The sequence below is a fragment of the Pteronotus mesoamericanus genome, unplaced genomic scaffold (assembly GCF_021234165.1).
Source record: "Pteronotus mesoamericanus isolate MK-2021 breed Mesoamerican mustached bat unplaced genomic scaffold, CSHL_Meso_final scaffold_54, whole genome shotgun sequence".
Classification (NCBI taxonomy): domain Eukaryota; kingdom Metazoa; phylum Chordata; class Mammalia; order Chiroptera; family Mormoopidae; genus Pteronotus; species Pteronotus mesoamericanus.
Genome location: NW_026555321.1, coordinates 803160 through 1379875, shown reverse-complemented (window position 1 = coordinate 1379875; position 576716 = coordinate 803160). Strand labels below are relative to the sequence as shown.

At 44.6% G+C, this 576716-nt stretch overlaps 9 protein-coding genes, 3 non-coding genes and 1 pseudogene across 14 annotated transcripts in view; 10 read left to right on the top strand and 3 right to left on the bottom strand.

Moving 5' to 3' along the window:
• Positions 1-9735, bottom strand: part of CX3CR1 (C-X3-C motif chemokine receptor 1) — a 12944-nt gene extending 3209 nt beyond the window's left edge. Inside the window, exon 1 of the mRNA XM_054594869.1 lies at positions 9697-9735. The gene's annotated coding sequence lies outside the window, so the exon portion shown is untranslated. The remainder of the gene's footprint in view (positions 1-9696) is intronic.
• A 24147-nt stretch (positions 9736-33882) lies between these two features.
• On the bottom strand, positions 33883-35724 carry LOC129061085 (14-3-3 protein epsilon-like; annotated as a pseudogene).
• A 24153-nt stretch (positions 35725-59877) lies between these two features.
• On the top strand, positions 59878-60954 carry CCR8 (C-C motif chemokine receptor 8). The gene has a single exon (XM_054561820.1). It carries the CDS (start codon positions 59893-59895, stop codon positions 60952-60954), a length of 1062 nt encoding a protein of 353 aa, XP_054417795.1. The 5' UTR covers positions 59878-59892.
• A 12036-nt stretch (positions 60955-72990) lies between these two features.
• Positions 72991-90509, top strand: SLC25A38 (solute carrier family 25 member 38). Its single transcript, XM_054595129.1, has 7 exons — positions 72991-73370; positions 83688-83809; positions 84389-84473; positions 85079-85258; positions 85496-85664; positions 87884-88050; positions 89624-90509. The coding sequence occupies exons 1-7, from the start codon at positions 73302-73304 to the stop codon at positions 89744-89746; spliced, it is 915 nt and encodes a 304-aa protein (XP_054451104.1). The 5' UTR covers positions 72991-73301; the 3' UTR covers positions 89747-90509.
• Positions 90510-94781: 4272 nt separating this feature from the next.
• Positions 94782-111153, top strand: LOC129088080 (caspase-14-like). 2 transcript variants are annotated; one of them, XR_008530961.1, is made up of 8 exons: positions 94782-95315; positions 96635-96687; positions 97987-98136; positions 100700-100925; positions 101407-101523; positions 107175-107284; positions 109859-110569; positions 110781-111153. XR_008530961.1 is itself a non-coding variant. In XM_054595222.1 (7 exons), exons 1-7 carry the CDS (start codon positions 94964-94966, stop codon positions 109958-109960), a joined length of 1110 nt encoding a protein of 369 aa, XP_054451197.1. In that variant the 5' UTR covers positions 94782-94963; the 3' UTR covers positions 109961-111153. The 2 variants fall into 2 exon arrangements, 1 of the variants encoding a protein (XP_054451197.1); XM_054595222.1 differs by having other exon boundaries at positions 109859-111153.
• Positions 106967-107097, bottom strand: LOC129061101 (small nucleolar RNA SNORA71). Its single transcript, XR_008528071.1, has one exon. It is a non-coding gene; the product is annotated as a small nucleolar RNA SNORA71 (small nucleolar RNA).
• A 2543-nt stretch (positions 111154-113696) lies between the features above and the next one.
• RPSA (ribosomal protein SA) lies at positions 113697-118890 on the top strand. The gene is made up of 7 exons (XM_054595118.1): positions 113697-113754; positions 114574-114738; positions 115558-115676; positions 117064-117309; positions 118048-118176; positions 118290-118455; positions 118729-118890. The coding sequence occupies exons 2-7, from the start codon at positions 114606-114608 to the stop codon at positions 118821-118823; spliced, it is 888 nt and encodes a 295-aa protein (XP_054451093.1). The 5' UTR covers positions 113697-113754; positions 114574-114605; the 3' UTR covers positions 118824-118890.
• Positions 115345-115494, top strand: LOC129061106 (small nucleolar RNA SNORA62/SNORA6 family). The gene has a single exon (XR_008528075.1). It is a non-coding gene; the product is annotated as a small nucleolar RNA SNORA62/SNORA6 family (small nucleolar RNA).
• LOC129061105 (small nucleolar RNA SNORA62/SNORA6 family) lies at positions 117374-117525 on the top strand. The gene has a single exon (XR_008528074.1). It is a non-coding gene; the product is annotated as a small nucleolar RNA SNORA62/SNORA6 family (small nucleolar RNA).
• A 6857-nt stretch (positions 118891-125747) lies between the features above and the next one.
• MOBP (myelin associated oligodendrocyte basic protein) lies at positions 125748-168186 on the top strand. Of its 2 annotated transcripts, XR_008530962.1 has the most exons (7): positions 125763-125888; positions 132386-132463; positions 147251-147460; positions 156696-156903; positions 164233-164315; positions 164436-166831; positions 166870-168186. XR_008530962.1 is itself a non-coding variant. In XM_054595230.1 (4 exons), the coding sequence occupies exons 3-4, from the start codon at positions 147255-147257 to the stop codon at positions 147992-147994; spliced, it is 462 nt and encodes a 153-aa protein (XP_054451205.1). In that variant the 5' UTR covers positions 125748-125888; positions 132386-132463; positions 147251-147254. The 2 variants fall into 2 exon arrangements, 1 of the variants encoding a protein (XP_054451205.1); XM_054595230.1 differs by lacking the exons at positions 156696-156903; positions 164233-164315; positions 164436-166831; positions 166870-168186 and adding an exon at positions 147739-147994 and having other exon boundaries at positions 125748-125888.
• A 119705-nt stretch (positions 168187-287891) lies between these two features.
• Positions 287892-498321, top strand: MYRIP (myosin VIIA and Rab interacting protein). The gene is made up of 17 exons (XM_054595556.1): positions 287892-288117; positions 319742-319885; positions 370745-370966; positions 429902-430038; positions 434148-434228; positions 437877-437974; positions 438193-438273; positions 441463-441585; positions 452289-452442; positions 454639-455276; positions 464932-465171; positions 482487-482681; positions 489772-489933; positions 490437-490541; positions 490653-490713; positions 492548-492666; positions 496221-498321. The coding sequence occupies exons 2-17, from the start codon at positions 319776-319778 to the stop codon at positions 496251-496253; spliced, it is 2559 nt and encodes an 852-aa protein (XP_054451531.1). The 5' UTR covers positions 287892-288117; positions 319742-319775; the 3' UTR covers positions 496254-498321.
• Positions 498322-513105: 14784 nt separating this feature from the next.
• EIF1B (eukaryotic translation initiation factor 1B) lies at positions 513106-515631 on the top strand. The gene is made up of 4 exons (XM_054595860.1): positions 513106-513377; positions 514309-514472; positions 514876-514977; positions 515225-515631. Exons 1-4 carry the CDS (start codon positions 513347-513349, stop codon positions 515267-515269), a joined length of 342 nt encoding a protein of 113 aa, XP_054451835.1. The 5' UTR covers positions 513106-513346; the 3' UTR covers positions 515270-515631.
• A 31605-nt stretch (positions 515632-547236) lies between these two features.
• ENTPD3 (ectonucleoside triphosphate diphosphohydrolase 3) lies at positions 547237-575090 on the top strand. Its single transcript, XM_054595856.1, has 11 exons — positions 547237-547319; positions 548127-548178; positions 551040-551167; positions 554611-554728; positions 563397-563547; positions 565636-565795; positions 566740-566973; positions 570304-570576; positions 570753-570863; positions 571263-571400; positions 573812-575090. The coding sequence occupies exons 2-11, from the start codon at positions 548139-548141 to the stop codon at positions 574046-574048; spliced, it is 1590 nt and encodes a 529-aa protein (XP_054451831.1). The 5' UTR covers positions 547237-547319; positions 548127-548138; the 3' UTR covers positions 574049-575090.
• Positions 575091-576716: the final 1626 nt, after the last annotated feature.

Sequence of the window (576716 nt, the reverse complement as noted above, 5' to 3'; positions counted from 1 at the left end):
AAGAGGCCAAGGTCAATACAAATCACGGTGCAGCTTTTTGAGCGCCCGTGGAGAGTCCTGCAGCCCAGGAGCTTCGTGTTTTTGGATCGGCTTGACTTTACAAAATTTGCACAAGTTGGGTCTGATTTCCACTCTTGGCACTCATTGTGCCTTACACACAGGGACCTCCTATGAACCTCCAGGCAGGTGTCCCTGGGTCATTGAGGAGGAAGAGCAGGGTGATGGGCAGGGAGAGTGAGGGCTGTCGACTTGGGCTCTACTCACGTGGTATCCCATGTGTGCCCTCTGACCCAGTGACCTTGGGTGAACTTGGAACCTTTGGGTCTCACATTCCTCACCTGCAAGATGGGTTCATTCTCACGGCTGCCCGCAGTTCCATTATGAAGTGAGTACCTGGCATGGTGCCTTGTACACAGCAGGCATTTAATCAATGCATTGGGTGAGAAAGCAGAAGCACCTTGGATGTTTGGGATCATCCAGGCTGCCCATGTTTCACTCCTACCCTAGGCATTGTGAAAATTTGGTCTGTAAATGATGTTTTATTTTTTTTCCCCCTGAAATAAAAAATGCTTACAGATTTTTTTTGGAGAGGGTGGGAGGAAGAGAGAGTAAGCCAAGCTTTACTGAGCTTTTACTATGCTTGCAGACTCACTGATAAACACTTCACATTATTATCTATTTAGTCCTCTCTCCAATTCTACAGGGCAAGTCCTATGTGTAACTCACTGCCTTGCTGAATGGCCCCAGGGATATTCATGATGAGAGGAAGGGAAGGCTGGCACATGCGCTTGGAGAAGGTAGCGATAGAAATAAACAATTGACTTCCTGGCTGAGTGGCAAGGAGGTCCAAATGCAGCCCCTCACCATGCCGAGGGCCTTGGCTCAGGCCGGCCCCATGCACAGGGATACTTTTTCTAATTGGCACCAAGACACCGAATAAGCCAGGGGTAGTCCTGTTTGGAGGGGTTCAACATCCATTCAGCGAACACGTACCAAGTGTCCGTGGACACTGGGCTCAGCATGGCAGAGGCACATGGAGAGATCAGTGAGGCATAGCCTCAGCCACGAAGGGGCTTGTCATCGCAGCAGGGAAGGCTTCACATAAACCAGCGCTTTGATAAGGACAGAACGCAGGAGTGTACTAATTTATCCTCAGGATGGGATGCCATTTCAGATACGCTTTGGGAAGGATCATTGTGTCTGACTGTTGGCCTCATGGCTTATTGCAAGTAAAAAGGCTGGTCAAGGGGCATCAGTCTAGATTGCAGACCACTACCTGCCATCCAGAGGGTCCGCTCACGTGAGGGTTCAGCTCTCTGGTGGCTCAGCGTTACCATCAAAGACCCCAGAAGTGTCCCAGTCTCCCATGACTCTTCTTCAGCACTTGCACAGTGCTATGCACACAGTAAGTGCTCACTCAGCAGGTTGGAGTCCTGCTATGAGCACTTCTGCGCCATGATACAGAGGAAGGAGTGAAAAAACACAGCTTTCAATGAGCTCCTCATAGCCTAATATTCCAATATAATAACAACAGTATGTTGCACGTGCTTGATAAATGGTAGCCAACACATAAAAGGATTATTATCTCTATGGGCCAGTAGATGCATTCAGTGAGGGTGAGCAACTTACTTAAGGCTGCACAATTGGCATGTACCAGGGCTGCAGTTTGGACCCAGATGTGATCAGGCTCAGAATTTTTTCCCAACTTTGCACTACACTTCTTCTCCTGTCCCAAGACTATGTGTTCCTAAGAGAAGAAAGGTGGGTGACCTCTTTAGCTGCGTAGGCCACTGTTCAACAGAAGGAGAGATCTGGCACAGGGAAAATGCATAGGAACATTTATGGGAGAATTAATATTGTATCCTAGACCTTCCTTCCAAAGACTTCCATGTAAATAGTGACAACAGTAGGTCTTTAATTGACCCATTTCCAGAGGTGTTCACAGGGTAGACAGGTTTCTGATCATCAGCCAGGGGCCCTTGATCTCTGAAAGCTTAGTGGGTCCCTAGTGTGGTGGATGAATGAATGAGCGAGTGAATGAGCGAAAGAAGGAATGGAAAGAATGAAAGGCCTAGGGGAGTGAAAAGAGAGACCCATCAGTCTTCCAATACAGCCCCAGGAGACAAGCACAGACCCACTAGTTCTCTAAAGAGAAAACGGCTTAGAAAACACAGCCACTCATCTTGACACTCTCTTTTAATGCATGGCTGTTGCATATATCTGATCAGGAGACAGATGCCAGCATGAGCAATTTTGGCTCTTTCTTCTGTGCAAATGTCAAGACCCAGCTGCTGCTTTGGCTGTGTGACTCAGGGGTGGCCCTGGGTTTTACGTACATAGTTAGGAAGGGAATTTGCAGTCTGTCTGAGCTCTTGAGGTAGTTCAAACCCAGTCTTGTTAGACGACAGATCCGGAGCACGTGATGGTGCCATTTACCTCAGAAACTTGATGGCAGGTAGGACTTCTCCTTCACTGAATAATTCCATTGAGCTTGATAGCTTAATCAAGAGACCTTTGAGGAAGGGTGAGCCTGAGCTGGGTGGACCTTTTCTTTCTGGATCCAGGGTTAGGAGATGAGACTGAAGATAGGACCTCCAGACAGCAGATGGGGAGGGTCCCTTGTTGGGGGTGGCCTGCAGCGGAGGTCAAAGGGCTGTTGGGGATCAAACTGACTTCCACTTATGCTGGTCACTGGTTTTCCTGGCCCCTGAGGACACCAGAATCCAATGAGGTGAGCCTTTGCAGCGTGCACCCAGCTAGGTAGGTTTCGTGTGGACGCTACTGCAAGGGGAAGGGTGCGTGCTAGGGCGACGTTCACACAGACCGCCAATGAGGCTGCTCTGCACAGCTGAGGGCGGAAGGCAGCAAGAACAAGGCCCCGGGGCTGTTCTCAGACCTCCTCACGCTCTCTTCCATTACATCGAGATTTGACTAAATGGTGGTGAGCTCTTCAAAAATCTCCCACTTGCCTCCCCTACTCAGACTGTTCTACTTCCTCTGGTCCACTTCCTGTTCTCAAGCTCACTCTTTTATTTTTTTTCACTTTTTATTTTTTTGGGTCACCATTACCCATTGTTTCCAATCAGCTTCCCTTTTCTATACTTCCTCCCTTATTAGGTAGGCTAAATCCATTTTCTCCTTTCATTCAATGTTCTTTTCAGGTTGTGTCCCTCTTTCTTTTGGTTTCAAGTTCTGCTTACAGTTTGCTAGGTCTAGTGCATCTGCTTTAGTTTATTTATTTGTTTACTTTCCTTGGTCTCTGTTGATGACTTTTTAGGCCCTTGAGTGAAAACTGGGTTTGAGGTGCAGTCTGATGTTAAATAACTCCTCTCCCCCAAAAGACAAACAACAACAACAAAACCCTATGAGGTTTAATTTCTTTTTGCCTTTGGACCAAAGGAAACTGGAGAATTGTCTGAGCCCTGCTCCCAGCTTTCCCCAGGGGAATGCCATTGTGCTGCTGCTGATCCAGAACCTGAGGTTATCCTCAGAAAACCCCTGGTTAGAAGGAGAAAAGGCTGCCATTTCTGGGTGCTTGCCAAGTATCATGCTCCTTAAACACGATCCCTTTACATTCTCTCCACAGCCCCGCAGGAGAAGAAATTCCCCTCCCTGCCAAATGAATTAATCGACGGCTGCTCAGAGAGATTTGGGAAAGTTGTTTAAGAGAGCCAAGATTTCACCCCAGGCACGTCTCTCCATTCCCCTGGCACTGCACGGGGCTTTTTCTCTTGGAGGGGAGAGGTGCGGCTGACTGTCGGCCAGTTCTCTAGGATGAGAACCAGCACCCCGTGAAAGGAAGATGATCGTGAAGCAAGGCTGAATGCTCTTCCTGGGGCTCTGCATTCTGGACTCAGAACCAGGAACCTGACCCTGTGTGAATCGATGGGCTGGAAATGGAGGACAGGGGGTTTATTTTCTGTTTTCAAATGTATGGTGATGCTTTTCAGAGCTGTGTACTTCATAAGGGCCCACCCAGCCCATGATGGCTGGGACACCCTGGGGAGCTCACTCCCAGCTCCGCCTGAGTTCTTTGATGTGTGCAAGGAAAGGCTTGCAGCAGACCCTGGCTAAGGGCCTGGCCTACTCCAGCATGTTCACATTTTCAACAAGAATCGAGCAAAAGGAAGTCTTTCTTTTTCTTTCTTTTTTTAAGAGAGAGAGAAACATTGATTGCCTGCCTTCTCATACATGCCCAACTCGGGACTGAACCTGCAGCCCAGACATGTGCCCTGACTGGGAATCAAACCTGCCAACTTTCTGTCTACAGGACAACGCTCCAATCCACTGAGCCAGTGTGGCCAGGGCAAGAAGGAAGTATTTTTAAAGAGCAACATGAGTCCTGGGTCAGTGAGAGTGTGACCTGATGTCAACAGAAGTGGCTGCCCAACAGCCTGCCCAAGGGACGTGAAGTGTCTGGGCTTGCAGGCTGCCAACAGGCAGTTCAGATGAAAGCTAGAGAAGCTGATTTCGAACCCTGACAAGGCTTGAACTTGCCCTTGTTCCAGGTAGGAAGGTTCTCTCCCCGGCCTTGAGCCCACGCCCCCAGCTGTTGGGGCCCCTGAGTTTTAAGAGGTCCTGATGGTTTTCCCATACACAACGAGAGCTGTGTTTTTTTTTTGTTTTTTTTTTTAATTAAGACCCTCTCCTAGGATGCAGGAAGAGCTAAAATATTAATGTCCAGCTAATCCTAACTAAAGTACGGCACAATTTTTAAAAATAAAAAGTAAAATAATTTTCATGAAAAAATGTCTCCCTGTTGAAAATAAAGGAAGAGAGTTCTTTTGCTTCCCTTTTCTTAGAATGTGTACTTTAGAAAACTTATAAGTAATCTCCCATTTCTTTGAAATGCAGTTATGTGTCCCTTTGAAAGGTGAGTGGTTCTCCTGTCAGCTTTGTTACTCAGGAATGTCTTCCTCAAGTCGCTTGGAAATGCAAACATCACAAGACAGTGCCCTCCGCCCCCTCCCCACTCACCTCCCAGCTTCCGTGGGAAGTTAGGAGTAGGGTGTAGTTGTGTAACTGATCATAAAGATATGAGAAGCTTAGTTCTTCTCTGGATGGAGCCAATTAGCTAACTCTGACGGTGACCCCAATTACCCCGTAAAGATGAACTATGTGTGACTGTCAAGTTTTCTTACTTAAAGACTAGTTTATCTTGAGAATATGTGTGTAAGGGGTTGCACCTGCTTGGCTGTATAAAGGGTGAGATTTTTTTTCTTTTCTGTCTTTATAGCCTCTTAGTAGGTTGCCAAGTGATGCACATCCCATTCTGGCTTAACTCTTATTCAATAATAAAAGTATTTTCTTTCTCTACTCTCTTTGGGGAGAGGTTTTGATTGGATGGAAGAAGAGTTTATTTTTAGTTCTGTTTCCCTAACACAAGGCAATCTGCTAAATGCCGTGGAAGTAGAGAGGCTTAAGGTATAGTCCCTATAAAACCTTATTATTGTTTCATGGCAGAATATAAGAAAAGTTATGGGAAACCCAAGCACTGGACTATTTTTACTGAGTCTTAGAGGGGGGAAGGGTCTTCCAGGTGGACAAAGATAGAGATCGGAAAGGGGGGTGGGGGTGGGGGTGAAACCAAGGGCACTGAGGTCCTGAGCGTGGAGCAGGGGCTCTCTCGGGACCAAGGCTAGGCCGAGGGGCTGTGATAGAATATACGAGAAATGGGAGGACATGAAGATGGTGGGGAGGGAAGAGGCTGGCTTGTCTGCAGAGCAGAGAAGTCTGGTTTAGTCTGAGTGTAGGGCTCCAGGTAGGATGTGGAGAAAGCCAAGATGGAGGAGGTGGCAGAGGGGTAGGCTCGGTAGTCTCAAATCCCACGCTAAGAAACTATAGGGAGAAATTATAAACGCCTTCGAAATAGGCCAACAAAAAATTACTGGTGTCCGACACAGCTCACCCTTTGGGGCCGTCTCCCCCTTTAACTGTCTGAGCTAATTGACTACTCCGTAAGCTGTAACTGAAATGACAGCCCCGCCATGATTCTTGCTTATGGGCATAGAAACTGTGTCTGGTGGAGGTGCACTCAAACTGCCTTGCAGATAGGGACCAGTTTTGCGTTTATCTGTGTATTTAGCTCAGCCCTTCTGGAAGGGTCTCATCCATGCTGTTGCTGAAGCTGGGGCCTGTCCGTTCTCATTGCTGCACAGGATGCCGCTGTGTGAGTGCTCCATGCTCGCTGTCACCAGCCGCTGTCAAAGCCCAGCAGGGGTTCTCAGTTGGAGGCCACCACGAACAACCCCCTTCTGTGTGCGTCTACATCTCTTATAATATGGGAATATTTTGGAAACACAGACCTAAAATCCAACAGCTGCATGAATCCATACATATACCGGGAGGGGGCAGCCGGGTGTCCCGGGTCCCCGTGATATAATCCATCTTGTTTAGCGAGGCACATCTAGGTGGTAAAAGCATAAGAACAAGGACGGAGTAATGACCATAAAAGTCAGGATTGTGGTGACTTCTGGGAGGCGCGGCTGGTGGTCAGGAAGAGACCAACGGAGGCCGCTGTGGGCTGGCCCGGATGTCTCAATTTGTATTAATTTGTTAACTTGCACATTGTTGTTTGAGTGTATGTTTCACAATACACATAGATTTAAGGGAAAGGCAAATAAATAAATAAATAAATAAATAAATAAAGGGTCCGGGAAGATATTTAAAGAGATATGACACAGGTTTTCTTTCTACCGAGACTCACAATCCAAAATAGCTGCGCTCTGACCAGCCCTAAAGATGAGGTGGTTGAAGCGCCCACTGTGCCTGGAGAGCCACAGTGCCAACCCCTGCGCAGCCTGCATGCTCTCAGCCCCCAAAGCGGGCAGGCAGCCCGTCAGGATGGGGCTGGAAGCCTCAGGCTTCGCCGGGGCTCCTGGGCAGGCTCAGTGACTCAGGAGAGTGCAAGCGCTCGGGATCCCCGGACTGGGCTGCTGGAGATCATTGGGACAAGCCCTGGGAAATGTCAGCGAAGGCCTGGCCTCTGCCGCCTGGCTCATAACTGTGACCTGTTATGGGACCGCAGGCATGTCCCTCCCTGCTGAGCTCATCCACTGAGGATGCTGCTTGTAAACATTGTCAAGGGAGAGAGACGTTTGTGCCTGATGAAAACAGGGGAGCTGAGGACTCTGTCCCAGGTCAGAGGCTGGGCAGGGGAGGGGCAGCTAATGGCCCAGGTCCCTGGAAGTCTGTTCTTTGAAGCCAGGGTCTCTAACACTGCTGCCCTTCCCCCGGCCAGGTGAGATAGGCTGCCTTCTGGGGCTGGGGTAGGGAAGGGGTAGGGAAGGAAATGGAAGGTGGTCCTGTACTGGGTCAGCTCCGGCATGTCCTTTCCTCTCCTGCCTCGCAACAGCCTCACTTGAAAGCAGCCAGTGATCTTGAATTGTGCAAACTCTCTGAGCCTCAATTTCCCATAATGACAATATGTATTGTTTCTTGAGCACCGAATATGGGCCAGCAAATGTAGTTGGAATTTTATATACCATGCCTTAATCTTCCCAGAAACTCAGTCTGGATCCCTCATCTGGCTTCAAATCAACTCCTGGCTGATCTCCCTTTTAAAAGCGGGGCTTGAGGCTTAGCAAGGTCAAATGCAGAGCCCGAGCTTTGTTCCAAAGCCTGGCTGTCTCTCCCCCTCAGCCCCCCCACCCCCGACCTACACCTGCAAACTGGGGAAAGTGATAGTTGTCAAGCAAGGGTATGGCTGGCATGTGGTGGACACACAGTAGGTGCTCCCTTCCCAGGGGCGCAGAGAAGAGCGTCGTCAGCCTGGGAGTGAGGAGGAATCTCGTGGAGCCCACTCGTAACTCCTTTCTTTCCAAAGGCACAGACCTTCTGAACCTGAGTGTCCTCCCTGTGCCTTTCCCAGGGTATGGCAACACCAAACATCAAACCTGTGCCAGCAACTTATTAATTAAAGTTGTCTTCATTATAAATGCAATAGGTGCTCTTTATAAAAATGCAGATGCACGGAAAAGCATGGGAATAAAAGGGAAAAACAAAACTTCCTATCATTTAGCTTCCCAAATTCAAGCGCAGCTAGCTTTTAGCTTTTTAAATCAAAGCTTTATGCATATTTTTATCCTCATATGTTCACGTGAAGTATATTTATGTTTAAAGTGCAGGTGCTATTTCTATTATAAAATTTAACTTCTATTATAAAATTTTCAGACATACTTAAAGGCAGAGAGAATGCCTGCCCACGCGCGACCCAGCTTCAACACCAAGACTCATTGTCCATGTTTCCTCTCTTCCCCACCTCACGTACTCCTGGATTGTTTAAAAATAAATGCAGACTTCACAGCATTTCACCCATAAACAGTTCATTGCAAGTCTCTAAAAGAATAAGGACTCCTTTTTTTTAAAAAAAAAATAACTTCAATACAGTTTCTAAAAAGTTAACATTCTACAATATCATTCAGATGCACTTTTAAATGATGTTTCTTTTTTAGTTAATGCCAAATCATGAGCGTTTCTCCATGCCCTTACTAATGCTTCCGATCATATTCTATATGATATGATTCGAATATGATTGTAATGCTTCTGATCATATCCAAATCATATCATAAATGATTTAATCACCCATTGCCCCTCCCTCCATTCGTCAAGCTCCCTGAACATTTAGGCTGGAACATCCTCAGGTAAATGATCTCCCTTGTTGGCACGGGGAGCAAAATCAGCATCATTACCCCACTTTGACTTCTGACCTCAGTGCTCCACCCCAGGAGCCTGCTGGTGCTGTTCTCCTGCCCACAGGTGCTGACCGAGTCCTCTGCTCCTACCTGGGCTGGGCTTGGGAAGGGAACCTCTGGACGTGTCAGTCAGCCGCCCTGAGCCACACAGACTCTGCCAGAGATCATTTCCCTTTTCCTCCCTGTGTGGGCATCTATATTTGCAAAGCTAACCAATAGTGTCAGGCTTCCTGTGAGGTAGATTGTTTAGATGCTGTAAGGCTCAGAAGCTCCAGGCTGGAGGCCAGCTGACCACAGAGGGATCTGAATTCACAGACCTGGACCACCTGAGCCTGGGGGCAGACCAAGAGGGGGCTGGAGGGAGAGATGGTCTGGGGGCTGTGTTTTTAACCCGAATATGGGTGGAGTGTGGGGAACAGGGTGGCTCTCTTTAATGGCATGGCATTAGGCAAGCCGAGAACGCCCTGGGAGCATCAGTTCTCCTGTGCCTAAAAGGGAGCCCATTTTACTCACCAGACAGCACTGGGGTGCAGATTAACTGAGCTACGGTTAATCTGTTTTCTCCTCACAGTGTGGTCCCAGCTGGGAGCTTATTAGAAACGCAGCATCTCAGGCCCCACCCTAGACCAACTAAATCTGACTGCATTTTAACGAAGTCCTCTGGAGATCGGAGATTGGTAAGAGCATTGAGTTTGCGAAGCCTTGGCACAGGTAGCAACTAGTGAGTGCCTGACACCTGGGAGATGCTTAATAATTATGTTTTTCCGCACCTCTTCCCTTCCAGGCATTTAGCGGCTGCTTACACCCTTCTGTCAAGTTACCCCAAGTTACACGCACCGTAGGCAAGCTGGCCAGGCTGCTTTCCACGTTCTCTCTCACTGCCTCCGCTGCTGCAGCTGGATGGGCTCCCAGTGGGGACCTGATTCCTGCAGGGCACATTCCTGCCCCCGCCCCAGCCCACTTGTTCTGAGGACGGTGCATGTCTCAAGCACCATGGCCTTACCTGCCTGACGCATGTTCAAGGCAAATACTACTCCTGGTCCGTCCCTAAGCCAGGGCCTAGCTGGGGTCTGGCCCCGGGAGACCCTCAGCGTACGTTGATGAAATGATCACGATCCCTCCCAAGCCTTCCTGGGCTCTTCCCTGTTGACGTGTCCTTAGCGTTGGTTCCTGTGGTCTCCTGAGGTCAGGGGCGTCCTGTGGGCTCCTCACCCTGCCTCCTTCTCAGTCCTGTCATGGCCCAGGCAGGGCAGAGCTGTGGGCTGGGACTGCAGTGCCGCAGGCTCGGGGACCTGCTGGTGTTTGGGGAAGCCTGCCCTGGTTTCCTTCTTTTGTTCCTCTGTGGTCTAAGTGCCTTGGACTCCCCTCCTACTTCCCTGAGTGCTCCTTTCTGGAATGGGGCCGACGCCCTTTCTCTCCTCTGGTCATACCTTCTCCCTGGAAAACCTCACCTACTCCCTGTCAGTGGTCACCTCTGTGATCTGCTTCCCACATCTCTGTGTCCAGCGGGACCTGTATGGCCTCTGACACCCCTCTGCGTCCTTCATACCTCTTGTCATTTACCCCAGTGACTGTTCTCCACCCTGAAGCCAGAGAGCTCTTTCTAGAACCCAAACTGCTGACTGAAATGCCCCAAGGGCTCTGCTCACTGTAGTTCAAGTGCCAGCTGGGGAGCACGGCCTTGACACGATCCAGCCCCTTGGAGCTTCCCACTCTGTTCTAAGCACCGCCCGCTCCCCCCAGGGCATCTCCCAGCCAGTGTGTCTCCCTTCTCACTGGGCTAGTGAGTCTGGAATTCAACTTTATCATCCTTTGAAGCTGACAACTAAGGCTTTCCTGTTGCACAGATGCTGGTGAAAGGCAGGACTTTATGACTCACAGCCCAGCCTGCAGCCTATTTGTGTCAGTTCCCTTTCCTCTCCAATCCCACAGGGTGATGTGGTGGGGCCAGGCAGACACCTGCGCACGAAGGAGGCTGCACGATAAGAGAGGGACTCAGGGCGTGGGGAATGTGGCATTTTATAGCGAGCAGTGAACAAGCTTGGTCTTCAGAGCGGAAGAAGGTGTTACCTCAACCCTCAGGCTGCAATCACCACCCTGAGAGATGCCCAAGGGAGGAGTGGCTGGGGCTTTGCCTTGCCGCTCACTTGCCCGCAGCTGCAGGGGACAGCCTTGGCGGCCTTCCCACTCCCACCCCGCCTCCCCGGGCCTCGGTGAAGGCGTCTCTGGCTCTGCCCTGGGCACCTTTGCTTTCCTGGGTCCCTGTCCATCCCTCCCCAGTCCTCTCACTCTGCATGCTGCCCCATTCCTTCGAACAGTCTTTTCTAAGATTTTATTTATTTATTTTTAGAGAGAGGGAAAGGGAGGGAGAAAGAGAGGGAGAGCAATGTCGATGTGAGAGAGAAACATTGATCCGTTGCCTCTTGCACACCCCGACCCGGGGACCTGGCCCACAGCCCAGGTGTGTGCCCTGACAGGGACCGAACCGGGACCTTTCGGTTTGCAGGGACTACGCCCAACTCACCAGTCTTCATCCCTCACTTTCCCAGCCCCTCTGGCCCCACCCTTCACCTAAGCTGTTCCTTATGAAGAAGGGTAGCAGAACCTACCACCGCTAAAGTATGCCACCTTGGCATATTGATGATTTTGAGCTGTAGGCCCTTATAAAAACAGCAAATTCAGGGAGAGGCTCTCTCTGAACCCCTCCTACCTGCTTAAAGGCAGATCCTCCAAAAGGAACTCAACTGTCATAAATCCCCTCCCAGGGAGTTTCATCAACCAGGAAGATCGACTCTTGTCATAGAAGAGACTAGAAGTTGATACCACACCCGGACAACTTGGTCACAAACTATCATACTTCTCTTCGGGTCTTCTGATGGCCCCTTCATCTTCTCTAAAAATCATTTACCCTCCCTCTGCCTTTTCCCCAGGAAGCTGGTATTTAAGCCTGAATTCTAAGCCACCTCGAGGAGTTACCATGGGTCTTAAGCCATGTTTCCCTGGGTATCTCCCATGTATTTATGGGGTATTGATGTTAATAGTGTTCTGTCTGTTTTTCTCTTTTTAATCTGTATTTTTATTATTATGGGGTTTCAGCCAAGAAGAACTTCTTTAAGAAGGGTAGAGGGGAAATTATTTTTCCTCCCCTGCAATTCCTGGTGACACAGCTAAAACTTCTGGGACACCTCTCTTGCCCAGAGCTGGCAGATGGGATGCCGGAAAAAGGGGCAAAAGCCAGCCAGCCAGGGGGAAATTTTTTTTTTCCCTTACTCCTGTTTACAAATTCTTTACCACCCTCAGTTTCTCTTCCAGTTGAGTCAGCCACAGCCAACGATGGCTTGGTTTCTGCTGGGTGGAGGGATGAGGATCTGCTAGGCTGGTTTAGAGGCAAAAGCCATGGTGGAGACACGGTGAGGACAGTGGGACCAGCCCGGCAGTGAGGACTGGAGACTTGGTTGGAGTAAAGCTATGTGAGAGAGACACAGCAAAGGGAAGTGAAACAATGGCTGTGCCTTGAGTGCCAGGTTTACATATTCCTTCATGCTACAGGCTATGGAGGGCTTTGGGAATGGCCATAGCAAACCATTATGCAGCAGGGCCATGTGCTAGGCAGTGTTCTTAGTTCTCTAGGCTCATGAATTCATGTAACCCAATGACCCCAGAAGCAAGTAACACTATTATCCTCATTTTACAGGTGAGGACACTGAGGTATGGAGAGGTTACGTAGCTTGCTCAAGGCCATACATGGCGGGGCCAGGATTTGAATTTAGCATTTAAGTTTCATGGTCAACAAGGCACATTCTCAGTGGTGGTGACATTGCCTCCAAGGGGGTGTAAATATTGGTTCTTGTGCTTTACCTCAAAAGCACAGCTATGAATACAGAACATGAGCAGATAGACGGCACCATGTTGTTAAAATTTCATGAGAAGTGGTTAAGACTGCAGTGTCTAAAAAGACTTACTGAGGGATGATAATGAAAAAAAAGGTTGAGAAACCTTTGTCTATGCTCTTTATCAGGATACTCCTCTGCATCTCATGTTTAAAACCTGGGGTTAGGGAGTAACAGGGGGAAAGCAATAGTTTCCGAAAAATATACCAGTGGTTGAGTGGATGCGAGGGAAGTATGCTGGGATAAAAGGGAAGGAACCAATGTATCTCAAGTGTTTCTCCATGCTAAGCTGCATTGGGTATGTTATCCATATCCAATTTAAAAAAAGTTATTTTATTTATTTTTAGAGGAGAAGGGAGGAAGAAAGAGAGGGAGAAAAACATCAATGTGTGGTTGTTTCTTGTGTGTCCCCCACTGGGGGCCTGGCCTGCAACCCAGGCATGTGCCCTACACTGGGAATCGAACAGGTGACCCTTTGGTTCTCAGGCCGGCACTCAATCCATTGAACCATATCAGTCAGGACCCATATCGCATTTTGACCTTCACCTTCAAATTAGGTATTATTATTTCCATTTCAGATGGTGACATGAGAAAAAAACAATGGGTCGTAGGCCACACAGCTGGAAAATGGTCAAGTCAGGATTTGAACTTCCTGAGCTGTAATGGCGGATCCTGTGGAGCCTTAGGTCATTAGTTGATCCACCCCTGGGCCCTGTGCTGATAAAAAAGCCAGCCCTGCAGAGCAGCAAGGCCCATCCCAGATGCAGCCAAGCCTGAAGGAGAGAGCCACAGCTATGGATCACTTGTAGCTTTGAACAAGCTGCCTGGAGCTGAATGTGGACATCTGACACTGGCTAATGACAGCTTCAGACAACATCAGATTCATATCCAGAAGGAGAACCCAGCATGCAAGCACTTAACTCTGCCAGACAAATTCTACTTTTTTCTTTTTCATTGCCAGTATTTTTGTTATTTTTTTCTTTTGTATAGCTTTTTATCATTTTTCTTTTTCTTCAATTTTGTTCATATTTTTCTCTATTTTTTTCCTTCATATCTCATAGTTAACGTTTCCCTATTCTTACTTCATTTTGCCTTCTTCCTTCCTTTTCTTATATTTTTTAAATTTTATTTTTTTCCATTCTTTATTCTTTTGTGGCAATTCCTTGTTTCTATTTCTTATTCTTATTATTTCTCCTCCCTCTATCCTCTCATAATCATTTTTATTTTTCTTTCTTGGTACTCTCATATTTTTTTTCTATAATATTCTATTTCTCTTTTCACTTTTATTATTGTTATTGATTTTGCTGGTCTGGGTTTTGTTTTGTTTTTTTTTCTTTTTTTGCTTGTGTGGATTTTATTTTCTGTGTTGTTTTATTTTGTTCTGTCAGCACCTATACGACAGTGTACAAGATATAGTGGGCGTTAAGTCTCTCAGTCAGCCAGCTGGAAGCGAGAACTCACCAATGAATGAGCCAAAAACAATGAAGGCCCAAATACAGCAGGAGAGCCCACATAACCCACACAAGGGGTATTCCTAGAGTACCCAGCTTAGGAGATCAATCTTGATCCCCAGTAAGGGGCATGTGAGATGCACCATACATTGATATTTCTTTCCTTCTCTTTCTCCCTCCTCCCTTCCCCTCTCTTTAAAAATAAATAAATAAAATCTTTTTTAAAAAAAGAAAGACAACTTAGAAAGAATGAGGATGGTTTAAGAGAATTTTGGGACAACATGAAACATAACAATATTTGCATCACAGGATACCAAGAGGAGGAAAAAAATGATTAAGGGATAGCAAACCTGTTTGAAGGAATAATGACAGAAAACTTCCCTAACTTGGTGAAGGAAAAAGTCACACAAGTTAAGGAAGCACAGAGAGTCCTAATCAAGATGAACCCGAAGAGTCCCATACCAAGACATATTGTAATTAAAATGGCAAATTTTAAAGACAAAGAGAGAATCTTAAAGGCAGCAATAGAGAAACAGTCAGTTGCCTACAAGGGAGCTCCAATAAGACTGACAGCTGATTTCTCAATAGATACACTTGAGGCCAGAAGGGATTGGCATGAAGTATTCAGAGTAATGAAAAGCAAGGACCTGCAACCAAGACTACTTTATCCAGCAAAGCTATCATTTTTTTTTATTTTAAAAAAGTTTTTATTTTTAAATCATGTTTATTCTATTACAGTTGTCTCAATATTTCCCCCTTTGCCCTCCTCCACCCATCCCACCCTGCCTCCCTCTCCCACAGTTAATTCCCACTTTGTTGTCCATGTTCATAGGTCATTCATACATGTCCTTTGTTGAGGCCCTTCTCCTTCTTTCCACCATTGTCCTCCTTCCCCATCTTCTTTGGTCACTTTCAGTCAGCTCCATGTTTCCATGCCTGTGGTTTATTTTGTTCATTAGTTTATTTTGTTGAATAGATTCCACTTATAGGTGAGATCATATGGTATTTTTCTTTCACTGACTGGTTTATACCACTTAGCATAATATTCTCCAGTTCCATCCATGTTGTTGCAAAAGGTGAGAGTTCCTTCCTTCCTTACTTCTTTTTTTAAAAAATGCATATTGATTTTATTTATTTATTTTTTAAATGTCAAAATCCATTATAAAATATTTAAAAAATTAAATCCATTATAAAGTCTCAGCAATTAAAACAACATTACATCAGCACAGAAATAATCAAGTAGATCAATGAAATAAAATGAACGTTTTAGAAACAAACATATATATCTAACAATGTAATATATGATTAAATTGATATTTCAAATCAGTGGGGGAAAATAAGACTTATTCAACGAATAAGGTGCATGGACCACTATTACTGGAAATAAAACAGATATAGAGCCCTGTTTCACACATTATACAAGAAATATTCAGGTAAGTTAAAAATCAATATGTAAAATATAAGGAGTTTCAGGAGAAAGTACAAAATAATATTTTCCTTACCCTGAAGTAAAATATTCAAACCTAGAAGCTATAAAGTAAAATACTGACAATATGACTATATTAAACATTAAAGACTATATAGTAATATACATATAAAAAAGTTAAAGGACAAGTAATAGAACAGGAAAGTATTTGCAACACATCTAAAAAAGGGTTAATGGTTTTGGCTTTTTTAAAGGAAAAATTCTACAAATATTTAATCAAAAAATGGATAAAGAATACCAAAAAGTTATTTAAAGCTTTTTAAAAATACTAGAAATAGGTAAAAAAAATATACAAAAACAGCTTTAGTTTCAACAAATAACAAAGGAACAATTAAAATAATACATCATTGTCACAGTCAGATGAATAAGTATTAAAATATTGGTAATATCAAGTATTGGTGACTGTGAAAGGAACTGGGTATTCATAGACTCTTTTTCTTCATCTTCTTAAAGCAGTCCCTTTAGCATATTTTGCAATGCTGGTTTGATGGAGGTGTATTCTTTTAGTCTTCTTTTGTCTGGGAAACTCATTTCACCTTCCATTTTAATTGAGAGCCTTGATAGGGAAAGTAGTCTTGGTTGCAGGCCTTTGCTTTTCATGACTTGGAGTATTTCTTGCCATTCCCTTCTGGCTTGTAATGTTTCTGTGGAGAAGTCAGTTGCTACCCGTACTAGGGCTCCCTTATGTGTTACTACCTCATTCTCCCTTGCTTCCTTTAGGATTCTCTGTTTGTCTTCAATATTTGCCATTTTAATTATACTATGTCTTGGAGTGGGCCTCTTTGGGTTCCTCTTGATCGGGCCCCTCCATGCTTCCTCGGCTTGTGTGACTTTTTCTCTCTTCCAGTTAGGGAAGTTTTCCATCATTACTTTTTCGAACAGGTTCTCTATACCCTGCTCCTCTTCTTCTCCTTCTGGTATCCCTATTATACAGATATTATTATGTTTCAGGTTGTCCTGCATTTTCCTAAATGCTTCTTCATTCTTTTTGAGTCTTTTTTCATTTTCTTGCTCTCTCTGGGAGCTGTTTTCTACCTTGTCCTTCAGCTCGCTGATTCGATCCTCTGCTTCATCTATCCTGCTTTTGATTCCTTCGACTGTGTTCTTCAATTCAGAAATTGTATTCTTCATTTCCTTTAGTCTCTTATTGACAGTTTCTATGTTATTTTGATGCTGATATAGTTTGCAGTAAGTTCCTCATAGTTTCCCTGTAGTCTTTTGTAATTGTCTCTGAGCTCACTGAGCTCATTGAGCTTCCTTAGAACTGTTGCTTGGAACTCAATATCTGATAATGTGCCTCTATTTCATTTAGTCCTCTTTCTGGGGATTCCTCCTTTCCCTTTGGCTGGGGGGTGTTTCTCTGTCTTCCTATTATTTGTGAGACTCTTCTTTTTTGCTTCTGCTTCTTAAATTGACCTATCTTGATTTCCTGACTTTGTGGGGTGAACTTCTATAGTAGGAGACCGCTGTTTCTTCTTTCTGGATCAGCCTCTGATGATGTCAGATGTTGACCCTGTCTGACCTTGGGTAGTCTGTTCGAGCCTTCTAGGAATCTACTGTCTGCAACTCTCTCCTTCAGCTGTTAATCTAGTCACTCTGCACTCAATGGGCCAGCTTAGACACCACAGGGTGTAACAGAGTCCCTCCTTGGTGGTGGTTATTGGGTCCTCTTGCGTTGCTGCTGCTCAGGGGAGTGGTCTGCCTGAGCCAGATGGCTGCTGCTGTATGGCCAAGGAGTCAGCACTGGAATCCCGCCAGCTACTCTCTCCGTTCTCTCCCCAATGACTTCTGTCTCCAGACTCTCCTCAAGTGTCTCTAGATCACTCTGAACCCCCTTTAACCAGGGATCTACTAACTGTGGCTGCTGCTCTATACTCAGCAGTGAGGCCTTAGCACTGCCAGGCCAGGGCTGAGCCCCTCCTGGGGGCGGGGCTATTGTTTCCTCTCACTTTGTTGCCATTCAGGGGAGTGGTCTGCCTGAGCAAGATGGCTCCTGCCATATGGGGGATGAGTCAGTACCGAGATCTCGCTGGCTACTCTCTCAGTTCTCTCCCCAAAGCCTCCTTCCCCAGCCTCTCCTCAGGCGTCGCTTGCCCACTCTGCACCCGCCTTTGCCAGAGACTAGGGTAAGTGGCTGCAAATAAGAACTTATGCATGGCCCTTTAAACGGCTCTTTGTATCTCCAGCCACCCATTTCTGGCAGAAAGCAACCCTGCTGCTTTTCGCAGCTGGCTGTTATCTGTGTACTTTTTGGGCTCTGGTACTGCAGGCCGGAGATCCCCACTTATGGTTCAGACCCTGCTCATCTCAGGGGGATCCAACCGGCCATTTCAATATCCTTGCTGTGCCACCTGTGGGCACCCCACCCTCCTTCTCAAGTCTCTACCGCACTCCTTATCAGTTAAGTTGTGCTATAGCTGATTCTTCTGTCTGTTTGAGGTTATAAGGTTCCTCTCTTGCTATTGTTCAGTTGTTTGTTCCAGGTGATTTCTCCACAATTTAGTTGAAATTCCAGATTGGTCCTGGGAGGAGGTCAGTGTGACTTCCACTCACTCTTCCACTGTCTTGATTCTCTCTGAACCTGCTTTTTATCCTCTCTGTATCATTTTAAATTGAAGGCAATATAAAGAGCTTCCCAGACCAAAAAAACAAAAACCAAAAACCAAAACGCTAAAGGAGTTCATTAACACCAGATCAGCATTGTAAGAGATGTTAAAGGGACTACTTTAAGAAGAAAAAATAATAAAGAGAGGAACATAGGAATAAAGGAACAACATGGCAATGAACAAGTACCTATCAATAATAACCTTAAATGTCAATGGGTTAAATGCTCCAATTAAAAGACAAAGGGTAGATGAATGGATAAGAAAACATGACCTATTATATGCTGTCTACAAGAGATCCACCTCAGAACAAAAGATCTACACAGGCTGAAAAATGAAGGGATAGACAAAAATATTCCATGAGAATGGAGGCAAAAGCTGAGGTAGCAATACTTATAACTGACAAAATAGACTTCAAAACATAGGCCATAAAAACAGACAAAGAAGTTCACTACATAGTACTGAAGGGATCAATGCAGCGAGAGGATCTAACTCTTATAAACATATCCATGCCCAATATAGGAGCACCTAAAAATAGCGAGAAAACCTTGGTGGACTTGTAGGAAGAGATCGATAGCAATAAAGCCATTGTAAGAGATTTTAACACCCTACTGTCACCATTGGACAGACTTTCCAGACAAAAAAAGAGAACAAGGAAACAGTGACCTTAAATGGCATACTAGATTAAATGGATTTAATTGATATTTACAGAACATTTCCTCCCAGAGCACTAAAATACACATTCTTAAGGGCACATGGACCCTTAGGATATATAGACCACATGGTAGGACACAAAATAAGTCTTAACAAATTCAAGAAAATTGAATCAGAGTCACAGAAACCTGGATCAAACTGTCAGCTGCAAGGTTTGGAGAGGTAGGAACTAGAAGAAAGATGAAAAAGGGTTTAGACAAAGAACATATGTGTACAACCCATGGACATGAACAACTGTGGTAACTGAAAACTATTAAAAATAAATAAATTGGTGAAATAAAAATTTAAATCTGCTCCTCTTCCCTGCAATATGGTGTGTGTTCCCAATAAGTTGCAAAGTTGTTGTGAAAGAAACTGTTGACCACTTAACTTCTTAGCATCCAAAATATGTGAGATTTTGCCCTAGCTGGTATGGCTCAGTGGACTGAGCACTAGCCTGTGAACCAAAGGGTCGCTGGTTTGATTCCCGGTGTAGGGCTCATACCTGGGTTGCAGGCCAGGTCCCCAGCAGGGGGCGCACGACATGCAACTACACATTGATGTTTCCCTTGCACTCTTTCTCCCTCCCTTCCCCCCTCTAAAAATAAAAAAATAAAATCTTTTAAAAAATTCTATAAAATATCTGAAATTTTGTCATTGAAAACTTGGACAACATGAAATTGTAGCAGTAGCTATAGGTAGATACTGGCAAAACAGATTGTAACAGCAAGAAGCCCTCTTTCAGTGCACCTACAAGAGACAGCTGCTGGATGTTTCTCCCCCCTCTCTCCCTCCCTTTTCCTCTCTCTAAAATAAATAAATAGATAGATAGATAGATAAATCTTTAAAAAAAAGAAAAAGCCATATGTTGACACCAGACTTGCTTCAAAGTGTCCAACATTCCACAAGGAAAACAGATCTATTTCAGGCTATTTCAGTAGTGTAAGAGTTTTCACTTTAGACAAAATTTGGGATAGTCTCAAATATAAATTGGGCTGAAGGAGGCAGATCTTTCCATATTTTGAAAAGCTTAAATGGAAAATTGGTTTATAATTCCCTTTTGAAAAAGTGTTTTAATGATCAAAATTTTATAAATCAACAATGTCATCCAATTGAACCTGCCTGCAAAGGATGATAAAAGGGTATACTTTCTTGAAGCCAGAATATATCCTGTAGCTCAAGCATGTGTCTGGATTCCACAAAGAAGCCAACGTTTGTTGAAGTCATACATCCAGCAACATGGCCAGAGTTTCTGGATTGCGACATCTTTTCATATGAAGCCCTGAGGATGTAAATTAGGTAACGTTTTGTCATATTCTAAAGCTCACGTGTGTGTTTGTTAGTGTTTTTTGAAAGTAAAGTGAAATCCAGCTGTACTTCATACGCAAAAACCTGAGGAAGTCAAACACTGCATGATCTCACTTATATGTAGAATCTAAAAACACGGATCTCAGAGAAGCACAGAGCAGAACGGTCGTGGTCAGGGGGCTGGGGCATGAGAGAAATGGACAGGTCAGCCGAGTGCATGCGCAGCTCACACCGCTGTTGCTAGGCTGGCCCCCAAGCTCCCTTTCAGAGAGGAAAGGAAGGCCGAGAGAAGTTAGAGGAGTAATTGCAGGCTACTCAGCTGAGCAGATGAGCAGGGAGTCCACCCTAGGTCAGAAATTTACCTCCCTGAAGTGTCCGTTATTTCTCTCCAGTTTATGAAACCTCGAGCAGAGGCCTTCTGGGCAGGCACAGGGTGGGGAGCCATCGCTCCTTCCTAAAGCACTTTCCTCCGGGCTCTGGTAGCAGCAGGCAAGGCAAACGAATGACTGGGGTTGTTGGTCTTGCAGACCATTTCTTCAATGGAAGGCTTGGGGCGTCCCTTGTGGTTGTCATATGAACTGCGGGCCCAGGCTTGGGCCCAGACAGGCGGGCAGCAAGGTGCAAGCCCTGTGCCAGCCAGACATGCCATATACGAGTGAGTAAGTAGCTCTTTTGATATTCAGCCCACTGGCCTGTGAGCTGGGTGTTCTCAGCTTGTGTTAAAGATGAGAAAACAGAGCTGAAGTCAGAGTTTATCCATGGAAAGAACATTGAAGCTGGGCCCTTAGGCCTTGTTCCCTGAGCGACTGGTGTGCAGACTTCCCCTCCTGCCTCTGAATTAGCAATGGCTTTTCAAGTCAGACCTTCAACTAAGCTTTGGAACCGAGGAGTCATTTTTGGACTTTATTAAGGGCTTCCCAGTTTTATTAAACCCAATACTTCCAAAAACATTATCATCTCAACATTTCATTAACAGAAAATTATTAACGAGATATTATATTTCCATTTTCATACTAATTTTTAAAAAATCTGCTACATATTTCACACTTAAGTCACATAGCTATTGAAACTGTAACTGAAACCAAGGTGCGGCTGCCTGCTCCAACAAAAGCCAAACTTGTGAGACAGGTGCTGGCCAGAAAAGAGGGCTCCGTGGAATGAGCACCAGCCTGTGAACTGCAAGTTTGCTGGTTTGAAAGGTTGCTGGTTCGATTCCCTGTCAGGACACATGGCTGGGGTTTGCAGGTCAGATTCCCTGCTGGGGGCGTGCAAAAGGCAACCAATCAATGTTTGTCTTCCTCTCTTTCTCCCTCCCTTCCCCTTTCTCTAAAAATAAATTTAAAAACCTTGAAAAAAAAGTTTAAGAAAAAGGAAAGAGGTTTATTCAGGAGTCGACAGACCTGAGAAGATAGGAGGCTCATGCCTCCAAAACCATCTCAAAAGCTCAGGTGCCCAAGCCGGGTCACGAAGGTGAGCATGGGAAGCCGGGAACTAGGGAATTTCTGGCCACATGCAGCTTCTCAGCTCTGCTCTTGGTGGTTTCAGCGTCCTCTCCAGCATGTGTCATCATGGTGTTTCGCCGCCTCGTCCGCAGTTGCACTGCTGGAATCTGGAAACGAGGTGCAGGCAGCGTCTCTGTCGGTTCTGATACGTGCATCGCGGATGCTTGTCCAGTTTCTTGCGGTCGAGGTCATTTCTTGGTTAAGCAGGAACTGCAACTGCTGATGTCTACAAAATGCTTACAAGGAAACACTTAATACAGGAATCTTCTATGAGTTTGTTAGTACAGCTTCTTCTGTAATTACCATCTGATGAGTATATCATGTCTATTTCAATCACTGTTACAAGGAGAGCCATAATTCAAAGGCTCCACAGCCACATGTGGCCAGTGACGACTCTCTTGGACAGTGCAGCTCTAGACATTGTCATATTGAAACCACAGTTCCTGACACCTGCCTACTGGCACAAGTTTAAGTCATCAGCCCAAGGTGTTTAGGACTGAGTCTGGTTTCGTTATTTCCTCTTCACTGAGGTCACCAACCGTCATCACCACCTTCTTGTATGTGGTCTGTGTTTAATGCCTGCCTTCCCCCACAACGGAAGCACCATGCATACGGGGACTGCATCCATCCCCTGCTGTGCCCTCACAGCAAACCATCAACTCTCAGCAAAGATGTGTCATCAACTGCCTGCCCAATTAGGGGAGAAGCGGCTACTTGCTCGGCACCCACCCTGAGCCGGGCACCTAGTTACCTTACCACTGCAGTCACCAGAGGGACCTGCAGTCACACATATATTATAGAACACAACACCAGCCTGGCAGGGGAAGCCACTTGCCCAAGGCCACCATGTAGTGAGTGTCCAGGTGAGACTAGGAGCCAGGCCTGGCCGGTTCTCACGCCTTGTGCCTCCACCTCGCCAGGGTGGTCTCTGCTTTCAGTTTCCATGTCAGAGCGACGGTGGTTATCTGGTCAAGCTCTGATCTTTGGGACAGCCCGTGCTTCCCAAGGTGGTCGGCATCCAGCCCTGAAATCACAAGGGGGTGGTGTCGTCTTGGTGACTGCACAGCAGTGCCAGGGGGTGAAAAACACAAGGGCACAGACACTGAGTGCAGGGGCCTGAGGGTGCGAACCGCAAAACTCAGGGGCAGGCAGGAGAGGGGAGCAGCACCCGAGGCTGGGCCACCTCCATGCAGCCCACTGAGTGCCACCCTTCCTCTCTCTTCAGAGGTGACTGCCCCCTCATTTTCCTGTCTCAGCATGAACGGAGCAGTGGGGAGAGTGACCAGGCGTCGAGACACAATGGGATGACAGACCAGAAGTGTGACAAGCAGGAGTGTGGCCAAGAGTAGAGAAAGGCAAACACCTGTCTTCAGAAGAACAAATGCCTGACTTGAAAGGACCTCTGAGCAGTTGGCTGAAAGGGATGTTCTGAGGGAATACTGATGAGAACAGGTCATGAATTCACCAAGCACCTGCTCTCTCACAAGAGGGAGCCCTGTGCAGGCAGAACTGAGCTGTGCACCTCAAATAGCCTGATGGACACTCCGGACAAGTCCCGCCTTGCTCGGCTTCTGCCTGGGACAGAAACAGGCAGCAACGAGAATGACATTGACTCCTCAAGTTTGCAAATACAGGGAAAATGATCAAATGCAAGGGTAGAGAAGGGATCTGCCTACAACGGAGGGAGGCAGCGATTGGAGGGAAGAGGGGGACACGGAAGCTAGAGGAAGGTCAGAAGGCCTGGTGGGTGGGGAAGCATGAGATCCCGAGGTCCGCGGGCTGGCCCTCCAGTGCCCTAGGGACTATCCAGGGGCCCATTCAGGTTCTGGGTAAGAGATAAGGCCGCAGGCAGGGGGCTGACTTCAATCCTATATGGTATGGATTTTTCATAGGAGGCCCAATGGAAAAGTTGTTTGAACCCCTCTGAGAGCTGCCTGAATTCAGCTTTGTGTAGAGTATCTCTGTCCCAGACGTCGGCTTTGGAGACAGCAGTGGCATGGCCACAGAGGAATATCCACTCAGGTTATAGCGGGGCTGGAGAACCCGTTAGGAGAACCTTCAGAAATCCCCCTCCCTCGCAGACAGCCTGCACACCGAGGGTTCTAGAAACTGCTCATGCCTCTCTGTTTTTATCAGCCCTTGCTATTTCCTAATCCTCCACACACTCAGGGTAACTGATGCGGAAGAAGCACAGAAGCACGCACAGGCTGACGCAGGGTCTCACCACGGGACTTCATTGGGAGTTTCACTGTGAGTAAATGGCACACCTCAAGTCTTCTTCCCACGGACAGTTAGAGACCTGCCTAGATAGACTGATAGTGGCCATCAAAAACTATTTACAAACTGCTATTTGACGTTCCCCACAACGATGTGAAAACAGGCTCTGGCTGGCTGAAAGGCCAAGCTTCATGTGTTGTGCCTCAGTTTCCTGCTCTGCACAGTGAGGAGATACTCCAGGACCTCTTTAGCTCCAAACAACCAGCGTGCTTGCCCTGGCTACCCAGTTCTAGCAGATTTATACAATTTTCTTGTGGATACACTACATGGAGCCGTGAGCTGGGACTGGGGTGGGGGTGCAGAACTTTGGATCTCAGAGATTCAGTCTGGAAGCTTCCTGGAACACACCTATGTAGTATCCTGGGAGGATGGGAGACTGTGGGCCAAGGGGAGGGAAAGAGAAATGAAATAAAGGAGAAAAGAAGCAAACAGACCACAAGAACATCTAGAAGCACCATCCTGCAAAAGAACACATAAGATGCTGGATAACTTTTTAAACACACCCTTTAAAATATGGCAGAAAGGTTAGGGAAATCCTCTGAGGCCAGAATGCAAATCCAGAGGTGAGGGAAGGCTGCAGCCTGCATTGCCTGGGGCCCCTGTACTCCCTCAGGCAAAGAGCCTGGTCTTCTCGGGTCACCCCTGCGTCAAGGACGGTGGAGACAGAGTCCGGGCTGGGAAGGGTGGGAGTGTTGCCTGAGGCCTGTACAGAGCCTGTACCCTCAAATGGCAGCCCCTTCAATGCCTGTCTTAGCTCCTTCCTTAGAAAGCAGAGTCTGCAGCAAAGCCTGTATTGTAATACCATACTGGGATATGTAATTCAAGGGAACAAGGTGAAGGAAAAAGGGAAGCGAGGCTGGAGAGAGGGAAATCAAATGCAGAGCGGTGCATTACCAAGCTGGCCACAGCTTCAGGAGACAGTACTGCTGGCCGCTGCTCACGTGGCCACGCCTGCTAACCACCCATAGAGCCACTGCCTCTTGGAGCAGTCAGCTGCGGGGCAAAGGAAAAGAATTTGATCCTCAGGTCCTTCTCTTCTCCTATGTCTCAGGTCAACATTTCTCCCATGAGGCATTAATTTCCTTGCACTTTTGGGCTGTGTAACCGGGGCACTTTGACTAGCCACTGGGAAAGCCAGAGGCTCTGTGGACACAAGTAAGTTAGAACCAGAGCTGCCATGTCTGTTGGTGCTCGTGGGCATGACGGAGCTCGCCTTCATCCTGGGCACCCCAGGCTAGGGAGACGGCAGCTTGGACTTTACAAGGGTGTAGATTGCATGAATCACCACTGGGGGGTGCTCTGGCTGGGAAGCAGTCAGCGTTCAGAGGCGATGTTGAGGTTAGAAATGTCCAAGCCCCTAGAGAATTTTTACGAGTTGATTTGAACCCAAACAACAATAGCTGGAAGCAGAATCTCAAAAATGGACTAAGAAAAAAAACGCGTCAGAGAATGGGAGTTTTGCAGTTTATTTTATACATTAGAATAAAAAAAAGGAGGCATGGAGAGGATTACCTGAAACCCTGCTGGGGGAACTTGACTTGGAAAATTTTTAGTTTTAAGTAATAGTTAATAAGCGTAGTAATTCATGCATGTAAAAAGCTATTATTTCAGGACCTGAAGGTATGACCCACCCTGACTCCAGGAGACCACAAACAATTCAACGTCTGGGCCCCAGGCGGACTGCCAACCATCAAGAAGGAAGCTGAGCAATTGTATTCCAAGGAGAGACTTCCACACCCAGAACGCAGGTGAAGACCACCACCCAGGAGAAAGATAAGAGTCACAGTCAACAAGTGAAAAAACGCTGCAGCTTTCATTTTTTCTCTGACCTTTTTCTGAATTCCAAACGCCTTACCTCCACTTCTCTTCTCCTTATAAAAAGGGTTGGTTTAAAATGGAAAGTAAAAGAGTCTTTTCTGGTACAAAACCCACCGTCTTCCAAGATCTCCGACCAGCTGAATAAAGTGCCCATAAGGTTTCAATCCCTGTCTCTGCTTATTGGTCCTGGGAGTGACAGGTGGCATGAACACTGACTTTTCTGGTTTCATATCGTTGGGCATTTAGGTTGCTTCCATATCTTAGATATTGTAAATAATTCTGCAATGCAATGAAGAGAGAGTGCATAGTGCTCTTCAAATTAGCATTTTTATTTCTTTCAATAAATACCCAGAGGTGGAATTTCTTGGTCTTATGGTAGTTTTATTTTTAGTTTTTTGTGGTATCTTCATACTGATTTCCATAATGGCTGCACCAATTTATAGTCCCACCAATGGTGTGTGAGATTTCCCACTTAACCATTCTTGCCAACACTGGTCACTTGTTGACTTTCTGAAGATAGCCTTTCTGATAGGTGTGAGGTAGTATCTGATTGTGGTTTTGACTTACATTTCCTGATGATTACTAGTGTTGAGCACCTTTTCACATATTTCTTGGCTGCCGGTATGTCCTCTTTGTAGAAATGTCTCTTCATGTCCTCTGCCTGTTTTTTGATCAGAATGTTTACTTTTTGGTTACCAAGTTGTATGAATTCCTGATGTATTTTGGGTGTTAACCCCTTCTTGGATATGTTTTTTTGCAAATACTTCCTTCCATCAGTAGGCTGTCTATTTATTTTGTTGATTGTCTTCTTCACTGCGTAGAAGCTTTTTAGTTTGATGTAGTCCCAATGATTTATTTTTGCTTCTGCTTTCCTTGCGTGAGGGGACATATCTAAAAAGATATTTATTAATAAATGCTATTTTAATGGATAATATTTCATCACAGAAGTCTCTAACTTTATTTAACCGCTTCCTTATTTTGGAATTGGAATTTGGGTTGATATCATTTTTTCTATTGTAAATAATGTAAAAATACAATTAAACGTAAATATTTTCTAAACATGCCTCAACATCTCCTCATGACTTTTAGACTCCTCAGACATGCCAAAATCGAAATGACACACCTGTTAGCTGTCCTTTTGATACGGGCCTGGTGCGGGGGCGGGGCGGCGCGGGTACGGGAGAACCTGGGTGGATGCTGCCCGAGGTGATGGGAAACTAGCTGGCTTGGCACAGGCCTCCACACCCCGGGGTGGGGACACGGCACTGGGAGGTGCAGATCTGCCAGTCGAGGATGAGATTGGCTGAGAAGCTGGGTGCCTCCGGAGTGCAACGAATTATGGGCCAGAAGACTTAAACAGAAGGAGGGCAGAGGCTCTCACTCTCTCTTCCTCGAAGCTGCCTGGGCGATCATGCCGCAGCTGCCTGCGTTTCCCAAAGGACAGTATTTTGAAATGGGAGCAGGAACTCTGGGCACCAGCTGGGACTAGCCTGGCCTGGCCTGGCCTGGCCTGGCAGATGGGAATGGGGTTGTTTTTCTTTGGGTGTTCTGGAGGGGATGGGCTCTGAGGCAGAAGCCTGCTGCTCTTCCAAAATTGTGTAGCTTTTGTATCTTATGTTGTTTTAGTTTGTAAACAAATCTTACAGAAATGAGATAATTAAAAACTAACAGAGGGACTGATAGGGGAACTCAAGAGTTAAAGATTTTAGCCTTAGTTAATAGGCTTAATGATCAATGCCTGCCGAAAGGTGTTATTACAAAATTGTGTAGCTTTTGAATGAACACTGCTTTCCTTTTTCACCAAATCTTTGCCTCTGGAATTTTGCCTCGAGGCAGGCGGCAGGCAGCAGGACCCCGCTTGCTGTTCGGCATCACTTTCATAGGAAGTTATGCCAGGGTGTGCTTCAGCAACGCAGAGAGGACACCAAGGAACCAAGGTGTGGAGTCCAAGAAACAGGAGCTCCAGTAGGAGGATAGAGAAGGAAAATCCAGGGATATTCATTGTTGCATAAAAAGCAGATTGGGGCAGGAGAAACGGGAATGAGCAGGGCTGGGTAGGGTAAGAGAGGATGGGGAAGGAACCAATGAAACACTGGGCATTTGGAGAATCACTGAAAGCCACGGGGCAGATCTATAGGAACATGTGGGAAAAAATTAACTATAGGCACAAAGAAAGCTCAAAAAATAAAACTTGGAAGATCATAAAATGTGGATGCAAAAGGGGTCACTCGCTAAACCTGACAAGCTCATGGGAGGCCTCTATGGTGGGCCTTACAAACTCAGAGACCTAAACTACATAGGATTATCAGAAATTGAAATTTCCTAACTAAAAGCTGGTTGTGGGCGATAGTCATGTCCTAGGCTGGTATCTTCCTTGACAAGGGTCAATGTTTACATTTACTGAGCCTGTCTATTGTTTTGGGGGTTTTTTGTACTTACAGTGACATACCTTTGAAATGTTAGAGTAATCCCTTTTTCCAAACCCCTCAGGGCACAGCCTCCCACTAGAGCTCAAGACCAAGAACTCCTCATTGTCCTCTTATTCTCCTGCATACCATCTTGGTGCTGAAAATGCTAACAAGACAGGAGAGTAAGAAGCTAAGAACATTTCTTGGCAAGTGGAATAGGGAAACAGACAGATAGCTGAATAAACTGCCAGATACAAAAGCTCACCTCCCCAGAGACAACATCTAGGCCTTAGCTGTATTTCAGCTCCAGGCCCAGAAAAGCAACAAAAACAGATGGCAATGCCAAAACCAACTACAATGACTAAAGACCCCATCACTGACCAATCAGTGGAGACCACCACCCTGAAAGGCCATACCTGAGGAACTGATGTATATTCTACTGAAATTCTCCCCTGGGACCTCCCCTAAGATTCCTGTCTGCAAGACAGAGGACACTCCGGGGAGCAGCCCATGCCACTCCCTTTCCCATCTTCGCCCCCCCTCTTCTTTCCCCCAGGCATGTGTCTCCTAAACTCTAAGGCAATGGGCAGCTGGCAGCTTGTCCCAGGCTAATCCCCTGCACCTGTCCCCAAGGCCTCTTCTCTTATTTCCCAGCGAGCTAAGGCAGCCCAGCCTGGGCTCTCCTGTTGCTTCTTCTACACCATGTCCTTCCTTGTTTCGCTGTCCCCACCTTTAATAAATGTACCCTCATAGTCCTCTGGACTCAGGTTGTGAAATCTTTCCTACACGAAGAACCCACACACCACAGCTAGCCCTGGGCAGACCCGCTTAGGGCCAGGCCCCTGTCCTGTAACATTAATTGTTAACTATCTGACAGCCATCAATGTAAAAGAAGTTATATCTACCCATTTTATTTTTTATCTAGTCTCAGAGATTTCCTGACTTTGCTTTTTCCCGCTCCCTAATCTATCACCAATGGATTTCATGAATCACCCTTTCGTCTTTCCCCCTTGATTCTGAGGTATAAAGTAAGTGGTAAACTGCCATTTTCTAGAGTATTTTCTCAATCCATTGAGACCGCTTCCTGGTAATTTTCATCAGTTTGGCTCAAAAAAACTCATAAAAAATTCTTCACAGGTTTGAATATTTCTTACATCAAAAAAGAAAAAAAAAAGAAAAAAAGAAAGGGGGGAGAAAAAATAGCTTAAGAAAGGAAACGTAATGCTTTTTAATTATTTTAAGTTATAATTATTTTGAGAGGGCGAAAGAAGGGAGAAATGTAAGAGAACTAAAAACCTCAACCATCTATCTCAACAGGAAATCAATAAAATGTAGAAGCTGTGAATTGAGAAGTAGCAGGATAAGCATACTATTTAGAATTTTTAAAAATATAGTTTATTGATTATGCTATTACAGTTGTCCCGATTTCCGCCCTTTGCCCCCCTCTGCCCAACACCCCCTCTTCCCTCCAGCAATCCTCCCCCTTAGTTCATGTCTGTGGGCCACACATATAAGTTCTTTGGCTTCCCCATTTCCTATGCTGTTCTTAACCTCCCCCTGTCTATTTTGTACCTACCAGTTTGTGCTTCTTAATCCCGGCACCTTTTCTCCCATTCTCCCCCTCCCCCTCCCTACTGATAACTCTCCAAATGATCTCCGCATGTATGATTCTGTTCCTGTTCTGCTTGTTTGCTTAGTTTGTTTTTTAGATTCCCTTGCTGATAGTTAGGATTTTGTTGCCATTTTAATGTTCATAGTTTTGATCTTTTTCTTATATAGTTCCATTTAACATTTCATATAATAGTATCTTGGTGATGATGAACTGCTTTAGCTTTATCTTCTGTGGGAAGCACTTTATCCCTTCCATTCTAAACGATAGCTTTGCTGGACAGGGTAATCCAGGTTGTGGGTCTTTGCTTTTCATCACTATGAATACATTTTGATGGTAGGTACCAGAGAGGAAAAACAGCTAAAAGTATTTTTGGCGGTTTTTTCCTGGGGTGGGGGACTAATGTGGGGACTGGGGACAAAAAAACAGCTCTATTTTATTATTAACATTTGGCAGTTTAATTTTTTGCTTTTATTACTGAGATAGAAAAAAAGCATATTATAATTTTAAAATCTCGTACACACCAGCTCCCCTCCCTTCAGGAAAAACATATTAATTGAACTTTATATGTTTCATAGGTCAGAAAGCTATTTTTATTTCTTCTCTGATGTTTATTCGGAAATAAAACTAATTTGATGTTCTCAATGAACCCTCTGACTCATACCTAGAAGAGTGTTAACATTTATGACCTCAGAGATTTTTCTAGATTTTTCCTGTTCATGGTAAGTACTTTGTAATTCTCCTTTCCTTGAATACCTACGTCCTGGCAGTTTTCAGGGCTGGAGAAAATGCCCATTCTACACCAGGTAGTGGGCATATAGTGTTTTGGTAAGAGTTTGAGATATGACTTAGTTATAAGACGGTTGGTTAGGATGAGGGCCCCATTAAAAAAGAAACAACAAGCCAAGGCAGAGTCCCCTGGCCCTAGCACAGAAAACCGAAACTTCATTGCAGTTTCAGCTCCTTCCAGGAACGCGTCCTTGAATGGATTTTTGTTCATTTATAGTTCTGAGCTGTAGCGGTGTCACAGGTGGGCACAAGTGACCAGGTTCTTGGTGACTGCGGACAAAAAATTGAACCAAACACTCAGATTTTATAGCAGAAAGTGAGAGAAAGCAGATTTATTAAGCCACACAGAACATGGGAGCATGCCAGCTCTGAGCCCAGCGGAGCAGAGCTGAGCAGAGCTGAGCAGAGCTGAGCAGAGCCTAGCAGAGCTGAGCAGAACCTAACAGCCCTGACCTCAGGGGCTAGAGAGCTTTTATTCTTACAGGGCGGGTCTCTCCTGGCTAGTTTTGGCAGGGCTTTTATTGTGCATGCACAAGTAGTTACGTTACTTTAAAGTTACTGTGCATGTGGTCTCCCATGATTTCCTTGATTGGCTACTGGGAAGGGGGTCCCATAATACTAATTTATTATAATGTTCTGGTTATAAATGAAGCAGGGGGCATGTAGCATCTTCTGGTCAGGTGCACTCCTGATTTACTAGGATTCAGTGCTTTTCCAGAAAGCGGGAACTACCAGTCTTTGAACAGGGTCTCCGTCCTTTATCCTTGTTCTGTATCTTAGTCCTGGGGCACCTCTGGAGGTTCCTCCTTCCTGACTATCTCCTGCCTCAGCAGGTCCCCCAGTGTTCCCTGAAGCCTAACACTTTCATCAAGTTTTGGTGCTCAGGCAGCTGAGTTTGAACTGATCTTGCCATTTATTAGCTCTGTGACCTTGGCCAAGTTATCTAACAGATTTAAACTTCTGCTTACTGGCCAGGCTGGTGTGGCTCAGCAGATTGAGCGCCAGCCTGTGAACCAAAGGATTGCTGGTTCAATTTTTAGTCAGGGCACATGTCTGGTTTGTGGGCTGGGTACCCAGTGGGATGTGCCCAAGAGACAGCCATATGTTGATGTTTCTCTCCCTTTATTTCTTCCTCCCCTCTCACTCTGAAAAATAAACAAATAAAATGTTTAAAAAAAAAAAAAAACCCAAACAAGAAAAACTTCTGCTTCCTCATTCACAAAAGGGGGATAATCATAATGCCCCTGTTTTTTAGAGTTTTGATGAGGATTAAATGGGACAACATGTGTAGTGATAATGTATGGAGCATTTACTTGGATTGGTCAATAAATGAGCTATGATCACTATTATTTCTAAGAACAATGTTGATCCTATACAAATCACCTGTATATGCAGTTAGCATAAGTGGTACTGAAAATAATATAACACACTACAAAATAATATATCATGGGGTTGATGTCAAATAGACTGTAGCTCAGGCCTCAGCAGAGTTACCTGCCTTCTAGAGGATTCAAGTGAGATGCCTAAGCACCCATTGGGGCTTATGTTGGTGGGGACCTAACACCTCTATGTCTAGGATGATGAGACAACTTGCTGAGATTTCTGAAATTTGATGAATAGAATTTCAAAACCAACTTTCATCTTAAAGCCACATAAATAGCATATACAATGCCCATATAATGTCCATGATATAAAGAGTTCCTCTATGTCAATAAGAAAAAGTCAACAGAATAGTAAAATGGGCAAAGGGAATGCCTGGAGAAATAGAACAGATTCATACCTATATGAAAAGATTCCCAACCTCTACTATTCAAAGAAATAGAAAAATTGTAAATAATATAACTGGTTGTGTTGGTGTCTAGGAAACGAATTGATATTGGTGTTTGTTTAAATTAAGCTTTTTATTTTGAAATAATCATAGATTAACATGGATTTTAGGTAATAATACAATGGGATACTGTGTACCATTTACCTAGTTTTTCCCAATAATGTCTCGCAAAACTGTAGTATATGATCACAACCAGAGTACTGACACTGATACAGTCAAGATACAGAACAATTCCTTCACCATAATGACCTGTAACGTTGCCTTTCTAAACTCACACTCAGGAGTGGGACACGAATGGAATCATTCAATATGCAAACTTTGGGGATTGGCTTTTTTTTTTTCACTTAGCCTAATTCTCCAGAAATTCATCCTACTTGCAATGTGGTCCTTTTAACTGCCACGTGGTACTGCATGGTACGTACCACAGTTTAGCCTTCTACTCATGGAAAGTCCATTGTGTTGTTGGGGCTATTGTAAATAAAGCTACTATAAACATTCCTTTCAGGTTTTTGTGCAAACTTAAGATTTCACTTCTCATTTTCAAATGCCTAGAAAAACAGTTGCTAGGTTGTATGGTAATTGCATGTTTAGTTTTTTTTAACTTTAATAAAATGCCAATTTTGTCAAGGCCGTTGTACCATTTTACATTTGTACCAGCCATGTAAGTTTCTCCATATCCTTACAAACATTAAAAAACTTTACCTATTTAGATGGGCACACCATGGTATCCCCACTGTGGTTTTAATTAGGATTTTCCTATGGTTCAGTGATGTCAACCATCTTTTCATGTACTTATTTTTTTTGGCATTTTTAATTTAGGTTTGTTTTACGTCAGTTTAATGTTAATTCCATGCTGCGTTTCCATAAGAACAATACAGGCTTTCTATGTGTGGCTCCAGTCAGATAGCCAGTTGTACAAATTAGCTTCAAGTTACGCATACTGAACAAAAGGGGTTGAACGAGTGAAGGAGTTAGGGATGGAGGATGGGGGCAGGAGAAGAAACAAAGAACTGAACACACATGCAGGCTTTTCCATACAACCTTCAACATTAACCTGCTTCAAAGGGAGAATAACAGCAGGCAAAGCCACGGATTGTTGAACTGTTACCAGCACCATGCTTTTCAGCCACCATTTCAGCAGAGTTGGAAGCACTTTTTACAGCACAACCATTACGAAACCTCCCTGAACAACATTTCACCACCTCAGGCTAACACCCAATTAATTTTAAACATTGGTATAAAATTCAATTTAAACGATTAGAAAAAGGAAAAATGATATATAAGAACCTAAAATCTAGGAGCAGTAAAATCCACAGAAATTCATTCTTGCCTTTAAGAACTTTTGAAAACTGTTTTGGTTTTTTTTTTTTTTTTTTTTTTTTGAAAAAAGGGCAGGAACCCAAATTCTGAGACCAAATGTAAAAGTCAGAGACTTGGTGGTTCTCAGTAACAACAGGGAAATCTCCAAGGTGGGGATGGGAAGGAGAGGGGTGGTCAGAGACGGTTTCTCTTGCTGGGTTTTATGTCTCACTGATTTTCATCTGCTGTGTCCTGCAGTGCTTCTTCATTCTGCTCTTTATCACCACCCTACATGTCTGAGGTCCTAGTGTCAGGTTATCATATAATAACTGCATGGTAAGTTTAAGTCCTTATGGCTTTCTTCACTCAGCATATTGGTGTTGCCATTTCACCATTAAAAGCTGCTTTTGCAAACCTGCAGACATGGTCAGGGGAATTAAGAATGTCATAGTAGAGCCCTGACTGGTGTGGTTCAGTGGGTTGGGCATTGTCCTGCAACCCAAAAGGTTGCAATGTTCAATTCCCAGTCAGGGCACATGCCTGGGGTATGGACCAGGTCCCTGGTGGAGGGCGTACGAGAGGCAACTGATTTATGCTTCTCTCACACATCAAAGTCTCTCTCCCTGTCTTTCTCCCTCTCTTTCTCTCGCTCTAAAAATAAATCTAAAAAAAGTTTTTAAAAGATTTTCATAATAGAATATAGAAAAGTTGAGAGTAAGACCTAAGCAAATAGGCGTTTTGTCATTGCAATACTGAAAGGGAACCCAGGTTCAGCTTTCTGCCACCACAAAAATCCCAACTCATGAGACAGGTGCTCATTGGAAGGAAGGTGATTTATTCGAGTGCCAGCATTTCAAGTAGTTGATGGCAGTGGGTGGGGGGGACTCCTGTCCTCAAAAACTCATCTTGACAACTTTGATCAAGGCAGTGATTCTTCCAGGGAGTTGATGGGAATTCAGTAAAGGGAAGCTCCTTGGGGGAGCGCAGACACGTAGTTTCTCTTTTGAGAGGGGAATGGGAGTAAGGGGAGGGGGCCGAAGGAGGAGTCTTGCAGCTTCTGCTGAGGTTACTCTCTTCATTTTGATGTTATCTCTCAATTTGCTTCAATCAGACATCTGTGGCTTTACTCCGGCTGAGCATTCCCCTGAGTGCAAGGAGAACTCAGCCAGAGTTGAAAGCACAGGGCTGACTTTTATTTGTTACAGAATATATAACTTTGATTACTAGCTGGGAGGTACTGAGTCATGGTTACAAGTTAACATTTTAGGACAGGCAGAGAATTTTATGAGGAGCAAGAAGAGGAAAAGCAAAGCAAAGAGATCAGGGGAGGGGTTGGGGGGTTGTGGTCATGGGTATCCTTGCTGGTCCCCCCGTGGGTCTTCAGGGCCAGTGTCCTTGAGTTGGCCATCTGATTTTTGTTAGCTTAGCATTATTCCAAAGTCAGGCTGTTTCTTAGGTTTACATAGGGAACAGAACATGTTGATTCTCGTAAAGTATACTTAGAAAAGAAACTTTTAATATGTAAACTCTAGTTGTGAGAGAAAAATCAGGTCGGAGTGACAAGCTGGGTTTAATATTTATTAAGATTAAAATGGGTAGCTTTCGATACGTGTAGTGTATTCATGCTATTCCATTACATATTCCCCATTGCAATAGCACTAACAGCTTTATAAGCCGCTCAGCTGTTCCTGCAGCTGCCTTCCTGTCATTTCCTGTGGCCAATTCCTCCGGATCCTTGTGGCAATCCCCTTTCATTTTATAACAGAAAACCCTGGGCTCACCAGTGTCAGCTGCTGGAATGAGGTGTTTGTTCGGTACATCCAGAATGTCACAACAGGTTAACGTTAGTTCCATCTCAACAGTTTGCCTGTATCCCCAAGTCATTTTTAGTTTGTCTTTTCCGTCCTTGTTTTCTTTCTGTTCAATGGTGCCGATTATTCTCTGGGGGGCTCTTCTAGCTCCAATCACATTTCCATGGGCAACTGAGAGGAGGTTTCTTTCTTCAGCTGTCAACTCCCCGTCCACCCCAGCTGCTTTCTTCATTGAGTCCACCATTTCTTCGTATTACTCCGCCCGACGGCCAGCTTTGGTGGTGCACTAGGTCCTCCCATCGTGGATAGTGGCTGCGGCCCCGGCGGGGTTGCAGGGTGGGTGGAAGTGGGGAGCATCCCTGACGTGCTCAGCCTCTCACTCCCCCATTGGAGTGGCAAGTATGGCGGCACCTCAGTCCTTCCTGTGCTTTGTAGCCATCTATTCATTCACTTTGGTGATGTCTCTTCGTGTCTTTTCCCCACCTTTTAATTGGGCTGTGCGTTTTGGGAGTTCTTTATATGTTCTAGATACCAGCCCTTCATTGGACACATAGGATTTACAAATATCCCCAGCCCCCTCAGAGCTTGCCTGTTCTTTCCCCCACAGTCTTTTATAGAGCAAAAGTCTTTTATTGTGATGAAATCTTATTTTTCAATTTTTAAAAATTGTGCTTTTAATAAAAAGGAAAAACAGAATTGCAACCATAATAACATGTAACCATAATAGCAAAAACAAAAACAAAAACAAACCAACCCTTTCCCCCCCAAAACCCCCCCAAAAACATGAAAAAGAAAGAAAAAAAAACAACAGATGATCAAATGACAATCTTACATTATTTTTACATCTTCTAAATGCTGAAGTCATCTAATGATTTCTCTTACAGGACACACTTATGTGATAAATTCAAGTCAGCCTTCCCCAGATTTTAGTTTTTAAAATGTTTTATTTCAATGATTAGAAAAATAAGTTTTATTTATTGCATGTATTTATTTTGATCATATACTTCTTTCATTGGCCCTATTAAAGTAGAAATTATTAGTATTCATATATTCATTAATCATTGCTATTTCATACTTAAAATGTGCGGAGACCTTGCTAAACCCAAAGGTGTCATTCTTTTTAGCAAGAATGCAGGCTGGCACATTTTGCTCAGTACCCACCATTTTCTGTAAGTCCAGAGATCACTTGCATCCTTTCAAACAAAAAATTTTGCTTTTGATATCAGGTCTTAAGGACTCCTTGCCTAGCCCTACATCCTAAAGTTTTTCCTGTTTTTTTCCTAAATGTTTTATAGCTTTACATGTAAGTCTGTGATGCATTTTAAGTGAATTTTCCATAAAATATAAGGTCTAGCTTCGGATTTATGTTTTTTTGCCTATGGATGTTCAGCACCATTTGTTGAAAAGATTGTCCTTCCTCCATGGACTTGCTTTTGCACCCTTGTGAAAAATCAGCCAGGTGGACTTGTGTGGCTCGTGCTCTAGTTCTCTAATCTGTTCCATTGTTCTGTGTCCCTTCGTCCACCAACACCACACAGTTTTGATTACTGTAGCTCTGTAAGTCTTGAAATCAGTTTCTTCTTCTTTTCCCCACCTTGCCCTTCTTTTTAAAAATTGTTTCTGATTTTTCCAGTTCCTTTGTCTCACCACATAAAATTTAGAATATCAGAGTTAAACAGGCTTCAAAAACAGAATTGGAAAGCATTCCCTCCTATATTCTAAAAGAGATTGTTTAGAATACTGCTTCTTTCAACATTTGGTAGAATTCTCCAGTGAAACCATCATGGTCTGATGTGAATGTCAACAAAAGTCATCATGGTTCTAGTTTCTTAATATGGAGTGTTAAAATTATGAATTCAATTTGTTTAATAGTTACAAGGTCATTTCCTATTGGGTGGGTTGTAGTTTGTGTTTTTTGAGAAATTAGCCCTTTTTTTTCTAAGTTATCAAATGGATGTGTGCACAGTTGTTTGTAGCGTTGCCTTGTTATCTTTTTGCTGTCTTCTGTGTCTGTAGTAATACCCCCTGTTTCATTCCTGATGGTGATTTGTGTCTTCTTTCCCCCCTTGGTTAGCCTGGTAGAGTGTTGCCAATTTAATTCATGTTGTCAAACAACTCTATTGTTTTTCTCCTTGCCGTTTCACAGACACCTACTCTTATCTTGATAATTTCCTTCCTTCCACTTGCTTTGGGTTTTGTTTGCCCCCTTTTTTTTCTAGGTTCTTGAGATGGGAACTTAGATTATTATCTGCCACTTTCCTCTTTTCTCATGTAAGTATTTAATGCTTTAAATTGTCCTTTCAGCCTTGCTTCAAGATTCTGATGGCATAATTATTAAATATTTCATTACTGCCCCACAGGAGCCTTGGGTTCTTTCCAGGGGACTTCACTGTGTCTAGTGGGAGGAATCAGAAATAGTACATCTACTCAACTGCCCAGAAGTCACAATCTACCTGTATTAATTTTTCAGCAGGCCACTTTTCTTAACTTTTTTTATAATAGTAAGAAGAAGAGTTTAACAGAGAAGAAAGGTGTTTAGTAAACAGAGAATGCTTTTCTGTACCTGACAGCTTAAGATATAAGCAAAAACTCATTTTACAGGTGGGGAACATGCGTACCAGGGAGGCCCCAGGTTTGCAGAATGTGCATTACGAGTTTTATTTGGGATATGTAACACTTAGATGCCTCAAATGGAACTATTGAGTAGCAAGCTGCAGGTAAGTCAAGTGTAAGGAAGATCTACGGGCTAGACTAAGGAAACAAATATGGGTGTTGATGGTATTAAAGCCACGGGAATGGATGGCTGTGTCTAGTGGGGTCAACAGAGAGGAGAAGAGAACCAAGGGCTGAGTCTGGTTCTCCTGATACAGACTGAAATAGGTAAAGGATGGCAGTGTGTGAAAAAGTTAGTTTGATTTGTTGTCGTTGCTGCTGTTTTTCCAGGGAAATCAAAAGCAAGACCATCCACTGAGGAGGAGGACAGAGGAGCACAGGGGAAATGGTTGTCTGGGAGGCTGAGAGCCTGAATGGACCAGGCACATGGAATAGGATCTTCTAGAAATGGGGAATACCAGCTTGAAGTTTACTGTCAGAAACTAAATGCCACCAGATGGGAGGTTATGTGCTGCTGTGGGGTGGGGGGGGATGTGGAACGGGGGGAACGTGGGTTGGGCAGAATTGATGTTCAGTTGAGCGATCATAACAGAAAGAGTGTGGGGGGTTCGAGCCTTCCCAGAATCAGTGATTTTTCTACCTCCCCAGACCTGGGTCCTGTTTCCAATGCTGGCTGAGTTTTCACTGGTGCCATCCCTGTCACTTTGCTCCTTCTCCATATTCCTGCCCTGCTCCCATTGGCCCTCTGGGCCTCAGCCTTCTTCCTCTTCTTCCCCTCCAGCCTTCTCTTTGGGTTTCTCCTGCCCACACGCCAGCTCATCCAGAAGTTCTGGAACCAGGCCTTCAAATGGCACAGTAATAGTGACAGTTTGTATTTGACCAAGGCTCTCCTCAGCATGACAAAAAAGCAGCTTGAGCTGCTTTTTTTTAAATTAAAATTTTATTTATTTAAAATTTTTTTTATTACAATCGTCCCAGTTTTCTCTGATCGCTCTCGCCGGTCCCGCCCGGCCCCTGCTCCCACAGTCTATCCCCACCCTGTGGTCCGGGTCCACGGGGCATTTGCTGAGCCGCTTTCCTTAGAAGGCAGGCTCGCTGGAGCCGAGGAAGTTCTGCTCTGCCCGTCAGGGGTACTCTGAGCCTCACTGCCTGGTAGGTCCACTGTGAGACATGAAAGCTGCCTCTCAGCCGCTCCTTCCACTGTCTCCTGGAAGGCGCTTTTGTCCAGCAGAGGAGAGTCTGGCCCAGGTGAAAAGGACTGTGGCGGACATTAGGGTGCACCCCACCCTCATCCCGTCTCCCCCCAGACTAATTCCGCCTCCTTCTGGGGGTGCTGCTAGTAGACAGGCCCCTGCTGTCAGCCCTCTCGGGAATTGTTTGGACTAAGCAGAGATGCCTAGCCACAGGCCAAGCCCCTTCTTGGGGCAGCCTGCATGCAATGACCAGTGAATACCAGGTTATAAATGCCCGGCTTCCTTGATCCAAACGGAGACATCCCGCAAGGGTCAGAGCTCCCTGTGCAGTAAGCTGAGGCCGTCCTTGAGACCACGTCACAGCTGGACTTCTCCTTCTCCCAAGCTCTTGCCCCCCTCCCCTCCCTTCCAGAGATGCCGACCTGCCTCAGTCTTTACTGGGCTGTGTTTGAAGCTTGCTATGGGGCTGCAAAGGATTAACGGGCCTCTAGTCCATGTCAGGGTTTGACAGTGTGTGCGTGTGTTTCCTTGCTCTCTAGCAAGACTTCCTGTGTCTACAGTGATTCATTCCCTACCACAGTAGCTCTAAAAGTTGGGGAGCACTCATGCAAACCTGTCAGCAGCTGCAAGACACTGTTGTTTTACACTCTTTTTTTTCTTCTCTAGGGATCTCTCCACTAAATGCTGTCTGAGTCATGAGGCCTCCTGGGACAGTTGACATTTGACATTTCTGATGGGCTTAGCTGCCATATCTGTTGGGTGTCAACAGTGGAGATACAGGGAGTCCCACTCCCAGTATACTGGGCAAGGCTTGAACAGCCCATCCGCACAATAATAAAAACCCGTTTCATTTTTAAGGAGTACTACATTTTCCCAAGCACTTTCATATGTACTAACTTATTCTCAACATTTCCAAGAAGGCTTTATACCCATTTTGCAGGTGAAGATCCAAACCCTTTGTCAACATGTGATTGCCTGGGAGCTGGTTAGACATGCAGAACTGTGGGCCCAGACCTGCTCGATCCTGGTCTGTGGTGTAGGAGGATTCCTAGGTGATTTGTGGGCACAGTAAAGTGTGGAAGTGCTGAAAGTTCAGGAAGATTCAGTGACTGCCCCAGAGTTTCAAGGAAACATGGTGACTCAGCTGGGCTGAGCACCTAGGCTCTGAGACTCCCAGAGAAATGCTTTCTTGCAATAATGCTTTACTTTCTGATGGAAGGCACATGCATCCTGCAGGGTCAACCCATGGGCCACTTCCACATTCTCGTCCCAAAGGTCCAAGCAGAATCAGGCCCCCTGCTTTGCTCCTGAGGCCCTTGACCAGCTCCTCAGTCACAACAGTGATGCATTTTGCCTCGAGACAAAGATGCACCAAGCATCTTCTTGCGGAAGCCATTGGATCTTCTGGAAGAGCTACATCACTTGAGGTGAACATTCCTGAGTGATGTGGGAGCAAAGCAAATGAACTTCTGTGCAAAAGGAGGAATTTGTGTTGATCCTGAGAAGGAGGAAGACTAAGGAGAGCAGAAAAATTAGGAGGAGAAGAGAGGAGAGGAGAGTTCCAGAACCTCATGGGAGGCAGTACAGGTAAACTTCTAAATTCTTGGTGGGAGTGAATTGCTTTTTGTTTTGTTTCAAAGCCTTCAGGTGCCGCCCGTTACCTGGGGTGTAACCTTGACAAAGGCGACCAGAAGAAAGGGTGGCACTTATGTCCTCTTGTTGTGAGCTGTTGGGTGTTAATGCATCCTATCTTTTCTGAGACCTACCTCATGCCAGCCCTGGCCTTGGACATAGTGGGTGGAGACCAAACAAAATAGCAAGAAGTGATGACAGTCCAGGGGGCGACAGTCCAAAGAACACAAGGATAGACACGGATGAGCTCTGCGGAGAGACGCCAGGGTTGCTGACGGCCCAGAGGAGCAGGAAGTTAATTCTGACTGCCCTGAAAGCTTTGGGTCACTTTCGGTAGCTCACTATGTTTCTTGTGAGGATTCATGGAGGTCAGAAAAGGGGCATGGATGTCCAGGTGGATGTTTTAACTTGGACTGGTACCAGTTCTTCCCCTGAAGAGTGTGCAGACCTTGGAAAAGTTATCTAGAAAACCTGCCTGGTTGTTCTGAGGATTGTATGTACTGTAAGTGAAACACCAGTGTGGCTGGCTCAGGGTGTCTTTTAGACGTTGTAGCCTTTGGGGACCCTAGGACTATCTAAAAAGAAGACAGGCTGGTAGAGATAATATTGATGTTACTGTGTCTTCTGGCCATGAAGGAAACCAGGACAGATGTGTCCCCAGGCCCTCTCCAAAAGGGATATTCTGAACCAAGCTTAAATAATACAGATAAAAGAAGTACACTATTTCAGAAACTCATCTTGTATGCAGGAAACAGGAATGAATATTATCAGAAGAGAGGACTTCTGGCCAAGATGGAAGGTAGGCACACTTCGCCTCCTCACACCACAATAGAAGGATCACAACTAACCTCAAAATGAAAACTAACTGGAACTGCCAGAATATTGAACTGTATGCAAGTCTGACAACCGCGGATTTAAGGAAAAAAATATTCACCCAGACAGGTAGGAGGGGTGGAGAGGATGTGGCGGGGTGGTGGCAAGGTGATGGTGGTGAGGCAGCAGAGGTGAGGCAGTGACTGGCAGAAGGGGCGGCCCCATGTTTGCATGTGGTGGATAAAAGATGGGAAGGACACCTGGGGACCAAGTGATCACAGCCCCGGGCCAGACTGTGCAGGCCAGGGTTCTAGCACAGGAAGATAAAGCCTCATAACTTTTGGCTGTAAAAACCAGTGGGGGGTTGGGTCTGTAGAAGAAACTGCTGGACTCTCAGGAGAGCCCTGTTTAACGGACCTGCGCAGTCCTAGAATGCACACAAATCCACCCACTGTGTGTTTCAGCACCAGGGCAGCAGCTAGAAGGGTGCCAGTCACATATGGAAAGTGGAAGAAGTGACTCAAAATGGGGTGAGAGCCAGGTAGGCAACATTGTTCCCTCTCCGACTTACTCCTCCCCCACATACAGTGCCACAAAGCAGCCAAGCGGGTTGCTCTACCCTGGTAAATACTTAAGGCTCTGCCCCTTACAATGTAACAGGTGCACCAAGACAGGGAGACAAAGCAGCTCTGCCTAGTACACGGAAGCAAACACAGAGGGCTGTCAAATTGAAGAGACAAAGAAATATGGCCCAGATGAAAGAACACATCAAAACTCCAGAAAAAGAACTAAGCCGAAGGGGAATAACCAATCTATCAGATGCAGAGTTCAAAACACTGGTGATAAGGGTGCTCAGAGAACTCATTGAGTACAGCAAATGCATAAGTGAAGAAATGAAGTCTACACAAAATAAAATGAAAAATCCACAGGGAACCAACAGTGAAGGGAAGGAAGCTGGGGTTCAAATCAATAATTTTTAACATAAGGAAGAAATAAACAGTCAACCAGTACAGAACGAAGAAAGAAGAATTTTTAAAAATGAGGAGGGAATAAGAAAACTCTGGGACATCTCCAAATGTGCCAACATCTGAATCATAAGGATGCCAGAAGGAGAAGAAGAAGAGCAAGAAATTGAAAACATATTTGAAAAAATAATGAAAGAAAACTTCCCTAATCTGGTGAAGGAACTAGACATACAAGTCCAGGAAGCACAGTGAGTCCCAAACAAGTTGGATATAAAGAGGAACACACCAACACACATCATAATTAAAATGCCAAAGGTTAAAGATAAAGAGAGAAGCAGCAAGAGAAAAGAACAGTCACCTACAAAGGAGTCCCCATAAGACAGTCAGCTGATTTCTCAGAAGAAACTTTGAAGGCAAGAAGGGACTGACAAGTATTCAAAGTGATGAAAAGCAAGGACCTACACCTAAGATTACTCTATCCAGCAAAACTATCATTCAGAATTGGAGGGCAGATAAAGTGCTTCCCAGATAAGGTAAAGTTAAAGGAGTTCATCATCACCAAGCCCTTATTATATGAAATGGTAAAGGGACTTATTTAAGAAAAAGAAGAAGATCAAAACTATGACTAGTAAAACATTGACAAACTCACAACTATCAACAACTGAACCTAAAACAAAAACAAAAACAAACTATGAAAACAACTAGAACAGGAACAGAACCACGGAAATGGAGATCACATGGAGGGTTATCAGCTGGGAAGAGGAAGGGGGAGAATGGGGGAAAATGCACAGGGGTTAAGGAGCATAATTGGTAGGTACAAAATAGAGAGGGGCATGTAAAGTACAGTATAGAAAATGGAGAAACCAAAGAACTTACATGCATGACTCATGGACGTGAACTAAAGGGGGGCATTGCTGATGGGAAGGGGGTTATCATGCAGAGGGGGGCAGAGGGGGAAAAATTGGGACATCTGTGATAGCATGATCAATAAAATATACTTAAAATATTACCAGAAGAGAAAAAGAAGAGCTTCTTAATCCTCTACCTGCATCATAACTTAGGAGTATTTTTCTTGGGGATAGAGGTGGAAGTCCTCCTAGTTTCCCTGTAAGAGTTTTTCGCACACCCATGAGCTCTGAAGCATACGGTATTTACCAGACATCCTGGTCTCTAGGCTCCTCCTTCAGAACTTGGAATCAATAGATTGGTCAATACCCATAGGTACAGAGATGGCAAAGACGACCGCCGCAACACAATGCAACTTGAGCATCAGTTTTCACCGGAGGTGGAAATGCCCCCTCCCTGAAAGTCAGTACCCAGCCCTAGGACAGACGCTATCTCAGGCCATGGAAGCTTAAGAGGAGCGCTAGGCCACCCCCATAATCACACAGAGGCCGAATATATAAGCAATGTCTGGCCCATGAGGGTACTCTCAAAATGGAGATTTTCATTATTATGTGAAAGGAATCAGAATATGCCACCCCAAAATTAGACCCTTTACCGTAAGGATTATTTTGAGCTAAAGGTGATTGAGAATCATCTCATGCAGGAAGAATTCTCTACCCTTCCCTCCTCAGTCTACACACAGGGCATAAATTCTTCTTTGAGGAAGGTGCCCACCCAGCACCAGGGACAGAAAAGTGACTCTTATCAAAGGCGGGGAGTTGACACCGAGAAGAGTTTGCATAAACAGAACTTGTTCAAGTTCTCCTTTTTAAAAAATGCTGTATAAATCCTGAAGTTGAACCGCTTCTTTGAGTTTTGCTCCCTTTCTGTGAACTCCCATGCATATAAACATTAATAAAAATTATGTATCTTTCCTCCTGTTAATCTCTCTTCTGTTAGTTTAATTCACTGACTCCCAGTTACTGAATTCTTAGATTTGTCTTCCCCAACATATGCTTAATAGTGACCTACTCAGCCTTCCCTGTCCGCCACCTTTTGTCACACGCATGCTTTTTTGCTCTGTGAGTCATTGGGAGAGCATTTCCAAGTATGGACTGATCTACAATTAAATCAGCAAATCATTTGCAAAATGAAAACTTTCCTGCTTTGAATTTGTTGCCAATAACCACTTTGTGTTTTCTAAGAACTTATTATTGAAAAGAGCATGTCATCGTTAAAGAGAAGTTGAAAAATAATGAGGAATAATCGAATCTATGACTTTTAATTTCTGCCTATTCCACTCTAGAATGTGATCACCTGCACCTCATGTCCAGGAGCAGAGAAGCATAGCATCCATGCCACTTTAATCTGCATTTATGATAAGATAAAAAATGATTTTAGGGGTTTCTACACAGTTTTCATAATGACTTTTTTTTTCTTTCATTATGTATCATTCTTTAGAGTCCCATCATCTCCTGGGACTCCTGTGATGAAAGTGCCTTTGATTGCTAAACTCTTTAAGAGACAAATCGTATAATTTCACCTTTTTATCCCTTCTAATGACTAGAGCCCTGCTGGGAATATGCTAGTCCTCTGTAAGTGTTTGTAGCTTTGCGGGGGGAAAAAAAGCATGTTAGTAGGAGATAAATTCTAGGAATAAATGACCACCAAAGGACTGAGAGATCTGATCAGTTCTTCTTGCACACAACTCAGCCTAAGCTTCTTGAAAACGCAACCAAAAATACAAACACTATGCTATTAACCACACATATTTCTCCATGTTCAAACTTCAAAGCAATGTTGTGGTCATATCTTTGAGTATATGCATGTACTTGTTCCTGTCTATTCTTACACAGGAAATAAAAATGTACAGAAGGGCATATTAAGTCTCAAAATATGATTCCTATAGATGTTAGCAAAATAATTTATACTCTACTGTGTTTTCTTCCTTTTTTAAGCCCCATATTGAGAGTATACCAGAGTAATTTCTGAGTTCAGTTAACCATAATTTTTCAAACTTTTTTGACCCAGTGGTAATACATTTTACATTATGATCCAGTATATGTATCATTAAAATAAAAGTTTCACAAACAATATTTATTCCTAGAAAAAAAATGTAGTATGAGACAAAAATCTATTCATTGCACCTTTATTCTTTTTTTGGTAATCTATGTGGGGAATTAAATTATATAGAGGGGAACACTTTCTGATAAGCTGGCTTTGTATTACTAACCCATATGCTTTTATTAAACTCAAACTTCTTTCTATCATTCTTTTTATTAAGCAAATTTTTTGTACCCTAAAAACAATCGGTGGACTTATGGAAACTGTAGAAACCCCCCGAAATGTTCTCATGGTCTTATTCTTAACTCTTCATAATGTTAGCATATGATAATTTAAAAAATACAGTGTAATGCAAAAAGAACCATACGCTGGGCTTCAGAAGACCTGAATTCTGGCTCTGGCTCCACCACAAACTTGCTGCCTGTTTCTGGGTGAGTTACAGTACCTCTCTGGACTTAAATATTCCCATTTACAAAGAGAGAGTTTAGTTAGATGACCTGAAGTCATTTTCTGCCAAACGACCTGTGACAAGTAGCTGTGACAATAATAATTTATACATTTCTACTTAGAGTTGATTTCAACACAGTATTTTCTTTCTCTTCATTTTGGGGGAAAGGTGGTAGAATGTGCTGTTATGTGTTATTTGGTGATTTGACACCCTCTCCCAACATAACTGCCTCAGATGAAGTTATTATAAGATCTTAAAAAAGAAAAAACGAATAGGGGGCTAGCTCACATCTTGCAAAGGGGTCTGCTGGCTGCTCCCAGCCAAGACCTGCGGTGCACTTTTCCTTGGGAAGCTCCCATAAAACTGTCAGCTGGTTTCTCAAGAGAAACATTTCAAGCCAAAATGATGAAAAGCAGGGACCTTCAGCTGAGACTACTTTATGTAGCTAGATTATCATTCAAAATAGAAGGTGAAATAAAAAGCTTCTCAGACAAGAAAAAGCTAAAGGAGTTCATTACCACCAAACCAGTATTACCAAAAAAAATAAAAAAGTTAAAGTGTCTTATTTAAGAAGACAAAATAAAAGAAGGAACATAGTCATAAAGACTAAAATGGCAATGCATATATACTATCAATAGTCACTTTAAATCTAAGTGGCTTAACTGCTCCAATGAAAAGACATTGGGTAGCTGAGTAAATAAGAAAATAAGACCCATATATATGTTGTTTACAATAACCCCACCTCAGAATGAAAGATACACACAGACTGAAAGTAAAGGGTTAGAAAAAGATACTTCATGTACATGGAAACAAAAATGCTGGGTACCAATACTTATATCAGACAAAATAGACTTCAAGACATAGGCCATAAAAAGGACAAAGAACATTATATAATGATAAAGAGATCAATCAACAAGAGGACATAATCCTTATAAACTTTTACGCACTCAAAATAGGAGCACCTAAATATAGAAAGCAAAACTTGATAAACGTAAAGGAAGAGATTGACAGCGATATAGTCATAGTAGAGATATAAAAAAACCCATGGAATCAATATATTAATCTTTTAGAAAAAAAATCAACATGGAAACAGTGGTTTTTTTTAAAAGAAATTATATTTATTTTAAAAATTTATCTATTTATTTATTTATCTATTGTTCAAATACATTTATCTCCATTTTCCTGCCACCACTTTTACCTGCTCCACCCACCCCCACCTCCCACCCTCAATCCTTCCCCACTTTGGCTTTGTCCATGGGTCCTTTATACTTGTTCCTTGACTTGACCCTTCTCCTTCTTTTCCCCGTTACCCACTCCTGCCTCCCCTCTTGTTACTGTCAGTTTGTTTTTTCTTTTAATGTTGCTGGTTATATTTTTCTTGCTTGTTTGTTTTGTTGACTAGGTTCCACTTATAGATGAGATTATATGATATTTGTTTTACCCTCTGGCTTATTTTGCTTAGCATAATGCTCTCCAGTTCTATCTATGCTGCCGTGAAGTGTAATAGCTCTTTCTTTCTGCTGCATAGTATTCCATTATGTAAATGTACCATAGTTTTTTGATCCACTCACTTACTGATGGGCACTTAGGTTGCTTCTGGCAGTTGGCTATTGTAAATTGTGCTGCTATGAACATTGGGGTGCATAGGTTCTTTTGAATTGGTGTTTTGGGATTCTTAGGGTATAATCCCAGCAGTGGAATTGCTGGGTAAAAAGGCAGTTCCATTGTTAGCTTTTTGAGGAAATTCCAAACTGTTTTCCATAGTGGCTTTTTATTTGGGTCCTCTCCCTTTTTTTCTTGATGAATCTGCTTAAAGGCTTGTCAATTTTGTTTATATTTTCAAAGAACCAACTCCTGGACTTATTGACCCTTTGAATTGTTTTTTAGTCTTTATGTCATTCAATTCTGCTCTGATATTGGTTATTTCCTTCCTTCTACTTGTTTTGAGCTTTGTTTCTTGTTGTTTCTCCAGTTCTTGAAGATGTAGGGTTAGGTTGTTTATTTGCAAAGTTTCTTTTTGAGGTAGGCCTGTATTGCTATGAAATTCCCTCTCAGGACTGCCTTCACAATTAAAATGGAAGACAAAATAAGGAGTTTTCCAGACAAAAGAAGGCTAAAAGAATACACCTTCACCAAACCAGCACTGAAAGACATGCTAAAGGAACTGCTTTAAGAAGATACTTCATGAGTTTTGAGTTTTTTCCTTGAGGTTGGCTTCTAGTTTCAAGCCCTTGTGGTTCAAGAAAAATGCTTGTTATAATTTCTTGAATTTGTTGAGGCTTGTTTTGTGTCCTATCATGTGGTCGATCTTTGAAAATATCCCATGTACGTTTGAAAAGAATGTGTATTTAGCTTCCTTGGGATGAAAGGTTCTATATATATCAGTTAAGTCCATTTGATCTAATGCGTCATTCAGTTCTACAATATCCTTGTTGATATTTTGTTTGGAAGATCTATCCATTGTTGACAGTGGGGTGTTAAAATCCCCTACTATCAGTGTGTTGCTGTCTATATCTTTCTTGAAGTCCTCCAAGATTTTCCTTATGTATTTGGGTGCTGCTGTGTTGGGTGCATATAGATTTACAATGTTTATGTCTTCTTGAAGGAATCTTCCTTTGAGTATTATGAAGAGTCCCTTTGTGTCTGTTTTTATGGCCTTTGATTTGAAGTCTATTTTGTCTGATATAAGTATTGCTCCCCAGGCTTTCTTTTTCCTGTCCATTTGCTTGGAATATTTTTTCCATTCTTTTACTTGCAATCTGTGTAGGTCTTTTGTTCTGAAGTAGGTCTCTTGTAGGCAGCATATGAGATGGTCATGTTTTCTAATCCATTCAGCTACCCTATGTCTTTTGATTGGAGCATTTAATCCATTTACACTCAAAGTTATTATTGATAGGTATTTATTAATTTTTTTCCTTTGTACCTGTGTTCCTCTCTTTCTCACTCTTTTTCTTCATCTTCTTAAAGCAGTTCCTTTAGCATGTCTTTCAGTGCTGGTTTGGTGAAGGTGTATTCTTTTAGCCTTCTTTTGTCTGGGAAACTCCTTATTTTGTCTTCCATTTTAATTGAGAGCCTTGCTGGGTAAAATAGTCTTGGTTGCAGGCCTTTGCTTTTCATGACTTGGAATATTTCTTGTCATTCCCTTCTGGCTTGTAATGTTTCTGTGGAGAAGTCAGCTGCTAACTGTATTGGGGCTCCCTTATATGTTACTACCTGTTTCTCCCTTGCTTCCTTTAGGATTCTCTGTTTGTCTTCAATATTTGCCATTTTAATGATGATGTGTATTGGAGTGGGCCTCTTTGGGTTCCTCTTGAATGAGACCCTCTGTGTTTCCTGGAATTGTGTGACTTTTTCTCTCCTCAAATTAGGGAAATTTTCCATCATTACTTTTTCAAACAGGTTCTCTATACCCTGCTCCTCTTCTTCTCCTACTGGTATCCTTATTATACGGATATTATTACATTTCAGGTTGTCCTGAATTTCCCTAAATGCTTCTTCATTCTTTTTGAGTCTTTTTTTTATTTTCTTGCTCTCTCTGGGAGCTTTTTTCTACCTTGTCCTTCAGCTCGCTGATTTGATCCTCTGCTTCATCTATCCTGCTTTTGATTCCTTCGACTGTGTTCTTCAATTCAGAAATTGTATCCTTCATTTCCTCTTGTCTTTGTTGATAGTTTCTGTGTCCTTTTTCATGCTGATATAGTTTGCAGTAAGTTCCTCATAGTTTCCCTGTAGTTTTTGGTAATTCTCTTTGAACTCACTGCACTCATTGAGCTTCCTTATAATCATTGTTTGAACTCAATCTCTGATAGCTTACTTGCCTCTATTTCATTTAGTTCTCTTTCTGGGTATTCCTCCTTTCCCTTAGACTGGGGGGTGTTTCTTTGTCTTCCCATTATTTGTGCGACTCCTCTTTTTTGCTTTTGCTTCTTAAATTGATCGTCTTGACTTCTTGATTTTGTGGTGTGAACTTCTATGGATGGAGACCTGTGAGATTCAGTGATGCACTCTCCTTGATCTCCTGAACTTGATGTTCTTTGGATGCCTTTTATGCCATTTATGTTGACTCTCTCAAAGTAATTGGGTTTTGATTATTGTTTGGTCATTCTTTGGTGGGTCCTACCCTCTAGATGGTTGACTGAGGGTCACTCTGCCCACTACGTCTTGTGTGGTTTTGTTCTGGTAGCACCTGCACAAAAAACAAAACCACAAAGCCCAGGAAACAAACTCACATCTGCAAAAATAACTACCCCCTGCAATCCCACTATCAACAGCAAATGAACCAGTATGAATAAGGGTGTAAAGAGATTAATACTATTAAAAGAAAGGCGAGAAATAAACTATTAGTATTAAATCTAGTGACTTAATATGCACAAACTTGATGGACCTGAAATTAACGTTAAAAAGCTATGTAGTAAAGAAAATATCGCAAATCATGGAAAAGACCACAGTGGATTTCATCTCAGTAGCTTGTAGTATTTACTGCTATTTTTTTCTTCTGGATCTGCCTCCGATGATGTCAGATGTTGACCCTGTCTGACCTTAGGCAGTCTGTTTGAGACTTCCAAGAATCTACTGTCTGTGGCTGTCTCCTTCAGGTGTTAATCTAGTCCCTTTCCACTCAGCAGGCAGCATAGACACCACAGGGTGGGGCAGAGTCCCTCCTGGGGGCGGGGTTAATGCATCCTCTCACACTGCTGCCACTCAGGGGAGTGGTCTGCCAGAGCCAGATGGCTGTTGCCATGTGGGGTATGAGTCAGCACTGGGATCCCACTGGCTATTCTTTCAGTTATCTCCCCAAAGCCCCTGTCACCAGTCTCTCCTCAGGTGTCTCTATCCTACTCTGCCTCCACCTTTGCTGGAGCCCAGGGTACGTGGCTACAAATAAAAATTTATGTTTTGGCCCTTTAAATGGCTGTTTGCATTTCCAGCTGCGCATCTCTGGCAGAGAACAACCCTGCTGTTTTTGCAGCTGGCTGTTATCTGTGTACTTTTTGGACTCTGGTGCTGTAGGGTTGGGATCCCCACTTATGGTTCAGACCCCAGTTTTCTCAGGGAGATCCAACTGGCCACTTAAATATTCCTCTGGCGCTGCTGCCTGTGGGCACCCAGCCAGCCTTCTCGAGTCTCCACTGCACTCCTTATCAGTCAGGTTGTGCTAAAGCTGATTCTTCTGTCTGTCCGAGGCTATAAGGCTTCTCTCTGGCTCTAGTTCAGTTGTTTGTTTTGAGTGATTGCTCCACAATTTAGTTGTAATTCCAGATTGGCCTGGGAGGAGGTCAGTGTAGCTTCCATTTGCTCCTCTGCCTTCTCCAGAAACAGTGGTTTTAAATGATACACTAGACTTCAGTCAAGATGGGGATGCAAAGAGACATGGCTCATGTCTTTGCACAACCATATCAAAATTACAATTAAAAATAGAACAACCATCACTCAGAACTATCAGAAATCAAGTTGAATGGAAGTCTGACAACTATGGAATTAAAGAAACCACATCCGTCCAGACAGGTATGAGGGGCACAGATCCAGAATGGGCTAGTTCCTCACCCACGTGTGGTGGATAAAAATCTGGGAGGGATATCTCTGGAATGAGGAGTCCAAGCCCACACCAGGACCCCAGCCCAGGGTTCCAGTGCCAGGAAGTCCCCACAACTTCTGGCTGCAAAAATCAGTGGGGATTGAGTCGGTGGAAGAAATTTCTGGAGTTCCAAGCAGTTCCTCTTAAGGAACCCACACACAGACTGACCTACTCAGACTCACTCCCTTTGAGCTCCAGCACCAGGAGAGCAGCTTGAAAGGCACCAGTGGAACAGAGGGAGGAACAGTGTCTGGCATCAAGGTGATCAGAGGCCATTGTCCCTTTTCTAAACTCTACCCTCCCACAGAGCTGCTGAGCTGTTTCCACATCTGAGACTCCATCAACCTGGCTAACACTCTTTGACCCACCTTGGGATCCCCAGAAACTCCTCCCCACACAATTTACGGGCCCACCCAAGCTATGTTTCCATGTGAGTGGCTAGTCTTGGCTCATTCTTCATCTCAGACAAGTACCAGCTGACCTCAGTGAGGCCCAGTTCTGACACTAGCAGCAGCCATCCTAGGTTCACAGCTTAGCTTTGCCTGGGAATCTCCAAACCCAGCACAAGTAGCAGCCATCTCAGATTGCTTTATAGCTCAAGCAGGGTGGCCCTTGGCCAAACACAGAAGGGGGCTGATCTTGGCTTGAACCACCAGGGAAAGCCTAGGGCCAGCGCAACCAGTGGAGAGACCACATTGGAGAACCACTACCCTGCCCCTGCACAGCTGATCCTCCATGGAGGGTGGAGGTTGGTGGTAAGTGGTCACAGCCAGTTCTTGCAGCTGACAGACTTGGGTAAATCCCTCCCATTGATCTGCCAAGAACAACCAGAGCTCAACTACAAGAAAAGGATATACTCAGCCCACACAAAGGGCTCACCTCAAGATCTCAGCTTGGGTGATAAGGGATGCTGTGCCACTGGGCCCTATAGGACACCTACTACATGAGGCCATGCTACCAAGACACAGAGTCAAAGCAGCTCCACCTAATACATAGAAACAAACACAGGGAGGTGCCAAAACAAGGAGACAAAGAAACATGCCCCAAATGAAAGAACAGGTCAAAAATCCAGAAAAAGAGCTAAATGAAATGGAGATAAGCAATCTATCAGATGCAGAGTTCAAAACACTGGTTATAAGGGTGCTCAAAGAACTTAATGAGGACCTCAACAGCATAAAAAAGATCCAGTCAGAGATGAAGGATACACTAATTGAAATAAAGAACAGTTTACAGGGAAATAACAGTAGAATGGATGAAACAAATGATCAAATCAATGATATGGAACATAAGGAAGCAAAACAAACAAACAAATGGGCAAAAAAACAAAACAAAACCGAAACCAAAAACAACAACAACAACAACAGCAAAACCCTATTAGAACAAGAAGAATAGAGAATCAAAAAAAAAAAAAAAGAGGATAGTGTAATCAGCCTGTGGGACAACTAAGCAATCCAACATTCACTTCATAGGGGTGCCAGAAGGAAAAGAGAAAGAGAAAGAAATTAGGAATCTATTTGAAAAAATGGCCCTGTCTGGTGTGGCTCACTGGATTGAGTGCCAGCCCACGAACCAAAGGGTTGCTTGTTCAATTCCCAGTGAGGGCATATGCCTGGGTTGCGAGCCAGGTCCTTAGTAGCAGGTATATGAGAGGAAACCACACATTGATATTTCTTTTGCTCTCTTTCTCCTTTCCCTTCCCCTCTCTCTGAAATAAATTTTTTTTAAAAAAGAAAAAATAATGAAAGAAAACTTCCCTAATTTGGTGAAGGAAATAGACATGCAAGTTTAGGAAGTACATAGAGTACCAAACAAGATGGATGCCAAGAGGCCCACTCCAAGACACATCATGATTAAAATGCCCAAGTTAAAAATAAAGAGAGAATCTTAAAAACAGCAAGAGAAGTTAATTACCTATAGGGGAGTTGCCATAAGACTGTGAGCTGATTTCTTAAAAGAAACTTTGCAAGCTATAAGGGATTAGCAAGAATATTCAAAGTCATGAAAAGCAGGGACCTACAGCCAAGATTGCTCTACCCAGCAAAGATATCATTTAGAATCAAAGGTTCAATAAAGAGTTTCCCAGACAAGAAAAAGCTAAAGGAGTTCATCATCACCAAGCCATTATTATATGAAATGTTAAAGGGACTTATTTAAGAAAAAGAAGATCAAAACTATGAACAATAGAATGGCAAAAATATATACTATCAACAACTGAATCTAAAAAGCAAACTAAGCAAATGAGAACAGAGACAGAATCATGGATACAGAGAACATTTTGATGGTTGCCAGATGGAAAGAGGGTGTAGGGGAATAGGAGAAGAGGTAAGGGAATTAAGTACAAATAGGTACTTACAGAATAGCCAAGGGGATGTAAAGTACAGTATAGGAAATGGAGTAGCCAAAGAACTTGAACGTATGACCCATGGACATGAACAATGGTGTGGGGATGGCCTGAGGGAGAGGGGGTGCTGGGTGGAGGGGGACAAAGGGGGAAAATCAACTGTAATAGCATAATCAATAAAATATAATTTTAAAAAATTAAAAAAAATTTTAAAAAAATGACACACTAGACCAGATGGATTTTTTTTTTTAGACCAGATGGATTTAATGGGTATTTTCAGAGCATTATAACCCAACGCTGCAGAATATACAGTCTTTCCAAGTGGACATAGAACGTTCTCTAGGATAGATCACATGTTAGGACACAAAACAAGTCTCAATAAATTCAAGGAAATAGAAATCATATCAAGCACCTTCTTTGACCACAAAAATATGAAACTAGAAATCAACTGCAAGAAAAACACACAAACACATGGAAGCTAAATTAACATCTTACTAAACAATGACTGTGTTAACAATGAGATTAAAGAAGAAATCAAAAGTTACCTGGAAACAAATAAAAATGAAAACACAACAACACAATATATAACACAGTAAAAGAAGTCCCAAGAGGGAAATTCATAACAATATAGGCCTACCACAAAAAGCAAGAAAAATCTCAAATTAAAAAAATATAACCTTTCACCTAAAGGAACTAGAGAAACAACAACAAACAAATCCCAAAGCAAGTACAAGGAAGGAAATAATAATGATCAGAGCAGAAATAAATGCAAATAAAAAATAATGCAAAGATCAATAAACCAAGATTCTGTTCTTTGAAAAGATAAACATGATCAATAAACCTTTAACCACCTAGAAACAAAAAGAGAGGACCCAAATATATAAAATAAGAAATGAAGTAATAACTGACACCACAGAAACATGAAGAGTTATAGGACAATATTGCAAACAAATATATGCCAACAAATTGACAATCTGGAAGAAATGAATAAATTCCTAGAAACATGCAATCTTCTGAATTCAAAAGAAACAGAGAACCTGAACAGGCTGATTACAACTAATGAAACTGACATAATCAAAAAACTCCCAGCAAACAAAAGTCCTGGACTGGATGGATTCATAGGTGAATTTTATGAAATATTAAAAGAATATTTCTCAAACTATCCCAAAAGATTCAAGAGAAAGAAAGACTTCCAAGTTCACTTTCTGAGGATAGCATTATCATAATTCCAAAACCAGAAAAGGCACTATAAAGGAAGAAAATTATAGGCCATTATCCCTGATGAACATAGATGCTAAAATTCTTAACAAAATATTAGCAAACCGAATCCAGCAATACATTAAACAGATTATACACCATGGAAGTGGGTTTTATTCCAGAAATGCAAGGTACAATATTCACAAATTAATTATTATGATATAACGCATAAACAAAATGAAAGATAAAACCATGGGATCTTATCAATTGATGCTGAAAATGCATTTGACAAAATCCAGTACCCATTTATGATAAAAAAAACCTCAGCAAAGTGGTAATAGAGGAAATACACCTCAACATAAAGACCATATATGACCCATAGTCAACATCATTCAATGGGGAAAGACTAAAACCTTTTCCCTTAAGACTAAGAACAAGACAGGGATGTTTGCTTTCATCTCTTTGATTCAACATAGTGCTGGAAGTCTTAGCCACAACAATCAGACAAGAAGAAGAAATAAAAGACATCCAATTTGAAAGACGTAAGTAAAACTGTCATTTGACAATTTATTGAGATGCGACAGTGTGCCAAGCACTGTGCTGAGTAGAGGGAAGCAGCAGACAAAGGATCTCAAGAAATGATGGGGTACAAATAAACCTCTGTATCTCCTTTCCTGACTTAGCTGGTCCAAGTCAACATGCTTAGTAAAGCCAGTGGCCCAGCTTCTTGGAAATCAGGAAACAGGGATGGGAGTTAGTCCACTTTCGCTGACCTCCCCTAGTCTCCACTCAGTCACCTGTGCCAGGTGCCGTGCTGTACTTCCAGTCCCACCTGGAAATTGGGCTTGGTGGGATACCACCCTAATCCCTCAGGCTGCTGCTTTGGCCTGACTAGGGTTAGGTATGTGGAAACTTCCCCCCACGGTGGGTGAAACAGGAATCATAGTTTCCACCATTAAGACAAATCAGCAGTACTTATCGGCCCAAAGTATCAATGACTTTGAACCATGAACTTTACTTATCACATACAAAAGTCTCTTAAAAGATCTAGGGTTTTCCCCGAACTGCGTCAGAGCATGAATAATGCTGGTAAGGGGAAGTTACACAGGTATGAACTCAGGCATCAGCAGATAGGTATTTCTAGGAGATTGGATTTAGGGGCCGTGAAGCTAGACTTAGAGGAATACGTAGCCACTCTAAATTGCATCTAAAGAAAGAAGTTGAACAGTGAAACGAATATCAGCTATACCTGGGAATTCTTACCTTTTGTCTTTGTATTTCCATGAAGAACTTCCAAATCCCTCTAGACTTTTCTTACATAGCAGTATACACTTAACATGTCTGTTTGCAGCTTGATAGCTATTTTTTAAACTCTGAATAATATTCCATTGTATACATTACACAATTAGTTTACCCATTCAGGTATTGAAGGATATCTTGCCTGCTTTCAGCTTCTGGCAATTATGAATAAATCTGCTATAAATATTTATGCTCAGGTTTTTGTGTGGGTGTGTTTTCAGTCCATTTGGGTTGATAGTCAGGAACATGACTTCTGGATTATATGGTAAGACTATTTTATTTTATTTTTTTAAAAAATTAGTTATTTATTTTTACAAAGAGGGGAAGGGGAGGAGAAAGAAAGGGAGAGAAATATCGATGTGAGAGAGAAACACCAGCTGGCTGCCCCTTGCATGCATCCAACCACGGACCGAACCTGCAACCCAGGCATGTGCCGGACAAGGAATCGTACCAGAGACCTTTCGCTGTGTGGGATGATGCCCAACGAACTAAGCCAAAATGGTCAGGGCTGGTGAGTCTATTTTAGCTTTATAAAAAATTTCCAAACTGTTTTTCAAAGTGGCTGTACCATTTCACATCCCCACCAGCAATAAATGAGAGTTCCTCTTGCTCTACATTCTCTCCAGCATTTGGTGTTGTCACTATTTTGGATTTTAGCCATTCTAATGAGTGTGTAGTGGTATCTCATTTTTTAAATTAAAATATATTTGGCCAACAATATCCTTAGTTTCAGGTATACATCATAATGATTTGATATTTGTATACATTAGGAAATGATTCCACAATAAGTCTACCACTCTATAAAGTTATTACAATATTATTGAGTATATTTCCTATGCTGTGCATTCCATTCCCATGATTTACTTATTTTATAACTGGAAGTTTTTATCTCTTAATCCCTTTAACCTATTTTGCTATTCCCTAACCCCTCCTCTTGAAATAGGGTACATGGGGAAGGAGCTGCAATCAATAAAAGCTACAGGAACTGTCAAGAAGTAAGACCACCTCCCATCAGATCTATGGCTTAAAACTGGCAGAGACCAGCCCTGGCTGGTGTGGCTCAGTGGATTGATTGCACACTTGTGAACCAAAGGGTACTAAAAGGGTAACCAAAGTATTACTAAAACTGATGTTTGCTGCTTATGTTTTCTATGGTTTCAAGTTACATTTGTTTTAATTTACAATTTCAACTACAATTTAATTAAATTTACAATTAATTGACACAATGTGTTGAGCATATTTTATATGCTAATTTGCCTTCAGTACGTGTTGTTTTGTGATATCTTTATATAAGATTTTATTTATTTACTTTTAGAGAGATAGGAAGGGAGGAAGAAAGGGAGAGAAACATTGATGTGTGAGAGATAGATTGATCGGTTCCCATCGCATGCCCCCACCTGGGGACCTGCCCCATAACCCAGGCACACGCCCTGACTGGGAAGGAAACAGGTGACCCTTTGGTTCACAATGCACTCAGTGCACTGAAGCACTCGGCCAGGACTGAGATCTTTTTTTTTTTTTTAATGTTTAGCAGAAAGGATGCTTTAGTAGAGCTCTTAACCACAGCGGGTTTCTCCAGAGGAGACGTCGCTGCATAAGCACCACACAGTGCCGATTCAGAGGAGAAATTAGCAACAGAGGTTTGAATTAAGGTAAGTATTAATAATCATCCTTGGGGAAGAAGGACTTAAACAGACAGGGACACTTTTATGTTCTTGGGAAACAGGCAAAGGGAAGGCCAATATTTCAAAGGTCTGGAATAAGAAGTAAAATTGTTTTATCTTTACATGTCCCAGATTACACAAACCCTGAATGCCTTAGCAGCTTCCCATGGCTCTGGCTGAGGGAACTGTGTTTTAAAATATATTTGGGGTAAATACTTAAATAAAATTAATATCTTTAAAAATGGCTTACTTGCTTGGACTTTAGATTGGAGAAAGGTGGCATAGTGAATAGGGACATCTGAATGTTCAGCAGTCAGATGCCTTGAAAAATAGTAAATCTAAGACTGAAATTGCCTTGAGTGTATATATCAATTTAAGAAAAATGATCATTTAAAATATTTTATTGAATTTATTTGGGTTACATTGGTCAATGAAATTGTATAGGCTTCAAGCATACAATTCTTCAATACATCATCTGCATGTTGCATTGTGTGCTCACCATCCAAAGTCTAGTCTTTTGTCATTATTTATCCCCTGTTTATCCTCTTCCATTACCTCCCACTTCTCTGCCCTCTGGTAATGACCGCACTGTTGTATGTGTCCATGAGCTTTTCTTCTTTTGCTTAATCCCTTCACTTATTTCACCCAATCCACTATCCTCCACCCCTCTGACAGCTATCAGTCTGTTCTCTTTGTCTATGAATCTGTTTCTGCTTCACTTCTTTATTTTGTTCATTAGATTTCATATATAAGTGAAATAATATCGTATTTCTTTCTCGTACTGGCTTAGTTCACCTAGCATAATACCCTCTAGGTCCGCCCATGCTGTTGCAAAAGGTAAGACCCATCAAGTAGTATTCCATTGTGTAAATGTCCCATAGTTGCTTTTTTTAAAAAAAGATTTATTTACTTTTAGAGAAGGAAAGAGAGGGAGAGAAATATCAGTGTGTGCTTACATCTCGCACGCTCTCTACTGGGGACCTGGCCTGCAACCCAGGCATGTGCTCTACACTGGGAATCGAAACAGAGACTCTTTGGTTTGCAGGCTGGTGCTCAGTCCACTGAGCCATGCCAACTAGGGCTCCCATAGTTGTTTTATCCACTCATCTATTGATGGGTACTTGGGCTGCTTCCAAATCTTGGCGATTATAAATAACGCTGCAATGTACATAGGGGTGCATATATTCTTTGTCAGGTTTCTTTGGCTATATTCCCAGAAGTGGAATCACTGTGTCATAAGGCAGTTCCACTTTTAATTTGTTGAGGTAACTCCATACTGTTTTCCATAGTGGTTGTACCAATCTGCATTTCCACCGACAGTGCATGAGGGTTTCCTTTTTTCCACACCCTTGCCAATGTTTGTCATTTGTGGATTTATTAATGATGGCCATTCTGACAGGTGTGAGGTGATATCTCATTATTGTTTTATATTGCATATCTCTAATGATTAGTGACATTGAGCATCTTTTCCTATGTCTATTGGCCTTCTTTATGTCCTCAAGTCCAAAGTCTTATCTATATATAATCTACAATAAAACGGGTATGAGTGAGACTTGAGCTATGACTCATTTTGGGACTTTGGGAGAGGAGCAAGAACATTTTGTCTGTGACAAGCCTTTAGGACTTCAACATATGAATCGGGGGTTGGGGGGCACGTTCCGTCATATTTTTTTAATTAAAACATTCTTAAAGTATGAATGTCCCTTAGGTGCCTCTGCAACCAGGTCCTCCTACTTTGATGGATTATACACTCGAGCCTAACGTGACAGGAACTGAATACTACTATCCGGATATCTCCTCAAGCCCCTGCGATGGGGAAGTTATCCCAACAGACAGAAAGTTGCTTCTTGCCGTCTTTTACTGCCTCCTGTTTGTATTTGGTCTTTTTGGGAACAGCTTGGTCATCCTGGTCCTTGTCATCTGCAAGAAGCTGAAGGGCATCACAGACATATACCTCTTGAACCTGGCCTTGTCTGACCTGCTTTTTGTCTTCTCCTTCCCCTTCCAGACTCATTACCACCTCTACCAGTGGGTGTTTGGAACTGCCATGTGTAAGGTGGTCTCTGGCTTTTATTACATTGGCTTCTTCAGCAGTATGTTTTTTGTCACCCTCATGAGCGTGGACAGGTACCTGGCGATTGTCCATGCTGTGTATGCCATGAGGGTGAGGACAGCCAGAATGGGCACAGTCCTGAGCCTGGCGGTGTGGCTGACCGCCGGCATGGCCACCAGCCCACTGGTAGTATTTTACCAAGTGTCCTCAGAAGATGGTGTCCTACAGTGTTATTCGTCTTACAATCAACAGACTTTAAAGTGGAAGCTCTTCATCCATTTCGAAATGAATATCTTAGGCCTGCTCATCCCATTCGCCATCCTCCTGTTCTGCTACATTAGCATCCTGCACCAGCTGAAGAGTTGCCAAAACCAGAACAAGACCAAGGCCATCAAGTTGGTGCTCATTGTAGTCATTGCATCTTTACTCTTCTGGGTCCCCTTCAATGTGGTCCTCTTCCTCACTTCTCTGCATGACCTGAGCATCTTGGATGGATGTGTCATGAGCCAGCAGCTGACTTACGCCACCCATGTCACAGAAATCATTTCCTTCTCTCACTGCTGTGTGAACCCTGTTATCTATGCTTTCATGGGTGAGAAGTTCAAGAAGCACCTCTCAGAAATATTTCAGAAAAGTTACAACCACATCTTCCTTTTCTTAGGGAGACCAATCCCCAAGGAATACAGGGAGAAATCACTCTCCTGTCAGCACTCCTTCCGGTCCTCCAGCACCGACTACGTTCTGTGAGTACGGGCCTCCCAGTGGGCATCTCCCTTCACCACCAGGCCTCTTCCACAGACAAGTGGGGTGTGTGTTGCAAGCTGACTATCCCTTCACTCTTAGAAGTGCGGATACAGACACCAGATGTATTTCATATTAAATGAAGTCCTACTATCACAAGTCAATCTTCTCTACTTTCAGAGACTTTGTGGAAATAGTGAATTATGCTAATAAGTATAATTTTGGGGGGTTTCTAGTTTTCTGAGTGTCTTTATAATATATGAATTTAAATTTTATCCAGTGTTTTTTTCTTATCTCTTGAAGTGATCAGATAGCTTTTCTCCGTTATTCTGTTAATTTAGTAAACCACATTGACTGAATCTTAGCTTAAATCAACCTGTATTTTCCCTGGAAGGAAAATGAGCCCTTGGTGTGACCATTTAGGAAAAAAAAACATTGGATTCTCTTAGGATTTTTGTACCTATGTTCACCAGGGATATTGTCCTGAAATTTCCCCTTCTTACGATGTCCTGGTTAGGTCGGACCTCCAAAAATGTGTTGGGAAGCATTCTCTTTTCTGTGATTCTCTGGAAGAGATTTTATAAAAAAAGTGGTATTATTTCTTCCTTAAATGTCTGGTGAAAATCGTTAGTGAAGCCACCTGGGGTTTCTCTGTAGAAAGATTTCAAACTATGCATTCAGTTTCTTGACAGGTAGAGATTAGTCAGAGTTTCTATTTTTGCTTGTCTCACTTTTTGAAAGTTGTTTTTAAGAAATTTCCTCACTTTATCCAAGTGGTCAAACATAATAAAATTCTTACTAATGTCTTCACATAGTCCGTTTTAATGCAGGAAAGTCTGAAGTAATGTTCCTTTTTTTTTCTTTTTTCCTGATTTTAATCATTTGTGTTTTCCCTTTCTCTTTTTTTTCTGTGATTAGTTTTATGGGATTTATCAATTTTACTCATCCTTTCCAAGAACCAGCTCTTGGCATTGTTGAGTTTCTGTTTTTTGTTTTTTCATTAATTTCTGCTCTTATCTTTATCTTACGTGCTTTCTTTCGGTTTCATTTGCTCTTTTATTCTAGCTGCTTGAAATGGAATCCTAGATTATTGATTGTCAACAGCAAACATATTAAAGAACTCTTCAACAGGGCCTGAAAAACCTCGCAGAGCCAGCCCGGTCCACGCCGCCCCCCCCCCCCGCCCCCGCTTCCTCATTGCTCTTCCCTCTGTGTACCACTCCGGCCTCCCTGGCCTTCTTTGAATTCTGGAAGTTGGTCTCTAGTATGTATTCAAATGCTTCTCCTCTTGATTTTTATGTGCATCTCTATTTTTTTTCTCCTGCCCTCTAGATATCCAAGTGTTAGCACTTTCACTTTTCTTATCCACATTTTTAAGCTTTATTTTATATTTTCTCTCTCCCCACCCCATGCTCGCTTTCTCCCTCTCTCCCCGTGTGTGTGTGTGTGTGTGTGTGTGTGTGTGTGTGTGTGTGTGTGTATGAAGGGGACAAAGGGACTTTCACATTTTTAGACATCTACGCTGAGCTGGACATTTAACCACTATTTTCTCATTTATCTTCAAAAAGTCTCTTTTTTCTTTTCTTTTCTTTTCTTTTTTTTTTTTGAAGAGAGGGGAAGGGACAGAGAGAGAGGGAGAGGTATATTGATCAGTTGCCTCGCGCACATGCCCTGACCAGGGATCGAACCCACATCCTAGGCATGTACCCTGATGGGGAATCAAACCTGAGAAATTTTGGTTTACAGGACAGCATTCCAACCAACTGAGACACACCAGCCAGGGCCAAAAAGTCTTTCAGATGATTATTGTTAACCCAAGAGACTGCCAAACTGGAATTCCAGAGCGTGGCATCTCAAAGCCATGGGAGTCCTACCCTGTCTCCTGCGTCAGCTGGCAAGCCCGCAGTTTTCCCGCAGGTGCCCCGCGCTCCGCGTCGGGGCTGCCCCATGGTGTGGCCTGGAAGACAGAACTGTGAGTGCAGCCAGCAGCCTGGAAGGGGCCGCCATGCTGGACACAGGTGGAGAGACCAGCTCTGTGGTTGACATGTGACTAGGGGAGGGGCCTCCTCTGCCTGCTGTCAGACTGCTGTCTGCCAGCATTTTTTTCTCTCTGACCCAGCAAAGGCCATTTGGAAGAGCCGACACTTGTGAAGTAAAAGGTACACCCGGGTCTTGGACGAGGTTGCAAGGGATGCCTCGGGGGTCCTGTCCTGGGCCCTGCCCCGCCAGCTGCGAGCCGGCCTAAACCGAGCTTTCTAAATGGCAAGGAAGTCATCTGTAAGATAAGGATGGTGATGATGGTGACATCTAGCATGCCTGCTTCACAGAACTGCCTGATATCTATCTAATCTGTAAACTGTAAACCGCTTTATGTGCGTAAAAGTGAAATCATGTTACTATAATACAAATGCCCAGTATACAGCCTGTGCTAGCTGTGTAGTTTTGAGCAACTTTATTTTTTTAAAACTATAGATTAGTTTATTGTGTTATATTTGCATAATAGGATGAATAAATTAAAATACCTTATTGAAGTTTTGCTTAAAAAATAGTTTTTAGCACAGATGATAATATTTTTTCATTGAATTTATTGGAAAATACTTTCTCAAACACTTTTAGATACTGTTATAATTCTGATTTCAAGATTTTGCATATGAAATAAAAGAATTTTGTTTTGAGTGATTGAAGTTTTGGAGATAAAATGACTGGGTTGAGATAGCAGGAATCCAATAAAGGGTAAAAGTAGCAAGGGTGAATTTCATTTTGTAATCTTTTTTTAACTGTGTACTTTTGGGCAATTTACTTTAAGTGTTCGGTGCTTCAGTTTCCTTATAGGTAAAATGCATAACTAATTTATGGGAGAGGGTTACACAGGGTCATGGAGCTGTGTTCTAATGCCACCTACCTACCATCCGGTAGCTTGCAGTGACAATAGTTGCCTACATAGGTCAGAAAGAATTCTTTGGCCTCAAACTAGAGAAAGGAAGACTTCTCCTGGTGGATTCAGATGAAGGCACCGAGCCAGGAGCATGTATATATAGACATACCTCATGCAGTTCCTCACAGAAACCTACGGGGCAGGTGATATGATTCTCATTCTACAGATTTGAAAACTGTGAGCAGTTAAGGGACAAACAGTAGGAAGTGCTGTGTATTGATGGGGGGAAAAGTCACAGAGACTGCATTCAAATGCCATCTACCATCTCTTGGCCAGCAAAAAGCCCTCCAGGAGGGCAGTAAGGCGTGGAGAAGATTCCTAGGTTTTGGCTCCCCTCCTCCTCTTAAAGGGCCTCTCTGTCCATAGATAAGAAAAGAATCTATATTTCTCTCTGCCTGTGTAGGTAAGGGAGGGTATGGACAGGGAACTCTGAGCAAGGTGGCAAAGGAACCAGAGAAAAGTGAAAATCACAAGAACGAGAAGGGCTGATGGGCACCAGTGAACGTGAACAATAACCAGGCGGGAGGTACAGCTAGTGTCGCCGTCTGATGGGTTATCCAAATTCCTGGGAGGCGGGCTGGCCACCTGGACCCGGTCCTCTCCTCTGCCTGCCAGAAAAGGCAAAATAAACCGGAGAGCTGACCAAGGTGAACCGTCCCGGGAGTAGAGCCTGGAGGACACGGGGGATCGGGAGAGGGAAGAGGTTGGGGAAAGACTGCGTCTGAATTGTACATGCCGTGGGTTGACCACAAAGTCCGTATGGTTTTTCCCGTAAAATAAAGGATACATTTTTCGTTTTCACCAATAACTTTACTGATTTGGATATTTTGAGTACGTTGGCTATCTACCACATGGTATAATGTTGATTGTTCTCAGTTAATGTTTTGATTTGATTGCTATCAACTTCAACATGTCTACCTGACTGCAGAGCATCAGCCAGTGAGGAATCTCCAGCACAAAGCTTCGCAAACCACTTCTGACACATTTGATTAGTCACAGCTCCTTCTCCGTATGCTGCACAAATCTTTTTTTTTTTTTTTTTGCATTTCAGCTGCATTTTTACCTTTCTTGAAATAAGTAAGCATATAATATGCTAAAAGTGTTGTATATTTTCTTCAGTATTAAAATGGCCACACAAAAATCTACCAATTTCGATATAAGTATTTTTTCAAATGCACTCTTATAAGACAGCTGTCACAATACAATTGAACAAAATTGTTTCAAATGAAATTAGATAACTAAGCGCTCCTAGAGCCATCTTATGGAAAAAACCAAATGAACTTTTTGGCCAACCCAGTATCTACCAGACTCCCCAGGGTCCCTGAGGCTTGACCAGCCTGTGGGTTCCCATGTGCAAATCTGGCGAGTTCCTCCTTCTGCTTATAACCCTTTCAGATACAACTTAAATCCTTCAGCATGGCGGCTTGGCCTGCGCTTCCTCTCTGGACTCCTCCCTTGCCTTTCTTCCCTCCCACTAGGCGTTACCCCTCGCACACTCCCGGGAACCTGACACGTTCTCTCTCATCTCTGGGCATTTGCACATGCTCTGCCTGGTGAAACAAGCCCATCTGTTAAAACATGCATCAGTTAATGAGTCAAATTAGAATCACATCAGACATAGTCTGCCCCCTCTTTTGGACTTTTCAAGCTGTCCTCTGCTGTCCTATGTGGAGGACTATTCCCTCCCCTATGCCAGCTGGAGCCCCATCATGATGGGGCTGTATAATGAACCCACAGAGAAGGCTGTGGATGTCATGAGTGTGACTTCCAGGCCACTGGCACTCTTTATCGTTACTTAAAGAGGCAGACCCTGCTAGGATTGCTGAAGCTGTCCCTGGTAAGATCCCACCCCTGTATTGGGAGTGCTTAACCTGGGCTGCAGGGGCGGGGGCGGGGGCTGAGTAACGCAGAACTGTTGGCAAAACTTTGCTTGTGTGTGTGCATTTTCTTCCAGGTGCTCTGTGTCCCGGCCCATCTCCCGCATCTCTGGTGTGGCATCCTTAGCCTGAGGGTCAAGTACATGGCAGCCTAGATGTGGAGATTCTGTGCTCACATGATATTAGTTCAGAAAGAGAACTTGGGGGCCACCTAGTTCAACCCACTCATTTTACAAGTGAGAAAAAACTGAGGTCTAGAGAGGTGATGCGGTGAATGGACTAGAATCACGGACTCCTAGTTCAGTGCTGTCTCCACCCCGTTCCCAGTCACTGCTGGTGTCTTCTTACACCTGTCCGCCCAGACAGGTGCAGCATGAGTAAGGAATTGGGAAGGGGCAGTGCCTGGGGTTAAAGGGCAGTGCCTTCACCCTGGTCAGTGGCTGGTAGTTCAGTGACCCTGGCAGTGGGCAGCACTCAGGTGTCTTACTGATGCCTGAGGCCCCCAGCCAGAGCCTGCTGGGGACTCGGTGCATGCTCCCTCTAGTGGCCAGTTTGAGCCGAGAGCCTGAATGGGTGAAGAACAGACAGAAAGGAACGGCAGAAGACAGGTAACATTTAAGAGACAAGAGGAGCCAGTTGGAAGGCTTCTAAACTGATACACTAACCTGTCATTAGAAACTTTGCTTTGAGATTCTTGGCAAAAGTGCAGGTGTTTTACATGGGAGCCTTTACCCTTGGCTCTTAATTAAGGTCTATACCCCGCTCCCCCCCCGCCCCCCCGCCCCGCGCGCAACACCATGTACCCCGGACGTCATTCCGTATTAGACACATGTCACTTAAACAAATCTCAGACCTGTGGGAGGTAGAGGAGACCTATTTCCTTATTTTACAAAAAGGATTTTGGCCTGCGTCATCTGTGATCTTCCAAAATCAGCGCGTGTCAGATTAACATTTGTTACTCGGCTAATGGAAACATCGGTATCCTGATTTTACCGACGGTTGACTCCTCTCTGCGCCTCACACTGCTAATCTCTTCCCCTCCCGGGAAGCTCTTTCTCTCCCTCAGGGGGTTCTGGGGACATCCCAGGAGGCGCAGTTGGAAGCCGAGGCAGGGAGCTTCCCTGAGGCCCTCCCCCATCAGGCACTGTCTGCCCCGGAGACGGCTGCCACCCGGAGGGCCGGTTTCCGGCCTGAGGTCCCTCCCACTGGCTCAACTCTTCTCTCTAGGTTTAAATGGTGGAAGATGCCCACTTCTTTCTCTGGGTCGCAGAGATGGAGAAGCTTGGCTCTGAGTGTGTCACCTTCCACAGTGCCTCGGAGAAACAGTGCATCTGCTTGTTCCAGCCTGAGCCCCTCCTGCATGGGCTCCTTGGGTAAGGCCCCGAGGATCCTCCCAGCCTGAAGCTCAGATGGGCTCTTCTTGGTCAAAGAGCAGGGAGGAGGTGAGACACCTGTTGGTGGGTCCATGCCGCCTCTAGCAGGTTCTCAGCTACTGCAGCCCAGAGGGACCTAAGCCTCATTCCCCTGGCTTGCTGGGCATGTCCTCTCTGTCAGCACCTCAGCCACCCGCCCGAGGTATGACCTGCCCCTGTGAGGGCATTCTTTCTCACTGACCCTCCTCCCCCTAAGCGGTAGCAGAGTAAGCAGTGGATGTTAAAAAGGAGAGGGGGTTAACAATTGTTGCTCAGTGGCTACTATGCACCAGACCCTGTACCTAGCTTTGGCTAGGTTAATATAATGCTGACAAAAATTCGTAGAAGGAGAAACAGATGTCCCCAGTGGTGATGTGACTAGAATCACATGGCTAGAAATGTGGAGTCACATGGCTAGAAATGTGGGGCTCAGAAATGCCAGCAAAGCCCATTCTGTTTTTTTACAGCAGCATTTTACCCAGGAGGACACACAGTGCTTGCCAGAATTTGAGGTTGAGGCTGGCGAAGGGCTGCTCCTGCCGCTGTGAATACCTCACCCCCTTCTAAGCAGGTGCAACTTGCTTCAGACAGCGTTGCTGTCTCCCCCTTGCGTTGGCGCTTCTCTGCTCCACCCTGGGTGATGCCAGCATCTGGTCCTGGACTGCAAGGTCCCTTTCATGTTCACCTCACCAGCACCCGGCCGAGTGGAGTGGAGTCCTGGGAGGCTATTCTTTCTCTTTCTCCCCTTGACTGGCCCTGCAGGATTACCCACGGTGGTGCCCTGGGGACCACGAGAGACACCGTGTTTTTCATGGTGGCGTCCCACAGTGCCATGCGGTCTTTACGGGGACCATCACCATCCCCTTCAAGAGGCCTGTTTTCTCGCCTGGTTCCAGTCAGGAGAAAGCTGGTGTGGGCTTAGTCCGTGTCGGGATGGAAAATGAGGGCTTGTGCCGCAGTTCTGACCGCAAAGAGGAGTTTTTCCTTTTGCTTCTCTCATGGGCCAATTGAAACTTTTTAGTTGCTCCTTTTTCATCCATGGACAGGGAAGCAAGCTGGAAGATGGGTTATGCATTCAAATATAAAAGGACTCTATCTAGAATGATGATGAGCTATTTGGGGAAAGCCAACCAATATGCCTATAAATATTTAACTCAGTACAGAAATAATGATTGAGTCTCCACTGCACTGATATTTTTTTATATTTGATTAGTCTCTTACTAAACACTTACCTATTATTTCATTTGATCTTTACTATAGCCTTGGGAGGTAGATAATATTATCTCCAGTTTCACAGATAAAGGAAGCTGAGATGAATACACAGCTAGCAGGTGGTGAAGTCATGTCAAATGTAGAAATCACTGATTCTGAAGTCCATTTTTTTTTTACACCACACCACTCTGCCTAGCGGGCTCTCAAGGATGCACAAGGAAGAGCAGACACAGCTTTTACCTTCCAAGGAGGGGAAACAAGGTATATCAGTTTTCCAGAAGAAAAAATTGTATTAATTAAGATAGCTATTATATATAATATCAATATATTAAGAAAGATAGGTAGAGTTATTTCAATGAATTGGCTTGTGCAATTGTGGAGACTGGCAAGTCCAAAAACTCTGTAAAGCAGGCCATCAGGCCAGAAACTCTTGGGCAGGAGCTGAAGCTACAACAGTTTTGTTCTTAAAGCCTTTAGACTGATTAGATTAGGCCTACTCAGATTATTGACGATAATCTCCTTTACTTAAGTGAACTGACTGTAGATATTAACCACAAATATAAAATACCTTTGCACAGCAACCCCTAGGTTAGTGTTGATTGAATGACTAGGGATTATAGCCACGTCAAGTTGACACTTAAAAAACACCCAGGGATACGTGTTTCTAGATTGAGCCATGCCACCAAAGGTGAAGAAAACCTTACGTGGAAATGTAACAGTGCAGAATTGTAATCCACCCCCCTTTTCTTTTGACATTGTTTCTGTAAATGCCAACTCTAATATGTAGCTTGTAAGATAAACAGTGTGTTTGTATAAGAATCCTTCAAAAGAGCCCTGGCTGGTGTGGCTCAGTGGATTGAGTGCTGGCCTGCGAACCAAAGGGTCACTGGTTTGATTCCCAGTGCAGGGCACATGCCTGGGTTGTGGGCCAGGTCCCTGGTAGGGGGCGCACGAGATACAACCACACATTGATGTTTCTCTCCCTCCTTCTCCCTCTCTTCCCCTCTCCAAAAATAAACAAAATCTTTTTAAAAAAAAAAAAAAAGAATGCATCAGAAGATACAAACTTGAACCTTCAGTCACCCGAGCTCTAGGAGATTTGCTGACCTTCAACCATAAAAGCAGGGCGACATAAAACCAGGATGACAAAAACCGGGATGATACATATCAGACCATCGTTTGACCAACGTCGAGGTTCTTATTGGATTGGATTGTGCAGGGCTGCACATAGAGAACTTTTCAACCCCTGCCCCTTCCTCTCTTTGTTTTGCTCTCCCTCTCCCTCCTCAGAAAAACTCCTGCCTACACTGAGATGTGAAGATGGGCATTGAGACAAGAGTCTGCCCATCTTTGCAGACTGCTGGCATCTGAATATACCTCTTTCCTATTCACCACCCCCGTCTCACGAGTTTGGCCTCCTTGCGGCGGGCAGCCGGACCTGCGTTCATCTCCAGAAAGAGCTACTCGATGTCAGGCAAACTGCAAGGGGCCCTGCTCACCCACCCCTGAGGACAATTCAAACTGCTCAGGAACTGGGAGAAAGGTGCTCCAAACACCCGTGCTCCCCTTCGTGAACTTTTAGCTAAATTGTAGCCTATGTGTCCTCACTGGAGAACTGGCAGGAACACTAGAGAAGCTTCATATTTCCAGAGGATGGAGAAATGGTTTGTCACTATGTTAACAGAGCGGTTGCGGCTTCCATACACAGGGGAACCTTGGTTCCTGAATTTAATTCATTCTGGGAGGCTGTTGGAGAGCCGAATTGTTTGAGGTGTGAGACGTTCAAGAACCAAGGTTTGACTGTAATGACAAGACAGAAAATGCCACATAACCTGGGCTTCCTCCTTTCTTCCACTGCCTCTGATATTTTGACTCACAGAGTAGAATCCCAGAACCCCACCTCTGGCAGGGTCACGGCCCTCTCCTGTCCGCCATCCGCCAGCCCCCAGAGACCAGCCCAGTACTCTCTCCCCCTCATTGCTCTGTTGTAGCCCAGTCCTCTGCTCAGTGGCGATGCTGAAGGCACAGGTCACTGGCACAGAAGGAAGGCAGGTGTCTCTTTTGAAGCCCAAAGCAGCAACAGGGCTGTCTTCTTTGCCAAAAGTTTTGGGAAAGCCATTAGAATGCCTCTTTTCCTATGCTGTTTGAGCCCATCCTTGTGATGGGGGACTGGGGGTGAGTTCTTCCATCGTGGAGGGTGATGTCTCCTCTGCGAGACTCTTAAGGTGGCTCTTTGGGACTGTGTCTCGGGTGGGAGAGGATGTTCAGATGGAGAGGAGCCTCTGTTAGTTACACTGTAGAGACGATCATGACACACCAATTCACCTCTCTGGGAGGCGCTGGTCATTAGGAGCCTTATAAAGATAGAGAGGAGGAGGGTGTAGCAGCAGCAAGTACATGGGATCACCCCTCTTGACCCCCTACCAGCTTCCAAAAGGCAAGGTGGGTGCATAGCTTTGAGTAACAGTTGAGGGAATTTAGATATTTCCGGAAGCAGCTCTGGTCCGAGAGGAAAGGTCTCCCTGAGCTGTTTCTCCTGGAAGCACGGTGCGGGGAGGGGCTGCTCACCTGTGCGCTCTTCACCACTCCAGCCACCTTCTTCTAAACGCAGTGACCCACCCATGTGCAAGGCCTGGAAGGCTCACCTTCTCACCCCGGCGGCAGCTTCCGTTGGAGCAGATTCTGCCTCTCTCACTCATTTTCAGCATCGCACATTTATTCCAGCCCTTTCTTCCTGGATGGTGGAAAGTCCTCCAGCTGCCAAAACTGGCTGTGAATAGAGTTTTAAGAAGAGGTCATGGGTGCAAATTGATGTGTGGTACTCCTTGCATAGTTCCTGCAGTCACTGGGATGGGAAAGCATCATATAACCTTAATGTTTAACCAAGGGGGAAAAAAAGGGACCAGATTGGCTTTGAGAGACCCAATGTGTAACAAGGGGAGTTAGGTCATAGAAGAGAAATCACCTTCTGCTAACTGCAAACAAATCAGGGAAGCCTTGCCTGATGTTAACGACCTTGTTTTGAACTAGTGTTTTCACCAGTTAGTTTTCCTTTTAATTTTTTAATTCACTCCTCCAAGCTCTGTCACTAAGTACTGCTCCAAAACTCTCATTCTTCTACTGACGGATAATGCTCCTTTCACATGGTCTTATGTATGGCTTCATTGCAGAGAAGATGGGGGGAGGGTTGGAGAGAGTGGGGGGCTCTGGCCTCCAGGGTTGTGAGTGTGGCGGGAAGGGATACAGAGGAGGAGAACCTGGCAGACATCCACTGCCCTTGCGAGCCAGCCCATTTCTTCTGGGTCCAGAACAAAGCCAACACACCTGCTGAGGTTGGGCCGCTGGGCCGCAGGCTTTCATTCTAGGTCTCATCTCTGCCCCCACCCACAGAATGGCTGGAAACAGCCTCTGAAATGCACCAATCAATTATTTCTTGTAAGTAGGATCTTTGCCCTAATGGGGACGGAAGGGTGGGGGGTAAATGTAGGTCTTCCTTTTAAAAAAACTTTCAGTTAGCCAACACTGCACAAAGAAAATGAGCCTTGCATCTTAGAACAAGGGGTGGCAGAGTATTCTGCAATCACCTGAGAGAGGGAGGGAGGGTGTGTGTGTGTGTGTGTGTGTGTGTGTGTGTGTGTGTTGCTTTGCTTAACCCCTGCCTGAGTATAAAGAGCACACTTCCTTGCTTGTTCCTTGTGTCTCAGCAGCACAGGAATGAAGCCTCAAAAAAAGCACCTTCCTCCCTTAATCATTGGTCTTTCCTGACCTGCATGTTCTGGGTGGAGAATGGATGGTGGAAAGTAATGAAGGCTGTTGCTATGGAAGGTTTGGACTTTATTCCGCAGATAACCATGGCCACTGAAGGTGTTAGCCTGCTTTTTTCAACAGGAGGTCAAGATCCTGGCTGTAATTCCCTTTCACGGATCGGCCAGAGAGGCATAATGCAAAGTTAGGAGACAAAAAGGTTATTGACCAAGTCCAGATGAAAGAGAAAACAATAATCTTAACCATCTAGATAGACAAGCGCTGTCCAATGGAAATGTAGTGCAAGCCACATGTGTAATTTTAAGTGTTCTAGTAGCCAGATTTAAAAAGTAAAAAGAGGTAAAATTAAATTTAATAATGTTTCATCTAACCCCAACAATCCAAAATATTATTACAACAGGTAAAATATTAAACTTATGAATATGATATTTCATTTTGCCTTATTAATACAAGTCTTAGAAATTGGGTGTGTGGATAATTTGTGGCACACTCAATTCCAATGCTCACTTTTCAGTGTTTAAAGGGAAAAGTCAGTCTACCAAAACTAAATAAGTCATGTTTAAAAGTATTCCACACAGCTTCAGTTTTTAATATGAAATAAAACAAAATAAAAATTCAGTTCTTCAATCATAATAGCCATATTTCAAGTGTTTAAAAGCCACAGATAGCTACTGGCTACTGTTACCTCGACTGTAAATACTTTGCCCCGAAAACAAGGAAACCACTGGGTACTGCAGTTCTGGATGTCTTCACCAGGTGGCACTAAAGTGCACACCCTCACTCCCTCCAGATCGGCGTCCGACCCCGGAAGTTAAATATCACTGTTCTATCTAGTTCCTCCAGCCTTCTTCACGCCTCCGATACACTTAGCCTTAGTCTCCAGTCCTGAAGTGTGGGCAGAATGTGCCGGAGAGCAGAATAGCGGTGTCTGCCGACCAAGTGAAAAGCCGCAAGCAGTTCCCGGTGCGGGCTCGTGCGGCACAGCGGAGCTGCGCGCGCAGCCCCCGATCGCACAGGTCCCGGCCCGGACGGGTGCAGACCGCAGAGAGCGCGGCTACCGTCATCGCGTTGTCTTCTCCAGAGTCGCCAAGGCCGGGCCTGAACTCGCACCGACGGGCCCCTGAGCCCAGTACACTCCACAGGTCTCCGCCAATGATTCAGAATTCAAGTCCGGCGCTGCTGCAACCTCAAGATGTCGGAGACAGGATGGAAACGCTTATGGTAAACTGGGGGAAAGAGCTGGCAGGGGTTTCAGGACTCCCGGCTCGGGGAAGTTGCCAAGGGTCAGGGGCCCTCGTGGAGCCTTTCCCTCGCCGGAGATGCGCGCAGATTTGGAGACTTGATGAGGAAGGAGGCTGAGGGGATTGCAGCCCATCGTTTGGGGCATACAAACAAATGTCGCGCTGCTGCAGTGGTACCTGGGTAGAGATGAGCGGAATTGACGGGGCCTTGGGGGATTTCGGGGGAATGCTCCCTTGAGGTCCCGAACTTCGACCTCTGCGAAACTTTGCTTAGGGTTGGATGCCTGATTGACAGGTGGGAGGACATCCGGGCAGATAGTTGGGCCATCTCGGATGGCCCAGTAATAGCGCCTAACTGGAGACGTTGGGATTGCTGCGGATGGGGAGAGGGGGCACCTTTGGAATTTCAGTCCCCAGCCGGCCGGGAAAGCTACGGTTAGCGGGCCCCGAGTGCGAGCAATCAGGGTGCCGCGAGGCCACGCCCCTAGGCGTCCGGGTTGGCTGCGGAGGTCGGGCCGCCGGGCCGCCATTGGTGGAGGTGAAGAAGGTGCTGGCAGGTGCGCCTCTGGGGCTGTTGGGCCGAATTGCTGCTGGTGGTAGGTGGAGCACGGATTACTGGGAGGAACCGGGAGTCTAGCGAGCTTTGGACTTCTGTTTCTTTTTCTGAGATACGGTACCCCTAACTGGCCTGGTTTGGCAAAGAGAGGCAGGACGGCGTGTGTGTGTTTGTCAGTGTTTCAAAGGGACTTTGAGATTTAACAGTAGAATTCTTCCATTACTGTAAACCTGTATAACTTTTGAATAAATAGTTTCTTTCCTTTTTACCAAACTCTGGCCTTGAGAGCCACAACTCCTACTGGTGGTAGAATCACAGTAAAAGGGGGGCGGGGGAAAAGACGCCAGGGCAGGGGGGTTAGTTTCTGTAACACTGCCAGCGGCGGGTCCTGCAGATCTGGCCGGTTAGAATAAACTTGGTCTATGACTTCCAAGCACTCATGCTGGAGGGCTGAGTCTCCCTCATTTCTGGGAGGTATGTGGTAGGTGGCAAGATGACACTTGGATTTTCCAGCAGAATGGCCTGGTATTTCCCCATGTGCCTTGTTTTCAGCCAATACCCTCCTTTTTGTTCCAGTAGAGTCAGGGCCTGGTGTGGTACCATTGCTGTAGTGGGCTGTCCCAAGGTAAACTTATCAGAGTCTGGGTTAGGACTCCCAGTCCAGTCCCCTGCCTTTCAGGAACATAAAATTTGAAAGGCTTCTGTAAATTGGGCAGTTCTAGTGCAGGAGCCAATTTTCCTTCAAGGCATCAAATGCTACCGGACAATGCCCTGTCCATTCAAGGGGCTCCGAGTCCAGTCCTTTTAAGGAATTGTACGGTGGTCTTGCTATGAGTCCAAAGTTTGGAATCCAAATCCAACAAAACCCTGTAATTCCTAGGAACCCATGAAGCTGCTTTCGGTTTTCTGGGAGTTTTAATGCAGCAATGGCTTGCTTTCTGTCTGCCAGCAGACTCCTGGTGCCCTGTATCAGTTGAAATCCCAGATACACCACTTCCTGTTTGCCATTCTGGGTCTTATTAGGTAACACCTTCTATCCCGTTTTTGCTAAATGATTCAGGACTGTGATGGTATTGTGCAGTTTTCATAGTTGCTGCTAATAGAGGCTATTAATAGGTCATCTACATATTGCAAACGAACTCCTGATTTCAACTGAACTTTCCTTGAGTCTTTTCCCAGCACTTTCCTGAATAGAGTTGGGGTCCTTAAATCCTTGTGGCAGCACGGCCCAGCGGTGTTGGAGTGTGGCTTTAGTTCCTGGGTTCTGCCGTTCAAAGGCAAACAGTAGCTGAGCCTGCTTGTCTCTTGGGATGCAGACAAAGGCATCCTTCAAGTCCAAGACTGAAAACCATTTGCTCTCCCCAGGCACCATGGTCAACAGGGTGTAGGGATTGGGCCCTGTAGGGTGAATGTTTGAACAATGTCATTAGGGCCCTAAGATCCTGTACGAACCAATATTCATCAGAGTGCGGCTTTTTGACTGGCAGAATGGGAGTGTTGTAGGGTGACTGGCATGGCCGAATTAATCCTGACTTTTAAAAATTTTTGCAACATTGGCTGGATTCCCTCCTTCTTGAGGGGGTACTGCTTCTTTCCTGGGACCCGTGCCCCATTGGCTTTTATGGGTTGCACATCAACCACTTTACCTGGTGTTCCATCAGCTCAGACAGTTCAATCAACCTGTTCGCAGACCTCAGGTGGGAAGGGTTCACCTCCGGGACCTTCCCGACAGATCAGGAATACCTGTAGCAGGAGGGCATGTTCCAGCGGGATGTCCGCACATACCTGCTGTTTCTCTGGAGAAAAGGTTATTTGTACATGCAGTTTACAAAGTAAATCTCAGCTCAATAATGGAATGGGACAGTCTGCCATGTACAGAAAACTATGCAGAAGCTTTTGATCCCCACGCTGGCCTTCCAGAGGTTGCAGCAATGCCTGTTTTTGTTGTAACTGTCCAGTCACTCCAGTAACTGTTACTTCATTTGAACTTTTTTTGGTTAGTTATGTGCTCAATACTGAGTATGTAACTCCCACATCTACAAGGAAATCCATTGGCTTGTGCCCCACAGTCAGTTGTACCCCAGGGCTCCTGGGGGGAAACAGCAATAGGTCGGGAGGTGTCCAGCGGAGCCCTGGGTCTCCTCCTTCCTCATCATCCTCCCTTCTCCTTGGTAGCCTTGTTCCGGGAGGGTTCCCATCCCTGTCTTTTCCCTTTTGCGGTTTGCGCACTCTTTCCTCCAGTGACCCTTCTCCTTGCAATAGGCACATTGATTGATGCCAATAGAGCCTTTTCCTTCCCTCTTTAGGGCTCTCCTTGCAACAGGCAATTGGTGAGCACCTAATGAGTCTCTCTCCTTTACGTTAGGGTCCTGCCTCTTCTTTTGGCCTCCCCCTGCTTCTAAAAACCTCGAGGCCTGTTTTGTCTTCCCTATTTCCTGGGCATTGTAAGCTTTAAATACTGTGTCCACCAGCCGAGAGGGACCCGTTCCCAATACCCCATCTACATGCTGGAATGTCCTTCTAATACCCGGGGCACTCTGCCCAATAAAAGTCATGTTTATCATTCTCACGTTTTCGGGTACCTTTGGGTCAGCATCGGTGTGCTTCCTATAAGCCTGATAGATCCTCTAAAAATATAGAAGGATCCTCATCTGGCCTTTGCTGAAGAGTCTGCATGAAATTCAGGCTCCTCTGTGTGGGTGCTCCTTTTCTAAGCCCTTCCATTACACTCCTTCTGTAATGTTTCAGAGAGGCTGGGCCCCCACTATTATTTGGGTCCCTGCTAGGGTCCACCACAGGAATCGTGGAGACGGTGGGTCTCTCCTTTGCCTTATTTATAGTCAGCTTCTTTTCATCTGTAATCAGAAAAATATTTAGCAGAGCCTGTACTCTGCCCAGGTTGGAAGATAAGTGGCAGAAATGGAGGTGACAAGATCTGACATTCTCTGAAGACCCTCCCTATGGGAGGCTTGGAGCCCCTCCGGTTCAGTAAGTCTGAAGTGGAGAATGGAGCGTGGGCCGAGGTGCAGCCAGCGCGCTGGCCTCCCTGACGGACCCCGCCTGTAGGATATCGTCTCAGAGGGAACTGGCGTGCTCTGAGTCGGGAGACCGCCTGGTTGTACCGGGTGCCCTGCCGGGCCAAACCCACTCTACATCCTGCAGGGGTGGAGCCATTGGCTTGTGGTCTCCCCTTCAGGCGCAGTTCCCCAAAGAGGTTGTGGCAAGGGAGCGTGTCCTGCCTCCGAGCCTCCTTCCCTGGGTGCAGAGCGTTAATGAGGTTTATTTCCTAATTATTCCTTTCTTCTTGCGTTTTACTATCAGGGAGGGGTTTTGAGGCCGCCTTCCTTTTCTGTACCATCAAGCGATTCTCTGTCTCTGGCAAACATGCAATTATGCAACGATATAAATGCATTGAGATAGCGGATTTCCTCCCAGTTTTCAGACTGTTGGTAATGCTGTTTCAATTGCTTAAATGATGCAGTAGCTCAGAGAACCACCCACTTTCCCTCACCATTCAAAACATAATTAGGCCAAACAGTGTTACAGCAATATGTCCCTTATGTCCCTTAGACATGAGATTCTTAGACTTTGGATTCTGGCAGTAAATCTTCCAATCCTCAAAAATTCTACCAGCGGGCTCCCCCTAGGGGCCGGCCCAGAACTGCTCTTATTGTTCAGGCAGCACATGCAAAAAACCGTAACAAGGAAAATACAGACCAGATGGAGGCCACATATACCTCAACCGGTTGTTTACAGCCCCAATACCATTATTCCAAAACAGTGCTCAGAAACAAATTTTCAACCAAACAACCTCCCTTCTCCATCCCTTCCCAGGTCAGTGATCCGTTTCCTTCTCACCTTCCGGGTGTGACTTGGCGGCCGATGCCCTCTGGTGGCGTGCAGAGGAATTCTCAGGGACTGGGGAACTCCGCACTCCCACCCTCCCACTCCGAGGGGGCCAGCCTGCAGGGCGGTTCTCAGCCGGGGGCGTTGGGCGCCCAGCGCTGTAACGCTGAGCCAATCCAGCAACGCACAGCCTTTTGGTGTGGGGGACAGTGCTCCGGGCAACGGAGCCACCTGGCCAGGACACAGTTTCGTTTTTTGAAAGGGATGTAGAAATTGCTTGGGGAACCGGTTTGCTGACTATTTAAGGGCTACTTACTGTTTTTATGTTCCCGTGTAGTATTGTTTGATTCTTTTTGCCCTAGCCACCTCTCCGAAAAATGGATTACTCATTTTATTTACCTTGAATAACTTCAGTTTATTTAGAAAAAGATCAACTATGTCTTCAAAGGATGTGACATTCACCACTGATAATATTTTAAGGCTATTCAAAATGAAAAGTGTAATTTTAAGACAATTATACAACTTCGTATTTTTAACAATTAGAGGTTAATCTGTACAGCTAGTTGTGGATTTTAAAAACGGGGTTCTATGGGAAATAACCTCACAGGATGATCTGACCATAAATCCTAACTGGGCAGGTCATGGTGGGTAGTCATGCCCCAGACATACATCTTTTTTAGTAAAAGGTTTATCTTTGCCTTAAGCAGGGCCTGTGCACTGGTTTTTGATAACACATCTTTGAAATGACCATCCTTGAGAGCACATAGTCTTAACTATCCTGTAATTCAGTCCACACCTTGCTTTCTCCTACTATCATGTAATGTTCCTTACTTCCCTTCTTAATTCCAAATGCATAAAAGAAGCTGCAAAACTGGCATTCTCCTGAGCATTTGAGATCTTGCTCCTAGGTCATTGCTACATTGGCCCAAATAAATTCTTACGAATATTCTCTACTGGTTTGGCTGTTCCTATGCCTTATGTTGACGTTGTATATATTTAGTACCTGCTGTGCACTAATGGACCTGGAAAACTATAAAGTTAAAAAAGTTATGGGCTCCATTCATATATTCAGCAAATATCTGTTGAACCAATAATAGGTCCAAGCACTGTACTGTGAAAATAAAGGCGTAAAGAAGATAGTTAATGTAGTGGGGGGGGGGGTGTGTGAAGGACAGCAGCCCTAGAATTCCATGCGACACCTGTCAGTGAGAGCTCTGGGGAAGCAGCCCCTTCGAGAGCTGCTCAGAAGCTGTACCTGCGGCCTGGTGGGAGCCAAGGGGCGTTAACTTGTCTAGCGATGGGGCATGCGGCGCCCACTGAGCTTTATGCTGTGGGGTTACGCTCCAGGGAGAGCCACGTGCATGTTCCCTGTCAGCTGATTCATTCGTTCTTGACGGTTGAGTGTCCACAGTGCCCCAGACTCCGTGGTCAGTGCTAGAGGTGCCACCGTGAGCAGTACAGCCAGGGGTTACGGCCTCTCCTGTACCCTCAGTCATAGCGAGACGGGCTCAGATATGGTGGGAGCACCGAGGGAGGGGGCTTTCCAGCGCAGGTGAAGTCTAAGCAGAGGCCCGCAGGAATTCCTTAGACAAGGGAGGGGCTGGGGCAGAGAGTCCATTGTAACTGCAGAGTGTGTAAGAGGCAGGAGGCTGAGCGCACAGGCACCGAAGGTAAGATGCGGTCTGGGGATCCATGGAAGGTCTTGCAAGCCAGCAGCTTGGACCTTCTGTGAAAGGAATAAGGAACAGTTAAAGAGTATTGTTTTTAAGTTTTAATTCAAGCCTCTCCCGGAAGGTCTTTGCTCCTGGTGGCAGTGTGGGCAGATGTGCAGTTATCTTTAAAAGACGACTCCGGCTGCTGGGTAGGAAGTGGACTACAGCAGTGGGTGCGCTGCAAGAATTTTTAAACATGGAGAATCCATCTAGTCAGCGGCACTGGCCTTTTTCCCCTTAGATTGTCAAATGTGAAAAATGACAATAGCCCTGGCAGGGTGGCTCGGTTGGTTGGAGTGTCCTCCCATAAACCGAAAGGTCACGGGTTCGGTTCCCGGTCAGGGCATAGGCCTAGGTTGCGGGTTCCATCACTAATCAGGGCGCGTAGGGGAGGCAGTTGATTGATGTTTCTCCCTTTCTTCCTCTCTCTCTCTCTCTGAATCAATGGATATATACTTGGTTGAGGATTTAAAAAGAAAAAAAAAAGACAATAGCCAACACAATAGCTGTTAGGTATGAATGAATCAAAATTATAATACAATTTTTTTGTCAGATTGGCAAAAAAATACATTTTTTTTAACGTGCCACAGAATTTTAGTAATTAGTTTATGTGTTCTGTGAGAGGAAATGGGTTGAATATCACCAGACTAGAGGGATCAAAGAAATGAGGTGGGGGAAGAGGGAGTGGCCGTTGCCAAGGACGGAGAGGCTCTGAGCTAGGGTGACAGAAGGTAAATTTGAGAGCTTTTAGGAGACAGGGCGAGCAAGTGCAGAGAGGCCAAGTCAAGGGTACTGCCCAGGTTTCTGGCTGCGGCAGCTGGGTTGGTAAACGGCAGGGCATTCACTGGGACGGGACACCCAGGAGGAGGAGCAGATTGGGTGGGGGGTGGGGGAGAGATGGGTGTGGGTTTGAAAGTGTTTGGGGTACCAGCAGGACGTCTGAGTAGGTGGCCAGGTGGAGCTTCAGACCCCTGTCCTGGATAGGAGGCCGTAAGGGGCGGTAGAAGGGTGGACAGGAAGGCGGTCACAAGTGTGGGTAGACGGGTGGGGACTAAAGCCGTGGGAGTGGGTGAAGGGGCATGGGAGCATCTTCAGGGGAAGAAGGGGAGCGTTTCTATTCAAAGTAGAGAAGTGGGGGGCAACCCCTGAAGCCAGAGGAAGAGGGCATCCCCAGCAGAAGCCAGTGGTGGTCAGCATGGGACCATCGCTCAGCAGCTGAGTGCCCGGGTGTTCACTCAGACGGGGAGTCTGCTGAGAAGAGCCTGAGCTTTGAGTCCTGGCCAATAGCTTCCAACCCTGGACTTAGGACACATTTGCCACTTCTGTGAGCTCTAGTTGCACTTGTTAAGTGGCTTTAAACATGGAGCTCTTAAGAGCGCTGTGAACTTGTTGAGGTGACGGGTGTGGGTGCCTTGCCCAGCGCTGCTCTAGGAGCATGGGGTGCAGGAGGGTTGGCACAGTTAAGATGGAGGCCGCTAGGATGGATTTTGGGGCAGACTCCGACTGAGGGGTCATCCGCAGGACTTGGTCCCGAAGCAGTGGGTAGACTGAGGAGTCTCATGTGTCTCCCAGACTTCCCATGGGATATCCCAGTGTGGATTGGAGAGGAGGCAAGTGCACAGAGAGCTGCCGACTGTGTGCCCATTTTGGAGTGTTGCGTGTCAGACCCCCGTGTGCCGATGGGAGGTGGAGAAGGCATGGGAAGGGGCCTCTGAAGAGAGCTGCCCTGGGCCGGAGGTGTGGGTGTCGTTGTCGGTGCGCAGTGTGGTGTGGGTGTGAGCAGGGCGAGGCTGCCTGAGAGAGCAGCCAGAGGAGATAAGAGGAGCACCAACTTCTGCAGGAAAGAAGGCCCAGCAGGGCAGCTGCTGAGAAGAGGAGGGAGAACCCCAAAACTGAGAGGTCCTGGGGAAAGGAGGGAAAACGCAAAAGCTGAGACTTCTCGGGAAGAGGAGGGGAAACCCAAAAGCTGAGAGGTGAGGCTGTCAGCTGTTTCAGATGCAGCAGGGAAGCCAGGTAAGAGAAGGATGTAGGTGGGGCGGGTCCTGGGACGCAGCAAGTCTTGGCAAGCACCCAGGGCAGCTTAGGGGAGAGACCTTGGCGGGGAAGAGAAATGATAGCCTGCGGTCAGGCCGGACAGATCCGGGCTCAGGAGCTTGTTTCCAGGCGATGTAGGAGATGCTACTGGAAGGAGGGGCGGGCGTGCAGGGGAGAGTGGCTCACTGATGCTGCGAAGTCTCCGGTGAGGCGCAGAAACACAGCGCTTGTGGGGACCCGTGTTAGCAGAAGGAGCCGGACACCTGTCCTTGGGCAAGAGGGCTTTGCGCACTGACACAGACCTGTCAAAGTACACATTTTGCTCGGTGTCACTTGTCTTACCAATGCTACCACCTTTTGATACGTTCACAAGCTACCTGAACGTAGTTATAAACTCCAGTATTTCCTGTCTGAACTTATCTAGTCCTTTCCCCAACAGTCTTTTAAGTAAGTCCAGTTGTGACTTGAGGCTGGCTGGGTTGCTTGAATGTGGGATGATCTCTCTTCTCTGGGAAACAAAGATCACAGATTACGAACATTTTGGTTAAAGGCAACTTCATATTCATCTTCATAGTGTTTTGGGATCACAGCATGCCATTTATTTAAAAATAATGAGGGAAGCCCTGGCTGGTGTGGCTCAGTGGGTTGAGCGCTGGCCTAGGAACCTAAAGGTCGTCGGTGAGATTCCCAGTCAGGGCACCTGCCTGGGTTGCGGGCCTGGGCCCCAGTGGGGGACGTGCAAGAGGCAACCGATCGATGTATCTCTCACATGTCAATGTTTCTCTCCCTTTCTTTCTCCCTCCCTTCCCCTCTCTCTAAAAAATAAATAAGTAAAATCTTTAAAAATGATGAGGAGAGAGAAGACCTTTTTGAATGGAGCTTGCCTTCTTCATTCAAAGTGTCTTCCTTTGGAGAAGGCATTTCCTGATTGGATCTTTTCTCACAGTATTTCTTAATTGTTTATTTATCAAGGGAAACAATTCTTTAGCTCAAATATTCGTGTTTCATAGGTCAGGGTCACGGGTCAGTGACAAACTTCCACAGAACCCACCCCAAAGAAATTCTTGGCATTCCAAAATCACTTTGCTTTCCGAAAGATATCAGCCTTCCTCATCTCTTCAAAATTGGTCATGGAATCATAATTTCTGTAGAAGTCACTGTATGCCAGCTTGGTTCAGCTACAGCAAACTTAACAGAAAGCTGCAGCCCCCAGGGATGATGCAATGATCTCTCCAACAATAAGGAAGAGCGGGTGCTTGGCCAGACGGCCACACAGCTGAGGTTTTGTCAAAGCACAGGAAGGCATGTTTGTTATGTTTACCATAACACCAGCCAGCCATCCATCCTGGTGGAGAAATGAATGACCTCTCACTGGATTTTTAAAAGTGCCTTTTCACAACTATGTGTGATTGAGGCTGGATCCTGGGACAAGCTGTTGAGGTCCCTGGAGCGCCCCTGGGGGAGAGGGGTACAGTTAATTTTGATGGAGCCTGCCCATCCCAGTGGATCTGCCAGTGTGTGGGGCTATCCTGGCGTGAAGGAGAGCTTTCCAGCCCAGGAAAGGCCACTGGTCTGCGCCACGCACTGTGAGCTACCTAAGTTTCAGAGAGATGTGTGGGTGTGAGAGAAGGGGAAGTTTTAAATTAAGAAAATCCACAGATTTCACAGGAAGTGACACCTCTGTCTTATGTTGCTGCCGAGCTGCAGGTTTCGTTTCCTTTGCCTTGTCCCTGTAAACAGCTACAGGTTCTGTAGCCTCGGGAGCCTGGAACCCAGCTGTTCCTAGTTGAAACACCATGTTCAGTTGATTTTGCTTTTGTGACGATAAGGAGATGGGCAATAACTTTTATTGTGGGGACACAGGGGGAGGTGTGGTTGGTGACACAATTCACAGATGGAAATAGACCACCTATGGTCTCTTATGTTGCTCAGTAGGAGCACAGATATTATCAAAACAGACCAGAGAGCTTCCCCTTGCAGCGCACTGTGCTCTCAGCCACCTGGAGGTGCTGTGCGCACCTGGCCATGCTTTTCCCTCCTCTGCAGTGTGATGACAAGGCGGGGCATCACCAGGTGAGCTTCTGGGGGACCCTTGCACAGGTGAGGCCTGCTGAGGCGGAGCTGCTGACAGTGTCCCCTTGTCCTGCAGTTGCACCCGGTGATCAAAGCCTTCCTGTGCGGCTCCATCAGTGGCACCTGCTCTACCCTCCTCTTCCAGCCCCTGGATCTCCTCAAAACGCGCCTGCAGACTCTCCAGCCCTCAGCCCCTGGGTAAGGCCTGCTGTGCCTGCTTCCCTGAAGAACAGCTTTCAGCAGCTTCTCAGTCTGGGGAGCATCTGTCCTGTGCTAAGTCAGCTGGGTGCTCACAGGGGAACAGGCCAGGCCCAGCTTTCTTGGTTTTTATGTGTGCTTTTTCCTGTGAATGCTTTTTACATGAATGTAATTTATTGTTAATTAAATGGGGTTCTTCCCTGAGCAGCTTCCTGGGATCTGCGTCAGGGACATTTGCGCGTTATTGTGCTAGCCTGTAATGCCGGGACTATGCAGCAAGTATTGAGTGTCTTTTGTGTCCCCATATGGGGTTCAGCACCATGGGAAGTGTACGGTACATCTCAGGGGGAAGGCTATAAACCAGAAGGTGGCCCATGGCTTGCAGTATGAATGGACAGATGAACACAGAGGTGTGAAATCATGACACGGAACTCCCAGCTTCCAGGGCGCATTGCAGAGATAATTAAGGGCTCCAGGAAAGTGCCCACATGGAGAAGCCTTCGAGTGGGGAGTTCTTTTCCGGGAATGTGGCCCAAGTGGTTTTTCCTTCCCTGCCTCCATGTTGTCTTCTGCCCTCAGATCCAGCCGCATCGGGATGTTGGCTCTGCTCCTGCAGGTGGCCCGCACCGAGAGCCTCCTGGGCCTTTGGAAAGGGATGTCCCCTGTAAGCTGCCCTTCGGGTCCCCTCTTGCAGCCTCTCCTCCATAGCTAGCCGTTTCCTATCTCCCTCACTGTCCTCTCCTCTAAGCAAGCGGGAGCGTTGGGGGAGGTGGGAGGACCTCCGGGGTCTGCCCGTGTCTCCTGCTGCTGCTGACCTCTGAGTGAGGGCTGGGGACTGTGCCGCCCGTACCTGACAAGGCCTTGCTCCTGCGTGCTGCGCAGTCCTAGGGCAGACAGAGCTGCAGCCAGATCCTCGCCCTTGCCCTTCAGCGCCAGAGGGCTGAGGCCTCCGCAGCGGGGTCTCTTTGCCTGGAGGCTTTTTCTGGCCTTAGGACCTCACTTTGGAACGACTGCTCGCCCCAGTGAAAAATGAGAGTTGGTGTTTAGATCTCACTCCTCCTCCCTACACGTGGGGCAGTAACTGATTAGGTAACACACCCTTTAATCGCTGCCTCCCAGCTCTCCTATGGGTGGTGCCCCCGCCACACACCTACAATCAACTAGTTGGATGCAAATCCTGGGTTCTTTTGGGGAAACCCAGTTAAGACAATACCTTACAGCGTGGGTCTTTAACTTCTTTCCTCTTCCGACTACCCCCTCACCCGCCAGTCCATTGTGAGATGTGTCCCCGGCGTTGGAATCTACTTCGGCACCCTGTACTCTCTGAAGCAGTACTTCCTGCGAGGCCACCCCCCCACCGCCATGGAGTCGGTCATACTGGGGGTGGGCTCTCGCTCAGTCGCAGGGGTCTGCATGTCGCCCATCACTGTTATCAAGACGCGTTACGAGGTGAGTGGATCACTTTAGGCCTTCAGGTGGGGAAACAAAGGCATGGGGCTCTGGAGTCAGGTGGCCACTGAGGTCGCCTCACCTCCCAGTTTATAAACTAACACAGAGGCTGAGGTGGCCAGAGAGCCCATTTGTGTATGCGGTGCCCAGGTAATGCCACCTACCCTGAAGTGGGCTTGGCTCAGTGCTCAAGCCCAGGGCGGCGTGCGAGTCCCAGGTCCTGTGCTTCCTTTGCAGAGCGGGAGGTATGGCTATGAGAGCATCTACGCAGCCCTGAGGAGCATCTACCGCAGCGAGGGCCACCGGGGCCTCTTCAGTGGCCTGACAGCAACGCTCCTTCGTGACGCGCCCTTTTCTGGAATCTACCTAATGTTTTACAACCAGACCAAAGACCTCGTGTCCCCTGGTATGGATAAAGGAAGGTGTGGTGGGGAAGGGATCTTCCCAAAACGGAGTCCCACCACTTTCTCTGTGACTACTTGTTGGGACTAGGAGACTGTTGCTTTAGCAGCCCCAGGTCCTGAGCAGAGGTTTAGGAACTGAGCCTGAGCATTGTGGGGCGCAAGGGCTGACTCCCTGCCACAGTCGCAGTCCATGGTGAGGTGTGTCCCTGGCGTTGGGACAAGGCAGACGTGGTCCCCGCCCTATCAAGTTTAGTTTTTGGAAAGGGATGCACTATAATTTTTGAGTGGGGAATGGGGTGGAATAAAGCACTTTTACATAGGTCCTGCAAGAATACTCCCTAATTTTGCCTGGCCTTCAGATTGCTGGGTCCCACACAAGATCTCCTAAATCAGACGCCGGTAAGACCGGCATATTTTTCAAGATGCACTTGATGTGACTCATTTTTCAGGCAAGTTTGGAAAACGCCACATGGTTAGGAGCTGAAGGAAAAATACTATTTTTACCACCCTTGAAAGCACAAAGCAATTAACGTGCTTCGGGGCCCTCCGTTTGGGTGGAGAGACCGGAGCTAGCCCTCAGGTATTGTGGCAGGGCCGCCCTGTTGAGACAGGACCCGAGCAAAATCAGTGGCTGGTGAGCATCCACGCGTGCAGAGCCAGGCATTGACAGAAACATCCTGTGGAACGATCCGCGTCCAGTGTGGTGTCTGTGGATGATTGGAGCAAAGGCTTGCACCCAAGGCCATGGAGCTGGGAGGGCTGGGGAGGCAGCATCGGGACTGGCGACAAGCTGCAGCTGGGGCGCGGGGCGATGAGCCTCCCCCCAGGCACCCGGAGGTGTGACGGTGCGGGTCGCAGCCGTGCGTCACAGCACAGAGTGAGGCAGTAAGGGACCTTGGATGTACATTGTTACGCTCTCAACCTATCTTTACAGGTTTTTTTATTTGGTATTAGAAATCATTTTAAACTCACAAAAAAGCCACAAGGATAATACAAGTAATGGCATAGTCCTTTATTATTCTCTATCTGTGTGTATAATTGTGGTTTTTTTTTTTTCCGAACCATTTGAGAGTAAGTTGTAGACATGTTGCTCCTTTACCCTTAAATAACTCTGTGTGTGTTTCCTAACAACAAAGACATTTTTATGTGACCATCTTACCAGATTCAGGAAGTTTAACTTAGATATAGTTCTTTATTTATTTTTGCGAGAAGGAACGGGAGGGAGGGAAGCATCAATGTGAGCAAGAAACACTGATCGGTTGCCTCTTGCATGCCCCCTGACAGGAACCAAACCCGTAACCCGGGCGTGTGCCCTGACTGGAATCGAACAGCAACCTTTTTGCCTTGCGGGATGACGCTCAAACAGCTGAGCCATGCCGGCCGGAGGGCAACATAGATATAGTTCTTTGAAGTCCAATTATAGTCTTAATTTCTGCAGTTGTTCCAACAGTATACTTTGTAGCAACTTTTTTATTTTCCACAGTATAGACCAGTTTCATGATCTCAGTCTGGGTTTTTCTGATGTTTCCCTGTGACTAGATTCAGTTATACATTTCTAGCAAAAGGACCTCTTAAGCGATACTGTGTCCCCAGTGCCTTACATCACGAAGCTCATGACATCGGTTTGACTCATTGTGGGTGATGGTAACTTTTTATTGTGTGCATAAGATAACGTTTCCACTGAAAACTCGATTATTTTTTCATTTGTAATTTGTAAGTATCTCTGAGGGGAGGTACTTTGAACCTGTATAAATCCATATAAAGTATTCTGTTCCTTTCATCTGTTTGTTTGAGCATCAGTCATTGTTTCTTGCCTGAATCAATTCTTATGTGACGGTAGTAAAAAGATGAAATTTTCACTCCATTGTTCCATCTACATTTATTAGTTATACCTTTAAAATTTTTAATTCTTTTTTTAAAAATTTTTATTTATTGATTTGAGAGAGAGAGAGAAACAGATTTTTGTTGTTCCACTTATTTATGCATTCATTGGTTGACTCATGTGTGCCCTGATCAGGGATCGAACCCACAGCCTTGGCATGTTGGGACAATGCTCTAAACAACTGAGCTACCTGGTCAGGGTAAAATTTTTAATTCTTAACCTTGTTTGACTCTAGACCTTCTGGCTTTGAGGAAGAATTAGTGGGCAACTTGGCATTGATACTTATCTGTTGAATGTGAGGTTTAGGTATAACTGAATGTCACCTTTGTCTTATTTCAGACCAGTTGGATGCAGCCCTTATTCCCGTTGTAAATTTCAGCTGTGGGATATTTGCTGGTATCCTGGCCTCCTTGGTAACTCAGCCTGCAGATGTTATCAAAACTCACATGCAGCTCTCCCCAATGAAGTTTCGGTGGTTTGGCCAGGCAGTGACAATCATCTTTAAGGTAAGGCAAAAGAATCAATGTTCGTTCTTATTGTGGTTAAGCCTCTCTCTCTAGAGTGCAGGGTCCGGCACAAATAGTGTCCCTATTTTATTACATAAAAATCTCTTACTACAAAATCATAAGCATGTAATTTTGTAACATAACAATATCACACGCAAGCACAACGTATGGCATTTTAGGTAAAATGTTCAAATTGCTGTCCATCTCGTGTGAGACATTCACGTACCCTACCAGCCACACTCAGTGGCGTTACTTCTGCCAGACACTGCAGTAGTAACTCTTATTCTTTACACAAGAGAATCATGTGGGTAGCTTTTAAAAAATCCCCATTCTGAGGTCATACCCTGGACTCACTGCATCAGAACATCTGGAGGGCGAATCCCAGGTATCAGTGTTCTAATCTCCCCAGCAGATCCAATGTGGTACGCAGGTTGAGAACCACTGCTAAAAACCTGTGGGTTTTTCCAGGGGGCAGGGCACAATAGGACAATCTATGATATTTGTTAAGGGTCCCACCCCAGGCCTATTGAATCAGGTGATCTGGGGCGACCTAAGGATCTGAGCAAGGACCTCGGAGGAGATACAGTAAAAAACAAAACAAAACAAAACAAAAAACCAAAAACCCCACACACACATCATTTGGTTTCTAGCTGTTTGCTCTCTTACAAATGTTATTACTGAAGATCACAAGTAGAGTAGATGTAAAGTGCACTAAAGTGCTATTGAAAAACCACTGAGTTGGCCCTTGGCAAACGTGCACTGTTTGCCAGATACTCTCGTGCGTGGTAAATTTGTCAGCTACATCTTTGGATTTTTCTGTATTCTCAGTTTTCTGGCAGGGGAGATGTGTGAGCGCGTGCAGGAAGTGCCTGGTCCGCCCTGGACACAAGCGAACGTTGGTGAATCTGATCACACTCCTCACACTGCTTAGCTTGCCCGCTTTCTTCTTCTCTTTATCTAAAATCATAAAGTTTGAAATATATTCTTCAGTATATGTGCAAATGGCAGGAATGAGAACAGTAGGAATGAAGAAATCCTGCATATTATGAGGGAGGAATATGACAGTTTTTGTCTTTAAATTCTTATATAGGGCCACTAAAAATATATAGTGAATTACTCTCCTCGCCACCCCCCCGCCCCCCGCAAAAAAAGAAATATTCTCTCTAGGCAGAGAAATTGCCAAAAAGGCACCTTTTCCCTTCATCCTGGAGCCAGGGCCCAGGGCTTGGTGAGCAGCCCCTGGTCCGGATTCCAGCTGCCACTTGGGGCCTGGTGCTGTGTGCACTGAACCAGCTGAACACCTGGACCCAGCAGCCCTGTGTAAAGAATTTCAGCTAAGAAATGAATCCCCCTTGATAGAGCAGGCCTAGAAAGATAAGGTTTAGCCACTATGCAAAAAAAATTTTTTTATGTTCATAGTCTCCCTGGACCCATTAGTCATAGTTTTGACGTTATTTAGGAAAACCTAAAAACTGAGACTCCAAAATGGGGTAACAGAGAGGGACCCTTGCTCTTGTGCCAGGTAAAATCGTATCGCTACTTAACAGAGCACTGGCATTCATTTTCCTCCTAGGACTACGGGTTGCGTGGCTTCTTCCAAGGCGGTGTCCCCCGGGCCCTCCGCAGGACCCTGATGGCAGCCATGGCGTGGACCGTCTACGAGGAGATGATGGCCAAGATGGGCCTGAAGTCCTGACCGCGAGAGCACTGGGAGAAGATAGGATCTGTTGCCCTGCCTGGTTTCTGCCGAGGGCAGCTTCGTCTCACTGTCCTGGAGTGGGCTGGAGTCCTATCTGGAAAGCCAGGCAAATATGTCACCTTGTTACCCAGTTCAAGTAGAGAATAGATGGGCCTGACTTAAGCCTTCAGAATCTCCCAAAAGAGGAATCACTGATACTTACAGCACATTGGGCAGTTAGGAGGAGGGTTTTCACACCCTGCAAGGCTACCTGAAAGCATTTCCCGAAAGGGAGCTCTGTCAGGGTGATCCCTGCTTCAGCCACCCACCTACACCATGGTGCCTCTTGGGATCTGTTCTTGGGCAGGGCATCGCAAAGCAGGAGAAGCGGTGCGCCACCCGCTGGGGCTGACTAACTCCAGCCGGGGGTGGGGTTTCTGCAGAGAGGAGTCACTGCCCCCAGGCTGGAGTCCACCTCTGCAGCGATAGGAGGAGGAGGAGGAGGAGGAGAAGGAGGAGGAGGTGTCATTACTTAGTTGGTTCCTCATCAACTTTTCAGAGGCCCTACGGAAGGCGAGGACAGTGGCTTTCTCGCCTCTAAGTGTCCAAATAAAGTTTACGACTGTCTTGGCCTCGGCACTGTTTCAGCTCCGAGTTCTGGCATTTTTCTGCAGCTAAAGTTCAGATAAATAAAACGAAGCACTTTATCACTGAAAACTTTTTGGAAAACCTACTGTGACCACTCTGTTTTAGGACCTGGCATGTTTTTAAAGACTATTTTTTTTTTTTAGAGAGAGAAGAAGGGAGGGAGAAAGAGGGAGTGAAACATTGATGTACGAGAGATACATCACTCAGTTGCCTCTCCCATGCCCCCAGCTGGGGACCTGGCCCACAACCCAGGCATGTGCCCTGACGGGGAATTGAGCGAGCGACCCTTGAGTTTGCAGCACAGCATCCAATCCACTGAGCCACACCAGCTGGGGACATTTTTAAACAGTTCTATTTTACTTTTTGTCAAGTTACCCATATCAAATACTCAATTCAGTGATTTTTAGTAACTTTCCTAATAGTACAACCATCACCCTAAATCCATTTTAGAACACATTTATCCCACCCCAAGACCTCATTTACAATTGATCCTCATTCTGAACCCCAGCCACACTGGGGCGGCCACTGATTTGCTTTCTGTCTATAAATTTCCCTTTTCTATATACCTCACGTTAATGGGGTCATACACTATGTAGGCTTTTGTGCCTGGCTGCTTTCACTTTGCATAAAGTATTTGAGGTTCATCCATGATGTGGCATATTGAACACTTTGTCCTTTTTTATGGCAGAATACTATTGTATTGTATGCCTATAACATATGTTGTTTATCCACTCATCAGTGGACTAATATTTGAATTGTTTCCACCTTTGGGCTCTTATTAATGATGCCACTATGAACATGCATGTACACGTTTCTGTGGACATTTTTATTTCTCACATATGAGGTCTGTCCAGAAAGGATCCAGCCATGTACTATGCAAAAGAGACATTCATTGAAGAAGATACAAGATAAAAGAAACATACATAGGACAGCAACACCTCAGTCCCCTTCCAAGCAGGTGCCTTGGGACCTCACGTAGTTCTCTCCCAATTGCCATTAGCGCCCCCGTCGTATTTTCCTGAATCTCATTGACAGGCTGAAGTCTCTCCTCTTTCAAAGGTGATTTTAATTTTGGGAAAAGTCAGAAGTCACCAGGTGCCAAATCTGGGCTGTAGCGGGGTGAGTCACCTGGGTGATTTGAGGTTTTGCCAAAAAACTACATGAAACATGAGATGAGCGGGCATGTTGCTGTGAGGAAGCTGCCCATCACCAGGTGCCCACAGCTGCAGCCTCTGCATCATCCCAATAGTTTCCGCAGAGGAATGTTCAAGCTTAATGCAAAATTTGATGCAGATTTGTTGCTCTACTTGCTCAGTCATTTTGAATGTGACAGCCACACAGTACACATGCTCACTCAATGGTGTCTGCCGCACCCGCTGATGAGTATGGTGAAGTTGTCACTGTTCACACACGTGCATTCCAGCCCACTGTCCTTGGCTGCCAGTTTACGCCAATGTCACACAAACCGTTCTCGTTATGTTATCAATGGCTTGACTTTTTCTGGACAGACCTTGTACATTTTCATTTCTCTTGCAAAAATAGGTTTACATAATACAAATAGTACAGTAATTAATACATAATACAAGAATAAGCTCATGTACTCATAACTGTAAACCTACCTTTGCCTACAGCTATGCCTAGGAATATAATTGCTGGATCATGTGTTAACTATGCTTACTCATTGAAGAAACTACCAAACTATTTTCCAAAGTGGTTGCACCATTTTACACTCCCAGCAAGAGTGCGTGAGGATTTCAATCTCCCACATCCTCCTCTGCACTTCTTACTGTTTTATTTATTACAGCCATTCTAGTGCGTACCCAAATTTCTCTTCAACTTTCAAGTTCTGGAAAGGGCCATTACTTTATCCAAACAGCAGGAAGGGGAAGTTTGGGGTGTGGTCCAGGCTGCCCAGATTGAAAGCCTAGCTTTCTACTTATTAGACGCCTTGAAATGTTGTAGGAAATGAGGATAGTAATATCCTAATCCTAGGGTGGTGGTTAGGGTTAAATGAGCAAATTGTGTTAGTTTTCTAGGGCTGCCAAAACAAATTAGCCCAAACGAGGTGGCTTCCAACAACAGAAACTTAGTTCTGGATCCTACAAGTCTAAATCAAGGTGTCAGCAGGGCCGTCCTCTAGGCTCTAGTTCCTTGTCTCCCAGCTTGACTGGGAGGGAGGGAGGATGAGGAGAGAAACATTGATCAGCTGCCTTGGTATGCACCCTGACTAGGGACTGAACTTGCAACCTAGGCACATGCCCTGACCAGGAATTGAACCTATGATCTTTGGGTTAAGGGAACTACTCCCCAACAAACTGAGCCACAGTGACCAGGGCCGAAATGGCTCCTGCATCTTGATTACATCTGCAGAGACTCTTTCCAAATAAGGTCACATAAGAATTGGAGGTTAGGACTTCAATGTCTCTTTTGGGGGGACTCAAATCAACCCATAATTCATGTTAAGTTCTATGATTTGCAAGTTTAAGTTTATACTTTAGGTTTGAGGTTAAAATGCCCTATTCAAGAAAAATGACATGGGAGGAATAGGAGAGAATCGTAGGATGCTATTCCCAGCGGCACCCAAGTCCCCAGAGCCTGGTGTTGTGCTCCTAGGACTGGAAATGCTGTGCTGTGACAGGAATGAAGGGAAGGTAGATTAACAGACAGAGTGGCTGCCTCCTAAGAACTTAGGCTCAGCCAGGGTGTTCAGGTCCTTTCTCAGGGCCTCCCCCGAAGTCTCCTTTGAGCCTTACCTGGGGTGGGTGGAGCCGAACGTCAGGGAGGCCCCGCGGAGGGGAGGGCCAGAGTTGAGGCCCAGAGGCCTGGGCTTGGACCCCGTGCAGATTTGCCCACCTTACACCTGGGTGGTGAATTTCAGCCACCAGAGACCTCTCCATGCTCTATACTTGTTCTCTTTGGGGCAAATAATCGTAGGGTTGGAGAAATTGTCTAATTTTCTGCAAACACAGGGTAAAACTGAAATTTGCCTTTGTGAACCATGATTTCAAAGCCAAGTGACCCTGGGATCTGCATATCCCAGGCATCAAGGATTTGTTTTTTTCTGTCCTGCAGTCTCCCACGAGTATTAAACTTTCGACAGGAAGTGGCTGGTGAGCTGCTGGCTTTGTACACATTGCTCAGTGCCTTTTTTGAAAAAAAAAAAACAAACCCTTTATTCTTGGCTGCCTCAGGCGTAAAGCAAATTATTTAGAGGCGGGGCTTTGTGGGAGGAAACAAACCACCCAGCAACTAGAGAGAGGCAGAAGGCCTTGTAAGGTAGAGCCAAAAGGAGGAATGCAAAACTTTCACGCTGCTGCTTTCCTCAGTTTCCAGAATATATGGTGAAATACTTCAATCACAAGAGTACATTGGCCTTTCATTCACATCACCCAGAAGAAAAAATTGTCATGATTTTGCCACCCTTGTCATCCTTCCACCCTTACTCCAATTCTTTCCTTTGTGAAGCTTTGAACAGCAGATCCCAGACATCACCCCTCTCCTGTTTCCATACTTAAATGTGCATCTCTAAAAGCTATGGACATTTTCCTTACATAACTGCAATGTTGTTATCTCACATGGAAAAAGTGAAAAAAAAATTTTTTTTTTTTTTTGCATATCATGCAATATGTAACCCAGAGTCATGTTTCTCTGTCTCAGAAATGTTCACAGTTGGTTTAATTGAATCAGGATTCAGATAAGGTTCTGAGAATCTTTCACCAATTGTGCAAAAGGGTGAATAATTTGGGGGTAAACCATGATTAGAGCGAGTCCGTCCTGTGTGTCTAACCAAGCCAGGGAACCTAGCAATCATGACTCTGGGGGTCTCCAAGCTGAGATCCGCTCAGCGAGGCAACGTCTCTTCATACCCACCACCCACCTCCCAGGATGAGTAGTGTGCACTTCTAACTTCCTTTTGACCTCAGATTCTCAGATCTCAGCTTTTGTCACCGTGCAGTCTCCCAAAAAATGCTGGTTCAACACAACAGCCTGTAGGTGTGACTTCAGCTTCCCAGTTCTAGCTCCTTGGGTACCACTGGCTTAGGGTAGCTGATAAACACTCTGGAGTCTCAGATTGGTGGTTCTCAAACTTGGCGGTCCATTAGAATCATCTGGAGAACTTTAAAAACTACTGATGCCTGGGTCTGCCACCCTGAGATTCTGATATTTTCAGCCTAGATTGTGGCCTGGGCACGAGGAGTTTTAAGAGTTCCCCCAGTAAGCCCAATGCAGAGACAAGGATGAGCGCTGCAGGGCCGAGGATTCACCTTTCAGCTTCCCCCAACCGGAGCTCCAAGGGTTAAGCAGGACGTCCAAGGGGAGGTAGGGAGAAAGCTGTGGCGAGTGAGGGGCGTGGCTGTGGGCGGGCCCGGGGCCTGGACCACGGCCCGGGCTGCCGCTCGGGGTGGCGGGAGTGAGAGTGAAGCGCCAGAGAAAGAGGACCAGGGACTAGGCAGCCGGAAACGTCTTTTCAAAACAACTCGCAGAGGCGGCGGGGCCTCTGCAGCGCTAACGACGAGAGAGCCCGCAGGGCCTGGGCGCGCGGAGCTAGGCTTGCTTGGATTGGTCCAGGGGCTGAGGCTCGCCTGGATGGAAGGAAGCCTGGGGGGTGGCCGTTTCTCGCTGTCCGAAGCTCCCTGGGCACCTTCCGAGATCAAGCCCGCCATGGAGGAGCTGCAGAAGCGCGTGAAGGAGACCCTGGACGTGCTGAGCCCGCTGGAGCTGCGGAACTTCCGCGACCTCCTCAAAAAGGTGGACGAGGAGCCGCGCGTGACTCAGGTCCAACTGGAGCTGGAGGGCGGCAACACCTTGAAGCTGGCGCAGCTCCTCTCCAAGCACTACTACGCGTCGGTGCCGCGCGTCCTCACCAAGGTGCTGCAACAGCTGCCCCGCGCCGACCTGGTGCAGTGCTGGCAGGAAAATCCCACCGTCAACGGCCTGGGTGAGCGCCGCGATTCCGGGGCTGGGAACGGTGGTGGGGGCCAGTCCTCCTCGCGCGGGGATTTCCGGGCCGGTCCCCGCGGGCGGCTCGGTGTCCAGCTGAGCGGCAGGAAGGGGTCACCCGAGCAGGGAGGGCGCGAGCATCGAGGGACCCATTGAATCTGCGGCGGGAGGTGGGAGTCCCGGGGTACACGGACAGGATAGTCACCGTTTCAAGGCGAAGAATCCTAGCGGCCAGTTGAAGAGCCCCGGGGTCTGCTGTGTCGTTTAGGGTTGGGCTCAGAAGTCAGGTAGACCCGGCGGGCCTGAGATGCATTTTTCGCAAGTACTTCCAAGCGACTATGATGCGTGGCAGGTTTTTAGATGATACAGTGAGCAACCAAGGATTGGAATCCCCTCTGCCATATCTCCAGCGGGTGTTTGGGGCTAGGGATCCCCTCCTGCTTGAGCACCGTTAGCCCATTTGCCATAAATCTGGGAAGATGTGGCTTAGGATCAAGAAATGCAGTATGTAACAGGTTGAGGAAGGTAGCCCCCTCCCCGGCATTTAATAAATGTATGTGTGTATCATATATAAAATGTACTGTCAGTGGTCTGTGCGTTCCGCAAGCTTCTGGTCTGATTGAGTTTTAAGGTATGTATCCATTGCTGACCTTTGTAGATTGGTAACCGGTGAGGACTGTCACTGCTCACAGATACGGCCTGTAGGCCCCGTACTGCCCCTGGGAGCCTTGGATTCTCCCTTTCTTTACCCCACCTGGACATCACTTACGTTGTCCCTCCTGTTAAATTGTGTTGCATCACACTTTTATAATTCTGTAGGCTGTGAGTCACTTGTGATTAGCAGAGTGGTTTTTTTTTTCTTTCTTTCTCAGATTCATCCAAACTACACAATGTCATGACACTATAGGCCAAGACGTATTTGACTTGAATGCTAAACTATTCTGTTAAATAAAAAATAAAATAAAATAGGGTCTAGTTCTTTTGCTTCACCTATCTTCTCTTTATTCATTGATGTCTTGTCTCCTTCTCCGGAAGTGCATATGCATGATGTCATTTAGCTTTTGTTCTTTTACTCTCTGCCTGCGGTCTTTTTGTCCCAGAACCTGACTGGGGTCTAAGGGAGTTCTCTTTTAGGTTTCCAGCCTCAGGAGTTTGGGAAGGGGTGGACGTTCCTAATCCAAGGAAACTATTCTAAAATGAAATTGAAGGCTGCTGGACCCCCAAACAAGAGGCAATTGAAGTCCTTAGGGGAAGTGTGATTAAAAAGAAAAATAATAATGCTTGTTTTCTGTCCTCTTTCCATGAAAATCCGTTCAGTGAACCTAAGAAAACGAAGGAGAAGCAACCCTGACTGTGTGGATGGTGACTTGGTAAGTATCTTGACTGTTCTTTCAGCACTACACCCTGGTTAGTAAAATGGATATTTAGTGACCACTTGAACATTTTGGGTGTTGCTCCTGTTGGTTTAAAGATGACTTCCTGTGTGTTTGTCTCAAGTGGTGAGGTCTCACTGCTTTCTGTTGTAACAGTGAAAGCTAAACAGTAGCCAGTTAAAACCACTGTGTGTGCATTAACCCAAACTTCCTATCTCCACTGTATTACAAATCAAAAAAAGCAAAGCTCTGGAGATAGAACACTGTTTACATGGCTTTAGTGTTTGTTCCTGTTTTTTTTTTTTTTAAGTTTTATTATGGATATTTTAAACATATGCTAAGCAGAGGGACTGGAAAAATGAATCCTCCAAAACTTCAGTCCATACTGAAGTTCAGTTACATACTTAGCATCCAGCTTCAACAATTAGCAACATAGTGGCCAGTCTTGTTTCATCTGCTCCCCCTCCCAATTATTTTAAAGCAAATGCACACATGGTATCTCTTTCATCTGCATATGCTTTATCTTAGTATGTATCTCTGAGAAAGACTTCTTTCAAAACAGAACAATAATACCCTTATTTGTACCTAAAAACAAACTCCTTAAGCTCCTAGGTCTTTTACAGCTGATTTGTCAGAATCAGAACTCTGGTCGACACACATTGGACTGGCTTGTCTCTTAAGACTCTTAGTGTACCATACTTCTTTCACCTTTTTCTAGTTGTTTATTTGTTGAAGAAATCAGACTATTTGTCTGTCAAATGTCCCACGTTCTGGATTTGATGACTGTAACCCAGCGTAACCATTTCCCTCTTTCCTCTGTTTGCCCTATGTCTTTAAACTGGTAGTTGTGGCTGTGCATGGGAATTTTCTGAGATTGGCCTACGAGTCCAGGTCTGAGAAAGGCATTTGAAAGAATTACACATCAGGTCATGCCTCCCCTCCAGAACTGGTAACAGAGGCCATCAGTGTCGCGTTCCTGGTCTGAACCCGGAACCCTTGCCATTCATCCCAGGAGAAACTCACCGTTTGGTATACAGTTGACCCCCGCACAACATGGGGTTGAGCAGTGTGGGGCCACTTACAAGGGTGTTTTCAAGTGACCAGTGCTGTTCTAACCCACGACGTTCAAGGGTCCACGTGGCTGACTGTACTTACAGGCCGATTTTCCACTGCGCAGCGGGTGGTTGCCCCTATAAATAACTCCCTTGTTGTTCAAGGGTCAGCTGCATATGGTGTATTCGGCTTTCGGAGTGTGGTTTGGTCTAAGTATTGTTTCTTGGCTCCCCCGGAAAACAGGACCGTTACGACCTGAGCGGCAGTCGGAAGGCTTTCCTCATGTGTGTGAAGAAGGGCAGGCCAGGGGCTGACCAGGACATTAAACTGATGAAGCAGTGGCTTGTCCAGTGCCAGTTTGAATATACATTGTGCTTCGACCCTGGCAAAAAGGTAATGGACGAAAAATAAAAGTGAAAAATTGTGGGTTGGATTTTTATAACCTTCCTTCCTTTCTTTTTAGAAAAAAAATTGGGTTTTAGTACCTGGTGAAGAGTCAGGACCTACTGAGCAGTGATCTCTACTATCCTGATGAAATTCTTGACCCTGTACTTTCAGAATCTGAAGTGTGTGATACCCCAGCTCTGTGTCCAGTCAAGCAGGACCTCTTGGGTTTTAGTTTTAGCTAAGGCTGTGCAGCTGAAGAGGGAAAGAGATCTCAGGAAGGTGTCCTAGGGAACGTGGGCAAGGAGACCCAAGGATGACCAGTGTGGACCAGGGCCAGGGCATCTGGGAAAAGGGAAGACCAAGGAAACAGCGTGGAGAGGTCAGCAGGAGGTCCGGCCAGAAGGATTCCAGCAACATGGGAGCCCACGGGCCTTGAAAAGTCCTTGTGGGACTCCCTTGGAACCAGGTGATAGGTGGGGAGAGGGTCGCTGAGAGACCTGGGCAGAATTGTGTTGTGACTTAACCAGGTGACACAGAAAAAATAAGATTGATGAGTGGTGGGGGCAGGGTGGGAACGCCCTTTTAATCTCTCTGATCCTAGTTCAGTCACGGCCTTGACCTGCCATATTTTGGGACAGTGACACAGGAAAGCCCTTCAGGATCCCAGGAGTCCCTGCTCATGAACATGGAGGAATAGCGCAGTGAAGGCCTGTGAGTGCAGTGTGGGCTGCCAGAGTTGGAATCCTGTCTCTTACTAGTTGTGTTACCTTAAACCTGGTCCTCGACTGAAGGTACTTTTGTCCCCCAGAAGACATTTGGCAATATCTGGAGACGTTTTTGGTTGTCACAACTGGATATGTTAATGACATTGAATGTTTTGCTTCCTGGCACTCAACCCACTGAGCCTCACCAGCCAGGGCTTAAGTTCCACTTTGTAGGTCATTGGTTTGGTTGAACGTCTCTGTGTATTCTTTGGCTTTTTCCTACTAGATTTTCTTTTTCTTATACTATAGTTATTTTCGTGAACATTATTCATTTACAAAATATAGGGCAAATATTTTTCTCCTACTCTGTTACTTGCCTTGTGACTTTTCGTCGTTTTAAGTCATAGGGAAGTCTTTGAATTTTGTGAGTAAACTCATCGATCTTCCTGTTTGTTGGCTCTTGGTTTTTGTGTCTTGATTAAATGCCATGCCTTCCCAGTTGTAAAAAATGTAAATTATTTTTCTGTGATTTTTAAAAGTAGTTTAAAGTTTACCTCTTTTCTGTAGTTCCACTTTTTGTCATAGTGTGGGGTGGAAGCGCTAACTTGATTTCCAAATGAATAATCAGTCATCTCAATGTTTATTGAATGACACGTCCTTTCCCCACATATTGGAAATTCCACTTTTGTCATGAACTAAATTCTTGCATTATAGTACTCGAATTGATTTCTGGATTTTAAACTATTCCATTCATATATTTGTTTTTAGTTATGCCAGCATGTCACTGTTTTCACACGATTTTGTAGTACATTTGGATGTTTGATAGGACCTATCCCCCGCTTGTTTTTCTTTTTCCCTGAACGTTCTTGGGATTCTTGAGAATGATCTCTTCTCTATGGCCTTGAGAACCATCTGGTTACGTTTACAGGAGTCCTGTGGGATTTTCATTGGCATGACATTGAATTGAGATTCATTGGGAGTGAATTAGCAAATGAATAGTATTGAGTCAGCTCAGAAGCACTGGCCTGCCCTGGTTTGTTCATGCTGCGCCTTAGTCAGTTTTTTATGGTTTTTATCACTTAGGTAATGTGTATTCCTTGTTAGGATTTTTCCCTAGGCATTTCGGTTTTGTTGTGACCATGAGTGGGGCGCCCTTTTCCATTTTGTGGCTTAACGATTACTGCGGGGTGCCTGGAGAAATACAGATCTCTGTAAGTTTGTCTTACATCTGGTCCACCTGATGATCTCTAATTCTAATATTTTTTAGTTGACTCTTTTTGTATTTCTAGATAGTCACGATGTCTATCCATAATGTGTTTTGGCCCTTGTTTCCAATATTTAAACTTTATTTAATTTTTACTTGACTTCAAATGAGATGGGTAGGACCTTTGTTATAGCCCATATGGGAGTAATGACAGCAGCCACCTGTGCGAGGGACTTTGGTGGCATCTGCTCATAGACTCTGGCAGGTGTGTATCAGTGACTGGACTCCTCCCTTCCCTTCCCTTATTGAGACTGTTAGTTTTATAAAATAATTTTTATATATTAAAGCAAGTTCATGATAAGATTTAAATACATGAACCCTTTGGGGAGCCGTAGTTCTGTTATATTTTGTGGTAGACAATCAGAAATGCCCTTATTTGGTCAAGCAAGAACCAGTAGCACAGAAAGAAATCACACAAATTCTGGGGGCAGCCACAAGGGAGTGACAACTCAGGAAACGAATATTTACCTCATAATTGCTCTGCTAGAGATGGAAGTTTTCATTTATCCTCTCATTAGATCACCTCGTAGTAAAAGGGCCACTTCTAGCGTTTCTGACTTTTTTCTGTCAATTCTTTTTAATATGTTCTTCTATTTTACAGGAGTTAATTGACACACTAACATCATTTCGTGATGAATTAAATAAAATGAAAGATGAAATTAGCTGTTGCCTTGTCACTCTGATGTCCCACGGAGAAAAAGGCTTTATTAAAATAGAAAATGATGACAAAGTCAGCCTGGAGTTCATTTTTGACATGTTTAATAATAAAAATTGTCCAGCACTTCACGAGAAACCGAAGATCTTTATCATCCAGGCCTGCAGAGGAGGTAAGTGGAGACTTCCTTGTAATCGTCGTGTTTCTAGGGAATTCTCATACTGATGGTAGAGGAAAGAAAAGTAGGTTTAAAAACATATGTGTGTAAATAATATATATTAAATTAGAGGATGGTTAGCTGACATAACTTTAGTAGTATATGTAGTATACCAGGGACTTTGAGCTGGGAGGAAGAAATGGATGGAAAACTTACCTGGGATAGAATAGCTAACTTGGGCTGAGGAATGATCCAAGTCACTGACTTCATAAGGTAGGTCTGGGAGCCTTAAATTCTGAGAGAGGTCTGTGCCTTTGCCAAGGGATGTCCCACTGTCCCTGTGATTCCAGATGGCTTGTGGGACTAACATCTGACTTAGCTCTCTGTGGAGATTTCTCTATCTGGTGCACATACCAGCTTGTAATGACTTTTATTAAGGGTTGCTGGTGTCAGTGATGGATTATTGTAGTGTGTCTCATCATTCTTCAAAAAATAGAGAGAAGAGATAGTGGTGTTGAAACAGATGATGAACCCATGGACTTGGATGACATTTCAGAGAAGAGGAGGCTGCCCACATTCAGTGATTATTTCATCATCTATCCTACCCAGCCAGGTGAGACAGTGAAGATAGATGACTGTGAAGATGTGCATCTGCCAGAGAGTTCCGGTTATTCCTAATGATTTTTAAAATCTTTTTTTAAAAAAAATGAACCATGCTTTTCCAATTGATGTTTATAAGGAGAAATCTTTTTTAATTAAAAAAAATGTTTTATTGATTTTAGAGAGAGAGAAAGGGAGGAGGAGAGAGAGAAACATTGATTGGTTGTCTCCCATACATGTTCTGACCAGGGATTGAACCTGCAAACTAGGCATGTGCCCTGACTGGGAATTGAACCCCTAGCTGTTTAGTGTATGGGACCATGTTCCAACCAACTGAGCCACACTGGCAAGGGCTATAAGGAGAAATTTTTATTAACTCCTTCATCTCCCTTGGTTCCTGCCCTGGCCGGGTAGCTCAGTTGGAGCATTGTCCTGATACCCTAGGGCTGTGTGTTTGAACCCCAGTCAGGACACGTAGAAGAATCAACCAACAAGTCAATGTTTCTCTCTCTCTCTCTCTCTCTCTCTCTCTCTCTCTCTCTCTCTGTCTCTCCCTCTCCCTCCCCCCACCTTCCCTTCCCTACCACCTTTTCTCTCTCCCTAAAATCAATTTAAAAAATGGTTCCTACTTTCAGAAATGGCAGGTTGGCATCTTGCTGTTTATTTCTTTCAGGAAGACACCAACCTCTTAGCAAAGTACCACAAAGTAAATAAAGTCATTGGTTCTCAGGTGAAAATGATGTTGGCTCAAAACCTAGCTCTGCCACTTGATATCTTTGAGACCTTCAATATTTTTTAGCCTCTAGATATTTAAGTTTTTTCATGAAAAATGAGAATGATAAAATTGATTCATGTCATTAGGCTATCATGTCAATTAAAGTAAATAATGCAGGTATTGTGCTTATAACAATTGGCTTAATAAATACCAAAAATTAGCTACTATTATTACTAGTATGCTAATAACATCATTATTATTAGTAATACTATTACTAATAAGTTAAAGTCCAAAAGAATCTTATGTGCTGAACAGGTGGACTTGCCAGGAAAATGTAGAGAAGATATAAGTAAGTGGTCAAGGACATTATTTAGCTGTTTATATCTTGACTTTCTTCAAAAAAGATTAAGGTAGTTTACAAATAAGTAAATAAATACATATATGTATATGTGCACATGCACGGTTTGTCCAGAAAGTATTCAGTCCTGTACTATGCAAAATAGAGACTTTTATTGAAGAAGATACAAGAAATATTGTACACAAGACAATGATACCTCAGTCCCCTTCAAAACAAGTGCCTTGGGACCTCACAAAGTGTCCCATTTGTCATTCGCTGCCCCCTCATATTTTCCTGAATCTCATCGACGGTCTGAAATCGCTTCCCTTTCAAAGGTGATTTTAGTTTTGGGAAAAGCCAGAAGTTGCAGGGTGTCAAATCTGGGCTATGTGGGAGTGAGTCACTTGGGTAATTTGATGTTTCACAAAAAAAAATCTGCATGAGACATGTTGCATGAGCAGGCAATCACCAGTTGCCCACAGCTGGGGCATTCTGCATCATCCAGATAGTTCCCGTGGAGGAATGTTCAAGCTTAATGCAAAATTTGATACAGATTCTTGGTTTTACTTGCTTAGTCCTTTTGAATGTGATGGCTACACAGTACACACTTGCTCACTCAATGGGTGTCTACCGCCCCTATTGCCTAGTACAGTGAAGTTGTCATTATTCATGCATGCGCATTCCAGTCTACTCTCCTTGGGTGCCCAGGCTACATTGATGCCACGCAAACTGTTCTCATTATATTAACAATGGCTGGACCTTTTCCAGATGGACCTTGTGTATATGTGCAATTCAAGATAAAATGTTAGTGGAAAAATGGAAGCAAGGAAGTAAGGGCAGTAATGTAAAATGAAACAGTGAATGATGAGACATTAAAAATATCCTTGGTTATTTACCCAAGAGAGATGAAAGTGTATGTCCTCATAGTCATTGGCACACGAATGTTCATAGCAGCTTTCTTTGAAATAGTCAAAAGCTCTAAATAACCCAGATGGCCAGCAACTCATGGTATATCATACTTTAAATACTACTTGGCATTAAAAAGAAATGAGCTCCTGATACATGCTGTAACATAGATGACACTCAAAATAGTTACGCTAACTGAAAGAAACCAGATAAAGTACATACTGTAGGATTCCTTGTTTATAAAATTGTAGAAAATGCAAACCAATCTGTACATAGTGACAGAAGGCAAATAAGTGGTGTAGGGTGGAGGATGAAGTGGAGAGAAGAATTGCCAAGGAACACGAGGGCCCTGTGGGGGAGATTGGTATATTCATTATCATTATTGTGGTGACGGTTTCACAGAAGTTTTACATTTGTTAAAACTTATTAAATTGCATGCTTGCTTAAAATACATATGCATGATTGTCAGTTATCAATTATAGTTTAGTAAAGCTGTAAGATTTTTTTTTTAATTTATTCATTTTAGAGAGAGAGAGGAGAGAGGGACAGAGAAACAATGATTTGTTGTTCCACTTATGGATGCACTCACTGGTTGAGTCTTCTATGTGCCCTGACCAGGGATTGAACCCATAATTCCACAGTTGTAGAGTATTGGGACAATGCTCTAATCGACTGAGCTACCCAACCAGGGCCTAAAGCTGTAAGATTTCTTTTTTTTTTTTTAAGATTTTATTTATTTACTTTTAGAGAGGGGAAAGGAGAGAGAAAGAGATGGAGAGAAACATCAAAGTGTGGTTGCCTCTCGCTCACCCCCTACTGAGGACCTGGCCTGCAACCCAAGCATGTGCCCTGACTGGGAATTGAACCGGTGACCCTTTGGTTCATAGGCTAGCATTCAATCCACTGAGCCACACCAGCCACAGCCAAAGCTGTAAGATTTTTAAAAAGTTAGGTGTAATGCCCTGGCCAGCCTGGCTCAGTTGGTTGGAGAATCATCTGATACTGAAAGGTGGCTAGTTCTGTTCCTGGTCAAGGCACATGCCCAGGTTACAGGCTTGATTCCCTGTCGGGGCACATGCAGGAGGCAGCTGATCAGTGTTTCTCTCTCACATCGATGTTTCTCTCTCTCTCCCTCCCACTCTCTCTAGAATGAGAATAAAACTTAACAAAAAAAGTTAGGTGTAAGACAGGCATGCACACTATTACCACTACTATCTAACATGGCATGGCTGATCCTGGCTAATGTATTAAGATAATAAATAAAGGTATAGGATCAGTAATCTAGAAATCAATAGCTCTGAATATAGTAACAATATACTAGCAATAATAAGTTATATAAAGAAAAGAAAAAGATACCATTTTTTTCTTGTTTTAGTGAATGATGTCTAGGAATGACTAACAAAAGATAAGTAAGAACTTTATTAGAAAATAATAAAACATTCCTGAAAGGCATAAAGGAAGACCTAATAAATGATGGGAAATACTGTGGTCATGGATGGGAAATTTCAATACCATGGAGAGGACGGTATTGAAATACTGTAGAGAGTTTTTCCCAAATCAATCTGTAAGTTGAATTTCCAAAGTGGGTGTTTTTTTCATGGAACTGACAAACTCATCAGAATTATTATCAAACAATTAAGGGTCAAGACAAGAAATCTCAAACCAATTCTGTTGAATGAATGAATTTTACAGCTCTGTGCTGGCTCACATATGTTTGAAGGCTAGAGCTTCAGGAATGAACAAAGGAGCTAGAAACCTCTGCCTCCATTGAGTATATGTTCTAGTGGGGGAGACAGAAAATAAACACATAGCAAAAATAGGTATTTGTGTACCTTTATGATTCTATTTGCATAAAGTTCAAAAACAGGCAACACGAATCTGTGGTGTGGGAAGTCAGGATACGGCTTGCCCTGGGAGTGCCAAGTGTTTGGAGTGGTGATGACCAGACCGGGCCAGAAGGGGACTTCAGGAGCGGTGGTACCATCTTGTTTCCTGATGAGGGTGCCAATTACGCGGGTGTGTTCATTTCATGAATACTGAGCTCTTGCATACTCTTAACACTTTGTGCACGTTTCCATGTGATGGATACCCTTCAATGAAAAGTTTACCAAAAATAAAATTATGTTAGGTGGTAGTAAGGGCTATGGAGAAAAATAATGCAGGAACTGGAGAGAGGGAGTGTTGAGGAGTAGGAGCAGAGATTGCAGTTTTTAAAAAAAAGATGCATAGAGATGTCCCTACTGAGAAGCTGATTATGTTGTAGAGAATTGAAGGACATGAGAGAGTGAGGTATCCAGACATTTGAGAGAATTCATTGTGTAGAATAGGAACCCTTACTATAAAGGAGTAACAGAACTCTATGTATCAACCTATATACAGACAAATAGACTACCGGGATGAAATAAAGCTATAATTCCCCTTTAAGTACTGCTTTTACTCTATTCCTTAGGAATAACCTATCCATAGGGACTAATTAAATGAATTATAGGGAAACTAGAGAATATTACAAGCTATTACTAATTAATGGTGAAAGAATGGACCATTCAGTAAACAGTGCTGGGAAAATTAGTTTCTCAATGGGAAAAAAAATAATTTATTTTCAGATTTTTTGGCATGCATTTTGTTGTATCTTTAATCATGTGCAGTCTCTTTCTATAGTTATATTTCCATCTTTATCTTTAATATTTGTATCATCCTTTTTATTCTTGATCAGTTTTTCCAGTGGTATGTTTATTTAATTAAGAACCCATTTTTAGTTTTTGTTAATCTTCTCTGGTATTATGTTTGGTTTTGATTTTATTAATCAAATCAAAATTTGGTTTTGGCTAATATTTACATTTTTCTCCATTTTGGGGAGGCTTATCCTATCCTTCCCAACTATTTTAGTTAGGTACTTGACTCATTATTTTATACCTTTTTAAAAAAACATAAACATTTGCCCTGACCAGCATGGCTCAGTTGGTTGGGTGTCATCCTGAAAAGGAAAAGGCCACCGGTTCGATTCCCGCTCCAGGCACATGCCTGGGTTATGGGTTCAGTCCGTGTTTGCACCGTGTAGGAGAGGCAACCAATCAGTGTTTCTCTCTCACATCAGTATTTCCCTCTCTTTTCCCCTCCCTTCCCATAAATTCTATATGGATGTATTTAGGAGTATTTAGCTTAAAATGTTGTAACAAAAGTCAACCATAAAAAAATAGAAACAGGATAAAATCAAGCAAGTAGCACAATGATAACTGTTGAATCTGAGGGATGATTATATGGAGGTTTGTTAAATTTTGCTTTCTACTTTTGTGTATATCTGAAAACTTTTATTTAAAAAATGCATACTGAAAGAATGCCCTATTGAGAGGTTTTGTGCTGTTGGTCACATGGTCCCCTCTGAGGCGCAGGTGTGTGCCGTGTCTGTCATGGCTCCAGACCCACTCCTGCTAATCCAAGAGTGTTTCTGTAGTCTCAGTTTCAAACCATTTTCTTTTCTTTTCTTTTTTTTTTTTAACATGTGCGAAAGCTCCAGGGTTTAGAAGGGACAGGGGGGACCCTCCAAACATGGGGAAATGCTTTCAGCACTTCCTCTCCCTGCACATCAATGACCTGGGCACGGGCAGCCCATGATCAAACCATTTTCTAGGCCCTAACTGTGGGCACAAGAACAGTTAACACAAGTAGCGGAGAAAAATGGACAAAATGTTTCTGTTTTAATTTATAGATTATGTTGCTTTACGGCACTGCCGCACTGGCTCTGTGATGATCCAGGCAATGGCTGAAGTCTTCCAAGAACATGGAAATAGGTGGCACATCGCTGACTTTTTCACCAAAGTAAGTAAATTCCAAGGGACCATGTATGTAGTCCATTCACTCTGAAGCTAATGCACTTGATGAGAAGGTTTTCATAACAAGGTTGACCTTAGCCATGCAAGTTTTGCTTGAAAACACCAGCAACACTAGCTGCTTGTGAGTGTAGAACAGTGGTCCCCAACCTTTTTGGCAGCAGGGACCAGTTTCGTGGATATTTTTCCATGGAGGTGGGTGGAGGGAGACAGGAGGCGGAGCTCAGGCCACACACCTCCTGCTGTGCGCCCTGCTCCTAGCAAGCCACAGACCAGTATCAGTCTGCAGCCTGGGGTTTGGGGACTCCTGGAGTAGAGGACTGTAGCAGCATTGTTCAGAAGACACCGCTGAGCCATATGCCAAGGAGACCTGATAGTGACACTTTCTATTCATTGGTAACATGAGTGAGTGAGCTCTTAGGTGAGCTTTGAAGTTCTTGCTATTGCGGTTGGCTTTGGCCTGACGGCTCCCCTAGGGGAGGGGAGGACCTGAAGGCTTCTTTGAAGACTAACACTGGCCCTGGTCTGCGTGGCTCAGTTGGTTGGAGTGGTCATCCCGTAAACCAAAAGGTCACGGGTTTGATTCCCAGTTAGGGCACCCGCCTACATTGCAAGTTCAGTCCTCAGTCAGGGCATGTAGGAGAAAGCAACTGATTGATATTTCTCTCCCTCTCTTCCCCTCTATCTAAAATCAATAAGCATGTCCTCCGGTGAGGATAAAAAAACAATAAAAAAAAAAAAAAAAGACTGACCCCGGCTGGCATATGTCCCACCAGCTTGTAGCCCGTGGTCAGTGTTCACTGAATGAATGAGTGGCCGAGAATTGTAGCACATTTACACAAGGACCATAGTTTCGAGAATGGCCTGATTATACTGGCTTATCATCAGGCTTGGGGAGTAATTTTCTTCTTAACCTGGGATTTTTATACTCAAAGAGAGTTAATTAGAAAAGGTTGTGAATGAGCTGAGTAACAGCAATACTAACAAGGACGGCAAGGCTCGCTCTGTGCTTTGCAGATATTAACCCAACTGAGTCTCCAGCCACCCTCAGGCAGCTACCAGGGCCGGCTTCTGCTCCCGCAGATGGAGAGCCAGGAAGTGGCCGAGTTCCAGCCCGGGCCACGTGATTCCGGGGTTCATGCCCTAATCAGTGATGTAATAACCAATCCTCACCTCTGCGAGAGGTGGTAACTATTTTTATTTCTTGAAAAGAAACTATTATTAATACTTTACATACAATGCTTAACTTTTTTTCTTTTTAACATCTTATTTAGGTAAGCTCTTGGGAAATAAATGTTAAAGGGAGAGACTACAGACAATTTGGATGGTGATTCCAACCATATCACCAAATATCTCCTGTTGTTTGATTTTTCTCTGTAAAAAATAGTACCTTGTCAGTTTCTCAGGAATGTGTAATGATAAAGACAGATTTAACCTACTGCATATAGAAATCCATTTTAGCTTAATGCTAACTGAAAACATTTTGTGGACTAATGTTTATTAAGTCTTTATTGAACACCCTTATTTTTTTTATGTACACTGTAAGATTTTATTTATTTGTGTTTAGAGAGGGGAAGGGAGGGAAACAGAGAGGGAGAGAAACAGCACTGTATGGTTGCCTCTCGAGTGCCCCCTACTGGGACGTGGCCAATAACCCAGGCACATGCCCAGACTGGGAATTGAACCAGCGACCCTTTAGTTTGCAGGCCAGTACTCAATCCACTGAGCCACACCAGCCAGCGCTCTTCCCCCCCCCCCCAAATCACCATGTTAACCATTTTAGGGATGTAGTTCAGTGGCATTAAGCACATTCACATAGTTGTGCAATCATCACCCCCATCCCTCTCCAGACCTTTCTCATCTTCCCAAACTGAAACGCTGTGCCCATTAAACATTAACTCCTCATTTCTCCTCCCCTCAGCCCCTGGCACCCACCATGCTTCTTTCTGTCTCTATGAATTTGACTACTCTAGGTTTCTCCTGCAAGTGGAATATTACAGTATTTGTCCTTTGTGTCTGGCTTATTTCACTCAGCATAACATCCTCAAGGTCCAATCATGTTGTAGTATGTGCCAGAATTTCCTTCCTTTTTAAACACCCTTCATTCTTAAAGCTCTTGCTATGTAAACACTGGTGAGAAAATGTCTAGAAATGAGCATAACGTAGCCTTTGCATTGAAGGCGCTTAGGGCTTAAGTAGGTGGTGACAGATATGCTTACAGCCAACCCTGGAAGTGTACAGCTGTTGGATACTTTAGACATAACGTAATCCCACGCTTTCATTGTACCATGCGTACCAAGGCTGGGAAAGGGGTACTCCCTGGCCTGATATTACCCAGGGGCAAGCTCGAGACTGAGCCCAGGTCTGTGGACTCTTCAGTCCAGCGCTCTTTCCGTCTCACAGTGCTGTATTCCAAGCACTTGTTGGAACATCTTTGTAACGCTATTTGCATTGTTTTCCTGATGGAGTCAGAATTCTGCCATCTCATCCTGTGGGGCTTCCTAAAAGGCTTTTTGCTCAGGGCTTTACGTGCATTTGGACAGTTTATGCTTTTCTCTTACAGGTGAATAACAAAGTGGTGCACACTGATTTTCATCTACAGGAGGGACCAGTCAAAGTATCACTTGTAATGGAATCGACTCTAACTCGATCCGTGTACTTTTGACATCGGGAAGATTTTAAAAATAAGGACTGCTTTATGGTAGAGTTTCTAAGGAACTGTGAGGTTTTGTAGCATAGTACAAATGGTTATCATTTTGCATTATTCCTGTCGTTAGTTCTTTTTCTACAGTTTGTTTTGTATATGTACATACTCGAAGATTTAATTCCACTTATTTGGAACTTGTAAATACTTTTGACTTTTTTTACTGATTTTTTTTTACCTGAGCTCTTATTAAAACACAGAAGTCCAGCCGGGTGTGTACACTGTTTCTATCATGCGCTCCCTGTTGCTGATTACCCCCATCCTCTCCACTCTCCATGGGGTGCTGATGTTAGGCCTCATCTTCTTGGCCTAGTATTCAGAACTGCCTTTAAGAGGTCTTCCCCTGGTTCACCTTATTCCCACCCCCAACCCCATATTGTTGTCTGCAGCCAGACTGATCTCCTTTTTGACCTCATAAGCCATCCTCAAGCCTTACCTGCGTATCTCTGCTTGAACTTTGTGCCCTTGATGCGTTCATGTTTTCACCGCACCCGTTCTCCAGCTTTCTACCTGCTGCCTCAGTACCTCTGACCGGCTGGTTTCTGCCCGGAACACTCTGTTCCACCCCAGGTAGGTAAATCCTCTCTGTACCATGTGCTTCCTCTGTACCATGCATTCTTCAGGGTGCAACTTGGTTCCCAACCCACTGTAAAGAAAACCTGTATGTAGACTGGTATTTTTAGAGTAACAGATTCTGGACTGAGCATGAGTTTTAACTGTAATTATGTTCTTTTGTAACGTGGCCTGTGTTTGGACCTCGGTTTCTGCATCTGTATAAAAGGAGACTTGGCTCAGCTGGCTGAGAACTCGTCTCACTGGACCTCGGTGAACTCTGATGTCTTAAAGAACTTGGTCATGAACCCTGCGGATGTGACTTCTTAAACCTAGAGGTCCAAGGTGGCAGTTGCATGAGACTGTTGAGCCTGCGTGAGAACGCAGGTGTTTCGTTCTGTGAAGGCTGCTGAGAATGCTGTGAAGGCTGCTGAGAATGCTGTGAAGACTGAAGCAACCCAGAATTTCCAGGCCTATCTCTATTTCAGGGATAGCCATGTCCTTTTTGGTTAATGTGATCTCTTAAGCATACATATCTGTGATTTAATTTTTAACTATTTGAGTTCTGATGTTTGGTGTGTAACTTTAGTTTTTGTATACAGCATTAAAATGTTTCCTTGGTTCATAAAATACAAATATCAGGTGAGCCTTTCCACTCACTTGTGTTGATAGGATTTCCAGGCACAGGGGCTCCTTCCAGGTGTTGGCAGCAGCTGAATCATCAACAGCTATTGCCTGGGAACAGTTAGGTGACTTGTTCATAGTCACCATTAGCATGTAGTGCAGCTGGGATTCCAAAGCAGGAGGTAACACAAGACACAAAGTGTAAAGTGACCGAGGAGAGTTATATAGATAGGATGCTTTCAGTGGACAGAAGGGGCATCCCGTTTAACTGAGGGAATGAGAACTTCAGAACAAAGGAGGGCAAAGTGATTTTGGAACATTGCTCAGGCCACTACAGTTCAGGTTCATGGAGAGGACTGTTGGACAATTAGGTATCAGACAAACAGGTGAGGAGGAGCAAAAAGGAAGTCGGGTTAGAAAGGGAGGTGGGAACGTGGACAAGATGAACGGGATGCCTGGGCCAGGTGGGTGCCCCACAGTCTCTCAGCTTCCGGTCAGAACGGGACTCTCTTAGCCACCCAATGCCATGTGCTGTGTACTCCAAAAAAACACTACAGTTCCCAGTACAATTTTACATTTGAAAAAATTTTAAGCCTGGTTTTTAGTTAGTTTTTAAATACAAATCTTAGAAACCAAAGTTTGCAAAAGGAAGGCTCTGAGATTTTTGTTCATCAGCAGTGGGCATGAGTGAAAAATGATGGAGAAACTTGTGCAGAGGCCCCGGAGGCTGCAGATGGGGAGGAGGACACGGGGCGGGAGCTGCAGCCATTCTTTGACACATGCCCCTTGGGCAAGGGGTCGTCATCTGGACTGAACTCTCACTACAGCACACGTTTCATCTTCAGACTTTTCTCGTTTCCTTGCCAAGAATTTTCACCAAGCAGATCGGTTGTCAAGGACAAAGTTACTTTGTGGGGGAAAAATCTTAGTATCTTGTGGAGAAACAAACACTTAAGCATGATTACAGTGCCATGTCCTGGTTGTTACAATGGTGGAAGCTCTTCTTCAGACCACTGTGCACAGAGGATGGCTTCTGAGTGTCCTAGAAGGCCCTCCAGAGCAGTCCTGCAGTGACAGAAAACTGCCCTTGAAAACCAGCCGTTCCGTCCTCATCCAGCTATTTCTAGGCCTTGTGCCTTTTTTGAGAGCCAAAATGTCTCCATACTTTCAGCAGTTTCTCAGGAGGCTGAAACCCATGCCCACAAGTTTACTCTTTTTCTTCTATGTCAGTTTTGTTTAAAAGCAGTGGGGTTTTGTCTCAGCTGAAGCCCAACCTGGGTTCCTCACAGGAAATTTGAAACATAAAGAACAAATGAGGAAGTAACTCACCCAGTTTCTTCTGTATTGGTATATCAGTAGTTTTCACCCTGGCTGCACATTAAAATATTGGGAGCTATTTTTTCTAAACTTACTGATTTTAGAGAGAAAAACATTGGTATATGTTCCAGCCATTCAGGCATTCCCTAATTGCATCTTGTATGTGCCCTGGCCAGGATGAAGCCAGAAACCTTAGCTATAGGGCTGATACTAGTTTTTAAAAAACAGATTTTCTTGGTTTGGAGTTGGGCATGTTTAAAATCTCTGCAAATGATTCTAAGTGCAGCCGGATTTAAAACCTCCTGTATAAGTATTAATAATTTGGCTATTTGAAAATTTTTTTTAACGCATAGGGTTTCAATTTTTAAAAGTTGCCCTCATCCTCTGATTATCTTTTGTACCATAAAATTTTAACTATTTTTTAATGGTTGTATAGTATCGTATCGACGGGATAAATTTTTATATCTATCGACGGATGATACTGCAATTAAAAAATAGATTGTATTTGTTTTTAGAGAGGGGGGCGGGGAGGGAGAAAGAGAGGGAAACCTGATTGGTTGCAACGCCGGCCTACAAATCAAGTCTGTGACCGGCGACCAACCGCCTGAGCCACACCAGTCAGGGCGGATGTGGAAACTGTTTAAGCGCGCGCGCAGACACCCCCCAACCCGTCCCCCCAGCTTTTGCATCTGTGCAGTCTTGTCTTTTTTATTTCTCAGGAGAATTTCCCATCAGTGAACTTTTAGAATCTGAATTACGTACTGCTAAATTGTCTTCCACAATATGAAAATAATTTCTGCAGCTTTCGTACATCAAACACTTAGACTTGTGAGGTTCAACATTGTTTCCCAGCAGCTTAGCGAGGGACCCGTTCAAGTTCACAGGTCAGTACACGAAACTGGGAAAGAGCTCGAACCTGACTGGCTGGCTGGCTTCAGGCTCGCGTGCAGCACCCGATTACGGTAGGAGGTCCGACACCCTCGGAACACCGCCGCGTCGGGCCGCCGACCAGCGCCAGAGTCGCACACCGCCCGGCGGGAACCTGGGCACCCCCGCACGCCCTGCTCCTAGACCCGGCGCCAGCGACGTCAGCCCCCCTCCACGACGGGGAAGACCCGCCCCTGAACGTTCTCTCGGGCTCCGCCCTTTTTCCGCGAAGCTTTTGTTGTCATTGGCCGGCGGTGGGGTATATAACTACGTCATTTCCGCCCGGTCGTTCTTTCCGCGCTACCAAGAGAGGGGCCCGTACGGCGTTGTTCTCGGTGAGTGTTTTGTGAGGTTCTCGAGTTCCCCAGAGCCGCGGGAACCAGCTTCCTGCTGAAACTACGGGTGCGAGAACTGCGGGCGAGGGCGTGCAGACAGGGAGGGTCAGGCAGGGATCGACATGGCCCGCCGCGGCCCTGCGGACAGCACGTGGCCGAGCTGGGCCCGCGGGTTCCCATAATGCCCCGGGAGCGGTGAGAGGCCACGCTGGAGCCCAGGCGCGGGGCTGCGGGGCGGTCCGAACTGATGGTGAGCGCGGGTTCAGGGAGGAGGGGAATGGACCACCGTGAGGTCGCTTGGTACCCCGACACTTTCACAGTGAATCCGGAGGCCCAGGCGCCCCTTTACACCAGGGACCAGGGCTCGGGGGCTTTTCCCGTTGGTGTTAAGGTTCTTGGCAGGGTTTTGAGGAAAACCATTTGGGAATCCACGGAGACTTAAATCCAACGTGCTTGCCTAAATCTATTTGAATATAAACTTGCTTCCATCTCCCCTGCCTTTGCTCAACTTAAGTGCTCCAACATGGCTGCTGGCCTTACAGCTGCTGGTTATTTTTGCTCATCGATAGCTTCAACATAACTCCTGGGTACCTTGAAAAGTGTTACGTCTTAATTCACTTTTTTCATGTAGTGGAATTCCTGGTTTGATCATCCCCACACTTTTCTCCTCAGCAAGGTTTGCTGCGGTTACGTGTTTAGCACAGTCTGTTCAGTTATGTCTCATCCCATTGAACTGTAAGTGCCACCCAGCAGGGAATGCACCCATTCCCCTGCCCCACTGGCACGGAAAGGATTAGATTGTTAACTGTTGTTTTTCAGGTTCCCACGTAACTTAAAGGGAAACTTTCACAATGTCCGGAGGCCTCGATGTCCTGCAAATGAAGGAGGAGGATGTCCTCAAATTCCTTGCCGCAGGGACCCACTTAGGTGGCACCAACCTTGACTTCCAAATGGAACAGTACATCTACAAAAGGAAAAGTGATGGTCAGTCACCGCTGTAGCGCCCCTTCTCCACCCTTCCAGCTTTAAGGATAAATTGTGACCCTCCTGTTCTGCGGGTAGTGCTGGGTGAAGTAGTATCTGAGTTTACCTTGGAGGGCTCTCTACTAAGTAATAAGTGAAGCTAGATCCCTAGATTGGAAACAGGCTTTAAAACTAAAAGCGTTGGGTTGTGTCCATGGGAGGAGGGTGGCATTTGTGAGGTTATGAGTGGGACTCGAGTGGGTTGCTAAGGGCATGTGAGATAGGAAGATGAGCAGGAAGCTTGGGAGTTGATGACTCCCTCCCATAGTGCCTTATGTTCCCAGGTACTGGCACGGGTTTGTTCAGCTGCATTCCGAGGAAAGCAGAACAAGAGACGGGGATGAATGAGGGTTGCCACAGGAGTATGGAAGGCGTTCTGGTGGGTAGAGATGGAGCCACTGAAGGACAAGGCCTGGGAGTAGGGCTGTAAAGGAATGTGGGATTGAATTTGGTATCAAAGCAGAGAAAGTGGTGAGAGGCCAACAGGTGGGCAGCCTCTTGTAGGAATCCTGATGGGGGGTTGCTGCAGAGAAAGGGGAGCTGAGGCACTTGACCTGCTGCGTGGAGGCTGCACACTGTTAAAGCTCGGGGCGGAGGCCCGTCTTGGCCAATGAACTTCGGGTGTCGGAAGTGTGCTACATTGACGGCAGGGTGCTCGCCAGCTCCAGGAGAGCCTGCCTCTATGACTGGAGGTGGATAGTGCTCTCTGCCACATGCCGCTGGCGGGAGAATGTCCGCTGGAAAGCTAGGTCACGTGCTTAAAGCCTTTTCTGTCACTAGGCATTTACATCATAAACCTGAAGAGAACCTGGGAGAAGCTCCTGCTGGCTGCTCGCGCCATTGTTGCCATTGAAAACCCTGCTGATGTCAGTGTCATATCGTCCAGGAACACGGGCCAGGTTTGTGGAGCAAGAGGCTTGCTTTTTATTATAAAAATTAAGCTCACTCTCCCAAACATCATCATTTTGGGATGTTTGGAAGAGTATAAAAATAAAAATTCCACTGTAGAAATGTTGAATTGTCAATACTTGACATTTTCAACATATACACCACTTGACGCCTGACAGTATGTTGAGCGTCATTTTTCATGTTATGTATTTGCTTGTGCCACTAAGTATCGAGAAATAACCCTATTAAAATGGCTCATCAGCATTGTACTGTTGTCACATCTTTAAATATTTACATGAAGTACTGAGTCAAAAATGTTTTCATGTCAGTTGTGAAGGTTTTCTGAGTATGGTACTAGTCCTCGTCCAAGTCCTATGAGCAAGAGTAGGAATCTTTACCAACTTAAATGAAAAGTAGCTTTTTAAAAATGTCCAGTGAGATTAAAAAACGTTGTCTCTTTTGCCCTGTTCTATTTTTATAATTCTTTGTTCTCTTTCTGTGAGAAGACTCACAGATACCGAAATTGATTTATAAGAGCTCCAGTGAGAATTTCATTCACCCCATTTCTAATTTTTAAAAAGGCTTGACTTAGATTTGAACAGAGCTTTCAAATTCATGCGGGAGACTCCTTCTATATTTCATTGTTCAGATTGACAGTAAAACGAGGTCCTGTTAACTTTCAGCGTGTTTGGGGGGTGGGGCAGGGTGTCGGGTATTCTCTAGAGGCTGGATTTTACTGAGCCCCTCAGCTGGGTGCATGATAGAGGGAAGATGCTGCTCTGGAACAAACAGTGACCATTCTCATGCTTTCCTCAGCAAAACTTTATGAAGCTTCTAGATTGATCTAGGCAGTGTTGCTAGATGCTTGGATGTAGCAGGGAAAGAGCCAGCATGCCTTTCTGGAAGAAAAAGGTGAGGGAGGGTGAAGAAAGCTGGGTGTAGTTCTGCTTCATGTAGATTAGCTGGGAGGGCATTTGATCAAGAAGTGCTTACAGTTACCACGCACTGTTGTATTGATTCATTTCATGTTATAACCCTATGAGGAACTTGGAGGCTCATGAACAACTTACCAGGTCACTCACCAAGTGCCCTACATGGTACTAGAAGTCTGACAGTGTGGCTCTGTCCTCTAGGAGCAAGGAGGCCTGTGAGCCACGGCACCTGAGGGAGGTCGGAGTGGGGACATGATTAGCATGTTTTTTTGGCTCTAGTTTTGTAAGCCCTTTCCAGGTGACGCGGAGCGCAGAATTACTGTAATTTGATGCTTTCATTTGTGAGGAGGGATACTTGGGGGTTCTGACTAGATGGGCTGCTTCATGTGGTTGTGGAACTGTCAGCCCCTTTGTCCTACGGCTCTGCCTCTGAGGCACGGCTAACTCTTGATGTTGGTTCCTCAAGCGAGCTGTGCTGAAGTTTGCTGCTGCCACCGGAGCCACTCCCATTGCCGGCCGCTTCACTCCTGGCACCTTCACTAACCAGATCCAGGCGGCCTTCCGGGAGCCGAGACTTCTGGTGGTTACTGACCCCAGGGCTGACCACCAGCCTCTCACCGAAGCGTCCTATGTTAACCTGCCTACCATTGCTCTGTGTAACACAGACTCTCCTCTGCGCTATGTGGACATTGCCATCCCTTGCAACAACAAGGTAACTACCTTTTGGTCGAAATTTGACCTTGAGAACAAGAGCCCCGGAAGCAGTTGGGCATTCCTCTGCACATTGTTAGAGCTTGGAGTCGAGGCTGCTCGTGGCCGATGAACTCACAAGTGTAGGTAGTGTGCTACACGAGGGGCAAGTTTTCGCAAACACCACGAGGGTCTCTGGCCCCATGAGTGGAGTTTGATAGTAATCCTTGCAACAAGTGATTTGAATGTGTGAGAGCTTCAAGGAGAGATGAAAACATTTGAAAAATGGTGTTTTTTGCTGCTTTTCTCCATATTTCTTGCTCTGCTTGAGCCTCTCAGGCATTCCTTGGCCTTTTTGTTTTCAGACCAGCTTGATGAAGCCTGCTATAAGATCCTAAAAAGGTGGGTTACGTATGGTTCGAGTTGGTCCAGTTTGTCACTGGTCTTAAAACCTTGGTTGCATATAAGAATCACCCAGTGATTAAAAAATTATAACAATGTCCAGGCATGATCCTAGGGGGCATTTCATTTTATTGCTTAGAGTGGAGGCTTGACAGTAGTGTTTTATAAACTCAGCCAATCAAGGTTGAGAGTTGCTGATGTATTGAACAATCTTCCTTGTTACAAATACTTTTATACTAAGACATGTCTGTTCTCTTGGTGCCAAGGACCTAAATGATAGGGCAGATTAGGTGGAATGGGGAGGCACTTTTTTGGGGGTGGCCAGGTGTCCCTTTCTAATATCCTGGCACTCTTGCAGGGGGCTCACTCAGTGGGTCTGATGTGGTGGATGCTGGCCCGGGAAGTTCTGCGCATGCGCGGCACCATCTCCCGTGAACACCCATGGGAGGTCATGCCCGATCTCTACTTCTACAGAGACCCTGAAGAGGTGAGCTCCTCCGCAGACACCTATGGTCCCATGAGCAAAGTGGACTCCTTGGTCTGCTTCTGGGAAGTAAAGTGTGTTGGTCCCTGTGAACTCTTTTTTTTTTTTTAAACCAGATTGAGAAGGAAGAGCAGGCAGCTGCTGAAAAGGCTGTGACCAAGGAGGAATTTCAGGGCGAATGGACGGCTCCGGCTCCTGAGTTCACTGCGGCACAGCCTGAGGTCGCTGACTGGTCTGAAGGCGTGCAGGTGCCCTCTGTGCCTATTCAGCAGTTTCCTACTGGTAGGTATCAGGACACAAGGGCACCAGGGTGCTGGTTCGGAATGTCTCTTTTTTTAATCTAACTTGAATGACCTTGGCTATGTTAAAAGGTTTGTCCCAGTATGTTATGGCTGTGCTAATAAGTTGACATTGAATTCAAGTGCATTTGATGAACTGATCTGGTTTTGGTTTGTCCTTGAAATTTGTGTCTGATAGAATGCAAGGCGGGTGGTGAGGTGAGAGATGTACAATGGGAACAGAGCTGATGGGGTGTTTTTTGTGTTTTCTTAACAGAAGACTGGAGCGCTCAGCCTGCCACTGAAGACTGGTCTGCAGCCCCCACTGCGCAGGCCACTGAATGGGTAGGAACAACCACTGAGTGGTCTTAAGCTGGCCTTCCACAGACTCTTCTAACGGAATGGAAATAAGGCTGGTGGAAAATAAACAGTTTCTAAAAGTTGTGTCCACTTTTTTTAAGATTTTCATTGCAGGTCAGATGCCTGGGATTACCGTAGGTCTCTTGACTTCAGTAAAATGGTCATTGTTGGTATTTCACTTGGGTGTTTTCCTGAGCTTCCTTCTTGTGTAAGGATACTCTGTGTTCTGAAAATAGATGGGAATAGCTGCACATGCATTAACCCCAGAAATATTTTTCCAAGAGCTTATATTAACATCTGTATTTGGTAAATTCTTTCAGGTTCAGATTTTGAAGGAAATTGGCTTTCATTGACAGCCCCTACTGTTTGCCACTTGGGTGGCCAATTCTGAGTAACATCTGTCTTTATAGAAGACTTGAGCAAAGGTGGGGTATAGTCCTCCGTCCTGGATCCACTGAAGGGGTCACAGCCTTCCCAACTGCGAGAGACATCTGTCTCCTTTTTCCTGGTCAGCTTGTCTGCAGGTTCTGGGAGAGTTAAAAGTATAAAATTTTCATGTGATACTATATAAATCCGAATTTGCCATTTCCTGTGCATTTTAATTCTATTAAAAATGTGGGGCTCTACTGATGTCACAGTTCCTCTCAGCCTCTTGAAAACCAAACCATTGTCTTGAGAATGGAGGAATTTAGGGTGGGTCCAAGGTTTGAGCAGCTTCGGTGATTTACGTTGATTCATTTATTTTGCCTGTGGAAAATTTACAAAAATGTCCCTGTGACATTCTCTGGGCCCCTTGCAGTGGTGCAGGGGAGTGAGGGGAGCCCGGGGGCTCGAGCAACATTAGCTTTGTAGCAAGTTGGCCCCTGGCTGTGTGCAGGAGAAAGCGTGGACGAGTCAGCCATGTTCCTTCAGAGCTCCAGTGTGTGTGGAGTCGGAACCCATGGTGTGAAGCGGTCGGCAACAGTTGGAGTAGTTGCTGGAATCAGGATGGCTGAAGGCCAGGGGTGAGTACTGAGGGATGCAGAGTTCATTTGTTAGCATGTTCTTGGGTGGAGGAGGCTGTTCAGGGACCAAGGAACAGGAAAACAGGCAATTCATCTGTGGAAACTACATCCTGTTACCACAGATAGATGACTCCTTGGCTGTTGGTCAGCGTAGAACGAAGGATCATTCTGAGCTGGCTGGTTGTGTTGAAGTGTCATCAAAAAGTGGGTTTGATTCCAGCCCATGTAGGAGGCAACTGAATGATGTTTCTCACATTCTATTTCCTCTGTAAAATAAAGAGTGAAAAAAGACTTCTTTCAAAGATAATTCCTGTTAATGTTGGGTCCTGCTTCATTGTGCTTTTGTTGATCCTGGGCTGACATCAGTAAAGATAATCAGGGCTCCTGCACTGGGACGAGCTGACACTTGACCCCTCTGAACCCTTTTCCCAGCTGGGCCATGACTGGGACTTCAATCTGACTTTGTGGCATCCCCCACCTTTGATGCCTGACTTCCTCATCCCCGCCCCCTTCCCATGCTGCCCCGCGGGGGCCCCCCCCACCTTAATGTCTGATCACCCAGGGGGCTTGAGCAAGGATCTGTTGAGACGATTTAGCCAGAAAACAATTACCCCTGCTATTTCCTCTTAGTAATTTTCCATTTGCTGATTCCCTCAACCTCCTTTTGGGCTGTAAATGCCCACTTGTCCCTATGGCATTTGGAACTGAGCCCAGTGTGACACTGAAGTCTCCTGCTGCAATAGCTCTTGAAGGGAACCTGTATTTAACACAACAGTTCAGCTCTAGTTTTCTTGAATAGGACATCGATACATTCTTAATTCTGAGCCTCTTCACTAGAATTCTTGCATCTTGCTTCCTCGTATCCACATTTTCCTTCTGTAATGGTGGTAGTATAACTGGTAAAAGTCTGTGATTTGGTCCCAGAAGGTTGAACAGGAGAAGCATCTCACCAAGAGAGTGAATTTTAACAGCAGGTTGGTTAAAATCCAGTCCCTTTAAGAACATAATGTACATTATTCCACAGGTCATCACTGGCCAGAACACAATTGTGACTGGACCTAAGTATGAGAGAGGGACAGAGACAGAGTGGGGAGAGGCTGCGTGTGGAACTTGGGAACACAGCGAGGCTTTGTCTGAGCCACTGGCAGCTCAGTCGGTGGTGTATTCTGTTGACCAAAGTCGGAGTCTGTGTGGCTTAAAATCTGCAAGATGAAGGTCCAAGTTTTGGAGGAGACAGACTTGCTCTGGAAGTGAAGATTGAAAGGCAAATGAAAAACCATTTCAGTTGGTTTCTCTCATATTTGATCAATTTATTATATGCCTTAACATAATGTAATGCTCTTATAGCTATAACTTTTTTTTTCACATTTCTATTCAAAAAGCGTCACCATGAACCTGAAAATCTTTGACCTTTTTTTTTTAATCTTCCTAATCAAAACCCAATTTTTATAACATAGTTTGACAAAATTTGTTAGGTAGACAATTGTCTAATTGTAGATGTGACTTCATGTACATTTAAGTTTTTAGGTGAAGTAATGGAGATGGCTTCATCTGATCAGTGTCTCCTCGGTAACATGATTCTGTAAATGAGTCTTCATTTCATACTGACTTAATAATCTCCATAACAAAGTAATCTCCATAACATACCTGCCAGCTCTTTTTTATACTTGAATCTATGAGCGCATATAAAAATAGCATAATGTTTCACTGCGAATGAGTATGGATTTATTTTTTTTAAAGTGATGAAAATGTTACAGAATTAAATAGTAATGCCTCAACAACCCTTAAATATGTTTAAAGATCTACATTTTACACTTTAAAATTTGGAGTTTTATGGTACATGTATAAATTATGTTTCAATAAGAACAATTACTATATTGGTTAAAAGTGGCAGGTGAATGACACATGCTTATTTTTTTCTACTCTTCCAAAAAAAACTAAAATTATAGTAGTAAAATATTTTTAAAAGGCAAAGAGTTAAAAATACTCCACAGGGGCAGTAGAGAATTTTATTTCTTTTTGTCTTCACCTGGAGACACTTTTTTCATTGCTTTTAGAAAGAGAAAGGGAGAGAGACTCATCGATGTGAGAGAAAAACATTGATCGGTTGTCTCCCGCATGTGCTTGGGATGCATGCAGCCAGACCGGGAGTCATCAGAGCCCCGGCTGGAGATCGAACCCACAACCTAGGTAGGTGCCCTGACTGGAAATTGAACCTGCAACTTTTTGGTTATGGGACAATGCTCCAAATAACTGAGCCACACTGGCCAGGGCAAGAATATTTAAAAGAAGCTTTAACACCCAAAGAAAAGGAAATTGACAGATGATGAACAGGACAGTAAGTGACTGGGCAGAGTGGAGGAGGTTACCGTATAAATCCTTGCAGAGATGATGCTGAAGAAAAGCATGTCAAAGTATGTCGAAATGCCTAGAGTGCCAGGTAGAGTGGGAAACAGGGCCACGGCCTGGGGAAGCTGCACATCCTGAATAGGTTCTTGGGTTCAGTGCACCAACTTGCTCTGATCACTGGAAGTCCGTTATGAAGAAATTCCCAGACAGAAACGATATCTGGGCTGATAGGCGGGGCTTGGAAAAGGGACACAGCCACATATTCGCGTGGGTCCCTTGTCTACCTTGATCACGAAATACCACTAGCAAGGTATTCAAACTCCCTTACCGTCCCTACCCATGCCACGCTGGAAGCGGATTGCTCTTCCCTGAAGAAAGAACAGCTCGGGGGAAATCTTCCCGCTACTCGGATGGTGAGGCCTGCCCATTACATCACCCAGCAGCAAGCTCTGTGCTCGGACTTGGACTATCCCGTCATGCCTTGTGGGCTTAACTGTTAAACAGCAAAGGACAAACAGTGTAAATCCTCCATAGGAAGCCAGTAGCCTGTAATAAATGAGTACATAGGTGGCCGCTTGTGTGGATTATTTAACAGTATGGAAGGAAGTATAGAAAAAAATAGCTAAAAATACTTAAACATGTCGCCTCTGGTGAGTGGGATTACGGAGTGGCATGAGGTGGCAAAGGGAGCTATTGTTTCTCAACATAAGGCCTTTTAATAATACAAGTATTAAAGTATTTGGATAAATACTAATTAAGTAAAATAGTATTTACAGAAACTGGTGTCTTAATTTGCTAGGGCTGCCATAACGTAGCACCGCAGGACCCCTGGGGAGCTTAAACGACAGCTTTATTGCCTCGCAGTCCCCCAGGCTAGAAGTCTGAGCTCCAGATGTCCCCAGCGTGCGCTCCTTCGGAGGGCTGGGCCGAGGGTCTGCTCGAGATCACTCATTGGCTTGTCAGTGCCATCTTTTTGCTGTGTCTTCACGCTGTCTCCCCTCTTTGAGGGTCTGTGTGTAGGAATTGCCCCTTTTTAATAAGGACAGCAGTGCTCCCCTTACCCCCCAAACTTCATTTTCACGTGATTACCTCAGAGGAGACCCCCATCTAAGTAAGGTCTGGGAGTTAGGTCCCCAAGTATGAATTCGGAGGGGACAGAGTTCAGCCCATAACATGTGGGAGTGGTCTGTTGCAGCCAACGTTTCTGTAGAGAAATTACCTGTAATGTTAGCGAGTTATTTACTTGGGGCCACGAGTCCACGTGGAGACCCAGGAGGTCTGGCCCTCTGGAACACAAAGCTGCCGTTCAAAGACGCGATAGCGACTCAGACGTGGCTTCCAAAGCTGCCTCTGGGACTGAGAACTCCACTGCAGGAAGGGCGAGCACCAGCATTTAAATGGGAGTGAAAGGAGATGGTATAGTGCATGTTCCGTGGGACCGCCACACTTTGGTTGCATGAATTGTATGTCACTCCGTGTATCATGGGACAGCTTCAGGGGTGCAGCCTAGGCTATGAATGCAGCCCAACACAAAATCGTAAATTTACTTAAAATATTATGTGTTCTTTTTGTGTGTGTGTGTTTTTTTTTTGTGTGCGTGTGTGACTATGTGTCACAATATGTTTAGTGTGTGGCCCAAGACAACGCTGCTTCTTCCAGTGTGGCCCAGAGATACCAAAAGGCCGGACACCCCTGAAGGTTGTATAAAGGCCTGAAAAGCAGAGGAGTCCTTGAGAGAAGATGAATCTTTATAATTTGCCCACTCTATCTTGCAAGTTTTAAATAACCCGAATTCGCCAGAGGGCAAGGGGGTGGGGGGAAGTAGAAGGGGGTCGAGGGGAAATAAATGGTGATGGAAGGAGACTTGACTGGGGGCAGTAAACACAGGGTACAATACACAGAGGATGTATTATAGAACTGCACACCTGAAACCTACATAATTTTATTAACCCATGTCACCCCGATCCGGCCAATTAAAAAATAAAATGGAATGAAATGCGAAGAAAGCCTGTCTTCCTCGCCAGTTGTTCTCTAAATAGGAAGTGTGTTCTTACAACTGTTTCTGCAAACTGCTTCAGGGCGAGAACCACAATAGCTAACATTGATGCCACGCTACGTGCCAGGCACAGTATGACGCCTTAGCTTAGTGACTCTGCCTGAGACCTCGGGAGCCGGGCTCTGAGCCACCTTGCTCCACCCCGCCCCGAGCCCTCGGGCACACCGGCGCAGCAGCACCGGCAAAGCGCTGGCCTCAGCCCGAGTGAAGCAGCCGGCAGGCATGTACAGCTCGTTCCTCAGATCAAGACGGTAACATTAGCTTCAAAGTTAGTTTACAATGAGATTTATACTGGATGTATTTAGTCTCATTGCATTGCCTCCTCAAGGTCCCGGAGGATGATTCTTTTTTGCATATACTGTGACAAGAGCCTAAAAGGAAACTTGATGACAATGTTGGCATTAATGTCTCACCATTGTGCAGGAAGCTGTGGGGATGAAAGAGGCAAGGCTGCTGTTAGTTGGAGTGGTTTCAGAAATATCCTTTCATCTTTCAAATCGTTCATGTGTCGTTCTATGTGTATACAGAGAAATTTAGCAGAAGTACTGGGTTGCAGGACCAGGAAATTTAACAGAGACATGTAGTTATGGGACTCAATGGTGTGACCCCCAAATTCTAGGAAAATGATAAGAAAATGCCATGTCTAACACTGGAGCCAACTTTATCATATTAATTGAATGTGGTTAATACTTTACAGAAATCACCTACTGTAAGAGATGGTTTTGAAAAGTTTTCACGAATTTGAATGTAAATGGTAGTTGTCATAGAATTGTCCCGATCTCATCTCCGTGGTAACTAGACTGAGGTATTCTTGTTACACTGGGTGAGGGCACACGTGTGAATGTTAGTCTGGGGCGTGTACATGTGTGCATGCATGTGTATGTAGGGCCTGTTAAGGAGGATGGGTATTTACTCTGCATAGAGTATGGAAAGAATCCCAAAGGGGAGATTCGTCAGTGTGACTTCCAACTCTGTTCTGCCTTGTGGGGTTGACTTGTGGCCTGTGTGGTGAGGCGTGGCGTGGAGGCCTGTGTGGTGAGGCGTGGCGTGGAGGCCTGTGTGATGACGCGTGGCTTGGCGGATGTGGGATGGTTGCTGTGGTGGGTGCCACATAGGCAGATGGTTTGTGGTTTGGTGGTGTGAGCTGGTGTGTGGTGTGGTTGGACCTGGCATGTGGTTTGATGTAGGGTGTGGAGCGCGCTTCGGGGAGGGGGTTGGCACGGGGCTTAATGATGTGGGATGGGAGAGGTGGGAGACTGAAATGCAGGAGAGTGTGGGTTTGCAGTGCAGACGCGGTTTGTGAGTGTGTGTGTTTGTGTGTAATGTGGTTGTAACTTAGCTTTTGTTTAGATTTTCTTTTGCCTTTTGTTTTGGTCTTTGTTTGGCCTTTGTTTTTGTCTTTGTTTCGGTCTTTGTTTAAACTTTCTTTGGCTTTTGTTTGGTCTTTCTTTAGCCTTTTGTTTAAACTTTGTGTGGCCTTTTTGTCATCTTTGTGTAGCTTTTGTTTTTAAGTGAATCTTGGCTGAGGACCCATCAAAAACACCTTGTGTAATGAAAAACTGGGATATATAATCTCTCCCTATATATTCCGCATGCATTGAGTAGCCTCAGCCTCCCCAGGGATCTGATACAGACGTGGAACCTGTTTCACACAACTGCTGCCTGACGGTAAGGGGATTCCGTTGGTTTGCATCTTGCTACATGTTGTAATTCATCTCCAAGTGGCAAGTGCACACTTGCGTGTGGGCCATTTCATTACATCCCAGGGGAGACCTGCTGTCATAGCAGCCAAGGTTGGGAGGACCTAAAAGGATGGAGAAAACAAGAACAGAGGACACCAACGTTATTCTGATGTAGGCGGAGGGCCCTCGTGGAATGTTCTGGCAAGTGTTTGGAAATTGTCTGAGCCCGGGAAAGGGCTCCGAACCCTAACACATATTCCAGTCAAAAGCCCCCTGTTCCTGGAGCTAGATCAATGGCACTATTGGCTGCTTCTTTTTCTCTCTCTTCATTTATTATTTATCACGATTTGAAAATGAATTTTTCTTATCTAGGAACAACGCCTCCCTTCATACAGCTGGGTGTATGTGTGGGGAATGCTAATGGAACAACAAAGCCCCAATCTTGAAATAATTTTGCTCCCTAGAAACCATAAGTAGAAAGACATTCATGCTTTGTCTTGAACAGACTCCCAGGAATTAGAGGTTTTTTTGTTTTTTTATTTGTATGCTTTCAGTTTTGCGATTGATAGAAAAAGGAAAGAAAAGATTAAGTGTCAGGGGAATCATGTCATGGATGTGGCTAACGTTCTAGGAAGAAAATGGGGGAAAGAATTTTGAATGCTTTGTGAATAAAGCAGGGAGGCAGAAAACAGACTGTTGCCAGATGAGCAGCTGTGCTACTTTATGTTTCTTTAGCAGCGCAGGAGAATAACTCGGCGAGTGGACTACAAAAATTATTTTATACTTACAGAAAAATTGCAAACAGTCAACAATTCCAGGTGTATCCAGATTACTCAGATTCTGACATATTACTAAATTTGGGTTATTATCTTTTCTCTCTCTGTATTCACATACACCTACTATTCTTTCTGAGCCATTTGAAATTAAATTATAGACATGATCAAAATCAGAAAATTAACATAAAGAAAATGCTATTCTCTAATCGACAGGCAACTAGCTTTCACCAGTTATCCCAGAAATCAACCCAGGATCACACATCCCCGTTAGCGGTAGTATCGCTTTAGTCTCCATTAATCTGGAAGTAGCTGAAATAGTCATTCTCTTTCACGTCTTGGCAGTTTTTGAAGTTAATTTGTCTTGACAGTTTTTGAAGAGTTATTTTGTTAAATGTCCCTCCATTTGGGTTTGGTCTAATGTTTTCTCATGATTAGGTCCAGAGTACGCAGTTTTAGAAGGAATATGCTTGCATTTTAGATCATACATATCCAAAGTCATAATTGAATCTGTACAAACTTTTAATTAATTCAAGTTCTTGTTTATCTAATGTAACTAGGATTTTAAATGAGTACCTAAAATCTTACAAGAAAAATACAAAACATTTAAATATATAGGGCTTTTTACTAATAATTCCCAAGTATTCACCGAAAGTGTGTAAGTGCTGCCTTTATTTATAAACCGTAATTGCAATGATATGTACATGAGCTTGATAGGTGTGTAGTGAGGTATTTAAGCTAGATTCTTTGTGTGTGTTGGATTCACATCTCCTACTCTATCAGTATTTATGCCACAAGTGTGATAATTTCTTTCTAAGCAAGACCATCTGCTGAAAACAGGTACAGTTCAATAAAACGCTGCCCTGAAAAGCCACTCCAGGTGTGACAACACACCTTTAGTATGTTGTCAAGGTGTCTGGTAGAAAGAACATTCATTTCGTTTGCTGGTAAGTGGGAAAACTTGTGTTTGGAGGTGGCAGGCAGTTTTTTGATTCTTAAAATGGATTCTTTACATATGCAAATATAAAGCATTTTTTTTCTTTCCCTCAGAGAAAATTCTGAAGTCATCATAAATCCAAATAAGGGGGGGTTGGTTAATTTGTTCTATGATCTTTGTAGTTAAATGAATGTATTATGACTTTAACAGGACTGTTTCCTGGATGAGATAAACACTTTCTGTCCTAACTATGAAATTAGATGAGAAGTTTGGGGTTCTGCACATGGCTATTCAATGTTGAGGAACTCAGCTTTTGGGAAAATGTAGCGTTAGCTGTCATAATTGTCTTACCTGGGCCACAGAAGTCACCCTGGAGATTGAGAAAGTGTTTTCTACTTGAAGGATTGAGTGTTCCTATGATGAGCCCTCCTGGGCCTCCTTCTTTCACTCAGTCGAAAGAATTGGGGATCAGGTGTGGCCGCCTTGGAAGGCCGAGAGTCCTGGGGATGGGAGCTGAGTTGCTTTCCACAGCCTGGACGTCTGCTAACCCTAGGCCATCGTCTGGACTCCATGAGGCACCTTTTGGATGGGCTGTGAAGGCCACTCTGCATTCCGATGCTTCTGTTGTGCATTAGGTAAAAACCTGGCATTAGCTGCGCTCCAGGTGGTTAAGGGACCAATGTATTTTAAATTGTGCCTGGGAGCTTGTTTTTATTTAGGCCCGTGAGGCCCGTGATCAGGTGACTGCCACTGGAAAGATAGTTTGCTAGTCAAAATTCCCAAGAGGAGAGGGTAGGCCAGACCAGGCAGGGCCTGAATGGGGAAGCCCTCGAGTTGGAGTCAGCCAGGAGCCCGAAGGAGCGAGGAAAGTGGGGGCAAGAGACTGTGGTACTTGTGCAGGGACAGGTGAGCCAGGCAGGGGAGGCAGGTTTAGGATGGGTGAGCTTAAATAAGTTCAGTGGGCGCGGGGGTATAGGGGCTGTCCTGAGTCACCTGGCACTTGACCCTGGGTGATTAGAATAGAGGGACATTGGATCAATCTATGAGAACTTGATAAAGAAGGTAGTTGCTGAGTTCAGGCTCTGGCTTGGTTGATTTGCATAGAAACGTACATTCACAGGCGAGTCCTTTGCTGTCTCTAGGAATTAATTAGCTTTGGGAGGGGCAGTCTCTCCAGGATCAGCAAGGCCCCTGATGCCAGAGCATCGGGAATATGGAAAACACAGTTAATCCGTAGTCTATGTCTGCATATGGAATGAATGGGCACAGGGAAAGGAAAGCAGCATTTAGCCTTTGGAACAATAGCATTTAAAAGTCAGAACCTCTGATACAGACAGGTGCATGGAATGTGTATCCATTTCTAATGGGAGTCCACAAATTCATTATAAAAACAGAGGAATGGATCTTCAGTGATCCACCGCAGTGGGTATATTCGTTTTATATTGCTGTGTAACAAATCACCACAAACTTAGTGTCTTGAAACCACACCTATTTATTCTCTCACAATTCTACATCAAGTCTGGAGGCTTGGTGCTCTGCTTAGAATCTCACAAGACCGAAATCAAGGTGTTGGCTGGCTTGGCTCTTGTCTGGAAGCTCTGGAGGAGATGCTGCCTCCGAGCTCATGCAGGGCGTTGGCGGAATTCATTTCCCCGTGGCGTTGGAATTCAGGCCCCTGGCCCTGTCGGCTTTCCAGCCAGCTGCGGGGGGTTGAGCTCTCTTCTTGTTTCTGTGCCTCTCTCCACGTTTCTCTGATTCCATCTGGAGAAAGTTCTTGGCTTTGAAGGGTTCATATGATTAGATCGGGCCCACCCAAATAATCCAGGATAATATCTGTATTTTAAGGTCTATAACTTAATTACATCTGCAAAGTTCCTTTTGCCATGTACATATTCATCGGTTTCAGCAATTAGGATTTGGGAATGGATTGGGGGGCGTTTTGCCTACCCCAGGGGGGTTATGAGTGATGTAAATGCTGAGCACTTGGGCAAGGTGGTATTTGCCAGGTATCAATTTCATTATGAAATTGCTGTTTTTCTTTTCTTTTTAATGAATAAATACCTATGGGGGGAATATTTTGAGACTGTGCAAATACCCTGTTTCTCCTTAAACTTTCACATGCTAATTTTCACATCCATCAGTGAATGTTCCTTGCAGAAATGATCACCGCATCATTTTCTAATACTGACTTTCTACTTCTGCCATTGCTGCCTCTTTTTTTAAGTGAATTATTCTTCAAGGAGGAGTGTCTCTCTCTCTCCCCCCATTTCTTTCTTTATTTGGTTATTTATTTATATGAGTTTGAATCCAAGGGCAGTTGTTTTATTCTTTGGTTTATAATCCAATACTATTGTTATTAAATGTCTTGCTCCAGTGGCTTTGACCCCTGAGAGCTCTTTCAGGTTGGCTCCACTACACTTTGGACATGTACTAGTCTGTTATGAGCACTCTCTTACTTTCTGTCATTACAGTTTGCTCCAAGATCAACTTCATTTTCCCTGCCTTAGCCTGAAATCAACCACTTTTTCAAGGAGCCATGGTTCCGCTTGTTGGACAATGGTATTTAGAAACCAAGATCTGAGTACGAGGTATAGTCTTTGCTTGTGGGGTGTCACTTCTTCTAAGTCCTCTATGTGGACAAAGCTAGAAAACGTATGTATGCATGCTAATGTATATAGACTCACATCTCTATTTATCTCTGTATCTCTAATCCAGTATGCCCCACGCTTCATTCTAGCATTCCTCTTTTCCTTATTTGTAACTTCATTCTCTGACAGGAAGAAAACTTTCTCATGATCTACAGTGTACTTATTTGCTCAATCCTAGTTTACACATAAAGTAGATTTAGAGCTTCTAATCTATACTCCTGTGAGAAACAAATATACCAGCAATTAGTTATTTTTGTCTTTCGCCTTATATCATCCACCTAAAACATGATTTTCCAAAGTTGCTCAGGTCCCCTCCTTTCTTTCCCATCCCTTCAGTGTGGTTATGTGGTTAACTTGTGATCAGATTCATTTGCCACTGTCTGAGGTCCATCCTGGGTTCCCTCTCATTCCCCATATGCAGACTGATTTTTTGTTTGATTTTTAAGAACTTTAAAAATTATTTGAAAAATGCTTCATCTTGTCACCCATTCTGTTCATCTTTCCTCCCCTCTCTTGAACTATATCACTAAGGGTCATCTCTAAGTCCGCTTCTATTGACCTTTTTTTTTTCCTCTTGATTTCAGTCTCCTTTTCCTATTTTTGTCTGATAATTTTTATTGCATGCTGAGCATTGTAGGTTATACAGTGTAGAAGTTCTGGGTTATATTAAATTATTGTTAAGACTTGGTTTTAGGTCTTGTTGGGAGACCTATTCCATCCTTGTCCTTGCTCTTAGGCATGGCCCCTACCATAGGGTGAGATTGTATTTGGTCTCACCTGAAAGCTTGGGGTGCTCGCCAAGGTCTCACAAGGTTTCCCCAGTAGTGAGTGAGATCTGACATCTCTTCTCAGGTATCAGCCTCTTAGCAACAATTTCCCCCTCCTTGGGCTTCCCACAGCCTTACCCTGAAATTACATCTTCTCAGTAGTTCCCTACATTACTCTTCCCTCCACCCCTTTCCAAATACCTGCAGTCTTAGCAACGCCTAACCCTTATCTCTGTTCCTTCCTGTCTCTGCTTGAACTCTTCTTTCTGTGTAGCAGTTTGAGAAATATCTTCAGGGAAAAAAACAGGATAAAAGTGAGGTTCATCTCTTCTACTTTTTTTCCCTCAAGGATCATAGCCTGGAAATATTTGCCATCTAATGTCTGCAAACAGTTACTTTATATATTTGTTCAGCTTTTGTAGTTGTTTCCAATGAGAGCATAAATTCAATACTTGCTACTACATTATGATTGATCAATTGTTTTTATTTATGTAAAAGTGCTTGCAGAATTAGAGGATTTCAACTATTCTGTCAAGCAGGTAGAAGGAGAGGTATATGCTCAGCTGCTCTGACAGAGAAATTTTATAGAGATTTATGAAGTTGACAACACAGAGTTGTCAATTATTACTAGAAAAACAAATGATCAATTAAGACAACCAGAGTTACAGGTTTCATTTGAAGGTAATGTTTTTGTGTCTAGAATCTTCATAATCTTATAATACCCTTTTGTTCAAACAACAGTTCCAAGATTTGATATATATGTATATATGAAAAAGAATGGGACAAATAGTTGTCAATAGTCCCATAAATTTTCATACTGCATGGGAAATCGAGATTGATATTTTAAAATAGCAAATGCTTTATCAAATTGCATTCCTTTATCAAGTTTATAATGCTGCAAACACATTTCTCTTCCAGAGCTCTAGGGGAGAAAGTCCTTCAACTCCTTCCTTCAGATGTTTTGCTTAATTGTGAAGATTTGTGTTTTTAGAGCCAGACTCTGAGATTTCATTTCTTTCAAACACTTTGTTTATTAGTGTTTTAAGCAAAAATCAGGTTTGTAGAGCTCAGATTTCCTAGGAGAAATGACTAAAGATTTTTTACTTAATGGCAGAGAATTAACTGGACATGGAGTGTTTTTTCTCTATAGTGATAAGATTGGCTTTCAAAAGCTTGCGTGTGATTTTGTGATTACTGTATATCTACCCTCTCTCCCCAAGGGACTGAGCATCTAGATCAATCTTCATGATCCTTCCTGGAGCTGTGAGAGTGAAGCTCTGTGTACAAAACACTTGAATGAACTATAGCCTAAGTAACCAAGTCATTAACCAGAACACATTCTGCTGCTTCACTTTCAGGAAGAAAAGAAGCAAATGATACCAAGACAAGCGCATAACAGAGATCTAATCACTAGATGTGTATGGATGAAAATACAGGTACGAATTAATCTCTTACACTCTTTTGGACCTGCATCTAGTTTATTGTATAATGATTACTAGTTCAGTAAGTTCAAGTAGAATGCAGAGTCAGCAAAAGTTTGAGCAATCGAACTATTAATAAGAGTTAAAGACTTTTTAAAAACTATGCCAGGTGTTTCATAGTATTCTGGGTTGTGGGAGTAGAAATTTTGGGGGGAAAAAACTCCACGTCTGTGCATCAGGCACTAGGAACTAAGCCACCATTTGTCAACCTTTGTCAAACCCGCTGTTATTGTACAATTTGCCTCATCCATCCATTGCCACACTGTGGAATTTGCCAGTACTTGAAACTACCTCATTTCTGATTCAAACAGTGCAAACCTCTAGGATCTCGTTCATGGCCCTCCTTTCTTCCCACTGGCTTTGTTAAGCACCCCATTACAACTGTTCTTCCACTAGGTACTTCCAGTTGACTTGTCCCTCCACATCCCCATTCATTTATGAATCCACTCACCTATCCATTTATCCTCGCCCTTTTCTACCTTCTATTTTCTTTCCATCACGGGTGGCTTCTAGGACCCATCATTTCAATTCCTCTCTTGCAAATGCTCTGGCGAACCCCAGCCCTGGATGAACTGGCCTGTCTTCTCCATGTCTGCACGCAGATTGCCGGGAACAGTTGGAGAGGAGCACAGTGGGGGAGATCGGTCCCCCTGCAGATTCACCGCCAGGGATCTCAACAAGGCTGGCAAAACTCATATTCTGCAAAGTCTCTCCTAAAGCACTCTATTCTCCAAAGGTCAACTCTCTCATTCTCAACTGATACCCTTATCTCCCCCTTCACTGGAAATATGAAAGCTATTACCTGGGAACTTCCTACAGCCACCTGTTTTCCCTCTTCCAGCAAAGGCCAACCCTTCACCATGTGCTCTACATTCCAGCTCCTTGGGTTTTCTTCAAGAACATTAATTATTTCCCCTTCTGACTTTATTTCATCCTTTTCCTCTCTGCTAGACCTTTTCCATGAGCACTTATGCATGTTACCCTCATTAAAAAAAAACCCAACAAAATAAATCAAGAAATGGACCAGTCGCCTCTCTACCACCCTCAAAAACAATGACAACAACTTGGAAACCACATACTTTTCTAGCTGCCATGACTCTCCTCCCCTTCATCCTCGAACCTGTGGCCTGAGTTGACTGCAGTGTCTCCAAATCCTCAACCCCTCTCCCCTCCACAAACCTTCCAATCTTAATTTCCGTTTTAAACATTCCTGGAAACAATTGTTGTTAAAGTCACCAATTCTTGTCATGTCATTTAATCTACCATACTCTTTATCTCCCCCTAACGCATGACCTCCGAGAATCGTTCTGCAAAGGCGACCACTCCCTCTTTTGAAACACTCCTTCCCTTTGGCTCCCATGTTCCATGTGTCCCAGTTTCCCTCCTTTCTCTCCAACTCTCCTCTTTATCCTTTGGCCATTGCGCCTCCTCCACCTACCCTGTAAATGCGGGAGGACACAGCCATGCCCTCTCCTCATCCTACACTCCCATCAAGGCAGTTCCGTCCATCTGTGCGGCTTCTATTGCCACCTATACTCCAAGACTTTCGAATCCTATCTCCCGCCCAGGCTTCTCCCCTGAACCTTCACTCAACATCCCCACCTAGCTGCCCCTCTAACTCCTTGACTCGAGCGCATCTAAAACCGAATTCATGGTCGTGCTTCATCCCCGGAGGCTTCTCCTGCAGCAGGTGCTTCCCCCACCCACCCGGATGCTCCAACTACACACCTTGGAGTCGCCATTAAGTCCTCCTCTTGTTTTTTTGAACAGGTGGATAATTTCAATAGAATATGGTAAATATCAAGATGGAGGCATATAAATTACAAAATGGAGCAAAGATAAGTGGCATTTCATTCAGCTGAGGAAGACTACAAGTGTAACTGCCATCGGGTGGCTCAGATGGTGGCCTTGGGCACAAAATTCATTAAAAGAGACGGTCGACAACCCAGTGCTTATTTTACCCTGCCCTGGCCTGTTCTCTTTGTCTTCCCAAGATGCCCTTGGAGACCCAAGGCAGCGTAGCAGCTCTCACCTTCTCCTGGCTGTTGTAGAGCGATAACCCAGCCCGTCAGCTCAGCTAGGTTCCCTCCCTTACCCCCTGCTAAGGCCTCAGGCCAGATGAACACTTAGAGTTTTCTATAAGCAAATGCAAATCTGGAAGATTTGTTGCCATTTTCTTTATCCAGGAAACATTATGGGAGAACATTTGTTTTACTTTCATGTGTGTACATTCAAAATCCCATCGTTTTTATAGAAAAGGAGAAACACAATTCTTACTTTTTCAAATCACAAACAGATTAAGAAAAGCACATAAGTATAAAACTAAGTACCCCTTGAACATATAATGTTTTCTACGGAGAGACCACTTTATGTTAAAACTGTAGTTCTTAAAATAGCCGTGCTGGGAATCTGACATCAGCCACCCTGGTCCTACATAACCGCCCAGGAAGCAGAAGCACCTGGGGATTTTGAAGACACTCAGTTCATGGTGGAGGGCAGAGCAGGACCCCAGGGACTCAGACAGAAGCCCTTCTCGCCCAGAGTTTAGGCTGGGAGCACAGACATACAGCCACACACGGTGCGGCACGTCCACTGATAGAAATACGTAAAAATTAGAGAGACGGTCCCAAGGTGGGGTGCCTCCTTTAATGAGATGAGAACCTTAGCTGGGTGTTTAGGAGGAACAGAAGTCCACCACACAAACAGGATGGGGAAAAGGCATTCCGGGGAAGGGAGCAGTGTTTTCAGAGGCGCGCATTTTGATCACATATAGAATGTGTCTGACATATAGCAGTGAGGGGCGGTGGTAGGAGAGAAAGGGGCAGTGGACAGACACCAGGAGCCCTGTGTGCCATGTTAACTAAGAAGCAAGGCCTTCGCTCCGTAGCTGTGGAGAGCCTCTGAAATTTCTGACTAGGGGAAACGATAAACAAGGAGAAAGACTCATGCCTTTGGTTCCTTTTCCTGGACCCATTTGCCCCATCGGTAGAAAATTATGGATTTATTTATTCACATACGATTCAAGTGTAAACTCACATGTCCATTAGGTAAAACAATGTATTGTATAAATTTAGATGGGACAGAAAACAATGTCATGTTATTAAAATTGCATTCAGAAAATTCCTTTACTTCTTACATGTTTGTCTGGCTTCACTATACTAAGCAAAGCTTTTACTCCTAAAATATTTGCTAAATATATTGTCTGTGCGCTAAGGATACCAACATGGGGTCACACTTGTTCCCCTCCTAGAATAGCCAGGGTCAGGCAGTGTTTGTTCAATCAGAAAGGGCTTCATACAAGTCTGTGAGATAGTTGTCTGTGGGCAGTGTGGTCTTTGGACCGCATTAACCTATCCTTGTTGCCAGAGAAAAGAAAGCAATGAAAGCTTTGTTTTGTCTCCCAAGTGGGTGGTTAACTCCAAGATAGTCAGCGTCCCGTGATGCTGTATATTTTCACAGCCTCCGCAGGTCCTCGGATCTGTATTGAGTTTTGGCAAGATGCTGCTCTCTGGGGAAAAGCACTCTGATTCAAAGTAAACATCTGTATGACATTTTCCTTACCCGAAACTGGCTTCCCCAAAGAATCTTCGTTCACTGTACGAATCTGTAAACACGTTGGTTGCCAGGGACACCCGCGGATAAACAAGGATAAACAGATAAAGCTATACTCCCAGACAGCATGTGGTAGTTACAAAGTTTACTTTCCACATGTATTTTTGCTGCCGTGGACTCTTCACCACGCCAGCCTGCCACCATCTTCTAAATCTGCAACCCAGACGAAAGCGTTAGCTCCCAGCCTCAGAGAGAATTAGCAAGGTGTTAGAAGCCTTTCAAGGTCTCTGAGGGAAGTGGTGAACGTGGAATGAATTTACTCTGCAGTGATAATGTTTTTCATAGCAGAGGAGTTGGGGTTGAGCAGCCTTAAGAAGGATGTGGTCGGTGAAATAAACCTGGGTCTGAAGTAGAACCTTTGAACCCCCAACTTTGATTTCAGAAACAGCTTTTGGACAAAACTCCTGTGTGCACTCCTCACTTGCAGGAAGCCATGGGCAACCTTCCGACAGCCCAGGGCTCACAGCCTCAGATGGTTCCTTGAGCCCAGCTCCAGCCCAGTCCTGGTTTGCTGAGCTCCTGCGCCCCTCCCCGGCGCTCTGATTGGCAGGTTTTTCCTGATCTTTGCTAACCTCCCCCATACCTGCCTTATTGGGCCAGTTTGGAATGGGCATACTTTGCTGCTATTTCTCTTTCCTTTAATCTTACAGAGCTAAGTATGTGGGTATATGGTCACTGGCTTTCAAAGATTCATTCTTACATTTGCTATTAGAAACCACATAGTGTCTTTCTAACACAATGTTAGAAACACAGACTAGTCTGCCTTGATGGAAATCTTGGGGCCCCCTCTTAGTAGCTCTATGTCCTCAACTTTCTTATTTGCAAAATGGGGCTATTGTGAGGTTGTGAGGACTAAATGAGTTAAATTTATAAAGCCCTTGAATCGTGCCTGGATATATATATGCTGTTATTATTCTTGTTGGAGACCTTGGTCTATTTTCATTTTGTCTCTCTTTTGAGCAGTTCATCCATTTTCCATTAAAAAAAAATGCCCCTTCTGTTATAAATCATGAAAATAAACACATTTGAGTTTGTTTCTGAGTTCCCTATTCTGTCTCATTGATCTATTGGTTCATTTCCAAGCCAATATTCTACTGTTTTAATTAATATAGTTTACGATGAATGAGTATGTGTACCTGGTGGGACAAGACCTTACTCCTCCTCAAAATTGCCTTGGTTCATCTTGGTCTTTTATACTATCAATTACCTAAAAATATTTATCATATTTTATATCCTATTCCAGTTGTGAGTACATGACAGTTTATTCTTGTATTATTATTTATTGATTATTGTATTATCTTAATATGAACAACTGTGAACCTACGTTTGCTCTTCCCCGAAAGGATCTACAAACAAAAACATAGCAATAACTAATATTTATTGAGGGTCTTTCTATGTGTTAAGTACTGAACAGAATGAAAACAAAGTTCCTGCTCTCAAGAAGCTTGTATTTTCATGAGGGGAGATACAAATAAACAAATAATAAATAATAGAGTTCTTATTTATAAGATAGATATTATCAAAGATGTATCTACAAACAGTCTCAATTTTATCTTCCTTCCATTTCTTCAACTGTTTTTCATTCAAAAGTATGTTTCTGAGAGGATTCAGGTCCACGTACAGAGATCTAGTTAATTCTTTTGACCTGCTGCACGGAATCCCATCGCGTGAGTTTACCACACTCGGTCCATTTCTCTAATGAACATCTGGCTTATGTTCTGTGACTTTTGTTTGTGTTTCGAGTGAAGCTGTAGTTAACATTGCTGTATATAACGCTCTGTAGAGATGTGCTATGATGTCTCTCAGGTACATACTCAGGAGTGGCCGTCCGGGACTTTTACGCGCACACTTGCCGTGTGACGTCCTGTGTGGGTTGGCCCTCCCAAGCGGTTCATCTCAGTTGCGGCCCCATGCACCGTGCACGAGCAGTCCCGTTGGCCTGCATCCTCAGTTCATTTCATGTGAGGCTCTTTAACGTTTACCGATGTGGTGATCTTGTGGAATAATATCTAGTTGTTTCAATTTGTATCTTTCTGATCATTGACATTTTGATATGCTTATGGGTCCTCTGCTTCCTCTTCTGTAAATTTCCTGTTCATTTCATTTGCCTAATTTTCTATTGGGTTGTCTTTTTATTATGGATTTGTAGTTCTTTCAAGATTTGAACAGTAATTCTTGTTATGTTCTATGTGTTGTATTCTCCCAGTGTTGCTAATTTTTTCACCGTGCTCTGATTCTTTTGATGTACCGTAGTTTTTAATTTTGATGCAGTCAATTGTATGATCTGGAAAGTTAATTACATCAACATTATTTGTAGACAAATCCGTTTTCCCTGCTGATTTTTAATAACATCTCTATCATACATCAAGTTCTTTGTACAGTTGGATTTGTTCCTGAGTCCTATTTTATTCCTCTTTGGTCTATTTGTCCATTTCTGAGCTAATGCCAGCTATTTTAATTCCTGTGTCTTGGTAACACATTTTGACATCTGGTATAAAAAGTCCTGTTCATTCTTTAAGAATTCTGTTGGTGATTCTTGGTTCTTTGCCCATTCATCAGATCAAAGTGTCATGTTCCAAGGAAGACCTTGGGTAATTTGAGTAAGAAATGGATAGAATTTATGAATTAATTTTGGCAAATATTGCATCGTTATGATATAGATCTTTTCCATCTATAAAAAACTTTTATTTATTCACATGTTCTCTTATACTTTCACTGAAGTTTTGAGGTTTTTCCTCCACAAGGATTTACACATTTTAACTCCTGCTTTATTTCTAAGAATCTCAAAATTCTTGTTGCTGTTATAAATAAAAAGCATTTTCAGTCATTCTTTTCCATACTCCCTCTCTGCCTGGGTGTTTTTCCATGTTTCCTTGGCTGAAAACCCTATCTATATGTCAAATACATGTAAATTTATTTCTCATCCTTCCTCTCTTTCTTACTCTCTCCTGACTCATGTGGCCAATCACTTCTTTTCACAGCTGCTTGGAGACCTCACAAGTTTCTCAAACTGGACGTGCCTGAGACTGAACTCTTGATTCTCTCCTCCCTCCATCCTTAAACCTGTTTCATCACAGTAAAATGAGTCGTCACCTAACTTAACTTCCCTTGGGGAAATCCTATTTGTTCTTCCTTCCTGCCTACATTGATCCATCTGCATGTCCTCTTCATTGTTGGTCTTCCTGCCTTGTTTCTTGCTTATTCTATCCTGTGGTCCTTAGCAATGTCGAGGTCCAGGCCAAATGTGTCTACTACAGACCAGCCTCCTGTGTGGCATCATCAGGACTAGGTCCTCATAAGCATCTCAGCTTTAACATGTTTGGCACAGAGTGAGTGTTCAATGAATATTTGTCGAATAAATGGATGCCCAGCTGTGCCTGTACCCTGCTCTTTCCCACCTCAGTGAACTGCTCTGCTGGGCATTTGTTCAGGCTGTAAGCCTGGCAGTCTCCTTGCTCTGTCCTTTCCCACGATCCCCACATCCAATCTGTCCTCAAGCCCTGTTAAGTTTGCCTCGAGATCTACCTTCACTGCCCCCGCCCTGTGTAAAGCTTCTGTCCTCTCTCACTGGTCTCCTCGCCCCCACTTCTGCCTCCTTCCAGTTTACGTTGCCAGAGCCCGAGCAGTCTTCATGGGACATGAAGAGAAAGATGTACCTCCTCTAGTCAAGATCTTTCAGTGCCTTCTAATTCTTCCTATTCTTCAGCTCACCTTCAAGGTCCTCCGCTGTCTTGCCCACATCTTACTCTCCAGCCTCACAATATTCAGCCCCATCTCCTTCTGTGGTTTCTTGAGCACATCAAGTCTCAGGGCCTTCTGTCTGGGACTCTCTCTTCTCCTACACATGGATGGCTCCTCTTATCCTTTAGAGATCAAATTAAATGTTCTTCCTCAGAAACCCTTTCCTAGACACTCACCCCTGCCCCACAATCTAAATTTATCTCACCGTTATACTGTCTCTTAGAACCCAGGAGTCTAATCACATTTCAATGAGACATTGACTATGTCGAATATGATTTGTTCAGGTCCCCTTCAAGGTACCCGAAGCTCCATGAGTATCTGCACCTCCTCTGTCTTGTTCACCACTGGCATTGAGTGGGCACTCAATAATTATCCATAGTTGAATGAATGGCTGAATATGACTGTTGTATTTGGCTGTATTTACTGATCATCTTTTTCTGTGTGTACTTTTTGCCTATGTCACCTGGCCTCCTCTGTCAGTGGGGTTCACTGTGGCCACAAACAGTGTTAGAAGCTCCCACCAACAGTGCAGAGAGTCCTCACCAGCCTGAAAATTATCTCTAAGGTTGCTCGATATCTCAGCATATCAGTCTCTCATCCAGTCAAGACAGGGCCTGAGTGTGTGTCTCTCTCCCACTGAGACCACCCTGGCTCCGGCCCTCGTCCCCTGCAGAGCGCGCTGCCTCTGGAGGTGTCGGGCCACCTGAGGAAGCTGGGAGCCCACTCGATGTAGTCTGCCACTCTGACTCAGCCGGCTTCAGCTCGGATGGCTGGCTACCTGGAGCTGATGCCAGATATAAGTAGTCTAGCTTCCCGCTGCCTTCGCTTGATAGGACAGAAATGCTTTCTTATGTCAGTACACTCTCTTCATGAGCACCTTTTAAAATGGCGGTGTAATAGTCAATTGTTCTTCAAATAGCTACGTAATATTTCTGTACTTCATTAAATATAAAAACATTAATAATAAAATCAAAGCCTTACAGCTCACATTGTGTTTTTATAAAAAGTCTAGGATTCCCTTGCCCATCTCCTTGCCTTTAATAAGTTAGTCTGATTTTTAAAAATGTATAGAATTATGAATTCTTCACATTTTCTCTTCTGGCAGTTTCTTGAAAGACCATCCCCTGATTCTGGGTAATATGCAAAATTAAGTTTTAGATCCCTACCACTTACCCCACCTGCCCCGATGCCCCTACCAGCAAGTAAAATTTCATTTACTGTTTTCATCCATATTCATACATTATTACTGAAATTATATTTTATTTCCGTCTCCTCTCATAGAATGAAAGGTTAACAGTTTTTATTGCTCTCAAGGGCTTTGATTTTCAGGGAATAAATACTAAATTGTGAAATGGAGGGAAGGTGTAACGGAAATTCATTCAAAATTGATAAATATTTTATGCACTTTGAAGTTAATTCTCCATGTTTCAAAATAACAGTGTTTTAAATGCTGCATTTTTCATCTTGTTCTCAAATTCATCTTGTTCTATGAAAATTACAATCTCCGTTTTCTTCATCTTTTCCCTGCAATTATTCCTAATCAGTTGAAGGCAGAGAAGGTGGCAGTTTGGGTTTTAATGAGAAATTATAGCCATGCAGAAGAAGGCGTTGGGAAAAGGAAAGGAAAGGCCTGGGAAGGAGCACTTCCTCCTTTGCTAAGCCTTCTGTGCTTGGTCAATGGATGGAAGAATCCTTTGTCCTGTGGAGCATATTCCAGGGGGCGAGAGTGGTGGCAAGCTGAGGAGGCAGAAGTCCCTGTTCTCTCTTCAGACAAAACCTCAAAATCATGGCAGGGGTGTGGTAGGGTGCGGTAGGAGTGTCCAGACCGGTTTGAAATGTGTGTGTGTGTGTGTGTGTGTGTGTGTGTGTGTGTGTGTGAGGGGTGGTGGTTCCTCCTGACACACGTCATCAGAAATAATGGGGACAGACTGCAAGCCCTCGGGGGAAGCCTGCCGTCATCCATGACGGCCCATGAATGAGTGCACGGCTTTCGCTGGGGAGCTGTCGAGGACAATGGCCCCAAGAAAGGGCTCTTGATTCCCCATAAGGAGCGCATGGCATGTGTGAGAACTGGTTACCTGGGGTGGATGTGGAGGAGCTGAGAGGACAGCTGGATCTGAATAGGCAGCTGTTGAGTGGGGACCAGTGGCTCTGGTGGGGTCAAGTTGTCAACAGCAACACGTGTCATTCATGCCAGGGGGCCAGGTGAGCCCACGCAAGGCACCCTATGGCAGACTCCAGCAGAAGACATGGCCCAGGCCAGCCGCCCCTTCCCTCCTTGCCATGAGGGCTTTCAGGATCCCTAGACTCTTGTCTACCTTGAGGAGGAATTAAAAAAGGTAAAGAGTAGTCCTGTCAGAGAACTGAATGTTAATTTACTGAGAGTGTTTACGCCAGGAGAGATCAAGGCAGTATAAACTCAGAAGTTTGGTTTTTTTTCTGACTTCTTTTCCCTGTCTTTCCCAGCCAATATTTAGCAAAAGGTGAGCTTATAGTATTGCATCAATTATACAATTCAAGAGAATGCAAAAAACTGTGATTTTTTTTGTACACTTGGATTGAGTTTGAATAAATTAGAAATTTCTTGCTTTGTTTGCTAACTTAAATTTTTTCCTGAGTATATATTCAACATCCCATTCCTTAATCCATATCACATATTCAGGGATCTTGGGTCTGATCATGGTCTTCCTTTGGAGTTTTGCTATCTGAAGCCACAATATTGTTCTCACATAAGGCTCAGGTCCCCAATAGTCAGAGTCAAGGTTTGTTTCCTGTCCCTCCCATGATGAATTCCTGGTTCTGAGGGACCTGATGGACAAGAATTGGGAAACTGTCCTGTTTTCCAAATACTGACCTGCGTCCACCCTTCGCTTTGCAGAGCCTGTCCCCATTTCCATGTCAGACTTCCTATTGGTCCCTTGTAGACGTGATGGAGTGTGTGAGCTGCAACTGCAATATGTCAGTTTACTACTTGCATTGTCTTTCCAGAGGACCACCCAGGACTAAGGGCCACATGCCACTTCTATTAAATAATCACCACATATCCCAATTGCCTTTTAAGAAAAGATAATAGAAAGGAAGGGAAAAAAATCCATTTTATGTTTAGGGCTCCGATCTCCACCTGCAATCTCCTCAGGGACAGGTACAGTTGATATCAATGACATTGGCGGTCACATGGAGATGCTAATGCCATCTCTGGAATATAGAAATAAATGTGTGCATTGATGAAAACTTTCTAATTAATTTGCATGAATTAGGAAAAGGTATAGTGTGTTTACAGCATCTTTTAAAATGTTTTCTCTAGGAGCAGCATTTCATCAATTTCAAGGTCAGTTAGAAAGGTCCCCTTCTGTGTTGCCTTTTTCATTGAACAGACACTGTTGCCTGAGGCAGAGCAGAGGTCCCTGAGGGGACCTGGGACTGCTAGGGAGCATCTGGGGACAGGCGAGGACAGGCTGAGGGCCCCTGCAGCTGTTGTGAGACACCCATTGTTCATCCTTTGTTTTAATCAAGCAGCTACTGAACATCTGCTGTGAATATGGCATTGTACAAGGCTCAGAGGACAGAAAATTCAAGGAGACAATGGAACAATAAGTTTAACTCTAAAGCTTCCAGATGCTCTCCTGGAATTATGCATGGCAAATAAGGTCAGAGCACAAAAGAGGGAGGAGTAGTCATTGCTCCTTGGGAGAAGGGAAGACCCTGGAAAGTGTCCTGGAGAAGTGGCGTGGCTTTGGGCTGAGCCCCAAGGCGGTGGAGGCATTTGCCATGTATTCGTTGGGTCAGAAGGAAGTAGGGGAAGGAGCCCTATGAGACAAGGACCAAAGGCTTGAAATAATGCTGCTTCTTGGGGGCTGGGAACAGCTGGGCTGGATGCACTCAGCAGGGGATGGTCTCATCTGAATAAAAGCCTTATTATTAAAGAAGCTTATCTTCCCCATGGAATTTTTTTAAATTTTATTTATTTATTTTCAGAGAGAGGGGAAAGGAGGGAGAAAGAGAGGGAAAGAAACATGATGTGTGAGAGAAACAGGCAACAAATACACCCATTGTATTGATCCATTGAGCCATAGCAGCCAGGGCTCTTCTCTGTGGACTTTTGCCTACATTTTATTGGCCAGAATGTGGTCACGTGGGGAGCTGTATGTATTTAATTGAGCATATCACTTTGCCAAACAAAACATTTGTTATTGAAGAAGTGAGAATGAGCTTTGGGTATCCAGCTTGTCATATTGACCATTATGAGTTTGATATTTATTATTATTAATTATTATAATATATTGGAGAGTTCACTTAACTCCTTCAGGCCTCTTCTCATCCCTACAATGATGACAGTTGAGATGACTTGGAAGAGTTATTTTGGGAATTAAGAATAATAAATATAAAGCATCTGGCACATAGTAGGTGCTCAATAAATAGTAGGGTAGGGAGGTTCTTGTTCTTCTTCCTTCGCTTCCTCTCACTTCCTTTTCCTCCTTCTTCAAATACTTGCCTCATTTTTCTCCTCCTCTTTAGTTTTAGAGTATATGGAAACATCTGGAAAACTTAGGGAGATTATATTACATAATTTCAAATTCAGTTATGTTTCTCTTTATCCTGCCAGACAGTTCATAATTATCTTTGCTTTGTAATTATGTGGCATCTTTTGTGAAAACATCATGATTTGTTTTTAGCCACTAAAGTAACTAAACATGAAATTAATGCTTGAATTAAGTGTCATCAGAGCTATAGATGATACGTAAACAATATGTCTGGAGAACTCAGTGGAATTAGGTCATTTGAATGACTTCATAGTGAAAGGGAAATATAATTTAAAGGCTTCTGAGTTAAATATTATTATTTGTTGGTCACCTCTGTTATGGACTGAATGTTTGTGTCCCCCAGCATTCACATGTTGAAGTTGAATCCCCAGTGTGATGGCTTTGGGCGATGTGGCCTTTGGGAGGGGGTCAGGCCACGAGGGGACAGGTCTTGTGAATGGGCTTAGTGCCTGTATACAGGAGACCTCTGAGAGCTCCCTCGCGCATGCTACTGGCCTATGAACCGGGAACGGGGCTCCCCAAACCGGATGCCGCATCTTCCAGGGCTTTGATCTTTGGACTTCCCAGCCTCCAGGACTGTGAGGAATAAATTTCTCTTGTTTATAAGCTGCCCAATGGGTGGCATTTTGTGATAGCAGCCCTAACTGATGAAGAAACCCTCTTTCAGATGAGGAATCAGTATATTAATTTGGGACTGTGTTCGATCACTTGTAACTGAAGTCACAGTGGTTTAAACGAGGTGGGAGTTTGATTGTCCTGTAAAGGTGCTCAGTGTTCAGGAGTCAAGGCCTAGAAGAGCAGCTGACAGCCACTCAGGGTTCGGGCTCCTCCAGGCTTTGTGTTCCATGAGGCGGCTTGGCCTGCAAGGCTGGGCCACCCCGCTGATGGGCCACACCCTGATGGCTGCTGTGCTCAAGAAGAGGAATCTATAGGAATAGGAAGATTCCTCCTCTTGGGCACAGCAGTTTGTGCCCATTTTTATCTTCCCTAGATAACTCCAAATGGTTCCCAAAACTGCACAGTTTTTCAAGCACACGTGGAACATGTAACAACATTGACTATGTACTAGGCCATCATAAAGCAAATCTCAACAGATATCAAAGAGTCATGACACATTAGAAGTCAATGTAACAAAAGTAACTCCATACACATGGAAATGTTACAACATATTTTTCAAAGGAATTGATGAGTCAAGGAAGAATTCATCCACATTTAAAATGAAGTGAAAACGATTTATGTTAATAATTGTGGTATGCCCCTAAATTGTACTTAATGGAAAAGTTACAGTCATAAAGGCATATGTGAGAAGCATTTGACTCAAGGATAGAGAAAGAGAATAAGAATGTAAACTTAAAGAAAACAGAAGAAAAGAAATAATAAATGCATAAAGAAATTAATGAGCTAGAAAAAAATGAGCAAAGACAAGCAAGAAAATCAAGAGCTTGTTTTTGAAAAGAATATAAAGTAGGTGGCTTCTGGCAATATTAATCAAGAAAAATGCAAGAACCTGTAAATATATAAAGTATAAAGGGGGCTGTAACTATAAATTTATTACAGGTTTTAAAGCTATTACGGGGGTGTCCAACCTGTGGCCCGTGGGCCACATGCAGCCCAGGATGGCTGTGAATGTGGCCCAACACAAAATCATATATTTACTTAAAACATTATGAGATTTTTTTGTGATTACATGTCACAATGTATTTAATGTGTGGCCGAAGACAATTCTTCTTCTTCCAGTGTGGCGCAGGGATGTCAAATGGTTGGACACCCCTGCATAAAAGAATAGTAGGAGTTACATTACGTCTGTATCTAGAAAACTTTAGAAATAAATGATTTTCAAGATAAAAATTTGAACAGTTCATAAAGAGTGGTCCTATTTTTCTTAAGTATCTATTTACATGTAAATATTCTAAAAAATATGCAAATATTTTACCAGTGGTTAACTATAGAATAAGAACTTAGGAATTTTTACTATTTCCATTCATCCAAACTAAAAAATTTTCAACAGCAAATATAGCTTTGAGAACCTACGAAGTCCAGGTGGGGGAGGAGCAGAGGGAAGCACCTACCTGCCTATCATACTCCCTGGGGACCCTCTCTGAGTTTACGATCTAGTCCCCCACCGTGAGCTTTCTTGCTCGCTTGGGAAGTCCTCGCCGCCATCCTCTGTGAGGCCTCCCACCGCCATTTGCCTCCTTTCCTTCTTCAGAGAGCTCTGTCCCCAGCCTTCAGTCTTTTCCACCCTTGGACCTAGATCCTGCATCCCTGCAGGCTTATCCCTCTGCTGGGCCCATCTCTAGTCCCCCGAAGCCCAGCCTGGGCCCGGCGCCTGGACCCTTGCTCTTAGAAGACGGGGGCTGAGCACAGGGGGCCACAGATAGTGCTGCGCCTGGTCAAAGGGCCTGGGATTTTGGAGACACACAGACATGGATTCAAACCCTCTGTCTGCCTCTTACGGACTTTGTGAACTTGGCCATGCCTGCCAGCTTCTCTCATCTATAGTTTGCTGATAATGCCATAAACATGAGGCAAAGCATATAATGCAGCCACCCTACGGGACATGCTCAGTAATGTTTGGCTTCGTAATATTTTCTTCTATCTTAAATGCATCACTAAATACAAGGTGGAAAAAAATCCATTTCCAGAAAGCATTAAAAATTATACAAAAATTAACCAACCCTTAATTTAGTTGTTTTCCATATAGTTGGGCAGGAAATTGATACTCTGGGCTTCCTTTACTTGAGACAACTCTGGGAGCAGCAGGGAGGGCGTCCCTTGAGTAGAAGGCTCTCTCACCTGACATGCTGTGTTGTGTCTCCCCTCCTCCCCCTGCGTGTATAACTTCCAGTGAGATGAGTCAGAAAACGACTAAGGAGGGTCCTAGACTCTCCAAGAACCAAAAGTTTTCCGAGCACTTCAGCATACATTGCTGCCCGCCATTCACCTTCCTCAACTCCAAGCGGGAGATCGTGGACCGGAAATACAGCATCTGCAAGAGTGGCTGCTTCTACCAGAAGAAGGAGGAGGACTGGATCTGCTGTGCCTGCCAGAAGACCAGGTAGGGCTCTGTGCTGCCCACCCAGCACCTGCGCTGGGCGTCGGCCCTTTCTGCTCTCCTCTGTGACGCTGGCCTGGGGCTCTGCACGCTGGTCTTCCCCCGTCCCCTGGCCTGGCCGTGGGCTCCCTGGTAGGTGCTGCCATCGAAAGGCGCTGGAGGGAGACTGAGGGTGGGAGGGGGAGCAGGGCCTGCCTCCCTGTTTCCAGCTCCTGCCAGCCTCCCTTAAGCAGCAGAGCGGAGCCATGGCTCCCGCCTCCAGCTTCTTTTGGCCCTCTCAGACCCAGCCGCCGTCCAACGTCCCCTCAGAGGCCCAAGCAACAGCCGGCTGCACCCCCCGCGGTGGTCAGAGCACCAGCCAAGCCACGGTCCCCTCCGAGGTCTGAGCGGCAGCCACGACCCCGCCCAGAGGTCCGACCACCACCAGCCAAGCAGCGCCCCCCTCAGAAGCCCAAGCAGCAGCCGCGCAGCAGCCCCCAAAGAGGGCCAGGCACCAGCCGTGGGGGGTCCCCCGCCAAAGCTTCTAGGTTCTGGTAACACCGTCTCTTCCCTTTTGTTCCCCCAGTCCTAAGGTTAGTAGCTGCTTCCTGTGTTTACTAACACCTGGGTCACCTCAAGGACCCTCTTTCAGCTTTGCCAAACCTGTCCTCAGTTCCCTGCATTAAATGTCCTCTGTCTGTAATACCTGGTGTGGCTTCTGTTTTCCTCGTACATGCCATTGGCACGGTACTTCAGACGGCGGCTCCCGTGAGTTCCTTTGTTGAGTAGGACTGGAAGTGGTTAATTGATCAGTTCCGAGTATTGACCCCAGTAATGTGGGATAAATGAGGGCCTTGATTCCTGTGCCCAGGAGAAAGGAGATGTGGTCCCTGTGTGTGGAAAAGTAGAGGCTCAGGCCTTTTGTCCTCCGACGGCACCTGGCGTGAATCCTGCTCATTCATGCGTTCATTCGGTCATCTACCAGACTGGATCCCACACCTACAGAGAGCAGGAAGGACGAGGGCAGTGAACCAGCCAGGGATTTTTGGTGATTTACTAGGACCAAATGAGAGAATAACTCGTCACAGCGTAGGGTGTGGATGTCCTAATATTGTCACAGTGAGTATGTACGTCGGATTATGGGAATCTGGAGCAGGGCCTGCTTCACTGAGGCCTCACAGTGGTGATTAGGCTGCAGGAGTAGAGGGTGAAAGTTGGGGTGTCCATGTAGAGAGGAAAGGTGAACCAGAGAGGCACCTGTTCATCCACGCCATCTTAGGCAGGTTAACTGTTGTTGTTTTTTTAAATTATACACTTATAATTGGTGAGTTTTTAAAAAAGATTTTATTTATTTATTTTTTGAGAGAGAGGAAGGGAGAGAGGGAGAGAAACATCAATATGTGGTTGCCCTCACATACCCACTATGGGGGACCTGGCCCTCAACCCAGGCATGTGTTCTGACTGGGAATCGAACCTGTGACCCTTTGGTTCACAGGCTGGCACTCAATCCACTGAGCCACACCAGCCAGGGCTGAATTTTTTTTTTTTAATAGTCTTTATTTTTTTTAAAGCAATTTTAGGTTCACAGCAAAATTGAACAGAAGCTACAGAGATTTCCCATATACTTCCTGCCCACACACACGGCAGGCCCACTTTTAGTCCTTGTAATATTTGGAAATGAGTCTGTTTTGTAAGTTTATAGCATGTGTTAATTGTATTTGAGGTTCTCATATCTACCCTGACACCCAGCACCTGCATAGTACAGCACCATGTGTGCATGTCACATGACATTTACAGACTCAGTATGCAGAAGAACCAACTGGGGAGCATGTCATAGACGTCCCCAGAGAATCTAATTCCTTGGGTCACAGGTGGGGTCTGGGGATCTGCATTTTCAACAAGCAATCTCCCCTTCCCCAGTAGTGCAACGCAGGTGGTACACACATACCACAGCTGGGAGACTGACCTATGTCCTCCATAGATCTATGATTCTCACTATCTGTGATGTATAGTAAAGGGGTGTGGAAGGCGACACACTACGGTTCTAAAAGTGAAAGCTTGAAAGCGTTTCCTGGGTTGAGTTGCTCTCTGCTCTTCAGTGCTCCACTTTTGAGAACCAGGGATCTGTGGTCTGAAAACCACTGTGGATGTGAGTGACTGATTTGGGGCCAGTCACACACATATTTGGGCAGTGCTGTGTGTGCCTTTGAGACAGATGTTCACAGTATATCTTTTTTTTTAAAAAAATATTTTATTATTTTTAGAGAGAAGGGAAGGGAGGGAGAAAGAGAGAGAGAGAAACATCAATGTGTGGTTGCCTCTTGTGCACCTCTACACAGGGATCTGGCCTGCAACCCAGGCACGTGCCCAGACTGGGGATCAAACTGGCGACCCTTTGGTTCACAGGTTGGCACTCAGTTCACAGGGCCACAGCATGTCTGGTACCAAACTGAGGCCTTGCATACCAGAAGCCTGGAAGAGCAATTTATTTCTGCATGTGTTTTCAAGACTATTCATCCGGACCCTGTGTACAGCACTGAACCAGGCTCGGGGCAGTCAAGGGAAATGATGCGTGCCTTGGGCCAGATGCTCAGATGGGCGGCCCATCCATGGTGATGCTGCCGTGTCCTCCAGGAACAACTGCTGCCTCCAACCTCAGCTCACATTCAGTGGTCCCACCTGCTTGATCCCCCTCCTCTATTCCCTTGTCTTACTTCAGCAGATGGTAAAATCTAGGTCACGGAAAGATAGCTGATTGTCAGAAGGTAAAAGTTCTTAGGTGGCTTCAGGCTCTCCAAAGCACTTGGTCTTTAGGAGACAGAGATGACTCTAGTTTTGAGTCTGAAATTGAAGCAAGCTAGGTTTGGTGTTTTCCTGACCACCAACCATCCTGGGGTAAGTATGGCAGCATGTGACTTCTAGGGCTTAGGACAAACATACCAACTGAATGACTACATGCTGGTCACATTGGGAATAGAATGCAAACACTTCATTTTCCTTTGTAACTGTAGAAGGAGATTCATATTTGTATACTGTTTTCAGTTTGTTTGGAATCATCAGCACTGCCAAACAGTTTGTGTGCACTGATAAAACTAGGTATTTGGGCTCTGGCTGGTGTGTCTCAGTGGACTGAGTGTTGGCCTGTGAACCAACGGGTCGCCAATTTGATTTCCGGTCTAGGGCACGAGTCTCGGTTTTGGGCCAGGTCCCCAGTAGGGGGCACACAAGAAGCAACCACACATTGATGTTTTTCTCTCTCTCTTTCTCCCTGCCTTCCCCTCCCTAAAAATAAATAAGCTTAAACACACACACACACACACACACACACACACGCACGCATGCGCGCACGCACGCACGCATGCACACACACACACTGGGGCCAGCTGCTAAAGTTCAGGCTGTTAGGTGGAGGTAGCCTGTCTGCTTTTCAGGCATGTGGATGCCAACTTATCCCCCACATTTTCTACGACATGACTTGACTTCTTTTTATCCTGCCTGGTGCCAAGACATACACTCTGAATATTCTCCTTCTAGAAAACCATGGGGCATTCTTTCTTTCTGGAAGGATTGGGTGATCTAGCCCTTCCAGCCCGTTTCCTGAGCCCACCCTCTATTTCCCCAGGCAACAGACATTGACTTTGTAGCCAAGCCTTTGAAAGAACTTCTTTCTTACATGTTTGTGGAAAAATTATATCCAAGCATATATTATGCTTAATTTCATCTCAGTCGTGATGCCCTGGTAATCTATTTTTAGTCTCATCAGCAAAACACAATTAGAAATTCACCCATCGTTTTCCAGGTAACAGCAGAGTTCGGAAAGGCCCCTGAGCACTTTGCTCTCAGAGCAGGCTCTTGGCCTGCCTGCCGCTCAGGTGGCATGATTGTTTTTGTGAGTCTGGGTGACTGAACTCTTTTTTAAAAGACTTTATTTATTTATTTAACTTTAATTTATTTTTAATTTTAAATATTTTATTGTTTATGCTATTACAGTTGTCCCAATTTTGTCGCCCTTTCCCCCCCTCTGTCCAGCCCACCCTCCACTCCTACAGTCAATCCCCATGTCATTGTCCATGTCTATGGGTGATTCGTGTATGTTCTTTGACTAGCCCCTTCCCCTTCTTTTCACCAGTTTATTTATTTTAGAGAGAGGGGAAGGAAGGAGGAGAGAGAGGGAGAGAAGCATTGACGTGTGAATAAGACATTGATCAGTTTCCTCTCTTGTGTGCCCCAACCCAGGCATCTGTCCTGACTGGGAACCGAATCGACTTCCTTTTGTTTTGGATGGCGCCCAACCAGCTGGGCCATGCCAGTCAGGGTGGAGACTGAACTGTTGAATCTTGCTCTGCATACGCCATAAATTCCTTCCCATTCAGGAGTAGGCCTTCCCTCCGCAGGACGGTCCCTAGAGCACAAGGCCTGTGCAGAGGCCTGGGACGGCCAGAGAGGCCTCCAGTCCTGTGAGCCGTGTGTGATCTCCCAGTCTGACAGCTCCTCCCTGGTCACACGTTCTTAATCTAGACCACAAGGGTAACCGGTCCCTCTCTCACAGCCTTGATCCCATTGTCACCCATCTTCCTGTTACCTTCATCTCACAAATCCCCGTCCTACATCAAGCTGATGACTCACCTGAACTACTGCAGTTTCCCAACTGCTGAGCCCATGGATGCTGAGCACAGCTAGAAGAGCCTTCTAGCCTTCAGGGTTGGTGACACCATAAAGGGATGCACATCAGCCCCTCTCCAGACTAGCCCGCCCAGCAGCTCTCACATGTTTATCAGGATATATCTCTGTCTTTAGATCCTTCCCCTCTGCCTCAGAGGACAAGGCATGTTTCTCTGATCAGGTCGACCACACTTGAGATCTTCCTCCGCTCCTGTCTCCTCCAGGGTCTGCATGTACATGTATGTGTAATACACACCACCCCTTCTCACAAGCAAACAAATCCCACATATGTCAGGCTTATTAAGATATAAATTGCATGCAGTAAAATCCAGCCTTTTCAGCAAATAGCTCTATGCACAACAACTACCACCACAATCAAGATATAGAATATTTTCATAACCCCCTAAATTTCTCTCATACTTCTCCTTTGCAGTCAACCCCCACGGTCCTGAAAACCACTGATCTGTTTTCTGCCCCTATTGTTTGTCTTACCTAGAATGTCATATAAATGGAATCATGCAGTGTGGAGCCTCCTGAGTCTGGCTTCTTTCACTTAGCATAATGCATTTGAGAGTAAACCGCGCTGTTGCATGAATAAGTAGTTCTTTCATTTTTATCGCTGAATAATATTCCTTTGTATGGATGTACCTCACAATTTTCCATTTGCCAGTTGAAGGAGATTTCAGGTTTTTCCAGTTTTTGGTGATTATGAATTAAAGCTGCTATATAAACATTCACTTGGGCATAAGTTTTCTTTTCCCTTGAGTAAATAACTAAGACTGATATGACTGGGACATATAGCAGTTGTATATCTAAAAGCATAAGAAAATACTAAATTGTTTTCCAAAGTGGTTGTATCATTTTGTACTCTGACCAGCAATGTGCAATACTCTGCATTCCTGCCAACACTTGTTATTGTCAGCTTTACAATTTTACCCATGGTAATACGTGTGTAATAACATCTCATTGTACTTTTAATAAATTTTGCATTTTCCTAATGACTAATGATGTTGAGAATCTCTTAATGAGCTTGTATACCATCCATCAAAGACATTTATTGGTGAAGTATCTGCTCAATCTTGTGCCGATTTTAAAAAGTGGATTGTTATTTTTTAATTATTATATTTTGAGAGTTTATAAAATTTATCTGAATACAAATATCTCTTTTGCAAATATTGTCTCCCAGCCCGTGGCTTGCTTTCTCATTTTCCTAAAATGTCTTGTGTTGAATCAGTTTCAAATTTTGACAAAGTCCAATTTATCATTTTTAAAGGGGTTATGCTTTTTGTATCGTGTGCAAGAATTCTTTGCTTAACCCAAGGTCACAAAGATTTTATCCTTATGTGTCCTTCTAGAAATTTTAAAATTTAGATTTTGCATTTACATTATTATCCATTTTGAGTTACTTTTTCTAAATGGTGTGAGGCATGAGTTGAGGTTCAATACTTTTTTTGCATATTCATTTTCAATTGTTCCAGCACCATTTGTTGAAAAGACTTTCCATTTAATTACTTTTGCAATTTTGTCAAAAATCTGTTGACCATAACATGCAAGTTTATTTCTGGACTTTCTATTTTGTTCTGTTAATTTACATATCTTGCTTCTCAATGACACAACACAATTCCTGTAGCTTTAAAGTAAGTATTAAAATCAATTAGTGTGAATTCCTCAGCATCGTTTTTCATTTTTTAAATCGTTTTTGGCTATTCTAGTTCTTCTATTTTTCCATACAAATTTTGGTGTCAGTGTATCAAATTCTACAATATCTTCTGATAGGATTTGGAATGAGATTGTGTTGAATTTATAGATCAATTTGGGGAGAACTATAATACTGTTGAATCTACTAACATAGTATATCTCTTCATTCATTTAGTTCTTTTTTTGTTTTGTTTTGTAATTTTTAGTACATAGGTCTTACACATGTTTTGTTTGCTTTATACCTCAGTAGTCTATAAAAGTGCTATTGAAATAGCACATTTTAAATTTTAATTGTTCATTGTTAGTATATAAAAACAATTGATTTTGTATAGTGATTGTGTATCCTGTGATCTTGCTAAACTCACTTATTTTACCATTTTTTGGGGGAGGGGGATAGACTGTGGGATTTTCTACATTGACATTCATGTCACCCATGAATAGAGACAATTTTATTTTTTAGTTTTAATCTGTATGTTTAGGTTTACATGGGGTTTAAAAAACTATTTCACTTAAAACATTTGCTCCTTAGAGAAATATTTTAACAAATTAAGTCCTTGACAAATTGGCTTTCTGGATCACTAAAAAGGATAAAATACTTGGGTTGGGTTGTAGGTTTATACCTGTACTTTCTTCTAATTCTCATTTCAAGATGTGGTTTATCTTTCCTTATGGTTCACTGATTGACATTCTCTATTGTTAAACTAATGAATGGGTATGAATATGTTTTGGATTTAAAAAAATTGAAGCTCTAGTCACTACTAGAATTATTATTGTGGCAGTTGACCAAGATCACCAGATATTGATGTCACCCTGATGCTTATAGGTGATTATTACTGAAACTCTAGGGACATTTAGGGCCAAGCTCTTCTTGAAGAAACTAGCGCCCTGAAGAGCCATCATGAGATGGTTGCCCATACATGGGCCAAAACTCATGCTGCTTCCTTTCCCAGCCCCACATGGGGCTGAGCTGTTTGTTTCTTCTGCTCTGCTATGTGAACAGTGTTTATAACTTTCACCCTTTACAGATGGGCTACAAGGAGATGATTAGGACATTTTATACAGGGCTTGATTTTTGCATCATAGTGACTTGTTATTTTCCTGTTTTGAGTGGGTCAGTGGGGACGATGTGCAGAGTATTTCATGTAAACAGAGAACCTCTCTCCTGCGTCTGCAGAATCATCTTTATTGTCGGTGGTTGGGAGCTTTGGCACAGCTCTTTGGCTTAAGAGCCTTCATCCTTCTTGCTGAGCAGATGTCCACCTCCTCCCTGGGCTCAATGGGCATCTCCACTGCTGCATTTCAGTCACCTTGCTGGAGTGCGCATGAGTCAGGAGCAGGAATCTAGCTTAAACTCCTGTCTCCAGGGTCTGGCTCTGGGCTTGGCTGATGCTATTGGCTGAATGAGACCTATAAATACACCATGTCTGGCATCAGGTTTGAGTCTGAGCTCTCCTGCTGGCCCTAGTTACTTGTTCTCTCAAAACCATATTTTTTCTATCTGTAAAATGAGATGTTATGTACCTCATTATTTATCAATGGAAAGGACTGAGTTTATCATCTTATAGTCCTAGGTAAGTCGATGTTATTAGGACTCTTACTTAATGGGTTCACTGTGCCGTCTAACCCTAACTACTGGCAGATTCTCCCCAACTCAGTTGCTTCCTCTTGTTGAAATGGAATTCGGGGGCTTGTTGCTGCACAATTTGGCTGCCCCAGTACCGTCAATGTGGCTGCCATTGCCAGCAAAGTGCCGATGAGATGAGTAGGTGCTCACATTACCTAAGATGCCACGGAGGCTGATTGCAGCGGTGCCGCACACGGGGCGATGCCTGGGATCTGTGTGCCTCTCTGCTCCTGCCACCACCCAGGCTTTCACATTCAGCAGCATCTCTGTGGGGCTCTGACATGAACAGGCTGTCTCATGTCGGGAGGTCATAGAGACAACCCAGGAAACGGATGGGGATGTGTTCCAACCTTCCGGGCTACGATTCACTCGTCAAATTTCAATAAACTGTTTCTTCATTTATCCTCACTCCTGTCTGAAGGACACCCACAGTGTTAGCTTGGTATATAATTTGGGGTTTTGGAAAATGCTGTTGGGAATACTTGAATATAAATTTTATTTCTAAGTTTTACTCCCCTCTGACAATTACAGGAAAAGCCATGATTCCCCTAAGTTCAGTCCTTAGCGTAAAAATATGGCACATTTCTTTGTTTTTTTTCTTCTTTGTTTTTATTTAAATTAAGAACTTCAATGATGTTTGAAACTATTTGACATAGCCTCATTTTACCATGGCCTCAAAGGCGGTCACTTAAAGTCCTGCTGTCTAAATAAACTGCAGTTAATATAAGATGGAGAATAAGCTTGCAAGCAATGCTTGTTTGGGGTCACATATTCATAATATTTTTCCTGGGTGGTATTTATTTTCTTTTTGAATACAGTCTGCTCCCCATCAAAATGGGAACTTGTCAATATGGTCACAGTTTTATAATGTTAGTGCATACCTGTAGGTATATGTGTGTACATTCATGTCTTCATGTTCCTGGGCAGTATGACTAGTTTGTTTTTTTTAAAAATAGGAGTGGGGGTGGTACTTCTACTTCCTCTGTGCTTAAAAATTATCTGTGATGATTCAGTAGAAAAGCAATAATTATTGCATGTAAAATAGAAGAACTTTTAAAGAATATGTCTTCTAGAATCAGGTCAGGGAAATATTATATTATTTTGGCCAGATACTACCAAAATTGAGGAAATTGAAGAGAGAGATTCTAAGGGCTTTCCAGAAAAAGAATAACCTCCAAGGTAGTTTACAAATTCACAGTTATATTAACTGAGCACGAAGAAAGAATACATCACTTACCAGTGTCATGGATTTTTTTGTTTCTTTTTGTAAACCAGATTGAAAAGGAGGATCAAGCCAACCCCAAGGAAGAAGTAACCGAAGAGGAGTTTCAGGTGGATGGATGGCCTCGACCCCAGGACTCACTGCTTCCTGACCCACGTGCCCTGGGGTGAGCCATCCGGTTTCGAATACGATGCAGAGGCAGACGCCTGCTGATGCCCAAGGTCTCCCCGGCACGGGGGCCGCCGGGCAGCCTGGCTGGAGGTGAGAGGGGCATCTCTGTGTTACGCTCCAGCTGGTGGGCCCCAGCAGTGCTCCTCAGGCTCCCGAACTCAGTGCATGGCTCCTTTGGGGTCACCTTTCCCCCCCAGGTTCTTTAGATCGGGATGGCTCCACTGCCAGCCCGCGTGTTGTCTCCAGCCTCTCTTCCCATCTGTCCCTGGCTTCCTGCTGCAGATCCCTGATCCCGTTTAGCTCCTTGACCTTCTCCTTTGTAAAGAGTTCCGAGCACTAGCCCACAGTCTCAGGCACACTGGGCTCTGGGGAAGACCTTTGTTCTTTTCTGAGTAAGATAAAAGGTGTCACTTAATCCAGACGTGCAAAGATATCCCCAGGGTCAGCGTTATCTAAATCCACCTGCTAGACAGAGCCATTGTTCTGTGCCAGGGGCTGAGAGAAAAGGCAGGAGAAAGCAACTCCTCCCACTCCCCAGGCACACAGGGATTTGTGACTGTCTCCTTCCTGTCCCAGCCTGAGTGACTGCAGATATCCTAAGTAAGGCACTGCTTTTGAGCTTATACAAACCACCTGGATGGTCTCAACTCCAGAATTCATTGCTTTGGGCAGGTTATTGGCCTCAATCATGATGCTCTACTCCCATCCCCTCTCCTGGTGGGTCCTGGAAACAGGGTCTGCAAAGACGGGCCCTCCACGAAGCAGGACATACTGCTTTCCCACCTCCCCACTCTGCTAAACAGGCGGATGCCCCTGGGCACTTTCACAGACCAGAAGGTGTGCTCAGAGGGCTGCTATCTCCAGACCACAGTAGCCAGTCCCTGGCTGGAGCCCTCCACATTGCCCTCTGATACTGTGGTGGATCAGGAAAGAAGGAGAGGAGCCTGGTCTTGGGCAGAGGAGAATTAAGTGAATGGGAGGGGTGAGTTAGGGAAGGTTACGCAGCCCAAGACTTCTCTCCCTGGGTAGGAGGGCATTCAAGGGTGTGTGGGGGACCGATCTCAGTCATCATGGAGCAGGATTGGGGACTGACTTCCCATCTCTGCTCTCTGTTTTACTCCCACTATCTGTAGCCCTAGATTCTTGGGAAAGACTTTGGCCTCGGAACAGGCTCTCTATCACCACCATAGAAACTACCCCCCGGCTCTACCCTGGTTCCACTATACGCCTTACACACATACACATACAGCAGGGAGGGAGTTTCCCCGCAGGTTGAACAGAGGACTCTCAGGTCATCTTGTGGATTGGGGGTGTGTGTGTGTGTGTGTGTGTGTGTGTGTGTGTGTGTTAGGTGTGCATTAGGTTAGGAAACTTGGCTTTAGGAGAACATCTTTGCTTTTTCATTTTTTTCTGCCACACACAAATACTGGAGAGTCCCTGCAAGTTCCCTCTTGGTTTCATGCCCCCTGAGGATCCTGGTCACTTAAGCCGATCACCAGAGAAAACTGAACTCTAATATACTCCCTTCTGGGCCTGTCCTTGGCTTCGGGTTCCCTTACATGCCAAGCAGTGGCCTTGTGGGAGCCCCTCTTAGGCCACTTTCTTTACTCAGCTCAGAGTCAGGAGGTGGAAGGAGAGGGGTTGGAGAGAATCCACCTCTCTCCCGGCTCCAGCAGCAGCCGTTCCAGAAGCCATCCTAGCTTATATAAGCTCAAGCGTGGCTGATTGGTTTATTGGTGGATCTGTTTGTTGGGGTCGAAGGGTGAAGGATGCAAGCGATAGCTACTTCCCCTGCTCCTTCCCACCTCCTCCAACACTTCCCTACTTGGGTCTGGAGGGGATGTGGAGCCAGACCGCAGACCCCAGGGTAAAAGGCTCATGGTTCCTCCAGGCTTGGAGCACTCTGTTTGTGACTTAGGCACCCTTTCCCTATCCCATAAGACCACACTTTCTTGCCTTCTTTCTCTCCCCTCCTTTTGTACTTGTAAACAAGATGTTGTCCTATCTGCTCAGTGCTTGGGCCTGCCTCGGAGCTCTGTTGTTCGTTCTGCCTGTCATGCTCTGGCCTAAGATCTTTGCATTGGTGCCTTCAGCTCAAGTATCATATCAGAGCTGCTTCCCTTGGAAACTGGGAGTGGTTTCCATGGTTACTCTCTAGCCCATCACTCTAGTTTGTTTGTCTTCACAGCACTTATCACCCCCTGGAATGATCTTGTTCATTTTTGCTCTTGTTTATTGCTTGGCTCCCTTCCCCCTCCTAATGTAAACTCCAGGACTGCCAACAGCTATTCACTGCTACATCCTCAGTACCCGGCACTAGTAAGAACTCAATAAATACCTGTTGACTGAAGAGATGCTTGTTTGTTGTTTTTTTAAAAAAAATAGAAATAATTTTTCAAAAATTGAGAGACTTTTGAGGAGTCAAAATTGTCTATTTAATTTAGCAATAAGGGACTTCTAGTAACTTTGTACGGTACCCTGCATGGAGCAAATGGAAGGTGAGGAAGAGGAATTTGTAAAGGTAGATGCAACCCCTTCAACTAAGCTTGGCTATGAAGGGAAGCAGAGGAGAGGGCAAGGGCTGGAGTTTTCCATGAACTTGGGAGACACGTGAGAATGGGGAATGCTGCTGGGAGGAAGGCAGCAGAGAGGGCGTAGGAAGGGTGAGGAGGGGATTAATTGATGGAGTCGAGAACTGAGGATGTGGAAGGGGGAATCCAGGGCACGGATGAGGGGATTAGGCATCGATGGGGGAGTCCCTTTTCATGGGAAGAAGGGGAAGAGGAAAAAGAGCGCAGACTCTGGTGGGTTTGCAGGGTCTCTGGAGGGTGGCAGGAGTTGAGTCCATTCCTATCTGGGGCTTTGATTTTCTCTTGAAGTAAGAGGCGAAGTGTTCCATTCACAATGGGGGTGTGGGCTTTGGGGTCAGAGATGAGAATGGTGGAGAGGATTATAGAGAAATCACTTCATCCCGGGTCTTTGAAATCTACTTAAAAAAACCTTCTCCAGATGGATTTAATTAATGAGCTAATTAATTAATTTACAATTCAAGGTGATATTTTGCCACTAACTGCTTGCCTACAACTTCATGTTAGATGTAAATCTCAGATTTAACTTGAGACATATCTGGTCTCAGATGGAAGATGAAAGAGTTGGAGAAAGGAAGGCAGAATCTAATCTTCCCAAGGATTAAAGAATCACGAGGAAGCTGTCACTGTGGGAAGCTGCAAAACTTCTGACAGCGCACAGTGACACGGGGCTGTGCTGTGAGAGATTAATTTGCAGAATGACATGTGGGCTGCTGTCCTGACATTAGAGAAATGTGGCAACTCACTCTGGGAGGGTCCTAGATGGGCTCCTTGCCTGACTCCTAGCGCATGTCTCAGTCCCATTAATAACACCATTAAAAGGTACTTATTCCTCCTTCTTAAGTAACATGAAGTGTTCTTAATGGACAAAGATGATTCTGTCAAGCCAGCAATAGGGTGTATAGTTGTGATTTGGAGAGAGTTTTCATACTCTTCTTCTTTGTGCAATAGATACACACCTGTGGGAATGTTGGGTAAGGAGAGTGATAAAAATAGCTTTTTTTTTTTATTGAACATGGACTATGCATCCATCCTATGCCACAGAGTGCTTTGCATTTGTAAATGGGAGAAGTTGGTCATGGCCCCCCGTGGTCCTTGAAACCAGGACCTTGACCTTGCTGCCATAATGTTGCAATCTAGCAGTTTCCAGGCAGAGCTGGTGGAGCCCTGGAATACATGGAGATTCCACCTTATGAAATGAGAGGGAGGTGAAGCCAGTAGGCTCCCAGCCACACGTTCACATCATCTAAGGCAGTTTTTCGGGTCTATGTTAATCTCTAATTTTATAGAGATAAACAGTTCCACTGGGGTAAGAGAATCTGAGAGTCTCCACTTTCATGACTGAAAGCAAGTGTTGATAGACTACATATGTTAGTGACCTTCTAAATGGTTTGTTGCACTGAAGAGTATACTATTTGGCATTACATCACAGATTTGGGTTTTAGTTGACTGGTAAAACTTTAGCGATCACTTATTTCCTCTTAAGAAACAATTCACCTACCAAAGTTGAGTGTTTTGACTTCCAATTCACTGGCTAGGTTTATTCAAGGTATGGCTGAGCAAAAGAGCATAGATTAACAAACCTTTCCGAAAATTAAATTTATACTTTTACTTTTAAACAAATTTACATAAAAGTATATTACATTCATCATGGTACTAAAAGTCCACCCCTTTTGCATATGCTACATTAACTATATAAACTGCATAACTAATGCATAAAATAGGTTAGAGAAGAGTGGAGAAAATGAGAGACCACAGCTAAAGTGGCAGCCTTTATAGCAAATAAAATGTCTAGCAGATTTGAATCCTTTGGCTCAAAAAAGATCTCTTAACAATAAAACTAAATTCTAAAAAAAGTGTTAAATCTAATGACCAAAATAACATTTACTTTGGATTTTGAAGCACATAAATTGTCCTAACAGTTTCTTTATAATCTGAGGCTGGAAGCCTGTGGGACCCAGGGTTGGCATCTGCGGAGGCTGGTGGCCTTTTGTCTAGACCCCAAAGGCGGGAAGTATTTTGTAGAAAGAAAGATAATCTCAACTAATCAGAGTCCAGGAAAAAGACACTCTTAAGGCAAGAGCGTCTAAGTTTCTAAAGGTTCCTTTATACATGATCTGTAAACTCAGCAGGAAGAAGGGGTGGGAAAGAGTGCCTGGGTCCGTGTTTGAGAAGTGGCCGAGGCAGTGGGAGTCCTTTCTGTGGCGAGTTAATGGCAGGGATTCCTGATAAAGAGGAAGTTATTGGCATCAGCATCAGCCAAACCAGCCCTTGCGGTAGAAAGTGGGAGCAAGCTTTTTGGGCCATTTAAAAAAAAAATCCTCACCTGAGGATATGTTTGTTGATTTTGGAGAGAGAGGAAGGGGGAGAGAGATAGAAAGGAGGGGAGAGAGAGAGGAAGAGATTGAGAGAAATATTGATGTAGTAGAGAAACATCAATTGGTTGTCTTCTGTACGTACCCTACCAGGGATCGAACTTGCAACCTAGGTATGTGCCATGACCAGGAATCCAACCTGCAACCTTTTGGTGTACCAGGATGACACTCCAACTAGCTGAGCCACCCGGCCAGGGCTGGGCCATTCTTTATTAATGAAGCCACACAGGGGCCAATATTAGAGGCAGATACTTTTATCAGATTGAAAAAGTCCCTTGGCCTAGGTGGTGGCTCATGAACAGCGCTATGTTAACCTCCAGGCAAATTTATTTGATTAACAATAAAATGGGGATATCCCTCTTGTGTCCACCATCAAGGAGGGTTGGGTAGTGTCATCAGGGGGTATGGCACCCAAAAGACATTCTGGCAACTTTTCCTTAGTTAAGTCAAGTTTCCATGTAGATTAGAGGGTCAGGTTTTTCCTGATACCTTGTATGTCTCTGTATCTATGTGCGAGCCCACTCACAACTAATTCAATCCTAGGCACGCCTCTCCCATAGCAAGAAGGCGGCAGGCACAGTGCCCCAGCATGCACCAGGAGCATTCCATGGGAGCCAGTCTGGCTCCCAGGACCTCTTGATGGGAGTTATTTAGTACATAGTCCTGGACTTGTTTTTATTTCTGAGATCTGTGAAGGACAATAATCTCTGGGCTTGCCACCTGCAATTTCTGTCTCAGGAAGGCCACATCTCTCTTCTCTATAAGAAGAAATCTGGATGCATTAAAAAGATAAAGCCTGGTGTCCTGGGATTTTTCTTTTTCTTTTTACCATGGTGATGCAACAGGGTTTTACATAATATGTTTTTACTATAATTCACCCTCCATTTCTGAAATTCTCTGTGAACAGTCCCCTCCATAGCTAATGGCTTCTCTCCTTTCTCTTCTGTCTTGTGAGCTTTCTGACTCAGGCCCTTTAACAGTCTTAGTTTTCTACTGATGGAGATCGTTAAGGATCTCTACTGCCAGCTGCAAGATTTTGCACTTATTTTCAACCAGAGCTTTGTCTGCAAACAGTAGAAAAAGAATCATTTTCCAACCTCCCCTCCCCCAAGCTGATGTCTTGCTGACATCTCATTACTCAGCTTGGAATGTAAATGATGTCTGTTTTCTTTAACTCTTGGTAATGTGGATTTTGCTACCATCTGACTTCTTCATCTTATTACTGTGGTGATCTGCCAACTAACTCTTTATTTTTAAAGCAACCCTGTCCATTTCTTCCACTAAGATTTTTCTCCTCTGATGCAAAGATCAAGATCAAGTGGTTTCAGCTGCATAACATATTTATTCAGAATGTCAACTCCATTATTTTTCTAAGCCACATCTTCTCAGCCTTGAGATCTTTTCTTATTTGCTCACTGATCTCAGTAGGAAGTGCTGGGAGGGCAGGAACAGGCAGAGGCAGAAGGAGACCATTGCTTTCTCTTCACTCCAGGCTCCTGGGTGACCTCCAGCTGCCACCCTTCCTTCAGCTCCGGTCTTCCATCTCTTTCCCTCACTCATCTGTATTTATACAATTTAAATTCACAAAAGATCTTGCTTTTCAGATTTCTGGTACAGCTACTGTCAATCGTTCTACACTTTCATTGCTCTGGGCTTCATATAATCTTCACTGCCTTCTCCAGATCTTATTCCCAGGTGCTAACAGATTCTGCCCAAACCATCGTCACTTTGTCTCATACAGAACCCACTGACAGGTGACTAAGAATGGCCCCTGATAAGGCTGCTGACCCACAGCCGGATGCATTCCGATTCCAGCTTTTTCCAATCTTGGTTTTCTTCACTTCCCCAAATGGTTTGGTGCCAAGATGCCCTATGCCTTGCAAATACGTTCACCTGCCTTAGGGTGGTTGTATCATTGTTGAATCTACATCCTTAACTTACTTTTACCTACAGTTTTAATTTGCTGTTACTTGTATTGTCTCAAATCTCTGAAAGTCCTTAATCAAATATTTGAATCTAGCTTCTCATGTGATACCTTTTTTTTCTAGTGTAAGTTTTCCTTTTGGGGAGCTCCTGGGGGTCCTAATAATAGAATAGCTGGAGTCCAAAGGAAGAGCTGGGAGCATTGAGTACCAAAGTTTTTCTTTCTTCCTTGAAAAGCTTCCTCTTAGATGCAAGGGGCCAATACAAAGAAAATGCATATTCAAAGCATGTATATGAAGGGCGAAGTGTTCATAGCTCTTTGTTTATGTGCCTCCTGTTGTCAATCCTGTGACCAGAGGGCACAAAGTTATAGGACTTGTCCAGCTTCAGATACTTACCCACCCCTTTGGTCAAGGGACATTATCTATTTCTAAAGAAGGTGAGAGAGGCCAATGGAGAATTCACAGATAAAACCACTGGCAGGATAATATAGAATTCTAGTATGATGGGGTATTTTTTTCTTCCCTCAACAGCATTTTGAAGATGTCATCTTATTGTCTTCTGACCTCTGTAATTGCCAATGAGAAATCTGCTGTCATTTTACTTGTCTTCCATTGTAAGTAAACTGTATTTTCCTTTTGGTTGTTTTTTAAAATTTTCTTCCTTTGGCTTTGGTATTCTAAAGTTTCAATATGATGCTACTAAGTATGGGCTTATTTTTATTTGTTTTTCTTAGGACTCAAGTTTCTTCAGTATGAAGATATATATCTTCAGGGATGTGCAAAAGATATTGTACAACCATAATATTGGCAAAAACTAAAAATTATCAAGTGTTGGCAAAGATGTAGGGAAAATTCTCATAAAATACTAGTGAGAATATATAAACTATTACAACACCTTTGGGTTGAAGTCTGGGGATACTAGCAAAGCAGCAGATTGTATAAATTATGATCAAGCAATTATGATTTTAGGTACCCATCCTATAGAAAACTTGCATCCATAGAAAAAGGAGAAACATATAAATCTGTTCAGTGATGCATGGTTTGCCATTGGAAAAGAAAGAGACACAGAAAGAAATTAATCACAATATCCACCGATAAGAGAAGGAACGAATCAATAATAGTATATTCATAAATAAAATCTTAAACAGCAGTTCAAACAAGTGAATCATATATGCCCATACCAGGTAAATAAATTTGGAAAGCAAAATAAAAAATCAAATGGTAGATGGTAAGTGCAATATGATGGCTTATACAAAAGTTTGAACAACCTGCAATACTATAATTGCCAACTAAACAGAAACCATAAGATCTTGCACTTTCTCTATGATGCAACAGAATTTTTAAAAATGATAACAAAATAAAAGGTTCTCCAAGAAATACCTCTTCTCTTGGAAATCAAAAAAGAAGATTTGAAATAATTCCCGGTTTGAAGAAATAGTAGAAATTAAGAGCTATATAGAAATGGTCAGCAACATTAGCCCAACACAAATGTTTTTGGAAAGATAAGTGGGTGACTAATAAGCTTGGGGTCTCTCCAAAGTTGCAAGTCTTAGAAAACAAACACATCTGTTCTGAGTCACTTTTGGATCTGGATTGTATTGTGACTCCTGTAGGTTTCTGACATGGGGAAAAATGGGACTAATTAGAACACTCCCCTCTCCCAACCTTTCTTTAGAAATAGGTAGAAAAACACAGTAGAAGATAATAGAATGTTGTCGAATGTTGAGGGATGTTAGGTGGAGGGAAACTCAAAGTGAAGGAGAATTCAGGGCAGGCCTGTGCTGGGAGCCTGGGTGGAAGCTCAGGCACATGCCTGAAGCTCTACGAAAGCGTGGCTCTGTGTCCTTGAGTGAGCACAGCCCGACCCAGCCAAGTTTAAGGGGCAAGTGAGAATATAGGGCAATGCCAGAGGAAGAAGTCTTGTTCAAGGTGTGGGGCTGGGGTGAGAAGAAATGTCAGAGAGTAGGGAGGAAGTGTATTAGACTCAGATGAGATATTGCTCAGAATTCCAACCCCCCGGAAAGAGGAATCAGGCCAAGTACTGTCTCAAGGCAGCTGGGGGCAAGGCCCGAGTGTCCTGGCCTCCTCGTTTGGGGAGGCCGTCCCTGTCTGTGGAAGTGGCAATAAAAAGGCAGGGGAATTCAGATGCACAGAGCCTTCAGGGAGAAATGTTTCTCCTGCCTCAATTTAGGTGCTAAATGAACAACAAAATGAGAACCTCTACTATGAACAATTTCCAGCGATGGGGTATCTGAGGCCATTACATTCCTGGGAATGACACCAGGGGTGCCATGACAGACTAGTAGGAAGGAGAAATTAGTGGGTCCGCCCCTCTGGGACCCCGTAAGGAAACCGAACATTTCCTCAGTCCAGTTTAGATTTTGGCAAAGCCAGGCCTCATACTCAGAGCTTGCTGGGCTCTGTCCTCCATATCATCCAGAGACACACAGTTATGACAGGTGCAAAACTAGGGAGGAGAGAGCATAGTATGTATTCATTCATGTAAAAAATGGATGTCAGCACAGAACTGTTAATAACTAGAAATTACTGAGTTTTCTGTGTTTGTCTGTTGTGGAAATAAAACCCTCTGGAAACTGGTAAATAACTAAATGTAATGTGCCTTGGATATTATAACTAAAATGTACTATAATCTAATAGTGTTTTGGTTTTTTTTTGTCTTTTAAGGGTTGGTTCTGGGGAGCGTTATTCAGTGAATTTTGCAGAAATTATATAAAGCTCCAAAAGCTATTCTATGTAAACTTCTTGAGTGGGAATTCTCAACCATGATGTTTGGCATGTTACTCTGATAATTCTGGATGTCAACTGATTTTATGTTCTGACATTTTGACTAGTTCCGGGGAAACTGAGGTATGTGCCCAGAGTTGTTCTGTAAATGCTTAACAATTGGCTCTCTGGGTGCAAAGTCCCGGTTTCTAGTGTTGGCCAATTTCCATGGTGTAAATACTTCCACTCTGGCTGACTGCAAGCTATGAACATGATGATATCACCAAATGCAGAACTGGAAAGAGATGTGCACAGTTGACTCTTTTGAGTTGGTACAGGCCCCTGTATGTACCCATGAGCCTCTGTGAAATTAGTTTTATACTATCTGTTCCATCAAGATACAAAGGTACAGTTTTATGCTATCTGTTCCATCAAGATACAAAGGTACCAGTAAAATAAAAAAATATGAAGGGGAAATAAAATAAATTCAAACTGGGGAGTTCAAGTGGAGAAAATGGACAGATTTTTTTTTGAAACTTTGAGAAGTGGTATTTGTCTATAATCCACATTTCATTATTCTGTTTTACTAAGCAAACATACTACCTATTGCACTGAGTGTACTGAGCTCTTAGTTTCTTTGGTGACCCCCTATAAGAATGCTGAGGCTTCTTTTCAGATATTGGTGCTAAGGCGATGCAGACCAGAGACTCAATGGGACTTGCATACTGTGAAGCCAGTTTCAGGATGGCTGACATGAGGGTCAAGGGAAAAAAAAGATATGGTGCCTTCTGAACAATGAACAATTTCATTGAAATTGATGAAATTTACTGATGTCGTTTGGTATGATAATATAGAGCTTTTCAAGTTAACATTAATTAAAACAAAAAGTAGTTCAGAAACTGGAAAAAATGGATTAATAAACCCTTCTATTAGAGTAAGTCGAGAAGAAGTTGTTAAAATAGAGGCGAACTGGAATAGCAATAAGAACCCATGGACGTTTTTTAAAGGGGGTTTTCTCTGTTCTGCCCCACCGTGATTTATACTATTGGAGATTTATGTGCCACCTGCCAAATTCCAGTCAAAATGCAGAAAAACGTATTTGTAGAAAGAGCAGCTGTGTCCTCTAAAACTATTGTCCAGAGAAAGGAACAGGTCCCCTTGGAAGACAGTTGATTTCCTCTTTCTGGGCAGGAAGGAAGCTCAGGACTGGTTTGTGAATTCCAGATGTTGAAAGGAAACGCGGTTGCATTAGGGTATCGGAGTCATGAACCCACCATGATGGAAAAGGGAAGATAAAACAGAATGGCCTGGAAAACACACCTGGTTTCTGAAACTGTTTACTGAAAAGACTGCAGATGGACAGACACAAGTTTTACGAGGCCTACACTTCAGTTTTCAGAATCCACAGTTTGAAAATGCAGGATGCTGTTATTTTCTATAAGGCAATGGATCTGTAGCAGGGCGCTGTCAGAAGGGGTATCACAGGGCATTATTGATACCCCAAAGATGCCTGTGATGTGGTTGATTGGCTAGAAAAGGATGCAAGCAGATTGGAGAGAAATCAGGGTTTTTGGTGATGCCGGGATCACTCTTAGGAGTTTTTATCTCCCCAGCCTAAACTGTAGTCTTTCCGAAGTGTTACCAGTAGCCAGCAGAGGGAGCTCTTGTTGCAGCTAAGAAACAAAATTACTGTATTTTTCAGGAATGGATCCTGTGAACTCCGAACTCCGAGTTTCCAGGTTTTAATGGAGACAGAGAGAATATATATTTACAGACTCATAGGCAGAGAGCAGGTTGACAGCTCCGGGGAGGTGGGAGGGGGCTTTAACGGAGTGGAGGGATGGAGCAGAAAAGAAAAAGAAAAGAGCAAGAACTCATGGACACCGATGGACAACAGAGTGCTGGCTGGGGTGGGAATGGTGGGGGAGGCAGAAGAAGGTATGGGGGTGACAAATGGTAATGGAAAAAATACAATAAAAAGGAAAAAACTAAACTAAAAAAATAGTAAGTCTCCTTTCACGTCACCATTTGGTATATCTGAACCTGCTTCATGAGGTGTCGGAGCCAAGAAGCTGCAGAGACAAAGCCGGGTGGAAGGGGAAAGGCGCTCAGTCTGAGTCCCAGCCGCGTCCTGCCGCGGCTGTGTGCCCTGCAGGCAGCGGCTTCCCTTGCTCCTGGCCTCGATGCTCTTCCAGTGACGAAGAGGATGACGAACGAGTGGTTATCAGCTGGACACAGCTGGAGTCTGTGGATGGGAGAATTCTAGACACATTTAAATATTTATCTTTTTTTCCAAAAACAACCTTCCTGAAAATGTTACATTCTCAAAAGCTGATGGTCTTAAAAGGAGTTTTTTAACCATATTCTTGGTCATGTGGGTGATACGCTCACACTCAAAATCAGCTTCCGCCACGCAGTTGCTGAGTTAACAGCGATGCGGGTACTGAGTAATCCCAGCCTTGAAGTGACAGCGTTAAACTTTCAGTGTGAGGCTAAGCCTCTCGGGATGACTTTCTGGTGGTGGCGTCAAAACGACAACCGCTGGCTTGTGATTACCATTATTATACTCATGTTATATTGAAGACAAATTTTCTCCTCAGCCCAGAGAATATGCACTTGAAAGCATTGTCACAGGAGAAGGCTCTGGAGTCATAAGTCATTTTGCAAACTGAGATTCTGATTTGGCACCCTAAACACTATTGCAAAACAGGAATGTACTTACTACTTTCATTTCCTTTCTTTCACTTCTCAGGCTAATATTACAGAACAATATTACATAACTGATACATCCACGCAAGTGGCACCTGCATGACAGTATGTGGGGTTGAATAAGCCACATACGACGTTGTGTGGTGGTTTTGAAGAAAGAAAAGAGGTAAAATGGAGCCCTCACTCAACATCTGTATGATAGACAAGCTCAAGTCAAAAGACCTAGGTCACAGCAGGCAGGAGTATTGAATGTGCTCACGGAGAGTAAATGCCTTGTGCGGATCTCGTTTCTGTGCTATTAACTCAAAATGGTTTAGTAGCAGTAGCTGTGAAGATTTTCAGTACATTCTCATTAGTTTGACTGCGCAGTTTTATTAATTGGTTCATTACAATAATGAATCGTTGTTACATGAAATGATAGCAATGACTCAGCATGCTCGAAAGTAAAAGCAAAGTAGATCAACAAATAAAAAAATCCCTAAACAACCTCTCAATACATTTCTCAATTATTAAACCTATATAAATGGTTTAGTTTAGCAAAATAGCATCATCCATTATATTAAACACATTAATGTGAATGAAAGCAGTTTTGTAGTTTTGCTTCTAGACTATGATCCAGAAGCTGTGTCATGGCAAAAGGAGAGTGTGAATCAGATCTTTATTCTCATATTTTTACATATCAAGCCTCCTTGTTGTCCTTTGAGGGTCCACCAGGCAAGGCCTCCAGCAGCCTCTGCTCTGTGGTTGTAGCTTTCTCCCTGTTCCTGCCGCTCCTAGAACTTGGGAGGAGAACAGGAGGTACTGGGGTCATCCGGAAAATTCTGCTGAATACGAAGTGGTTAATCCATTTGCACAACACTGGGAATGGACGGTGCTATGTCTGGTACCTGCAGCTGAAGCGCAGGATTCCAGAGATGACAGCTGAGGGTGGTTTGCTGGCAAATAATAGTGTTGAGCTCCTTTTGCTAGTTTGGCCCTAACTCGACCAAGTCTTGACTCACAAAAAGATGCCAAAGAGAGGAAATTCAGGAAGGTGTTAAGCAAACCTTAGAATTACAGAAAGAGGTTTGCAAACCACATCATTAAGTATGTGAATGGTTTGGGACTAAAAGGGAGAAGACAAGTTCAGGGGCTATTGTTTACAGAGACTTCCCATGTTTAGTGGCATTTACATTTCACCCTTCTTGCCATCTTTACCCTTTCCCATTCTTACCCTTGTGGAGAATTCTCATACAGAACTTCTGATAAGAGAGGCAGTCAGTCTTATCCAGACTTTTTCTTTATCTCACAGGATCTCGACTCTACCCCTCTCAGAAAGGAGAGAGTAGGTCTTCTCAGTCCTCACCAAGCACTGTGGGGAGATGGAACTGGGCCCCCATGGGAGAGAGCAGCTGAGTAGTAAAAAAAGTAGAAAAACTGATATGTGGACTCTAATGAACAAAATAAACTAACGAAGCAGAGACAGACTCATGGATGCAGAGAACAGGCGGACAGCTGTCAGAGGGGAAGGGTTTTGGGGCTGGAAGAGAAGGGTGAAGGGATTAAGCAAAGAAAAAAAAGGAGACAGTAGTAGTATGTTGTTTGCCATCAACTTATTTTAAGAATAAAAAAGACCATTCATTAACAAGCTTACCGTATCAGTTGAGGAATGCACTGGAGTGGATTCATTTTCATAAAAGGGTACAAGGCAGGTACAGATTTTAGTGGCCTTGCATGGAGAATACCTAGATAACCATTCATTGAACACCTTCTAGTTGCCAGGCACATGTCCCATCTCATTTATTCCTCACGAAATCCTTGTGAGGGCCATAAGTCTCCATTGGCAATAAGGAAACCAAAGCAGAGGGAGGCAAAGTGACTTGCTCCCATTCCCACATCTGGTCAGTGCCAAGGCTGGAACTGAACCCCCATCTTTAGGCTTCAGGCCTGCCCTCTTCTAACTAGTGGGCAGGTCGTCATGGAAGTTCACCCTAGAGAAGAGGGGGACAGCAATGCCCCTAACTGCTGCTGGCTTGCAGGACGAAGGAATCATAGGCTCTTAGGCTCAGAAATGAAGCTCACCCCACGTCACAGGGCAAGGAAGCAAAAAGCAGACTCTATGGCTGAGCTGATGAGAGCCAGAGCCTGCTGGGCAGGTGAAAGCCATCCTGTCTTGTAATGTGATTTGGAGATGTCCGCATATAGGAATAAAGTAGATTCTTCTATGTCATAATAACATCAGATAGACTGGGATGGTCACAGCCTTTAGGACTGCCAGGAAGTGATCAAATATTATATCAGATTTCTGGTAATAAACAAGGGATCTAAAAAAATGAAGTTTTAGGCTTTCGATGAAATATGGCAGACTGAACACATGTGTCTACCTCTATTCCCCCATGAAGCCCTAGTAAAAGGACTGTAAAAGAATAATTAACAAAGTGAGTGTACATGAAGCGACTCCTACGTTTAGGAAAACGCCTGGATGATTTTTAAGGTTGTGAAACGTGATAAATAAAAGAGAAGGAAAATTAATTGCTCTGAAAGACAAAGCAACACATTTAGGAATTGCCCTCTGATGGCGAGGTTTGGGGCTCCTGGGGATGAGAAGAGGCGCCGGGATAGAGAAAACCTTGACAAGAAGGCACTGGAGGTGCTCTCCCAGGCAAAAAGCGTGACTCAAAAGGATCTCTGTGGGAGTGTGCGTGAGGACAGCACAAGGCCAAATGTCTTATTTTTGATGTTTCCCGTCCCCTGCTTGAGTCATCTTTCATTTTTCTCAATTAACCACTTAAAGTCTGGAATACACATTAGGCTAGCCTTGGCCCTCTGGGAAGGAAAGGGGGCAGGGCTTTGCCCGCTAAGAATAAAGCAGGGAGGAGAGGCCGCAGGTGGGGAGGAGGCAGGGTGACTGGAAGTCAACAGGACGGGCTGTGAGGTAAACTTCCTCTCTCTGACTCCTTACCCACCATAATTCCAGAATCTGCAGTGAGGTAGGAAAGACCTCTTATGCACACCTGTTTGGGCTAATGATGCTCAGAATGGCTATCTCTTGTTAGGGGTAAAGAGAGGTGGAGAGAGGAGGCAAGATAACAAACAAGGTTATAATAAGAGGAACTTGGAGTGAGTGGTAGTTCTTGGCCACCTTTACTCTGTAAATTTGTGTCTGGAAGACTTTGAGACACTTAGGTTACAGATACAAGGTCTCATTTAATTCATTTAATGATTTAATTCTCATTTAATTTTGTGAGATTAATTTTTATTTTCCCCATTTTACAGATGAGAAAACAGAGGCTAGTGTGTTTCAGTGTCTTTTTCCTAGTATAAAGCTGGTTAGAGCATTGTCCTGATATGCAAAGGTTGTGGGTTCGATCCCCAGTCAGGGCACATACAAGAGTCAACCAATAAATGCATAAATAAGTGGAAAAATAAACTGATCTCTCTCTCCCCCTTTCTTTTGCTTTCTAAAATCAATAAATAAAAATTAAAAAGTGAACCTAACTATGTATTATTCAAAAGTTAGCTACAATTTGAATTCTGATTTTATTCACTTAAAATGTTTGCACCTGAGAGGCCTTTCTACCATCATAAAATTGCACAGTATAGACAGCATTCATGGATCTCCACATCTTCCTTTTTACTTTTGCTTACCTTGACCTTGCCCTTCTGGGCAGATGGGGGTGGGGCTGGAGTGAGAAATTTCAAATTAGAACATGATCCCCTAAACATGGTCTGTCTTTAGGTTTCCCCCATGCTTGTAAAATTGGGGTGACCCAGTATAAGGGGGTGCCAAGGCAAAGTCTTTCTCCTTGTGCCTTATGTAATTCCCCTGTCCTGGACTTCCAGAGCTTTTGGTCAGACGGGTGCAGGCCCCTTGGTCAACTAGATCAAATATTCCTGTGTGTCTCTCTCTATTTAGACCGAGCTCCAGGACAAAGGGCAAGAATCATAGGAGGTTCATTCCTTAATTCCCCACAGATCAAATCCAGAGCTGTGTACATTCTGTGTGAACAACAAACCCTTGCTGAAATTGAATTGGGTTGAACCCCGCTTCCTCACAGATAAATCTAGCTGCTGTTTCCTGAGAACCTACTGAGAAATTGATGGGAAATAAGACTTTAATCCATAAAAGTTTAATAACAATTCTCCTTATAAACTTAAAAAAAGCCAACTCAAAAACTTCCATGCAGGGAGGGTATCTCAATACACTCTATTCTCTGCACAGAATAAACCTACTGAGTCTTTACCTTTGTACCCTACCGTTTACCCTGTCCATAGCAGTGAGACCTTGGGGGTGGGGAAGATGCATCAGGGAGTTACTGACGGAAGGTAAGCCAGACTCAGATCAAATCCCCTCCAGAGGTTTAACGTTTGGATATACCCATAATGAAAATAATCCATAAAGGTTGGAAAAGTGAAAAGAAAATTTTTTTGCATGCTCATTTACTGCATAGCATGGTCTGACCTAAACTCGCTTGGGGAAAACCTGACTTGAAATGACATGAGGCTATTCACAGCCTTTAGCTTTTTTCGTTAAATGTACATGTTCATGTATTTTACTGTGGAGATAATAATGTGTTTGAGAAATTTGCATTTATGAAAATGTGAACAATTTGTAAAAGAACTGTTTTGGGAAGACCGAAGAGGGGGGTGAAGGGGGAGGTTGAGGCACGTAAGTGCTGAGGCCTCAACTTCCTTAAAAGGAGGTTAGAGCGTAGTGCTCAAATCAAATATAGCAAGAAATGGCAGGGCAGATATATTATTCAAATATGGTAGCAAATACCTGGATGGTCCTGTAACAACAAAAAGGAGGTGTTCTAAGAACTGCTTCCATAGCTTCTACCAGTCAAGGAATAAGTAATTCCAATCCATAAAATCTCTTTGAGGTAATACAAAAAGAAAGACTTACTTCCCAACTCATTTTAAGAAGGTAGCTTAACCTCAATATCTCTCAGGCCAGCAATGGAAAGGAAAATTTCAGCCTAAGTATCACGCATGGACATGGATTTAAATCATTAGCAAGCTAAACCCAGCAATGTGTGAAAGGGCTGCTACATGACAATTAAGGAGGGTTAATCCAGGAGAAAAACGTTGGTTTCACGTAAGAACATTCACATAATATGTATTCCATCACTTGAATAGATATAAGAAGAATAATCATGAGATTGTTTTATTTAATACAGAATAAGTATCTGATAAAATTCAGCATGGGTGTATGATTAAAGAATTAGCAAATCCTCATTAGAAAGAACTTTCTTAATCTGATAAAGGGTATCTATGAGTAACTCACAGCAGATGCTTTGATCAGTGGAGAAAGGTTGCAAGCTTCACCTGTGAGGCCCAGAACACGACAAAGACGCCCTGTCATCATTGCGCTTCAACATCTCTTTGGAGGTCGTAGCCAGAAAATAAAATAAAACAATAGGACCGACATTTTAAAAGACATGTACACTGAAGGCTCATAGATTAGAATTAATAAGCGAGCTTTGCAGCTTGCTGGAGATTCTTTTATATAGATATAGATATTCCAAATTGATTTATATATCCCAATAGATTTATTCAGTGGACTTTGACAAACTGACTTCCAAGTTTGTATCGCATTCCAAGACAGTCTCGAGGAAGAAGAAGGAAGTCTAGGACTTGCCCCACCAGATATCATGGCTGATACAAGGCTTTAGTAGCCAAGACAGTTTGGTATTGAAACAAGGACAGAAAAATATTCCAGTGGAACAGAACAGAGAGTCTGAAGGCAGACCCAGGAGGAGGCACTGCAGATCTTGGGAAAAAAGACTTTTCAATAAATAGTGCCTTGTTCATATAATAAAATAAAAAAGAGCCTGACACATTTGACGCCATATACAAAAGCCAATTCCAAATGGATTAAAGGGAAAATTGTGATGATTTTATAAGATAATATATGAGGATATTTTCATGGCTTTGTATAAGGAAAAATTTTTAATATGAGATACAAAAATGCTACCCAACCATGTAATGATGAATACATCTGACTACATTTAAACTAAAGAGCTTCTGTTCACCAGTCACTTTAAAGAGAATGAATGTTTGAGACACAGTAAGAGATGTATATAACTAAAAAGGGCCGCTATCAAAGACGTAAAAAGGGCTGTTATCAAAGATGTAAAAAGGCCTGTCACAAATCAGATAACCTAATAAAAAATGGGCAAAAGTCTTAGAAATAGACACTTCAAAAAAGAAGCAATGCAAATGGCTAATAAACATTAAAATTTCCTCAACCTTAAACTAATTATAAATTAAACGGTAATAAGTACCATTAGCCATATGGATATCTATTACATAGCCCACAGATTGGTAATACGATGAAGTCTGACAATATCAAGTGTTGGAGTCGGTGTGCAGCATGAAGAACTTACTGTTGAAGGGAGCATGAATTCATATTGCCCTTTTGGAAAACAGTTTGGCATATTCTCAGGTGGATTTGAAGAGATGCAAATGCTATGACTCAGCAATGTCACAACTTAATACACATCCTAGAAAAAAATTATGTACCAAGAGACAAGTCAAAGAATGCATATTAACGGTATTGCTCATAATAGCCCCATACTGGAAATAACTTCAATGTTAACCCACAGTAGAAGTAATAATAAATTAATTGCGTATTGATAAAGGGTGGTCGCTTATTACCAGCACAATAATGAATGAAGGAATAAGGGATGACTATATTAGTGTATATTATTTTTGAAGGGATGCTATATTGCCTGGTGTCCCAGGGAGACTGAAAAGAAGTGTGATTTCTTTTCTCTCAATTTCCTCTGTCTCCTTGTTTGTCCCCAGATACTGCATCCTGGTCTATGAACTTAATTTCTGTCTCCAGAAGCATTCTGCTAGGAGTTAGTTGTGATATTAAGTTTCCTGAATTTGTAGGTAAAATCCAGTTATTACATATTTTCTTAGAAAAGAGAATTTCAGACATTTCCTGCTTTTGTGGCTTTGTTTTGCAAAATTCAGATATCTTTACTGATGGTCCTGCTCAGTCCTTCTTACCTCGTTTACAGAAAACCTCTTCGTTGCCACCTTCCCCTTGCACGGGGCTGAGCTGCCTATTGACATAGCTTCTGCTTCCACTCCTGAGTCAATATGGACTTTATTTTATATTTTTATTTATTCAGTGATAAACCTACTACCTTCCTGTTGTTCTAATCACACTCAGGATCTCTGGCCCAGCACATTACCATATACTCTAAAATTTTCCATATGTGACATCTTTGTAAAAAACCCCTCTCCCCTAAAATGTCAACTTAAATATTCCTATCAAGGAATATATTTCTATCAAGAAATATTAAATCAACAAACCATAATTACAGACTTTTCAGAGGTTAAAGACAACTTTCATAGGCCAAATTACTGAAATTCAAAAACTTACAAGTCTCCTTTGTTAGAAAAACATCTGCAAGAACAATTTTATGAAGCAGGGTGCTATTGCTTTTCTGTGGCTTTAAAATACGATGATCATTTTTGCCTTCTCCTTGAGGTTTATTTCACTAGTTGTTAGAAAAGCTTGTAAATATCAAGGCCAAGGGCTAGAATTCCATTAGTGTGTTCCAAGGAAAACAAAAGCAAAAAAGGATCTGAAAAGCTCACAACTTATGATATGGAAAGGAAAAGGATAGATTAGGTTTGGTAACAAATTGAATATAAGGTATGAATTGTTTTGCTGCTAAAACACCACCTGACACCCTTAGGCTGGATCCTAGTGTTGTTTCCAGTTTTTCTGTTAACCATCTCCAGAGCATTTTACTATATAAAATAAAGGAGTGGGCTATCACTGATGGAAAGTTGTGGGTGAAATATTTACTTTTCATCCAATATCAGTGGCTCCCCCATGGTCTCTAGTCCCTTATCAGTTAAATGGGGGCTAATTACCACGTGCTCCGGGAGCTACCGAGATGTGCTGTGTAACTGGTTCAGTCTGTGAGCAGAAGTAATGCTCAGTGAGATTCTTCCTGCACTTTTTCCAGCTGCTGCCACCGCGTTTCTAGTTCGTGAAATACACGAGAAGTGGCTTCTCTGTGGTGGACGAGCCATTTCCCACTTGTGTTCCAAATACCTGCATGAGGTGTGTTTTAATTAGGAAATAAGATTTTCCAGTCACATTAATGAAAACTCCCAGAAATAGCGATTGCACGGAAGGAGAGAGGTTGCCATTTTGAAAATGCAGACTCGAGTGTGTTTATTCGCTAGAAAATAAATAAACAAAAACAAAGAGGCCAGCAAAATCTCCAGTGGCCTAAGAATCACCGCAGCGCCCCTTTGCCTGCGCGACCGGGCTTCCCCAGCCTTCCCAGCCTGTTTTCATCCCTGGGCACCAGGCAGCCTCCCCGACCACCGCAGCCCCCATCACAGCTCGGCACTGCTTCAGTCTTGTTTTTTCAGTGTCCCCTTCTGGCTCTTTAGAGTTTTCCTACCTTCAGATTTCCCCCTGGCACCTAGAAAAGTGTCTGGAATGTGCTCAATAATAGCAGACTGAGTGAGTGAATCAATGAGTGTACATAGACGAGCGAGTGTGCGACTCAACCGTGTTCAGGGGAACCTCGTCGGTTTGAATACTTCCCTTCTCCTCTCGGCCTGTGCTGCCTCCCCATCTCGGTCCAGGGATCCAGGAAATGACTCTAGGGCTGTTTCTCTCTGAACTCGAGACTGGAATAACTTTCTTAACATGTGCAGCACCCACAGCTTTCAACACACTTGCATGTATCAGCTGAACCTCACAGTGCCCCAGACGAACACCCTGGAGAACTTCCTTTGGGCAGCTGAGTCTCCTTTTTGCAGACTTAGAGAAGCTAAGTAATTTCCCCAGAGTAACCGCGGTGGACAGGAGCTCAGGCAGAGCACAGGCAGGGAATGTGGACTCCAAAGTCCAGCCAGCCCAGTTTGGCTCAATTAGGCCTCATGCACAGTGGAACAGGTTTGGTTTCCTTGCTCAGTGGAATGCTCGCTCCTCAGAGAGTAGCTCTGGCAACAGGACACTGAAGGCCAGGGGAGCCTCTGCTGGCCGGAGGCCTGACCCCTTGTGCTCACAGCCTAGGGAGCCTGGGAAAGCGGGGAGTGAAGGAGAGTCTGGACCTTGAGCCGTGAGGCACGCTCTTGCCTTACTGTCAACAGTATCGGACAATAAGAGGGCTGCCCCTTCCAGATCGCTGCTGGGGGAGTTAGGGACACGAAGTGCTTCCCTGCTCTGTCCTTAGTTTGCTTTCTGGAAACCAAAACTGCTGGAAATGTAGAAATGCAGTTGATGAAATTTAGTTGGTCAAGGCAGAAAATCTAGAATTATGAGGAATCACAGGAAGCAAGAATTGCTACAGTCAGCTTTCCTGCCGGGAACTAGGTCGTCGATGGGCAGGATGCTGGATGAAGACAACTGGGCTCCAGAGCAGGCCAACATCTCCCCCCCTCCACTCACCCCCCCGCCCCGCGCACCCTGTGTGAGTGCTGACAGGGGGCAGCAAGACTTCCCTCAGGTGACTCTCAGGTGGTGCGTACTGCGTACCACTGCGTTTGAGGCCTGTGCCAGATGCTGGGCACGGAGCTGACACAGCACAGCTCCTGCTCCCTAGCAGCTGAGCCTCGCCAAGCAGACGAGACAGGGACATAAATAGCATAATGCAAAATACAAAGTCATGTTTCACAGAAGAGATTTGACAAGGTCCTGGGGCACGCAGAGCTGGGGCAACAAGGACTTGCTTCATGAGAGAGGAGGCATTTGAACAGGGCTTAGACACATGTATACGGATTTGGATAAGCAGAGAATGAGAACTTCAGTTTCTTCTTCTTCTTCTTCATTTTTTAGCAAATTGAGCTTTTTCATTTTTTTAATTTATTTTTTTATTGTTATTCAAGTACAGTTGTCTCCATTTTCCCATCCCCACTCTCCCCTGCCCCACCCACCCCCACCTCCCGCCCTCAATCCTTCCCCACTTTGGCTTTGTCCGTGGGCCCTTTATACTTGTTCCTTGATTTAGTCCTTCCCCTTCTTTTCCCCGTTACCCGCCTCCCGCCTCCCCTCTTGTTACTGCTAGTTTGTTTTTTATTTTACTGTTGCTGGTTATATTTTGCTTGCTTGTTTTGTTGATTAGGTCCCACTTATAGGTGAGATCATGTGGTATTTGTCTTTCACCACCTGACTTATTTCACTTAGCATAACGCTTTTCAGTTCCATCCATGCTGTCGCGAAGGGGTAGGAGCTCCTTCTTTCTTTCTGCTGTGTAATATTCCATTAGGTAAATGTACCATAGTTTTTGATTCACTCACGTATTGATGGGCGCTTAGGTTGCTTCCGGCACTTGGCTATTGTAAATTGTGCTGCTATGAACATTGGGGAGCACAGGTTCTTTTGAATTGATGTTTTGGGATTCTTAGGGTATAATCCCAGCAGTGGAATTGCTGGATCAAAAGGCAATTCCATTTTTAGCTTTTTGAGGAAATTCCAAACTGTTTTCCACAGTGGCTGCACCAGTCTGCATTCCCACCAACAGTGGACTAGTGTTCCCTTTTCTCTACAACCTTGCCAACTCTTGCTGTTTGTTGATTTTCTATGATGACCATTCCGACCAGTGTGAAGTGGTATCTCATTGTGGTTTTAATGTGCATCTCTCTGATGGCTAGTGACGCTGAGCATCCTTTCATATGTTCCTGGGCCCTCAGTATGTCCTCCTTGGAGAAGTGTCTGTTCAAGTCCTTTGCCCTTTTTTTTAAATTGGATTGTTTTATCTTCCTGGAGTGGAGTCATGTGAGTTCTTTATATATTTTGGAGATCAAACCCTTGTCCAAGGTATCATTGGCATATAGATTTTCCCATACAGTTGGTTCTCTTTTCACTTTGCTGGTGTTTTCTTTAGCCGTGCAGAAGCTTCTTTTTTTGATGAGGTCCCACTTGTTTATTCTTTCCTTTATGTCCCTTGCTCTAGGGGACACATTGGTGAAAATATTGCTGTGTGGAATATCTGAGAGTTTCCTGCCTATGTTCTCCTCTAGGACTTTTATGGTGTTGTAACTTATATTTAAGTCTTATCCATCTTGAGTTTATTTTTGTGTATGGTATAAGTTGGTGGTCAAATTTCATTTTTTTTTTTTTTGCATGTAGCCGCCCAGATATCACAACACCATTTGTTGAAGAGGCTATTTTTACTCCATTTTATGCTTCTTCCCCCTTTGTCAAATAATTGACCACAGGGATATGGGTTTATTTCTCAGCTCTCTGTTCTGTTCCATTGATCTATGTGTCTGTTCTTATGCAAGTACCAGACTGTTATGATTACAGTGGCCTTGTAATATAGTTTGGTGTCAGGTATTGTGATCCCTTCTATTTTGTTCTTTTTTCTCAAAATTGCTGCAGCTATTTGGGGTCGTTTATGGTTCCATACAAATTTTTGAAATGTTTGTTCTATCTGTGAAATATGCCATTGGTATTTTAATAGGGATTGCATTGAATCTATAAATTGCTTTGGGTGGTATGGACATTTTGATGATGATAATTCTTCCAATCCATGAACATGGTATATGCTTCCATTTGTGTCTTCTTTAATTTCTTTCTTCAGTGTTGCGTAGTTTTCTGAGTACAGGTGTTTTACCTCCTTGGTTAAGTTTATTCGTAGGTACTGTATTTTTCTTGTTGCTATAGCAAATGGGATTTTTTCCCCTGATTTCTGATTCTGATGTTTCATTGTTGGTGTACAAAAATGCCTTAGATTTCTGAATATTGACTTTGTATCCCACCGTTTTGCCAAATTCACTTATTAGGTCAAGTAGTTTTTTGGTGGAGTCTATAGGGTTTTCTATGTACACTATCATGTCATCTGCAAATAATGGCAGTTTTACTTCCTCCTTTCTAATCTGGATGTCTTTTATTTCTTTTTCTTGTCTGATAGTTGTGTCTAGGACTTCCAATAGTATGTTGAATAGAAGTGGTGAAAGCAAACATCCTTGTCTTGTTCCTGATCTTAGTGAGAAAGCTTTTAGTTTTTGCCCATTGAGTATGATGCTGGCTGTAGGTTTTTCATATATGGTCTTTATTAGGTTGAGGTATCCCCCCTTTACTCTCACGTTGCTGAGTGTTGTCTTATAAATGGGTGCTGTACCTTATCAAATGCTTTTTCTGCATCTATTGATATGATCATGTGATTTTTGTCTTTCTTTTTGTTTATGTGATGTATTACATTTATTGATTTGTGAATGTTGTACCACCTTTGCATCCCTGGGATGAATCCCACTTGATCTTGGTAGATGATCTTTTTAATGTATTGCTGGATGTAGTTTGCCATTATTTTGTTGAGGATTTTAGCATCTATGTTCATCAGTGATATTGGCCTGTAGTTTTCTTTCTCTGTTGTGTTTTTATCTGGTTTTGGGATTAGGATGATGCTGGCCTCATAAAAAGAGTTTGGGAGTCTTCCCTCTTCTTGGATTTTTTGGAATAGCCCAAGAAGGAAGAGTTAGCTCTTCCTTAAATGTTTTGTAAAATTCTCCTGTGAAATTGTACAGTCTAGGGCTTTTGCGTGCTGGGAGTTTTTGATTGCTGCTTCAATTTCACCACCTGTTATTGGTCTCTTCAGGCTTTCTGTTTCTTCTTCATTCAGTTTTGGATGATTATATTTTTCTAGACATTTGTCCATTTCACTCAAGTTTTCAAATTTCTTGGCATATAGTTGTTTGAAGTAATTTCTTATAATCCTTTGTATTTCTGTGGTATCAGTTGTAATTTCTCCTCTTTCATTTCTTATATTATTTACTTGGGTCCTCTCCCCGCCTTTTTTTTTCTGGATGAGTCTGCTTAAAGGCTTGTCAATTTTGTTCATCTCTTCAAAGAACCAGCTCCTGGATTTATTGATCCTTTGAATTGTTCTTTTAGTCTCTATGTCATTCAGTTCTGCTCTGATCTTGATTATTTCCTTCCTTCTTCTTGTTCTGGGCTTTGTTAGTTGTTGTTTCTCCTGTTCTTGAAGGTGTAGGGTTAGGTTGTTTACTTGAAATGTTTCTATCTTTTTTAGGTAAGCCTGTATTATTATGAACTTCCCTCTCAGGACTGCCTTTGCTGGACTGTGTTGTGTGTTCATTTTCATTTGTTTCCATGAACTTTTTGATTTCTTCTTTGATTTCATTATTGACCCATTCATTGTTTAATACCATGCTATTCAGTCTCCATGAATTTGAAGGTTTTTGAGTTTTTTCTTTGAGGTTGGTATTTAGTTTCAGGCCCTTGTGGTCTGAGAAAATGTGTGTTATGATTTCAATTTTATGGAATTTGTTGAGGCTTGTTTTGTGTCCTATCATGCGGTTTGTTTTTTAAAATGTCCCATGTGCATTTGAAAAGAATGTATATTTTGCTTCTTTGGGATAAAAGGTTCTGTATATATCAGTTATGTCCATTTGATCTAATGTGTTGTTCAATACACAATATCCTTGTTGATATTTTGTTTGGAAGATCTATACATTGTTGACAATGGAGTGTTCAAATTCGCTACTATCAGCGTGTTGCTGTCTATATCTTTCTTGAAGTCCACCAAGATTTTCTTTATATATTTGGGTGCTCCTGTGTTGGGTGCATATAGGTTTACAATGTTTATGTCTTCTTGATGGATTCTTCCTTTGAGTATTATGAAGTGTCCTTCTGTGTCTCTTATTATGACCTTTGTTTTGGAGTTTCTTTTGTCTGATATAAGTATTGCTACACCGGCTTTGTTTTCTATCCATTTGTTTGGAATATTTTTTTCCAACCCTTTACTTTCAGTCTGTTTAGGCTTTTTGTTCTGAGGTGGGTCTCTTGTAGGCAGCATATGTGTGGGTCATATTTTCTTATCCATTCAGCTACCCTATGTCTTTTGATTGGAGCATTTAATCCATTTACACTTAAAGTTATTGTTGATAGGTACTTTTTCATTTTTTCTGTTTGTACCTGTATTCCTCTCTCCCTCTCTCACTCTTTTTCTTCATCCTCTAAAAGCAATCCCTTTAGCATATCTTGTAATGCTGGTTTGGTGGAGGTGTATTCTTTTGGCCTTCTTTTGCCTGGGAACTCTTTATTTCATCTTCTATTTTAATTAAGAGCCTCGCTGTTTTGAGTAGTCTTGGTTGTGGGCCTTTGCTTTTCATGACTTGGAATATTTCTTGCCATTCCCTTCTGGCTTGTAGTGTTTCTGTGGAGAAGACAGCTGTTAGCTGTATCGGGGCTCCCTTGTATGTTACTTCCTTTTTCTCCCTTGCTGCCTTTATTATTCTCTGTTTTTCTTTGATATTTGCCATTTTAATTTTAATTATGATGTGTCTTGGAGAGGGCCTCTTTGGGTTCCTCTTGATTGGGACCCTCTGTGCTTCCTGGACTTGTGTGACTTTTTCTCTCCTCAAATTGGGGAAGTTTTCCATCATTACTTTTTCAAACAGTTTTCTATCCCATGCTCCTTTACTTCTCCTCTGCTACCCTTATTATACAGATATTAATGTATTTCATGTTGTCCTGTATTTCCCTTAACACCTCTTCATTCTTTTTGTGTCTTTTTCATTTTCTTGCTCTTTTTGGGAGTTTTTTTCTACCTTGTCCTCCAGTTCATTGATTCGATCCTCTACTTGTCTAGCCTGCTTTTGATCCCTTCTACTGTATTCTTCATTTCCTCTTGCCTCTTGTTGATAGTTTCTGTGTCCTTTTTCATGCTCATATAGCTTGCAGTAAGCTCTTTGTAGTTTCCCTGTAGTTTTTGGTAATTCTCTCTGAGATCTCTGAGCTCATTGAGCTTCCTTATAACCATTGTTTTGAACTCAATATATGATAGGTTACTTGCCCCTATTTCATTTAGTACTCTTTCTGAGGATTCCTCCTTTCTTTTCAATTGGGAGTTCTTTCTTTGTCTTCCCATTATTTGCGAAACACTTCTTTTTTGCTTCTGCTTCTTAAATTGATCTGTCTTGACTTCCTGACTTTGTGGTGTGAACTTCTATGGATGGAGATCTGTGAGATTCAGTGATGCACTCTCTTTGATCTCCTGAACTTGCTACTCTTTGGATGCCTTTTATGCTGTTTATGTTGCCTCTCTGGAAGTAATTGGGTTTTGATTGTTCTTTGGTCGTTCTTCAGTGGATCATTCCCTCCAGCTGGTTGACTGAGGGTCACTCTGCCCACCATGTCTTGGGTGTTGTTTTACAGGTACTGCCAAAATAAAACCACAGAGCCCAGGAAACAAATACACATCCACCAAAATAACTCTCCCTTGCAATCCCACTATCAAAAGCAAATGAACCAGTATTAATAAGGCTGTAAAGAGAATAATACTATTATAGGACTATTATTAAGACTATTATAAGAAAGGATAGACATAAACTATAGTATAAAATCTAATGACTTAATATCCACAAACTTGATGGACAAGAAATGATCTTTAAAAAGTATGTAGTAAAGAAAATATCACAAATCATGGAGAAGACCACCGTGGATTTCATCTCGGTAGCCTCTAGTATTAACTGCTGTTTTTCTTTCTGGATCTTCTTCTGGTGATGTCAGATTTTGACCCTGTCTGACCTTACGCAGTCTGTTCAAGACTTCCAGGAATCTACTGTCTGTGGCTGTTTCCTTTGGTTGTTAATCTAATCACTCTGTGCTCAGCAGTCAGGCTTAGGCCCACAGGGCAGGGCAGACTCCCTCCTGGGGGGTGGGGCTATTGTTTCCTCTCACACTGCTGCCAGCTCAGGGGAGTGGTCTGCCTGAGCAAGATGGCTGCTGCCATATGGGGGATGAGTCAGCACCGGGATCTTGCTGGCTACTCCTTCAATTCCCTTCCCAAAGCCTTCGTCGCCAGTCTCTCCTCAGGTGTCTAGCCCACTCTGCCCCTGCCTTTGCTGGCGACCAGGGTAAGTGGCTGCAAATGAAAATTTATGCGTTGGCCCTTTAAACGGCTCTTTGCGTCTCTATCCGCTGTCTCTGGCATAGAGCAACCCCTGCTGCTTTTCACAGCTGGTTGTTATCTGTGTACTTTTTGAGCGCTGGTGTTGTAGGCTGGGGATCTCCACTTATGGTTTAGACACCAGACACCACTCTTCTCAGGGGGAATCCAACTGGCTGCTTAATTATCGTTGTGGTGCTGATGCCTGTGGGTGCCCAGCCTGCCTTTTCGAGTCTCCACCACACTCCTTACCAGTCAGGTTGTACCGAAACTGATTCTTCTTTCTGTCTGAGGTTGTAAGGCTTCTCTCTCTCCATTGTTCAGTTGTTTGTTCTGGGTGATTTCTCCACAGTTTAGATGTAATTCCTGACTGGTCCTGAGAGAGGTTAGGTATGACTTCCATTCACTCCTCCACCATCTTCTCTCCCAAAATCGAGAACATTCCTGAATGAAAGAATCACATGTACAAAGGCAGGAGCTAGGATTCACAGTGGGAGAGTCTGCCTGCTAAAGGCTCCTCAAAATTCTCGGAACCCTGCGACCTCAGGCAATTTGGCTTTCCCTTTTGCTTCTATGGAGTTTAACCCCTGCCCCGGTGGTGGGGGCTAATGGTTCATATTTCTGCATGATTCTGGAGCCTGTGGCTACTGGTTTCCCAGCTTGGTAGTTTCCCCAGGAATAATTCTGCCAAGGTTGATCTTCAGAGCATAGGATCTCGTCATTTCCTGCTGGAAACCCTCTGCAGAAAAGTTGTAGCAGACTCCCTTCGCGCACTATGTCTGTATGCACTGGGTCTCTGCACTTCTTGCACCCCAGCTCCCATGTGCATTCTCTCCCAGTGCCAGAGTCGGCCTGCCCTCGGGCTGTGCACTCTGCTTGGCTGTGCATATGAACAGCCAGAAGTGCGTAAGAATTTTGTCCCCTCAGAGTCAGCCCTTGACCAACGGTTGATAGGAGGGACAGTATAAATACTCCACTCTCCTTGTCCTTGAGGTGTGCCTAGCCTGTCTCCCGAGCCCCCTGCAAGGTTGAGCCTAAGTTCCCTCTGCAGAGCTTTGCTTGACATCACACTTTGCTTGGCCCTTTCCTTTCCTGATCACACTTGCCCTTCATCTCTGCAGGTTTTTCCCAGAAACATTTCCTAATTACTTTTACTTTAATTCTTATATTGAGGGTTGCCCCTGGGGAACCCAGCTTAGATGTAAGCCAATTGTGGTAAGGAAAGTAAACCTTCACCATGGGGCAGAGTTACCTGAGAGCCAATCCCCAATCAGAGCCCTAAATCTGATTTTCAATGAGAAATCTCTGCTATGGAGAGGAAATTCTGAAGCTCAAGGGATCATTTTGGAAGGAATTTGTGTTTCCAGCTGTCTTTTTAGGTTCTTTCACAGGCTGTGATATGTTGGAAAGAGAATGAGCTTGGAGCTGGTCAAAATACGTAGGAGGTCCAATCAAGGGAGTTTAGACAAATGGATTTTACTTCTCTTTGAATTTTATTTTGCTTAATGGTAAAAATGCCAGTAACAATGATGGGAGTCCAGGGGTAATGAGAACAAAGTTGTCAGCAAATGTTAATTTCTTTCCTTGGCAGTATCTTTATCTTCTTTCATATTTAAAATACAATCTATTTAAAAAAAATAATCACTTTAATTCTTTGATTTTTCAGTGTTATTGCAACTCCTCTCTCTCAAATGGTGCCCTTTGGATTAATTTATAGTCTACTCATAACCCCAGAAATAAGAAGAGAAGTTACCTTATGTTGAGGAGGGATTAACAACAAACACCGCTATCATGTATTGACATTCATCAAGTATTTTTCTGGTTTGGGAAAAAGACAACTGGTTTTTAAAAAAACCTGGCATCCAAACAGCCATGGTGCCTAGGCAAGCAGTAGGATAAATAAAACGAACTCATCGCATCTGTGCTTCTGAATTATGAGGCGATTCACCCACATTTGTAATGTTATACTTAGATCATTCCTCTCATTTACTTTGACCCTACAGACCACTTTGGGAAACCATCTGGTACTTGTCTACAGTTGAGGACACTGAGGCACACATGCAGAGCTTTAGTGTCTTGCCTGTAGTGGCACCATATGATAACAGCAAAACGAGAGCCCACGGCTCTCCAGTGCCACTGAGGCTTTTTTCCCCCCCCGAGGCTCTGGAAGCCTATTAATTGCTGTGCCCTTTGCAGTATTTGCATACAGTCCTGTGTGACTCTCATTAATATTAATGTTATCAACACCATAAATCTCTTTTAAGGTGCTTCAAGATAACAGTCTGCCAACATGCATTATTTGCTTTGCAGTACTTTAATCATTCATAAGATCGAGTCAATAACTATTTCATTATAAATGGATTTGTGAGCATCTAAGTATCACTGTCACCCTTGGGAATCCTTTATTCTTGACCGTTTATTAAGGATGTTAAAACTCCTAACATAATGGCAATTAAATCAGATTGTTAAAAGTGGTTTCTGAGGTATTATAATAGCTCTAGTTTGCAAATATCTGTTTATTATTCATAAGTCCTTTGAATATTACTATACATTGGCAATAAAAGCTACTAATAAATATATCATTAATCCAACCTTGAAATCAAGGATTACTAGTCAGTTGACACTACACAAACTCATGAAGCAATATCACTCTCTGACTCAAAGATAAAGTACTTGCAATCTACTGACAAATATGTACACATTCTCCTGCACCAATTTTAATATCCCCCCAGGAGAAAACACCACAAGAATAAGACACACACTTATAGGCTTTTCTCTTATCTACCTTCAGACAAGCATGAACAGTATTCCCAAGAGCCAAAGAATGTAAATGAGTTGAGTCCTACTTAGTTTTGCACCTGTGCTTCTCTCAGGCAACACTGACAAGAGAACAGTGTCAATGCCTACAGCCTAACGCATTCCCAGTGCAATGCTGTTTCCCTACCAGTCTGTCTGCAGAGACAAAATCTTTCTGCAAAGGAACAAATTATTTGTGGGAATTGAAAAGATATGTGACCTTAGTCAATATTTCTACATGACCAAATGTCAGTAAATATTTAATAAATATCTATACACTTTTAAGAAAATCTAAGTATAAGGCATATATGAAATTAAAGTGCAGTTGAATATTAAGATTCCCTGAAACTGATGTTTTTCTTTTCTTCTGTGATATTGTTAATTCATTTTAATATTAGGTTTTAAATTAATTTTTTAAATTTCGTAGAATTGCTGATAATCTTTCTTGTTTTAAAATCTGCTTTGTCTGAAATCAGTAAAACTGCTCTAGCTTTCTTTTGTTCATACAAAAAAAGAGTGTATCTTTCTCCATCCTTTTAATGTATTTATGTCTCCTAATGTCATTTTTATATTTAAAGTGATTTTTCTTATAGACAGCATATAGTTGAGTCTTGCTTTTTTACTCAATCTGGTAACCTCTGTCTTTCAACTAGCATGTTTAGACCATCCTTTGAACTGAATGGGAATGAAAAAACAACATGTCAAAATTTGTAGGAAATTGCTAATGCAGTGCTTAGAGGAAAATTTATAGCATTAAAATACTTATATTAGAAAAGCAGAAAGGTCTAAAAGCAACAATCTAAGAGTCTATCTGAAGAATTAGGAGACAAAGAACAAAATGAAATCAATTAAAACATCAGGAAAATAATAAAGATTAAAGTTCAAATCAATGAAATATGAAACAGGTAAACAATTTTTAAAAATCCAGAAATGTCAATGAAACCAAAAGCTGGTTCTTTGAAAGATTAATAAAACTGATAAACCTTTAGGAAAACCGAAAGATAAGATTTCATTAAAGAGCCCACAGCCATGAAAATAATGGTAAGAAAATATCAAGAAAAACTTCATGCATATAAATCTGGCAGCCTAGATGAAAATGAACTTTTACTTAAAAGCCACAAACTCAAACTCAACCAAAAGGAGGAAACAATTATTTTCAACTCACCCTTTGAGATGCAGCATTGCTCTGGAACCAAAGCCAAAACAAATAGTATAAAAAAATCTATTGAGCAATATCTCTCATGATTATACATGCAAAAATTCTTAATAAAATATTAACAAATCAGGCTGGATTTCCAGCCTGGTTCATTATGAGAACCATTCAATATGTCCCATCATATTAACAGTCTATAGAAGAAAACTCACAAAATCATAGCAATTGGTGCAAAAAGCATTTGACAAAATATCCATTCACTATACAAACTCTCAGAGAGTTTTATTAGAAGGAATTTTATTAACCTGAGAAGGGGCATCTAGCTAACACCTACAGCTCACATTTAATAGGGAAAGACGGGGTGCTTTCCCTGTAAGATTAGGAGCAAGACATGTATGTCTGTGCTTACCACTTCTACTCATCATCACACTGGAGGTCTTAGCTAGTTCAGCAAGGCAAGGAAAATAAATGAAAAATGTACAGATGGGAAAAAAAGAATAAAAATGCCCCTACTTGGAGATGACATGATTGTCTATGTAGAAAATCCCAAGACCTTCAGCATTAAATAACCAACACTATTTAGCTATTAGTTCCATGAGCATTTACATGGGGAAAAACTCATAGGTTTACATATTTATACCCTGAGCATTTTATTGTGTAGTAACTTAATATAAAAAAGAGGCAACCTTTAAACAAAAGTAAAACATAAGAGTATTACTAATCATGAAGAACCAATGGTCATCATCATAATGAATAGTAAGAATTTAAAGCCAGTGCTATTAAAATCAGGAACTAGAAAGAGATGCTGTATGATTCCAAATTGCTTTGAAGATTTTAGCTAATTCAATATATAAAAAATTAAAATCATACAAGGTTTGGAAAGGAAGAGAAAAAATATTTTTATTTGCTGGTGTTAAAACTGTATACCTAGAAAACTCTAGAGACTATTTGACAATATGAAAATTCATAAAAATAGAGTGAGATGACTGGATTAACTGGTAATGTACAAATGATAGTGGCTTTCTCTACATAAACAACAATAATCACTTAGACATGAAAACTTAAAAATCTAATTCTCAATAACAACGAAAATCTAAAATTTGCCTGTGGTTTTCTTCTTGGTTGGGTGTAATTCTGTTCAGCCCAGTTTGATGGTTATTATTATTATATCTTATCTAATAGGATTCTATTAATGGTAAGTCAGACTGTTATTTTAGGGGCAACTAAAAATGAAAACTTAAGAAGCCACAAAAAACAAATAGATAAGAACATAAAACATTATTAGCAATAAGATAAAATATGAACTGAGATATGCCATAGACCTGGCTGGGAAAACATAATTTCATAAAAATAATCTTTTCAACATATACACATACACACAATTAATACAATTGCAATAAGAATTCCAATTTTTAAAATTAACTGGTTATTTTATAATTCATATGGAGACTAGCTAAGATGCTTTTTAGAAGTAAAATGATGATTGCAATTTGTTTTCTCATTAAAATTTACATATAAAACTTACCAATATTACTAGTATGATATTGGTATAATAGTAGGCAGCGCACAGACTTCATGTGCAAATCCTAGAATGTATGAGAACTGATTTATGGCAGAAGTGTCATTTTAAGTCAGGTGTTTACTTAAATATAAAATACTGGACTAGGTTGCTCTTTACCTTAAAGTATGCAATTTTAGGATTCCCATTCTTCACATATATCCAAGTATGTTGTAGATAGGTGAAGATGGAGGTATTTTAGACCTGGGAGTTTTATCAGGGGCACATATCCATTTTTCTTGATGGCTAGATTTTTCTTTTGTTTTGTATACTGAGAACTTGTGGTTTTATATTGCTACTTCTGGACACTCTACTGAGAGCGAGAGAAAAAAAAACAGTGGCTCCAAACACATATGCGCACATGATGTGTGACCCTGTATATACATGCCAACCTACTGAAGTTATCTCTAGTTATTACCCCGGTCTCCCTTAAACTTTCAGGCTGCTGCTTGGGGAGGTGAGGGGAAGAGAGTGATGGGGAAACGAAGGGGTTGGGAAAGGGATAAGAGGGGCCGACGCATGGCCCCTGAAGCAGTGGGCACTCGGTCTGAAGTGAAGAGAGAAACAGGATACTGTGACCTCCCTTCATCTTTACTCCACATGTTAATTAAACCTGACAAGACAATCATGACAAAGTGGAAATTTCTGAGCATCTGGTTTCTATACTGAGCTTGTACTGCAGATGGTGTGTTTCATGTGTGAAACTTGAATAGTCACAAAACCTTTGACTTTGAAGTTCTGCAGAGCTATGTGAGATACCTTACTTTACCCTAGTGGTACCCTTTGTGAAGAAATAGGTGGCCGAAATACAAGTTGCCTGTGGTTTTCTTCTTGGTTGGGGGTCATTCTGTTCAGCCCAGTTTGATGGTTATTCTTATTGTATCTTATCTAATAGGATTCTATTAATGGTAAGTCAGACCATTATTTTAGGTGCAACTAAAAATGAAAACAAAAACATTGCTAATTACAGTAATGCACAATCTTAACAATGTTTTTGCTCAACGCGTGGGTTGGGCATGCCAGCTTCTTGGGTCTTTGAAATGCCTTTCATCTGTTCCAAGGGCTTTGGCAATTTCTCCTGCCTTCAGTTTCATTGTGTTGGTGGGTGATAAGCCATTCTTGTGAATTATCTCAGGAACAAATGTAAATAATTTCTTTCACCTGTGCGTTTATAAAGCCGTTTGTTATTGCTTTGAAAGAAATGAGAGATTGCAATCATTCCTTCAACAACAAATATTTGCTTCGTTAATATAAAATATATATTCCACTGCTCCATTCTCATGCTTTTTTGCAAACACAATGACTTTTCCGTTTGCTGCCAAATCATACTGAAATATTTCTGAAGACATTTCCAATAATGAGCTCAACATTTGTAGCTCTGACAACACATATAATTTGATTGAAGTGACAATATTGTAAACAGCAGTGGCCAAGTTTATTTATGAAACTGTGGTGGCACTGGCTGGCATGGTGATTGTGAGAAACATCCTTTCTTCATGTTAAATCATGAAGAAAAAAAGGTATGTTTTACCGTGAATAAAATACAGCTGACCCTTAAAAAGTGCGGGGTTTGGGGCACAGGCTCCTGGTGCAGTGGAAAATCTGCGTGTGGCTTTTGACTCCTCCAGAACTTAACCACTGTTGACTGAAAGCCTTACCAATAACATAGCCAACACATATTTTGCATGTTATCTATATTATATACTGTATTATTACAATAAAGAAAAGTAGAGGAAAATTTTATTATGAAAATCATATGGAAGAGAAAATATATCTACGGATCTGTACTATGTTAATTGATACCATACATTTACATCATCTGCTTACAAGATGAATCGTATGTTTGTCAGTACCTGCAATACATCAGTATTGTCTTATATGATACAAAACACTTTAGCCGTTATGTGTATTACTAACAGTAGACATAAAAAGTAAAAAGAAATTCATATTTACTTACAGGTATAATGATTCATTTACTGATGATGAAAAAGCAGACAGCAATATGATGGAATCGTAGCCGCTTGGTGTAATCAGTATGATGGTTTCACTGCAGGAAAGAAAGCTCCAAAAAATTGCCCAATATACTTATGGAAAGACATCCACACATAAGCGGGCCCATGTAGTTCAAACTTATGTTGTTCAAGGGTCAACTGTACATGAGATCGGCTTCATTTGAACAGTTTTGCTTTTCCTTCACGAGCATGTTTTACAGCAGCTCTGCCTCCCACAAACAGCCCTCCCCCCTGGCCAGGGTGCACCTGAAACCGTGAGACACACCACTGGTTCAGGGGACAGTGGTGGCTTGGGTGGTTGCCTGCCCACAGCAGCAGCAGCCCTGCCCTGACCGTTCCTCCCACAATTACCCACCTTTACAGGGGGGATAAGGAGCTGTTTTATACACAGAGCGCACAGAGCAGAAGGAAATAGAATCCTCCTTGGGAGGTTTAAGAAAAGGGGGATTATTTGGGGGCCCTAACAGGTAATTGCGCAGGCTTCCAAGGGCTGAAAATAAATTCAGCCGGGCCCCTGGGCTGGCCAGAGCCCGCTAAGGCAGGACCTGAGGTTTCATCTGATTCCTCCACATAATAGACAATAACTACTCAGATGCCTGTGGCTCCAGCTCACCTTGTCAGCAGCATGGGTCCGGCTGTACATGACCCACGGTCTCATCACAGGGTCTGGGTTTTAGAATTCACATTCTTCACAGAGAAACGTGTTAGGCTCAGCCCAGTCCAGGAGTTCGCTCTGTCCCCCATCCTACCCCAGCCTAGGATCAGAGGTCCATCATTAGTCAACGATGGCCAATCTCAGGCTATCCCGTCAGTAATCTGAAAGGGATCACTCTCCCTCCCAATTTCTAACCACCCCCACCCCTGCCCCATGATGTGGGCACAGAAGTAACAACTGGCCTACCCGGAACAGAGGTACTGCAGATTTTTATCCTCATTAGAACCCTTGAAATCTGCTGCATGGGCCTGGATCAACATTTTGTTCATTCGTCTCAAGGCAAACCCTGGCTTCCATCAGAGCCGATGGTGGCAACCAGACCGTGTCTGGCTGGCCGGTTATGACAAAGGAAGAGAAGATGGGACACAGGCCTGATTTTGTTCCTGGTTTTGATGTTGCTACTTTTTGTTTCATGTAGTCCTACAGCTACCTATCAAGTATGGGATGCTTTTCTTGTGAACCCAAAAGGTACCTAAGGTCGCAACCTATCCCATGTGTCAGAGCCTCCATTTGGAATTCTGTGACCCCCCAAAGTGATAAACAGTGGCAAAGGAAGAGGGGAATGGAGGTGGGAGGGGAGGTACTTCAGCAGAATATTTCTTTTAAAGAATTTATCGTAGGGTTTTCTTTCAATAAGCCAAGTTTCAGGGTGGGCCATGCCATAGGCTGCTTGCAGCTTTCACCCAGCACTGGCATTGTCTGAAGGCAGATGTCCTCATAGAGTACATAGGACACCAGCCTCACAGAAGAAAGTCACCTCTATCTATCATCAGTCAAGGGTATGACCTTGGTTGGTGTCCTGGATGTGTGCCCTTCTAACACCCTCTCCATAAAGTGTTGGGGGGTTTCGGGCCACCCAGCTGGCAGGATCCCTGCTTATGGAGAGTGCTGCGTTGGGGAAATGTCGGTGCTCACACTCTTATCAACACTATTCAAATGTCTCTTGGCTGAAAGCCCTGCCTGTTACTGGATTTCGGCCTCAAGTGCCCAACATGTTCTTTGCCCAAAGACTGTTTTGTAACGACAGAACATTTTGTTGCTGGCAGAGGCTGAAGAGGCCTAGCGAGCTCTCTTTGGGCCAGAGACCAAACAGACAGCCATGTGTTTCCTACGGATGCTCACTCAGAGAAGCACCAAATTCATTTCAACTTTCAGACGTTCACCAGCTGGGGCAACTTGATTGGAAATCCAGAGATAGTCAACCACAAATATACCCCAACACACCAGCTCTGAGTTTCTGGGCACAGAAGGGTCCTGGGGTCCCTGGCTGTGGGCAGGTTCCTCCTAGTTGGGACACTGGGAACAAGTTTTCTGAGCAACCTGTGGCTGGGTTCATGAAAGGAAGCAAATGGCTGCACTCGTCGCTGGCTGTTCCTTCCAGCGGCAGAGAATGCCAGGGTCAAGCCCTTTCCAATTGCAAGAACTTTCTCGGAGGAGACGGAGGCCTGGGTTTGGAGGACACTGTGAGGAGTGTGAAGGGCACCTCACTCGTTCCTCCTCTTTTCTCTGTGCCTCCTCTTGTCCACAGGAGATTGGAGAGCAGTTCGAGAAATCTGGGCAACACACAAGAACACAAAGAAAAAATTTAAAAGCATGAAAAAAGAGATTCAGAGCAAACAAAAGTTAACAGTGGGAAAACTACGAAGGCTGATGGGGCAACACCAGAGCACAGTGTGACTTCTCTGATGACTTTGTGACGTTGCCGATCAGGACAGTTAGTGTCTCTTCTTTGTAAGAAGGACACAGAGAGTCTCTCCCTGCACTCCAGGGACTGGCAAGAGTCAGCTCGGGTTGCACTGGGGTCGGTTCTCTCCTTCTTTCGTTCTCTGGCCTCCTGCCCCCCGCCGCCGCCCCCGGTGAGGGGACTGCTCCTCGCCACCCAAAGGAAGCTGCCTCGGGTGAACCTCAGAAACACGAGGCTCAGGGTCGGAGGGCTGAGAAAGATTCAGAAGCCCCAAGTCCCATTTGGGGTCCTGATGAGGAGAGAAACCAGGGGAGCTTGGTCTCAGTCAATCTGCTTCCACCATTCTTTAAAAAAAATTTTTTTAATCTTATTTTTCAATTACAGTTAATATACAATATTATATTAGTTTCAGGTGTACAACATAGTGATTAGACATTGATATAACTTATGTTCCCACTGTTCCACACCCGCGTCCCTTCTCTGCTATGGCTGTGGCTGCTGGTGTCACAGGACCAGGGAGGGCATTGAGGTGGCCCAGTGAGGCCGAACTCTATGCAGGGGTGTCCAACCTTTTGGTGGCTCTAGGCCGCACTGGAAAAAGAGTTGTCTTGGGTCACACAGTAAATACACAAACACTAACAAAAACTGATGAGCAAAAAAAAAAAAAAGGTTTTAAGTAAATTTACAGTTTTGTGTTGGGCTGCATTCATAGTCATTCTGGGCCATATGTGGCCCACGGGCCATGGGCTGGACACCCCCGAAAGCATTTAATGCGACTTTCTAGCTCCCTGACACTGAGCAAATCTGTCAGTTTTCTCAAATTTATTACAGATGAAGCAAACATGACCTGTTTAAGAAGACAGGTATCTTTAGAGTTAGATAAGTTAATATGCAATGGCTTGTTTACACGGGCCTAGCAAGTTTGTTGAGTCTGAACCTGAACGTAGGAACTCCTGGTTGCTTGAAAGTTCACATCTAGGAACTGGAAGGAGAGACAGACTAGGAGACCATCTAGTTAATGGTCAGAGTTGGGGATACAGGGCTCGTTCACTTACTTTGGGCAAGTTTCCTAACTTTTTTTAGTCCCAGTTTCCTCCTCTGAGAAATGGGAATAATCATAGTTACATCCTTTATGATTTTTGTGGGGATGAACTGGCCTAGTGTCTAGAACTCTGATTGCCATGGTAATTGCTCAGGAAACATGAGCTGTTGCTGCTACTTTAACTGACATTAGTAAGAGAATGGGGCTGACTTCCAGGAAGTCCCTACTTCTCTGTGGTGCAAGAGGACGCTGTGTTTTTTCCCTTCCCACGCAGAGACAGGGCAGTGTTTTCAGGAATGGACGATGGAAAGTCATGTTCTCAGAGACCTGGTGCGAGTTTTTGTTGGAAACATCTAACGGTCATCACATTTCACTTTCATTCATTAAGGAGCCAGTTGTGGTCCAGGAAAAGATACTAAAAAAGAAAACCTCTCTCTGAGGAGTTCTCCCTGTGCCCTGGCCAACTCTCTCATCATCTGCTCCTGGTGGCAATGGGACCCCAGGACGTTTCCGCAGAGCAGAACGACACCTGAAATGGGGGCGATCAAGGACAAAGTAAGGGCAGGACACCCTTTCTGAGATGAATGGAATGTGCAAACATGGCAATTGTTCTGCCATTCTGGAGGCTGAATTAGAGAAAACCTGGATTATCCTATATTGGAAGTGGTAGGGATTTAGGAAATGCATTCCGAAAGAGATAAGGCTGATTTATAATTAAATTCTTCCCTCTAAGATGCTTAGTTTGAAAATACTTAAGAGAGAGTTGTTCTGTTAAGTAGGTTAAATAGTTTCCCTGGAATCTCATTTACACTCACAGTGTTCAGCAAACTGCTTCTTCACTGGAAGACATTTGCTGGGTTTTGTGGGGACAAGAAAAGCCACGGTCCCACCCTCTAGGTAAACTTCTTGGGCCACATTTAAATTATCCCCAGTTGGCTCAAAATTAGTATTGCCTGGTCACTCTGCTTTGAAAGATAATGGGACAACAGGGGCCTCTTCCTGTCGCTCGGAATAAAACCAAGTCAGCTTGAGCTCGCACTAATTAGGAAGGGAAGGAAAATGAGCAGACCCTGTGTGTGTGTGTGTGTGTGTGTGTGTGTGTGTGTGTGTGTATGTGTGCGCGCGCGCGCACGCGGTATATTTGAGAGGGTGAGTATGTGTGTGAGTGCATGTGTATGGGAATGTCTGAGTGTGTGAGAAAATATGGGAGTGAGTGTATGTGAATGTGTGTATGACTGAGCGTGTACATGTGTGTAAGTGAATGGTTTGTGTCCCCCAAATGCTCATGGTTCACTACCTCACGTAGTGTCTGGCACGCAGTTGGCCAGTGAACATCTGCCGAGTGGAGTGACTGAACACTGAGCATTCACTCTGTCCTCAGGGGCAAATGCTCTTCCCTGAAAGGTGTTTTCTGTGACTGAGGGTCTGCAGGGAATGGCATAGATGGGACTGGATTTAGGGGGCAGCTGAGGTCATAACAGTTCAGATACAAGGGACTAAGAAAAGATCCTGCAGCCAAGAAAGAAAGAAGTAGTTTTGGAGTGCCACTGCCCTCACTGGGGACTCTGGCTTTGTCACTTAGGAGCCGTGTGACCCGATTAGCTGGTCTTTCTGAGCCTCAGGTTACTCATCTGTCAGAGGCAGGTAACGAGGCTGGTCTCGCAAACTTGCTGTGAGTGTCCGGTGAAGACGCTGTGTGCAGGGCCTGCAGTGTAGCAGGGTTTTTTCCTAGCACCTCCGAGGCAGACAGCTCTTGTGCTGTTGGCCCACCTCCAGTTTCAGCTGCAGCTATAGAGGGCCCAGGTTCATCTTCCACGGACAACATCCTACTGCAAGGGTCTAAGTCTTTCTACCCCAGGGCCCTCTTCCAGGCAGCCGGAACAACAGCACACACATGGCATGGAAGTGGCCCAGCGTGTCAGTCAACAGTCTTCAGTTGACGTGTCTGTGAAAACTCTCAATAGGTCTTGGTGGACTTGGACCGCATGGAGTAGAGACCACAGTAACAGCCTGATACTGGATTTTCCTCTCGCCTTCACCCCGTTTCCTCATTTCTGCTCCCTGGAATCACCTTACTAAACTCTCTGCACTCAAAACCTCACCCCAGCTTCTGCTCTTAGGGGAACCCACTTCAGACAGCCTCATAAAATGGAGGGGTATGCACTGTGCAAGGGCAAAGCCCCTGCAAATTCCTCCTCCTGGAAAGCAGGTTGGCAAGGCGTGTGCCTTCCTAGCGGAGGCCATTCTGATAGACAAGAGTCTCCAAAACGCCGCAGATCCCAGGCTTTGCTTGCCTTGGGCAGGGGAGGTGCAGGGCCAGTGGTCTGCTGAGGGCAGAAGCAGCCCCCACGTGTTTGTGAGCTGGCCCTGCTGCCCATCACGAGGGAGAGCATGCTCCCAGAGGGGCAAACTTTTTACAAAGGGCTCTCAGTTTCTTAGGCAGCTGAAGCCTGAGGTTTGTGGGTGGTTTGAGTGGAGTGGGGTGAAGAAGGAGGGATGCTGGTCATGTGGAAAAGTCTTAAATTCCACAAGGTCAAAGCTAAATGTTCAACTCCCCACCTTCTCCAGAGCCTGAGTTAGGAGAGGAAAGTACTATTTATCCTGGCTCATAATATGAAGTCACCCTGGACTCCTTCCTCTCCTCACTCCCACATCATCTACTCTGTCACCGAGGCACATCATGTCCTCTTCCTGAAGCCTGTTAGGTCCTATCCACTTCTCTCCGCCCCTGGTACCATTGCAACAGCTTCCCGTCTGTCTCTTCAATACGTGGTCCCCATCCATTGTGCATAGTACAATCTCCACACACAGAAACGTGAGTTGTCTTTTTAAGAAACCCGTCCCCTACTTACGGTCTTCCATAACTCTCCAACGCTCTTGGAATTCTGTTTGGCATCAGCCATCTTGCCTCCTGCCCAGGCATGATATATTCCCTCTTCCTTAAGTCAAGAGTTCCAGAAACAGACAATATCCCTTTCTAGTCAAACTTTATAATAGAAACCATATGTTTCTCTTCAGGTCACAAGAAAGCTTCCATCGAATGCTTACTATTAGTCAAGCACACACCTTATCTTATTTACTCCTCACTGCAACCCTGAACTTAAGGTACTTCTACCATTCCTGTTGTATAGGTGGAGATGCACAGGGAAGTTAAATAACGTCACCAGATTCACTCATAGTAAATGAACCAGCCAGCCTGACTCTGGAGGGGATCTGGGTCTTCCGTCCTATGTTCTGGATCGACCGCCTTCCATGGTCTGGCCATGAGGACATATCTGACAGATACCTTAACCCATTTGTGAGAGGCTAATATTCTCCAAGTATTAACCATGACGACAGTAATAACCACTCTCCACTGCGTGTCTAACACATGCTGGAGTGCAGGCTGGCCTTGCCAGGGAAACTGTCTCCATGGGTGGGGTGTGTGTAATGGCTTAGTTACTCACCTAAGAGAGGAGCCTGGCCAGAGTCCAGGGGTTCTCCAAGGACAGAAGATGGACAGAGAGGACTCAGAACCCACCATTCTCCCTCTCACATGTGACCTGGTGGTTCAGGAGGGAGTGAAACAACAGGGGCTGAGCAGCCATATTGTCAGTACCACCCACATAGGGACCAGCACCACCCTAACGGTCCTCCTCTGTGGGCAGTAGTTCTCATGCGGGGTGTGGGTTCTCTGCGCTCCCCTGTTTACAGCCAGTGCGACCTGGGGACTCATCACCCGCACACTGGGCTGCAGTGGCCATTGGGTTGCATCCCCCCTCTTTTCCTGGGGAATTTCTATGCCAGAGGCTCCCCCAGTGTTTGTTCTCAGGGCCCCTTCACACTCTTGCAAGTACTGAGGACCCCAAAAGATGTTGTTTACATGTGTTATTTCTATTGATACTTACCATATTGGAAATTAATAGCAAGACACTAAAATACGTATGTACGCTTTCATTCATAGATGGAGGATAGATGACAGCCCGTCGAGGAGGGAGTTAGGGGGTGGAGGGACCAAGCCAAAGGGAGAAAGACTCGTGGACGTGGACAACAGGGTGGTGATTGCTGGGGGCAGGGGGGTCTAAGGGGACTAAATGGTAATGGAAAAAATATAATAAAGATTATGTATTAAAAAATAGAAGTGAAAACAATAATAAATCCATTACATGTTGACCTAAATAATATATTTTTATATTAAATAGCTGCATTTTACAAAACAAGACAATCCGTTACTGCGAAGACTGGCCTTTTCACATTTAAGAACTGCTGCGGGTGCTGGGACGCAGAGCTCGGCCGCTGAGGTCATGCATCCGCCGGAGTCCCGCGGACAGCGTTTCAGACCCCCCTTATTTCCTCAGTGTTTACATTACGTTTAGATATGTTTTAGTGGACTTCCTTGAATGCTTAACACCAGCATCTATATTCCCCATTAATGGTCAACTCTGCAGTTCCTGCAGGCTCGCAGATTTACCTCCCAAATTGTGCTCTGGCTCATTGTAATGAACATTGTGACTTTCAGACACGAGAAAAGGAAGCCTGGGGGGCAGGGACCGAAGCATTGTCCGCGGACCGCGCGGTGGGTGGGTGGCTGCCTGCGCGAGCCCCGGGGGGGGGGCAGCGCTGGCCGCTGCAAGGGTAAGAGTCAGAGCACCCGAGAGAGGCCTGTGAGGGCAAACGCGGGCAGGAAAGAGAAAGGGAGGAAATCCATACATCAGGAGAGATTTTTATGTGTCAGGAGCCCATGAAAATACCAAATGACAAAGTAAACGTTGCTCTGGCCTTTGGAATGTGCTGTGAGGAAGCCTCCTCCCCGCATTGCTCCGTCTGCCGGGGGCGGTTCCCCAAGGCGCCGGCCTCTGTGGGCTGGGAAATCGGTGTTCGGTCGGGAGGGCCCGGCCGGAGCTGCCCTCCAGAGCCACCTGACTGCCCTGGGCGCTCCCGCTGTGCCTCCTGCCACGGCCCTCCCCGCACTGAGCTGCCTAAGCATTCGCACATTTTCTCGGTCAGCTGTTACACATTATTTTAAATGTTAATTTTTAATTGTGGTAATATACGCATCCCTAAAATGTACCATCCTGACCATTTAATAACATACAGCTCCGTGTTACAATCGCATCGTTGTGCACCCGCCCCCACCATCCATCTCCGCGCGTCTCGTCGTCTTGCAGAACTGAATCTCTGAACCCACTGAACAGTAACTGCCTCTTTCCTCCTCCCCTCCAGCTCCTGGAAACTGCCGTTCGACGTTCTGTCTCTATGACTTTTATTACTGCAGTTACTTCATCTACGTGGCATCATATAGTATTTGTCTTTTTGTGACTGGCCTATTCCACTTAGTATAATGTCAGAATTTTTCTTCTTTTCAAGACTATAACGATAGTACTATACTCACCCAGTCATCTCCTGATGGATACTTAGATTGCTTCCTCCTTTTGGCTATTACGAATAATGCTGCTAAGAACACAGGTGTACAAACATCTTTTGGAGACTCTGCTTTTAATTCTTTTGGGTCTATACCCAGATGTGGAATTGTTGCATTGTACAGTAATTCTATTTGTAATGTTTTGAGAAACCACCATACTGTTTTCCATAGTGGCTGCACTATTTTACATTCCCACCAATCGTGCTAAGGGTTCTAATTTCCCCACATCCTCACCAACACTTGTTATTTTCTGTTTTGTCTTTTAAAAAATAGTGACCATCCTAATGGGTCTCACTCATCTTTGTATCCTTCACAACAGCACACGATACAGTTCCTGGCCCAACGGATGACCACAATGAGTGGCTTTTAAGAAGGATGTCCTTTTGTTCCAGTAACATTAGGAACCAGCTCTCCCTCTGATCAGCCTGCTCACGCTCACCAAAGCCACCTTTGTCAATGCACAGTGGTGACCTGTGTCAGGGGTGAGAGACCCTTATGCCTGAAGACAGCGTCTCCAACACATCCTGTGTGTACATGGCAAAGATGTTGATGTTTCTCAAACAATCTGTATGATCAGTTGGAACTGGATGCCACAACAGAAAATGTATCTAAAAAATAAGCTTATGAGAATAGACCAAAAAAAAAAAATCCTGGAAAGGAAGACTAGTGGGGCATGGGGAGACTATATTGTGCAGTTATTTAAACACATTAACACAATGTATATCTGATGTGCGCATTTTGCTGGGAGCCCGGGGTTGCTACGGGCTTGGTGAGCTTGGAGTGAGGCTGAGATTTGTGTTCGGCTCCCCCACCTTGCAGTGGCCCAAGGTTTAGCATCACAATAGCGAATCACAGCTCTCAGCATGCCTTCGGGGCAGCCTTGTTCCCTCAGTTTCCTTCAGTTTCCTCACCACTGCTGCTCCCCCTGCTCTGGTTCTGGTTCCCAGTTTGCTATCTATTCTTTAGGAGAGGGTGGGTTCCTTGGCGATTTCTCCCACTCCTTGCAAGTACAACAGTCCAGAAAATAAACTTCCTTTAAGATCCAGGTGTCCTGGAATGAATGATCTGCAAAGGATCCATTCTATCATTGTGCTAAAAATAGATTCATGGAAGGAATTCAGAGAATATTTTGCACGTTATCACCGTTTTGCCTTAGTGAAACTGTGGCAGATAGATCCAATGGCTGGGCAGTGGCCGTGCCCTGGTCAGATCTCAAGCTCCTCAGTGACCAGTGAATCCCCTCTTTCTGAGGCTAAGATGCAGAATTGCCTCTGGCCAGTGGTTAGTGACTTGATGATCAGTGTTTTGTGGCTTGGGAGGTCACCTCAGTCTTTGGACCTACCGGGGAACCAGGATGACCTCATATCTTCATCTCCTCACTGTTCCCTGTCTCTACCTTTTTATTGCCTGTCCAACCAGTTCTCCTGGCAATATTTTTTCAAGAAAGACTCCTTCTAGGCTCCTAGGCAAGCCATAGTTACTATGTTGTGCTTACTGAAAGCCAAATTTTTCTCTCCCCCCTGCTTTATTGAGATATAATTTACATATAACATTGTATAAGTTTAAGGTATACCATGCGCTATGCTGTGCTATGAAATCCAAATACTTTTAATGCTGGGCAGTAAGGGACAGGAACAATGAGACAGGCTCCTGCTGCCACCCACACCCTCAGGTCCCTCCGTCTGTTGACAGTGAGCCACTCAGGCACATGGGGACATCCCAAGACTCGTTCCTTATCCAGAGCCAGTTGAGATTCAGCTGAACCTGGGCTGAGAATCAGGACAGCTGGATCTGGTCCAGCTCATCCTGCAAATATCACCTTTCAACTTTTCAGGAAGTCTACCACCCTACCTGGATTTTAGAGCACCTTGAGGATCACTTCATCAGGCAATGATTACAAAGAGGTATTGTGAAGATTAAGTGGCCAATTAAAAAATGTTGTTCAAAAAGCAGCAGTGCCAGCACACTCAAAATCCTACTGAACACCTAAGACACACAGGGCTCAGTGGTGGCACCATGGGACAGCCGGATAGTCAGCCCAGGTCGGGGGATGGGATTCATGAACGAAACCAAAAGAGCTGCAAGGAAGTACCTGAAAAGGCGCATGACTAGGGTTGCCTTTCTTCCGTGTGGCCCGCAGAAAAGGTCCCTCAAGACACTTCATGTAAGGAGTTTTGTGTTTGAGTCAGTCCAGAAAATTCTCTCTCTTGTATCCCCTCCCTTGGGAGTTCACAACACGTATTAATCTGTTAAAAGTTTTGCTGGATTCTGCAGCAGGGAATCCACGTAAGCCATGATTTCCCACGCGGACCGGGCCACAGGGTTTATTTTCAGTACCACTGACGGACATGGAGAGGAAGCCATTTTGGGAAAGCTGATCTGGACCTGCACGCTTTGGAAGCGCTGTGACTGCGTGAAATTTCTGTGAAAGATGCAGCACACTCTGAGGGCCCAGCGAAGACGTGAGCAAACAGGGAATGTCCCCACAAGAGAGGGAAGAGAAGGGGCCGGAGCAGAGCAGGCTTGCAGAAAAGTTCAGAGAGGAAGACGGTGCCCCCTGGAGAGACTCAAATGCCAGGCTAAGGGGCTGGACTCACAGGAGGAAGCTGCGTGTCTGTCCTCAGTGGGCCTCCTCCTGAGAGGTTGCCCAAGACTCTTGGGGAGCACGCCAGAGGCCCTTTGCTATGTCTATTCCCCGGACAGGAGGCTATCAAGCTGGGTCTGTGTTGTCTCCAGTCTTTGCCTAGACCAGTGGTTCTGAAACTTCAGCAAGCGCTGGAGTAACCAGGGAGGTGGCCTAACGCAGGCTGCTGCATTTACCCAGTGTTTCCGATTCAGGAGGCCTCAGGAGTGGCCCGAGAACACGCGTTTCTGACAAGTGTGAAGATGATGCCGATGCTGACGGTCTGGGGCCCACCCTTCAGGGTTACTTTTCTCCTCTGCCCACCAACAGTTTCTGCCCCATGGACACGCAGAGGACATAGACGATGAGGGTATTTTAAATAGAACTTGAGAAACGGATGGCCCCAGCCAGCTCCTTTACTCATCAGAGTCTCAGTTTTCCCATAGACACATAAGTGGCTTGGTGCTTGGGTTAGGTCAGGGCTCACAAACTCAGAATCTAGAAGTGCCACGCAGCCAACGAAGGTGAGTGAGGACATCTGGGGAGCCCGGCTCACGTCAACTGGCGCCATGCCGGGGTGTGGGGCTGATGTTGCCAAGTAAGTGTCGTTGTTGCCTTTCTATAGGTGAAGAAGGAACAGTCTCAGTGAGGGTAGATGAGTTCGAGGTCACTTAGCTAGCGATCGAAAGGGCCCAGATTCCGATTTAAGGGCTTTAGTTCCAAAACCAAAGTGCATTCCCCTGTGCAACATTGCCTCTGTGCGTGTCTTACCTCCAGGTCATGGAACAGGCATTCATGAAGGGTCTGTGAGCTGGGGAGGGGTGAAGAGATGCACAGAGCCCACCCAGGGATCTGGAAAATGCACATTTGCGATTGTTTTCTTGTTGCTATTCTGAGGCAGAGCCATGGGCACAGGGCAAACTCAGACCAAGGACGGCTGGGGTCGGCTAACCTCTCGCTCTGCTCTATCAGGTGCCACCCCTCCCCCCCACCTCTTCTCCAATGCCATCTCCTCACCTAGGAGCTCATCCAGCTTAATTGCAGACAGAAATGCAGCCTCTTGTCTGAGTCACAGGATGACAACAAACCAAGATAAATGAGTGTTGGGCTTGCATGAGCTTGGGCTGCTTCTGCTAACGAAGCCAATGCAAGCTGGAAATTTGCAGCCGAGATCAAGAGATGGCCCTTGTGATCGCCTGCATGTAGCACAGAGGGAGAGGCTGCCTGCTTTTATATATGAGCTCCCACGGGTCTGTTTCAGATTCCTATCAATTCCTTTTAAAATTGACATAACAATAACAGTCACACCAAATAATCTCACATGCCACATCATGCAGAATAGAAGGAAGCAGTAGAGTGTAGCCCCCTCCCCACCCCAAAGCATGGAAAAGCAGGGACTAACCATCTCCCAGAGCTGCCCCCTCTTCTCCTTCCCCCTCCCTCCCTTGCCAGCAATCACATAATTTTGGGTGCTGCTGTTCTCCACCTTTTCTTTACTCCTACTGACAGCCTCGTGCTCAGGACTTCTTTAAAGATAAGGAAAAACCCCACAAAAACAGTCAAGTGGAAGGTGTTTGTGTATCTTTTTTCTTTTGCTTTTCTTTTCTCTCTTTTTTTTTTTCAGAGAGAGGAGGAGGGAGAGAAACATCAATGTGAGAGAGAAACATCAATCAGTTGCCTCTTGTATGTGCCCCAAACTCTCCCTAACTGTAGGGACAAAACCCACAACCCAGGCATGTGCCCTGACCAGAAATTGAACTGGCAACCTTTAGCCTTGCAGGATGATGCCCAAGCAACTGAGCCACATGGGCCAGGGCTTTATATCTTCTTGCAAGTTCTGAGTTGGACATGAAGTTCTTAGTGAGCATTAGCTCCATTCCAAAATGGGAAATGGACTGCTGACCATAAGACCAGCACCGAAGACTTTAGACAACTTAAATTAGTCACCAAGGACTAACACTGCCACTGTTCTGCAGCCACCTGTACACAGTATCCTTGCCAAGAACACAAGTGAGATGACCCATAAGTAGCTTACAGGCTGAATCACAGCCGAATACCCAAGTGATACATACTTTGAAGAAGCTCCCATTGGGGACCAGGGCAGGCCACCCCCAAATGTCCCACAATAGCATTTTGATTACTTTGAATTAAAGTTACCTGACAAGCAGCAGGTGCAAGAAGGGCATGCTGACTCTTCTTGTATCCTTGAATGCAGGAAAGAAATCTCCCCCTGAAATATGCCCTCCTTGCTCCGGGCGGGGCGGGGGGGGCCTAAGAGACACTCCCTTATTGCTAGAGCCAAGGCCTCGTCGGCCAAAAAGCTTACCATAAGCGAACCTTGCTCCTTCTTTACCAATTTACTACCCGAGCCCAGAATCTGGTTTGCTCTCTCGCTACCGAGCACCCAAATCTGAGTGCCTTTGTCCTCTGAATTCTTCACAAATTCATTGTTCCTTTGTTTAAGAAGTACAGAAATCTGGCTGGTTCATCATTTTTGAGGACCTTACTTAGGATCTCTGGCGCCCATGTATTAAATTGGTTTTTCTTCTGTTAATCTGGTTTTGTGTCAATTTTATTATTTGCCCAGCCATAAAAACTCAAGAAAGGTGGAGGAGGGAACTTGCCCCGCCCCAGCACTCCAAAAGCACCGAGCAACTGCAGCTCAGGGAGGAAGGACAGCCTCTCAGGGGACTTTCACTAGAGCCACATGCTAAGACATAAGGAGTGTGTGCTTTGACTGACCTGGACTTAAATGGAATTTTGCAACTCGCTACCTGTGTGAAGGTGGATAAGCTATTTAACTTCTCTGAGCATGGGTTTCCTGAAATGTAAATGGGAGATAATAGTTATATCTATGTTTGTGAATAAAGAGCTCAGAATATTTCCCAAGAGGGGGAAAACACAGACTAAACCTGACTAAGGTGAGCACTCAGGGGCTGGAAGCTTCGCCTCATGCCACAGTGTAGGAAGAGAGTCATAAGAACACTTCCAAGGAAGGGGATTCAGAACCAGGGGAAAGATAAGTGTAGAAGCCTTGAATCTTTTCTACAAATTGCTTACTTGACCATCTCTGCTCCTCCAAAGTTTGGGGCATGGCACGCTGCAAGGCCTTAACGGTCCTCCTTGGAGTGTCCTTTCTGGCCCTGCTTAGCAGCCACCATTTTAAATAGCCATATTGATTTTTCCTTCCCTTTACCGGCAAAATCCTCCAGGCTCTGTTGACAGAGCAAAGACCACGCTCTGCTCCTTCAAGTGCCCTCACATGCAGGGCGCTGCGTCAGCCCTTCACGCCGCGCTTGCGGGGAGAGCACCTCAAGGGGCCCGAGGCCCCTGGCAGGTTGCCTGTCCATTCCTGGCCAGCGTGGGCAAGCAGAGTCCTGCAAGTCAGGGACAGAGGCGATTGGCGTTTGACTCGGGGTCAGGACTTGGGGAGGTGTGTGTGCTCTTTTTGGTTTTTTGTCTTTCATGTAAATAAAGGGAATCAGATAAAACTCCAGAGCTCTGGTTCACTTGTCATTTCCCTTCAGACGTGCCTTGTGTTCCACATACCAGCTCTGGCGGCTGCTGCCAGCTCTCGCCGAGACAATGGCCAGGACACTAGATGCCAACTGGTGGTCTTCACCTCCAATGTGTGACTCAGCCAGAGCCCAGATGTGGAGAAAGGGGCAACATGGCCCAACGACATATTGTGAGGACCAGTCCCAGGGCCCTGGCCTGACGCGTCCCTCTGCGTGTGTGCAAGACACACCGGCCCCCTGGAGACTGTCCACTGGGAGCAATGGACAGAAAGAGGCCACCCTCCAGTGTCCCCAAAGCCTCAGAGGCTTCTCACCCAGAGCCTCTGTGGTCAGCAGCCCCTGGGCAGATCAGCGTGGCTGCTGTTCAGTCCTGAGACAGAGGAGGGGAGGCAGGAAATGGAGGCCACAGGAAATGAAGGCATGTGGTAGGGAGATCCTTTGCTGGCCTTTCCTTGCCAGGATATAGAAATTAGGAGAACGTTGGAGACACCTTCATCCTTATACTGTGAGGACCATCACAAGCAGCCGATTTCCCTCCCTCTCTCCCTTCTTACCTCCCTCCTCTCCTTTTATTAACAAACTTTTTTTTTTTTTTCCTAAGCATGTCCTGTCTTCTGGCCTTTGGTGGCGGAGATTCAATGGTGAAAAGACAGAATCCTTAACCCAGTCCAGTGGTGGAGAAGACAAGAACTGTTTCCCTCTAGGGAGTTAAATGCTATCGCAGAGGCTGGGTCCCTGGGTGCTGTGGGAGTACATAGACGGGCAATATTGGCCTACTAGTGCGGGGCGGGGAGAGGATTTGGGGAGGACTTCCTGAGTAAGATAAAAATCTTAAAGTACAAGTAAATATTAGCCAAACAGAAAAGATGGCAGACTTCAGGGATCATTGTCACTTCAGGGATCAGCTTCTTCCCCAACTGTTTTCTCAGTTTAGACCTTCCAGAGTTGAGTAACATCTTGCTTTTGACGATCCTAATTTTTTGCCTAAATTTTACAGACTAGAAAGATAGTTCAGAGCTGTGCAGGGCCAATTAAGGCAAATATTGATGCTCTAAAACAGTTAATTAGACTGATGCAAATCTCTGGGCATTCAAAGCATTTTGCCTCAAGAGTACTATTAAATACCTATGGGTACAATCGTTATTCAATAAAATATTTATTAAGGGCCAATTTACTTCCAGGCCCTATTCCAGGTAATGAGGATAGAGTAGGAAATGAAGTGGACAACTTTTCTCTCCTAAAAGACCTTATTTTTAGTGGGGGGAAAGATAGAAAATAAACAATAGTCTTCTCTTTTTCTATCTCTATCTCTTTCTCTCTCTCTCTGTATATACATACATACAAATATAGATAGATAAATATTTCACACACACAGTTAATGGGGATAGTTAATATAAAAATAGGACAATTTTAAACTTGTACTATCCAGTATGGTAGCTAGTCATATGTGGCAATTTAAATATATGTTTAAATTAACTAAAATAAAATAAAAATTTTAATTCCTTAGCCTCACTCACTATTTCAACAGTTTAATAGCCATATGTGGCTAGTGGCTACCCCATGGGATGGCACAGTTATAAAACCTTTCTATCTAGAAATTTCTCCTGAATGACACTGCTCCAGCTTAGCTGTTTGCATGACTTATTCCATTCCCTTTTAGTACTGTCTTTGGTTGTGATTAGGTTGCTCTAGAGGAACAGAACCAATAGGATATACAAGTGTAAAGAGATTTATCATAAGGAATGGGCCCAGGTGACATAGAGACTGACAAGTCCTAAGATCTGCAAGGCTCACTTGACACACTGTACGCCCAGGGGAGTCAATGGTATAGTTTTAGTTCAAAGGCTGGCAGGCTTGAAGCCCAGGAAGAAGTTTCCATTCAAATCCAAAGCCAGAAGAAAAATGTCCCAGTTTGAAGGCAGTCAGGCAAGAGGAATCCTCTTTGAGCTGGGGGAGAATCAGTCTTTTTGTCTATTCAGGCCATCAACTGATTGGGCGAGGTCCACCCATATTATGAAGGGTAATCTGCTTTACTCAGTCTACTGACTTAAATGTGAATCTTGTCCAAAAACATCCTCACAGAAGAGTGCAGAATAATATTTGACCAAACATCTGAGAAGCCCATGGCCTAGTCAAGCTGATGATAAAATTAACCATCATCCCAAACTTAATTCATGTTCCCACTAGGGACTGTGAGATTCTGAAGCACTGTCAATCCGTACCCAACCGGTCTGACTACTAACATATCAACTCTGATGTTATTTCTCTTCCAAGGAAATAAATCCTGAAGCCAGAGGGAAGAAGCAGCTTCTACTTGCACTCTATCACATGAAGTTTTAGGCCATATCCTTGGGACAAGATAGAGAGTGGCATACTGAAAAGAGCTTGGATTTATGGTTACATGACATGGGTTCAAATCACAGCCCTGATAGTATCAGCTAACTCTATTACCGTGAGCAAGTAACTGAATATCTCTTTCATTGTCCTTTAAAGAATAAATGAGATAATACAAAAGAAGGTCTAAAAGATGGTGGATCGGGCCAACATCTCTATAATGTGCCTTTGAAATGGGAGACCATTTCACTCTGGGACCAGTGGGCATAGGATGTATTCCTGTCATCTTAATTTTACTTTCGCATACCTGCTACATGGTGGACACTGAAGAAATATTGAATGAATACATGTATACATGAATTTGGGGCTTGAACAATTGTGAGCTTTTAAAAAACAGATAAAAGATTTTGTCTTACTATGTTTAATACAATGTGTGTTCACATATTAAACTTCCAAATTGTTTTATGATAGATTATCAATACTTGAAATTCAAAAGAGAAGAGTTTGTTCATAAACAATTCAAGTCTCAGATATTGGCTACTTTATAAGAATGTGAAACTATTAGATACTCATTTTTTGTGTCATTCCTCTTAGTGTGTCAGATTAAAATCACATTTAATAGCTTTTTGTTATGTTCACACCATCCAGCCACGTTTGCAGTTTAATAACTCACCCACTACTGAAGTCATTACATCTCACTTGAAAAATTCTGTTTCACTCAAAGAGAGCACGTTGGTCTATTTTACTCTCTTCAACATCACCTATAAAATAATTTCTGATGTTCTATTTTTCATCTTAATGTGACCTTTCCTGTAATGAATAAAAATGTGTTCATCAACTAATCTCAGTGAATTTTCTTTCTGAAAATGAATGCCATGACTCTGTAGAGAGACTTCCTCATTATATTAACAAAAGGGAAAAGGCTGAGTCACCAGTGGCTTATGATTCATTGACTTATAAGGACAATGAGTCAGTCGGGCCTCAGCTGGAGATTGTCAGTATGACAAGGGAGCCAGGTGGAGCTCTGCTTTTCGAATTGCCAACATGGAACAAGAGAGCAAGCAAGTCTAAGAACAGGACTAGAGAACGGAGGCTCTGTTGGGTAAGGAGGCAGTTGAACTTCCAGAGAGCAGCTAATGAAGGCAAGAGGCTTCCACAGGAAAGATCAAAGCTCAGGAGGAGGCATGTAAAATTTTACCTGGACAGAAAAGCCATGAATCAGTTGCATGTGGCCTTGTTTCTGAACTCTGGACATCCAAGTAGCTCTAGTCCTGGCAAAAGATTGCAATGGTATAATTAGACAGTCCTTTCGGACAAAGTGCTCAGTAAAAATGGAAACCCCCCTTCCTAAGGAACTGAAAGCCAAGAAATACAATTGAATTCAAGAAACTAAGAGGGACAGGAAACATTTAGTAAGCCCCTACTATGTGGGGTGCCACATGTAACATTGTATTTAATCTTCAACACTCTTGAGGACTGTGGTGAAGCATATGTGTTGGGCTGGATACGATACCACCCTGTTGAATGATGGTGCTCAGGAAAGTGCCATATTACTGTGCAAACAGGGACCCACTTCCAAGTAGGAAGGAATTCTTCTTGTCATCATCCGTACACAGCTCATGGGAGTAAAATGGGTACAACTTTTTTTGGAGCAAAATCCAGCAGTATTATGTAAATTTGCCTTTGGTATTTATAGAATGTGGTTATGCACAAAAACATGTTAGCGAGGATTTCCTTTATGATGTTAATAATACAGAACATATAGAGATGACTTGGTTATGTAATAAGAGATTAGGTAAATAAATTAAGCCCAGAAAGTATAACAAATACAATGAAGCATTATTCAATGATTTAAAATGGTTATCTGAAAGAAAAATTAATGATGCGGTGAAGAATGTTTGCCATACATTGTTGCATGAAAAACATTTCAAAAGAGTATGGATAGTATATAGCACAGAGCAGAGTCTCCTGATCATCCATATCATTCTAAAGTATTTTTTTCTTACATCAAGTAAAATTTCCATTGCAATTCCTCGAGCCTCAGCTCAGTTGTCATCTCCTTCAATGAGATTTTATGGACCCTTTTCTCTGGATGCGATTTCTCCTTTCCTCTCTGTGTCCCAGAGCACTTTGTTTTGACCTCCCTTTTGTATTAATAATGTCTTTAATTCTTCTACTGGGTTGTAAACTCTTTGAGGACTTACAGAATTCATCTCACAGGTTCCCTTATATAAACAAAATACATATTCTTTCAGACTATAAGAGCTCTCTCTCTCCTGGCTCCTGTGCTGTTGAATGCAAACTTCCTCAAGTCTGTTTGGCCTTCAAGACAGCCTTTGACTCTCAGCTGCTGTCCTCTTATTGGCCTCAGAACCAACCTTCTCAACAGAGTGTCCTTATACCTACAGCTTTCCTTTCATGGCACGTGTTGCCTCTTCTACTTACTGTACCTGGTCTCTGTTCCCAACGATGCCACCTTTGTGCCAGGTACTTTCATATAGCTGGTATCGGTTTCTAATACTTTTGCACATCCCTTGATTTTTACCCTTCTTGATTCATTTTAAGAATGACAGTTTTATGCCATGGAAGTTCAGTTTTGCTTAGTGAGTCAGTCCCCAAATTGTGTTCTTTTTATAGATGAGTTAAAGCTATTAGATTTCTTAAAAAATAGGATTGGCTTGTTTAGTCTATTCTCAACTCTGTCATATGATTTTATAATATGCTTACTTTATGTGCTATGCCATATTTCTTTGTGGCTCATTTTCTCTATTTGTCTTTTTATTCCTTTACGTTATTTCGCAAGGTATATTTTTGTTCTAGTCATTACCGTTACACAAATGCCTTTTATAATGTTCTAAATCCCTTTCCGTAGGTAGGTTTCTACTAAATGGTTTGTTCAGCTTTAAATTATATCCCTTTATTCTTAACTATTACCAGTGTAGCAGTCAGTTTGATTATTTTATTTTTCCCTTGCTGTCTTCCTTCTTTCTTATTTTGAAGAAGATTTTATTTATTTATCTTTAGAGAGAGGGGGAGGGAGAGAGAAAGAAAGAATGAGAAACATCAATGTGAGAGAGAGACATTGATCAGTTGCTTCTCTTACGAGGAACAAACCTGCAACCCAGGCATGTGCCCCAACCAGGGATCTAACTGGAGACCCTTTACTTTATGGGATAATGCCCAACCCACTGAGCCATACCGTTTTTAAAATGTTCTTCTGCAGAGAATTTCTGTTATTTTTAAAGTATAACAGGATTTATCTTGAATATAACCTTTTGGGTTAATTTTTAATATTTAAATTTAGGACTTTTATTTTTGTGATTTTAAAAATTATAATTTCACATATTAATTGTGTTCAAATTTAAAATGATTCTTTAAAAACTCAACAATACCTATATGTTTGGACTTTTGTATCCATTTTCTATCTCTTTTACTTTCTTTTTTATTTTTTTTCCACCTCTTTATTTTGCTTTTGATCTTTTGGTTGTTTCTATTCTTCTCCTCAAGGCTCCTATTATAATTTTGATCAAATCTATTCTTTCTTGTGTACTTTAGTTAATTTAGTTAATTTTTTGAGATGATTTTGCCCTTTTTTTGCAATTTATTTCTGGAATTTGGTCAACTTCCATTTCACATTTCCTGTCTTTTGTCCATTTCTATTATAAGTTTTAAAATTAAGATTCAAGACAATCTTTCATAATTACAAGTACTTATTTATTAATATTTAAACTGAAGGTAGAATATCATTTAATTGTTTTTCTTTGGTTAGTGGCTTGTTTGTAAGGGAAAATATTAAGTGAAATGCTTTTTTCCCATTAAAAAATTTCTTCTTAAGGTAGTTGTGTCATTTTCTGTTCATTTTAAAAATGCTTATATTGTCTGGACCAGAAATAGCATTCAGGGCTAAAGAGTCTGGATAGCTCACTAGCTTTCTGAGCTCCAGACCACCCCCTTTGATGCATAATGAAGTGTAGTTCCTTTAATGGGTGGTCTCTTGGGAGAGGGAGAGGAAGAGGGAGAGGGAGGGCTTCACTAGCTTCTTAATTTTATACTCTTTGGTTTCTCTAAGACCTTTAATTTCCACTACTTTTTCTTTTCTTTTCACTTATCATGAATATTACAAGAGATACCTTTCCTTTTATTTGACTCTGTATTCCTCAGAAGTAGTGTCTTCCATTTGGGTCCTGTGTACTGTCACATGTCTTCATTTCAGTTTCTTCATGGTCACCCGAATCCCATCCATGGCCAGTGCTCAGGTTCATTGGATTTTAGATCTGTTCTCATTTTCCTTCACTTAGGACAGGACCATCTTTTCCCAGTGTGCTAGCCTCCTCCTGCCCTCTTCTTTTCTGTGCAGTCTGTCTGTGCTGCATTTGGGTGTGAGTCCTGGAGCTGGTTCTTGTTTTGCTGTTTTGAAAATATATTCTCCTACTTACACATAAATTGATAATGCCAATAGTCCCTGTCTCCTAATTATGCTGTAGCATGGTTTAAATGTGGGGTTTTTTTTGGTTTTTTTTTTTTGCTTTCTTTAATGGTCTGTATGTTTTCTGGATGATACATGGAAAGATTCTAATCTAGATGGCCACTATTTTCCTACAAAAACTTAAAGGCTCTACTCATATTATTCTCAAAGGCATCAGCATCTTTGGGAGAATTCCATGTATACTGCTCTAACATATGCTTGGGAGTATTGTATGGGGCCCCAGAACCTTGTCTACCCAGCTTTTCCTGTATTTCTGGGACAGCCCTTGAACGAGATCAATGGGATCCTTCCAGAGAACAACATGAAGGTCATTGGACTTGATACTTTACTAGATCCTTCCAACCCTGATAGTGTATAATTGCATACACCAGAGGCTTGCCATTAATACTGAATTAACAAGAAATTCAATTTACTGAAATACTACCCCATGCAGTTTGGTCAATGGATATTCCTGGACTTTCTTCCTCTTTGTACTCTAGATTTTCTTATAAGGAATTGTAGAAACAGAAGAAGCAGAGTACAGAGATGAATTCATTACTCTGTTTTGTGAACCCCTACCAGTGTTACAAGCTAAAATCCCTAATTGTCATGGACAATTGTCATTCTGCTGGAAAAACCCCCTTCCTTGAAACAGAACTTTATACATGCTTTCTCTTGAGAATCATAAGTTTCTAACCCTTCTGTACCAGACCTGCTAAAAATGGTTCCAAAACATTCTCTCCTGCTTCTTGCTAATTGGCTTCCATAAGTTTCTGTCTGCATTAACAAATTTCAAATTCCCTTCTGAGAGTCTGGTCTGGTGCTCTTTACATAGCAATAGAAAACCTTTTCTCATCATGGTTCTTCTTAGAATAAACATAATGCTTTCACTTTTTTTTTTTTTAGTTAATCCTTTCAAATCCATTATCTCATCAGACTCATTATCCTTGAGCTAAGCTGGTTATGCATTCTCAAAAGAATTTATTTTTTGCAAGATAAAACTAAGGCAAAGAAGAACAAAGTGATTTGTCAAAGATCTATTTGAGAAAACTAGATTTATAATTTGTTTCCATATTCTTAGACAAATAAACATGGTCCATTAATCTGTAATTAATGTAGAATAATTATTAATCTGTAATTAATAGAGAATAAATTAATGTACATTTTCTTTTCAACCAATGATAATTGTACTCTACTGGTATTAGGGATTAAAACTGCTTTAATTGAGGGGGAGTGGGCCTTTCCATGAAGCTCATACATCTGTTTCAGTGCTACTGACACCTGAGTCACTGCCTACAAGAGCTGTGACCTTCTAATTAACTAAGATCCCCAACAAATTTAGGGAGCTGCTGTGGTCCTTCATAGGACCATGGGGGACAGGGAGCAAGAGGAATAGAAACTAATTTAAAGATCTGGGATGCTCTGCGGTTCCTCCAAGACATTTGGAAAACTAACTCTACACTCTGGTCTCTAAAGGAAAGGGCAAATGACGGTGGTCAAATGAAGAAGTGATCATGTTATTGTGACTCAGTTGGGGACAAAACCTGCCTCTAAGTCTACATAATTATTGCTGCTGCTGTTGTTACTGTTTTGGTTGTTATTTGTTTTTATGCCAAGACGTGGCATGTGGAAAGGGCAACCTGCCTCTGAACATCGTCTGGAAATGCTGGGAAGGCTAATCATGATCTCCCCCTTCCAGAAGATGTGGCCGAACAAATGGTGGGCAGCAAAAAGCCATCCTCCCTGGTGGGAACACATTTGGCTGAGCCTGTGTGGGGTGCTGGTGCAATGGAGACCAATTGGCACGCTGCGACCTATAATCTCCTTTGAGCCTCACACCATCTCTGAAATGGGTATGATTATACCAGCTCTGCATTTAAGGAAACTAGGCCTTAAAGAAGTTAGTAAATTGCCCAGTGTAAGAAAGCTAGCAAGTGTTGGAACTCAGGCACCCAGGTTTGTCTGAATTCAAAGCTTTGGCTTAACCAACATTTTAAACTGCCCTGGGATCTGTCACTTGATCAGAAGGTCAGGTCCTTAATCACTGAACAAGTTTCACCTGTTTAAACCTCACGTCCTTCACTTACAAGTGGAGGCAATACTATCTGCTTTTCAGCAATGGTGTGAGGATTGAATAAGGAACTTAGGAAAATCTCTGGCATGCGATAGCCAATCATTCTTCATTGATTGACTTTTATTCGGTTATCAGGCTTTCATGTCATTAATTAAACAACTGTTTATTGAGCTGTAGCGTCAGCTACTATTATTTGTTGATCACAGTGCTTGGTAATTTCTCACTACTGTTTTATGTAATCCTTCAAATAAGCCTACAATGTATTATTCTTATCTTCATTTTACAAATGAGAAAACAGACCTAAAGAGATTGTGTTACACAAAGGCCAAGTCTCTGAAAATTAATGTTCCAAATCCACTTTACTAAAAGAGCTAAATTTTTAAGAATTTTTAGATAGCGGTGCTGTGCCTCAGCACCCTCCCTGCCCTGGCGCTGGCACTTAGGTTCTCCTGCCTCTTTACTGAACACAGGAATGGATGACATCATAAAAACTCCAGTTTTCACTGTATTCTTTATGGCTTCCCTGCACCTGCCCTGCCTCTCATGGGGAAATTGCACGGGGCGCTGCCTTCCTCCAGTTTATTTGCCTGAGAATTTACAGCGAATCCTTATTCAGTTGAACTATCCATGATTGACCAGTAGATAATTGGATGAGTTCATTAAAAACTATTTGTTTATGACAAATGGAATTTCAGCTAATTGACCCAGGACCAGGCTGGGGGCCAGCTTTCTGTTGTGCTATTATGGTTGGTGATGTTTTATAAGATGGCAGGTGGCTGACACCAAATACTCTGAATGATGTGAATATTCAGAGTGTTCAGTATATTTGCAATTTAAAATGAAACCGAAAACCGATTCTGCTTGATCATGGGACTCTGTGTCTAGGAAGGAATATAATTTCTTTGGAAGCTGGATCTGGCAGCTACCCAATCCCATGCTTATATAAAAGCCAATAATGCATGTTGTTTATTTTTACCTTGGACAGGTCTCTAGTGAAATCCACCTCTTGTAATAGAAAGAATAGGGCTGGCTCTGCTTAACTCTCTTGTCTACACTACAAATACTCCACTCTTTCTCTCGCTGGCCCCCTCACTTTGACACAGGTAAGTTTATGTGTCTTAAATACCTCAAGACACAGTCCACTTCTATCTAACCTTCTACCACTGACCCGAGAGACAGCTCCCATTATCTCTACCCAGTCACTAAAACAACCTTCCAAAAGCTCTCCCATCTCCACCTCTTCCTCAGCCCAACCCATTCTCCACAGCGCAAAAAGAATGATCCATCTATAATAGAAATGCCACATGGTGTCACGGTGCAGCTCAGAACCCACCATAGGCTCCTTGTCACCTTAAGAATAAGTTCACTTAAGGAAGTTCAAATGAAAATGGCTGGCAGCCAAGTACTTCACAGTGAGGACCCAGCCTTTTCTTCTCCTGGACCCTCTGCTCCTGCTAGCATGAGTCAGGGAAGTTCTCCAAACCCAGCCACCTCTCCTCACGGCTAGGTCTTTGCATATGCCGTTCCCTCTGTGTGTAATGCTCTTCCCCTTTCTCTGTCTGACTCTCTCACTTATTCTCCTCCAAGTCATTGTGAAATAGTTTTATGGACAACCATAATCCCTGTCCTTGGAATGAACCCCTGCAGATATGCCATGTGAATCAACAGATATGAACACTGATGTCCACAACAACACTATTCGTACCAGGCACAATCTGGAAACAACTCAAATGCCTTCCACCTCCAACAGTAACACAGATAAATAACTCATGGATGCTCATTTCCCTAAATACAGTGAAGTAATGGCATTGAATGAACAACAGCTGCAGGCAATGTGATGAATCTTACCAGCACTATAGTGGAACGAAAGAAATGGAACAAGAGGACACTTAGATTTTATTTATTTAAAAAGTGTCAATAGATAGACAAACTACCATAGGCCATAGTGTTTAGAGGAGAATACTTGGGTGGTATAGGTGTGCGGAGACAGGAAGCAATGACAACAGCAGTCAGTAAAGTGGTCATCTGTGGGAAGGATGGGTGAGCAGCTGTCCCAGGGAGCTCCTGGAATCCCAGTAATGTCCAGTTTCTTGACCTATGTGGTAATTACACAGGTATTTAGTTTGCAATAGAGCACTGCTGTGAATATCTTTGTTATATTTTATTATATAAAACATTAAAGAGTCAAGTGAACAACTGATTGAATGAATGAAAGAAAATCCAACATTCTAGACAGTCCTGAGGAGCTTTCTCTAACTGTTCCTAGTTCTCACACTTCTGGGAGGAAAGTGAAGAAAGACATTTAGTTAAGAATTCCTTCTACTTATTTGGGGCTTTCCTGTTCTCATACTTCTATTTCCCATGTTATCCCATTTCCTGCCTCCCCTCCTCTGTCTCAGGACTGAACAGCAGCCACGCTGATCTGCCCAGGGGCTGCTGACCACAGAGGCTCTGGGTGAGAAGCCTCTGAGGCTTTGGGGACACTGGAGGGTGGCCTCTTTCTGTCCATTGCTCCCAGTGGACAGTCTCCAGGGGGCCGGTGTGTCTTGCACACACGCAGAGGGACGCGTCAGGCCAGGCCCCTGGGACTGGTCCTCACAATATGTCGTTGGGCCATGTTGCCCCTTTCTCCACATCTGGGCTCTGGCTGAGTCACACATTGGAGGTGAAGACCACCAGTTGGCATCTAGTGTCCTGGCCATTGTCTCGGCGAGAGCTGGCAGCAGCCGCCAGAGCTGGTATGTGGAACACAAGGCACGTCTGAAGGGAAATGACAAGTGAACCAGAGCTCTGGAGTTTTATCTGATTCCCTTTATTTACATGAAAGACAAAAAACCAAGAAGAGCACACACACCTCCCCAAGTCCTGACCCCGAGTCAAACGCCAATCGCCTCTGTCCCTGACTTGCAGGACTCTGCTTGCCCACGCTGGCCAGGAATGGACAGGCAACCTGCCAGGGGCCTCGGCCCCCTCGAGTTGCTCTCCCCGCAAGCCCGGCGTGAAGGGCTGACGCAGTGCCCTGCATGTGAGGGCACTTGAAGGAGCAGAGCGTGGTCTTTGCACTGTCAACAGAGCCTGGAGGATTTTGCCGGTAAAGGGAAGGAAAAATCAATATGGCTATTTAAAATGGTGGCTGCTAAGCAGGGCCAGAAAGGACACTCTAAGGACAGTTGAGGCGTTAGAAAAGGAGGAGGAAGCATTTCAGTGAAGTTTTTAAGCATCATACTTTCATCCTTATTCCATTTCCAATAAGCTTAAAACAGAAACATCCCTACTCTCACATCTTGCCCAGAATTAGTTACAGCTGCTCTTTCTTGAGTACCGAGAATATACCTGGAGCTTTGCACACACTCATTGGTAATATTAACTCCATTTTAAGTTTTTTCTATCAATATCGCAAATGTTAGTTTATTTCAAACATTTGCCCTGTCGTTTTGGAAAAGGTTTCTAGAAATGGGATGCTGTGTCCAATAATAATAGATCAGCCAAACAAAAGAGAAGTAGTGTCAGGGCGGCCTTTGGAATGCCACACCCAGACACCGTTTCTGGGTGAAAGGTGCCAGGGGCATCTGTCCGTTCACGTCTGCACCCTCTGGTCCCATTTGACTCAGGACCTCTCAGGAAATAGGCGTGCTAAGCCATGGCTAAGGTGTCCTCTTTTGTCCTTCCCAAACTGGTCTTCCTTGATTAATAGCACCCTGCGCACACCTCTCAACATAGGTGATAGACGATAGATGATAGATAGGTAATTTAAATAGCTGATTATATCCAATGTTTCATTTTCAGCCTATGACTCCTTTCAGCCTTTGACTTTAATCCCATATTTCCCTATCCTAGACATCTTACCTTGCAACTGGAATGAATTATGATTATTCATCAATTGTCTAGAAGAGAGTGGAATAATATCTCCAAGGGAATTAAAGAAAGCAACTGCTAATCTGGAATTTAATGTTCAGCAAAAATAGTTTTCAAAAGTAATATTGAAATAAGTAGACTTTCAGACAAATAAAAACTGAGAAAATTTGTTACCAGCAAGCCTACACCAATATATAAAATAAAAGATGTTCTTTAGAAGAAGAAAAAGGAAAGCTTGAAGTTGCAAGAAAGATTAAAAAATGTTTAAATGGGAATCCATCTACATATATTTTGTCTCTAAAAACAATATTAATAATGACTTGAGGTATTGAAATATAGAAATAAATACATGGCAATAATAGCATTCAAGTATGTAGGTGAATAAATGGAATTAAAAGTTTCTATATAGCCCTCACATTGCCTGGAAAATTGTAAGAATATTTATGTGTATTACATCCTAAGTCATGGGTACAGGTGGTAATTTCTGAAGTAACTACTAAAATAATAGCAAAATAATGTAGTACTGCTAGGCTAATAAGGAGAAGTAAAATACAATGAGAAATTATCAACCCCCAATAGAGGAAGAGTAGGTAAAAAATAAGTAGGTGGGAGTGTGGAAAGCAAGTAGTAAAATACTCTATTTAAATTGATCTCTTTGAGCATAAAATAATATTAACCATAAAAGGACTATATACCAACTAAATAATTGTACATTAGATTCAGACATTATATGATGATAAAAAATAAATTCATGGGAAATACATAATTTTTAAAAATGTATACACGTAACCACATATCATCAACATGCATGAAACAAAAACTCATAGTCTTACGAAAGGAAAGTTCCTAAGTCCACAATCATAGCGGTAGAGTCTTATACACTTCTTTTAATAACTGATAGAACAAGTAGATAAAAGTATGTATATGAAAGATTTCAACAACATGATTAACAAACATGATCTGATTCACATATATAAAGCATATGTAACACCAGGAGAATATTCATTTTATTTGAGTGACACAAAACATTTACAAAAATCATAGACCATAAAACCTTTAAAGGAGTGAAATCATACAGAATGCAATCAAACTAAAGACCTGAACAACAAAAATCCTGGAAAATTCCTATAAGCTTAGAGGTTACAAAGAAGAAGTAAAAATGAAAAATTTTAAAGGTATACAGAGTGGGGCAAAAGTAGGTTTACAGTTGTGATTGTGCAAAACAGACGAATGAAATGTCTTGTAGTATTATTTATTAGCTATCGTATTAAGGTAGAAAAGATGGAAAAAATTAACCAAAATGTCAAGAGTAGTGATTTATGACTGGGCAGAAAGAATCATGGCTTTTCCCCCCATTCTTCCATTTTTACAGTTATTTTTAGTAAATATGTATTATTTTTCTATAAAGATAATAAAGGGTCTGGCACAAATAACACCACGTTTTAATTATGAAATCTTTTATTACAAAACCATAAGCATGTAATTCTGTAACATAACAATATCACATTCAAACCAACTACATGACATTTTAGGTGAAATGTTCAAGTTAAAACTATAGATTATTGCACCCATATTATTACCCTACCAACCACACTCAAGCAGGCGTTAACTTCTGCCAGGCTCTGTATGTTACATTTATGGAAAGGAATATATAGCAGTCAGCATAGTCCTTTCCAAATGCCAAAATTTGTTCAGAGTATAAGCATGTTGGCCTAAGTAAGATATTCATTCTGTACACAAGCCATTATTCTTAGTGGCTTTACTTTACTTTCCTGAAAAATGAGATAAATCTGTTTGATATTTTCACTATTCTCACCCTGAAGACAAGTAAACAAATAGCAGCTAATGCAGGTGGGTGGAAAAGGGAAGATTCTAAATAAAAACAGGAGCGTTCCTTTGCATATCTGGACTTTAAATCATATTCTCAATCAAATACTGTCTACAGTTTCCCTTTTCCCTTCCCAGTAAAATCAGTAAAGCTCTCCTATTACTAAGCAACACATTTACATGAGCCGCATCCTCCCGCTCGTCAAACCTGTGACAATATGCCCAGGATCCATCAGCCCAGTTCCGTTTCCATAGCGCTAGCCAACGGAAAACTATGTGGTGGCCAGGCTTACCTAGTAGCTTCTTACATGTTCTCCTGGAAACGTCACTGACGCCTCCAAGCCCTGATGGAAAACGTACCCTATTCGCCTCATCTGACCTCCCCACTGGAAAGGTCACAGTGATGCTGCTGTGACTGTGGGATTAAAGGGTGGTTGGAACTTGACACAAAACAAGGACATCATCCTAAGTATTTGGAAAGATCGTTCTCTTGACTTGGGGTAGTGAACGCACAATGCAATATACAGACAACGTATTATAAAACTGTACATGGAAACTTGTATAAGTTTTTAACCAATGTCACTCCAGTACCTTTAATAAAATTAAAAACAGAAAACATTTTCTTTGAGTCAATATGTGTCCTGTGATCCAGTGAGAGAGAGACCTCAGGACTATTCTGACATAAACAAACTGTCAGGAGGTAACAGGGCTACAAATCAGCCAGACCTGAGGTTGACTCTGGCTTCTACCTTAAAATGATGGTAGTAAACAGTTTATAAATTTCTCTGAGCCCCTATATCTTCGTATGTAGCAAGGGAGATAAAAAGGCATATCTTTGAAAATTATGAGGTGCCTGGTATTTAATAAGCACTTAATAACATGTTATTTCTTTTCCATGACAATTTAAGATGTTTTGTGAAAAATCATAGAAAAGACTAGCCAACTGTTTGAGAGAGAACAACTAGATTTTGTGTGTGTGCGTGCATATGTTAGGAGTAACGGTCAGGAAGAATTATGTGTGATGGTGTGGATCTATAATTAGAGGCAGGAACTGAAACCTACAAGAGCCAGGAGACAGGCTTCTAGACTCTCCATGTAAAAGTTATGATGAAAGAAAAACAATTAGGCAACTCATTTAAAAGGTCAGCTGAACCTAACTATAGGCTTATGGTATATTCTAGTTTGAAAAATATTTTTATATTGTTCATTTATATAAACTATATTTATATATCCAGTTTTCTCATCTTCGAAGCAAAAACAAAACAAATTATGCCAAGATTCGGAGAAAGGAAGGGAGTTTCTTAAGGTCACATGGCACGTGGGCAGCAGAAATGGACTGGGACCTTCCCAGTCCCCTATTTCTGGAAAGTAGGACTCTCCTTGGCCTCCGAGATACTGCTGACCCTTCTTGGAAATGCCTGTGATAATAGGCCCAGTGCTAGATGCTGGGAGAAGCAAGGTGTGGACCTGCCCTCAGCGCAGCACCAGGATGAGGGCAGGACAGAAAGAGGAAGAGAGGGCTCTACCGAGGGAAGACGGCACAGCCATGACACCAAGCTATTAGGAGCATGGGCTGAAGCACACACAAGCACACATTCACACATATTAATTTCTTTATAAACTGAACATTTCTAAGAAATTCATGCAGAATTCTAATTTTTTTGTAGATTTTTTTGGTAGAGTTTTTTCCTGCTAAGATGTGTGTGTGTGTGTGTGTGTGTGTGTGTGTAGGAGGCCAGCCTGGTTTCTGCCTGTTCCTCCTCCTTTTCCTCCTCTCAGCAGCACCTGAAACAGCAGTTTGAAAAAATAGTGACCGGCTCTACTGTAGTCCCCTTCACTTCATGGACAGAGAGCCCAATCCAAATTCACACAGGGACTAGAGTTCTGAATCTCTTAGTACGCTGGTCTAGGGCTCTGACTCCTGCCTGCCTCCCCTATGGTCTCTGCTACCATCACAAGTTCATGGTCAAGCAGATCCAAAGCGCCTTGTATTTGCAAAACACATCACACACATTGGGGGGGTGGTTAGAATAGGTAATAGCATGGATTGGGAGAAGGAGTGTGGTGTGTGGCCAAAGGAAAAAAAAAGAAAGATGGAGAAAACAGTAAACCCAAAGTGTGTTTGCTGTTGGCTTTTCCCGAAAATCTGCCAGATGCTTATGTTCAGCAACGAGCACGGCTTAATGCCACTGTTTTACCGACTCACGAATCAAGAGGAAAGACTTCCTTATTCTCACAGATGCTAAGGATCAGTTACTCTCAAAGCATGTAGGCCAACAGATGACAGGTACTCCATCAGGCTAAAGCATTTTTGGAAACAGTAGCAGGCAGTGCAAACGGGCATGGTCACTGAGGTCAGTTGGAATGCAGAGCCATTGGGATGGTTACCATGGGAGGCAGCTGCTACTGAGGAAATTATTGACCTGCCTGTTAAAAATAATCTAATTAATAATTGGCTTCTTGGGCTTATTTAACTCTTCATATTACAATGGACTAATGGCCTTATTAAAGCTGTTCTGAGGATAAGATCAACCTGGCTTTGAAATTCACAGCACAAACCTAATTGTTCACACAACTAACTATGGGGACTTTTATTTTCATCATTTGTCCAGGCTTTTGAATTTCCAGCTCTGGGCTCCATACCTACCATTTCGGATGTGTGTGTATTTTATTTTCTAGAAAATCTCTAAATATTTACTGATGTTTACTATCAAAATATTTAGAGGAAGCAGTCATTGCCGTGATGCTGCATTACCAGAGAGGACAAGAAAATAGCGGTTGGATTCTGGAATCTTGACTGCTCCCAATTCTTCCTTAGTAGTTGGGACAGCTTGGAGTACTGTCATTGAAATATGGCCGCTCAGTCTTGTTCCAAACCTAAACCATCTGTGTCTGTTGAGCAGTGCCCAATTATCTTCATTTTTTTGTTGCTTCTCTTATAAAAAGTTAAATCTAAGTTCTTGAGTCTGTGGTCTTCCCACTCAAAGCCTTTTTAAACTTTATATTTTCAGATAAATTAACAAGCGTGGCTATCTGGCTCCCTGACACACTCAGAAGCGCAGTAGAAGCAGAGCATGTGGGGGAACGATGGTTGTAGACAGCCACGCAGGAAAGATGAGATGCACGCATGTGAGGGTCGACAACTCTGCTCACAGGTCTCCTGTTTTAGTTTGCTAAGGCTGCCATAACAAAGGCCCACAAACTCAGTAGCTTAAACAACAGAGATGTATTGCCGCATAGTTCTGGAGACCAGAAGTTTCAGATCTGGAAGTTCGAGATCAGCATGGTCAGGCTCCCTCTGAAGGTGCTAGGAAAGGTCTGTGCTCAGCTTCTCTGCTGGCTTCTGATAGTTCCTTAGTTCGTGGCTGTAGAACTTCAATTTCCACACGGTAGTGTCTTTATGTGTGTGTTTGTGTCCAAATCTCCCCCTTTTAGAAGGACATCAGTCGTATTGAATTAGGAGATCACCCTATTATGTACGACCTCATTTTGGCTTATTACATTTGCAACACTCCTAGTTCCAAATGTGGTCACTTTCTGAGGCTCTGCAGTATTAGGACTTTAACATGTGAATCTTGGTGGGGGGCACAATTCAGCCCATAAAGGACCTCAATAACCTCTGATGATGGAATCACATCACAGAAAAATCCACAATAAACCAACACGAGGGAAATGAGAGGAAAGATGAACTAGTCAGTCCATGAATTGGGATTGAAATCTGTATTCTTTCTAACTATGTAACTTCAGTCTCATTGATTAATGGCTCTGAGCCTTTTTTTTAATCTACAAGAAAATAACGAAAACTTTTCTTGCCTTAAAATGGTTGGAATCAAAATACTTGTGAAAGCCTCATAAAACTTGAAATTGCATTCATATAACACATAAAAATGTTCACAGCCTACTAAGAATTACTATTATAATAATTTATAAAAATAGGAAAACCTTGCAATATAGGTTTGGTTATTTCCTATTATTCTTCATACTGTAGTTGTGAAATGTAGTACATTTTTATACATTATAAATTTGACAAGGTAATATTATAAATTTTAAACAGTTATGTTAATTTTAACAATGTAAGAGAAAAATGTCTATTACATTTACCCAAATATTTACTATTTCTAATGTTCTTCTTGCATCCTTGAAATCTGAGCTTTTCCTCTATTTTCCTTCATTCTGAGGGGTTTCCTTTATCATTTCTTGTATAGCACATTTGCTGGTGACACATTCTCTTAGTTTTCTTTTATTTGAAATGTCTTTATTTTGCCCAAATTCTCAAAGGATATTTTTGGTGGACATAAAATTTTGGGTTAAGAGGGGTTTCCCCCTCCTCCCACTTTCAGCATTTTAAGAGTGTTTGTCACTGTCCCCTGGCCCCCATGGTTTCAGATGAGAAGTATGCAATATTTCAAATCATTCTTTTGCATGTAATTTGGTACTTTTCTCTGGTTGCTCTTAAGCATTTTCCTTTATTTCTGATTTTCAGCAGTTTGACTAAGATGTGCCTAAGCATTTTTTAAAAAGTCTTGTTCAGAGTTTGCTGAGATGGCCTGATTCCTAAATTTTATCATGAAATCTGGGGAGTTTTTAGCCATTCTGGGAAGGGTAGACTGATAGTAGGTTATACCGCTATAGCAGAAGCAGAACTTCTAAACTACAGCAGTTCAGAAGGCAAAGACTGGCAGAGCTATCTGGGGAAGTCACTTATACGCATGTGGAAGTCAGAATCCCTGGGAGCTGAGTGTAGATGTACCAATGAGCCCCAATTAAGACTCAATGGCCCTGGCAGGTGTGGCTCAGTGGGTTGAGTGCTGGCCTGCAGACTGAAGGGTCGCTTGTTCTATCCCCGGTCAGGGCACCTGCCTGCATTGCACGTCAGGTCCCTGGTTGGGGGCGTGCAAGAGGCAAGCAATTGTTTCTCTCACACACCGATGTGTCTCTCCCTCACTTTCTCCCTCCGTTCTCCTCTTTCTAAAAATAAATAAATAAATAAAAATATTTAAATGGTATTAAAATAGAACTGTTAAAAATTTTTTAAAAAAGACTGTAATTTCACTGTCAAGAAGTGATGGGAAATATAAAGGCTATGCTGCAAGAACTAGGGATTTATATTGGGTGAGTGCATCCTAGCTGAACCTGAGGACATTCAGAAATGCCTGGGAGTGCAGACTGGTGGAGACATCTGCCTGAGAACTTTTTTTTTTTTAACATTTTGTTTATTTATTTTTAGACAGAGGGGAAGGGAGGGAGAAAGAGAGGGAGAGAAACACCAATGTGTGGTTGCCTCTTACACGTCCCTTACTGGGGACCTGGCCTGCAACCCAGGCATGTGTCCTTACTGGGAATCGAACAAGTGACATTTTGGTTCGCAGGCCAGTGCTCAATCCACAGAACCACACCAGCCAGGGCTGCCTGAGAGCTTTTGATTGTCAGTTAAATCTGCCTAGTGCTGTCTCCTCCTCCTCGTTGGGTGGCCAGTGGTTGAGTGAGTCTGCAGGCATCCTGGTCATGTGTCAGTGGCTGACTCTGATTGTAATGACATACAAAGTGTCACCAATATTTTTCAGAAACCTTTATTAGTATGATACAGCCTAACAATTCAGAGTCTCACCGACTTGAACCATGAGCCACTGAACAAAGTCTTGTATTCACTCTTAAATGTCTCTGGTACTACTTTTTCTTTTCTTTCTCCTAAATTCTTGAACTAAACCAAATTAACTCTATGAGAAGTTAATAAAATATGAGTTTTAGACACAAGGGAGCTCTAAGTAAAGGATGGTGGCTTTCTTAGGTCACAAGCAATAGCACTCACACCCAAGACTACATATTTCAAAATGAGAACATTCATGCTCCCACTGAGTTTTCAGTGTTTAGTGAAAATTCAAGAAATCAAGCAAGTTCCTGCTATTAAACCAGACCACCTGTCAGAGAGTCATGACTTTACTTTTGCAAATTATTGACATTAATATAAAAACCACTGGTGTGTGATCCAGACTCTCTGGCTATAATTCATCAAGAACACTTTTTATTTAACAGATTAAATGCCACATTATCTTTGGAACGTTGGGATATTCAACCCAGATTCTACCTAGAGTAGCATGAGTTTTAAGGCAAATTCAGAACAACATTTTCTTCCATTGTCAGAGTGTCTGAGAACTCTAGAAAAGAGCTTTTGTTAAAAAAATACTGTGGTTACCAAAGACAGATGACTCTGAGGTCATTTTTTTGACTATGATCTGAGCATATGGGTCATTGGACAAGAAAATCAGGCACCACAAACTCTAATGGAATTTTGGGTTTTTGTGTGACACAAATTTCACACTAAAATTGTTTAGTTCTGGTAATAGTGCCTAAGTAATTCAGACTAGCTTCTCATGAAGAATTAGAAGAAAGCATTTTTAAAGAGTTTGTTTGGAGATAACAGAGAACTAACAACACAGTGAAAAGTTGTAGGTCCAAGATCTGGGAGAAGAACAGAGCAGAGAGAAGACAACCGAGCATTTGGGGTCACTTTTCCAAAGGATTAAAGGCATGGGAGGAGAGGCAGTAATTTAGTTTTCAACCAATTTAACAACAATGGGTGAAAGCTATTCACTCAGCATCTTTCTCACTCCATCTCCTTCTGATTCCTTTGGAGAACTTCCCATCCACTTTATGTACAAGTAATGGGGGTTTTATTTTTATTTTCTTTTTAATGTCAGGATTTTATTTTCATTAAAAGAAATTCTTTTTTATTCTCCAAATACATTTGTCTCCATTTTCCCACCACCACTTTCCTGTGCTCCACCCACCCCTACTTCCCACCCTCAATCCTTCCCCACTTTGGCTTTGTCCATGGGTCCTTTATGCATGTTCCTTGATTTGACCTTTCCTCTTCTTTTCCCCATTACCCTACTCCTTCCTTTCCTCTTGTTACTGTTGGTTTTTTTTTTTCCTTCAATGTTGCTGGTTATATTTTCCTTGCTTGTTGTTTTGTTGATTAGGTTCCACTGACAGATGAGGACATATGATATTTGTCTTTCACCCCCTGGCTTATTTCACTTAGCATAAAGCTCTCCAGTTCCATCCATGCTGTTTCCAAGGGTAGCAGCTCTTTCTCTCTTTCTGCTGCATATTATCCCATAGTTTTTTGTAATGGGGGCTTTAATCACAACTCCCAACAGGCCAGGCCTATGGCTCAAGTTGGGGGCAATCAAATAACATGCCCTTGAAGAACAGCATTAAGATAAATAATAAGGTTGCAAACAGAAGTTTGAAAAAAGCCAACTCCTAGAGGTAGCTAGGGGAAGGGTACTGGGAAAGGAACCAGTCAACCAAAGTGTAATCGGTAAGATTAGGAGTGGGAGGTGTCATGGAACCCAAGAGAGGGGAGTGTTCCTGAAAACCAGACAGGTGAACTATGCCAGAAGATATTGATGGGTCAAGATGACAATTGAAATGTATCCATTGTATATGGCAGCATGGAAGTTGTTGGTGATTTTTGATAAGAGATATTTCAAAAAAGTGATAGAGTAGCCTATTTACCTGGGGGAAGGGAGAGCTCAACATTCAATACTCTTACTTTTTAATTAGATAATTGGTCTAATGTGGCTCTCTTTTAGCTCAAAGCACCAACTCAAAATCTAGACGAAACTGTGAGCTAAGCAGTCAATATACAATGCTTACGTAGGAGCCCTATCACCAAGGAAGTGCCCCGCAAGAGTGGAACGTGTGAGCGAGTAGATGAAAATGAAACCGAAGGATAGACTAAGGTGAAGTAATCAAAATACTTGAAGTATCCAAAGTCACACAGCTGGAGGTAACTAGAGTGAGATTTAATTCAAACCTGTTTCACCCACAAGCCTGGGCTTACCCCTCCAGCCTCCCTGGAACACCTGCCCAGGGCTGTCCCTGCTCCTCACTAACTGCAACCTCCCTCTCGTGCTCCAGGCCAGCTCAGTGCAGTGAGAGGCTCTCATCTGCCCCCTTGTTTGGTTAACCCCAGCCCTGTCTCCAGAAAAAGCGGAAATACCATCGTCTTCAAGTAGCTCTCTTTGATCACCCCTAATTATGCTCCGGCATAGCACTGTCTTAACTGCAATAGTGTATTCCATTGTCTGGCTTTTTTCATTAGTGTATCTTCCCCATAATCTGGAGACAATATTTGTTTTCACTGTCCATTTTCACCTTAGCGTCTAGAACAGTGACTTGGCATGCAGCAAGTCTTGGTAGATCTTTGTTGAATGGAAAAAGGAATGTTTGGCTGTGGGAATCTGTGCTGGGATCATTTCAATAGTCTCTGTATTGATTGATTTCCCTTAGCACAGTGTGCTAGGACACCCCTGTATGCCTTTGGATGTGAGTCTGTGTTGTATGAAGACCTAGCAAGACAAGAGGGAATCAGGGTATGATTTTGATTAAATTCGTTCTTACAATGTAATATATTGCCTATTTTTCTTCAAAGGTTCTAACACAGTTATCCTAGCCTGGGGATTATGCATTATTAACAAAATTTCTTCTTAAGACAAAGAGAAAAATGAACTCATTCCTTATTAAAATAGAATTACTGAAATGAAATATAAAAAAAGTTCATTATTAAACATAGGTCTTTGGCAATTAGATAGTTTATTCTTTATAATATAGTAAAAATACTTTACAAAGTATACATTCTATGTCTACCAACAACTCAGTCATGAGAAAGCAAGACAGTGCTTTCAAGTTTTGGCAGTTATAAATATATCTGCTATAAATATTCATGTGCAAGCGTTTGTGTGGACATACATTCTCAGGTCATTTGGGTAAATACCAAGAAGTATGATTGCTGAATCATATCATAAGGGTATGTTAAGTTTTGTAAGAAGCTGTCAAGCCATCTTCCAAAGTGGCTGTTCCATTTGCATTGCCCTCAATAATGAATGAGAGTTCCTCTTATTCCACATCCTCTCCAGCATTTGGTATTGACAGTGTTTGGGTCTTTGGCCATTATAATAGATGTGTAGTAGTATCCAATTGTTTTAATTTGCAATTCCTTGATGACATATGATGTGGAGCATCTTTTCATATGCTTATTTGCCATCAGTGTCTGCTTAGACCTCTGGCCCATTTTTAGATTGGGCTGTTTGTTTTCTTACCATTGCATTTTCAATGTTCCTTGTATATTTTAAATATCAGTCCTCTACTGTATATATGTGTTGCAAATATTTTTCCCAGTCTCTGGCTTGTCTTTTTATTCTCTTAATATATTTGTCTTTTAACTCTGATGCAATTCAGATTTGTTTTGTTTATTGTAACTTCATGAGTCAAATGTTTATTAACTCATTGTCTTAATTTGCTTCTGTTTGAACATGAAAATATGCGTGCTTCTGTACTTTCTTCTTGATACACTGTTGGCTGAATCCCCATATTTCTTTATTTACTAGGGTTTTAAAAATAATGAGGGAAAGAGATAGATAGATGGAAATTTCAAAACAGTAAAGTGGGATAAAAAAATTAAAAGAAGACACATGCTACAGGATGAACAGTTATTAAAATTAAATAAGAGGGGATGTCCACTTCTGGATAGGATGCAGTGGCTTACAACAGACTGATGTGCCCCTAGTCTGATGAGAGAAGCCAGATAAAATACAAAATTCCATCTGTTTGGAGACCACAGAGACCTGCTGAGGCCAACCAGACTCCGGGGGCCAACATTCTGGAGAAAGGGAACTGCAGGCTGGTGAGCAGATATTCTAGAGCGGCTCTGCCTTCAGGGAGTTTGCCAGTTCTTGGCACTCATCCAGGCAGAAGCCAGAGAAAGCCAGAGAACCAATGGCTTAGTTAGAAGAGCAAGCAGAAATTCTAGCAATCTCACAGGCCTGGGGAGAGGAAGTGGAGCTTGGAGCTGACAAACAGCCATAAGACCCCATGAGAGGAGCCTGTAATTAGAAGTGCGTCTGGTGCCGTTGGGTTGTCATATTCTTCAGTGGTGCGGGGAAGCAATATAAGACACCAGGAAGAAAGACAAGGGGAAAAGCAGAATTTTCTGTACTTTCACGGTACTGAGAAAATAAAAATCTGAGGTCAGAAATGAGCTTGGGAGAGAGGCCGATGAACAACCCTGGAGCTCAATTGGAAGCCCCAAAGGGCCACATCCTAGATGTGGGGGGAACCAGAGACAGACTGACTTGAGCAAAAAGTATAGCCCAACTTTGAATGAGCTCAGTACCTGACAGGATAAAGGTAATCCATCACTTTACCATCTGTTTACCAGAGAAAAGGTTGAGCCTTTTTAGGGAACAAAAACATCATTAAGAGTTTCTATAATTTGACGCACAATATGTAACACTCAACAAGAAGTAACAGAGCCTTCCTAAGAAACTGGACCAAGCTAAAAACAATGGAAGCAGATTCTCAAATGAGACAGTTACTGGAGCTATCCCTGAGGGACTTTGAAATATCTTATGAAAAATACGTTCAAGAAAAGAGAATTTCACAAGAAAACTGGAATAGGTAAACAAGAATCAAATAGAAATGCTAGAATCAGTAATTATTGACATTACCCTACAACCCAAGAATTCTGCCCCTAAATATATACTGAGCAGAAATTTGTCCATATATTCACTAAAGATCTATATAAAAATATTTTTAGATGATTTAGTTCTTTTTTTAATTATATTTTATTGACTATGCTATTACAGTTGTTCCATTGTTTCTCCCCCATATCCCCCTCCACCCTGCACCGCACTCCCCTCCCAGCATTCTTCCCCTCTTAGCTCATGTCCATGGGTTGTACATAAAAGTTCTTTGGCTTCTCCATTTCCTGTCCTATTCTTAACCTCCCCCTTGTCTATTTTGCACCTATCAATTATGTAAAGCTTCAGTTCTTAATAACCTCAAACTAGAAACTACCCAGTGCCCATCATCAGTGGATGAAGAGACAAGCTGAGTTCCATCCATACAATGGAGTACCACTCAGCAAAAGAGGGGAAAGAGCTATTGATACACCCAAAACCAAGCCCTTTCCCCATCCCCTTCATTTCTCTGCCAAACCTGTCCCTCTCCCATTTTTGCTTAAGGCAAAACTCTTAGAGTCATCCTTGACTAGTCTGGCCCTCACACACGTACTCAAATAGAAAATCAGGTTGGCTCTGCTTTCAAACCATGTTTGTTTAAAAAAAATCAATTTCTAAAAAAAAAAAAAAATCTGAATGCAATCATTTTCATGACTTCCCATCCTAGCACACCAGTATAAACCATTATTTTTGTGACAGTTTCCCATTCCATACAAGTGTCCAGTGAGGCCTTCCAGGTTTTACAATAGCAAAACCTCAAATCTGCAATAAGCTCACTAGTTCCTTAACAAAATTTTAAAAGAAATTGATGCAGCATGAGTAAGCTCAGAAGCCACTGCAACCAGAGCAAAGCCTTGGCATACTGTCAACACAGAGAGTTAAAGGTTTTGAAAACCAAGCCAAAACAGACAACACCAAGATAAGAGGCATGTGCTTCTTAGGGCAAAATGTATCCCTGCGCCCAAAGAGTAAGGAGTAGCTTCTTAAAGCACCTCTTCTGAGTAATTCTGTACTTAAGGGGGCTTGATGGAAACGTCCCAGGGAAAAGGCCAAGGGCGCTGAAGAGGAAAGAGTCTGCCTAGATCTCATCCTGGGGGTGGGGATTTAATCTTCTGGTGACACAACTTCCAAAAATCTGGGGCAAGTCAAGGGCAATCTGGGGACCTCACCCACATAAGCCATTAGCCGCAGCACTCACAGTAGCTGGGGGTGGGTATGCCTGGTGGTAAAGAAAATTCAGCATAGCATCAACAGGGTCTGCTAGACCCTGCCTCCATTAAATGCTGTGAATAGAGTGGAATATACCATATTTTGCTGTGTATAATGTGCACCCATGTTTCTGTGTGCATCTTACATGAGATTATTATACCCATGGTATGTAATCATTATACCCTATGTATAATGTGCACCTTATTTTTCCCTAAAAAATTTGGACCAAAAGTGCACATTATACATGGCAAACTATGGTAAATCTCTGAAAGAAACATAAGGAGCCAATTTCTTGCACATCACTAGAAAGCATATCTATCAGGCCACTGACTGCTCTGAAGGGTGGACATGTGTTTGGAGACTTTTCCTGTAAATATCCAGTCCCTTCTTGGGTTTCCCATGACCAGCCGTTCCCTTTTACCTCCAGACTAGGGCTGTCTTAATGCTCTTACGCTTACTCACCCAACATGAGTTCAACTTCTCACGCATGCCCGTTTGGAGGACCGTCCTCAGCAAGGACCTCTGGAACCCCAGGCTGAGCCGCCTGTCCTCGCAAGCTCATCTCGCGACCGTCCCAGCCCCCGCAGCGCAGACTCTCCAGGAACTTTGCTGTAAATCATAACTTAAGCTGAACTTCCTGGCGAGTCAGTATCAGCTCCCCCATCTTCTTTCTTTGAGTTTAATTTTATTTGAATCTGAGTAATACACTTACATAGATTTAAAGGCCAGTGTCCCTGGGGGAGGAGTCTTCCAGTTTCCCTCCGGAGATGACATGTCTGACACCAGGGTTCTCATACCCAACAGGGCATGAAGGCCATGAAGCAGCATCAGCAGGAACACAGGCTTAACTCCTTAGTACAGCATCTCCCACCATCCTCTGCAGGGCAAGCTTTCCAGAAAGGAAATCTCCCTTCTCCTGTCAGGATGTCCCAGGCTGCGTGTGCTTGGGGGACCAATTCGGTGGGTGGTTCTATTAGCTTCATATACAAACTAGCAGTGAATCCTTTTTGGCTGCACTCTGCTCCCCCACTTGAACCCCTCAAAGTAACTGGTCCTGTGTCTTCCTTGGGTTGTGTGCAGGGAGTTCACTTGTTTCTTGTTGTCTTCACCATTTGCAGCACTGGGTTTCAACTTCACTGGTTAGCTAAGCCGGTTACCAGGTAACCATTTCACTTTCAGCCTTTCAAAATTCATGGAAATCTATGTCATCTCTGGTTTTGTTGGACTCAGCTCCTGTTCTCTTTGTGCGTATGAGCTGATGGCCTTTTTATTCTTTAAATCTCACTTTAATGGGGTTTGGAAGGAAATAGGCCTATGTGCTTGGGCTCATCCTGCTGGATTTTTGGTTCAGCCTCTTCAGAATTTTGTCTATTAGATCAGCTTCCTCCACAGGCTCCTTGCTCACATCCGTAATAATTATCCAGAGAGTCTGAGGTGCATGACAGAAAAGATATGATTTTACTTTCTCTCTTCAAACAAAAATCCAGGGAGAATGAAGGGGGAAATGTCTGAGGTGGGAGAGGCATACTAAATCCCACCGCACCCCGGCCCTGACCGACCCAGCATCTTCTCGTGAAGTGGGAGAAAGGCTGCTGGGCCTCCCCATCCCAGGACCTGGGCTATGAATGGGCCCTTCCAAAAGCCCTTAGAGTGCGGTATTCTGCCATCCTAGACTTTCCTATGTTTGAAGCTCGGCTGTGAAAGGCTGTGTCTGTTCATTTGTGTTGTCAGCATTGATCACATCCTTTAAATTTACAAAGACCTTGTTCAGAAACAGAGATAATCTGTCACTTTTTAGTTGTCAACAAAAACACGTTAGTCTTGCCAGAGAGCATCCTTTGATTGTGCTATTATCTGGGTCCAGTGTCCAGGCCACAAATTTTCTTGAAAATGTAGTCCTATTTCCAACTTGGTTCATTTCTGATTCTGAAATATGATTCCATGGATGGCCATTAGGGGGTGCAAGAATTTTAATGTAAGGCCCTAGCAGGGTGTCCAACCTGTAGCCCACGGGCTGCATGCAGCCCAGGATGGCTGTGTATGTGGCCCAACACAAAATCGTAAATTCACTTAAAAACTTTTTTCTTTTTTGGCTCATCCGTTTTTATTAGTGTTTGTGTATTTAATGTGTGGCCCAACGCAACTCTTCTTCCAGTGTGGCCCAGGGTTGCCAAAAGGTTGGATACCCCTGCAAGGATGACACTCAGACCTTTTTCATTTAATGGACACAGTGGACTTTTTTCTTACTATTTTTAGAAAAGTGTTTCAAACTACTGTACGTTTGAAAATTTTGAGCAGATCACATAATACAAAGAAGTAAAGAAAAAGGGAAAAGCTAATAACTAGACTACTGGTTTATGTTTCAGTCTGAAATCTATGCAACTCATCCATTCAACAAATATTTATTAAGCACCTACTACACACCAGGCACTGCACCAGATGTTGGGGGTTCAGCAATGAACATGCAATTGCGCGGGCCTCACGGGTACTCGCTTTCTCTCTTCCCGATGGCCTATCCGTAAGAATTCTGAATTCACGCATAGATGCTCTGCAGAAGGCATTAGACTATTTTAGGGGAATTTTAGACTGAAGATCAGAGAAGACTCCTTTCTCTTAATTAGGTACCAAAGGAACTAATAGGTTCTTTTAGGAATGTCATGAGGACAAGGTTTAGAACTTTGGAGAAGCCAATCCGAAGAGGTTTGGGACAAAATTCAATACTTTTTCTACGCAAGATATCATTGGGTAAAAATTGAGGTTACCCTCCATTTTTCCCTACTCTCTGCTGATGATGCAACCATCCTTTAATTGTTTCAAAGGGCAAACATATCTAGGGATCACTCTGACCCCCAGGATTGAAAGGAGGCAAATTAAAATTTCACCCACCATGAGGCCCCACTGACACTAACGTGGTCAGCATGTCTGCCCTGAGATCAACTGCTTTCCTCTTTTAGGCCGGAAGTGATTACTGGTGGTGATATCCAACTCCAGCTTCTCCTCCTTCATTAGAGGTTTTGTCTACTCTCTAAAAGGTATTTCCAAGTAGCAAGCAAGCAGAAACAGTATGTAGAGGTGCAAGAATATCACATTCATTCACTCTCTTCCTTTGTAGGAACATAAAAGTAATTGCAAGGAAGTGGAACAATTAAGTCATTGCTGTGTTTTGCTCTCTTGTGGACCATTTACCATTCCCCGTACTCCTAGATCAAGAAATTCTTAGCCTCCGACATGAGAGGAAGGGCTGTGCCAGGATCCCAGGCCTATGCTCACCTTCGCAACAGCTTTGGTGGAAAATACCAGGCCCGTCCGGTAAGTATCCAGCCATGTACCATGAAAAAGAGAGACATTTATTGAAGCAGATAAAAGATACCAGGAACATTGTACATAGGACAATGAGGTCTCAGTCCCCTTCAATGTAGGCACTCTGGGACCTCACACAGTTCTCCCAATCGCCATCAACTGCCCCATCATAGTTTTCTGAATCTCATCGACAGTCTGAAATCTCTTCCCTTTCGTAGGTGATTTTAGTTTTGGGAAAAGCCAGAAGTTGTAGGACACCAAATCTGGACCGTAGGGGTGCTGAGTCCCCTGGGTGATTTGATATTTTGCCAAAAAACTGCCCGAGACGTGATGCATGAACCAATGCGTTGTCATGATGAAGCTGCCAGTCACCAGTTGCCCATAGCTGCGGCCTTCTGAATCATTCGAATAGTTTCCGAGGAGGAATGTTCAGGCTTAATGCAAAATTTGATGCAGGTTCATTGTTCTACTCACTCAGTCATTTTGAATGTGACAGCTACACAGTACACATGATCACTCAGTTGGAGTCTCCCACCCTCACTGATTAGTAGAGTGAAGTCATCATTGTTTACACATGCTTATTCCAGTCCACTCTCCTCGGCTGCCAGGTTACATTGATGTCATTCTCATTATATTAACAATGGTCGGACTTTTCCCGGACAGACCTTGTATGGCTGAGCAGTGGTTTTTATTAATTCCACCACTGGGAAGAAGCCGATTCACTTTCTCAGTTCCAATGCAAAAATAGCTATAAATAAATAAACAATAAACAAATAATCACATACTGCACCTGGAACAAGCCAAGGTGACCAGGGCAGGAGGAGCCATGGACAGATATTGGATGAGGATCACCTGGCAGTGGTGGAGAAGCAGCTCCCAGCAATAGGGGCATGTTCCCAGAAGAATGGGCACATTGTGAGGACAAAGCAAGAGTTGTCCATTGTGCCAACATTCACTGTCCCTTCTTATAAACTATGAAGTGAATGTTGGCCTTTGGATACAGAGCTATTTTAGGCATCATTGATATGGAAAAAAAAACTTTGACTTTTTTTCTGATTCAACAAAAACAGGAAAAATGGATATTGTTTAAAATTGTACTGAGAAATCTTTGGAAGCATCCCAAAGTAGTTACACAATAAAAAGGTAGCATACCATCAAATACCACTGATTGCAGCAAACCTCAAAAATAAATCTTTTATCTAGCATAAATGAAACTTAGTACAATTCTTGGTCAAAGCCACATTTTCTCTGACCTCACAAAATATTTCCTCTCCAAACCCTGTAAGTTTGCAACTTTTATAACCAAGGGCTGGTGGCAGCAGAACAGAAGCTCATTCTAGTTGCCTCATGTATTGAAAAAAGGGTGCTCTTTAGAGAAACACAGTTTGAATGTATCTGGATTTAGCACCTTTAAATTATCAGTGTCAAACGGGCATATTCTGCATCTGGCAGGGGAAGGAATTTCAAGAACAACATTGGGTTTTGGTCCTGCAGACTGAAAAAGCCCTAAGCATAAAATTCTGAGAGATGCATGAAAGTATTTGCAGCTGTTTTGTTGGAAAGAATTGATTTTTGCTTTGTTTTTATGAAAAGATTTGTCCTTTAATCAACTTTTTAATTTTGCATTCAAAATTAAATTAAAATAATTGACTTTGTATTTCTAGACTAGAGTTAGAATTTATTTTTCAAACATTGTTGCATAAAACCTACTTCAAAAAAATTTTTTATAGAATTGTCATGAGGATGAAAAGTACAGCAAAGGGAATATAGTCAATAATATTGTAATAACCGTGTACGGTGCCAGGTGGGAACTAGATTCATCAGGGCTATCACTTTGTAAGTTATTTCTCTGGAGTAAATGCTTGTATGGTTGCTGGGTCATATGGCAAATATATATTTAGCTTTTTAGAAACTGCTAGACTGTTTTCCAAAGAGACTGTAACATTTTACATTGCCATTGGCAATGTATGAGGATCCATTTCTCCACATCCTTGACAGCATTTGAGGTCATCACTATTTTGAATTTTACTTGTGATAAATGTATCTATCTATATATATGAATATTATCCAGCCATAGATTTTAAATGGGGAAATCCTGCCGTGGGTGATGTGGATGGACCTTGGAGACTATGCTAAGTGAAATAAGTCAGACAGAGAAAGGCAAATACTGCTTGATCTCACTCATGTGTGAAACCTAAAAAACCAAAACACCAAATTAACAGCAAAGAGATCAGACCTGTGGTCACCAGAGGTGGAGGATGAGGGAAGAGGGAACTGGAGGAAGGTGGTCAAAAGGTACAGACTTCCAGTTATGAGATAAATAACTACTTGAGATGTAATGTACAGCCTAGTGACTATAGTTAATATGATATTTAAGAAAGTTATTCAGAGAGTTAATCCTAACAGTTCTCATCACAAGGAGATAATTTTTAAAAATTATATCTGTATGAGATGATGGATGTTAGCTCATCCTATTGTTGTAATTATTTCACAATGTACTTAAATCAAATCACCATGCTCTCGCCTTAAACTTATACAGTGATGGATGTCAATTATTTCTCAGTGGAACTGGGTAAAGCAAAGCCCAATGGTGCTAGATGGAGAGGAGGTTCAAATTTTCTGAATTCATGTCAGGTCTGCTTTGTTTAAGTATAGAAAAGGAAAAAAAAAACCCTATTCAACACTCTCAGTTTCATTATTCCCAGCTTCCTATTTTTATTTCTAGTCATATAATACCTAGTTTCACTATTCAAAGACTAATGACTCCAGACGCCCATTAAATGGATGAGATGTTCTCTCTGAGAGTCAGTGTCTCTGTCAAAAGCAATGAGGCAATAAGCTGGCCATGTTCAGAGAGATTCAGCGCATAGCAGAATCACATGTACTCTGACTTCAGACGGATGGGGGAGATGATATAATGAATTATTCTCTGGAGTTTGAAAGGGAGTAATTGGTGGTAAATCTGAATAATTAAAAAAGACTGAACATGCTGAAATCATTAACATTGCTCAGACCAAGCAAATAACATTAACATAGTTAATTTTTTAAACCACAGTTAATTTTTAAAGAATATATAAAAGAAAGTGCTGGTTTCAGTAATGTTGGGAAATAAGACATCTAAACCTCATCTCACTAAAAATGTTAAGAAATGATGGCAAAGCATAACATCTTTAAAATGCATTGCTAAGCATTTTAGAAATTCTTAGGTGTCAGAGACAGAGATTTAAGTGCATGAGTTTCTCTGGTGGCTCCCATAACTGTGAAGTGGTGAAGAGGTGGTTGGCTCTGCCTCAGGACTACCCCCAGGAACGGGGCTCTCACGGGAGAGGTGGGGAGAGGAGATCAAGCCTTAGGCTCATGAGAGGCAGAGCTGAGACCCAGCATAGAGCCGGGATCTGTGATATGCTGCATCCGAACTGAGAGGACGACCCAGGGAAGAAGTGGATGCACCAGTAGAGAGGGCTAAAACTCTTTGAGTTCTTTACCTGGATAGGAGGTCAAAATTTTCCCAAACAGAATAATATAAGAAACCCATGTATACCTTTTCAGTAATATTTGTGGGACTGTAGGGAGAGGAGAAAACAAAATACCCTGGAAATATAGATCCTCAACCTATACCATAAAGAATTCCCATAGGTAAAAGCTCTGTTAACTATCAGCTCACAACCGCACATTACAAAACACAGGAAGAAATAATTCACTGTGAGGGGAGAACTATTGTACATATGTGAGATAATAATCTGAGAGAGACTATACAACTAGAGGCGTTTAACGTAATTAAAGGAAACTTCCAGTTCTGGCCATGAGAGCATAAGGAATATCAGACTTATACTCCTGGTATAAATGTTTCTGACACTGAACAAAATGCAGGAAGAAATACTTAAGGCTTTGGACCATGGATAGTGCAGATCTGTGACCCTGGGGAGGAAGGAAAACACACATGCAGTGAACTCCACGTTCACCCTGTGCTGGAGGCACCTGAGGGCCCTTCCCTCAGGGTGGCGTAGGGAAGGGAACGCAAGGGGAGAGCAGGTACTGCCCTGAGCAAAGGAAACACCTAACGAAAGTCAGAGTTGCGGAGGCAACTGGCAAGTCTCTATGTTAATATTAAAGTACACTTCACCACAAGAGGGATCTTTTGGTTTAAAAAGGTGTAACAATCATAAATCTCTCTGCATCTGTTAACAGCAATTCAAACTACAGGAAGCAAAAACTGACAGAACTAAAAAATGAAATAGATGATTCCATAGTTATATAACTATAGCCTATAGTTATAGGTTGTATGACTCCTGTCTAGTTATTCTTGTTAGAACAATTAGATAAAAAGTAATACAGGATTTGCAATACTATCAAATAATTTAACCAATTTGCTATTTAGAGAAAAATTCACCAACAGCTGACCATTCACCAAGATACATTATATGCTGGGACCAAGAGAAGTCTAGATAAATTTAAAGGGATTGAAATCATATAGAATGTGTTTCCTGACCACAATGGAATTAAAAATCAACACTAAAATGATACCTGGGAAATATCCAGGTATTTAGAAATTAAACAACATAGTTCTATATGATACACAGGTCAAAGAAAAAAATCTGAAGCGGAATTGCAAAAGATTTGAACTAATGACAATTAAAACCCAACATATTGGCTAAAGAAGTTCTTACGTGGAAATTTACAATTTGAAACACTTTTATTAGAGGGAGAGTGCTATAAAATCAATGATAGAGGGTTTCACCTTTAAAAATAGTAGAAGATAAGACTTTTAAACTTTAAAAGGCCATTGAACTAAAAAAAAGCAAAAGGAAAGAAATAATAATGAGGAGAAATAATTGAAATGGGAAACAGTCAACCAATAGAGAAAAATCAAACAAAAATGTGTCCTTTGAAAAGATCAATAAAATTGATAGCCCCCATATAAATGAACCTCTAGCTAGAGAGAAAGATTGAAAAAACAGAGTGTGAGTTACCAATATCAGGAAAAGAGGGAATATTGCTGTGGAGCACACAGATACTAAAAAGTTAATAAGAAATACTATGATTTACTTTTATGCTAATAAATTTGGCAGCTTAGACAAAAAGGGTAATCCTTGAAAAAGAGAATGATCAATACTGGCACTAAAAAAAATTAAAAATCTAAATAGCCTTGCATGTATTAAAGAAATTGAATTCAAAATTAAAAAAGATCTCCTGACCCAGATGGCTTTGCCAGTGACTTTTATTAAACATCTGAGGAAGAAATAATACCAATATCATGCAGTTCTTTAAGAAAAGAGAAGCTTTCCAAACTCATTCCTGAGGCCAGCATTACTCTTAGAACAACACCAGATCAAGATGTTTTAAGAAAAGAGCAATAAAACCCAAGAGGCTGGAACTAATAACTAAGCTAAGAAAGCGTGATGGCTTTTTGATGTGTCACCTTTTAGAGGCTACAGTTCCCAGTTATTCCAACAAACACTAATCTTGGCGATGCAGCAAATGGATTTTGAGCATGTAATTTAAAGTCTATAATTGGCTGTCTTTAAGTAAGGAAGATTATCCTGGATAATCTGGGTCAGCCTGACTTAACCAGTTGGAAGTCCTTTAAAAGCAGCGCTGAGATTTCTTCTGAGAGAGAGTTAGAGAGAGAGAAAACCTGGCCTGAGGGAAGAGCTTCAGGAGTTCCAGCCTCCTGGGGACCTGCTGCTCTTGTCACATCCTCACTGACGAAGGAAGGATGGCATTAGAAGAAGTTCAAAATGTGCTCAGAACTCCATTATACTACACCTTCCAGGCCATGTTAACAGGAAGGGATTTGGAAATGTAATTGGTTATGAGCAGTCATAAAACCAGAGTTTTCTGCAGAGTTTGCTTAATAAATATCAGCTTCTGCCCACCGAACTCAAGAAATAAAATGATGTCATAATGTTGGTGGGTTTCAGGGGGAAACCAGAACCACTTTATCTTTGGGAACTCTATCCCAGGGAAATAATTGAGATGAAATATATGTGTATAATTATACAGACAGTCCCTGACTTAAGATGGTGCAACTAACAATTTTTTGACTTGATGATGGTCCAAATGCAATACGTATTCAGTAGAAACCATCCTTCAGATGTGAATGTTGATCTTTCCCTGGGCTGGTGATGGCATTCTGTATGATTCTGGGCAGCAGCAGCAAGCAATAGCTCCCAGCCAGGCATGAGGTCACGAGGTGAACGACCAATACTCCACAGCGCCCTGCGTTGCCAGTGTTTTTGCAAATTCTGAGCGCACTTGAGGTAGGCTAGACTAAGCTATGATGTTCAGCAGGTTAGGTGCATTAAACAAGTTTTCAACTTTCAATCAACGATGGATTTGTCGGGATGAAACCCCAGTGTAACTTCAAGATACACGAATAAATGTTTTTACTGCATAACAAGTGACCACAAACTTAGCAGCCTCAACTCTAACACCCATTTGTTAACTCACACTTCAATAGGTCAGAAGTCTGGCCTGGTGTGCAAAATTCAGTTCCTTGTCATAAGGACAAGACTCAAGCCCTGTTTCCTCACTGGCCAGGGGCCACCCACCTCCCTGCCCCCCTCCATCTTCCGCAGAGAGCCTTCCTGGTATTAAATACCTGTCATACTTTGAGTCTTTCTGACTACTCAGGCTCCAGTCTCTAGGTCCAGATTCGAAGGGCTAGAAATGTTCCCTTTTTTAAGACGACTGTGCCATGTGCCATAACCTAACTGGGGAGTGAAATCCGTCATGTTCACAGTCCAGTGATGATAAAGGGCACATGCTCCAGGGAGAGGGGAAGCTGGGGGCCATTGCCAAATTCTACCCACCACAATATCCACATCTGTGGCTAATCTAGATAGATGTATACATGGATAGGCGCACATATTTCTGTAACACCCTCGCCCACTTGCCGCCTCTAATGACACCGTAAGTGGGAAAATACAACATGGAACAGTACACGCACAGCGATAGTTAAGAGTTGCAAAGTCATACAACTATTAGACTCCCTATCAGGATCAGAATGAGGAGGAGGAAGATGGGGTTTGTGGTGTTGTGTAGTTGTTGCAGGGTGGGGGAGGGCAGAGAGAGAGCATGTGTCTGAAGATAAATAAACGGGCTTCTACTGTCTTCACCCTTTTGGGGGTTTTGCCTGAACTAGGCCAAATTTTCAAAATACTTTGGCAGCATTGGAATGGATTTGGCCAATGTATGCCACCAGCTGAAGCCAGGCTCCCTGATCATTTTAAGGCTGTACGGGGCTGGCTACTAACCTTGCAGGGTCCCTTTGCTCTGGATGTCCTCTCCTCCTGACTAACTGACTCTGAATGACAGCTGGAGTAAATATAAAGGTCTTCCCACTCCTCTCAGGAGAGCTGGCCGCATCCCTCCCCCCGCCCTCCGCTCCTTTGGCTGCCAGGCCCGGATCCCGGCTGCTGGCTGATCATCCCGGGGTTCGCACACCCTTCCTTCACACTTGAGGCACCAGACTTCATTTTTCTCAGCTTAGCCAGCGGGGCTCCTGGTCAGTCGGTCAGTCGGTGTCTGGAGGGAACAGGGCTGTGGGGGACGAGGGCTGAGGCTTGATTTCACACTTCAGAGAGTTTTGCAAATGAGTTTTTCTTCCCGATGGTAAAAGTGCAAAGGGACAAAGAAACATGGTAGTTTGAAGCTTGTAATTCGGACATCCATCTTCTTGGTGCGTCTGTGTTCTACATTTTCTCAGAAACCCGAGAAGAAAGTAAACTTCATAGGAAGCCACCGCCGACTCCCCACCCCCGCCATTATTTTCAAACAGCACAAGGTAGGTCAGAGTCCGAGCTTCTGCGATGCTGCCTTCCTACAGCAGGCTGCTCCCCACGGCGCCCTGATTCATCCATCCGTTCACGCTCCTTTCCCCGTCTCATGAGAATATTTTTAAGCTCTTAAAAAATATCTCACCTTTCTCTTCCCACTTGTCAGTGAGGGCTCTGAGGAGCCAAATAAATTTTCCTATTTTTGAGATCTAAAATACTTGGAACAAATGTGGGTGGGTGAGCAGATTAGGGTATAGTGGAAAAGCACAGGTTTTTGTGTTTTTTTTTAAATTGTTATTATTATTATTTTTTACTTCCTACTCCAGGGTCCCATCAGTGATATTCAGTCAGCACAGGACGGCTCATAAATGTAGGTAGTAAATTTAGTTCTACCACGATTACAGTTTCGCTTGCAAATTTCCTGAAATTGCCTTTAGTCTTCACAGCAAGTCTTTGAGGTACATGTAACAGCTCTGAACCTAAGATTCTCCTCATTGATGATTTAGCCCCATTTTTCAGGTGGAGAAGGGCCAGGATAAAATTGTAAAACAACATTCCATGAAATTAAAAGATGTTTGACACATGAAGACAAACATTTCCTAGACAAGATGGGAGGAAAAATGCAATGAAAGCTTGATTGTTAAATGCCAAATTGCAAAGGTTTCTTTCCATTTGTTCAAAAGAAAAAGTGGGGGGGGGGATAGGTTATGTCTTTATATTCCCAAAGAGAAGAAGTATCTTCCTATAAATAACACAAAAAGTAAAGGATTTTTAGTTATAAAATAAGTAAGTCATGAGACTATAATGTCCAGCATGGAGACTATAGTTAATAATACCGTATTCTATATTTTAAAGTTCCTAAAAGAGTAGATTTCCAAAGTTCCCATCATGAGAAAAAAATATTTCGTAACTATGTACAGTGATGACTGTTAACTAGACTTACTGTGGTCATTTCGCAATGTATCCAAATGTCAAATCATTACGTTGTACACATGCAACTAATACAGTGTGTTTTTCTTGTCAAATAAACCTCAACGTTTAAAAAAGAAATAAAGAAAAGCATTAAAAAAGTGAAGGAATACATGAGGTAAAATTTTTTTTGTCACATTACTAAGTTAAACAGAATTCCTTTCCTTCATCTGGCATTTTGATATGACAATTATAAAAAGTATAGCACCTTTAAGTCAATAGGTTCCAGGAAGAGATTCCTCACCCTTTTCATCTAAGACTGTCAACGCTGTTTGATTTTATGCATAAAATTTTGATACATGAATGTATTTTATTTTATCATTCAGTTGTTATATTGTCTAAGAATTGTTTGGAAAAAGAAGTTGGAAATTTAGGGGAAACATTTTACTATAATATTTATATTATTAAACCAATTATTAGATTTTTTTCTGTATTTTATGATTCTAGGTCTCTAAAATGTCCCCCAAATAAGAGGGAAATATTAAAAGCTGCCAGAGATCTATTTGACTTTATCACACATCTCTCCATTAATTTTTGAGCTTGCTGTGGCTGCAAAAGTACTGGAGAATTCCTGCACAGGTAGAGCCAGAGAACTTGGCTGTCATGGGCACTGGGTTCTCTCTGGGCTCAGATCGAAGGGCCTGATCTTGACACCCCTTCCCACCCTCGATTTCAGGTCCTCGGAGCTGTGGTCCAGGGAAAAAAATCAGAATCCACTGGGTACCACTTATGAGAATTTGCGTTTGCTGTTTATCACTTAATGCTTAAGTGGTGGGAACAGTGGTAGTTCTAGCAACAACTGCCTTTTCTGCAGTGCTTACCACGTGCCAGGCACAGTCTAGGTCCTTTAACATGCATTATTTCGTTTAAGTCTCACATCGTGCCAATAGAAAAGTTGGAAAAAAATATTTTTTTTAATGACTCATTTCATTTAATTTAAGCTTCAGTGACAACACACTTCAGGTGGACATAACTTTTCATATTGTAGACATAACAAAACTGAGGCTGAGATAGCTTACAGTACAAACTTTCCCATGGATTCCATAATATTAAAACCAACATTTAAACTAATCTGCTCTTTATCTTACTACAAAAACCCATGCATTTAATAGCTATTCTATTCCATCATTTTCTTTTTTTTTCTTAATTTTATTTTAATTTATTTTTTCAAATACATTTGTCTCTGCCTCCCCCCCACCACTTTCCCTTGCCCCCTCCCTCCTTCCCTCCCTCAGCTCTTCCCCTTTGGTTTTGTCCATGAGTCCTTGCTATATGTTCCTTGACTTTCCCCTTCTCTTCCTTTTCCCCGCCTCCCTCCCTCCTTCCCTCTTGTCTCTGTTGATTTCTTGGAAAAAAGTCTTAATTCATCAGAGATCTTCATTCTAAAAGGCACCATTTACAAAGTCTTCTGACCATTCCAAGTTTCCGGAAGATAATTTGTATATTGATTTTCTTTTTCTTTTTGCAACATGACTTTTATGGGTGGTCCAAAGTATGAGCTATGTGTTCAGGGCAATTGAACATGAGAGAGAGAGAAAATGATACCCAAGGAAATGATGTGTAGTAATAAATAAGAATCGACTGTCAAGATGAGGGCTCAGAGTGTAGAAAAGACAGGTATGATGGCCACATGCAATGATACCCCTACCATGTCACCATTTTTGATGTCGTGGTCACAAAGTTGAGGGACAAAATTGTCAAGTACGCTACCCAACTCAGGCAGCTCTGTGAACAGCTTCCATTTTAACTTGCTGGCACGCTCTTGTTTTCCCTTGTCATCTGCCACTGAGCCCAGAATGGCCACAAGAGACCTCATCTCCCAGCAGCCTCACTGATTCTCTGTCTGGTTTTCTCGGCCCTCCTTCAAGGTCCCTCTTTGCCCCCTAATTACCTTTATTTTTAAACCAGCTCATCGAATACCTTTGTCTGTTTGTTTTAAAGAGTCTTGGAAAGGTCTCTCCAGGTGCAGTGGGGAGGGGTTCCAAATTCTTGGGTCAGACAAGCGGTGCCATCCAAATATTTTAGAAGGCGATAGTTTATGCCTCACTATACATTCAGTCTTCTAGTAAATCTGCCTGCTGCACCAGAGAAAAAGGTCTTGTTTATGTACTTCCACAAAACCACTGAGAGTATTGTCAAGTGGATCACATGCTATTGTTTCTGAATATAAAGATAGTTGTTTGAACTGAGCAAGCAAACGATTCTTCCTCAGTGAATAGCCAACCATTTTAAAGGCAGTGGGATACTGTAAATATTTAATGCAGAAGAAATCAAGGTAATCATGGCTGATTGAAACCCATCTTGTTCAGGAAGACAGAGGAGATGGTTAGGTTTCTTAAAGAACCACTCCTGAAAGCATTAGTATAAATATGCCTTTTGTTCTCATTTGTTCCTGAAGAGGCTTCCTCACCCACAAAATGAGGAGGCTGGAGAAGGCATCTTTGACAAATCATTTATCTGCATCAGGCCAGCACAGGGACCAATGAGGCTAGAATTCACATGTCCAATCCCAGGGACCTCATGGGAGGGTCAAGACCTCCCCAAGAGAGGTGTAAAGTCTGGTCCAGACTTGGGTATAAAAGCCAGGACTGTATTTGCTTCCAAAATAGTTTTTAAAAAGTTAATATTTTACATCTATCAGGGACCTATCATATATGGAAGAACAATGTTAATGTGGACCAAAGTCAAAGGTCTCCATCCCTGTAGGCACATATTTTGCATCTTTTTCTCTTTACCAACATTACCTCATACCATGCCTCTGTGGAGAAGGACAGGGTACCTTTAGTGAGGCTTTGCACAAAACTATAGAGCAGTGGTCCCCAACATTTTTGGCACCAGAGACTGGTTTCATGGAAGACAATTTTTGCACGGACCTGAGAGTGGGGGCGATAATTGCAGGATGATTTAAGTGCATTACATTCAAGCTCATCTCCTGCTGTGCAGGCCAGTTCTGAACAGGCCCCGACCAGTCTTGTCCGAGGCCCGGAGGTTGGGGACCCCTGCTATAGAGGGTACAGTAAGCTTTTTAACACCCAGCTCTTTGCCACCCTGATCCCTCCCAGCCTCCCAGCATTTGCTCCACTTTTCTCCTTAGTCTGCGTGAATACAGAGAAAGCCAGGTCTTAGGACTGTGATGGTTCACAATTCAGTATTTGCCATGGAGAAGCAACTACAGTGGGGGAATGTTTTGGCTTCCTGGCATTCTCTGTCCCAACATTCACCATTGCCTTCTGCCAGCTACTAAAGATCCTTGGGTTGAGAGATAGAAGAAAGAACTAGCTCTGGCTCAGGATAAGAACAGGAGAATCTCTACTACTCACAAACTCTTGTAGCTAATTTTTATGCAATTAAAATTTGATAACCATGCTGATACAGAGAAAGGTTATGGGTAGAAGCTAACACAGGAGAATATATTGAGAAGGGGGAGGGGATAGTATTGGGCAGTATGGGTCAGGGATGGCAGCCTGGGATGCCTCTTAGGAACAGAGAAAATTAATAAGCAACTTTTGGTGGTTCCCCTGGCACTTTCCTACCCCTTGTTCCCACCCCTCTGCCTAGTTCTTGATTGATATGCACTTGGCTGGCTGCAATGCAGGTCTGTTACTGTCCTGCTGTCATCCTCTTTCCCCCAGACCCAGAGTTGCTGAGATGAGCTGGCTCATAAACCCTTGAGAGGAACAGGGGCGACATTTGCATTAACGTCTGTCCGTTTCTCTCCAGACACAGTCTCAGTGTCCTCATTTAAGTAGAGGTTGCACACTTGTGACCTCCTAATTATCTCCTGCACCTGTGTGTAGTCTTTGCAGCTGGCCTGGAGTCTCAGGGGGGCTTCCACAGGGCCCGTACAGGTTCCCTCCCCATCTGTCAGCCTCTCCATCCTCACTCTTGACAGTGGGACTCAGCCGCAGCCAGAGCGCAGAGGTTGGGTCTCCAGCGGGCCTGTACCTATTCCATAATCAAGCCAGAAATGGGGAATAATGTCCTGAGTGTGCTTCTGCCTGGATTTGCTAATATTTACTGAGGCTCCCCATCTAAAACCCTGAGAACTTTTCCCTGGGAAGGAGAAAGGGGACAGCAAAGATAGCTGATGGCCTCCATAGGCTAGAGCTGTGGCATGGCGCCTGGGGATGGAGCCAATGAGAGGTCAGATCACACTTGATAGCTGGGGGGTGGGGTAGAGAGGTGGGGCACCTTAACATCTGTTCCAAGGCTTTCTCCTGTCTCAACTTTGTACCACTTTCTTTGAAGCTGAAGTGGGGAGTGGTTGCCTTCTGGAGATAGACCCTGCAGAGTCTGCCATTGGGAACATATTCTACATCGGCTGGTCTCCTACTCTGGTGTTTGTCCCCTTAAGGGAGAAGATAAGCATGTGATGACCATTTAAGGAACAGGGTCAGGCTCTTTGAGCATAATCATACCTAAGACCTGAGACCCAAAAGAAAGCTTTTCTGATCCCTAACAATAGAATTGATGTAAGACTGACAAATGTAGGGAAATGGGAGGAAGACCAATAACCTCTTGGTCACCAGGAGAATTGTTAGAAAACACTTTATTAATAGAGTGGATATGTGCTCATCTGTCTTGAGTTGGGTTTCCTAGATCAGAGTCTGTAAGATACTCAGGTTATGGGATTTACTGAAGAAATATTCTTCAGGGAAAACTTATAAGCGAGGGAAGGAACCAGGACAGGGAAGAGAGAAAAGCTGAGGAAGGATAATCTTAGCAGGTCCGTGGAAAGGAATGCTCCTGTGCCCCCGGGTTGACTTTATTCCTTGCTGACTCCTCACGCAGGCTGCAGCCTCTGCCTCCCCTCAGCTCTGCAAGCCTCTCTAGGTGCTGAATACGGACATGAGGGGCTGGAGCTGGAACGTGGCTTGGTCTCAAAGCTCTCTGTGGTCACCAACGCATATAGGCAGTCAAGTGTCTATGTCATTGCACTTTTTGCTACCACTGGACTAGTTCTATACTGGGAAGTGAATTATTTCTAGGTGTACAAATACATTTCAAACCTAGTTTTTTAATGGTTCCAAAATAACATTCCCACAAATAGTGTTCTGGGCTACAGTGATGGATTGTTATTTCCATAAAAAGAGCTGCAAACTTTGTTTTCCTTTTGAAAGTCCACTTATATTTACAGAAGTGTCTCTTTTAATTTGGTGTTTTAAAAATGATTAACATATCGAGGCTTTTGCATTTGTAACTAAAAGTTAACTTCACCTCACTTAAGAGGATGAAAATCAAAATCTAGACACCATGATTCAGAACATGTGGATAAAGTTAATTTTCTTTTAAAATTAAACTTGTAAGCTTTAAGTAATGTCATTAACTATTTTGTCTAATGAGTATATTTAAGCATCTACCTAAAGGCATATTATAATTAATAAACAAAGGAAGCCTATGGATGATGAAGAAGAGAAGACTAGTAGCTTAAAACTGATGTTAGGAGTAGTATTCAGTTAGCTCTTAATAAGAGATGGCAAAGAGTTGTCCTCTACATTTGTGTCACCTGCCAGAAGACAGAGGTTCCTTATCTCCCAAAGAAACCCTCATGTGAGAGCTGGCTAACTTTGGGTCTTCATGCTGACTTTTGTCATGCTCCTGAATTATTTTATAAGCAAACAACAAACGTTTCTTGTTTCTAAAAGAACTAAAGGTCCTAGGTTAATGTCTGCTAAGTCTATAGTGAACTGTTTTGTTGCCATTCTGGTTAATAAGGGAACCAAGTGACAAGACTTTTTTATTCTCAGACCCCTCTGCTCCTATTATAATCAAGTGGCTAATCTTCTGCAACGACTGTTTGAAAATGTGCTGCCCACTCAGCAGGATGGATGGGAAGGTCCTGGAAATTTGTTAAACGTTCTCAGCAGCCACAATATGTTCTTACCTTCAGGGCAATAATTTGGCCTAATCTGTATGCATGTATATGTTCCATTGAAGAATTCTATCATCTTCCACTTTAAAATCTTGTTTGTCACTGTAACAGATTAAACAGAATCATTTTGTTGTGTCACCAACAGATGGTTTCTCTGCTCTCCTTTCACTCTGTCTGAAGGCCCATTATAAGCTACAGGCCAGAAACTAGTTCTCCTGAAAGTAACAACAAAGGACAGCCTCAGAGCACCGGTAGAAAGAGTTGCACCCAATACTTTAATCATTGATACTGTGAGGAACATCCTCATGGCTGCAGGTTCCCTGAGAGGCTAACCTTGCCACTGTGAGTGGAGACCTGTCAGACTGTATCAAGAGTGTCAACTGTAACTTCCAAGACTCTGTGACCCAGAAGTAGAGGATTTCATGAAAGTAGACTGCTGATCCAAGGTTTGACAAAATAAGAACTGATTACATAGACAGAATAAGAAGGATGATGGAAATATTGTATTTGCCAACATTGTCTTTAATGTTCTATTTTTGAAAGGTGCACAAAGAAGCCTTTTTTTCCTGTATTCTTAGGACATCTCCAAGTCTCAATTTTGCTGGCTACGGTTGTGCAAATTGGAACGACACACTGTTTAAATGGTGCCGTATCCCAAGTGACTCCTCAGAATTCGTGAAAGCCATTCTAAGGGAAATCTTACCAACTAATGAATTACAGAGGAATGGAAGGACAATGATGACACTAGTAACTGAAATGCAATGTGTTAGTATTATGACCATTATTATTATATATAGTTATTATATAACTATAATAATAGTACCTACCTGATAGCCTTCTTGTGAAGATTAAATCAATAATCAATGGAAGGTTTACTACAGGGTCTGGTAGAGGAAATTGCCCAGTAAATGTTATATCTTAAGGTTATAGTCATGAACACCATTGCGTTTGTGCATAATTGCATTTGGTATACCCACAATGGCATACTTGCATCTGTGAGGTAGGGGTGCAATCATGAGGAGACAACTGGTAGACTAGAGTGAGGAGGGCTGTTTCTTCCATTAGCAGACATGGCTGCTGGTCATATCTTAGTTTCTTGTTGCTGCTAGACCACAAAGGGAAAGGTGCCTTCTACACTTATGAGGGCACAGCATGCACAACTGTACATGGTGGTCCTCGCTTAGAAGGTGACATTTAGGTAAATAGCTAAAGGTGATAAGTGGCAAGCCTTGCAGATATTTTGGAGAAGAGTGTGCCAGGCAGAGGGAACAGCATGAGCAAAGGCTACAGACAAAAACATGCCTGGTGAGACTGAGGAATGATCAGGAGGCCAGTATATAAAGAGACTTAAATGACTCTTCCAAAAAAACCCCAAACAAACAAACAACCTGTTAGAACTAATAAGAAAATTCAGTAAAACAAAGGATACAAAAATCAATATACAAAGATCTATAGTGTTTCTATAAACCAACAACAAACTATCAGAAAGAGAAATTAAGAAAACAATCTCATTTACAATTGCATCAAAAACAACAAAATACTTAGGAATAAATTTAACAAAAGAGATGAAAGACCTTTACACTGAAAACTATTAATATGACATTGATTAAAAATTGAAGAAGACAGAAATAAATAGAAGGATAGTGTGTACTCATGGATTGGGAGTGTTAATATTGTTAAAATGTCCACACTACCCAAAGCAGTCTACAGGTTAAATGCAACCCTTATAAAAATTCCAATAAAATTTTTTTATAGAACTAGAACAAATGATACTAACACTTTATGAAACCACAAATGATTCTAAATGGCCAAAGCAATCTTGAGAAAAAAGAGCAAAGGTGGAGGTATCATGCTCTCTGACTTCAAATTATACTAAAAATTATACTACAAAATCAAAACAGTATGATACTGGCATAAAAGCAGACATGCAGATCAATGGGACAGAACTGAAGACTCAGAATTTAGTCCACACAAATATGAATAATTACTTTATGACAAAGAAGCCAAAAACATACAATGCAGAAAATATAGTCTCTTTAATAAATGGTGTTGGGGACACTAGATATCCAAAAGTAAAAAAATGAAACTAGACCACTATCTTATACCATATACAAATATTAACTCAAAATGGTTTAAAGGCTTGAATGTGTGACCTGAAACCATAAACTTCCTGGAAGAAAACATAGGCAGGAAGCTCCTTGACATTGATTTAAGTGATTTCTTTTTGGATATGATTCTAAAAGCATGGGAAACAAAAGCAAAATTAAACAATGGGGACTACATCAAACTACAAAGCTTCTGCATTATAAAGGAAACTATCAACAAGACTAAAAGACTGGGAGAAGATATTTGTAAATCATGCATCCAATATCTAAATATCTAAAATATAGAAATAATTCACAGAACTCAACAACATAAAAACAAACAACCAAATTTAAAAATGGGCAGAAGATCTTAATGAACATTTCTCCAAAGAAGACATGCAGATGACCAACAGGCAAAGGAAAAAATGTTCAACATCGCTGATTATCAGGCAAATGCAAGTCAAAACCACAATTACATACCACCCATACATTTTAGAATGGCTATTATCAAAAAGACAAGAAATAACAACTGTTGGAGAGATGTGGAGGAAAAGGAACCTCATACACTGGTGACAAGAATGTAAGTTGATTCAATCACTATAAAAAACAGTATAGAGATCCCTCCACAAACTAGGAAGAGAATTACCATATGACCTAGCCATCCCACTTCTGGGTGTTTTGTATTCTGAAGAATACAAAAACACTAATTTGACAAGATGTATGCACTCCTCTGTTCATTGCAGTGTTATTTACATTAGCCAAGATATGGAAGCAGCCTAAATATCCGTTGATGGATGAATGAGTAAAGAAGATGTGGTATACATAAATATATCTCCAATGAACTACTAGTCAGCCATAAAAAGAATGAAATCTTGCCATTTGTGACAACATGGATGGACCTCGATGAGATTATGCTAAGTGAAATAATTCAGCTAGAGAAAGACAAATACTGTGTGATTTCACTCAAATAAATGACCCACATGCTGCCAACACTGATAAATTTCAACCAGAGAGAGTTAAATTTATTTTAAATTGTAGGAGAAGACAGAAGCTGATACAAAACTCTCCTTCTTAGGAAGTTTAGTGTTATAAGAGGAGATTCTGCCAAACCTTAATAGCTCTTACATTTTAATATTAAAATCTGGAGACATGGGTGAACTGTAAGAAAGTCAACAATAATTTCCCTGCCATAGATCAACTATGAAGGACTGAGAAGGAAAGGGATGTGGTCAGGCTATTTTTCTGACTTCGTTTCAGAATAGAAGCTTGATCTTGTTTCAGTGTGGAAGGCTCCTACCACGGTGTAAAATAACATGCAGAAAGAACTTGCAATGAACCAATAAACAACCTACTGCGAGCCATTTGCACATCTGTAGATAAACCCCCAAAATGTGATGAAACATAAAGTTGTATTCAGTCTCATCAAATAGTCCATGATTTTTAACTTCTTCGTCATTCATCTTTCCTGCTATGTGACCTATTCACCTAAAAGTAGGCCATCTGTTGTTAATGCTAAATCACACCTTTCTATTGAATATGATATTTCACTGACATATACTTAGTATTCACTGAAATTTTAGTTGAATAAATCAATGAGGCTAAATGAACAGCATACAGAACACATGCATCTATCCAATGGTGATATTAAAAATATTTAACAATAGACATGGCTTAGGCGCAAACCATCCAGAAAGAATGACCCCCCCATAAATAACCAGTACAACTCTACCAGAGTACACTAGTTAAAGATCAGTGGCCCCTTACTACCTCTCTTCCTCACTCCCTCCGATTTAGAGTCAAACATCACTGTATGAAACACTGTTTCTGTGACAAGTCCTTGACCCTTTGGCCTTCAGCATTTTTCATTTCCTAATGCAGTCATTCACTTAGAGAAAGTAAATTGAGTCACCAATAAAGCCCTACCTTTTTAGGATATAGGCTTTTAAATATTTTGCTGACCTTTAGGTAGAAATATTTCCTTACAAGAGGTTGTTTAGGTTCAGCACAAATACACCCAGGCTCTAGGCCAATGAACCAATGGTGATCTGCATGCCTACCCAGTGTGAACTTTTTGTTATCTTAGCAAAAATAATTTCTCATAAAGATCATTTCCTAATAATTTCTACTTCATTATTCAAAGAGCTCTTATAAGTACTGGTGTCTCTTTAATGGCATAAAACTTCCTTTTCTTCAAGATTAAATATAAAACTTTAATCAAAACATTCAGGGTAATAAAGTCAAATTATAATCCCTTTATGCAGTCAATGAAATGGAATTGCGAAAAGATGAATAGTGGATTTTTTAAATGATCCATCCAATCTTATTAAAAATTGCATTATATTCCAAAAATAAGCTATCTGCTAGTAAGTTTCTACTTCATAGAAGACAGAATTTTCCTTTGAAATTGTTATTATTCCCTCAGTCAATATTAAAACAATCAGCTATGGAATTTTGTGTCTACAAAATTAATGTCCGATCTGCTAATGGACATGTATTAATATCATCTGTTTATAGTCCACTTCTGTGTAATTTTATGTATGTCTCTCTCATCTTAGCAAACATCATGGAAACAGATACAGTTCTCTAACTGTAGTTGAATGGTGTAGGGGGGATGGGTGAAAGGTGAAGGAATTAAGAAGTACAAATTGGTAGTTACAGAATAGTCATAAGGATGTAAACTGCAGTCTAGGGAATATAGTCAGTAATATTGTAATAAGTATGTATGGTGTCAGATGGGTACTAGATTTATTGGGGTGATCACTTAGTAAGTTATATGGTATCTAATCACTGGGTTATACACCTGAAACTAATGTAATATTATATATCAACTGTAATGGAATAACAAAAAATTATTTAAAAAATTTCTTGTTCAATCACTGTTGAATGGACTACCACCATCCTCTGGACTCTAATACTTGATCCAAAGTAAATATCCCAGTTTTAGGCCCCCTCAAAATACATTACTGTAATTGACTTTTAACAACATAGCATACTTATTAAAATCATGTGCATTATTAGAATGCTAATAAAGTTATTGTAACATGCAAAAAGAAGGCACAGTTTTGAAACAGAAGATGGATTGGAGTGTTAGATACTCAAGCAGCTTTGCCACCTGTTTCATTCATCGTCAGCTCCATGGGCTGCTACTCCACGTGATCAGATGACTTAGAATAAAATCAGTTATGCAACAATATCCCGTGAATTTAGGTTTCCTCTGTGCTTTTCCTAACCCTAGCTCATGTAATGAAAACTGGGTAATCGTTTGATTTTTTTAGTGGCCTCCTACTGTGTGATTGACTCAGTGATAACAATCAGTAAAGGGGATCCAAGAAGTGTGTGTAATACAGATTATCTCCTCAGCTACTAAAAATAGGATTATATGTTCGTATTCATTTGTTATCTTCTAATTGCCTGCCATTTGAAGGAGCATCCTAAAGTTGGGGTATGAGATTGGAATATGCAGTCTGTGTTTGCACTGGCAGTTCAGCTGCCCATCAGTAGCATTCATTTTTCAGTTGTTACACAACTACTGTGTCTAGCTACAGTGTGAAAATGATAAGGAAATTAATAATGGTCACCATTTTGCTCCTAGCCTAACGGTTTGTTTAATTAATTGGTTGCCAGGCACAGGAAATACTATTTTGATGTCTGAGACATCCATCACGGGGACAGCAATCTTTAATAGGTTCAGAACCTAATAGTTAATGGGACTCTAGTTGAGATCAGCAATATCAAACTACAATAACAGAATTATAACTTAAACATAAAGACATGTGGTTTGGCAAGTAATTTGGTGACAATGATTTATAATTTAAAATCAGAATTGGCTCCAAGAAATGTAGAAATCAGATTGTCATAGCTAAAAGGTATAGAAGTGTCTTTTCGCCTTCTTTAAGAAATGAGCCATGATGAGTATTTCCAGTGTCCAAAGCATCCTCTTGACCAACAAAAAGTAAAGAGAAATGGATTAGTTCTTCAGCCTTCCTGAGAAATCAGGAAGTATTGGTACGGGACCACAAAGGAAAGAAAAACATAAAAATCTTGCATAATACCAGGATCCATTGAATTGGAAAAATTAGCAACTATGGCTAAGAATGAAGCAGACACAGGGAGAAAAGACCGTCACCAAAAGCATCTGATCACAAGGAGGAACAAACTGAGTGAGATGATAGAATTCTGTGCCCATGAGCAGGTAAGGAGCTGAATGGCGTCCCAGGTAGGTGAGTGTGTTTTGCAAGCTTTTGTCACCCAGAAATTCCCAGTGGCTGTTTTCAAACTACATACTTAATATATGTGTGTGTAAAATATTGTGTTGTCTATGTTATATGCACACACACATGTGTATATGTGTGTGTGTATATATAAATTTATATATATAAATATAAATAAATATATAAAAATATAAATATATATATTTCCCCCTGTTATTTAAAAAGTGCTTGTCCAATGTTTCAACTATTTGAACTGTTGGGAAAAGGGGTGTGGTACCTGGTAATGGTCTATAAAAATTATTAACTCTTTTCTCTTTCGTTTCCTCTTTTTCTAGAGTAGCATCAAATATATTCACTTTTTAACATAGCACAATTCTACCCACATCCCAAGTCCCCAAGTCATCCCTCTTTCCCTGAGGCAGACCTACTTCCCTAAGTGGAATTCTAGAAATAACCATTGTTATAATTCTTGTATGTACAATTGAGTTATATAACATCCAACAAGTGAAATTCAGGGATATTTAGAGTTCTCCTTTCTGTTCATTCTTGGGGGAAGGCAAGCCATACATTAGGCTGGTGTCGTTGGTATTGGGGTTGCCTGTTCCAGATCCCCTTTGTGGAGCCAGTGGACCCATCCCCTCACCACTGTGAATATTGGCTGCTTGTGGCTCTCAGCTGTCCCCTTCTCTGGAGATGAATTGTTTTTGGCCAAGGGGCCCTCACCTAGGAAATGCCTGGGAGAGTGTGTCCTCTCCCTCTGCCATGACTGATCGATATGTGGTTAAACTACTGAGTTGCTGAAACTAGAAAAACCTGAGCAGGAGGATACAGGGAATATCAAAAAGCCTTTGCTCCTTTCCAGAGGCTCTCCTTCACAGTTAACTGAATGACCCATTTGGGTCATTCTCCTGCACTAAAGAGTGAAGTATATACTACACCAATTCCCTCCTCTACAAGAGAAGGCAAGCAACTGGCTGAGCAGGAGACAGAATCTAAAAGTAAAAAAAAAAAAAAAAAAAGACAAAACAAAACCTGAAAATGGCAAAAACAATCCATGTCTGAGGGGACTAAATAACTGACAGCAAAACCTCGAACAGTGTTGAAAGATGCACAATGCTCCTTCAGAAGAGCAACGATGGCGATTAGTAGTTAAAAATGCATTTGGAACAATTGTAGAAGCGGGTCTAAAATTAGCTGCAATTGGTTATACGGACCCTTACATAAAAATAGCAGTAATAAAAAGTAACAATAGCTATTGTTGATTGAGCACCTGCCAAGTGTGAGGTTCGGTGCCAGGTTCTTGGCATTTATTCATCACAGTCCCAGCAACTAATCTGTAAGGCTGGAATGAGACCAACACCCACCTCTTTCAGAATGCTGTGTTTCCTCCTATTCCATTACAAACTCACACAGGAAAAAGTAGTGTGAAACACGCAGAAAAAGAAAAATGGAACCCTTAATATTATTTCTTTCTTAGCACGCGGCACAGTGCCTGGAAATAAATATTTGTGGAAGAACAGAAATTTAGATATCAAAAACTTAATAATGGTTAACTTTGGATGGTTGGGCCAGATGATGCAATTTGCTTTGTGTTTCCCCAAGCTTTCTGCATTCAATTTGTACTTTCCAGAACTGGAAAATTATGAACATAATTTTCAATGTTTAAATAGTTTGAAAATTTAGGATCAATGTAATTCCTAAATTAAGAGGGGATTTTGTATACATTAGAGTTCATTTCGTTTTCCCATCTATCACTTAAGGCTTTAATTTGTTAGTACACATAAGTCCAAGGTTCCATAAATGCTTCTTTACATGCATGAATGACCCATGGACATGGACAACAGAGTGAGAATTGACTGTGAGAGAGGAGGGAAGGGTGAGACGGGTGGTGGAGGGCAAAGGGGGAAAAATTGAGACAACCGTAATAGAATAAACATGATTTAAAAATTTAAAACTTTATTTAAAATGCTTCTTTAACTGACTTTCAGAACCACGGACAGCACCCACAGGATTCCACTGTGCAGGCAGCTCAGTCCCAAAAGGAGGGCCGCAGCAAGGGTCCCCTGAAGAAGGGGGCTGCTATTTGGGCTCCTTTCCTCTGCTTTCTGAAAAGAGAGTTTCTATTTTCATTCATGGTCATGCAGATGTCTTTTAAAAAAAGAGAGAATGTTCTAAACATGTTTCTTAAGTCATGACGGGCCTGGGCTTCATGACAGGCAGCAATGAACAAAGGCAAACCCAGCAAATGCAATGGCAGTCAGAACCCCCAAATTAGGACACTAAGAGGTCTACTTAGATTAACATATACCTGGATGATAGGGCTCTGTTATCCCCTGCAATTCTTTCCTTAGGTGGGATAAATGAAAATACTCTGGTATGTCACTTTCTTTTCCTCAGTGAACCAGCTTCTGATAATCAATCAGTCCTCTGATATATTATCTTGACCCAGGGACTGAACAGTACTCCCATTTTATAGATTGAGTAACTGAGGCTCAGAGAACGAGAACAATCTGCCAAGGAACATAGCTAGTTGAGAGCAAGACTGAAACAAGAGACCAGGTTTCCTAGTCATCTTATGCAATTTCTGAGATACCTACAGAAGAGGACAGTTTGTTCTGGCTCTTCTGGACTCTTCCTAATCCAGAAGTCACTCCACCCTCCTCTCCCATCCAGGCCCCTTCAGCCACAGCATCACCACCTGATCCCTGGAAGAATTCAGCATCTGGCTCTCTTTTCCTTGTAGACCCATCCCCACCCTCAGCTGACATTTCTCCTGCCTTCAACCTATATCCCAAGGGTCATCATTCCACAAGCTCCATGGACAGGCCCAGTCTTCTGAAACCACTTCTCTTTGACCTGTCTCTGCAAGTAGCCCCCTTGTCCAATGCTGCTCCTTGCAGAATGGATGCTTTCTTGCAGCTGTAATTTAATCAAGCTCAAACTAGGTTCTGTCCAAGAGGCTGAGGTCAAGAGCTTAGAAACAAAGCAGCTACCTACACTTCCTGCTTGCCCTGTTCTAAGCCCAGCTTTTCTGACAAAACAGCATTTTACTTTATACTTCTTTTCCCATTTGTAGTTGTGGGGTACCATTCTCTTACCTCATTCATGAGATCCTGCCTCTGTAATCTGCCAGCTTCCCCATTTCCTCTGAGCTTGGACTCTCACTTGCTGTGATACCTGGAGAAGGGCTTTTGCTTAACTCCATTCTGATGCTTGTTGATTATGTGTTTGGTCAATTCATATTATCCATATGTTTTACTTATAAAAATATCAATTTCATTTGGTTTAACTTCTTATAGAAAGGTCCCACATGAACATCAAGACACCAGACATTGATGAATTGTAAACAGGTGAACTTCAAAAGAAAGGTGATCTTCCAGGTATTTTCATTTTTGGAGGGCCCAACCTCTCTACTCACATGCATGCTGAATAACCATACATCCTCAGGTACCCATGTGACTCTATGTGTATATTAAACACATATGTATTGATACCTGTTTATGTTATTTTTACTGACTACCCTTAACATGGGAGCATAATTGTTTATAATTAAAAATGAAGCCAAGGGCCTGAGTACCGCCCTTTCAGCAGACACAGAGGGGCTCTGGTTCACAGCTGTGTCCTCAGTGGGCAAGTTCTAGCAGGGACCACAATCTTTGGATGCTCTGAACTGGGCATGGCAGTATCATTCCACCACAGGTTTGGTTTTCTGCCAAGAGAACGGCCAAGCTCAGAACAGAGGAGCCAGCACATCTGTTTGCTTGGGAGGAAGCTTGGCTCAGTCACCGCAGAAGGTCTCAAAGTAGGGCTGGCACAATTTGCAATTAGACGTTCTCATTTGCATTTTTCTTACTAACAGCTATTTAGAGAAGAGCTTTAGAGATGCTGGCTGATTATTAAGGGAACTGGGTCTTCTTCTATCCACAGACCTGCAGGCAGAAGGGATTTTAGCAAAGCTATCATTTAAATATTTAAGGGAAAATGCTTAAAAAGCACATATCCCATCTTGGTTGTGTGTGTGTGTGTGTGTGTGTGTGTGTGTGTGTGTGTGTGTTAGCAATATCATCTCAGGACTGTTTGACATAGCAAATATTAGATTCCTCCGCATGGTATCTGGGCAATCTTAGACAAAGCATTCCACCTTTCTAAATCTCAGTTTCCTCATCTGTAAAATGGGTTAAGACTGTGTTCCTCATGGACTGTTGTGAGTACTGTGTGAGATAATGTTTACATTTTAATGGGGCAGGCAGAGAGAAAACAATGATTAAACTTGTAAGTGTTTGGTGGTTTTTGTGATGAATGATGAAAAGGAAATAATCAGTTTACCACAAGAGTGGCAAATGGAAATGTGGCTTGGTCAGGGGTGCCAGGGATGGCTTTATATCTTAGGGAAAATGCATGGAAAAGTGATGTCATTATTATATCATGTTAGGAAAAGAAAAAGTGAGCATCTTGAGATTATTACTAAAGTTTAGGTTGGAATGTTTTGGGTAAAAGAAGCAGATAAGTGGCTATCTATATGTGCTTTCTTGTTCTCTTAGTATTTCTAAATTTGCTTGATTAAGCAAAAGAATGGAACTGCCTAAATTAGAAGTTAAGCTGTTACTTCTGGTGCAGGGTTCTCAACAGCGGCACTATTGACATTTTGGGTTGGCTAATTCTTCATTGTGCGGGCCTGTCTTGTGCATTGTAGAATGTTTAGCAGCATCCCTGACTTCTACTTGCATCCGAGTCATGATATCCAAAAATGTCTCCAGACATTGCCAAATGTCCCTCGGTGAGCTTAACCACCGATTGAGAATCACTCACTAATGAATTCACTTTAGAATCACATAGCATTTGGAGTAAATCAGTAATAAATAGTTCCCCATCTTTGAGGTCATTAGAAAATATATAAAAACAAACTAGTAAAACAAAAACAAAGTCAGTCTGAGCCTTGGTCAGAGTCTGGGGTGGGTCATGTGGCATGACCAATTCTGCCTGAGACATGACTGTTGTCAGCTTCGTAGACCGGAATTAGATTGCCCAGATGCCCCATCCTGAGTGACCCCAGATAGGGCTGGTCAAAGAAAAACCTGCATAAAATTTGGGAGGCAGAATCAAAGCACCAACCATCCCTCTCAGAACGACTTCAGGGTCAGATAGAATGACAGACAGAGGTATAGTCAACTCCAGCTTGTCATTCTCCTCCACTCCTTGTACAGTTCTTCCTCCCACCGACTGATTCCACTGAGCCACAGCAAGCCCAGCTCACCCCCAGAAACGTGACCATGGACATACAGGGGTGGCAACCTCACAAAGACAACAGCTTCCACTCCATGACAGTTCTGCTTGGGTAACTGGATGTGCTTGGCTTCTCCGAGTTCCCTGCAAGCCCTGACTTGTACACCTGACTTGCTTCAGGAGGTCTAATTAGGGCTTATTCTCTGACCTCATGGTCCCTCTTCCAGAACTTTGCTTCCCCAACTCCTCCTGCAACTGGAAAATGTCCAATATCTAGAATAAATCCAATCACTTATTCCATAACACTCAAAGGTATTTTAGTGATTGTACTTTGATGATATCTCTCTATCCCTCAGCCTTCCCCAGAACTAGAATTTCAGAAGCCACTGCTATCTAAGCCACTGTGGTTACCACATCCATCCCGAGGGAGGAAGCATAGAGCATGAATCATTGCCCAGGACAGAGGATGAGAGAAGTGAGGCAGGCAGTCAACTTCCTTCCTAATTCAATGGGCACTAATCAATTTATCTTGACTACATCTCTTCCCAGAGCCCAATTTGTTTTGTCTACATTGTAAGACTATAGATTAGAAGAAAATTAACTCTTTGAAGGTTGAAAGAATAAGACTTTCCTGTGAGCAGCCCTAGGTTTAGGGTTTAAACTGTGGTGATAAATTCAGCAGGGCAGGGCCCAACCCATCTCAACTGAAACTGGTGACAAGAGTGCAAACTTGGGCAGGAGCAGACCCAGAGACGAGGACTTAAGGCAAGATGTTCACTTAACAGGTGATGCAAGGAGACTGAGAGAGGCATGGGGGAGTGAGGCACAGCAGGGCACGCAGCCAATAAAGGGTTTACTATCAAGCTGGTGGCTGCATGGAGCTCAATTCCCCTGCAGAACTCTGGAAACCAGTATAGAGTGCACGGAGTTATTCCAGCTGGGGTGGATGACTTTTGGGAAGGAAGGGCATTAATGTTCATTCTTGATGTACATTTCTGACCTGCTCTGCACACAGGCAGAAGACCCCAGCTTCCACAGACGCAGAGGCTGGCCACTGGACATTGGCCAGCATGCACTAAAATGCTAAGGCCCAAGGAAATGTGCAGAGAGGCACTGATGGCATCTGTTGCTCTCCGCAGCACTCGGTTTTATGCTTAAAACTCAACAGGCATACAAAACCCAGACCTCAGAAAAGAAGCACATCAAAAAAAACTACAAAGGATCTGTCCTGCGTTTCACCTTTAGTCCCAGGAAGTGGTTGACACTCATGTCCTAAAAACTAGAATCTTCTCTACTCATATTCTGCTGGTCAGTTTAAAAGGATGTGGAACATGTTACATCTGTTTGCTCAGTTTATTTGTTTTTGATTTTTCTGGTCTTATATCATCTTCAGATTGGTGGTCATTCCTTCTTTTCCTCTTCTATTGGTACCATTGGACCAAACAGAGGAAAGGGGTAGCAGATAGTTACTGGAAACTTCACAAGGTGAGATTTGATCAGCAGCGCCCTTTGGGTGTGGATTTTAGCTCATTGGGAAAACTGATCCCACATTCTTTTGATCTACAAGAGGAGCTGGTTCAACCTTATATTATGGGCATAAGGGAACACCATAGAGAAATGGCCCCTTAATTCCATTCTCCGTATTATGAATTGGCCTTTGGTAGGAAGGATAAAGTGATGACAGGAACACCACTGCACATTTCTCTCCTGTAGGAAGTGTCTAGCCTGTGAGGGTCTTTCATGGTAAAGGCATGAGATGGGACAGGGCAGGGCTCCGGGGCACTGATAGTTCACTCTGGGTCCCCAGGCCTGGCTCAGGTGAACCCTCTCACAGAGGAGAGCCAAGTGTCCGGGAGCTCCTCTGTGGCCCAGGGTTACTTACAGGGGTGTCCAAACTTTTGGTGTCTCTGGGTTGCACTGGAAAACAAGAGTTGTCTTGGACAACATGTTAAATACACAAACACTAGCAAAAACTGATGAGCAAAAAAAGAAAAAGGTTTAAGTAAATTTATGATTTTGTGTTGGGCCACATTCATAACCATCCTGGGCCCCATGTGGCCCGTAGGCTGTGGGTTGGACACCCTTGCAAGGATACATAAAGGGATCCAGGGAAAGGGCCAAACTAGGAATGAAGTGCAACTATGATTGGAGTTCCACTTGTCAAGAAAGTCAAGGAAAAGAGAGAATGAAAGAAGAGGGAAGAAGAGAAGGAGAAAGAATGGAGAGATGGGTTAGAGTGCTTCCTGTTGCCTGGCCCAGGAAGTGGTGTCACCTTAAATGAGATAATGTCCTTAAAGCTCAGAGAGGTGAAGTGACTTTTCTAAGATGACTTAGCTCGCCAGTGGCAAAACTCAGATTCAAACCCAGTCGGACTTACTCCAAAACTTAAGTCAGCTTCACAGCCCCACACAAGCATTATACTTAGCTGGCAGCTGGGCTTGGTGCAGCTCCCTACAGAGATAGGAGAACACAATAAACGCAGGTACCCAAGTGTCACTCACTGCCCATTAATTCACATTAGGAATGATAATTAAGCAATAAATAACATTTGAGAAATTACTATATGCTATACACTGTGCATGATACTTAATCTTCAGAACAACCCTATTGTGCATTAGAATTACTTGGGAAGCTTTTAAATATACGAACTCCTGGTGGCCTCACCCTAAATCAATGATATTAGACTCTCTTGGGATTGGAACATAACATCAGTATATTTTAAAAACTCGCCTGGAGCATGTAATGAAGAACCAGGGTGAAGAACAGAGATTCCCGGACTTCAGCATGTGACAGAATGCCCAGGAGGGTCAATAAACAATTCCTGGGCTTCACTCTTAGAATTTATGATTCAGTAGATCTGGGCTGGGGACCACAATTTTGTATTTCTAACAAGTCCCCGTGGGACATTGATGTTGCTGGCCTGGGGCCCTCACTTTGACAACCATCAGTTTAGGACAACTTTGAGGATGATATTATAGTAATTCCCACTTCACATATTAATCAGCTGAGGTTTGCTGATGACCAAGCCAGAACTTGCACCCAGGTCGGTGATCCCTGCCCTTAAAAATCTATGCTCTGTTTGTCTCATCTCGTACAGAAGTTGGCCAGGCCTGACTTTACCAAGTGCTTCACTGAAAAGCAGCTACAGCTGAATTCTGACACTGCTTAAAAGGCTGCTAGTGGGCTCCACTCAGTCAGCTCCAAAGTCTTGCCTGCTAGCAAGAAGGAAGAAGCATTAGAAATGACAAGCTAATTTCGTTTCATTAATCAGGATAGCATTAATTGCTCCAATTTCCTTAATGAAGGACGGCTAATGAGTACAAAAACGCTTCATCCAGCATGGCTTCCAGGCGCCTCCTCCGGGGCCTGTGTTTAGAGACTAAATGAAAACTCTCTGGGATAAATGTTCTCCTGAATGGACTCAGCTCTCTGTGCTGCCCGCCTAGGCAGCTAGGATGTCCCGTAGAAAGCACAGCTCTTCTTCCAGGTAATCCTGGTTCTGAACCTTAAGTGCCCCAATGCCGCAGGGCTTTGGCTTCTGTGGAATTCAGGGATGGTTGCCCAGGTAGATTTCGATCCTTTGAAAGGTCAGAAGCTAAAGCCAAAAAGCATTATAAGCAAATCAATTACAAATTCAGTTTCATCCAGCTTTTTTTTTTAATGGCAACAGAGGTGAAGTTCAAGACTTTAAGGATCCAAGTGATTGCACTTTCAATTTTAATTTTCCATTGAACTTCTAACATAGGCTAAGAGCTTCAAGGCTCTTGGAGGAGGCCAGCCTTCCGTTGATGTGCTCTCCCTTCCACAGCCTCCCTCCCTGCAGGCTGTCTCCTTGGAATGATGGTCCTTTCATTAAGAAAAGGGGGATGGCGCTGAGACCTACCGTGACAAGGTTATTATTCCCTGGCTCTGCTCTCTCCCTTCCATCTTCTCTCTGATCATGGTTTTTTTGATATCTATTCAGCTAACAGCTGATAGAAAACAGGGGGGAAAATGGTCTCGTGTAGATTCGCTAAAAACAGAGCCTGAGATGCAATGTTGTGTGAACGATCGAGGGGGTGCTTCCAATTCCCCTGAGAGTAAGGAAGGGAGGCAGTAGAGGGAGGGAACCTAGGCTAAGAGGTAAGCTCAGCTGACGTCTAGCCTCAGCCTGATCCCAAGGGCAGTTCTGGAGTAGGAGTTACATCACAGTGTTCCTTTCTTTTGTCCCCTGCATCCATCAGTGACTGGCAGCAGGCCACTGATGGGAAGAGCATAATATCTCAGAAATTTCCAGAAGTGGTTCCCAACAGCCCAAGGGCAAGTTTCAGGATAAAGGCATGAAAACAACCTAAGTGCCCATCAATAGATAAATGGATATTGAAGTGTGATATTTATATACATACATACACATATATATCATATACACATGGCAATATAAGAAGTGATAATATATGAGTGGGACTCTGAAAAAACAGAATTTATAAAAAAATGTGTATTTATTCTTACATGTTTAAACTTCAGTCACTTTCAAAGTACTGTCCATTTGATGCAATACATCTATTGAGACATTTTTTTCTACTGCTCAAAACAGTTTTTGAACTCATTGATTTCAATACCTTTTAGTGCTTCTGCCATTTTTTGTTTTACTTCTTGCACATCAGCAAAATCTTTCTCTCTGAGGACTGTTTTCATCCAGGAAAACTAAAAAAGCAAAAGTTGCTCAGGGCGGGATCAGGAGAATAGGGAGGGTGGGGCATGGGGGTCATGCTGTTTTTGGTCAAAAACTGCTGAACACTCAGCATGGCATGGGCAGGTGCACTTGTAAATCACCCATCATGAAATGGGCAAACACATTGAAAGAGTCCTCAAAAAACTATTTGTTGAAGCCAAATGCAGCCTCTCACAACAACGCCAGCTGGTACACTGATGCAGATGGGTTCCTAGAACACTCACCTAGTGGGGCAGGCCTGTACTACAAGGGGCCTGCCCGGCAGAAGATAATTCTGGGTTTTTAGGGTGATACCCCCTCATAGATAATAAAAGTGTTGATACGTGTGTTCCTTCTGTAAAGGGAGCCAAAATATACTTCTTCCTAAGTGTGAGAAGAAAAACCATATAATTGTTGCAGTTGCTATGATTTTGGTGGTAATGCCAACCCTCTAATACCTTAAACTGTAAAGATTCTGAGGGCAATATGCATCGCAGATGGGCAGCCTAAAGTAGGAATAAACAGAAGGTATATGGAATGGTAAGTAAGCAAATAATCTTGCAGAGTATTTTCAACTCTCAAAAAAATCCATTTGAAAGTAAACTCTGCCACAACAGGAAATATTAGAGCTATTCCAAACGCTCATCAATCATATCACCAACCTCTCTGAACAAAGCTAGGATTGTTTACTGGGAAGCAGTAGTATTTCCAGAATATAAAAAAAGTCAACGTTCTTTTTGCCTGCTAACTCCAATATTGAGAATTGTAAACAACTCCAATTACAAACAAAATAGAAAAGATTATGATAAAGATTGAAAGTATCAGGATGCAAGTATATTTTCCTAGTTCCTGTGCCTGTTGGCTTCGTGAGCCTAGAAAAGATATTTAACTTCTGAGCTCATGCTTTTGTATTTTATAATGGGATTATTATCAATAATGTAGTGATAGAATGTTGCTAAAGGGAATAGAGCAAATGCAGCAGAGTATAGATGGGGTGGGGCAAAAGTCAGTTTACAGTTGTACGTGAAAAAGTTTTTCTTGTATTATTATTTATCAATTATTCTATTTTGTTCCATAGGAACAACTATAAACTGACTTTTGCCCCACCCTGTATAATACTCTACTTTTGTGTAAGAGAAATAACAATATAAGATACTACACTTGGAAATTCTGCTTTTTGGAATTTATCCTAAGGGAAGCATGAGATATACTTGTACAACGGCAATTCATAGACAATGCTCTTTACAGTTCCCTTATGTGTATTTGCAAGATATCATCCAAATCCCATGCAGCCTGGAGGGCGGCAATGTGAGTTATTCAAACAGGGATTCTTCTGAGAGTGGAAGGCAGTGCTATTAATAATTAAAGCAGGACAACAGGTGTCAACAGGGATGGTGCCAGACAAGCCAGCACGTGTTACATTTATAATCGGGAAGAAATTACTCTGAAACCTACTAAATTCTAAAAGAAAACACAGGGCAATGAGCAAAGACAGGCCATGAGTTGTGGGGTTTTCCAGTTAATGCAGGCTGAGATACTACCATTCTAGCATCAAAGGATGAGAGCGGCTCAGAAGAACCTAACATCTATTTCTTGCCCAGGGAACCTAACATCTATTTCTTGGCTCTCATGACTCACCTGCTCACAATCTGCTACTAGACATGACCCTTTCATGATTCCCTGCTATACGACTAGGATCTCTTCAACCAGAGTTTTGTTAACCTTTAGCTCATCAGAACAACCTAACAATATCTTAAAGACACAATGAATCCAGAGAAAGAAAGGTTACCCAACAATAGATGGCAATGTACCAAGAATGCCCATGCACAGAGAGAAGCTCAGACAGAGTTTGGTCCCAAGTGTTGCAGAGGCTCAGCGGGCTATCTCCTGTAGCCAGCCTTACCAGAAATAGGATCATGGAGGCTCTCAGAGAGGACAGGACATTAAGGTAGAGGCTTGAAGGTAGTCTCCATGTGCTGAGACTGCAAGAAGCCTTAGTGTAGTTGGCGCATGAGGTCTAACCTGAGAGCCCAGAGAGAGATTCCGGGAAGAGTGGATTGAAAAGGGTGCACAGGTCTTTCCATTCCTTTACGCTCCGTGATGACTTTCAGGTTCCAAGCCTGGCACCTAACAAATCATGTCTGTTTGTGTCGGGCTGTAAGTCATCTGCTGGACCAAGAACTGCCTGTGTTATATTAGGCCTCCCTGTTCACAGCCTCCTTGGGTGGAGATGGCAGGACAAGACACACAACTGCTCCATGCCTCCTTTGTCCTAACTCCGGGGTACCAGGATATGGAAATATCTGTAGGTGCCATAGCTGCAAGGAGAGCTGAAGATGACTGCCATTGTCTGTCCAAAGGGAAGTGGAACTAGCAAGTCTCTTCTGTGAATGGAAGCGCTTTAAACTGCCTCTGTCTCGTGCAAGCACAGACACTGTGGGGTCGATCTACAGGAGTGGCATTAGCAGCAACGGGCTGTCCCGGATCTCTCAGAGGATTAGTGCTTAGAAAGTAATCTCATTATAGTTTTCAGTCATCAGACAAAGGAACTCAGTGGCAATATTATTAAAAGATAAAGTGGAGCTGATGTGCAGATCCAAGGCTGACTTCCCTTCTCTCCCTAGAACCCACTGGTCACCCAAACGTTAAGCAGAGCACTCTCTTTTCCCAGGGTCCGCCAACTCAATCAATGCCATTCCTACCCGGTCTTTTTCTTACACCCCACTGCCACACCATCAGCATCTCCTGATAACTCTGCTTCCAAAACATACCCACATATTGCCACGTGTTTCCACTCCTCTGCTCTAGCTCTGATCAGGCCACCACCAGCTCATTTGGGCTGCTGTCATCGCCCCCCGACAGGTCACCTGATTCCAACTACATCCCTCTACTACCAAATGTACTCGACACAGCAGCCTGAGCATTGACACTTTCACAGGGTGAATCTGAGTACCTCTTAGCTGAAACCTCTCCGGTGGCTTCCCATTGCGTTAAGAATTAAGTCCACAGGCCCTATAGGCTCTGGACTCCTTGCTGTAACCCTGGCTTCAACTCCACTGTCACCGACTCTCCATCCCACCCCAGCCACTTTGTTCCACTTGATGTTCTTGGAATCACACTGCAGGCTCCCTCCCCGGGGCCTTTGCAACTGCGCGGACCACTCTTCCCTGACACCCAGAAGACTTGCCTTCTCACTTCCTTTAGATCTGTTTCTACTCAGTATCACCTCCTTGGAGAGGTGCGTTCTGATTACTCTATCGAACAAAGCACTATCTCACTGCCGTTTCCTCTGTGACAGTGGGTAGTCATCCCCCCACCTCACAGAAGCACACATTTGTTTGTCTGTCTGTCCAGTGTCTGTCTTCTCTCTAAAATGCAATTACCCTAAAATGTAACTTTCATAGAGAGCAAGAAATTTGTCTTTTTTTTTTTTTTTAAACTATTGTATACCCAGCACCTAGACTAGTACCTGGGGAGACTAGATGTTCAATAAATACATATTGAGCAAATGAACAGTAACTGAAGTATTGAAAATCATTAATTTTGTTTAATAACAGCCCAATTGTCCCTATCATTATGTCGCTGTCACTAACTAGCATTTTTAAGTGCTTTCTTAAATAGAATTACAGCTGGGAACCGAGCCTTGCCTGGGTATCACAGCAGGACAGTGTCATGCACTTGAATGTTGTCTACCCTAAGTGTGACGATAGAAGAAAAGTTGCTCTAAAACACAATTTCTGGCCTCACTGTGCAGATATTTTTTCCTGGAGGCATTTGGTGACAAGGCAGGGAGCATGGCTTCAGGAAGCCGCCCACTGATCTTTTCTGGGAAGGAGCTGGGACAATGAGGCCCCACATTCAAGGAGGGGGCACTGTGCTGACTCTTCTCTGCAGCAGAGCACAGATTTGAACGTCTGGGGTAGGGCTTTGGATCAGATGATATTCTTCCACATTGGATGGTGCTGTCCCTTCTATAATGGCACTTTTTAACTCTGACTGCATTTGAGTCACACATGAGCTTTTAAGAATTCGCAGCGTACAGCCACACCATCTAGAGACTCTGATTTAATTGCTTTAGGTGAGTGTAGCAGTTGGTGTTTTGTAAAAATTCCTCTCGAGATTTTAGTGGGCAGCCAGGGAGCAGCCGCAGGTCTATAATCCTTGGGTAACACTGAGAGTTCTCCCTCTGAGCCAAATCTGAGGCATCAGGGGTGAGACCTGGGGACTGGAGCTGGGGTCAGCCCTTGAAAAACTCGCAGCTCTTCAGAGAGCTTCACAGCTGTAGCATCACGCCCCAGCTAGAACACTTGAACACTCCGGGATCTGACAGCTCCAGAGGGCTGGAAAGCTTAGGAAGATCCAAGGAAAGAGTGAATGAGAGGATGGAGCCTGAAATATAAAATATATGGGGCGAAAGTAAAAAGTTAGATTTATTTAGCCTGGAGAAGTACAGTTAGTAGAAAAAGATTTAGTAGAAGTAGAGTTAATTTTGTAATCATCTTTAAGTATATACATATATTGCCACATGAAGAAAAACCTATATACAAAAAAAATCCAAATGTGTGAAATAGACAGAGGAGAGGGTAATTATTTCCACCCGCACTGTAGACACAAACACACACACATTAATTACAGGCAGATGTTTACTTAGGGTTTACCCTGTGCCGGATGTCATTCTAAGCTCTGTGTAGAGCTGTGCATATATTCACGCACGTAGTTATTATAATAATCCCATGAGATAAATACAAATATTATTCCTGTTTTAGGTTAAGGAATATGAGGTGATCAAGGATTAAGTAACTTGCTTTGTTACTATATGAATCTGGAATTTAAACCTAAGCAGACTGGTTGCAGGGTGCATGGCCATAACCATTATTTTGTACTGTATGCATGTATGTACATATGTATATATGTGTGTTATGCATGTACATATACACATCTAGGTTATAAATGCTGTACATGAGTGTAGGTATATCAATCTACCTGTCTAGATATACACACATATACATACATACTAGATAGGTAGATATGTACTGCTATGTGTGAGTACACTCATACACACATATACCTATAGATGTGTAGATAATGTTTTGAAGAACATATACACATTTTGCTTTACAAAAAGATGCAGTTTCCTTTAAATAATAAGCATACTTATTTAAACAATAATTTATAGTATTGGGACACACACATAAGTAAGCACAAATTGCAAAGAGAAAAACGCTTCAGTTTTCATGTGATCATGCATTACAAATCCTTTGCTGTAAAAGCTTTTTGAGATGGATTAAAGGAGAGGCACAAGTCCTTCAACAGAAAGTCTTGTACATTTGTTCTGGGTTATTTGAGCACATGATAGATAAATTCGGTGAAAAATGTGTTCTTTCTGGGATTTTCCCACTGAACGGGAAACAAACAGAAAAGTCTGACTTTTAAATGTTAAGGCTCTGCTTTTCAGTGACTCAATGTCCCATTGTCCTCTAATTGGCTCACTGGCGGTGGGGATGGCGAATGGTTTTCAAGGCACGATCCTCCTGCCTGCACATTAACAGGACCTCAGAAAAGCTTGGTGAGTTTTGTTTTGTTTTGCTTTGCTTTGCTTGTTGCTTTTTTTAGCGAATGAGGCAAGGTGCTTAAAGAATAGCCCAGAAAGGTAGTTGAAATAGCACTTTTAAAATTTGATCTGAAGTTTTCTTGGTAATAAGGTCCGGGTTTATTGCAATGGTCTGTTAAGTAATGAATATGTGCATGGTAACAATTATAATAAAATTTGAGAATCTTCCTATAATGGATTGGAATACCTTTTTTGTATTTATAACTTGATAATTATAATGTGATCTTAACTGAAAGTTAATCCAAAATAAACTCAAAACGTAATTGTTTGGTTAATTTAATTAAATAGCACTGAGTTGAAAGAATGTGGAGTAATAATGAACAAACATAAACTGAAGAGGAGAGTGAAAGTCTGAGAAGTTTGAAAATGATGAATAAGTAGGAAGGGTGATACCAGTTACAATGGCCTTTGTTTTCATTGTACTAAAGTTGTAGACAGCTAATAAAATATTTGAGTAGCAAAGAAGAGACAAAGGTGCTGTATAAAATACTGCTGATGAAACTCTTCTTGTAAAAGGGCCTCTGCTCAGCTTGCTTGATGCCTATTAAATACCAAATTAGCCTATTTTTAAAAACCAGAAGCCCTGCAGCGCCAGCCTTTCTCTAGACTTACCTTCTCCTTTGTCTGGGAGGGTGTGTGGTGTGCATGTCAACGAACTTCTCTGACTTAGTTATGAAGTGACTCGCGGAGCTGCACCAAGCATTTCAGTCCTCTCTGTTAGCTGGATGTCCTGGGGCCTGCGTCTGCCACCCCTCTCCCCATGCCCCACCCAGTCCATCCCTGCCACTAGGGTCCCGGGGGACAGGGCACATTTCCCCCTGCTGCTTGCACCTTGCCTGTTCTTAGCTAAGGCTCTGCTCTACACCCCCGTTTCCTAGCCCTGGAGCATGGGACTAAAATTCTAGGCCCCTTCTGGACAAAGACCTAAAGCAGGTAGAGCTCCACTGCCCACCCCATGCCTCCTCCTCCTGGCACTGCCCTTCTCTTCTCGTCAGAGGCGACCTTCTGAGCAGGAGGTACCATATCATCCTACCAGCTGCAGGAGAGGAAAACCTCCAGCCAGCAATAGGAGGACTGAACTGGAAAACTTCTCAAAGGCACAGGACTTGTTTTATTCATGTTCACATTTTCAGAGCTGCCAACAGTACCTTGCAGTCATAGCTGCTCAATAAATGTTGGATGCACTGAACTGGAACTTCTTCCCTTCCCCCTCCCAACTTTCATCTGCAGAATCAGTGGCTCCATTGTAAGTTATTTATGAAGCTACCATAACAAATATTTTGCTTATAGTGCCTGACATGTGATTTGCTCCAGATTAACACAATTTCCAAAATTTAGATGCCTTATAAGTTTTTTTAAGAGTTAAGATATGATATGTAATTTGGGACATAAGGTAGGATAACATAAATGAGTTTAACTATACGTATTAGTCAAAAATTGGCAGTTACCAAGGTGTCCTTCAATAGTTAAATGGATAAACTGTGTTATATTCATGCAATGGAGTATGATACAGCAACAAGAATGAACAGTCTACAACTACACACAAAATATGAGTGCCTATCACACATACAGTATTCAGAGTATAAAGCCAGATTGTGAGTACAGTGTACAAGTTTCTTTATATAGAGTTCAAAACAAGCTAAGTTAATCTATGCTATTAGGTCATAATAATGATTATTCTAGAGACAGATGTTCTCAACCAGGCATAATTTGGTGCCCAGGGGACATCTGGCAATGTTTGGAGAGTCATTTTGGTTGTCATACTGGGGCAAGTGTTTCTTCTGAAAGCTAGTGGGTAGAGGCCAGTTATGATGCTAAACATCCCACAATGCACAGGGTGGCCCCCCACAGCAAAGAAGTGTCCAGTCCAGAACATCTGTAGGGGCTAAGAAGCCCTACCTTAGAGGAGCAGTGACTGAGTGGGCATGGGGGAGCTTCTGGGGTCCGCAATATTCTGTTTCTTCACGCTGATTATACAAGTGTGTTCAACTGGAAACTTCATCACCCTATACACATATGGTATGTGTACTTTTCTATGTGTATATTACTCTTCAACAAAAAGTTCTAAAAATGTTAAAAAGCTATCTAAGCTTTACAGAAACTTCATTTAATAAAAATATATCCTAGGACTGAATTGGAGGATATATTAAGCAGCTATCAATTTACATTGACCAAACCATCTAGATTTAGTAGAAAACAAAGAAAAAATTGTATAGAAAACACTAAATGTTTAATAATAAGACAAAATGTAAGTATTTTACTCATTAAATCTCATGGAATACCAAGATTTAGGGTACAATTTAAAATGGCAATGGCAACTTTTAATTCTCACCCAAGGGCATGCTTATTGATTTTGGAAAGAGAGGGAAAGGGAGGGAGAGAGAAAGAGGAACATCTGTGTGAGAGAGAAAGATTGATCAGCTGCTTCTCGCATATGTCCTGACTGGTAACCAAACCTGCAACCAAGGTATGTGCCCTGACCAGGAATCAAACCTGCAACCTTTTGGTTTTTGGGACGACGTTCTATCCAACTGAACCACAATGGCCCGGGTGGCAACATCAACTTTAAAAAAAAGAATTATACACTAAAAAAAGAATGCATGAATGTTTTATTTATTAGAAACCCTGTTGCTCTGTAGATAAGAATCTGGCCAAATCACTTTTAGAATTTGTTATGTTGGCATCTGCAGAAATTAAGGAAGAAAAATAGTTATTTAAAAACAACAACAACAACAACAACAACAAAACGCCTCAACGCCATTCATTGCCTCTTGCTGGGACCTTTCTCTTCATCCTGAACCTCTGCAGCATCTTCTGCTCTGTGATTGTTGCTTTGCACACTGGTCCCTTAAACAGAGGAAAAAGAGTTAGACCGAAGAAAGAGGTGGGCCACTCCAGATCAGTAGGTGGCAGGTTTAACAAGCCAGGGAATTTACATATGAGGTTTGTCTGCGTGGCTGCAAGACAAGTAAATCTCCTCACCCACCTGCCAAAATCTTAAAAGTCTATCTAGAGGCCTTAACCGGGTTCAGTCACGCATTCAGTCCAGATGGCATCCACAACACCCACTCTCCCAAGACTGCATCCTTGAAGCAGCCACTAGTGTGAACGGTGGGCAGAATGTACATCCCCAGGGCAGTGGAAGGGGCGAGGAGCCTCCCGTGGCTGGGGTCCAGCCCAAAGGTCAACTGGCAGCCACATTCTCTCAATGACCTCATCCAAAGGGATAAGATTCTCTGGTCCATAAAATTTATAAGATTTTTCACAATGTGACTTGTCCTTGACGGGGTATTTTGAATGGAAAAGTCTACCGTGGTCCATCCACCTATGCCTTGCATTTCTGTGTTGGGTGTGTTAGGGGCACAGAGCTTGTCTTTTTAGTTCACAGGCCTCCAATCCAAGGAAGATTCATGTGGCAGGCGGTAGGTCCCCAAAACATACACTCCAGTCCAGATGGAAGGACGTCTTAGAAGGAGGGAACTATATTTTGCATATAGAAGAGACACGGGTCATTGGGGTTGGAAGACGGACGATGGAAGAATATTTACAAAAACGGCCATCATTATTTCCTTACTTCTACATCAACCTCCATGCAATGTGATGTTGCAGCTCTTCTCATATGAAGGTGGAGTCTATTCCAACCCTCCCCACTGCCACTTCTTTAAATCTGAACTGGGCTTGAGACTTGTTTTGACTAATAGAATGCGGAGGAAGTGAGGCCCTCCCAGTTCAGAGCCTGGTCCTCGAGGCCATGCATGCTCCCGCTCACTTTCTTGGAATTACTTCCCTCCCATCTGAATCGGCCGAGGCCAGTCTGCTGGAGAGTCAGAGACCACATGGAGTAGAGACATGCCGTCCCAGGTGAGGCCATCGTAGACTAGCCAGGTCCAGCTATCCAGGGGCTGCCTGTAGAAGTATGATGTACATCTAGCCAAGGCCAGAAAAAACAAAACAAAACACTCAGCTGAGTCCAGCTCAGACCGGCAGCCCACACAATCATAAACCAAGTAACTGGGAGTGATTATCTTATGGAACATGCACTTTTGTCCTCAGAAAGGTGACTGTAAGCAGCTCTGACATTCATTCTATTCGTGCCAAGTCCAGTTTTATTAATGGCCCCTCTTTCTCGATAGTTCAGGGAATGACCCTGAACTGAGCATCAGTGGCCTAGTTCAGGTAGCCTAGCTCAGTCACGGGGGCCAGAGGGTTGGACGCTTGGTGACATATATGGGTCCTGTCCAGAAAATGGGGCAATGCAATGGGCTGAGAATGTGATAACTCCCCAAAAGCAAAAAATACAGGATGCCCAATGGGTGGTATGCTCTGTATCTCGTTGCCTCTAATGTGAGAATTCAGCGGCTATGAAGTTTCTGTCTGGTCGTTCATTGCTTTGCAGATTCTGTCATCAGCATAGACACTGGAGCAATTCATTTGTTAATTATCCTTCTTACATAATTTGAAACATGGAATATCACCAGGAAAAATGTCCATTTAGAACAAATTTTGTATTTTGGATGCTTTTGTATTTCATTTTAAATAACTTATTGATATTTTCTAACATCTTTTATCCTTGAAGCATCCTTCAGACCTTTCCTCCTAAAAATGAAAGGGGTGTGTTTAGCCAATCTGATGCCCTGCCATGTTACAGGACACACACACGGAAGATACTCCTGTGTTTACAGAAAGTAGAGAAACTCTAAGCAAAATGCAAAGAAAGAGACGTTAACGTTTGAATAGTTAAGTATAGAGAGAACTGACAGACAACGGACAAAAGAATATTATTTCCTTTAATCTTATATAACAAGCTTTGTCTCCTAGCCTTTTGATTTTCTCTGGCTGCCTTGTGGATGTACTTGACTTGAATTCACTTAGTCTTCAAAAATAATGAAAACTAAGAGGTGGACAGGGTACATGAGTGAAAAATCTGGTGGAAAGATTTGACAGAGCTTAATAATATTTCAGCCGATGAAAATCGTATGGGTTCCTTCTGTTTAAACACTGGCTTTGTGACAGGTAATTCACCACATCATCCCTGTAAGTACACCACTCAGGGATCAAGAAATGAATTGTAATACATCCATAGGATGGAATAATCTGCAGCTATTAAAATAGTGACATGGTAAAGTATACATAGTATTTTACCAAGTGGAAAATATTTCCAAAAGTGCAGTATGTCATAATTTTCATTATGTATATATATTTTGTATGTAACAGTGGGGGTCTCCATAATTTGAGTCCATTTCTCCCTTTAATGCTTCTTTATGTTTTATAGGTTCCCAGTGTAAGAATGTGTCATTTTTGCAATTATAAAATGTAAAAGTAAAAATGCAAAATGTATCAATTACCTATGGTAGTACCACCTAGAAAGTCATGCTGACAAAATATTTGCAACTGGAAAAAACTGACGCCCTAGCTCCTCAAGATGTGCCCCTCCTGTATAAATTTGAAGTCAGTATTATAGTCTGATGGGGTATTTTTTTAGGGCTGCTGGATCTAAGGTAAACTAAATAATTACATCTACAGAGTATACCCTATTGTCAGACCATGTTCTAAGAATTTTACATGTTTTAACTCATGTACTACCCACAACAGCCTATGAGGTAATTCATAATGTTATCATCTTACAAATGAGAAAAACAAAGCATGGAGGTTTTAAATTAAGGTGTGATAAGGTTAGAATCTGGGGTTCTTGCTCTTAACAATTCTTCAGTAGTTATCTTCTGTTCCGTGAGAAAGAACATTCTAGGCAGCACTCACCTTTTCTCAGAAAGGAAGGCAGATCTGTGAACACAAAGTTCAAGTAGCCAGTAGATGGGCTTGACCTCCTTTTTTTGTCTATTCATGGAGGAATTCACCTCGAGCTTCGAGGACAGCATCTACCACTTAGAAGGAGCATAGAGAATCGCTGAGATAAATCATCTGTCAGATGATCTCTGACTTACAACCCACTCTATTCAGTGAGTGAGGCCATTCTAAATCATCCAGGCACCAGCTAACCTGCCTCCTGCATGAGCTCAACAAGATCTGCTGAGCCAGTCCAATTCCAAAGACACCTAACCAACCCATACAATGCTCAACTAATAGGTGCTTATTGTTTTACATTGCTAAGTTTTGAGGTGGTTTGTTACTCGGCAAAACCTAATTGATACAGTGTTCTGGACATGGTGAGGACTTGGAGTCTTTCCCTTGATAATTGACTCCACTTTGATCCTAAAGGTGTGGACAGAACCTCTGAAGTTCAGTCAGACCCCACATCGGGCCCTTGGCCTTGGCAAATCACCTCACATCCCCTGCAACATTGTCTAGTTCCTCCCAAAAGTGGCGCCTGTAGGCTGGCTGGCTCCCAACTTGCCTTACCTTGAACATTCTTTCACAGGGAGTGTGCAGGGACTTATGGGTTCCTTCCATGCTGTGTAAGAGCCAAGGAAGTATCAGGGTACCATCTCCTGTTCTTTCTTACCTTAGGTCTGCCACGGCCCCATTCCTGTGTGTCTGCAGATGCTAGGTGTTGCAAGACGGAAGCCATGTGAGGCTGTCTCCTTCCAGACTCCCAGACTGGCTGTGGAAATAAATAAAGATCATGTAAATAAGACAACCACCATCACTTATGTTTGGTAGAGTCAAAGCCAGGCAGGGTAGTAGGAAAGCTTTATAATAAAAATAATAAAGGTGTTAGGTGTGCACAGATTAGAGGTTGTTGGCATAGGAAATCTGGATGCAGGGTAAGCAGAGGTGGGGCATCTTATGTGATTGGGTTGGAAAGCCTATTTGGCTTTCTTTGGTTGGTCCTAAGTTGAAAGCTGGGGCAAAAATGAGAAAATCTGGTAATCACCAACAAAGTGTTCATTGCTCTGAACCAACTGCTATAAAGGTTGTGTTTTCATTTCCTAAACTGGTTGCTGCAGAGGTTGTAAGTCAGCACTCTACTGTCTTCTATGGGCTGGCCATTTTTGACTTGTGTATTCTGTCTCTCAGTCTCCCTTTTGGACAGCCTCTCACTTGCAAAAGGCTTACCAAGTCAGGGAAGGCTATAAATTCACTGTTTGGGGATTGTTCAGTTGTCTCCATGATCAACTGTCTTGCAAGATCATCTCAAACTTTTTATTGTTGTATCATCATGGTGTTTATTGGTTAAGGAGCAGCTACGCAGTAGGACTTAAGATTCCGGAGAGAATGCAAGTGAGCATCATGACCACTGACAAAAACTAAAATAATTAATAGTCCCTATAAGATACTTTAGAACCAGGATTGTCCAACCCAGACCAAATAAACACATAAAAACACGGGCAATAAGAATTGACCTTAAGAAGCCAACTAGCTTTTTCCTTAAGGCGATTTATTGTTTGCTCTACTTTGCCTGTTTCATTAATCTAAGTAAGCAAGAAGGGTTAGCAACGGCACAGACACTGCTTTGACTAGCTGGAAAAAAAATCTATGGAATGGTCCATCACTACTTGTGACAGTGAGTTGAGATTGGTCTGTACTTCATCTGGGGTACAGATGGTATTGCTATTAACTTCTGCCAAAGTTAATATTAATAATAAGTTACTAGTACTTTCTGCATGTAGGATTTCCATCATTGGGAACACGGCTCTGATTGTTCGTGTAAACCATTAGTTATTTCCCCAGCTGGAGTGCCTGAATAACCAAGGGTTGGCTTGTTTGAGAACCGGCATTTGAGTTGGGATTTCCTACACTGGTGATTTCTAGAATTAGGGTCTCTGTGTACAGCTAAGTCTTGGAATATTATTCTTAAAGTGCAGGATGTAATGAGTCTGAGGCAAACAAGACCAGCGGTCCTGGCTGCAGAAGAAGTAGTATCTAGTAGGGAGCACTTGGAGATTCAGGGGAGAAGGGATTGTTGATGATGGGAGGTCAGAAGGAAGGCCTTACATTAGCCTACTGACGTGTTTGGATCTCTATTGGACTCTTCCAGGAGGCAAGTAATTGGCCCATCACTCCATGAAGGTTGTTGAATTCAAAGGTAGAACCAATCGTAACCGGTTCTTTTTCTGGGATAGAAGGGCACTACCAAACGTACTGATTTATTTAAGGTCATTTTTCTATGTAGATGCAAATGCTATCAGCTGCAATTCCCTGTAATCTTGTTTGATGAGACTGAAGTTGTCCAGAGGTTTTTTAATCATGATGATCTCATGATGGATGGCAGATGCAGCCATCAGTAAGATTCAGGGCAGCGGTTGCTGTCTGGGATGATCTAAGAATGGTGTTAGGATGAGTATGCTCTGGCCTAACAACTATAATAAAGAGGGAAGAAAAGAGAACAAGGACCGTTCTGGAGAGACAACAAGTAGGGGCCTGAGCAGAGGAATGGTTATTAGCAAGCAGAGGAATAACAAAACAGGAATTAGTCAGGGATCTTCGTCCCATGTCTTGGGCAGCACCGTCCACTTCTCTAAATCATCCGCAGCTTCCAAAAACCTTGGCAGCTGTCCACTTCCAAAGAGTAGCTGCCACTAGCTGATCTCTGAGAATCCTAAATTTGAGGTCTGTTATTGGAGTAGTCTGCCAAACTGTGTGGAATTCTGAATTACTTCTTTAGCTGTGAAACATGAAGCCAAGGATTAACTCCCTGGAGTTTCACTACTGAACTTGTTAACAGTACCGGATAAGGTCCCTTCCCATGAACTTCAAGAGCAGCTTTTCTCTGATAGCTTGTCCAATAGATGAAATCTCCTGGTTTAAAATCAGAAGGAGGTCGAGGCTCTTTGAGAAGATGTGGTGGGTAGGCAGCCTTAACCTATTGATCATAGGGTTGAATACATGAGTTCCTGGCAATGTTTGGCCACCTCTGCTTGTAGCAGGCTGAATATTAGAGGTGAGACCTCTGAATGCACGGGTCTTCCAGTTACAGATGACAGGGTAGCTGATGGGTCATCCCTGAGGGAGTGGGCTGCATGGCCACAATCCCCTATAGTTCCATCTTTTCTCTGTGTACATGATTGAATTATGGTCTAATCCAATTGTATTGGAAGTGTTTTGGGTGTGGCTTTTAGTGGCCTAAACTTGGGGACTCTCAGGGGCCCAACTCTCCAGCTCCCTCTATCGTCGGGGTTCACAACAATGCTATGTTGTTTCCATCTTCTCACCATCCTCCCCAGGGACCAAGAAAGATTCAGTCCTGGATCCCTGGGGGAACTGAAGAGTGCTTTTTAGCTACTCACATGAGTCCAAATGATTCTCTTGCTCCCCTGGGAGAGAGAGTGCTTCTTCTTCTTCTTCCCCCGCCCCCCCATAGAATAGAAACTTCTTCTACATCATATTCCCTTACTTCCCCACCTGTAGATTTCTATCTTACCGTGGGATCCACCTTTCTGTCTCCTGGAGCCACGAGTCTCTCGGCTCTGTCTTAAAGGCAGCGGTGGTCATGGCAGAGGGGGGTTTGCTGGGAGGAGAGAGATCCTCCGGAAATAGCACTGCAATCAGCACAGAGATGCCTCACCTCTCAAAGGAACTATAAAATACATTAAAAGTCAAGTCACCTGATTACAAACTATCAGTGTGAATATTCAGCAGGCTTGAAAGCTTCTGAACATCTCTGACTTATGTTGGTAGATGAGCATTTTCTCTGGCACCGTCATTCATTCAACATTAGTCCAGCACGTCCTTTGCGATAGGCTTCATCCAAGGCACTTGGAGATACTGGTGAACAAAACAAAGCTCTCTGCTGTCATGTACATTTCATTCCAGTGGGGAAGATAAACAGTTAATAGTGTGTTAAAGGGCGACTGGCGCTATGGAACCAGGAGAACACAGGGCAGGGCGGGGCAGGGCGGATGAGGCACTGAGGGAAAAGGGCAGGTTCCTGTGCTTCCTTGTCTTTGGTGATACCCGACTTCGCCATTTCAATAGCAACCTTATTGCCAAGCCTCCGCGAAATAGATCTGGACAATGAAACCTTCCCTCGGGGTTTGAGGATTGTGATGAAGGAGATGCACACTCACACACGGGGCGCTGGCTCCGTTTCCGGGTATTACCGCTAATTTTATTAATCCTCCGCACAGCTGCCGGCTGAGTCAGCTGCCACACAACTCCACTGGTTCCGGACGCAGGGAAGCATGGTATCTGATTGGCTATAGAGGTTATTAACAAAATCTGGGCTTTATTGGAAAGATCTGGTTTTCAGTTAAAAAGAAAAAAGAGGAGAAAGCCACAAATCAAGATTCTGTAAGTCAATAATCACACATACTTTTGTAAAATAATATTGTTATTATCAGCATCTCTCACCAGCATCAGGATCCTTTATTGGATACTCTGGTCAGTGAATGACAAGATTTTGTTATTACTTCTACATTGTCCTTCCAAGATAGAATCACCTTTACTAAAGAAAGCCGCAAAGCTTTTTAAAAGCCAGTATTTAGTAGGGAACAAAGAGCTGTATAACAAAATATTAATTATTCTAAAGGATAGCTCAGAGGAAAATACTCGGTTTACTAGAAACAATAAATTCTTTTCTCCACATTTCTATTTCTGTTTAGGCCAGTCTGATCTGTTTCACCAACTCCAGGTACACATACGGTCACATGTCTTTTGTTTTTCTTAAAAATACATTAATCACTGCTGAAGAGCAAAAAAAAATGAAGGGTTTCCATTTTGAAGCTTCCCACTCACCTTGAATTGTCCAAAAACCTGAGTATTTTCTTAGTTCAGTGGGGTCCATCCTGTTTCCTTGTTTGGCAAGCAGTGTGGGTGTGCATTGTGGTCCTCTGTCCCCTGCTCTCTCATGGTGGGGTCGCTGAGGACTGGTCCTGTGGGGCTTGATTTGTACAAACTATTACGTGAGTGAAGTATTCAGTTCTCTAGAATAAATGCCCAAGGTGAAATTGCTGGGTTGTATGGTAGGTCCGATTTTAGTTTTAAAAGAAAGAGCCAACTTATTTTCTAGAGCAATCTCACCATTCTACGTTCCCGCCAGCAAAGAATATGTGACATAGTTTCTGTTTCCTCATCAGCATTTGGTGTTGTCACTATTTTTATCTTATCCATTCTGTTTGACATATTGTTATACTTCTAATTTACACTTCCCTAATGGCTAATGATGTTGAGCATCTTTCCATGTGCTTATTTGCCAGCACTCTATGCTTTTTGGTAAAATATCTTGTCATGTCTTTTGCCCACTTTCTGATTGGATTGTTTGGTTTATACTATTGAATGTTGAGTTCTTTTTTCTAGATATAAATCCTTTGTCAGATATGTTATTTGATAATATTTTACCAGTATATTATTTGCCTTGTCATCCTCTTAATAGTTTCTTTATAGAACAAAAAAATTAAAAAAATTTTTTGACAAGATCCCATTTCCCAATTTTTCCTTTCATCCACTTACTTTTCATTCGACAAATAACTCTTGTATATCTACAGTTTATGAAGATACTGTTCTAGGCTCCCATAGGAATCAAAGATGTGATACGGTGTCAGCTTCAAGACATTTCCTCTCTAGTAGGGGGTATTGGATGGAGATACAGCCAAATAACTAATGTAACATAAGAAATGCTAAGTGCCATGGAAAAGATAGAGATACAATTTTTTTTTTTTTTTTAGAAAATCAGATACCATATTTTGGATGATAGGGAAGTAGTAGGTAAAGGTTTCACCCTTCTATGCCAGAGAATGCTACAAGAGAATATAAACTTTCTTTATAAACTCTTTTTTTCCAGGTGAAAATGATAATTTTTAGATAACATATGTTAAATCTTGTTCTGTGCAAAGCCATTCCACATACATTGTATCAATTAATAACCATCTTACAGGGTAGTGGAGAGGACTGAACCATATATTTTATTGAGAGAATCTAGGATTCAATGAGGCTAAGTAACTTGCCCAAGGTCACACACACAGGAAGTGGGAAGGTCAGACTGGCACTCCAGTGTTGTGATTAATGCTCTTTTATTTCTACCCAGAATTCTCCTGAGACATGTCCTTTTCCTTTCAGTATAAACTCATCAATCTTCTGGCTAAGAAATGGACTGTCTGATTTACATTTTAAAAGAACACACGATGCATTTCCTTGGTGCACAAATCAACAAGCTCTCCTTGATAAAGAAAGACTCCATTAAAACTTTTCCCGTGATCAAGATCGTGCAGCAAATGGAAAGACAAGAGCTGCCTCTGGGTCACCGGGGGCAAACAAAGGATGGCTCTTGCTGGAATTCAGTAAAATTTCGCCGGGTGACAGCTCAGGATGGAGTAATCAAGGAGATGGTATTTTAGGTCATCTTCTTGCAGGCTTATTGTTACCCAAGGCACCTTCCAATGCCAAACCTTTCATGGGGAATGATTAAAAAAAAAACCAATAACAGCTCTGGTAAAGAATTAAAGGTGAATCTGTTTCTGACCTGAAGGACTACAAATAGGGAATTGGGGCTCTTTCTCATGCATAATGTCTCTGGATTTCCATCTATATTTTCTTTCTGTATTATTTGTGACCTTGCTCAAATCATTGAACTGTTCTGTATTTATTTGTCTTTCTTTTAAAATGTTTATAACTTAGGCAAGATGCTAGGACTTGTAAAGAGGTGAGTTTATATATTAAGGTCAGTTTTGCAAACACCGGCATGATGTCAAATGCCCTTGGAACCCCTCTCTCATTCTTGTCCTGATGTAAACACTGTTGGGTCACGCGTGGAGAGTAATCCTTTCACATTCCACACTTAGTTCTACATTCATACACCTCACTTGAACCTCTGGATCCACACATGCCAGAAATTCGACCTACCATTTTGTATAACAAAAGGTAAACATAAGGACATTAGACAAATTTATTTTCTCTAGGGAACTACACAAGAACATGACATGTAATGGTCGCCTCCAGGGAGAAGAATTAAGAGGCTGGCAGACAAGGGTGGGAACTGTGTACCCACTTACACTTTTTGAATTTTGTACCAACCACGCCAATGCCAATCAAACATAGATAAATAAAATTAAAATTGAATAAATAAAATAGAAACTAAACACAAACTTCCTTCTACTCTGACCAGTTTGCAGATAATATTAATAAAATCCGTTTAAAAGAGGAATACGGATCCTCAGAGAAACCAACTTCTTTACCTTGCAAGTTTCCCTCTTAGACGTTGTTTTGTTCTGTTGGTTGGTTTGCTTGTTTTTTCTGCTGCGGACAGATCAACAATCGGGCAAGCCATTCACTTCGTCTGCGCAAACTTAAGCTCAGAGAACAGCCTCCCTCAATCCATCGTCTTGATTGAGGATTCCCAGTGTTTTAGGGAGCATCAATGAAGCTCCACAAACGTTTTATTCTGATGGAGCGACTTCCATCCTGCAGCTAATATTGACGATGTGTTTTCACAGTCCAGTAGTTGGAGCTGAGGCAGTCCACTGTCTTAAGAAGATTCCAGGCCTTGTGCCTGATGGATGCAAACGCGCCATGAAGCCCTGGCCTGCAGCGGAACCTTTCAACTTCCAGCCGCTCTTCCAAGACCTGGAGCTCCTGGCCTGGGCCCGGATGCGTCCCTCACCCGCCGCAATCTTGAGGCGTCCTTCCACCATCGCGGGTCACTAGCCCCTGGGTGCAGCACCGACCGGGCTTCCAGGGATTTGGCCGAGCAGTGGCCCGGGACAGCTCCCCAGCCCAGCGCGAACCCAGTCTGTGCGTGGAACGAATGAGCGTCCCTAGCACAGTAAATTCATGAGAATGAAAGGAACCCAGACCACGTTGACTTTAAGGACCCAGGGGCTGACTGTTAAGTGAGGGAGAAGTGTATCTGGAGAAGCGCCACGCAGCCTCCAGTGAGGCTCGGGTGGGAGGGCGCCCACAGTCCGCCCCGCGAGCGGCAGCTTGGAGCGGAGGTTCCGGTGACCTGTCACTGTGCGGTCAGGAGAGGGCCGGGCCGGCCCCACCCCCCCCGGGTGCCTGGGGGCAGCGGACAAGAAAAGCCTTACTTCGAAGCTGGGAATGACCTGAGGTCTCGTCTGGGGGCTCCGGGGCTGCGGCCGGGACAGCGCACTGCGCCGCAAGGGAGAGCCCAGGAGGGGGCGCGGATCCCGGACCGGGGCTCGCTCAGCCCCAGCCCCGCCTCCTCCCGAGGCGCCCCGCCCTCCCTGCGCGTGCCGCCCGCGCGCCCGGGGAGCTCCAGAGCCACCCGCGGGCAGGCAACCCCTGCCCCGGCGCAGGCGCCGTCGCGCACCGCCCCTCTAGCCGGCGCCCAGCCTGCGCCCCCGCCCCGCCTCCGCACGCGCCCCCACTCGGGGCGTCTCTGATTGGCCGGCAGCTGGGCCAGGGTGTCAGCGGCGGCTGCGGCCAGGCTGGCCCTGGGTGCCTGCGGCACAGGCGACTTCCTCGCAGCCGCTGCCGCCGCGCTCCCGCCTCCAGGCTGCTCCTGAACTCCCGCTGCGGCTGCGGTTCTGGCGGCCGAGCCCCGCGGCGTTGCAGCTCAGAGCTGGCGCGCCGACCCACCGGCGCCCCTGCCTCGCAGCTGGCAGCTTCCTAATACTCGCGCCGCCCTGCGGCAGGTGCCCCAGACACCCTGAGGCGCGGTGGCCCGAGCCTGGCCACCATCGATGACCCAGGTCACGGACCTACTCCAGCCTGGCTACCGCGTGTGAGTACCTCCCCTCCCGCGGCTTTGCGCCACTGTCCCTCTTACGTTGCGGCAACTTCAGGGGTGGGTGTGTGGAGGTGTCTCGCACGTCTCCTCACGCCCCGTGCGGGTCCTGAGCCAGGAGACTCGGCAGGGCCAGTCCATCTCTGCGGAGGCGTTTGGGGCGGGGGGTTGAACTTGCTAGGGCATCGTCGCAGAGTGGCAACCTCCCCTTTCGCCCGCGGCCGGGGCTGGAGCTCGCCTCTGGTTTTCCCTGGCGGTTTCCGATCCCCACCTGCCACGTAGCTCTTGGGCTGCGGTTCACCGCGCACCTACTACGCTACGGGCGCACCAGCGGGGCGCCTTAAACCGTCGAGCAAGCGCCGGAATCAGCTCCACGCAGCTGACTTGACTCTTTTGGACTGTTAATTTCTGTAAAATGGGGCTAATCAGGGACTCGCTCAAGGTCACAGCTGGTGCGCGGAGTAAGAACCTGATTCGATAGCCTCCGGCCGGGTCCCCGTACTGTCTGGAGAGGGGCGCGCTGTTGCAGGGTAGAGGGGGAGGTGGTTACCTCAGCTTCATCCCAGTTTGTACCCCACACTCCCTTCCCCCAACTTTGCCTTATTTGAAGAGGTGGGGACCTGATCCCAAGGGACCCCTTGGGAGACCTTCGGGGTGAGCAAGTAGAGGAGCGATTGCGCGGTGGGAACCCTTGGACCTGCGACATTTGCAGTATCCCTTCCATTCCCCGTGAATCTGCTAACGTCTCGGCAGGGTTAGGGGAATTTACCAGGTGCTTCTACTCTTAGATCCGCCCTGCTCCGTCTCCTCCCAAACAAGCCCTGGCCCCGAGGATACGTGTCGGAGAGACTCGAACAGCACACGTCAGTGGGGGCCCAGGGACTTCCTAAGAGAAGCGGCTGGGCTCCGGGGTCGGCTTCCCCGACACTGGCTCCCACCAGCCTTTAGAAATGCCTTGAGTTTGGCTCCTTTTCTGCTCGGTCTCCCTACCCCGTGATCTGGGTGTTTCACACTTTCCCAGGGGATTGGAGTCCGGTCCTAGGATGTGCAAATGTTGTCAGCTGTGAATCTTTTTCTCCAGATCCTTTGGGGCAGCTCCTTTGGGGCTGGGAGCGGTTGTCAGCACTTCGGGCTGGGGAGAGGGTTGCCCCTCATCTTTTGAGGCTGTCATCCTCTTTCTCCAACTCCGCCCGCCATGCCCCAGCTTACTGATGAGATGACTGCTTGGTTTTGTGAAGTCTGACATACGGCTTTGAGCCTCAACTTTTTAATCTATGAAATGGATCAATTCCTGTCTTTTAGTCTTCCCAGGGCAGTTGGGGTTCAGGGAACGTGACAGATGTAAAAGTGGAAGGAAGATAGTCCTGGAGGAACTGAACTGAGGGTGGAAATGGAGGCAATTTTTTATTTATTTATTTATTGTTTAACAGCAGGGTCTCGGCCCTGACTCACAGATCTGAAATTTCTTCTTTCCTGAGAAATTTGGTTTGGTAAGACTTTGAAAATACTGCTTTCCACCCTCATGTTCTTTCTTTCCTGGCCGTGGCAACTTAAACCAACAGTGGTATGGATTGTCTCCTTTCTCCCTGCCCAGAGGGACACGAGAGTTCGTCAGCGGCCTTGGCCTTGAGTGCAATTGATTCAGACCGACTGAAACACCTCGTAGAGTCCTGAGCATCCCCCTGGTTTTGCTCTCCTGGTTATTAATGTGTTTTCACGGACTTTTGTCTCAAAGGCAAGTGAAGGAGGAAAGACTGGCCAGACCTTGGTGCATGGATTTTAATATCATATCGGAGTGTCCGTGCACTCGATTTTCAGACTGCACAGACCAGTGGAACTCATGCCCCGATTAAGACCTAGAATATTCCCAGGCTCCCCATTGCCTCTGTAGGTGCTGTCTCCCAGGGGTGACCTCCGTGCTGCTAGGTTTTGTCAGGTGGCTTTAATTTTTATGGCTATTACTATTTATTTTATCACGTTAGTTTCAGAACAAAAATGAAACTGCTAGATGATTTCCTACTTCCTTTTTTAAAAACTGTAGCCAAACCAAAAGTAGGTAGTTAGACCTAAGCCAGTCCAGGAAGCTAGAAGGAAGAATTCAGTCTTGAGACCTGGGTGGACTTTGAACTGGGTTTCCCCCCCCACCCAACACCCCGATCGTTGGTTCTTGAATGGTGTAACCAGCCGGACCCCAGGTATAACAGTGCTGACGTTATTAAATGGAGGCTGGTTTGTTCATAGCGCCTTTGAATAATGTAGATCTGAAATAGCATGATAATAAAATGTGAATGAAGAAAATACGTGAATGGCTTCTCTCTTGAAACATAAAAATGGAAATAATTTGAATTCCTCAAAGTTAAAAATTGGTGAAAATCACAGAATTTCAAGGCTGTGATTTTATACGCTGTTTGTGCTGTTGCCACACGGTGGCGCCACATTGGCGGGAGAACTGAAAAGCCCACCGTCCTTTCCCAAGCCCTCGGAACGGGATCGCAGGAATAAAATCCGGCCCTTTAGGATCTCTAGAGGTGATTTCCAAACACTGCGGTTTTCCCAGGGTCTGGCAGGCAGGCCTCCCCTCCGATGCTTGCTAAGTCCGTGGCTAGAACGCGAGCCCAGGGTTTTAGGAGGGCGGCCTGTGGGTTTGGGCAGGTGGAGCTGAGACCCCATTGCCTTCTCTTTAGCAGGATGGAGCAGCAGTGCGTCCTTGGAATTTTAGAGAGGGTCAGTTGAGAAGCTAGCTTAGGTATGTTATGGTCCTTTGGGTGTCATTTCACCCCAGAATCCCCCAAAGGTGTGAGAGAAGGAACTCTCTTTTCTGGGGCTGGGAGATCTTTCCACAAAGCGGTGTCCGCGGTGAACTTGAAGAATAAAGAGGCCCAGCTGCTGCCGAACTGCTGCTGGGAGAAATGGCCCTTGCCTCCCGCAGTACAGGCGCCAGGTCGCCAGGGGAACAGTCAGGGGTGGGAATGCTGTATCCAGCGGTGACAACCTCTTGAGAACACAGCCAGTGCCCTTCGCCTGTCCATCACCTTTTCATTTTACTGTCAGTGTGACGGAGGTGCTGTTTAGACAGTTGTACTCAGGTGGTGGCTGCCACGCCTGTTTGCTAAAGGTCTTGGGTATCTGCCATGTGCTGGACACTATATATGTATTCGTTTAACCTTCACAATAGGAGGAAGGTGGCTTTCCTATTCAGCGGTCCCCACCCTTTTTGGCACCAGGGACCGGTTTTGTGGAAGACAATGTTTCCACGACGGGGGCTGGGGGAGGTGGGGGGATGGTTTGGGGATGATTCAAGCGCATTGCATTCAAGCTCACTTCCTGCAGTGCAGCCCGGGTCCTAGCAGGTCCGGATGACACCCGTCTGTGGCAGGGAGGTTGGGGACCCCTGCAAGAGAACTGGGCCTTGAAAATTAAGCACTCTTTCTAAGTTTATACGCTATGTGACCCAGAGCAAGGATTGAGCCAGGTCTCTCAGACAACCTCCCTATGAATTGTACCTTCCTGCAGGGCGCAGGAAGTCTTGCCTGTTGCTCTGGACCTTCCTGGCACCTAGCATTGTACTTAACATTTAGTAGCTACTTAGTCTAAGTATGGGATTGTCATGAAGGGAAGATTCTCTGCTGAGCAAGAGGGAAATTCAGACACTGAAGAATGAGAATTTGGGGTTGAGTTCATACACTGTAACCTGTAACACTGGGACTGAGTGAGTGCCCATCATGTGTCGTTTTCTTTCGTGTTTAAAATTTTAGGTAAAGGGAGGCCTGCCATTTAGTTTTGTGATGTTTTCTTTTCTCCTAGTATTGTTCTTGACATGTGTTGATCGCCTACGTTGATAACTGCAGATGTGATATTTCTTTGATATCCCAGAATTTAAATCCCCATTGATGGATGAAAAAGACTTTTTCCCTTTTGCTAGTGTAAACACTATTGCAGGGGATATCTTGATGGATATGTACGTGAGTGTGCCTAGGGTATATACCTCCAGAAGTTGAATGTCTGGGTAGTAAGATTCTCTCATATCAACATCTGTCTGTTACTTCAACTCTACTAGGCTTTGCAAAATGCCCTCTGAAGGGATTGTGCCACTTACTGGTCCCACTAGCGCTCTGTGGGAGTTTCCTGGATCCCCGTAGCCTTGATTGTGCCTGCTGTTAATCAGATGCTCTAATTTTGGGTAATGTGATAAGCATGGAATATATTTCACTGCTCTTTTACTTTTTGTTTCCCTTAGAGATCTTAAAAATGTATACATACTTTGACTTTCAAGCTTTCTTTTCTATGCATTGGTGTTTTTTACTAGGTAAAATTTTAGATCTTTAAACTCATGAGAAATTTTTATTTCTGTATAGCGTGAGGCAGGGATCTAATTGTTTTCCATATCGTAAACCATGCTATTATTATTTAATGAATAATTAACTATTTCTTATTTATTTTGCTGCTATCTCTGTCATAGCACAATTTCTGTTATGTATTTGGATCTGTTTCTTAACTCTGTTCTGTTATTTTTGTGATTCCTGAGCTAATATCATTTTTATTTCATTATTAAGGCTTTATGATAAATCTTCCCTTCTTAGCCTTTTTCTTCAAAATTATCTTGGCTATTCTTGACCATTTAGGCTTCATCATGAATTTTAGGATCTATCTTAAATATTCCTTCCTATGAAAAATACTTTTATCAAAATTTGGTAAAATATCAAATAAAATTATTTTCTTATTTCTTTTTCTTCAAATATATTGCTAATCAAATCTTTTAAGATCCCATTCTTTACTGTGACATATTGATCCCCATTTTATGTGGAATCACTTTAAGGGACTTTTATCTGGTACCAGATATCTGTGAATAATAAGGACCATGTGGATGTAGTTTTTAAAGCAAAAAGGGTCATTTTTTTATTCAACAACACATGACCAGCATTAATATCAATAATTATTCTTCTGTCATTTTTATCCTCCTAGTAATCTATTTCATATATATACCATAATTTATTCAACAAAATCATTCTTTTAGAACATTAAGCAGTTACTTTTTATTGTAACTTCATCTTTGTACATATTTCTATTTGCTTAGAAAATTACTTTGTCAAAATTTGTTTACTTTAAACATTTTTGTGATCCACATTGCCAAGTAACCCTCCAGGAAAGCTTATAAATTTATTTCGCTCCTGGTAGTGTCTGAGTGTGCCAGACCCCTGTGCTTTGCCAACGATAAGTATTCATCAACGTTGCCAATTTCACAGGCAAAGGAAAAAACCCAGAATCTTGTTTTTTCACTTTGCTTTTTCTTTCCTAGTGAGACAGAACATATCTTCATATTTATTGGCTCTGCACAGCAGACTTAACTAGAGAGTTTTCCATAAGTGTTGTTTCTTTTACTTCCTGTAAAAGAAACTTACATTATCACTTGGTGTTTTTAAGAGAACTATCAGATTTTTTTTATACAGATTATGTTTATATTTTAACTGTTAAGTATCATTCCATCATATGAAAATGCCATATTTTATTAATCTCCTCCTCCATGATGGACATTTGATGGCGTCTGTGTTTTTTAGCTATTTTTGGGCTGGCCAAAAAGACTGTTATGTTTTTCTGTAAGATGGCTCTAGTAGCGCTTAGTTGTCTTTAAATCAATTCAAAACAATTTTGTAATAGATTGTATTGTGGCAACCGTCATCTCAGTGTGCATTTAAAAAAAAAACATCAAAATTGGTGAATTTTTGTGTGGCCATTTTAATATTGAAGATGGTAGAAGATAGACAACATTTTTAGTGTATTATGTTTTATTATTTCAAGAAAGGTAAAAACACAATTGAAACACAAAGATTTGTGCAGTATATGGAGAAGTGCTGTGACTGATTGAACATGTCAAAAGTGGCTTTGTGATGTTTCTTGGTAGTGTTGACATGTTGGCCAAATAATCATTTGCTGTGGGGCTCTTTTATGCACTGGAAGATGTTTAGCAGCACCCTGGCCTTCTACCCGTTAGAAGCCAATAGCAGGAGAGAGCCAACATACTCAAAATATCCAATTCAATAAAGTTATCAGTGAAAATGAAAAAGGTGTCTTTTATTTTACTGAAAAAATGTAATGGACTTTTTTGGCCAACCCAGCATATAGATGTGTGTGGTAACATCCTTGAACTATATTTAGGCACATGCAAAAGAAATTCTTGAGGATATATGTCCAGAAATGAAATTGTAGGAACATAGTTTATATAAACTTAAATTTTGACCACTTGGTACCAAATTGCATTCCAAGTTGGCTATACTCAAGTTTCCAGAGCAGTGTGTGTGTGTGTGTGTGTGTGTGTGTGTGTGTAGTACCTGTGCATTAGGGACCAATAATACTAGGGAAGGAAGAAGAAAGATGTTAAAGTAAAAAGTACAAGGTCTATCCAGAAAAGTATCCAGCCATGTAATATGTAAAATAGAGGCATTTATTGAAGAAAACACAAGAAACATTGTGCACAGGACAATAACACCTCAGTCCCATTCAGAGTAGGCACCTTCAGCCTCACACGGTTCTCCCAGGTCCCTTCGCTGTTCAAAACACTCTGCAAAGTCCTTTGTTGGGATCACCATCCGCTGCCCTGTCATATTTTCCTGAATCTAACGATGGTCTGAAATCTCTTCCCTTTCAAAGTTGAGTTTAGCTTTGGGAAAAGCCAGAAGTCACAGGGTGCCAAAGCTGGGCTATAGGGGGGCTGAATCACCTGGGCGATTTGATGTTTTGCCAGAAATCTCTGCACGAGATGTGATGCATGAGTGGGTGCGTTGTGGTGATGAAGCTGCCAATCACCAGTTGCCCACGGCTGCAGTCATTTTCGTTGTATTGAAGAACAGTGAGGTAGTACTCCTTATTAACTGTGTGGCCTGGAGGGGTGTACTCATGATGGACAACGCCTTCCCAATTTAAAAAAAAAAAAAAACAGTTAACATGGTTTTGATCTTGCTGCGACTCCTCTGGGCCTTCTTCAGGCGTGGAGAACCAGGTGACTTCTGTTGGGTGGGCTGGGCCTTTGTTTCCGGATCATTGCCTTAGACCCACCATTTAACTGCAGTTAAGACCTTCCTGAGGAAATCTGGTTCATTGGTAGCAGTTTGAATAGAGTCATTAGCAACTGCAGCACGATGTTCCTTCTGCTCTGGTAGCAGAAGCCAAGAAACGAATTTTGCCATGACACGCTTCAGGCCGAGATCCTGTGTCAAAATCTCAGACAGAGTAATTTTGGGAACCCCCAGACCAGCTTCCAGTCCTCGCACTGTCAGTCGCCGATATTTGTTGATATCAGCCTGTACGCATTCAACATGCTCGGGCGTTCTGCTTGTCGCAGGCCTTCCAGAGTGTGGATCACTTTCCACAGATTCTTGACCATCTTTGAAGCATTTGTGCCACACTTTTATGTGTGCTGCACTCATAGCATCATCCCCAAAACCCTTCTGAATTGTCCGAATAGTTTCTGCGAAGGAATGTTCAAGCTTAACACAAAATTTGATGCAGATTCGTTGCTTTACTTGCTTGGTCATTTTGAATGTCACACCCACGCAGGACACATAATCTCTCAATGGGGATCTACTGCCCCCACTGCCTAGTACAGAGAAGTCGTCATTGTTCATGCATGTGCATTACAGCCCGCTCTCCTTGGCTGCCAGGTTATATCGATGTCGCACGAACCGTTCTCGTTATATTAACAATGGCTGGACTTTTTCCGGACACACCTCATAGATATGTATGTATGTTTGTGTACGTGTAAATAGCCTAAAGTTCATTTAGAAAGCCAGAGGTTTATGACCTTTTCATTTCGAATTTGCATCATATAAGTGATTCTATATGAGAACATAATAGGCAACATCATATAAATATTGACTTAGCCTAGGAGAATTGGTAAGAGTTTAAGTAAAAGGTCAGCTCTTTCGTGGTGCCTTTAATCAAGGCGGACTGCAGGAGGAGGTGAGCACCTGTCGAGGACCAGGAAAGCCCCTCGGCCCCGCTCTGTACCCCGCCATCCCGCGGCAGAGTTCCACCATTGGACAATTGTTCCTTTTCATCGTGCCTTTTTTTAAAATTAAAAAGACCTTGGTTGGGGTAACTCTGAAGTACTAATGGACCGTGAACACTCGAATGTGACTGCGTTGTGATCAGTTGACAGTGACAGGAGGGTCAGAACAACATGAAACCTCCAGAAGGTGGGGGAGGCGGCGGAGGGGGCGGGGGCGGGGCAGGGAGGCTGAAAGATGCTCTTGGCTGGAGTCCTGCTCACTGCAGCGCTGAGGGGAACCTCACTCACTTCAAACACACTTCGAGAATCAATTCTGCATTTGTGTAAAGAGAGTAAGGGGAGCTATATGAAACTGCCTGAATGCTGTTTGAAAAGCGGTTTGGGTTTTGTATTCAACCATGGGCTATTTTTCCCCGTTACCTTTCCTTGGTAATTATGAGTTAATTTTTTTTTGTATATATTTATGCATCATCAGCTGAGGAAAGAAAAGCACTCCATGGAACGTTGTCTTGTGGCTTCTTGTGATTTACAGCCGAATGCGCCTGATGAGACAGACAGGTGATCTGCAGCTGGGATGCTCCAGTCCATCCTGCGGGCTGACAACTTCATCTCCCTGAGCAGACACATGGGAAAAGAATGCAAAGAACGCAAGACACATGAAGAAGGGCGGGTGCATAAAAGACAGGGGTGCCCATGGCCCCAGGATCTGCTGTGGCTCTTTGTCAAAGTCCCCAAATATTCTTCTGGCACTGACTGGCCAGATAACAATGTCATTGTATATGGTTCTCCCTTATTGGTATGAAATGTAACTACCTCCAAGTGTCCAAGGGTTATTTACTAGACATGGAAGCCTAGATATCACTGGAGAATAGGAAATAACCCAAACCTCTTTAAATTAGGTTGTTTTTTTTTTATCTAAAGACACCCCAATCTACATAAGCGGTTGCTTCCAGCCCCCAACCGCTTCCTGACCTCCTCTCAAAAACCCTTGTCTTAAGCATCACGTCACTTTAGCTGTGTAGCTCCAGCCTCAGAAGATATGGCAGGGGCTGTCTTTCTGTTTGTGTTACAGAAATGTGGGTTTGTTGTTTTGCTTCTTTTGAAAAGCCGTCTATTGATCACTAGGGACTTTGATTTACTAGAATGACATGTAAACAAACAGGAGTATTTAAGATTGTTCCCTTTCTTTCATAGCTAATTAGAAGAAAGATAAAAAGTGCTGTTTTGACAGAATCCTTTGTTGAAAGTCCTTTAGAAATTCGCTGGTAACGCCTGGTGCCCCTCCCAGGACTGCAGATCCCGCCATCTTGGTGCCTCAGTGCCCGAGGCCCCCAACTGTCCCTAGGTGTTTCCAGCTCGGAACCCTTCCTCCCACAGCGCTCAGGTGCCTGATGCTTGCTCTTCGCATCCCCACCAGCCTCACTTCCTGCCTCAGTTTCCCTGCCCTCAGGTCGCTGCGGATGGCGGATGGTGATGTGGTGCTGAACTTCCCCTTCTTGTCTATACATGCTCCAAAAGCGACAAGGAGAATGAAAAATAGAACACCAAACACCATTTTTGACAAATCTGGGAGATGATTCAAATTGTTTCCCGGAAAAAGGCGGAAGGGCTGCTGGAAGAATCAAGGTCAAGCCGGGGGCGGGGGGTGTGGGAGGAGGCTCTGCGTGTCCTGTCAAGACCATCTCTCTGGATGGCGAGGCTTCTCAGTGGGAAACGAAGCCCAAGTCCCTTCTAAGTCACAGTGGGACAAGGAAGCTTGTAGAGGTGGCCCCCACTTCCTGCCACCCCAGCTCAGTGCCTTTTCACTCCTGCTCTTGATCCATCACACCAGAGTTGTTACAGGCTCTTTACAGACTTTCCATAGAACCAGCTCTGCCTTGAGTAGACTAGGACTCTTCCCTCCCTGCCCTCAATTCCTGTCCCCTGGCCTCCAGGGCCACTTCCCTTTTGTTTTTGGTGGCTTAAGCTCCAGCCTCTCTGTCACTCTGCAGCATGACTCCTGCATCCATCCTGGCAATTTCAATATAGAGGTAGCAGGTCCTTGTAACATCCTGGCCTCTCAGATCCTCGCTCTCCTTTGCTCCAATTTCCTGTCCTCCGCTCACCCTGCCACTTGTTTCCACAGATGCAGACAGACGTTTTCATTCCCTGTAATGGCCAGTGATGCTTCGTGCGTCATGTTTTCCGATAACCACCTTCCACCTTCCAATCCTTTCCCTCTCTCGCTCCAATCCTAACAGTCTCTCCATGCACTTGACTTTCAGTCCATGATCCCTGGTACCTGGGGTCCTCTCTTTCTGCCTTTTCCAGCTTCTTTTTCATGGTCTGCCCTATAATCAACTATTTGAGCACACCCTCTATTCACTTACGCCTCTCAGGCAACATCTTCCTCGCTTGGCAGAGGCCCACGCTGGCTGACGCCTCATCCCTGCCTCCTCCTGCATCCCTGCTGCTGAACGGAGCTGCAGTAAGACTCACAGAGAGCTGACTGGCCTCACGTGGCCATAGATGTCCGGCAGGCCCTTCGCGCTGCCTGATATTTTCCCCTGGTCCTTGCACTCTCCTACTCCCTTATTGACAGGTTCACATTTTCTCCATATCCTCAGACATCCACACCCCCTCTCCACCCTCACTCTTACACAGAGTCCCTGCTCCCCGTCTCACTGAGAAAACTGGACACCACGGGGCGAGGGGGGGGGCGCGCCGGGAGACTTCCAAGGACTCGCTCCACCCTCAGCCACCAGCCCACACCTATTGCCATATACTCTGCCTTTTGTTTGGTGACTCAACACTCGTATCTTAAGCCAGCCCCACCTCTCCCCAGCCCCGGAGCTCACCTTCTGGAATACTCAGGGGTACTGCCGCAGTAATCCTCTCTATCACCAGGTTTCCTCTCTATCACGTGATTCTCATTGGCTTACAAACAGCTACTTCTCTGCTCTTAGAAAACACTCTCTCTTCAACTCACTTCCACTGCTAGCTGTTTCATTTCTCTGCTTCTCTGTTTATAAATACTGCAAAAACAAACAACAGTGGTCTAGACTCACTATAAACGCTCTCCTCCCCTTTGTTAAACCCACCCCTGCAGGTTGCCAGCCCAGTTTCCTCAGCTTCACAAGGAGCTGTGAGACCACCACCTTGCTGAATACAGGGTCTGTCCTCAGCCAGGCGACCCCTCCTCCTTGATATACTTTCTTCAAAGGCCTGGAGGATGCAATCTTGATTTTCCTTCTAACTCGTGGTAGCTCTTTCTCCTCTGTCTAGTTGGTTCTCTGTCTTCTATTTGACTTGTTAATGTTGGAGTGACCACAGCTAAGTCTCTGACCCCCCTTGCCTTTTATTTTTATCCCCTCCCTACTGACCTTATCTTATTTCATGGTTTTAAATACTATCCATGCCAATGATCCCCAAATACATATCTCTAGGCTGGGCATCTCCCCCATAGTCCTTGAACAACCTACTCGACATCTTCTCCTGGATGTGCAATAATCATCTTCAAATCAACATTTCAGAAGCTGAATCCATGATCTTTTCTCCAAACCTATTCCACCTGCATTTTTTCCTCATTTTAGTTCCTTAGATCCCAATCAATATAATCAATATAAGAATTACTCATGTGTTGTATTATCTTTTTTACACTAATTTTTGGAATCTAGTGCATATTTTTTTAATCATGGCACATCTCAATTCAGATGCGAAATTTTAATCAGAATTACTTGATTTGTATTTAGATTTGAAACACACAGTTTAAAAGTACACCCATGTACCCAAGTCATTCTAAGTAAATGTAAATGTCTTCCAGTAGTGGGATTACATATCATTTCATGGGAAAAGTTAGGGTTATTTTGCATAGCATCTAGCACTCTTTTGGTCAGAAGGCAGTGAAGAATTTGGTCCGGAAGACTCTCATTTCTGCAACGTTGAGAGGGAGAAATGTTGGAATGCAGAAAAGAATAAGCGGATCTCCAGGAGGGAGCTCTTGCTGCTCCTTCCACACCCCCACCCTCTTGCCCAGGGCTCATTTCTCTGTGTCATTGGTGCACAGCTTTTGTTTCTTTGTTTGATTTTTGGAAATAGTTTCACCGTCCCTCTGAACAGAGAAGAACGCTGGTTACAACCCAGAACATAGCTGTAGCCACCTGGCCTTAATTTTCTTCAAGTGATTCTTCAGATTCATGGAAGAACTCCTCCAATAATGACTTTCCCCTGGAAATGGATGTCTGGTAGTGTTTCCACTCTTCCTGCTAGAAACGGGTGAGAAATTCACTTAATTACCAGACGGAAACACACAGGCTGAGATCTTATATTTTCTCCTCCCAGACTCATTATTGTGAAGGCCTTGGAAATAGGCTGTTAAGACTTGGGAGCACAGGCATTCAAGGCTTTCTACTCACATCAGATAAACCTGATGAAATCAAAGAATCTTAAGAAAATGCCATCAAGCTGTTGTAGCATGGGCACTCCGGAGCACCTAGCACTCCTCTCTCAGGTAGGGGCTTACTGGAAGTCTTCCTGTCAGCAGCAAACAGAGTTTTAAAAAAAACCTTTATAACACTGTTTTAGGTAATACAGTGCCCCCAGCAAGTCTGCACAAATAAGACAGTTCAATACTAGACATGTTGTCATCTGAGTCCATTTTGCTCACTCCAGAGGCTTCACTGTGTAGCTGTTGCCCTTCAGCAGATGCCTGAAAATGCATCTCAGGGACCTTAACATTCCTCACCTTAGACCTAGTCATTTTACTTCTGGGAATCTAGACTAAGGGAAAAAAATCTTTGGTGTGGAAAGCCCTTTATGCACAAAGATGTTTATCAGAGCTCTCTATGAGACAGTCGGAAATTGGGGTGAGCGGAGATGTGCAATGCTAGGAGCTGGTCAGTAAGAACATCTAGTTAATATACCGTAACCATTAGGGATGATACGTAAAGATGATCACGCTAACATGGAGATACACTGGAAATACAGTATTCAGTGACAGAAAGATGCTGCGTCTACATATCATAGGACAGAAACAGCACAGCACTTACAAAGCGCAGGGGAAATGGACTTCAATGAACTAACGTGATAGCACTGGTTGTGTTTGTGTGATCGTGTCAGGTGATTAATTTTCTTCTATGACATTATCCTATGTTTCCAATTTTCTTAAATGGGACGGGGGCGGGGGGGTGGGCAAGTGCTGAAAGCGACACACGAATGCTGAAGGAAGCAATGACAGGAATGAGAGGGGCCGAGGGCTGTGCCAGGCTCCTTCTGAGGCGCTGGGTGGGGTGCTCCCTTTGGTAACTGCTTTTGCTGAATTGAGACTTCAAAAGAAAGAGATGGCAGAAAGGTGGCCCGGGGAAGGTGCCCTGGCCAGGCCGGGGGGTGGGGTGCACATTGTCAGGAGGTCGCCTACCCCGTCTGTGGAAACTCAGAGCAGGACTGCGTGCCTGAGTTCTGGGTCCGCCTTTATCTGGCGTATCTCTGGGTATATGTGGGCACTCAAGCTGTGCTCGTTGACTTCAGGATCCATGGGCACAGGCCATGACAAATTTCACTGGCCATGTTGTGGAAAACTTACATTATTCTTTTAGGGTATTAGCTTTGGATTTTGAGGGGGAAAATGAAGAAAACATTGTTTTTCATTTCTATCCAGTTTGAATTAAATATTCATGGACATGGCTACTGAATACTGAACGACCCTGAATCACTTATTAAAAAAAATCAAGCTACAGCTCTTTTGGTTAGCTTATGAAGAGCTCGGTAATCTCGTCTATGGAATTCTGTAGCACACCTTTAATTATGCTTGGAGTAGCTACCTTTAATTAAAGTATGTGTCCCTGAACCTCCTGCTGATGGAAGATGTATGGCTGAACATGCCGTGAATTGGGCTGCTGTTAGAGATCATGAAACCATTTCCCTCCTGCTATGGTACTGAACTGGAGATTTCTTTTTTATTGCCTAGGACAGCTTCACTCTCCTCTTTGTTATCTATTCAATAAGATATTATCTAGGATAACATCTCTCTAATGTTTTGCTTATATACCTTTGAATATAACCACAGTTTGAAAGGCCTAGCAAGCACACTGTCTTATTGTAAGCTTTTCTATTGGAAACTGTTTTCCTTTTGAAAGTGTACACTCCAGTCTAGTTTAAACATTTATTTCACCTTTTATTATATTGAGGCTTCAAAAAAAAAAAAAAAATAGAAGAGGAAGAAGAAGAAAAAGAGGAAAGAAAAAAAACTATTTATTACCTTTGGGCCTTGGGTCATTGAAAAACCACAGCATGAAAGAGTCAGGTTGGAGAGGTGTTTTGAAAGTCATCTGGTCCTGAGGTAGAAAACTGATCCTTTTACCAGGAGAGGCAGGGCAAGGGCGAGACTAGTAAATTCCAGGAACATGAGTCCGTGGTAAAGCTTTTTTGCTGTAAAATGAATTTCTTGGTCAATCACAACATTGGGGGACGGGCTATGGCCATGAATTAACAGTTTTGTGAGAGACGGAAAGAAGTGCAGGCAGCGGCATTACGGGCAGAGATGGCGCATGGTTGTGTGTCTATTCCAGGAGGACTCACTGTCCCCGTAGGACCGAGGGGTCCGTGTGATCCCTCTGCCACCAGGCGCTTAACGGGTTTCCTCCCTCCACATCCCGGGAGAAGCTCCGCACTGGCTCTGCTGCTGGGGAGGCCGGCAGAGGGGACGCCTGTGAGGCTGGACCCAGCGCAGCCGTGAGGAGGGGCCCGGCCACCATGCCCGTTTGGGACGAGAGCTCCCTGAGGAAGCGCTGGGCAGGAGGCTGCCTGGCCTCCTGGGTGTCATCTCGCTTGCTTGATTATTGAGAACTTCCACGTGGACGGCAGATTCCATCACACTGTGCTCCTCTGACAGGCCCACCACCGCAGACCTCTTTTCCAGGAGTCCTTGTCACCGATCTCCCAAACCTGTTCTTTCCTGTCCTGCCATACTTTTAGTGACTGCCCGTGAATTGATGTAGGTCTGTTCTTCCAGGCATCTCTCAGTCCAGACAACATGGAAATCAACATGCTGCTTGAAATCCTGCCTACCAGAAGGGTTACCCTTCCCTGCTCCCTTTCAGAGCCACCCCTGAGGGGGACTGTAATGCCACAGCTGTCCCCTTCTGGGTGGTGGTAATAATATCTCCTGGGATCATCGACAGATTGGGCCTGGGGTTTTTCCTCTTATGTTGTTTGATCATCAGGAACTTCCTATGAGGACATACGTGTGGACTGAGAGAGAGGAGACAGAGTAGCAGACACAGGAGACATGAGTCTGAGTCACCTGCCCATGCTGCTTGAGCCTGACTTCTTATGTACCATTCCCGCTTGACATCTACCCAGCCCAATAAGAATCTCAGGGTAGGTGGTCACATGATCACCTGATGTTCCCTAGTCAGGCATTCAATACCAGAGCCTCACAACATGCGTGAACTGTTTCTCAAAAGGAGAATGGTTATCTGTAGAGGAGGGTGTGTCTATTTTAACACCCTTAGGAGCCTTTGAAGTGCCTCACCTAGAGCTTCCCAGGGGCCCTCTGCGGCACCTCTCTTTGCTATGGACACCGACGTCATTGGATCTCTTGGGTCAGGCACCAACCAAGGGCCAGCACCAAGAGCGCTGCTGCCTACACTTGCTACACAGCCTTCCCTTGCTCTGGGTCCCGCTCAAAACTGGCTGCCTTACAGTTTACTTAGTATATGGCTGAAAGCAGCACACTTGTATGTTTCACTGTCTCATCTCCCAAACCCAAAAAGCCCACCAAGCTTCAAGTCTCTCTCTTTCTTTCTTTTTTTTAATTTAAAGGCTAAATAGTGAAGATGATTATAATAATAACAATGAAACAACAGCCCTGGGCTGTCTAGGACAATCCATTAGCAAAAATTGCCTAGGACGGCTCTGTGTGTCCTGGTCACTTTTGCATTCATTGCCACGAGAGCAGTAAATTCTGCCTCTCATGCCAGGTGCCGCCTTGGGAAGGAGGAGGGAGAGGGAAGGAGCCACTCCATTGGGGAGTTGAACTTTGAACGGCCTGAACATTTTCCAGGAGGAAAGAGTTCATCAGAGAGTAAATCAGTAGGGCTGAGTCATTTTTCTCTGCGTTCTTCTCATCTTAGAGCTCTCTTACAGACCACACAGCGGCTTCCACTTACTGACCTCGGTCCTGTTCACTTCGCCATCTTCCCAACTGCTCCCTGAGTGACCCCAGGGAAGCGCAAAGGCTGTGCTTTCCATTACTCACCTGTCGGGGACCCTGCAGCGGCTCCCAGGGCCCTCAGGTGAAGCCTAAGCTCTTTAACACGGCTTCACAGTCTCCCTCTGCAACCAGGCAGCGGACAGACTGAGGAATAAGCACATCTCTGAGGGACGCCTCGGTCTGCAGCCTCCTCTTCCTCCTCACCTGGCTCACCTGGCCCACCTGGCCCCGGGCATGCTAACTCCTGGGAACCTCGCCATCTCTGCTCGGCACAGTGGCTCACAGCCCATTTTCCAGGCAGCCCTTACCACGCTGTCCCTGACTGTCCTTATTGCAGGCGGTCCCAGCCTCTACTCAGTGACCGTGTGGGTGATGAGAGCCCTCTGAGGTGTGCATACTAAAACCCCAGGCTCTGCAGCTGTTATTTGCTTTTGCTATAATTGTGGTGTTTACATATAAATTGATACTTTCAAGTGAGTACTTAATAATTTGCTCTCTTTGGAAGGTATTCTCCATTTCTCATCTACGAATAGTTGTCTTAATCACTTTATTTTGAGAACAAATGGAACAGTAACTTTTAGCCTATCATGTTTGATCATCAATTCAGAATTGATGAACTAGTGAGTTTTAATGTATTTTTTTTCTTAGTCTTATGATCTCCATTATAATTATGTGGTCTAGTTCCAAATACAGCCAGCTGCCAGCTCTTATCTTGATGCACTTTTATTACAGACAGAAGAAGTGCACCAGACTTTTATATAGTAGAGAGAGCAAAAAGCATCATTATCCAGGTGAAACTGAAGAGGAAAGTCTCAGTAGGCTGAAGAATTGTGCATTTTTATCGAGTGTTCATTACACTGTCCTCTGTGCAGGGGATCAATGTGAACTCACCCAAAGTGGGCAAGCAGACAGCGGGGCATCACTGGGCTTCCACTCTGTCCAGAGCCTCAGAAAACAAAAGCAGGGATTGAAGGCATGGCTCTAGTTCAAGACGCAGAGAAATGCACTGGGCTCTAATGTAGCTACTGGGTTTTGGTTTCTTTTAAGTGCAATCATTGCAGAGAAAGCCAGAAAAATGTCGTCATGGTTTTTAAGCAGGTCATTTATTTGCCAATAGCTTATCGTGTGTGTGTGTGTGTGTGTGTGTGTGTCTGTGTTCACCAGAATTCTCCAGAAAAACAACCAGAAAGATGTGTGTATATAAATACATGCATATGTATACAATAGAGATATTTATTATAAGGAATTGGTTCACATGTTTACGTAGGCTGACAAATCCCAAGATCTGTATCTGGAGGGAGAACCAGGAGTGCCAATGGTGCAGGGCCTGTCCAAAGGCCAGCAAGCTTGAGACCCAGGAAGAGCTGATGTTTCTGTTTGAGTCTAGAGGCAGGGAAAAGCCAACATCTCAGTTTGAACACATCAGAGAGGAAGAATTTTCTCTTAATTGGGGGAGGGTCAGCCTTTTTGTTCTATTCGGGCCTTCAACTGATTGGATGAGGCCCACCCACATTAAGGAGCGCAATCTGCTTTATTCAGTCCACTGATTCATATGATAGTCTCATCCAGAAACCCTCACCCACAAACCCAGCATAATGTCTGGCCAAATATTTGGGCACCTCATGGCCCAGTCAAGTTCATACGTACAATTAACCATCACAGTGTCAGTGAGTGATCTCAGAGCCCAGAGTCTCTGTAGTGATGTCCGTCCCTCATGCCTCCATGCACAGTGTCAGCAGTGAAGATCCCCCGTGAACTCTGCTGTGCAAGCCTGGGTGTGTGGGGAGGCACAGAGTAAGGGTCTGATATGCTTCGTACTTTTCTGTATAGACCAGAGCTCCTCAACCTTTGCACACTATTGACATTTTGGACCAGATAATTCTTGGTTGTGCATCACATTTAGAAGAAACCCCTAATTTCTACCCACTAAATGCCAATAGCATGCCCCCAAGGTGTGACAACTAAAAACCTCTCCAGACATTGCTGAATGTTCCTTGGGAAGCAATATAGCCCTTGGCAGAGAATCGTTGGTTCTAACTTCTACTCTCTTAGCACTTAGAATAGTAATTCTTTTTGGACGAACCTTTCTTTGCAACCTCCACCTTTCAGGCTTGCACTTGAAGTGTGGGAGTTATTTATATTCTTGAAATGTGCTGAATATGCTCTAGTGTCTGATGCTGGTTTGACAAGGCCGCTGGCTCAGAGTTCAGTGGGGCTGACCTTTTCACACGAAGCCATACCTGCTACTGAAAGCTTGCTATCACTGACTGGGATGTAAAGATTTGTTTATTGGGACATTTGGCAAAAGACAATCTGTTTCACATTCCTTAGTTTAGTCCACCATGTAGGTGTGATATGAAATGGACATTTTCTTTTGGAAGTAAAGACTATGTTTATGTAATAATCTAAGATATGGGTTGGATGATGTTTGAGCCTTTCAAGGAGACTGGGATGAGTTGTGCTCTTTGGAGGCACATTGGGCAGGTGACTGACTTTGGAACAAGACCAATGTTTATTCGAATGGCTAGATTTGTAACCTTGGGTAAAGGACTGAACCTCTCCAAGCCTGTTTCTTCAGAGGAAAAACCACTTTATTGATGTCTATTGCCTGGTTAGGTAAGGATTTATATAGGGGTTATTATTTACTGTGTGGTTTCTTTTTTGGTTTGTGAAAAACTGAAATCAAATATGTTTCTATCATTTTCCCTTTACTTAGAATATTTATCTCCTCCTCCCCACACAAAAATCTCTATTCTAAAGTTTGTATCTGTCCCTGTGTTTTATAATCCCAGTGTTATCTAGTCAATGAATTAACATAGTTATCTCTCAAAAGCTTTATGATGTATACTTAGTAACAATATTGATATTCCCAGGCTTTAGCTTAAAATGCCGAGAAGGTAATTCCCACTCCTCTGCAGGTGAGGAAGCAAACGGCCTGTCATTGATTCACATGATTATGCCAGTTTGAGTTCTTTTTATGGCAAGGACATTTTTGGAAAGAGACGTAGAGGCTTCAGAGAGAAAGGAACAAGTATGTCTCAAAGGATCTTGGTACTTGGTAGTGTGAACAGATGAAGGACCTCTTTTTGGAGGGAGCTTGGGGAGTATTCAGGTCCAACTACAAACAATATTTGGGTTACTTGTTACTGGATTCAAATTTTCAGGAGGGTAGTCTTGTTGGCCTGGCCCAAGTCCTGTGCTGATTATTTTGCCTGGAGAGACTAAAGCTTCAAGGTGGATGTTCCACCAAAACCACATGAAATGAGGCAGTGGAAGTATCCAAGAATGAAGTTAGGTGGTGTTACCAAATTGTGTGTTGGTGGGGGTGGATATTGGGCAGAGGAAAATATCATGTGTCTGTTCTCGAGGCACAACTTTATGAGAACTATTTGCGTTGATCAAAGCCTGGCAGGTGGAAGCCACTTTGATGTGAACAGCATAAACAACATGCTTTAAATTCAGAGGCTATGAGAAACCTCTTCCCGCCCTTTAAATCTTTTAAAATGTTTGGTCAGTGCTTGGAAATTCACCTGCTAAAGATTTATAAAGGAGTAGGTAGGACGGTGGAAAGGCATGCCATCCGAGAGATGGTTTTGGAGTTTAGTGGAATTTTGATATATGTCTTTCAAGAGAGATGTTTAAGAATTCATTCCGTTTGAGTAGAGAGGTAGAGAGCATAGAGCCCAAACCCAACTTGGGTCTGACTCCACCTCGCTGACTTCCACTGGCATTACATCAGACAGGTGTTTACTCAAATTAAGCATCAGCTTTATCATCTGTAACATGGGACCAATGATTCCACTTTTCATAGCTTTACTACTGTTCAATGATACTATTGACAGCATGTCGTGCATCCTCTGATAAATCCAACGTGCTGATATCCCTTCCCCCAACTTCTCATCACCCTCAAAAACCATTTTTTCAATACCTTGACTGGACTTTGAGGACACGAAGACTAACAACGGCGTACGGTCCCTGCCGTCAAGGAGCTCGTGTCTGGAGCAGGCGGTTGAGGGCTGGCAGCGCGAGGCGTGCTAAAGCAGAGGGGCAGGCAGTAGAAAGTAGGGGCACCCAGACTGGTCAGGGGAGCTTTTCTAGGGGAGACATGGACCCTGAACTGGGGGAGCGGCATGGGCGGCATGACTAGGCAGGACACCTGAAGCACACAGTGCTTGGGGGACTGCAGGCGCTTTAGCATGCCAGGCGATAGCCTTGCCCAGGGTAAGCACAGGGGTGCTGCTGGAGAGCCAGCCGCTGTCACTCAAGTAGGAGGGGCTTAGGATCTCAAGCCAGGAAGTTTTGTCTTTTCCTGTTTCTAGAATACCTCTTTAGCAAAGTGCAGCTCTTCCGGATATCTTTACTTTGTCCTAAAAGAGGGAGGGGATACCTGGTGCAGACTGAATAATGTGCAGGGATATGGATGTCAGGACAGGCTGGATCAGGCAGCATCAGACATCATACCTCCTTACCATAAGTTAACAGCTGGCATGGCACAGCGTTCTCCAATGGGAGATAGATGAATAGTTTCACTTAGCTAGAGCTAAGACCGAGCTTGATAATAGATGTTTCTTCCTGGCTATAGGACTGTTGTAAGGTTAGTAAAGATTTTTGTGTTTTAGTCTTTAATTTTCAGAAATGCTTATCTGAAAGGGTATTTTAATCAGCATTCACATCTTTTCCCCAAATCCTATACATGAAGGAAGCCAGAGGAAACTAAAATATAAACTTGAATGCAAATTCTAAGCAGTTAAAAAAATTGTTTTCATCCACCTTACCCCTAGTTAATGTGCACTTTTTTCTCCATCGAAAATCCCAAATTTAAACAGCCTTTATTGATGAGCTTAATTTCAGCAGACACTTTATCAGCTCCTTGAGCAACGGGGGAATGTGATAACAGGAGTTTCTATGGGTCACAGCAGGAGTTTATACTGTAATTGGGTGATAGGCTGACTGATAGGTCTTTTAGTGTGAAATGAACAATGTCATGTCTTCAGGCTTTCTGATCTTGATTCCTGCCACAGACATGATAACGCTGATCCTCAGGCTGAGGATTCCATTCTCCCCAGTCTCCTTTCTTGTGTAGGTGGGCTGTCAGACCTACTGGAGCTTTACTGGGACTTAATGACACATGCCCCGGGGAACTTCCAGTGCTCCATAGCTCTCTCCCGCTCCGGAAGCCATGAGGGTTCATCTAACCTAAGAAGCTGATAACTTTGGCAGAGGCAGAATGTACTCTGAGAAGCGTCCTGGAGGAAGATTCTAGGCCATATGCTTGAAGACATGCCAATCAAGGGCTTCAAGTGTCTAAAGCTGTTTGCAAGTCGGAATGTCAGTCACTTACAATTTAAATAAATGCGGGTTTGTGATTGAAGGTCAAATGTGAAAAACAGCATGGACTTTAAAAAGTTTTTCATGGACATGGAAGAAAAGATTTGGTCAGTGCAATTGCTTCTTATCAGGACCCTTTGAGCAGCAGGGCAGGGTGGTGAACAGGTTAGGACCATGGATTCAAAAGTCAAACCTCCTCACCTCTAGCTCGGCACAGCCATTGATTTGCAAGCTGGGGTCACTGCGCTGCTTATTTAACTCTCTGTGCCTCAGGTTCCTTCAATGAAAGAACAGGACGATAACAACTGTAATATGATTTTTGAGAGACTTTAGAACAGAGCCTACCACAAATAACACATTCCATCGAAACGTTAGCCACCACTGTTGCTGTTATTAAGTAATGATCGTCATTATCTAGACTGCACATTTTGCCAATGGAGAAACTGTTTGCAGTGATATGATGATGTAGCAATAGAAATATTTCTCAGTTATCTAGAATCATTTTTAACTTTCTAAAAATAATTTCTCATGTTCTTAGCATAAAGTAGAAAGAAGGATAAAAGGGCTCATAAAGCATCAAGCATTCTAGATATAGAATATTACACAAAATACATAGCAAAACATTGGACCCAGTACAAGCTGCCGTATATCCTGTAAAGTTTTCTGCAGCTGTCAGACATTGTGGGTGCCTCGAAGCTATTATATTTTTGTATCTCTTTGTGTATTTGGCTCTCAAGGTTCATTTATAAAATAGGGACAACTAATGAATATTTTGTCTCATAGCCCAGCTTTATTTTCCAGAAACCATGTTATTTTTACTGACTTTTCCTCCAATATGAAATATATGCACTCATATATCCATGTATATCCATACATATACACATGTATATAGTTTCTGATTATAAAGTTAATACTTATATAGAGGAACATGAAATTACTGTCTTAATATTCCAACTCTCTACACCCTTTAGTCTAATTTTCTAACAGTATGCACTTCACTTGGTACTATCAGAAGGTGCGTAATGAACATTTTTGAACACAGATATACTATATGTCTTCCTACCAAATGTGTTTTCTAAAGCATTTTTTACTAAATAATATACCTAAGAGATACCAGTGAATGTAGATATACTAAATTCTGTTCTTTCTTAAAGTATACAGATTATTAAACAATTTAAATTTGTTGTAGCAAATTGACTTTGATACATACACTGCAAATTTTGCTTTTATGTTCTATCATGAAATTTTACCACTCAAGGAAAGCTATTGGTAGTATTTCTTATCATTATCTTTCTGTGTATTCCTAGTATATCTATTTACATAGAATTGTACTGTTCATCCTACATTTTCTACTTTTTGTTGAACCATGCCACACAGAGGAGAGTGCACAGATAAAATGTGTACATGCAGTGAATTTTCACCAGTTGAACACATCTGTGTAACCAGCATTCAGATCAGGAACCAGCATCTCAGCCGGGTCCCTCCTAGCCACTGTCTTCCCCGGTGGTAACCACTCCGCTGCCTCTAACACTACAGAGTAGTTTTGCCTGACTTTGAACTTTATATAATTGGAACCATCAGTATGTATTCTTTGTGTCTACCGCATTTTGCTCAACATCATGTTTATGACATTCCCATATACTGTTATATGTAGTTGTAGTTTATCCACATTTACTGCTGTGTAGTACTCCACAATTTAGTCTTCTATCGATGAGTATTTGTATAGTTTCTAGTTTTGGTCTATTATTAATAGTGTCGCTGTATACATTCTTGTATTAACAAATGCTTTTGGTGAACTACATGCTGTATTTTTCATCTGATTTTTTTCCTTAACACTTCATACATGTTGTTCTTTTTAATGAATTTTTATGGGCACAAAATATTCTGTTTTGTGGTTGTATCACAATTTAGCCAGTTGTACTTCTGAACTTTCTGTTTATTTTCAATATGTTTCTATAAGAAAGAATACTAAGATGAATATCCTTGTCTGTACATCCTTGCACATTTTTCCAAATTCTTGAAGGAAATCCTTAGACTGAAGTGGCTAGGTCTGTGTTTAGGCATATTTGATTACTTTTAGATGGCCAAATTGCCATCTAAAACATTTATATTTATAGTCTTCCTGCTGGGGTGTGTGTGTGTCTGTGCCCCTCAAATCTTATTAACTGAAAATTACAACTTACTGTAATTAGCAGCACTTTGGTTACTAGTGATATGGAATATTTTATTAAACTATGTTTTCTACATTGATAGTTGCTGAATTGCTTTCTCTCCCATGAGCTTTGTACTTCAATCTTTTAGAAAATTTTATATGTTTCTTAGTATTTTTAAAGAATGCTTAATAGATTAAAATAATCATCTTGTCTGTTTCTCTCCTGATTATCACTTGCCTTTTAGTTTTATTAATTATCTTTTTTGGCTATATGAACTTTTTTATTTTATGCAGCACAAGGCTTGGTGTTATGCTTAGGCTATCCATCAAATTTCATTACGTTCTACCTATTCTCAGTCCCTTTATGAGAGGAACTAATATTGAAAATAAGGCAGTTCTTCCCTAAATTAAATAATACACTTCTCACTCAATAAAAATTTTATTTGAAACCTAACTTCTAACTTGGTAAACTGATTTAAAGTTCATGTGGGGACATAAATGGATAACGTTAGCCCCACAGTTTTGAAAGGAAAAATGCTGAGGGGTGATTTGCCGTCCCCAGTTTTGAAGCATATTGCTGGCACGAAATCCACTAGTAGATCCCCGGCTTAGGACAGATCAGGACAGGAAGTCCTGAGAAAGGTCCATTTGTCTGTGTGTCAATACGTGTGTTTCTATCTATCTAGTCAGATAGATTGGTCAGTAAAGGGTATTGGGACAGTTGGCCAATCATATTAGGCTTGAGAGAAGTTTAAGGACCATTTGCTAGTGAGTTAAAGAAACTGAAATGATAAAAATAAACAGAAAGAAAAATGGAAAATTAACATCAGAGATAAAAGGGCATTTGGTGGTATTCTTAGGCAGTATTGCAGCAGGCCACCACGATGAACAAGCTTAAGGTTAATGTGTTTCCCAGGCCAGTGACTCTGACATTCAGTATTGGTCCAGTTGGCTGTACCCAGTGGCAGTGCCCCATCAGCTCTGGGCCATTCCTGTGAAACACCCTCGAAGGTGAAGGAACGGAGGTCAGGGAGCACCACATTCTCCAAAAGATAGTCACTGTGGAAGTATAGCTCATAAGTATGTTTTTCCCTTCCAGGCCAAGTTCTCTCCCCCCGCCCCCCCCACCCCATACCAAGTGCCTTAAATGGGAGAGGCCTAACATTTAGATTTCTTTGTAGGAACAAGAAATTTCTCTTTAGTTCTAGTCAAGATCTAGCCATGGGCTAAGAAGGGAGCTCAAGAGTGTTTACCCTCTATTGCCTTTAGGACTTTGGATGTTCCAAGGTAATCTTTTTACTTTTCTGTCTATATTGGGTGCATCATTCTCTCTCTCTCTCTCTCTCTCTCTCTCTCTCTCTCTCTCACACACACACACACACACACACACACACACACACAGACTTACTGTGGATTTGTAAAGATCCCATTCAATCTCTTGTCCTTGACTTTTCTATTTTGGGTACCTTTCCAGAATGTCATTGGTATATGTAAATATCGACTTTTTATGACAAACTTTCATGTATGTATGTAGTATTCTTGGAATTCTGTGGTTTTTTTTTCTTTCCATTTGTAAGGTTACTGCTGACCAACTTCCAGTAGAAGTGTTTTCATATCCTTCCTTGTGTTAGTTATTCCAGCCAGGGATCGTGTGGACAATTCTACCTTTGTTTTTGTCTTCTCACTTTCAAGTTGCATACATTTGGTTTCTTTTTTAAGTCATCATCTTCTAAAGCTCATCTAACTCTGTAGCTACTTCTGATAATTATATTAAAACAACTAAATCAATTCAGTAATCATATTAGAGTAGCTACTGGAGTTTGTCATCAGGGGACGGGTTTACTGAAGTGCTTCGCAGATTGTCATTTTTTGGATGTGAAGGAGTAGCTGTTATCAAAGAAAGAAGCATCTGTAGACAAATACATTTGAGAAATACAGGGTTCGGGGGTGGAGGGATCAAGCCAAAAAAAAAAAAAAAAAGAATACAGGGTTAAACAAAATCACACAGGTTCTTCCGTGACAGGCTTCCTTCCGTGAGGGGCTCTGATAAATGCACATGCGTTGTGCATCCCCAAGAGAGAAGTACGGTTTGAAACATTTCTCAAATTTGTTTAATTGCAGAGCTCCCCTTTCTCAGATCACGTGTGGGAACAGTCACCTGAGAAACACACATCAGGGAAATGGCGATGTAATTACATCTTGAAGTTGTATTAATTTTCTCATTACGTAGTTTTAAAATGTATCCTCTCCATTGCTGTGTTAGTTGGGTGTAAACCAGGGCAACCCAGAGGCCAGCACACTGGCCTGGGTGTCCGGAGCATCTGAACCAGCTTTGGTCTGGAAGATCACCTCCTTCTTCCATGACAGAATCACACCCAAATGGCCTCTGACCCACAGACACCGCGGTGTCTCCAACTCTAAGATGCGATTTCTCCTGTTGCACAGGGAGTCTAATTGTGTTTACTGTAGAAAAAGGAAGGAGCTCTCACCATTTCCCAAAAAAGATTTCCTTATCATTCTCGGGCTCACCCGCTTAGAGCTGCTGCATTTACTCCTTCACAGAGACCATTTATCCCTCTTGGGTCCCCATCATTCTTTTTAGATTTGACATGATCAAAGCTGCCACTTCAGTCTTTTACTAACCGGGCGTCTCAGAATCTCATTTAGAATTCTCAGGAGCCAAACGCCAGTGAAGTAAAGTGAAAGGGATAGACATGTCACTTTCTGGGAAATTCCAGAAGTGCCATTATCACCTTTAATAGGGTGTTTTAAAGGAAGAAGTCAGCCTGTGCTTTTCCTGTGTCATCTAATTTGTTTCTTTCTAACCTTCAGAGAAGATGATAGTTTATGAAGCTTCCCTCTTACCTTTGCAGATTACGGGCGGTGCATTAATTCTAACTCACTTCTGCGGACCAGCAGGCGCGCTAGGTTTTCTCACTCTCCCCATTTCCACACCCCTCCCCGCCTCAGCGTCATTTGGGCAAAGGAGAGAAAAAATTTGCTTTTGACAAATAGCATTACTGGCGTGAAAAAAAATTTTAATAGATGAAATATCAGTTGTGATTTGGTGCTTAAACCTTGAGATTAGTTTGCATCATGTAGTCATGAGGTTTTTAATTAGCAAAAGACTTAAGGACTGAGACTGTTCTGTTCTCTGTGATTCTTGCTGTGGTTTGGAGGCTAACACAGCAGATCACCTGCATCTGAATAGCACCCAAAGAACGGGACCTCCCATTCTTAGCCGTCACATGTTAGGAGGAGAGGGCGGAGAACTCTGGACCTCAAGTTTGAAAATCTGACGTCCAGAGTCCCCCTCTGCCTCTCACAGGAAGGCATGTGCATGGAGCGAAGGTGTGGCCTCTGAGCCAGGCTGAGACAGTCAGGCCCTCGCTGTCATTTGTCATTTGTCTTAGAACATATAACTATGAGCCTGCATATTCTCATACACACGAGGTGGCAATGGTAGCGATTGCCTATAGGATTTTGTGGGAATTAAGAATATTAAATGTTATATATGTACATATATATATATATATATATGAAAAGGTAAAGCATCTGGAGCATAGCATGCGTTTGATCATGAATGGTAGATCAAAATCATTATCATCATTTTTATTATAATTCTCACATCTTCCTTGAACGATCTTTCACATTTTTTCTTTAATGATGTCTCCATTACGATGTGTGATGTCAGAGATTTGCTTACATTATAATGAAATTAGATCTGTTTAGTGCGAGGCTCACTGTACTTTATATGTTATGAATGCCACCTTACAGACAATAATAATAGTACCGATGGTGACTTAAGCAGTGGCTGCGGTACCCGCTGCCTTGTTGATGAGACAGAACCCACGAGAGCGCTGATGTCTCACTCAATTCTCCCCAGTCAAACCCTCTCTCTCCTCTCAGAGGTCCCACCTTGTTCTTCATCGTTGTACCACATTTATTCCTAAAATGTATGTATTCCCTGGCTCTGTAGGCTTTCGAGCTTCAGATAAAAGGAGTCATGCCGTGTGCATATGGTACACGCAGATGCAGGTGGCCTGCTTCTCTATCACAACATTATATGTTAAGAGTCATCTGTGACAATGAATAAACCCACAGTGTGCTCCTTTTCAATGCATTAGAGTATTCCATTGTATGAAACAAATACATACGGTGAATCCTTCCTCCTGTTCATGGATGTTTGATGTCGTTTTTAGGTTTTATTTATGATGTTTTATTTTGTGCTATTCTGTATGTGGCTGCTGTTAATATTGTGTTAGATGGAGCTATGTAAAATAGGCATGTTTACAGGTGAAAATAGTACAAACTTAGACAATTCTTACAATTCAACCCAATTGATGCTTATCTGCAATAGTATCTGAGGAATACACCTACGTGCAGCAGAAATGTTAGTTCACATGCATCTTCATCTTTGAAAATGACACCTAATTGTGTTGCGAAGACATTGTACCAATTTGTACTTACTATTTGACATTGTCCCATCACCTATCAACACTTGATGGAGACTTTTTATATTTTGGTAGGTGTGAAATGTGGTTTTAATTTGCAATTCCATATCTACCAATGACATTAAGCATCTTTTCCTGTGGGCATTGGCCAGATTTGTTTCCTCTGTACAAAAATGGGAAAGTGGCTTTGGAACTGGCTAATGGGTGGAGGCTGGATGGCTTTGAGGTACACGCTAGAAAAAGCCTAGATATCCTTGGAGGACCTGTTGGTAGGAATATGTGCACCAAAGATGTTTATGCTCAGGGCTCAGAAAGAAGAGGAGAGCTGTAGAGAAAGGGTCTGTCACCTTGGAGAGAACATGTCATCATGCACAGAATGTTGGTAGAAACATGAGTGTTGAAGCTGGGTGGGATGAGCTCTCAGGTGGAAATGAGCATGCTATTGAAATCTGGAGGAAAGGCAATCCCTGTATGCAGTGGCAAAGAACTTGGCTGAATTGTGTTTTAGTCTTGTGTAGAAGGTGGAACTTGTGAGAGATGAAATTGGATACTTAGGTGAGGATATTTCTAAGTAAAGTATTGAAGGCATGGTCTGGTTTCTTCCTGCTGCTTATAGCAAAATGTGAGGGCAGAGAGAGACCTTGAAGAAGCAATTGTTAAGCAAAAGCAACCAGCATGTGAAGATCTGGAACATTCTCAGTCTATCTATACGGCAAAAACAAGGAAGCCTGTCTTGAGAGAATATCAAGAGTGTGGCTGGACAACCACTTGCTGAAGAGATAACACATGTGACTCAGGGATCCAATCAACAACTCCAGCAGAAACCAGGAGTAGAGATTCTGGTATCTGCAGAGGACTCTCTTGTCTTGTCTCTTGTCCCCCCAACCATCCCCCCCAACGAATTCCACTGGAAGCCAACAAAGCTTTTGAAAACTTACAGGAACAGAAAACACTGCCAGCTCAGGCTAAACAGAGACCGGATGAAATGGAGACGGGCTGTTGGGCATCTGAGATTCTACAGGATGGGCCAACAGAGCTGCCTGGCTACAGACGTGTTGTTTTTCAAGAGCAGGGAAGAATGACCCTGCAGGCAACTCAGAGGTCTGCGGTGCCACCCCTGCCACTGCCCCCATGACCTGGTGGGGGTGGGGAGGGTCTCTTCTCAGTTACAGAGGTTGTGGCCACCTCCTCAATTTCAGCAGGCCAAGCCACTGTGGCTGCACCCAGGGCCAAGGGGGTGGGCCGGCCAGCCTCGTGGGCTCAGAAGACAGGGCCGCCCTCAAGGGCACAGAGGACAGAGCATGGAGCCAAACAGTTTAATTCTTGGACCTTAAAATCAAATAGAATTTGCTCTGTTTTCAGACCTGCTTGAGACCCGGTACCCCTTTCTTGTTTCTGATCTCTCCCATCTCGAATGGGAATATCTGTCCAAGGGCTGTCGCACCCATTGCGTTTTGGAAACAGATAACTTCTTGTCTGGATTCCTAAGCTCACAACTGCAAAAGACTTTTCCTTGAATAAATCATAGCTCAAGTCTCACCTACACTTAATTTAGATGATTCTTAGATGAGATTTTGGACTTAGAGTTGATGCTGGACTAGGTTAATACTTCTATGGCTGTTGGTATGGGGTGAACATATTTTGCATGTGAAAAGGGTGTGAATTTTGAGGGGTCCAAGATGTGGAGTGTTATGGGCTGAGTTGGGTCACCCCAGAATTGATATGTTGAAATCCTAACCCCAGCACTTCAGACTGTGACAGTATTTGGAGATAGGGTATGTAAAGAGGCATTTCAGTTAAAATGAGGTTAGTAGGGTTGACCCTAATCCAATATGACTGATACCCTTATAAGGAGAAGTTTAGACACAGACACATCCAGAGAGAGAAGATGAGATGAAGACACAAGGAGAAGACAGTCATCTATAAGCCAAGGAGAGAGGCCTCAGAAGAAACCAATTCTGCTAACATCTTGATCTCAGGCTTCTAGCCTTCAGAACTGTGAGAAATATAAATTTCTGTTGTTCAAGCCACCTCGTCTGTGGTACTTTACCTGTTTTTATAGCAAACCAATACACCCACCTATATCCAATACCATGTTGTCTTGATTTATGTAGCTCATAGTAAAGACAGCCAATATTGAGTAGAGGTAGTAACAGTCGACATTCTCTCCTTTTTTTCCTGATATTAGGGTAAAACACTCAGTCTTTTATCATTAAGTACAAGGTTAATTGTAGGTTTTTGTTGTTTCAATTTAAAAAAAAAAAAACCTTTATATGATTGAAGAAGCATCCATCTACTCTGTGTTTGCGAAAGGTTTCTGTCATGAATGGGTATTGAATTTTTTCAAATGCTTTTTCTGCATCTATTGAGATGATTGTATGATTTTTCCCTTTTATCCTCTTAATGTGCTGAATTATACTGATTGATTTTTGAATGCTGAACCAACCTTGCATCGCTTAGATAAAACCCACTTGGTCATGGTATATAATAATTCTTTTGAAATCTTCCTGGATTGGTTCCATGAATATTTTGCTGAGGATGTTGGCATTTATGTTTATGGTGGCCTTCAGTTTCAGTTCTGGGTGATGTGCTAGAATTATTTATTTGATTTCATCCCAGGGTGCAGCCATTTATTAAAAATGATTTTTAGACATATTGTTCCCCATAATTATTAGGTATGCACTGCTGGGAGGTGTTTCTCTGAAATCCTTTCTTTTCTACCACTGAAAAATGGCTAAATAAGATTATTTTGGTATATTTTTTCCCTTTTGCAGAAGAGAGTTTATTGATTTTTAGTTTATATTTCATAGTTATGTGATGAAAATTTCAAGGATATAAAGCAAGGGTGCCCAACTTTTTGGCGTCTCGGGGCCACACTGGGAGAAGACGAGTTGTCTTGATCCACACATTAAATACACTGTGACCTGTAATCACACACACACACAATCCCATATTCTTTTACGTAAATTCACGATTTTATGTTGGGCCACATTCATAGCTGTCCTGAGCCGCATGTGGCCCGTGGGCCGTGGGCCGGACAGCCCTCTGATATAAAGTATATATAAGATATCTCTCGAAAGTCTTGTAGTTTATTTTATTTTGCAGTTACATATACTGCTTAGAATTTAAAATGTCAAACTATAGAAATTTAGGATTTTGGGATATTGTATTTTGGTATTTGGTATTTGGTGTAGAAATTTAGGATTTTTGGATATTGTCTTTTGGAATGTGGACCGAAATCCACATTTGGTCTCATGTGTGCTTCATTTTGTTGGAGAGAATAACTTACTGATTTCTAGTTTAAGGGTGGTGATGGATAAAACTGGCAGCCTTGCTGAAGTCATCGGTACCTATTTGCTGAGGATGAGAGCGCAGCAAGATACTTCCTTCTATAAACACTGTATTTAATTTTGTTTAGTAACCAAATTGGTTGACTTTATCCATCAGGAGTTTGTGCCTTGCCCTCAATGTGTGGCCTCTCCTTGGTTTCCCAGGTCTTGTCTCATCACCTGTGTTTGGCATTAAATCATGGGGAGGAAGCTGGACCTGTCGGGGCTGACGGACGACGAAACCGAGCATGTTCTCCAGGTGGTTCAGCGAGACTTCAACCTTCGGAAAAAAGAGGAAGAACGGCTAAGGTGAGATGCTTCTGTTGCCTTCCAGGGTGCAGTGGGCCGTCTGTGGACACGTGAAAACAGGTTTCCCGAGAATGTTCCTTTGCTGCTAGCTCTGAGCTCGGAAGTCTTTTTGTCCCTTTGCAGAAAGGCTTGCCAGCTTCAATGCTGGGCATCACAGGAAACGTGAGCATTTGCCCTCCCAGCCAAGGCTTTGTTTGGGCTGCTCACCCTGCCAAGTGTTAGCTGTAGAGCGGGTGGAGTTTGCGATGACAGAGGCTGTGTTGAGCTTGCTCCCTGCTGTAGCTTTCCTGTTGGCAGCTACTCCTGAAAAATAACCAGTGTCACATAAACAATTCTTGGAGAATGACACTCATACCCACACCGTCTTCTGCTAGAGCCTGCCCCTCCCAGGTCTGAAGACCTGGTACGAAAGTGACACCAGGTTAGAATAGGATCACCTGGCCCAGCCCCACCCTCCTCATTTTATAGATGAGGAAACTAAGGCCCCCAGGATTGGGGTCTTCTGACTCCTCTACAGTTGATATATCTGTGTAGGATGTTCTTGAAAATCTCCTTGCTGCTCAGCAGGGCACAGTGAAGAAGCCAGAGTGATAGAAATGAGGCCACATGTTGGGCCTCATGTGTTAGAACCAGGCAACCATCAGTATCAGCTGCTGTCACCACGAATTTGTTCTCCCTCAGGATGCCACAGCTTTGTCGTGGCCCTGTGGCCCTCCTCAGCCACGGAGATCCGAATCCCAGGTTTTTTTTTTTAATTTTATTTTATTTTCCATTACAGTTGACATGAAATATTATGTTAGTTTCAGGTGTACAACACAGTGATGAGACATTTCTATAACTTGTGAAGGGATCACACACCTCAGTCTTTGTAAGTCCCCTCCTGACTCGGTTCCCCACACGGGGCAGGGCAGGGCTTCGTGGATTCTGCCTGTTGACCGTCTCTCCGATCCCCATCCGAGGTCGGCTCTCATCGCTCTTCATCCAGTCCCTGCAGGACCCTTCTTTGTGACCCTCCTGCTTCCACTGTCTGCCACCACCCCCTCAAGGAGCCCATCCGCACCAGGGACACACCACATCTCAGCTCGAATCACCCCCTTTCCTGCTCTGTAACAATTGATATAGTTTGTTTTCCTTTTCCCTTGGGCTACGTTGGACTTTCTGTTTCTTTGCAATATTGCCTCCTTTATTAGATTGTAAGACACACTAATGTAATCATCTTTATTTCCACCATGTTTTTCTTCCATGTTGTAAATATTCAACATAGGGATGGACAAAAGTAGGTTTATAGTTATGAGTATGCAAAACACAGTTTATTCTTGCATTATATGTTCTTCCACACATATAGCTATAAACCTCCTTTTGCCCACCCCAGTAGGGACTTGTTAGATGCAAGACAAGAAATCTGTTAGTTAAATAGTTGATTTAAAAACTATGTGCCAGGTACTGTACTAGCTGTTAGGTATATAACCATGAGCAAAACCAGGCTTTCCCTGCTGGAGTTTATATTCAGAGCTGCGCTGACCATACCACAGCCACCAGCCAGGGGTGGCTGCTGATCATTTGTACTGTGGTGAGTCTGAATGCAGGTACACGGTAAGTGTAGCAGATTTTAAAACTTTAGTACCAAAAAAGGTAAAATATCTCATTGATAATTTTTCTATTGATTACATTTTTACAATGCCAATATTTTGGATATATGAGGTTAATGAAAAACTGTAGCATTATTTTTTTCTGTTTTCTTACTTTTTTTTTTTTTTTTAGCATGGCTATTAGGAAAAGCAAGTTGAGCATTTTTGAGCCCAGGAGTGATGTGATCTGACAGCTGTTTTAAGGGACCGCTCTGGCTGCTCCGCAGGGGGGTCATTGTAGGAAGCCAGGAGAGACAGTGCAGAGACAAGTTAGGAGGCAGTTTCAGAAACCCAGGTGAACACCCGGCAGTGGGACCTCGGAGGCCTGCGTTGTGACGTGGCACCACGACACAGAGGAGCCCAACCCCTAAGGCATGGGTGGAGGAGAGTTTCTAATGGCCAGCAAGGGACTCTGTGAGAAAGAAACAAACCTTCATCGGTTAAGTCACTCAGACCCGGGGGTTTATTCGTTATAGCAACATAGCCTGGTATTGCGTTGGCTAATGTAGTTTGTGGTACCTAAAAGGGACTTGAGTATTCGTGCCTCTACCCTCAACTTGACAGCTCAAGAAGCCGGCTTGGGGGCCACCCAGGCAGTCCCGGGCTGCCGATACTAGGGTGGCCGGTCTTCTGCCCTCTGGCACCTCAGGCAGTAGAAGACACCTGTGGAAAGATCTTCAGGCTTCTACTAGAATCATAGTATATACCCCATGATTTTGTATTTCAGGCACATTTACAAAAAGTGTTTTTTAACAGGGCTGTTGATTACACGGCACTCTGGTGTTCCGATGAAATCTTGGTGACATTTAATGAGATAGTCACAGACTTGAAAAGTTCTCATTTACCATATGCTTGCAAGAAGCTAGTTAGCATCTGGATAACCTCCAAGGTTTGCTGACGTTCTTGCGGCCTTGGTCTGCAGGGGAGCCAGGGTAAGGTTTGATGGACTTGTTTCCTGTAACTGCGACTGGCCATTAATCGTCAGCGTTTGCTGCACTGACAGTGTTCTCATGACTGCCAAGGGCTTCTGGGCCCGGGGAGGCCGGGGCCAGGGGAAGGAAGGGAGGGCCAGGGCGGCAGAAAGACAGAGGCAGAGAACTTCCTGCCTGGTCTTTTCCCGAGAGGCCACGCCGCCGTGGTCGTCAGCTGCAGCGTGTCGCCTCCTTTCCCATGGTGAGGAAGGGAATGAGATGTCCTTGGAGACCCATCGCTGCTGCTATAGTGGCTTCAATGACTCACTTGGTGGCGTGGCCTGTGTGTGTGTTGACGGGGGGTGGAGAGGGGGGGGGGCGTGTGGCAATCTTCTATCCATCAATAGTCATCTCAATGTTGTAAGGAAATAAATAAGACCTGCCACAGGCTGTGGAGGAACCACTGTGGGGAAGCAAAGCCTCTCTCTAAAGCAGCAATAAAGTGTGTGTCTAGTCTACAGAGACTCCTTTGAGGATTAATCACTTTTTTTTTAAGTAGAAAGAACACATTTCCTTTTAAACAAATTAAAATTGTGTTACAAAAACTTAATTTTTCAAGAAGTTTCTTTTTCAAAAAAACAAAATGCCTTTGTACTCAGTGTTCTTTGTTTGGACAGTTAAATTGATCTAATAAATTAACAAATACTCCCAATTACCTTCTTCTTGGAAGCTGGAAATCCTACCGCCTCCTCTTTATTCGGTTGGAATAAATACGCCCTGCGGCTTATGAAATAACCGCGTATGCACAGAGCACATCTGGCCCTTGGGGCTCTTGCGAGGCCGCCCTGACGCTGTGGCATTAACCTGCCCGGTTAACAGTGCATCCGCTGTCTCAGTGCAGAGATGCTGCGAGGCAGAAGTTCCTGGCTCGGCACCAGCTGAGCAGAGTGGCCAGCCAGTCACCCGGCTGCCTTGACACAGCAGAGCCCAGAGCAGTGTACTTTATGGTGGAGCGGAGGGTCTGGCATCACTCTGTGTGACAGTCATTTTGTGATGGGCAAGGGCCAGTAGGAGTCAGAACTGGGAGATGCCAGGCAAGGACTGGACACTTGGGGGTGGGGCCGGCGCGGGGCCCTGTGAAGTGGGGAGGCGTGTGGGGTGCCGTGGAGGGGGCAGAGTATCAATCTGAAATCTACAGGGGACCTCACAAGATTTTTTTATATCTCCTCTTTATTTATTATTAGTTATTAACAATGAAAAGGTCAAGTATGTTCAATCAAAGCTGTTGGGTATCCATTCATTTGCTTTGAATCATATATTGAATGTCGGAGCCTCCTGGGCCAATGTGGAGGGGCGGGGGGGGGGCGGCGACAGGAGTGGGGAAGGACGCACAAATTTAATAAGGGCCTTAATCCATGAGGAAGGGCCCAGAAGCGGGGGTAGGTCTGATACAAATGATGAGGATGCTGCAGAGAGTGAGCGAGAAAAACATCAGGGCAGACCCGGGGAAAGAGTTCCATCCCAGAGGTGGCAGGGAGGGAGGGAGGCTTCTTGAAGCAGGGGGCATGGGACATGGTCCTTGGAAGACAGGCAGGATTTTGTAGGTCCTGCCATCATCCATCGATGATGCAAAGTTCTGGGCAGCAGGGGCCATCTGAGCAAAGGAGTGAGGGTGGAAAACAGGACATGTTTTCTCAACGCCCCCCCACCCCCGCACTGGGATCGGTGGGAGATGGGAGGGGCAAAGGAGAAAGGGACTACTTTGCCACGCTGCTAATCATGTTGTAGAGAGTGTGGCCTTCCAGGAGTGTCACCTCTTCGCATTCCCAGCAGCCCCTGGGAGAAAAACACTGTTGTCTGTTTCCAAAATGGGGATGTGAATAACTTCCCCTGGTTGCACATAGTGAGAGGTAAATTCAAATCCGAGCAGGGGTGCCCATAGCTGGGGCCAGTGAAAGGAGAGCACGCTGTCCCGGTACCGAAAGCAGGGGCACCCAGGCGCCACGCGACCGAGCAGGCAAACAGGGCCATCTTACAAAATCCAGCGCCTCTCCTTGCGAAAACCCCGTGACGTGCGGGGATGGGAAGTCGTAGGGTGTAAGTCAGGACATGAGGAGGCGGCTGTTGGGACAGTACAGTCGTCATTAGCAAATGTGTCCCTGAGCACTTTAAACATGGCTTGTCCAAACTGCCATGTAGTCTAAGGGTGAAATACGCTCCGGGTTTCAAAGCTCTAGTCTGAAAAAAAGAACGTAAAATCTCTTAGTAACTAATTTTTAATATCGAAAACAGATTGAAATGTATCTAAATTACACTTCAAATAAAAGGTGTAATTCAAATTAATTTTACCTGCTTTTTAAAAAATTTTTGCAAATGTGACTACTAGAAAACTTCATATATATGAAGTTTTCTTCATATATATATATATATATATATATATATATATATATGGCTCACATTTCATGTTTATTGGGCAGTGCTGGTTTAGAATGCCAGGTTAAGCAGTTTCAGACTTATAGGACCAAAAAATGAGCTTTCTTTCTCAATTTTGTGTGGAGTTAGTCCTTTTTAAGTGAGGTTTTCAGGTATCTGAAGGATCCAGCTAATGTCTTCATCGCCTAATCGTATGTTGGCCTTTGCTATAGTGTTGTCATCTCTGTCATGTGAAGGTGGTCTCAGACTAGCGTGTCGGGATTGGCTTTACCATAGTTTAGAAAGGACAGCACAGGGTCCTCATGCCATCGTCACCATGGAGATTTTGTGCATCTCAGGGCAGAATCAACCTTTCAATGCTTCTCTGAAGTTACTGGGTGATCCAATATGTCTTGGTCTTTGAAATAATATATATGACTTTAGAATGACCTCATATTTATAATTTTTATAATGTCTGCAGCACCATAAAATTTTAAGTTATCACCTATTTGCCTGTGGGGGTCTGCCTTTACAAATGGCCAAGAGCGTTTGATGCTACAAATGTGCTGTTGATGTAGAAATTCTTTTTACTTTTCACTTTGTAGCCGTTCAAAGATACATACCTAGTTACTAATTTGGAGACTCTGGATTCTGAATATATTCTCCTCCTGATCCCATATTCTTTAATAGCCATTTTCTACTAGGTTGCTTTTGTGATTCCAAGTTCCTGATCTTATTTACTTTTCCTTTGCAAATGTCAGAGGTTCAACTCTGCTGGGCTCTGATAAAGCTTTCGTGGCACTAATTCTTGGCAAGACCTTCATTTCTCAGACCTCTGGCTGCAGAGAGCATTTCTTTGGCACGAGGTGTGTGCAGAACTCAAGACCTGAGAGAGACTAGAGAGGAAAGGTTTTACAGCCATTATGAAAGCAGCTTCCTTCACCACAGTAATTGAGGCACGAACACAATCATTTAGACAGAAACGACCTGAAACAGAGTCAGGGGCACAGAGGGACAGTGTGGAAATCAGACTTTTGCTTTCTTCCTTGTTGTGCTGTTGGAATGACAACTGCTTGTTCCCATGAACTTCTTAAGCTCCTGGAAGTGGGCCCGTGCCTTCGTGGCCAGAAGCCAATAGGCCCTTCTCCTGGTCCAGTTTCTAAGCTGATATCTTCATACAGAAATTCATCAACAACCTCTCTGATTCTCAGCGGGACTTATAATAAGTCCCTTCTCCCAGAGGCGAGATTCTTGCTCCAGCTTAGAGATTCCTTTTTAGGAGACCATACTGAGGCCTTGGGTCCCCAGAAGAGCTGGGCTCCCTATGTTCCCCAGGTCCTAACCCTCTGCAGTCCACCTGCCCCTTCTGGTTTGACTTAAACGGACCCCCATTCCACATCAGTGATGAACGCATGTGGATCAGGCCCCCTTCCCTGGCTGATTCTTATCCTTGTGCCACAGTGCCCAGCTCCTGCGTGTCTAGTTGGATTTGGGGTTTCTACATACAGTGTCCTGCCTGGTAGGCTGGCAGGGTCTTTGGTTCCAGCCACCTCTGGAGCTAGCCCTGGAATGGTGTGTGTCCTTGTCCTCTGTCAGACTCCCCCAGGAGGTGTGCATGTGGTCAGCTCTTGGAAGTGTGCCAGTGACCCCAGCCATCCCCCACTTACAATGCTTGCCTTGCCTTTTATGTCTTCCAGGCCAATCACTTGCTGGCCACCAGGCTACCAGGGCCCGTTCCCGGTGTGACATAGGATGTGCTGGGCTATGACTTGACCTCACTGGGTAGCAGGAATGTACCCGGGGCCTGGGAGTCCTCACTTCCCAGGCTGCCCCTGGCTCTTGCTGAGAGGGCCACAGTTTTGTGTTGCTCTCCAAATACTGCCTATAGGGCCCCCCACCCCACTGCCCTCCCACCCGCGCAGAGGCCTGCCTGAGTGCTTGTGCCAGGTCCACACCTGCCTGGTACCGAGCCTCAGGCCAGACCACCGATGGGTGCGACTTGTCTCTCTCCCTGCACCGCATCTCTGAGCCCCAAGAGGAGGTGGCAGGCGCCAGAGACCCGCATTTCGCCAGGCTCTGGACTTGAGCCATGTGGCCTTGCCCTGCCCTCTGCCCCTTCCCTTCCCTCTGTGCCTTCTCCCACTTCCCCTCCTGGGTGGGTGCCCCTGGCATCACGTTTATCCAACTAGGTGAGTCCAGAACGAGATCCCAGAAGCCTCTCTTGCTGTAAGAGTATAAATAATTTTGTGTGGTCCTGAAGTCGGTGTAGTGGCCTACACTGTCTGCCGTGCTTTGGGACTATGTGTGGGGAGAGAGGGGGAGAAGGAGAGGGAGAGAGAAAGAGAGAAAAGGGCTGTAAAATTCATCGTTGACTGTATTTTTGATCCTCCTTTCTTCACGCCATATTTATTCATTTTCTGTGAACCTTGGAGCACAGGCATGGCCCTGGTATTTAAGGCCAGATGCTCCATTGCACTGCTTGTCTTGCTGAAAATATAAGAACTGAACGGTTTACTGATGCTGGTTTGTTTTGTAGCCAGAGAAACGTCACCTGATGTGTGACCTTGGGTGTGTTCCTTCGTTGTTCTGTGCCTCCACTCCCCCCGCCCTGCCGCGCAATGAGGCTGAGAGGAGACCTGGCTGGAGCGCAGCAAGGGTTAAATGAATTAATAGATGAACATCCCCGGAGACAGTAAGGACTTGCAAAAAACTCAGGGTGAGATCTGTTTGTGGCCTCCTCCTGGCTGGATTATTAGGTCCATAAATTAAATAACGTGACCTTTAAATATCCATATCTGTTTGGTAAATTGAAGCAGTTTTATGGTTTGGCTTTTTCTACAGCAGGCTATTTATTTTCCCTTTTCTTTTGTTATTAGATAATTCTCTCCAAGCAGCCAGAAATGCTAGGGTTTGTTTTACAGCTCATGCTTACTTAGTTAGGCCTTCGATGTCTTTCTTCATTTTGTATATTTGCTTGTGTGCTGACCTGCTGAGTCCAGAGGAGACTCTAAGCTGCCAGGATGGTTTTTCCTTAGAATCGGAAACTTGACTGCAGAGGTTTTTCTATGCATTTTTTCTTTGTCTGCCTACCTTCTGTAGGAACTGCTCAGTGGCTTCTTCCCTTTCTAATTGTATCAATAGAAGCAAAGTACAGTCATAGCTCAGTACTCGTCAGCTTCAGAACTCATCAAATCCTGTACTCATCACATTTTGACAAGAAAAAAACTGTTCTGGCACTCCGCACTTGCTTGGGACTCATCACGCTTGCTAAAACTTGTACGAGCCACAATGCCGTCCCACAAGAGAAAATGCTTCCTCGTCGCTTGCTCGGTACTCGTCAGTTTTGGCACCTGTCACGAGTTCCAAGTTGAATTAACAGTGAGTACTGAGGTACCACTGCTTTTCTATATGAAGTAGAAAAGGGGTTAGTGGTCAAATGCAGAGTGAATTTCTGGAAAGTGTCAGACAGAGATGTGGGCAGTTGGGGTAACTGTCAGTTGTCAAGGACTTGGAGATGCTGGGGCACAAGGCATGACGGGGTCCTGTAAATCACAGGTAGTTGATGCTCAGAGAACAGTGAAATTGCAGAATAGAGCATATTCGTGAACTGAGTAGATTGTCAAAATCCAGCCCAGGAATTCTGAGGAGGGTAGGGACCTTCCTTGGCTTCGGGGAGAAGCGGATCAGAAAGTTGGGGAAATAGTTCTGTAGGGGACCAGGGACACCTGTGGGCCAGGTACCCTCGGCTCATGTCTCCACATGGGAACTTCTTCCCAACATTACTCAGGGAATGTGTATGCTTTTTCCAATCCCAAGTCATGAGAAATATCAGTAGAGATGTCACAAAAACAGGGGAAAGTATTACAATTTTCTTGTGAGAAATAATGCTTAATAACCAATGGAGAGGCCTTATTGGTTAGAAGGGATCCAGTGATGCCAAGCAAAGGCAAGAACAAGAAGTACCGACACATGGAGTTGAAAGTGAAGGCCAACATTTTAGGAACAGAACAGAGCAGATATGAGAGCAGCAGTCACGACCTAAGCAGTCATTCTTGCTTGCAATTGTTTCCTTGTCATAAGTGTGCATCTGTGGCCCCAGCAGCTGCTAATCTAAGTCATATTTGCAAGTCAAATAATATTAGCAAGTTCATAGGCACGCTATACTTTATACAGCCCCTCTGCGTGATGTGTCAAGAGGTAATAAAGCTTGAAGACAAAGTAAGTATTTAAATTGGCCATTTCAACACGTATACCTGTGTGGTGCTGTTAACTTTGCCAGGAGATCCAGATATTACGCTGTTCGAAGACTACCAAATAATGTTCAACCTCATTTTCTAGTTTTTGACTATTTGGTATAAGCTTTGTTCTTTGTAACTACTATTAAGCTGCAGAGTGTTGGAAGGTTTTAAAGAAATTTATGATTCTGAGACTTCCCAAGAATTCCCAGAATTCTGATTTCTTCTCTGAATCCCTAGGATAACGTCTGTGGGGAATATGGAAGCACTAGAATTGGCTACAGTCCCTTCAGGGGAGGAGCCAGACACACAGAGCGGTGACAGAGGATTCATGGCACTGGATGGGGACAGGAGTGAGAGAGGCCCACTGCTGGCTGACTGATGGCTTAGCCGTGCGCTTATAGCCGGAGAGCGCCAGTGTGTCCAGGGAGTGAACAAGACGGGGTAGGGTGCGCTGCAAGTTCTCGAATATGAGGCCTCTCAAGATGCTCACGCTGGACTGCTGAATACACAACCAGACGTTTCACGTTGAAACTTAAGGAGGTGGGAAGCTCCAGAAAGAGAGGAAGAACCAGAAGGCAGGCCCTGTGTCTGCAGCGCGCAGAAATATGCTTCCATCAGAACAAACGAGGACTCCCTACCCCGACCAAAAGGAAATGGTGCTCATGGCAGGGAGCTTGTGGTTCTGGGCTCTTCTAACCTGAGAGATTCCTCCTAGAGCTCTAAGCACCCTCTTGAACACCTGGAATTTACACTTGAGTTTTAAATGTATATGCTTATGTATGTGTATACATGTCTGTCATTCTGAAGTAACTGTCTAGGTGCTACAGACAATTTTCAAGGTTGTCATTCTTCCGGTTCTGAAACCCAAAACTCACCTACCTGACTTTGTGGTCTGGCTTGACTTTGTGCTTTATGGACTTGGTCTAATGTAGTCCTCATGTTAATTGTGTGAGATAGGCATCATTATCCCCAATTTACAGCTGAGGAAACAGCTCAGGGAGGCGAAGGCACTGGCCCAAAGTCGCCTAGCCCTGCTCGGGCTGAGCTGATGTTCAAGCCCAGATGTGCCGGTTCCTCTGAGCCTCAACACCTGACCAGCGTCCTCCAGTCCAGGTTAAATAATTTGTTGCTTCTAGCTGTTGAGGCCCATATTTTAGAGCTGGACGGGCTTTCAAGAGACTGTGGGTGGCCTGTCCCTCGCCTCCCCATGAACAAGTTGTTTTTATCCCCATGTGAGAAATGAGCTGTCTGAGCATTTTGCTTGCACCTTGCATGTGGCTGAAAAGTAAAATATAAAAGAGAAACTAGAGACTTGCAGTTCCTCTGTCAAACCACGCTGCTCTTTTCTTGGCTTTCACCATTAAGAATTGACAGTTTAGCTTCAGGGATCAGCAGATCATTCGAAAAGGTCTTTGCAGACCCGACCAGTCCTTCGCTTCTGCCCTCTATTTGTCAGACCGCTGCTTGGCGTGATTGACCGTGCTGAGGATGCTTCTCTCAGCCATAATATTTACTTACCTATTATCTATCTATCTACCTATCATCTATCATCGTGCTACCTTATTTTTTTATTGTATTTTTTCCATTACCATTTAGTCCCCTTATACCCTGCTCCCCGCCGCCCTCGCAATCACCACAACACTGTTGTCCGCGTCTGAGTCCTTTTTCCTTTTTGCTCCATCCCTCCGCCCCCTAACCTCCCCACCCCTTAGCTGTCATCCCCCTTGCTGAGTCTGTCTGTATTTTGCTTGTCAGTTCAGTGTGTTCATCAGCCACACTATTTACAGTCAGGTGCATGAATCTGGCTGCTTCCCTCATAACAGTCTGACTCCGGTGCGTTCATCTTCCAAAAACAGGCAGAGCTGCCTTCAGCACACCTGGGGCAAGGTGCTTGTTTGGAAAACAACAAGGGTGTTCCTTATGACTGGTATGTTATTCTTAATGAAAAATCATCTTCTTTTCTTACAAGTCAGGGTCTTGGACACTTTTCCTTCACCAGGGTTTCTAAGGCAGAGATCCAATGCATTGGGCTTGTGCCGTCTGTCTTCCCGGTTTTAAGAAGAAAAAGCTGTGGGCATCCCTAGACGTCTTCTCTGTGCCAGGATCCCCTGGGCAGCATCAGGCTGGGTGAAGCCTCCAAACTGGGCCTCAGACACACTCCTGCACTTTATCCTCAGGTGAAGCCAGCTTCTGTGATGTGGGCCACCTGGAGCTTATATATCCAAGGCCTGTCACCAGTCAGAGGAACTGGAATTTGTCCAATGGCATCAATGTATGTGGCCTTTCTTTGGGCCTGGACTTTACTGCATCAGCCCCAATTTAAAGGAAGCTAATGAAAGAGACTCAAGTAAGAGCTGCAAAGTGAGTGGAGGCCTGAAAGATACGATTTAATGAGAAAAATGAAAAACAACTGATGATAGGTTAAACTGCTGACTCTAATGCTCATGACAACAGTAAATTTTGTTTAGCAGTGGTAAGAGAGCTTTCAGTTTCCCTGAATTATAGCAGGGTGCAAATTAACCTCATCTTATCATATATATAAGTCACAGGTAGAATTGTAAAGGGAGAGAGAGAATGGGATTCAAATGAAGAAGAGGAGAGAATTAAGGATGATGGTCTGGAGAAGCAGGTGCCAACTAGCTGCAGCTGAGCTGTGGTCTCCATGCCCAGGAGAAACAGGGAGGCTTGCCACCTGCCTTGAAACTGAACACACCTCTGTAACTAGCATCCAGATCAAGATGCAGGACATGACCAGCTTCCAGAAGCGACCCTGTGTCCCCTTCTTGTCACCAGCCTTCAAGGACAAGGCCAATCTGGACTTCTAGTGGCATGATCAATTTTGCCTAATTTTGAACATGTAGACTCATACAGTATATATCCTCCTTTGAGTCGGGCTTCTTTTGTTCAATAATTGTTTATGAGATTCATCTACATGTTAATGTAATGATAGATTGTTTATTGTTCTGGGTCTATACTATTTAATGTATTGATTCATCATACTGTCTATATGGCCATCTGGGTAGTTTCTAGTTTGGGCCCGTTACAGATACTCTGCTATGAGCATTCTGCCTTGAGGTAGCCATATGGGTGCAATTCTGTTATGTGTATACCAAGGGGTGGGATTTCTTGGTCATAGACATGCATGTATTAGCTAGAGCAGGTACTGCCAAATAGCTTTGCCAAGCAGTTATACCACTTTATACTCTTGCCAGCAGCCTATGAGAGTTCCGATTATCCCATATCTTCACCAAAACTTGGTGTTTTCTGTCTTAATATTAGCCTTTCTGGTGACCAGTGGGAGCTCACGTAACAGATGGGAAAGCCGAGGCACAGAGAGGTGCTGATCATCCTATCGCTTGCAAGTGGCAAAGCTGGGTGTGAGCCCTCGCAGCCTGGATCCAGGGTCTGGGGCCATCCCAGCACATTATCCTCCATCCTCCTACGACATGCTTTTTTTCCTGAGCGATGAGCCACGTTGGCCTACGCTGGGCAGCCACAGCGCTGGTAGCTCAGTCAGCCTCTGTGGGTCCACATATCAGATCTTTTAACAAAATCGCATATATCAGCCTTTCAATTGTTGAGCCAATTTAAAAATGTAATTTCTGGACCTAGGAAAGCTGCAGGCTGCCTCAAAAATCTCACTTTGGCTTCAGATTTCAAACTGAATTCCCGTAAATGAATTTCCTAACAAGCCACAAAATTGCCTCACTTTGGGTTCATCTCTGTCTTCTCTGGCCAACCTTGGAGGCAAGAGGCCAGTTCCAGCAGATGGGAGGAAAAAGAGCAGCCAGCTCAGTGCAGAGCCTCCCAGCAGGGAAGCAGCCAGCGTGGGTGCCGTTCTAGCTCACTCCAGGCCTTCCTGCAGGCGCTCCTGGCGTGCGCTGCCACGCAGGGAAATGGGCAAGGGGTGGTTAAAAAAGTAAAGCAATATGAAAGTGTTGTGATTACCAAACTTGCATCTAATAAAACGCACACATGTACCTGAACATAGGTGTGTAAAGTAGAGAGAAAAGGCAAAAAGTTCAGGGATTCCCGTTTCTCCACATCCTTGCCAACACATGTCATTTGTTGACTTTTGATAATAGCCCTTCTGACTAGTGTGAGGTAGTATTTCATTGTGGTTTTGATTTGCATTTTCCTTGTGATGATGGTAAGCATCTTTTCATATGCCAAAGGGGAGGGAGATGGAGGATGAGTAAAAGAAGTGAAGGGGAACATAGTCAATAATATTATGATAACTGCACAGTGACAGATGGCTATTAGTTTCCTGTATTTTGCAGAATTTTTGGAAATTGCTTATATTAGTTTTATAAAGAAAAATATCCAAATTTATAATTTCTGAAAAATATTTTTTCTTTTATGTTTTTGGTGACTATAATTGGGAAAAAATAACTTAGAATTGTAATCATTTTGAATATGTAGAATTTATTATGTTTAAAAATCCCACAACCATAGTGCAATAATTAATGGCAGGGTATGTAATGAAATGAATAACAGCTCACAGCCCATGTTGCAATGAGGGAACAAGTCCATATTAACAAAATAAGACCTATTCTGGGAGTAGAATTAAGGAGAATATAATCTCTTTGAGTATATAATATATATGTATCCATAGGTATGTATATCTGTATAAATATACATATACACTCAAACTGACTATATATATATATACACACACACATACATGTTATCAGTTCATCCTAATTTTTATTAGTCCCCTCCTGTAAAATACACAGAAGTGCTAAAGAATTGGTAAGTAAGCTATGTATAATAATAGATAGGTATTAAATAATCATTCAAACATATGTGTTAAAGTACACATTTTTATGTATGTAATTTTTAACAGAGTTGAATCATATATACATAAATCTCCATGGAAATAGAATAGTATCATTGATTATTTTTTGGTGATTATATTATGAGTTGTTTTCCTTTATTGTATTGGCAAAATTTTTATGATGAACATATGCTAGTGTTTAAATGTAATGTTATAAGATTTTAGTTAAATTTTCAAACTTTCAAGTGCCCTTTGTGAGGTGGGTAAGGATATGGAGAGGCAGAAGGCAGTGTTGTAGAAACATACTGCTGACCTTTATTTTCCAAAGGGTTACTGAATTGTATTGTTCAAAACACAACTCTTTGTTTTTAAGAAGATGCTATAGTAAAAGAATTTTGGATGTTGTTCTAGATCTTTTGCTAAAATGAGAACATGTTTTTGGCTTTGTTCTCTTTTCAATGGTGTGTTTTATTTTTTTAATCAGGTTTATAGATTATTAGCCCCCACATAGAAAATTGTCTCGATATAGAAAATTCATCACTTTTTTAATGGCACGTGATTTCTTCTGAGATGTCATCCATTGTGCACATTTACATATTTACCAAACCAAACAATGGAATAAAATAAGAAAATATACATTTTCTTTCTAATAGAAAGAAAATAGAAATAAATTATTTATTAAAATTCATTTCTTTAAAAAATGCTTTCTTATTATAAACATGCAAAATATAGAAACCTATGAAAAGCACATAGAAGTTTAAAGGGAATAAAAATTATACATAATTACCACACCTTAGAAATAACCACTATAAAAAACTGTGATAAGTTGCCTTCTAGATATTTAGCCTTTATGATCAGTTCCTACCTTTAATGGTAGTCATAGAGCTGTGTGGTAAGCAGTGCTGTACTCTGGGGAAAAGTTTGTGAGCAGGACAGACAAGCTTCTGCCCCGACATAACTAACTAGCCAGGGATCCCTGTGTTTGTGTTTTGAGGGGTATATGAGAAGCAGTGGAAAGCAAAATAGGTGGGTACTTTGGCAGTTCAGTGTGAGAAGTATGATTAGTATCACTATGGGGGAAATGTAGCCTCTTTAAACGGTGTGTGCATGTGTATATACAGTAGACAGATTTTAAAAAGCAAGTTGACATTCTGTGTCACTTTCCCTCACTTAATATGCAGTACCCAATGTCATTAGATGTGACTATGTAATATTATGTTGTATTGTAATGTCATATCATAAATCATATCACATTGTGTCACATGCTATCAAATGAATGCATCTTAATCTAACCATTCCTTGATTATTGGATATTTGGGTTATTTGTGATGTTTATAACATAAAGAATGCCTCAGTGAACGTCCTTGTGTATCATGAAATTTTGTCGTCTTCTCCAGCCTTTTTCCCCTAAAATTCATTCCAAAAAATAGCACGACTGGTTAAATGTGTGACATGAAACTTTTCTAGGCTACAGAGTCACACTGCCGAGGTGGTCTCCGGAGGGTCGCACCAGCTACTGCCCAATGTTTGCTCGCGGGCGGAACACTTCCCCCCTGCTCCTGAAACCTGCGGGAGCGTCCACATGAGCGTGCCCTGTGCTGACTCCTTTATGCTGAGTGTTGTTGGCAAGGGCTCTACTGATTCTCGATGAAGCAAGCAGAGCTGAGTTCCACGTGTGACATAGGGATATTAGCAGCCCTGCGGGCTTAGTACCTCTCTGTCTTCAGGGTAGCGAATGTGTGTGAAGTGCAGGTCAGAATAACAAGAAAGAGCTATGCCACTGCTGTTTTTTAAAAAATGGGGGGGAGGCAGAGACAAATGTATTTAAAAAGTAAATAAATAAAAAAAAATAAAAAAAATAATTTTTTACTTTTCAATTACAGTTGACATACAATAAAATATTAGTTTCAGGTGTATAACCCAGTGATTAGACATTTATATAGTAAGCGACCACCCCAATCATTGTGTGTCAGGCACGGAAGGCAGAAAGGACCACCGCTAACCAGGAGCGATAAGCTCTTGACGCTTCGTGCCAGAATAAAAATTTTGTTATGTGAACCCTGCTGAAACCCTTGTGTGTTACCTACCTCCTATGAGTTAGGATTGATCATTTCATCCTGACTTTTCAGATTTGTGGACTTTATAGAAATAGGAATTGGAAAATGTCCCTTGTAGTTGAGATGTATCAATTTAATCCACAAAGATAAATGATTTGTTTGAAAATTAAATGAGATACTTGTTTGCTGGGGGACAGCTATGTGAACAAGATGGTGAAATGTTCATAGGAGCACACTTTCAGCTCTGAGGCCTCTGGCTCTTGTGTTCTGTGGACTCATCTGTACGGCAAGGAGCTGAATCTCGCTAAAGCTGTTGGGCATAAGTTGCTCTGATGACTGACCATCATTTATGACAACATTCTCATTTGCTTTACAGTCGTATAAATCTACACTTCAGTTAAATAATATTAAAGCTTCATGTGGAACAACAAATGACAGGCACCTCACTATTGTTTGATGTCCTTTTTGCCAAGCAAAGGTCCTGTTTTCAGAGCTGGTCCTTAGGCTTGACGTGGAAGTGAGAGTCCCTTCTGCGCAGGGAGAAAGCTCTCAGCTGAGGGTGGCTGACCCTCGGTGGGCTTGGGGCGGCACAGCGCTGCGCGTTGCGGGGCCTCTGCCTAGTGGTTGGGGTTTGATAACTCCTTTTTTGTTACATTATCCAGTAGAGAATCACTGCCCTATGAGAGCAGTACATTCCTCTGGAATTACCGCAATTAGTTTTTACGGTGCTTAATCATCGTATGCTTTATTTAATATCTAGGCAGTGTAAGAGAGTATCGATGGGGTTTCTTTTGTCAGCAATAAGATTAAGTCCCTGGAGACTGTGTAATCAGTTCTCATTAGACATTGATTCCTAGGACCAAGCGTTCACTAGCTCTCTGCTGCTCTGGGGCAGGTTATCACGTAGGTGGGCTTTGTAGAAACACTTAGCTATAGCGGACTCTAGACCCTGATCATTTCAGTACGTCCTAAATTTGTGAAGCTTTATAGCAACAGCGTGTGTTTTGGGTCTTAGGAAAAGACAGAGAAACCAGGACTGGTTAGGGCATAAACCGGGGTGCATCTGACTTTTTACACACCCTTCCCAAACGACCCCACAAAACCAAACAGAAAAGAAATTGGGAACAGGAATTTGAAAGTACCATGTAGTGTGCTTCGGAACAATTACAAATTATGCTGTAGAAGGCTCATATGTTAGTGGGTGGAAGTAAATTCCTTCCTTTATAGAGAGCAAAGTGACTAATAACAAAATTACAAATGTGTACAGCCTATAATCTAGCAATTTAATTATCTCTAAGAATTACCTGCAAATATACTTTACTCATTTGAAATGAAAACTGTTGGAGGTTATAATTGTAACATTATTTAAATTATACATCAATAAGTTATTGGAAAGATAAACCATAGCCCATCTGAACAATGGAATGCTATGTTGTTATGAAAAAGAATGAGGAAGCGCTCTCTACTGATGTACAAAGAGCTCCCAGATATGTTACATAAAAATAAGGTTCAGGACAATGCGATGATCCAATTTTGTAAAAAAAAAAAAAAAAGGGGGGGGGAGGACAAAAAAATTAAAAATGCAGAGAGAAAGAGAGAACAGAGAGAACCAAGGCAGGAGGAGGAAGGGAGAGAGATTCTGTATATGCATTAAATATCTCTGGAAAAGTAGACATGAAACACGTAACTTTGACTTGGGGGAATTGAGTAGTTAAAGGACAGAACTAAGGGGGCACATTTTATTGTAAGCCTTTCTATACTTCCTAAATTTTGAATCATGTCATTATAAAACCTAGTCGAATCACTTGTAAATTGAGCCTAAAAAAATATTCCTAAGTGTCTTAATTGCTTATGTGTTGGATAAATACTAAGGGTTCAGCAAAAGTTCATTTCCTTTCCCCTAGACTTTTAATTAATGCTATCGTACATATACTTGGAAGAGGCATTGTTTCTGAGTGTCTACTTTTACTTTTATACAGGAAGAGAGAAATACTCATTTTTATATTGACTATCCATCACCGTGTGACCCTGAACTTTTAAAACATTTAAGTAGAGTTTATTAATATTTTTCTGGAACTTCTTTTCTTTTTATGGGGTATTTTTGTTAGCTTTATCATTTTATAAAGTCTTGACTGGAAGCGTCTCCAGAGTAGTTTGGTTGAGCCCCACTTAGCCCCTGAGGAAAGGCAGCTCAGAGAAATTCAAGGACATGCATGAGGTCTACAGCCAGGCTGTGTTCATGTTTTATTTGCTTACTTTAAGAATATACCTTTGACCCAAGAAATCAGTTATGCCTATGCATTTAATCTCATTCTAAAGTCCTGTCAATATATTAGGAGTTTCATCAGCAAGTCAGAAGCAGGGAGTACCTTCCAGTCCTCAACCCGAAGGACTTCTCAGATGTTCTAGAACTTAGAATTACTAAAATTCTTGAGTCGATTAAAAGTTTAATCGAAAGAGAAACGTCAAATTAAAGGAAATGAATATGAAACAGATGGGGAGTAATTAAACCTTTAAAATTTGAGTTAGTGTTAAATGTTCTTATGATTGTAAAAATATGACATCAAAATAATAAAGAGAAGAAACTATGAAAAGCATTAATGATCTGACTATAAAGGCTACAATCATATTGGCAGGAGATAAGACGAGGGATGATTCCATAGGCATATTTTTAGGTGCTATTTTATTCTTTATGGTGATAGAGAAAATGATTAAAGTGTTTAAAAAATGCAAATAATTGATTTAAAAATTTAAAAGACTACATATTACTTTTGGATTACCAGAGAAAGAGTAACGTGGTCCCTAGAGGAAAAGATATTGGGGAGGCAAGGGAACAACAAGAAAGTACAAGATAAAATGACACAGGAAGATCAAGTTTATTATCACAGTTGATGTGAATTTATTAAAACTCATTTATTTAAAAAAAAGACCCTCAAGTTTAATAAAAAAGCAAAGTTGGTGTCATTACCAGAGATCCACCTAAACAAAATAACATGGAAAAAATAAAAATAAAGAAATGAACATTGTGCTTGGCAGAATTTTGAGACAGTAGGAAAGTTTAAGAGTCAAAGGGAGGATGGGATAAAGAGGGTTTACCAAGAGTTCCAGAAGGCAAAAGAGAGAAAGAATAGGATAGAGACAATATTTGAAGAGATATTCAAATCTCTTGATATATCTCTTCATACTGGCTGGAAATTTCCAACAATGGATGAAGGACTCCAATCATGATTTTAGTGAAGCCCACAGTTTCCAAGCAGGATAAATAAATCTACACCTGGACTCATCTTAGTGAAGGGGGAGAACACCAAAGACAAAGAGAAGATTTCGAAAGCAGCCAGAGATTAAGAGGTGTACTTCAAAGGAGTAACAGCCAGACTGACACTTGATTGTCAGCTGCAGTGGAATAATACCTTCAATGTGCTGAGAGCTATTTCATAATAAAATTGGGAGGCTTCGGTAATGGATTGAACATGGGATTATGGAGGAAGCATTTCAAGGATATCTGTCATTTCTGGGATGCACAGGATACCTTCACTGAGATAGGGGATACTTAAACAGAGCCAGGTTTGAGGGAGAGAAGCTCATGTATTTGCTTTAGACAAGGGGAATTTGTGCTTTGAGGCATCCAAAAGGAGTTTCCTTTTCCATCCTATTATCTAGCGCACAGATTCTATTTTGTCTAAAAACATATTACCAGGAACTTAAGTCAAACGTCTTGTTGAAATTGACTTAGGATACAGGAGTGGGCAGAAGTCGGTTTATAGTTAGGAGTATGTGAAATGCAGAGTTTATTCGTGTATTTTTATTTATTAATTATTGTGTGATTTATATGTTTTACAACTGTAAAGCTACTTTTGCCCACCCCTGTGTCTTTATGGCGATCCTTCATTCTATCAAAAATGAAATTCGTTTGCCATGAATTGATTTTGAGTTGCAGGTCAGTCACTTACGTGTGACTTTGGACATAGTAACTCAGGGTTTAGGTTGCTTCATTTGTGTCATGGCGACAACAGCATATAACTCCCTGAGATGTTGTGAGGGCTGAAAGCTGTGTGATATCTGAAAAACCTTTGCTATATAAAATGCCACACATGTTTTTAAATTTATTTTTTACTTTTTTGGCCTAGTATTTTATTTCTTTCCTTTATTTTTATTTTTTTATTGTATTTTTCCCTTACCGTGTAACCCGCTTATACTCCCTCCCCGAGCTATCACCACACTGTTGTCCATGTCCATGAGTCCTTTTTCCATTTTACTTGATCCCTCCGCTCCCTAACCACCCCCTCACCCCAAGAGCTGTCATCTTGCTCTCTCTGAATCCGTCTCTATTTTGTTGTTGCTTCAGTTTGTTCATTAGATTCCACATATAAGGGAAATCATAGGGGATTTGTCTTTCTCTGAGTAAAATGCCACACATCTTCTTTAGTGGTTCCTAACGCCTCAGAATCAGCTCTTTGTCCCCAAGTGCTTATTAGCCACCTGTTTCATTAACCACCTGTCTAGAATTGCATCAGGCCTTGATTTTAAGCTCTACATTTAAACAGAATCTACCGTCTTCACTTCTCCTTTGAAAGGTGGATTACCATTGATTTGAATCATAGCCTTTGGTGCCTGTCCTCAGAGACTGTTGACAGTGGCTTGCAGTCACATTTCCAAGTTCTGCCTGGGCCCGGAGATGTGATCTGGCTCAGGCAGGCAACTTGAAATCAGTATAAGACCACCTGTGGGCTTTTTACTTTTAACTAATTTTCTCTCTTGTTTTGGGTTCCAGTTTCTTATTTTAACCGGAAAATAGTCTCTTTGGTGGAGACGATGGAAGAAAAAAAGATGTTGGAGAGTTCTGAGTTTCCCACTAGCATCTGTTAACTAGCATTATACCATCTGCCCCTAGCAATATCACTCTGCTTCTTACTTCTATTGCCCCAGAACATAATTTCAGACACAATTTATTTTTGGTGTTTTAGCTCATCCCGAGCTTTTCGGTATATGTTCTTATAGACCGCTGCCATTTATTTTTTATGGTTTTTTTATCTTTAGTATATATTCATCAAAAATGTGTGCTCTTCCATCTTGAGTTTGTGCTTCCAGGATTCTTGCTCTTTCAAACCGTGCCTGAGGGCAGGAAGTTTTGCTGTGTTCTGCTCCTGTCCCGGTGGGTGTCCTTGGGCAGCTAAGCTGTGGGTTTTCATGGCTTGACTCGCCCTGATCGAACCACCAACTGGCAGTCATGTGCGGGGCATGTGTTTGGGGCGTGCAGAGGGAGCAGCCCCCAGCTACAACACACAGACCCCCGCTGCTCTTACCCGAGGGCCAACAGTTTCATTCGAATAAATGCTTCTAATTTGCTATGTGCCTTTGGTTCATTTCCAGAGTCTGGAAACAGCTAATTTTGACAATGTTTTTGTGAGTTTGATCTTGTCTTCCCTAGTCCACCTGGGTGGGCAGGCTGAATTGAGCGCTCCTGGTAGCAGGTATAGAAAAGATAGGAAAAAAGATTGTTGGATACAGGGGACCAAGCAGTAGCAGGTGCCAGCCTCCTGTGGCTCCACACACTTCCCACCCCCATCACCAAGACAGGCTGTTCTCTTGATCTTGGCATTATTTCTGGTAACAAATGGGACCAACAGTAGATGTGGCAGTGACTTGCTGTTCCAGTCCCCCACTGCAGGCCCAGGGAACTTCAGAGAATCAGAGGATTTGGATCTTAGAAGTAAGTGAAAAGCGAAACCCACTAATCCCACACCAGGAGGACAGTTCAGTCTCTGTCTGTCTCCTGCCCCCAGTCTTTCCCGCACCCCTTCTTTCCCCTCAGGCAGCCATCACATCAAAAGCAGGCATCAGCCCTCGCTGAGCATTCATTCCCGAGACCCTCTTGTAAAAAGCATGAGCCCGGTTAATAAAGCAATAGCTTAATTTTACGTTCGGAGGCAAAGTTTAGTAATAGCATGCAGCAAACTGTTGTTGCCTACAATGATAAGATTGCACTTTTCCCTTTATTTCCCTAATCATAGTATTTGTAGTTCATTAACAGGTTGACTTGCTCTCCTTTACCGACCCACTAAATGGAACTTCCAAAAATCTATACAGCTTTGCAGAACAACATTATATAAAGACAGCACTGTACTTGCAGTTCAACTAGTGTGACCAGCTCATGTATCAGTTTAATGCTACTGGCACCACATACAGGGTAGGCAAAAGTAGGTTTACAGTTGTTCATACGGAAAAAATACATTCAGGTTATGGTTATTGCAATAGCTTTATTAACTCAAAAGAATAACCTGTGTTTCGCATACTCACAACGGTAAACTTACTTTTGCCCATGCCTGTACATGGGTTGTGTGTTTCTTTTGGCAAAGTTACAATGTAAAGGAATTGAGTATTCCAGGGCACCACGTGTTGGTTTAGCCAGAACAGGCTGCTAATACAGACAGAGGCAGACGTCGCCTTAAATGGGAGCTTACATAAGCCACCTTAGTCAGTGCTGGTTTTAAACAACCGCATTTTTTTAGGAAGCATTGTACACGAGATCTTCCTTCTGCAAAGCAACGCCTTCCCCTCCACGAGGGGGTCCGCTGTGCAGGCAGGAACCGCATGGCGAGGAGAAGTGTCACTTTGATTGCTGCTGCGCTTTTAATGTCACGCTAAGTGGAACAGCACTTTGCAATCTCTCAACCACAGCAGTTTCCTCTTCTCATTCAAATCTAAGCATGCAAACGTTTCCCTAACTACTGTGTGAATCCCCAGTGTTTATCTGGCAGACCTGTGCCAGTTGAATCCTGGAAGGAAACCTAGCTTTTAGAAAACATCTCAGAACACTGTGTCCATGGTTGCTGTCAAGGACCGTGTGTCCCACACACTTTGTTTTCCAGGCAATTTTTCTTAGATTTTTTTCCCTGAAGAAGTTAGACTGGTGCTTCTCAGTGGAGAGGCCCGGAGAGCCCAGGGGCCCACACACATGTCCCTGGTGACGTTCACTTTACCCAACTGTACGTCAGCCTTGCTGCAGGAAGGGTTTGACGTGGCTTGTTGATGTGACTGCAGCTCAACTAGAAGAGCCAGGCAGAAGGAAATAGTGGGGAGACAAGGAGAGATTGATTGTCATTAATTACTCAAGGCGGGATGTCCAACCTTTTGGCATCTCTGGGCCACACTGGAAGAAGGAGAGTTGTTTCGGGCCACATATTAAATACATTGTGACATATAATCACACACACAATCTTACAATATTTAAAGTACATTTACGATTTTGTGTTGGGCTGCGTTCACAGCCACCCTGGGCTGCATGCGGCCGACGGGCCACAGGTTGGACATCCTGCCTAGAGTGACTCATTGGCGAGTCCCATCCCTCAAAGCCCATTTTCCTCTGCTGTTCTGGGAACCGAAGCAGGAAAGGAAAGTGTTGAATCTGGATGGCCAAACTGGCTTTGCAGAACAAGATCGGCCACAACACTCTCGTTTCTTGGCCTCACTCTCCGAAAACTTCCAGATTTGGATTTTGAACTCATCCTTCCATTGCTAGCTGAGGTGTCTAATGTCAGAGGGCCACACAACAGCGTCTTTTAGTACTATTCCATCCTGTCTAGTTTTGTAATTAGCTCTCTCAGCAAGGCACATTTTCCTTTTCTGCTGTGAGATCTCTGCTTGTCTTCATCTCAGTCCCCCACCTGTCCTGCAGTAGGACGATTAGTGGGGAATTAAAAAGAATGAAAAGCAAGCGGTTCAGGTAGGCCCAAGGCATCGGGGTGTTTGGAGGCTGGTTGCATGGATGGAGCAGCATGGTTAAAATGATCACTATACGGCTATATTCAACGAACAGAGGACAACTGGACTTTCTCAAAATATTTCACAAGGCTGGTTATACACAGTATAGTATAGCATGGTAACATAGATGCTTGATGTGTGACCTCCTAATTCATTTGGGTTCCAGCTGCAAATCTACCATTTTTTTTTTAGCTATGTGACTTTAAATAAGTAACAATTCCTCAGAGCCTCAGTTTGCCCACCTGTAAGATGGCTATGATAATGCCACCTACCTGCAGGTGGGTATAGGGGTAGGATTATGCATGTGAAAAGTTTAGCAATTATTCTTAGCGATTATTGTGTCTAACCTCCAGAACTTGTTGCTGCATTGTAATTCTGCATTTTCATCGTTGAAGGAACTGACAGCCAATGAACAGGGATAAAAGTGCTTGTCCATCTGTCAGAAAACAATGTGGAGAGGGGGAGAAGGCCAGAAACACTATTGACTATATATTCCCTGAGTTAGAGCTTTTTCACGCATCTAGTGTAGGATGGAAATGGAACATCTGTACAGTCCATTCTAATGCGGAAATTCTCTGTGGGGGAAAGGGTGCTGTGTGCTTGTCCAGAGAGATGCGCATCCTCTCTGAGAAGGGCCTCAATTGCACCCCAAAAGGTGTGGGGATCAAGGGCTCTGGTGCAGTTACCTCTAAAGACCTTTCCCCAGAGCTTTCCCCACCAGGACATTCCAGGGGTTGGGATGAAGGGCCAAGGGCATCCCTAAATCTTGGGGAATCTGGGCCTCATGTTTTAGAGCCCTGAATTGTTGACGGTGAGCATGACTTAGAATTACTGCGTAGGAACACAGACCAATTCTTGCCAAGATGCTGGGTATCGAACTCCAAAATTACTTGACTTGGAAATGATTTCTGTGTCAGAGTGGTGGAATTATGGATGATTAATTTTTTTTACTTAGTTTTATGTTACAACGTTATGTCTCAGTCTTATGAAAGAAAACATGCATAAGACAAAGCAATGGTAAATTCATACAAGGATGTAAAAATAATTACATAAAGTCATGAATACGAGGGGCCTCCTATCATCTAGATGTTGTAGAAATGGAAACAGAAAAAGCACAGTTTGTGTTAGAAAAGACCTGCACTGGAATCCAGCTTCAACCCTTTGTGAGTGGCCAGCGGGCCACCTTACTTGATGGAACAAACGTGCAGACTAAATGAGACAATGTGGGCGAACTGCCCAGCGACGTTGGGTTTCAGCCCTTCTGCCCGCTCTCCCTGGCGGTGGAGGGTTGGGGGCGGGGGCGGTGTGGGGAGTTGTTGGTGTGAGGAGCGACCTATGGACAGCCCCTCAAGGCTGGTGTTAGAGGTGTGCGAGTGTTAGAAGGGGGGCTAACTCCCACTTTGTTTTCAGTTGAGCCTCCCTGGTCATCCCTCCGTCCATCCTTCACCTTATTTGTTCATATGTACACGCGTCCGTTTATTCACGTATTCATTCAGCCCTTTTTATTGAACATCTTGCCTGAAAATAGGATCACATTAAAACCTTAAAGCTTAGTCCTAGAATCAAAGATACCAGAAGAAGGTGAATATATATGTGTAGATGTGCCTATTTCTATTTCCACAAATTACTTCTCTGTATTAAAAGTAAAAGCAGTATTTTTCCACGTGATCTGGCTCAGTTGCTCAGTGTTCACTGCTTACTTTACCAATAATCTGTATATTCATATTGTGTTGTAGAAATTTACACTTTCAACATCAGTTATTTTAGGTCTCTGGAGAATAAACCTAAGAATAGGTCTGCAAGGATTATGTCTCACCAATGACATGCCATTCTTTATTTTAAAAGTGCACTCTCTTCCGTTTCCTGTGTTCTGTCTGGGGCAGTACATGGTGCTGACCCGTTCTCGTTCTTCTGGATTTTCTCTTTAGGTACAGGTTTAATTGCTTTCTTGTGTCAGTGCGACATTTCTCCTGGCAGTACCACCTGGTGCACTCAAAGTGGCAAAATATTTTCACCCTTCTCTAGCTTGTTTCTCTGATTAATTTTTCAGCTCTTAATTACCATTAAGAGCAACTTGGGTTCTATTCTGTTAGTTTCACTTCAGAAAAAAAAACAAAGAAACTCTTTGTGAAGTATTTTAAGCAGTGTACAATTTCTTAAGTGGGGTACATGATAATGTAGCAGGTCAGAAATTTCCGGCGTGAATTCCAAATGAAAGGACAATAAAATATTATGCAGGGACCATTCAGTAAAGAGGTTGCGGCGTGGGGCTCCTGGTGACTGTGTTATTCTGGCCTGAAAGTGAGAATGAAGAACCTCTCTGGTCTCTGAGGGCCCTTTCCATTGGTTATTAAGTTGTTACAAATAAATCATTAACATCTGTTCAAGGCCTTTGCCTCCTGTCTTTTAAGAACGGGACACAGGTTGTCTTTTTCTCACGGCCAAGTCTCGGTTAGATGTTCAGCTAATGCCAAGCTCCCTCTGCAGCCCGGCTGTGGCGAGTGTGGGAAGCCCTGGCCTCAGGGTCAGTCTGCAGGTATGAATCATCCAGAAGAGCCCCTGGACTCTCAAGAAGCTGCCATGAAACTGTTTCAAGCAGAAGGTAGAATTATAGACACTGCTTAGAGAATCACAGCAGGAACAAGTATCTTGGGTCATTTTTATGCGTTTCTAGTTTTCAGAGGAAAAAGGATAGGTGTATTTACTACATGTGATAATGCAAAGTCAGTTTAAAACCCACAATGCTTTATACTATATCTTCTCAATCACTATAGACTTTAAATAAATTTATAATATATTTCATCTTTGCAATGAACTCTGAGGCATGGGGGAACTATTCGCTAAAAGATTTTTTATGCACAAGGACAAAGTTAGAAACTATTCCTTATAATTTGTTTCATGTCTCTGATGAATCCCTTAAGTGGACATGTTACATATTAAATTAAATTTTGTTTCCTTGAATTGATTAGCATTGTGACCCGATTGGATTTAACCTTCTTTATGTACATATTTGTGGATGTCAAAAGCCTCCAGGTGAACTTATTAGGATGATTTTTTATACCTTCATTAAGACCATGTTCTGGATGCTATGTAACTCTGACTTGTACTAATAGAAGAAAAAAGCATTTAATAAAACTGAATGCTACTTCTCTTAGTCTAAACTTTGAATTCTTACATTTGGATCTACTTAATGATTTGCTATTTTTCTTCTTCCCTCACCTCACATCAGTGCTGCTTTCGTTTTCTTAATTACAGCGATAAAGAATATTTTTAAAAGCTCAGCTCTTTGCTCTTTCTAATAGGTATTTCTGTCAGTCAGGGTCAGAGGAACAGAGCCAGTGGGGGTATGCTGTGAGGTGCATTGCCTAGAACTGGCTGACGTGGTTGTGGGAGCTGCGTAGGCAAGCGAGCAACCCTCGGGCAGGTGCCACCGAGGGTCGAGGGCAGGCTGGACCCTTGCGCACGAGCTGACGCTGCTCTCTGCAGGCAGAACTCCTCCTCTCTCAGGGAAGCCTCAGTTCTGCTCTGAGAGCCTTTCAACTGCTTGAACCAAGCCCACCCAAACGATCTAAAATAATCTCCTTTACTAACGTCAGCTGATTATGAACTTTAATCACATCTACGAAATAGCCTTCCTGGTAACACACAGGCTAATGTTTAAATAACTGGACGTTACGGTCTAGCCAAGCTGACACTCAAAATGGACCCTCACAATATTTAAATGCAAAAGAATTTCAAATTCAGCAAAACTAATATGCATAATTGTGTGTGTTTGATAGCAGCTGAAATCAGCTGATGCTTTAGTGTTGCCATGGAATGAATGCACATCGTGAGAGTAAATGTTCGGGGCCCTCCGGTGTTGGCTGTGGGCGGCGGTGTTAGAGAAATGATATGGGTGGTTGTCCCTAAGCCTGTCTGTCCTGTAGCCAAGGCAGACAGGCAGGCGAGCAGTTGGCTGGCTCCAGGCCTTCCAAGTAAGCCCACCACAGTGAATTTTATGTGCTCTAGCTCCTCAAAACTAGCCTTTCTGAAGGGCTCTGTCTAATAAGTCAAGAGAGCTTTCCTTGGCTGCTGCTAGAGTGTATCCATTGCAGAAAAATTATCCAAAGCAGCTGGGCTTAAACCTAGATGCTTGAAAAGCCAGGGAGGGCACCCTGAGTTTTCCCAAGAATGCCGCTGATGTTAAAGGAGTGGTTCCACAGGAACTGCCAGAAAAAGGGGTTAGAGATGCAGGAAGTTTAAAAACATTGAATGACTACTGCATTTTTTTCACTCTCTACCTCTGAGAATAAAGCTTCTTTAAGGCACAGATTCGCTGCCTTCAGAGCACGTTACAGTGAATATCATAGGTAGCAGTTTATTTTTTATTAAATGTATTGGGGTGACATTGGTTAATAAGATTATATAGGTTTCAAGTGTACAGTTCTATGCTTCATCATCTGTGTCTTGCGTAGTGTGCTCACCACTCAAAGTCAAGTCTCCTGTCACCGTATGTTTGACCCCCTTTACCCTTTACCGCCCCTCCATGCCCCTTCCCTCTGGTAACCACCATACTGTTGTCTGTGTCTGAATTTTTGTTTGTTTTTCTTGTTTGTTCATTTGTTGCTTTTAGTTTTATATCCTGCATATGAGTGACATCATATGGTTCTTGACCTTTTCTGTCTGACTTCCCTCTCTCAGCACGATATTCTCAAGGTCCATCCACGTTGTCTCAAATGGCAGCGTTTCATCTTTTCTTATGGCCAAGTCGTCTCCCACGGCGTATATGTACCACATCTTCTTTATCCAATCCTCTGTTGAAGGACACTTCGGTTGTCTTCATATCTCGGCCACCGTGAACAAGGCTGCAATAAACATAGGGGTGCGTTTAGACCTCACAAGGACACAGTGTGTTCAAGTTAGGATAATTTGAGAAGAGGTGAACAAAAAAGGCCTACTGATAAGGGTGTGGACATTGAGGGGACCCCAAATGGTATGTGGCGCCCTGTAGTCATATCATCACCAGTCTGGGGGGTTCGGGGAAGGAGAGGTTACTGGAAGTCTGAAGGCAAAGCCTGGAGTGGAAGCTGCCGCTGTGGTCCCTCCGAGTCCAGCACGTAGTGGGGACGATGCGAGGGGATCTGCAGGGCAAACCCCCTGCTGGTTTTATAAACAACTCCAGGTGTGTGAACGCCCACAAGCTGTATCATTTTGCTGAGCCTCAGGTTTCTCATTTTAAAATGGAGTAATCACAGTTGCCTGGTGAGGCTAGCTGAAGGGTAGATAATGTATGTAACTTACTTTTAACAACAGGTAGCATTTCATATCATAGCTGCTATTGTTATTTATTATAATTGCCATGACCATTGTTATCTTAACAGACCTGAAGTTCATGTGCCAGTAAAGAGGGAAGATATTCAAAAAGGATTTAAAACTGTTTCGGAATAACCATCGCATCTTAATAGATACATTTATGTTTACACTTTAACCCAAATTCTGATAACTAAGACAAAACTCCCACTTCCTCTAGATAGTTGCCCCTTGTGACCATACATTTTCACTTTTCCCTCCCTACTTGCCAAGAGAAAAAAGAAAATTAGTAAACGACCCCAAGTTTAATTCCCTTCTATCTACCTCATGGTGGAGAATTTAAAGAACAGCGAAAATGGCCAGCAGATTTATTTAGGATCAGCAGAGACAAACTGAGAGTAATACACATTGCTTGACTTACTCTTACTACAATTTGATGTGATTTTATAAAAGCTGTGAGCATTAGGCAGGTAATACAGGTAATAGCATTGTGATACAATACATGTGCCCACATCTGTAATTTCTCTACAGAGTTTAGGATTATAAATGAGGGTTTGCAGATAAAATAGTATATAGATAATAGCATATGAAGATCGTATAGATTACTCTGCTTTATTTATGACTTAGAACATAAGTTAAATAGAGAGCCAAATGGAAACATCTCTGAAATTCATCTCGGAGAAGATGCAAGGGAATCTGTTGTCTTTGCAAGAAAGAAATCTGCACCTTCCAGGTCCTGGGGACACGAGCCAAAGAGCATGCTGATTTTGAAAGGAATTCTCACTCATTCCCCTGACAGGCGCTTGGCGCTGTCTGCATGGATAAGACTACTGGCTGCCGATAAAACCAGAGCAGGGGCTGTGCTACAGTTTATGGTATCACACCTATGAATGATTCATGAGCCATCTGTTGACCAGAAAGCCAGTTAAGGAATTCTAATAAATGCATGATTTCCACTTGCTCAGGCAGAGCCACACTGGCATTTACAACCTCCCTGAGCAATAAAGTGCCAGGGAAACTATAACTGACAGTTATAGGTCTTTGCTGTTTCTAAGTGTTAATCACCTCAAAGCACAGTATCGGATATCTTCGCTTCTATCAGGACTATCAGCAACAAAATGTTGGCAACATGTTAAACTTCAATTACTTCTTACAATATCTTGTATTCATATGAGCAAGACTTAGTGACTCACAAAGACAGTTTGGAATAAATAGGGATATTCACCCTGGAATTTTCTCTTTCAACAGCAATAATTATTAACAAAAGTAGTTTCTTCTCTGAGGTAGTAATTTTTGGCAGTTTAGTTCTTATTCAGAATGTACTGAAGATGTGATTATTATTAGTACTGCTATCTTTCCCAGAATGTAATTATTCACATATTAATTTCCTTTATATTGGGTGAAAGTAGCTCCAGATGAGCAGGGGGATATGGTTCTGAAATCTCCCTGACATAAAGTGACTTTAACATGGACTTACACTTGAACTGATAGGATCCTGGGTTACTCTCAAAGGTCATCAATATTGACTTTTAGGACCTCCTGATCATGCTTGGGCACAAAAAAACCACTTAAATACACTTTAAAAAGTATCTAATTCCACTCAGATCTTTGATATTTTGATGTTTTTGTTTAGAATATTCTCTCTCATTATTTTCAGACATTGGGAACTGTTCTGATTACCCCCTGGCAGGTGACAGTGAGTTTGCGCAAGAATGGACTAGGAGGTAGAGATGCACGGGATGTACAAACCTCAGGGCTCTCTGCCAACCTGACAGTCACTTCTCTTTCCTCCCCTCAGTTTTTCCTTCTGAGACAAGAGAATAGATCCTTCTTTTTATAGTGGCCATGGAACTAGATTCCATTGGTGAGCGGCTCTTTTGGACCAGAAAAAATTTTACACCCTGAATGTTTTGATTTTTTATCTCTCATTCCAACTGGCTTGAGTAATGTGACTCTGTTAATTGGACTGTCTTTGTATTTTGAATAAATATAATAACATGTATATAGTGAGATAACAGTTATCTGAATAGAGAATGTATATATGTGTTTTTGTATTGATTTTATTGTAAAAAATTTGGAGGGAATGTTGTTAAATACTGAAAATGATTACCCCCGCCCGGGGGACTTTTGTTTCCTCTTTTGTGCTTTATTTTCTAAATTTCCTTTCATTATAAAAAGAGTTGATGTTTTTAAAAGGCGGTGATAAGGAAAGTGCTCGCTCCCCTCCACACCTGGTCCACTAAGACGCACGTCTAAGGGAAGCTCCACGGCAGTTTGAGAGAGGACACGTGTGGAGGGGCCGTCCGTGCCGAGGACCGGGGTTGGGGCGTGCCGGGGCAGCAGGTCCCTCAGGCGGGGCTCCCCCTTAGTCCGTGCCCTGGGCAGATCTCTCAGGGGACAGCAGCGCACCAGAGCAAGGCTCCCGGAAACTGACAGGTGAGTCAAGCACAGGAGCCCCAGCTGATATGGGGGCTATTCCCACCTCTTGGACGGGATGCCCTGGTGACCTGGCTGGTGCCTGCTCTGCCCTCCTAGATCCAGAGCTGCCGGAGCCAGGGCAGGCGCCACTCTCCCAGGCGAGGCCTCTGGCATCCTCCTCCACGAGACAGACGCAGCGCTTCTGCTCAGGTGCTCGGCACACGGACTTCCCGGTAAACATGGCTGAGGTGAAGCCAGCCTTGGGGAGCGGATGTCTGCGTAAAACATAGTGAAACTAAAAGAATAACACTGGCAATCCTTGAGGCTATTTGATGTCTAAGCCATCTTTTCTTCCATCTTTTTATTCTTCCATCTTTTATGCCTTCTGACCTCTTGCTTTGTGCTTTCTTCAGACCGAACCTTCCAGGCTTTTCATGTAAAATTCTATCCCCTCCTCCTTCCCAGATGATCAGTGCTGGTCATCACCTTCCGGCACAAGCCCGGCTTTCCCCATTTTGTGTTTGCCCAGGAATTCATTCATTCGTCAATGTCTGCAGAGTGCCTATTGTACATGTCCTAGGGCCCGGGCAGGGTAGATGTCTTCACGGACACAATTATTAATAAAAAGGCTCCCCGACCCTCACGTCAGGAGGAGCCCTTAGAGACGAGCTCACTGTGGAGTTAGCATGATTAACCCTCACCCTCCAGGCGTGGTTCTAGACCCCGGGGCTTGGTCCCCTGTTCCTACTGCTGAGGGCTGGTGCTAACTGATGCTTCTGAGTTGAGACCTGGGCTGGTGTACAATGTATCTGTGAAATTATCAGTATCTATCATAGACTTCAAGTACAAAAAAGGAAATCAGAGGAGCTGTGTTTTGTACGTTAGTATATATCAGACCGGTGTGATGCTGGAGGTTTTATTTTGACTGGAGGAGGATATTGGTATAAAATCACTAAGAGGCAGCATCTCAGCTTGGGACATTGAGGTTGAAAGTGAGTGACAAGCACTGGAAACATTGGGGCATCTGCACTGTGGCGTTTGGCTGGTGTCTCCCAAGGAAGCCTGCTTTATCCGCCTGTCGCTGGGCGACCTGGGGGCTGTGCAAAGTCAGTGCCCAGCCTCTCCCTGAGTAAATGCATTTTGTCTCTCTCACCTTGGAAAAATGCTTGTGCACTCTATGCTCCGCCTAGGATTATGATTTCTTAATGCCATATGTTTGTGTTGCCGCAATCCAACCTTGATCAGAGTATTGAATTTGCGTGTAATGCTCTAATCTTTTTTATTATTAAATGTATGGGGGTGACGTTGGTTAATAAGATTACACAGATTTCTGTGATACCTGATCCGATACTGCATTATGTGCCCGCCATCCAAAGCCGTATCACCTTTGGTCACCATATATTTGACCCCCTTTACCCCTTGCTACTGCCACCCCCTTTCCTCCGGTGACCGCCATGCTAAGCATGTGAGATAGAAAACTGAAAGCAACAAATGAACAAACACAGAAAACAAACAAAAACTTAATGCTGTAATCTTTAGGTGGATAGCTCCATAATCTCGTCCAAGACATTTGTTTGAAAGAAAAGTACTTTATAACTTATCTTTGTGCATTGTTTTTTCAGTGTTATCAGAATCCCCAAATAGATCCCTCACCTCTGTTCTCAGTTGTAGCATTTTCCCACTTTCAACAAAATTTATTTGGTACAGAATTTACTTATTACCTCACTTTTGGAAAATGGCATAAAACAGGAGGAAATTATGCAGGAGGAGGAGAAGGCCCTCTGTTGAAATGGCCCATGGGTTTATTATATTTTCGTGTTGGCTGCTGAATTAAAACAAAGTCAATAACTACAGAATGCTTAAGGCCTGAAGATTTTCATATGCTAGAGTTTTATGGAGCTCTCAGCCCAGACTTTTAATGAGTTTGTCTCTCTTGGGATTTGCAGTGTTATTAAAACTAAGCAGCTCTCTTGCCAGATATGCTCAGGTGTACAACCTTTTGTCACACATTCTGCTGGAGGATGATTTCATGGCATTTAGTAGGTGATTTTTAAATGGCAGGTAAATTGGCAATTGATTAGATTTTCAGATGAACACAGCCACCGCAGAAATAGTTAGTCACCTTTAATTAGTATCAACATGATACTTTTGCCATGAAAATTAACATCAGTGGTGAAAAGATTTACACAAGATCTGTTGAAAGGAGCCCGTGAACGCAGGTTGCTGTGGTTGGTGCAGAGGACCCAAAAGTGAGCACAGATGTTCATACTCTGGTGGGGAATAAGTCAAAGAATCCAGGAGGAAGTGAAAAGTTACAATTGTGGCACAGGTTATGAAGGAGAAGGGTCCTAATGCTGCTCAGGATGGGTTTTCTAGAAGCAGAGCCAGGGGCAGAGGTTCAGATGCCCGAGATGTGCCACAGGAGTGCTCTTAGGAGAGGGGGCATGTCCAGCACGGAGGGGGGTGGGGCGGGAGGCCCCCGCCCCGGGAGACAGGGAAGGGCGGGTCTCAGCTGCCGCGCTGAGCTTCAGTCTGATCCCCTGGAGAGATCTGGTCTGAGTTGCTCCCTGGAGAGATCCGTCCGAGTTGCTCCGGAGTTGTCCCGCCTTAAGGCAAGGGGCAGGCCTTCTGTATTCTCCCCTGTGCTAGTCAGATGTCAACCGGGGTCTGCCCTGGGGGGTTGGGCGTGGCCCTGGGTAGGGGGGCCGTCTGTAAGACCAGGGGCAATTTCCCCGCGAAGGACAGCGATGGCGGGAATGAGTGCGTGGCGTGGTGAGTGGCCGCACCGATCGCACCCTCTGCAGAGCGTGTGATACACTGTTCTTTGTTCACATGGGTGGCCTCCCATGTGACAGGAAAAGAGCCAGTGCTCTGAACAGGACCACCAAGAGCCGTGGGACCTGGGACGCACTCCAGTCTTACCTTAGGGATGTCTTTGGGTCTCCGCTCAGCTGTTCAAAGTGATAGCTATTATAACCGCAGGCTGGATTTTCAGTTATCTTTGCTATTTACACAGCAATGCGTGTTTTGGGACATCATTTCACATCTCATCAGCGTGCGTGGAGGCACCCGGTTTTGGTGTTTTATGGTTTGACCTCAGAGGCCTGTAGGGCTCTAGAGTGTTCCCTTAAGTTAAAACTCGACATATGGTATGGCTTTTCTGGCTCCAGAGAAATCTTTTTTTCCTTCACCAAGCATGATCAGAATTGCTGTCTTCATTGGAAATTGGCTCATGGTTGAAGACAGGAAAAAGAGTCTTTGAAATCAAAATCTCTTTTTCTTTTCTTTTTTTTTAATTTCACACAAAAGGATTGCTAGATGCAGCGGGCTTTTTTATCTGGGCCGTGTCCTTACCTGTTACATCAGCCTTTCTTTCCTTCCCCGTGTAAACTGGTCTCCTAGCTCTCTGCTGTCTGGGCTCTTTTCACAACTGTTTTCAATGTTATTACTCCTCTTTAGTACTTGGTATCTATTACTTCTTTTTTCCTCCTTGCATTCTTCACCTTTCTGAGTTCGATCTGAGCACTCAGTTTCCATTTTATAGCAAATCAAGGGAGGTTATTGAAATCTGGTTCTTTATCCGAAGAATACGCTGCCTCCTACGTTACTCACTATTCATGTTGCTGGGGCCCTCTGTTGATGACACTGTGATCCTTTCTTGGAGATGCTTTGAGTCATTTTCATTATCAGCCTGGCTGCTAGATTTGAAACACTGCCAAGTTCCCGAGAGACAATTTTATCTGACAGATTTCTTCCAATTGTGGGAACGTATGTTACTTTTAAGACCCATCGAAGGACTAATTTCATATTGGAGGTTCGAACACAACAGCAAATGCAGCAAAGGTATGTGGAGGGCCCACTGTGGGCTAGCCAGGGGTCGGGGGTGGGGGGCTTCCCACGCTCAGGAGGAGCTCAGGAAATCTATGCGGATGAAACAAAGCTGAACTGGCTGCGTTGGAGAATGCAAAGATAAACATGCTTTCGAAGCACTCAAAATACTAGAAGGGGACGTGGACCTGCCAAGACTTTATAACGCAATGTAATGTGCCTCAGTTTCCTCACCTAGAAACAAGGGTCAAGATATATCTTCTGAGAGTATTAAATGAAATGGTGCCAATAAAGTGCTTAACAGAATGACAGACTTGATGCTAAAGCGCTATTTAGTACAGATACAGACAGAACAGGGAGAAAGTCCTCGATTCTGTAGAGTAGTGGGTGGATATGTTCACCCCAGAAAAATTTAACAGACTTGCTGCGGGAGAAATGAACGAGGGTTTGTGGAGCTACCATCCATTCATGAGCTGCATTGGCAGCAATACCCATGTCTGTTGGTGGCACCATGTATGTATGTTTATGTGGGACGAGAAATTGGACTCCTGTAGACAGGTTTGATCCCCTACTATTGCTTCACGTTTGTGTTAGCAGAATTGCCAGTCTCATTGTCAAAGGAAATTATCAAAGGAACCACTTACAACTGCAGTTAAACATTATTTACAAATACTCAATGGCCTTGATTGTGTTAAACAACAATAATTGCTAAGCATTGTGTTTCAGAAGCCCACGGCCTGCCAAGTCTCTTGGAATGACACAAAATATTTTCGTAACAAATTTAGTCCTTTCAACATCATAAAATATCTACCAGGGGAAAGTAACCAGTAAGTATTATTACTCTGAAAAAAAATATTTTAAAAGAGGGGTGTCTTTATAGTTTTTGCTTTATGTTCAAGTTTTTTCTGGTTGTTGCCTGAATCATGATCCTAATTACTAGGCCTTGTTTCCCCTGAAAATGGAATCTTAGAAACACTCTCCGGTTTTTGAGGCAAAAATATATGATGGCGCATTGGCAAAAACTCCTCCAGGATTATGTACCCAGTAATGTCATCAAACCCATAGACAAAAAGATATGTCAGCTTCATTTCCCCTAAGTTTGAGTTGTCTAGAATAATATGGAAAAGCATTTATTGTGATGACGAATGGGGATTAAGTGTTTAACCAAAGTTTAGAAATGTTTAAAACCGAAGGCAATCCTAGACACTTATTTCTTCAGAAATCTTTTTGAAATTTTACTTTTGATGAGGCCTAATCCGTAACCAAATACCATTGCTAAATATAAACCTGAAATACAGGTTTCTGATATTTGGAAGTGTGGGCTTGGGTGACCTTCTGGCCTTTGCGGGATCCAGGTGCTTTTAATCCCTGCCAGTGCCTGTGCTGGGTACGGGGCCAGGACTGGACACCATCAGGGAAACGTGGAGTCACACTGCAATAGGAGGAAGGAAATAAAAAATGAAACACAACTAAGGGTAACATGAGTCTCCTTAGGATATCAGGTGTATATCTCTGTATTTATACTCATTTGCTGTATACCATGATTTTTAACCCTAAAATGTGAGTCATAGGAGTTACTGATTATGAATATTCTCCATCACAGATCATTTGGTGTTGACTGTGATACTAGCCTATTTTGACCCTGCTGATTATAGCTCCTAAAGCCTGTCTGGCTATATCACATCACTCTGATGCGTGACCTGTTCTACTTGTTTATTCAGCAATAACCAGCAGCCTGTTCCTGGACCCTGCAGGAGGGATGGGCACGCAGTGGTGAGTCACCCACACAAGGCCCTGCCCTCCTGGAGTTCTAGTGGGAGGAGCAACGCACAAGTAAACAAACAAAGAGATATGTGAAGTCATTAACTGCACATAGTGATAAGGTCCTGGACAGAAAGAAATAGAGCATTAAGGAGACGTGACTAGGAACACTTTCTCTACAAAGCATGGAAAACATGAACCTTTCTGTCACTTGCTTACCCAAGAGAAGCACGCCATGAGAAATTTGATTTAGAATTAGGTTCCAGGAAATGTTCCCCGTTGTTAGGAAACAGTGATACTTCTTTGTGAAACTGAAAATTTTATAATATATCCATTTTCCTTCTTTGCCATGGTTTTCAGGAAGCTTGGAGAAAACTTTTATGCCCAGTGAAAGCATTGCGGTACCCCTTCTGGTCGGGACCTTTGTGCGGCACTTGAGCTAATCCCACTTGGCCCCTGTACCCCCGTCCCAAGGATGTGCTTGTGAAACAATGGGTGGTTCTGGGGCAGCCAGGGACAGCCCGGACAGACAGGGAAAAGACTTTCCAGGTCAGAGCAGGGGTTTTTGAAGGGGACTTTTTAAAAGAAGTTTTTCAGCATGATGTGCCATACAACTCATACCTCCAGTTCTGCACGAAACTCAATAAAATTGGCATGACTCTCTAGTGCCTGGTAGGAATTGGATCTGTGTCTGGGGGAGGCACCCACATCTTGAGGCTGGCCTGACACCGGCCGTAGACTTGGAGCAGTTGTCCCAAAGGGGCCGGCCTCGTTTGGGTTACGTTTGGCTCCTGATTTTTTTAATCTCTTTTTTCCCCGGGTTTTATTGTATTTACACATTTATAAATAAAAACATTGGCAATATCTACAAACACGTGTCTCTCTCCCCCTCAACTTCCCTGAGAACCTAGATAAAAAGCTTTGCTCTGATACAGCAAGATGCTTAGGGGTGGGCGCTGCAGTGCCCTGCCCGCGCCCCCTTTATCTGTCCAGAGTGCACACAGCCCGGCGTCTCTCATGGCTCCCAGCTCAGGAGAATTTTTCTCCCTAGAGATTACACCTTCTTTGGGTCAGGCGTGGCGTGGCTTCCCACAGACAGGACTGACTGATCCAAAGGTACAAGAGCCTATCCTCTTTTCTCGGAGTGGGACCGGCCCTGCGGCCCAGCCCCCGCGGGAGCTCCCCTGGGATCAGACTGAAGCAGGCCTGGGATCAGGCCTGAGACCACGTGGATCTCTGCTTGCCCCTTTCCGTTTTCCTATTGTGTTTCTTTTTCTTCCCTTATTTCAATAGCACTCCTACAATAAATCCTGTACAGAAGAATGAAAATCCTGTCCTTTGGGCTCTGCTGTCTCTGTTGCTCACTGTCCCCTCGGTACCTGTCTTCTAACTGCCTCTCCAGCACAGTAGGCTTTCCTATCTGTAAAGTGCAGATAGACTTAAAAACAGGCATTCAAGAGCTAGCATTAACTCCTCTTATGATGTTAGGCCACATCCCATGACCAAAGAAATGTTGAAAAGCTGAAAGCTGACCAAAAGATTGTGGAGTGTCTTGTTATTCATTCTGATTGTTCTAGTCATCATGGCCCAATAGGTGACACATAGTCCCATTTCTCAGTGAGACTCTTTTTTTCCCCATTTCTAAGTGCAGGGATGCCCTCTAGTGGACTCTGAATAAATGTTAATTGAGGATAATAGGCTATGAAATATAATGTAACTGTTGCAGCCACATAGCAAACTGCATGAAGAATAGTCTGTCTAAGCGTCAGTCTCAACAAGCTTCTAGCTGCCCTCGCAAAGAAACTCCTACGACCAGTTAGAACATGTGTCACTGTTCCCATGAGGCCTGGGTTTAGAATCAGAGGGTGCTTAGAGAGATCTCAGCTCCAACTTCTCATTTCCAGAGAAGAAACTCAAAACTCAGAGAGGGGAAGGTAAATGAGGAAAACCGAATTCTCATTGTGGTTCATCCCTGGCTTTCAGCTCACACTGTTTTTGTGTGGTGTGCTACTCCTGTCCATGTGGACATAGATTCTTTCTCTAAATAGTTCCCATTTACTTAATCACATTTATTACTAATTATTTTTTTTGCCTTCCTACTTCTCCTCATGGTGCTCACTTTCCCCTAGCCACCTGTCCTCTAACATCAACAGTCCCCAACCTTTTTGGCACCAGGGACTGATTGCATGGAAGACAATTTTTCCGAAAACCAGGGCAGCAGGAGGGTATGGTTTAGGGATGACTGAAGTGCTTTACTTTCAAGCTCACCTCCTGCTGTGCAGCCCGGTTGCTAACAGGCCCGGACCAGGTCCGGTCAATGGCCCAGGGGTTGGGGGCCCCTGCCCTAACTGCTTTTCCAGCACAATAGGCAAGCTTCCCACTCCAGGGCATTTGCACTGGCTGTTCCCTCTGCCTGGCATGCTCTTCCCTGCACTGCCTTCAAGTCTTCGCTCAGATGTTACCTTTTCTCTCTGACCACCCTGCATAGCCTTGCAAGCCGCCACCACCTGCACCCCAGGTCTCCCCTTACTCTGCTCTACTTTCTCTTTTTTTCATAGCACTTATCACCTGTTATACTACATAACTTTTTTTATTATTATTATGTAATCAATGTACGTGCCCTGAGAGCAGAGATTTTTGTCTCTTTTGTTCACTGACATAGTCCATATGTCAGTGCATCATGCACAACAGAGACTCGGTAAGTATGCACTGAATTAATTAACCTTCCAAAATGAATCCATTATCAAACGGAAGGGCCACTTCCTCCAGCAAGGAAGTGCCACTCCCTCTGCGAAGGCTCGAAGAGGCTGAACTAATTTCCTGTGCCCCATGAGAGACCAGGCCACGGCTGCCTTAGGTCTGCCTGCTGCCCCGTGTTGCCTCCGTGATTAGCCCAAGAGCCCCGTCTCAGGAGGGAGGCTGTAGCGAGCACCCCTTATCCACGGGGCCCTCAGCGGCCTCCAGGACCCAATGAGCCTCTCACCCTCCGTACATGCCTCGTGCCCACGAGGGCAAGCCTCCTCTCTCCCAGGACTCTGTCCCCATGCAGCACAGTTCAACCCTTATCTAACGTCACCTCTACCCCCTCAGCTCCCCAAACCCTTCTACTCTGTCACCCTGGACCTCACAGCTGTCATAGCAGAGGCCTCCTGTCGTCTGCCTGCCTCTGAGAGCTCCCGTTGCTCTTTTGCTCCGAGGTGTGACTCTCCCCCAGAGACACCACTGCCCCAAAGCTTTTACCCGACTGTAACCCTGGGCCTACTCGAGACCAGAACCTCAGGTCCTTTGAAGCACTTGATCTCTGCATGTACTACCCACCACGCATCCTTGTCCTGGCCATTTGTCAGCCTTGGAGCCAGTGCCCCTCATTCTCAGAACACTTTACTACCTGGGACGCTATCTTAGTCTCTCCCAATTCCTTTGAAGGATCCCTGCCGTGACCCATCCAGCATCCTCATCTCTCAGTTCTTGGCCTCCCATTAATCTTCCCATCCATGGCCCTTCTGCAGCTCTTGTCCTCAACTGTGCCCACCCTCCGAGTTGTTGACCTCAGCACCCCACTCTCTCATCACCGTTGCCTGTCTTTCGGTGGCGCCACTCCAATGCTCTGTTTCTGGGATCCACTGACCGCTACTCTCCCGTTGTCAAGAGGCTCTCTTACGCTGATGTCACCCTTACTTTGCCGGGACTCCGTGAGCACACTTGTTCTTTCGCGTTCACCTTCCTTCATTTTGTCCCCGCTCCTTCAGCCATGCTCACCCCCGGTGAACCTCCGGTCGCTCCCTGTACCTGAGCAGCTGCGAGTGGATGGAGGGGATGTACCACCATGCCAACTGCTTCTCCTTCACACTGACGACCACAAGAGTCAGCGAGCGAGCCGTGGGCCCTGCCCGCCACGCCTAAACCACTCCCCGGCCGGCCGCCACTCTCCCGGACGGACGGCCATCGCTCACACCTTGTGCTGTCTCCTCACCCTGCCACCGCCTCCCTCTCCGCCAACTCGGGCTTTTTCTTTCTGTGGGATTAATTTTATCTACTTATTTTGAACTCAGAATAAAGTTATGTGCTTTATTAATAGAGGAGCCCCATCCTCCCAGGTATGGTTGCTTATTAATAACAATGAACCCGTCCCTGGAATTTCAACTAGGTGTAAGTTGGCCTTTAAGAAAAGTCAGCCATCCATGGCTCCATTGTTCCCTCTGCTGCTGAGTTTTTTAATATAAAAATTAAGGTTTCCGTTATGTTAGTCTAATCTTCGTCCCCTTTGATGATGAGCAACTTCTGTTGTTTTAAAGAGAGTAGGGGCTGTTCTCTATCTAAAACTAAGCACTGTTAACATTTTGGTGTTTATTATTATAAGGGGTTTTGGTTAATTTTTATTTTTTAATATTTTATTTTTAATTAAGTTGACATTCAGTTCCATTTTATATTAGTTTCAGGGTCACAGCGTAGTGGTTAGACAATCATATATTTTACATGTTCCTCTTAATATTTAAGCACCCGCCTGGCACCATACTTAGTTATTATAATATTATGGACTATATTCCTTACGGTGTACTTTACATTCTCATGATTATTTTATAACTACCACTTTTTCCATCTTAATCCCTTCACCTTTTTCACCCAGCCCCCCAGCACCCCTTCCATCTGACAACCAGTAATCTGTTCTCTGTATCTGTGAGTCCGTTTCTGTTCTGTTTGTTGGTTTATTTTGTTCTTTAAGATTCCACATATAAGTGAAATCATATGATATTTGTCTTTCTCTGTCTGATTTTCTTGACTTAGCATAATATATATGGGTTTTTCATGAAGTGTTTTCTTAATTCAGTGAGAAAACGAAAGCAAGCAGAAGCAAACTATCTCATCTTTCTGCCACAAATCTGCTCTGTGTTCCCTCTTGGAGCAGGTGACTAGGCATGAGATGAGGGGAGCCACAAATACTGCAGGCAGATGCCATAATCCCAGCATTGGGGCCTGAGGTCAGGGGCAAGCCCGCGCCCTTTGGGCTGGAAGACTTTGTTTACTCTGGGCTCACGCCTCTTAACCTTCAAAGACAGTCAACCTTCCTGTTACTTTCTTTAACATGATTTCAATTTAATAATGACATCATTTAAAATTATGTGTATGTGTCTGCTTTTAATTTCCCTATTAAATGGCCGTAACTTAATTACTTAAAGGATAACTAAGTACAGCTTAAAGTACAAACATGTCTTTTATAACTTAAAGTATAAACACTTCTTTTCAAGGGTTTATAACTTAAAGTATACATTTAAATAACTTAATAACTTAAAGTGTAAACATGTCTTTATAAACATAGGGGAGTCCCAAAGACACAGAACTTATAAATGGAAAAAGAACTTATGAATTCAAACTTATAAATGTTATACATAACTGTATACTGCCTGTGCTGCAATCTGCAATCTCGTCACCGGTAGAGACAATTCTGCGTGTTTCCAAGTGACTTGCCATCGATATTTCTTTTTTATTTTTTTGGTGGTGGGCGGGGGGAGTCTGCCAGAAGTTTATTTCAGCTATTCATTCAGCAATCAAAGAAGTAACAAGAGCTTGGTTTCACAGACCCCTCAGACCCACAGTTAATTTTTTTTAATTAATTAATTTATTTTTCCAAATACATTTGTCTCTGCCTTCCCCCCACCACTTCCCCCTGCCCCTTCCCCCCTCTCCCTCCCTCAGTCCTTCCCCACTTTGGTTTTGTCCATGGGTCCTTGCTATATGTTCCTTGACTTGCCCCTTCCCTTCCTTTTGCCATTGATATTTCTTTATGGCAGCACAGCTAGGAGGAGTGGAGGGGTCGTGCTTGAAACAGCATCTGCTCTTCCCGGGAAGGGCTCCTTCCTTCCCACAGTACAACTGACTCGTGCCTTAAGTTTCAAAGCCTGAGTGTCAAGCAAAAAACATGTACAGACTGCCACTGAAGTCCCTCTAGTCTGCATGGAGCTGGTCCCTGGCCATGTCATGGGAAGATACACACTGTATCTTTACCTAGACAGACACCTAGAAGGTTCTTGAGAGACTTGAACTTGATGAACTGTTTCTTTTTTTTACCTTGCCTAGTTTTTTTGTGAGATAAAAGCCCGACTATAAGCCAACAAATCTGATGCGATTAAAGTACCACCCCCAGCTCCCTCTTCCCCTGGGTGGCTGGTCATCCTCATAGAGAGCCCTGGGCTGCCCCCATCTGTGATGTCTGGAATCCTGCGAAGTTTCACAGATGAAAATCATACACGCTTGTTCATTTTTCCTAACGATGCTCTCAGGTTAGAAACACGGCAGGTGACCTTCTCCTTTCTCCCACCCTGGATCTGAATATCTGGAAAACATTAGAAGCTTCTGCATTTCAGTTTTGATTTTCATAAATTCCTTTAGTGGTGTCTCTGAGAGTGTGGCATGTGGACCAAACGAGGGTGGGCAGTACAGGACTGAACACTGTTTCTTATGTTATGTTTTAATACGTGTTAGGAAAAAATGTAACAAACATATTCAGCCTGATATTTCATGGATGTAAATGCTTAGCATTAGACAACATGATATTTAATATTTTTAAGTGAGATGTTTAAAAGATAAATCTTACGTAAATAGTAGCAAAATTGATTTATACATTTGGAAAAAGTTTTGAAAGTGGTGGCCTACAGACTTACAATGAGGGAGGGACGTGTTCACTGGGCAGAGGCCATCAGACTGTTTGTTAATTGGTAAAGGATGTGGAAACTTCTGGACACAGGTCCATAAAACGAGAGATGACTCGGCATAATCCCATATGGAGAGGGTTCCTCTCGGGTACTCAGGTTCCCCCGCCCCCGCCCGGAGGGTGCAGCTGCCAGAGATGCTATCCATGCAGAGGGGGATTATTTTACTATTCTTACGGGGTTATGGCTCATGAAAAAGTGGTGGGAGCCGCTCAGCCTTTCCCTTTCAGAGTTAGAGAATAACCATAACCATGACTACAACTGAATTCCTTCAGTCACGCGCTCAACGGAGCATCTCTGTGCTGGGCACCCGCCAGGCGCTGGGCTTGGAGGAGCGAGGAGGCCATCTGTCACAGGGCTTTAAACCTGCAAGTGACTTATCATATTAGCAGTTCTGAAATAACATTCCGCTGTCCCAATGACAGGGTGGCCCAGAGAAGAGCAGTAAGACGTGGTGGTGGCTTGGACCAGCATGGTGGCAGTGGGAGTGGAGAGAAACAAGCAGAATCAAGAAATATTTCAGGGTAGATCCAATAGGCCGGGGTGACTGAGTGCACGCTGCGGATGAGAGGAAGGGAGGAATCGAGGGCACGCTGGGTTTTTGGCTTTGGAGGCCCCGTGGACGGCAGTGCCAGGCCCGAGAGCTCACGCAGCACAGTGTGGAGTCACAGCGTCACGCTCCCTAGGAAGACTGCAGTTTGTGGCTTGTGTGTCAGTCCCTTCTCGAGGGTACAGGGGTGGCTTATCCTTCTGGCACAGGGCCAAGCATGTAAAAGGCACTTGATCAGTGTTGACTAAAGGACTCGTTGGGAACTTGGGGATTAAGGACACACACAGACTCCTCTGCCTCATTTTAAATTTTATTCTGAGTAAATTATTTTGAAACTGGACTCAAGTATTCCCTTGCCATTATAAAGGCCTACATGTGAACACAACAGAAGCCCTTGCCATCGGCCTCAGACACAGAAGAATGTGCTTAGTGACAGGCAGAGCTGAGACCAGGGAGGCAGCTTGAGGTGCCTGGATAATAGAGAGTAAAACCAATCAAAGCCACTTATTAAAGCCAATCAATAGCCATATATATAGAAAAAAATCTATATCCATATGTGTATCTATGTTTATATAGATATCTGTATCTATAGACAATTCTAATACTACTATGAAGCTTAATTCTAGAAATTACTTTGCAAGAAAATGTAGGCTCAATTTTTCCCATCAATCAATGTAAGTGGTTTACTTACATGAATCTTAAGTGATTTATAGTCACTTTAGAAGGTAAGGGGCATTTTAAAGCTGAAGAATGTGTGAGAATTGTAGGAAGAAGACACTAAACAGAAACAAGGTGGAGAAGGTGAGCAAGAAACAATGATGAAATCAATGCCCAGGACCTTGGATAAGCCAGCAGCCTGCACCGGCCCTTTGGGCTGGCTCTGTGTGGGGACTGGTGACCTCCCTCTGAGAGGCAGCCCGTGAGGCCGCTTCAAGGAATTTATGGAGAGTAGATATGTCGGAAGTGAGAGTGGGACCAGAAAAAGAAAAGAAATTCGTGAATGAGACCTCCTTTGTGAATCACCGGAAACTGGGTGCTGAAGACCTGCTTGTCCCTGGGTTGAGTCTTCTGACACAGAATTTCATTGATTCAGAATGACTTGAGCACTGGAGACCACACTTGGGAAATCGGCCTGCTTCAGGCATAGGAAATTTAACAGGTTGGACAGGACATACCTATAGCGACAGCTCTGGGTGATGGGGTAAGGAGACGACCATGGACTGACTTTTGTTTAATGCACTTTTTCACCATTGCAACAAGTTTTGGAGATTCTATACTTTTGTGGCCGGCTCTATACATACTATAGAAGAGCGATTTGCAACTGGTGAGCCGCAAGATATTTTAAAACATGCAATGCGTAACTATTACATCAGGGGCACTGACCTCTTTTCCCTTAGATTGTCAAATAAACAGATGACAACAGCCAGCGCAACAATAGCCATCCAATGTGAATACATCAAAATTATACCTATTTTTTGTCAGATCGGCAAAAAATATGCTCTATGGTGTGCTGCAGAATTTTAGTAGTTAGATTATGTGGACCACGAGATGAAAAAGGTTGAAAATCACCCCTATAGAACATATAAAAGGTTCTATAGCTCTTTCTTCTCAGGTCCTTTGGAATTCTGGCTGTGAAGGAAGATGCCTCCCCAGCCAGGTCAGATCCACATGTACTTGGTATTGGGGTCACTGTGTTCTTGCTTTTGTTTCTGAAAAGCTCACGTCCTGACCTCCGGCTGCATGGTATACTTCATGCTGTTTTCCTGACCCCAAAACTAACTAAGACTTTGAGAGTTTTATATATGAATAATTTTCTCAGGGCCAGGTAAGTGCTTCATGGTTGTGTCAGCCCAAGTCTGACTGCGAAGCTCATGAACTTCCTGCTATGCCCATCTGTCATCCTTCCCATCTACTGCGTAGAAACATCCAGACAATTTTAGAGACTTTATCACCCTCCTGGAGCCCTGCTCTTGAACCCCTCAGTGTCTACCAATATGTTTAAATCCAGTGAGTTTCAGTGTACGCATGTCTGCCTTTGAGTTCATAAACTTTCTGCTCTAAAAAGACAATGTGATGTCTTCTCTTCCAAACAACATTTAAAGGATGATGATGATGATGATGATTTTACATTTACCTGAGTGAGTCAGAGGGACCAGAGAAATATTAGAGAGAGTGCATTTGCTAGAACTTAGAGCCACCAAGCAGAAGCTTTGCCTGAGAGAAATCTGTGATGCCCAAGAAGGGTTTCCACTCCCCACCATGATGATGGGGCAGGATGATAGTGAGACCATGCTGGGGGGGTCACTGTTCCACGGGGGGCCCCTGAATCTGGTCCACTGCACGAGGCCACTCCAGGGCATTCATATCCTGCTTTTTCCGAATCGCCACGTGTTACGTGTGTGTGTGGTCATCTGCTCCTTTACGTGCCGGGCCCCTGTTTTATTGATCCCCGTCGGTGACCCACGGCACCTGACACAGTGCGGCAACAAAGTCAGCGCTAAGTCAACATTTGTTCAATGCATGAAATAACACGTGTCTGCGCTCAGGCCTAGTTTTACCATCAGGTGTGATTTCCATAATTAAGTTCATTATCTGGCTTTATTGGCCATTAAACTCTCTCTCCATTAATTGCTGCAACGTAAAATAGAAGGACAAAATTAATAAGCCACAACAAGCATGGTTTTCAAAATGGTACAGATGAGAGTATTAAAACATGGGAAATAGAATTCATAGGTGGGTGATCTGAAACAATGTGATTTGATGTCATTGGCATCAAAATGAAATATCTAGTAGCGGGAACATCGGCAGTGCTGCTCCTTGCTGTGAAGAGCCCGCCTTTTAGTGCGCCTGTTGTGCTGGACACACATTATGCGCATCTTTGAGTATCTTGTCTATATTTCGCAACACAGCATAATATATAATAGGAAGTACTTTGCAAATCTCCTTTGTAACCGAGTCTATGGAGGTGAGACAGACATTAAACAAAATATACTAAAATATAATGCACACACACGCATGTCATTCAAAATCGGGAAAAGCCCACAAAGGAGAAAACCAAGGTGCTATGGGAATCACTGGGGGCGCTTAATTGACACTGAAGGACACGGGAAGGCCTTTTGTGGAGAAATGGAGGAGGGTGAATGGATCTAGGATGAGCTTTCAAGGAGAGAGAGCATATAGGCAAACCTCAAAGGAGGAAGAGCATGACGTATCCAAAGAATAGCAAGAAACTGAGTGGGCCATGTGGTCAGAGCATCCTAAGAGAAGGGGGTGACTTTGAAGGCAAACAGGCCATGTGGGCTCCTGTTACATCTTGGAAAAAAATGGGAATCTGTGGAAGCACATGAAGGAAGTGGGTGACCCAGATTTTTGTACTCAAAAGGTCTTGCTTGCTTGCTTGCTGTCATTTAGAGAAGAGGTTGGGGAAGAGGAAGAAGCCTCGTCAGGTTAGAAAGAGGCTGTTGCCATGGTCTCGGGAGAGATGAGGTCAGGTCAGATGTGGGGGCGAGGGCAGGTAAAGCAAAGACGGAGAGCAGTCAATGAATGCCAGATATTTTGTATTTAGAAGAGATAATATGTAGAACCTGGATTGACAAGCATATGTAAGGAGAGACAAGACCAAGAAAATGTTCTGTGTCTGGCTTTAGCAGTTAGGTGAATGGAGGGCTTCTTCAGTGAGACCAGGAAGCTCGAGGGAGGAGCAGTTTTTCAGAAATTGATCAAAGCTGGTGTTTGCAGTCCTGTGAATTAGGAAGCAACACTCATAAAGCTCAAGTGATTCTGTAGATTGAGTTCACAAAGCCTTTTTGATCCCCAAAGATGTTTCTTCCTGAGGTTCCATGTAATTTAGTGTCTCTGAAATATCATTAGAGGCTGGTCAATTGCGGAGGCTGTTCTTATATTGTTTAGAGGTGTCAGAGCTGTTGATGACAGCTCTTCTGCTCTAACTATGAAGGACTGGAAAACGGCATCTTCATGCCTTAAGACAAAACTCCTCTCCTGTTTCCCTGTAAACATTTTGTTCAGCAAAACCTACGCATATAATGTTTTCCCTCATAGGGGGAGTAGCTGGCTTGATGTAGTCTCCCCTTTAAATATGAGATTCGGGGTTCCTTTGTTACCTAACGCTCAAGCCACAAATCAGTATTGGAGAGCTCCATGTAGAGCTGCAAGCCCTGCTCAGCTGGTGACGATGAGAGCCAGCTCAGGGCATCCGAAAGCTAAAGCTGCAGACACTTTTTGAATTGTCATGGAAAGGTGTTTATGACATGTTGTCATTAAGTGAGAAACAAGGTTATAAAAACCAATCGCAGATTTCCATTTCCAATAGAAGGGTGGGATGAGCTAGTGCGACCCTTCTTTGTACTAAACATACATAAAGTACTAATAAAATATAAAAGTTTGATATAAGAAAGAGAAAATATTTGCAAATCATGAAACTGAGAAGGGACTTGTACCCGAAGACATATGAACTCTTCCAACACTGCAATAAAAAGACAAATAATCTACTTTAGAATAGACAAAAGATTTGAGTAGGTTTTTCTTCAAAGATGTACAAATGTTCCATAAGTACATGAAAAGATGCTCAGCATTGTTTGTCATTAGGGAGGTGCAAATGAAAACCACAGTGAGATACCACCTCACACCCCATGGTACGGCTGTAATAGAAAAGGCAGGCAATCACAAGTGCTGGTGAGGGTGTGGAGAAATCAGAACCCTCGTATTCCAAATGGTACAGCCATTTGGCAGTCTGGCAGTTTCTTAAAAACATGAAACAGCATTACCATATGACCCAGCGATTTCACTTCTGGAATTGAAAAGATACATCCGCACAAAAAGTTATACATGAATGTTCATAGCAGCATTATTCATAATAGCCAAAAAGCAGAAACAAGCCAAGCGTCTTATCAGTTGAGGAACAGACAAATGAAATATGGTACATCCATAAATGGAATATTATTTGGCAGCAAAAAGGACTGCAGTGCTCATACATGCTACAACATGGATGAGCCTTGAATACATGCAAAGAAAGGAGCCAAGCACAACAGGCCACACATGGTGTGGTTCCATTTATATTATGTGTCCAGAATAAGTGAAGTCCTAGAACCAGAAAGTAGCCTGGTGGTCGGCAGGGACTGAGCAGGGCCGGCAGCGGGAGTGACTGCGTAAGTAGGGGTTTCTTTTTGGGTTGATGAAAACGTTCTGGAATCAGACAGTGGTGGTGCTTGACAGAACTTTGTGAATATACTAAAAAATACTGAAGTGAACAATTTAAAGAGTAAATGTTATGGTATGTGAGTTATATGCCAATTTTTTTTTTAAAGTCAGGGGGAAAAGTAGGAACGGGAAATTCCCAGGCGGTAGAAGTGAAGAGGAAATTTAAAACCGAGTGATCAGCATCATCAGACGGGGGAAACCAGGGCCTGTGGGTTCTGCTAGCAGGTGGCTACAGTGTTCACTCCGGCCTGGGGACAGGAGATACCACCTGGGGCCTTGGCAGGAGAAGCAGCTGAAAGTGAGATACCTGCATGAAGTTTGGGGTAAAAAGCTAAGGCTCAAAGAGTGATATTTAGGGGAAAAAAGTTGGGGGGGGGAACATAATTACAAATGTAGCAGAGGTCTTAAATCATAAGAGAAATCTGTGAACCACTTGATGCCTACACACTTGAAAATCTAAACAAAGAAGACAGCTTTGTAGGCTTAAAAAGTAGGACGGTGTGTATAGTATCATCCCATTTTCAAATAGGAGGAAGTGGCGTGGGGAGAGACAGAGGGGGAGAGAGGAGAGGATGGGCACGTAAATAACTCAGAGTCGCAGAACACAGGTAGTTCTAACATTTTGCCTTCGCTTAACCATGTCTGGTTAACTGCCTACTGTGTCAGGCGAGGATGACTTCTATCTACGCAGCCATTGTTTACCATTCAGGTTGGATTTGGAGAATTTTCCTCTGGCCAGTGGACAAGAAAAGGGGAGTTGTCTTTTATCCAACTCTGAATCACCACTGTTTAGAATTTGCCCATCCCCCAGCGACTCTGTATTGATTCACATTGATTTGAAAGCTTTTAAAATCCCTGGGTGCTTCCGTTCCCAGGGACATTAAATGGGGCCAGCACTGCATCGATCATATTCCCAGCAGGGCTGTTGTGAGGATTAATGTTTTAACACAATAACATAATAGCACGATCTCCTGCTCCTTTGAAAAGGCATTAGTTAATTAAGTGAAAGGTTTTATTTTTTCGAGGATGTGCTTAGTTTGATAATCATAAAATGTACGTCAGTCTAGTGTCTGAAGTAGAAGTAGTAAGGTTCTCCTGCTTTCTCCTAGTAAATGTGACATACGGAAGCACGCAAAATTAATCCACCTTGGGGCTCCTGTCAAGCAGTTGATCTCTGTGAGGGTTATTGTTGTTCAGAAAGATCCCACATGTGGCTCGAGCTGGGAAGGAGGGTTGGGGTGGGAAGGCTCTCGGGGGAGAGCTCCCTGACCTGGTCCGCTCTTTCCTTCTCCTTCCCTGTCCCAGCGAGATGAAGCAGAAGCTGGATGAGGAGGGCAGCAAGTGCAGCATCCTCTCGAAGCACCAGAAGTTTGTGGACCACTGCTGCATGCGCTGCTGCTCGCCCTTCACCTTCCTTGTCAACACCAAGCGCCGCTGCGGGGACTGCGCATTCAACGTCTGCAAGAGCTGCTGCTCCTACCAGAAGCACGAGAAGGTGTGGATCTGCTGCGTCTGCCAGCAAGCCAGGTGAGTGGCCGAGTGTGCCCCTGGGGTCTCGGCTGGGGCCACCCATCTTCCTTCAACCAGGTAAGACCAGCAGCGGTTGATCAGCCTGCAGTACTGAGTGCAGTAGAGAGATCAGCCAGGTGAAGTGCTGTGGAGGGTACTGCGTGAGCAGGGAAGGGGTGACATTTCTCACCTGGCCTCATCTTTCCATACATTCACTCCACAAGTATGTGTGGGAGTCTTAGGAATTACGTTGGAGGCAGGAACCATGATGGAGAGTGAGACAGGGGGGCGAGGGGGGGGGTTTGGATGCATGAATGTCATGACGCTGCGCCCAGCTAGTTGGGTGAGTCGTAAACAGCAGTTGGCTCAAACACCTGCCTTGGCACCACTAGGCTGCCCACCCCATGGTGGATGCTTCAAGGGCAGCAACGGTCCCTGTTTTCTTCAATTCCCTGTGCAGCATGTACAAAGCCTGACATGTAAAAAGCACACAAGCTTCTGTGGGCTGAGTAATAGACTGGGACACTGTTCGGTAGCTGAAAAATGCAATGTTCAAATGAGGCTTGAGGAATTTTAAAGCGAAAAGGATCCAGAGAGTGTTGGGGTATCTTACAGAGGTTTTATAGGAGGGGACCCCGGGAGGAGCTCAGAAGGAATCACAGAGCATTCTTGGACAAGGGTGACATGGCTTAAAAAGACAGGTTCCCCAAGGTGTGTGGGAGGCCTGGAACAGACGACTGTTGGCAGTGGTCAGTTTATGTGAAGAATTTGGGTTTGATCCTCAAGGGGCTGTGAAATCATAGAAAATAGCTATTGAAAATCATTGAGGTAGCAGTTATGAAAATATGCTCTCCTTCACTGTCCTTCAATATATTCATCCCTACAGAGAAGAAAACAATAGTATCTATACCATCCTAGGTATTTTATTTTCCATTTTTTTCTGTGCTTCTCCTCTCCATGGATCAGATAAATGTCCAAATTTGGTAAACAGTTAATAGCAGTGAAGCGTACAGTCTCAGCCTCTCAACCGCACACCTAGCCTGAGTTGTGTGTGTGAGTTTAGTATCCATTACAATTAAATGACACATTGCTGTCATCAAAAAGCAGTAATGGTTAAGTGGCTAGTAACACTGCTTCAGGATCACATCACTTATAAATGGGAGAACAATGCCCCAAAAGGCAATCTTCTGATTCCAATCCTGGGCTATTGTATTTATACTAAATTGGCTCCAGGAATAGCCACAAATTGAACAAGAAGTTGTAAAAAAGGCAGCAAATGGCTCCTAAGACGACATTTTAAATTTTCATTTGACGTTTCTAGGCACTTAATCAGGAGGCAGAAGGCGTAGGCAACCCCACGTAACTTACTCTTGCATCATTTCCGTGTACGCATTCCATGACCGTTCCCCGAGTCTCAGAAGTAGGACATCAGAAAATGACGTACCACTGATAGGAGGGTACCTGGAAAGATATAAAAAAAAATGCCTATTTGTTCCAATTTTTATAAGAAAAGGGAGGATTGTTGAGGTCTTTTACATGCAATCTTGTCTAGCATAGATAGAGCACACCCCAAATTGTTTAAATCGGAATTGGCAGAAGGGGATTGCTGAGCAGAAGTTGGGAGTTTTACTGTTTTAACCTTGAATGATGTCTGGTGGGGGCACCTTAGGGGTCTTGGGATTAGTATTGTCTGAAATCAAAAGGGTTGGAAAAGTTGAGCTCATTTCTGGCTTTTCCATATTATTCAGGTTCATCATAGGAACCTGTCCAGGAAAGAAATTCATGGTACATATGGCAGGTTTTTGCTTCTTGAAACTTCTCTTGCAGTTGATAGAGAAGTATGTCCAGGCCAGAGTACCACAGGTATGTATAGTGGCCTGACAGTCTTTTACATGTTGCAGGATACCTCAGAAGAGTCTATTTTACGTATGTAGTAACCAGCTGTATAAGCTCCCAGCATTCAAGACACAGCAAAATTCATCATGTGAAGCAATTAAGGCATATTTATTGAATTTATTATTACTTGATGAATTCATTATGGAATGAATGATGGATTCCTTACTTTGGAACTTATATAGCCAATGGGTACTACTGAATCATTCCCTTTGTCATTATTTATTATACATAAATTTATGTTATTGACAACTTACTATACATATTCATTCAAACATTATAAATAAGAACATATAGAAGCTGCATTTTAGGGTCTTCTGCAGGAAACAAAACCTTCGGAGTAAGCGCAGCCCATTCATATCAACCATTATCATTTGGGGTTGAATTGATTCAAGAACAATGTTTCTCCTTTTCTTGGGAACAAATTGGCTTCCTAGTTCTTTGCTTTATTATAAAAATTGTTCTCTCTGATTTTTTGTCATTTTGTGCTATTACCTTAACACAGATCAATTTGAGAGATTGTTTTCAGGGAATGAGAGAAAAAAATTATGCTTAAAACTGAAATCAAAACACGTCTCCTCATTATGCCTGTGGCATTTGCTTTGGTTTTTCTGAGACAACTTAAGGCTTCATCTCTTTTCACTTGAAGTTGAAATCTTGGATATCTGATCACTTATCTCTTGGTATTCACACAGCCTACATGATTCATAAATTAGCATACTGCCCTTTTGGTATAAACACCACAGTATATTTTAGAGATACCCAATGGGTGTACAATACCCCTAACAAGATATAACATTAAAAATGATCACTATGGGTTAAGGACATTTACAGGTTAACAAATATGTAGGGAAATAATGAACTTCACTGGAAAACAAGGGAATAGAGTTTACGCTTCCAGTGCTATTTTTTCCTCATTAGTGATTTTTTATCATTCTACTCTGTTTACAAGGGTAGATTGAAAAAGGCATTCCCATTCATTGCTGGTGAAGTCTAAGTGGGCATAACCTTTTATCAACATGTATCAAAAGCCTTTAGCATGTCTAAAACCTTTTACTCAGTAATGTTATTTTTGAAAAACTATAAAGAGGAAACAGATTATATTTTAAATGCTGTACAAAAATGAGGTGTGCTGAATTATTTGTAATATAAAAAGCAGAAATAATCTAAATGCACAACAACAGAACAGTAAATATAAAGTAGTACACATTTAACCTGACAGAATATGACAAGACCTTTAAAATAATGTGTGTATTAGATTAACATGGGTGGATTTTTATATTAAAATGTTAGATTTAAACTACAATGAAAAATGCATGTGGAATATAAATACTATGTAATGAAGAAAATACAGAAAGACTGAAAGGAAATTAACAATCAATGCTGTTTTTGAGTAATTGTTCTTTGGAAGGTAGACTTATGGATAATTTTTTCTTACCTCTCTATTTTCCATTGTGTTTTCAAGTTTTTCACATTTTGCATGTGTGTTTTTATAATCAAATATAAGTAAAACAAAGATAAAAAAATCTAGGTCCTTTCCTCCTCATTCCAAAATCCCCTCCCCCATCACCTAGATTTGCTGACCTAACAGCCCCACTGCTTTACCCTGGAGTTGAAACCACCCAGTTTCCTAGGGATCATGGAGCTGTTAAAGGAGACTTGTATTTTGAAGAGACAGTTAATGGGTAATTTCCATTATAGATCTGTCTATAACTGATCTCCATAGAGACTGTGACCATGGCACTCAATAACCATTGTCTGGGTGACCTGAATCATGAGGCAGATGGGAATTCTTTAAAACTGAAATTGCCCCCTTTTGCTAAGCATCTATTTTCTGTTCACTAATTCATTAGTATCAATAGATTAAATAAATAAATATATCAAGAGTGCCTGCTATGGACATGGAATTGAATTTGCCTTTTCAGATGGGTTATTTCATTTAACCCTTATAAGAACTCTGCAAGGGGCAAGAGATTAGCTCCATTTTTGAGCCAGGAAAGTCTAAAACTCTGATTGACTATGAGGCTCGCCAAGGTCACCTTGTCAGTCCCAAGTTCAGGAGTCTCCTTACAGTCTCCCCAGGAATACAGCCTGGGCCTCTGGGCCCCTGACCTTGAGCTGCCCAGCAGCCCTCTTCGCTCAGCCAGTTACCTCGACCCTATCTTTAGATCTGTAGAGCGGTGGACGGCCTGTGTTCCTCAGTGGTGTCAAAAGGTTTGTGGAGATGTCTTTTCCTTTTGAGAGCCCTGTGTGTCCACAGGCAGTTAACTGCACACTGGCCTTCCCTGTGCAGCCATAGTGGTGATTGCAGACTGAGATGCGGGAGGGAACATCTGGGAAGGAGGACAACGTATGGTGGCCTCACAGTGCGTGCTACCAGGTGAAACATTGGCATTCCTCTCCCCGCGCCACTCTGGGATCCCCACAGTGCGTGTAACCCGAGACCCTCCAGATCCAATGTTTATCCTGTCTGGACTACGGGGAGAGTGGGTGCTGTATTTATTGAAAGATTGAATCCCTGTAATTCTGAATTTGTAGGGGAAGTACAGACTCTGATATTGCACCTTAGGAGCATGACTTAAATTTCTGACATATTTTGGTAAAGCATTGGCCTCTTGGCACATCTTTTACTAGGTTAAAAAAGAAAGAAAGCTTTACTTTGTCATACAAAGTTTAATAAGCTCCTGAGTGATTCTATGGTGTTCGCTATGTCCGAGCTAATTTAGGACACGTTTTGGGCTGACAACCATAGGTTTTTATTCATGTGATGGGGTTATGATGCTTGATTTTATGGGTCAGTTTGGCTAGGCCAAGCTACCCAGGTACTTGGTCAAACAAACATGAGTCTAGACACTGCTGTGAAGGGTTTTTTTAGGTAAAATTAACATTTAAATTAGTAGATTTTGAGTAAAGTAGATTACCCTCCATAATGTGAGTGAGCCCTGCCCCATCCAGCCAGTAGAAGGTTTTAAGAGAAAATAAGACTGACTTCCCAAAGGAAGAGGGAATTCCACCACCAAACTGCCATTGGACTCTGGCTACAATACCATCTCTGGGTCTCCAGCCTGCCAGCCTACCCTGAAGATTTTTGGCTTGCCAGCCTCTACAATTATGTGAGCCAATTTCTTAAAATAAATCTCAATAGATAGATAGATAGAATCTATTGGTTCTGTTTCTCTGGGGAACCTTGACTAATACAGAAGCCTTTGTGAAATGTAGGACACCTGGAGGTGGAGGTGCTAGAAGAAAAGACCTGAAATGGGAGACCCAATGGCCTGTGTTCTCTCACCTGGCCCTGGAGAGAGAAGGGACTACAGGTAGAAACTAAAGAAGCTGTTCTCACCATGGAACATGGGATCTAACAGTGTTACTCTGCATCCTAAGAGACTGTGTTGATATAGTCCTGGGGAGAGAGAAGCATTCTCCCATGAGGACAGAGGTTCAAGCACAGGGAACACTTTTGGCCCTGGTAGCACTGTGGGAAGCTGGGTGGCGACTTGGAATTTGCACAGGAGAACAGGGCCTAGCAGCAGAAGCCCCCAACCCAACAGTTTCTCTACAACTGGACGTCAGTAGGGGCTGGGAAGGGGAAGCACCTTCCATGAATTCCTGTGAGACTTCCCATGAGACTCCCCTGGGATGCCAAGAAAGACCCTGGGGACCCATGAGACTACCCTGGGATGCCAAGAAAGACCCTGGGGACCCATGAGACTCCCCTGGGATGCCAAGAAAGACCCTGGGGTAGAGACTGATGTGTTACATTGTCCAGAAAGAGGTGCAGAACCAGTAACATGGGAATAGCTATTAAGATTACTTCATATGTGTATTTTCCTATAGGCTGTTGTCACCTGGGGAAATTCAGCTTGCAGAGTAAAGAAGGCATTGACTTGGGAAGAGCAGAGAGAAGAGAAAATACAGGAAATTAAAAAATCAGAGGTTAGACTACCCCAGTCAGTAAAAGGGTCCATGAGTCAAACAATGCCAAGGTTGCCAAACAATGCTAGTCCTCTCAGGGAATTTGAATCTTGGGTGGAGTGACATGTCAGTGGAGGACAGTTAGAGCTGAGTGATCCTAAGAAAGGTGACAAAGGTTGATCATGGATCGTGTTCCTGTTAGCAAGATCCCTGGTCCTGTCACCTCAATTCTCTCAATTCTTCAAGCCACCAGATCTCTCCATTAAATTTCTTTTTGGCAGAAGTTATCCAGAGTTCATTTCTACAGCTTAAAACAGAAACCTAAAGAACCATCACTGACATAGGGGCCATCGCGTAATCAGAGCTGGAAGATGGAATATTTAGGCCAAAATGGCGAACAGGCAGGTGACCATTCTGATATGGGACCGAGGAGGGGCTCTTGTGATTTCTTACACGTTTTTAATCTTCCGCGCTTAAATGCAGCCTTGATATTGGCAGGCCTACCCAATAATTAAGTGTATGCTGCAAGAAAAAAAGTGCATGAGTTTCCAATTTTCTAAAATCCCTGGTGCATAGCGGGCAGGAAGGGCTTCAGCTACGGCATTAATTAAATGTGTGCTACTAAGTGAAGAGTAGCTCTCTAAAAGTGAAAGGTGATTTCTGCTTATTTACTTTCAGCCAAGTTAAAGAGGGCCTAAATGTCCACTAAAAATAACATTGAATCTTAGATTGCTGTTTGATTTTTGACGTATGACTCAGATGGAGTTCAGAGTTGAAGGATATTATTATTAAAACTGTTTCTATTCCCATATATAGGAATAAATTTCCTCATGGTTTACAATTTTTTTTTAAAAAGGGATGAAACTAGTGCTGAACACCCTCTCATTCAAGTAATGAATAATATTCCCCTATACAGAAAAGAAACCAATGAAAAAGCCATCTCATTGTTAGATGTATTTCCAATAAATGTATGTTTTCTTATTGTTTATCAGAATTTTAATTTATTTGTTTTTGATCAACTGTGATGTAGTCAAAATTGGTAACTCAAGCCAAGATGAATATTTGAAACTTTGAACTTCATGGCTCAGGAAAATTATTAAATTTAATGCATTACGCATACTTCTGTGCCAAAGAATGACAACATGGTGATAAATTTAAAAACTCAACATAAAAATATATGACATTAAAATAAAATCCTGTAAAGGAAGTAGAATAGGGAAGAAATATCTGTTCAAGGAGAAAACTGAAAACTGTTAATTTCTAGTAAAGGAGTCAGCAAACTATGGCCTGTAGACCAAATCTGGCCTGTTCTCTGTTTTATAAAAACGTTTTATTGGAACACACATCTACATATTGTCTATGGCTGCCCTCAACTAAAACAGCAGATTTGAATAATTACAACAGAGACTGTATAGCCCAGAGACTCAAAAATACTATCTGGCCATTTCCAAAAACATTTGGCAACAACCAGCTGACACCAGTCATGGCCTATCACCTAGATTTCGGCACATTTCCATCCTGAATACATTGGGACACTTCACCTAAGAGGTTAACTAGGATGTGGTAGCAACCATGAATCTCTACCATGATGCGCAGTGTGGAACGTCTGAGGATTTTAATAGCTAGAAAGACAACACGCAGGCTAATAGCGCCTGTCGTTTTAATTGACTGCAGACTTGTGGACCAAGGAACCGCCCCAAGGGGGACATGCTTTCTGGCCTTGAAATAATGAATGAGCTTAAAAAAAAATAATGAAGTCTTCAGCATCCTTAGCACCCTTTTAACAGGGAGCAGTCTAGTGAATGTCATCATATCAACATTGCTTATTGATGTGGTAGGAAAAAATGCCAAATTTTCATTATTCTAGACTGGTCTTTAAATTTTGGGGGGCCTTTAGGATTTTATTTATTTACTTTTACAGAGAGGGGAAGGGGGGAAAAAAAGAGAGGGAGAGAAACATCAATGTAAGAGAGAAACATTGGTGGGTTGCCTCTTGTACATGCACCAGTGAGAGACCAAACCCAAAACCCAGGCACATACCCTGCCCGGGAATCACACCAGCAACCTTTTGCTTGGCAGGATGACACCATACTGAGCCACACTGGCCAGGGCAGACCGGCATTTATAATTTTGTACTCAATCTTAGGGTCATTGGGTATTTCCCAGCATCACCTTTTTAGCATATAATTAACCTGGTACTTACCTATCCACTCCCTCAGCACTTGATGTGTCTTTGTGACAGTAAGATGAAAATAACTCCTGAAAATAGAAGAAGCTCCTGGTCTAGATATACCATGAAATAGCTTTTAAGGCTTTAGGGAAAAAAGCTAAAGAGGGACGTTTTGGGCAAATACTGAAATAAAGGAGGCTATTAAATAGAAAGCAACCTGCTGTCACAGAGAATGGCTCTCATTTAGCCCTTAATTGATGCTACGTTCACATCAAGGGAGAGAATCAATAGAAAGTGTTCTTTAAAATGGACCCAGCAGTCAAACAGCTTGTCATCATTTGAGAAAAGAAAAAGAGCCAAAGGTATAAAAAGTACCTGTGCCTCAGAGGGTCGATGACTTTCTGGAGGTGGCACGTGCCCCGCTCTCTGGTTTGCCTCCCGCACCAGCCATGCTGTCCCAAGGACGTGAGGAAGCCTTACAGAAGGTGATCTCCACTAGAATAATGCTTCTCCTCCCCACAACACTTCTCTGTTTTCAGCTGCCTTTGTTGAGGACTCACATCTGAAGCAAAAAGACCTTGTAAAAATGCCTTTTCCTAAGAGGCACAGCTCCTCTGTTCAGGCCAGTCTTTGTTGTTGTTGTTCAAGTACAGTTGTCTCCATCTTCCCGCCACCACTTCCCCCTGCCCCACCCAGGCCCACCTCCCACCCTCAATCCTACCCTCCTTGGGCTTTGTCCATGGGTCCTCTTTCTACATGTTCCTTGACGGCCCTTCGCCATCTTTCCCCCATTATCCCCTCCCCGCTCCCTTCTGGTTACTGTCAGTTTGTTCTTTATTTCAATGTCTCTGGTTCTATTTTGCTTGTTTGTTTTGTTGATTAGGCTCCACTTATAGGTGAGATCATATGGTATTTGTCTTTCACCACCTGGCTTATTTCACTTAGCATAATGCTCTCCAGTTCCATCCATGCTGTCACGAAAGGTAGGAGCTCTTTCTTTCTTTCTGCTGCGTAGTATTGGACCAGTATCTAGGCAGCAAGATTCAACTAGAAGCCCCAGAATAGATTTCACTTTTAACATTCGCTGGAGGTTCTCTTTAACTGGATAATACAGAAACCAGAGAATTAATTCAGAATGACTGAAGCCATGCCCTGGACTAAACCATACACCATAACTAACATTCATATAAATGTAATTGAACAAACGCAGAACGATATGCATTTGGGTTCTAATGCTAATGTCTATTCCCTCCCCACCAAGAAAGTGGTGAAAGCTTAGCTAGGAGTTAGGAGAGGTGTCCCTGTCCTGGTCCCCATCTCCGTCCTCATTCATCTTCCTGATTCTTGGTCTGGCCACACTTTCTCTTCAATCCTTCCCAACCGGCCCAAGAATGGTTCATCAGTCTGGGGTTTTCGTAACAATTATGAAGATATAGTACCTCCACAGTTGCTCAGATTTTATAGATTAGAGAGAGATCTTTGACAGGGTGATTCTGAAGGTCCAGGCACCTCTGCTCCTCGCCGGCGCCTGCTCCGACTCATGCCCCACTGGTTTGCCTGGCATTCCCTGCCACGAGAGCTTGTGCGGGTCCTGAAAATGCTTCCTGAGCTCCGTGTGCTGTTTATGAATGCCTTGGGGTTTTTGTTTTTCAGAGCACCAGCACCTTTAGCTTGGGCTTTCATTTAGGGACATGAAAAGTTTCTAGGGCAAGTGATGCTGAAAATGCATTATCTTATCTCAGTTGGTCCTGGCCAACATATAGACAAAGCAGTCTTGTTTCCCACCTGATAAATGCAGAGATTCCGGCCAAGAGGCTTCAGGGACTCACCCAATTTCACATATTTGCTGGATGGTAGATGAAGGCTCAGCGCCGTTACTGAGTTCCTGAAAGCCAGGATCCAGCATAAGGGCCAGCATCTGGCACATAACAGGCTACCAGTTACCCATGGTTGTAATCATGAGAGAACAGAAACCAGAATCCTGGAACCCCTCAGCCAGTACTCTGCTGAACTGTGCAATGAGAAATGGCCATATCACTAGGAATTGGACATGGATGGATTAATTCTAGTTATTGCAGAAGACTTTGAATGATACCTGGGAATCAGGCAAGGAGAAGCAGGAGAGTTAACATTTGGGAATTTCCATTCAAAAACATTCATTCCAAATACACTTAATGTTCGTTATTTTTCCCAAACATTGTGTTTTGTGTTGGTCCAGGATATAACAATAAATAACACGTAGTTCTTGACCTCAAAGAGCTCACAGTTGAGGAATTAGGGTAGGGATGGGTTAACCAAAACTTATAAGTATACAATTACAATGTAATTAATTATGTAAGTCCTAGAATTCATACATAAAAGGTGTGTTGGAGGAAGAAACAACCATCTTAAAGGGTCTTGGCAGATAAGGAGACCATCCAAAAGCCTGGGTGGGGCTCAGGGGAGGGTGCTCTCAACCAGGGTGACCCTCAGTCTTTTGCATGAGGGCAATTAACAAGTAATATAAATATCTATAGGTCACTTTTCTCAAATTATATTTTCAGTAAATCAAAGCATTATCTGTAACTGTACTGAGCATTCTTTTGCTACTATCCGCTAACTAAAGGTGCTTCCTTTATTTTTCTGGGCAAGGTGTTAGGGCTGTGGTTAACGTTTCAGAGACAACATCACAGGCATGACTCACTGTCTGGCTCGGGGTTGGGGGGCTTGGTGCTGGATGCACGTTCAGCACGGTACTTTGGTACCAGAGTTCTGCTCTGGGCCAGCAAAGCAGACAGAAAGCTTGGATGGGGAGTAGCTAAGAGGGGGTGGGAAACATGGCAATGCGTTGGGGACCAGGAGTAGTGGGGATGATGTGTAGCAAGGTTGGGACATAAATACTCCACCAGCAAGTGCCCCCTGCTCCATCTGCAGCTCTGTCTACTGGGACAAAGGTGTAAGGATACTTTCTTGGGCACTGCTTCTCCAGAGACAGGCACAGGGGCCTGGGCAGAGCCCTTCTGTCTTCCCGCACCCTGCCCAAGTTGTGTGCGGTGAGCTCTGCAGCCTTGTCTCTGTGCAGAGCAGGAGGGCAGTGGACCAGCCCAGCCTTGGTGCTGGGAGGGACTAGCTACCTTGGAAAGGCTTGCTTGGGGTAGGTGCCTGAGTGACCAAGTGTGGTCCAATTGGTCAGCAATAAATTTGGTGTTCTTGGGTCTTAAACTAGGTCTTGGGCCTTCCCCAGAAGCCTCTTAGTAAGACTATAGTTGCTCTCAGTGAGGTGGGCCAGAGCTTGAGACCTCTTGAGTAGTTGGGGAAACCACAGATGGTTCAGTGTAACTAGGGTGCAGGGTGCTACCATGATGTCAGGGGAGAGAGCAGAAGCTCAGGGCAAGGAGTGGTGCTTTGGAGATCGCCCGCAGTGCTTCCAGGATGCCTGGGCCTTCTTCCTGCTCCCTGGGATGTAACTCAATGTGAACATAGTGTGGCCAGTGCGGGGCTTCCCTGCCTCCACCAAACAACTCTTGGGATTCCGTTCCCTCTTGTCAGGGTGTATGCTGCGTTTTCCAATGTCACTATCAGTTTTCCTGACAGAGAAGAGAGATGCACTTTTCAGTTCAGTACCTATTGTCATTAGACCTTTGGCTTCAAGTTGGAGGCCTGCACCGCCCTTCTTAACACCCTGATGCGCAGCAAGAACCTTCTTTGTTGTCTGTCCTCCCTGTCTTCCCCACCCCAGGTCCTCTGAGCTCACGTGTTTCTTCCCTCGATGAATATAGCCATTGTCCCAGCTGTCGGAGCGGCAAGATTTATTTAGAGAGAATTTTATATAACAACCACTTACATAACACTATGTGCTAGGCGATGCTCTAGGAGTATTATAAACATTAACTCTTTTAATATTCATAATGATACTGTGAAGTAGACACTGTTATTTCCCCCATTTTATATACAGGGAAACTTGAGCATGAAGAAGTTAAATAACTTAGGTTAAAGAGATTAGTTTTCATGAAACAGTTTTGTTTCAATAGATGGGGTTGAATTGGCTGAAAAACTGTAATAGCACATCATGTATTAAGCAGGTTGAGTTCCTTACTGCAGTCAGTCGGTCTGTGTGGTGTGTTGGAAATAGCACAGATTCTGGAATTACATAACTAACTGAGTTCAAATCCACTACTCACTGTGCAAAGGAGAGGGCACACAGTGCCCAACCCTTGGAGTTGTTGTGAGAATTAAATTGAGGGGTCCTGCTTCAGTGCCTGACATTTAGTGCTGAGTGTACGGCAATTGCTGTTATTACTGCCACTGTTGATGTCGGGATCACAGCATTGCCAGCTCTCCAGGGACTCTAAAGAGTGCAGCTCTTAGCTTGTGGAGCACACTGGTATGGACCTCCCAAGATCCTCCTCCCGCACCCCCACGCCTGCCTCCTTATCTACTGCATTCTGGCGAGCTCTGCTTTCACAGAAAGAGCCTCACTTAGGATTTCGGAGAAGCCTAAACAGGGTCTTAAGAGCACAGGCTGCCTCGAGCCACTCATCTTCAAGCTTCCCTTTGGCCTGACTCATCCGATCAGTTTTGTTGCTGAGGTTGCATTTAGGGATGAAGGCAACTGATCTTTCCAAGGGGCTGAAGTTTACAGAAGGCTAATGGAAAAGGATAACACGGCAGAGCCCTTGAGACAGATCCCTTGTGCATTGCTCTTTAGCAAGGGGAAAGATGTTAACCAATGAGCACAGCTACCAAGTGCCTTGGGGACTCCCGGTACTGCTCAGGGACCACAAGGGCTCCTCTCAGCCCCTCTGTCCATGCATACGTTCCCTAGCACCGTGGAACACACAGGGAGTGACAGTGCCTAAAATATGGGCAGGGGAGAACAAAGGGGCGGGGGGGGGGCGGGGGATGGGGATGATTGTAACTGAACAACAATTTAAAAAAATTTTTAAAAGAAGACTTGAGGCTACGTGGTCAGGTAAATCTGGGCCTAAATCTTGGTTCTACCAACTTATCAACTCACCCTCCTCAGTTTCCTCCTCTGTAAAATGGGAATAACAGTTGCTCTGAGATTTGCTTGTAAGAGTCAGATAAGATAATCTATGTACAGTGATTAACACTGTTCCTCGCACAAAAGTGTTTAGTAAATTTTGTGCTATTGGCCCTCAATATATATTTGCTAAGGAACTAAATTGGTTCTTAAGTAGCTCAATAATCAGTACTTGTTGTATGCCCAAATGACTCTGTTCTGTATTCATCTCTACTTATGAAGCATTGTTTGGAAAGTTAAATGATCTGGGGGGAAAAAAGAAGATGATCCCATACCCTGGAGCCTGGTGTTCGTGGGAAGCCTAGAATATCCTCTGTTGGCATCACCTCCCAGAGGAAGGGATTGGGTCTGGTGATCTCCTGAGGTCCTTTTCCATCCTACGTTCATTCATTCATTTCATCCTTGTGATCTGCATCAGGCCTGAGTTTGAATCCTGGATTGTGCACTGATTTGCTGGGTGATCCTGGGCAAGTTATTTAACCTTTCTGAATTTGGGAGAAAGAAGATGATTCTCCAAAAGGTTATTGTAAAGGAAAAGAGAGAGAAGATATAGATCACTTAGCAATGCCTAGCCACGATAACTGGTAGCTATTATTACGTTGTTTTTATTGTGAGGTGGTTAAATAGCTATTTCCTTTCCTTTATAAAATATTCAGCACAGTATTATTGCCTGTAAGCTTGAAGCCTTTTTCTCAACTTGTAATACTTTTATTTTAACACAGCAGAAATAATTTAATTTTATAATTAATTCCATAGTTTCTTTCTTAGCATTGACCTGAGGCAGTAAAGATAAAGATGTTGACCTGGGGAATCAACAAATGAGAAGACTTGTGCATCTGCTAAAAGATTTCCTAGGACCACTCAGTGAATACATGAGGAAATTAAGATACAAATCATAATTTAATAACCTAAAGTATGTATTACTTTAAATTTTAGTGCCCATAGGCACTGAGAAATGTGCACAGCAGACTATAGCTTCAGTACAAGCATCAGGTAAAAATATTTGTACACCATCACATTATACATTTCATTTTTTTTCTGTTCTCCAATTGTCAGGGAACATTTTTAGTTTTGTCTTGTTGTTTTGTTTTAAGCCTGAATGCCTAGAGGTATGTCTTCTGTTGACTATTCAGCGCTCAATTTTCTTAAACTTAATGTGTCCCTTACTCTATAATTAAGATCTTTTATTTGGGGAAAATTTTTTCTGTTACAGAGACTTTCCAACGTGAGTGTGCATCGAAATCACCTAGAGAGCTTGTTAAAACAAAGTGCCAGCCTTAACTCATCGTTTCTGATTTTAGTAGGTCTTGGAAGGGGCGCTAAAATTTGTATTTCTAATAAATTCCCAGGTGATGATGTTGGGCCAAGGATCCGACTTGGAGAACGACTGTTCTAAAATATTGCTACATATTGATTACCTTTGGCTTTCATGTCTCAGTTTTTCAGGGACACTGGTCACCTGAGCAGTAGGCCTCGTCCACCTGGCTTTGTCTCCAGCGTGTTGTCTCCAGCCCTCTCTAACTCCCCTTCACCTCGCTTTATTTTCTCTAGTCCGTCCTCGGTGTCCTCGGCTGGGTGTTCAGCAATGTCTCTTCTCCTTGTTGCCACCACCCATGTACGTTTCTGTAATTGTCCTTTTTGTTTCATTTCTTTCCCGAATTCTGCCATTTCCCTCTTTACCTATTTATGTTGGTTTATATTCTTTCCTCTTTGGAATTTTTTTCCCTCTGGTCTGAATTTTTTGTCTGGCTATGGTTTATAATGTTCTTGTTTCTTCTTTTTGTCACAAAGTGCCTTTACAAAAATTAAGTGACGGTTTCTTTGAAATGTTTCACTCTTTTGAATGGAGAGGATTCTTCCTAGATCTTCCCTTTATGGATCCAGGAGCCTGAAAAATCATCTAAACAGAACAGCAGTTAATCTGAAATTTAGATCTGCTTCTACAGAACACTTTGTCAAGGGGCCACAAGACCTTGCCTTCACTTACAGTGAGCTTTGCATCCATGTTACATGAGCGTGTGTACATGAGCTGTCAACATTTACTTTTCCAGCTGTCTGAGAACAGAGTCTCTAGGGAAGCTTGCCACCTCTACTTTCTCCTTATCCTCCTAGAGTGACTGCCTGCTCCTTTGCAGCATGGCTCCTTGTGTGTTACCTTATTCAGCTGCCTCTGTCCTGCCAATCACGCTGTAAACCATGCTGGGCGGCTCCCATACCCGACAAGTACCCCTGCCTTGCTAGGATCACTACTGCCCACTACTACTGGGATCCAGTGCCTGGGGGCCAGCCATCTTTCAGTATACGGGACAGCCGCAGACCAAGGACAGCTGTTCCCTCTGAAATTCCAGGAGGGTTCTGGTGAACAGCAGTCAACTATATTGAGCAGGTTTTCCCTAAGTAGAGAAGAGGGTGAGGGGCTTCCAAGTCAGGCTGGATATTGTACTCAGAAAAAAATGATAGGCCCGTTTCTATTCAGAGAGACCCAGGTAGCTCTGCCTCTATTGTGAAGGAGGCTAATCTACATGAAACCCAATCTTTCTCTTTCTGATACACACTAGACACCCTAAAACACAGCCTAAGAGATAGTGGCAATAGTATCAACACTGACATTGATGGAATGCTTATCAGGGGATAGGCCTTTAGTTTTGCAACTGCAGACAATGCTCCCATGAACATCTTTATACAGATGTCCTTTTGCTTCTGGTTATTTTCTTAAGAAAATCTCTAAGAGTAGAACACTTGGCTTAGAGGCTGTGTATGTATTTTTTTACTCTTCTTAAATAGTACCATATTGCTTTCTCACAGAACTTTGCAAACTTATTCTGCCATCAGCAATAAACATCAAGTTCAGTGCAAACTCCAATGTCAGATTCTCTCATTTTTAAATTTTTTCCTTCTTTGCTGCAAATACAAGTGTTTCGCTGTAGGAGAGTAAACGATATCAGTGATTTTGAATGTTTTCCTCTGGTTGCTTTAAAAGAGTCTATTAACTTCTTGAGATGATTGGAGAGGTAGTGTCAGATTTATGACTCTAAAACCAGGGTTGCTGCTGAGGATGGATTGTATAGAGTTTTCTCCCAGCAAGTTTATTTAGCTTTGAAAGCCAAACAGCAACTCTGCACGAAACACTGTATTCATTAATCCTTTCACTCCCTTGAGGAGATATGAGATGGAATCAAGTACATATTGATCGAGCACAGGGCATTCAAATAATGCATGAGACAAAGGGGAAGATCCCTCTAGTCTTAGCCCCATTGGGTGGCGGTGATTCACCGAGGCGAGGGGTAAACAAAAGGAAAAAAACACTTTTGCTGGGTTTTTCATGAATGTTTTAGCATGTGGTGGTTACACTTTTAGGTACAGAGCACCATCTAGACTTGTGTTGACAGTGGAAGGATGGAGTGTTCATTTCTACTGTATCATGTCGGGAAGGCTGCAGGTACATCAGGTCTGGGCGGATGCTCCATTTGAAAATGCTGCATTTGTTGTCACCAGCTGCAAAACCTGGGCATAGCCCATGTTTACTCACCCCCTTGCTATCGTAAGAAAACAAACAAACAAACAAACAAACAAACAAACAAAAACCCTAAGCAGCAAAGGCTGGCTTGTCCTGCAGATTTAAATAAATAGTGATATAGTCCTGCCTTCCCAAATAAAATGAATATATTGGTAGTTGATACTCATAGGACAAATGATTGGAGAGGACAAATGCACATGGCTCTTTTGGAAGAGCAAAAGATTGTCACCCACTTCAGGAATGTACCTGGATATCTCTTCCCCCCAATATTCTGGCAGTGGCCTCACAGATTCCACACACATCACTCACTTTGTGTTCTTATTGCCATTACATGTGTGGCTCGTAGGTACATTTCATTTGCTCATTTCATCAGAGAAAAAATTCATAACACATTTTAATCCAACCTACATCCAGGCCAAATCTCACAAGATGGATAGATAGATAGATAGATAGATAGATAGATAGATAGATAGATAGATATAGGTATATATTTTTTACTTTTTAAAATTGTAAAATACACATGACATAAAACTTACCATGTTAACTATTTTAAATATACGGTTCTGTGGCATGAAGTATACATTCATCCTATTTTGCAACCATTATCATCATCCATCTCTAGAAATTTTTCATCATCCCAAACTGAAGCTCTTTATCCATTAAACAATAACTTGAGATCCCTACCTCATCCCCAGTTCCTGACAACCACCATGCTCCTTTCTGTCTCTGTGCCTGACTGAAAATGCCTGGATTTTACCTTCATCTGTGAAGGTTATTTGCTGTGGTATAATATGCTAGGTTAGCAGTTATTTTCTTTTACCACCTTGACACTATCTTTCCACTATCATATCATCCTCAATATTGCAATTGGGAAGTCTGCTGTCTGTTGCTCCTTCAGGTAATCTGCCTTTTTTCTCTAGATGATTTTAAGGTTTTCCAATTATTCTTTATTTTCTTTAGTTTTACTAGAATGTACCTAGGCATGAATTTTAAAAATTTGTGTATGCATCATTGGACTCTTGAATAAGTATATTTGGATGTCTTTTGTGAGTTCTGGGAAATTAGACATTTTTCCTGGACCAGCCACCAACAGCAATTGTGTACTGAGAAAGACATCAAAGAATATTTTGTAATAAATATACACCTTTGGGATATCACAGGTGGTAAATGCCCATGCTTAGTTATGTTATAAGCCCTCTTATATATACAATCAGGATTTACTGGTTTGTAATTCCCAGGGAAATGATCCTGTTAAAGTATGAATATCTTAAACTTTTTTTAAGCTTAAAACATATAAATATACATTTATTCAATAATACTTTAATGAAGGACTAAGGTATGTTCCCTGATTATGGATTTAGTGGAATTCTACATAAACTGTATTTGTAATGTTCTATATACAAATTCCAATTGTAGCTTCTTTAAACTGAAGCAAGAAGTTAAAGACACTTACTTGCAAAGCGAAATAAAAGCAGAGTTCTAGTTTATCTAGTTTTTTCCATCTTTTACAGTTTTCTTGTCCATACCAAATTTAGTTCACCCAGTTTTCCCCAGACTTTCAATTTTATTTTAATAGAACAATTCTCTCTCATTTCATACACATTTCATTACTTTTCATAATATTTAATTAAATTATGTATAACTGGCATATACATAATTAAGATACTGATTCTTTTTTTTTTAAAGATTTTATTTGTATATTTTTAGAGAAGGGGAAGGGAAGGAGAAAGAGAGGGAGAGAAACATCAATGTGTAGTTGCCTCTCACATATCCCCTACTGGGGATCTGGCCCACAACCCAGACATGTGCCCTGACCGGGAATTAACCAGTGACCCTTTGGTTCTCAGGCTCTCACTCAACACACTGAGCTACTCCTGCCAGGGCAGATACTGATTCTTGATACAACTCAACTGGCAGAAGCAGAAATGATTACGTGTCCTAGAGAGTATGCCACTACCTGTGACCATTCAGTATACTTGAGGATCATCATGTTTAGGGGGAAAAAATATGGAGAGACAAAGAGTATTGACTGAACAGAGGTTGCCTAAGACAACTTCTCTCTACTACAGCTCTGCTTCCAAGAACTCATTACCGCTATCTTTTTCTCTACTTCTGGACCTTGGCTGAGAACTCCAAAAGTCACTAAAAGAGCACAGAGAAATAATCTTTATATAGTGCAAAGATAACACAAAAACAAAAAGTACAAAATGTGAATATTTTAGACCAACCTAATTAATGGATGTTAATGCAAAATTCTTAAATAAAAGATTAGCTAATATTGTAGAATCCAGGAGCGAGTTTAAAAGATTAGCTAATATTGAGCCCTGGATGTTGTGGCTCAGTGGATTGAGTGCCAGCCTGCAAATCAAAGAGTCACCAGTTTGATTCCCAATCAGGGCACATGCCTGGGTTGTAGGCCAGGTCCCCAGTAGGGGGTGGGTGTGTGAGAGGCAACCACATATTGATGCTTCTGTCCCTTTCTTTCCCCCTCCCTTCCCTTCTGTCTAAAAATAAGTAAATAAAATCATTTTTTAAAAAAAGATTAGCTAATATAGTAGAATCCAGGAGCCCATCATAACAAAATGGTATTCACACTCGAAACACAAGGAATTCAGAAATCTATTAATACAACATCACATATTAATAAGCCAAAGGAAATCAGACGTAGGAGTCTCTGAATAGATGCTAAAAAATGCGTTTGACAAAATCCATTATGTTTTTTGTGTTAAATTCATTTTGAAAAAAGAAGTGCCTGCTTTCTTAATTATAAATATCTGTGTGTATGTGTGTGTGTGTGCGCGCGCGCTGACCCATTCTCTCACTCCCTCTCTCTTCTCAAACCAAAAGGCTGTCTCACACTCTACTGTTGAGTACCAGGAGCACGGGCATTCAAGTCCAGGTATTCACAGTCACCACTGTCATTTAACATATCAGAACAAGAAATAGAAGTGTTAAAAGAGAAGGCAAAATCCTCATTATTTTAGATGATGCAGTTGTGAAGCTTGAGGATGGGTTTCATGAAAACCAATTTTCAGTCATTAAGAGTAGGTAAATGACTACCATGTGAAGATACAAAACCCAAAAGCTTTCTTATACAGAAACAGTGAAAAATAAAATGGAAAAGAACATTCTGTCTGTAACAACAAAAACAGCAAAAATGATAAGACACCTTCAAATAAGAGGACATTCATAGACTCCATATGGGAAAAAAAAAGTTAACAGTGTAAAGAACTCTGTTCTCTCAATCAATCTGTAGGTTCAACTGGATCCCAATAAAATTGTCAACAGGATGTTTCTTAAAACTATAACAGCTAAATGTAAATGTTTGCATGAAAAAGTAATACAAGAAAAACTACAAAATTCAAGGAAAAAATAGAAGACAGAGTATTCTTACGCTAACATCACACATGCAATAAGTATAACAGTTCATACTGGCATTGAGTAGATGAGCTCTGTGGAACAGATAGGGAGCCAAGCCATAGGCCACAGAGAGAGGACTGAGAGAGATGTGCTTAGTTTGCGAAATCTATCACATTTCAACACAGTGGAGAAAGGTTTAATAGTGGTATTTGGTTTGACTATCTGGCCAGCTTGGGGAAGAGGTGGCTGTATCCTTAAGTTGTTTCTCACATCAAAATAAATATTAGGTTAATCAAATATTTAAATATTAGAACCGAACCTTGTAAGAAGTAGGTGAAAACATAAGAAAATATAATCCCAGAGGGAGCTGAGCCCCAAATCCAGAAATTTTAACATAAAATATATCTTAGTTTGATCACATAAAAATTAGAAAATTTATATGATGAAAATTACTATAGACAGTCAACCATAGAGAAATAACACACTGTGGAAAATGTCTATAACATAAATTTAAAGGGCTAATGTCCTTAAATTATAAAATTAATACAAAACTAAAAAGATAATGAAATAGAAAAAAGAGACGTGAGCAGGCCTCTTACAGAAAAAGAAATAGCTATGACTCGTAGCAAAAGATAATTTCAGTTATAGCTGAAAGAATGCAAATATAAATGGAAAATAATTTTTTATCTATCAAATTAGGAAAGCATATTAAAGTTTAACAGTATCAAGGACTGGTGTATATGCGTGCAACAGGCATTCTATTGCACAATTAATGGAAATATCGTCCAGTACAAACTTTTAGGGGGCAGTCTACACATACTTCCCAATTCAAAAATTTACTCAACTAAATAATTTACCCCTCCCCAAAATGCAAAGATATAAGTACCATTGTACTTATTGAAGCATTGTTCCTGATAGGTAAGAAACACTGGAAACTATGTAAATGTCCACTGATCGAGGACTGGCTTTAAACACTGAGACATCTGCTCTAGGGAGAGCTGAAGTAGGCCCATCTGTCCTGATTGGGGAGAAGGTTAAGAGCATGACTGTGGAGCCCAATCTCCTGTGTGCAAATCATAATTCCACCATTTACTTGCTGTGTAATCTGAGGCTAATTATTCACCTGTGTGTGCCTCCGTTTCCTCATTTGTGAGGAGTAGTACCTTCCTCAAAGGGATATTGTTAAATATCCCTTTGTTTATTTTTTAAATAAATTTTTTATTTTGTTTAAATAAAATTAATAAATAAATCTGTTTAATTAATAAATAAATTATTTAAATAAATTTGTTTATTGTTTAAATAAATTAATAAAGTGATATTTAGAACAGTGCCAACCACAGCATAAACTTTCAATAAATGTAAGTTATTATATATTGTTACGTGATACAAGTGCAGGGTATAGACCAGTGTGTAGTATGGTCTCTTGTGTAAAGGAAGAGAGGGAGGGAATCGGATGGATGGCTGGCTGGACGGATGTTTAGATCTAAGCATGGAAATGGTTGACTATAGCAGAGAAGAGACTTTCCATCTTCTTTATACCTTTCTGTCTATAGTTTCTGAATTGTTTAACTGGATTGTTCAGAAAACTAATTTGTAATAACAGCAACAACAACAAAACCCCTAAAAGGTACTGATTTAAAGAGCGCGGGCTCTCCCCGCTTCCCTCTCTCTCCCTCTCTTTGAGCAGTCACGGTAAATGTTCCAGGTTGGCCAATGTGTTCTGCTCCATGTGGTCATTCAAGGCCCCAGGGCTCTGCCTTCCTGAGGGCAGGTTCTCAAACTTGACTGCTCATTGGACTCCTCTGGAGAGCTTTGAAAACATCACATTGCCCCGCCACACGCCATGCCAATTAAGTCGGAATCCCTGGAGTGGGACCCAGGCGGCCGCTCTGATTATGGTCTTCCATCTAATTGTGGAGGCCGAGGCCGCAGCGGGCCTCAGACTCTGAGAAGGGGAGGAGACAATGGAGGGAGCTCACCTTCTGTGTTAAGGGCCTGGCTCCAAACTGGCACACCTCTCTCGTGCTCCTATCCTATTTTCAAGAACATAATCAGTCCCACAGGCGCACTTAGTCCAGGGGAGCTGGCGACCACATGGCCTAACCTCATTCCCCGGGGAGGAGGGAGAAGGGATTGTGGTGACCAGCAGGCAGAGACCATGACATAAGCTATGTGAAAATGATTTCCTCTCCTCCCCTCTCCCCCACCGCATAACAGCAAGGATTATCTAGAAAATAGGGTTATCACTGAATTTTTTTCTTTATAGTTTTCTGTATTTTAGAAATGCCAATATTATTTTTTAAGCTGGCAAGAAAGAAACGTTTAGTTTTGAGCTTTGTGAAGTAAATAGACTGTTCTCAACTTACGAAAATGAGTTGTCATGACTATGAAGTAAATGTGCTTGCAGACAGCTGTCTGCAGTGACATTCAAAACTGAGGCACAATAACAAACAAGTAGGGAGACAGTGTCTCATGAGCTAATCCAGTGATACGACACAGCAGCCACCGTGAGGGGGAGCTAGTGCTGTTGATGGCCCCTTTCCCACTGCATGTGACCGTTTACTGTGCACTGTCGTATGATTTTCTCATTTCAGCTAGAGGGTAAACAAAACCATGAGCCTTTTGTACAGTGATGTTTGTGCCACATTTTCAAATGCACTTTCAAAATTAATTGATATGCATCCCAAAGCACTGCTGAATTCAGGACCCTCTTCTTCCTCTCGAGTTTATATGTGAACAAGCCTCCCACAGGCACCTACTGCTGGGAGGAAAGCGTCCAGGGGTCTCTGTTCCCTTCCTCACCCCAAAGCCTCTCAGGTTTGCATTTGTAACCTTGCTTCTTATTTGCATTTGTGACCTTGGCTGTTCTGCCATGAACTGGCTGTGCTCTGAAGAAAAGAGCCTTATTTTAAGAGAGACTATAGACCTTCTGTTCTGCTGAAGGAGATGGGGCTGTGGAGGCGAGGCTAGGACTTGCACCTGTCCTAAGAGGATTTGAAATTCCTTCGGACAGTAGATGCTCAGAGACCTCAGACCAGTCCTTCTCTCTCCATCACCTCTGGGTTCTTCGGTTTTACTTCATTTCAGCATCACTTAGAACTCTTTAACCCCCAGAACAAGGATGGACAATGTGAAAGGTCCTGAGAAGAATGGGCTAGATTTTCTAATTTGGTGGTGAAAACCCAGATAGAAGCTGTCAGGAGAATTCACTCCATTGATATTTGCCAGTAGACATAAAGAGATTTATGTTGTATGTTGTAAAATGTTGTAGCCTAGAATGTGATTATCTATAAGATCACATAACGTATTACTTAGGCCTTCTAGGACACTCCCGAGTGTAAAAGGGAATGCCCTTAATCACACTAGGACCAATAGATAGAAACTAGAACTATTTTGAGCAAATTAGACCACCTGGTGTCCTTAATAAGGTGTCTCCCCTTTCACTCACAGAAACCTGCCCTCTGTGTGTATATATAACTTTTCAGTGCCCAATGGGCCTGTACCCCTGGACGTAGGTGCCCTTACACAATTGCACTGAGTCAGGGAAGTTCAGCTCCAGGAGGGGACAGTTGCCAAAACCCACCTGAAGCGTCCCTTTTCAGTAGAGCTCACCCCTTGGCCAGAGACAGCCCCGACACTAACCTTAAAGCACATAGCTCTCAGATCACACACTTGAGCTAAAATAGGTAGGACTCATTCTGGTTTATGTAAGAGAGGGTAACGGGGGCCCAGGCACCATGCGTTGGCTAGGCACGCTCTCCTTTTGTAGGATTCGAGAACCTTTCATCCTAAGAGCCTTTGCAAACCAACACAGGATTCCGAATGCATGTGCGCTGGCTAAACTGAGGAATGAATTCATCTTAGTTAGCCTTTTCTTTCTTTATACTTAGTACATGTAGTTACTTTATTTTTTTACCTGATAATTCTAATATCTGAAATGTTAGGTGGTCTTATCCTTCTGTCTCTTGTTTTCACTGACTCTTGTTCAAGATTATCCAGATTTAGCAGATACTCTCAGACTTAGATTTATTTATTTATTTATTTATTTTATTTTTTTACAAATAGAGATAATGAGAATTCAGTCTAAAACATCAAGAGAGCTTTGTAGTTATGACTTGAGAAATTTTCAGAGGAAATTTGTAATGTGCCATTTTCCAATAATGTCTATTCCATTCATCACCAAATGGTTTCTGGGGTCCCATTCTGCATGATGGGTTTATTTCTAGGTGACTCAAACATTAAAAGCATAACCTGATGGTATCCAAGCCTTATGTGACCCCCTTTCTAGATTTCCCCACATAGGTAGGAGCCCCCAAAGTTTATTTCTTATGACTTGCACCCAGCCAAGTTATAAAAACAGAAGCTAGAGGTTATCTGGATTCAGCTGAAAACTTCTGGGCAAAATGTACCTCCATATTTGCTTACTCCCTTGAATTCTCATTTTTACAAAATTGTTTTAGCTTTGAAGATTTCTCATTGTCTTTCGTTGTTTTCAGGGGATTGTAATTTAGAGTATGTCGTCCACCATATTGCCGGACATGGAAGTCAGCTTACAAATGTTCAGGTTCTGATGCAACCTGAATTCAGTGAATCAGCCCGTTGGACAGCTCTCTCAGAGCCAGCCCGGCACTCCTGAACCTTGCAGTGGCTGAAGCCATGGCAAGAGCCGGGGGATGAAATCGGCGGCTCCCTGCCAGTCTGAGAACCTGCATTTAACCAACCCCGGCAACTCTGAGCTCTCTCAAAATATCATACACCTCCCTCTCTCTCGTGTGTGTTTCATAAATAGCTGCGTCAATTTATATTTCATTACCCAAAATGATGAACTTCAAGATTATTTATATTCTGGGCCAGAAATTAACAGTTCCTCTCTTTAGTACTTAGTGCTCTGTATGCTTTTCCTGTGATCATTAGGCTTCGTAGTTTGCGAACACTATTAATTCTAATTAGAGCGTAGTTACCAGCATATTTAAAGTATAAATCTTAATGCCAACCACAGGGGCTAAGGAAAAACAAAAAACAATAAATTGCCACCCTGCATATTACATAGCTCTTTTCAGTATGAGCACCTAATCAGAAAGGGAAATGACATATACGTATGTAATAGATGCATTCTTTATCTCGGCTCTTGGTAAATCAGCTGCATTTCTTTAACAGATAAATTTGGGGAACTGGTTCCATAACCCATTCTATAATACAACACTTAATACATTAAAATTAGATTAAAATCAAAGTGTTTGCCCATAAAATAATCCAAAATAATACTGGATCATTTTTGAGCGAGTAACCCAATTTGAAGAAGCTGAGCATTATCTTACATTTAAGACATTTAATAGGTTAGAAGACTAGGTTAGCCACGATTAGAAGACAAAATCTCCTGGTATCTTATTTGGGAGTTGACAAGGATTTAGTCATTTACTCAACACCTGTTGAATGAGTGGCCACCACGTCATGGCTCGGTGATCCAGCATTAGGGGTTCAGAAATAAACAAAACCAGACGCAGGCTCTGCGTTCATGGAGCTCATGGCCTAGAAAGGGAGTAAATAAATTACTGCATGATTCTCATTGAGTGAAGTACTGAAAAGGAAAGTTACAGTGCTGTGAGCACATCCTCATGGAGGCCATGGGGACCAGGAATGTGACATTTCACTTCCCCTTAAGTGATGGCAAAGGCGGGTCAGACAAGGCAGGTGATCAGACTGTGTGGGAGGCAGTTTGTATGAGGAGCAGCATGTTCCAGGGAAGACCAGATGCGCCCAGGAGGGCTTGCTTCCTTATTTCTCTTTCTTTTTCATTTTTCTCTTCTCTCTTCTTCTCAATTTCCATCCTCAACAATAAAATATCATAGTGGTAATAAAGGCAAACAAGAGAAGAGTGTTGAGCTAATTAAAGAACTTAGAGGCCAGGGTTGGAGCCAGAGCAGAGGGAGAAGAAGGGGAAGGGGTGAGCACAGAGGGTGGCGACAGCCCGATCTGATTCTGATCAGGAAGTTCCGACATTTAATTCCAACAAATATTTACTGAGCACCTTCCCTGTTCAGGCCCTTCTGGGCTCGGAGAGTTCTCCGGAACAGTAAGCAGAGTTCCTGCCCTCGTGTGCTTATATTCCTGGGAGGCTTGTCTGACAGCTTCTGCAAGGGCCCGGGTTAGAGATGAGGGCGGGGAGAAGAAAATGGGTTTGAGAAAGAGCTCAGACATCTTCTCCCGGTGGAAACTTCATGGCCTCACAAGGCTCCCCCAGTATGGATTCTCATAGTTTTTGAAGTTTTTCTGTGCTATTACACCTCAGTTTGTAACTATACATTCAGCTTCCAAATATTTCCTTAATACTTCTTTCTACTGTTTTTCCATTGAGTCAGGCTCCATGAAACCAGGAATCTGTTACACTTCCTGAGTTTACAAAGCCACTCTTACATGTCTCTTGATGAATCTCATTTTAGAGGACCCTGTCTCTTTCAGCTCCTTGCTGTGTGCCTGGCACCTGGCACAGTGGGCTCTCAGTGGATACTTAGTAAATAACTGCTAGTTGGAGGAAAGGATTGGCTATTGGGAAATGAGGGAGGGATCCGGGATGACTCCCCCATTCCTGGCTTACCCTCTGGGAGGAAGGGTGGTCCCATTTATGGAATTAGAGGACAGTGGTAAAGCTCCGTGATGACAGATTGGGTTTTGCACATTGGGTTTTGCGCACCTTTGAAGTGATGTGTCAGATGGGGAGCTGGTTAGAGCTCAGGGTTTGTAAGAGCTTGGATGCTATGCAGGACAACAAGGAACGCGCCAGAGAGGAATTGTAAAGAGAGAGAGAAGAGGGCCTGGGATGAGTCTTGTGGTTTAAAATTTCAAGTTCCCTAAAAAGGGCTCCCAGAACATCAAGTTAAGACGTGAAAGGAAGGGTTTGCCACCCCCGCATAAGAGGGGGCTGGCCAGTAGACAATACCCATTTCACTGCGTAAAAACCTTGAAAAAATGTAAATCCTTAGAAAGGTCCTAGAGAAATAGGCTTAATTTGGACAAGGCAGCATTCATTCCATTCAGGCAATTCAGTTCAGCAGGAACAAACGTGGAAGATGACGCTGTATTTATTCTCAGGACTATGAACAAATCGTTTTAAAGTCAAGATTCAAAGCTACTGCAGAATGCTTTTCAACTTTTTGGATTCTCGTTTGGGAGTGGGAGCAAGTGGCCTAAAAAGAAGGCAAACTTTAATTCAGCATCGCCTGTTGGGAGGGCCAGCACATCTGCCATGTAAGGGGGCCGCTTCGGCCTGGGCTGTGCAGGCTACACACTGTCAGCATTCCTAGGAATCCTGCCTGAGGTGTGAATTGCTCTCAGAATCGTCATAAAGGCAATATTGTGCTGCCTGTAATTCAAAGGCAGCATTAGCTGGGGAGTATTTAGGAATTCGTTGATAAGGAAAAAATTGAAGAGGCTTGTAGTTTACAACAGTAGAAGTGAGGATGTGAGATAATCAAGAAAACAGGATCTACCTAATTTATTCTAAAGAATTGTGCCAGGGACCCCAGCTCCCCAGGCAAGCAGCTTCCGAGATGTCTCAGAAGCAAGCCCCACAGAGACATCTGCCTTTTCCAAGGTTGTGTGTCTTTTGGGGGATTTGTGCAAGCTGAGAAATGAAAGTCTCACTCCAACCTCTGGAGACACGTAGAAATGACCTTGTAAACTCAGGAAGTGTAACAAATTCCAAACAAGCTAAATAACTTTAAAAAGTCTTTGTGGCAGCTGTGCCTCTCTGATGTAATCATAAAGCACTAAATTTGTTCCTAGCTTCTAATCAATTTAGCCTATATCTCTAACTTTGAAAAAAAATAATAGACCATGCAGTATGTAGGCTGTCCTGGACATTGTGTATTAGCAAAAAGAAGTGATTTTCTTTTCACCCTTTATAAAGTTTCTATGTATTAGATTTTGTCCTTTATATTTAAAAATTATCTTTAGGGAATCAAAAGTTGTTGTATATTCTTACATAAATAATGTCTGTGTGATTTATTTATTTAGTATTTGTGTCAACTTGCCAAAGAGAAAAGGGAAGGCGTCATTTTAGCACAGCTTTGAAAGATGGAGGGAGCCCAGCAGAGAAGAGGTAAAGCAGGAGGCAGGGTCGTGAAAGAGTGTGTCTTTTCCAGGGGTAGCAAAATCTGTGTGCCTGAGGTGTGGGGTGCATTATAGTTGTGGTTGGCAAGGTAGTTAGTGGATGATGTTGAGAATTCTGGAATGGGTAGAACAGTAGAGTTTGAAATGATGCAAAGTGTGGGGAGGTGTGAGGGTGGGTTTCTGCGTATGGGTTTATTAGAGAGGTAAGGATGATCCCCTCTCACCTGGCTTCCAAGGATTCATCAAGAAAGGACTGAAAACTGCTTGGCGAACACTAGAGGAACTTACTCAGACCTCTTATTAAAATAGCAAGATTCTTCTTTCTCTGTCCCCCTATGGCTAAAAATAAGAGAAGCATAATTTTTATAGCCAAAGCAAATAAAATAGAACAAAACTGGAATTTCCTGCTACATGGTAAAACTGGGACAATAGGAGTCTTTGTTGCCTTTGTAAGATTATGTATGTTCAGAAAAAGCATGTCCACAGATGCCCATAGCAGCTTTTTGGTAATATCCCCAAACTGGAAACCTTCCAAAAGTCTATTAACAGGAGAACGAGTATACAAATTTAGTATATTCATATAATGAAATATTATAGAGCAATGAAAAAGAAGGAACCCCAGTTACATGCAAAAATGTGGACAAATAGACGTGTTGTTGAGCCAAAAAAAAAAAAAGCCAGACATAGATAGATACATACTGTATGATTTCATTTCTATAGAGTTCAAAAAAGTTCAAACTGATCTGTGATGACAGAAATCAAAATAGTGATTGCCCTTCGGGGAAGAGGGATTATTGATTGGGAGGGGACAGAGAGAGCCTCCTGGGGTGATACAAGTGTTCTATGTCTTGATTAGGTCGTAGTCTTACAGCATACACATAGTTTGTAGAAACTCATTGTGACATGTATTATCAGTTTACTTTATAGTATGCAAGATATACTGCCATAAAATAATTTTTTAAATCTAATCATTTACCCTCGATCTCCTACTTAATAGCTGTGTGGGTGCTGGCCAGTTGCTGAGCATCTCTGAGTACCGTTTCCCCCATCTGAAAAATGGGAATGAGTGATACTTGGCTCATAAGGTTGCTGAAGAATTAGAGAAAGATGAATTATGCCCAACATTGTGCCTGTCACATGGTTAGGAGGATGTCAATGAAGAGAACTTTTGTTTCTTTCCCTACAATAGTTTGCATGCCTGAGCCCCTGGTTCTGATGGCTCTGGCACTGGTGGCACAGCTGGGAAGTCGTGCTGAGTGCCAGAGGATGGCATTTTTCTCTGACAAGGACTTCGCTTCCAATTACACTTTTAAAAGGATTCCAGCTACACATTTATTGCAGTAGAAGATTTTCTAAGCATGAGAGGAGACAATTAGAAACTACTAGATAAGTCTTGTAGGTGGCACTCAAGGGAAATGAAGACCAAACAAATTTACTGGCTGCTGTTGAGGAGAGAAAAGAAAAAGCATTCACTGAGAATAAGACCAGAATTTGTCCTTGTAACTCTGAAAAATATACACACAACTTGGAAAACTAAGTACATTCAGACTTATGCCAAGAGACATAATAATTAAACTTTTAAAAACTAAAGAAAAAGAAAAAAAATCTTGAAAGCAGCCAGAGAAAAACAAACTTTTCCTATAAGGGAATATCAGTTCAAATGACAGCAGAGTTCTCATCTGAAACAGTGGAGGCCAGAAAGAAGTGGCACCACATTTTTCAAGTGCTGAAAGGAAAGAACTGGCCATTGTAAATTCTATATCTGGGAAAATTATCTTTCAGGAATGAAGGGGAAATCAAGAGCTTCTCAGAAGAAGGAAAACTGAAAGAAGTTGTAGTTGGCAGGTACATCCTTGCAGGTTACCTAAAGGAGGTTCTTCCAACAGAAATAAAGTGATAAATGAAGGAATTTTGGAGCATCAGAAGAGGAAGCAATGAAAAGAGCAGAAATATGGGTGCACATAATAGACTATCTTTATAATTCATATATGATGATGAAAACAAAAATTATAACACCATCTGATACTCAGAACAATGATATTTAAAAATGGAAAAGGAAAAATGGACCCAAATGAAATTGAGGTTTCCACTCTAGGCTTGAAGTGGGAATATGTGAATAGTAGGAGACTGTGATGAGGACCATATGTGTGTTGTGATGCCCAGAACAACCCCTATGAAAACTATACAGAGATACACTCAACCACCCCATAAATAAATCAAGATAGAATCCTAAAGGGGATGCACATGAAGACAGGGAAGGAGACAAAGGAACGAGAGCCAAAAGAAACACTAGAAGACAGAATTGCTGAAGCATTTGCAAAATCTGGGTGAAACCTCTTCCTGGATTTTTGGAAAGTTCTACATCTTCCTAGCAGAGCCCCAATCCAGACTCTGTAAGACAGCAGTCTCTCACTGTTTGAAAGGTCCAGTTAAACCAGGGTGTCCCACAACGACTCAGAAGGAAGATATGGTTCCCTAAGTAACCTGAAGTACTCTAAACAGGGCAGCCACCTTAAAACACAGCTAAAGAACTTGCTTTTCACTATGTGGAGGCTGCCTTTTAAGGGGTGAAAAGACGTAGTGGCAATGGGAGTTCCACATTTTGGGCAGATCTGCCCCAGCACAGAAGGGGCTGCAGCTGACCTATAGCAGGGTCCCGCTTCCCAAGTGCCAGGACGGGAGCCGGGGAGAAGGAGCTGCAGGGCACAGCTGTAGGCTCACCGGCACGAGGCCTGCATGCTCTATGGTCCAGGCGCTGGGACATGGCAGTGGGAAGTGACTCCTCTGGCAATTCAGAGGCCTGTCCCCCGCCTCACACTCAGGACCTCTGGTGTTGTGGAAGGAATGCCAGCCCTGCTATCAGGCACAACAGGTTTAAACCCTGGCTTGGCACCCACTAGCTCTCTGTCACCCAGCCCGCCCCCACCCCAATAGAACTGATGCTGGTTTGGGGAAGTGCCTACTGTAGTGGACCCCCAGGGAATGTTCCCCAAGGCCAGGTTCAGAGAAGTGATTTGGACAGCCGTGGTTTGCATTCAGAACTCTAGTGTGGGCACCAGGGAAGCCAGCTCCAGGCTTGGTGCTCAGGATGCAAACTGGGAGCTGTCAGGACATTCATAACGTACCACAAGACATCAATGAACTCACCTCATGCCTTTGCTACAGCATGAAAATAGAACCTCAGTGACTGGCACGGGGCACACATAGAGGCACAATGATCCCCACAGAGGGAGGTCCGAAGAGGGAAGCAGGGCAAATAACTCAGTGTTTTAGTGACAGGGAGGCCGTGTGGCCGGGTTAGCTTGGTTTCTGATACTGGCCCTGCCTGTCCTCAGGCAAGGCTCCAACGCCTCACTTTTCTCCTCAGTCAGATGAGGGTACTAACAGCCCCAGCCTCCCAGGGCTGTGGACGAGATTCAGTGAGAGAGGCTCGTGCTAGGGCTCAGCCCAGCAGCTGGCCCATAGTCAGCTCCAATAGGTGTTAGCTATTATTACTGCTGTTGTTATTGTTGCTATCACTGAGGAGTGAGCCAGGCCAGCAGATCAATGGAACCAAGAGTACAAACTGAAATGTCTGCTTCGAGAAAGGAGGGTGTTATGAGACTGCCAGCTTTTGTTCTGTTGCCCTTGTCCAGCGTGACTGTGGCATGTTAAAAAGCCAAGGCAAGGGACTCAGCAATGGCCTGGTAAATGCTTAAGAACTAGCTGCCCAGGGATTACAGAAAAGTTTGATTTATAACACTTGCCACAATATTGCTAGGGTAGATCCTCCCACCATATATGTTTTCAAGCTACCAACATGTCATTACCGAATGCCACATTGGAGAGAGATGCTCGCACTTGACTCTTCAGAGCCAGAACGAGCCTGACCCAGCACCCCGCTGACTGCGATGGAGCAGGGTGTTTCCGAGAACAACAGGAAGAGGCTCCTGCCCTCTGAGATCTCATAGTCTAATATGGAAAACAGGGAAGTCTCGACCATAACCATCTGGAGTTCATGTCGTTGCTGGGAAAGTACCCAGAGGCAGTGCAAAGGCCCTGAGGTGTGAGCCAGGGAGCCAGAGAGCACCTCTGTGGGCCTGTTCTGTAGCAGTGGTAGGGGGAGGGGGGGAGGAGCCTGCCTGGGGCTGGGAGAGAGTGCAGGGCTCTGCCCTACAGGGCCTCCTCAGCCCTGTAAAGAAGTTACCATTGTCCTGAGAACAAAGGACAGCCATCAGATACAGAGGCATGACACTCTCAGGTTCATGTTTTAGGAGGATGGCTCTGGATGCTGTGTGGAGAAAGGTGCAGCTGGAGGCAGGAAAACAGGACAAGGCCTCTGCAGTCATCCTCTAGGCAGGGATGGGGCCCTGGACTCAGTAGCCATGGGAACGGAAAGATGCAGTTAGATGTGAGAGATCTAGGCCTGTGGGTGGGAGGGTTGGGGAGCTGGGCGGGGATGGGGGGAGTCATGTGATGCTGCAGTTTCAGCTCTGCCCCTGGATGGATGCTGGTATCATTCCCAGGGAGACAGCCCAGGGCATTAGCAGCGCACAGGGAGGGTGATGTGTGAGTGTGAGGGCCTGTGGTCCCCCCCCGAGTGCGACCAGAAGAGAGAGGGACGGCCAGGGAGTATGGAACACATGTAGTCAACATCTTAGTGTCTGAATCCAAAACTGGACTCTAGGTCATTAAGAAGAAAGCAGCCATGGCTTTTTTTTACCGCTTACATTTAGGAAACTTTTTGTTTGCATTCTGTTGTTCTAACCTCTCAGCCACCGTGAGGTATATGGAGCCAATATTCCAGTTCTGTGGCTGACGACACTGATGCTTATAGAGGTTGTGATCACGTCCCCCTTTCCATGCATAGCCCTCCAAAGCCCTCCTTGAGCTTCGGGGCTTTCCAGGCAGGTTCATAAGACTCTGAGATGCTCTCCTGGGCAGGAGACAGGGGAATCTTGATCCTAGCTATAGTTGGAGTATGCCAAATGCGAGAGGGCTTGTCTGTGGCTCAAAAAAAGCAGACATGAGGCTTACTGGAAATTTTCCCTAGCTTCTCAGGACTGTAACCATCATTATAAAGCTTTTGTACATTAGTTCTGAAGCAAATGCCTCTTTTTTTGGATGTTTCCGGGCTTATTATATAGTAATGGCCTTGGCAGTGAATTGTTTATGCAGACCACATTTTATAGATTTTTGTTTTCTTCTCTCAAAATATACAGGATTTTCAGGCCAAGGTGTGTGTATGTGCAAGAGCCCACGCATCTATTTCAATGAGACAAGGTCAAGGAAAGCCACTTCCTATGCTGCATGCACCTCTAATAATAACATAGAAGCCCTTCTCTCCCTCCCTTTATTTTTGACCTTGGGACAATCTCCCAAGAGCTTATGAAAAAAATACCTGGTATGCTGAAAAACACTCCATGAATAGTTGTTGCATTTAAAATTTCATCAAGGAAAGACAGCATGTTCAATTTTGTTTCTAGTCAGACTTTGCTCATGCTTCATAAGCTTTGATACCCTATACAAAACCTCTGACCTTTCTGGGCTCCCTTATGAGGACAGTGATCGGGGACCCCGGTGACATGTTCCTCGACGTGCCTGGGAGGCTGACCAGCAAGGAGCTGGACAGACGCTGTGCTGAAATTTGCCGATATTGTGAAGGGCGGTGATTGTGTTCAGGCAGCCCCATGCAACTTGAACTTTGAGGGCAGTGGGGACAAGGGGAATGGAAGGGACAGCAGAGGAGTTGGCCCTCCGTGAGCCAGGTGCCTGCTGGTAAGAGGCTGAAGTCTGCAGAGAGAGCCCCCTCCCCTTGGTGACCAGCCAGACTTTTCCTGGCACCATTTCTGCTGAGGATGGTTTCTACGTTCCAACCCAAGTCAACTCTAAGTATTAGCGGATAGGGTTTCGCTTTTAAGAAAGGAAAACCTGCCTCAGCGGACCAGCTTCATTCATTTTTAACTCATCGTCTCTCAAACCTGCTGCCTCACACATTTCTCTGCCCTGAGCCTTTTCAGTAAGGAAAGGCCACACGGTGATACCTTCTGTGGCCCATACACCTGTGCCTTTCTTTCCTCAGTACGAGTGTCCCACTTCCGTTCGGAGTGTGCTTCCTGTCTGGATCTCTGTGGAGGACGTACAGCATTGAGCTGTAGTCTAGTGTGGTGGGGCTGTGGAGCCTCAAGTAGGCACCACGTAAAAGGTCTGTCCTCAGACACCCCCGTGGAGCAGAGGTGGGTGTTCAGCCCTGGTCTCTCAAGGGTGGGCTTCAGGAAAACCATGCGTGTGCTCCCAAGTGCAGCTGGCTCCTGCCTCATGGCGCCTGGCAGTCCTTGGCAGGAAGCAGGCCTGTGTGTATCAGAGATGATCCAGCCAGAGGTCCCTCGGAGCTCATAGGTCCTTTGCAGGCCGTGGGCTTTCATCCAAGTCTTGGTTAGGCCCTCGGGCCTGGTCTCCGGGGGTGCTCCCCAACTGAAGGGGTCAGCCACTAGCGGAGATGCCAGGGTGGCGGAGGGTCTGGCTGTTAGGGCAAGACTGCAGAGTTTGGGCTTCCTGATCCAAAATGCTTCATTCTTCCGGTGTCAGCCACTTTTTTTTTTTATTTAAAAAATATGGTATTTCTCTGCAACAGTAGTTTTAATGGTCATGTGACAAATCAGGGACAACCCAGATCTTTTCATGGTTGTTTTTCCCATTTAAAATTTTCTTTCTCAATAACAGTTTACATTCAGTATCATTTTGTATTCGTTTTAGGGGCACAGCAGAGTGGTTAGACAATCACATACAAAGTGTTCCCTTGATATTTCTACCTTGCACCGTACATAGTTATTAAAATATTATTTATTATTATATTATTGACTATATTCCCTATGCTATGTACTTTACGTCCCCATGGCTATTTTGTAAAGACCTCTCCATGTTTAATTTAAAACAGGCACACACATGAGCAGACAATTAATTGCTAAGTATATTCTTAGCGAGCTGAAATAGCAGACAAAAATGGCTTAATGAGTATTCGCACCATGGCATGGAGCATTTTGCTTGTCACTTCGAATTTTCGCGTTTAATAACAGCTTGATCTACAAACGAGACTCTAGGATTCCAGTCCGAAGTGCATAAAGGGCCCAGTAGAGTAGGGAGAATTCAAACAAGAGAAAGGATCGGTCTGGATTTTTTCCTCCTCTTCCCAGAGCACTCCCGGAAGGAACCGTTCCTGCTCTCCTGGTCCAGGGAAGCCCTCACTTCCACTCTCCCCCCAGGAACGGTGCCAGGGCTGAAATTGCCTAGAAAGAGATGCCATTACAGATAAACACATGAGGATGCGTTTTAGAGGCTATAAACTGCTTGGCTACGCCTTCAAATGGCCTCTGTTCTTGCAGCGTCTGTGCAGCGTGTGTTTCCATTCCCCTCCGCCGCCTGCCCGTCTGGCCCCATCCGGAGGGCAGGGCCCACCGCCCGCCTCGCAACCACAAGGGGGCGCTCCTGGGGTTGCAGGGCAAGGTACCTCCAGGTTTTGAAACCGTCACTAACTCTCAATTTGCAAACCCTGCTTGGGGTCTTTGCAGCCTGCTCATGGTCAAAACCCCCAAAGATGTCCCCCCAGATGATTAGCACCCCTCCTGGGCTCGCTCTCCTTTTTCTCTTGATGACAGCCGGGTGCCAAGAAGAGCTGTGGAAGGCATCCATCACTCCAAAGCATAGGGATGCGGGTGTCTCCTCAAATCCCTCTCCCAGGCGAATTTTATTTTTAAGGCAAGTTTTTAGGCTGATTAGGGGTATTCTAGAAGTATCTGCGGCTTTACTCTGGGATGCTTTCAGCAGTGCCTGGGGCTGTCATGAGTCTGTCTTGTCACATGTGACTCAAGTTGGTCACCCAGGACCCTGAGAAAGCGGGGAGAACTCAAAGTCACAGTGCACTTCCTGAGTGCTGGGCATGTTGTAGATGTTAACTCACCACGTGCTCAGAAAGTCTACAGGTAAGTATTATCCCGGATGTACACGGTAGGAAGGGGACTCAGAGAGGTTAGTCACCTGCTTAAGGTCACACAGCTCGTTAGGTACAGAGCTTGGATTTGGAATCTAGTCTGTTTGACTCTGAACCTCACCATCTGTCTCACTCTGTTTTCCTGTGGGCCTGAGTCTTCCACCATTGGCTTCCAGAGGCAAGTCTGTCTTGGCCGCTCCCCAGCCCAGGAAGTTGAGTCCGCTCATGGGCTTCATGTTCCGGGAGGTCCACGTCCCTTGGCACATCACAGCTTCGTAGTTGGTGACCACTCGCCTCCACAGAGCGGAGGCCCACGCCTGGTATCTCTGGCCCTTTGACCGGACTGCAGAAGCAAGCAAGTCCTCTATTGCCCACGAGAAGCTCCCGCCCAGCCCCGGAATAGCCGGGTGCCTTCGCCACGGCAGCTCACCCTTGTCTCGCCTTTGCTCAAACGCGCGGTCAGATGCACCCAGCGTTCAGGTCGCCCCTCCCCTCACCTCGATTCTGAACCTAATCAAAACACCACTGGCACTGAACGCAACACCAGCCGCAACAGTTGGCTTCACACTCCTAATGATCCAGAGGCAACCCATCCATGTTTTCTTTTGCTCTTAAGATAAAAACAAAACTCCACCACGACCAAGAAAGGCCCTGAGGGTCTGTCCCACCTGTTCTGCCGCCTCCCCAACCTTCACAACGGGCCTCTCTCAATCCTTCCTACTCTGCACTTTCCAGCTCCATGAGGCCCTTGCACATGGTGTTTCCTCCACCTAAATGCTGTCCCCTCCCTCCCTTTTCACATGTTTAATTCTTATTCTGCTTCCAGACTTCCCCTCCATGGCCACAGACCCCTCGTCCCAGATTGTCATCGAGCAAGTTCAGGCTCACGTGGTGTTTACCCCCCTGGATTACAGGTTCCCTCTCTGTTCTCATCCACGCTGCTGTCCACAGTTTCTGGCACGCAATTGGCACTTAACAAATATGTGTTGAGTGGCTGATTAAATGTTTAATTCTCACAACAGTTACAGTCCTATGAGATAAGACTCCCCCTTTTGTAGGTGAATGAATGAATGGATAGAGACTCACAGAGATTGTGTTGGGATTTCAGGCTCAGTCTGTCTGTCCCTAAAGTTGGTGTTTGCTACCCAGTGACAACCCACGGCCCAGCTTCTCAGTTGCCCATTGGCTTCCCCATCTCCGCTTCTGGATCAAGGATGTCCAGTTCCTCTTCTTTGTAGCACGAGGACGTCTGTTCCTGGGATGCTGGCTCCTTGTTCAGACATCCACTTTCCCTGGTAGCTGGGAGTCCCCAAGGATAGAAGCCTTGCACTTAGACACCTCCTCCCCCAGCACCTGTTACTATACCTGCACAGTACACTATGGGTTCTTAGTAGGGGTTTGGGAGCCCATTCTCCTCTGTTTCGGCCAGGCCTCTATGGATCACCAGTAACAGAAAATCCAACCTGACCTGGCTGAAGGAAAGAGAAGGTATTAGCTTGTATAACCAAAGAAGTTCAAGACTAGTCTGGTTCAGGTGCTGCTGAATTCAGTTCGTTTATCATTCCATTGCTTTCTGCTGAGGGACTGCAGGTTCAAACTTCTCACAGTAGCATATGGTGACCAGGGCTCTACCCTTTCCCTTCTCTCAGTCACACATCTCAGAAAGGAGTGCACAAAAGCTGAAGGCATGGTTCACAATGGCCCGATTTGGGGTCACTTGTCCCTCCCTGACCTAACCACTGGGGCTGGGGAGAAGGGAAGACAGCTGATTAAGGCAAGACCCCTGAGTAAGGCAAGACCCTCTCTTGGAGCTCAGAGTGAGGTCCAAACAAAAAAAGAGAGAGAGCTGGGAGTGAGAAGAGGCAGTCCCCCCAAATATTTGGGATATGGTTTCACCAGGAAGAGGATGAATGGATGCCACTGCACCCTCCTTTTTCAATTTTCCAAACTGACCTCACACCTCCCACAAACTCAACGAGTCCAGCGCTGTTCCTGTCCTTCCTGTCCTTCGCAAGGCTGGAGCCTGGCGCCCCGCCCCTCGCCTCCCCTGCAGGAAGGCTTCCTCAGGCCTGGAGCTGTACCAGATCCCAGCGTCCTCCCTCCCTGAGCAGAGAGGGTGAGTCAGCTTCTAGCAGCTGCCTACACAGGCTGTGCTGCTGCGAGAAGCCCCGGCTAATGTGGGACCAAGGAGCTCTGAGCGAGGACCACCCCATCCAGCGTAGGGCCAGCCTTTCAGATACCCAGGGCCAGAAATCAGGCCCTGACCAGCGGGCTGGGACCCCCACGGTGGGGGCCTCCTGATCCTCCGCCTTCAGACGTGGGGAATTCTGCCTTGCTTTAGAGCCAGTCAGAGGAGAGGAATCCCCAAAGCCTCTGCCTGTGCTTCTCCAGGGAACTGGGAAGCTTTCTGAGAAATGTGTAGGACGGCTGTGTGTGCGATCCAGGCCCTGGTCACGGCTGAGACACACCACCACCCCCGCCCACCCCCACACACACCACGCTCACAGCCGTGTGGTCACGCCTGTGCGCGCACCACAAACGCCCTCCCTCCCGCCCCGCGCTGGCTCTCCTCCTTGCCCCTGCTCTCTCCCCTCTGCCCTTTTCTCTCACATACTCACAATAGGCTCTCACCCTGAGTCTTTCTTGCATACTCCACAGTCCCTCTTCTCTCGTCCTCCTCCTCTTCCCATCCTCCCTGTTTTCTTCTTCTCCTTCCCCTCCCGCTCCCCATCCTTCCTTCTCTCCAGCCCATGTATGTGACACGCACAGTGGCAGCCTCCCTCTGATTCTCTCTCACACACAGGCTGCACAGCACAGTACCTCTCCCCTCTCTCCCTCCTCCCCAGCCCCCAGCGCTGGGGTGCACCAACCCCAAGCCCTCAGGCCATACCTGTGACCCTGACACTTCAAAGCTCCCTCTGTGGTTTTGTTTCTCTCAGGCCATTCCACGTTTGCTTATACCCCCAATGGCAGCCAAATCTTAAACTTAGGTTCCAACTTCAAATGTAATTCCAACGCCATGCCACTGTGGGGTGCCGCAGGTAAGAAAGCCACGGTCGGAGAAGGGGGTGGCCTGAGAGTGGTCACACAGTCGCTGGTGACGGGGAGCGGGGTGGGGAGGTGGAACCACATCTCTGGATCTAGGCTGGGATTTTTTCCCATGTCTCTCTTCTAACTGAAGGGGCATCTCCTATGCCCCAAATCCTCACTGTGTGATACACGGGAAACACTATGACGATGAAGTGGAATTTAGCACGTGACACAGGTGGCGTGATGATCCGATGGGGGGATCTCTGCAGATGATCTTCAGCGCACAATCTCAGCTCTCACCTAACAAAACCCTCCACTAAGTGACTGAAGAAATCAAAGATTGTTTCAACAGGTCTGTGTCAGCTCTGACCCGAGGGGCAGCCACCCCAGGCCGGAATTTCTGGGTGAAACCAGGCTGGCACTGCACAGTGGAGTGGCCGGGACAGCCCCAGGTGAGCCGCCGCGAGGGCAGCCTGGGGACCTGGGGCTCAGTCCTGAGTCCGCATGTCACGGCAGTCCGAGCACGGGTGAGAAAGAAGTAATAGACAAAGACATCAACGTCTTTGAAATGAAAACTTTCTTTGCCAGGCAAAATGACAACTGTAAGAAAAATCTGGGCACTCAGAGATACAGCAGCTGTGCCACTTGGCAAAGCCCCTGGTTTACTGTTTGGGTGAAGCAAAACTGTCCGCCCCTCGTCCTGGCTCCTGGCTGGCTGCGTCCGGGCGCCGTGCATCAGCAGCCCTGCCAGCGCCCAGAGAAAAGGCTCATCTGTCGCCATGGAGGCCTTCAGCTTCTCCCGGGCTGGGCCTGGAGTTGCAGACCCCACCACCAGCAACCATAGGAAAAGCTGGTGGAAACGGGAAATTGCTTTTCTGCCTAACAGCTAAGGTGACTGAGAGCTCATTCTGAACTGACTCACTGCTCCAAGCTCTCAGTTACCCTCAAAACAACTTTAAAAAGTAGTTGTGCTGCACCCATTTGACAGATGCAGAAACTAAGGCAAGAAAGGTCAGGGAACTTGCCCACAGTCTCACAGGCAGGATGTGGAGTCAGGATTTACTCAGGGTCAACTGGCGCTGGGGTTGGCATGCTTACCCTCTGCGTATCATGATCTCAAGAACTCAGAAGCCTGGAGACTTTCTACGCTGGGGTTCTTCGCTGAATCCTGGTCAGCTGTGGTGAGAACAACAACAAAAAAAGCCCCCTCTAAAAGCAATTTATTCAAGGCTTTTCTCAGAGATATTTTTGGCGAGACACAGATGGACTGGATCTTTCTATTCCAAGCCTTGAAGTCCACCATGGTAGATAATGCTAAAATAAAATAAAGAGCAGCCCACCACCCCCACCTCCACAGCTGGCGTCTTTGGCCGGGCTCCCACTCCGGAGGTGGGATTGTAAGGAGCAGGCACGATTTCCATGCCCGAGGGGCACTGCAGCGCAGCCCCAGAGCTCAGACCCGCTGACTCTCGCAGTGGGCACAAACCTGCAGGGGCTTGGGGTCGCCATGAAACCCATGTGGAGGTCCCATCAGTTCAAACAACTTGGATGCTGGAAAGGGGATTTGTGACCCTCTGTGGACAGCAAGGGGTGAGGGGGACCTCAGTGAAGATGAGCTCGGTGACTTAATGAGAACAGAAATGTTGCCAGAGGAATTCAGGGGGAGGAGCGGAAGAGAGTCCCAGTGTTGTGCGTCTGTCGGAGCAACCTCGAAACCGCCATTGACGTTTGTCACAGCACTCCCTTGTAAGCCCCGCCTGCTAGCACCTTCACCACCAAATGCCATCTTGATAGATTGGCAGGTCTGATGACTCGTGTTTGACCCTGACAGAGGTCACTCCACGATTTCAGCTTATTTTCCAAAACAACCAACAACAGCAGCCTTTTTTTTTTTCTTCAAGATTTACCTTTGAACAGAAGTCCATTAAATTCATGTTTGATTTGCAGAATATACATCAGTTCCCATTTTTGTAAAAAGTGGTCAGTGATTTTTGCACGAAAATGAATGGGTGAGGCATGGCCTTTTCAGAGTTTTGTGTTCCTATTCTGTATGAGTAAACAGAACCCATTCCTAATGCAATACATTCCAGTAAAGTGTAAACAGAATGTTTCACACATGCATTTGTCTAAAAGAAAGGGACCCACCTGCAGAGGTTGCAGTTAGTTGGCTGTGCAGAAAAGAACCGGTTCCTTCCCTTCCCCCCTAATGCCCTCATTATCTGTAAGTCCTTTTCTAAGCAAGTGCTATCTATACAAGCAATGGCGGGCTGTAAGCAGAGTGCCCTTGGTCCCCTGTGAACATTCTGGTCACGCACAAGTGCTCACACAGGGATGGGAACTAGTGTGATGACTTGCAGAATATTCTACCAACCACTTCACTCTAAAGGGAAAAGCACACTCTTCAAAATCGTTCTTTAGAGTGAAGCTTCCCCAGCTCTTTCCTATCAAACATCTGCTCCCTTCATGCACGTGTGCATGTGCGGGCATGTGTGTGTTTGAGCAGGAATTGTGAGTCAAGCCTCTTATTTTTGTTTGTTTGTTTTTAATTGTTGTTCGATTACAGCTGTCCCATTCTTCCCCCATTACTCTCCCCTGCCGTACCCACCGCCAACCTCCCACATTCGGTCCTACCCCCCTGCCCTGCCCCATTTGCTTTGTCCATGGGTCCTTTACATGTGTTCCTTGGCTTGGCCCTTCCCCTTCTTTCCCCTCCTATCCCCCTCTCCCTTCCCCTCTGGTTACAGCTTGTTCTTTATTTCTATGTCTCTGGTTCTATTTTGCTCCCTTGTTTGTTTTGTTGGTTAGGTCCCACTTATAGGTGAGCCCGTTTGGTATTTGTCTTTCGCCCCCTGGCTTATTTCACTTAGCACAATGCTCTCCAGGTCCACCCATGCTGTCACAAAGGGTAGAAGTCCCTTCTTTCTTTCTTCTGCATAGTATTCCATTGTGTAAATGTGCCACAGTTTTTTTGATCCACCCATTCACTGATGGGCACTTAGGTTGCTTCCAGCACTTGCCTATTGCAAAGTGTGCTGCTGTGAACATTGGGGTACATAGGTTCTTTTGAATTGGTGTTTCAGGATTCTTAGGGTATAATCTAAGCAGTGGAATTGTCGAGTCAAGAGGCAGTTCCATTTTTAGCTTTTTGAGGAAATTCCATATAGTTTTCCACAGTGGCTGCAGCAGTCTGCATTCCCACTAACAGTGCACTAGGGTTCCCTTTTCTCTGCATCCTCACCAGCACTTGTTGTTTGTTGATTTGTTTATGATGGTCATTCTGACTGGTGTGAAGTAGTATCTCATTGTGGTTTTAATTTACGTCTCTCTGATGGCTAGTGCTGTTGAGCATCCTTTCATATATCTCTGGAAGACCTCTTGTTTTATTCAGCCCCAGAAAGCAAGCATATCTGAAAAACCCGCACTGGTCTTGGACAGAGAGCAGCCTAGTCCACCTGAGAACTGGTACTTGGAAGGGCACTAGGCAGTTAGGCAGCTTTTCCTGTAGAACTTCCTGTTCTGGTGACCCCTTGAATCGGTCCTGCCTACAGAGAAGGGAGGGGGACTCACAGGAGAACAAGAGTGACATTGCAAGCGCCTGGGGTCACAAAGAAATCTCCTGTGATATCTCCTTCATAATTTGTGTGGTCAGAGAAAAACATTATCCACGTCTAATAGTAATAGTGCTTTGCTGATGAGATGGTACTAATATTTGAGTGCTAACATATGCAAAGTATTGTAATCTGAAGCGCCCCAAGCATAGTCCGTTACTATCCTTTCAACAACGTGAGGGTGGGGATGATGCCCATTGTACAAATGAGGATACTGAGGCTCACAGAAGCAAAATACATCTCCTGTGGTCACAGCTAGTGAGTGGTCATACCCACTCATCACGCGGTGGCTATGTTTGTGCACACTGGTGTCAATACAGATGGGGCAAAACATGTGCACACACTGCTGTCCACCGCAGAGAAGAGCGCCCGCTTACCCTGCCCAGAGAGACCCCCTGAGGTTCTCTGGCCCCCAGTTATTCCCCCATCCCAGCTATTGCTACTATGGCAAGCACACCTGTGTTGAGAACATCTAGCCAAGCAGACCCTATGGTCTAAACAATGAGAAAGCACAAGATAAAAATCATGTCCCAGGCATTTCTGTATCACAGAATCTGGAAGTTGCAAAGCCAGAAATAGATGAGAGAGAGAGAGAGAGAGAGAGAGAGAGAGAGAGAGAGAGAAATGTGAAAATTTATGTGACATTTCTTCCACAAAGTTTTATTCAGTTGAGCAGCTTTAAGTGAGTTTTGGTCCCTCTCGCTCCCTGCCGCACACATGTTGATGGGTTTTTCTCAGCATGGTTGTCTGAGAATTCACAGCTCTGTCACCTCCCTTCTGAAGCCAGTAATAGAAACGGATGATGGCCCTGTGCTGTGCCTTCACTCGGGGGTGGCTCTCTGCCGGGAGCCCTGTGTCTCCCTGAGAAGGATCCTCGGCTCATGCTCTGTCTTTGGGCTTTTCTGGCCATGAGGACATGGAGTGAAGATCCAGGGACTCCATTATCTGTGTTCTGGCATTTAATTCTTTCTGAAGACACTTGAACTAGATCTGGATAGAAGAACTTGGCAGAAAGAAACCTACTGCTTCTGGTAATTTTAATAATTAAACAATGTTGACTTGTCCTTTGTTTCACCTCTTACTATTATGGATTATTTACTTTATCATAGACTGCCTGGTTGTTGTCAGTGATGTTTTCTGCAGAACTAGGTCATTTTTGTCCTGTTCGGTGTGTAAGTTTCAAGCTTTTCATATACGAGTATCTGTACAAACATTAAGAAAGGAATTTTAAAGGGTGTGTTGTACTACTGGTTTTATTTCAAAAATAGAAAAAAGTATTTCTCCTCTCTTTGTTGACTGCCTGGCAAGAACAGGAAGGATTTAGTCTGCTGCTGATTAAACAGAACCCCGATGGGGTGAGTGCTGTAGGTGCGGCTGCCGTCCCTGCAGATGTGTCGTCTCCGAGTCCGCAGCTGGGCTCCTGCGTTACTCCATCAGGGAGCAGGAAAGGCACATCGAGCTGTCGGCTACCCATTCCAGGCTAAGTCTGCGCACGGGTTGTATGGGCAACAACTGAGGGGACCTGTGTGTTCTCAGGGACTCCATTGATTAAGTTTGGATTTTCACAGAGAAGCCACCAAGTGACAACAGTGTCTATCACCCAGAAGGGACATTAAGAGATTTCTCAGGGGCCTTAAGCTAAGAGCTAAATCCTTGGGTCTTTATTGAATTACACTGTAACTGAAGTCATACATGTACCTACTTAAAATGGCAACTAGTTCTCTTGATTTGTTGTACAAAAAAGACAGTAGTCCCTAGCCCCACCCTAGCCCTATTCCTGCTTCCTAGATATAACCATTTCCAACTTTTAGCTTTCTTTTTGGTATATTGCCAAACTTCTAAATAGGTTGGGTTTTTTTTTTAGAGTTTATCTCTTTATTCCTCAATATGAAAAGGTTTTGTATTCTATTCCTCCAAACTCCCAACCCACACATCCCCCTTCCCATCGTTCTTCCGGTATACTTAGAGCATAACCTTTGTTCAATCAGTTTTCAGTTTTTTATTATTGTGACCATAAAACCCAGCTTTCTGGTGTTGCTACTGGGAGATCCAAAGGCACTGTGATATTTGATCCTTTGTACATCGTTCCCCGACTGACCCCCAACATCTGTAGGGTCTTCTCTTTGGACCCGGCATAATAAAATTTCACAGTGATGTACTTTCACTTGCTCTTTTTCCTCCCATTGTCCTGGGCTCTGAGAGAACCCTTTCACTTTGGAAATACAGCTCTTTCAGGCTTGGGAGATTTTCTTGAGTTATTTCTTTGATTACTTTATTTCCTCCATTTTCTTTATTCTTTCTGGAACACAGATATTGGACCTCACAGATTAATTCTCTAGTTCTATTTTTTCTCCTGAATTCTCTGTTGGTCCTTTTGTTCTATTTTCTGGAAGGTGTCTTCAACTCTGTCTTCCATTTCATCTACTAAATTTTAAATTTCCACAACAATTTTTTTTCTGAGTTATTTTTCATTTCCCTGTCCCTTTTAGAGTGTAATGGTGCTTCCTAGCTGTAATATATTCCCTTATTAATATTTTTTGAAGTTTGCGTGTCCTTTGAGCTTTGTTATTCTGTTTGTTTTAGTATTTATCTTTCATGGTAGACACTTTGCTCAAGTATTTGATGGCCCAGGACTGTCCATTTATCCTTAAGAATGAGGCACTCAAAGCTAATCGGAAGGCCAGCGGGACTTGGTGACCGGTGCGCTTTGGTGTAGAATGCTCTGGCTGGACTCTTTTATTGGGGGACTTGCCAGGAGGTTCTTTTCTTTGGGGTCTGGTCAGTTTCCCCAGAGGAATGTCCCAGTATCCCCCTGGGGATGCAAGTGTGAGAGGTAGTTTAGGGCAGCCCAGGGGCACAGGAAGGCCAATACCAGCCCCAGCATTCAACGTGGGGGCTTTCACTCCACCCACCTGTTCTCCGTGGGTGCTCCTGCCGCGGACGTGCCTGGAAGCTGGTCCCAAATACCCATGTCAGCCTTTCTAGGGTGTAAACCTCGAGTCTGCTGCTGAGGAGGGCAGTTGGCTGAATGGAATGAAAAAGGGAACCTGGGGGCCCAATGGCTTCATCTACCTGCCAAAGGTTATTTACCTAGTAATGTCAGAATTACCTAGTAACCTTTTCTCCCTAGCCATAAATGTCAGAAATATTTTTATATGAAAGAATGTTCTTTGAGGATATAATGCTTATATCATGGTAGTATACTATAGTAAAGATAGTTTATTAAGCAATGTACTACTACCACATATTTAATTACTGCCTTTTTAGCTGCAAAGAACTGCCTTGTGTATACCTTTGTGTATAAGTCTAAGTACTTGTAAGCACTTTGACTGCGTTCTAGGTACAGGCTGTCAAGTCTCTCCCCAGAAAGAACAAAACCAGTTCAAGACCCATGTGCAGTGGGGAGGCCTGCTGGGCCACATGCTGGTTACTTCTAGGTATTGTCATCTTTTTGACTAATGTGGAAATGTTAAATTTTAATAAGATAATATGTACTAATCCTTTCCTTTATGGCCCCTACCTTTAGTGCTATGCCTGGAAAGGACTTCCAGGGACCCCAAACTTCTTTTGCTTGAATGTGAAGGTACCCCAAGTAAAATGTTATTCCCAACTTTTCCCAATGAGAGGATTAACAAAAGTGGAATTCTTCTGCCCACCCTTGACACATAACCTTTTCAAGGCATAGATGTAGTCATCAAATGTCTACTTATAAATAAATGTATTAATACAGTGATATACACCTTTAAAGCTGGTCTTTATGTGTAACCATATATTGATTGGGAACTGTTGCCTTTACCATCTCTTATCCCATGAACCAGTTTCCTAAAGCCCTTGGTTTGCGTCAGCTTTTTCACCATCAGCCTCGCGTGGAGTCAGGTGCTGTGGCTTCCTCCAGCAGCTGTAAGCCTGGTGGAGTTATGTGGAATCAGTGTAAAGTCCTGCTGCTGAAATCTTTAACTAAAGCCACGAAGACATAGTCTCAAAATAAGAGCTTTTAAACCTCTCCTGAGAGTGTATGTTGTTCTTCTTCACCATGACATAGTTTATGTTTTGTTTTATAAGATGTTTACTTTTAAAAAAAGATTTTATTTATCTTTTTTAGAGAGGGGGAAAGGAGGGAGAAAGAGAGAGAAGCATCAGTGCAAGGTTGCCTCTTGTGCGCCTCCTACTGGGGACCTGTCCCTCAACACAGCATATGCCCTGACTGGGAATCGAACTGGCGACCCTTTGTTTCACAGGCTGGTACTCAGTCCACTGAGCCACACCAGCCAGGCAGGGCAAGGTGTTTACTTTTACTAAAGATGTATATGCACAGAGTTTAAAGGGTCAAGGTTGGTTATGAAGAACACAGACTTTCAACTATTCTTCATCACCGCCCTCGCCCCCCCACCCACTTTCACTTATAATTCTTGATTAAACTGTCTTCCATGTCTCTGCAGAGCATGCCCATATTGGTCCTTGTTAACTATTCAGTTTTCAGCGTTATCTGTTACTTTGCACCACGGAACAACAGGGGTTAGCATCTTCCACTTCACACTCCCTCCCTTCCCATCCCTTGCCTTTCAGTAATTAATCATAAATCATTGCTTTATTATTGTCTGCATAAGTGCTATTCCCTGCTGAACCATGTACTAAACTGTAGTGTTTTTCTACTCTTTCTTTAATTTTGAAAAAATTGTGAAATACGTCATACGTATCAAATCGTATATATCATGGATTTGTACAGTTTAAAGAAGAAGAATAAAGTGAAGATCTAGGTTAAGGAAAACAACCTTACCATAGTCCCACCCCCTTTCTCTGCCCAGAGGCCTTCCTTCTAAACTTCTGTGTTAATTATCCTTTTCTTTATGGTTTTATCACATCTATAAACGCCCCTGGACAACACTAAATGATGGGCTAAAAGAATTACAGCGTGGAAGCAGTGTACTCTTAGGGGTTAAGGGGCACATAGACGTTTCGGGTCACGGCAGCAGGTATGAGACAGTCTGCTTGCCTGCACTGTATTTCAATAAGTCAGGCCGACCAGTAGATTCTCTGTGCCTGTCTCACTCAGGTGTGAGAAGAATACAAAACAGCAGGAAACTCCACAACCCAGTTAGATGTTTTAGGGGGTTTCTTTGTTTGCTTGTTGTTTGTTTGTTTGACAAAAGAGTTACCTACGAGAAATCTTGGTGGTGGAGGGAGGTGGAGATGTAAGGTACAAGTGGTTTACATTTTCATGATTACGTGTTTGTTATGAATGCCTGCCTTTGTAAAGTCAGTGAATTTTGCCTGAACAGTTTATCTGCTCTGGAGAATCCATCGAGGCTTTCTTTAAGTCTGGAATGTAATTCAATTTTATGAATCTTCCTTGCATATTTGGAGAGTGGAAACAAAGACTTTTCTATTTCAAAGATACTGCATTTTATGCATATCTTTATCTATATGTATATTTCCAGCCAAGCTGCTAATAATTCACTTCCTCTCTGTTCTTGTTTGATCTGCCAAAGAATGATGCAGCTTTTCAGATCCCCCACTGTGATTTTTAAAAACTTCTCTTTGTTTTTCTATAAGTCAGTGTTATTATTTGGCCTATTATAACTCCATTATTGGTTATTCCATCTCTCGATGGGAAAATAACCATCTGTCTTGTTTAATAGGTTTTTCTTGATTCTATTTAGTCTGATCTACTCTGCCTCTTTTTCCTTTGTGTTCACCTGCTGCTCTCTGGCCTCTTCCTTCACTTTTAATCTTCTCTATGATTTTTTTTTTGTCATGTCTCTTATCAACCATATATAATTGGGCTTTGATTTTTTATTTTTCCAAGCATCTGTCTGTAAAATATCAGCTAACCTTGTTGACCCGTATTGTGAGAACTGATATGCCCATGGCCTTTTATATGCTTTGTCGCTGTACGATACTACTAGGGCAGCCCACGATCTCAGCTTTTTCAATTGGATGGTGATGGGGCGGGTGGCAATCAGTGGTGCTATTCATGTATCTTCCAATTCATAAATTGTTCAAATAGTGACTTAAAGCCTCCTGAGTACCTGGGTACCAGGTGCCAGGCCAGGCTGCCGTGTCTGGGGATCCAACGGAGAATAAGACCTACTTCCTGCCCCACAAGTAGGGCCACCTTTATAGAGGTCCAGCCACTTCAGGGCCCCATGCTGGTTTAATGCCCTGTTCCTGTTGCCTTGAAATTCTTAATAATTTTTCCGACAAGAGGAACCATGTTTTACTTCTGCACTGAGCCTCACAGATTATGTGGCTGGTCCTGCCTATAAGAACATAAAGTTGTGTGAGACGGAAGATAGGAAATTTCAATATGGCATAATAAATACGCTTATGGAATCAGCAGAGGGCCGTGCGAGAGCACAGAAGGCCTATGTAGCCTTTGTTTTCACAAAATAGTATCTGTCTCATAGTTTTGTTTTCAGGACAGAGAGGACCTAGCTCGATGGCATTCAGTAAGTGGCAGATATTGTTCATTACACAGCAGCCCCAACAACTCCAATCAAAGTATTTTTTAAAAGATGTTATTTATTTATTTTTAGAGAGAGGGGAAGGGAGGAAGAAAAGGAGGGGGAAAAACATTGATGTGTGAGAGAAACATCAATCGGTTGCCTCTCTCATACCCCCCCCCCTCCACCAGGAACCTGGCCCACAACCCAGGCATATGTCCTGACTAGGAATCGAACCAGTGACCTTTTGGTTTGTGGGAGGATGCCCAAACCCCTGAGCCACACCAGTCAGGGCACCAATCAAAGTATTTTAATATGAAAACAGTGCCTTTTTTTTTTTTTTTTTTACAATATCTTAGTCATCATTTACCATATAGTAAAGTCCTTGCCATTTAATTTTCACAGCAATACATTGGGTATATATTACAGCTATAGTCCAGAATTAGTTAATATTATCAGCAATCAAATCATCTTGTTCCAACAACCCGCTTGGACCTTAATTTAAAGGGAAAACACCACTGTACAGCATGATGTTACCATCCACAAAACAGATGAATAACCCAAAAGTGTAGGAATTGGGCACACTTCCTAATATGAATGTGAAGATTTTATCGGAACAGAACTGGCACACGCCAACATGTCAGGGCATGAGAGGTGAGGTGGTATCAGTGGTATCGGTGTGGGCCTGGAAACTCGGTTGCCCTAGTTGTGATCATTTGTATTCTGAGGACGAGGGAGGTGAGGTGCAGAGAGTTAAACTGATGTCTTCGGGGCCACGCGTTGAGTGGTGAGGCTGGGAAGGAATCCACATGTGCTGACCTTCCTTTGCTGTCTTGGACCCCAGATCATCCTGATCAGCACAGCAGAGAGGATGCAAGATTTCCCTCCTGGGCCAGTGTAGCTCGGAGTACAAATTTCTGCAGCTAGAGCAAGAACAGCAGCTCTTCCACTAAACTCATTTAAGTTCTCTTACTCACTTCAAGTTGATTGTGACAAATGAAAGAAGGAAGTCCCGATCAGCTTTATAAATAAGCAAGGGGGAAAAAAAGCCATATTCAAATGACATTTATTCCTGCCTCCAGACAGCTGAGGCTAAAAGAAACCCTCTCATCTCCCGTCCCCCAGACTTGACAACTGCCTGGTTGAATCTGAGTCAGGTTTGCTGAACCATACGGTGAGGAATTAATCAAGCGCGGGGCGCCCCGCCCCCACCCCCGCCGTGCCGAGAGCCTCGGAGGCCACCTGAGAGACGGGGACGTTCAGGCCCGCTCAGTGCCAGTGGCGGCAAGTCTGGAGCGGGCTCCTTGAGGGCCAGATAGGGACAGCGGCCCAGGTCTTGCCAAGGCCGGAGTGGCTGCAAAGCGGAAGCACTGCCGTGCCCAAGCCCTGCGGAGGACACCTGGGAAAGTCCTAGAAGAACAGAGGGTACCCTGACATATCCACCACCAAGCCATTTCAGAAAGGCATTCTTATATAGGCCTTTCTTGGGTAATGGCGTTTCACTGGTTTTTATCCCGTACTGCTACTGCACGACCCCTTCCCCCTTCAAAGCTCTTCCCCCTAGTCCCGCCCCCATGGAGTCCCTAGGGCACAAGTCTCAACAACTAATACGTGAATCCATGGATGTTTTTCTGCTGTTCCTCATCCCCACCATATTCTGGATACCACCGCCGCCAGCCCCGCACCACCTCCATCCCCCACCACACACGCCCGTAGGTGTGTCTCAGGGGTAGCTGCTCTGGGTTCCCCTTTCTCGTCCTGGGACCGCGGGCTTCACGGGTCACAGGCTTTCCTTCCGCTGGCACAGCTCTCTCCCACCGGGCCCTTTTCTGCCACCATGGAAACGCTGAGTCGAAGGTGCCCACGTGGCGCGGACCCTCAGGGCCGGGGTTAGGCTTAGCGGGGCACTCACCTCAAGCAACAAAGCACCGCATAATCAAGGTAAATAATATTTTAATGCAATATGTTTAAAAATAAAAAAAAATTAAAACGATAAAGAACAAAGTGTAACAATTTTATCTAAAAATAAGATCTGGTAAAAGGCTATTGGAGAATGAGACAGAAGGAACTAAATCTCCCTATATAATGTTTTTATGTATTTTTAATGATTAATTCTTCTAGAATATTAAAATATCTGAAACATTGACAAGTAGGTATATTATCACTTTCAATATTTTCCTGAAATCAAAACTATAACTTATAATTTTATTTTCCTGGCCTTGATGGAAGCACACTCATCAATAATATTTTCAAAATCTATTTTGTTCTCTCAGTTTTAATTGAGAGTTGAAAGTAACTTTAAAGTCTGTTTGATGAATGTAAAGCTTTAACTAAGGAAATAAATAAGCCTCCCAAACTTGAAAGTAAATGAAAAAGAAAATGGAAATGTATGAATTACTGTATAAGAGTATCAGTTATTGTGGGGAAAAGTGCATATCGAATAGAAATTAAGAAGATGATAGTCTAATTTCACATGGAAATAAAGATATGAAAATTAAACAAAAGACCTTCAGATTTTGAATTTTTAACTTGAGAAAAGTTTTCTATGACTATATCTTATTTACAAAAAGCAGCTAGTGATTTGACACTTAGTCTGATGATTCAAATCCTATAGAAATTTCCTCCAACATAGATTTAAGCAGCATACAATATCAATAATTTCTAATAAAAATCACCATCATATGTGGCCCTTTTGAAGCTGATTCATAAATTGCGCTTAGTGCACTCATATTCAAATTTGAAGTGTTAGAATTTTTAACCATACCTGCCACCCTGGTGTTTTGTGAGAGAAATTTTCATAAGTCGAACATAGTTGAAAACTATTTAAGATTGTCATTTTGTCAGGAGACAACGTTGCCAAATGTAGGCACTTCCCTGCATTGAAAATGGGGCTTCAGCTGGAGGGACTCCGCCTGTGACGAGAGCCAGCCGGCCACCTTCTCTGTCTCACTCTGCGTGGCCTCGCACGCAGCCTCTCCAGTGTAAGGTCTCAGAAGGGCTCCGTCTCTAACACCGCAGCCCGGGGCTCCCAGACAGAGTGCTCCCAGCGATCGATCGAGGATGCTCCTTATAACCTAGCCTCGGAAATTCCAGAACAGCCCTGCTGCCCCCTCTGAGGGGCGAGCAAGTCACTGAGGTCAGCACAGATTCAGGGAAAGGGGGAACTTACACTCTCCCTTTCAAAGGAAGAAATAGCAAAGAATTTGTGGCCATCTTTAACGTATCCCATCCCAAAGGAAAGACATATTCTCCGGAGCTTGACTCTGAGGCATCCAGGAACTTGGAGGCCCGAGTGCCAGCTGTGGCCTTGACCAAGTCTGGCTCCCCGGGGCGAGGCTTCTCCACTGCACTGGGGGGCCTTGCTGAGTTGCTCTCGGTGACTTTCACCTGTTTTGAGTTTTGCAGCTGTGAGTGGCTCTCTCTGAGGAGAAGGAGGTCCCATGCTTGGTCAGTTCATTGGAAGACGGAGCAGGACTGGCCACTGCCATGGACAGGGCTGGTGCTGGGGACGACAGAGGGAGGGGACAGCCGGGTCAGCCCACGCCCTTCCCCCTGGACACACTCTAGTCCCTGCTTGGGGCATCGCAGGGAGTTTCAATCCTGGAGAGAGGGACTGGCCCAGGGGGGTGTTTGGGATTTGGAGCAGGGCTGGCAGGGATGTTCTGGGGAGTAGTGGGTGACGGAAGGATTTGATTGGATCCTGAAAAAGGGAGTCCAATTAGATCAGCAAAACGCAGCTGGAAGGAGGGGCAGCCGGAAGGAGGGGCAGCCGGGGTCCGTCCGCCGGCGCAGGTCTGCCACCAGGCATTCTTTAGTAGCTGTTTCCTCATCTTCTCCGGAACTTTGACCAAGCTACACGCCTGCCTGTCCTATTATCTTTCTCCTTGGCATCCCCCTCCCTCCCAGGGTGGAGCCAGCGCAGTGCCGTGGTGATGGGCACAGGCTCAGTCCTGAATCTGCCACTTGCTGCCTCTGTCCTCAGGCAGGTTCCACAGCCTCCAGTTCCTCCTCTGGGAAATGGGACTCATAAGCGTACCTGCCCCACAGGGTGGTTGTGAGGAGTGAAGAGGTCATGGGTATAAAGATGTCAAAGTTTGCCTGGCACTATGGGAAATACAGGGTGAGAGTTCCCACGTAATATCCATAGTCCATGTGGTCCAGACAAGACACAGGGTCTTTGCAGCCAGATGGGGCTGCCTTGAAACCGCAGTCCTGCATCTTACTCGTCGTGTGACCTTGGGCGTCCTGAACCTCTTTGGGCCTCCGTTTCCTTACCTGTCTCCCTCTAGCTGCTGTGAAGGTCAGAGAACCTGTGTAGAGAGGGCCTAGGAGCAGCTCTGGAACTGTCCTGCGGACACCTTTTCACTTTCTCTTCCAGGCTTCTCTTCCTTCTTGCTATTTATCACTGCCAGCTTCTCGCCCTTCACAAGATGCTTCCCTTTAATGGCATTTGTCACGTATCAGCTGAGCAGGACACTTTCAGCCTCCTGGCCATGTCTGTCTGCAAATTCCCAGTGACACGCTCAGGGGTCCCAGCATGAGGGCAGTTCTTTTTCATTCAGCCTCTCTTGACTTTTCAAAACTGATTGCTCTGATTCGGTGCTCAAGGGCCTTCACGCTGTCAGGACTGATGGAGACTTGTTTTCCAAACACCTGACTGTCATTCTCCTGTTTTTCCCACAGCTTTGAATCATACTGTGATCTGGGACGTGTCAAACCTGTCCTTGAACTCGGTGGTTCTCGGACCAGCAGCACTTTGTCATAGATTGTTCAGGGAACCTTGCTGTATAGAATGATTTGAGTTTGTAGCATCAGTATTTGTGGCACTTTATCTTTTTTATTTTTGTAACTAACACACCTGAACTTTTGAGTAGCATTTGAATTATTCTGTTCTTCTTCAAAGCTTTTTTTTTTTAAATCCTTACCCAAAGATATGTTTACTGATTTTAGAGAGAAAGGAAGACAAGGATGGAGAGAGAGAAAAGATGAGAGAGGAAGAGAAAGACATGGATGTGAGAGAAAAACAGCAATTGGTTGCTTCCTATACTCGCCCTGACCAGGGATCGAACCCAAAACCTTTTGGTGTGTGAGACAACACTCCAACCAATTAACCACCCGGCCAGCGTCTCTTCAAAGCTTTTTATCACCTTGTCCACTTCTTTTTCCTTAGAAAGCCAGCTAGTCTATCTCTTGTTCCAGCTACATAAATCGTGATCAAAATTTAACAGAAAAAAATCATGAGGACTCAGAAAACACCTAGTTAATTTCACTAGGCCAGCGCTTATGAAGCTTTGATGAAAATACTTATCAGTTGGGAATTGGCAGGTCTTGATCAAGGGGAGGGTTGGAAAGCTGGGAGTGTGCATGTCCTTCAATCTTCCAGAACGTGCCCACACCGCTGGCCTGAGGACCATAGTGGAAGCAGAGAGATCTCCCGAATCTCCTAGAAGCTCACCTACAGGGAACTCAGTGCACACAGAGCCCTACCACGCTGGGCTGATGGCCTCGGGACCCCTGGCTCAGTCACTAGCAGCCAAGATCTGAGCACTTCTTAGGTAGGCAGTTCCTTCCTTCTCACAATCGTATTGTTTTGGTCTAATGAACCACAACCAGCCTGGCATTCCTAGGCAAAGCTTTCATGTGATTGTAATTTTAGTGCTGTCCTTGTGTTGAGTTATGTGATTCTAGTCTCTCTTCTCATGAGAATGTGTCATGTTTACAAATTTATTCCTGTCTTAGAAAAAAATTAGAAAACTGCTTACACAAGTGCCTCGAAGTGATTAGCATTCACGATGTGATAAGTCGGATGTTTTAGGGAAGGAACACAATGATTAGAGAGTTTCTTCTGATGCCTGCCTTGAGCTGGAATCACTGAAGACATTGTGACACCGAGTAATGAGATGAATCAGAGAGAGAGAGGAAAGAAAAACAGGCTCCTGATTCTCTGTGGCTATAAAAACGGAGCTTGACCTTTTGTTTGGGTTGCAATGGATCTGCCAGAAAGAACTTTACCCCGGAGTGTGTTCCTGGATGCCATCCTAGAAGTTCCCAAACACATGTTCTTCCCTGTCCCGCTTTGCGAACTGAGCAGATTAGCCCTTGCGGATGAAGAATGCGGCACTGACTGCTTGACAGAAGCTGCTTTCCCCCGTCCTTTGCCAGGCCCTGTACCTCCTGAAACTGAGTGCTTCACTCATGGAAGAGATTAGTCCAGCAGTGCTGTTGAGTAGGGGCCTCATCTGTTTTCCACCCCCTACGGCCCTAGCATGGTACCTGCCACGTAGCTCATTCAATGACTAGTGAAGGAGTGAAAGAATGAATGAGTGAGCCAATGTGGGAGTCTGTGAGCAGACACAGGGGTCCCCTCTACCTTCCATTCCAGCAGGACACCGACACAAGGCTCTTTCCTTCTCCACTTGCCTGACGTCCTGTCTGCTGGTGGAAGCTGGAGGCCGAGGGGGTGGTGGGGCGGGGGCGTTGCAGGCTGGGCAGCTCTGCAGCACACCTAGCCCACACCCCTGGTGCTGGCGTCCTCACAGCCCTCTCCCCATACCTCTGCCCCCTGAACCGCCTGCATCCTCTGAGTGCCCTCTGAGCCATGAGTGTTAAAATGGGTGAAATAAAAGTGGTAATACCAAGTGAGGTCATCATGGCGGAGCCTTCCTTGGGGCTTCCAGCAAAGCTCCTCACATTTACTTTAAGTCAAAACATAACCTAAAGCACACCACTTCTTAGGGAAAGCTTTCTGCTGTCCAAAATGGGCTATAGTTTTGCTGGTCATTCTCCAAGGATTCGGTGCCTTCCTCCCTGCTCCCAGCGGCCCCAGCAGGGTGCCTCCATTCCACTCTGTGACCTGAGCAAGATGGGGTATTCTGTGTTAGAGGACACCGAAGTGCTTCCGAATGCCAGAAAGTTTCGGGTATAACCAGGGAACAGAGGGCTCGTCCTATGATGAACTTGGACTATTAGGACTTGGTTGCAAATACTGTAGTAGAAACCCAACTCCAAAAGCTCTAAGCAAAAGGGGGAATTTATTGGCTTATGTCATGAAAAAGTCCAAGGGTTGACCTGGGGCTTGAGTAGATCCGGGTGTTCAAAGTCTATCAGTAGGATTCCGTCCCTTCCCGCCATCAAACCTGCTTTTGCTCAGAAAACCACAGAGTGATGGCAAAGATGGCCCTGGGAGCCCCCGGCTTTCATTCCGCAACAGAGCCAGCCCAGCAGAGAGGGAGCCCCTCTTCCCAACAATAGGGAAAGCTCCCGCCTGGACCCTGATTGGCAGGGCAGTGTCATGTGACTGACCGCCCATGGCTGTCAGGGCTGGGGCCAGCCTTTCCAGAACGAAGCAGACCCAGCTGGGGAAGAGGGGACAGTATCCCAAAATAAAAAATATATACATCCTTTTGTCAAAAGGATGAGGGAGACAAGAACACCCGACCCCACCAGCCCCAATCGGACCCTCTGAGCTGTAGAGCGGAGCCCCCAGCAGGCCCTTCCTGGAGGTCAGCGGCCCTGAGAGCAGGGCTGTGTGCGGGGGAGGCAGCCCGGAGAACATCTCTCTTCTAGAATTGCTTTTCTTTTATGCTCTTAAAGCAGTGACATAAATCATAAGCCCAGAGGTTATGGTCGCCAAGGACAAAGTCTTCTGTATTTTTTTTTCTTTTCTATTGTATTATTCTAAATTCTGAAAACAGCTTCCTGGGTTGTTTGTTTGTTTTGTTTTGTTTTTTAATGACAAATGCTTATTGTAATAAAATGCGCTCGGAAGATACACTGAAGAGAGCCAGCTGCTATTCACATGCGCGTGGTTGAGCTCCCGCTTTTGATCCCTCTCAGTCACTTGCTCCTTTGGGCAAAAAGCACGTGACCTCACTACATTGCTATTATCACCTATAAAAATGGGACTCATCCTTTCAGAGTCATTATAAGAACCTACAGAGCCCCTGCGTGGTGCCAGGAACCTTATTGCTTGTGTTGAATCATTTCATTCTCAAACAGCTTTATAAGGTGGTCACTGTCATCCTCCCTATTTTATAGATGAAGAAGATAAGCCTTCAAGGGATTGATTGATTTGTTCAAGATCACACAGGCAGTAAACGCCAGAGCCCGGGCCAGTCCCAGCCTGCCCCAGCACGCATGGGCCTGCCCCAGCGCTGTACTCCGTGAGAGTTAAATCAACTCAGGGAACGCTGTTGGCACAGCGCCTCGGACAGAGCAAGCACTCAAAAAATCGCATTTGTTCTTATTAAGATACTGGTGAAATCTCTCTATATAAACACACATATGGTATACGTGTTCTATTGGAAAGAGGAAATAGATAATAAGCAATTTAACAAGCAATTGTTCATTAGCACAGTAATGTATTGATTATCTTTTGAACAGTGAATTGTGCAGCAGAATATGAGGTACAGAGATGCACCTATAAAAGTATGGGGAGAGAAAAGGAGAGTAAGGGGAGAGGAGCGGTGTCAGCATGGTGGTGGTATTGTAGGGTGGCCAGGGAAGGCCTCCCAGAGGGGTTGGCATTTGTGCAGGCAGCTCTGGTTTGTATGCCAGGCAGGCGACTAGAAGCCTTGGCTTTGGGGTACATGGATAGGATCTGGTGGGCAGGCACGCGGGGACTCCCCCAGAGCCGGAAACGAAAGGATTCGCTGTAAGATGGTAACTCTCGTATCGAAGTCCTGGTCTTCCCCAAGTAGACGGTGCAGTTTTAGAGAACTGCTCTGTGTTCTTGACCCAGGACACAGCAGCCTTGGGCCGATCGTCCAGTTGTTTGCGGACGGGAGCCAAGAGGCCTCACAGTTGCCTCCATAACCATCAAAGTAGCTTTCTGAAAACCGTCGCATCCCCCAGGCCTGCTCTCTGCACCCACCGACCACCCCCTTCACCCCGGGACCTCTCCGTCTACGAGTCTTGGCTCTTCTGTCTGATTCGCAGAATGACGCTCTCTCTGTCACTTTCAGTTTCCCAGAAATCTGTCTGCATCCCTCAGCCTGCTCTCGTCCTCTTTCTCCTTTCTATAGATTCCTTGCCTGCTGGCTGTCTTCCCACATGTCACTGGCATCTGGGGAGGACAGTCAGGCACATGTGCTTCTCCTTCACTGAATTAGCAGCATTCATATTAGTGTTGCTTTTCCAAATCTTCTAAAGTGAGTACACATTATTACATTCATAATAAGAAAAGTAACAACAAAAGCTCTTCATAAAGTGAGGAGGATTTAGAAATATGTCCTTCTCAGCCAGAAGAGAGATGAAGCATGTCAGGGTTTTGTACCGACTGTTACAGCTCTGACCAGGACGCTGCTTTCTCAGTGCATTCAGCTGAACAAATAAGAGGCTGGAGAATTTTGCCATACAGCATTTATCTCACTTGTGCTTTTTATTTCTCCAAGATAAATGAGAAATGTTGCTAATGCGGCAACAGTATCTAACATAAAGCCTGCTATTAAACAGGCATACCAGTCAGTGACTTCACGTGGCAAGCATGTATAAGCTTGCTCTTGAGATGGACTCAGGGGCGCGGTTCTTCTGCTGGTCTTACCTAGGGTCACTCTGGCATCTCCAGTCAATTGGCAGTGGATGGCCTCTCTTACCCGCCCCCTCCGGGGGTTGGCTGTGTACCAGCAGGGGCAGTAGGGGGGATTGGGTCAAGTGTCTCTCATCATCCCAAAGGCTAGCTTGGGCTTGCTGCCAAGAGCAGCAAAGGAGGAAACCGCAAGGCTCGAGACTCGCACAACACCCTCCTAGTCCTCTCTAGGGTCAGAGCAAGTCGGCCAGCTCAGAGTCGAGACACAGAGAAATGAACACACGTCTTCATGAAAGGAGCTACGAAGTGTGGTGGCAGCCTTTGCGATCCACCATTCGATAATCCTATTTTGAAAGCCCAGTGTCCCATTTTATAATTCTGTGTTTCCTTCAGGCTTCTGAGAACCCAGTCTCTGGAGTGGTTCTACAATAATGTGAAGAGTCGTTTCAAGCGCTTTGGCAGCGCCAAGGTCCTGAAAAACCTGTACAGGAAGCACCGGCTGGAGAGCGGAGCATGTTTCGACGTCCTAGGTACGCGGGCTGCCTCTTGCTCTGGGAGTCCTTGGGGGCTTGTGGGATAGAAGAAGGCCCTGCTTGGAGGCCCCGTGTGCTGAGGTACACTCACCTTGGACAGAGGAAGCTCCTTAAATACCCAGCCATAGGGAGGTGCAGAAATAGGACATATACCAAAACTTCTGTTAAGTTTTGAGTCTTTTGGTTCCCACATCTGCTCTGGGCTGGGTATATTACCCAGGAGCTGGGAGAACCAAAGTATTTCTGCAAATTGTGGACATTTTAATTCTGGGTCCTTAGAAATGAAAGATTCTTGACTATGTTTCTGTAACAATTAAGACATTGGAAAATCATCGCTGGTTGGCTGTGTAGACTAGGGCTGCCCTCAGAAGATGCGCCCTCCGCTTCCCTTCTGCCTACTCCAGAATTGTCTTTCTACCGGGCCCGGGACTGACGTCAGGGGAGGGTGAGAAAGCTGTCTGCTTCGTCCAGGAAGCTCGAAAGATGCATCCTGCCTACACTGTTTTATAGAGTAAAAACAACCAACGCACATAATTAGAATGAGAAATTATATGCTGTGGTTCTAGCACACCAGCCAGGAGAAAGAAATTGCTGTCAGAATATGAAAAGCATGTCCTTCAAAAAAAAAAAAAAAGGGCTATTTTTTTTTCCTGTCTAGAGGCAGAGGCAGGTTTTTTCATCCCTTTGTTGACACAGGTAATTTTTTTTTTTTTTAATCCACAAGAAAGAGGGGAGAGAAAAATCTCCTGCATCTCATTTGGAGCTTTTTCGCCATCATTATTTTGTATTCTCCATTAAGTCTTCAGTTGTGTCTTATCTAAAAATACTCCAGCCACTGAAAGCAAGGGAGAAAATAGGGTGGAAGCTTTAAACAGAGAATCATTAGCGCCTTTTGTGGTAGTTGTTAGAATCTCTGTCTTTCAAAATGCTCAGGAAGCCTATAGCTAAGAGAGCAGCGCCCAAGGTTGCCACGTATTATTTTTATCTTCTTTTTATGGGTTTTTCTAAAGATTTTTCTCTAGGAATAGAGGCAGAAAAGAAAAATTAAAAGTAATGGTGTTAACACTAGTTTTTCAACCCAAAAATATTTCTCAGGAAACTTCCAGAATAGAATTGACTCACTCATTTGCACCCCATCTCTTCTTTCCTCTCTCGTACCTCCTCTAGTCTGCTTTGTGGGGACCCCTTTACATGTCCCCACATTCAAATCTCATGGGCACTCTCTACTGCTTAATGCAAATGGAGGGGAAAACAAACCCACATGGAGACTTTGTAGGACAGAACACAATTCCGATTTCTTTCCCTTTCTCCTCATGACCCCGCTGGTAGAGCAAACGAACATGAATCCCAAGTGGGCTCGCTCAGGCCTTTGAAATCCTCCAGTGTCATTTTCAAAAGAGAATCAACTCCTGGGAATAACTATGTGTCAGAATTGAAGCAGATGCAGGTCCCAGGCGCTCTGTAGCTCACCACTTCTTCCATCGGGGGCTCGGTCACAGGTGCTACCTACCACACTGCATTCCAGTGATGACTGACAAAACCGCTCTCCCGCTGACCTTTACTTCAGTGCTCCCGAACCAGGGCTCGCTGCCTGGTGTGGATTATGTTCTCCACGTTGCACCAACTCAGTCAATCAACCAAGACACTTGCTAGAAGTACTAGAATTCATTGCTTTAATATGATTTATATCTCCCCTTTATTGATGGTTTCCCTTTAATAAACATGAAGACAAGCAGACAGGAGACACTTTATGAATGGTTCTCAAGCCTGTCAAGCCACGATCATAAAACAATGAGATTTATTCTACCCGCCATGTAGAAAATTCAGTTCCACCTCGCACGCTTACATGGCCTCCTGGTTATGTTAGATGATAGAGAGTCATTACCATTGTCTCCTACCTGCCAGCCAACACCCGTGTATGGTTGTCACCTGCCATCCTCAGTACTGGCTATGCGTCAGAATCACCTAGGGAGCTCTGAAAAAAATCCCAGGGCCCAGAGCACCTTCCATGCCTGGTCAATCACTTCTGAATCTCTGGAGGGGGGCCCAGTTACAGACGCTGTTTAAAGCTCTCCGGGTTATACGAAGACACGGCCAACTTCCCTATAATTTGTCCAGGAGAATCCTGAATGAATGGTTCTATCTTCAGGCCATCTAGGGGTCCTTATTTTCAGAATTCTGATTGTCAGAATGTAACAGGGAACATCTACCTTGGGCAAAGCCTGTGCTATGCTCCAGAGCTCTCAGTGCAAAACTCCTTTACCTAGGAAGCACCTCCACTGCATGGACCTGTATAGTCTGCCATAAAAACAGTCCACTGAAAATTCACTCAATTCACAGAATCTTGTGGGTCACCTATCATATACACACCTTGTATGGCCATCAGTCCCTCCCAAGGTTAGGCCTAAACGGAGACCCATCAATTGAATCAGATATATCTAAGGTTTACTGATCCCATCAGTAAACACTGAATACCTACTATGTGCCCACCTGGTTTAAGACATGGGAGGGATAAGACAGGCAGGATCCAGCCATCTCAGAGCCAACCTTCCAGGGGAGAAGTCAGGTAAATGAGTAAATAAATTTTAACAATGCAATGTCCAGTGGGAATGAGGTTCCCATGGTTTATCTGATGGATTCAGCATGACATTTATAACAGTTATCCTAAAAAGAAGCACTACATGAGAAGACAAAAGTAGCCATTAGTAATATACTTAATCCCCAGATGACTGGAAAAATAATTGATATGCTTATATTTAGTACTGGATAAATAAAATAGGAAAAATAACCACTGCTTTTATTTATTAACACTATACTCTGTTTCTGGCATGATCCTTGAAAAGGTCCATTACGTCTTTCTTCTGGGATCTGACAGACAGACATGGGCTTCTGAGAAGGCTGAGCCACATGAAATGAGAGTTTCCTCCAATGCATGAACGGTACGACTTACTGTCGTCTGGCTGCTGGGTCAGGGCTTTCCAGGACAGTCCCATTGCTTTCCCTCTGGAAAGCTGACGTCATGGTATATGGTCAGGCTGAGTTACCATGATAGGCTGCACACTCACAGCCTAGTCCATTCAGGGAGGGGCCTACTAACCCGCTGCAAATAACCCTCTTACACTTAGAGTTCCTGCAGGGCAACCCCCATGACAGCCCACCCAAGAAAGCACGGGTGTGCTGTACGTCCTGAAGGCCTATTGCTTTGACTTGGCACCAATGGCATTTGCCCCTGTTAAGCTAAGGAATATAGACCTATATGTGCGTTCTTGGTTCTGTCAAACAGTGCTTTCCACTAGCATTCAATTCAATAATTTTTTTTGAGCCACCTGCTCTCTGGGTGCTATCTTAGGTACTGGGGATACAATACAATGATTTAAAAAAAAAATCTACCATCCTTATCTTCAGAGTTCTCATTGGCTGCGAACACATATCATAAAAATCCCCAACTTAAAAAGGGCTTGGCCCGCTGCTCGTCTCAGACTCGAACTAAGACCTGGGTTGTGCGATCTAGTAAAAGAAGGCGAGAGGAGAGGCAGTGGGCCTTCCGAATCAAACACCATTACTTGCCTTGTCTCTCTCTGGGTTTGCTTCTGCAGAAGAAAACGATGACAGTTAAATTATTAGCTCAGGGGAACTGTTCGGATCAGTGCCAGGGACTACAGCTCAGCGAGTGATCAGCCACACAAGACTCATCACCCACCGCGAGGAGAGCGCTTGTCAGTCCTCTTTTTCTAGTAAGGAAGCCAAGTGTCAGGCAGGTTAAGGAGCTGGCTTGGGGTCACATGACCAATAGCTTGCAGGTCCGGGAACTGGCCTCCCGTCTCTCTGAATCCAATCTCTCTTTCCGTCTTTGACTCCGCACTGCCTCCAAGATAGGTACTGCAAGAAAGTTGGGGTGGTGGCAATGCTGTACCAGGAACCCGTGAGAGAGGGAAAATGTGACTGGTCAAAAAGTGTAGCATTGTTTTGTGACCCAGCGATTCCCTAACCTGTTTGCAGGGCTGACCTGCAGTGGGTAATGGTGGTCTGACAATTCAGTGCCTCCCTGCTCGCTGAAGACCTTTCATTATCAAATTCATTCATTCTCCCTCCCTGCCATCCCACAGGAGGAAGCTTTTTTGAAACAAACCTGGAGAATGAAGGAAGCGTTTCGGGCAGTGATTCAACCTTTTACAGGCAGTCGGAAGGTAAGGTTCCTTAAGAATTTACAGCTAATAGGAGGTTAGAGGAATAGAAACACCTTCAGATACTGTCAGAGTCTGCCAGTTGCATTGTAACCACTTGATACAACTCTGCGTTGCCCTGTGGGAGTCTCCAGGGTCTTCCTATTGTTGCCATTTGTATGAGTCCATCATCAAAAAAGATGAGTGAATCCAAGGCATGACCTAGAGAAGCGCATTCAATGCCCAACCACTAGATACTTCATGATCAACTACTGGGTGCTCTGGAATTGGAATATAAAAAGTAAAAGACGTACGCAATTCATATTAAAATATATTTTATCAAGAAGGTATCACTCGCTGATTAACTTCTACTTTTTATGCCAATGTAATAGTTTCCTTAGACCATAGGTTAAAAAAATACCAATTTCCTAGTTTCAAATAAAGCCTCCTCCAACACTTTAGCCTTCTCCAAAGCGTTGAGCCTTGGGGGCCAGGGCCTGTGCCCTGCCCGTCCCTATCCCCGCTCTTCTGCGCATTCTCTGTTCTACTGTGTGGGTGCCTTCTCATGAAGAGCCTGTCCTCTCTCATCCTTTCTGCCTGAAATTTCTCCATGGGCTGCCACACACCGTGATAGGCCCTCAGTGCACCTCTGTTTACTGCTGAGCCTGAAATGCCCAGCATTGAGTTCAGCCCAGAGTTCTAGGCTCTGATTTCTAATGCTTAGCTGTCAGGTCCCGCAGATCCTCCGGGGACTTTGACCTCAGCATGTTCTAATCCAGCTCCTTAGCCACTGAGGTCCACCTGCAAGAATTCTGTCTCAGCCCCCTCCCTGCCAAGTTCCTATCACCAAGTTCCTATTGGCTCCTTTTCTACTTTGATCCTTTTCTTTCTATTGTGAGACCCATAGCTTCAGTACCTCCCTGCCCACAGCTTTCCTACATTAATATTTCAGTGGCCCTCTGTATCAGTCAGGGTCTCCAGAGAACAACAGAACCAATAGAGTGCACATACACATGCGTGCATATTTATTTTATTTCCAGGACTTGGCTCACAGCTGTGGGGATTGGCAAGCCTAAAATCTACTGAGTAGGTCAGCAGGCAGGCAGGCAACTCGGGCAGGAGTTGATGCTTCTTTCTTGAGGCAGGATTTCTTCTCTGGGAAACCTGGCTTTTTTTGCTCTTAAGGCCTTTCCGCTGATTGGATGAGGCCCTCCCACATCTTCGAGGGTCATCTCTTTTACTGAAGTCAACGGTTTTTAGATGTTAACCACATCTAAAATATACCTTCAGAGCAACACTGAGATTAGCGTTTAAGTAACTGGGTACGATAGCCTAGCCAAGGTGGCACATAAAACTAATCATTCCACCATCTACCTGGCGCTCTGACCTTCGGTCACTCTGACTTCTTACCCTCCCTTTACGCCCCCACCTACAAACACCACCCCGGGCCTTCATTTTCAGCCAGAACATCACTCCGTGTCACTCCCATCCCAAAGTTATAAACATGGCACCCGGAGCCTTTTTGGTTATGGCTCCAGGCCCTGACTTTGCAGGATCCTGTGGACCTTGGTAACCATCCCTATCCCAGGGTCTACTGCACACCTCTTAGCAGTTCCTTTTGCACCTGACCACCCAGAAAGAAAGACAGAGTGGGGACTCAGCTTATCCCCTGGGGCCTCCTCACTGGGGGCCCTCAAAGGCCCTAGCTCTCGGGAGGTCACTGGTAAACTTTGACTCAACGAGAATAGGTGGGGCACCTCTTCTGTGAAAAATACATCGATGCGTATCTGGAAAAAAGAGAAGGAAATACAATGTCTGTCTCCACGGAACACTTAGTGTGGTAACAACTTAAGTTTTCTAGCCTCTCCTTAGAGAAACTTTGGGAGAACTGTGCGTCCAATCAGCCGTGGGGCTGACGTACTCGTCTGCTGGCCACATCACTTTGCCCTTAACAGAGTCGGTTCTGGAGATTTTGTTTGCCACGTGTCCCATTCTGTCCACATTTGTGTCTTCAGGAGACTAAGAAGCTTGAATTATGTTTTATAATTGAGGAATTGATTTGATGAATTAATGAATGATGTATTTATTTACACCTTGTCTCATTCTATGAAGAATTTGAGGCAGCTTTCAGGGCATTTTGCATTTGTGAAGTAATGCATGACTTGGAGATTATAAATGAAAACAGGAGGTTGAACATGGGGGGAAGGAGGCCCACACTATGCAGCCCTCATAGACCGATGTGCTTGAACCTGATATGCCTTGGGTTTCTGGGGTGAAGTAAGAGGAATGAGAGAAATCTTCACTCTCGGTAAGAAGCAGAAATCTAAGTTATTTTGGGGAAACAGGACTCTTCCAAGCTCTCAGCTTCAAAGATGTTTTTGTCACCTGCAGAATTCCTTTGTCTTGGAGACAGCATGTCCTCCCATTTGTTGCCATATGCGAAAAAAAATATGTTCACTAAAAATATGATAGTATTTTTAAATCATGGTGGCTTGTGTTTATCCCGCTCTGTGGTTAAAACCGTGGGCTTCAGAAATGGAAAAGCCCAGATTCAAAACTCAGCTCTCTTCCTATTTCATTGTGCCACCCTGGGAAAGTTACTTGAGCTCTCTGTCCTTCCGTTCTCACGTCTGGAAAGTTGTACCTACTCAATGGATTGTTGTAAGAATTAACTGTCATTATGCATGTGGGGCTCAGCCTGGGACCCAGCGTGGGATCAGCCAGGGTTATTGTTGATAGTATTGGTTTAGGATCTAAAACATTCTTTCGTGGCTTCTGTATATGCATTAAACCGTATGTACAGCCCCGGGCCCTTTGAACATTTAATAATTTTCATCCCCATCATCATAATGATACAGTATAGGCACAAAAGAACATAGAACTTTTCTCTGAGAAAGTAGGTGAAGAACTGTTATATTAAGTCCTTTTGCTTGCGTGTTTGGAACTGTGCTCCGTGTTAGGGCACAACAGTGACCGTGATCAAGTTGTGAGAGACAGCGACCTGCGCGAGGGGGTGGAGGCTTTCTGGCTCCCAGGGAAGCCACCCTAGAACCTCAGATGGACATCCAGCCAAGGCAGGGACTAGATGGATCTGAGAAGGTTTTTCCGAGGAGGAACCTGTGGGCCAAGGGTTGGGGGGCCCGGGAACCAGCTCAGTTACAAAGCAGGAGAGCAGAGTGAGGAGGGACAAAATAATGGTGTCATGAACAGAGAGAGGGCAGCTCTCCAGGATTCACAGTGATTTGTGTCCAAGGCAGGGTGGTGGGAAGCAGCGAGGCAGGTGAGAAGGGGCTTGTGAACCACGGAACAGTGTGGAACGTACCCCAGAAATCTAAGCAGAAGAGCTTACGGCGTTGGCCCAGTGACTTAGCTGGTTGGAGTATTGTCCCATAACCAAAAGCTTGAGTGATCAATTCCCGGTCAGGGCACATACCTAAGTGGCGGGTTCAATCCTGGGTGCGTATGGGAAGTAACCAACCGATTGATGCTTCTCTCTTTTGCATCAGTGTTTCTCTCCCTCTGTTTCTCTCCCCCTTCTTCTCTCTCTAAAACCGATGAAAAAAATGTCCTCGGATGAGGATAAAAAAATTTTTTTTTAAAAGAAGAGCTTACGGTGGAGCAGTCATTTTATTTCCCTTTCAGAAAGGGGTCTCTGTTCTGTTCCCCGTCTAGGACACAGCATGATGGACACTCTGGCTGTTGCCCTGCGCGTGGCCGAAGAGGCCATCGAGGAGGCGATTTCCAAAGCAGAAGCCTATGGGGACAGCCTGGTATGGACCCCCTTCTCCTCCTGGGGGAGGTGCGGGTCAGGGTCCTGGCTGCTAGAACAAAGTACCGCGTGTCAGGACACCAGTTTCATGACAGCCACCCTTGACTGGAGCCGTGCCCAACCTCCCCCTGCATTTGCGGTCCGGACTCCTGGGAAAGTGATCACCAAGTGCCCCAAGCCCGCCCCAGTGCGCAGCCATTCTCTTCCCTCCCTCCGCAGGACAAGCAGAATGAGGCCAGTTACTTGCGGGACCACAAAGAAGAGCTCACTGAGGAACTGGCCACAACCATCTTGCAGAAGGTAGGTGGCCCTGGGATCCTATGGCAGCAGCTTACCATCCTGGCCCAGAACAGAGCCCCCGGTAAGCTGGAGAGAAAGAACTGCCCCCGTGGTTGTCTTGGGCACTGTTTCTGTGCTTTGCCACTTTGTCTTCTATGCTCTGGGGGTTCATTCAGAGGAACTTTAAAATCTAAGACAAGGGGTGCAGAGTGGCTGCCTTTAGGGATTAAGCTAGTGAGTGGGGAGCCAGAAACTCAATGCTGAGCTGGTTACTTACTGGCACCCTGTCCCTAGGCTTTGTGTGTGTGCATGTGTATGTGTGTGCATGCATGTGTCCTCTTCTCATTCTTCTCAAATGGTGTCTTGCTAAAGAAGCCTTGCAGTCACTGCTTGCTACCTACATACCCAGTGTCCCTTGCATGCCATATCAGTAATGACTATTTAGAAATCAACCACCCCAAAACTCTGTGGCTTTATACAGGATTGTTTCTGTTTCCCAGCCAATTCTCCAACCCCTACAGTTCCATTCAGTTCTGATGCTAGTCAGAGTTAGCCCAGATCCCACACGTTAAGGGCTCAGTCCCACAAGACTGCCCCCTTCAGATGCCAGTGCAAGTCTCGGGGTCCCAAGGTACCTACCTCTGTCAAGCCCACTACAAATTCAGGGATTCCCAGGACCCTCCCCCACCCCCGCAGTTGGATAATTTGCTAGAACAACTCACAGAAGTTAGGAAAGTGCTACACTTACAACTACCTGCTTATTGTAAAAGGTACAAATGAACAGCCAGTTGAAGAGACTATATGACCACAAGGTCTGTGGAATGAGTGTAGGAATCTTCTGCGCATTCCCTGTGCCCACCACCCTCCGACACATCAGTGTATGTACCAGGAAGCCCCCAAGTCTCAGTGTCTCTGAGTTTTTAATAGAGGTGCCCTCAAGTGGGCATAATTTGTTAAATCATTGACCGCCTGAATGAACTCAGTCTTTAGTCCCTGTCCCCTCCCCAGAGATTGGGGTGGAGCTTCAAGTTCCTTGGTTTACATGCTTGGGTTTTTAAAAGTTATTTACAATTATTGTTGATGTACACTAGGATTATGTTAGTTTCAGGTGTATAACATGATGATTAGACATTTATATAAGTTACAAAGTGGTCACCCCAGTAAGTTCACTACCCATTTGACACCATACATAGTTATTAGAATATTAATAACGCGATTCCCTATTCTGTATTTTACATCCCCATGACTATTTGGTAACTAACCATGTCTACTTCTTAATCCCTTCACCTTTTCCACCCAGCGCCCTGACCTCCCTCCCCTCTGGCAACCATTCGTCTGTTCTCTGTACCTACGAATATGTTTCTGCTTGCTTTATTTGTTTAATTTTTTTTTTTAAAGATTCCACATGTAAGTGAAATCATACAGTATTTGTCTTTCTCAATCTGGTTGGTGGTTTTAGCCACCAGCCTCCACCCATCTAGTGACCTTGGCACAAGCCACCTCATTAGCACAGCAAGACACTCCAGTCACGCAAACTAGCTCAAGGACTTTTGAAGCTCTTTCCCAGAAATCAAACAGCAAATATATTTTTTTATTATACGATAGTTTCCTTCTTGCTCATGCATCTGCAGTGGCTCCGTCTAAAGCAGTGGGTTGGTATCAAGCCTGTGTAGCATGTCCACTCTGAGGCCGATTGAGGGCATTTCGGCCACTCATGGCCGTGACAGCACAGGAAGCTCGGGGAAGCCAGTGACGTCTACTAAGGCCTAGGCTCAGCCCTGACACCCTGTTCCCTGTTCCGTCCTCCCACATCATTGGCTAAAGCCAGGCACACGGCCAACGCAAAGCCAAGGGTGGGAAGTACATTTGACCCTTGACCCACATAGACCTGAAATCAGCCCTCCACATGTGCAGATTCCCAACTGCAGTAAGAAAAATATGGTAGACACTTGAACAATGTGGGTTTGAACTGCATGGATTCACGTATACGTGGATTTTTAAAATCTGCATTGAATAGACCCCTGCAGTTCAAACCTGTGCTGTTCAGGGGTAAACTGTCTACTCTCCCTGTCCTGGGAAGAAGGCAGAGTATACAACACAAGACTATATCCAGGGAGCATTGAACAAATTCAGTCTTCCCTTTTGGTCACAATAATTCATGTCCCTTCCACATGCCACATACACTCACCCATGCAAAGACCCCCAAAGTCTCATTCAATTAACAGTTCAAAGTGCATTCGATTCAGGCTGTGTTCCTTTTAAGAGGGAGACCTATGAACTAAGCACACAAGTCACCTGTCCCCACACACCCTACACGCAATGCTGGAATATGGAGGGGGAAGCAGCATGACCCCATCTTCCTGCAAAGATGGGAGGCGACTGGTCCACAGCAGTTCCAAAATCCTGCTGGGCCTGTGCCAGGCCCCCTCTCTGGGTAGCGGGTGTGCCTTGATCAGGCCCAGGTCTGTCCCTGGGAATGGCACCCTAGTTCACTGCTCTCCTTGGCTCTCTGCCTTTCTCCTCCTCCTCCTGTCTGGTCTAAAAAGACATTGAAGAATATGCCCATCTTGGTGGCTTGGCAGCTTTCTCAGCTGCTTCCTGCCTGGAGGAAGTTGAGAGTCCAGAGGCCATTGTAGAAATAGACTCATTAAATCCACACAGCCAGGCCCAAAACAGCAAGTGCTACAAGCAAGTTGAAGCCCGCCCTGATGACTTCTGACATCTTCCCCCTTCACAGGCTTTCCTGACGCTTCCTAGAATCAAGAATTATAGCCAGAGACTCTGGTTTGCAATTCAGCCACATTATTCATGAGCTGTGCATCCTTAACTGACAACGTAACCACTCTGACCCTGTTTCCTCATCTGTAAAATGGAGACCAGTTACTGTATGCAGCTCTTAGCAGTATTTTGAAGATTAAATGAGGTTAAGTATCTACAGTGCCTGGCCCAGAGTCTGGTACGTTGTAGGCACATAATAAATAGAAAGATGTTGTTAACATCATAAAATGATCACCGTAAACTGTAAAGTGCAGTGGAATGCTCAAGTCGTGCTGTTTTATCCTAAGGTAGATCTGAAACAGGCTAGCGTTCTATTGAAACTAAGCTCTTAACAGCTGAAAGAAAAATCCCAAAAGTTGTCCCCATTACTCCACATGGCTTCCAGAGGCCTCGCCAGTAACTCGTCCCCTTCGTCACCCACCACTTCTCCAGATCATCAGAAAACAGAAGAGCAAATGTGAGCAGCAAGTGGAAGAAGAGCCAGAGTGGCCACGGCCCCAGAGCTGCAGCGCGAAGGCTGCTGACGCGGGGACCACAGCCTCCAGCGGCCTCTGGGTGAGTCTCCAAGCGGTAAACTCAGGTGTCCTGCGTGCTCTGCCCGTAGAGATGGGGATAGCCCACTTCACCATCTGTGGTTGACTCATGTGCCCACCGGGCAGGGTAAAGGCTCCTGGAGGGCAGGGGGGCAGAGGGGGAAACTGTGAAAGTGTGTGAGAGTCGGGGGCAGGAGGGTGAGAGAGGAGGAAGAATGAATGTGGACAGACTGTTGAAGAATACGGGGGCGGGCTTTGACACAGAGACCAATTTAGGAAAAATATACATGTCAATGGGCACTTTTTGGTTCATTGTAGACAGAGTTGTACTAAGTCCTGTGAGAGGGAAAAAAATGGCTTTTTCAGGGAGATGGCTTGCTTTTCCGAAACGGAAAAGTGATGACAAGAGAGTTGCCACTGTCATCTGAGTCATCAAAATGATCAAATGAAGGCGTAGTCGGGAAGTCGTGGTACAGACCAACGTTCTTGTCTGTCACCCTGAAATTAAGCCAAGGGTGGAATTCCAGAGGACGGTGGCCCTCCTGTGACCCAGGGGTCTGGGCCTACTCGTGTCGGCAGAAGAGTCCCCATGCCTGTAAGACCCTGGTCATTTGTGTCAGTGGGCCGGGCAGAGAGCCTGCGGAGCACAGCGAGAGACCGAGGCTGCGCCCGCGGGGTGGGCCCTCCAAGCGGAGACTCGGAGCAAAGAGCCAGCGGGCCGGCTGGCGGGACATGCGCTCTGTCCGCTGCAGTGCCAGCAGTCAGGGCACAGGTGCCAGGGCGAGGGTGCCACACAGGTGCGACTTAGATCTGGAAAGTCAGGCGGGGGGAAAGCAATGCCCAGTGTTTACCCCGCTCCTCCTGGGTGCCTGCGACATCCGTCCCCTACCTGAGCAGAGTGAAAACAGGGCGTGCGGAGCAGCCACCTGGTGGACACGCAGTTCCAGAAGCGATGGCCAGGAGCCTCGCCTGCAGAGGCTCTCCGCAGGTCGCACCGGTCGCCAGGTGCGTGGGCGTGACGAGGCGTCTCTTTATGGCTTTATCAGAGACTTAACTTCATTGGTTTATTGGCAGAACCTTCCCTTGGCAACACGCTGTCAGCTTATCTTACTGCTGCTGTGTGCTCGGCACCAAGGAAAACAAATAAATAGAAGGTTCAGTCCCTGCCCCTCCAGGACCTTACAATCTGGTTATCAAAGCAGGCGGCATATGAGACAGTTCACAGTAGGCGCAGTTGAAAAGTTGAGTCTGGAAGTGGAATTGTAATTCAGAGAAGGGAGGGGCCCCTCTGGCAGTGAAGGGGGCACGTGGCCTTCAAATAGCCTGTCATTCAGATAGTTCACTCACTCAGACCTGCCGTTCCCGCGTTCAGGCTGAGACAGGGTGGCACTCTGCATTTGAGGAGTCTTTCTCGTGTGTTTTCTGCAAACTGAAAGAGTCGCGTTTGGGGGCCTCTAGGAGGTGGGAGCCCCTGCAGGACCCCCTGCAGGACCCCAGACTTGGGGTCAGAGGCAAGTCTAGGGGTCTTGGGCTCTGCTTCTTGCACTTCTTGGGGTGGAAGTCTGCATTTGCCCTTCACTATGACCTTGAGCAACAGTTTAATTCCTCTCTGTAAAATGGGAATAATAAGACCTTCCCCAAAGGGTGGCTCTGAGGATTTCTGGCGTAGCCAACATAGTTCATAGTGAGCTCCTACTGTACGCAGAGTGCTGTGCTGGAGGCTGCAGAGACACGGGTTCCCACAGGTACTGGGGCCTCCACCATAACCCCATAACCTAGTGAGGGGACACACCCTGAACACGAAAGCCACAGAGGAACACAGGGGCACAAGACCAACCATTGTTGTCAAGAGGAGCCAAGAGGATGGAGGGGAGAGAGCACTGGGGCAGGTACAAGTCTGGTCGTCGGGGGAGTCAGGGAAAGCCTTCCCTAGGAAGTGGCCTGAAACTAAGGCCCGAAAACAGCAAACATGGGCACAGTGGGAGGAAGAGCATCCCACAAAAGGAACAGCATGCACGGAGGCCCTGAGCAGGAAGGGACTGAGCAAGCTTGAGGACTAGAACAGTGATCGTATGTCTAGAGAGCGATGACTAAATGACAAGTGGATTGGTCACTTAAGGGTATGCAGGGGTCATCCCCTAAGTGACAGCTATTGTTCTTGTCCATATTACCTTATTTTCACATTTCAAAATCAAGGTCACTGTAGCCAAGATATCCCTACGAGTTACGAGATGAACCTCACCACGTTTCGGTCAGCTGGCCTCCAGGCCCGGACAACAGCAGCTGTCCGTGTAGCGCTGACCCGCCTGCTCTGATCCACAGGCACCCTGTGCCCCACAAGGCAGGCCCTCACTTCACAGGCGCTGTCTCCCCTTCCCTCCCCCACACAGCCAGACAGCATCGTCTTGCTTCTCCTCCGCTGTCTGAACTCACCCACCAACATCTGGCCTCTCGCGGCACCTGGGGCTGCCTGGCTCCTCCTGTGTCGGGGGCCAGAAGGCCTTCTCTGGCCCCGTCCTGCTCCTCCTGGCACAGAGGAGGCTCCCTCCCAGGGGGTCCTATTCACATCAGCCAGCGGCAGCTTGTCACAGTAACTGAAGTTCTGATGCAAACCCCACCAACAAAGAGGTTCAGAGTCCTCACAGAAAACTTGAGTCATAATAGCAATGATAGGGGATTCCCAAAGATCTACAGGGCTCACACACGACCTTCCTTGAATAGACTTTACATGAACAGGTGTTCACACATTATTTCATTCGAGCCACGTGAGCACATCCTATGTTACCCCCATTTTACAGAGGAGTAAACTGAGGCCTTGCTAGTCTGAGCCACCGGCGCTAAGCGGCGGGGCCGGGACTAGAGCCTGGGCTGCTGAGCTCTGCTGTCTCCTTTTTCATTGGGAAGCTCTGGATACGAGATACCTGCTTTCCCACCATATGTTCACCACGCCTCTTTGTCATGCCCACACCTAAACTCAAATGGTATTCCTACCACTCCATAGAGACAGAAGAGACTGTGTGTCATTAGAGACATGGCACAGTGGGCTGTAGCACCTTGAGTCACAGCAGTGGGCACAGCAGCGATCACAGATGTAGTGTTCCTTCCCACAGCAGGACAAGAGGCCTTTATCCACACCCCTCAGCCGACCGCTGGCCTCAGTCTTCTCAAGATAAATGGCAATGGCTCTTCCCAAGGGGGCTGCTCACCTGGCCCCTTCACTCGCCAGAAACCATCTAGCCCACCTGCCACACAGGCACAGCCGTGGGCTGTCTTCTCTGAGGGAACCGTTTAGAGGCGGAAGTCAACGTCGCCCAAGACTCCCACGTGGGCTCTAAAACAAATACCTCTCAGGGTTTTCTTTTCTTGTCAGAAAATCTGTCTTGCCAAACGCCTGCCTCCCACACAGCAGACTCTTCACTTTGGCTTCGACACCAATGTAGACAGAGCTGACTCACTTCTTACTTTTTCCCTGGGGCAAATAGTGGCATGTGATTTATTTCTCGATTTGGGGATAGAATACGGCCTAATGGAAGTCCCTCTGATTCTAAAGTATCTTTTGAATCTCTTTGCAAACCATGTTCGCTTCCCCAGGGACGAGTCCCCCTGTGGCGGGGGGAGGCGGGAGAGAGAACCTTGGGGTTGCAGTTTGAAGAAAGCCCGTAGAGGACATGGGCGCACCCGCTTGGGTAAGCACTCCTTCCGGCACAACACAATAGTGCCCAGATCACGTGGCCTGGCAGGGGGTGTGGGCACTCGCCAAAGGGAGAGGATCGTGGTTGGGTCCTGTTTCTCCAACCTGCATCCTTGACTTGGGTGCTTCGCCCAGGAGATCCCCTCCTGTGCCCCCGCCCTGTGAGTTCTCCCCGTGCTGTGATTTGCCACACAGAAGAAAGCATATTTTTATCAACACTGTTAGTCTGGAGACGTGAATGCTTTCATTGTCTTTCTGAGTCCACACATGTCCTCATGGGAACTGCCCCAAACCAAGCGGCCTGAATCGGGGAACAAAGGGAAACCCAGCATCCAGATGGGTCCTCCGCACTGTGCACCCCTTTGAGGAGCAAAATGGAGAGCCCCTGACGGTCAGTGGTCACAGGCCTGACTTGCCCTTGGCCAGCACCCCTCGCCCTGCCCCTGTAACCAGAACCGCAGCAGGGCCAGCCTGGGCTTTCGAGGGGTGGGCACATCCAGTTGAGAAGGGTCAGCCCCCTCAGATGCTCCATGCAGCGTGCCTGGGGACACCGCCTACCCACGTGGGCTAAGCCGATGCCCTCCCTCGCCCCGGCCCCCACCGGGCCCTGGTCCCCTGTGATGAAGAGCCTGGCCGAGACCACATCTGGGAACTGGGACCTGAGAGGGACCGACCCTGGTCAAGGCCACCATATTACACAAGTCCAGGAGCCCTGTTCATCTAGAATACAATGTGAGTGGCACCTCCAGGGTTGTGCAAGGGGGAGGGGACAGGAACAGCTGCTGGTTAAGGAGCAGGCGCTCTGTTTGCCATCACAAGATGGGGATGCAGGTATCATTAGACCCATTTTATAGACGATGAAACTGAGGCCAAAGCTTTAATGTAGCTTAACCTAAAATCGCCCCTGTGCTGACTGGCGGGGCTGGGCATTGAATACCTTTTTCCTGCTCCAAAGCCCTTGACCTAGCTTCTTCCTCTGTAAAATGAGATCGGTGGACTCAGTAATCTCAAAGGCCCCTTTTAGCTTAGAGAGTCTAGGCTGCGTTGTCCTATATGGTGGCCTCAAAACCCAAGTGACTATTTAAATTAGTTAAAATCAAATAAAATTTAAAATCCAGTTCTTCAGTCACACTGGCCACGTTTCAGGTGCTTTAACAGCACCTGTGGCGGGTGGCCGCTACATTGGACGGTGCAGGTATGGGACAGTTCCATCCTCCCGTCACGGTGTATCGTGCAGCGCTGGGTTAGGGCTTTAGATAAAAAAAATGATTAACAGAGGGCGTAAAATGGAAATGTGCGCCCGGACCCTGGCTGGAGTCTGGATGGGAAGCAATAGGCCAACTTTTGGGGTCTGGGGACTTCACCGGAGGTGGCCGTCCTGCCTTCTCAGGAGCCGCTCTCGCCCTGGCGGTGACTCGGCACACCTGCCCAAGCCCCACACCCAGCCGGCCCAGGCTTCCCGAATGGCCTGTGTGTGATGCCTTGAGGGGCTCCCCGACCTGCAGACTGTGGAGGGCCCTGCACCGCAGCCCCCTGGGAGGACATCCTCCTTTCCCCTCAATTCTCCAACAACCCGGGCACCCCTGGCTCAGGGAGTAACGGTGCCGAAACCCAGAACGCCTGTATGCTCCTTGGGCTGAACTGCAAAACCCAAACTGGATTCATCCCCATTCAGCCCGAGTTCTCATCTGTTTTCTTGAAAGAAAGTTCAGCGTGATTGCTCTCTTTTTAATTTCCTCCGTTATTGTGTGGTTCTCCTCCAGGAGGCGGGGCGGCACAATTCGCCTTCCAAGGCCTTAGGATGCAATATCCTAAAGGCACTGGTGGGGGGGTGTAATTCATTCAGTGCCTGTCCCTTTGGGCGCACGTGTATGAAATGGTGCCTCCATGATAATACGGTGATCCTCGTCGTATTATAACAGTGGCAGCAGGGGCCAGGCACGCAGCATGTGCAGGTGACTGCGCCGTCTCTGTCTGACTCTTTCTGTCTCTGCTCTATCCTTTTCTCTTTCCCTCCGCCTTTTCGCTTGTATCTCTGTTATTTTCTCCCTCACTTTTGTTCTCTCCTTTGACTGACTGTAGTATAGACCTCAAGTGTTTTTTATTATTGTTACAATTATTGGATTGAATTTAACGGCTCTGACTGACCCTGCAAATACAAAGCACAGCTCTGTCTCAGTCGTTGAGGCGTCCCCTTTGCTCCCAAGCCCTGGCTGCAGAACACACCCTCTCCCTGTTCTGCGCTGTGAGCTCCCTGGTGGCAGAGACTGTTGTGAAGCCGAGATCCGGGCCTCGGGGAGCCGGCCCTGTTGGCCACGATGACGATTAGAGCAATCACAGCAACACTTCCAGTAGATATTGGCAGAACACGCTGCTGCTGCCCACGCGGGATGCGGCCGCTGCAAAGGAAAGCACCGTTGACCTGAGAACCATGTGGCTAGAACTGCGCAGGTCCACTTCTATGTGGATATTTAAAAATAAATACTGTAAATGTACTTTCTCTTCTTTATGATTTTCTTAATATTTTCTTTTCTCCTGCTTGCTTTATTAAAACAGTAGATAATACATATGATATACAAAATATGTGGTAAATCAACTGTTCATATTATCAGTAAGGCTTCCAGTCAGTTGTAGGCTCATAGTTAAGTTGTGGGGGAGTCTAAACTTATATGTGGATTTTCGACTGCGCAGGGTTCAACATCCCTATCCCCCATGTTGTTCAAGCATTAACTGTACAACAAAGGTAGCTGGTGATCACACGGTGCGTGTCACCGGGAGCTTCAGGGCCGGTGGGGTCAGTGGCAGGTCCTGCTGGGTTGGAGCGCGGTAGCCAGGAGCGCTTTGCTCCCAGGCTTTCAGCAGAGGCTCAGGCTGAGCTCCAAGAGGGCGGGGAAGTGCAGGCACTTAGATGAGAGCCAGGCAGACCGGAGCCCAACCCCTGCCACTGCCCTCCACAGCACCCGCGTGCCTGCGGAAGGTTATGCACCCCCGCTTCTGTTTACTCACGCACACCCAATCCGAATGAGAGACGGATATGGTGTACGGCTCAGTGACAGACCTTAATAGATGCTCTTATTTTAACTAGTGCTTGTATGTGCCTGGCGTTGACACTAGTCCCCTCACAGGAGGAAACGGAAGCTTGGAATAGTTGAAGTTTCCCCCAAGATCCCATGGAGCAGGAGAGGAGCTGGCATTGACACCACCCATTAGGCAGTACCTGAAGGGTTCAGAGGCGGGGCCTGTAGGAAAGCTCAGATTCTCACGTCCGTCACTGCAAGGCCCTACTGGCATGCCGCACCTGCATTCATTCCGGGACCCACGGGCTCCGCCGGCCATTCCCCGCCCTTCCCGCAGAGATGTGCGGGCGCCGCGCTCAGGCCAAGCCTCCCCGCCGTCACCAGCCCTGCTTCCTCCATCAGCCTTCGGGCGGGTGAGAAGAAGGGGAAAAGAGCAGAGGCTGTGGGTGGGAAAGAAAGGGTGGGTACCAAGGGCCCAGCCAGGGTTTTGAGTCAATAGGTGTCTCAAGTAATCCTCTCACTTCCCAGGAGCCCCGGAGGTGCACCAACCCGTGAATAAAAGCATTGTCGTGGCGCCATCTACTGCCCCATGGGTTCACTGCAACAAATTTGTGGTGAAACCGGGTCTGGGTCTCTGGATGGGGCTTTGCCAGCCTGGCTGGAGACAGTGGCCAGCAGTGTCCTGAGACCCATGGAGACAGTTCTTTGGGGTCTTTTGTGGATTGTCAGGGTTTAGGGATTTTTTTTAATGTGAAACAGTGGTTTGCCTGCAATAGATTATAACAGCCCGGCATCCCCAACCCTCTCACAAAGAAGGCTTATCCCACCTTCCCGGCTGGGACAAGAAAGGGATTTTTCCTTTTGGGGTCTTGGCTTTTGTACCTTGCAGGGCATTTTTGCCCCATAAAAATGGACCCCAGCCACCTTCTACAGATACACACATGCTGGCATGAAATACCATTTAGGCCACTACAAAATGAAGCATTAAAATATTATTTTCCCCCCTTTAAAACAGGTACTCCATGACCGACCGTGAGGAGCTTAGAGACATAAAAAGGCAGGCACGAAAGTGGTTACTCTTCTGAGGCTCCAGTAATACTGCACCTGGCAATAGACGGTCAGCAACTCAAGGCCACCCCCGAGTCCCACAGATTCAGTCACACACATGGGACTGGGGACCATACCCACAAAAGACTACCCCGGCCTTCAGGGAGCTCACAGTCTGCGGAAGAGCTGACGAGTGGGCGTATGACCGTAACAGCATACGGGAGGTGTGTGACCACTTGGAAGGGGAACCTCCTTGCCCCAGTGCCCGTGGGAAGGGTGTCAAGGGTATGTCCCCCTGAATACAGGGGGGTTTGCCATAGGAGGACTTTGGTCCTTCATTTTTAGAGTTTCACTTGTCAATGGACCATCAGCCTTGATCTCTGTGCTCTCTGATAGTTGCTCACTGTCTGTCAAGGGTTCAGCAAAGCCCCAACTGGCTCCCCGCATACCCCGCCCCACAGAAACCTTTGATGCTGAGAAGCATCAGAGCTGTCCGGGACCCTAGGGACAGGAAGAGCACTTGCTGTGCCCTCGAAGGAAGGAAGTCACACCAGCAGCAAGCCGCCGATGTGTGGGTTGGTTTGGCTCTCCCCCAAGTGCGACCTTCCCTCTGTGATGTGAGTGAGGAGGATGGTGGACTTCTTTCTTTCTTTTGCTCCCTCATTGTGCTTAAGAAATTAGTTTAAAAAAAAACATCAGGCACTTCTGACAACCCGTCCTGCGGCCCACCCCAAATCACTTTCAATCCACAACACTCATTTATTCCCAGTTCTGAGCTAGTTACCGTGCCAGGGGCTGTGGGATCTCACCATCGACAGGCTCTTAACTGCCCTTGGTTGGTCACAGTCTCTAGGGACAAGAGGCAAGAGGTAGATGTTTGCAGCAGACTGCAGCATAGCCCAGGCGAGCATAAAGGAAGCCCAGGCCCCCAGCCCAGCCTGGGGAAGGGGATCTCCCGCAGATGGCGTCCTGTTTGAACTGAATACACACAGATGAGGTGGGGGAGGGATTCATCCAGCCCCTGGGCTGTGTTGACCTGTGACCCTGCCTAGAAAGGCACGTCTGGTGGCCTCTGTCCTCTCTCTTGTCTTAGAGGGATGCGAGGGAGGTTGTGACCCTGCACACAGCTTAGCGGGTCCATATTTGTTCTGCAGACCCATCTTTCTCTCAGCTCAGCCCCAGAGCCTCGTGGGAGGAAACAGAGCAGGTTTCCCAGGACTGATCCTGCACCAGAGCGGCCAGCACCACCCTCTCCATTGGGGCGTGCCCGGTGCCCTGCCCCTGAGAGCTCCTGGGCCCTGGCGCGATGCCGGGGGCACTGGACCTTGATCCTCCGCTCTCTCTGTGTCTTTCCTCAGGCTGGTTATCCATCCTTCAGGGCGAGGCTGTGGGGGCGTAGCCCTCTCCCCAAACCCCGGCCACGGGGCTCGGCGCTGCCACTGAGGTACCCCAGTGCTGGTGTTTACTCTTCTTTATTCTCAAGCACCTTTTTTAAGCTCCCACTTATTCTGCATTTACTGTGTGCAGGGCAAGGCTCGGTTTCCACACCTCTCAGGAAATGAAGCCACTTAGTGTGGGGTCAGGTGGGTTCTAGATCTAGCGGGTGATCACCTCGTAAGTTATATAAACGTCTACTACGATGTTGTCCACCCGAAACTGATATAACTGTATGTCCATTGTAAATGAAAAAAAAAATTTTTTTTTTTAAAGTAAGGAAGTCCTTTAGCCAAGGTGTCATAGCAGAGGCGGTGTTGGAACCCGGGTCCGGCTGGCTCCTGGGTCCAGCTCCCACCACCCCAGGGCCCGCCCACAGCTCTCCTCAGGCGCTGTCCTTCAGTATCCTGGCACCTCCCTTTGTCGCCCTCGCACCTGTAATGGGAGAGGAAGAACGCTGCCCGACACGGGCACATTTCTCCCTGGGAGAGGAGGCCTAGGGCGGCTGCATTCAGATCCGCCAGCAGGGGGAGACAGAGTTCACGGGAACCCGCCTTAGCGGTCAGGCCTTGGCTTCACGTCGCGTCCTAGATGCTTCCAGTGGTTTTGCCCTTTCCCTCCTCAGTTTATCAGGAGAAGAAAAGACAACTAAATGGCCCACAAAAGATAATTCCTTCATTACATTACAAAGGAAAAAATTAGTTTCTGCCGGGTGAAATTCTCTATATACAGGATCTGCTTGAGTGTGGTTGATAGGGTAAGAATATGAGTGTAATAAGTTACAGTTTTAATGTGAACATTTTACCTAAAATGTCATATAGTGTGCTTAGAGGTGATATTGTTATGTTACAGAATTACATGTTTATGATTTTGTAATTAAAACGGGGCATTTTTTGTGCCGGACCCTGTATAACATTTGAGCTTCAAATTCTCTATAGATAACATTTGTAACATACATATGACACAATTTCAACATGTTTGAAATTTCCGTTGGCCATTGGAAATCTGCCATTTCTCCTACTTCCCCTTGGGTTAGAGTGTATTGTCCTTTCTTTAATTCAGGTGCTAAAGTGGACTAGGTTGCAATAGTCCTGGACTTGTGGGTGGGCCGTCCTTGGCTCAGTTATGTATTGCAGCACTTCCGTTGTGCTTACCATTTATGCTGCTGAAACTCAGGTTTGGAGTCTGAGAAAGAGATGTTTTCACTTTTGTCATGCAGAATTTGCCCTAAGACATGCTGGTTGGGGTGGGGGGTGGCGGTGGCTGGATGAGCAGCCCAGTGAGCACTGGCTCTGTCTGGTTCCACAACATCTCCAATGCCACCTAGGAGGCCTGGCCTGCTTGCGATGGATATGCAGGGACCCTTTCTACCATTTGATGGCCTTCTACCTTGACCTGCAGCCTTTACGCTGCACGAGAAAACATCCCCACCATGGCGTCTTCTCCACACTGTGCAGGGTCAGTTGCAAAACAGAAGGCATTCCTCCCGGTGCCCACACCCCACGAATTCACCCCTCCTCCCTTTCCTTTCCACAGAGACCCCCGTGTGCATTCTCACCCACCAGAGAAGGTGCCCTGAAGACCTCTTCGCAGGAGGCTGTGCCCAGGCAGCGGGGGGACCCGGGCCAGCAGCCCAGGGAGGAGTCGGTGGCGTCCAGCTGGGAGAGCGTGGACAGGCTGGACCAAACAAGTAACTGTTTTAAGCAGCAGCTCATTGGTCTGTGGGTTTCAAAACTGCAGTTTGGAGACTTCTGGGGGGAAGAAGGGCTTCTGGGCAAGAGTGTGAATTGCACATGGCTGCACAGACCCACCTCAGCCGCCTATAGAATGGGGGAAGACGAGGACTAGCCACCAGTCTGTGGACTAGGAAGGTGTGTCTCACTTATAGAGGCCAGGAACGCTAATCCAAGGGATTTGGGTCCCAGCATCTGGTCATAGAGTGTCCCTTCTGAAACCTGACGTATATGTTTATTAGGGTAACACCTGCTGCTATGCCAAATGAACCAAACATTTAGGCGGTTTAATGCAATACTTTTACTCCTCATCAAACAACAGGATAGTCCTCTGCCCTGTGGCTCTGCCGTCCTTTGGGGCCTCTGCGTCTTCAGCTGGGTCATTCACGTCTGGCCTGCAGGTGGAGGAAGAGAGATGGAGAGATCAGGGCATCTGCGGCCTAGCCGCTGGAACAGGGAAATGAGACAGACGCACACCACTTTCACTCCCAGTGCGTGAGCAAGAACTAGTCCCATAGCCACACCTCAGTGCAGAGGATCCTGGGAAATGTAGTCCTGGCTGGGAAAACACACACCAGCAACATGGTTCTTTGATGAACTGTGGAAGTAAAGATGCTCACCCCACCCTACACAGGTCAATGTCTTCCTCGCCCAGATACACGTATATAGATAGTGGAAGCCAGGCACGTTTGTCCCCACCCTGAGTTGTCAGTCAAGCCTCAACCCCTTTCCTCAGCAACAGCAGCAATGAATGACCAGCAAAATTCCCATTTTAGAAATATGCTTTTAAAGATTGTGTTACCACTTCGACTCTGTAAGGGAGAAGATTTAACTAACAGCTATGTGAGTAAATTCCACTGTTACCACAATACAAAAAAATATAAACAGTAAGTATTTTTAAAGTCACTCTAAAGATTTTCCAAAGGAGATCGTTTCCATGTTAACCTTGTAGTACCTGTCAGTAGAAACTGCAGAACTTCTGTGAGCACATGGAATTTTCCTTATGGAGGTACATGGTTCGGGGTTTTATTTTTTAAGTGCACTTTTTCCTTTCTAGGTATGTTTTTCTTTACCCCCTGGTGCCCAGCATATCCATATCCATACCCATTCATTCATTCATTCATTCATTCCTATTTTTTTTTCTTTCTCTCTCACCATGGATTGAAAATTCTCACAGAGAAGGAATTCTTAGATTCCACAGAACAAAAACAGCATTTCAAAATTCAAAATCACAAATTGATCACCCTAAAGGATATTTTAAAAGCGACTAAAAGACACTCCGTTTCACAAAATAGTTCCCCCACTGAATTATGAGCACTCCAAGTACATTTGCAGAAGGTTTTGGTTTTCAAAACATGAATGTAATTTTCTGTAAAAAAAAAAGGCACCCACGTGTCATTTATCAGTTGTATATAAACATAAAACTTAGTTCAACATCATCATACACACAAACGAGATTTCACACTCTGTCCAAATATCCATGCATCCCTCAGGATGAAGACTGAAAATGAAAAAAATATATATAAATGAATAAAGCCCTTACAAGGAAAACCGCTGGTCTTCCTGAGGAATGCTGGGCTGTGACATGCGGAAATGTCCAGGCCAATCCCGGAGGCCCGGACAGATGTCCAATATGTTTGGCAGGAAGCAAACTGTTCCTGGGGGCACGGCTCAGTCTCGGCAAAGCACAGATACAGAACAGGGGAGGCCTGAGGTGGGCGTCTCCTTAGCGGATGAATGGCCACTGGGCTATTGTCAGCAGCTCTGCCTATGCCTCGGGGGAGGGCTGGTGCTGGAGCCTGTTGGGCCATGGCAACAGGGGCACCGTGGGCTGAGCAAACCCCAGCAACCCCACTTTCAGCCTTGACAGTGCTCACAGCGGTTCACAGATTCCCCCCAAACATGTTATCACTTGAGGGACCTTGACTAAGCATCCCCTGGGTACACAGCTGGGACATGACTGTCAGGGGCCGGTCCCTGTGAGGCCTCAAGAGACTTCCTGGGGACCTTGAAGCCGGCCCCCAACTAGGCGTGCCCCTATGGACTTGCTAGAGCCTGGCTGCTCCCCAGGACCCAGGCAGGGGGAAGTGGCAGATGGCAGCCTCCCCTTGTGGTAACAGCGCTCTCTGCTCTCTCCTCCCTGCCACCTGCAGCTCTGGCCCCAGTCTTGCAGAGCCCCGATGGGAACTGGCTGGCCTTGAAGGACGGTGCTCTGCCCCCCACCCGCTGGCTGGCCAAAGCTACGAGCGGCACATTTCAGGCCCTGGAGGCTGTCTCCCATGTGGCGTCTGCCTACGAGGAGATGGGATCCGACAGCGAGGAGGACTTTGACTGGGGTGCGGCCCTGAGCACGCTCTGCCCGCGGCCCCCAGGTCTGCCCGGGAACCCCCAGCCTCGGCCCACGCAGGCCCAAGGCTCCGACCAAGTGTCCCCTGCCGCCTCCGCTCCCTCCAGGCTGTCCCCCAACCCCGAGGCCATGTGCTCTGACTCGGAGACCTCCTCGACGGGCTCTTCCCGGGAAGCCGGGCGGCGGGCCAGGCTGTCCTGGTTGCAGAGGAAGGCCCCCAGGAACCCTGCAGCTGAAAAGATGCACCTCCAGGGAGAGCTGGATGTGAACTTCAATCCCCAGGCAGCCAGCAGGGAGACCTCGGACAGCAGCGAGCCCGAGGAGGCCACCCACGCTGCAGACCGGCGGGCCAGGAGGTGGAGAAGGGCCCGTGTGGGCTCAGAGGAGCCAGCCAAGGAGCTGTCGTCCCCCAGCGCCCATTCCCAGGAGCTAATCACATACCAGGTAATAAAATAGGTGCACGCAAGTGCACGCACACTCTTTCCGGAAGGAGGGGCCCTCCTCCAAGCACGGGGCGCAGAGAGAGTCCTGAGTTAAGAGTTCACAGACCCAATTTCTCATTTTGGTTTTTGCTACTAAGTAGCTGAGTGACCTAGGCAGGCCCCTCTGAGGTTCCATGCTCCCCTCTCAGAGATGAGAACTTAGAGTTCACAGTAGGTTTGCAAAGCGTGGCCCCAGACCAGCAGCACCAGGGAACTAGTTGGAAATGCAGATTCTCGGGCCCCGTGCCAGACCTGCTGAATCAAAAACTCGGCGGCTGGGGCCCAGTGAGCTCTGCTGTAAAGAGCTCCCCTGCTAATACTGCTGTGCATTGAAGTTTGAGGGCCAGTGGCTTAGGGTGGAGGGTCTGGGGTCTAGAGTCAGCCTTCCTGGGTTCAAATCCAGCCTGTGACCTGGGGAGGGTGTCCCTCTAGGTCTCAGTTTCCTCGTCCGTAAAATGGAGCCATTAGAACCCACTGCAAAGAAGGGTTGAGATGAGTGTATACAGGAAGGTTTATAAAAAGCTGAGCTCTGTTGGAGCACAACAGCACAAGAGCTCAGTAAATGTTACTTCAGTATGCTCATTCGGAGCGTGATTTCCTGGCATTCTGTGGATCCTTAGTCTGTATCACTCCCATTCTCAGGATTCTTGGTGGCTCTGCCAATGCCTAAACCAATGCCTCCCTGGCATTGCTTTATTCTTGTGTGTGGCATAAGAAGGTGGTCTAATTTCATTTTTCTGCACACATCTGTCCAGTTTTCCCAATGCCATTTATTGAATAGACCATCTTTATCCCATCCTTTGTCAAATATTAATTGACTACAACGGTGTGGGTGTATTTTTGGGCTCTCTGTTCTGTTCCATTGATCTGTATGCCTGTTCTTATGCCAATACCAGACTGTTTTGATTACTATGGCCGTGTAGTGTAGTCTCATATCAGGTAGCATGATTCTTCCAACTTTGTTCTTCTTTCTCAAGATTGCTGTGGCTATTTAGAGTATTTTGTGGATCCATATAAGTTTCTGGCATATTTGTTCTAGTTCTGTGACATAAGCCATTGGTATCTTGATAGAAATTGCATTGAATATATAGATTGTTTTGGGTAGTATGGACATTTTAATGATGCTAATTCTTTCCTATTCATGAACATGGTATATGCTTCCACTTATTTGTATCTTCCTCAATTTTTTTCCTCGGTGTTTTATAATTTTCTGAATATAGGTCTTTTACATCTTTGGTTAAATTTATTCCTGGGTATTTTATTTCTGTATGCAATTGTAAATGGGATTGTGTCCTAATTTTTTTTTCTGATAGCTCCTATTGGTTATAAAAATGCAACTGATTTCTGGATATTTATTTTGTATCCTGTTACTTTACTGCACTTATTTATCAATTCTAGATTTTTTTTTGGTGGAATCTTTAGGGTTCTTTGGTAACCAGGTGAATTTCACATTCTCTAAATGCATGCTGCTCTCCCCCAGCTCTGTGTCTGTGATCATGCCCGGCCCTTGCCCTCCCCTCTTGCCAGAGAAGGGCTGTGATCACCATGGACTAAATACCTAGCTTCGTGGGGCCCACCCTGGCCTTCCTGGAGCAGCATTTTTTAAACTCAAAAAGGACACAGGAAAAGTAGCCAGGAAAGTTGAAATGACCTTACATAAGCAATGGATTGCAGTATCTGAAGCCGAGAGCGTTGTGGAAGACAGTTATGTTGCCTGTGCCTTCCGTAAGGACCTCACCATCACTCTCTTGCATTGCTCTCAGCTTGACTTTTTACATACCTGGAGAAACCACTCCCACTTCCTGAACATCATAGCACCTTCAGTAGCACCCAGCCACTATGCCCTGCACTCTTAGTGTGGGTTCCACTTACAGCAGGTCCCGCGTCAAGGATTGGGGTGTAGGTTTTTGTGGGAGGAGACCCCAGGAAGCCCTGGGGTGAGACAGGGGAGTGAGGAAGGCCAGTGAAGGAACGCTATGGGCCGGGGGGCTCCATCCCATCAGGGACCCTGTGAGCAGCTGCATGGATCAGAGCTAAGAGCTGTCCCACTAGAAGGCAGGGAGTAGTTACCATAACCTCCCATCTCCCACTGGTGGAGAACGATCCCACCCAGGAGGGGCAGGAACTCCATACACAGCCAGGTTTGCATGGATGGTGCCTGAGAAATCCCTCAGGCAGAGGAGAAGAGACAGACCCAGATCTGAAGTAGGGAACTATTAGGGGGCCAGAAACTGTCCCTTGTGGCTACAGGCAACTCAGGTAGATCCAGGGGATACAGGCTGGGGACATCACCAGCACCTGCCACAATGACTGTCTATGAAAGTGTCAGCCAGACACCCTCCTAAAGGTAGCTGTGAACACAAAGATCCTCAGGTCACAGAATCTGGCGTCAGTCCTGCCTGAGCTGCTAATATAGTGCCTTCTAGAAAAAGTCCTACATTTGGTCCAAGCTCTCACTTTCTCCTCTGTAAAACAATGTCATTACAAATCTGCCTCCTGGGATTGCTGTGATGGTAGAGCAGAAATACAAAGTTCTGTGCACCTGTGAGTCATTATTGTTTAGCTCAAGTGCAGGCTGTTTGCCAGAGACTCTGAGTAACTTCCCTCAGGGATACTCTTGAGGGTTGTCTGCACACTTGTGGGTATAAAATACCATATATGCACCATAACTAGGTGCCTGAAGCTTCCTATTTATTCTGAAGTGGCTGGAAAGTTGCCTTCTGGCATTAATCTTTGCAAGGCATCTATAGGGAAAAGGCAAGAGCTCAGACAAAGGTGCTGGGACCAGTGTTACCAGACGTCCACCTCCCTGGTAGTGTCCTCTCCTTCCCACTAGGTGGCGATGGTGTTGCACTTCCAGGGACTTCAAAACCCTAGCCTGCCTGCTGGTCTTCTATTTAGTTTTCTATATATTGTAAATTTCAGTAAATATTAGACATTTCAAAACACAGACATAGTCCTCTTGACCACAACGCTAAATCTCTGCCGTCTCCCCCCAAGTGACAGCACTTGTATTTGTGCATTTATGCGCACACAGTACATTTAGAAATACAGCTCTGTAAATGTATCTGTGTTTTGGCAAAACCAGCGTCTTTCTCTCCATATTCCTCTGCCTCCTTCTCTTAACAAAAAGCAATAGAGATGTCAGCACACACAAAACAAAGCCTAGAACCTGCAAAATATTACATCACATGGTCCCCGGGAGGAGTGTGGGAGCGGGAGCAATCCATCCAGGGCACAAGCAATGAGGGAGCAGCCCTTCCTTGCCTGTAGAGGATTTGTAAATAAATAAGTCTAACAAAAGTCAGCCTTTTTCGTATAGGTCTGCACCGTACAGGGAAAATTCTAAGCAATGCTACTGATGAGGCTGCTCCTAGTATCCATCCAGCCCCCTGGGTTCTCCACTGGGTTGTGGGGACAAATCAACAATCAATAGTTCCCACAATGGTGGGTATTTAAGGCTTTTCTGTGGTTGATGTTATAAACAATACTGCAGAGAGAATCATTGTACAGGTCCCTTTGTAAAAGTACAGGAAGCAGGATCGCTGATTTGAAAGGTATAATGATCTTTAATTTTAATGAGTACTTGCCGAATTAAGCTCCCAAAACCTCATAGCAATTTGCATGGCATAGCACGATTTGGGTATGCTTTCTCCTATTGTCCACAATACTTGGTGCTGTTAGTCTGTTGAATTGTCACCAATTTACGTGAGGAAAAGAATACATTTCTTTTTAGTTAACATGTCCATAGTTACTACTGAAGTTGAGCATTTTTTTCTATATTTAAAGCTACTTCCATGTTTTCTCCTTTGGAAGGCACATTTACCTCCTATTATTTTGTTGCGTCATTTGCCTTTTTTTAAATTGATTTTTATGAATTAGTTCTATTTTGTAATTATATTGTAGATTTTAGTTTTTTGATGGTTACACATTGACAGTATTCTCCCCTTGTTTATCACTGCTGCCTTAACTTTATTTAAGTCTATTTTACATGCAAAAGTTTTTGTTACTAATAATTTATCAATCATTTTTTATCATAATTTCTCAGTTATTTCCTTTGTCTTTTTCATTTTGTACCTTGTTTTAGAAAGCTTCAAATCCTCAAGGTTATAAGAATATTTCCCTAATACTTTGTAGTTTTGTATTTTGCATATAATCCTTTACTCCATCTGTACTTTCCTGGATGATATGAGAAGATCTGACTTTATTTTTTTGGGTTAAATATTTCTCACCAAATCATTCTTAAATAATTCCTCCTCTATCTACTGGGTTCAGATACCCTTTTTAATATATATTAACCTCCTTTTACTCCCGCGAGCCTAGCTTTTTACTCTCTCTTTTGTTCCATTCATCTGGAAGTCCCATTCATGTACAAATACAACTTTATTTTAATTACAAGAATTTTATAATCTATTTTGATATTTTACTGTTGTTTTTGTTAATGACATTTTATAAAAGTGTCTTGACTTTTATCGGTGCTTTTACCCTTATAAATGGTTTTTTAAAATCTGCTTTCAAATACAAAAAAAAACCCAACCCCACCTTTTTAAAAAGTTTTGATTGGGTTGCTCCAAATGTATTTACTATTTGGGAATAATTTACATCGTTACACATCGGAGTCTCCTCCAATCTCCTGCGACTGAGGCTCATAGTCTTTTGCCTTCATATCCATCGGTCTCCGTTCCCCTAACCCGCCTCCGTCAGTCACTGTAGCCGCCCCCCGTCTGTGGTTTTCCTCCTGTCTGTCTCGTCAGTCTGGTGAGCCTCCCAGACGTCGCAGCAGCCCCCGTGTGCTGTTCCGCTCCCCGCTCCCCGCTCCCCGCGCCGCCTCACCAGCCATGATTAGCAGATGCGGCCCGCTGAGCGCGGCAGTTCTTTCCCACATCCTCTAACTTCATCCCCGACCTCAAATCCTCCCTCCTGCGTGAGTCTCTGTGCAAGCTGCCATCACAGAGAGCTGAACACGTCCTTCTGTCCTAAATAACCTCCAACGCCCTGGTGCCCATGGATGAGATGAAATTTTTGGTCAGAACCTCTTTTCCTCCAACACTCTGCAGCAGATAACTTTAGTGTTGGGTTGAAGTCTGAAGAGACAACCTAATTTTCCCTTTAGACAGGGGTGGGCAAACGGAGGTTTACACTTGCTAGTCCACAAAACAGGGTGTATTCTTGTATAATTATTTATTAACTATTGTATTATTTTCTATACAAACTGTAAACCTCCTTTTGCCCCATCTTGCAGGTAACATTTGTTTCTCCTCCTGAAAATGTATTTGATTTGTTGTTTCTTTAAAAAGCAAGCACTTCTGCCAGCACGGTAGATGTGTGTGCGTTTCGTGCTGCGGCACATGGTATGTGCACACTCCGCTACTTTTTCCACTTGGCAGCATTTTCCTCTGTCATTGTGACTATAGTCATTCTCCCAGGCCACCTGTCATTGGTACATGGGTATTGGTTCTCTGTCTTCCACGTCTGCAACCGTCCCTCACTGTTTTCCTGCCTCGGTCTTTTCCTTGGCCTCCCCAAGTTTGTCCTCCAGCTCCCTCGTGTCTTCCCAAGGTTTATGCTGCTGTCCCCTCCTCAGCTGGAGGTTCTAATCCTGTGGCGGTGTCGTCCGTCTTTCTTCAATCTGTTGTCTCCTTAGTCTCCCCATTTCATCTCACCCTATAGTCTTTTAGTCTCGTGCTTAATCCCCTATAACTCTCTCCACGTCACTGCCTCTCTGTAATTACCCCTTTTTAATGAAAATGCAAAACTACTAATCTAATAGACATTGTGTCCTGGTTGCTAGTAAAATTTGTGTGATGTCTTCAAGCTTTCTTTTGCCTTTTTTGCTCTGCCGTGTTTTTCCGTAGGTTCATGTTAAACATTTTCTGTTAGTCATTTTTGGATCAGGATAATGCTTTCCGCACCCTGTTGTTTGCCAATATCCAGCATCGTCGAGTCATTTCCCCTCTGCTCGCTTAAGAAAGGAGTTGTTTCTTCCTCTCATGGTCTCACTATAGGTATCTTTGAACAGACGGCTAAGAACATTGGTGCATACTCATATATTGAAGAAGTGAATGAATAGAAAACAACAAAACTGTTGTATCCTTCTACACGGTTTTCATAGTCTCCATCCTAGGACTTTACATTTCATGACCCCACCTCCTAGGACGTAGCTTGGCACCGTAGCTAGTTCTTCCCTTTACCTATTGGCATGTTGGGGGGGAAATACATTTCCTAAGTGGCCAATAACACAGGGGAATATTAAGCGAGGGTTGGGAGTAGGGCTTATCTTTGGCTGCCTGAGGAGGCCGCCACCACAACAGAAGGCTCAGGTGCTGCGTTTCTGTTTATTTGTTTTATGATGGGCATTCATTTTACATTCTGGACCAAGGTTTGAGGTCGGGAGGATATTCTCACTACAGCAGGTCCTGTGAATAATGTCATTTTGTTCAACGTTGTTTCATTTTAACATTGATGACAGTATTAGAAAATTGATTCCCAGCCGGGGCCACTGTGTGGAGTTTGCCGGTTCTCCACGTGTCTGCCTGGTTTTCTCCGGGGACTCCATTTTTTCCCCACGCCCCAAACATGTGCCTGTGAGGTGAATTGGCGTGTGTACCTTGTCCCAGTGTGAGTGCGCGTGGGCGTATGCGTGGCCCCGCGAGGGGTAGGCATCCTGCCCAGGGCAGGCCCCATCTTGTGCCCTGAGCTGCCAGGGTAGGTTTCAGACCCAGCAACCTTGAACTAGAATAAGGGGGTTAAAAAAAATAATGATCTTACTTGTTTTTCTTAACCTTTCTTAAATGAATGTAGAGCTTCCATTTATTTCAATGTTTAACGTTAGAATTGTTTGGGGTCTTTCTTTGGTGATATTTTTGTGATCAGAAATATGGCATAGGAACTTACTTTCGTTTGTGTCCATTAGCCTACGGTAGAGTTGGTTTCTTTTTAGGTCATATCACTTAAAGTCATAGGTTCCAAAAACCTACCAACAACATTAAGTGAGGACTTACTGTATCAATTTTTCTTTGGAGATGTAAATATCTGTTAATCTACTTGATAACTATTACATGGCCAAATATTACCGAGGTAGCTTTGCAGCTCTGGTGGCTTCTGACAATGATGCTTCCATCGTGTTTATGGCATTACATCTCTGGGCGTCACATCCCTGTGTGCGTGATCGCAGAGTCCTTATTGAACTCGAGGGCCATCACTTTGCATTAATACAGTGCTCAGCTCAAATAAAACGTGAGGTCTAGCCTTACAATTTTTAGGATTCCATTCTTTAAAGCTCTGCTCAGGTATGAGCTATTCCATTTCCCCTTCCCTGGTGACATTTACTTCAGCCAACTAGGGGAGCCTCATGAAACGCTCTAAGCCTCCTCACACCGTCACCTGTGTGTAGTTGTGCCCCAACGCATCCGGATCATCTGGTCGGGTGTCCCTCCCTGCATCAAACTATGAACTCCACCAGAGCAGGAACATTGTCCCTCTCACTTTTGAGCTTCAGGAGCCATCACAGGGCCCAGCACTTAGTAGGCACGCAGTACACATTTGCTGGATGTGGACTGAGTCACCATGGATTAATTCTTCGTAAGTTCTTATATGGAAAAAAAGAGAAAATAGGACAAAGCCGAAGTAAAGCAAAGTACAGGTAAGATGAATTGACCATTGGGTGTGTTAAATCTATTGAGTGAGATGGTAAGAGAAGGTTACCAGGGGTGAGTTTGTAGCCAGGCGCTGACTCCCTGGTGGATCTCGTGCATACCACGACAGTCGCCGCTGAGTTCTTTGCGAGGAGAAGCTCAGTTCCTTGAGCTGATGCTTAGCTCTCGGTAGCCTGATCCAGACCTGTCTGCTTGCAGCTCCCAAGTTTTCCACTCTCTCCACTTCTGGGCCTTTTTCTTCTCATTGCACCAAGCAGTCTCACGTATCCTGGGTCTTGTTTGTCCTGCTGCTTCCTCAGTAAGAATGCCTGGCCTCCTGTCTACGTATTAAAATTGTCCTCATCTTTCAAGACCCTGCTCAGAGGCTGTTCTTCCCATGAAGTTCCCCATGTCCCATAAGGAATTCCTCCTTCTGAAGCAGGACCAGAAAAGACAGTCATTTCCAATGGACCTTTTTTCACTTATCAATCCAGTGATTCTGTTTTTCATGTCTACAGCCTACTTCCTTCTAATCACCTTTATGTAGTCAGCCGCCCTTAACATTTGTTCAATTACAAACCATATCAAGCCAACCTGATGCATAAATATCATTAAAAATAAAAGGCTGTCACACATCTTTTTAGCAAAGCAGAATGATCCAGATTCTGGTTGTAAAATGTATGGGATAAAGCCCTTCCCATTGAATGACTAACTAAATGAAAATACCATATTTTTGTCCTTATTCGTATGTTGTTTACTCATTGATTCTTGAGTTAAAGATAATTCACCTAGGACACTATCATTTGAAGACTCAGTCTGGAATTTTGCATCTAGAATCAACTTTACCTCATTGTTAGAGTCTAGAGAGCTGGGCTCCTCTTTGAATTCATCTACTGAGTCACCTAATAATCGCAAAGTGTAATTCCCTGTCAGTTTCTTCTCTTTGCCATTATGAAATTTTAGATTCTCAACTGTATGCAATGAGCTAAAAGCAAACTCACAATGGCGATGATTGATTTCGCTATTGAGTCATCCTTCTGGGCAATTCTGTTCTCCTGTATTATTGTCTCAATCTCTTTTAGCATAATTGGGAGTGACTGATGAGTAATAATGAAAGATATTTCCCAAGATGATGAAATAGCAACATATTTCAAAAGAGAGGAAAAATAATATCACAAAGATCCCATCGCGTACCTTAGATTTTTAAAAGGGCCCAATGCACCCATATAGTAAACGCAAAATAGAATGAGTTATATCTTATTTAAAATACCAGTAAATTTTTTCTTTATTCTTTGGAAGCCCTTCACACAATAATAAAAGCCATGAACTAGCAAGCCTTATAAAAGGACTGAACAACTCAAAGAGAAAATTCAAAAAACTAAAATTGGGCTGAATAGACGTGGATGGTGTGCTGAGGGTTGTCTTAACATTCCATAGATGTCTGTCCAAGTCCAGAAGAAAGTGAGGGTCACAGCCTCCATGGCCCGCATGGAGCTCCCCAGGCCTCGTCAGGGCTTAACTCACACAAGGAACCTAAGAGAGACTCACCGAGTGGGTAGCATGGGCCATTGACGTAATTACTAACCCCCATCTCTGCAGCCACCATAGCGATAGTCCGTATAGCAGGTGTTCATAGGGCCGCTTCACCGGGCGACCCAGGTTGTTCAGCCTTGCCTCATCAGCACCAGCACAGTGCTGCCCAGGCTGTGTGCTCAGTAAGCATTTTGCAAATGAAAAATACTGGTGGATTCCAACACATTTCTGAGTACAGATGCTCACCTGCCCAAACCCTTTCACAAAGGGTTGAGATGCCCGTATTTGAGAAAAGAAAAGTAAAAAGTGAACGCCTATCTTTAGAGGGAGCAGACCAGGTCGGAGAGCTGTTCCCTTCCTGGTGCATCCTTCACTGGGTGTTACTGGGGACAACAAGCCACACACCTGTAGCAGAGGCATCCTCAGCTCATGATTCCCATTTTCATTCAGGTGTCAGGTGATTTCTCAGAGACTGACATCAGCTCCGAGACTCGGCACCCCCAGACCAGTGCAGATACCGCGGAGGAGAAAGTAAGGAACAAGTTGTTCGAGTTAGCCATGAAAATGAGCGAGAAGGAGACGTCTTCAGGGGAGGATCAGGAGTCTGAGTCCAAGACGGAGTCTGAGAACCAGAAGGAGAGTCTGTCATCTGAAGACAATAGCCAGAGCATCCAGGAAGAGCTGAAGAAGGTAAGGGCTGTGAAACCACCTGCAGACGGCTCAGTTTCTGCAGCCAGGACATAGGGAAAGGCTCTATATTTGCACAGATCTAGTGGGTCCCCAAAGATCTCTCTCTAAAACGGTCTTCCCTGCATGCTTGGGGAAGCCTGCAGGAGGTCTTCTGATTAGATCTTAGATCTGGGTGATTCAGTCAGGAAACCAGCTTTGTGTTTTATGGAAGCCTCCCGAGGCTTCTCGTCTCCTGAGAACCGTCCTCCAGCGGCACGGCCCTTGGGTCTCAAGTCTATAATTTCACGCCCGTGACCTCTCTCACTGGCAAGGAGCAGGGCTACCCACCGTCCCATGAGGAATTTTGCCTGTGCCTTGGGAACGCCGCACCATCCCTCTTTTAGTGAATGAGGAAGCCTCATGTCGTGCGTGGTCTTTATGGGAAAGTGGCCTCCTGGATCATTTCTCTCTGCGGTTTTCAGATTTGAGTTGGTCTGTCTCCGCTTCAGAATCCTTACTGGAATCCCAGTGTTGTAAACAGACTAAATATACTGCTACTGCCAGGGCCCCCAAAGCCCCAAACACTGATCCTCAGTTCCACCCTCCTCCCACTCCCCCACCCGACCCCCACTAGCCAGGCCCTGGTTTCCAAGTGGCATTGCTGGGAAACCACAGAAAAGAGATCCAACCACTTGAAGAAAGAGATCCCAGACTCCCTGCCCCCAGCCAGCACTCTGCCCCAACCCCGCAGCATGCACCGGGGTTCCCTCAGCAGCTTCTCCAAGCAAGTGCATGCTGGACTGGGCCACTTTAGGGTCGGGCCATCCCTGATGCCTCCAATGGAGGGGGAAGAAGCTGACACTTGCTGATTGTCTCCTCTGTGCCTCATGCTCTGCACATATTGGGGAGTTCATTTAATAAAAGCTCTTCGGTGTAGACACAGCCCCTTTGGCGAATGAAGCAGCCTCAGCTGGTGTTAATCAGGAAGGAACTTACGCAAACCCACGGCTAGCGGGTGTCAGCGCTGGGGCTGCGCCGCAAAGCGGCGTGACCCCAAGTCATCGGCCCCTTCCTTTACAATGAGCCACTCTTGTCTGGAAACATCTAGATTTCTTTGTCCTTGTGATCAGTTTGCTCCTGTTTTGAGACTATGCCATATAAGCCAGCAGGTTACTGGTAACCCACATGCATGTGTGAATGAGCCCCCTTCATCTGCCCAACAGCCAAGCTGGAGTACCAGGGAGTAGCCAGGCCAGCCTCAGAATGACCACAGGTGGTCCAGAGCAGGCCCGAAGAGAAGTGGGGACTGCCCTCCATGGCTAAGCCCGAGTCCTTCGGCATCTCAGACTCTGCCTCCCACTCTTTCCACCCCACTCCCCATAGCCATCGAGTCCCCACTCAGGAACCGGCAGGGCCCTCTGCTGTGGGCAGCGCACACGTCTTTCCCCTGGCGGGTCTGTGGCTTGGAGAACAGAGCTCGGCCTTTATGGGCAGCCCGTGGCACGCTCTTGTCTGTTTTGGTTTTTAATTGATTCCTAGGACCCAGTCCAGGTCTTCATTGTTGGTTGGGTCAGAAATGTTTCTTCCGGTTTCTAAATCCCATGGTTCTTCCAAATTCCATGTAATGGATTAAATAGGAGTTTGTTTCTTGGCCTAAGTGTCATTTGTGGCACTGTTTATAGGACAAATGATGTCCTATGGGTCGAGCTTTTGGAACATGAGTGTTTGTTGAAGCCTCAAATTAGCAAATTCTTGCATTGTGGTCAAATTTGTGCATCCTGTGTCCTGAAGGCATTTTTATTTAAAGTGTCTTTGTTTATGAATTATTATCACAAGTAGCTGAGTCATGGTGCTTTATTTTTCGCAAGGGAGTCATAGACCAGCTGACATCTCTCATGTTTATAGTTTCATGGAATAATTTTCAGCCAAGTACTGAGACTTCTCTAAACTAAGAAAGTGTCTTTGGGCTTCTTCTCATGGCTGCTCTCCATTTACTAATACCAGGTTCCATGGAAACACAATCCTGGTCGGAAGTCAAGGAGACAGGTTTATTGGCTGTTGTCTGAGAAAACCCAGAGCCTTGGGTTTCTGAACTTTAATGGGCTTGTGACAAGCCTTTTGTTGACATCACAGTGTTAACATAAAATCAAGTACTGTTCATGTGTATCCCACCCTTGTAAAGTAACTCACCATTCACAAGGGGCTTTGCTGTCTTCCATCCAGGTTGCATATTTAAGAGCGTCTTTATCTTTAGTTGGGGCTGAAGTGAACACAGTGCTAGACACTCATTTGTATCTTACGGACTCCACTGATCTCCATTGGTTGTAGGCCTATGGCAAAACTAACATCTCTTTTCTAACTTTCTATTTAACTGTGGCCCTAGGAAAAAAGAGAAACATGAGCTGTCCACTTAGGGCTACAACTCTTATGCACAGCGCTTGAACAGGTGAGGAGGCTCATTTCTTGTGGTCATTGGCTCCACTCATTCCCACAGCTGTGTCCTGCGTGCAGAGACGGGGGCAGGGCCTGCCGGTCTGAGAAGACGGAGTTCCAGGTCCTCTCCTGGATCACTGGGCTCCAGCAGAACATCCCCCTCTCTAGGCAAAGGATGAACTAAGCACCAGAGAAAGACTGACCAGAACTCCAATGCAAAGATTCCTTAAAGCCTCTGTAAAATGCAGGTGCTATCTGAAGGGTCAGGAAAAACCGATGTTACATCAGCCACAGTGGTAGAATGAGATATTAGACAGATGTGGTTTGAAGAGAGAAAGGCAGAGCAGCCTAGAAGGTTGTAAGTAGAAAGGTCTAGGAACCAAGGCTCCAGTTTACAGCCCTGCCCCCACTAAAGCCCAAAAATAGACACCCTGAGGAGAGGGGATCAGGGGCGATAAGAGGGGAGAAAGGACAGAAAAGATGCTGTGTGCCCGAAGTTCTGCGGATACACAGGACGGTGCTCTTGGAAAACATTCTGGGTAGAGAGAAAATCAAAACATAAGAAAGCAAAAAAGAAAGAGAGGAAGGAAAGAAGGAAGCGAGGAAGGAAGGAAGGAAGGAAGGAAGGAAGGAAGGAAGGAAGGAAGGAAGGAAGGAAGGACTGTCTCAACTACAAACACAAGTACCAAAATCCCAAATAAAATACTGGCAAACTAAATTTTGCAATATTAAGAGACTCACAAGCCATAAGTAATAAATTTATTCTGAAAATGTAAAAATAAAGTTAATAGCAGGAAATATCATTTAGTACATACTATTTTTTTAAAGCATGTCATAATCTCAAATGGTGTCAAAATGGTCCTTGGAAAGGTTTAATATGTAATACACTTTAAAAACTCTCAATGGAATAGATCATTCTGATTAAAAATACCCATCTCAAAGCAATACAGTGAAACCCTAAAGGGTTTCTCCTGAATGAGACCTCATTGTAAATATAAAAAAAACTTGAACATCTTAATATTTTACTATTGATCAAATATATGACAAAGAGTTGCAAATCTAAATGCTTTTACATAACTATGTATTTTGTTAATTAAAATGGTATGTACATATGCTTGAAAAATAAGAAATATCTGTGGCTTTAAGGTTTTTTTAATTATAGGTGAGTAATTTGATATTGGTAATAATTTTTTAAATACTCACTACTCCAAAGAAGTAAATGAGCAAACCTGGCTCTGGAAGTGTTACAAAACCTGAACAGACCATGGAAGAAATTGGCAAAGTAGTTAAGGAATTATTCCTCAGAAAGAAACTAGACCCAGTGTCTCTGCCAATAAAATCCATGAAATGTTTATGGTACTAATCACTCCCATACTATTTAAACTGTTCTTTAGCATTAAAAATATTGAAAGCATTCAAGTTCATTTTATTTATTTAAAACCTTGGTCTGAATCTGACCCAAAATTCATGCACCACCACCAATTTGCATACTAATTCACTGGTTAATAAATATTCAAATATTCTCAATGTGTTAGCAAATTGTTTCCTACTACATAATAAAATAATGATTTACAATGGCCAAGTAGGATTTAGTCTAGGAATGTAATAATGTCAATTTTAAGAAACATTAATATTTCCCATTATATTTACAAGTAAAAGGGGAGAAAACATGGTTATGCTGTTAAATTCCTAGATTGGTATTTGACATAAAGTAGGAAATTCATAAATGTTGAATGAAGAATTAATTCCAAACACCAGCTAATAAAGTTAAGCAACCATTTCTGATTTAAAAAAAAAAGATAAAAACTCAACAGCAGTAGCTGTGAGCCTTTTGAGGGTTGCAGACCTCTTTGGTATTTGACGAAAGCTACGACCTTTCTCTCCATAAAAGTGTAAAGAATGACAATGATTTTACGGATACACTCCCTGGAGGAATCTCGCCCACCCATGCATCAGATAGTAGGCATACAGACCTTGGACGTGGCTCTGGACCCTGGAGTGGCCTGTGAACCAACTCCAGCCCCTCTTGGCCATGGTCCCGGAGCCCCGAGAGAACACTACATAGAACAGTCACCCAGGAGTCCAGCAGAGAAGTTCCAGCACACCACCCATGACAGAAAAAGGGAAAGTCATCAATTGACAGAGATAACAGGGGAGGAAGATAAGAACAAGAGAACAACAAAACAACCAGAAAACAAAGAAAAAATGGCATTATGATAATAAGTCCTTACCTATCAATAATCACTGTAAATGTAAATGGATTAAATTTTCCAATCAAAAGATATAGAGTAGCTGAATAGTTTTAAAAAGAAGATGAAGCCCTGACCAGTGTGGCTCAGTTGGTTAGGCACCATCAGGCAAAGTGAAGGACGACTGATTTGATTCCCACTCGGGGCACGTGCTTCGGTTGCAGGTTTGATCTCCAGTTGGGGAGCGTGCGAGAGGTAGCCGATCAATGTTTTTCTCTTGCATCAATGTTTTTCTCCCTTTCTTTCTCCTTCCCTTCCCCCTCTCTAAAAAGTAAATATATATAAATATGTAAGTAAATAAAAATTTTAACAAAGAAGACCCAACTGTGTGCCTATAAGAGACTTGTTTCAGCTTTAAGGACACACATAGACTCAAAGTGAAGGGATGGAAAAAGATACTTCATGAGAGTGAAAATTAAAAGAGAATTGGTAGCTATACTTATATCAGACAAAAAAGACTTTAAAGCTGACCGAAAAGGTGATTATATAATTGTAAAGGGGTCAATCCATCAAGAGGCTGTAACAATCATTTATATATATATCTCTCCAATGTCAGAGCACCTAAATATATTAAACAAACACTAACAGATGTAAAGGGAGAAACAGACAATACAATAATAGTAGGGGACTTCAATACTTTCATTCTAGACTGAAAAGTGTTAAGGAAATGTTGGGCTTAAACTATGTATCAAATGAACCTAACAGACACATACAGAACACTCCATGCAACAGCAGCAGAGTATATTGATACTTTCTTCTCCAACACACAGAAGATATTCTCCAAGATAGGTCATATGTTAGGTCACAGAACAGGCCTTAACAAATTTAGGAAGATTGAAATCATACCAAATATCTTTGCTTACCAGTATGGTATGAAACTAGAAATTAAAAACAAGAGGAAAATTGGAATATGCACAAATATGTGGAAGTGAAACAGCGCACACCTGAACAATCAGCTTTGTAACTCGAAGTCATCAAATTCAGCACAGCCTTCGATCCAGCAATCATACATACATTCATTCCTTTATCCTAAGGGATAGCCAGGGACACGCAGCCAAGGGTATCACAATGCAGTTCATTAAGCATTGTGTTTGTATTACAGGGGAAGACTGAAACAACCTAATTGTCCAGCAATAAAGGACCCTTGGGGAAATGGAGGGGGTGGGGTCCAGAAAATGGATGGGATATAATCATTGGAATAGCAAAGACAGATCGGTCCAGATATAAGTAAGTGGGTAAATTTGATGTCAGGAAATTGAAGAGGGTTTTTTTTTGTTTTTTTTTTTTTTTTTTTTTTTATGTTCTATGCTTTTCCCTCCTCTCTCTAGCTCTCTGGCTAGATGGCAGGTTTGTCCTCTGAAAGTGAAGCGATCATGGAATTGGGGTTTCAGGATTGTGGAGAGGGTTTGAAATAGCTGTTGCATAGAATGGGAGAGAAAATAATGTGGAGGAATAGAAAGGATCCCCAGGCAGCAATAAAGACGTGGGTACAGTCAGAGCTCACAAACATTTACCTGAGATAGAGCGTCTGTAAGAGAATTCACAAACCTTGCAAATAAATGCAAAATAAAAATTCATTCTGTTCAGAGAAAAGGTCTATTAGTAGTAGGTCTGTTCGTGACTCCACACCATCCAGCATAATTACACAGTCTCGCGCAAGTGGTTCTGGGACTGTTTCATGTCAGGAGTTTCTCGTTTAGCCATTACTTTGCCATCAACTAAATTTGCAGATGAATCTCAAACCAGATTGGGGGAGGGGAAGGTATAAAATAGAAATTAACTCCATCCATAATAGTAGCAAAGAATGTAAAATTAAAACTTAACAAGAAAACTGCAGATCTCCAAGAAATCTCACAGTTTGCTAGTGGGAAAGATAACGTAAAGATGAATTCTTCCAAAAGTAAGATAGAGGTTTAATGGAATTCAAATCAAAATCCAAACCAGATATTTTTTAATTTTCCAAAAGGATTTTTTAAATCATCTGAGAAAATAAAATCAAGAATAATTTAGAAACGTTTAGAAAAGATAAAAGAAGAATGAAGAGGGCTATCTATTGAGATAGTACATTGCATTTTAAAGGTGTAACAATTAAATTTGTGAATATTGATAATAGAGGCAATGAAATAGTCCAGAGTATAGCCTAGAACATATAAGAATTGAACTCACTGTTTATCTTATAATTTCAACCCACCTCTCACCTCTGGTTGTGACGAGATCACTTCCTAATAAATGGTGTTGGGACAAATGATCCCATGTTCCTTTGGGGAAGGGAGAATGGTGAGAGGGTAAGTCCTTAGTTTTCACACCAGCGAAGGAACAGACGGATCTTCCTGGTTTGCGGGCCCAACGACACATACAGGAAACAGTCAAGAAACACATGCCCAGCTCCCCTTGGGAGTTTGAATCCCTGTTCGTTCACCATCTTGTCAACAAATAATTGCTGAACCAAGAGGCGCAATCCAGTCGGAATAAGAAAGGAAAGTTCCCTGCTCTCACGGAATTTACCTTCTGTCGGAGGAGACAGCAGATGGCTATGTACACACATGCGGGGGAAGACGCCAGATGGTGACAAGCGCCAAGAAGACCGAGCACGGCAATGATGGAGGCGAGTTAGAAGGAGGCCGAGTCCCGGGTGGCCTGGCCCTTCCTGACCAAGTGTCCTTTCAGATGGAGGCCTGAAGGACAAGAAGAAAAAAGTCACTCACGCCAAAATCTCAAGGCTGAGCTTATCAGGCAGAGGAACACATGCGAGGCCTTAAGGTGAAAATGACCTTGACAACTTGGAGGAGCAGATTCAAGATCCAGGGTGGCTGCAGACAGGTAGCCAAGGGGAGAGTAACGGGGAGGTGAGAGAAGGCAGGGGCCAGAGCAGGCAGGGCCACGTGGGCCGGGCAAGGGATAAAGCCCCTGGTGGGGTCTCAGCAGAGGAGGGGCAAGGAGGCAGGCACCCTGGCTGCCACGTGCCACCGCCTGTCCCCGTGAACACGGAAGGTGGTTTCCTGTCTTGTTGGACTCCTTCAGAGCTGAGCGTGGGCCCTGGTTTCCAGTAGGGATCAGAAACCACTTTTACCCTCTGAGGTAGGGCCAGTACACAAAAGCAGAACAGATGGATGACCACACTCCCCTCTCAGCCAAGCAAGGACGTCCGGCCTGCTCTACACCTGCTCTGCACCAAGCCGCAGAAGGCTCTGTCGGAGGTCATGGCCCCAGCACTCACTTCCTCTCTCGCTGCCACCAGGTCCTGAAGTGGCCTTGGTCAGGGAGCCCACATCAGACACCAAGGACTCCACCCAGGGAGGGCAGGAAAATGGCGCACGTGTGGCAGGAAACACACGTGGGTTTAAGTCAGTGGGTTTAATTCAGGAACTAAACTGCAAATAGCACATTTTTAAAAATTCATGTCTGTAATCACCATTTTTAAAAATCTTATTTCTTTCTTAAATGGCTTGACCATCAAAACCCAGATGCGTTAAGAAGCCGCTCCCAGGCGTCCTTGTCTAATCCCTGTTATGCTTCGTTTCGGTTTAGTACATATGCTAATTTATTGGGTTTGTGCTCCAGTGTCTTTCCACGATTCTGTGCCGCGCGCCTTCATCAAGTCACTCTTCGGGGACGCAAGTCTGTTGGTGGAGAACGTATTTTGACGGGATGTGGAGGCATCGCTGGAGCGCCTTATGTTTCATGAGAATTGAAACATATTTTCCCCAAATTTTTCTAGCAGATTTCTGTCAGCTATTTAGGAGGACATATGGAGTTTCTTTTCTTACCTTTCAAAAGCAAAAAAAATCATGAAATCAGAGCATTTGGACAAATTTCCTTGCTTGCTCGGGTAGTTTGATAGAAGCTTTAACCTGAAACCAAGACGGCAGCTGTGACCTGGGACAGAGAAGTAAGAGGCAGCCTGAGATTCCGGGCCACACCTAGCACAGGTGCTCTGAGAGTTCTCGTTCTTCTTCGCTCCAGTTGTCCTTGTAGCCCCACCCCAGGTAGGCCCAGCGAGGCTCGGAACAGGGGCTTGTCACTTGGTCGATCTTCCGCTCTATTGTGTGGTTTTGGTCGTTGGTGCGCCGTATCAATGACCTCGTCCTGATGCTGTCCGAACCACCTGAGGGCTCCCCGAATCAGGCCCTTCTCTTGCTGATCTGTGGTTCTCTGATCTGATTATTCTATTCAATTCTCTTCCAGCATCACTTTCTACAGTCCATTGGGTCCCGGGAATTGTGCCTGTGGAGGGGGTGATGTGACAGGTAGGAAGGAGCATGGATTTTGGAGACAAAAGTCTCTGGGCTCAAGTCCCAGCTGTGTGTCTTCTTCAATGAGCCGTGGTTTCTTCATCCCTTAAAGACAGGGCTAAACCATCACCTGTGTCAGGTTGTTGTGAGAGCTAAATGAAATTACGAGCAGCCTGGAGTCGTACTCAGTACCAGACAGAGCCACACGAACTCTGCGCTGGCTTCCTCCTCTCCCTGCTTGTCCCCTAGAGGAGTCTCTCAGAAGCCACCTTCTGCAGGGGAGAAGGTGTGGCCCCCTTTGCACTGTAGGCAACTTGAACAGCTGAATGGCTTTTCCACCTGCCGGGAATTCCTCCAGGAGAGCCAGCCCTTTGTGTTCCAATATGTTAAAGTTCTTTTTTATTTACTGATTTATTTTAATTTTAATTTTTGACTTTAGAGAGAAGGGAAGGGAGGGAGAAAAAGAGAGAGAGAAACATCAGTTGACTGCCTTCCTTAGGCGCCCCGACTGGGGACCAGATCTGCAAGCTTGTGCCCTGACCAGGAATTGAACCGGCGACCTTTTGGTATGTAGGACAATGCCCAGCCAACTGAGCCACACCAACCAGGGCTCAACATGTTAAGGTTCTTTCTGTTCCTAGCCATGTCCACCATCTCCTACCAGCCCTCTCAAGAACATTCATTTATCACCAGGCTGGAAGGAAGACTGGAGGGCCCACCTTCCCTCATTTCACTAAAGCCAGCTATGAAGGTTGTGCCCCACTCCCAAAGCCACTCAGGAAACTCAACATCAAAAATAATGGATTCAAGTGAGAGACTAAACGAATGACTTGAGGCTACCCTAGTTTGGCATTTGGTAACCACTCAGTCTCTTGGGTTATGAGAAAGGAACTTTGACTATTACATTTTTCCTTATTTCAAAGGCCTAATGAACCTCTGTCTTTCTCTCCTGGTGTTTAAGCCTCCTTGAACGGTGCCGGTGTCTTCCAAGTCGCTCAGCAGGGAAGCCCAGCAGCCAGCACCTGCCACCTCCCCCTGCCTCATTCTCCAGCCCTGGCACCTTCAGTCCGTCCCAGAACTGGGGGCCTCTCATCCTTCCCTTCCCACTGTGGCCACCCCACCTGGGGCCCTGGGGCCTCAGATTCAAGCTGCAGGAGTGGTTTTCTCTGCTGTTCTCTGGCTCTGAGGCTCCCAGCCCTGACCCTGTCCCTCCTGTGACAGCAGAACAGCTGAGATGTAGGGAGCCTGGGCTCTGAAATCAGGCAGGCCGGGGAACAAATCCCGGCTCCCTCAGGGCAAACCCCATCCCCTCCCCAAGCCTCCGCCCCTCATCTGTGGGGCAGCGTCGGTGTACCGCCTGCATCCCCGGGCAGGTAGGAGGGTTAACTGAGGCAAAGCAAATAGAGTGGGCATCCCAGAGCCCAGCACGGAGTCAGCGTTCAGCAAATGGCCACTGTTAATAACAAGAAAGACCAGCAAGGACCTGCAGAGGCGCCTAATGGCCAAAAATGCAAGACTCGGGGTGCTGACCCTGTGATTCGGGACACTATAAAGGCCAGCCCATCCCTGCCTCCCTTTCCCCGTTTGTCGCCCTCTGCACAGCCTGGCTGCAGTGCATTCCCTGTGCACGCCACGCCGCCACGCCGCCAAGGCCTGTGTCCTCATATTCTTCAGTCAAAATTACTCTTCTGCAACATTGCTATTTCTCAGCATCTTTCTTGTGCTTCCGGTCTAAGCCCAAAGTCACACACTAGCAGAGCTGCTTGTTGCTCAGGGCAGGGCAGGACCTGTCTCCTGCGCCTCACGGTTGGTTGGTCTTCCTGTTCCTGTCCCTTCCTGCTCTCTGAGGACAGGGACCGTGGTTCATTCACTTCTGTATCCCCTTCCAGGCCCAGTGCAATGCCTGGCAGAGGCTAGATGCTTCCTGCAGACTTAATTAATGACAATGGGAAATAGTAGATGATGTCTGAGGGCCTCATTTGTTCAGTTTCCCAGCTAGAAAGTGATAAGCTTTGTTTTTATTGCATATTCGTATGTATGGTTGAGTCTGCCCCCAGTAAAAAGGAAATGGAGGGTGAGTGTGTGTGCGTGTGTGTGCGTGCGTGCGTGTGTGTGTGTGTGTGTGTGTGACTTTCTAAGTGGCAGTGGCAGGTTGTTTACTGTCATGTCTTAGCGCAGACCATTTCGTATTCTGATGTTATGTTCTCCTTTTTTGAAATTGAAATCCCTTCTTTAGCAAAGCATGGTGGTGGTAGCCAAGATTAGACCACAGGGGCTTTTTTGCTTTTTAAAATATTCTTACTTGGCAAGAGGAAAAAACTGGGAAACAAAGAAAGCAAAGTTTAACTTTTTTGCTCAAGAACAGTAAAACACGTTCTTCAAACCACCAAGTAGCTGGGAAGCGGAGATGTTTCAAGGGCACGGTGCCCGGTGAAAGGTGTCTGAGCTGCCAGGCCCTCACCGAGAAGGGTCCTGCCGTGAGCCAGTGGGGTGGGTGGGAGGAGTTTAGGAGGACAAGACAGCTCTGGACCCAGACATCACATAGACACTTGACACATGCTGTCTCGTTTGATCTTCTCAAAAACTCCTTGGGCTAGATGATGTTATCGCCATTTCACAACTGATGTACGGAGAGGTAAGTTCCCTTCCCAGAGTCACACAGACAGTGTGACCTGAATTTCCCCAGAGATGTGGTCGGGTGTGTGCAAATGAGGAGGTCCCATGAGCCTCAGTCCCCAAGAGGAAACCACAAGACCACAACACCCACCCACCCCCATTGTTTCCCTCCATTATATTGGGAAATCGAGGGCAAGGTTCTCCCAGGCGTTCAAGAACAGCGTTCCCATAGGGGTCTAGGCAGGGCCCGCACTGGCATCTGGGTGGGGGCATCAACAGCCCGAGGGGACAGGGCTCACCAGGCCGCTGCTGCCCAGGCCCATCCTAGGAACCAGCCCCTGACTCGGTGCCTCCTCACAGAGGGGCCCCAGATCAACGAGACTAGGACTGATTTCTGCCTTTTCTAGGGCCCAGGAATATATGTTTCCATGGACCCCTCCTCCCATTAAAAACATTAAAAATCATATTTTACAACTGTGTGGGTATCACAATTAATAAATTAATATTATGTATTAAATCTTGTTCCTGGACCTAAGAGTTCATTGTTTTCTTCTAAATTTAAAAGAAATTAAAACATTGTTGTGAGCCCCTAAAGCAATGGCGGGCCCGAGGCCTCATACCTGCCGAGCCCAATGGTGAGGAGGCCTTTGTCTGACCCTGCCGCAGTGGCGGTTCCCTCGCCACTGGCCCTCCTGAGAGTTCATAGGAGGCCTGACAGCATGCTGCGAGCTTCTGCATCTCACCGAACAACCTCGTGTTAGCGGCCCTTCAGCTTTACTGATTTAGCCTCTTTGCTCTCGTTATAGGTGTCAGAACAGCCCCCAAGGTGGAGCTAGGAACAGCCTTCTTCTGCCCCAGATACCTGCACATATCATTGAATCCCCAAAGCTTTTTCCCCCGCACTGCATTAAATTATATCATATCAAGACTAATATCAAATGGGATAAATAGAAGCCCCAGGTCTCCATCAAAGCCCTGGTTCATCAGGCACAGCCAGACACTGGATCTGTTTTGGCCCAGCTGAGGCAGACAGACACATGTACGTGCACTTGCCCAAGGATAGGGCTGGGGCTGGAAGGGGCCCTCTGTCACTTCAGTGTGTCCCTTCCTATTCGGCCAGGCACCTCACGAGCCCCTGCTGCCCACATATTCCCAAGCTTGAGCCATTCAGTAAGGGGCATGCCCTCTTAGTCCAGCTCCAAGTGAGTTTGCATTTCTTTGTCCAGCACGAAGACTTGGGATGAATGAATGACACTGGGAAAACCTCAGGAGAATTGGCAGGGATTGCTAACAAGCAGGCCTATCTGGTGTGTAGGATGAAACTATTTTCTTTTTTTAATTAAATTTTATTTTTCAAACACAGTTTACGGTCAATATTTTGCAGTAGTCTTAGGTGTACAGAACAGCGGCTAGACAATCATTTACTTTCCAAAATGGCACCTGATATTTCCAGTACCCACCTGGCAACCATACATAGTCATTGCAATATTATTGACAAAATGGTCATGGGGATGTAAAGTACAGCATAGGGAAACTATTTTTTTCTTTAGAATTCTGCAGACTCAGAATCTCCCCCTGGCAACACCTTGTATTCTGCATGTCTTTGGAAAAGAGTCTCTAAGGAAGTATATAAATGGGGGGAGAATTTGCTTCTAGCAACATGTTTGCTATGAAGAGAAAGCCCACGGGGACAGGGTGGAGAGATTGCTAAGGCTAAAATTGTGCAGAGCGAGACAGAAAGTAAAGAAGCCTTAGAAGGAAAAGGACAGTGCAGCTTGGATTCATGACTTGGGTTCTGACCTGCTCTTCTTTCTTGGGTCCATTGAAATGGCCACTGTGGTGGGGCCCCAACCCCAGGGTTGGGTATCTAGCCTTCTGAGAGGCCTGTGTTGGTCCTATTGTTGGCTGTACTTGGGCAGGAAGCGTGAGTCTCTGTTAAGGTAGACGCTGGTCCACTGCCTTGCTGATGAGTGATGGAGCACACCCCACCTTAGGCCGAGGGGAGACCCTGGAGCGTTTCTTATCACCTTCTGTACCCCAAGTGGTGGACTATCGATTCCAGCCCCAGTGGTTGTGAAGTGGATGTTGTAGAATTGATGTTCCACACGGGGCTGTGACACAGACAGAGCCCTACAAATAGAGCCAGGCTCTCAGGGGTGACCGTCAGTGGTGAGGTGATCGAGGAGTGTGGGCATGTCCCAGCAAACACATCCCCTGGCAGCACATGCGCCCCCTGCAGGAAGTCACACTGGCTCACACGGCATATTGAAAGGGAATCGCACATGTATCGGGCACTTAATACGATAGGTTGTTTCATTGGTATTTCTTTGAGTCCCAGAAGGTTAAATTGGGTTACTACATGGGTTCACTGCGGTTTTCAGCCTATTGCCTGTGGGGCCCTTGGTCTCGAATGTCTTTGGCCAACCTTCCTGGTCTGCAATGGCCCCTGTTCCGTCAGCTGACTTTCTCCACACCTTTACCTCTCCCGTGTTCGACACTGTGAAACTGTCACATTTGATCCCTCTTATAATTAATATCAGGAGCAATGTCAGCTCCTGTAATAGAAAGCTCGCTCTGGCTCTCAGACTGTGCCTTTCAGCTCGTGCCGCTGGGGCTGTGAGCAATAAAGCAGAAAGGACCCGTAGCTTCTCATTGCTCCCCCACACGGGGCTCCCTGCCAGCACACTGAATCTGCACCAGCATTTCATCTGAACAAAGCCCTGTCCAGTGCTACACGTAGCTTTAGTTAACATCGCTGTGGAAGCATAGCTTTCTACTTTTAAATCTGGACTGGGCAGGGAACAGGACATTTACATAACAAGCCCGCATTCGCCCTTAACAGATCTAAATCTCTGCTATTGAAGGACCAGGGGGTCAATGAAGGAACAGGGAGGTTGGGTGCCATGCTGCTACCAAGCCACTAACAAAGTCCCAGAGGTCTCAGCTTCCAGTCCCACCACCAGGTTCGAGCAAACCGCCCACTCCTGTGCAACAGAAGGAAACATGTGATTCCCTGCAAGTGCCTGTGGGTTCCAGATTGTGCTTCCCAGTGGAGAGCAAGGCTGGGACCCCTCCAAACAGATAGATCCTGTCCAGTTTTCATAGAATTTCTTTTCAGACCACAGACATTCCAGTGAAGCTGTGGTGCTCTGTACAAACCAGCTACACGGGACTCCTCCCTCAACTCAATAGCAAATGCAAATGCCTTTACGGGCCAGGAACGTGTATCACCTCGTCAGGTGGTTGGGTCAGGCTAAAGGCATGCTGTGAGGATGGGGACTTTATCCAATGTCCACTGCTTATCCCAGCACCTAGAACAGAGCCTGCACACCATGGGCCCCCAATAAAGTATGTAGGATGAATGGGAGGGTGTGTAGAAAACCAGGAAGTGCATGTCTCAGATGGCATCCTTACCAAAAGAACATGCCTCTGGGCAATAGTTGACTTCCTCTTGCAGTTCCTATGGGTGAATAAACAAGGCCATTTATGGATGGAATGGAACGATGACGCCCAAGCAACACTGATGTCTAACCTATTGCTTTGATAGTGTATGTTCAGCTCGACCCAGGATACGGGTGACTGTTGTTACTCAAGCACCTCGTAAGTCCATTCCATTAATAACCTTGGCTTGTTAATGACCCTGGGCTAATTGGAGATTGATATAAATGGTCACACTTTTCCTTCCATCATGCTGTGGTCTCACTTTTTTTCCTGAATCTCTTAATCACATGCCTTTCTTTTCAAAAGATGTACAAGATGCACCTCTTCTACCAAATGAGGGGCAAATTTTCTAAAGTCATGCTTTGTTTATGAAGAGAAGGGTAACAAATCTTCTTTCATACCTACAGTGTTGCCTTTTCTAAAATGGACTTAAGCAAATAGTGGCAACTGCTTCACGCCAAAATCATTTGGAGACCAATTCATCTCCAAAATCTGCCACATTGAGATCCAGGGCACTGGATAGTGGGGCACAGCCTCTGCAGGCTTTTCTGAAGGTGACAAGTAGGCCCTGGCTGGTCCTTTGGACACTGCCTTTATTCTTATGGGTCTAGGTCCCTTTTCTTTCATCCCCTTCTCCTGACTCCCCAGACCCATTTAGGGGGTGGGGTTGTGGCAAAGTCCCTTGAAGCTTGACTCTTGGTTGAGTCAGTCAAGCAGCTGTTGTGGCACAGGTGAGCTGGAGAGTGTCCCACTGAGCACTCGCCCTGACCCTAGGACAGCTTGTCAAGCATGAGACCATGTGCCTCCGCAGGGAAGCCCAGAGCCAGCTTCTAAACTGTGGATTTGGCCACTGACTTGCCACTTAGACACTCTGATTCCCTAGTGAAGTCAGGGGCTATCAAAAACATTCTCTAGTGAGACAAAACCCACAGCAGAATCTACTTGGAAGAACAACCTTCGTAAAATCAAGCCATAACTAACATTAATATTTTGGCCAGGATAAAGGAGATAGGTACCTTAGAAAGCACCAAAGGCATTAAAATTCCAGGTTTTCTTGAAACATTTTATTGGTAAAAAAAAAAAAAAAAATGCCTGTGGGTAATATTTGACTTCCAATTTATAAACCCTGTGATGGGGAAAAATAATGATGAGAGGTGGAAATCATCACTACCGAACAATATTGAATGCCAGCTTGTTGCTCGATGATGTATGTCCAGGTGAAGCCAAAGATGCAGACAGTTCTTTGTGGTTGAAGTACTTCTGCTCCATTAATGACCTGGGCCCAGATCAGGACCAACTGCAGTTTTGAGCCATGACTGAATGTAAAAGCTGAAAGCGACTGTGGCAGTTAGGAGTATGTCCAGCCAGAAATAACAGAAAATTTGGCTCACAGTCGCTTCAACAGATAAGGAATTATTTTTCTCATGTAACAACGTGTTCAGAGGCAGATAGTGACTGATAGCAGTTCAATGATCTAGTGCTGTTTGGGCTTCAGTCCACCTTACTCGGCCTCTTGGTATTCACCTTCACCTTTGCCATAACTGCACATCTGTGACTGAGGTGAAAGAAGTAGGAAAGGGGAGCATCAGCTGCATCTATTCACCTGGTAGGGAAACAAAAGCTTTTTTAGAAACCCTCTCCTTAGCCTTTCCCTGCAGGCTCGTTGGTCAGAACTATGTCACATGACTGCCTTTAGCTGCAAGGGAGGTTGAAAAATGGATTTTTTTTTTTTTTTTCTGTTCAGCCTCTCTGGTGGAGGAGAGCAAGGGAGAATGGGCCAGAGAATAGGTGTGTGTGAGCTGACACACCAGTGACAGCTACAGAGAAACTCCTTCCCATATTCACCTTGTACAGATGACCAAACTGAGTTCCAGAAATGGGATGTAACTTGGCCAAGGTCCTGTAACTAGATAAAGTTAGAGCCAGTTCTGGAGCCTGGGTCTCCTAACTCCCAGTCCACAAAACTACTCACTGGACCACCCCATGGTTGTAATTTGACAGAGTCTGCAACTGATGCTCTGCTGAAGAAGTAGAATACCATCCAGAAAGTGAGGTGACGGACATAAACTCTCAGCAGTGGGCAGAGAACATAGTAGCTGCCACTTGAGCTTTCCTTCCTCCCTCCCTACGAATCTGAGAGAACTCAGTGTGAGTCCCGGAAGCTAGGCCAAGTCAAATCAGGCCTCCTCCAAGTTTTCCCCTGCTGTGTAGACTGTTTAGTTTCTCGTTCCTCTGGCACATTGATGTTCGTGTGTGTTATAACGGAAGCAATCTCATGATGAGCACCATGATAAGGTAGAATTTCCATGTCCTTGTTAATGTGCTGTTCTTGTCTTCTGTCCCCTTCTGTTATTGGACCAAACAGAAGTATTCTGCTGTTTCTCTCTGCAACATCTCCACAGAAGTCCTGAAAGTCATCAATGCCACGGAGGAGTTGATAGCAGAGTCGACAGGGCCCTGGGAGTCCCCACCTGTCCCCCCTGACAGAGAGAAGGGCACGTTTCCCCTTGGAACAGACCAAGTGAGACTGGATGAGCAGCTGACTTCCCTGGAAGAAAACGTAAGACGGCATGGGTGTACTTTGTCTAGAGCAGGCATATGCGAAGCGGCAGCTGATGACGTTATAACTCATCACAAAAAGTGCAAGGACACACACACGCTGCGGCCGCCGCCGCCACCACCACTCCCACCACCAGAGCAAATACATTCTCAACAAGGGTCTTGGCTGGGATCCCTGGAGCAGATAGTGAGATGAGGATTTGTGGACCCATGATTTAATAGGGCAGTGCTCCCAGGGTAGGTTAGTACGGGACTGGGGAAAGAAAGCAGGAGGGAAGAAGCCAAACAAGGGTATGATTTAGACAAAGAGTAGCTTCAACCTGTCCCTGCAGGGAACTCTGGGGTGTAAGCTGTGTCTCGGAGTTGTCCTGACCTGAAGTAAAGGAACCGGCCCCTCCTCCAGGCAGCAGGCTCTTAAGTCTCTCTGCATGCCAGCAAAGTGTCTATAGTAGTCCAAAGGTTGTCCTCAGTGTGGATTTGAGCTGTTGGGAGCAAAAGGGCTCTGAAGCAGGGTGTGCGGGGAGGAGCAATGGTGGGACTCTGCAGAGCCTATGCAAGGGATGCACAGGGATCCAGGTAGAGCATTGCCCGGAATGAAGTTGGTAGCCCCCAGAGCTTGGGTTCCCGCAACTGGCCTGCCCTGCTTTACAGATAAGTCATCTGGTAATAGAGTTTCCTATCCTTCCAACTTGTGAGGACAGAGAGAATATAATAGATTCTTACATATAAACATCCGCAATCATTGCTGAGTATTTCAATAAAGGTCCAATGAGAATTTTCCAACAATGCAGACCAGGGGTGACAGAGATTTGGACACTAGCTACTCAGGCCATAGTCTCCATCACCAACTGTCATAGTCCTGCCCACAAAAGTGGTATCAAGTCAGGTCAGCTGATTCCATCTTTGTGGACCCAACAGAATGAGCCCTGAGTTGGGGGTGCTCTAATGAAAGCTGTTCTCAGAAATCAGGGACTGTTGTTAAAGGAAATTTTTGCTAAGAGTTGAAACAACAAATCAAAACAACTCAAAGTTTTACAAAAAGGCCAACATTTATTTCACTTCAGAAACTGAGGACTCCATCCCTTTGGATTCCCGTAGAACCTAAACATATATCCACGGAAGCACTCACCTCTCTCCGCTGTCCTGTCTGGTCACCCATCTGTCTCCCCTTAGATCGCTATCGGGACATTTTGGGTTCGATAATTCTGTGTTGTAAGGGGCTGCCCTGTACGCCACAGGGTGTTCAGCAGCATCCCTGGTCTCCGTCCATTAGATGCCAGGAGCAGCACCCTTCTGGTTGAGGCAATCAGAAACGTCTCCAGACATTGTCAGATGTTGGAGGGGATGATGTGGGGATGCAGGTTGGGAGCCAGATACTTAAATTCCTGCGGAGCAGGCCTGCTGGAGCCCAAGCCCTTGACCACAGCCTGACACACAGGAGGTGCCCGAAGAATGCTTAGGTTACCTCAAATGAATGAAGTCCTTTTTTTTTTTTTCCCTTTTAAGACTGATATGAGAAACGCTGATTGGTTGCCTATTGCACACCCCCAACAGGGACCTGGCCCTCAACCCAGGCATGTGCCCTGACCAGGAATTGAACCACAGACCTTCTGGTTTGCAGGCTGGTGCTCAATCCACTGACCCGCACCAGCGAGGGCTGAATGAAGTCCTTTTTTAAGGAAATGATTTAGTTCTGATATGCCAGGTCTCTGTCCCTTCACTATATCTACACTACAGTTCTCTCAGTGCTGATGGTCCTAAAATGGCACTAATCCTGGACACACTGAATTGAAAAGGTTAAAATAAAGATATGGTTCACCAGGAAAGGGATTTTTTTTTTTTTTTTTTTTTTTTTTTGCAAAGTATGGTGTCAGAAAACTTACAATGCGTGAAATAATCGGGATTTAAATGGTAACAGTCAGTCCCCATGGCTCAGTTAAAGCCAAGACAGCGTAGCTTTCTCTTCCCCAAGGAGCATGAAAAATGTCCTTGTTGGAGTTGTCATTTTTAAAGATCTTTTTATTGCACACGACGCTTCTTTTCTTGGGTTTGTTAGCATTTTCAGTTTGAAACACATCCACTTGCCCCCTATTCAGGATGCCACCAATCCCAGCAGGGACTTGTACTGAAAGGCCAGGGTCTGTCCTTTCCTGTCCGACACCGCTAAGCTGCCCCTCCTGTCCCCAAAGAGTTAACCGCCTTCCTCCTCCTCCTTCCCCTCCCCGCCCCAGCTTTATGTTTCACCTCAGAAGAAACCCCATCTACGTTCCTTTGAATTTTATGGCTTTCTTTACTTTTCTTTCTTTCTTTTCTCTTTTTCTTTTTTTTTTTTTTTTTTTTTTTTTTTGAACCAGAGAAGGGATGACTCTTTGCTTTATCTCTTTAGCACACCAGATCACAGAGCCAGAACAGGTTGCTTCGCTCTGCGGTTTCCAGATGGAATTCATTTGAGCGGCAGGAACAGGGCAGGGCCGATGCTTAAGCTGGCCTCTGGATGCAGCCGATTTCATTAAACCGTGCCTTTTGTCTGTCTCTCCCAAAGAGCAGGCCTTATCCCTCCGCTGCCTCTCTCCTTTGTGCCCAGGAACCCGGGGCCTGCCGCAAATAGAAATAGCAATACTTTTTCTCGCCTTCTGAACGTTGGCTACCGCAGACCAGGACTCTGAGATGAAAGAGAACATTGGCTTGAGAATGTTTCGCCTTTAAAAATACTTCTGAAGGCTTCAGAGCTGCATACGCTAAAAATGTCACATTCGTATGTCAACTCTGTGTTCATAAACGGCCTTGTTAATCCACTTAATTAGAGGAAGGCCTGGGGAGTTCAGAATTCCCTCAGACTCAGCTTTGACACGGCTCACCCACCGGCACTCTGAAACGAGCTCTCTCCCCCCAAAAGGCAGGAGGAACCTCGGGCCAATGCCAGCCTCCCCTGCACATACAAAGGGGCCTCAGTGTCTTGGATTGAATGCCCGGGTCTCTCGGGGCTCTTGCTGAGCGCTGTGAGCATAGGAGTCTATTGTCCCTGTTGGGGTCTGGCAGGGAGAGGAGAGGCTCAGGAAGGGATGATTAACTGAGATGTGGGCGAGGCTAGGGGATGCTGTAGCATCCACACAGTAGCAGGAGGAGGAAGGGGTCGCCAGCCCTAAGCGGGGTAGCCCAGGGAGAACTCGATTCTGGAAGAGCGCCCCTCGTGGAAGCTGTGACCATGGAGCCCAGGCAAGGAGAGCCTGGGGGGAAGACCCTAACTTCTTTCTTCCCCTGTCTTTGGTCTCTTGTTGGTGTCTCCCATTGGCCAAACCCATCCCAGCCCAGCAAGGGAGCCTTGGTGATGAAGTTCAGCTAGGGCAGCCCCGCATGGAACAGGTCAGGGCAGAGAAGGGTGGAAAATGGATCTAGGGGTCCACAGAGAACCACTAGCATGACCATTCTCGGGCCTGTGCTGTGAATAGTAGAGACCCAGATGGCTCCTTCAGTCTCCCAGCCCCATCTGAGGACCTTGCTTGTTCTCGTCTTTGCTGAATAACAGAGACAGCCTGGGGCACCCCGTCCTTCTCAGCCACAGAGGAGACCCAGCTTCCCGTTCAGCTCTGCCCTGTAACTCTTGGCAACACCAAAGGTGTTAGCCAGTTTTTCCTATAGCCATTGGCAGCAGACAGAGTGAAACTGCCCCACCAGGACCCCAGCGTTGCCACAGAGTCCAAGACCAGGCAAAGGATGCCAGTCAGTTGTCGTTCTCAAGGCTCTGGTAAACCTCCACAGCACCGGAGAGGGCGTGGCACTGGGACCTGTGGCCGTGGCCATGGCTCCTCAGGTGGTTCGGACCCCAGAGAGCAAGGAAAGAAATACCACCCATTACTGTCTCACAGTAGTCCCCGAAAGCGTATTTCATGGGAGCCAAATCCAGTAAGATGCTCTAAGATCAAATGAGTTTGAGAAATCTGTATACTCTTTCTAGGAAAACTGAGATACATGTTAGCCCATGAAAGACTCAAGTCCTCCAGTAATAAATCTGCCTAATTCTCTTTATGGCAGGGGCTCTGGCCACAAAATCTATCTTTAATGAAACCCCTGTTCGCATCCCTTGGCCCATCTGGGGAAAGACTTGTTAAACCAGGACCAGGTGAATGGGGTCGTAAGCCTCAGCGAGTATGGAGAGGACACAGATTACCCAAGCATGATAACCACAGTTCTCACCCAAAATAGACCTTTCCTAAGCAAGCAATGCCAGGTTACTGTTTTTCAATGGGTTATGTTTTAAGGTTAGAGAAACATTTTCATTATACAGCATGTTCCCTTTTGTTATTTCAGCCCAGCAACAGAGCCAATGTCATGTCAGCCTATAACCACAGTAACCCCAGCACCTTGGTGGCAGAGTTCGAAATGTAAAAGCCATAACATTCCAGCCATGGTTCAGTATCACGGCATCGCGGGGCAGGGAGGGATCAGCCCTCCCGAGCTCAAAACCAGGCTCCGCCCCTGCCCAGCTCTGAGACCTGGGGAAGTCACTGAACTTCTAGGACACAATGTTCTCATCTTCCATACAGTGATGATACCAGTACCGCCCTCAAGGGTTGCCATGAGCTTTAAATAAGTCACACAAAGCCCCTGGCTCAGCGCCTGGCTCAATAAATACGTGTCATCATCACCATCCTCCTCCTCCTCCTCCTCCTCCTCCTCCTCCTCCTCCTCCTCCTCCTCCTCCTCCTCCTCCTCCTCCTCGTCCTCCTCCTCCAGCCCTTCAGGCACCACCGGCTTCGGCTGTGAGGATCTGTCCAGCTGGCGACAGTGCCAAACCACAGAACCGCTCCTGGTGGCAGGCAAGCAGGGAACACAAAGTAAAAGATGAACCTTCTGGCCTGGCCAAGGGCTTGGAGCTATTTCCTATTGTTTTGCCCTGGCAGAGAACACAGAGGACATCAGTGGATGACCGTGCTGACAAGGAAACAGCGAGGTGCTGTTAAATTGATAGAGCCGCAGGGTGGGATGGCGTGGAGTTTTGTGTGTTTCTGCAAAACTCAAGGTTCCCGGACCAGAGTCACATCAAGTTATGTTTAACCATTGCCACACTCAAATTATTCATTTTACTCAAATAATTCCAAATTTTGTTCCATGTGCAAAATTTAAGTTTATATTTAAAATTCGCTTATCAAAATAAATGTATCTTTTTTTTTTCTTTTGGTAAATTTGGCTAGAAAATGTGTGATGTCCAAACTCAAAATTTCCCTGGCTGCCATTTTCTCCTTCCCCTCTCCTCTCTCCGTCTTCCTCTCTCTCTCCTCAACTTTTCTTCCCCTGTGAAAAGGTCTTCAACTTTGAAACTTGGAAGAGACAAAGTTTTAATTTCTCCACTCAGCTTTGAAATAGTCATCTCCTTCATATAACAAAGTCACATTCCTTGTTTCGAAGACAAAGAATAAATGGCTTCATTAAACTGTGAGGATCTTTTAGAAACAAGGTCTCTAAAACTTGCATATGGTAAAGAAATATAAAATTAAGGGCCACGTGAACGATGGCCATTGCCATCGGACATTTAATTCATGGCCCCCAGCATGGCTGGCGAATCCCTTCACATGACATCCTGCGTCCGCCATTCCGGAAGCCGCCACAGCCCAGCCCCTTGTGCCTGCTGGTGCACAGCCAGGTTTGCTTTCCTCAGACCTACACCTGCCTTTGCTCCACTTCGAAACGTCTTGTAAAGTTGCTGGTTCTAACGCAGAGGCGTGGATCGTCCCAAGGACCTGACAGAGAGGGAGCTTCTCAGGGTTCTTTCTTCTCACCAGCGCTTGACGTGCGTGGCTCCTCTGCGTTAGCTCTCGGCTCACCTAACGCAGTTATAGTTTTAACTCACATTAAAGAAACCGTGAAAGGGCTGGCTGGACTGACTGCTTTTCATTCAGGTCAACCCTAAATGGCTGCGATGGCATGTCCAGAGCTGTGTATGGGCTGATCAAACCTCATGGACCTCTCTTTCAGGCTCCCCCTTCTTCAGGCACATCTGGCTCTGTGTTGCCAGTTGCTTCCTCCCATCATTGTCAGGCTGAAGAAGCATTTGTTTCATTCACCCTGGTGGGCGTCCCCCAGGCGGAATTATTCCAACAATGTTATTTTCTGTTTGTCCACTTTTATAGAATCGCCTTATACACTCAAGCGTCAACATATTTTTTTTTCTTGCCCTGACTGGTGTGGCTCAGTTGGTTAGACATTGTTCTGCAAAGCAAAGGTCGCCAGTTCAATTTCCAGCCAGAGCACATGCCTGTGTCACAGGTTTGGTCCCCAGTCAGGGTGCGTACGAGAAACAACCAATCAATGTATCTCTCGCACATTGATGTTTCTCTCCCTCTCTTTCTCCCTTCCTTCCCCTCTCACTAAAATAAATAAGTATCAGTAAATAAATATCAATAAATAAAATTTTAAATTATTTTTTGTTTCTCAAATTACATGCTCCTTTTACCTGATTTTCCTTTAATCTTCAGTAGCTCATGGAAAAACTCTTACCTGACAGATTTGACACGCTTTCCTTAACTGCACACTGTTTTCTAAGAAATAAAGTATTTTCCTACTATAACTGCAGGTTTATTTAATTCCCTTTGCCTGTTGCAAGCAAGCTGAAGGTAATCAAAGACAAGTCACTCAAAATTTTGTCATTGTTTACAATTAATTGCACCTATTTCATATTTTGCTAATTTTTCTGTTACAAAATGCCAACCAAAATTTTTATTCAGAAAACCACATCATACGTTTTTCCCTTCGTTTCTTCTGTCTTGATAGTATAATTGTTATAGTCACTGGACAAGCGCACAATTGATGTAGCTGATGCCATGTGTTTTTTACTATTTTATTATATTTCCAAAATGTACAGACTGTCTTTTCTTGCAGGAAAACGCAGGGAGGGGGATCAACAGTGAGGGGGTGGCAGGACCACAGGCCACCATTTAAGCGCAAAGAACATTTTTACATGGGGGCGTTCCCTGTCCTTCGCCCCCAGTGTTGAGCCCAGTTCTCCCTCGCTCCCCGGAATTACCGGGGTTCCCTGCAAAGCCCCACCAGTCCAGGTCTGCAGCCCTGAGCTCAAGGCTGCGCCTCCTCCGCAGGTGTACCTGGCGGCAGGCACCGTGTACGGACTCGAAGGCCAGCTGAGTGAGCTGGAGGATGCTGCCCGCTGCATCCACAGTGGCACCAATGAGACTGAACTGGCAGATCTGGAGGACCAGGTGGCCACGGCCGCAGCCCAGGTCCACCATGCCGAGCTCCAGGTAAGAGGTCTCCTCTGTGCCCAGGTGGGAGACCGCGAGGCAAAAGGAGAGGGCTCCCCATCTTCCACAAGGATCATTTCAAAGCCTTTGTATACACCACTTCCTGCCATTTCCAGTTCACTTGCATGGCTATGAATCTTAAGGGTGGATTCTAATATGACAGACTTGAGCGGCACAAAACAGTTGAGGTGGGGAAGACCACCCCACCTCAGATGGCCCTGACCAGAATTCCCATGGTTCCCTGGGCTTCCACTTGTCCCTGGAGGTACTCTTACATGGGTGATGCTCTGGGTTTACCAACTAGAAAGCTAAACTTACAAAAAAGGGCCTGTGTCTTATTTTCTCACTATAGTACTAGATAGAGAAGTGCTTGGTAGCAGTTGAATGAATGAATGAGCATACATCTAAGCAGATTTGTTCTTTATAGATTTATAACACTTTTGACAAAGCTTCTCCCCTCCTGTGCTTTCTCCCTCCTGATTCTGTCTTTCTGCTACATTCAGATCTCTGATATCGAGAGCCGGATTTCAGCCTTGACGATTGCAGGATTAAACATAGCGCCGTGTGTGCGCCTCACAAGAAAACGAGATCAGAAGCAAAGGAACCAGGTGCGTTTGTGCCTCACTCCTTCTGTGGGAAGTGTGCACAGCCTGGAACATCGAGAGGATAAAAATTTTTGGCTTTGAGAAGGTGTATTGATCGCTGTGTTCTGTTCGTAGGTACAAACTATAGACACATCAAGACAGCAGAGGAGGAAACTGCCTGCTCCACCAGTGAAAGGTCCGCTTCAGTTAAGGCCCCAAAGAATCAAGCCTGACTCATTGACTTTGAGTGACTCAGAAATCTGAATCTGAGGACCAGATCTAATGGGGAGCTCTCACGTGCAACTGCTCTTGTGGACAGTCTCTCTTGACTTGGATCCCCCAAGAAGCAGACCCTGGGACAAGGATATGAGTGCAAGTAGTTCGTTTAGGAGGTGATTCCAGTAAGCGCTGGTGGGGGAAGAGAGAAATGACTCAGGGAAGAAAGTTAAGCCAATACGCTGTATTAAACCCTTCTGGGGATTTCTGGGAGACAGGATTGACTGCACCTCAGAGTTTCTTGTCCGCGGAGTAGGGAGACGAGGCATTTCAACTCTCATCCATCACTGGCTGCAAGTTATTTCTGTGGGGCATTAACTTCCTGGTACTTCTGACCTGCCCCATGCATGGGCCACAGAGAGTGGCAGTGCTTGCTGTAGGGTGCTGTCAGAATGTTCTGGAACAGCGACTGTCAGGGAGATGTGGATAGGGCTCCAAAGGCATCTGACCTGGAAGGGAGGCCAGCCCAACCTGTGGATTCCAGTGATGCCAATGGTATCACCATTATCCTGGACATTTTCAATAATTTCTCTGGATCCAGAGCCACATAATGATGATGCCAAACGAGAAACTTAGATCTACCAATTAGAGGTGTAGAATGTCAGAAGATAGATGTTTAAATCTTGGTTCCACCATTCATTGCTCAGACAGTTATTGCATACCTACTTTATGCTCCACAAAAACTCACACAATTAAAATTTATTATAGCCCTGGCTGGGTTGCTCAGTAGATTGGGGTGTTGTCCCATACACCAAAAAAGTTGCAGGTTCAATCCCCGATCATGGCATATGCATAGGTTGCAGGTTTGATCCCCAGCTGGGGCATGTATGAGAGGCAACTGACAATCAATGTCTCTCTCTCTCTCACTCTCTCTCTCTCTCTCTCTCCCCCCCTCTTCCTCTCTATCTAAAAATCAATAAACATACCCTTGGGTGAGGATTTAAAAAAGTTTATTATACATCCATGATACCTCATTTGAAACCCTTAGGTCAATATGTGTTTCAGAATTTCTTGGGCATTAAGGGAGGAGGGTTGGAGGGCTGGGTGGAAAAGGTGAAGGGGTTGAGAAGTACAGATTGTTACTCACAGAAGAGTCACGGAGATGTAGATTACAGCACAGAGAATATAGTCAATGATGACGTGATATCCAGGTGTGGGGCCAGGTGGGTACCTCTCTGTAAAGTACATGAGTTTCTTACCACTATGCTGTACACCTGAAACTAATACAGGATAGTATTGAATATGAACTGTAATTGAAAAATAAAGAAGGAAGGTAATGTGTATGTACTGTATATTTTATAACACCCCCCACCATGGTGTCTGGGGCAGCCCCTGATAAACACGCCAGTAGCCTTGCAGGGAAGCATGACAATGTTCACATTCAACTCGAGGGGTGGACAAGGACTTCAGAAGGCCACATTCAGTTCAAGTCACATTTTGCCATCAGACAATTTTGGCTTCAAGGTTATAAATGTGCCCAGTTTTCAGAGCCTTTTATATTTCCAAATGGCCAGTAAGAATTTATGAACTGTTTTGGATTATCTGCAAGCTACCTTTCCCCAGAAAGCTACTAATGACGCCTGATTTGGTTCATTATAAAAATAAACACTAAATAAGTCCACAGTCAGACTCATGGATCAAACTGAGATTCCAAGTCTAGAACAAACATCTGGGTAATCTGGACATCTGGCCTTTCTTCCTTAACAATCAGCCCTGCCTCTGGGCAACACTTATTCTCATTTGTTTCCTTTTAGCTGAAAAAATGGAGGCATCTTCAGTGACCACCATTAAAACATTCAACCGCAACTTCATCCTCCAAGGCTCCTCAACAAACAGGACTGAAGACAACAGAAGCGCCACCAAGGATCTGATGGTGAGTGTCCCTGTCCTAATGCCCATCACTTTTGCTGCAGATGGTACCTCCGTTCTGTAGCCCGCCTGCCTGTAGCTTCCCCCGTAGGCCCCCAGGAGGCGTCCTTTCCATGTGGTCTCATGGTCTGTTAGGGGTAGGGGGGAGTGGGGATCTAAGAGAAGAGACGAACATGCTGACTCTTTGATGTGTGGATACATCCTCTCAACTGTATTTCCACCTCCTTGTAGAAGCCAATTTTGATAGAAGTAAAAATAGGTACGCAAGGCTGGAAAACCTAGTTGAGAAGTAGGAGTTTTTATTCTGTTTCTGAACCATATTCACTCTCCCTTAAATTTCCTGCTAGTCACCTGTTGTGGTCCTGAAAAAAGTCAGCAGCTAAGCCTAAACGAGACAAAGAAAAGGGGAGAAGGTAGTTTGCACAAACTCTGGAGATCGTGTAGAGAGGGCTAACAGATTATTCGCCTAAACACCAAGACATAATTCAGAATTTTGGCAAATGCTTGCTTCTGAGGACTATGGGGATCCGGCTAAAATGCCTCAGTGGTACCATTATGCTAAGGGCGGGTGACGTCTGGGGTGACAAGACAGAAGCAACGACAAATGTAATCTGTTGCTTTTTATGTATCACCCATCACTCCCTTCCCCACTCTCTTTCTCCTTGTCCTTGGGTCCTGAGTGCAAAAGCACCAGGCGATGGCACAATGCTGGGCATGCCATTTTTTTAAAGATTTTATTTATTTATTTTTAGAGAGAGGGGTGGGAGGGAGAAAGAGAGGGAGAGAAATAGCAATGTGAGAGAGATACATTGACCGGTTGCCTCTCACATGCCCCCAACTTGGGACCTGGCCAGCATCCCAGGCAGGTACCCTGACCAGGAACCGAACCCATAACCTTTCAGTTTGCAGGGTGACATTCAATCCAATGAGCCACACCAGCCAGGGCTGGGCATGCCAGTTTGAAGTACCAATCACTGCATCTATTAGGCACCACATGGCAGCATGGGGCCTGTTGCCTTTCCTTCCTTGGTCAACCATTACCTCTGACCTTTCGAAGTCTAATTATCTTGCTTCTGGGCATTACTTCAAAGAGCTGAAAGATTCATTATTACACTAAAAGGACAGACCACTAGGGCCAGGGAAGGGATCTGTTATAAATCAGATAGTTAAAAATAGATTACCTTTCATAGTGCTAGAACATGGGTCAGCAGTTGCCAGGAGCTATGGGGACGGGGAATCGGAAGAAGCTTCTCAGTGGATAAGAGGTTCTACCTTAGAGTGATGGGGATGTTTTGAAACCGCATAAAGGTAGTGCTTGCCAAACTGTGAACATGTTAAATGCCTCTGAATTGTTCACTCTAAAATGGTTAATTTTATGTTATGTGAATTTCACCTTAATAAATTATTTTTTAAAATAAGTTACCTTTAAATAACAGAGTGGTTAACAATGAAAATATGGACACCATTTACTAAAGAAATGCAAACAAAATAAAAAGGACAAGAACACTGCTTTCAGACGCAAAGAAGAATGCAAGACAAGAAGGATTCAGAGAGAAAACAAGGAGGAAGGACGTTTTAATTTTGATAAAATAAAATAGGTGACTCATGAGCCTCTCTTGCATTGGCAGACTATGGAGCCAGACAAGTGATGGGGCCACGGCGACTTTAAAATTCCCTTAATTAAGGTGTTTAACTTTATCCTTTAGAGGGTTCACTGTCTTTCCAGCCATCAATGAACCATTTATAAAAACTGATTTTATACCAGTTACAAAGAAAACATCAATAAATTCCGACAAGTCGAAAGTACAAAACTACCTTCTGCGACGCCTGTACCAGCACCCATCGAGGACAGCACACTGCTCAATAGACCTTTCTGAGAAAATGGACACGCCCCGTGTGGCGGCCGTGTGCGGCTGCCTCAAGTCCCAAGCACTTCAAATGTGGCCGCTGCCTTGGGGAAACGGATGCTTAAGCTGTTTCTTAATTTTAATTAATCTAAATGTAAACAGCCACAAGTGGCTGGTAACTACCATATTGGACAGGGCAAAATGAGAACAAAAGTTGAAATAAACAAAAACCTTATTTTGATTTATACAACCTGTGCATCCACATACACAACTATACATATATACAAACATACACACATGCACACTCTGACACACACATTCCAAGGAATTATGAATTAAAGAAAAGCAAATCCACAGAGCATTCCAAAAATGAAAACATTACATATATCAAAACAAGCGGGATCTATATAAAACTACATGAGTCAAATTTATAGTATTAAATATTTTCTTTGTCATTAAAAAAGGAAGAGGCAAATCTATTGAACTAGATGTTGAATTCCAGACATCAAAGGTAAATGCAAAAACCAACTAATTAAAACCAGAAAACTGAAGAAATGATCATAAATTGAAGAGTTTATCCTTTGGAAAAATATAAAATAGAAAATTTTTGGTAAGCCAAATCAAGAAAAATCAATAAATAAAAACAAGAGAGTATAATAGAGATATAAAATTTTTATTTAAATACATAAATGTAATATAAATCTATGTTAATAAATTTTAAAATCTTAATTCTAATAAAATCAGAATCCAATCAGAATATGATTGAAAAGTTATTTTAAAAAAAAGAGTTTAAAATTTATTAAACCTTCAAAAAAGATTCTCTGGCCAAGTAGTTTTGCTGATAAATTTTGAAGGAACAGTGAATTCCAATGCAATATAAAATATTGCAGGGCAAAAATTAAATAAGCAAATGAAAGATTCACATTGGGAAGCTAGTATAACCCCAAGTACCAATGCCTGACGCAGCTGATAAAGGACACACTCAAATAGAGACCATACACTAGTTGAGCTTCTTCAGAGAGACGACGCGTACTAAATACAGTATTAGTAAATTAGACACAGCAGTACATTAAATAATAAATCACCAGGTAAATTTTACAGGAATGCAAGGATACTTTTAATACTGAGATACTGACTAATAAATCACTTCAATAGCTCAATAAGAAAAGCCATTTCTCAAATTAATTTATAGTTTAATCCAATTCTCATAAAAGTCTCAGTGTGATTTTTTTGAAAGTTCACGTAGGAATAAATCAGAAAGAGTAGACAAATGCATTTTGCAAAGGTAAGATGATTTTCCTGCTTGATTTTCAAACCAATTAAAAGCTGTAGAGGTATTGATGACGAATGGAATAGAATAGAAAGCTCAGCTATAGATACAGGCACATAGGAAAATGTGCTATATGAATGGCATTAGGAACTCAGAGAGAAGGTATAGATTTCCTTCTTTAATGTGCTGGGGAAGTTGGCCAAGGGGGTGATAGTGGGAAGGGCCTAAGTTTGCCTTCTTCCACATACCACAATAAATTTCAGGTGGATTAAGGCGCCCAAGTAAAAAAATGCATCACTTTTCAAATACTGGGAAATGTGTAGCTGGTCAATGAGCGTGACTACCTTTTATGATGTAAAGAAGCCGTAGACGTTTTGTTTTTACCTCCTCCCCTCACTGTGCCAAGCTGCCGTTGACAGTGTGCTCGTGGTCTCGCCCCAGGAGCCCCCCTTGGAGTCTGCTGTGATGTATTAGCGCCATGGAACACTCCACTGCCAGTGACCCACTGCCTCCGGCCGTACACGACAGTGCCTTGACCCCACAGCCATCGAATACTGTGTGGACGTCCAGCTGAGGAGAGGGCCGGCGGAGCCCAGTGCACAGGGCTCTCCTGGCACCTCACCCAGAAAGCCGTCGCCAACTTCAGCATTGCGGTCTCGCCCACCCTCTGCCTTAGGTCCCTAGGGGTATCCAAGACAGAAAACCAAGACTCTGGCGCCCAACGGCAGAGCTCCGCATCCAAAAACGCGTCATTTCCCTGTTGGCTTGGCTACTGTGCGTCGTCTTTAGGCTCTTTCTTATTTTCTTTCTTTTGATTCCTTTGATTCAACTAGAATTACTTATCAACAATTTGTCCAAAGAAAAATGGTTGGAGGGGCGGGGGGTAGGGAGATGAGCATTACCATTCAATTCATCACCAATTCTTATTAATCGCTTCCAAGCGTCTTTGTCTTGCAAGTGCTGAGGGAAAAAGTGAAAATGCCCCTGAAGCGAGCACTAGGGACTGTCAAAATTGGAGAGTGCTCAACCGTCTGGAGGCAGGTCTCCCTTCAGCCACCTCCCTCTTGCTCGGTCCCCAGCCCACCCCACCACCAGTCATTCCCATTGCTTTGCGGTCACCGGGCACAGAGTGGAAAGCTCCAATTCACCCGTGCCACGCCCAGGTCCAGCTGAAACAATGGCTCGTTGAGAATTTAGCCTTTTCCTTGGACTTCCTGAGACTTTTCCCCACTCTGAAGTGAAGAGGCACTTGAGAAAGACCAACATTGACTTAACCTTAGGGGAATGTCCAGAATCAACATAAGGTGAGGTAGCGATGACCGCACCTAAATGATGTGTAGGTCAATGCATCATCTCAGACTATAGCCAAACGAGAAAATGTTGTCCCCCCAAAATTTACTTTCCAATAAATATTCAGCAAAAGTAGTACAATGACCCGAAGGACAGAAATGATTAAGGACTAGCCAGAAAACTTACAGATATGAAAAAAAGCCAGGACAAACTATGAATTTAATGGACAAAAGAGTTGATACTGTTTCCATGTTTCTGGTCTCAAATGCATGACTATGTAGAGTGAGTTTATAAAAGCAAATAGAACTGGAATTTCACTCAACTGATCACTTTGCTAATGTATTCTGAATCTGAGGAAGAAGGCAAAGATGGGAGGCAAGGGAATAGTGCAAGTGATGTTTATTGTTTTTCTCATTTTAATCCATAGAGCACCCCTATTTAGTAGGTATCGCCATTTTTCAGGTTTGAAAACTGAGGGCCAGGGAGATTGATTTGCCAAAGTCACAACTGCAAGCTAAGTATAATTAGAATGCTCCGTGAGAGCGTCCCTCTGTGTTGTTTTCAACTTCTGTGTTCTTTTGCTGCTTGGCACATTCCCGGGCCTGACTGGCTGCTGAAATGTGTTATGATGCCTTCCTGATGGGGGTCTACCTTCCAATAATACTTCTTGCTGATGCTGTGTATGTGTTATCCACCAGCAATGATGCCTTTGAAATAAAGTAAATCTGGCTTTTTGTTCTGTTGGTGTGATTCAAAGCAAACAAATGCAAATTTGAAAAAGATCGGAGTTCCAAATAGAATGTTTTCTTTAAGAGGCATGAACAGCAACTATTGTGTTACTGTGTTAAAATATTCAGTTTTCCTTGACAAAAAAAAATGTGTACTGTGTAAGCCTTGCAAAAAAACAAAAAAAATGAAGAAGAAGCCTGCTCTATGGCATTTGAATTTTTATAAAGGTTTCCTTGTGCCAAATAAGTGCAAAGATTTAATTTACTATTAAAAAACCATAAGCATATGTTATTGTTCCAGAAGAATTATTTTGTCATCAAGTGATTTTGATCTTCAGTGTCAATATTTATATTTAGATTAATTTTTATAAATGAAAATATTTTACTGGTTTAAGAAAAGGGGGACATAGGACCATATCTTTAATGACTGCAGAAAGACAAGCTTGCCTTCGTGTCGTATGCGCCTTGCCAAGAATTACTGTCAGGAGAGACGATAAAGAAGTAAAAGTCATTTATGAAAATAACGTTTCTAGGCGTGTGATTTTCTGGTTTGTGTTCAGTTTTTGGTTAGGGAAGGCCGGGAGAGAAGAGGAACTAGGGAGAGAAGTCACTGGGTAGTCGTCAAAGGGGCCAAGATTCAAGGCCACGGTTGCCCCGTGCCCTAGAGTCCCTCACGGAATCCCATTCACCTCTCCGTGGCTTGTCCTCCTGAGAGCAGTTTCCTAGCAACCACCCCTACTGAGTGGTCACCTGTGTAACACCAGCAGTTCTCCAAGCAGAAGATCGGGGTCCTGTGAGGGAGTGGGGGTGGTCATGTGATTTTGCCTCTTAGGGGACATTTTTGATTGTCACAACAGGGAGAGGTCAGGGTGTGTGCTACCGGCACATAATAGAGGCAAGGGATAAATATCCTACAATGTACAGGACAGCCCCCTCGCCTCGCCCCCCTCCCCATAGCAAAGTGTGTCCAACTCAAAATGCCAGTGGTGCTAAGGTTGAGGACTTGGGTTAGCCCTGGAGGTAAGGCTGGACACCCGTGGAGAAGCCCCTGCCAGTCTGTGTAGCTGAGCAGGAAGCAGGTCGGGGACTCCCCCAGAGTCTTGCACAGGTTCGGGGCAGTTGCTGCTCCTCTGAATCTGGCCCTTCCAGAACACTGAAGGCAGACACTGTCCCCTACCCTCCCCAAATAGGAATAGGAGCCCTCTGCTAACCAGAAATGCACGCGTGAATGAACACACTGATAGAAGCCAAGAGCCTTCTCTGCCCGGTGGCCTCATGCAGCGGTCCTCAGAATCTCCTGGGAAAGCACAGATTCGTGGGAGAAATCCAGTTGACCCCAGTTGACTGTGCCTGGCCCAGTGATGTTTGCTAACCACTCATAACAAACAAGCTCACAGTCAAGTTGGCAGGACATTTCCAATGGGGAGGTAGGGTGGGCAGTATCAGGAGACCCACCTGAAATCCTCTCTGGGCAGCATTTCCTGACAAAAATTCCTGATTTCTCCCTCCTCCCACTCTACATCCCCATCCCCATAAAATAGCAAGACAGCAAAGAGGGTCCAGTCACCCGCAAGTGACCTGAGCATTCAGCTGCCCTAACCTAGAAGCCCCAAAATCACGTGTTGAGCAACCAGTCTGCATGGACAATCTGGATGTTGAAGAGGATCGATCGATTTTTGAGGCAACAGTTTGAGTATCAAGAGTGATGGGTAGCTACATTCCAAAAAGGTACAGCTCTCCTTGTTTCTGGGTAAGTAGGAACAGTATCAAGATAATATTTTCCCCTGAGAAATAAGTGCTTGCTTTTTCATGACCAAAAAAAGTGACCAAATATTCAAAGCATTGAGGCTGCCAGACAAAAAAACGAGGCTTCAGTCTTAGACTCTCCACCTACCAGCTCTCTGGCAAATCACCTCATGTGTGAAATGGAGTCACAAATATGAAGGGTGGATAAACGAACATTGAGCTACTTTTATTTAAATTATATTTTATTATTTATGCTATTAGAGTTGTCCCAATTTTTCCCCCTCTTCCCCTTTCCACCCAGCCCTCCCCCCACTTCCTCAGGCAATCCCCCCAATGGTTGCTACTTCTTTTTGATGTTTCACAATTTATATATGAAACTTTGGTTACACTTCTGGGAGGATATCTATCTCCATGTGTACTGGTGTTGATATTTCATGAAGGATCCTCTATTCTTTGAAGTTCTTGATAAAACTTTAAAGCACAGGAGACATTTGGTACGTACAGTCCTTTAAAAATAACTTCTCGCACGACAGCCACTCTGTTTGCTCCCAGAAGCATTTCCCACACACAGTTTGCACTGAACGGAGCTGTTGGTTGTGTTCGCCTTCTGTCTCTGCAACTGAGTTAGGATTAGGATAAAGTGCAGGTAAATAGAGTTGCATTGTAAAGAGATTTCAAAGGGCTGGAAAACTAATACCCATTTTAAACATTGGAAACCTCAAAGAAGTTATTCAGAAGGACCTAGTTGGGTGGGAGCAAGTCCTGAAATATAGAGAAAGATGTTTTACATCAAAGGTTGTCACATTTGGTCAAGATGAAAGATCTGAGGCAGTGCGTCTCAAACGTGAACGTGCAAACTCTGATTCAGCAGGGCTGGGTGGGGCCACCGGTACTGCATTTGTGACAAGCTCCCGGGCCATGACAATGCTGCTGGCCACCCTGAACAGCAGGGTTCAGTGGGGTCCCTCCAAGAGTCCCCCACAGGATCGAGGCCCAGTTACCCACAGTGGTGATCTGTTCGCTGGTGCTTCCTTTGTGGCTTTTCTTCCCTTCGTTGTCTCGCCCCGCCCCCCGCCCCCAGCATGTATCCTGGGCCGCCGTTGGCTTTGGGGGACACCTGAGCTGAGACATCCCCTGCAGGGCACGCACGTGTTGCATATCTTTCTCCTGCACGCGCCTGAACGCTTCTTGGGGATCAGGGTTCCATTTGTCCTGCCCAGAGCCTGGAACAGGGCGGGTGCATGAAACACACTTGGTTCACCCGGGGCGGTGTGGGTGGCCTGGCTCTGGGCTGTGGTTAGGCCACACCAGGCGAGTGAACTGAAGATTGTGTATAGCAGGGGCCAGACTCGCACGGGGCTGGGGGTGAGCATCCCCCACACGGATGCTCTGTGCCACATGGAAGGGCACAGGAGGCATCCCAGCACCAAGATGGAGGAGTGGGAGGCTCCCCCCAACTCCTTCTTCCCCCTTGCCCTGCTTCTAAAGGGGCGGAGCTAACCCAGGTGGCAATGAATGGCCCAAGCACCTGCTCCCCAAAGGCCAGAAGCACAAGCTCCTGCATCCAGATGCCCAAAACCTGTGGGCTCGGTGGGACACCGGCAACTTAGGCTTAGTTTAGCCGGGCCTCTTAAAACACAATGTCTGGGCTGAGAAAGAGTTAACATGGAGCTGTTGGGTGCTGTCACCCCTTCCTGCCACCACCGATAAGCCAGGACAGACTCTGAGATGCTCACTCTTTCACTGACTTCTTTGAGCGTAGCCCACGTGCCCAGACATGACCCTCTTCTCTGAATGGATCCTTCCCCTCCATCCTGTGTCCCTAAAAAGCTGGAACCCGGAGAACTCAAAGGTTAGAGCAGAATTCCCAAAGTGGGGATCAGACCACATGGGAGGTAGAAGATGGTCAGTTGGGAGCAGACCCAAGAAAATGGTAGAAATTTTATGTATACTTATGTTTTTTATCTGAAAGTAAGATTTACCAATGTTAAATACGGAGATGGATGAGAGTACATGTAAATAATTTATAAATGAATAGATATATTCTCAGGGTGCATTGTCAAACAGTTCTTACTGATGGGATGTGGGTCAAAATGTCGGGAGGCTGCTACCAGTTAGAAAACCTAGGGAGCTTCTGATGACTCAAATTCCCTCTCCAGCTAGTCCCTCCCGCTCCCCATCAAGGCAGGCCTGACTCAATGCTTAAAGGGCAGCGGGAAGAAGGGCAGAAGAGGGGAGGTGACCCAGGGCACCCCAGTCTATTGTCTGGGCCCTGTGATGCATGTTGTTCTGTCCCTTTAGGTAAAAGCTTTCTGTCAGTCTTGTCTGTCCCCCTTACTCTCCTCCCAGAACCAGAGCAGAAATGTCCCTCTACCGCCCGCCTATCTTAAGTGAAGTTCTAAATGACATCAGGTCATTGTTGTCCAGAAACAACCCACGGGCTGCTTTGAGATGTGGGAACTTCCCGTTCAGGTTCCTTGCGGCTCCTTACGTGGACCAAAGTTCAGTCACTCTGCTGGTAGAGGGATGAGCCATGTGGCATAGCGAGGCAGGTGAGCCAGGTAACAGGCTCCTCCTCCCTTTGTATCTCTAGGGCCCAAAGCCAGCCAGGCAGCGACATCAATTTACAAACCTAGCACTTGAGAACATTTGGGGATTCTAGTTGCACAGGAAAATCGCACCAAATGTTCCGCACATTTGTCAACTCTGAAGATCCTCTGTGAGTCCAGGAGAGTCTGTGCTGCGCTACAGCAAGGCAGGGAGTGAGTTCTCAGCCTTGGACTTGCACAGGGAGGTTTGAGAAGACGGGACTAGTCGCCTGATGGCCTCAAGACCCCGAGAGTCCCCTCTGTACACTTAATGACAACGAGCAATGTTGGCCCGCAGCCTCCCTGTGCCACAAGCTTGAGGTGTTAGGTGGCGAGGTGACAGGATAAAAAAGCCTGTAATTGCTGTCCTCATTCACTCGGCAACATGGTAATTACTTAATTGAAAATGAAAGGCCTTGCAGGCAGAGGTGGTAGTAAGTGTTTTCTATTGCACTGTTATCTTTAACATGCCCTTTCCTGTTTCCTGATAATGACAATAATTTGCACTTTCAAGCCTGTCCTCTCTGATTTATTCTTCCCTGCTATTTCATTCATTTCATGACAAACCCACTGGGAAGTCAGAAAAAGATTTTCACGCTTGAGGAAGGCCAGTCTTTAAAAGAGGAAGGCCAGACGAGTCTTCTTCACCCTGGTCAATGTGGCCCGCACTGCTCTATCAAGAACGGAGCCCATGAGTGAGCATTGCTACCCGTTTGTAGTTTGGGCCTCTGGGAACTACCTTGCTCATGAATGGGTTGGTATCAGTCTGGCTGAGCTGAGGCTCTCCTTTGTCTTTAAATGACAGTTGTTGTATTTTCCACATCTAGTAGCAACTCTACTTGGTGACCCTGGGCTGCTGAAATACTGGCTGTCTAATGTACAACAGCTCAGATGTCACACGGCCAGAGGTCACCTTGGTGCCCATTGACTGCTGGGCTGTCTGATGTCAAAGGAGTAAGTCACCCCTTCTTGATTTGAGGCAGCACGGATTCTGCTCTCCTGCCTTCCGCTCCATCTTTGATTGCATGGGAAGAGCAACGTCTTGGCCTTTACTAAACAGACAAACCGAAATGTGGTTGGAGAGTCTGTTCTAGGAACTGCACAGCTGGGCTGTAACCGTATGGGAATTCCAGACCACAGCTCCCGGCAGGACCCCGTTTACCCTCTGTGGGTCACAAGCCATCAAAGCTAGGACCTTCCTCAGCTGTGTGTCTTCCCACATTGTATTCAGTCTGCTAGAAAGCCTCCCCTCGGACACTGAAAAACCCTACCCATCCTTTAGTAAGGTTCAACTCAAATGTTACCTCCCCTCTGACGGTCCCGGGCCCCTCCACAGCCCAGGAGAATCATAGGGTGACCCAGGTCACTGGAGGTGGGAGTAGGCTCTATGCCACTCAAAATCTAGGTTCAAATCTACACTGGCTCTCACCCCTAATTCTATTTACAGTGAAGCTTAAAGCCTTTCTGCAAAGCCTGTGAATTTGTGCTTGTGGAGATTAAAGGTTTCTGGTCTTGGCTTCCTTGTTGCAGCCTCTCTTTTGTACTGCCTCAGTCCAGAGAGGACACTCAAGCCCCTCACTATTTTCACCTAAAACAGCGATAACAGGGAGAACAACTAACCACACCTAATAGTAGACCTCACCGAAGGGCTGGTGGGCAGGCAGGAGCTGGTAGAGGGTTGGGGGTGAGGGCATGGGGGCACATAGCCTAACACCTAATAGCTGAAAAGCCCATTTAGACATTCCTGTTTTTCAAAAGTTCTCTTTCCAACCAGTAGGGGGCTCTAATATCTTGGCCCCACTGAAAAGGCACGACCCAGGTGTCCCACTCTCTGGCACAAATACCTACCCAAAGACAGTTGTCCACCTTGCAGAGTGCTGGCACTCTCTGTTGAGGCATCACTTTCTCCCTAGTTGCATCGGTCATTTATATACAGAGCATTGGGCATGGTCGCCCATCGCCCTCCCATTTATCACAGACGTCATGGATGTGCACACCTGGATCAATATGGTGCCTTTTGTCTTTAATCCATGACAAGCGGTAAGACACCATGAAGTTCGGGAGGAAAATGACCTGATCAGGCTTGTTAGTTTTTTTAATCACTTTGATATTTTTGTGTAAGGAATACTTCGCAGTGGGGTGAAGAGACTATGGGTAGACTAATTAGGAGATTTCCTATAGAGCCCAGGAAGGAATCAAGATCAAAGCTTAGATCAAAGCAGTGAGGACGGAGAATCTTGATGAATCCAGGACACCATTAGGAGGTAAAAAAAAGGATTTGGGAATTGGCTGGATTTGGGTAACAAGAAGATGTGTTAGGAAAGATGCTGTTAGATCTCTGGCCAAAATAACAGAGAGAACATTGGTCCTATTCCCTGAGCTGGGGGATGGTGAAGAAAGACCAATTCCTTTCTGGATACGTTCAATTTTGAGATGTTGGCCAAGTGGAGAGATCAAGGAAGTAGGTGGGTCTGTGTGGAGATTGGGACTGAAGTTAGAGGTCGGAGGGTTGCTGGACACAGATGGGACTGGAAGCTGTGCGCTTCGAGGACGTCACTGAGGGAGCTTATAAAAGCAGATTAGGACCAACAGTCTTGGCCCCGTGGCACTGCATCAGCAGAGGAAGAGCAGTCAGAAAGGCAGACGGACAGAAGAGTATCTCAGGAAACAAGGAAGTTGAAGAAGGAAAAAGAGTGAGTGGCTATTGAGCAGTCAAGCAGTCCGAAGGCTGGGAGACATGGGGCCCTGATGCCTGACTCAGTTCCACTGACCAACACAGAAATGGAAGCATGAGGTTGAGAAGGATCTAGATTAAATGACCGATGTTTGGTCAGATTGAGTTTAAGGTGTTTCTGGAGGATCTTGATAGAGATGTGTGGATTATAAACACACTCACTCACTGAACTCGGCAACGTGTATTTTGTGTCCGCCCTTTGCCAGGCATGGTAACTGGCACTAGGTAGTTGGGAAGAAAAAGATACAGCCCTGCCCTCTGGGCACATGCAGTTTAGGGAGGGAGACAAGACACAGAATTAATGATGTTGGCATCCCCTTCAGAGAAGAAACAGTCAGAGCTGGGCAGAGTCACATTGCCCAGAGACATGCTTGGAGGTGGCGGTCCAAGATCTGTATCGAATACCTCAAAGCCATATCTCTGGCTCGTCCTGCCATCTGCCATGTTGTTTCACATCTCCTTTCCGGTGTCTTTTTGTTCCTTTATTTTGCCCGAATGATCCATTTGGGCTTTGGAAAAATCTCTTTCTGCTCTGAAAATTCTTGGATTCCCTTCAACCTTGAGAATCCGTATTATACCTCAAGGCCCTTCACCATGTGAGAGGGAGCGAGAATCAGAATACCCCCCAGATGCTTTTTAAAAACACGTGCCAGCCCCGTTCCCCTTCCCAAATCCTAACAGTCCACCCCATCTTGTTCCCTAACCGCCTCCCGATCCAGGCCCCAGGCAGTAGTGAGACTGAAGGTAGGGGCTCCTGGGTGGGGCAGGCTGAGGCTGACAGAAAGAGCGGGGAGGAGGGAAGAAGAGGGTGAAGAGGTTTTTTTTTTTGTTTTGTTTTGTTTTGTTTTTTTTCCCCCGCCCCCGGTTTCTCACCAGGGCCACAGGGTCGGTGGCAGTGCCATTACCTGAAACAGTGGAATCAATACGGGAAATACTAGTGCTTTCTTTTGTTCTGAAGTCCGCTTACATTTTTGTTTAAACTGATTTTGCAGCCTCCACACTTTTTAATTAGCTGCCCTGGAAGACATCTGAAACGACCATGCTGAGTAACCAGACGAGGTCCTTCGTGGACTGGCTGTACATTTCCACCACTATTTGTAACTTAGCATCCCAGCTATACAACAGGGTGACTGAGTTCATAGCTGACAATTGATGTTTTTACAACATCCCAGCTCATGCATGAAGACAAATCTCATCCCATCTGTTTTTTCTGCTAATGGTCAGTGATGTTCCGACAAGCTAATTATAGCAATTACATAGAAAATAATATGTTTACTTTGAAAAGCCAGATTTGGTTTTTGTGATTGGGTAGTTTTGACAAATACACAATTGTTTCTAAGAGAGTGAAGGTCTTTACTCTTTGTCATCTATTTTTTTTAAAGCCACATGAAATCCCTTGCTGCAGTTGCCATGAAAAATGCTATTGAGGAGATTGTTGTATTGCCTGGGGTCCTATATTTGTAGTTTTGGGATTATTTTAGTTTTGAAACAACATTGCTCTTCAAACTTGTTGCCATTGCTGACAGCTCTGCAAAGTCTCGTGTTTTGATTAAGGATCATTATATTAATAAAGAGGCCTAATACTCAATGGGAATTAGGGTAAGCTGAACTAAAGAATAGATTTTGTTTTATTTAATATTTCATCACTATGTGGCACACCTGAAACATGAATATAATATTATATGCCAACTGTAATTGAAAATATTTTTAAATCTGTTTTCTCACCCTCTCCTTGTCCTACTCATTTCTCAAAGATGCTTTTGATGCAGAATAACTTCCTATCTTTATTTTCTTTTTTAGCTCAAAGGGACATTCTAATGCATTCCCTTCTTGCTGATAGCTTATTACAGCCAGTGTAACCCAAATAGAAATCGCCTGGGACTCTCCCTGATCCCATGGATCTTTGAAACCAGCTACCTCCTCTGTTTCAGCTCTATTCCTTCACGTGGACACCGTGATGCCACCGAGTGCAGCATCGAAGATGCCAAGCCACTAGGCAGACCTCTCCACTCCTAACCCAGCCTCTGGGGGGCGTACTTCCTTCCCCTTGGCCTCTAAGACACCACTGTCCCCTGATTTTCCTCCTATTTGAAAGATCACATTGGCACTGTTTGAGTAGAGGAGGAGCCAGCAAAAGAGTTGGAAATACTGTGATCAATGACATGGAAAAAGGCCAAGAGAGAGTGACGTCATAGAAACCAAGGGAAGAAAGGAGTAGTTTGCTTCATCCAACGCTGCGGAGAGGCTCAAGGAGGAGAAAAGCACTGAAATGGCTTTGGGTTGGCAGCACAGAGGTCAAGGAAGCTTGGGCAGGAACGGCCTCGGCAGGGCAGGGGGGGCGGGGGCCTGTTTGGGGCGCTGAGGAGCTGTGGGTCATTAGCACGTGGACAGAGTGACCAGACAGCCCTTCAGAAAAGCAGAGAAATGGGTCCAGGCGGGAAAAGGATATAAGGGGGGGTTTTCTTTTTCATCTTTTTAAGGTGGAAGATTCTAAAGAATATTTGCATTCTGTTAGAAATAATACTGAGAGAGAGAGAGAGACAGAGAGAGAGAGAGAGACAGAGAGACAGAGAGAATAAATGCAAGAGAAAGAAGGGGTGCTTGCAATGTCCTTGAGGAAGCAGAAGCGGAAATGAGGGATAATTCATCCATTTTAACAATGAGGCGAAGAGCAGCGGTGCAGACGGAGGGCCGTCTGGGATTCGGTGTCCGGGTGAGGTCTGTTCCACCTGATTACTTCAATGTTCTCATTAAGTGTGAGCAAGGCCATCAGCTGAGAAGGAGCACAGAGGAAGGCCCTGGGGTTTGAGAGGAGAGAGAATGCGTGAAATCACCACTGCAGAGAGTGAGGGAAAGAGCACCCTAGGAAGGGTGGGAAGGAGCCCGGGGCGCGCAGCCCGTGCGAGGCGCGTGGTCCGGGATCGCCGCGGAGGCTGGCTGAGAGCGCGTGGAGAGCGCGTAGCCCTGACCAGGGGCGCGGTGCACACTCAGACAGTGCAAGCGGCTACGGTGCGGCCACAGGAATACTTCTTTGTTGTTTGCTTAGATGAGATATCACCCTGTCCAAAAAAGGAAACAAAATCTCGAATGAGTCTGTTTTACCAACATTGTAAGTCCATTAAATACAGACAATGCTTCCAGTAAAGTAAGATTAAATTTCAAGCCGGGAAAATGGAGATCCCGTAGCCTAAGAAACAGACAAAACACGAAGGCGGCAATATCAATTAAATAAGACTTTATGAAGACGTGGTGCCCTAGGTCTGCCGCTCAGTGTGGCTGTCACCAGAGCTCTGTGCAGCCCCATAGCATGAGGGCATGCAGGGTTGGCCTGGGGTCGTGTACAATGCTGGTGGGCTTTCGTGTGGGCCTACTGAGTATGTTTTTATCTTCAGTATAGCTATGGTGACTCAGTTCAAAGAGTGATAGAATCGATTAAGTAGCTTTTATATTAAAGTGAGCTAAGAAAAGACTTCAAGGAAGCTATAATTACACTGAAAATATCAGCATAAAAATTTGAGACTTGGAAAGGTCACTGGTGTATCCTTGAAATAAGAAGCAACAATCTCTTGCATCACCCCGCTTCCAGGAATTGTATGCGCTAAAATCACACGCAGCATTGAGCCCCACACTGTGGTCCTTGGCCCTGCCGCCACAGGGAGAAAGGGTGTGGGGGTGGGGTACCATCCTTGGAGAATAGAATCAATTAAAATTGATTTTCTCCCCTTTTATTGAGAGGACCAGAGAGCTTATGTCCTTTACTCTATCAAAGTATTGGGGATGGGGGTGGATCAGTCTCTTCGCAATGTGGTAGATAGAGTATCATGTCTGTAACTGGAAGTTAAAGCCTCAATGAAGTGATATTACGTGGCTTCCCAAATGTACGTAATCAGCATACCTTTTCAAAGAGCTTTCTGGAAGTTAGCTGACGCATGACTTTCAATTGCTACCTTTCTTTCCTGTGCCGTCAAGGGGACCAGTCCCCTCCCTCTGAGGGGTGCTAGGTCTCCATCTCCTCTATTCAAGTGTCGCCCACTCTCTGTTCCCCCTGCGAGTGTCCCAAGGCTCTCTGACCTTACCACCTACAGGGCAGCTCCCAGGAGCGGTCCTGGTTATATTTACGTTGTAAGGCGTGTTACTTTGACGTGTGCAGGACTCGGGGCGTGGAGGTCCTTAGCCTCTGGCTGGTGACCAATTCTCTCTTTCTGCAAAATGGAAAATCCTGAATTTAAATCCTTACATATTAAATTCTGGATCTTTCCCTACAGTTACAACATGCTTATATGGATTATCCTGGCACTTGTGGATTTAATACATTCTTTTTGATATAGTGCTGACTGGACTTGTTAATATTTTATTTAATATATTCACAGTGAATAAGAGATACTCATTTCCACTTTTTTTGCACACTTTCTTTTTTTATGCAATGTTATTAAGATATAATTCACACACCATACTATTCATCCATTTAAAATGTAGAATTCGATGTCTTTTTGTATATTTATAGACCTATGTAACCACCGTTGTAATTAATTTCAGGACATTCCCATCACCCCCTAAAAAGAAACTCATTAGCAGTAACTGCCTGTCCCCCCCCAACACACCCCCAGCCCTAGGCAACCATTAATCTACTTTCTGTCTCTACAGATTGGCCAGTTTGGGACAATTTGAGTAAGTGGAATTGTACAGTATGTGGTCTCTTGTGACTGGCTTCTTTCACTCAGCATGTTTTCAAAGTTCATCCATGTTATAGTGTGTATCATCCCTTTTATAGCTAACTCATATTCCGTTGTGTGGATACACCAAATGTTTACTCATTCATCAGTCAGTGGTCATGTGGGAGGTTTCTGCTTTTTGGCTACGTGCCTCTTGAGCCTAGACCCTTGAATACTGCACCATCTATAAGCCCTGGGCTCCAGGTATAGTCAAAGCATACACTTGACCATAGCTGCCACTCCCACAGAATAAAAGTGAGAAACACGAATAAAAAGTAGAAAGTGAAATACACCTACGTGCATTGTGCATGACCTTGTCCTACTCATTTCTCGAAGACAATTTGTGGTAATAACCTGCCTGAGGATCCTCGCTGCCCTCGGTTATTGGCTGAGCGTAGCCGGTGGGAAGCGTGGCCTCTGTGACGCTGAATTCCCAGTGCAGCAGCTGGGGCCGTTGGTCAGGGATGCTCACTGAAGCCCGAAATCCGAGGGGCACATTATCACACGCCCGCCACAACAGGCAACCTGCGGCTGGATGAGGACCCGAGGTCCTAACCTGAGAGCATGTCCTCCTGACTAGCAGTTCCCTGTGAACCGCTGCATAAAACCCACCCTTGTCCTCATGGACAAGGATGCTGGGATGCTGTCCAATACATCACAGTGTCCCCTTTATGAGGGCCCAAGAAAAATACCTCCTGTGGTTCAGGGCCAGGCAAAGTCATTCCTCCCACACAACTGGTACGTTCTCACGCTGGAGACATGTGGATTTTCTAGCCGACTTCTCTCTTAACCATTTGTACAGTAAGAGTCCGTGTGGGGGTCTACCTCTAGCTTTGAGGCTTTTATTTTTCAACTATTCTACTTTTTTTTTTTTCTCATCTTCCCTGATTCCTTTAGTCAACGCTACTGTCCTCGGCTAGTAATCTAAACTCCTTTCTGAAATAAGGCAGAAAATCATCACCTTAAACTCGACTGGTACCATTTAGAACTAAAAATACTAGGTTTTAAATACGTTCATTTATTCCTTTTATAACTTTACATATAGGTCAAATCCTTTCCCTTTAAATCAGTGCTATTTAATAGAAACCACATGCGGGCCCCATGTAATTCTAAATATTCTAGGAGCCCCATTTTAAGAAGTAAAAAGAAACAGATGAAATTGAGAATGTAAGTCTTGGAAAGGTCAGTGTGGACTTGCTACTTGGAAGGTATCTCGGTGCGGACCAGGTGCCCTGGAAGTGCTCACACTCAATGGTCCCTGCACCGGAGAGTGCAGGTCTAAAGGCAAAGGCTATGCATGACCAGAGAGCCAAGAGGGCTTTCAAGATAATGATCACAGTTGTGCCTAACCTGTATTCATGATTGGATTCGATTGAAGATTTCTGAGCTCCTGGAGGTTTCTGATGTAAACACTAGATCTAAGAAAGGAAGGATTTTCCTGACGGGTAAATGACCATGAAATTCCTAAGATTTCTGGATTTTTTTAAACTTCTCTATGCTTCTTTCTTTATTTTTTCTTCATTGGACCACCTTTGGCTCCTTCTAAGAAACAATATCAAATGGTTTTAGACAGCTGGAAAGGAAATAAATAGAAATGCATTTTGTTTATTCTGCACTTCATCTAGAATAGAATTTAAAATTACTCTAAAGTGAGCTTATAAGTGTATAAGACCAAAGAATGGAAACCATTGTGGCTGTAATCAATGAAACACCAAAAATTTTTAAATTCTCCTTGTTTAGGAACCAGCTCTAAAACTTCACACCTTAGTTTGGATAACAAATGTGTTATTCACTTAAGTCAGGATCAGAAGACCAAAAGTGTAGTTGGATTCCTGATAATTAAGAATTAGATTTTTTTAAGCATATTATTTAACCTACAAAAGCCCCCATCTCTACCTCCGTTAATCACTGTAATAACTACAAGATAGAATGGCTATCAAGATTAAGAATATTGTATAGAAACCTTACAACAGGCAAATAGTAAGCACTAAAGGGTACCTGTCATCATCACTAATTATGAAAGATTACTAAATCCAGATGTTCTTAACCTAGGGTCTGCTGATCCTTGGTCCATTGGTGAATTTTTGGGGTGGGGGCCTGGGGGAGGGCAGAATTCCTAAAACTGGAGAGAAAGGATTATGCCTAAATTTTCACTAAGTTCTGAGCAAAGTTTAGCATTTCCTTCATTAGGAATGCTGGCAACATCACAGTAGTATTAGAAGGACCTGTCACTTTGCCCAAATAAAAGTCACAGATGTTTTCATATTTCTAATGTTCCAGGCATCTCAAAATATCTTATCACCTTTTGAAATTCTAGTAGTTATTAGACCTGCTGCTGGGTCTTGTTAATTAATGCAAGAGTAAAGAAGCAATACTATGTTACCAATGTATTATCTTTAATTTCAATAGAATTGGTTTCCTTTGTAACCCTAGGTGTTTTACTTCATGCACATAAAGCATATTCTGAGAAGGGGTATATAGGGTTCACAATAGCATCCCGCCCCCCCAAAAAAGGTAAGAATCCCCCAATTTGAGTCTATCTCTTCCAGGAAGAGTATTCGTTTCCAGGAAGCCAACCAAGTGAGCCCGGCTTGGGTGAGCCCACTCCTAAAATTTCAGGTTTGTTTTCCTGTGTGTAGCATGATACAATTCTGGTGCTTGACTCTGTATCAATCTTTTGCTGACCTCTCCCTCCGTTTCTATACGGCGCCTATTCTGTTCAAGATTGTGTGTTCAAGTTGACAGGCTGGTTTTCTGGTATGTTGGGTTGACACATACCTGGCCCCCACTGGATGCCAGGCACCTGGTGAAGACGGGCAGTGGTTCTGAAGCGGGGTCCCAGACCAGCACCATCGGCATCACCTGGCAGGCAGCTGGCTAGATTGGCAAATTCTCTGGTCACACCCCCGACCTCCTAAAACATAAGTTCTGGGTCTATTAACGTATGTTTTATCAAGCCTTCCGGGAGATGCACGTTGTTGGTTGAAAACCACCGCTCTAGGGAATTGGAAGACGGCCCAATCCTGTGGGGAAGGGTCGCGCCTCGAACCTCCGTGGGGACTAACGGGGCTCCTGCAATGCGGGGGAGGGCAGGCTAGATTTTCGACGGAGGAGTTGCTGAGGGGCCGCCATCGAGTCGCAAGCCGAGGGTTAGGGGGCTTGTGCTCCTGCACCCCGATTTTACTTTCATTACCCTGGCCTCTAGGGTGACTGATGGAAGGTGGCACCCAGCGCCCACCGGTCGGCGCCACCACTCTACGGCGGAAGGATGGGAGAGCCCGCGAGCACGGAGGAGACAGCCCCAGGCGTGCAGGCTCTGGTGGGGTAGATTTGCACCCACCCGGACCGTTTCGGTCCGGCCGACCAGCGCCGGGGGGCGAACTCCCTGCTGGGAATTGCGGTCCCGGAAGCCCACCTGCCCCAGGCTTTCCGAGCGCTCCGGCCTCTGGAAAACTACAAATCCCAGGGTTCCTGGCGCGGGGCGAGCACGTGGGAGGGGCGGTGGGCGCATCAAAATAGTCTCCACGGCCATTTTGTAGGAGAAGCCGCAGCGCCGCCTCTTCTTTCGCGTCTTCGCATCCGTCTCCGCCGCCTCTTCCTCCGCCTCCTCCCGGCTTCCGCCGCCGCCGCCGCCGCTCCAGCCGAATCCCAGTCCCGGGGCGAAGCATTTTCTTATTTTCGTTTTCTCGCCACTACAGCCTCTTGACACGGCGATCCGGGCGGGCCCCGCAGGAATTTTATCCCCTCACCGGCCTCACACTAGTATCGCATGTCCACTATCCAGAACCTCCAATCTTTCGGTAAGATCTGATCGCCGCCGCCGTCCTCTCCTTCCCCCGCGCGCCTCTCGGCCGGCTGGCCGCCCATCCCCGCCCTCGCCGGGGCACAGTCCTGACCACCGCTCTAAGGGCCCCCCCTTACTGCCCTCCCCGTACCCCGAGTGGGCTTTGTCTCAGCGCCCAGAAAATGGCGACTGGCCCCCTGGCGACCCCCTCCCGGTGGACGGCCGGCTGACCCCGGCCCCTGCGCCCGGAGCCCCGGCCGGGACCCAGCTCTGTCCTGGCTGCTGCCACTTGACATCTCTGCGACCCTGCTACTCGCCAGGGCGACACCGGCTAGGGGGTTGGGGATCGGCGTCCGTTAGTGGTCGCAGCTGGTTCTGAGCAGGTGTTGGGGGCATTTAATAAAAGATGCGGATGCAGACCTCTGAACTGCCACAGGGTCCAGTTTTCTCAACTTGCGTAGTAATTTGTAAAATTACGTCGCTTGATGCATATATATGCATACACGTGTATATGTATATCTCCCCCCCCCCTTTTTGCACGGCACCTTTACGATGAAATGATTGGAGTGGGCGTATTTGAACGTTTCTGTTGTTAGAATGTAATCGAGATGACGCACGTTTTTATAGTCGCTACAAAATTAAGGTTTTAAAATTTCTTGCCTTATTAGGGGACTGTGTTCAACGGTGACATTATCTGTGTATAACAACGTTTTTCTGTTGAAGTATCGACGGACATGCCTATTCAAATTGTTCTCTTTTTGTGAGGGTACCTTGGAGATTTTATTTATGCCCCACCTCCATTATTCCCCATCCCCACCCCACCCCAAAAAAGCAGAGGCACTAGAAACTTCTTTGCTGACTGTCTAGACTGTCGTGTATCGTGTATTTGGAAGTTCCTTACTAAAAAGATATTTTTTGCTCTTGATTTTTTTTGTATCCCTTTGCAGACCCCTTTGCTGATGCAACTAAGGGTGACGACTTACTCCCGGCAGGGACTGAGGATTACATTCATATAAGAATCCAGCAACGGAACGGCCGGAAGACGCTGACCACTGTTCAGGGCATTGCAGATGATTATGACAAAAAGAAACTTGTGAAAGCTTTCAAAAAGGTAGAGGTATTAGAAGAGATTAAAATAGAGTTACTGATGCGCACCTCTGAATTGGGTTATGGGTTCCTACAGTATCAGTGTGGGTGAAAATGGTTGAACCCAAGAAGGCTGTTCATTCTCTTAATTAACAGACATTGATGTCTGCTCTCCCCTCTTAAAATAAGATTTACACGGCCTTCAAACAACATGTGAAATAATTTAGTTCTTGTTGTTCCAGGTAAAATCCTTGCCTTTTGTGACCTGTTGGTTCATTTCAGATTAACTTGGGAGTGTTGGGGATGACAAAGAGACAAACTTGTTAAACATAACCAAGCCTACTGAGCAGTTAATGTTAGTCTTAGGGTGAAAATAAAACCTCATCGTATTTGACTCAGTTACGCGAAACGTTTATATACTTCTCCAGAAATTTGCCTGTAATGGTACTGTGATTGAGCATCCCGAATACGGAGAGGTTATTCAGCTTCAAGGTGACCAAAGAAAAAACATTTGCCAGTTTCTCTTGGAGGTGAGTGACTGCTATATGTACAGCTGTAAAATTGCTTTGTCATTAGAATGACCCGACCATTCCTGTGTCTACACAAGGTGTTTTCTCCATATGTTGAATTGTTATTAACAGTTAATGCCCCCCACACACAAAAATGTTGCAGTAAACTGCTAACAATGATTCTTTTTAATTGCTGCCCCATGTTTTCTTAGGGGTGAATTGATATATTCCTCAGAGTGATAATGCTAAATTAAGTTTTATTTTGCAGGTTGGCATTGTCAAGGAGGAGCAGCTGAAGGTTCATGGATTCTAAAATGACCCTAAATACGTGGAGAATTTCTTGAGTAATTTTATTCGCAAAATCCAGTTTGGCTGCCTGGTGAAATGATTCTCTGCAGTAAATGGACTTGTCATTTATTTAATCATTCAAACTTCCATTCACATTTGCATGATTACAGAAAACATGGGGTATGTAGACTAGTAACACATAAGAAAATTGCAGTAAGATGGTAATGAAACCCCGTATTCATCTTAACATGTTTCCAATGGAAAATATTTTGTTTTGAGTGTTTATTTGTTTATTGTTCAGTTTATTACTTTTCACTTGATTAAATTTTTGTTGTATGAAACCATGTATGTTGCAGCTTAACAATAAAAAACTGAATTCTTCTGTGATCAGTTAGGCTCTCAAATCTAAGCAAGTAACATGCACATATATTTTGTCTTTCATAATTGGCGTTCTCATTCTGTAAGTATTCTTTCTAATTAGCTTCCACTTCTGTTAAACCCAAAGTTAGAACATAACATTTGTTATGTGTAGCCTGTGTTCTTCATTTACTGTCTTAAGAATAGAGCCTTCATCGGGTGGAACATCGTCCATACACCAAAAAGCTGTGGCTTCAACCCCTGGTCAGGGCGTACATGGGAGGCAGCCTGTAGGTGTTTCTTCCCCTCCCCGCTTCCTGTCTCTCTGAAATCGGTAAACACATCCTGTGATGAGGATTAGGAAAAAAAAAAAAAAGAATATAGGAACAAGGAGTATAAACTCAGGGCAAAGAATCTGGAAGAATGTAGTGTTAAATGTTTTATAAAATAATGTGAAGTATAATTTAAACTTAAGTATTAGCACATAGACTCCTTTTATGTGTGTTTATTGGTTAAGTCGCTGTGTTGCCAACATAAGTATTCCTAAGTGCCAGGTACTGCAGCAGGCTAATAACGTAAATGAGCGTTAGGCACTGCCCTGCAGGTGTGGGCGGTAATACCTTACAGCTGAAAAACCCAGGGGTTCTGGTTCACGTCCCTCGGGTGCTAGACAGTGGCAGAGTTGGGATGCAGGACCAGGGCTTCTGGCCAGCAAAGCTGTGTTTTTTCACTGCATCGTGGTGTTGGTATGTTTTGCCAAAGGAAGTGAAAGCTGCGTGTGATAACGCACGCGGGATGGTGCGGGGGGGGGGTGATGGGATGTGCAGTTCTTAATCGTGAGCTTTCTGCAGCTCATCCTGAGTTTCAAACTCCTGCTTTTCATTGAGTGGTAATTATTTGCTCAGTTATACAGCTTATGTCTTTAAAGCCACTAGGCAAGACAAATGCATCCATAAATGCATACTTTTTAGCTTAATGCAGTGGAATAGTAATGGTGTAAAAAATACCTCACTTGGATCCCTACATCCTGTACCACCGAACCCTTGCCTCTATTTTGATGATTCTGCTTTTGGGAAAAGAAAATTGGCCCCCACAGACTTCCCTTCAAAGACAGGTAATAAATTTTGTAACCACCTACCTCATCCTACCTCCAGTCCAGAGAGACTGGGACCATTATGCAAGGACACCAAAATAGAGTGCCAAATTTGATAAGCTCATTTCTGAAAACAGTATCACGAGTTGAGTAAAAAGATCAAGAGGTTTGGGAGAATTTTCTAACTTACCGAGAAGTCCTCGTCACATTTTGCAGTGATTCTACGTCTAGTTGAGAGGTGCTGTGGAAATAGTTTGTAAAAATGAGAACAGCAGGAACATGTAATTAAAGTGTCTCTTCACCCACTGAAACGCCTGTTCAGATGAGTATTGAACGAAGGGGCCAAAGCCGCCAGGGAAGCCCCCTGGGAGGAAGGGTAAGGCCCTTCACCTTGGCCCCCATAGGTAAGCTCCTGGTCATCCCGTCATGTGGCAGGCCAGTCCTAGGGGACGGGCTCCAAAGCCTTGAGAAAAGTGGGGTTTTGTGAGGAAACTCTATTCTGATCCTTCAGCCTATGAGCCCCAGACACCTGATTGGGCTTAACCTGGAGGCCTGTCCCAATCATGAGAGCAAGAGCAGACTCTTTGAGCAAGGCAATGAAAACAGGACGATTAAGAACACAGATTTTGCGGTTTTACTGAAAAGTCAAAGGATGAAGTCGGAGCATCCTCCCGTGGGGAAGCTGACTGGGAGCTTGAGAGGCACCGAGGAGCACGGGAGCAAGCTAACTGCTGTTGCCGGCGTCAGGGGCAAAGGGACCAAGCAGTAAATGTAGCAGGAGGGAAAACAGACAACCAAGGTGGCAAAAGGAACTGCCCAAATCGGGTATCTCTCTGTGCCTCCTGTGTGGGAAGACTTTGATCTGCACTTTCTTTAGTGATCTGTGCTTTTCAGATGCCAGATGGAGAACAAGTAAGGACAACATTTGTTCCTGAGCTTCTAGACGTGACAGGAGTCTTGGCAAAGCCGTTAGGAAATTGACGTTTGAGGCACAGCCCAGTATCAAGTGCAACTAGCAAGGATGTCCTGTGCTCACGGGTCCTGGCCCTGCGGCGGAGGCAAGTCTGAGGGAGCAGCCTGCCGGGCAGGCTAGGAGCTCGAGCAGTAGATGTTCTCAGGACCGCCCAGAAACAGGCTGGATGTGATCGCGTGGAAGGAGCAGTTCCAGTCCCGTTCAGGAGAGCAGTGAACCAAATTAACCTGAGAAATACAGAATGGTAACACCTCTGTGTGCCAACTGTCACCAGCCAGGCTCCAGCTAAGGGAAGGGGTAGTTACAGCTCAGGAAAATCGGCCTCATGAGATGGCCCACGCAGACCTGTTCCTGGGCCTATGAGGATTTGCTATTCCGAGACAGGATTCCCCGTGGGAAGGAATGAGGGAGGCTGGCTCTGCTGTAGCTAAAACCAAGGGCATCCTCACTGCCAGTGGGCTGCTGTCAGCTGCCCTCACTTGACAGGCAGGCGTTGGCCAGGAGACATTGTGTTTGCGACCAAGCAAATGGACTAACCAGGAGCAAATCCACGTCAGGGGCCCTCAGCGTCGACAGCTCCTTTCACGTGACTATGCCAACATTGAACTCCCTCTTTATCTGGATTACGGAAGCTTGGAAAAAGAAAAGTCATGAATTGAAGGAGCGGTTGTATTTCTTCCCTCCTGGAACACCACTCAGCGTGGAATTTGTGGCAGCAGAGGAAGGAGCACCGGACCACCCGGACACGTTCATGCTGGACGGCGGGCGGCCCGTGGGGGCTCTCTGACCTACGTGGAGAAGTCAAATGGCAATTCCCACTCAGCCTTGGCCGCGCAGGTGCCAGTGTGGGTCAGGCGCCTCACCTGTCGGCTTGCGGTCTGGATTTGAAGGCAGCAGGAGGAACGGCAGAGCTCTTCTGTAGCTCTTCTTCCCAAATTCTAAAGGCATGATCTGCCACCTGGTGGTGCCTTCATCGCCAGCGTGAACACCCACAGGCTTCCCGTGAAAGCACTTACCTAGGAAGGCACCGTTCATTCATCCAAGGCACACAAGGGGACTCCAGTTCAAAGCCAAAGCCCCCTCCAGGGAGCCCGAGTGATCTCAGCCTCCAAACTGGGCCCCAGCTGCAGCTGTCTGCTCCAGCCTGGAGGGGTGCGAGGGGCCTCGGGGCCCCCAGAATGTTCCCAAAGGCTGGCTGGGATTTCTCTCTATGCATTCTGTCCCCCGCTCTCCTTGGGACCCCAGACCCTACCTCCCCAGTGCACTGGGCAAGAAAAACGTGCAGTCTGGAGAGCAGAGATAGAATCAGCCCTTGAATCCATGTCAACTGTGACCATCAAGGATTTGGGGAGAAGAATATTCCCGCCAAGCAAGAAAAGGGCCCATTCACTCCCTGGTTACTTGTTAGATTAGACTATGGGAACCACTAGCAACCTGCTAGATACCTCAGGATTATTGAAATGAAACAACATCGGATACCCAAGAAATGTATTATTTAAATAAGGAATTGAAAGGTGGGGGTGATTAAAGCAAGTATGTAGTCCTCTATCACCCCCTTGTGGCCATTTAAAAAACTAGCTAGCTCCCAGTAATTCCCAATGAATTACAGCAGGTTGAAGTTGTCGCAGGCGCCAGCTGACAGGTTTAATTCTGTCATCCCTCAAACGTTACTCAGAAATTGATTTTGTCAGTTCTTTATTATTGAGATCCATAAAAATCCATCGCCATTGCTTTTACCTGGGAGAGACCAGAAAAAAAGCCTTAACAGCCTTGCCCTGGGGATATATAAAACCGCCTCACCTCCTATCTCCAACAATGTTATTAGAAGGAATTTAATTCAAAATGTAAACACAGACATCTGCTTATGGCCTCCAGAGAATAGGCCATTAAGCTGGAAAACAATTAGGGCTCCTAAACTGTCACATGTTGAGGAACACAATCTGGAATTATACACGCACACTAAGTACAGAGTGTTCTCAATTTCAACCTCTGTCTCAGACCAATACACGGATTAGGGTGCCTCTTTGCCTGCTGGAGACACACCGAATTTGAGGGGTGCTGGACGAGTAGCAGCTTCCCTTTGGGGAAAGCACTGCCGGAACTGCAGGTCTCTAAGTCCCGGATACGGGCCCACCTCCGAGACAGTTGTTTGTTTCCAGACCGCTGCAGTAAAGTGAGATGTACTCTTTTTGCTGGTGGAGGGCCTTGCCTTCAATTTGTAAAACACACACCACCTGCGAAGCACAATAAAGAGAGGTGCGCCCGTCCCCGAAGCCATTCCATTCGTGCTGAAGAACCCACCACCTCCCTCAGAAGGCCAGTCATTTGTGAATATGCTCCCTTGGAGAGGCTTTGGCAGATCCCACCTTCACCAGGAGGGGAGCCCCCCCTGAGAGCTCAGTGGTGATCTGGAGATTGTACTGGAGGGATCTGATTCTACCTGAGCCGATGTCAGCGTCATGAGAGGGACACCTGACCAGGAGATCCCCCCGGAGAGGTACCGGGAGGTGTTTCTTCAGAAAATTTGCTGTCTCTAACAACGGAGTCTTGGACCCTTTCTGCATTTCTACCAAGCAGCGTCCCTCGTCGCCTCCCTTCCCTTGCTGTAAAGGTAAAGGTGGCTAACTGCTTTCGAACACTCGTAACCAAGAGCTCTGGGCGCTCTGCCTGTATCAGCCTGTGTGCTGTCCACAGACCGTGACCCAGCGTAGATGCCCTGGCCCACTGTCGTCATTGCTAACTAACGACCCTATATTATGTCTTCTTCACAATACTTACCTTTATCCAAAACTATCCTGTTCATTGTTTGGCTGTGCTGGTCGACTTCCCATCTCCCCCACCCCCACTACCACGGAAGGCACACGAGTTGCTTGTAGGAGACGCCCTCAGGGCCTCCCTCGTGTCCCCTCGCGCTCCCCACTCCCGTGCTTGTTCACTGGGCGCTCAAATGCAAGCATCTGTGACCTCTGCTGGAGGGTCTCCTGTGGCCCCAGGCGTCCCTGGGCCTCCCCAGGGCAGGATGGAAGGACAGGGACTTACGTCTGCCCCCCGCCACCCTCCACCAAGAGCTGATGGGAGTTGCTGTCGAAGCAGCCCAGCAGCCTCAGCCTCCGGTAGGAAAACGTGGAAGCATCTTCTATCCTGGCTCCCAGGATTCTCCAGTAAGGCTGCACTGCAGTTATCCATAAGTGGTAACCTGCCAATAAAGCACACTTCGCTGGCTTCCTTCCCTTTCCGGTCTCGTTTCTCCAGACTCCCCCTGGTGCATTCCGACATTACCTCCCAGATAAACTACTTGAACCTACATTCTTGTCACAGCCTCTGAGGAACCCAACCAAGGACACCTCTGTATGTCTCACCCCCAGTGCTTAGAACAGGCTCTGGAACACAGTAGGTGCTCAATAAATATTTGTTGAACAAATGACTAAGTCTCCCTTCCTCTGACCTCCACTCACCCTTTAGGAAATTCCAGTCTAACTATCCTATAACAGAGCTGTGGATCATCCTCCGCTTTGGGGGCATTTGGATCCTGTGCATCACTGAAGTGGGTACGACAATTGTCACAGGATTCTTTGAACGCAATTATTTCTGGCGATCCACGTCCTCACTCCTTCTACTTTCCATGCTGCGCCCCCTGGGGAAGGGACGGGGACAGAATTCAGTCCCAGGAGGAAGAAAGCTGGCAGACTGCCCGGCAGGGAAATATTCCACCAGGGACTTGGAAAGACCTCGGCGCCAGGACCTCGACCCTGTCCCCAGATTCCTGTCCTACACTCTGCCAGCCACCGTGCCTCACAGAGATGTGCCAGGCTGGTGCTGGTCCTTCAGACCCCCATTCACCCCGGCCCTTGTCACAGTGTCTTTGTTCGGTTTTATGGAGATAGAATCCGCATCCCATGAAGTTCAGTCATGAAGTGTGGGGTCCACTGGCTTTTAGTAGAATCACAAAGGCGAAGGACCATCGCCACAGTCAATCTCAGAACATTCTCGTCGCCCGTAAAGGAAACCTCATACCCGTTAGCAGTCGTTCCCATTTGCTTGTTTGCCTCTGGGAGTGTGTCATTTTGGCTCTTACATTTGTCTCTGGTCCATCTTTAATTAAAATCTGTGGATTGGTGTAAATTAGGGATCTAAATTCACTCTTTTACCTGCGGATACCCAGTTGTCCCAGCATCATCTGCTGAAAAGACTATTCTCTCCCCTGTTGAATGGTCTTGGCACTCTTGCTGAAAATCAATCAGCTGTAAACGAGTGTATTTCTAGGCTCTCGGTTCTGTTCCATGGACCTGTATATTTATTCTTATGCCAAACCCACATTGTCTTAATTACTGTAGCTTCGTAGTGAGCTTTGAAATCCGGAAGTGTGAGGCCTTCGATGTTTCTCCGTTTTCAAGGTAGTTTTGGCTATTCAAGATCCCTTCACTGTCACCGAGTTATGAAGTGTCCCTTTGCCTCCCATGCTGAGGCTTTGTCCTGTGTCCAGGCCTCTCTCAGGGACCTTGCAGGGAGGGCTTGATTCCGAGGTAAGGGAATGCCCTAGGCATCTTCTCAGCTCATAGCATCCCAACCTCATCTGTGCATTGAAGGGTAGCAGAATATGCCACCCTTTGGACTGTTCTGAGCTGAAGACAATAGAGAATAAGCAGACACAAGAAAAGCTCTCTGTCCTCCCCTATTTTTCTAAATAACGTGACACAGGGTTCGTGGCGCTTAAGGAAGTTGCACAGTGAACCGACAGCTTTGGGTTGGCAGCCCATGCCTGCTCACATGGCACTTGCAGGTCCACAGTTCTCCCTAAGGGGGCAGCAGGGTTTTCCCTGAAGGCCCTAAAGTAAAAGGTAGCTGCCCCGGAACAGCAGACGAAAGCCTGGTTAACGGTGGCATTTCCAAGCCAGGCAAGAGAGGGAGACCTGAGTCACAGGCCCCTTGGCCTCCAAGGCCTTGGGGACCTGCCCGCGGGTAGACAGGGCCATGTTAGGGCCCGCGTCCAAGACCAAAGTTGCATCCAGGGATTCCTCCTGAGTCACAAAGCACATCCCACTCAGTCTGGCGACGGAGAGGGAAAAACAGCTTTTAGGGTTGCCTTTGGGGCTCAGGCATGGCTGGTGTCCCTAGGACTTTTTGTCACAGGACCTGGATTCTGCTGTCTGCTTGCTCTGTGGCCAAGAGAGGCCCCAAACCCCAAGTGCTTGGCCCAAATCTGTGTGCAACCTCATTCTACGTGTGAAGTGGGTACTCGGGGTCCCAAAGCTCAGTATCCTTTTCTATAAAATGGAGGTGATGATGACCTCCGAGACTCCCTGGGGGGTTGCCTGCACAGTACTTGGCAAGTAATAAGCATTTGATTTAATAAATGTTACTATTATCTATCAAAGGAAAACACACTGGTCACGCCAACTTCATGGAAGTCAGTGAAGTAAGAACATGACGTGAAAGCGTAAGAGTGACCGCTACAGTGGAATCGCAACCGTCAAGCCAGGCCTGCCGGGTCCTGGGGGACCGCAGACGCATACGCGGGGTTGGTGGCAGGGCACAGCAGCCCTGGTCTGCTAGTGGCCTTTAGAGAACAAAGCGTGAACTTTGACCTTGAGCTGCTTAATCTGCAGCATTTCAGTCACGGCTCCTCTTATATTCTTATTTGTACCTTTTGTCTCCGTTCTTTGATCAGTGTTGCCTGAGGCTTATCGGTTTTTCATTTTAAAAAACAACAACTTCTTTGGCTCTCTTGACCCTCCCTATTGTATGTGTATTTTCTGTTTCATTCATTTCTGCCCTTATCTTTCGCGCGGTCTTCCTTCCACTGGCTTCATTCTTTCCTTTTTGTAGCTTCTAAAGTTAGCTGCTTAGCTCATTAACTTTGAACTTTTCCTCTTTCAACTGTAAGCATTTGAGGATTTAATTTCTCTTGGGAAGCCCCACAGGTTTTGATGGTATTCTCATTAACATTTGCTGAGACACATGTTCTAGCTTCTGTTAAAGATGCCGTTCTCCTCGCCCCGGGGAGCCCTGCAGTCTTCGCGCCCTGCTCCAGTCTGCGGACGTGCGCACCTGCTCCGGGCATCCTTCTAACGTCGGCTCATTTTCACGGCTTGCATCAAACTCTCCTCAAAGATTGTATTCGGAGGTATCAGGTGTTCACATATTTCCTGAAAGTAGCACTTATTTTTCACTTCCTTATTCTTTTTGTTGTTTCTCTTTGTTACAGTGTGGCAGGGATATCATTACTCTGTGTGAACCACAAATCCTCAGGTGTCTTTTGCTCCTTGACTAGATTAAAAATTATGTATCTAGTAGATGCAGTATCCATATGTCACCAGTAGATGATGCTACTGACTTATTTAATGCCAGTCCACAATTTTTCCTACCTAATTTCCTAGCTAATTTCCGTTTGCTTGCTTTGAGTTTTAGAGAAAAACACCCAAGTTCCCAGGGGGCACTGGTGAGGCAGGTCTGCCGGACACACTTTGAGTAGCAAGGGTCCATGACAATGGTATCCAGACGGGAAGCCCTCTGTGGGGCGGCTTCAGAGGAGCCCCAGAATTTGGAATCAGAAGCCCTGCATTGAAAACCAGGCTCCACCACTTCCCAGCTGCGTGACCTGGTCAAGCCAGCGAACCTCTCAGAGCCTCGGTTTCCTCGGCAGTCACCTGGGGATGTTTCGCCTGGTAATACAACGTCCACAGTCAGGGTGGAATGAAGCCATGCGAGGGCGGCGCTGAACTTGACATCTTGCTATGGAAGGAGCCGTCATGTTTTTAAGAAATGGGAGACTGGAGACAATGTGAATTTCGGTGTAGAATGCGCTGAACCCCTTCTAGTTGTCATGGAAGCGACCCCACCGAGCGACCCCGCCGGATCCGGAGGCTTGCCTGCGACGCGGTGGAAACGCACAGGCCCTCCAGAGCCACCACCTCCCAGATCCTCAGAATCTCTGGAGGGGAGGGCCTCCCTTTTTTCACGGGCGCTCAGAGGATTCTTGAGATCAGGCAAACCTGAAACACTGGCTCATGAAGTATAAAACTGTGGAAGCACCTGCTAGGGAAATATGCCCTCCATCTGCCTAATATGGCAGCATTTTCTGTTAGCTTTCATGAAGATGGGGTCAAAGGAAGCCCAGAGAGACGGCCCCTAATGCTCTAGTGAAAGACAGAGGAGGAAGGAAGTAGGGGTGACCAAGCACCAGACAGCCCCACAAGCCTCTTACCTCAGAGGGGCGAGGCCGGCCAGGGACAGGCCCCCAGGCTTCCATCCGAGGGGCCTGTGCGCTCCTGAGAGGCAAGGGTAGGACTTCCTCTTTGGCTCTGCACACCCATCCTTGCCTGGGGCTGCTGCTTCGGGGGGGTGCGGGGAAGGAGGCGAGCTGTTACGCAGGAGCCCTGAGATATCACGATTTTGAACAGGACTCATTATCCCTATCACATCAAAACGGTCCCTAGTGATTCCACTTCTGGGAGTTTATGCCAAGGACAGAGCCAGACCATGGCGCAAAATTGAACGCACTCAGATGCTTGATGCATGCGTGTTTGTAACCCTGGAGAGTTCAAAGCAACCAACAGGAAACTGAGTGGTTTGATACAGTCACACCAAGGAGTTATGGAGGCAGGCCACAAGTCAGAGGTGACAAGCTGCAGAGAGAGGGCTCACCAGACACCAAGTGCTCCCATGAGAGAGTGCACGAGAGGCTGATGGGCGACGAGGGCACAGAGCAGAAAGGAGAGGTTGGCATGAGAGGCGGGTGCATCAGGCGGGGCCTTGTAGGCCACCCGTGCTATTCTGAGGCATGGCCGGGCTCGGAGCGGCCCGGGAGACTCATTGCACAAAGCCGATGTGGCTGCCCACGCTGGCCCCTCCCCCTGCAGAGTCTCAGGGGGCCTGGCACGTAGCCCGGAGCCCCACATCCAGCTTTGGGATGAAGGGAGGGACATGTGAGATGAAGACATGGCCAAGTTCACCCAGAGAAGACCGGGCTCCCCGGCAGCGTTGAGAGGAGGACATCAGAGAGTCGTGCACAAAGGCACCAACTTTTAACAGCCAGGTTTGGCACCATGGAATGTCACCCTGCACCCCAACTACCAAAAAATCCTTATCATTATAGTAACAGACCTGACACAGACGCACTCTAAGCTGCAGGGCCCTCGCCTGTCCCGGCCTCTTCCAGGCCCCTGAGCCTAGATTTGCATGCACGTGTTTTATTTTTCCTTCCATGAGGACTGTCCCTAAAACTGCATAGGCATCAGGTCGCTGCAGGTCGGGATGTCCCTGCCGGTCAGGATGTCCCTGCTCCCAGAAATCGGAGCTGGGAAATAATCAAGCAATTAGAAGTGGGCACCGCAGACTCTGAGAGGACAAGCAACGGGTGAGCCGGAGATTCGTCTAAGCTGGGATTACGGGGGTCACTGTGGGGCGAGGACTACAGTGGAGGGGCCCGCGCCTCCCGGGGGGGTGGCAAGGAGCAACTGGGCAAATGAGATGACGTGCTCAAGATCTGAGGGTGTGCTCAGCACAGGGTCAAAGCTCCGACGCTCTGTTACTATTATCAATATTATTATTAGCATTCATAGTGGAGTTGACATGATCGTGAATATCTGTGAACTGCATGCGCTGAGGTCTCTGGTGCTGCTGCGGGTCCCACTTTAGTCGCCCTAAGACCTGGCACAACGAAGGTTTCTTTTGCAAATTTCCCATGCAAAGTTGGTCTTTCTTCATCGCTCTGTCACATCCTTGCAATAAATAAACCCCCCCTTGCAGTGGGAGAGGCCTCACTTGGGCAGGCATTGTCTCAGGTGTGCCGCCAGGTGAGGCGGGGCAGGTGACTCACCCCCATTTCGCAGGCGGGGAGGCAGGCGCGCGGAGCCCCACCTGGCCTGGAGCTGCGGAGCCCGCGTGGGATGAGGCCGCCACCTGAACCTGGAAGGCGCTTTTCTGATCCTCCCGCGACTTCTCTGAGCATTCAAGTCAGCGTGGCAGTGCATGGAAGAGCCGGCTCATCCGTCCCAGTTAAAAGTATTGAATAGTTATCTCTGTGCCCTGATTATTTTTCCAAGAAAGGCAGTAGGTGGGGGAGGGGTGCAGGGTCATTGACTGTGGCACCGCGGGGGCTTGGAAGACAGTGTCTCCCTGAAGCGGAGGCTTTCGAGAAAACTCATAGGAGGATCCTTACCGAGTGTAGGGAGGGCGCAGGGGAAGAGGAGGAGGGCAGGGGACCGGGTCCTGCTGAGCCCTGTACACGCCGGCTCAGACAGTCATCGTGCGCCATCTTTTGTCTCGGGTTCCCTGTGCTCAACGGGCCGTCTTCCTTTCTTCCTTCATTTCTTTACCAAGTAAGTACTCCCTCCCATGGTCCTCTTGGCCATTTTATTTCTCACTGCAAATAATTCAGTTGGCTTGGGCGGTTTGTGAGCGTGGTGGCCCACCCAGCTCCCCAGGGCCTGGCTCTGCTCCGGGGGGGACGTCCAAAGCTGCAGAACCGAGGGCACCCCCACCCCTTGGCCCGGGGAGGACGCAGCTGTCGGTATGGACTCCCATCCCCTCCACGCCCACACCAGCAGCAGGGAGGTCGTCGGGCAGGGTGCTCCTTGACCCCCGTGAGAGTCCTCTGTCCCCCAGAAACTGTTCCCACGTGGTCTTTGAAAGATAGCGGCTTGGGGGGCCCAGGAGGGGCCGCCTGGACGTCAGGGAACAACTTGACTATGAGCCTGAGCAACAGCTCTGCGTTTGCTACCCTGGGCCCCCTACACCGGCTGTTGTCTTTTTACCACCATATTCCTCTACATTTTTTGTCCCACAAAACTGCCCAGGGAAAGCAATCACATATAAGCCAGGGAGGGAGATCTGACATCCTCGGGGGTCCTTGAGCTGTCCCTCTGAACCACCCACCCACTCCCCCACCCCGCCCCCCACACTAACTACCCAAGAGGAAACAGGCCGTTCCATCCACAGTGGAGTTTCACCTTTAACTAAACTTTAATTCACTGATGCCTTGTCCCTGTGGCCACATGCTGCTGGGAATTGGCGCCACAGTGACCTGGACTCGGGCCAGGGCCTCACAGAAGAACACCCAGGGGCAGCACGGAGTCAAAGTAGATTTCCTGACTGTTCCAGCCAAGGCTCCGCAGTGGGAGCCAAGGCGAGCGCTCCCCAAGGAAGCCGAGCTGTGTACGGGCAGAGAACACATGCTTCCCGGGCACCCCCCCCCCCACACACACACACAGAGATTCAAATAAATGGAGATTATGCAAAGACCCATTTAAGTTCATCTCATTTTTGATAGAAGCCATCAAGATGAGAATGAGAAAAGCAAGTGCCCGACCACTGACGCGTATCCGGAGTGAGCGCGGTGCCAGGCGCTGCAGGGAAAGGAGATGAGATCAGTTTTCATCGCCAGCGAGAATGCCCGGCCCACGGGGCACCGGGAGGTCACCTGCAGCTCACGCACCTGCCCTGGGCTCCCTACCGGGGGCCCTGCCTCTCCCTCACTGAGGGTCTTCTTTGGCTGCAGGAGCACGTGGCATGGAACTGGGGGTCCCAAAATGTCACAGGGCTAATGCCCCGGGAGGGGAGGAAACCTGGGACAGGGGCTGGGGGGGAAATGCCCCAGCTTCCTCCCCTCTTGTGCCACTTCGTCTCTCGGAGGGTTCCCACTGGGAAGGAGGGCAGCTGCCCACCCTGGCCCCTGGCCATTCATCGGCCAAACCCCTTTCTTTACCAGGTTTTCAGGAATCACCTTTCAAATGCACCACTTGCACCCAAATCCTTGTCTCAGAATCAGCTTTCAGAGGAACTCGAAGCCAGAGTCAATTTTGCTCTTGATCTCAGTAGTGACATTTGCCAGTTAGATTTACTGAAAGTGAGCGGCTCAAACTCAAACATCTACAGGTCCGAACCAACGACTGGAGACGCGGGGAGGAGCCCGGGGTCCCTGGAGAGCCGTGTCCTCTCTCACGGGCAGCGGCTGCTCCACCACGCCCCAGCTGGCTGCCACGCAAGGAGTGGGCCCTGCGTGGGTGGATCTGCCCGTTTCTAAAAAGAGGCTGAAATCCTGCATTTTAACATAGGCTTCCCTGTTTTTTAAATGTTGGAAATCAATTCAAAAAGTTTTAAAACATTTTGAAGTCAAGAGATACCTATTTGTGGATCAGAGCTTCTCTGCAGTCCTCGCGGGCGACCTTTTCCAGGGCAGTTCAAGCTGAAGGGTGAGGCCGGAAGGCCTATTTACAGGGAGCTGAGAAAAGAATTGGAGGTGGGCAAAGAGACAAAGCCAGCATAGCTGGTTCTTTCCAGACCAGAGAGAGGCCTGTAGATCTTGAAGTCAGGGAAGTGTTTGAGCTTTTCAAGTCTGAGAATACTCGCGTGCACAGGGGGAAGATCCAGTCATGAAGAGGCTGGAGACAGAGGGGACAGGTAGGGTAACTCAGGTGAGGCTGCGAAGGCAAGCGTGGCGGCTGTGGAATCGGTCTTCAACAGGAGGAAAGCCCGGTGTTCTCAGAGGTGGGCGTGGGGGAGCAAGGGGCGTGGCTTGCGTGACACCCTAAAGTAAGTGTCCTGAGGCACCCCGAGATGGGGTGACTCATTCCTTTGAAAGTAAGAGTTATTAGGTACTTTTATTGTCTTTATTTTTATTATCTAATTACACAATTGATAACATGCTTATTGCAGACATGTTGGAAATGCAGAAAAGCACAAAGAAGAAAATAATTTCCTGTTACCCTACCACCCAGAGAGAACCATTGTTGATATTTTGCACCTATACCTTCAAACCGGGATTATACTGTGCAAGCTGTTTTGTAACCTCACATTTTTACTTCATGGCGTACCATAAACATTCAAGATATGGTTGGTTATAGGCACACTGTATTTTCCAAAGATGCCTCTGCACCAGCGTTCACTCCATCCCACGTGCTCTCCCCGCACTGTGACGGTGATGTGCCCCCATGGAGAGCTGGGGCCTTTGTTCCTCCCTTTGAGCCCAGCCACAGTTTTGTAACTGCCATGGTCAAGAAAATGTGGCATAGATGATGCTGTGTGACCTCCAAGGCTAGGTCGTCCAAGACTCCTGCCTGGCTGTCTGTCTTTCTTTTCAACCTTGGAATCAAGCCACCAGGTCCGGAGGAAGCCCACGCTGCCTGGGAAGGCCCCTTGGGAATGTGCCCGCTGACATGCCCAGGTGAATCTCTCAGCCAGTCATCAGCGTCTGCCAGTATGTGAGGAGACAAACCTTCGGATGATTCCTGCCTCTAAGCTCGCCAGCTGGGCCCAGCCCCCGCAGAGCAGAGAGAAGCGCCCCTCACTCCATCCCGTCTGAACCCTGGGCCACGGGCACCGTGAGAGGTAACAAATGGTGGCTGTCAGGTAGCTCACGCGGTTGCATAAACACATAATAATTCCCCTTTCTTGGGCTTTAAGTTGCCTCCCATTTTTTATTATTATACCTAACAGGAAATGAGCCTCTGTATAGCTGATTCTTTGCCTAATTAATTGCCTGCTTCCTAAGAATAAACGTAGAGGAGTGCTGTAACTAGGTCAAAGGCCATGATCATTTAAAGGGCTTTGGAAGCACGTCGCTTCCTTGCTTCCTCAAATGACTGAGTCCATACACGTTCCCATCGGTAATGGATGAGAATGTGGGAATGTACCCAGTGAGTTACTCTTAGTCACTGTCTTCTGGCAACTTCTCATTTCTTTTCCTCAAACTGCCAGCCTCACCTTTGCCGGCTGCTTGTGGAGGTGTATGATTCAGGGGTTCGGCAGCTGATCAGTGGATGCTCTTCTGGGAGTCGTTCAAGGCCAGGAGTGGACGGGACCGGCTGGTGGCGGAGCCGTGGGGCCCGGCGGCTTTGCTCCCGGCGGTCAGGGGGCCCCGGGAGGGCTGCCGGGGTCGACGCTGCTGCACCAGAGGTGCCTCCTGCCCTCTGGACGGAGCCTGGGTCAGCAGCTCCAGCCGCGGCAACAAACCCAGGAAATATGTCCGCCAGGCTCCTAAATAGGGTTGATAAGAAGGCTGGGAATATCCTTTCCTAAGCCTTTGTTGTTGTTGAGAGGAAATTCACATAACATAAAATTAACTGTTTTAAATGATAAAGTCAATGGCACTTTAGCAAAGTTCACAACGTTGCTTTTCAGAATGTTCTTTATTTTTGTCTAGTCCCAAAACATTTTTATTTTCCCAAAATGATACCCCAACCCCAAGAAGCAATTTCCCCCCTGCCTTTGCCCCCAGTGCCTGGCAACTGCCAATCTGTTTTCTGCCTCTGTGGGTTTGTTTTTCAGAGTATTCCGTACAAATGGAATCATGCAGTGTGCGATGTTTTGTGTCTGGCTTTTTTTCACTAAGCATAATGGTTTTGAGGTTCATCCACATTGTAGCATGCGTGTATCAGTACTTCATCCCTTTTATAGCTGAATAATATTCCATTGCACGGATATACCACAATTTGTTTATCCACTGATGGACACTTGGGTTGTTTCGTAGTCTTTTTACCAAGATATGTGTTTTGGAACCTTTCCCACAGATACCATCATTCCTTGTCACTTTGACTGAATTCATCACAAGTCTTTGACTCAATTATTGAGGAATATTAATCACTCAATAATTCACCCTACAAACCACCTGATTCCTTATTAAAGCCTCCTTTAACCTGACTTGGAATCAATTTTTCCCATTTACTTTCAAAGAAAAATAAAAACCTTCCCATAGAGTTTATCAGGCAACCTGGTCCCTTCCTGCCTGCCTGCCTGCCTGCCTTCCTTCCTTCCTTCCTTCCTTCCTTCCTTCCTTCCTTCCTCTCTATAGAATAGGCTTCAAAGAAAATACTCAAACAGAGTCGAGGCAAACCATCCTGTTCCAGCAGGCATTTCTGGCTGAGCTGGGGAAACCTGGGTCTAGTACACGGTAACCCTGAGATCCCACAAGGCCTGATCTCGTTTGTGCTCCCACGTGGTTCGGTGAACTAAGCACTTAACTAAAAAGGGAAAAGAAGCCAGTCATTTGATGTTAGAGTCAAGTCACTAAGGAAGGAACCTGTGGCACTGTCTCTACCCAGCCTGTCTCCCCCGCAGGCCTCTGCACCGGCCTTGCGGATCCACCTTGTGGAAACTCCAGGGACCATGGCTGATGCACCAGAATGAAGGGCTTGTGGCTCATTCACTTATTTCCTCCAAAGATCTATTCTCATAGAGGACTGAATATACTGTGTTCCACTGGTCCCTCTTACTTAGAAAATGTTTATTAATGCTTAAGAATAACAACATTTCTAGGTTTTGTTGTTAATGATTAAACATCAACCACCAACACCTTGATCCATTGAACAATTTAAACCAAATTTATCTGAACAATAGGTCTCCTGCTTTTTGTCCGAAGTAAACACTAGGAAAATTGCTGGTAGATTCTGTGTAGTACTTTCTGGTCCCAGAGATCGAGTGCAGTATTTTGGTCTGGGTGAGGTTTTTCAGGCACTGATCAAAGATAAGAGATCATCAGGTAAGAAGCCTGAGGACAGATACCTCCCCTGGGTCAGCATCTCTCAATTGACAACAAAAATCCGAAGGTCCCAGAGGTAAGCTATCTCCTCTCATCCCCTGCTGTACGGGGGTAGTCTGTTACAGGGATGGGGGGAGGTTGAAAGGGAAGATATTTGGCACTATAAATAGAAGCATGTATTCTCATCCAGTGTGTTTTGGTTACATGTGCCTGAAACATAGCACAAATCAGCTTAAGCCTGAAAAGGTGATTTGCCAGTTCATTCAATTAGAGCTTCGTGGTTACGGCTGTGCTCTCTCACAGTGGAACCTGAGAGCTCGCCCTCCCTCCCCCACTCTGCCTTCCTCTGTGCTGTCTTCACAGGCAGGCAGTGGCTGGGGTGGGCAGCCCCACCTGAACCAAAACAAGGAGAGGGGTTGTTCCCCAGAATGAAAGCCCGACTCTCAGGTAGACGAGAACAAGAGTCATCAAAGTGACCTCCATGAATCCCGCCCTGAGTTGCCACATTGACTGACCTCATGACACTTCCTGAGCATCTACTCTGTGCCAAGAGTTGTACTAAGTGACAGGGATGCACCGATGAGCAAAACACTCTCTGCCTTGGTGGAGTTTGCATGTTCATGTCAATACACTTTTCTATGACTCCAGCCAGACTCGCCTCGGTCAGGAATCCACACAACAGCTTTTGGGGGGAGCTTTGTGGGCCAGGCTGCCTCCAGGCAGAGTCTGAGATGGGGGTCGGGTAGTATGATTTGTGGAGGGGGAGTGTCCTTGGGAGAAAGGGGAGAGAGGGAAACAGTGGAGCAGGGTGGGGAGCAGAGCAAGAGCCGGGGCACCGGTGGAGTGGGCTTCAGCCTGGTCCTGGAGCTCTGGAGCATGACTTGTGCCGTGGAGTTGGTCCCAGCTCAAGGCAAGACGGCTGGCCTTTGGTACCCCCATGCTAGTCACTCCCCGGCTGTGGGCTGCCCCGGGTGGGCTGGGGGTGTAATATTCCCGGCCACGTGGCTCCTGTTCTGCCAGGACAACTCTCTGAAGTGGGCAGCTGTGCATGATGAATGACCAACACTCCCAGCCGCTGGGGTTAGGTCCCCTGGCCTGGCACAGGCATCTGGGTGTGGGGAGGACACCAACAGTGTCCACGGCAAAGGGGATGATGTCGGTTACCGTTTTTATTTTGTAATGTGTCACGCCTGCATATTGGATAGCAGCTTTTTTTAGTTATTCAATTATTCAATTAGTTCAATGATATGACCAGAGAGCAAAATAATAGAAATAATAGTAAGATGAGGAGATGAATCAAAATTCCCTTTAAACCTTTCCTAGGACTGTGGTGATTCTCTTAGGAAAAAAATAATCATAAAATGAAGGCTACATTTTAAGCTGAGTCTTTCTCAACGATGCCCAGGGTATTGAGGGAAGTTAAAGGAACGAGGTCGAGCAATGTTAAGCCGGGCTTGATGGCTGGAGAGGGCCGCGTCTACCAGCAAGTCTTCGCTCCCTAAAAATGGAAGCACTGCCTGATAAAGTCAGGACAATTACAGCCATCAATCATCTGTAACTGAACGCTTGTAATGGAATAAAATGGGAGTTGAAAACTCCAAATCCAATTTGTCAGTAATGGACAAAACACTCTATCTAGAGGGTCATCCGTTGCAGATAAACAATTAGCAATAACTTATGCTTTCTTCAGTTCAAAATGACTTCACTCATTGGAAATTGCCGTTTCACTGACCGCAAAAACTTTACAGGCATTAAAGAGGTGTTGAGACATCCACCGCTCACCCTGAAAGGAAACAGGAAGCCTTGGGAGCCCAGCATCATACTGCACTCAGGGCGGGGAAAGGAGGCCTGCACCCAGTGACATGGGAAATGGCACCGTTAGGCTTTGTGTTGAGGGACCGAAATGAACACACTTCATGCTGCTTCCTTTAACACATGCAGCGCTCACTGTCTGCATTAACAGGAATTCACTATTCCGTCATATATGTGGGTATGACTTTGCCATGCGGAGACTCCTGCTGGGGAAAGCAACTTAAACATTCATTGCATGAACTTCCTTAAAGACACACCAATGCTGCTACAGGAAGTATCAACAGAAAGTTTACTCTCTACAATGCTTCAAATCCAGTTCTAAACCATTTTGTCATGATCTTGACCCAATTCTAATCAAGCATCTCACTAAAAGACTTCCAATTCTCAATAAAACCTCACTTTGCCTTTGCTCCTTGAAGGCCCAGCCAGGGCTCTGGCCCTGGTGTGGTCCCGGCATCTCTCACTGTCAGATCAGCGCTCTGGTCAAGTTCAAGGTCAAGGTCAAGGTGGCTCTTCTGACTCTCCTTTCAGGCCGTGGTCACTGCTCCCTCTCTCACCCACTTACATCCGGTGGTGATAATGCCCCTTGCATTTCCGTCTACCTTGACCACAGCTTTGTAAAGAGCGCTTTGTTAAACTATTCTAGAATTGTGCAAGTGGAGTGGGCCAATTGTTTCCTGGCTGTAGCAACACACCCAAAATTTTTTTAAGAATTTTAAAGTATTTGACAAGCCTCATCAAGAAAAAAGAGAAAATACGTGCACACTAATATCAGTAAGGAGAAACAATTACAAATACAGAAGAGTTTTTAAAGGATAAAGCAATTATATGAAGCTCTATGTGAATAAATCTGGAAAACTGGAAAAAAGTAGATAATTTCCTGGGACCGTATAGGTGATAAGAATTGGTTTAACAAAAAGAAAACAACCAGAAAAGGCAGCTAAACATCTACTGTAAACAAGACACCAGGGGCTAAGTGATTTAATAGGACAAGAGAATTTCCATGTTACATAGACTGTTCTACAACACAGAAGAAGATAGGCATCTTCCCAACTCAGCTATGGTGCTGGCATAAAGCCAACACTCAAAGTAGTGAATTAGAAGAAAATGATTCATCAATTCTACTTAGGAATATGGATGAAAGAGTATCCTAATAGAATACTAGCAAATTGAGCCTAGCAGTGGATTAAAAGAATAATGTCTTATGGGTTCATTCCAAAAATGGAAAGATGATTCAACATGATCTATTACTGTAACTCAGTAAAACAAGAGATTAAAGGGGAGAATCATAGTCTCACTAGATGCTGAAAAACCACTTGACAAAACTCAACACCCATTCCTACATTAATTTGTTAAAAAAAGCATGTCCTAGCAAAATAGAAATGAAACTCCCTTAACTTGATAATGGGTAGCTTCTAGAATCTGCAGTCAGTAAGAAGGGAGTTCCATGCAGCATAGAACTCAAAGAAGCAGGCCTTTGGATTTTTTAATTTAATTTATCTATTAGTAGATAATGCCTCAAAATTCAAAAGACGTAAAAGGGCAGAGAGTGAAAACCTCTCTCCTGACTGTGTGCCAGCCACCCAGTTGCCCTCCCAATAAACAAACAATATCATGACCTTCTTGGCTATCCTTCCAACACTAGTCCATGCATTCGCAAGCAAATTTGCAAATATTTTTTTACTATGATAGTAAATGCTAGTTCTTATTTTTAGCAATATACTGTTCCATACTGGTACATGAACAGCGTCTTTATTTTTTTTTTTCCTGGCTAAAAAGCATCATATTAGACAAATAGAGCATAAATTCATTCAACTAGCCCTCCACTGAGTGATAGATTGTTCCAAACTTCTGCTACAAAAAACAATGCTGCTGTTAATAAGATTTGCATGTGTGTCATTTTGTGTATGTGTCAATGTATATGTAGGATTGTGTACTAAGGAATTTGGCTTTGCCCAAAGAGATGGTCTGGTTTTTGCCCTCAGCTTATGGAAGGTAACCTTTGTCATACCTGATAAGAGAGTCTTTGTTCAGGGTGGAGACTGGCCACACCCAACAGTCTTAGGGTTTGGACCTGCCTGAAGGACCAACCACATGACTTAGGATGGGGCTTTCGGTCACTCAGCATCGGTCAACCTGGGCCCTAAGTTCAATTATTAATGGCATGTTTTTGTGGCTCAGGTTCCTAAGTCTTACTTCTGAATATTGTATGAGATGTATTTTATTTCTTTCTCTTTCAAAAAGTGTGATTCAGCTACCACTTATTTCAGAAAGCTGCTCACTTGCTTTACTCCCTGTGGATCAGATGGTCTTGACAAGAGAGAAGAGAGCCCCCAGCCCTCGTCTGGAGCACATCACGCTGCACGCTCTTCCCAGAGGACGGGGCTTTCCGTTCTCCTAGAATCCTGGGCTCAAGGCCTTACTTCTAACTGCACGGCGAGCTCCTTGCCTCCCACCCCTTCTCTCCATATAATTTCCCTTCTCTTTTTTCCACCTTGGCTGTGGATGTTACCAGAGGCTTTTTATTTTATTTCTGGTTATTGCACTTCCTGATTTCTGCCCCCACGGTTTCTGTCCATCCTTACAACCATGGGCCACCCCACCCCCTCAGCACCCCTTCTCCTACAGACCACCTGGTCTGCCTGGAGGGTCTTGGAGCTGCCTGACCCTTGGGGACAGTTCCTCTCCCCTTGTCCGAGCTGCTCAATGATTTGTTCGGTCTGCAAAAAGTCAAGGAGCGCATTCAGTCACGTTTCCAGAAACTTCCTATGAAAAGAGTTGTAGAATGTCATTGTTGACAGATCTTGACACCTTTAGTAACACACTGCATGGACCCTGCCAGATTGGAAACTGGATTTCATCTCAGTTCTGTGAATGCCTGTAGACCCTAAACCAGCTGCCTAATTTCACCGGGCCCCAGCCAGAAAGATAACTTCAACGGGAGTTCCCGGCTCCAGAATTCCTAATCCCACCAAGTCCTCCGGTGAGCTGGGATCAGAAAAAAGAAGGAGCGTCTCACCCACAAGCCCCTGCCAGCCTCGCTCCTCCTGCCTATAGCTTCTGAACGCGGCTCGGCACTGGCACACGACAGGCAGTCCAAGAGCTGCGATGTTTGCATGAGTGAGTAAATGAAAACACAGAGGATTTTCACAGACTACCTGTTTGGTGGTGGATGTGGCAAATGAAGGACTAGCTTCTCTCACCTCTTCTGCAATTAAACAGGGCAGTCTTTGGGATCTTATTCCTCTTCCCCTCCTCCCCCACCTCAGGCGCCTCCACCTGCTGAACCTCGTACTTGGGAATGGAGCCTTGGAGCCCTGGAGCCTGGGGACGTGCTTCACACACAGTGGGTAAAACGCTCTCGGTGCTTAATAACCAGTTAGGCTGCTCCCAAATTGCATCTTGTCCTTACCAATATCTGTAATTGCCTCTTAGGTAAACCAGCAGCCAAACTTGCCATTAGCTCTGGGGGGAAGTTATATTGTCAAGGGGAAGGGCAGAACGCTTGGCCTGAAGTCAGCATTCCTGCGATTCCCAAAGTGGCAGCAAAGACAAGAAAATTAAAACCTGAGGCTCATGCCAATGACAAGGGAGGGAAAAAGTGGTAGGTATTGTAAATTTGTTGGTTTTTAATTTAACGACATGCTTGGTTTGGGGTTTGGGTTTTTTTTTTCCAGAAAAACTGTCATGAAAGCAAAGGTGACTGTTGATGATTTCAAGAAATTGTGGCGTTCTATTAATTTTCCACAAAAGTCACTTTATTGCATTGAGATTGAATTTATTTTATCAGACCATGAGAGCTTCATACCTCTGCAGATTTTTTTTGTTGCCTTACCTCCTTGAAACTAATATTCACTTTAATAAAAACCACATAAGCAAATGATCTTTGGAACAATACACAAGGAAAAAAATGTTGGTCGCGTTGGCAGAGAGAAATAGATGGGAAGGAGTAGAAAAAAGGGCAGACTGTTTACTGTGCCATTTGAATTTTGAAACATGTGAATATACTTGCTGTTATATGAAATTAATAGTAAGGTAACACAGGCACGTAATTTAAAAATTAATAGCATTAAAAGACAGGTCTCTGCCCTCCCTCCCCGACTCCTACCACATCCTGTTCTTCAGAAGCATCATTTTCAACTTTTCTGGCTGCTTATTCTTTTACTTATTCTCACATTTTTAAGTTGGATGTCCTTATTGCTACTTCTGACTTTATCAGTTTTAGAGGGTGTCTGTTAATTTCTAATTATGGTATTTGAGAATTTAGTTCTTTTATACCCCATGACCTTCTGCTTCCCTGTCTTCATCTTCGAAATATGGTTATATAATAGTTTTTTGGTTTAAAAAGTAACCAACGTAAGTATTATTCACTGCTAAGCCAAGTGGTTCTATGATTTACCCCTTCCTCTTCCTGTTTTTTCCCCAGTTTTTATTTGCTTAATTTTCTATGATTTTTTTCAAGTAATCCAACAGATCTGTTACATGTCTATCAGTAATTTTTCCAAACGCCCAAGCACATCGAATTCCCCCAGAATGGTTTTTTTATTCTGCCCCTCCTGAGATTACCACTGCTGGTCGTCAGCCGCAGCCTCCTAGGAGGTACACTCCCTTCCTAAGAGCCTCCTTTGTTCACACCAGCTTTCCACCAAGACAATGTTACCAACCCAGTCCTGCTTGGAAAAAGGACAGTTAAATCCTGTTTCCTCAAGGGATGTGCCCACCTCTCCAGGGGCGGCCGAAGCACCCCGTGTGTCCTTCCCTTGAACTCCTCCCCTGCTTCTCAAGGTAAGTGAGGATCAAGGCACAAACACGTCTCATCCATACCAGAACACATTTCAGCGTAACCCCTGGCTTCATCAGCAGACAAGTATGCGTTTATATGCCGAGTGTCATAGTGGATGGCAAGTATCAGACAAAGTCCCGAAGGTCAAAGGCTTTGCAATCTGGCTGATCTACCCTAGAGGTGAACAGAAGCTCATAATTAATAAGTGCTATAATACTGTTTTTTCCCTTTCTACCTCTGATTGATATTTCTTTCACCCTTAAGTGTTAATAGTCTTGGTCCAACTTTCTCCTATTTGTTCTCTTCTTCTGTCTCTTTACTCTGTTACCCTGTGTGTTGGGTAAAACATGAGCATTTTACTGCATAATCCAGGTATTTTCATAATTTGGCGGGAAATTCATTTTGCCTCCAAAGCTTTCTATCTGCATAACCTTTAACAAGTTTTTTAATCTTATTAAACTTTAGTTTCTTCATTTGTAAAATGAAAATGATAACAAAAGTTCTCTATTAAGTTTGTTGTGAGCATTAAACAAGAAGATCAATGGGAAGAATTTAGGTTATTTCCTGACACTTGGCAAGCAGTCAATGAATATTAGTTATTGTTTGTATATTGGAATTATTACTTTTTTCCATCATCAATGTTGTAGTTGGTCTAGAAGGTAATCTTAATGCATAATATCACCATTTTCTAGTATTCGGTGTTACTATTATGACGTCTGAAGGCAATCTGATTTCCATTCTTTTGTAAGTGAACTGTTCTCTCTCTCTCTCCAATCTTCTCTACATCATCAATATTTTGAAAATTTACAATAAAGTGCCTTGTTTGCCTCTTTTTTCCATCTATTGTGCTGGGCACTCAATTTAGCACTTTCAACCTGGATATTATTTTTCTCCAAGTTGGGTTTTTTTCTTACATTACTTTTTAATTTCTCTCCCTCCATTCTTCTCTGCTCTAGCCCTGAATCCTGCAACAAACAACACAGGATTGTCATGTACTCTGAAGCCCCCCATAGGCAGAGGGTCTCTGGACACAAAATTTAATTTTAACCTTTTACCTTTTCAAAGAAATGTATTTAAAAGATGAGTAACCCAACAGAAAAACATGAGTAAGTGATGTGTGCTCCCAGTTCACCAAAACAGACAAGAACAGCGAATGGCCAATAAAATATAAAACAATATCAAAAATTATTGTCAATGCTTGGAAAAGGTTACATCGTTCTCTCTTTGTCATTAGAATAAAGGTGGAAAATTTTATATCTCCCCAGATTTCACATTCTCACTGTTTTCTCCCAAGCCACCAAACATCTCTCCCTGGGCCCATTGTCAGTTTTTCTTCTATCGGAAGAGCAAGGTAGGCTTACAATTTCAAAATAAAAACGAACTCAAAAAAAGAAGAGCCTAAATAGATTCACTTCTTTAGTCTTCTTGACTGTCTTCTCTGATTCCCATTATCCATGGTCCGATTTATTTTGGTATCAAGGGCACGCTAGTATCTGGGCTGTCAGTGTAATTACCAATGGCATCTGCACTGGGATGGTTTCAGAGCTTGACGTTTCTATATTTAAAAATGACAGAGTACCTCACAATTAAAACTAACATTTTAAAAATTAAAAGGGCAAGCCAGCAGGCCACGTATCACTTCTTCTGATTTTGCTGTGGAATAACTTTTAAATTACATTTTCCAGAGGAATGCATTTGGCCCTCTCTGCTTCTCCATAAGGACTAAGAGGAGACAAAGGAATTAAAAAATGGAAGAACATGAGGAAGGCCTTGAGGATGAAGGCCTTTTCATCCACCTCAGTATTTTGTCTCCTTCATTTCATCAGCTGGACTATAGGGTAGGACTCCAAAAAGCCTGTCCGGAGTTCTAGCTCTTCAACATGTGACATTTGATTCCTGATTGTAGCCAAGCCCATTTTAAGACCTTTGTATGTCCTGACCAGTCTTACTTTGGAAAGGCCCACTTACAGTCTTATCAGATCCTTTATAATACATCCATATCATAATTTATTGACTGTCTACATTGTCCTAAGCATTGTTCTAGAAACTTGCCATATATTATAGTAAACAAAACTAAGATCCCTACCTTTGTGGAGACTTGATTCAATATAATTTATATACAACTAAGAAAGAGTCAGGTTGAGTTGAATATAATTGGATGGTTGGCATGTTACATTAAGTAGACACTTCCATTAGTCAGGTTAGGCTAGATTATACTGAAATAACAAACAATCCTCACAATCTTGATGGCTTGATATACCACCAGGTTATTTCTGACTCATTCCTGTCCAGTGTGGGTTGGGGTGATACACTCTGTGTAGCCACTTGGTAACCCAGACTTCTGAAGGCATCGCTACCTGGCAGCTGCACCAGTAAGAACATGTGACTTTTTCAGTCTCCATACTGGCAAGGAGTAAGCTGGAGAGTCACTTGCTGGCTTTAAAATGTCCCATATCAGGGACAGAAGCCACTTCCAGGTGTACCCAACAGCCCAACCCCACCACAAGGCCCCACCTAACTGCAAGGGAAGCAAGAAATGCAAGGGGAACCTGGGGCTATTCGTGAGCAGTGAACATCCATTTCACAAAACTTATTTAACTATTTATTGATTGTATTTTGCAGTTTTCCTTTTCTGTTTTTGAGCCAATAGATGTTCTTTCAAGCCACAAATATTTGCATGAAGAGCCATACGCCCCGAGCACTCTTCTGTAATTACAATGGTTTGTATTTACTGATACCTTGTTATATGACAAGCACCTTATAGGAACTTCTATGTGTGTATGTAAATGTGCAGTTCATTCACACCAGCCCTGGAACATAGATTCGATTCCTGTCCCCATCCTGCAGCTGAGGAAATGGTGGCACAGGGAGGGCGAGTCATGCCAGCTGGTAAATGGCAATGCCCGAATTTGTACCTCCTAGTTACGATGCCGTTTAAGACATGAGGGATAAGACAGCTGTGGGACATGCAGTATTTATCTGTCCTGCCTGTACCAACATTTACGGTCACAATAATGAAAGGGCAGAGAAAAGAAAGGGGAGAAGCAAGACTCCTCCTGCCCAATTCAAGACCAGTAGCGAGCAGTTCTTATTTTCTCTTGGGCGTGTTTCGACCCAGCACAGGGCTATAAAGAGAGAGGAGAAAGAGGCGAGGGCCCCCATCCTTCAAGAGCTTGGCATTTCAATACCCACAACAGTCTGCCTCCTGATCAAATGGGATAAAACACTCCCTCAACCAGTGCTGTCCCAGAGGAGTTCATTTTGTTTCCACAGGCCCATCTAATGTGATTAAAGGGGGGAAGTCATTAAACGGAGAAAGTGCACCAAGGGAATGACCCTCATTATTGTGCCCAAAGCAAACGGGAATGTGGGCAGTTCACTTGAGACGGTGCCTTCTCCCAAACCTGGCGGCTGGCGCTCTGGAGGACGCCCCTGACACAGCACACCCTCTCACGGTGCCTGTCCCTTATGTCTGGGTTTTTTCCATGTGTCACCAAGGAGGGCAGACAAGACGCGGCTGCACACACGCATGCATTACCATGCACACGCTCTTTCTAGAGCAGTGATTTTCCACCCTTTTCATCTCGTGGCACACGTAAACTCATCACTAGAATTCTGCAGCACCCAAAAAAATCTATTTTTTGCCACTATGACAGAAAAAAAACAGGTATAGTTTTGATTTGTTCACACCAGATGGCTATTGGTCTGTTGGTTGTTATCATTTTTTTTTTTTATTTGACAGTCTAAGGAAAAAGAGGTCAGTGCCCCTGACTAAATAGTCAGGTATTGCATATTTTAAAAATCCTTGTGGCACAGCAGCTGAAAATCACTGACCTAAAGTAAAAAACCACACTCCAGAGCCCAGACTGTGCCATTCCATTTATATAAAGTTCAGGAACAGGCAAAACTTATTTATGGTAACAGATGTCAGAACAATGATTAATCTTTGGAAGAGGTACAAGGGAACATTCTAGAGTGATGGAAATGTTCTATATCCTGTACTAGCTGGTGTTTACACGTTACAAATTCATTGAACTAAGTGCTTAAGATTTGTGCATTTTACTGCATAGGAGTAGACGTCATACATGCACTATATCCACCTCTCTCACTGGAAATCACTAACCAGATAGAACATGATTCCATCATAATGGGTCAGGCAAACCAGGAGTCGCCTGTGCACACACTAGCTGGGTGATCTTAGCTCAATCACTTAGTCTTTCTGAACCCAAACTTCCACATCCTTAAAAAAAAAATAGCTAGTCACTATGCCTACCTTCAGGCATTCCTACCTACACATCCCTTAGCCCTAGAGACAAAAAACTCATTGTATTTATGAATTCATGTGTGTGTGTGTGAATATATATGTCAATAACCTAGATGGCCCATCAGTACAGAGGACAGAATCAATAGCATCCAACAACTGGTTCACAGTTCCTAAAGGAAGGAAGAACTTACTATTTTGCCGTGTATAACGTGCACCCATGACTTTGGGTGCATAATACACAGGATTATTATACCCATGTATGTGATCATAATATCCATGTATATATAGTGTGCATTCTTATTTTTCCTAAAAAATTTGGGCAAAAAGGTGCGCATTATACATGGCAAAATGCAATAACGTGCAGGCAGTCCCAGAGATGAGTGGGAGGGGCTCCATGGGGTGCCCACCTGGACTGCGAGCTGGGCAGAGGGTCCTGCAGAAGTTACCAAGGCGAAAAGGCGAGCCGTGGGGACAGAGGGGAACTGGCCGCCGGGAGCCTGGGTGCCGGCCCAGGCCACGGTGCTAGGCAGCGTAGGCTGCACAGGACACAACCGCGTGGCTGCGGATTGGCGAATGGTGCCCTGCAGCTGCGCTGGGCAGGGTCGGAAGGCTGAGGCCTCCTCTGCTGAAGGTCCCACCTTCCCTAGAAGGAGAGCCTCCCAGGCCAGAATCGCCCCTTGGCTGCCTCAGCCCTTCACCTGGTGAGTTCTCAAAGCGGCCAAGCTCATCTCCACAGCTGGCTTGGTTCCCTCCCTACCTGAGGGTCCTGTTTCATTCACCCTCACCCCTCCACCCCCCGGAATGTGCCAGGAAAACTTCAAGGCAATGGTGTACCCGGACACCATGCTGCTGTCGTCGGGGCGGTGGGACCCCTGAGCTGAGCCATGTTAGGGGCCCCGCCCCATTGTGTCTGCTGACAGAAGTAGTATTGTTTTACCATTCATGCTGATAACCCTCTAATTGTGGCGGATTTGGAGCTTTGAGACATACAGCACAATGAAGATACGAACACATTTCTAATACATAGAGGAAGTCAAAACAAGTAAGGAAATGGTGCCACCAACAAAGAGAATTTGAGGCCAGAGGAATCAGTAAAAGCTAAAAACCACTCCAGATCAAGAGAATGTCAGACCTCAGGTGCTGGAGGGTGAAACAGCAAAACACATGATGGCGAAGTAAGCCTGGGTAAATACGGACTTGACTTCATGATAACGCATTGATATCAACTTATGAATTGTGATCAATGTACCGAAGTAATAGTAACAGTAGAGAAAATAGAGTATCTCTCTAGAAACTCTCTATGATATTCTTGGCCACTTTTCTGTAAAACTGAAACTTCTAAAGTGAAACGTTGACTAAAAAAATTAACTTCTGAAGAAGTAACAAATACGAACGTAAAGTTATAAAGTAATACCAACACTGTCTCCAGGTCACTTAAATCAAAATCATTGTGGGTGGATATCAGGCATAGTTGGTTTTTTTTAGGCGAAAAGACATTTATTATTATTTTAATATATAACGTATTAGGGGATACACCTGGTTGCAGGCATAGGAATTTTTTAAAGTGCTGGAGAAAGAGAGACACAGAGATAGAGACACAGAACACAGAGAACGAGGGACATGGTAGGTGTTATGGACCACGCCGTACCCCCTCCCTTCCCAAATTGAAGCTCCATGCTCGATGTGACTGTATTTGGGAGAAGGGCTTCTAGGGAGGCAGTTAAAGTTAAACGAGGTCATAAGCTCATCATTTTGCTCAAGAAGTTAGAAAAAGAACAACGAACATTTAAAAAATGGAAAGAAGGAAATAAAAATAAGAACAAAATTGGCTGTAATTGCAAACAAAGGGGCACTGCAGAGAGGGGACAGTTCATAAAAATGACAGCAGCATTATGGCTGACAGACAAGAAAACTATGAAAAGAAGGCAGAGCCCAATCAGGCAGGAAAAAATAGAAAGATAAATTGAAGCCAATCACGTGGAGAAGGAAATTAGGCGTATTCCAACAAGGAGCGCAGAATTTCATTTTCCTAAATCAGGTGATAAAAAGTGGAAGGAGATTACAATGAAAGTTGGTGCCCGGGGAACATGTGAGGTGCTTGTTTATAAATCTCAGCCTCCCTGGAGGGATTTGGTTGGGCCGGCCTCGGGCTGCCAGGCCCCAGGCATGCACGGAGCCCAGTGCTAAGAAAGAGCTTAGTGCCTGCTCATCTGTGACTCATGTAGAATTGGCCTAGAACAGAAGTCCTTAGGACCCCAGGGAGCTCTTATTTTCATAGGTTTTAGCTACCGATAATGAATGCATTAGAATTTATAACTAGAATTCAAAAATATTTTGGTCATTTAAAAATACCAAGAATAAATCCAATATATCATTTACAAAAAAAAAAAAAAAAAGCAAAACGAGAACAGTCCAAATGTTCACAAACACAAAAAGCTTCAGTGCGTTGTGGTTTATTTATACAATAGAATACAATACGGCATTTTTTTTTTTTTTACCAAATCTATAGATAACAAGATGTTAACAACAAATCTCAGGGTTAAAAATAATCTTTTGAATGAAAAAGGCAAGTAGCAAAGAAATAGAAAATACAATACCATTTATGTAATTTAAGGCAGAAAAAATTAATTGGTAAAGATTAATTGAATGCCAAGCTACATATGGGCTTATTTCAGCAGGTGGTGAGGGCTCATTGAATGAGTGAGTCATCGAAAGGTTTTCAGCCGGAAACCCACACCTCCACGGTGAAAATCATTCTAGCAGCTTCTGAACCTGCGGTCTATGCACAGAATTCAGGGGGCTTGTGTCCTTGCGTGGGGAAAAATTACATCTTTATTATCAGGAAATGAAACATTTCCCTGATAAGTGTAGTCAGCAAAGCTCAGTGGTATTGGCAGGACACATGACCACAGCTATTTCCTATCTCCTTATAGTTATGGTAAATGTTTTTAAATGTCTATCCTTTACACTCATCACAGCCCTACATCTGCTGCTGGGTCTCATTACTTAGTGACAGTGCAGAAGCACACAGACACCACTTCACAAATTAGATTTGTAAGACATCTTGAAAGTGCGTGCCCACCTATGGGAGTGCACAGCACCCCCCCCCCCCCAGCTTGGAACCCTCCTCTCTGAGCCCAGAGGCCCCCAGGCCTGGCTCTCTAGGGAGGGCAGGCAGGCCCCTGACTCGGCAGGGGCCTCAGCTCCTCCTCCAGACTGTCAGGAGCCACAGAGAGCAGTGGTCCCACAGAAACCAGGGTAGGCCTCTTGCTGGGGTTATTGCAAGGATCCCTGGGTCGCTGGGTGGGGGCGGGGCTGCCCGCTGCTGCATGAACAGCAGACTCCCAGGGCATCTGAATCTCTGCAGCCACCCCACCCGCGCCTGCACTTCTGTCATTTCTCCTGGTTGGCCTCTTTCAGGCAAGGCTCGTCCTAATTTGTGGCCTAATGACACATAAATAAAATCAGGAAGGGGACAGCATTGCTCAAAAACAAGGGAGACTGTCCCCTGGCACGGGCAGGGCAGGTCTGCTCAAATACGGAGTGGGCAAAAGTGTGTTCACCGCTGTGGGTATGCCAAACACAGAGGTGCTTCTTGGATTCTTATTTGTTAATTATTGTATTGTGTATTTGCATTATTTAGTATTGTTGTTACTTTGAATCCTTGCTTGAGGCCTCTCTTTTAGGAAATAACGGCCGGTAGCATGACCTGCTTTTGCCCACCCTTGTACATGAGAAGGAATGTCTCCGCGTTAATTGGCGCTTTTTGGCCCCGGTGACGCACGGACCTGTCTGCTCACCGACCACACCCCAACCTTGCAGGTGTTGACTGGTCTACAGTCCTTGGAAAGCTGGGGCGCAGGGCTCGCCTGTGGGCACCTACGGAACATCCCGTCTCTGTTCTGCCCTGCCCCCACATTCTCCCCCCACCCCCCCGCCTCCACGTGGGGTTTGGGCGAAGGTGGAGGAAACCAGAAGAGAAATGAGACGGTTCTGGCTTTGACAGAGGAAAGAGGGGGGCAGGCAGTGGACACCTCCCCTACTTGCCAAGTATGGGCCCCAGCGGGATCAGGGTTGGGGGGCCTGAGGCCTCGCCGACCCCACACTTTTCCATTTCGGGTTCAGGTGATGGCAGAGTTGAACCACAAGACGGAAGGCGAAGAGGTGCTCAGCCTAGTCCCGGCCAAAGGGGCGGTGCCGGCCACGGCCGCCCGCCCCGCCCCGCCTCCCGGCGCGCGGGCCGCAGCCTCCTGCACGCTGTTCGCCGGCTGCCCCTGCGGCAGCTCCGCTCGCCTTCCTCGCGGCGTCCGCGCACAGGTGAGGACAGGAAATCCCGCGGCTGATCCGTTCCGTTGAAGAAGGAACGGGAAGCTTCGTGGGGTTCAGAGCTGGGAGGGAAGGAAATGGAATCAGATTCCGCAGAGAGCCGGAAGGGGGGACCGAGGGACGCGAACCCCAAATTTTTGGCGGCGGGGAAGTGGTCCCTGCCATGACCAGAGAGTTGGACGCGTCTTTACCGATCGCCCCTGCGGGTCCCGAGATGCGCTGTGCGCTTCGATGCCTGCGGCTGCGTGGGGATCGGGGCCTCCCGGATCCTGGGGCGCTGGCTCCCGGGGGCCCCCAATCCCCGCATCGTTGTTTCCAGCCAGGAGCTAAAGATACCCCTCTGGGTCTTGAAAGGGCGACCCCAGGCTCGCGGGCCACGACCACACACAGAGACCTTTCTTGCTTGTGTGCTCTGGCAAAATCCCTGCCTGAGCCCTGTGCGTGTTAGTAAGAGCTGGAAGATTTATTCTGCCCAGCGTGCTGCGTACAGGTGGAAAATCCTGTCGGAAAAGAGACACTGATTTGTGAATATTTATTTTTCAATTTAAAAATCTCAGCAGACCCGTTCCTCTCCTTTTTCTCGCTCTTGGGGGAGGTGACGCTGGAATCGAAGCCCCAGCTGTGGGTCTTTCTCTGAAGTTCCTTCCTCGCCGCTCCGGGGCCCCCCCCCCCCCAACCCCGCGCCGTGAGGTTTGGACCTGGAGGGAGTGGGTTTGGGCTTTACAGAGTGCAAGGCGTTTGAACTTAATACATCGGGGGCCATGGACGCGTTGTCATTCTGTGTTCTCTCACCTGCAGCTGGGAGAAGAGATGTTCACGGTGCTGACACGCCAACCTTGTGAGCAATCAGGTAAGGATCTTCAGCGGGCAGCCAGCGTGGTTTTCTCAAATCACGGGAGAATTCCCGCCTCAGGTCCCGGCTTCTCATCCCATCCCCTGCCAGTGACTGTTGAACCTCTTTAGTTTGGTAACTCGGTTGCTCACGGGCCTTCCCCACAGGCATTCCTCATGGGAAAGCAATGCTTTTCATCAAAGCTACGCAAAACAAGGACTAACATGCATGTTTCGATCAAATGGTTTTTCCGGTTTGCATAATCCATTAATTTGGCCCTTGTGGTTTCCCTTACCCAGCCATGGGTAAGGTTTGCTTTAGAATAGTGTTGATTTTGTGGTGAACTTCAAAGTACCTGGTCCTTTCCTCTATCTCTGTTCAGTCGTGGTTGCTGGCCCAGTGCCTGCAGCCTCCTCCGACCCCCACCGTGGGCTCGCATTGCTGCGGCGGTGGCCCTGGTGCAGACCTCACACACTCTCTCTCTCTCTCTCTCTCACACACAAACACGCACACTCACACTCTTCCAAGTGCCCCGCCTGCCTGCCTTTGGAGCACTTTTTGCCGTTTCTCGTGTAATGATCCAGACGGCTCTCCACTCTAAAGCAGGCACTTTGTAATTACAGTGTTGGTCCTGCCCTCTGGTATCACACAGCTCTAGGCCCTGTTCCCTAACTCAGGGAGGCCTGGGCTGGTCCATTTTGCGTTGTGATAGACTTTTCTGCTGGGGCAAGGGTTTGCTTTAAGGTAACCATAGTTGTTTGGTTTGGTTTGGTCAGGGGCCTACTTACTTATCACACTGCCTCCCTCCTACAGACAGATTTTTAAGATTTTATTTATTTATTTTTAGAGAGAGAGGGAGAGAAACGTGGCAGGTTGCTTCTCGCAGGCCCACAACCTAGGCATGTACCCACACTGGGAATCAAACCGGTGGCCTTGCAGCTTGTAGGGCGGTGCCCAATCCACTGAGCCACACAGCAGGGCTGGGCATGTGTTCTTCAGTTGTGCCCCTAAATGGAGTATTTTTGTCTCCCAAAAGGATATGATTTTAGTATTGTGGGGGCAATTTATACCAATCTTTTTTTTTTTTTTTTAAGGGAAGCTGTACCTAAGGAGCTGATTTACTTTGGTTTCCAGGTTTCCCCCCAAACACTTAGAAATGTTAACACATATACAGTAACATCACACATACAGACAACCTGTTACATTCCTCCCAAAGGACAAGTTCAACTTTGCAGATTAAATCTCTGCTATGTCTTGTTAGGGGGGAAAAAAATCCCTTAAACTGACGTTGACATGTGGCTTCTTTAACACTTGACACTAACGTTTGCCTCTGTTAATAAACTGGCTCCTCGTGGGTTCTGGTGCTTTTCTCTGGAATCCCAGAAACGTGATCTAGGACCCCTTCAGACTCTGGAGGTCAGCGACAGGGTGGGTGGGCCTCCTTCAGTAGCTACTACAAAGGAGTCAACAACGAGCAACTTTGTGTCCTTTGACAAGGTTGGGACTCCTCTTGCAATAAATTCCCAGGAGTGGGACGCCAGTCAGACCATGTAACCATTTGCAGTTACTGTCAACAGATGCTGACACATTGCCTTCCATGGGTGCCGTGTCAGTTTTCACTCCCAGGGACAAGGCAGAAGAATGAGGGTGTTAAGTGACCACCTTTGATGGCAAGAAGTGTCTGTGGCAGCTTCTATACAGCAGGGGGATCAGAGGGGGCGGAAAGAATTTCCATTAGCCCACATTGGCTTGTTAAGACCCAAGTGAATGTCTGCTGGTAATCATCTGGTTGAGCAGTAGCAGTTTAAATTTAATAAATAGACAGAGCTCATTGTGATACACGATGTAGTATTATAAAATGTAATATGTGTTTACGTTATGTATTATTATATAATACATTTAGAATTATATAATTATCTTTATTCAGAGCCCGTGTATGTAAGAGTATTCATGTGCTTTATTTATTTATTTTGCTTTTCAATGGGTAGCTATAACTTACATGTTATGATGAAAATACAAATACTAGAGATTACAGGGCCCCTTTCGGACGGGGCATGCAGGTTGGGGTCTACTTAGTCCTTGTGAAGATGTAGGTGAGCCCTTCGTGCCTTCTCTGCACACACAGGGGACATGCGTGAGGGCGAGTTCTTAGCGGGAACCAAACGCTTGAGAAATGTCGATGCATTATCATTTGCTCTACATTGAGTCACTGTGTAGTGTGAATCATTGATTACACCTGAAGTACAGTGTCAATTTCTTTTTATCTGAGATTAGTTTTAAGTGAAATATTACCTGTTTTAATAGAAAACCCAAATTCTTGTAATCTCTGTAGAAACAAATGTTATAAATGATCTCTGGGATGACCAGTAAGATCCACAACATACTGTGAGAAATACCAGAAAACTAAACCATGCATACCCAAAAACTAATATAATACTGTATAAAACTAATATAGGAAATATGTTTAAAATTAATATATGTAAAATATATACATATACAGCTAATATAAATAAAAATAATATGACACTATATAAAACTAAATACCAGAAAACTATAAAACTACTAGATATAAATATATATAAAACTAATATATGTTAAAAATATAAAAAGCTAATGTATGTAAAACTAACATAATACTAGGTAAAACTAAATACCAAAACACTGAAACCATGCCAACACGGTTTTAGTCCACTCCTCGGAGGAAAGATAAATGGGTATCAGAGCCCAATTTCTTTTCCACCTTAAAAGTGCGGGTCTCACTAAGCCGCAGGCAGCGACTGCACACGGTTATGCACCCAGCCCCTGGGCCCTGCAGAGAAGGCAGCGCGCGCCTTGCTCCTACTCCCCGCTCAGGAGTCTTCTGGGTCTTCCCATCATAGGCCTCAAGGCTTTCTCCCGAACTCCGGTCATCATCGCCTTGGTGGCCTTGCTTTTGAGCGTCATGGTCATTGTGACGGTCACAGTCATCCAGACTCACCAGAAAGAGGTCCACCTCCCAGGACTGAAGGTCAGTGTGACGGGATCGTCGTTGGAGGGGAGAAATGGGCTGTGGCGTCGGCTGTTCTAATGCGGTGAGGAAAGGAGGAGGAAACCATGTTCCCCACCTGCGGCTGGCGGCTCGGGCCTGCCACAGGAGGGCAACCCCCTGGGCACAGGATCGGGGGGAATGGACACGGATGCAGGGCGTTTGTTGAATTGGGGGAGCAAGTACCCCACAAGTTGGGGGCAAGGCTAGGACCACCCTTAGACCCCAGTCACCAGGGCCCCTGCCCTGAGCCCCATATTCCAGAAGGACCAGCTCTACCTGCACTCCAAGTTTATGTCCCTTTGTGGGACAAGGGAAGGTGCCCACCCAAAGCCATGCTTCTCCTTCCAGAATATGCAATAGTGCCTGGGACTCCAGAATCCAGAGTCTGAACTCCTGGCGTGAGGAGAGGGGAAGGGGCAGCAGTCTGCAGGGAGTGTGGGCAGAGCCCGGCTGTGGGGTCGGAGCTGTCCCGCCATCTGCTGGTAGCACGCAGGTACACGAGGCCTTCTTCCTCATGGAACTGCCAGGGTGGGAAGAGCACAGGTGGATGCGGAGGGCAGGGCAAATCCTTCCTCTATAAAATTGCCCCTTGGGCCCTACAAGTTAGGCGTGGGCTGGTTAAGGCGGTGGCCAGCTGCTGGCTTCCGCTGTTCCTGGGAGGTAAGAGGTAAGTCCTCTGTTCCTCCTGGAGGCACTGGAAAAGGAAACTGAGTGGAGGAAAGCAGACCCTGAGGCAGGTGGAGGGCACCGCAGAAGGAGGGGACCACCTCTGTGACGCCACTCTCTCATATGGATTCCCCTAACCTAAGGTCTGAGTGCACGCAGGCCATCTGAGGATGGCCCAGGAAGCACAGGCAGGGGATAGGGAAGAGAGACAGGAGGGAGGCAGCCGCTAGAGGGCCAGCTATGCAGCTGGGGACCCCTGTGGGCACCTCAGTCCTGCTGGGGATGCTGGGAAGCCGGTGCAGAACCTGCTTCAGGGTTGCCCTCTGCCAAGGAGCCTTAGGAACACCTGCCTGCCTCCCAGCTGTCCCACTCAAGGGCGTGTTTACACACCAACTGCCATCTGTCATCGGGGAGAGGCTGCTGCTCCCTGGGGAACGTTAACTCTAGTATTTCTGGCATAGCGTGTCCTCGGGGAGGCTCCGGATGCTAGAGAAAGCCTTCGGGCAGGTGGAAAGTGCGTGGCTGGGCGTTACGTGGTAAGGTCTGAGGGACAGTGGGCAGGGAGCCCTCAGCAACTCTTCCATGTAGATACAGTTATTATCACCCCCCATTTTGCAAAGGAGGAAATAGAAGGACAGAAGGACAAATGGCTCCCCATGTTCACACAGATAGGATGTAGCCTGACTGGCACAGAAGGATGAAAAGAGCACAGAGTATTGGCCTCAAGTAAGGAAAGGCAAAAACACACACCCTCATCGATTGGCACACAGTTCAAAGCGGGGCTTTGGAATCTCGGCAGGGTCTGGATGTCAGGCCACAGTCACAGCTGCAGGGGACAGGTCATTGTATGACATGGGAATATTGGCTCTGAGGACCCATTCTGCTTCATTGGGTAGGTTCATGTGAGGAAAGACAGATGTTGCCCCGACTGGTGTGGCTCAATTGGTTGAGTGTCATCCCATAAACTGAAAGGCCTCAGATTCGATTCCCGGTGAGGGCACAGGCCTGGGGTGCAGGTCTAATCCTGAATTGGGGTGCGTGTGAGAGGCAACCAATCGATGTTTCTCTTGCACATTGATGCTTCTGTCTCTCTCTTTCTCCCTCCCTTCCCCTCTCTCTAAAATAAATACAACTAAAAGAGAAAGAAGGAAAAGGCAGATGTTCGGGACCAGGTGAACCCGGAGAAGGGGGGCAGCCTTGGAAGGGAACGTTGCGCATGCAGCTTTCCTCGGGGTGTCGAGAGACCTCTTTCCTTGCGTGGTGTGCTAGGGGCAGGAAGGGCAGATGTGCGGGTGCGGCTGAGTGACAGCAAGGGCTTTGCAATCGTCTCGTTTCTGTTCTCATACCTCAAGCCCTGTGTTCTTTCGCTTGTGCCTGACAGCTGGTTATGAGGGGCCAGCTCCACTCTGAGGGACCCTGGAATGCTCTTCCAGACCCTCCTGAAAGATCATGATATCTGGCAAGGAAATCCAACCTGGGTTTGCCTAACCTTTGTTTGTCTGAGTTCAAGAGCAAATTAATAAAACTTAGTCAGGATCTGCACGTCCCTTTTCGCTGTTACTGGTCTGACCTTCTCTAAGCGCTGGAAGTGTAACCAGGAGGACAACGCTTTTCCTTCTCCCCGAGGCGCCTGCTTGCTCTATTATCATTCAGTCCAGTGTCTTCCTCCTGAGGCGTCACTGTCCCCACCTCCGGTCAACAACTGTGAGGAAGCCCTGGAGTTTCTCCATCCAGCGTGATGGAGACCCCATTGTCATTGCCCATGCAGCCACCGGATGTCTCTGTTGAAGAGGGAGGGGCCTGCACAGTCTCAGGGTTTCCAGGGTGCAGTTTTTCTGCTGTGACCTGTGCAGGTCACATTAGTGCCCCATGTTGGGTCCCTCGTCCGTGCTTGGCCATTGCTCTCCAGAGTGCAGCCGCTGGGCCCGGCTGTGTTGTAACTCTTCCCTTGTAACCCTCGCTGAGAGGGGATCATCAGCGGGACCTCTGCTGCCGCGGCCCACCCACGTCTGCCCCTCGGAGGGCGAGAGTTGGGGACTCGGTTTCTTCCTTTGCAGAAAGCGCTGGCTCCTTCCTCAAATTGGACTGCGTCCTCTCTAGCCAGATCTGCACACCACTTAACCAAGAGTGTGCTTTCGAGGGGCTTTCTGTCTGCACAGTCAGTCTGCCCGGCTGCCTCCCGCACCTTATTTACTGAACAGTCACCCTGTGAGACTTGGTTTCCTTGGAACCTGATGAAAGCCTGGGGATTAAGAGTATAGATTTGAGAGTCTGTTAGACCCAGGCTTGATCCCAAGTCTGTGCCCTGGGCCAATTACCTCTGTGAGCCTCGGTTTCCCCACCTGTCAAATGGGGATGATGGTAACAGCTGCATTATCAAGGCACTGATACCAAAGCACTTTGTGCCGTGCCTGGCATATTATAAGTACTTAATACATATGTACTACTGCTACTGTTCTATTGTAGCAATAGTAAAGGTGATGCTAGTAATGGTAAACAAATCTAAGAAAGCTGATCTTATAACCTCTGTTTTCGCTTTTGCCAGAAGCTCATGCAAGCCTTAAGTTCTGGACCATGGGGTCCATAAGGAAGACTGTTCACTTTGTGTTAACTCACTGAGCATGTCTTCAGTTCCACATTCCAGCCCCGCTTCCTTCTGACGCTGTGTAAGGCAGAGGGTTATTTAACTGCTTCTCGTCCCAACCTTACTCAGCCCCTTCCTCCGCTCTGACTCCCCCTTTCCCCCTTTTATCCAGTATGGAATTGTGCTCGATGCCGGGTCTTCCAGAACCACCGTCTACGTGTATCAGTGGCCAGCGGAGAAGGAGAATGATACCGGAGTGGTCAGCCAAACCTACAAATGCAATGTGAAAGGTAAGGCCCAAAGTGGGCCCGGGAGGCCCTAAGGGACACAGGGGAGACTCCTATGTCCTTTCGAGGCCTGGATGGGTCGGTCCTGAGCAGCTGCCTGGACTGGGTGTCAGGAAAGTACGAGATCCTACGCTAATGCTGCTACTTATCAGTAACAGTGACCTTGGGTCAGTCCCTGCCCTTCTCCGGGCCAGTTTTCTGGACCACAAAACATGGAGGCTTGGAGGGCATATCAAGAGCTATGAATGGTCTGAGATTTTACCCTGCCACTCTTTCATGGTTGTTGGTGGAGACACAAGATTCCTGGGCCAGAAGTAAAGAACAGCTCAGCTGGTGTGGCTCAGTGGGTTGAGCAGCATCCCATAGACCAAAAGGCCACGGGTTCGATTCCCGGTCAGGGCACATGCCTGGGTTGTGGGCCAGGTCCCAAGCTGGGGGTGTACGAGAGGCAACCGATTGGTGTTTCTCTTGCAAGTCAATGTTTCTCTCCCTTTCTTTCTCCTTCCCTTCCCCTCTCTCTAAAAATAAATAAATAGAATCTTTTTAAAAAAAGAAATAAAGAACAGTTTATTGTTCAGAGCAATAGCAGGAGCCAGAGTATCCCTCGTTTTCTTAACGCTGGTTCTCCGAGGAAGATGTAAAGGGGGCCAGGCAAGATCTGCCCACACAGTGGGTTGTGTTACAGAAGAGAAACCCGAGACTGGGGAGTCTGAAACATGTACAAAGGGCACTGAGCATGCCTACCTTTGGCTTTGGGGTGCAGCCTCTCTCTGTCTTCTGAGCCTGTCTGCAGTGCAAACATCCTTGGAAAAAATAATCCAGAACAAAGGCAATCAGGGCCTGTGCTCATAAAACATGCAGAAACATGAGAGACTCACCACAAATTGTCTTCCAGGCGGTGCATGTGGGTGGGGGAGGGGTGGGTGGAGGGAGATGGACAATACAGCCTAATATGGGAGCGGCTCTGTTTCAGTAAAGCTTTCCTTACAGACCCTGAAATTCTGAATTTCATCTAATTCTCACAAGTCACAAGATACGATTTATTCTTCTGTTACTTTCCCTGCCCACCATTTTAAGGTGTAAAAACTATCATAGCTCACAGGCTGTACAAATACAGATGATGAACTTGATTTGGCCTCTGACCTGCCGATGCCTGAGACAGAACATTGCCAACATCTTAAGTGACCCTCCGCCCAACTCCCTGCCTCCCGACAACACAGCCTGAACGTTATGTTAACTGTTTTCTTGTTCTTCTTTATAGTTTTGTTCTTAGATAATTAGTTCTCCCTGTTTTCGAAAATGGAATCGAACTTGTATTTACTTAAGTGGAATCAAATATTTATTCTTCTGGAATTTGCTGTGTTTATTCACATTGGGTTTTAAGACTCATCTATGTTGGTATGGGTAGCAGTTGCTCATTCATTTTTCCCTGGTAATGGACATTTGTATTTACCTGGTTATTAGTAAGGTTGAATATCTTTTCATATATGTATGACCATTTCTGTTTTCTGTGAAATGCCTGTTCATGTCTTTTGCTCATTTTTCTAGTGAATTGCTTGACTTTTTCTTATTGATTCATTGAAGTTCTTTATACATATTCTGATTGTAAATGCTTTCCGGGTTTTGTTATATTGTTGCTAATATCATCGTGCAGTTCATGTTTTGTCTTTGTAGACTCTTCATAATGTCCTTTCATGAATAGAAATTCTTCACTTTCATGTAGGTGTCATTATCAGCCTTCTCCTTTATGGTTTTCTCTTTCATTTATTTCATTTAAGAAATTCCTCCTTGTTCTGTGGTCATGAAGATAGTCTTCTGTCAGAAACTTTATCATTTTCCTTTTCACCATGAAATCTGTCGTTACATAGTCAAGCCCAGTTAAGGAGTGTGCGTCTCTGTGAGTGTTTTTCAAAACCAGTCACTTCAGGGCACTCTGATCTTTGAGGTGGCCTGGAGCTCCCCAGTGAATGTGCCCTGTATGGATCACAGATAGACTCACAGGACAGCACGTTAGAGACTCCAGACTAGTCCTCCTACTGCCAAGTATCTCCTTCACGTCTCTCAATGAGCTGCTCAAATAGTTCAGTTTCTCAGGGATCGTGACACTGAACAAGTTGAGAGGCCAACTTGGCCTTTCCCCACGGTCTTCTTTTGAAGACCAGGGTGACTCCTGATCATCTGCCCTGCCATGGGGGACATCCTGGCGTTCATTCACCCTGATGCATAGATGTTTCAGGTTAGGTTTTCTAGAAGCAGATGTTGAGATAGAGGTAGGGAGGCAAAGTAGTTACTAGAGACGCACAGCTGGAGAAGGAGGGGGTAAGGAGAAGGACCCGACAGAAGGAGATGATGAAGTGCAGCGCCTCAGCCGGTCAGCGTTACCCTTCGTTGGGTAGAAACGGCCTGAAAGGGCTGGGCTGCGATACCCGCTCACCTCCTGTCATTGGTTGTTGCCGTCCTGAAAAGAGCAACACGTTAGCTCCCTGGAGCCGAGGCAAACTCTGAAGCTGCTGGCGGCTGGGACAATGAGTCTTTATTTGAAGGGTGTCTGTGTGGCACCTCTCTGGACTCATCCCAATAGGGAACTTGGACGTTTCCTGAGTCCTGCTTGGCCACAGGTCCCAGGGAGCAGCAGCTTGCCAAAAACCCTGTCTCTGTTCTCCTAACGTCTGAGCTATTCCTCACCTCCGAGCCTGAAAGAGGGCATGGGGATGCATGTTTAGAAAAGGGACACCACCTATTTCAAGAGGAGAGGATAGTGCAGAAGAGCGATCAAGACTTCACCTCATCCCTGCTGTGTGAGCTCTAGGAAGTTAGCTAACCTCTCTGAATCTCGGCCACCTCCTTTCTGAAAGTGAAACCTAACAATAGTAATGCCTCTCCCCTAAGAACGATTTGAAGATTGAATGACAACATATGTAAAGCAGGTAGCAAATGCCTGGCATACAGTAAGCCCTCAATAAGTATCAGCTATTATTAGTGATGGGGCACCCACACTTTAGAGCCCCCGCTGCATATCTTTGCCAAAAGGTCACTCTGTCCCATAGATACAAGATCTGTTTAGACCCAGGAAAGCAATTTAGCCCAGTCAGTCCTGATGTGCCTGTGACTTGCAGGGAGATGTGTGAGTTTCATGGGAAGGAACACAGGCAGTCCCTTGGGATGGGGGTCCTTGGCCCACCCAGGATGTGACTTAGGGCAGGAGCAGGGTCATGGAGCCCACACCACATCCACAAGCAGATCTCCCCTTCTTTGATCACAGTGGCTTCAGTGGTCCATATATACCCTGAATGACCGAAGAACCACAAACTAAAGCTTAATGACAGAGCTGAAGTTTGGTTAAGTGTCACCCCTTCAAGGCCATGTTGCTTCTCCAGGGATAATTGGGGTTTCTGATTTCTCAGTTGCAAATTTCCCCAGGATGCTCCCATCTGAGCCGATCCAAGTGGGGGTTGGGGGTGGGGGATGAACGCCTGCTTGCCCAGCCGTGTTTTCCGAGTACGTAGGCCCTTGGAAATGTTTTTCTCAGGGGGCTCCCTGGGGAGCCTCAGTCCTCAGCGGCTGCTCTTTTCCAGGAGTTCCCTGGTGCTGGTCCCTGTGCAGGTGTCTGGGGCTCTGGCGGCTCGTTGGAAAGCCCTTCCCTGGTGGGCACTGGCCCCGGGGTACCCTCCTCTATTTTGCAGGGTGCAGTGCTCCTGCTGGCTGCTGCCTTCTCCCACGGGGGACATTTGCGTTTTCCATTTACACCAGCGCTTAAAAATGCTTTAAACTCCGCTGGAGCCTAAACTTAGCCATCTCTATTGAAATTCCTTGAAGAGTTGCTCCAAGGTACAGGCCACTACTGTGTTGAAAGCACTCTTTGCTCGGGCACATTTTTTTAAAAGATTTTATTTCTTTATTTTTAGAGAGCGGGGAAGGGAGGTAGAAAGAGGGAAAGAAACATCAATGTGTGGTTGCCTCTTGTGCATCCCCTACTGGGGACCTGGGCTGCATCACAGGCATGTGCCCTGCCTGGGAATCAAACCAGCGATCCTTTGGTTTGCAGGCCAGCACTCAGTCCATTGACCCACATCAGCCAGGGCCACATTTTTTTTTAATCCTCACCCAAGGATAGGTTCTTATTGATTGTAGAGAGAAAGGAAGGGAGAGAAACATTGATGTGAGAGAAAAACATCAGTTGGTTGCCTCACATGTGCACCCCAATTGGGGATCGAACCCACAACCTTTTGGTATATAGGATAATGCTCCAATCAACTGAGTCACTTGGTCAGGGCAGGCACATACCATGTTTTGCTGTGTATAATGGACACTTTTTTGCACAAATTTTTGAGGGAAAAATAAGGGTGCACATTATACATGGGTATAATGATTGATTACATACCGTGGATATAATAATGGATAATAATCCCGTGTATAATGCACACAAAAACATGGGTGCACATTATACATGGCAAAATACAGTATCTTATGCTTCTGTCCCACCTTGAGTAAGTTTTGTGACCTCTGACCAGCCCTCTGTCCCCAGATTGGAATTAGTAGTTTTAACTCTGTCCTTGGGGTTGAGAATCCCAGTATCCCACAAGCCTATGACCCCAATCTCCTTTTCCCTCTCAGAGGCTTAAGGGACCTTATGCAAACAGGTCCTCTGGTGACATGCTTGGTATGCCAAGTGTTGACATTTTAGCAAGGCCCCTAACAAGTCCCTATTCAGAGACCGGCTCTAGCAGAATATGTTTTGTTTGCTCCAGCTTGGACTACACCATCCCCTTCCTGTAGAGTTGCATGCTGGTTTGAAAATCTCATTCTTGATTCACTTATTCATTATAAATGTGTATTGGGTGCCTGCAGTTTGCCAGTAACATTTCTTGAGACTGGGAATTCTAAAACAAATTATACAGTCTCTCCTGTTATGGAACTTACATTCTAATGAAGGAGGCGGGTAATAAATAAACAGATGTGTAATATGTCGAGGGGAAGTTCTATAAAGAGAAATCAAGCCAGGCAGGTGGACAGAGAGTGATCTTGCTATTTTAGAAATGATCAGGGAAGAACAAAGAAAGTGAGGGTTGACAGAGACAAAAGCGAGATGAGAGGGTAGCCATGCAAAATTTTGAGGGAAGAAGGCACTGAGCAGAGAGCAGGCCAAGAGGAAGGGCCAAGCGTGGGAGCTGCTCGGCGTTTACTAGGAAGAGCGAAGGGGCCAGAGTAGCTGGAGCGGAAGGAGGAAGAGGAAGAAAGAGGAGAAAGGAGAGAGGAGCTGTAGCCAGGCCGACACAGGGAGGGCTTGAGATCCAGTAGCGCTTTGACTTTGCTTCAAATGAATTTTCTAAAAAGTGTATCAGGAAGCCATTAGAAGATTCTGATGAGGGAACTAACAAAATTGTAAAGGCTCCGTCTGTTGCTGTAGAACACACAGGCAGGTTAAGATGAGAAGGAGGAAATCAGGACTTTCATAACAGTGCAGGTGACAGAGGATGTTCTGGTCTGGCCTAGACCTGCGCTTCTCAACCTGGGGCAACTTTGCCGCCGCAGGGAACATTTGGTAATGTCCGGGGACATAATTTTGATTGTCCCACCTGGGGTTGGTGGTGCTGCTGGCATCTAGTGGTAGAGGACAGAAATGCAGCTGAATGGCACACAATGCACAGGACAGCCCTCACAACAAAGGATCTTGCGGGGCCCCACGAGTCAGCAGTGCTGAGTCGGAGGAATTCTGATCCAGAGAGTGCTTCTGGGCGACGGGGGCCGGGGGGCGGGGGGCGCGGGGGGTGCTCAGATGTGAGAGGCATTTTGAAAGGAGAGCCAGCCAGACTTTGTGACAGATTCAAGGTGAGGCATCCAGGGTGATGGTGCCTGAGCATCAGTTCCGACCTGAGTTCCTGTGGGTCACGGTGCCTTTTCCTGCGAGTGGGAGCCCTGGAGCGGAGTCAGCTGGGGACATGGCAGGGATTAGGGAATTTGGTTTTGGACATAGTAACTTGGAGGTACCCATAACCCGTCTAAGTCAGGGCTGGCAGATTTTTCCTGAAAAGAGCTAGGTGAGCAGCTCTGGCCGGGTGGCTCCGTTGGTTGGAGCGTCATCCCATACACCAAAGCGTTGTGGGTTTGATCCCCGATCGAGGCATGTATGGGAGGAAACTGATCGATGCTTCTCTCTCTCTCTCTCTCTCTGCCTTCCTATCTCTCTAAAATCAATAAACATACCCTCAGGCGAGGATTTTAAAAAAAGAGCTAGATGATACATATTTTTCTACTTGTTGGCCATACGGTCTCTGACCTAACTATTTAACTCACCGCTTGAGCATGAAAGCAACCGTAGCCAGTAGGCAGACAAAAATGTATTTCAAGAAAGCTTTATTTCTGGACACTGTACATGCCTCATGGGATATACTCTAAGGACAAAATGAACTTTCTTAAAAACCTTAAACTTTTCTCAATAATCATCCGGTTGGTGGTAGTGTTGGTGTTGTCATGCTGAGGCTTGCGTATGGATTGTGAAGTAAAGCAAATGAGTTACTGAGTTGGAGTGCTACCACGCAGGACTTGTAGCACAGAAAAAGAAGGTAACGATATAAGATCGAAGAATTGAAGTAAAAACCTATAGTTTTGAATTAGAAGCACCAATAAGAAATTCTGATATATTCTTCCCTTGAAATAAAGTTTTCCCTGGGTCTGTCCTCTGAACAAAACATACAGTGAGCACTGTAGCTTCCAAATTTGGGAGGCGAAATACTGTTACTCAATAAAAGAAGACTAGACTCCTTGGAGAAATGGCTGAGTCCAAAACTGGGGCAGGGAGTGTGTAAGATTGTTGATACATCTTACCTCAGAAAGCAAAGATACTCTCAGAGGTTTCTGGGATCAGGTCAAAAAAGGTTCAGGGGCCAGCTGAAGGAAGCTAATAAAAATAACAACTGCACTTAATTGAAACACATCAGATATATCTTTAAATGTATGTGTTCCTCAGGCACAAAACCGGCAAAATCCCTCATTGGTTCAGTTAGGAAGATATTGGCGATGCAAGCTATATTTTTAAGATGGTAAATGAAGGGACGGAATCCAGTCCTTCTCCCACCTTTCCTGGACAAACTGTATAATGGGGTAACCACATAGTTAATGATGGGGAAGTTTTTCTCTCATTACAGTATTTCAGGTAAAAAGTGAAGCAAGAAAGGTAGAAATAAAGTATTGCCATTTTATAGCCCCTCACAGACTAAGGTTCTAAGCAGAGATCATGGATACCTGCACCAACACAGAAACAGGCAGACACTCATGTCTCTTATTGGAAGTACACGCTAGTCCATATAAATTATTGTTTCAGAAATAGTGCAAACCTGCATCTGATTAAGCCTCCGTATTCAGTTACCAGTTTACAGGAAAAACCAGGACCAAGTAACATGTTCAATGAGCCATGGGCATTCAGTCAGCAAATTCTAGGCTGCGGGGGACTCTACAGGACAAATTAAATTGGGAGGAAAAAAATTTTGAATTACAAGGAAAAAACAGATGGAAAGAGAGGGCAGAGCCTATAGGTTAAAAGAGACTTAAGACGTACACCAACCAATTGCAATGTTTGGAGTTTATTTGGTCTCTAATTCAAAGAAACTAGATAGAAAGAGAGAGATGGGGGTTGGAGGTGGGAGACAAAAAATATGACCAAGGAGGAAATGTGAACCTTAACTAGATATTTGACTATATTAAAGGATCATTTTTAATTCTTAAAGGTATAATAACAGGATGGTGGTTATGCTTCATTCAAAGAATTGTTGCCTTGTGGTGCCATATGCAGAAATACTGATGGAATGAAGTGACATGGTGTCTGCAGCGTGCTCTGTGGGGAGAGAATGGGGAGCATGCAGGCGAAGTAAGAGGTGCTTGCTGTGGAAGCTGGGAGATGCCTGGGTTCATTATATTATGCTCCCAGCTTTTATTTATATTTGAATTTCCAAAATGAGAACTGTTTTGTACAAGTGCATTTATTAAGGCAGTGTGCTCTTGGAATAAGAATAGACTGAGGCTTGCTAGAAGATGAGGCCTGGGTATTTTTTAAATGAAATCTAGTGAGGTAACTAACATTGGTTAATAACATATAAAAATTTCAGGTGTAGCCCTGACTGGTGTAGCTCAGTGGATTGAGTGCCAACCTGCAAATGGAGGGGTTGCTGGTTCGATTCCCGGTCAGGGCACATGCCTGGGTTGCTGACCAGGTCCCCCCGTGGGGGCGTGAGAGAGGCAACCAATCAATGTATCCCGCACACGTTGGTCCCTCTTTCTCCGTCCCTTCCCCTCTCTCTAAAAATAAATAAAATCTTTAAAAAAAAATTTCAGGTGTAAACAATATAATTCAGTATCTGCATAGTCTATTGCACGCTCACCACTCAAAGTCTAGTCTCCTTCCTTCACCATATATTTTACCGAATTCAAGAACTTTTTTGAAGCAGGTTAATTTTTTTAACCCGACTGATTTTCTTTCATCTTTATAATTCCTTTCATCCATCTTTCGGGAGGCGACTCATCAGAGTGACCACGTGGGACCTAACATACCCACCTGTTTTCAACCCCCTGCTAAAACCTATTCATTTCCAAGGCTGGTTGGTTTTTTTATGTGAAAGCTGTACTGCTCTTGTTGGTTCCTGGGGATGCTCAGAAGTCCTGACTGCTTGCTCTGTAGGCCCTGGGATCTCCAGCTATGGGAATACCCCCCAAGACGCCCCCAAAGCCTTCGAGGACTGCATGCAAAAAGTCCAGGAGCAGATTCCAGCGCACCTCCACAAATCCACGAGCGTCTACCTCGGGGCCACGGCTGGGATGCGCTTGCTGAGGTAAGGACAGGAGTGACACATGGGAGCCCGTTTGACCAAAATAGCCAAGAATGTGTGGGACCTTGCCAAGAACGTAACTCTATTCCTGGGAACAAATCCCAAAGAAGGAAGCCCGTATTCTGCCATAAATTTAGACTTTAAAAGTTGGGAAACTTTTCGTCTTTATTTGAATACCCAAAAAGGAACAGCGCTCACATCAATCCCCTTGCCCTTGACAATTTTAATGAGACCTCTGCTCATGGGAGTTTACGTCTCGATTTTTAGGAAAGTAGAAACTGTTTTTGACACCTGGTATTTTGTTATCTGTGCCCAGCCAACTCCGCGGAGGGCCACCCATTGCTATGCAGCTTGTACCCATGTATAAAATGTCACTGAATCGGCTTTAAAATAATGGAATTTCTACACCTCGCTCCAGCCGAAGCCTTTGGAGTTACTGTGAAACAAACATCTCATTTTCAGTCAAGTTAGCAGTTTCTTTTAAATGTGCAGCCGTGACTTTTAGCCTAGTTGCGTTGTTCCCGAATGCCTTTATCTTCATCTTTTTCTTATTATAGTATGTTTTGACCTTGAAATAAAAGAAAAATAGGTTTAAAAAAAAAAAAAAACCCACAGCACTTTAATGTAGCTAGGGTAGAGGCTGCTCCGAACTTTAAAAATAAGGCTTTCTCCCCCCAAAAATGACACTCATTCTGCCTCAAAGCCACTTTGTCTGCGATCCCAGTAATGTAAGACGATATGTGTGGACGTGAAGAAAATACAAAGGAGGAACAAACAGAGCCCCTTTAACGTGATCATCCAAAAAATAAATAAATAAATAAATAAAAGCCCTGAGGTGCTCTCAGCGGACTGGGCCTTTTTCTTGCAGTTTTCCTACTCTTGTTCCTTTTCCCCTGCCCTGGCTGACCAAGTAGAATGTGGAAGAAAGTCAGATTTCTTTGCTTACTCTTGGAATCTATAGTGTGTTTCAAAATTATTGAATTTACCTGAAGTAGAAATGATATAGAAATCCCTTCCGTCTGCCTTTTCTTCCTCCTGGAAACAAAGAACCCAACTTTGTCGTAGTTGCTTTTTCTTCCCAGTCCTCTGAGTGCGAAATAATCACAAAGCGCTGTAACATATAGCCCGTGACCAACACCACCATGGGAAAGTTCAACGCCTGGGAAAAACGTGAATGCACGTCCCATTTAGATAAATTATTAACTCCTTGTAAAAGTCTCTGATGGTGATCTATTTTCTTCTGAGCAACTAGCTGCCATTTTTAATATTTAATTAAATAGTTTTTAAAATGAATGAGAATCACCCTGGATGAGAACCAATAAAACAAGGAAAACTCTGCCTTATTTTCCATGCGTTGAGAGTTTGCCCCTGAATTGGAATGGATTTCTGCTTTTAGCATTGCTCCTTCTTCCTCAGCCAAGAGCGAGCCCACACCCCTGGCTTTCTCAACACGCTGACAAAAGGGAAAATAATGTCCCCAATGCGCTTGCTTCTGCAGGGTAAGATGGCAGCAGGTGAATGACATAACGCCGCGTCATGGGTGATGTAAGACTGCTATGTTGTGACCCCCTCCATCATGAGGAAGGCCTCCCGGATAGCGAAGCGGGCGACAGCTGGACACTCAGCCCTCTCCCTGTCCCCACCTCCTCCTAAGCTCCCCTTCCTCCTGGCCTGATGAGGGCTTCTCTGTACGGTGCCCCAAGAGATTACTGACACCACTCCTAGGCCCTGCCCAGGCTCCTCTCCTCCGCTGATCTGAGACAGCGCCCTGGGCATTAAGTGCAAGCCTCTTTTGATTAGCTCATTGCTAGAGAGTGGGACAGGAACGGGGAAGCGGGGAGAACAAGTGGTGTTTTTACTGGAATCTCTTTTCCTGTTTTGTTTGGCGGTCTGACAGGTAACGCGTGCGCCCTGCCTTCACTGTTACCCGTGAGGCCTTGGCTTGCAAAAGGGGATGCCGCGTATTGCACACACCTGGACAACGGCCCCGCCCGTGGCAGGGCTGGGAGGCTGCTGCCTTCACCTGCATGAGATTGTTTGAAGGCTCTGTCATGTGGACACTCAGCCTTTTGTGTTCTGTGCCTCTCATAGGTTGCAAAACGAAGCAGCAGCTAATGAAGTCCTTGCAAGCATCCGCAACTTCTTCCAGTCCCAGCCCTTTGATTTTAGGGGTGCGCAGATCATTTCTGGGCAAGAGGAAGGGATATATGGATGGATTACAGCCAACTATTTAATGGGAAATTTCCTGGAGGTGTGTGAGCACAAATGCATGGTTTTTATTCTTGCTCTTCATCCCTTCCCCTGGGGGTGGTAGCTTCCGCAGAGGTGTAGCCAACAGGGGCACCTGTCCTGTGTCGTTCCTGTTGTGTACTGGATTAGGGAAACACCTGTGAGACAAAACGAAGAAAAGACACATACAGTTGGTGCAAAACCTTGGATCATAAGCAGGACCGAGTGTACGGGGAGAGGGAATACCGCTTTACCAGCTGATAAGATGTTGTAGGAGGGAGGATGAGAATTTTAGCAGTGGGCTTTGGGTAACTTGAAGGGCAGCTGGAGAATGACTCCTCTAAGGTGTTGCAGAGCCTCCTGGAATTTACAGAGCCTTCAGGCAGTCTGCTTCCCCGGGTCCCCGGGTCCCCGGGTCTCCTTACCCTCCCTCCCTTCTCCTTTGGTGCAGAGGAAAGCTGACTCGAAGAGACAATGACCATGTTACAGGGGGTGTAAACTGAGGACACCCCCACCCTATACAGCCCAAGACCGATTCCGTTCCTCCTCAGATATATTTTTTACATTTTAATGAATTGCCAGCAGTTAATATTTTAGAAATTTCACAGTTCCAGCTTCTCCTGACCTCACGCCCCAAACGCTAGAAGTGCTGGTCACAGGGGACTCACGTTCCTGCATGGAAACAACCAACTGGAACAGAACGCAGCACGCGCCCTGCCCAGTTTGCCACAGGCCCCGCCATTCCCTGTTGTCTACACCTAACCTGCTTGGCTCGCGCATGTTGCCTGCCTGGCCCCTGTGAGCATTTCGGTCTACCACCCCGGACACAGAGGAGAGATGTGGCCCTGAATGCTTCCCATGTGCCCTAGTTCTTAGCAGTAAGAGATGGGTCTTGGGTGGAGAGCCCTGGACAAACAGAAATGGTGTTTTTGGCCTTTTTTCTGGCTTCCTTTTCCCACTGTGCAGAAGGACCTATGGCATATGTGGGTGCATCCAAACGGAGCGGAGACCACAGGCGCCCTGGATTTAGGTGGTGCCTCCACCCAGATATCTTTTGCGGTGGGAAAGACAGTGGAGCTGAACACCAGTGACATTGTGCAGGTGACCCTGTATGGCTACATGTACGCACTCTACACACGCAGCTTCCAGTGCTATGGCCGCAACGAGGCTGAGAAGAGATTTCTGGCGATACTCCTTCAGGTACCTGAGCGGGGAGAGCAGGTGTTTCCTTGGGGGTCTTAGCTGAGGGCAGGGTGCCTTGTCTTCTGGGGTCTGTCCTTTTCAGTCCACTTCGAAGGTAGATGAAAACAACAGCGTTTCCTGGTTTACTCGCGCACCCTATGTCTGTTGTGTTGACCACTTCCAGTGTTATTTGAGTTAGAATACCAAGGAAATTCCAGATCTCCAGAAGTTTTATACATACGATTCAGGTCCCGGGATCCCTTTATGGACACAAACTGTTTTAAGCCAGTAGCTAAATAAGCCTGAGAATTTTGAGACTCCCTGTGTGTTCAGACAAAATAATAACAGTGGCCACGAGAGACATGCTTGTCGACCGGGCAGAGGCAGCGCCGTCCCCAGGCTCAGCCTCCTGGTAAATGGACCTATATTAGGCAGGCTTGACGCCCTTTATATGGTGGGATTTTAGAGCCACTGAATTCCATCATTTCGGACAGTAATTCGCATGGTAACCGTTCCATGACCCCGACGGCTGCTTCAGGCATCAGCTGTGAGGCTGTTGCTGCTATAAACTCAGGGTCATGTAGTGTGTGTCAGACAGTGCTAGCTCCACAGATGACACCCCAGGCCCCCACTCCAGTCCTCCAAGGACATCTCTGTCACCACGGCTGAGAAGGGAAGTCGAAGGGAAGGGGCCTTCACGACCCACAGGGACATGAGGCCAGCCAGAGGACACAGATCCTGGCTTCTGGTGGGACCCGGGGCAAGGGGCAGGGCAGGGTCAGCCTGTGAACATGGTGGACCCGGAATCATTAGGGAAACCGTGGCCCCTCCAACCGCCCTTGGTAACGGAGGAAGGGAGCAGCATGCCCCGAGGCCAGCCCGTGTAAAGACCGGGCTGGCTCACGGAAGTGTGGTCAGCAGAACTCACACCCTCAGACCCGTGTACTGACTGAGCAGTCGTGCAGGGTGGGGTATGAGGGCTAAGCCTCCAGCTCCCGTCCACCCCCTGCAGTTTTTCTCCCAGCCCCACAGGAAAGGCTGCAGCCTCAGGACACATGCACGTGACCTGTGTGGTCAAGAGAGGCTGAGCACTGCGTGGGCGGCCTTCTGCTGCTCCTCAGGGCCCTGGAGACTCAGGGCCCACCCCAGACTCTGGACTCCCTCCCCCACCTCCAGCCAAACCAACCCTAAGGGAGCCCACTCTACTCACCCCAGCAAGGCCTCCGTCACCACCTCTCCCCTCCACTGGCTCCTTAAAGTGTTGCAGTCGACCTGCTTCTTTCCAAGAGAGAAGCTCCAGGGCACCCTCTTTTCTCCACCTCCTCTTATTTCAGGCAATGCTTAGTGCCCTGATGCTCCTTCTCCAGCTCTGGCCCTGGCCGGGGAGGGAGGAAGGGGAGGCAGGGAGAAGGGCCCCCTTGGAACTCTGGCAGGAGAAAGAGGCAGTGAAATCTTCCTTCTCCCAGGGTGAGTGGGGGGCGGGTCAGAGACTCTAACCTTTTAGATTCTGCTGGCCCCAAGCAACACTGCACCCGGCTGAGGTCTCCTTTAGCTTTGAAACCACAAGCCTGCGGGTGTGAGGCCAGGATGGGGGCGGGGGATGCAGAGGTGCGATACGCCCGTCTCTCACGGTGGACAGTCAGCTCACAGGCGCCGGCCATCCCATGTGCCTGGTGGCCTCTGGATGCACGAGAAGGTGCCTTCTGAGCCGTCTGACTCAGTGAGGGAAAGGGTCCAGGGGCAACAAGGATCGCCCACAAATGCACGCCCGGACCTGCCTGCTCCACACGTCCATGAGCCAGATCTACGAGGGCAAGGCCGACGCGGATGGTTCCCGCCGATGATCACATCAGGAACACTGGCGAAGTCATTTCTGCCTCTCTGGGCCGCCTTTCCTCTTTTGTAACAGAAGGGCCTGGCGGTGTGGCGAGGACACGTAGATATATACGTGGCCATTATCCTCTTATCAACAAGCTCCCAGCCACCCTAGCGCTCAAGTCTCACTCTGACAGTGTGTTAGACATCAGGGATGTGCATTCGCTTTCTTTCTTTCCTTCTTTCCGTAAGATTTTTTTTCCCCGTTTGTTTTTAAAGTAATATGTGTTCAGTATTTAGCTTCAGTCAAGAAATTACTGTAGGGAAAACAAGATGATTTAAAGGCTTTCCCATTAGAGTTCAAATACTGTTTCTTTGAAAAGAGAGTTTATAAACAGAACCAAACACACTACGGAATGTAGCATAAGATAAAGGGAACTTTTTTTTTTCCACCAGTAAATAAAAGATTAGATAGTCATCAGGAAAAAATAAAGTAAGCTTCCTACCATACTCTTTATACTTAAAGTAAGTTACAAATGGATCAAAGATTTATATGTAACAAGGATGTTTATTGCAGTGTTGTTTGTAACGGAAAAATGATTGGAAACTGCGTAAGTTTTCATTGAGAGGGAATTTCTTAAATAAATTATAGTTTATTTGTACAGTGAAATTCTATGCAGCTACTAAAAAGAAGAGGCGGTGCTACCTGAACAATAAATGGAAAGATATCAAATATGGATGGGTTTTTAAGTAAGAAAAACAAGGGACAGAACAGTGTGTAGAGTACTACCACTTACGGTTTTTAAAAAAGAAAGAAGGAAGAAAAGAAAACATATTTGCATATGCATATAAGCAGTACAGACAAATCTCTGGGAGAATACACAAAGACCGGCAACAGACGTCACTTCCAGGGAGGGGACCCAGGGAGTGGGAGGGGGTGAGAGGGAGACAACTTTCATAACGTATTTCTGTGTCCCCTTTGGACTATTTTATTAGGTGGACAGATAACACTTCATTCCCAATGGTCAATGAATCTCAGCGTACCTTGTTTTCTCATCAAAAGGGAGCTCATAAAACCTGCTTCACAGGGTTGTCACGGGGGCTGGGACAGGTCATGGGAGCTAGCGCCTGGCCCGGGCCTGGTGCAGGTGACCGTGCCCCCACTGCCACTTGAGGTATTTAGACAACTTGAGAGTCGCCCTCAAGTACCCACTGACCGAGAATGGCATTTTTTCCATTTCTCTCTTGACATTAGAGAGTAATGATGATGAGAAATCGCAAAAAAAAAAAAAAAAAAAAAAAAAGGTATTTGGTCCTTCACAAAAGAGTGATTTCTAATAGCTCATTCTTTTTAAAAATTTTATTTATTTGTTTTTAGAGAAATGGGAAGAGAGGGAGAGAAACATCAATCAGTTGCCTCTTCGACATCCCTGACCGGGACTCAAACCAGTGACCTTTTACTTTGCAGGACAATGCTCGACCAGCTGAAGCCACGCACGTCAGGGTTCTAATAGCTCACTGTTGTCTCTGCAGAATTCTACCACCAAAACTGATGTCATCAACCCCTGTTACCCTCGGGATTATACCACCTCTTTCACTGAGGGCCACATATTTGACAGCCCATGCACGAAGGATCTGAATCCTGGAAGTTATGACCCCAATGGCAACATCACTTTCAAAGGAACTGGGGACCCGTTGCTGTGTAGGATGAAGGTAGCTTCCCTGGTAGCGTTCAAGGCTTGCCATGAGCAGGAAGTCAGCTGCTTTGATGGGATTTACCAGCCAGAAGTTAAAGGATCTTTTGTGGTAAGAGCAAAAGCCACTGAAATGGTACCTTTCCTTCCCGTTGAATATTTATTTCTCACCTTTCTGTTTTTCTTCTGCTCACCTGGTTCCCAATTTCTTACTCCCCTCCCCGGAACGAACCCCCATCATCTGTCCCACTCTGAGAGCTGATGTCCTTCCGTTCTGGGTCCTTCCAGGCCTTTGCAGGGTTCTTCTACACGGCCAGCGCTTTAAATCTTTCCGGCAGCTTTTCCCTGAACACCTTCAACTCCAGCACCTGGAATTTCTGCTCTCAGGATTGGAGTCAGGTCAGTATTTAAAGAGAAAGGGTCAACAGCAGTACAAAGCAGTAGAGCAGAGTCTATTCCCCTTGCATGCAGGTGCCAGTAAGTTCTGAACTTTGCCTTTATGCTGTTCTGCTTTTCACCCCATAAAATGGGAGCACAAGGGACCTTTTCCCGTGTCCTGGATTAACATTCTAACCATGGGCGCAATGGTGAGAACAGCGTTTGGCACACGTTAAGTAAACGCAGAGGTTGTTCTTACATGATGCCGTGGAGGGATATTTTCAATGTTATGTAATTCCATTAATTTATAGTAATGTTATGATGAGAGTCTGGGTGGTACGGTTCTTTCAGATAGGGCTGTTGCCTGACGGTGTTCCGACCTGTGCATTTTAAATCCTGCCTGCCCGCCTTCCCCCTCAGCTCCCGCAGCTGCTCCCCCGGTTCGATGAAGTCTACGCCCGCTCCTACTGCTTCTCAGCCCACTATGTCTACCACTTGCTCGTGAGTGGGTACAAATTCACCCAGGACACCTGGCCCCAGATACATTTTAAAAAAGAAGTAAGTCAGAACACAAATCTTTTCCTCCTCTTCTTCGCAAAATAGAGGTTTGTGTGTCTGTGTGTGAAAGAGGAGCCTGATCCCTTGTGAGCTTCCCAGGAGCGAGGATGGGGAGTCCAGAGGAGGCTTGGACCCTGCAGACCCCTCCCAGTGAGGAAAGGCTTGGGAGCCCAGGACCCCTGGGCTCTGAGTTCTGTGCAGGCAGGACTCGCGTCCTCATCCTCGGATTCCTACCATTCAGCACGGGGACGAGAACTGGGGTGATGCTCAGTGAATATTTGTTGAGTGAATAAATAGGTAGGTTAAGGATTTGAGATTTTTCATCCCAAAGAGAAGCTTCAAATAACCCTGGCTGGTGTGGCTCTGTGGACTGAGCACTGGCCTGTGAACCAAAGTGTCGCCGGTTTGATTCCCAGTCAGGGCACATGCCTGGGTTGCAGGCCAGGTCCCCAGTTGGGGGTGTGCGAGAGGCAACCACACATTGATGGTTTTCTCCCTCTCTTTCTTTAAAAATAAATAAATAAAATCTTTTTAAAATACTAAGGTTTAAAAAAAATCTTCAAATAGAACAATATTTTCTTAAAAAGAGGATAGTACCTAATTGCTCTCCATTTACACAGTGTCAGAGTAGAGCACTGGCTTTAGAGCCTGAAGGCTCTAAATTTTCCCTTGGACTGAACCTGAGGCACTGTACTTACTGTCAAGTGTCCAGAACTGGCCAAAGCGGGAATCACAGCAGTTCCCAGGGAGCTGGGGATGGGCCTGGGACCCTGCATTCAGGCCGAGGCACCCTTGCTGATCTCTTCATCCTGCACTATGTTCCCTGGCTCTGGGAGGGTATTCTGGTTTCCAGAATAGCAGGTGCAAAGCCTGAAGGATCTCTCCAATCAGTCTGTTCAGTATCAACTTTGGCAATAATTAGATTAAGCCAATCAACATCTGACATTAGGTCTGTGACTGTCTTTTACATAAATAAAATTGAATCATGTACAAGGAAAGGAGATGTCTGGAGACATATGAGGACTATTGGTGGCATGTTCTCTCTAGGCTTTGTTTCATGATCTAATTACTAGGCATTGCGAGGAGGGAGAAAAACTTTCCATGAAACACCAGCCTGGATGCACACAGAATTCTAGGCTCCACATTCCTTCCCTTTATTTATAAAGAATTTCCTATCCAGCCGAATTAGTATTCAAATGTGAGGGCACAAAAAGACTTCAGAAGATTGGCTGCACAGAGATGTAATATCAACGTTATTTTTGGAGGAGGTACTCAAATAAGAATAGAAATAAATCCAGGAGATGTTATAAAACACATATGCAGAGTAAGGATAAATGATATTGTGGCTTAAAAGGTATATTTAAAAAGAGAAAAAGAAAACTAACATCTCCCCTGCCCTGAAAAGGGAAGTGAAAGAGAAGAATTCACCCACATACCAGAACAACTGGTATTTCAAGAATAGCCAACAGCCAATGTGATTGGGAAGGGGCAGGTGGTCATAGGGGACAGCAACATAGAAGTGGCCTTTTTAAAGTGCTCATCTTCTAAAGGAAACACCACACGCAATTTGTAAGGCAAGAAAGGAAAAATAAATAAACATAGGAAAATGTCACTAATCGAAAATTTAAAACTAAGATATTAGAAGTCCCAATATATCAATAATTACAATAATCATAAATGGACTAAACCCACTGGTTAAAAAACAAATACAGACTGGGTTTTAAAAAAATCAAGTAATGTGGTTTATAAGAGAAACATTTTGAAGAAACACTTAGACTTTACACATAAGAACCCAGAAAGATTAAAAGGTAAAAAAAAAAATTTTAGGTGTCAGGCAAACATCACCTAAAAGAAAACCAGTGTAGCTATTTAATATCTGGAAAAGAAACATATTCTTTAAGATAAAGAGCATCATTCGAGAGAGAGGATGACAACATAATGATAAAAAGTCCGATTCGTCATGAAAATTGGAAATGCGAAATATTTATCCAGCCAATAAAACAACCTAAAAATGTGTAAACAAACAGCGGTGGCACTACCAGAAGAAATTGACAAAGCCAATCTTTTAGAAACTGACCTTTGCTTTAGGGAACACTCATTACCTTCTTTCTTCACCACAGACACTCTGTACAGCTGACAGTAAGAAAGTTTTCACTGTTACTAACGGTGCCCTCATCGTACTCGGCTGTAACGAGAGCGTGAGGATTAGTTCTGACTTTCTCTGCAGGCCTGGAGGGAGGCTCTCTCGAGCCTTTGGGATTCCAGCCCAGTCTCTGCAGCGGCTGACCTTGGGCAAGACCTTTGACCCCCTTTCCTATGGGTGTTTCGTGCTGGTGACGGTGGTGTGCCTGCGTATGCAATCCCCACCTTGCCCTCTGCTCTGAGACTGAGCCATGTCCTCTGCTTCACAGGTGGGAAACAGCAGCATAGCCTGGTCTCTCGGCTACATGCTCAACCTGACCAACCAGATCCCAGCTGAAATGCCCCTGATCCACCTGCCCATGCAGCCATCTGCCTTCCTAGGCATCCTGGCCTTCTCCACAGGAGTGGCCTTGCTGAGCCTGGTCTCCCTCGTGTGCCTGTATGTGTCGTCCGGGGACCGCCAGCACTCCCAGCATGTGTTGGACCACACAGTGGATTCTGAGTGAGCCTCGGGAAGCGGCCCCTGGAACCCGAGGGCCGCCCGGACCCAGCCTGGGCGGCACCAGATACTGCAAGTGAAATGCCCGTCTGTTGGAAACACAACCAAAGTCAAGTACTTAGGTCGTGTGCCTCTCAGATACTGATTTATGCCAAAGCACCTCTTGGGGAGTCCCTCGACTGTTCTGTGCACGATGCTCCTGCAGAGATGCCACCACCCGCTTGCTGACCTCCTGGCGAACAGAGGAGATGGCCATCAAGGCCAGGCCCTTTATTCCAGTGCCCAAGAGGAAGAGTAAGCTAAGCCTGTGAGAGTTTGAAGTTGAAGAATTGACCTCAGGGCCCATTCAGCACTCTCTCCTCCCTCAGAAAGGCCATATTCCTCCTGGCACATTTGGAAGCTGCCAGACACCCACTAAGCATTTGACACAATCAGATGTCTCATGTAATGGCTTCCTCTTCTCGGTCCTTAACTGAGACTTTCCTCTAGCAACCCCATAAACATCGAGCTCCCTCAGGTTGGTAGAATACAGTGTGTGAGAGAGAAAACTTTACGCCCAAGGACAGTGGCCTCAGCCAGCTTCCGTCATGCAGGCAGAATCTGAAGGAGAGAGATGTACAGCAAGTCTCCCAGAAAACTCCTGGCTGTTCCCAAAGTGGGATTCCCACTCGGGCCTCTGGTCCTTAAACTGCAGCCGGGGTGTGTGTGTCATGATCCCCACCTCCCCTTCACATTGCTCTTGTCGCCCTGGGAAACGTTTTGGGTATTGCATCCCAGGTCTTTTTACCTTTGCTAGGCTTTGTTTCTGCTGTCTTTCCATTGTTAGCATATTGTGTACATTCTGTCTCCCATTTCTACAGGTATACTTGATGCTGTCACAAGACATCTTATTTATGGTTTGCTTACCAATTACTTACCTAGATGGTAGACCTCGCTGCATAGTAGCCATAGTTCTTGACTTTGGGGAAAGGAAAGGAAGCTGAAGAGACATTTAAATCCGAAGTTGGATGAGAAAGAACTCCAGCATGTCCAATGGCTACCAAGTAAAAACCAACATGATTTTGGATTGTTGTTTGGTAGCCCCTATGGAATAAAGGACGCATTTCATTTTGACTTGCAGAATGTGTGTTTGTCACCTTGCATATGGCACTCTTTCTCCTAAGGTCCCAAGGTGATAGTCATGAGAAGAACTTTTAAAAATTCAGAACATTTTCTTAAGAAAAGTTTTCTAGTGAGTAAGAAAATTATGCATGAATATCACCTTTATTCCAGAGAGTTCAAAGGGCTTACCTTTGATTAACCCTTAGCTCCCAGAGATAACTGGTGCTGAACATTTCTTTGCCTTATTTGGCAGTGAAGCTTTTGTGAGCCCACAGCCGGCCATTCAGATCTTAATTCTTATCCAGAACGGCTGCTCCCTTCCCAAAATGCACTTTTGCTCACATAGTTCTCCCTACCTAGACTGTTGATCATCCTCACACCCATCCATACAACGCTCATTTCTCAAGGCCCAATTCTAGCTCTACTTCTTCCACAAAGCTGTCCTTACACACACACACACACACACACACACACACACACACACACGTCTATCTCCTGGACCACCTTTTCAAAACTAGTTACATTATAATATATTATTTATATTTGTGTACACATATGACTTGTTTCTAAAATAGACAGAAGGCTACTAAAGAGCCAAGCCTGCCATTCATCACTCACTCATTCATTCAATAGACACCGAAGAAACGCCTACTGTGGCCCTAACATTTTGCCAGGTGTGATCTTGAATTTGGATATGTGCTATGAATGTGTTATACACTGAATATATTGTTTGATTGCTATGGCTTCCATAAATGACTGAGGGGTGGGCAATAAATTCTAGAGCTATCAGATAAGAACAGCATCCAAATCACTTAGAGTTTACAAGAACAAAAGGATACGTCTGCACAAGAAAGAGAGCCAAGGCTTCTTGAAAGCAAGTCACAGTCAGTGTTTCTAGCCCATTTGAGATTTTGGAATAAGCTAATGAAGTATTTTGGGTTTTCCAATGTATATCAAAGGATCTTCTTGTTGTGTTGTGTTGTATTTTTTTTCCCTTATCAAAGAATCTTAACAGATGGACCATCACAAAATCTTTAGGCCAAGTCACATATCTGGGACTGCTGTGGCAGGCAGGAGCCGAAGGTGCACCCCAGGATATGCACCCTGTGGTGTTGCTCCCAAGATTAGGTTGTTACATGAGGACATAAGGGATTTGCAGATGGAATTACTAATCAGTTGACCTTAAAATGGAGAGATTATCCAGGTAGGCGTAACCTCATCAGATGGGGTCTTTAAAGGCAGAGAGTGTTGCCTCCCGAGCAGTCAGTCATATTCAAAGCATGAGAAAGATCTGACTGTTGTGAGCTTGAGGATGGAGAGGGCTGGGTGGAAGTGGCCTGAGGGCATTTCCTAGGCACTAAGAGCAACCCCTTGGTTGACAGCCACCAAGAAACGGGGACCTCAGTCCTACAACTGCAAGAAACTGGGTACTGCCAACAACCTGAATGAACTTGGAAAGCAGGTCACCCTAGAACCTCCAGATAAGAGCCCTGCCCAGTAAACATGTTGATTTCAGCCTCGTGGACCCTAAGCAGAGAACCCAGGTGAGCCCACCTGGGCTCTGACGTACGGAA

Coding starts and splice junctions, on each gene's coding strand:
- ENTPD3 (XM_054595856.1), top strand. CDS start 548,139: ATGTTCACGGTGCTGACACGCCAACCTTGTGAGCAATCAG. Junction 565,796..566,739: donor TAATGGGAAATTTCCTGGAG/GTGTGTGAGCAC, acceptor CCCACTGTGCAG/AAGGACCTATGGCATATGTG. Junction 570,864..571,262: donor GCTCTCAGGATTGGAGTCAG/GTCAGTATTTAA, acceptor CTTCCCCCTCAG/CTCCCGCAGCTGCTCCCCCG.
- RPSA (XM_054595118.1), top strand. CDS start 114,606: ATGTCCGGAGGCCTCGATGTCCTGCAAATGAAGGAGGAGGATGTCCTC. Junction 118,177..118,289: donor TCTACAGAGACCCTGAAGAG/GTGAGCTCCTCC, acceptor TTTTTAAACCAG/ATTGAGAAGGAAGAGCAGGC. Junction 118,456..118,728: donor TATTCAGCAGTTTCCTACTG/GTAGGTATCAGG, acceptor TTTTCTTAACAG/AAGACTGGAGCGCTCAGCCT.
- SLC25A38 (XM_054595129.1), top strand. CDS start 73,302: ATGATTCAGAATTCAAGTCCGGCGCTGCTGCAACCTCAAGATGTCGGA. Junction 73,371..83,687: donor ACAGGATGGAAACGCTTATG/GTAAACTGGGGG, acceptor CTTGTCCTGCAG/TTGCACCCGGTGATCAAAGC. Junction 85,665..87,883: donor CAAAGACCTCGTGTCCCCTG/GTATGGATAAAG, acceptor GTCTTATTTCAG/ACCAGTTGGATGCAGCCCTT.
- MOBP (XM_054595230.1), top strand. CDS start 147,255: ATGAGTCAGAAAACGACTAAGGAGGGTCCTAGACTCTCCAAGAACCAA. Junction 147,461..147,738: donor TGTGCCTGCCAGAAGACCAG/GTAGGGCTCTGT, acceptor TGGCCCTCTCAG/ACCCAGCCGCCGTCCAACGT.
- EIF1B (XM_054595860.1), top strand. CDS start 513,347: ATGTCCACTATCCAGAACCTCCAATCTTTCG. Junction 513,378..514,308: donor CCAGAACCTCCAATCTTTCG/GTAAGATCTGAT, acceptor ATCCCTTTGCAG/ACCCCTTTGCTGATGCAACT. Junction 514,978..515,224: donor TTTGCCAGTTTCTCTTGGAG/GTGAGTGACTGC, acceptor TTTATTTTGCAG/GTTGGCATTGTCAAGGAGGA.
- CCR8 (XM_054561820.1), top strand. CDS start 59,893: ATGGATTATACACTCGAGCCTAACGTGACAGGAACTGAATACTACTAT.
- MYRIP (XM_054595556.1), top strand. CDS start 319,776: ATGGGGAGGAAGCTGGACCTGTCGGGGCTGACGGACGACGAAACCGAG. Junction 430,039..434,147: donor AGCATGTTTCGACGTCCTAG/GTACGCGGGCTG, acceptor GCCATCCCACAG/GAGGAAGCTTTTTTGAAACA. Junction 438,274..441,462: donor CCACAACCATCTTGCAGAAG/GTAGGTGGCCCT, acceptor CCACTTCTCCAG/ATCATCAGAAAACAGAAGAG.
- LOC129088080 (XM_054595222.1), top strand. CDS start 94,964: ATGGAAGGAAGCCTGGGGGGTGGCCGTTTCTCGCTGTCCGAAGCTCCC. Junction 100,926..101,406: donor CATCCAGGCCTGCAGAGGAG/GTAAGTGGAGAC, acceptor TTCAAAAAATAG/AGAGAAGAGATAGTGGTGTT. Junction 101,524..107,174: donor CATCTATCCTACCCAGCCAG/GTGAGACAGTGA, acceptor TTTAATTTATAG/ATTATGTTGCTTTACGGCAC.